At 42.6% G+C, this 520,077-nt stretch overlaps 3 long non-coding RNA genes, 1 pseudogene and 5 gene segments (V, D, J or C); 6 read left to right on the forward strand and 3 right to left on the reverse strand.

Moving 5' to 3' along the window:
• Positions 1 to 622: 622 nt before the first annotated feature.
• On the forward strand, positions 623 to 1,159 carry LOC142836123 (T cell receptor delta variable 1-like). The segment is given in 2 exon segments: positions 623 to 641; positions 843 to 1,159. Coding segments are annotated over 2 exon segments (336 nt in total).
• A 42,139-nt stretch (positions 1,160 to 43,298) lies between these two features.
• On the forward strand, positions 43,299 to 460,413 carry LOC142836109 (T-cell receptor alpha chain constant-like). The segment is given in 7 exon segments: positions 43,299 to 43,407; positions 43,567 to 43,858; positions 408,895 to 408,944; positions 456,207 to 456,467; positions 458,460 to 458,504; positions 459,296 to 459,403; positions 459,948 to 460,413. Coding segments are annotated over 6 exon segments (807 nt in total).
• Positions 52,020 to 60,603, reverse strand: LOC142836064 (uncharacterized). Its single transcript, XR_012907992.1, has 4 exons — positions 60,435 to 60,603; positions 59,239 to 59,430; positions 54,969 to 55,105; positions 52,020 to 52,211 (listed from the first exon to the last, which is right to left on the reverse strand). It is a non-coding gene; the product is annotated as an uncharacterized LOC142836064 (long non-coding RNA).
• Positions 65,511 to 69,213, reverse strand: LOC142836112 (uncharacterized). The gene is made up of 3 exons (XR_012907995.1): positions 69,106 to 69,213; positions 67,925 to 68,252; positions 65,511 to 65,920 (listed from the first exon to the last, which is right to left on the reverse strand). It is a non-coding gene; the product is annotated as an uncharacterized LOC142836112 (long non-coding RNA).
• LOC142836028 (T cell receptor alpha variable 26-2-like) lies at positions 129,860 to 130,945 on the forward strand. The segment is given in 2 exon segments: positions 129,860 to 129,961; positions 130,380 to 130,945. Coding segments are annotated over 2 exon segments (423 nt in total).
• LOC142836111 (uncharacterized) lies at positions 144,746 to 148,239 on the forward strand. Its single transcript, XR_012907994.1, has 3 exons — positions 144,746 to 144,867; positions 145,178 to 145,548; positions 147,770 to 148,239. It is a non-coding gene; the product is annotated as an uncharacterized LOC142836111 (long non-coding RNA).
• On the forward strand, positions 208,231 to 208,996 carry LOC142836110 (T cell receptor alpha variable 38-2/delta variable 8-like). The segment is given in 2 exon segments: positions 208,231 to 208,296; positions 208,539 to 208,996. Coding segments are annotated over 2 exon segments (384 nt in total).
• LOC142836077 (T cell receptor delta constant-like) lies at positions 363,864 to 379,802 on the forward strand (the record flags this gene model as incomplete). The annotated part of the segment is given in 6 exon segments: positions 363,864 to 363,894; positions 364,846 to 364,890; positions 377,254 to 377,532; positions 377,996 to 378,061; positions 378,392 to 378,505; positions 379,494 to 379,802. Coding segments are annotated over 5 exon segments (534 nt in total), but the record flags the coding sequence as incomplete, so codon positions are not given.
• A 50,630-nt stretch (positions 460,414 to 511,043) lies between the features above and the next one.
• Positions 511,044 to 512,866, reverse strand: LOC142835583 (eukaryotic translation initiation factor 1A-like; annotated as a pseudogene).
• Between the last annotated feature and the right edge of the window lie 7,211 nt (positions 512,867 to 520,077).

Consider the following 520,077-nt stretch of genomic DNA (forward strand, 5'->3'; position numbering starts at 1 on the left):
ACTGAAACATCTCTCCTACTCCTGATAACTAATATTCACTCCTGTTATAACTTCACAAAATATAAGTAAACTGAAGACTTCTGGAATTCTGCGGGGTGGCCTTTAATCTTGAGATTTAGAAGTAGCTTTGCTAGTTACAGAATTTAAATAGGTTCTAGTGTCCTGTTAGAAAGGGGAAAGTACTAAAATCATTTTCAATAACAATATTTTCACAGAGAAATATAAATACTTGTGAGGTTTTTTTAAATAAAATTATATTAGATTCTGAATGGAGAAAAGTAAATATATGTTAACAATCAATAAGTATTTCTGTTCGGTGTCTCTGCTCAGCAGGGACAGATTTTCTCATGCTCCCTTTGAGTTCTGCTTCTCTTAATTATAAAGAAAGACAAGGAGGCAAGTAAAAGTCTGTGGTAAGCCACAATTTTTCTCTCTGTTCATGAGACTTGAGGCTTATGACCATACAACCCCCCACTTCCTGTTGGGTGCAGTGTAAGAGTTCAGGCAGTACATATGCGCACTGCTGGATACTCAGTCATTGAATGCTGAGCTGAGCAGAGCAGACACACTCATACAGAGGGACATGTGTCACTTGCTTCCCCAAAGCCTGCTTTGTGTGTTGATGGTCTTGGCCTTCTCTGGTACGGATGTTTCACAAACAGCTAATGATACTAAGCAGGAAGCACGGCTCCTGGCAAATGGTGCTTCACACAAACCTGAGGGGGGATAGGGACTGGATGAAAGCAAGCAGAATGTATCTTTAGGGCTTAGGTTAATCTAGTTCCTTCAATGTTTTATTCTAAACATTATGGTTTCACCTCTGTTCTCTAATGTTTCCACAGGGTCATCTACAGCCCAAAAAGCAACTCAAGAACAACGAGCTATAAACAAGAAGGAAGGGGAACAGGTCACCTTGGACTGTTCCTATGAGACAAGTAAGAGTTTTTACCACCTTTATTGGTTCAAACAAACTCCTAGTGGTGAAATGATTTTCCTTATTCGTCAAATTTCATCTTCTCATCACAATGAAAGCAGTGGCCGCTACGCTGTTATCTTCCAGAAGTCAGCCAAGTTCATCAGCCTCATCATCTCAGCCTCACAGGTGGAAGATTCAATGAACTATTTCTGTGCTCTAGGGGAACCGGCTCACAGTGTTTAAAGTGACAGCACAAACTTAACAAATACAGGAGCTCTTTAAGCATAGCCCCTCTGGGAAAGCCCTGCTGAGAAACACACCTGCACACCCAGACAAGAAGGCCCCAACCATGGCTGCTTCGTGTGTGGTCAGCATCAGAAGTATACTTCTAAATAAAGGACTCTTCTATAAAATTTGGAAACAGTTATAATGAGCACCTTTGCTTCTAATAGATTGTCTTGAATTTTTAAATAAAAATCATAAAATCTATGAAAAAAATATTTCTACAGTCAAAATCTCACATTATAATGACTTAAACTGTTGGTTTCTCTTAAAGATGATAACAGCATTCATGCAGGTACTAGCAAAGAACATAATTTCTTTATGAACGTTACACTTAGAGAAGAAGGGCCACCACAAATGAGGTAGTCAAAGATAAATTTTAAGCAATTCACCTCATGAAATTACTTGTAGGTCACTGGGTAGTCCCTACAGTCTTTGTCTTTATAGCTGGTACTGAGTCTGCATTGTTGACAGTTGGCTAAACTGACAGTTGGGAAGGATGGTCCCATCAGGGCAGGCTCTGGGTGTGCTTAGGCTCACAAAGGTCAGAGATCTAGTGAGAGTCACAAGACTCCTTGGAACCTAGAATAAACTTGCCTGTTGTATAGCAGTTTGCTCAAAAAGTAAACCTCCCATACTAAAGGTAAGCACATTAAAACACAGATTGTTAAAAGATAATTAAAACAATGGTATATTTTAAGTTATGATGTTAGAGATGAGGTAAAACAACTGGATGTCCTAAATGGAAACAGTCTAACCCAAAGGAAGTTTCTTATGCTCACAAAGTAAGCAACCCAAATGTTAGAGGAAGACACCAAACTGCCCAAATTCACTATTCTTTTCATTCCATAAGCAGCTATAAGCAGTAACAAGTGCTAAGAGACATTCTTAGACAAGCTGAGCTGCAGAAACAAAGTAGAAAGCAGATATAACTACCTGGGAAGAGCATTCTCACAACTACTGAGTTACCTGTAGCTTGTGTAGTACACTTCAGGCTTCCAGCTTTCTTGAGACAATTTGGAATTTTTTTTTAACAAATATGCTTGAATTTAGAGAAGGAAAGAGCCACACTCGAACTTCAAATTCAACTTGAATTTTTATTTGAGTTTGACCACAAAAAGACCATTTGTCCTTTATGTTTGTATAGAGCAGCAAAAACAAGCACTTGAGAAGGTTTATGAAATTCAATCCTTTTGCAGGTGTGCTACACCATTAGGCCAATTTATTCTTTGTCTTAGGACATTTTCTCTTGATGATTCATGGTTCTTCGGATGTCTCATTTGTCCAGTGATCATTAGTTTCCTTAGTTTGATGATTTTATTCTACTGGAAAGAAAAAAGCAAAACCCTGCTCTCTTCTAATCAAGAGGTCTCTCTTGTTCAAATCTAATATTTATCAAGCTTTATGGTATCTGTGTCTTTTCTTCTCCTGTTACAATATAACACATATCCTGGTTCCCATTCTGAGGTCAATATATCTTTGAAGTGTACAGACTGATTTAAATGAGAAGTTTTTTCTACTATCCAATGTCTTTCCATTACTTTCATTCCTTTCTTAATAGCATTTAAAAATTCAGAGGTAACAAAGCGTTGTGCAATCTATCTCTGGGGCCTCTATTACCCCTTCATGTTTATTAAGCATGTCTTTTAAATTACAATTAAATCTTTCTATAATTACTTGCCATGTAGGATTGTGTGGTATATCTGTAATATGCTTTATGTTGTAATATGCAAAAGAGGCTTCTTTTTCCTAAAGAAATATGATAAAATATTGTCATTATTCATTTGTATAGCTATCTCCATGATGGCCATAACTTGTAACAAATGCGTGAATACAGAATCAGCCTTTTCAGAACTCAAACAGTTGCCCATTGAAATCCTGAATATGCATCTTAGGTATGGTGCATATATTTATTTTTCCAAACTCTGAAAAATGAAAACATCCATTTGCTAAATTTCATATCTTTGAGTACCTTTTGTGTTACTTCTTGCAAGCAATGATGGTTTGAGCATACAAAGAATAAGTAGAACATTTTCCTATACTTTCTTTGGCTTGTTGCCAGGTAATAGAAAAAACTTTCTTCAAACCTCTGTTGTTAACATGGTGTTTCTTATGAAGTTATGAGGCTTCGAGCACATTTCCTATCAATAACTGATCAGTTTCATCATTACCTTTTGCTAGAGGGCCTGGTAGACCTGTATGGGATCTGATATGTGTTATATGCAAGAGATGGTTTTTATTTCTGATTACTTGGTGTAGTTGGGTAAATAACAAAGCTAATTCTGAAATATCTGAAATAAGTTTAGCAGTTTCAATATGTAAAACAACTCTTTCTGCATATTAAGAGTCAGTCACTATATTGAGAGTGACTTGAGAAAATATAATAATACCTTGAGAATATGAGAATAGCATATATTTCTGATTATTAACTGGAATAACAAGGGATTTAAGCCACTTTAATTACTTTCCCTGACTTTTAACCTGCCTTTCCTGATTTATTGTATCAGTATAGAATGAAGGAGCTCCAGAAATTGGTATTTTTCACACAATGTGATAGAGTCCAATTAGCTCTTTTTATAAACTGAAGTTTCTTTCATTTGAGATATTTGTTGCTAATTTCTCCCCCCACATAGCTACAAACTCTTTGCCAATGTTCATTTTCTGCCCATAATGAGCAAATGTCAGCATTATAAAAGGTACCATAAATAATTTATGCTTGATTTGTCCCTGTGTTAGATGTCAGGTAAACTGTTTATCTAAATTGTTCTATTACCAATAAAAACTCGGGAGTCAAATATGGGTATAAAAACCTGATAGAACAAGAAATCAGTAAAGGAATGGCCAGCTGACCCTATCTCTCTCCATGCTTCCCAGATCAAAATGATCCATGAATTTTTCTAAGCCTCTCCCTATTTTTTCCTGTGTCTCTCTATGGTATCCCAGGTCCTCCTAAATATCTATGGCTAATTTCAGTCAGCAACTCATAGACTCTGTCTCCTGATTCAAGGCTAACTTCACTAACAATCTCAGAGTTCACAGTGTGATCAAATATCCTGTAATAGGTTGGCTTTAATTTCACCAGGAGGAAGAAGACAGGACTGTGAATGGCAGCTGCATATAGAACCTTTTGTGAACGGCTTCGCACAAACCACGTAGAGTGTGCAGTTCACACTAAATCAGCAGATCCTCTGAGGAATGGTCTGTGCTGTTCCTGACTATGCAGCTGTTGAACCTGTTGTGTATTTTGAGTTTAACCTATTTTTAAATTAATTTACTCATTTCTACTTAATCTAATAGGGGTTTATTTCTTTTGCACACCAGTGAAACCCTTTATTTACACACAATTTCTTTTAAGTATTAGGAAAAACATTTTTTTAAATCTATGAAGCTCACAGATACATTTTACTTTGTGTTTCTTACTTATCATTGGTGTGGATATACACTCATCCAAGAGGACGACCTCTTAGAGCTGGTGTTCTCCACTGTGGGCTCTGGGAAGTAAACTTGGGGCATCAGACTTACATGGCAAACACTTTACCCAGTGAGCCATCTCTCTTCCCTCACAAGTACATTTTCAGTTGTAGTTACTTAGGAACACTAGCAAGACTTTTCAGAAGTATTCTGTAAATTCTGGGCTTCACCATTCTTCTCCACTGAACTCTTACTGGAGTTAATCTGTGTGTCTTCTCACCGTGTGCAGGGGGAAAAAAAGACAGAGCAAATGAAGCAGGCTTGCAATTACTGCAATCTGCACATTCCCCATCCCATCCCAGAACACGTTCTAGTAGCAGTATGCTGTGGCCACCACCAGAGGGCAGTATCTCCCTGTCAGAAGGGTGGGGGTTGGGTTGGGGGTTTGTGGTGAACCAAGCCTGTCTCTGACTGGCTAAGCAAAAACCTGAGACTCTAAGGACCAAAGATGAAATATAAACTCAGCAATCAGAACTGATTCTTTAGTCTTACGAACCAGACTCCACTTCAGTGTACAGTACAGTGTTTCCTGTGACATCAATAAGGAAAGAATGAACAAATTTCTGGAAGTGTCTTTAATGACACTATGGCTTCAACTGGCCAGTAAGTTGGGGCTGATAGTGATGGGAATGGGGAGACCTAAGTTCAGAGGTCATGTGAATGAGAAGTGTTCATCGGAAACGCAATTTGAAAACATAATTACTGACTTTTGTTTTCTGACTTGTGCTTCTCCATAGAGGTGAACAGCCAGCAGGGAGAAGAAAATCCTCGGGCTTTGAGCATCCAGGAAGGTGAAGATGTCACCATGAACTGCAGCTACAAAACTTATTCAGTCACCCTACAGTGGTACAAACAGGACTCAGGCAGAGGCCCTGTCATGCTAATCCTACTGCGTTCAAATGAGAAAGAGAAACACAGTGGAAGACTAAGAGCGACCTTTAACACCTCTACCCAGAGCAGTTCCCTGTTCATCACTGCTGCCCAGACTGCAGACACTGCTGTTTACTTCTGTGCTACAGGAGCACAGTGTGCAGCAGGCACCTGCAGCCCTGACACAAACCCTCAGAGTTCTTTCCTAGACCCTAACAGTGGACAGCATGGTACTTATGTTGTCCCATGAGTGTCTGCAGGTTACTGGAAAAGAGAACCTGTTTAATTGTGCCATTTCTCTTTGTTTGTTTGTTTGTTTGTTTTTTCGCTCCTTGAGCTGGGGCAGAGAGCAGCAGTACACTGAAATGCCAGGGTTTACTCCACATGTCCCGTCCATGGGTCCTCAAGCTCAAAATCAGGACAACCTCTCGAATTTTTGCATGTAAAATCTGGGCCACTAAATATAAGGAGCCTTCAGGTTTTGGTTTTAATAAGCACTGTATCCTTGTTCAGGATGAAGAAAAATCCATCTGTCCCTGTCCTGTCCTAAGGTCCAGTTAGCTCCTTGAGAGAACAAAATCATTCTTACATCTCTCCAGTTCCAGGACAGTGAGCATGGATCTGACATTAGACTGAGAAGCTTCTAAACACTTTAATTAAGCCTCTCCTTTTACAGTTGGGAATTGAAGCCATTGCACAGTAGGGAGGCCAAGATCCGAGTCTCAGAAGAACAGAACTAAACATCTGAACCATATTCTGCCTTTAAGAGTTCTCTGATTTTCAGGGAAAATGAAAATCTATACGAAAGTCCGTTCCCCATCCCTGTGGGGGAGCTTGTCCCTTGCGGCCACGTTCTGATGAGCCCTATGGAAGGGAGAAGACTGAAGCTGCTGCGAGGGGACAGGTGAGAAGAACAAGTGCCTTTAATAGTAAGAAATGAAATGAGGTTTGGAGAGCACATGAGCAGCACACCCCAGATGAGGAAAACCGGGGCTAGGAAGGGGCAAATGGGATCCAGGTGACTGGAAGTCCGTGTGCTGTGACAAGATCATCTGTCCTTGCCATCATCACTGCATCCATTCTTAAGAACTAATGTTTATCCCACCGTCTGATGAGAGTGCTCATCCATCACATTGACACACAACCTAGGAACCCTTCCAAGAGGTGGTATCACACAGAGATTGTCCCTCCCGCATCAATCAATATTTAAGAGGTCCCACACACTCGGTTACAGGCCAGTCTGGTGGAAGCAATTTTTCAATTGAGGATTCCTCTTTCCAGGTAACTCTAGTTTGTGTCAAGTAGAAAAAAAACAAACAAACCCACATAAGATGTTTTTCCAATAATGTTTGTTTCATTAGGATGTTAATGTGTTGTTAAGATTTAGAGAGATGGTTCCCCACATGCACACAGAATGGACTGGTCCCCTCTTTGTGGACCCTTCCCATGCCCTCTAGGCTTTTAGGTGAACTTCTTTTTAGCAACCAGGAAGAAGAACACAGGACCTTGTATGGATATTTGCTTAGCAGGTTGGGGAGGAGAGTCTGGCTTCTTTTACTTAATGCCCTCCAGGTCCAACAGTTTTGCTGAAAAAAAGAGTTTTATTCATCTTTTTCGTTGAATAGTTTTCTTTGTGTTTGTGCTACATTTTATCTGTCCCTTTGCTGATGGTAACCTAAATTGACTTCATATTTGAACTGCTATGAATAGAGTCACATAAACATAAATGTGTGCATGTGCACACGTGTGTACAACTACTGTGTGCCAATTTCACCTTCTCTGGGTGTGCTCACAGAAGTACGATAAACAGTGGTTCTGCCTTTGATTTTCTGGAGCATTTCACATGGACTCCACAGTGGCTCTACTTATTTACACCCCCATCAGCATCCCCAAGTCCCTTTATGTACATCCTCGTCAGCACTTCCGTCTTTGACATTGTGAGTGATCCGGTGTCTAAGGACGGTTTTCTTTTGCATCCCACCAACAGCTAATGACACTGAGTATTCCTCGTCTGCTCCTTGGTGTTTGTGTATCTTCTCTGTTATGCTCAGATCTTTTGTCCACTATTAGTTGCATAACTTCATTTGTTGCTGTTTGCAGATTAACCCTAGGATCGTGGACTATAGGCTCAATGTCCTTTGTTTACAGCAAGTATCCACTTACGAGTGAGTACATACCATATTCATCTTTTTGGGCCAGGGTTACCTCACTAAGGATAGTGCTTTCTAATTCCATCCATTTGCATGCAAAATTCAAGATGTAGTTGGTTTTTTCCCACTAAATAGTACTCTAATGTGTAAATGTGTCACATTTTCTTTATCAGTTCTTCGGTTGAGGGACATCTAGTTTGTTTCCAGTTTCTGGCTATTACAAATGATCCCTCAATATAAATCCCACCACACTGAACCTGATAGAAGAGAGAGTGGGAAATAGTCTTCAATGCATGGGCACAGGAGACCACTTCCTAAATATATCCCCAGTAGCACAGACACTAAGGGAAACAATAAATAAATGGAACCTCCTGAAACTGAGAAGCTTCTGTAAAGCAAAGGACACAGTCAATAAGACAAAAAGGCAACCCACTGAATGGGAAAAGATTTTTTTACCAACCTTACATCAGACAAAGGACTGATCTACAAAATATATAAAAAACTCAAGAAATTAGACATTAAAATTCTAAGTAGTCCAATTTAAAAAAAAGGGGTACTGAACTAAACAGAGAATTCTCAACAGAAAAACCTCAAATGGCCAAAAGATACTTAAGGAAATGTTCAACATCTTTAGCCATCAGGGAAATGCAAATCAAAAAAAAAAAAACTCTGAGGGGCTGGAGAGATGGCTCAGTGGTTAAGAGCACTGACTGCTCTTCCAGAAGTCCTGAGTTCAATTCCCAGCAACCACATGGTGGCTCACAGCCATCTATAATGTGACCTGGTGCCCCCTTCTTGCTTGCGGGCACACATGAAAGGAATGCTGTACACATAATGAATAAATAAATAAATAAATTTTTTAAAAAAAAACTCTGAGATACCATCTTATACCTGTCAGAATGGCTAAGATCAAAAACACCAATGATAGCTTATGCTGGAGAGGATGTGGAGTAAAGGGAACACTCATCCATTGTTGGTGGGAATGCAAACCTGTACAACCACTTTGGAAATCAGCACGGCGGTTTCTCAGAATATTGGGAATCAAGCTACCTCAGGACAAATTTTATTTTTAAAACTCTCATGAATGATTTGGTGCCAGTTATGTTTTTCTGTAAAAGCCTCCATTATTGCAAAAAGAAGTTTTTTTTGATGAGCAGTAACAGAATACATATTAAATATGTAATATATATTGAATATACAGTGTCAACCCAACTGGCATAATTTCAATATTTATATATAGCCCATATATATTGAAAATATATAATTATATATTATATTATATACATATAATGAAATTATGCCATTTGGGCTGACAATACTCTCTATAAGAGCCATAGACTAACAAAAACCCCAATACTGTGACTTTCAAAGTAATATAGACTATTGTTGTTGCTCTTAGTTATCTCTCAGAGATGGAAAGTGAGTCCTTATAGGTGATCTTCACTTTGGACACAGGACTCCAAAGTTTCAAATGGATCTAATCTGAGAGTCTGCCTCCCACAGCTTACCATTCATGGTACCAGAAGGAGTTATGTAAGCCGCTAAGAGAGAAAAGCTACCAGTAGCTCCATCCAGCTGTACACCCATGAACACAGCAATAAGCAGCATGGTAAGACAGCCCTATCTTGCCACTGCAGTATTCAAACCTTGATGGTAACCAACAGCTCCATAAAGGTGCTTAAGACCTGAGCAACATTAAGGGAATTGTTCCTGGTACTAGAAACTTAGCCAACTACCCGGGGCTGGTGAGGTCTCAGATCTTAGAGGAGAATATAGAAAATATACTACTTCCACTTTACTAGAATGAAACAGTCTTTAATACACCCGTCTGCAGAAAGGGATACCAGCATGGAGAAAAGGAAACCAGCACAGAGAAGGAAAAATGGCCAGTGTATGATTTTATGAGAGATGGAGGTTTTAGGAGTCTTTGAATGTGAGAAAGTCATGCCACCTTGTCATTCAATAAAATTTTGTGAATTTACTTTTGTTCATTCTTGCATGAATCATGCACACATAGATAGAAAGACAAACAGATTGTGTGTCTGTGTGTGCTTATGTGTGTCTGTGTGTCTGAGTTTTCTTTCCATGTGTAATTTGACATGTCACACATAAAACAGATTTTGTTTCTTAGAGGACATGATGTCAAAGTTTTCATTAAGAAAAACTTATTTCTTATATAAATTTTCCAAATCTCTATTAGAAATGTAGAAAGAAAGACTGAAGTGTAATTCTACATTCTTGTTAAATTGTCAACCATCTCTTTTCCTTAGGAAAAGGATGCATCAATAAGACCAAAAGGAGCACGGCTGTGCCATCTACGTATTACTAGACTTCATAGTAAATCGCATGTCCCATATTCTCCATCAAAAGAGAGTGATCTGAAAGCTCATGTTACTTCTGGTGGCTTCCAGCACATTATAATGAGATCAACAGTTCCTCAAGACAGTCTGGCATTCTCCCACGCCCATACAGGAAGGTGCGACAGGACACAATTAAACCTGACCCATAACTGGCAACTGCACTTCCTGGTGAGGTGGTGGCAACTTGTAGACTAGTATCTGCATCTGCACTTGTTCCTCTTGAGCACAAGGTACAGATTAAGATCTGGGTGAAGACAGAACACAGAAAGTCAAGACAAGAGCTAACAATATGCTGAGTCTTAGGCTGCTGGGAGCAACTGTCAGCTTCATTTGTTTGGGTAAGCATGTTCCCCAGCACAGGATCCTTATCCCTTGTCCCTCAAGGTCATAGGGAGAAGAGGTCATTGTCCTCTGCCGAGGCTCAGAAGGGAGGGATCACCAGAATTCTGGCTCATAAGCTGCTTCATCCTTTAGACTCCCGTTGTTACAGTTAAGTCTGATGTCTCTGTGCTTTCTCCATCAGCAACCAGCACAGCCCAGAAGGTAACTCAGGCTCAGACGTCAATTTCTGTGATGGAGAAGAAGACTGTGACATTGGATTGTGTGTATGAAACCCGGGAAAGTACTTACTACTTGTTCTGGTACAAGCAAACAACAAATGGGGAGATGGTTTTCCTTATTCGGCAGGAGTCTTACAAAGGAAATTCAACACAGGGTCGTTATTCTCTGAACTTCCAGAGTTCACAAAGTTCCATTGGACTCACCATCACCGCCACACAGATCGAGGACTCAGCAGTGTATTTCTGTGCTATGAGAGAGGGCACAGTGGCAGAGGAGTCTACAAGAGCCCCATAAAAACCTCAACCAGAGAGAGGCTCTGCAGAGAGACTCCACAGACAGGGAGAGGCGGGGCCTGTGACAGCACAGGAGGGGCTGGCAAAACCCTTAATTCACTCATGTTGAATGTCTTTCTTTATCAGTCATGAGAAGTATGTGTGTTCAGGACTGAATGGGTCTTCTAAGTATATATTATGGTCTCCAGTTTAGTGTTTTTATGGGACTGCTGGGTGATGAAAGAATGGGCCTCATGTTGGTACACCAAAATGTAGTTGAGGTTTTGTTTTTTTTCTACCTGCCACCCAGCTCCCAAATAAATACACAGAAACTTATTCTTTCTTATGAATGCCTCGCCTTAACTTGGTTTGTTTCTAGACAGCTTCTCTAATGTGAATTGTCCTGTTTCTCTTTAACTATGTTTTGCCTCTAGGCTTTTTATTTTTCTTTATTCTATAAACTTTCTTTGCTTCTTACCCCATGGCTGCCTGTGTGGCTGGGTAACTGACCATATCCTCCTCCCCTTCTCCTTTTCTTCCTCCTCGTTCCTCTATTTTTTTCTAGCCTGGCTTAATTTTCTTACTTATTCTCTCTTCCTGATAGCCCTACCCATTTCTCTCTCCTGCTTAACTATTGTATTTCCAGCATTTTATTAGGCCAATCAGGTGTTTTAGATAGGCAAAGTAACACAGACTTAGAGTTAAGCAAATACAATGCATCTTTGCCGCAATAAACAAATGTTCCACACTATAAACAAATGTAACACATCTTAAACTAATATTCTACAACAATGAAGCCTGGCTGGGATCGACATTGGCCCTCTGCGTATATGTAGCTTGGTATATTTGTAGAACTCCTGATAATAAAAGCAGGGCTGCCCCTGGTGCTTTTGCTGACTCTTGGGAACCTATTCCCCATGCTGAACTGCCTTGCCCAGACTGGGCAAGGCACTTGGTCTTATGGCAGCTTAATAGGCCATGATTTGGTGATGCCCAGGGGAAGTGTGTCCCTTTCTGGGTAAATACAGAGGAGGGGTGCATTGGGGGTATAGAGTGGAGAATGGAAGAGATAATGTGAGAAGTAGAGGTAGGAGAGGCTGTAGTCAGGATGTAAAATTTTAAAAATTTAGCAGAACCAGGGAGGAATGCTGCTATCTAGTTTGCTTTTTGTGGCTTCTCAACTTTCTCTCTCATATAAGCCAGGACCATGGCACTGTCCAGTAGTGGAATTGTTCACAATGAGCTGGGAAGTTCCAGATCAATCAAATATTAAGAAAGTACCTTCAGAGACATTCCCACAGGATAATCTGAAGGAAGAAAATATTTAAATGGGGTTCCCTCATCCCCAGGTGACTCTTATTTGTATCAAGATGACAAAATCAATCATAGAATTTATCCTTTATCAACTTGACACCCAGGCATCATTATTTTTAAAAAAACTTTCTTTTCTTGTTATTTCTAAGATCTCATGTTAATATCATGATATAAAGCATGGCAAACTTTAAAAGTCTTACAGTTTTTAAAATATTTGAACACTAAAAGTTCAATCTCTTTAAAATACCCAAACCCTCTTTCAGATTCAAAGGCAAGATATATACATATATAATTTCAAAAATAAAGGCACAGTTACAGTCAGATCAAAGCAAACCCACCATTCTCCAGTGCAAATCAAATAATATCACTCAGTCTCCAGTCTCTGGAGCTCACTCATGATCTTCAGGGTTCCAGAGGCTTGGACAGTTCAATTTACCTGGCTCTTCAATCCAAGGCACACATAGCTTCTCCCATGCTTAGGCAGTCTCCACTCCATAACTACTACAGTCTTGGTGGTCATCCACAGAAGTCATGACATCTTTATCACGCTGGGGTCTGCACTACAACTGAGGCTTTACCTTTATTAATAGCCTCTGGCATTATCTTCAGAGATTCTGGCCTTACCTCAAGGCCACAAGCCTCCAATTCTCTCTATATGACCTCTTCAGTCATTATGCTTTTCTTGAAAGACATTTATTTATTACTGACCAAATTTGGTTGCCATCTTAAGATACAGTTTTGGTCCCCTCTAAACCACATCTGTGTGTAAACGCTGATTAAATACTTCTTAGATTACATCTTAATGATACTGGTATCTTATTAATCACAGATAATTCTTCAGATTCATCTCACTAGCATAAACTATCTCAGTAAAGCAAAAATTTCACTTCAGAGGTGTTGGTCTCTTATCAATAAAAGCTGATGGTTCAGTCCTAATTGACCAGAAACTACAGATTCTTAACTCAAAATATCACACAAATATTCCAAACAGAGTTTGTGGGAGACTCTCAAGCATCCCTCTAAAACTTTGCAAATAGGGCATCCATTGTTAGTATTTTTACCATCCAGACTCCCTCAACATCTCATTAACCATGGCCAAAACAATCAAAATCCTCTACTTTTCAAATATAAAACATACTTTAAAGTATAAACACCACATGGTCATATCCATCAGAATGGGCACCAATTTTCTGTTTCATTTACTTTCCATGTTGTTAAAATAAAACATTGACCAAAGAAACTTGAAAAGGAAAGCATTTATTTCAACTTAGAGTCTGTAGTCAGTCATTGAGGAAAGTCTGGGCATGGAATCCAGGCAGAAATGGAAGAAGAACCATGAAGAAATGATGTTTATTGGCTGGCTTCCCATGGTTTGCTCAGCATGCTGTCTTATACAATTTAGGATGGCAAGTCTCACAGTGAGGGAGGCCATCCCACATTAACAGTTAATCAAGCTAATGCCCCACAGAATGCACGCAGGCCAACCTGATGGAGGCAACTTTTGTGTTGAGGTTTCCTATTCCCAGGTGACTCTACTTTGTGTCATATTGACAAGACTAACCAGACCACAAGAATCACAACACAATTCTAAACTTCCTATTTTGTAAATCTGCCCACAGGGGACACTGTTTCCAAACAGCAAATGACTTTTCTGTAGAATAGAGCAAAGATGCAAAAGCCTTCTTTCTGTACTGCTATAGCAAGAGTCTCTTGACTCAGCATATTTTAGATAACGATGGGGGAAGACTCTCAAATGCCAGAAGTTGATGGGCAAGAATGGCTCTTCCTGCCAGGCCCTTTGATCTCCCTGTGTGAAGATATCTAAGTATCCTTAAGCTCAGAGCAACCTCTGTACATTTTTCTCTGTGTCCTGGTTATATTTATTTTCTGGAGATCTCCCAAGAAAGAGTGAGCCACAGTTTGCTGAAGCTGTAAATGGTAGGGAGCAAAGGGAAAGAAAGGCAAAAGGCAGTCGTCCACATAAAATGGCTGTGGACAGGGATGAAGCTCAGGTGTGTTTTTCAAGCACATTCAGTCCTGACCACAGTGGGCCACAGCAAGGGTGGACACATGCATCTGACTTACTGATGCAGTAGGAAATCATCTCCAAATGTTCCTATGCTGTTAAACAGATGTGAGTAGCACTTGAAGGTGCATTTTTCCCTCATCTGCCTCAGACCTGTTTATATTCGTGGAGTTTCTCGGGACTAGGAACCTGCCCATTCTGAAGAGTGGTCTCTGTATGTTTAAGCATATGGCCTTGGATGGCTGGATGGCTGTGAGCTCTCCTTGTTTTATAGTGTTATTAGAGTCTATTTCCTTTTGTTACTCTTTTCATTGCTCTTACTCATTATGACCAGTAAGCTACTGGAGTCTCCAACTGTTATTGTTTAATAATCTTTGTTTGAAGCCCAATCAGTTTTGGCTTTATGTATTTGTAAAAGTGTTATTAGGTAGATGTAGAATTATTGCATTTTTCTACTGCATAGCATTTTATTTATTTAGGATTCAACACAGGAAATCATTCTGTCACTGATCTATGTCCCTAGCTTTGAGACTAATTATTTGGCTGCCTTCCTATGCCCCTTTTCATGCTGTTAGCCTCATCCTCTTTGACCAAGAATCCATAACTTCCATCCCTAGCTGAGGTTCCTAGACACCTCCCAACTTAGCTCTACCCACCTTGCCAACCCTATCCATCCAACTGTACACCCTTAGGTTCTCCTTTACTCAGACACCAGATTTGCAACATTATCTGACACATCCCTGCAACCCAAGGACCACTCTCTGTGGGGAGGAGCAGTAGACCAACAACTCCAAAAAATTTCACTACCTGATAAGGTATACATGGTGTCTAACCCACCTGCCTTCCTGCATATCGTTTGGCATACTGCTCTTCAGGTAGGAATATTCAACTCTCTCAAATAATCACTTCCAGACCCACTGAGCACACTTGCCCATCCTCAATCTGGGAGACTAGTCTCACCAAAACCTCAACTCTGCCCATCCACATTATCTCTACCCATCTTCGCTGTTCACCCCTTCTCTAGGCAGACCCCAGACTCACTCTACCAACTCTACTCATTCCTGAAACCCCGTGTCTTATAATCATCAACACATTAAATTTACAAAACAAAGATAGTACATTCAAAGAAGCAAGTGAGAAAATGGGGCATAGAACTAAACAGAGAGTTCTCTAAAGAATCAATACAAATAACTATAAATACATACATGTTCAATATCCTTTGCCATCAGAAAAATGTAAATTAAAACTGTTTTTGAAATTTTTCTCACATCAATCAGAATGGGAAAAAAGTTTTAAAAAGGCAGGGGAACAGCAAATCCTAGCAATGATGTGTGGAAAGTGGAAAAGGAAAAACATTCACTGCTTCATACGATGAAACTCATACCTAGCACCATCTGAGACCAAGAACCTATAGATAATCAGATCATAGCTCTTAGAGCAGAACATAATACTACTGCTTTGCTGAGTGGACACAGTTAAAAACTGACTTCTATTTGAGAAACTGAGAAGCTTCTGATTTCAGTGAATGGTGACTGACACAGTGACCCACAACTGGCCAAGGTGAGCAGTGTAATAGAATGCAGAGGTCTCACCCCTAAAGGCAAAATATTTTCCACAACCCATCTCCAAGGCTCAGGAATTATTGTGGAAGCAGAGGCAGATTTCGTGTAAGAACCAGAGGTGGTAGATGCCTACACAGAAACAATGTATTTTAGGAACTGCAGGACAGCTGCACATATGAACCCATGGGTGGTGACAGCACACACTAAACCTAAGCAAGCCCAACCAGGACCAAGCTCCAAACTTGAGAGGGGAGGTGGTCTTACACAGCTCCACCACCAGCCATGATGGTGTTAACAATTGTTAACTTCAGGGAGAAGGAGAGACCGTTTTCTGTAGGAGTGTAGCCCTGATAAACAGAGCAAAGTCCAGTGGAAAGCTCCAAATCTAAACATATTTGCATATAATAAATTTGTCATAGAGGGGTTTGTTTGGACTCTTGTTTGCTTTGTTTTATTTTGTTTAAGACACAAAGCAGGCTGTGTAGTGGAGGGAGCATGAATATAATGAATCTTGGGAGAGTCGGCAGGAGTGGGATGAGTATAATTATATCACATTCTGTGAAATTTTCAAAATAATAAAAGCTAATTCTTTGTCTCTAGTCACTTTGGGACCACCATATATTTGATCTAATAACAGTGTAATGACAGTAGCTCCTTTACAGTTGCTGTTTAGCTTGTTAACTTTCCCATTCCTTAAACGTATTTGAATCTCGTACAATGTGGATTTTAATGTCCCTAAAATGCTTAAGGGCAAAGGCTTTTGCTGCCTATAAATATTAGGATTTAGGGGCTAGTTCTACACAATAGTTCATGAGGGAACAGGGCTTGACCTGGAAGATATGGAAAGAACATGAATCTTTTGCTCTTTCTCTCATAGGTTGGAACTTTTCTCCTCCTCTGTGGAGACACAGAACTGGCTTAGAGTGCAGGCTCCTCCTGGGACAGATGAGATGAAGTTGGGAAACGGATGCTTGGCAAACCAAGCATAGATAAAAGCATACATTCTCTGCCCATTTCTCAAAGGTTCTGTCAGAATCTGTACCCTGGATAAGGAAGTGGCCTTTGAGCTCACTTCTTCACGCTCTACCAGATATAGATTAAGGAAGTGCTTTGCTTCTGTATACTTTTGCCTTGTTTCTATGGACTTCTTTTCATTTTTATTACTGTTATTTATTTAGATGCTGTTTCTTGCAAGGTGAGGTAAGCGTTTCTCATGAAATGTGGGTAAGGGGGGGGAGGGTTCCAGAGTGAGATAATGCTTTTTAGTCTGTATAAAAAAACCATACGAAATAAAGCTTGTTATGCATTTGTTCCTACTCTGCATTCCCTGTGTCCTGATTTGTGCAAGACCTTTACCCAGGGACCCCAACATGCTAGACACTGACAATCCTATGTGTATATTATCCCTTTAATGTCTACTGCAGCATTAGCTTGACAGCTGTGAACTCCCTTAGCCCATTTGTTGTTGTTGTTGTTGTTTGTTTTCCTTTTTGTTTTTTTAAATAACTTTATTTCTCCACCAATTTGAAAAGGCAATTTTCTGGGTATAGCAATCATGGTTAACATTACCTACTGTCAGTGCTTGGGTCATGTCTATTTAGGGTTCTAAGGATCATTAGAGTTCAAATATTTCTTCATTTATATACATTTGAAAATATCTCTGCTATAATAGTTTGAATAATGTCTCTATGTTATTAATGTTTTCCTCAGTTCCTTTTTTTCCCCATGAGTTAGAGGATTTGATCTCTACATAATTTCTCAGAAGTCTTGAACATTGAGGTCATGCTCATCTATTTCCTTTTTATTTTATTAATAATGTTTGGATTCAATATTCACCTCCTTTGTCTTCTGTTCCTGGTTTTTATTCTCAGTAATAGTCCCTTCATTCATTCATTTTATTTAGTTGAATATTTTAACAATGCTTTTCACTATGTGTTCTGATTCATTGTATTTTTCATTTTCAACATTTCTTATTTTGTTTGTTCCAGATCTTAATTTCCTTGCTCTATTCTAACTCAGTTTTGCTAGCTTTTCCCTCTTTGCCACCAACTTTACTTCCCAGGTCCTGGATTCAGCTTATCTGCTCTTTAGGCCATTGGTCTTTTTCACCAAAAATGTTTCAGAATTACACTGGAGCAATACTGATACAAACACCATCGGAGGAACCAACCACTTTCCACTTGGATTTACATCTCACTTCACAAGATGAAACCTGTACCTGGCTCCATTGTTAGGCCAAGAATCTGTAGCTAGACAGGTCAGAGCACTAGGGAAGACCTTACAGGTATTGTACCACTCTAGGAACATACTATTAAACCAACTTTTAATGATATCACTAAACCCAAAGATAAATGCATGTCTCAGCCCTCATCAGAGAAGCTTCTATTAGTAGTAGGAGATGTCAGTTAACACAGAAAAACACAACTAACTGGTCAAGGTACAGAGAATAAGTGACTATGGAATGTCTTTATCATATTTCTTCCTCTCAAAGTTCAGGAATCATTGAGAAAGAGGATGTAGAAAGACTTCCAGAGCCAAGACAGTAGGTAAATACAGGGAAATGGTGTCCTCTGGACATGGGGAAGCTGCACATATGAACTCATATTAATTATGACAGCATGCACATACCCCGTGCAAGCTTAAACCAAATCAAATCCCAGCATAGAGAGGGAAAAAAATGGGAACAAAGGTCTACCTGTAACCAAAGAGTTGTTGACACTTGATAGTTTCTAGGAGGAGAGTCATTTTTAAGAGCAAATGTCCTGCTAAGTTGACCAAACTTCAGTGGAAAGCCACACATCTACTATTGGAAAGCACAAACTGGACTTGATGGCTGAAAAAAGGACAAAAGCTTGTATGGTTGGATGAATAGGAAAGTGGTACAGATCTGGGAGGAGTTCAAAAGGTGAATGTCATCAAGTACATTGTAAGGAAGTCTCAAAGAACTGAAAGAAACTCCAAAAGATGTACCTGGAAAGATGGCTAAATGGTTAGAGCACTGACTCCTCTTACAGAAAACCCAAGTTCAATTCCCAGATCACAATTGTCTGTAACTCCAGTTCAAAGGGACCCAACACTCATGGAAAAACACATAAACTGAAATTTCAAACAATTCTCAATCTTAAATTTATAATGTTCCATAACCTTTAATTTAGTAGCCCGAGTTGCAGTGTTTCGAAAGATTCACAACAGCTTTCTTCATGTGTCTTGTGATTCTCTGTTATGATTTGTGTAGTCTGTTGGTTTGGTTGTCTCTTCCAGTCCTTGTTGATCATCCTATTCTTGAATTCTCAACCCCTGTACCACTCTGTGAGGAGAAAGCAAACTGTCGTGGCATCAACATCAAACCATAAAAGACAGAAATGAGAAGACAAGATTACTCCCTACCACTGACCAGTCCACTGCAGGAGTCACTACTTCACCAAAGCTCACAAAACTTATTCAAGGCTTAGCATCACTGTGGGCTTATCCAGAGGACAAGCACGCCCATCTGCATTTTGCATGGTTTACCTTTTGAAAGCTACTTCTCCTTTGCCCCTAAACCTTGAGCAAGATGTTTGCATAGTTTCCACTATGTTAGACTGACTTCTCTATGACGTCCTTTCTCTGTTTTTTTTATTTCTATCTTTTCAGGTATCCTTTTTGCTTCCTTTGTGGATTTCTGTCACTTTTTCTTTGTTTCAGCTTGGCATAAAGCCTAACTTTCCCTATTCTAGTATTCCTTCATTAGCTCACACAAAAGCATCCTCCCGTTGGTCTATGTTCTTAACTACAAGTAGTCAGTTCTTAAATTTATAAAAGAAAAAATCTGGGAGTTCTCATGATATACCATTGAATTTATAGTAGACTTCTGTGAGAAACTGAATCTACCATATCTTCTAAATACATTATTGTGCGTTAGCATTCCATTTATTGATCAGTCCTTAACTTCAGTCAGCACTGCTTTAAAGTTCTCTAAGAACAGGCTTGGAAGTCTTTGAGAAAACAACCAACAAGGAAAAAGTACTTGAAATACAATATTGGTCAAACATGTACTGTCAAACAGGATATGTAAAAAATATCTATTAGATAAAAAAGAAGAAGAAGAACCCAGTTTGAAAATGGGCAAAATGTTTTAGCAGATGCTGAAAAACAATGAGTGTGGCTTACTAATAATCACATGGAAAAGAACTCTACATCAGGAGTCAAGAATATATGATTCAAGTTAAATCCAGTTATTTCTCTATTATGATGTTTTTCTGTAAAATAATGATTATATCAAGCATTGGGAAGAAGGTCAAACGATTATCTAATTTAAAGTCTACATAAGGCCACGTTCTTGTCTGTATGACTAGACTTCCAACTGTAGAAGGATCTACTAAGCAGATATGCAGCCTGAGGGCCCACAATTTTCTGTAAAATGTCCTCCCTTCAGGTGTGGTATGTACGCCACATTGCAGAAGCATTGTTCTTCCAGGTGTGGTATGTATGCCACATTGCAGAAGCATTGTTCTTCCCAGGTGCCCCACATTCTAAGCAGGACTCCAGATCTCCCAAGGCGCAGCTCAGTACAGAAGAAAAAGTGTGTTGTAGCTGCCCTCAACATGGACAAACTCTTTTCTATGGGAAGGAATACTGGTGCCAGAGGAAGACTCTTCATCACAGGGTTTGCTGGAAACCTTTAGGAAGCTCAGGAAACTGTTGAGTGAAAACCTCCACATTTGGCCACAGAGGGGCAGTGCTGCTTCAGAGCCGAAGAAGTTTGTTTCTTCTAAGTACTCAGCAATGAGCCAGAGATTATGTACTCATCAGGTTGCATTTATATATTTATTCGTACATATATGTGTAACTATAACTTTTAAAAGGGCCCATGAATTTTGAGAGTGAAGAAGAACAGGAATCCAGTCAAGATTGGAGGGAGGAGAGGAAGTGGTTAAGTCACGTAAATACAATTTAACTTTTAAAACTACACAAAATATATTATCTCCTAACATGTTTACATGTATTTAGAGAATAACAAATACATGTATCTATCTTTCTGTTTGCCTATGTTATATCTGTTTATCCTGGGCGCACAGGGTTGACAAGCAGGAATTTGCAAGTGAACACTATGAACAGTCATGCTATTCTTAGAGGCTAGGCCCATATCACCTTGGCTAATGTACATTTCTAAGGTTGTCAGCCACACTTGTTCCAATCTCCTGCCACACTGATATGACCTGTGCCTTAACTATGTTATAGCTACGTTATATATCCTATCTACTGGAAAATCTGCTCATGGTTTGAAGCCAGCTCAATCCTCTGCTCCATCCGTATCTTCTCTGAGAGGATTGGGAAGCGGCGTTCACACCCTTTCCTTCATCGTCTTGTCTAAAGACACAGACATCTTCAGTAGGTTCCAGTTTTCTGTTCTTGTGTGCTGAGACCAGAGTAAAGATTGGAACTGTGCCTATTGAGAAAGACACCGAGCGCTGACCACACGGTAGGCACTTAGACACTCAGCAAATACATAGCACTGCTTTTTCCTCTTCAACTAAACTTGTTTGTAATCTTCACATCATGTCTACTTTTTTCTTCTTTCTCTAGTTTTCACACAAGAACAAATATATAATATTTTTTCTTTTAAAAAATTTTGATACTTTTGTTTTGATTAATATATCCTTTGGGCCGGGTGGTGGTGGCGCACACCTTTAATCCCAGCACCCGGGAGGCAGAGGCAGGTGGATCTCTGGGAGTTCGAGGCCAGCCTGGTCTACAAGAGCTAGTTCCAGGATAGGCACCAAAGCTAACCCTGTCTCGAAAAACCAATATATATATTGGTTCTATCCATTTTCCTACTAATGACATGATTTCGTTCTTCGACATGGCTGGACATACTCTCATTTTATATGCGATATTTTCGTCATTTGTCTGGTGATAGGTGGTACCAGGCTGTTTCTACATTTTGGCTATCATGGTCTTGCTGTGACCCAGGATATAATGGTTCCTTATAAGCCTGCACATGTAGGCATCTTTCTAGCTCAATGACTTCAGTGAGTTGGATAAATACCCACAAGTAGAAAAGCTGAATCATGGGCAATCCTTCCTTTCTTTTTTATCTTTCTTTCTTTTAAAAAATATTTTATTTAAACTTTCTTATGAAATATATTTTGATCTTATTTCAGCTCCCCACCTACCCAACTATGATATCTCTTCTTCGATCTCTCTCCAATAAAAAACAAAAACAAAAATTTTTAAAAAGCAAAAAAGAAAAACTAATAAGAACAAAAATAGCAAAAAAAAAAAAACAAAGCAAAAAGGCCCATTTTGTATGGAGTTCAGGGTCAGGGACCTGCTATAGAGTGTGCTTGATTATACATAGTGACCCTCTATTTGGGGGAAACTGAGTTTCCCAATCAACTGCAAATAGCTTCTTCATTAGGGCTGAGAACACATTCACTTCCCCTTTTCGGTGCTTGGATTTTTCTATTTTGAACCTTTGCAGGTTTTGTGCATTCTGCCACAATCTCTGAGTTCATCTGTGCATCGGCCCTGTTGTGTCTGGAAGACCCTGTTCCTTGGAATCATTCACCACCTTGGGCTCATCTTTCCACCTACTCTTCTAAATAGGTCCCTGAACTTTGAGAATACTTTGATGAAGACATCCCATTTAGGACTGAGTGTCCCAGTGATTCTCACTCCATGTCCATTGTCCAATGAGTGTCTGTGTTAATTCCCATCTACTGCTAGAAGAACCATCTTTGATGAGGTTTGGGCACAACACTGGTCTATGGGTAAAGCATGTGTATACTGATATTCTTGGTGGCTATTTTAACACACAATTTTTACCAACAGTGTATAATGGTAGAATTATGAGGAGGGGATTTTTGATTCTCGATGAATGTATTTTCAGCAAATTTGAGCAAAATGGGGGAGTGTTTCCTGTGTCAGAAACAGCTGTAGACAAAGTGTTTCTGAGGGGTGGAGCCTGTTGAAAGAACTGAGGTTCTCGTGAAGGCAGACTGAGTGTTCTGTGGGGAGATAAAAGGCCACTGGAGATCTCACGAGCTCCAGTCTAGGAAGAATGGAAAAGATCCAGAAAGTATCATTCTTAGTCCTCGCCCTTCACCTAGCATGTGAGTAATGAAGGAGAAACCCCAAGATGTGTATGTGATTAATGTGGAGGCATGAGAAATTGGGGTACCAGACAAAAGCAGGCATGTCAAAACCATAAACAGGAAATACATATCTGGGAACCTAATGACACATGTTATTTCTCTACACAGGGGTGAGTGGTCAGCAGAAGGGGAGACCTGACCAGCAGCAGGTGAGACAAAGCCCCCAATCTCTGTCAGTCTTGGAAGGAGAGACTTCAGTTCTAAACTGCACTTATGAGAACAGCGCATTTGACTACTTCCCATGGTACCGGCAGTTCCCTGGTGAAGGCCTTGAATTCCTGATAGCCATAAATTCAGTGTCAAATAAAAAGAAAGGTGGAAGATTCACAGTCTTCTTCAGGAAAAGTGATAAACAGCTCTCCTTGCACATCGCAGATTCTCAGCCTGGAGACTCAGCCACCTACTTCTGTGCAGCAAGTGCACAGTGCTCTCCAGGCACCTGCAGCCCACACCCAAACCTGCAGCTGTGCTCCAGCATAGCCCTGCTGTGGGGCTGAGCCGGGCAGAGGTGCAGAGTTTTCATCTGCAGTGGCAGGTGACTGGTGATGAAGTGAACTTAAGGATTAGACCCATGCAGGCCACAGACCGGCCAAGGTGACTTCATGGTTTGCTTTCCCCCAGTCTCCCTTTGTTCTTCAGGTACCACTGGAGTTTTAGATCTATTTCCTGAACTGGTCTACTTGAATTGTTTACTGAGTGTTTGTATAAACAGTTCTCTGTGTGGTCGGTTTGTGTCAATTGTAAATTACACAAGGTCCTATTTCCCTGCACTCTTGGCAACAGTGTGTTAATGGGTGTCTATTAAAGCTCAGTATCAGTAGACTTTGTGGCATCTGTGATAGGAATCACACAGAATTGTCTTTTACCTTAATCTCTGATGATCAGAGAAGTGGTGATTTATGTGACCACCAATCAATCACTTCTACTCCCTCCTGTTTGATCTGCCTCTTATATCCTCATCCACCTTTAAGAAATTCAATATGTTAAAGGAGGCACTCGCCAGGACACAGGTGTGTTTACAAAAGACATATGACATTAGCGGAAGGAATGAAGTTTATCCACATAACAAAATACATAACTTTCACCAAATAAGTTTTTTCCATGTCATGTTTACAGATGAATCAAAAAATATAACGTTGACTGGAAAAATCAAATGTCAGAATGAGAAATATTTCATCACACTATTTATAAGAAACTTCATAACTACAAATGAAAAGTTGTATGTTCATATTCTCAAATTCTATCATTATTATGTTTTTGCTGCTGTTGTTAACATGTGTGTTTTGTGTACATGCCACAGTGCACCCATGGAGGTCAAAGGGCAGCTTTACAAAGTCAATTGTACCCTTTCTGTCACCTGAGTTCCTAGGGTTGAGCATGTAAGACTTTAAGACAATCCTGAAGCCATTTTTGACAATTCTGAATCCTCTCAGCCTCTGTGCCATAGTGCTTCCCCTCCTCCTCTGGGAACCAAGGACCTAACAGCTACACTCGCACGTACTCAGTTCCTGAACAATTACCCATATAAGTATGTTTTGGTTCAGTCCCCTGGGAAACGGGGTCAAAATGACCTCTTACCTCATCTGATCCGGCAACAGCTCTCCAGTCAATTATTGGTAATAGCCCTTTCGAATCAGAATAGTCAAAGAACAACCCCCCTTGCTTCTGTGGCCCCTTTAAAAGTAGAGTGTACCAGCTATTCGAGGTCTCTCAGCTTCCCGAATGCTGGGGGACCCTGTCATGACAGAATTAATAAAATCCTCATGCTTTTGCATCAGCTGTGGTGTGTGAGGTGGTCTCTGGGGGTGACTCCTCCTCGGTGTTTGGACGCTAGACTCCAACAAGCACAGGTCACCAGGCTTTCAGGACACATGCTTGATGTGGGATTCCCCTCTGGATGCTGTGCATATGTTTTACAATCATTAGTTAATAAAGAAAGTTTTTTGGCCTATAACAGGGCAGAATAGAGCTAGGCAGGAAAACAAAACTGAATGCAGGGAAAAAGAAAGTGGAGCCAGAGAGACACCAAGTAACTGCCAAGGGAAAAAGATGCCAGAATCTTAGTGGTAAGCCACAGCCTTGTGGCAATACATAGATTAATAGAAATGGGTTAATTTAAGATATAAGAGCTAGCTAGAAATATGCCTGAGTCATTGGCCAAACAGTGTTGTTATTAATACAGTTTCTGTGTGATTATTTGGGTCTGGAGAGACGTGAAATGAATGAGTAGTCTCTGTTTACACATGCTTTCCACACTGGCCCACCTCACCAGGTTTATATATTGCTTTCTAATGTGTATCTATAAGTAGATATTACAAATGCCCTGGTTAGAAACTTCCCAAGTGTAGTGTAGTGTAGTGGCATTTCATTTGTATTTTAATAAATAAAGCTTGCCTGAAGATGAGAAAAGTACAGCAACCACAATGGCCAGCCTTATAGACCAGGCAGCAATGACACACACCTTTAATCCCAGTAGCCACAATGACATATACCTTTAATCCCAGTAGCCACACTAGCTTGCCATGGAAACCAGGCAGTAGTGATGCACACCCTTAATCCCAGAACTGGAGAGGATTATAAAATTGGAGAAGACAGCTCCCAGTCTCAGTCTCATTCTGAGGTTTCCTGGAGGCAGGATCACCGTTTTCAGACTGATGTCGTGGTAAGAGCCAGTGGCTGGGTGCTTTGCTTTTCTGGTCTTTAGGTTGAACCCCAATATCTGTCTTTGAGTTTTTATTAATCATGCTTCAAGAAAGTAGTTACTGTTTCACAAATTCTAATTAGTTTTCTACAGAATCCTTAGACTGAAGTGAGCAATATCTTGTCTCTCTGAATCCTCAGACTGAATGCTCTGAGCTCCTGTCTCATCTTATATTTCTCTCTCCACCCAGGCAAAGCCCTTCCTGTCTCCTTCTCCCTAATGTTGGGATTAAGGTGTGTGACCCCCAAGTACTGGGATTAAGGTGTGAGCCACTAGTGCCTGGCTCTGTTTCTCTTTGAGACTGGATCAGGATCAGTGTAGTATAACCCAGGGTGGCCTTGAATTCATAGAGATACTCTACCTCTGCCTCCCAAGTGCTGGGATTAAAGGTGTGTGCCACCACTGTCTGGCCTCTATGGCTAACCAGGGGATTAGCTCCACACTCTGATCTTCAGGTAAGCTTTATTTGTTATATCTATATAGAGTAAAAAATAGAAGAGAGAGAGAAGAGAGAGGTCTTCAAGAAGCAGAATAATTCACTAGCTGCTAAATATTATTGCTAAGTGCAAAGGTATCATATATAATGTACTGTACTTTAAATTTGAACATTATATATTTTAAAGTATTTTAAGCTATATATTTTAAAAAATTTATTGTGTGTGTGTGTGTGTGCATGTGTGTGTGCGCGCGCACATGTGTGTGTAAGTGGGCAAATGCTTGGTCCACATATGAAGTTTGGAAAGCATCTTGTGGCATGGGTTCGCTCCTTTCTTCCATGTTGTGGGTTTCAGAGAATAAACTAAGTTCATCAGACTAACAGGCAAGTGCCTTACCCCTTGAGCCATCTCACAGGTCTTAGACCATTTTACTCAACAGAAGCAGCTGTAATCGTTATGTCCCCCAGCAGGGCACAAGATGGAGGAAGGATTTTTCATTGCCTAACACTTTGCAAGATGTACTTTCATGATGTCATTTATATGCCAACAAAAATTCCACTAGAAAAAAATCTTTAAATGTATTCATTGCACACAGTTCAGGGTTCTGGTAGCCTCCAGATACCTAGGAGCCTAAGGCAGGAAAAGTAATTTTTTCTAGGAATTGTAGGCTAACCTGCCTCTAATTAAATTAAAAGACTGTACTAGTAAAATGGAACTAAACCTAAAGAATGAGGGAGTTGCTAAACTTAAAATGCACAACATATAGTATCTCTTCACTAGTGCATAATGCATAGATTTCAATAAGCAAAAAGAAAATCTAGAAAATCAAATCAATTGACTCTTCCCAGTAAGAGATGTGCCACAAATGCCAGTGCGTGAATTCCCTGTTTTGTTGAAAGATTTGCATTACTGTCAAGTTTAAAACAGATCAGAAACTTGGACAGTGTGTGTGTGTGTGTGCACTCGCATGCATGAGTGTGTATGTAGAATAGTCTTCATTGGATTGAAATTGTAGCATGATCAATAAAAATCTAGAGGCAGATACTGGGGTCCAACCTGAAGGTCAGACAAGCAAAGAGAGACAGCCACTGGCTCTTACCTCTACCTCAGTCCATATGGCAACCCTGCCTCCAGGGATCCTCATAATGAGACTGTGTCTGAGAGCTGTCTCCCTTCTTATATTCCTCTCTAGGGCTGGGATTAAAGGCGTGCACCACTGCCACCCAGTTTCTATGGCTAACTAGTGTGATTACTGTGATTAAAGGTGTGTGTCGCCAATGGTCTGTAATGCTGACCAGGCAGCTGTTTTACTCTCTGATCTTCAGGCAACCTTTACTTATTAAAATACAAATGAAATATCACTACAAGAAAGCAACAAGTAAGATAGATATGATGTCTTGGCTACAGTATTCTCATAACCAGGATGAAGCAGGGAGGACTGGAAAGATCTGGGCAGCACAGCAGGAGTCTGTGCTTGATAAGAATGTGAGGTTAAAAATTTTATAAAGAAACCAGAGAGTCTGTGAGGTCAGAATTATATTAGAATATATATTATTCTATATTCTATATCATAGAATAGTATATATTAATATATTAGAATATATTATAATAGCCTAGCCATTGCCACTTTGGTGTCATCATATGGTGGCCAGGTATAATTCAGTTTTCATGGTTTGGGAATTAACATAAATTTTTTCATCAGATATGCTTTCAGTTTATAGTCAAGGTCTGTCACTGTCTGTGAGAAAAATATTTATTTTGGACAATGCTAACATAGTCAAAATTTTGACAATGAAAGATCATTTGCAGAGGGCTTTTATTTTCCTGAAACAACTGTAGAATAGAGTCAACATGGGCATGTTCCCATGGCAATGAATGACATCACTGAGCATCTGGTCACAGAGGCTCCTCCACTCTCATGCTTCTCCCTCCCCAGACTTCTGCTAGATTCTCACAGCGCTGTGTCATCACAATCAGCCTTTGCTGGGCCATTGGCTCTCCAGGACACAAGCAGAGACTTCAGCCTCACAAGCCCGTTTTGATGTCATTTGTCTGAGCAGATCTTTGGCTCATATAAAGGCCCAGTGTTTGAGGGGTGAGAAGAAAAGAAGGTGTGGGTGCAGATTTCTGGTGTGTCTCTGCAGGGAAGTCATGGTTGGTGATCATGTTTCACCTTCAAACAACCAGAATCAGAGCAGTTGAAACCTGAGTACATATGAGCAACATTTGAAGATTTCATAATATTTTGTTTCAGGAAAACCTCTCAGACCTTATACAGATTAACTTAATAAACTCTTTCTAAACTTCCTTTATTGTTTATCTTTGTATTCAAGATTTTACTTTTAGTTGTTTATTTGTGTGTACATGGTTGTTTGTGTGAGTATACAAGCATGTGTTGAAGGAGTGGTTTCTGGGCGTGGTTTTGTTGAGGCAAGAAAAGGGTGTCAGATTCCTTGGAGTGGCAATGATTGAAATGACCCATGAAACATGGTTACTGACAACCACGAAGATTAAGTCAGTTAAAAATTTTAAGTCCTTTTTGATGGTGGTCAGACAAAGAGTGGGCTCATGCCTCTGAAAGTCTCTTAATGCACAAGTTCAGGGGTACAGATATTTTAAAGGCGAAAACCACACAAACCATAATTTACATCAAAGTTAGAGGAAAGTAGCATCAAAATACTCTTGAAATGTTCATTCCTGGTAGAGTATAGTAGTTATTTTAGACATAACATGCCAATTATTTTTTTGACTTACATCTTTTCTAGTTATTTTAGTTTACTTAATTATTTCAGTTAATATATATCTGGACTATGTCCAAGATTATGGAGATCTCAAATGTGTTGCCAAGGCAGGCATGAGAATTGTGGAGAGGGAAGAGGGCTGAGAACTGTCAAAAAACACAAGCTGAAGCCAGAATTAGAAGACCTTACCTTAGCCGTTTCAGTAATAAGCAGTTGCTGAACAGCCAGCAAACTGGAATCTGAACCCCGATTCTCATGACTGAGCACCAAGTGCTACGAATCACCAACTCATCTCTCAGACTATTTATGCTTTATTCTTTACTGAACAGTATGGCTAGACAATTAAATCACACAGAAAGGATGAAGAATGTTTCTAACAGGGCAACTTCCAAGTCCAATACAAACTTGATATATACCCAAATAGCACCTTAGAGTCCATGGGAAAGCCTGCCCTGTTCTGTCAAGAGCATAGAGGAGGAATACAACCCTGCCGTGGAGAGCTTTCCAGGATGCTGTGAGCTCCCATGGTCACCTGCTTAGATGCAGAGACTGGGTTACAGCACATGGGCTACCTGTCAGCCCTCAGCAGCCAAACTGCCAAAGGAGTAGACCTCAAATACCAGTAGAATTTAGAGAAAACCTAGTACTCAGTAAAGAATGAATATCATTTCAGATGCCAGTGTTTCACAGAAAAATGCACACACTGATGTGACTTCTTTATTAGACAAAGGATGGAGAGAAGTAAACATACGACAACAATCTGTAAGGCATTAAAGATTGCACACGGCTCATGATGAATCTGACTTTGGGTTACCCGAATATTCCCATTGAATAACACCCATGTGTGCAAAACAACTTCACCCTCAGCAGGGATGGGTTTTCCATTCTCCCTTTAAGTGTTGCCTCTTTTAACTACCAGACAGACAGGAAGCAAGTAAAAGTCTGTGGGAAGCTACACTTTTTCTCTCTATACAAGGAACTTGTGACCTATGATCACACAAAACCCTGTTTCTTCTTGAGTCAATGTAAGAAATACAGGCAGCACACATGCACACTGCCAAGGACTCATTGAATACTGAGCTGAGGCAAAGCACACACTGGTACAGAGGGACATATCCTGCGTGCCTCCCCACAGCCTGTTCTGCCTGTTGGTGGCCTTGGCCTCCTCTGGTATGGGTGTTTCACATATAGCTAAGGATATGTTAAGCAGAAAGCATTGCCCCAGAAGGCATGCAGTAAATCACATGGACCTGAGGGGATACAGGGATTAGACAAAAGCAAGCAGAATGTGTCTTCAATTAGGTTTGTCTAGATGTTAAAATAATCTAATCCTAAACTGTTTCATTCACATCGCACAATCAGCTGTGCTTCTTTAATTGTTCTACAGGATCCAATGCAGACCAGAAAGTGATTGAGGTCCAACCAGCCCAAGCAGGAAGAAAGAGGAAGAAGCCTGTTCATAGGAGACATGGCAGAACTCGCACCATCTTTACTGGCATAACTCTCTGAGTGCAGAGATGGTTTCCTTATTCCTCAGTTCTCTTCATCTTGTCAGAATGAAAGGAATCAGCGGCCACTATTCCATCTTCTTGCAGAAGCCAGCAAAGTCCATCGGCCTGATCATTTTAGCCTCACAGCTGGAACATCCCATGAATTATTTATGTCTCTCTGGGAACCGGCTCACTGTATTTGAAATGACAGCACAAGAGGAATAGCTGTGGGCCCTCTATGAGCACAGCCTCTCTCAGGGAGCCCAGCTGAGAAGCACACCTGCGCATCCCAGACAAGAAGGTCCTAATCATGGCTGCTTCATCTGCAATCTGCATCAGAAGTGTGTTTCTAAGGAAAACACCCTTCTACAGAATCTGGATATAATCATTGTGGGCAACATATTACAATACATTTTCTTGAATATATTTAAAATTATTAAAATTAGATCAGAAAGAACATATATAGTGTTTCCCACAGCTTGGAAGCTTGCGACATAATTATTTAAAGTGCTAGTTTCCCTTTAAGGTGGTAATAGTGCATGCCTAGGTATCCAGAATAACAAACTAAATAATTTCCTTGTGAAAATTACCATTATGACTGAAGTAGTCAGATATTAATATAAGGAATTGAACCATAAAATTACTGGAGGTGACTGGGTAATGCCTGCACATCTTTACGTTTGCATCTGGCACTGAGCCCGAGGCACTGAAGGTAGCTAGACCAGCAGCTGGGAAGGACAGCTGCAGGAGGGCAGTACTGGGTTACTGAGATGAGTGAAAGCACAATGAGACCAATAAGACAATCGGAATCTAGAAGGACAAACCTCCTTGCTTCCTCACTCTCTCTTGTTTGGGTGAACTACAGAAGAAGTCATGCAATTGGGCCACATGCTACACACAGAACTGACAGCGTATGAGCTGTCCAGCCTGAGCTATTCCTACTGAGGGTGAAGCTGAGAGAACTGCCTGGGACCCAGATCTTCAGAGTCATATAAAACATAAAGACTGTATTACTCCAGTCTTCCAAGACTTCTATACTCTGTTCCTTCATGTCCAACCCTGAAGCAGAGCCACACAGGGAAGGGGATTCTGGGAAGTTTAAGTTGAGGCTCTAAAGCTACCACAGGACTTCTGGGTGAGATGTCAGGTTAGGAGATGTGTTTATGTGACAAAGATTTAAGGCAGAAACACAATAGATCCTATTCACATAAGACAAAGACGAAAAAAACAAACAAGCAAGCAAAAACAGAAATCAACTAAAATGGGAATTAGAAACCGCTAAATGTCCAATCAGCGGTGAGTGGTAGCCACTAAACTCACCACATGCCAGAGCTGGAGGGAGAGAAAATCCAGGCTTCAGTAATGCAGCCGGAGGCTAGATTGGGCATGCGCAGAGACCCAACAGAAGCAGAGCAGGCACCGGAGAAGGAAACAGAATGTGACGTAAGAACCTGAAGCTGAGACTGGTAGAATTAAGTTAGAGAAGGCCCTCTCCCCTCCATTACCTAGAAGAGGAACACTGTATCACAAAACACGTGCTGTGGAAACGGACACCATACATACCATGGAGGCTCAACAACGGTGAACTCAGCACGACGACTGTAACTCAGTGGTAGAGCGCTTGCCGCATAAGCAAACACTCTAGGTTTAAAGCCCAGAACCACAAGGAAAAAGATGACCGAAGGTAAGGTCAGTTGTCCAGTCTTTCCATGTACCCTAAGAGCCTTTCTCAGAGAAAGGTTTGTGTGTGGAGTTCCTCAAACTTCAGGGACAAGGTGCAACTTGCCAGTAGAAGAGTTCATGTTTGGAAATTCTAGCAGAAAGTGGTCTTGGTCACAGAAATCCTCATCTGGAAGGACACACTGACATAACTGGTTTAGATTAATCAGACCAGCAACCTTCTGACCATCTATGAAGACTGAGAGGGGAATTACATCACCCAGATGAGATTAAAATACTTGACTGTGTGCGTGATACCTTCAATTTCATGTTAGTACTAATTCTAATTTTCTTAATTTTTATTTATAATTGCATATGTATATGTAAATAAATATACATGTTAAGGAAATTTGATTGTATTCTCTACTATCTTATCTCTTTCCCTCTTCTTTCTGACAACTCCCATTCCTACCTTCATGTCCTTTTGTGTGTGCTCTCCAAGATTTAACTAAAGTTGTTTGTATTAGCATGAGCGGGAGGTTATTTACCAGTGCAAGGCAGCTGACTAGTGGCTACACCCCAGAAAAATATACTAACTCTTGCAGGCAGGCATGAACTCTGCTTACAGTTCCTTCATCAGTCCTTGTCCCATCGATGACGGAATGGAGATGAGTCCAAGCTCATGCACGCCATTGTAGGTACCCACTACTGCTGTGAGTTCATGGGTTCAACAGCCACAGCACATCCAAAAGACATATGTTTAATTTTCTATTATTATTTGTGGTTTTGTACTTTGGTATGATACTGTGTTTTAATTTAATCTTGCTGTCAGTGGATTTATGACTGTCCTTCACCTTCCTAACAGTCTCTCTAGTGTGCATAACGATGACCCACATGTGTCCTTTCTCATTTTCATTTTAGCACTTCCGTTGCTCTGTCCCTTTCAGTACTCATTTTGCTCTTTAAATATTAGCTCAAAGGCAATACATTTCTTCCAAGCAGTGCCTCAGTGCAGCTCTCACTGAAGTCTGCTGGTGATTCATGTAAAGTTCACCAGTGTCTTCTACTAGAAGTCAACACTGGGCAGTCTGTTAAGTCATTATGTCTGGAAATGCAGGCGCTTTTCTGGCTAAGTCGCCAGGAGATACATAAATCCAAGTGAAGCCAGCTCATTAGGAGAACTCGTCTGACACAAAAAAAGAAGAGAAAATAAAAGTTAGAAGACACATCCTTCACATCAGATGCACAGAGCACACGGATAATCAGCGATCTACAAGACAAGCACACACTGCAACACACCTGCAAGGTCACAGCTCCTCAGGAGTGGATACCAAAGATAAGCAGACAGCTGGAATGCCAGGAGACAGGTTCAGACTGCCCCTCTGAAAAAAAAGGTTCAATGAAAACAGATAGGACTCACATTAGCAGATGAACAAAGCAAGGAAATCAATTCAGGACCTAGGCGAGCGAATTATATGAAGAAAAACTCAGCAAGAAAATTGAGACTCTGAAAATAAACCAGATATAAATGTTGGCAATGGAGAAATCAAGCAATCAAATAAAGCACAGTGGGGAGCATCATTAACAGACAAGACCAGGCAGAATGGATTTCAAATGTGTAAAATAATATAATCTGAAACATGGGAAGAAAGAAAAATAATGAACATACCCCAAATTTCCAAGAACTCTGGGGACACATTAAAGAAACAAAACTTAGAAACCCAGGAGACAAAGGAGCTAAGATAGTCTGAAAACACAACTTATTCAATTAAAGTGTAGCAGAAAATTCTCCAACACTAAAGAAAGAAATACAGATACAATCCTAAAAATATTAAGAAACAACCTATATGACCAACATATATGACGAGGCAAACCATGGGTGAGTCTCAGGAACACACTGCCCTCTAGGCCTTTACCTTCTGTTCAGAAAGGCTGTATTCACAATGAAGTCACTTGGGGTGAGGGGTTGAGGTGGAAGGGTGGGCTGAGTTTTAGACAGGGATTTTAGCTGTGTAGTGTACCACCTCTCTCTGTGGGAAACTGAAGGACTGGAGGGTTTCAGCCCTGTTCTACTTCTCTCAGGGGGAGCTAGAAGATTTTACCTCTCCTGGGGAACTGGAGGATTTGGGCCCTGCACCACCCCCTCTCTGGGGGAGCTGGAGGATTTCAGCTCTGCACCACCTTACTCTCCGGAGCTGGAGAATTTCACTGTTTACTACCTTTCTGGTGCACCTGGAAACAGACGATTCGGTGGCAATTTCAGATGCAGTGAGGGGAGACTTGTTCCTGATTTATGCCTTCCCAGCCCTTGCCACTTTATATACTAGCATGGCATTTTCTTCCAGACAATTCAGTTCTGAAAAACTTTATGAACCCTAAATGAAGAGTTAGTCTTTGACTCCACCTCCCCACCACACAACTACATCTGTGGTTCCTCAGGATTTCTCTAGTGTTTTCTCGTGTCTTCCTAAGCTTCCGTGAGGTCAGGCACACACTCCCTTCTTAAAACTGGTGTGGATTATTATGTGGATTTACTTGTAAATTAATTTTGGGAATGTTGATTAGGAACTGAGGAATAACTGAGATCTGAATTTTGTTTGAAATTTGCTATTTTTATTTCATGTGTATGAGTGTTTTAACTATTTAAAAATAGGCCACAAGAGAGCATCAGATCCTCTGGAACTAAAGTTACAAATGATTGTAAACCACCATGCTTGGTGCTGGGAATTGAATCCCAGGGCCTCTGCAAAAGCGTCCAGTGCTCTTAACCACTGAGCCATCTCTCCAGCTCCAGGATCTAAATTTCTAACATTCTTTTTTATTTCTTCTTTATGTCTTTTCTAAACTGAAAGACATGCCAAAGGTAGGAACATGCAACTAGCCACAAACTACATGGGTATGAAAAATAAATGGAAAAAAGCAGTTTTCAATAATTTTAATAAGTTTAGTTGGTAAGCACTTCAACATTGTGAAACAAAAAGTTGCTGTTACTGAAAGGATGATTGACAGACTGAAGAAGGCCAAGTGTGTGGAGAAAGGGCAAATCTACTGCAGGCACCTGAAAACCCAGTGCTGTAGTGCACCACAGAAAACCTCAAAAGCCCTCTGGAGAATCAGGACTGCCAGAGATTCAGTGTTCCAGGAGGAATTACAAGCATTGCCTAACCCCTCATTACCACTGCCCTGCTGTGTAATTTCACACCATCTCTTAAGACAATCACATCTCATGAAATGAATAAGAATATAAAGTAAATAACATTCCAGCAATGAATTGTTATTTATAATAAATCTTCCATAAATGCAATAAAATTATTATTATATTTTTTTAAATCTGAAGGCAGATGGGACTGGCAGAATTCATAAAAACATGCAGAATAAAATTTTACCCACATCTAATTTTCCAGTTGTGTTCAGCAAACACTTCTGGAATAATAGAGGGTTTAAAGAAGGATTCATGAGCAACAAGGTAAAGTAAGGGCTCTGGTTAAAATATTCAAGAATGGAAGACTTCATAATAGCATCCAAGAAGACAAGAGTCAAAGTCATGGTAGTGTGGCAGGAACCCAGAAGTTTGTGTTCTGCGTTATCAAAGAACAGTTGCACAGGTGATAAAACAATAAGAGCTTTTCAAAATGTCACAACTTCAGTAACTGAAGCCAAAAAAAAAGACTGTTTAAATGTCTCCTTCAGTTACAAAGATGTCAAGGATACAGAAAAGTAAAGAAATCAATCTCTGCTAAGAGAGAGGGGAAGGTATAAGGGACAAACACCAACTAACATTCAAAGGCAGAAAATAAAAAGAACATGAATTCATAAGAATCTAGGAAAGCACAGGATGATATAGTCTAAGTCCTTAGAGTTAACCAAGATTGCTGCAGTTGGCAAAGTTACTTCACATCTCATGAGGAGAGCAGATAAAAGGAGAGAGCTCCTGGGAACTTATCTCATGTCCACCCAGCAAATCCTAAAATCCCCAATTTGAAAAAGGAAGGAAGGACATAACAATAGGCCAACCACGGGGAAGAGACAGAAATCTTTAATAAATAAATAAATTAAAAAAAAAATAAAATAAAAAAAAAAAGAAGATGAACCCAAGGGAAAAAAAAATCCCAAACAAAAATAAAATTACAAACAAACAAAAATTAAAGTAACAAATACTAAAATGGATAGCATAAATCTAACCATACCAAAACCTAAATGTAAATGTTCTAAATTAAGACAGAGATTGTTTTATCACCCAAACAAGTAAGAAAAGAAGATGAATATTCTTTCCTGGAGAGCCTTGCTTTATGGAATTTTGTGAAACGCTGTCCTTGGAGTATAACGTAGCTGTTTCCATCTTAACAGGGCAGCTGGATTACCTCAGGGAGCCCCTCAACAAGAGGGCCCTTCTGATGTTCTTCCATAGAAGGAGAGCTGGGGAGGGTCATCAGATCCTCATGTGAAATTCAGTCCCTCCCTTCTGTGTCCTCCCTCCAGTTCTATCTAATTCTGCCCCAGCTGTTCATGGTCTGAGGAGGTGCTATAGAATGAGGAGCATTGCTTACCTGAAGGGGGTGTCACCTTTGAAGCTTTTGGGAGGTTTTCCTACTGGCCGAGGTAGGATTTTTTTGGTGCTGTGACTGTTCTTGTGTTACACATGTTCTCAGCCATGCTTCTGTATGTAAGCTAATAAACATGGGCTCACCAAGGTGGGCATGAGTGGAAAAAAAAAAACAATAGGCCAACCAACCAGATAATAACCACAAAACCATGGCAAACAGCACACTCCTCTCAATTATAGCATTAAAAGCAAGTGGCATCTAGAAAGGTAGAGGATACCAGGAGAACATGGCCCACAGAATTAACTAAATAGGGTGTATGAGAGTCTCACAGGGACTGCAGTAGCAAACCCAGAGCCTGTGTGGGTCTATGCTAGCCCCAACTACAGGCAAAAGCCATAGTGCCTGTCTCCGCAATGTGTATATCTGAAAGTGATCAAATGAGTAATACATTAAACGTTTATAAAATTAGCAAGAAAAGAAATAATCACGGTGGAGCTTATCTACTTCACAGATGATACCCACTAAGTAAGCATATAAAAACATGCAACACATTGTTCATCAAGGGAATGAAAGTCAAGCTCCATTTCTGTACGCCGGTTGTGTTCTCAGTATCGTGAATACATTACTGCAGCCAGAAAGAAACGACCCTAAGAAGATAAGGGAAAACAACAACTTTTTCTAATGAATGGATGCTTAAGTTTTCTAGACAGCTCTATCATCAAATCCATATGGAGAGAAGATTAAACAGAAATGAACCACGGACCTGGAGATTGAAGGAAGAAATATTTTACTAAGAGAAAGGAAGTTGGTATGGTTACCATTAATATGCATGAGAGATTACAATACGTATTTCAGAATCTGTTTAATTCAGATGCCAAAATTTCAGTAAGGCAGCTCTTATTTTTCTGTTTTGCTGTTTAGGATTTGAGACCCAACTTTCTCTAACTTTGAGTAGCATCCCAGTCTTGTGAACAGAGTGTAGCACCCAGGGCTCCTAAAATGCAGGGATTTTACAATGGGAAACAGTGGTCCAGAGCAGGGTGGCTGGGTGTCTCCGTGAAATAGTGACCTTTTCGGTTGTAAGTGACCCTAACAATGGAAGAGTGCAGTGCCCAGGGATCAGCAGATGTAACAGCACTAACTCACCTGTTAGCAGTGCTGAGTGTCCCAGGAGCTTCTTCTGCAGACCCGTGCTGTGCAGCCAGAGGGAAAGGTATCCCAGGAGCACACGGGCACATTTCCCTACCAGGACCTCTGTCCCTTGCCTTTGCCTTGCTTCCCATAGTGCTGTCCCATTAAATCCCAGCATGGTGACACTGTACTTGCTGGAAGTCTTGGCTCAAATGCAGCCGCCTGTGAAGACTTTCTCTAAATCTTCCCATGTTCCTCCCTTGAAAACCACCCTGAAAATCAGGCTCTAGCACACTCCAAGTGAGGAAGAAAAAAGTAGTTCTTTTTAAGTTTTTATTTGTATCTTGAATACTTGAATTAGTTTTAAAAATCAGTGCCCAAGGCAATGAGGTTGTTATGAATTTTTCATTCATTTGTGTTGATCATTTCCCACTTTCCTTCCCCTGCCCCCTGTGCCCCACCTTCTGGTTCCCCGACTCCCTCTACTCCTTCTGCTTTCATGTCATTTGTAGTCTAGTACTCTTACCATTTCCTGCTTCTAGTTTTCATTTCCCAACTCTCCTCTAATATTTATTTTTCTTTCTTCGAGATCTTTTTCTAGTTCTTTGACCTATACCTTACACACACACACATACTTACACCTCCACTTAAAAATGTAATTCTAGGATCCACATATGAGAGAAAAGAAGCAAGAATTGTCTTTCTGAGTCTCAAAAGAAAAGAGTTCATGTCCACCTCTGCCACTTGTCTGACTGAAGTGCTGAGCTCTTTGCTGGTCTCTGATGCTCATGATTTAAATTGTGAGAACACATAGTGGCAACAGCAACTACCTTTGCTGAGCTGAAGTTAGAACTTTTTGATAATCATGCCAGGCAGGATTCAGGCAGACCCTTATGCTATCTGATCTACTGCTGTCAGATGCAAGGGCTGTTCATGTTGGAGTGTCACATAGATGGATAGGTGTTATGGGAGGGAGAGCAGAAGAGTGCTTTAGACACCGCTTAGCCTTGTTGCCCAGGTGCAGCATTTTTCTTTGTTAAGTGAAATTTGTGTTTATATTCTGGCCAGTTTTATACTACAAGAATATCCCGAGATGTGGGAACAAATCATTGAAGGAGAAGAATCCACTGGAAGTAACACGACATAGTGAGCTCTTGTCATCTTCCACTCTGCCTTCCACCCTCCCAAAGTAATGCATGGTTTTCCTATTGGCAGTAAGACATATGACAGGCCACAGATGCCTGTGAGAGTCCATGAATGCTGTCATTAGGATGTACGGCCAAGTAGACTTCAGACACTACAACCTCAGCATGTGCCAGTTCATCTTTAATGGAGGATACGGTAAACAGATTCAACAAGTGTCTGAGGTAGGAAGCTACTATGCTGTGTGATTTCCATGTGTTTTGTTGTCTGATACTTAGTGGGCATGCAAAGGATCTTGAATTCCCCCTCCTTGAATAGCATAGCAACATTCCAGAGACTAGGACTTGGGTTGAAGTTCTGAATCTACCATTTGTTAATCAAGGAGTTTGAGGAAGATTGCTTCATAATTTTCTTGTTTAATTTCCTCATTCCTGCATGTGATTTACATGGGTTGTGAATATCAAGCTTTATTACCAGGTTTATACAGCATGCACCTTTACTGGCCAATCTCCCATTCTTGTTAATTCTTGGAATTACTCAACTATTGGAGTACTTTAGAAAGTCCTTGTCCATGTCTATCCTTGAAGTGGTTTATCCATTTTTCTCTAACACTTTCAGAATTTCATCCTATATTGATTGAGTTTGAACTAATTTCACACCAGATAAAAGACCTAGGTTGATTCTTCTACATATAGATGTCTTTTTCCTCGGCACCGTTGATGAAGATGTCTTTTCATCAATGTGTTTTGAAACCTTTGTCAAGTTACATAGCTGTAGTTCCGTTGTTTGTTCCTGTGCTCTCAATGCTATTCAGTTGGTCTGCAGACCTCTTTTGTGTCAGTAAAATGCTGCTTTTGTTCCTAAAACTCTGTCTTCTACTTTGAGATCAGATATTGTGAGACTGCCTGCCTTGCTATTTTTACTCAGAAACACGTTGCCCAAGCTTTGTGATTCTGCATGAGTTTTAGGATTGCTTTATTCTAGTTCTATGAGTAAAGACATTGGCATTTTGGCGGTGATTTTCAAACTGTAGATCCTCTCAATACTATAGACCTTTTCACGATATTGATTCTACTATGTAAGTATCAGGGTCTGGATATTTTCTAGAGTCACCGTCAGTTTCTTTACCCAGTATGTTAAAGTTCTATTGCAAAAGTTACTTACCCTTTTGGGTCGATTGATTCTTGACTGTGTATTTTTAAATGCTTGTGAATGTTATTTGTTTCATTATTTTCAGAGTATTCATTTTGGTGTATAAAAGAGCTACTGATTACATACGTTGAGTTTTCTAACCCTCTACTATTCTGAAAGTGCTTATCAAATGTGAGTTTTTATGAAGTCTTAGAGCCTGTTAAGACTATAGCATACCATTTGTGAATGGGGATATTTAACATCAACCATTTCCACTTCATTCTCTCTGCTTAGTGCTTGCAGTTTGAGACATCATTCTCGGCTTCCTGCTCTTTCCATAATGTATGTCTCTTGCTGACCTATATTCTCACCATGATAGACTCTTATGCCTCTGGAAACAAAAGTCAATTAAATTCCTGCTTTTGAAAGTTGCCTAGTTATGGTGGTTTATCATAGCCAAAAAGAGGGGGGAAGTAATTAACATACCAACTTTGTCTTGTCCCAGATTTGAGGAGAAATACACTATAACATTGGATAAAGTTTAGTCATGAATAGCCTTTATTACATTGTGGATGCTCCTTCTAGTCTCTTCAGGGATTTTATCATGAAGGGGTGATGGATTTTGTCAAAAATCTTTTTATTCATCTATTGAGATAATTATGTGATATCTGTCTCTAAGTCTATTTATGTGATAAATTCAATCTGGTAATAGGTATATATTGACTCATACTTAAGCCCATGGAATGAGAACAAGCTGATGATAATCTACATTATTGCCTTTAATGTTTGCTGCTTAGTTTACTTGTCAAGTTGATATAAACTTGTTGCCTAGGAAGAGAAAACCTCAACAGGAATTTTCTCCATCAGACTGAACTGTGGGCATGTTGATGTTGATTTTCTTAATAAAATATGTTGTTGGATACAATTTCTAAGTATTTTGCTGAGCATTATTCCATCTTTGTTCATCAGGAAAGTCAATCTATGCTTCTCATATTATGTAGTATCATTATCTGATTTTGGTATCAAGGCAATGATGTCTTCATAGAATAGTTTAATAGAATTCCTTAAATTTCTGCTTCATGAGACATTTTGAAGATCATTAATACATAAGACAACTCAGAACCAAAAAGATAAACATCACATGTTTTATCTCATTTGTAAATGTTAGGTTTGAGTCTTCAGATATGTGTGCTTCATTTGGATACCAATAGAAGTCAGCAGATTAATAAAGAGTAATGATGAATAGAATTCAGCAGTCCAAAGGTTAATGGGGAATTATATAGCAGGAAGGGTTAAATTGGGAATAGGTGTGGAGGGTAAGGATAAATAGGACTAACAGCCTTTCAAGTAACTCATAAGGAAACTTTCCAATGTAGAATCTTCTTAAAATGCAATCCACACATATACAAGAAAGTTAAAATGGAGTTAGTTACCCTGTGATATGGTGATAAATTTCCTACTAGATACCGTAGGCTACTAAATAAAAACCTAGAGATCAGAAAAAGTTAACTTTTTTGGAGTTGTTGGCGATGGAGATTTTTAAAGACACCCAATTACAGGATATTGCCTATGTTCTTTCTTGCCCTCCAGGACTTGGTAAGAGCCAGAAGTGGTAGATGATTGTAGGGACACAGTGTTTCCAGACACACCAGGGAAGTCACAGCAGTTTTGACAGCACATACAGAACTACACACACTCAGTGTAGACAAAATCTCAACAATAAGGGGGTGCAGGCACAAATACTGCCCCACCTCTAGTTGATAAGTCATGGCCAATTGGCAGATTTGGGGAGAGAGAGAGTCAGCTCTCCAATTTTATAATAAAAGCATTTAAAATTGCAAACAGTTCTTTTAGAATGTGTTTTTAATTTTTTGCATATTTCAAAATGCATGTATTTTTTTCTGTTTGTCATGAATATGTTATGGCATCTGTATGGATGTCATAGCAGAAATTGTGAGTGTCAATTCTCCCCTACCACCATGAAAGTCCTGGGGATTGAATTCAGGTTGTCAAGCATGGCAGTCCGTGCCTTTACCCACAGAGCCAACTAGTCATCCTAGACCTGTTTTTGATGTACCTCAAAGGTGGTGATAGTGCATGCTTTCATTTTAAACTTGAGTCTATGAAAATTAATGTTCTCCCATGCTTCTTTTTCAATGAGTCTCTGGGTTTTTTTTTTCTATATTCATGTAACTGTGTAGTTTCTGTAGTTTTTCTTGCTATGGGTTTCTAATTGTAGACTGCTATGATGTAAAAGGATAAAAGATACCATTTCAATTCTTTTATATTGGGGGGTAATTAATATGACCTGCTTTAGAGGATGTTCCATGTGCTGCAGAAGACTGTATACTCCACAACTCTAGGGTGCAATATTCTGTAACGGTTTGATAAGTCCATTTGAAACATGTCCATTTTAATTCTGAAAAATTTTTCCTGGTTTGTTGCTATTTTTGTTTTATTTTGTTTTTAGAATTTGCAGTCTACTTAGAGATGAGTTGGGGTTTCATGGCATTGAGATCATAGGTACCTTCAAAAGAAGAGTGAGCATTGAAGTTACCAAGTATTATGCACCAGAATCTGTCTGTCCTTTTTGTGGTCATGGGTCAGTTGCTCAAAGACATTAGTCATTTCAGGAGATTCTTTTCTTCACATACTAGGACGTGGTGCAGATAACTTCATTCAGTGGTAGTTTTCCAGTCAGGTTAACCATGGCTCTAGAAACTTCAAATTTTCACACCTTGGATGGCTAATGTCTAAATGAGGCATTGTCTCCTGAGCATTTTGGGGGTGTTGGGGCAACAGGAGGGCACTGAAATCTGCTACTGGAGGATCCATCTCAATGTTTCCTAATCCTGCTCAATACTGAATAGTCTGCAGAATGGATGAGCTGTCATAAATGTCCCAGAAATATTTATTCTAAAACTATAGCAGATATGTGGAAGTGTGTGCTACAGGTAGATAACACTTGAACACTTCTCAATTCTGCTTTCTATTTTCTAAGGGATAACATTGACTAAAGGCTTTAAAGTAAGCACATGAAAAAGTAATAGTATAAAAGAGGATCGAGCCAGGCAGTGGTGGCGCACGCCTTTAATCCCAGCGCTCGGAAGGCAGAGGCAGGCGGATCTCTGTGAGTTCGAGGCCAGCCCGGACTACAAGAGCTAGTTCCAGTACAGGCACCAAAGCTACAGAGAAACCTTGTCTCAAAAAATAAAAATAAAAAATAAATAAAAAAGATTGTCGATGCAACCAACAGGATCTGCCCACAAGGTGGCAGGGCATCTCCACTGCTGCAGACCTACAAAAGGACTTTTTGGTTGACTTCTGAAAGAGCAGCTGTAGTCAGCAGCCATCTGTGCACACCACTGATTAAGCTGCAGTGCTGTGGAGGACAGAGGAGGGGAGCAGACCACAGAAACATCTTACCTGGCTGAAGTCCACTCTCCCCAAGAAGAGCAATGAAGACACTGACTGGACCTTTTGTCCTGTGCTTGTGGCTGCAGCTGAACTGTGAGTGAGAGCTTTGGGGAAACAAGGCATTTGGCAATGTTCATTATCAGTCTGACAAGCAGACTGGTTCCTCCAGGGTTCCTGAAATCACCATGCGAAGAAAAACAAAGTCTCGGGAATGGTGTCCTGATGATCTTCTTGCTCTTTCTTTATGCACAGGTGTGAGCAGAGCAGAGCAGCTGGAGCAGCCTTCTCTCCTGAGTGTCCAGGAGGGAGGCAGTGCCGTTATCAACTGCACCTACACAGATAGTGCCAATGATTACTTCTACTGGTACAAGCAAGAGCCTGGGGCAGGTCTCAAGTTCCTTATGAATGTTCTTTCAAATGTGGACAGAAAAGAAGAACAAGGACTCACTGTCCTACTGAATAAGGAGGACAAACGTCTCTCCCTGAACATCACAGCTGCCCATCCTGGGGACTCAGCCACATACTTCTGTGCAGCAAGTGCACAGTGCTCCCCAGGCACCTGCTGCCTGCACACAAACCTGAGCCCACAAAGACAGACAGTTTTCCACCTTTTATATGAAAATATTTCTGAATTATATTAATAGTGGGACATTTTTAAACATCCTGAAATGCTGTTTCCAAAAGATATAATGCGTGTTAGAATATTTTGTATTAACACCAGACGAAAGTGAATTCTTAGGTGTGGAGGCTCCAGAACCAACTTTCAGGTTAGGAACTCAGTGTCATTAGCAGAGAATACTGTACTCATTTTAATGGAAAGGCTCTTAACTTTTATAACTATTGTTTCATATTAGAAAATAGTAGGCAAAAAACTAGAATATTAAATGGAAAATTTAATCCTCTAATCCTATCATGCAGATAAATCATTGTGTGTGTGTGTGTGTGTGTGTGTGTGTGTGTGTGTGTGTAAAAACAGCATATACCACATTAGGCTCGGCCATCCACTAGGAGTTTGGGGACACACCACCTGCTGGCAGTGTCCACCATAGAATTAAAGACAATGATACACGAGGCTTTGGTGCAGTTTGCATAGAAACCACCAGAGATCAGCACTGTCCGAGATGTGGTTTCACTTGCATTGGGGGCATCTTAGTTGAACACGCCTATTTCCTCTTTAGTCTCACACACACAAAGGACTCCTGTTTCACAGAGTTTTTGCCTATGAGAGAACAGTTTCTAGACAATCTTTCTGGAGCCCAGCCCTGTAAAATAAGGTGAACTGTAAGAAGCAAGAATCATTTCTTTTTACCAGCATGTTTTCTGTCACCTGTTCCAATATCATGATCCTCTTGATGTTCAGTAACATTGTCTTATAAGTATTAATGATGGTCCATTTTTCCTAAAGTTAAAATGAATTCTTACCCTATAACAAAGCAATCTTTCTTTCTAGAGAAGAGTAATAGAGAATCCATAACTCAGACAGAAGGTCCAGTTGACTCTCACAGTGGGGGCATCTCTGATCCTGAGCTGCAACTATCAGACTCCTTATTTAGATCCTCTGCTTTTATGGTACGTGCAATATCTCAACAAAGCCCCTCGGCTACTTCTGAAGAGCTCCACAGACAACAAGAGGACAGAGCACCAAGGTTCCACACCACTCTCCATAAGAGCAACAGCTCCTTCCACCTGCAGAAGTCCTCAGTGCAGCTGTGGGACTCTGCCCTGTACTACTGTGCTGTGAGTGACAAGGGAGGGAGACTGCAGGGGAAGCAGCACACAAACCAAAGGGGCAGGAGGGCTGAGGGGATCGGTTCTGTGAAGGAGAGCTGTGGGCCTTCTCTCAGTAGTGTTGCCTTACCTTTAACAAGAACAGAAACAAATCATAGACACCTGGAAAGTTATGAATTAAATTATTCTGAAGCACAGTACGGTGGAACTCAGTGTTTGATAGAATCAACACTGAGATCGATAAACTCAGTGCTCAGCTAGAAAGGCTCATTAGCCCTTCAAAGTGCAGGAACTCTCACAGCAAACACATCCAGGGAAACCCTAATTACAGTTATTCATCATTTAGATACATTATAAAACTAAATTTTTAAAATCCTCATGGATTTTGTGTTTCTCTCTGACACAATTAGGACCCAAATAAAGACATACAATATTTTATCTATGAATCTACTCTAGCCTTCACAACTGAGGCTCTTCTTGGTTATTAGACAGTGCCTGCATTTCTGTCACCATTTGCTGAGACCCTGGATCCTACTCCCTGTCCTCTACATAACCCCACCCCCTAATGCTCTTCTATTCCCGTGTGAGCATGTCTACTCTGCTCAGAACTACATCAGGAACTTGAGGTGAAGGTGAGTCCTGCTGTAGCTCAGGACCGTGAGGGGTGCACCCACACACTGAGACAATGGGGATGTTCTATCGGGAACTCACCAAGGCCAGCTGGCCTGCGTCTGAAAAAGCATGGGATAAAACCGGACTTGCTGGACACAACTTGTTTTTACAACTATCTCAACATCCTTTAATTTAGTCAAGTTGATATAAGATTAAGGGTTATGACATCCCATTCTGAGAATTTATCCCTTATGAAAAACCTCTATTCTTCCTTTGTTTTATCATTATATAACTCTAAGCTTGTCTTAAACAACTTGAACTGTGCCAGGCATGATGGCACACTCATTTAATCCCAGCAATCAGAAGGTACAGGCAGGAGGATGGCCAGCCAAACTACATAGCAAGTTCTAGGCCAGTCAGAGCTACATAGTGAGATCCTTTCTCAAAGAAAAACAAATAATATAAGCTTTGAGACCAAGGTTCTCAGTCGGTAAACACGAACTTCTGAGTTTGTAACCACATAAAAAGGTTATGACTAGTGGTGGATGCTTGTGATGTAAAATTCACATGAAAAACACACACTTGCGTAAGCCTTCACACATGTGCACACACAGCATGCATACAAGTATACTCAAACATACATATTTGTATATTAGAAGAATATGAGATATAGTATGGAATACTACCCATAATCATAATTCATCAGCTAAACATTTGACACTAATACGTACCTTAGCACATATCCCCAAACTAAATTATTACAACTCTGCTTTACATCAAGTATTAACATATTAATGAATTCCAAGATTTATAAGCAATTTTGTTTTTAATAAGAGATGGATTAACTCAAAATACAAAGTTTGAAATCTTTAGAGGGTAATATACATTTCCTTTTATTAACACATTTATTGGCATATTAATAATACAACGTAAGGGCTTTCATTATGATGTTCTGCATATGCATTTAATGTGATTTGATCTAATTCACACATCTGTTACTATTATTATTTCCCTTTCCACATTTTTTCTCTTTCATATTCCTAAATGTCCTACTTTTAATTTCATGTGTTTTCCCATAGATTATGCATGAAAGAAAAAGACATACAGAAAGTTTTGTAGTTAGATTATAGAAAGTTCAAGACACAATCACTCTCATCTTAAAATCTAACAGAGCAGTGAGAAGCTACAATATAAAACAAACTGTGGGGAAACCGGCACTAACTAGAAATGCTAATCAATTCATTCCAGAGAGTAGTTGATGCTGTCACTTGAGAAATAATAAAAAGAAGAAGGGAGCACCTATTCAGGAAGATCAGGGAAAATGAGTCAAAGGTTTAAAAAGTTTTCTATTTTAGGCTCTTTAAAATTTTTCATACATTGTATTTTGGTCATGTTCATTTTCCTCCTTCAACTCCTTCCAGAAAACCCCACTTCCTACCATCCCAGTTCATATTCTTTCTCTCTCAAAAGAAAAAAAAAACAGATCCCAAATAAAACAAACAAACAAAAAGCGTTAAAAAAAACGGAACAAAAGAAAACCAGCTGAAGTCTTCTTTTTGTTGAACATACAGCCTGTCCTGATGTAGTTAAACACCCAGTGTTACTTCAATGAAGGAATCTGATTCCCCTCTCCCAGAAACTACCAATTGCAAATAATTTCTTGGTTAGAGGTGGTACTTTGTGCCCACTTCCCCTTCTCCATGTTGGTATTGTGTCTGTTTTGAATGTGTGTAGATCTTCTCAATGCTGTCAGAGACTCTGTGGGTCTGCATGTGCACCAGACATATTGTGACTGAAAACTCTGTTTCCTTGGCATTATCTACCACCTCTACTATAGAAATGGATCCTTTGCATTGGTATGGATCTTGGTTTATTGATACAAATTTAAGGTCAATTTTGTTATACTGTTTGTATGTACTTCTGATCTTGATTAAGGTATTGTGTTTGTCAATCACTTTTAAAAATGTAATGTATAATTAAGAAATATGGGTTAATAGATAATCATCTATAATAGTCAAACTCATAGTCATGTTAGTTAGATTTTCTAGACATACAGAGACATATTTCATTTAGATAGGTATTCTTCAAATCTTTCAGAGACCTTCAGAACATGGCATTTAAATGTTTTAATACCTTAGGACCTTTCATGACAATGAGACACAACTGCTCCTGGCAGCACCAATAACTTCAAGAGGAAAATGGGCATCAAAGAGGTTCCTTATAGAGCTTGTTAGCTATTTTGGCAAGAAACTATTCTTGCTTGGACTGCTTGATGGTATGTTGGATGAACATGACATGCAAGACCCACAAAGAAATGACTGCTGAACTTACCTAAAGGTAAAACAATCCTTTAAGGTTCCTGCTTCATGAATGAGACATTCTGCAGGACACAGAAAAAAGTGACTGACAAACTGTCAATAGAGGTGAAACTATCTTTGAAATTTTCTGCTTCATGGAAAAGTCTTCCAGATACTATGGGCCTATAGGCTGAAGATGGAACTTTGGATGACTGTCCAGGCAGTGAGATATCGCTGTTAATTCTAGAGTTTTTGGAAACTGCTTACAGTGAACTTATTGTTTACTTGGGTAATATTATATACTTCTGGAGTCTTTGATGAAGTTGAAGAATTGATAGTTATAGTTTTCCTTAGTTATATAACAGATAAAGTAGATATAAATATTGTAACTATAATTCTTGCTTGATACCTGTTTTGTTATATGTAATTTTACTATGTTAAAGTTAAAACCTTCCTTTTTATTTAAACAGAAAAGGGAGGTGATGTGGGATTCCCCTCTGTATGCTGTAAATACAGTTAGTTAATTAATAAAGAAAACTGTCTTGGAATGTTGATAGGGCAACTGATTTTTTTAGTTTATCTTGTATCCTGCCACATCACTGAAGGTATTTATCAGGTGTAGGAGTTCTTTAAAATAGTTTTTGGGGTCACTGATGTACACAATCATATAATCTGAAAATAATGAAAGACTGACTTCTTCCTTTCCAATTCGAATCCCCTTGATCACCTTATGTTGTCTTATTGCCATTGCTAGAACTTTAAGCACTATATTGAAGAGGTATGGAGAGAGTGACAGCCTTGTCTTGTTCCTGATTTTAGTGGAATGACTTTGAGTTTCTCTCCATTTAATTTGATGTTAGCTGTTGGTAAAAGCTGTGTATTGCTTTTACTATATTTAGGTATGATCCTTGTATCCCTAACCTCTACAAAACCTTTATCATAAAGGGGTGTTGAATTTTGTTAAATGCTATTTCAGCATCTAATGAAATGATCATATGGTTTTTTTCTTTCAGTTTATTTATATGATGGATTGCATTGATAGATTTTCATATGTTGAACCAGCGCTGCTTCTCTGAGATGAAGCCTACTTGATCATAATGGATAATTTTTTGATGTGTTCTTGGATTCGGTTTACCAGTATTTTATTGAGAATTTTTGTATCAATGTTCATAAATGAGATTGGTCTGTAATTCTCTTTCTTGTTTGAGTCTTTGTGTAGTTTTGGTATCAGGGTAACTGTAGCTTCAAAAAAAAAAGTCTGCTGGTGACTCTTCTGTTTCTATTTTGTGAAACAAGTTAAGGAGTATAGGTATCTACTCTTTTTGGAAGTTCTGGTAGAATTCTGCATTAAAAGGATCTAGTTCTGGGTTCTTTTTAGTTGGGAGCTTTTTGATGACAGCTTCTATTTTCTCACAACTTAGAGGTCTATTTAAATTGTTCACCTGGTCTTGATTTAATTTTGGTATATGATACTTAACTTAAAAATGTCCATTTCTGAGTTCCTTGCTCGTGCTCTCTCTCCTTCTGCTCCTGATTTGGACCTTGAGATTTATGTCCGGTGCTCCAATGTGGGTCTCTGTCTCTGTCTCCTTTCATCCTGATGGGGGGGGGACCTAATTGGGGGAGGGGGAGGGAAATGGGAGGCAGTGGTGGGGAAGAGACAGAAATCTTTAATAAATAAATAAATTTTAAAAAAATTACCTAAAAAAATGTCCATTTCTTTTACATTTTCCAATTTTGTGGCATACAGGCTTTTCTAGTAAGACCTAATCTCTGAATTTCCTCAGTGTCTGTTGTTATGTCCCCCTTTTCATTTCTGATCTTGTTAATTTGCATGTTCTCTCTCTGCCTAGTTTGGATAGGGGTTTGTCAATCTTGTTGATTTTCTCAAAGAACCAGCTCTTTGTTTCATTGATTCTTTGGATTGTTTTCTGTGTTTCTATTTTGTTGATTTCAGCCCTCAGTTTGATTATTTCCAGTCTTCTGCTCCTCCTGCGTGAGTCTTCTTCTTTTTTTTCTAGAGCTTTCAGGTGTGCTGTTAAGTCTCTAATGTGAGCTTTCTCCGTTTTCTTTACGTGGGCCCTTAGTGTTTTCTTCATTGCCTCCATTTCAGTTTTCAAGTCTTGAACTGTTTCCATTACCTGTTTGATTGCTTTTTCTTAGTTTTTTTGGGTATCTTTGAGGGATTTATTAATTTCTTCTAACTTGTTGTTGGTCTTCTCATCCATTTCTTTAAAAGAGTTTTTCACAACCTGTTTAATGGTCTCTATCACTTTCATAATGTTACATTACGTTTAAAGTCGATTTCTTCTACCTCTTCTGGATTAGGGTGTTCAAGTCTTCTTGTTGCATGTTCGCTGGATTCTGGTGTTATCATGTTGCTTTTCAGGTTGTTGCAGGAATTCTTGCATTGACACCTGCCCATCTCTTCCATGAATCTCCGGCCTGAGACAGATCCACTTCTTCAGTGTAGCAAAGTAGCACTAAGGAGCCTTCCATCCTCAGCAGGCTCCTTTCTTAAATCAATAACATTTATCAGAAAATGTGGTTATTCCATGACTGTTCCAATCCACATATTAGTCATATTAATAAACTAAAGGATCATTGAGTACATAATATTTCCATTCTAGTTAATTTGTACGTCTGGGATGACTTTACAAAATTAATTTAAAGATGAGTAAAACTTTAGTCTGAACACATGTCTGTGTCTTGATTTAAGCATGTGCTTATCCTGCCTATAGGAACTATGTTCCTCCTCCCCAAAGAACCTCATACTCCACCCAACCCCTCTCCCCTCCTCCACTATGCTCCACCCAGACTCTCAGCCAGGTCTGGTTTGGGAGGAGCTTAAGGGTCAGAAGGCTGGGAGGAGGGACTCTTCAACAGCCATCCTCACACCACAGCCCAGGAGTCAGTTAATTGCTTCTTTCTCCAGCAGTCAGACAAGCATCATGTGCTCTCTACTGGGGCTCCTGTGCACCGAGGTTTGCTGTGAGTCTGGCTGTTCACATTCAGAGGACAGAGAGGATTCTGCTCAGCACATGGAGGGGTGGGAAAGCAGTTTCAGGGGTCCTGAAGAGCTCCCACCTTCTCAAAGGATATGGCGGCAGGGTTCAGGACTCTGTGGATACTCAGTGACCTCCACCTGTGTCTCTTTCTCTGTTTCTAATCAGGGGTGAAAGGGCAGCAAGTGAAGCAGAGTCCTGTGACCTTGGTTCTGCAGGAGGGAGAGCACAGAGCTGCAGTGCAACTCTTCCAACTGTGCATCCCAAATGCAGTGGTTTTACCAAAGTCCTGGGGGACACCTCATCAGCCTGTTCTTCAATCCTTCTCAAACAAAGCAGAGTAGACTGACATCCAAGACAGTAACTAGGGGATATCAAAACTCTTTGTACATTTCCTCCTGCCAGACCACAGACTCAGTCACTTATTTCTGTGCTGTGTGAACACTGTGTTCCCCACACACCTGCAGCCAGTACACAAACCTTCAGCTGGCTGGGTGTGGCCCTTCCCAGTCACAAGACACCAGGAAGCCCCATACTATTATTTGCATAATTTAATATTCCTTTTCTACAGCCACTTTTATCCATAGGTTTTTATTTATTTATTCATTTATTTTTACTTAATTTTATTTATTTTTTTGCCTCTTGAGTTTGGGATTTTGGTCTTATTTTCCCTCTTGGAATTTTTGCTGTTTGTGCACTACAGATTTCTGGCTTAGAGTGAGCAGAAGGATAAACAAGAGGTCTGGAATGTAATAAATATTCAGTTGCAATGTTCTGGCTCACCAGGAAGCAAACACAAACATATTGAAAAGCAAAGAAATTGGTTCACCTCAATTGGGAGTCTCAAACATGTTCAACATGTTCAGGTCTGCCTCACAGAAGTGTCCCCAAGGGTAAGTATCACGTGTATCACAGGGCAGGTGTGTGGGTTCACAGGAATCCCTGAAATGAAGACTCAGAAGCACTTTGAGAATGAACTTAGCTTTTGCAGCTGCAGGGGGCTCGGGCTTTGGGGACTGAAGCACTTTCCCTTCGTCCTTACTCATTTTTATTTTTCCCCATGTTTACACTTTAGTTAGTAGATTTCCATATCTCAAAACAAACTGAATGAAGTTTCCAAAAGTACAACAACAAATGCAAATACCTGATTCATGAGGTACCACAGTTTCCCGTATTTCCTCCGTCCAAGTTTTGCTTAGGCCTTGTATCCATGGGAAACTCTCAGACAAGATTTGCAGAAGACAACAAGAGCTTTCTGTAACACAAAGGATGGATTAAGGCTGCATGCTAACTCTGGAGATAGGCCAGGTGTGGCCCAGTGGGGGTTCGTGTTTAGTAGAGGTTGTTTGTAATCCCTCTGACACCAGGGCAGCAGGCCATTCTGCCACAGGTAAGGGTCAGTCTAACATGTGTAGCCAGACCTGCCAAAATCTCACGTGTGACAACTCAGTAGGACGGGGCAACTAACCTGCATGTTCCTTCCAAGTTTCACCATGCTCTTGAGCCGTTGTGTGTGTCTAATATCTGGTCTATCCCGAAACATGCATCATGCATGTTTTAGAAATGTGCTCACTTGCTACATGTGTCTGTCAGACACGGTTGCTTTGGGTTGGTGCTCATCCCAGGTTTCCTTGTTATTCTGTTGTTGTTGAAGGCGAACTGACTATTCCTCTCCAAAATTCAATTAACTTTGGCTTTATATGTCTTTGAGTTTTCTGTTGTTGCATATACACTTATGACTTTAATAATTTCCTAGGAATTTAGCATTTTTCTAGTATTAAAGAGTCCCTCTTATTTATACCAACACTGTGATTTCAAGTACATTCTGCACAATGACAAACGGCATGCCATAACAATGTATCTTATGTCACTGGGAGCAAAGGGGTCATGATGGGCTGGGGAAACGGCTCAGGTCATAAAGTGCTTACAAGCAGAAGAGAAGGTGGGTCTGAACATATTTTATTAGAAAAGAACCTTAGAAGTAAATGTTGAGATTAAACACGGATGGCTCACATGCGGTGAGAGGAGTGTCTAGCGTGTGCGTGCCAGAATTCATAAGAACCCTTCAGGGAAAGGAAGCAGAGAAAAGCAAACAAACTGACTCCAGTTTGATTTCCATTGGTTTCTTAGGGTCTTAAATTGGTCCAATTCTAACAATATTTTTATTCTTTATAACTGAGAACCATCTGTTTGTTCCAACAGGATCCAGAGTGGTCCAGAAAGTAAGTCAACTCCCACCAGACACATCCAGGCAAGAAGGGGATACGGTGCCTGGGGTTGCTCATAGGAAACAAAACAAATCATTGCCCATGTGATAATCTTGGTACAAGGACCTTCCCAGTGGAGAGATTGTTTTCCTTATTTGCTGGAGTTCTTATGACCAGAGCACTAGAATAACCATTCCTCAGCCTTTCTTCCAGGAAGCGACTACAGCTATCAGCTTCGCCATCTCAGCCTTACAGCTGCAGGATCCACTGAAGTACTCGACACTGTCTGGGAACTGACTCACTGCGCTTAGCCCGAAGTGTGAACTGAACAAATATCAGACGCTGCCTAAGAAAAAGCCTCTTGCTGTAAGAGTCAGATGAGAGACACACTGGCAGACACCACAAGGGCTGTAGCAGCTGTGACAATGTGGCCTCTGCTCTGGATCTGATGACAGATTTTGGTTCCAATGTGAGTTTCTAATGTTTTACAGAGAAAACAGAGAGATAATGAGAATTATTTACCTTAGAATAACTCAGCTACTGCAATTTGAGTTGCTCCAAAGACTGGTCAAACAAAAATAACTTTGAAATTTGGGGTAACTTCTTGGCATAAAGTGAGAGACAGTCTCTAGTCAGTGCCTGAACAGATAGACAGTTGTGTTTGGACGGCTTTATACTGTGGGTATTGGAGATGTTTTGCAGATTAAACATTTGGGGAGAGGCTCTGTCTTCCTGAAACTATAACAACAGTTAAACGTAACTCCAAAGAGCACGCTGTGCTCCTGGTGACAGCCAGGTTGAGTATTTGGATTTAGGATGCTCCTGAGTCTCCCTGTTTCTGGACTGCTGAGAATGTGAGCTCAGAGCTGGCCTGTACAAGCTGGGCCTTGGCTCATAGCCTTTGTGCTTTGACAGGAGCCTGCAATGACTTCAGAACCAGGGACTGTTGGAATCTCAGTGCGAGCAGAGGCCATGCTTGGAATGAGAGGAAAGGGAGCAACACAAGGACTCCTTCTTTGTCTCCCCAGGAAAGTCACGGTCTAGTGAACACTACACACCTGTGGTCAGACGGAATGTGGAAGAGCTGTCTAAAGTTGAATAAATATTGGCAGCCACAGTCAGATTCATGGTATTTGTGTATTTGAGCATAGATCATAGATGCAATTCCTAGTGTTTGGCTTCAGATAAACTCCATGTCTCATTACAGATTAATTTACTAAACTTAAAACGTTCAATATGAATCTCGTTGAATACTTCCTAAGACAGCAAACTCTGTCTTTCATCAAATAGTATCCATTATCAAATAAATCACATTCAAGGGCAAAGCAGTGTTTAAAACGCCAGAAATTCCCAACCTAGGTATCTTAGCACTCTCAAACTCGACCTCTCCCTCCCAAATATTCACACTTCAGGGGTAGCTACCATCTGCTGCCTAAGGATCCTGCACCAGATCTGTCAATACCACCAAGCAGGGCCATATTGAGTAAAGGGAACTCTGCCATGATGCCATCCCCAGGACATTCAGAGTCAGGATTTCAAACAGTTAAAACCAGCTTCATGGCATGCAATGCTGTGTTGTTTAAATCTGCATCCAGCAAGTGGGGCCCTTTAGAGACTTCTGTACTGTAACACAAGGACCTGCTTGTCGGGGTTTCAGTTCCCACAGCCAGTAAGTCACAAAGAAAATCACACAGAGGTCTATATTAATGATAAACTGATTGGCCCATTAGCTCAGGCTTCTTATTAACTCTTGCAACTTACATTAACCCATTATTTTTATCTAACTTAGCCACATGGTTCGGTACCTTTTTCAGTGGGGCAGGTCACATCCTGCTTCTTTGGTGTCTGGATAGGACTGCAGGAAGAACTTCCTTCTTCCCAGAATATTCCTGTTCCCATTGCCCACCTCTACTTCCTGTCTGGTTGTCCCACCTAAAATGTCCTGCAGAGATGAGGAGAGAGCATGAGACACAAACAAACCCATGTGTTTAAGTTTATTAAGAAGATCTGTGCAGAGGAGCTCAGGGGAAAGGGTGAACAGAAGGGTTGAAAGAGAGTATGGGAATGGCACCTTTAACTTTTAAAGGTTTCCCAGCACATGTGCATGAGAGGAAATACGTGCCTACATCAGACACTGATGATAGGCGATGCTAAGCCCTGCCCCTGCGCATGGGGACTTCTACTTCAGACGCTGGTGAAGCAGATGGCAGGCAACTCATGCATGTGCACCTGGGATACATGCGCTGGCCTTAGAACCCAGAAGTGCAGCCTTACGGGTGGCTAAAGGAATTACACCGCCTATACTTCCTGCCTGGCTACTGGCCAATCCATATTTATTTAAAACATAATTGACAGAATATAGACAATTGTCCCACACCAGAAGTCATCACCCTGGTCTGTCTGCACAAGTCAGAATTCATGCCACCTTCGTAGACACAAAAAATTCCCAGGTGAGAAGTTACCTTCTTGATCTGCCAACGTTCTTTCAGTGAGAGCGCAAAGAGCAGTCACTGTTCTGTCTTCTCCCAGAAACCGGCAGACTCTATTAGCCTCACCATTTAGCTTTACATCCAGAAGACGCACTGAACTATTTCTGTGCTCTCTGGGGCTCCCGCAGTGTTCAAAGTGATAGTAAAACCTGGACAAAAACCCAGGTGCTCCCTAGAGCTATGCTCTGCTGGAGGATCCTGGCTGAGAGGCACACAGGCAGATCCCAGACGTGAGAGCAGTGCTGAGCCGCTCTGTCTGTGGTCTGGGTCAGAGGGTGTTTATAAGTGAAACCGTCTTCTTTGAAAACAGGTGTCAGGGTAGCTTTTCAGTTCTTGAAACATAGGTAGATCATACAGAACATGTGTAAAGATTTTTAAAGGTCAAAATTATTCAGCCTTGATATGAGCATTTGTGCCTAGTCTTATTGTATCCTGTTATGCCATGTTCGGTGGATATTCCTAGGAGGCATGCTCTTTTCTGAAGGGAAACAGAGGAGGAGTGGATCTGGGGGAGAGGGGAGGTGTGGAATGAAAGGACTGGAATGAGGATAATCCAGAATGTGTTGAAAACAAAAAATAAAATATATTAAATTTTAATAAAAAGGATCCCATAATAAAGTGTCAGTTTCAGTTAAAGATTCTTGAAGCACAGATCTAGGTGGAGCTATTGGGGTGGACAGTGGGAGTCATGTCCTTGCTCTCTTCCCTCTAGGCTTTGTGTTAGTTGTGTACAAGCAAAGATGTAGGACCATCATGAGTAATAAGAATAAGAGATTATAAGATTCATAAGTCACATAATTTTTTAGAGTTGGTGGGAAGTCTGTGCAAATTTGTTTTTCCTTCTGAGTTTGCTGAGAAGCAGCTGGACTAACACCTGAGAAGGAGAGCTGGATGATGACAAACACTTAGCTGAACTATGACCCAGAAGGATGTAATGAGGACAGTTGCATCCACAAGGGCACGCTTCCTTCAATATTTTTGGAGGATGAGCTTGAGAAACATTTACACAGAATCATTGTACATGTGCACATGGTCTAAGAGCAAGAGAAGTTAAACAAGGAGGCATAGTGGGAGGTGGGGAGGCTTCAATAAGAGGATGGGCTAAGCCTGTAGCTAAGAACAGGGTTCCCTTAGCATGCACAAGGCCTTGACTCAATCTTCATCTCTAGGGAATAAAAAGAAAAAGAAAAAAGAACTGATAAATTGATAGCCACATACCCTAGAGCACCTGGACCCCAGGCCAATCTGCAGAGCCAACTTGTGATGGCTGCTTCTGGCACCCACCTTCTAATCTTGCACAGTTTCTCTCATGGTCAGTCCTGACACAGAACCATATAGGGGAGCAAACTCTAGGGGGTGTTGCCAGGTGGCTGAAATGATGCAAATTTGCCACAGTGCTAACTAGCAAACTTGGTACCATCCTCATGCACCTCCCTCAACACTTAGAGTTCAAGTGCTTAGTTGATTCTGGTGTTCTCCTGGTGTCCTCCATCCTTCTGTTTATTGCCCTTCTTTTTCCCAGTCTTCTGCAGTGTTCCCCAAGATCCAAAGGAAGAGATTTGATGGAGATCTCCTATTTCTGTTTTCTCTCTCCCATCAGCTGCTGGAGGAAGCCTCTCTGAGGATGAACTAGCTAAGCACTGACCTATGAGTATAGCAAAATATCCTTAGGCATCATTTCATTGATTTTTTTCTATCCTAGGCCTCTGGGCTATCCAGCCTCCAGTTCCTGGTCAAACAGGCAGCATGTTCTCTTTATTAGATCAGTTGTTGCCTTGCCACTCCCACAAGCTCTGAGTCTCCAATATCCCAACACATCCATTACTAGGAGTCCTCACTAAAGTCCCTTTTTGGAGACTCTTAGGAGTTTCCCCTGCACTAGGTTTCCATGTCATTCTCAAAAATCTCTGTGAATTCAAGGTGTGGTGGAACACACCCTTAATCCCAACACTTGGGAAGCAGAAGCCAGTAGATCTCTGTGAGTTCAAGGACAGCCTGATCTACAGAAGGAGTTCCAGGACAGCTAAAGATGCACAAAGAACCTGTCTCATAAAGCCAAAAACTAAAATAAAAAATAAAAGAAATAAAGGTTAAAATAAAATCATGTAAAGATGAAAAATACACAGAGTATGTTATTATGTTCTCTTTGAATTGTTTGAATGCTGAGGAAGGAGCAACAGCTGCTAAAGGATATTTGTTTATAAATGCTGCTGAACTAATACAATATAGGTATTTTCAAATTACCTTGACTTCAAAATTGAAGTCAAAAGGAATGTCACCTTGGAGAAGAGGTTTTGCTTTTGTTTCAACAGGAAATGAGAGGCTGTGGATTCATTCTGAGTTAATTAAAAATCAGGTTTGATCAAGGAAGACCACCTGAGAAATCTCTGGTAGGAAAAGATGGCCCAGATGTCTGAGTTCTACATCCAGAAGAGATTCAAGACTGCTGCCTGAGATGATCAAGCCTCACAGAATATTCCAGTCAGGACTTGATCATAATTCTAAATTTTCTTTAGGTCTCTATAAGATTATCAGCACCCCCAACCAGCAGGAAGTAGCCTGGAGAACTATGCCCACATTCCCCAAAAAAATGGACTATGGATATTTTCCTTTATTTAGAATGTTGGTTACAAGTTGTTATGGCCAATGGTCAGGAGAAAAGCTAAACAAAGGATATTAGATTCAGAGGCTTTTTTATTTAAAAAAAGAGGGGGAAATGATGTGAGACAATTATCTGTATTCTGTCAATTATATTTTAAATAAATGTTGATTGGTCAGTAGCCAGGCAGGAAGTATAGGCAGGACAACCAGACAGGAAATAGAGGTGGGTCAATGAGAACAGGAAAATTCTGGGAAAAAGGAAGTCCATTCCTCCAGAGTCCTGGCCCTGCCACAGAAGAAGCAAGATGTGATTGCCTCACTGAAAAAGGTACCAAGCCATTGGCTAATATAGACAAGAATAATGGGTTAATATAAGTTATATGAGTTAATAAGAAGGAAACCTGAGCCAATGGGCCAATCAGTTTTTAACTAATGTAGACCTCTGTGTGATTTCTTTGGGACTTAATGATTGCGGGAACAGGGCAGGACAGAAAACCTCAGACAACAATCAGGCATGTGCTCTCTTTCATGGTGTGGGATTCAAATTAGATCAGTTGTTGCTTGGCCACTCCCACAAACTCTGAGTCTCCAATATCCCAACACATTCATTACTAGGAGTCCTCGCTAAGGTCCCCTTTGTAGACTCTTAGGAGTTTCCCCTGCACTAGGTTTCCATGTCATTCCCAAACACCCCCAATTCCAGTTATACTTTCCTCACCATAACCTGTCCCTCCCTTCCCCCAATCCTGATCCCTCTTGTTCCCATTTCCACCCATCCCCAGTCCACCAGCAAAATCTATTCTATTTCTCCTTAAGAAATTCCTTGTGTGCTTCTTAGTGCTTTAGCCTTTCTGGGTCTGTGGATTGTAGCATAACTACTCTTTCCTAACAGCTAATGTCCGCGTATAAGTGAGTACATACCATACTTGTCTTTCTGGGTCTGGGCTAAGGATGAACAGATTTTTTTCAAACTTAAAGAGCTAACCTGCTGACAAAGATGAGCATCTGTGGCATCGCCCTGCATTCCTGCACCAGGAAGTATCAGGAACCTGGGGGACTGATTAAGAGCACGGCTCCCCAGCAGGGCTTCTGTTCATCGCCTCTGTACAACTTCGTCCAAACATGAAGTTTTGGTCTGTTTTGCTTCTGTGGGAATCCGACTGTAACAAACTCCACGCTAGGGGAAAGGAAGGAAGTAGATCTTTACTGAAGCACTCAGCTGATGTCCTTTGTGACTTTACGCTGACTTTTCTGCCCTCTAGTGTTCAAAGGTTAAACTGTTTTGAAGTCTGGTGTAATAGGCATGGTCTTTGGAGAAACTGCAGCTTTCTGGAACAGACAGCGACAAGACAAGGCTCAGAGGGATTGGCAGGCTGATGACATAGTGCCCTGTTACATGGTGAATTTGGGGTGGGAAGAAGTGGTACGTCCTGCAAATAAGTCTCAGCAGGATTCCGCAAGGCAGAAAAGACGTTTGGGTTTGTCTTTGGGCGCTCTCTCTCTCTCTCTCTCTCTCTCTCTCTCTCTCTCTCTCTCTCTCTCTCTCTCTCTCTCTCTCTCTGCGTGTGTGTGTGTGTGTCTCCACTTCTTCCCTTACTCTCTCCCTCCTTCACCCCTTCTCTGTTGATAATTTATGCCTGTTGTTCTTCCCTTTTTCGTATTGTAAAAATATCCTTATAAAAGGGAACAAGAGTAATTGATAGAGAAAATAAGCAACTGTAGGGAGCACTGTATAATACACAGTTTATAACAGGCACCCAGGTTATAGTAGGGCCCCAGACCTTAGCACAACTGACTCCATCATCAAAGTACCGTTTTTGTCATAAGACTCAGCATGTAGACAGTAACAGCTGCCAAAGTGAAAACAAAAATCTCATCCATCAAAGTCCATAGTTCTGAGAAAGTCTCTAAATGTACTAACCTTGTTTGTCAGCTTCTTTTGTTCTGCTTCTGGATAACTATTATTTTTAACTGAAGTATGTTAATCCAGGATATGGCTTCTGTGCTCAAAATCTCACTCTGAGAAATAGGCTTAGGGCTACAGTGGGGTCTTGGACTCCCAGTATAGCCACCAGTCAGCAAATAAAGACTTCATTGGCTTAAACCTGTGTCCCCCACAACTTGACATGTGATATTATATTCACATGGATGAAACAGGAAAACAAGAATTACAGAACTCACCACAATTCCTCAAACAATCTCAAAACTTAGTGATACGATCAAAAGTCCAGGGAAGTCCTTTCCACCAGGCAGGATGGATGAAAAGAAGAAACAGGATAAATTAACATAACAAATAATGAAAACTAAATTAACAGGAGATAGCAATCACTGCTCATTAATATCCCTCAATATAAATGGGCAAACTCAAGTATAAAAAGACACAGGCTAACAGATTAGATACAAAAACAGAATCCATCCTTCTGCTGCATACAAGAAACATACCTTAACCTCAAAGACAGAAATCGCCTTGAGTAAAGGGTTGGGAAAATTTTTTTCAATCAAATGGACATAAGAAACAAGCTGGTATAGCTATCCCAATATCTAACAAAATAGACTTCAAGTTAAAGTCAATCAAAAGAGACAAAGAAGGACATTTCATATTAGTCACAGGAAAAATCCATCAAGAGAAAATCTCAATACTGAACATCTGTGCCCCAAATACAAAGGACAGTCATATTAAAAGAAACACTACTAAAGCTTAAATCACACATTAAACCCCACACACTAATAGTGAGAGACTTCAACACTCCACTCTCACCACTGGACAGGTCATTCAGACAAAAAATGAAAAGAGAAATAAGAGAACTAACAGATGCTATGACTCAAATGGACTTAACAGACATCTCATAGACTATTCTATCCAAACATAAAAGAGTATACCTTCTTCTTAGCACCTCTTGGAACCTTCTCAAAAATTGACCACATACTCGGTAACAAAACAAACCTCAATAAATACAAAAAAAATGGAATAACCCAATGTACCTTATCAGATCACCATGGTTTAAAACTAAAAGTCACAGCAATACTAATTCCAGAAAGCCCACAAACACATGGAAATTAACCTGAATCATCAATGGGTCAAGGAAGAAAGAAAGGGAGAAATTAAAGACTTCCTAAAATTCAATGAAAATGACCACACAACATACCCAAATGTATGGGACACAATGAAAGCAGTGTTAAGAGGAAATTTCATAGCACTAAATGCCTACATAAAGAAGCTTGCAATATTCAATACTAGTGAATTAACATAACATTTGAAAACTTTAGAAAAAAGAAGCAAACTCACCCAAGAGAACTAGAGGCAGGAAATGATCAAATTGAGAGCTGAAATCAACAAAATAGAAACAAAGAAAACAATACAAAGAATCAATGAGACAAAAGGTTGGTTCTTCAAAAAAAAAATCAACAAAATAGACAAACCTTTATCCAAACTGACCAAAAGGCATAGAGAAGATATCCAAGTTAACAAAATCAGAAATGAAAAAGGGGACATGACAACAGACACAAGGAAATACAGAGAATCATTAAGTCATATTTCGAAAACCAGTACTCAAAAAAATTGGAAAACTTAAAGGAAATGGACAACTTTCTGGATAAATATCACTTACCAAAATTAAATCGGAGAAACATCACCCTTCACAATAGCCACAAATAGTATAAAATATTTCAGAATAACTCTAACCAAACAAGGGGAAGACTTGGATGACAAGAACTTTAAATCTTTGAAGAAAGAAATTAGAGAAGACACAGTAAGTGGAAAGATCTCCCATGCTCTTGGGTAGGTAGAATAAACATAGGAAAAATGGCAATCTGACTAAAAGCAATCTACAGATTCAATGCAATACCTAGCAATATCCCAGCAAAATTCTTCACAGACCTTGAAAGAACAGTACTCAACTTCAGATGGAAAAGCAGAAAAAAAAACCAGGATAGCCAAAACAATTTTGTACAATAAAAGAATTTCTGGAGGTATCACAATCCCTGACTTCAAACTCTGCTATAGAGCTACAGTATGGAAGACAGCCTGATATTGGTATACAAACAGAGATGTTAACCAATGGAACCAAATCAAAAACTCAGATGACAATCCACACACCTATGAACACCTGATTTTTGACAAAGAAGCAAAAATATAAAGTAGAGAAAGCATATTTAACAAATGGTGCTGGCATAACTGGATATCAACATATAGAAGAATGAAAATAGACCCATATCTATCACCATGCACAAAACTCAAGTCTATATGGATCAAAGACCTCAACATAAACCAGTCACACCAAACCTCATAGAACAGAAAATAGGAAGTACTCTTGAATACATTGGCACAGGAGACCACTTCCTAAATATAACTCAAGTAGCACGGGCACTGAAAGAAACAATTAATAAATGGGACTTCCTAAAACTAAAAAAAAAAAACTGTAAAGCAAAGGACATGGTCAACAAGACAAAACAACAGCCTACAGAATGGGAAAAGATCTTCACAAGCCCCACATCAGACAGAGTTCTGATCTCCAAAATATACGAAGAACTCGAGAAATTGGTAATCAAAAAACCAAATAATCCAATAAAAAATGGAGTACAGACCTAAACAGAGAACTCTCTCAGAGGAATCTAAAATGGCTAAAAGACACTTAAGGAAATATTCAACATCCTTAGGCATCAGAGAATGCAAATCAAAACAATTCTGAGATTCCATCTTACACCTGTAAGAATGGCCAAGATCAAAAGCACTGATGACAACTTATGCTGGAGAAGTTGTGGGGAAAAGAGAACACTTCTGCATTGCTGGTGGGATTGCAAGCTGATACAGTCCCTTTGGATATCTGTATGGTGATTTTTCAGAAAATTAGGCAACAACCTTCCCCAAGACCCAGCAATACCACTTTTGGCTATATCTCTAAAAGATGCTCAATTGTACCACAAAGACGTGCTCAGTTATGTTCATAGCAGTATTATTTGTCATAGCCAGAAGCTGGAAACAACCTAAATACCCCTCAGCTGAAGAATGGATAAGGAAAATGTGGTAAATTTGCACGATGGAGTATTATATAGCAGAAAAAAATGACATCTTGAAATTTGCATGCAAATGGATGGAGCTAGAAAACTTCATATTGAGTCAGGTAACTCAGACCCAGAAAAAAAATATCATATGTACTCCCTCACAAGTAATTTTTAAATATAAAGTCAAGAAAACCAGTATACAAATCACAATCCCAGAGAACCCAGACAACAATGAGAACCCTAAGAGAGACATACATGAATCTAATCTACGTGGGAAGAAGTAAAAGACAAGATCTTCTAAGTAAATTGGAAACACCAGGACCATGGGAGAGGGCTGAAGGGGAAGGCAGAGGCAGGCAGGGGAGTAAAGAAAAATGTAAAGCTCAATAAAAACAAGTTAAAAAATGAAAAGGACACAAAGCCAGGTGGTGGTGGCACATGCCTTTAATCCAAGCATTAGGGAGGCAGAGGTAGGTGGATCTCTCTGCATTCAAGGCCTGCCTGATCTACAGAGCAAGAGAGCAAGTGCCAGGATAGGCTCCAAAGCTACACTAAAATTCCCATCTCAAAAAAACAGAGAGGGGGGGAGGGGGAGGGGGAGGGGGAGGGAGGGAGAGAGGGAGGGAGGGAGGGAAGGAAGGAAGGAAGGAAGGAAGGAAGGAAGGAAGGAAGGAAGGAAGGAAGGAAGGAAAAAAAAAACACAACACTCTTGATTCCAAAACCTGAAGAAATCAAGCTGGTGCCGATCCGAAAGTTCATCCCTACTAGATAGCTAAAAGATGCTCTGCAGGACACTGAAGAGTAAAACAGGCGCTACCCTTACCAAGCTATGAGCCCTGAGAGTTACAATAATGATATGCCTAGCAAAATATGCCCACTTGTTCAATAGTGACATCAATGTTATTGGAGTAACCAACCACTTTCTGGTACTGTTCTTGGAGCCAAAAACCTACGGCTAAGCCGGTCAAAGGCCCTAAGTCAGAACCTACTACTGTTATTCTGTTAATGGACATAGTATTAAACAATTCTTAATGACTTACTGAACGTAGACACATAGACCTCACCAAGGAAATTTCTTTTGCTGTGGATGGTGGTTAACAGAGAGACCTACAACTGCTTAAGTGCAGAGAAAAGAGACTGAAATGGTCAGCCCTAAATGGGACATCGCATACCCTCCTCCTAAGGATCGGAAATCATCTCAGAAGAGGGGTATAAAGATGGTAAGGATCAGAGGCAGTGGAAGACTGCAATGGTGCTATGCTTTCTGGATACAGAGGGAAGCTGCACATATGATCTCATAGGCAGCTGTGACACCACGTACAGACCCGGTCATTCCAGCATGGAGGGGGAGGTGGGTGCTAAGTTTCATCCCTAGTTGAGTAACTGCTGGTGATTGATAGCAGCTAGGAAGGGAAGAGTTAGCTTTCTTCAAGAGTGCAGCCACTGGCAGGTTGACACATTCTAGTAGAGAGAGTCACACACCCAAATATATAGACAGAATAAATTGTAACCAGTGGGTGTTTTTTTAAAAAAAACAAAAAAACTAAAGACAGTGTTGGGTGGGTATAAAAGGTTGGTAGATATGGGGAAAATAGGAGAGTATATGAACATGATCAAAATACAATGAAATTTTCAAAGAACTTATAAAAATATTTTAAATATGTACTGTGTACAGAAAATTACTTATGAGAGCACACAGCTGAAATGAATTTTTAAAAGTGGTAAAACCATTTGGCAAATTTCTTACCCAGCATAAAATTTATGAAAGTATTACAGAATTGTAGTATTTAAAGGCATTATTTTTTAAAAAGTGATACTTTTTCTTGATATATTATTCACACAATTTATGTACTCAAAGTATAATATTTCTTTCTAAAACTTTCCAGAATCACATCTACACATATCCATGTTCTGTATGTATGGTAATAGTTAAATACACACACACGTGAAATGTGTAATGATCAAATAGTGAATATAAACACTTATAACTCCTCAGCATTTTATCATCTCTTTGGACTGCAGTCTGCAGTGTCTTGTCTTCTAATCTTGAGATGTTTCATGAGTCCTTCAAGCTGTAGCCAGCTCCTGCAGAGCATCAAAGCCAGTCCTTCCTATTTATTGTTTTCTGAACCTGTCATCTCACCACTTCCCACCCTCCTCCTCCCCAGTCTCTAATAAACACGGTTCTATTCAGTTATTCTGAAATCAGATTTTAACACCTACAAATGATGAAAAATAAGCAGTTTTTGTCTTTTTGTGTCTGGTTTATTTCACATACTGTGGCCCCCAAATTTAGTTCATGTTGGTACAAATGACTGGATTCATTCACTCTTTCTATGGGTCAATAATGTTCCGTTTTGTGTATCTGCCACAATTTATTTACCCATTAATGCATCAATGTGCACCTTGGTTGGTTCCATTTCTTGGCTATTGTGAAGAGCATCACAATGTCCCTGTCCATGCGGATTTGGTGTATTTCATCCCCGCAGAATGTGTACTCAGTGGTAGGGTTCCTAGATCACTCTTCTCTCCTCCGCAGTCCTGGCTCTCTGCACTCTGTTCTTCTCAGTGTGTTTTCCTTTGTCTTGAGACTTCGTCCCACTTAGATTTTCCTCCCTTCTCTTTTTCGTTTCATATCTTTATGTTTAGTAGTATAAACCACTCCACTATAAAAGATAAATTAGCAAAATTATAAGCGTTGGGAAATGGAAATGGGTTCTAAACAGCTCTATAAATAATATTGGTAAGCTCAAAGACTTGCTTGTATATTTAGGGAAAGAAATTATTTCATTCCCCCAAAGCACCTACCTCCTGAGGAAAAAAAAAATCACCATCTTTAGGCTCTAGTTTGGAGTTTCCTCAACTCTAAGCAGAGTCCTATCTGTCTGATATTTTATGGTTCTTCACCAATTATTTTGCTTTTTCTTCATTGTTTCCTTAATAAATATCGTTGTATCTTTTAATTAAATACAGTAATGGACTCTCATGCTCTATCATTTCCTTATTAGGAGATAGTGTCTGCTGAAACAAGGCTTTGACTGACAGTTTTGTCTTGACTATCGTACTAGTGTGGTTCTGTCCTCCTCCCCTGGGACTCTAGTACTGGTGATTCCGTCTTCCTCTGGGATTCTAGTACTGGTGGTTCCGTCCTCCTCCTCCCTGACTCTGGTACCGGTGGCTTTGTTCTGCTCCTCCATGACTCTGGTATCAGTGGTTTTGCCTTCCTCCCAAAGATCTTCATCCCCATTCAACTGCTGTTTAAAACATATAAGTAAAATTAATTTACTTAGAACTTTACACAGAAGGCAATTAATCCTGTTCCCTTTGTCTGTCACACCGGTAGGCTTCTCCTTCCGTGCAGAGGGATTTTCCCATGCTTTTTACCAAGGCTAGCTTCGCTGTTGGCATTTCTTCTTCCCTCACTCTTAAGACATGCAATAGAAAGAAATAACAGTGGTGTCATTTTAGTAAACGAATTGGGAGAACTGAGTTTTCAGTAGAGAGCCCAAACCCCCATGCTTGCATACAAAGACTATTTAGCCCATAAAGGCTCGCTTTTCCATCCATTGTATCAGGACAACTGACGCTGCGAGAGAGGTAGTAATAGATGTGCGCAGTTGTCAGTCCTTGCTGATGGGGCTTCTTGGTCACAGTAATGAGAGAAACTCCAGGCCTGTCCCCTGCTGCGACACACCCTTTCTTCTGTTCTTCAGCTTCCCCATTTATAATATGGGAATAATAGCATTCTCTAGCTCATAAGATTAAATACTACTACTTAATACTTAATTCATAAACTTCAATTATCTTTTTAAAAAGTGCTCTTGCCAGATTTTATTGCTTAAGAAAAGAAACCTGCTGGACGGTGGTGGCGCACGCCTTTAATGCCAGCATTCAGGAGGCAAAAGAGGCAGAGCTCTGTGAGTTCGAGGCCGCCCTGGTCTACAAGAGCTAGCTCCAGGACAGGCTCCAAAACTACAGAGAAACCCTGTCTTAAAAGACCAAAAATATTAAAGAAAAAAGAAAAAAGAAAGGAAGGAAGTGTGTGAGAGAGAGAGAGAAGGAAAGAAAGAAGGAAAGAAAGAAAGAACCCAACAAAAATTTCAAGACAATTTATTTCCACTTTTGTCCTCCAGAGGGCAGCAATGCTTCATGGACTGAAGGTCTACATTGAAAAAAATCTTGTCACGCTAGAGAGTCTTTTTATCTCACAGCTCTCTGAGGTGCAGTTGTGAGTAGAAAGGGTGCTACAGCAGTCTTTGCCAAGGGAGCATCTCTCGGTTAATAGTCTCCAAGCCTTGTCCACAAGAGCTCGTCAATCCATGTTCTACTCATTCCTGCTCAAGGAGATTCTGCAGAATACATCTTCCTGCCTTCTCCTGCCTAGCCATGTTCCCACTGACCATTCTGCTGCTGGGCATGTTCCTCTTGTTGAGTAAGTATTATTTCATGCCCTGCCTTGTTTCCACAGAAGGAACATGTTCCTAGCCAGGATCTACACAAGGGGCATACTGCCCTTACAGGTAGGTCTGTCCTGGTCTTACTGATGCTGCTTTGGTGTTACAGGAGGAAACAGAGCCCAGTCAGTGGTCCAGCCTGATGCTCACCTCACGGTCTCTGAAGGAGCCTCACTAGAGCTCAAATGCAGCTATTCTTACAGTGCAACACCTTACCTCTTTTGGTACGTCCAGTATCCTGGCCAGAGCCTCCAGCTTCTCCTCAAATACTTTTCAGGAAACCCTCTTGTTAAAGGCATCAACGGCTTTGAGGCAGAGTTTGGGAAAAGTAACTCCTCCTTCAACCTGAGGAAAAACCCAGTCCACTGGAGCGACTCAGCCAAGTACTTCTGTGCTTTGAGTGACACAGTGCCTGAGGCTGCAGGGGGAGCTAAGCACAAACCTCCAGAGACTTTCTGTGACTTGAAAGCACACCACGAATGATTCATACCAAGGTCACTAGTAATGAAGATGGAGGAGCAGAGATGAGGAGAATGTTTGACTCCTAAAAAGAAACAGAAATTTGGTGTATTCCTTATTTTACTATGGAGTCATGCCTCAGGCGGATGCCCTTCTGCATGGAGACAATGCATGCTAGAGACACTGCACTCTGGACCACAGTAAAGTGTGACAGGCCTGATGTCCTGACTCCCTGCCCCCCAGTCCCCTACCAAATGCTCCTCAGATCACCAACATTTGTGTTTCAACTGTAGTGACAACAGCATTTCTGGCTATAGCATGAGTTATCAGAGATTTCACCCTCACATATAACTCACTGAGAAATCAGTTTGACCTTAAACACGGATGTACTCTCTAGCCACCATTACCTCCTTGACCAACCTGGGATGGATTTCTAAACGCTCTTGCTGCATGTTCTACTACAGTCTATTCTGAATGCAACAACTAATGAGATTCCTTGCAATCGTGTCTTGCTTTTCACAGAGTAAAGTCAAAGTCCTCATAGTAGCCTGCAGTAGACAAAACCGTGTCCCATTATATTTTAAAGGCTTCTTGAAAAAATGTCAATCCTCATTTCTAAAGGCAAATGAGAATATCCTGTAGAAACTATAGTAAAATACGGCCATTTTCAAATGATGGGAATTCATCCTCAGACTTCTAAAATAAACAGTTTCACAAACACCCCACTATATCTCTTTCTCTTGCTCCCTCCTTCTTGTCATTTCTTCCTCCCTGATATCGTCTTGTATGCTTCTATGACACACCCACACACCTATACATGTGCAATTGACAGGGAGACACATATGCTCCTGCCAACACCAGTTACTTCAGGAGAAGATGGGCTTTGAAGAGGCTCCTTATGGAGTTTGCTAGCCATTTGGGCAAGAAACTGCTCTTACCTGGACTGCTTAACTGGACATTCAGGACCCACAGATAAATGACTGTTGAACTTGCCTAAAGATGAGACGATCCTTCTGGGTTTCTGATTCATGAAAGAGTCTGCAAGACATTCTGCAGGACACAGAAGAAAGTGAATGCAAACTGACAATATAGACAGAACTGTCTTTGAAATTTCCTGCTTTGTGGAAAAGTCTGCTGGGTACTATGGGCCTGTAGACTGAAGATGAATACCCAACAATACAGAACTTTGGGTGACTAGACAGGCAGTGAAATGTCTCTGTCAATTCTAGAGTTTTGAAAGTTGATTACAATGCACTTCCTGTTTACTTAGATAATATTATATCCTTCTGGAGTCTTTGATGAAGTTGAAGAATTTATAGTTATAGTTTTCCTTAGTTATGATAAAAGATAAAATAGATATAAATATTGTAACTGTAATGCTTGCTAGATACCTGTTATGTGTAATTTTACTATGTTAAAGCCTTCCTTTTTATTTAAACAGAAAAAGGGGAAACAACCTTGAAACAACCTAAATGCTCCTAAACCGAAGACTGGATAAGAAAAATGTGGTACATTTACACAACGGAATACTACACAGCAGAAAAAAAATAATGACAGCTTGAATTTTGCAGGAAAATGGGAGGAGCTAGAAAACATCATTTTGAGAAAGGTAACACAGACACAGAAAGACAATTATCAAATGTACTCACTCATAGGTGGTTTTTAAACATGAAGCAACAAAAACACCCTACAAAACACAATCCCAGAGAACTTGGAAAACAATGAGTACAGTAAGAGAAACTTACATAGATCTAATATACATGAGAAGTAGAAAAAGACAAGATCTTTTGAGTAAATTGGGAGCATGGGGAACTTGGGGGAGGGTTGAATGGGAGAGGGGAGAGGCAGGGAGGAGAGCAGAGAAAAATGTAGAGCTCAATAAAAATAAATACACATATTCATAGGAATAAATGTACCAACAAAGAGAAGAATAACCACAATGAAAAATTCAAAACAGCAAGGGAATAACTGGAGAAGACTCTAGAAGATGTAAAGATTTTCCATGGTGCTTGTGGTAGCAAAACCTATATAGTAAACATGTCTATATTGTCAAAAGGGACCCACAGAGTCAACACAATCACTTCAACACTTGAATTCCTCACAGAAATACAAAAAAAAAAAAACAAAGAAACAAACACAAAAGCCAATCCTAAAGTTCATTTGGAAACACAAATGATGTCAAATATTAGAGGCAATACTGACCAAAATGAAAAATGCTAGCGGAGTCACAGTAATTGGTGTCAGGTTATACCTCAGAACCACAGAAATAAAAACAGCCTGGTACCGACACCAAAACTGGTGCAAAGGTCATATATAATAGATGACCCAGATGGAAACCCACACAGATAACAGCCACCTGGTATTTGAAAATGTCAAAAACATATATTGGGGAAAGGGCAACTTCTACAAATAAAACTTATTAGAATAGTAGATACCTACTCATAGAAGAGTGAAACCAGATCCCTAGGTTTTACTCTGAACTAAATTTCTGGTTTGAGGAGAATCACAGAAGATTTTAGGACTTTAGACTAGAAAAAAATGTTGAACATTAAAAGCAGAGCCTGCATGGGATTGACCTAGGCCCTCTGCATATATGTTATAGTTGTATAGCTTGGTCCTCTTGAGGGACTCCTAACAGTGTGAACAAAGGCTGTCTCTGACTCTTATACAGCCTTTTGGTTCCCTACTCCTCATTCTGGGTCACCTTGCCCAGCCTTAATAAATGGGGAGGTGCTTAGTCTTACAACAGCTTGTTATGCCATGTTTTCTTGATACTCATGGAGACCTGCTCTTTCTTAAGCAGAAACAGAGAAGTGGATTGAGGGTAGGAACAGAGAGGGGAGGGATTGTGAGAAGAGGAGAGATGGGAAACTGAGGTCAGGATGTAAAATAACTAAATTCATATGAAAATAAAATGAATATAAATAGCTTCAAATATTAAAAAAAGTAACTAAAGAAGAATATGCAATTTCATCATACTCAACCAAATTATATTTAGAAATATAAATGTCACAGTTTATTTTAATCATAGGATCCTACATTTTATATAGATACATAAAACTTGTGAGATCGGGGAGAGGGAGGAGGGAAAAGAGGAGGCAGACAGGTGATAAATAAAATAAAGAATAAGGAGGGAGATGTAAATGGATACATTTTAATGGAATACTAAGAAGTAAAATGATAGCCTAAAAACAGGAAGTGGGTAATAAAATTGTGAACACAGATCAATAACATTGACAAGTATGGTAAGTGTACAATTCCTGAGCAGGTTGTGGCTTTCTCATGTGGTCGTGAACTCAGAGAAGGCATAGAACTTGGCTTTTTCATCTGTTTATGAATACAATCTGCCACAGATGAATACTTTCATGTGCATGATGAATTACACGAGGCAGAGGAATCAGAAAGAACATCATAGTGCATCTGCATGTTGTCACACAAGGTGGGGCCTCATTAATTAATTGCTATTGGAACAGATGAGTTCAAGACTACTCAAGTACACAGTGGGTCAAGCCTAAGAACAAATGGTGAGGGTGATTGAACCACAACTGAGGCCAGCTTGTGGATGAGCAGGAGATGTAGAAAAGAGGCATGTGAGGGGTGTGTGCCCCCTCATTGTCCCTTTAACTTTATTGAACCTCAGAGTGACAATGTAAGACATGGTGACATCTCTGCTAACTGTCAGCAACGTGAAGGTGTGACAGCAAAGTGATTGGCTTCTTTTTATCTTGTTTAATCTGGATGTACAAATCAATTGCTGTGTTTGAGTAGGGAGGGAGTGCATCAGAACTTTCTCAACTTTGTGCTTAAATTTTCTACTAAACTAAATTTGCTCTAAAAAAGCCTATTATTTCTGAAAAAAAATATACATAAGTTGTAAAAAAAGAAAGATCAGTTCTAAACTTTATCTTATAGAAAGTATTTTCTTCAATCATCTCTCATAATTTCTTGCTTTCCTATAGTCTCTCACTCTTTGTGTCTCCTGTGTTCTCGCCATACATTTACTATGAAACATGTATTATTAAATACTTTTCACATGCTATGCTAAAAAAGAAGAAGTAACTCCAGGGAAATAAAGTGCTATGAGTCACCTAAGAGAATATGTTTATGCACTGAAGAGACACTATATCCAACTCTCAGCTCTGTTAACTGAACTACAGTAGAAGCTAGTGAACGTTTCAAGCCTCAGAATTCCATCCACATACTGGAGCCCCTTATCATGACTCTACCCCATCAGCAGTAACTTTCAAAGATCTGACATGGAAATATGATTTCAGCACCTAGTTTCTATCCTAGCTTAATGTAAACATCTAATAAGTTCTTATAGATAAAGAATCAGAAGCTCATGATAACACACCCAGTACTTTAGGAAGAGAGAACTGAGGTTTTTATCCATGGGAAGACAACTTAATCCCAGTGTTCTCAATTTTTGATCTCACTGAGGTGTTTGTTGTCTTTCACTTATGAACTGGGAGTAAGGATGAACAGAAACAGGAACCTGGAGACCACTGTGAAGCCTCCTAACACATATTATCTCAGGTATCCAATTCCATGGCTAGATGCATTCCCTGCTGCCTATGGAGTCTGGGCTGCAAATCTGCTAGAAGGGAGCCTGGAACAGAACACTCTAAACTTTGATTGATTTGTTCCTCAGACCTGGTCCACATCCCTCTGCAAGGTTGTAAAAGTCGTGTGCTTTACAGCTGCTGCTTCTCAGGCTGATGAAACAGGAAATCATTTCTCTTCTGTCCTGACACATCCCTGATCACAAACTGCAGTCACATCCTTGATCCTATACAATCTTGGTGCAGTTTCCTCTTTATTCTCAAGAAGGTATTCAAGGCAAGTGCTCTGAGAGGATGGGGAGAATAAATGTTCCCATTACTCAGCAGGCAAGCCTCTACATAAATGAAACATGACAGTGGCAGTTTATTTTTGTACTCTTGAATTTCCATTCATTCAAACCTCCGACTGAATAGCTTCTGGGGACTTATCTTTCTAATGGTCACTTTCTGTAGCAGCAGGCTCTTCCCTGGTAAGCTGTAATGCCAGATTTAGAAAAGGACTGTTGTGTACCATATATCATCAAAGACATTTTTATTGGGCCAGGCAAGAAAGAACTTTAGAGAAAATTCAGTGATAGAAGAAAACGTCAGGATGGAGATTGAGCTCACTCAGGGGATGATAGCAGTCAAGAAAGGGTAACAGAGACTAGATGCCTGGAAATGCCCTGTGTCTATGCAAAGCTCCGAGAGTGCAAGGAACATGTGAAGTCCTTAGCAGACATGGATGGGGAACTGGAGACTGAAAGACTTGCTTCTTTCAGATATCCCTTTGTCCTAAAGTGATACCCTGGAACACTTGAATGCAGATGTCCCTTCTCACATTCTCCGTTCCTTAACGTGTCAGATTTTAGGATATACGTGTGTGTGTGTGTGTGTGTGTGTGTGTGTGTGTGTGTGTGTGTGTGTGTGTAGTGAGATTATATATGACATAAAGGTCAAGTCTCAATATTCCAATGCAGTTTCTACCCCAGGAAGAATCAAACAGCAAACCTACTGTGTTCCTCTCCTGGGATGGTACATTCATAGCTCTGTTCTTTCCATGACCCACCTCTGTAATTACCTACACAGCTGTGGCTATCTGCACAAACCTGCGAGAGACTGGGTTCTTGAACATTCCATCGTGGATGCGAAAGGGGTTCATAAGGCTCCACCCTTTTCCTAGGAGCTATTGGTAGATGACCAGATATCTAGGGAGGGGAGAGTGGCACTTTCTTAAGTGGTGTAATCACTAACAAGTTGCCCTTACTACATTAAATAGCTGCTTTACACATGCTTGTGCAAACAACTTAATTAAATTCACTGGCTCAAAAAAAAAAGAGAGATAAGTATGGGCACCTAGGAGGGGAACTCTTTGGGAAGAAGCAACAGCCAATAGGCGTGGGAGAAGATAGGTGATACTGACAGGTGAATATGATCCCAATAAGTTGCACATAAGTATGAAATTGTCAAAACATATGAATACATAATTTTTAAAAGATGGGATTTTTCAACTCAAGGATACAAAAACACTATGGCAAATGATATAAATAGCTTCTCAAATATTCCAGGCACAAAGTCCCGGAAGCCGAGCCTGCCTCAGGTGAACCAGAGAGATGCAGCCATGTATGACTGTGTTCTGAGAGGCCCAGAGTGATGAATGAGGCTGTCTCTATGTAATGCTCCCATGATAAAAATGGATGGCAGGATGGGAAGAGAGTGAAAGAATATACAAAAGTTATCTTCTCAAAGCCAGAATGCTAAGAAAGTCCATCTGGGGCATATTTCCTTAGTGGCCAGTTAATAACGATAAGGAAAATGAAGTAGATCATTTATTCTCATTTTCACTGGCAGTAAAAAACACAGCCAAGTGTGGTGGCACAAAAACATGTAAGAACTGTCCAGACTAAGTAGTGAGACCCTGTCTCAAAGAGGATAATGTATATTAAGTATGCAATTCAATAAATGAGAGTAAAAACAGAATACATATTTGAAAAAAGCCTGAAATGATATTGATAAATGTGGAATCACAATTATAATGAAAATTAGAATTGGATTCACTGAATGCTTAAAAATGGTTCACAAGTTAGATGAGTGGTTAACACTGATTTAATTTATTAAAAAGAAGCAGAGACATAAATTAATGTAATTGAAAATAAAACTGAAAATGTTTGAAAGAAAATTTATGTGCAATATTATTTTAACATTAATAGATAAAAATTTGACTTTATATAACATACATATACGTAACTTGTTTTAATTTTTACCACATGAATTTGTATTTATTTCTCCTTGCTTCTCTTTCCCACCCCTTTTCCCGCCAGCAGTGTCCCTGTGCTTCATATGTGATGATGTCTGCCCAGACATAAAGCTATGCCCAGGGCTCCTACTCCAGGTAGAGGACTTGGCTGACATGCAAGGATCTGGGCTGAACTCAGAGCGAGAAACAAAGGAAAGAAACAGGAGCAGAGGGAGAGAGACTGAACTCACCCTGTGGGGTCTGCAGCTTCTTTTGTAATGCTCTTTTCAGTCAAGAATGTGTAAGACACATTAGAAGTGCAAATTGGTTTGGGTGTGAAATAGGAAAGAAAAACAACTTCTTGAGAAGAAGATAGACAGATATCTCTTCAGATCCCTTAGTAGCTGGGATCACGTCATAGTTTTTGGCAGAGTAAGACCCAAGAGTGGGAAGGCTGATGATTAGGAAGGGTTCCCAGCTTTGTAAACCTCAAAACAGAATCATAAGCATGGCATTGTCAGTTGGATAATTTAGACTTTTATGAATTCTGCTAAGAAAGTGATATTTCAGATCAGAAATCCTAACGATAATTTATTGATTTTATAAGTGACTATGGGACAGGTATTATGTTGTCTCAGATTGTCTTTGCATCCAAATACCTTATGCTGTTTCCAGAAGCATGAGAGTGTAACAGTTATCAATTTCGAGTTCTTGAGTTGGATAGTTGGTCTCAGCTTCTCAGTTCTGCCCTGTAGTCTTACATTAGGCATGTACACAGAGGCTGTCAAAGACTTCCCAAACAAACTGGGGACTTGGTACATAGCCACATTGGGTTAGGGTGATATGATACCAGAAGTCTTCCCAGCCAATACTTGCTGTAGCAATAGCTTCATGTTTTAATGACCCTATTCCCTAAGTGTTAATTTTATTATCTGTCACACAAATGGAGGATGAAATATGAGAATTCTTTTTTGTCAATTCCATACAATGTATTGATCATATTCATTACCTCCCAACTTCTCCCAGATCGACCTCAACTCCTACTCATACAACTTTGTGTGCATGTGTGCATGTGGGTATGGATGTATTTGTGTGTGTATGTATATGTATGTGGGTGTATGTATGTGTGTGTGTGTGTGTGCATGTGTGCAACTTACCAAGTACAATTGTGCTTCCCAAATACTATTTGGTATGGGACTTTCCCTCGAGGGTAGAGACAAGCACAAAGTTTCAGCACTAGCAGAGGAGCTATTAAAAATCTAAACATTCTTCACTTCTTCACTTCTCACACACTGAGACTTAAATTTCAGTAATTACTACCGGAAAATAAATACTGAGTTTTTACAATTTTTAAATGTAATATTTTTAATTAATATTAAATATATTTAATTAATATAAGAATTCCACATAATCATGTAATACATATGGATTATATTTACCCCCTATTCCTCTCCATAACTCATCTAGAATCCACCCTCTAAGTCTTCTTTTCCCAATTTCATGTCCTCTTTACCTATACATATTTATAAGATAGATAGACAGACAGACAGACAGACAGACAGACAGACAGACAGACATCGCACTTTGTCCAATACGTGATTCTCAGATACTTATGAGTATGGGGCCATCTATACTCATGATGGAATCACTCCCTTAAAGAAAACTGACTCTTCCCTAGTAACCATCAGTTGTCAATAGCTCCTCAGCTAGGCACTGGGGCTTGTCAGCTCTTCCAGACTCCATGCTGGAATGTCAACTGACTTGATCTGCAGTAAATCAATCACAACTTCTGTAAGTTTCTGGGTGTAGAAGTCATTATGCCTCACTCTGGTCCTCCATGACCTCTGGCTTCTGTAGTCTTTTTTCACCCCACTTCTGTGACGGTCCCTGAGCCTTGGGGATAAGGAGCATGATACACATATCTTATTTACAGCTGAGCATTCCACAGACCGCTTTTTGCATTCAGACTAGTTATAAGTCTCTGTATTAACCATTGTCTCCTGTACTCCCCCACAGGTTTCTCTAATGAGAACTAAGAGCTGTATAGGTATAGAAATAAGTATTTAGAAGTCAGTTTGATATTATATCCATTTAGTTAATATAATATTACTAAGTGTAATGACTTTTCTCCTTTGGCATCATACATAGTACTTTCTAGTACTATGAGAGCTAGCCATCAGAGAAAGAGCTTCCAAGTCAGTCGTTTTTATTATTTTTATATAATGTATTATATAAAATACTTCTATTTCTAATGTCATCTGACTGAAGTATGTGGTGTCTTCAACAATAGGTTCTTACCATCAAATCTGGGTGGGCAACCAAGAGTCAAGGCAATAGCCTATGTTGCTTGGAAAATCTCCAGGCCACCTCTGACAGCCTGAGGGAAAGTGTCCACTCCTGGCACTGGGCTATTTGTTAAGTGAGCTATGGCTTCTGAAGGATTTTAGGGGATCTTTTATTTATCCTTTGACAGTTTCACACATGCAAACAGTGTATCTTGACCATATTCACCTCCAAATTCCTCCTTCTCACCCTTAAATACATGCCTAACACATAACCCTCTGTGGGTGGTTTGAATGCAAATGACCCTATAATACTTAATGATTGAATACTTGGTCTCTAATTGGTGGAACTGTTTGGGAAGGATTAGAAGATGTGGCCTTGTTAGAGGAGATGAGTCACTGGATGCAGCTTTAAAACTCGTGTCATTCCCAGTTAGCTCTTTTTGTCTCATGCTTGAGGATCAACATGTAAGTTCCCAGCTACTACTCCAGAACCACACATGCCCACCTGCTGCCATGCTCCCTGCCATAATGGTCATGGACTCTAACTGACCTTCTGAAACTGAGTTCCAAATAACCCCTTTATTTTGTAAGTTGCCTTGGTCAAAGGTATCTTATCATGGTATAAAAGTCACTAAGCCTCCCTCCCATCTTCAGGTTCTTTTCATTTTTTTCTTTTCTTTCTTGTTCTTTGTAACCCACTGAGTACAATTAATTCTTCCTGTCTTCCTGCTGAAATACTGAAATTTTGGTAGCTTGATATTGTGGAGGTCTTATGCAGGTGTGAGTTTATAGCCATAACATCTCCAAAAAGCAGCATTTCACAGCCTTCCCCTCCTTCCTCTGGCTCCTATATTTGTCCTATTACCTTTCTAGTTGAGCCTTAGAAGTGCACAGATAAGCAATAGTCTCAGCACATTGACCAATAATGAGTTGCTGTGTTAACTGTACCTCTATTGTAAAAGAAAGTTATCTTGCCAAGGTTACCAAGGCATAAACCTGGTGGTAAAAACATAAATATATAGAAACTAATTTGACAATCTACTTAGCAAAACAATAGTAGCCTGCCCCCCATCCCAGCCTATGACCACTTTAGCCATTGGCTTTTGACCAAGTTTACAGTACAAAGTATGACTTCTCTCTTGTGGAGTGGCCCTCAAGTCCAATCAGAAAGCAATTGACAACCTATAACAGTCATGCCACTATTGCACCAGTAGGTGCATCTTCTCTGGCATGTTGGTATTATAGCATTCTGGGTAATGCCATTGATGCCATTTCCCCAAGTGGCTCACATAGCACCTTTGGCACAATGAAAGCCTGTTATAACTACAACAATAATGTCTTACCATTTAACTCCAGTAGAAAAACAAAGAGCAATGGCAACAGCCTGTGTTTTGCCGGGATATCTCTGGGTCCTCCCTGACCAATAGGAAGGTATCCCACACTTAATGCTGGGTCCTCCCTGACCAATAGAAAGGTGTCCCACACTTAATGCCGTGATTTCATTTAATCACCCATGTCTTCTGGAGGGATCATTGTCTATCCATGCATGGTACCTGTGTTCAAGTTACTTATTCTTCTTATATATACTTTAATTGGTATCATAATTTTATTCTGCAATGTTATTAAAATACAAACAGAAATTTAGAGGAGAAAGGGAATTACTTGACTTGCTGTCTTAGATTACAGTCTGTCCTATCAGGATAGTCACAGTAGCAGGATATTGAAGCAGCTAGCCATATCCGCAATGGAGAGCAGAGAGAAATTAGTACATTCATGTTTAGTACCAACCTATCTTTCTCTATTCTTATGCAATCCAAAACTCTAAGCTGGGGAATGGTGTTGCTCACAATGAGTTGAGACTTCATCCATCAAGTATATATAATAAAAACAAGTCCCCACAAACATGCACACAGGTCAGCATGATCTACACAATCTCTCATTTAGGGTCTTTTCCTCAGTTAGTATGAATTTTATAAAATAACATTTAGAGCTATTACAACACCAGTCCTAGTTAATCTGACATACAAACATATTGCTTTTAAACCATAACCTTCCATCCCTTATCCCCAGTGTTTCATGTTGCTTTTTCTATAATATAGTCCAATTCAAAATTACTCCCCCAAATTTAAAAATCTCAACACTTTGAAAGCCCAAAGTCTCTTACTGTAAGCTTCTATAGTCTAATAGTTTTGTTTTATAAAACTGTGTGTGCCTGTGTTTGCACCATATGTTTGTAATTGCCATGTCCTCTTGATGGATTGTTACCTTAATCAATATGAAGTGACCATCTTTATCTTTGCTCAACAGTTTTGTAGTTTGTTTAGTCAAATATTACACAGCAGCATCTGCTTACTTAATATATCCATTGGAAAGGAATACCTTTCTCTATCCTTACACTGTAAGGTAGTGTCTGTCTTTTGGGGTTGGGTGAATATCTTGGAGGAAAAAAAAAAAGGATGTTTCCTGGTTTTGCACCAAGTCTCCTTGTCTGTGCTTTTTTATTAGTGGACTGAGACAATTAATAGTCAGAGATATTACTGAAAGTTGTGCATGGATCTGTTTTTATATTCAACCTGAAAATTTCCTTCCAGGGTTTTTTGTAGCTGTCCTGGTGTTATTAAATTCTGTTAGCTGTGTTTTATTATGGAATGTTTTGTTTTCCCTTCAGTTATGACATGCAGCTTTGCCAGGTATAGTAGCATGGGTTGTTAGTTGTTGTCTTTCAGAATTTGAAATACATCTGCTCCTACCCTCCTGGCTTTTAGAGTTTCAGTTGGACGACCTGTTGTTATTCTGATGACTCTGCTTTTATACAGGACAGTTCTTCAGTACGCTTTCGTTGTGTTGCGCATTTAGCGTTTTACTTACAATATGACAAGAGGAGGTTCTTTTCTGTTCTGTTGCTTAAAAAGAGATAAAATAATTAATTTGGGTTTTCATGCAATTGTCCAACCTGTTCATCTAGCGTTTGTAAAAAATAAAATAATCTGTGTATTTTTTTATAAAATATAAAACATCTGTTGATGTTTTTTGGATAAGGAAGGGCATAGTTGAGTACATTTGCTGAGTGCCTATAGTTGAAGAATGAAGATATTGTGGTGAGCTTCAGGGAATTGTCTCCCTGTGTTTACTGAAACACAATCAACATATATATTTCCATTATCCTGGGGACATGTAAAAAGTCATGCAAACCCATTTTACCTCTTGAAAGTATTACACCGGTGAATTATTTAATTTGAACTGTCTGGAAGACGTCAATCACAGATTTTTACCGTAAATGTGTCTGATTCCACTATTGAATCAGTGAGGCGGCCATTATCATTGCTTTGTCAAAACTTTTAACTGTTAGAAGTACTTAGGAAAACTTTCAGATCTGAAGTGGTCTGGCTTCAGAATTGTGTCTGCTCTGATGAGACCTGCCATGTGCAGAAGGTTTGCAGCACTCAGAGGAGGCCCAGGTGGCACTACAGCTTTGTGAGCCACTCCACACTCGTCACCAGCTCTAGCGTTCTGGCGGAACACTGGTCAACGGTGCATATGAGCCAGATGGTGCATAAAGCCCAATCACTACTTATTTCTAGGGAGTGTGGTGTGATAATGGGTGGTCATGTTTAATAGGAGGAAGAGGGGAATGGCCTGGGGCCCATGTTTGACCCCATCCCTTTCTTCTCTTGTTCAGTCTACAAACAACCATTCTAATCCTCCTGCTTTCTTATACCTGGGAAAGTCATTTTCAGTGTCAGTATTGCATCTCCCATATTTGCTTTACATTTAGTCTAAGTCTTTGTAACATGTTAGCTTTAAACATTGTTTCTGATGGGAGCTGGATTTGATTCTGAGAATATAGAAGGCAAAGATTATGTCTTGTGTTTTACATATATATAATATTTATATTATATATAACAAGACTCAAATATTTTATATATAAATATAAGTTATATAAAATATATATTATATAAATATATATCTATAATATATAAATATAAAATATTTTAGTCTTGTTATATATAATATAAATATAAAATATTTGAGTCTTGTTATATTTTTATCTCCCTAACCTATGATACTGACTGAGGCTATGTCTCTTGAACAAACAAACAAATAAATGGGTTAAAAGTCAGATCCTAGAAAAGTGGCTTATATGTGGCTTTAATGGAATTTTTGATCCCTGTGTTGCAATGTGGTATTTATGAGGCACAAGAATTTTTGACAAATATGGATGACTTAGACCAACATGTATATTGAGTTCTTGGTATGGGAGGTCCTTCTGTATATGGGTTGCTTTTATTGGCTAATGAATAAAGAAGCTGTCTTGGCCTGTGGTAGGGCAGAGTAGAGCTAGGCAGAGAAAACTAAACAGAATGCTGGGAGAAAGCAGGCAGAGTCATGGGAAGCCATGTAGCAATCACTGCAGACAGATGAGTCAGAACCCTGCCAGTAAGCCACAGTCATGTTGCAATACACAGATGAACAGAAATGGGTTAATCCAAGATCTAAGAGTTATGCATAAGCTAATAGGCCAAGCACTGATTTAATTAATACAGTTTCTGGGTGATTATTTCAGGTCTTGGAAGCTGGAAACAAACAAGCAGCCTTTTACAACAGGTTCTTTGAATCAGTTAATGAAATTAAAGATAACCCCAGAGAACACTAAAATGTGGTGATGTCACATTAAGGATTGAAAACAAAATCACTTTCTCTTGGTCTTATTTAACTAAGAGAAAACCCAAATATGAATTCTCCGCTTCTCTCTGTGTGTCTTCCATTGCCTACAGTTTGTGGTTACTGGTCTGTCTGCTGTGTGTCTGTTTGATGTCTGTGAGTTATGTCTCTTCCTATGTCTCTCTCTAATAAGGGGCCTTGCTCTGTATTTACTGAGCAGCAGAGAAAACATAGCATGAGAAAGGAATGAGGGACTAGTTACAGAAATTTTGTAAAAGTTTTACAAGAAAAGAAGCCATTTCACTGAACCCAATAGACACTGAACAGAACTCAGCACCACAAACACACATATGAACCTCCAACATTTATGGAAGATATTTGTTTTAAGGTTGCTTCCAACCTATTAGCTCTTTTCAGTAAATAATTACAAAGTACATAGGCATGTTGTTCTGGGTCAGAGGTATGGAAGATTACAAAACTTAAGGTTAAAGATATGCATTCATTTAGGTTATAAAATATGGATACATGGGAAATCTAAGACATAGTGAGATTGGTGGCAGTGTTCTCTTAAAGGCAAGTTAAACAAGCAGACTGGCACATGGTAGAACAGATCACAGTCTTAATAGTCTCAAAACAAAGTATTAATTTGATGGGAAAATCTGGAAAAGTTCATTATCTTTGAAGGCAAGAGTTATTTTCAGAAAACGTAGCACCATAGTTCACAAAGCATAAAAGCAATCAAAAGGGAATTAAAGAACAGTGAAACATACAAAAAGGTCTCTCTGGGCCACTTAATGGCAAACAGGGCAAAATTTGTGTCAAACTAAAATTCCTAAGGAAAAAACTAACAACTATCCAGTGATGTGGTAGTGTACATCTGGAAGCCTTTAAAGATTAAGCAGCAGTTCATACATAAGTAATCAAGCAGGGTCAATAAAAGTGATTAAGCTTGACCTAGATGTGGACCATTATCTCCCTACAGTGTATGATATAGAGTACACTGGGAATGGAGATGGTTTTCACAGTCCCAGGTCTTTTCAGTACCCAGATGTAGCTGATGGAGAGATGCAGGCCATAGTGTTGACCCAAATCTTGGCACAACCAGGGAGTGGGATCTAAAGGCAGGCAGGCAGGCAAGAGTGTAGCCTTGCTCCTACTTGGGCTGAGACAGGCTAAGCTATACGAGCTAGTCCTCCCAAGACTTTCAGTAGTAAATCAGTGCATGCTGTACTCCAGCCACAGCCTGGGTTCAGGTCCTCAGATGAAAAAGAGGCATCAGTGTGAAGAAATTGTCTTACACCCAGATGAGTGGCTGGCCCCAAACAGCTCCAGTCATCTTTATTTATACATTACAAACAAGCATGGTTTCCCATACTAACAAACAAATTCTCATCCTCCAGTGCTAACCTCCAGCAAAAACAAATATGCCAATATGTTTTCTCCCAACTTTTACATCAAAACATCTTTAAACCAAAACAATACTTGTTAGCTTGGCCAAATATCAAGTCAGGAACATTCCATCTTTATAAAACTAAAGGTGATAAACATAGGCACACATTTCCAAGAAAAACAATCCTGTTCAAAATATATTTACAGAAATAGGAGTGATCTGCCTCCAATCCTGTCAGCACTGAATTAGAATAGCTCCCAGGGTCTGAAGTGACAGCTGGCATCCCCGGACAAGAAATCTGAGAAGCATCAGCTCCCAAAAAAATTCTAGGGAAAGATATTCTCAAAGAAAGAAAAGAAAAGAAAAGAAAGAAAGAAAGAAAGAAAGAAAGAAAGAAAGAAAGAAAGAAAGAAAGAAAGGAGAAAGACAGAGTTCCATAAATGATCATATCTGTCCCATGCATGATTGACAAAATGACACGAAATGCTCTTTTAACGAAACAATTAATAGAGGTGATGAGATCCTTCATATTTCATTTGACCTTTCTAAAGGGTGTAGCAAAAGTCTTTCTTTCACACATTTAGCCTCTCAAAACTAACTTGTGATTACTTGGAATGAATGACCATGGACCTTCAGACATACTGCCCATTCTCTATAAAAAGATTTTGTTACATAATGTTGATCTTTAACTGTCCTCTGACTTAAACAAGCATCTTGCAGACAGCAAAGAGAGCAGCTGAAAAGCAAAGAGTGAGATGCCTGCATGAGTGGGAGCGAATATCCCTGGGAACTAGACTGGTGGACAAAATTAGCAGTAATAGGGTTGGCCTGAACTAGCAGACATTCTTCAGTGACAGGGTCCTCAGAAAGAATGAACCAGGAGATCAGAAGATGAGAAGATAGAAAATTTGGGGATTGGGAGGTTCTGCACAATCTGTGTCTTGTGTCAAGTAAACTTAAGAAGTACAGTAGCTTATGTACAAGAAAGGCCAGTGTCCCAGGAAAGAAAACCTTAACTCATTTCATGTCCCACCACCACCTCAGGCCAGACCTTGCCAAATCTGCCCCAGCTAAAGGACACAGAACTGAGTTCTCTTTGTCTTTTCATCAAGGCCTCCGAGAAAGCCTTGGAACAGCCTGGTTCTCAACACAAGGTTATGTTACCTTCCTATGAGTTTTTGACCACATGAGGCTCAACAAACCATAAAGTCTATTGTCACTGTTACTGGTTGCATACCAAAATTAATAATAACTTCCTCTTGCTGAAGATACCACTCACATTGGCTGCAGGATATGAGAGTGGAAAATCAAGCTAAGACTTAACCAGTCCTCCCTGAAGTCTGGTTTTCATAATGCTGGAAGATATCATGCAGGCTGCCAGAGGAGGATTGTTGCCACCATCTCTGCTCAGCTATAGATTCTACATGTTATAGTGCCATCATTTCAGGCAAGACACAGTCACTTGAGCAATAGTGGCATGACTATTATGGGTGCAGCCAACTACTTTTCTGTTAGATTTAAGACTTATATCACATGAAGAAATTCATGTCTAATACTATAAGACAGAGCAATAATCTGTGAATAGGGAAATCATAGGCCTCAGTAAGCAAACAACTGTTATTGTTATGTTGAATTAATGTGCTGTGCCTATTAAACTTTCTTCTCAACATTTGTGTTTATGCCCATAAATTGTTGTTGCCGTCAGCTTAAGTCAGACACAGAAATAAACTTCTTGCAAAGGATAGATTACCTTAGGGATTCATAAGTATAGCTGACCCTCCTGGGTCAGCTAAGATACAGTGGCCCAATTATTAGTCATAGATAGACATCTATATCACCAAGGTACAGGGAACATTGCAGAAGAGATGACAAAAAGAATGAAAAAAGCAACTGGAGAAATGATGACTCATGGGTAAGAGGTGTTAGCTGCTCTTTCTGAAGACAGAAGTTCTGTTCATGGCACCCATGCTAGGCACTCACAGCTGCCAGTAACTCCACCTCCAGGGAACCCCTTCTTCTAGCCTCTGAGACATGTACACACATGTGCATGCACAGATACTCATGCTCACACATATACTAATGAATATAAAAATGAATCCCTTGAAAAAGTTTGTGTTTTCATATATTTCTATAAGGGGCATGTTTGTTTCCTCTTTAAAGACCTCTATTATAGTCATAAGGTTGTTTTTTTCGTGCTTCAGCTATGTTACAAGACTTGAGATCTGTTTTGGAAGAGTTACTGTGTTGTAGTGGACAAGTTGTCCTGGCTGCTATAAATTGTGTTTTTATGCTGGTTTCTATGCATCTGGATTTGGATTCAGTACTTGGGAGGCAAGGCAGGCAGATCTCTGAGTTTGAGAGCAGTCTGGTCTACAAAGTGAGTTCCAGGATAGGCATCAAAGCTAAACAGAGAAACCCTGTCTCTAAAAACCAAATACATATGTATATGTATATGTATGTATATATATTTGAAATATATACATACATTGTGTGTGTGTGTGTGTATGTGTGTGTGTGTTGGTTTAGCTTAGCAGACCCCAGAATCAAATATCTCTCTGTAGGCAAAAAAAAAACAAAGAAAACACAATAATATATATAATCAAAACTGTCTATGTATATTCCACTTTTATATGGCTTATTTTTTATTCTCTTTATTACTTTTACTGTCTCTTTAAAGACTCTGTCTTATTTCTTAATACTATTTACTTATTTTATAGCTGCCTATACTTTTTTCCTCTCTTTCCTAAGCCTACCTACATTTTCCAAGCATACTGTGTGTTTAGAGGTCTTTTATGTCTGAATCTGTCCTATTGTACATCTGAAATCCTTTTCTGACGGGGAGCATTTTAAAATGGTAAGCAGTGTGGTCTCTGAAGCCCTGCATGCTGACTCTGCCCCTCTTGGCCTTTCAATATGGTGCAGATACATTTACAACCAGCTCTGAGCCTGCTCTGAGGTATGGAAGCAATGATCATACCTCAACTCTGAGAAGCACTGTGCAGCACATAAACATTTTTTTTTGTCAGAGTGAAAGGTAAAACTGCCATGCAGCATGCTGTGCAGTCTGCAAATATCTCTGTGTATGGCAGCAGGGATCTACCATGCTCTCCTGGCTCTGTATACCTAGGAAACCCAATCTTGCCACTTGCACATGCTAGGAGTACTGAGCCACATAGCCATTCTCTCAGCTATGTTTCTCCTGACCCTGAGTGGGCATACAAGCACCCAGACTAAAGCGGGTATCAGGCCATGCAGGTTAGTCCCAAATGCTTAGGTGCCATTTTGTAAAAGGAGACTGTGTGTTTATTTTCCAGCTGTCTAGACCTGGTTGGCTCATGGCTCAGGCATATTTCTAGCTAGCTCTTACATCTTAAATTAACCCATTTCTATTAATCTGTGTATCACCACAAGGTTGTGGCCTACCAGTAAGTTTCCAACGTATTCCTCCTTCAGCACCTACATGGCGTATCTTTCACTCCACCTTTTTTTCCCCTGCATTCAATTTAGTCTTCCCACCTATCTCTATTTTGCCCTGCTATAGGCCAAAACAGCTTCTTTATTAACCAATGATAATAAAACATATTCACAGCATACAGAGTGAAATCCCACATCAGTTAGCTTACCTGCATCCTAGGATAGACTTGACTGCAGGCTCCCAGGAAATAACTGATGGAGTTGGTATTTGAGACAAAGCAATGATTTGGGGAAGGAAGGTAGGAAGTATCTGTGTGATTACTGGAAATAAGAGCATGGGGGAAAGTAGGCCTCAGCAGGTGATCTGCTATGAAGCTAAGGATGAGTCCAGGACATTGAATTTGGAGGAGAGGAATATAGGTGAAGATCTGCAGTTAGCTTACCAACTCCTCTGACTAGAGTAGTCTACGTGAACCCAGGGAGTGTCTTCTCAAAATTGGGGCTGCTTCTCTGGGCCGAATCTAGTTTTAACTTTTTTTATTGTGACTAACCATGTGATAAATATGTGAATGCAGGTATCATTATTTTAGTCTGATTTGATTTTCACATACCTAGCTATTAATTTAATAGGTGATTAAACCAAAATATATAAATAACCTAAAAACTAAAGATTGAAGGAACAAATAAATCATTCAGTCAGTGAGTATATGAAATGAATAGACATGTTATCAAAAGTACCAATTGCCAACAAAAATATTCAACATTTTTGCCATCATGGAAATACAAAGCAAAACTATGTTGAAATTTTATTTTTGCCCCATTCAGAACAGTTATAATCAAGAGAACAAAAAAAATGATATGGGTGGATGTGGAGAAAAAAGAAATCTAATATGATAGGACAAGACAATGTAGAGGTTCTTCCATCTTGTATTCTTGCTAAAGCCAATTAAATTTTAACTAGAATTTAATCTCCTTCATGGGAAGACTTGTGGAAATTTACCCAACTCTATTCTAAGACCCAAGCTCAAGATGTACCAGCTAACTTAGCTTCTGTTAAATACCAGCTTATGCAGAACTTTCCTCTCTAGCTAGCTGCTTATCTTAGCTTCTGTTAAACTGCTTGCTTGTACACACCTCCTCATGCAGCTGTAGAAAGATTCTAAAATGTGATTTGGGCTTTAAAAACTCCCTCTAAATGCTGGATGTTATAGTTGGGTCCTGAATGCCTGAGTGTTACCCAAGCCAACTGGAATAAACACTTTAAATTGGCTATTGACTGTGTCTAAGTGGCCTTTTCTGGTGGGCTTCCTGAAACAGTTATACACTGTGGATAGAAGTGCAAATTAGTCTGGACACCACGGAAAATAGTGTGGAGGTTCTATAAATACCTTTCTATAATGAGAACATCTGTGAGACAACCAAAAATATTTTCTCAATGAACAAAGTCAATAGAAATTCTATGTCACCTCAGAATACAAATTGCTGCATAATGTAACAATTGTTATACATTATAAGTATTGAAGCTCATATAGAATGGTAAGGCAGTCATTACAACTCAACAGTACTCTTGAAACCCAATCATCCTGACACCCCATACCAAGTCCAACTTGTTTGGGGTCATTGTTAATGTCTGTGTAACAACAGTCAAATCCAGAGTGCAATGACTACTGCAAGATTCTACACCTGTTAACAAACAATAGGATATTTCTAGCTTTTTGGTATTCTGTACAACTTCATTTGTGAATTCTACTGGGTCACATATTTTGATACTTGTTGGGGACCCTTCCCCAACTATCTCTGTTATGGATGACCCTGGGTAGTGCCGCAGAAATCAGGACACAGGGGATGCAGAGTAGGAGATACAACTGCATACTTTATTGCAAAGCCAGTGCTCTTTTATAATACTCCAATCACAATCCAAGCTAGGTTCCCATAATACTCGGAAATAGTTACATAAACTAATAACTTTGTAGCAAATAATTTCAAGAGCTTCATGTCCTAGTTAATCTAAACAAAAAGCCTGGTGTTATGGGAATAACTTTTGCTGTTATATAATATGTAAAAAACACCTCATCCGAAGACAAACCACAACCTAATTAGAGCCTTTGAACTACAGTGCACATCTGTGTTCTCGAGGACTGACTATTGGCAAGGCATTCTACTCATGGAAGAGGTTTGCCTCCTCCTGACTTGGGTTGCCAAGCCTGTCAGCAAGAATGCTACCTCAAGTCATCCCTGCACAGAGTTTCCATGCCTTTCAAAGCTAGCCCTCCACAGACACTATGGGTCATATTCATTTATGTCCATTTATTCTGTTGTCATGCTGAGTTGAGAATATTAAACCCGAATAACAACTCATTAGGAAAGGTCATATGTATCTTGGTATCAAAACTTTCTGGTATGTAACAGGACATTAAGGAGACATCGGTCCTTCACCACCAAAACAGAACCATCTGCTCTGATAAAAGGGGATATCGATTAAAGGACATTGCTGAAAGAACAGCTAGTTTATTGAGGACATGCCCTGCAGGACAAAAAGAAAGAGCAAGGATAGAATAAAAATATATTATATCCTTGATTTCTTCTAGGTTTTCACCAGGGCTCTTCTTCAAGATTCTAGAATCATCTTAATATGCCTTCTTCTCAATAATGCCACTTTCAGCACAGTGTCAAGTAGAGTAACAGGCTGAGATGTCATTTGTTAACAGCCACACTTTAGTCCAAGCACATTTCCTGTTCTTGCCTTACTTGGCCATGTTACTAGCTTCGGGCAATGTTGTGAGTAACTGTGGAGTATCCATCAAAACAGAAAACAAATCTAGTCACATGATTTGGTCCTGCACATACCAGTCAATAATCTTTCAGATGTTAGCCCATAATGTGCAGCAGATCCATAGTCTAAGAGCAGAGGCCCAGAAAGCAGAACTTAACCGACCCAAAATTCATGTACCAATATACAAATCATATGTAGCTTTGAGTCACTAAGATATAGCTAATGTAGCATTGAGTGCTTCTGCAGTCAGCGTGGCTGACACACAAAGTCAAGTTCCTGTTTTTTTAAAAATAAAAGTCTTTTATATTCAGATGCTGCTTCTCAACTTCCTGCTTACTATCTTATCAAGAATCTCACGATTCATTGATTGCTTAGACAAATTTCTTAATTGTATCACCTACCTCTTAGTTCATACCCTTCCAATACACCACCACTCAGACTCAATCTAAAGCAAACATCTAACTTGATCATGTCACTGCTTCAGGACCTCTATAGCTCTCTATTGTGCAAAGGAACGTGTCTCCTCTCCTGGTCCCTGTGACTTTTCCTCCTTAAGGCCATTTTCACTGCATGATTTCAGACCAATGAGCTCAGTCCAGCATCTTCTTTTACACGTCATTCTTCATAAGCCTTGAAAAGCACTACTCATTAATGAAACCTCCACAAATGTCACATTCTTTCAAAAAGCTTTTTCCCAATCTAAATGATATTACCAAATTATGAAATTGCATTTACAAATCAAAATTATAGGTGCTTGCCCTTTTCTTCTTTCAGCATTTTCCAGGCAGTTTTACATTAGCACATTTCATCCAATTATCCCCTTTGCTGGCTCTTACATCCTTATTAAATCAAGTTCCTCAAGGATAGAGGACATTTCCTATCCATCTGGTTAAACTCAGCTCTAAATACCATTTCCATCATATACGTAAAAAGCACTTACGGCCAATCCCCCATGCGCCTTGGCAAGGGATCTTTCATCAATGAGCACTGGTTTGTGCTGGAAACATTGAAATTCAAGGATACTTGAAGGTGTCTCTTGTTCATTATATCTCTCAGGTCAACCCATAGCTATGCTTCCCTCTCTTATAACTGCCAGTTCTTCCTTAGGTCAAAACCTAAACAGAAGGCAACACTCCAGGTGTGCCCTTCTGGATACCATCCCCTTTGTAAGCTGTGGCAAGGCTTTTCTTCTGGGTGAATGTGTTAGGAGAATTGAGTATTTGAAAAGGCCAGTCTAGATTCTGAGTCAATACAATGATCATGATGTTATTCTAATGTTGAAGGAAATTATTCTCATCTCTTTGAGGCTTAATAAGCTAGTCATCTGAAAAGAAATCCACATTGTCTTACAAATGGCATGAGTTATGAGATGTCTCAAAGAATAACCCAACTGTCTGTGATCCTTGAGTGTTCCTTTAACATTCTTGTTGTCATAAATCACCCCGTTGTTTTAATTTTATTTGAGAAATATAGATTGTGGCACTCCTCACACAGAACAAAAGTATACAAAGAAAATGTATTTGCACTACTATTCCCATTTGAGAAACCAATAGCTATTCCCAGGGCAGGGCCCCACACCTTTACTGATGTTTGTGGGCAGATACACCCTCATTCTATCCCCACCGCAGCCATACCCTCGAGTCACTGTGCTAGTCACCTATATACACACCCACACATTTATCTAATATTTGGAAACTGCGAATTCAAGTTTTTCCTAATAATTTCTAGGGTCACTTAGGCGATGAAAGATCTTTCCCTTGGAGTACTTGCCAGATTGGCCCAACGAACACAATCTAGTCTGGTGTAGCCATAGCTTTGCTCCATGTAAACAGAATCTGATGGCAGCACATTGCAATGTTACAAGTAGAGTATTTTAAATTTAATACTACACGACAGAAACACTCATCTTTAATTTGGTAAAAGTAGGTGCACAACAAATGTTTAACTCATGTCCCATTGTCTTCTGTTTCTCTACTATTCTGACTTCAAAATTATTAATTGTAAAAAGAGATTGTTGTTCTATTTCTGAAGACTAGACTACGTAAATCTTTTTTTTTATTTATTTCTTTATTAAGGATTTCTGCCTCCTCCCCGCCACCGCCTCCCATTTCCCTCCCCCTCCCCCGATCAACTCCCCCTCCCTCATCAGCTCAAAGAGCAATCAAATCAGGAGCAGAAGGAGAGGGAGCACGAGCAAGGAACTCAGGACCGCGAGGGGTACACCCACACACTGAGACAATGGGGATGTTCTATAGGGAACTCACCAAGGCCAGCTGGCCTGGGTCTGAAAAAGCATGGGATAAAACCGGACTTGCTGAACATAGCGAACAATGAGGACTACTGAGAACTCAAGAACAATGGCAATGGGTTTTTGATTAGACTAAGTAAATCTTGATGGTGAACCACACCAAATAAAACTGAAGAACTAGGAGCATTCAAACAAATCACTTTCCTGTCTCCCCACTGGAGGGCAGCATTTCAAAAGGCAAAAATCTTTCCCAGTATCAAAGCAGAGTCATGCAAGATGGGGGAGGGTAGGGGATAATTAGTTCCTGGTGGCCCCAGTTTCTTGTTTGAAATCAAAGTACTAGGAACACGTGTTGCAGCCCAGAAGTGCCTCTTGCAAGAGAGCACTAAATTCAGTGACTCTGGCCACCTGTTGACAGGAAGAAAAGATGCTCCTGAAGCTCTCTGTGTTGCTCCTTTGGAATCAAGTGGCTCGTAAGTTCAGGAGAGCTTCAGTTTACATAACAGAAATTCATCAAGAGAAAGAAATCTCTGGAGACATGTCATGAGTATGAAGGGAGGTGGGAGGGGTAGATTGGGAGACAAATAATGGAAAGTAGACTCACCTCAACTTTGAAAGGAATCCTTAGTCCCTTGTGCCTTTAGGGTTTCCTTCTATTAATATGTATGATCTTCCTACTGTGGGTTTCACACTGTCTTCCATCCAGTCTGCATCCTTCCATCATCCTTCCACCCTCCTCCATTAACTTTCTGGTCCTCTGTGATCACCAGTCTACTTTTAGGGCCACGATCTCTTTGTAGTTTATACACAAGGCAAGAGCATTCAAATTTCTCTCTGTGTGTTTTGCTTTGTTTTGAAACAGGTTTGAGCACCCAGCAGTTGGAGCAGAATCCTCAGTTTCTGAGTATTCAGGAGGGGCAAGATCTCACCATGTACTGCAACTCCTCAAGCACTTTCCCTCAATTTTACTGGTACAAACAGGAGCCCAGGGAAGGTCCTGTCTTCCTGATGACATTAGTCAAGGGTGGAGAAGTAAAGGAGCAGAAGAGAATGACCGCTAAGTTTGGTGAAGCAAGAAAAGACAGCTCCCTGAACATCATCAGAGCCCAGCCTGGGGATGCTGGCATCTATTTCTGTGCAGGAACACATTGCTCTTGTGGCTGATGCTATCTGCCCCAAAACCCTGCAGCTGCAGACTCTTACCACCTTGCTTCCACAAGCCTCTAATTACTCTTCATTCAGCTATGGCTATGAACAGTGTCAGCACCCAAACCCCTCCTTGCTTCATAGACCCATATTTTCTGCCATTCTATAAAACACAACTCTTCTCCTGTGAGATGAGGCTGTGGATATAGGCAGCTTTTAAAAATCATTAACAATGTGGACAAACAGTCACCCCAGATAAGTCTTGATGGGGATCAACATTAGAGACTAAAGGAAGTTATCAAACAGAAAGCTCCATTATTCAAAAACCCAATACTCATTTCATACTCAGTGTTATAACTTGGGCTTGCCTGTAAAAAGATTATGACCAATGAGATCACAGATCTGCTTTCATTTTGTGGTAAATCCTAATGTCTAGTCCTCTCTGTCCTCTTTTCCTCCTGTAATGTAGTAATCGTTTTGCCATGAAGAAAAGTACAAGTGTACCTAAGACTCCAGATCTACCCCAACAGAACCCAGTGTCACCCTGTGGATCAGAGCACAAAACATTTTAATTTCTTTCTTCATTTCTTCCTTGACCCACTGATAATTCAGTAGAAAGTTGTTCAGTTTCCATGACTTTGTAAGCTTTCTATTTGTTTCTGTTGTTAAAATCCAGCTTTAATCCACAGTAGTCTGATAAGATACAGAGGGTTATTTCAAATTTCTTGTATCTGTTAAGACTTGCTTTGTAACTGTGTATATGTTCAATTTTGGAGAAGGTTCTATGAGGTGGTGAGAAGAAGGTACATTCTTTTGTGTTTGGGTGAAGTGTTCTGTAGATGTCTGCTAAGTCCATCTGAGTCACAATATCTGTTAGTTCCATTATTTCTCTGTTTAGTTTCTGTCTGGACAACTTGTCCATTGGTAAGAGTTGAGTGTTGAAGTCACTTGCTATCAATGTGTGGGGTTCAATGTACGTTTTAAGCTTTAGTGATGTTTGATGTGGGAGGGTCTTCTGTCTATGTGTTACTTTCATTGGTTAATACAGAAACTGCCTTGGCCCTTTGATAGCACAGCAGCTTAGATAGGCGGAGTAGACAGCATGCTGGGAGAAAGAAGCAGATTCAGGCAGTTGCCATGATTCTTTGACCCAAGATAAATGTAGGCTAGACTCTTTCCCAGTAAGCCACCACCTCCTGGTGCTATACAGATTACTAAATATGGGTTAAAGCAAGATGTGAGAATTAGCCAAGAAGAGGCTGAAACTAATGGGCCAGGAAGTGTTTAAATGAATACAATTTGTGTGTTGTTATTTCGGGTGTGCTGTTCAGGGCAAAAAGCAGGCCTGCTTGCCTCCTCACTACAGATGTTTCTTTTACAAATATGGGTGTCCTTACATTTGGGGCATATATGTTCAGAATTGAGACATCATTTTGGTGGATTTTTCTTTTAATGAATATGGAATATCATCTCCATCTCTTTTGATTAATTTTGGTTTGAAGTCTATTTTATTAGATATTAGGATAGCTACACCAGCTTGCTTCTTAGGTCCAATTATTTGGAAAATGTTTTTCCAAACCTTTACTCTGAGGTAATTTCTGTCTTTGTTGTTGAGGTATATGGTGTGGGACAATTCTATATTCTGTCAATTATGTTTTAAATAAATGCTGATTGGCCAGTACCCAGGCAGGAAGTATAGGCGGGACATCCAGACAGGAAGTAGAGGTGAGGCAATGAGGACAGGAGTAGTTTGGGAAGAAGAAAACTCTCTCCGCAGTCCTGTCCAGACACTGAAGAAGCAGGATGTGACCAACCCTGCTGAAAGAGGTACTGAGCCATGTGGCTAGCATAGATAAGAATAATGGGCTAATATAAGTTACAAGAGTTAACCAAGAAGCCTGTGCTAATGGGCCACTCAGTTTATCATGAATATAGACTCTTCGTGTGATATTCTTTAGGTCCAAACAGCTGTGGGAACTGAGCAGGACATAAACCCCAACAAGCCAGCCCTCTTGTTATAGGTATGTTTCTTGTATGCAGCAAAAGGGTGGATCCTATTTTCATATCCATTCTATTAGCCTATGTTGTTTTAATGGTGAGTTGAGTTCATTGATACTGAGAGATATTAATGACCAGTGATTGTTAATTCCTGTTATTTTATTGCTAGTGGTTGGGGTGGGAATGTGTGTGTCTGTGTGTGATTCTTTGGATTTTGCTGGTGTGAGATTCTCTATTGCCTATTTTGTTTTGTTTGGTTTGGTTTGGTTTAGTTGGTTTTTTATGGGTATACCTAACTTTCTTGGGTTGGAATTTTTCTTTAGTATCTTTTGTAGGACTGGATTTTTATGGACAGATCATGTTTAAATTTGATTTTGTCATGAAATACCCTGTTTTCTCCATTTTTGGTGATTAATTAAAAGTTTTGCTTGGTATGGTAGTCTGGGCTGGCATCCATGGTCTCTTAGAGTCTGTAATGCATCTGAGTTACCTGACCTCCACTCAAGAACAGATCATTCAAAGGAAATGCCTGGCATTCCAAGCATGTAGATAGGAGCACCTGCCATGTACTTTCACCAGGACACTAGACAAATGCCAGACAATCAGGGGTCTTTGGTTTATTTAGAACCATTGTCCTTCCTGTTTATTGTCCTTTACGTCTGTGTATTGTGTGTTGTGCTTTTGTCTTGACTTAGACCTATGCCGACAGACTCAAATCATGACTTCTTTGACTTTGATATTGAGATCACTTACAGGACTTTAGAGATAGCACTCTAAGTATAGGGGTATATTTTCCTTGCTGCCTTAAACATTTCATGAAAAGGAGTCTGTGGCCCCAAGCATGCGACTATGGGGCAGTGTGCTTGTGTGGATGAGTGGCTTGGCTATGCACCCTTGTTGCAATGTAGCAAGGCTGCCAGGCACAGTTGTAGGGGGCGGATATATTCCAATAGGATTTCAAACACTAAACAGAGAATCTGGGGCTAATTGCTATGACTTGGAGAGGTTAACAATCTTTCCCCCCATGCTGCATACCTCCCATGCTCATGGATTTGTTCCCTCCACTTGCCCTGGGGGCTGCGTACCTCAACTTCTGGTTAAACCTGACCTAGGTTTGGCTCTGTGGGTCAATATGTTATAAAAATCTGTCATCAGTTATAGAGGCTGGCTACGAGTTATTATTGGTTAATATATAAAAACTACTGTTGGTCTCAAATGTTTCACACTGGTACAGGATTTTATGTGCTGTTCTTATTTAAAATATTGTAGTCATACATCATATACCACTGAGAAAGACCACAAGAAAGACTTCGGTAAGAGTTTTTATATTGTCTAAAAAGCAAGAAAAGGGGGGGGATGCAAAGTATGTTTGCTGTGGATTTGAGCATAACACTTTAATTTGTATTTTCTTTATTGCTTCCATTTCAATTTTCAGATCTTGAGTAATTTTGTTCACCTGTTATTTTTTTCTTGGCTTTCTTGGCATTCTTTAAAAGATTTATTGATTTCCTACAATTTTTGGTTGTCTTTCCCTCAATTAGACTAAAGAAGTTTTTCATTTTCTCTTTAAGGACCTCTATCATCTACATAAAGTTGTATTTAAGGTCATTATTTAGTGTTTCAACTGTGTTGAAATATTTAGGTCTTGCTGTCATAAGGATAGCTGGAGTCTGGTGGTGCCATATTGCCCTGACTACTGTTGATTGTATTCTGACACTGATGTTTAGGTATCTGGGTTTGGGATGACTAGAGATCCAGGTGTTGACTTCTGAGCTTGTCCTTGTTGGGTGGTGTCTTAGTTTGGGTTTCTATTACTGTGGAAAGGCACCACTACATCAACTCTAAGCTTTCTTTAGTTCCTTTTCACAAGTTGGAAATTTAGCCCAGTGGGATCTTATTCTGAAGTCACCATTCCCTTTATTCCATTTCTTAATCCGTTTATCTTCTTGAATTCAGGATTTAGCTCTATCCTATTCCTGGTGCCTCATTTTCCAATCTGTACAGTTCGTACTTTTATTTGCTTAGCTTGCTTCTTTTCGATATAAATCTTCATTAGAATTACCACTAATAACCATACAACACAGTCTATACTGGGCTATTTTGAGATTTCCTGTGCCAAAGAAATTAATCCAAAACTCTTCACTTTTGCCTTAGACACACTTTTCGGACAAGAGCAAAATCAGCAACATTTTTCACCAAAATATCACAAAACCAGTCCCTAGGCCACATACTAATACTCGTCTCCTCTAAAACCTCTTGATCCTCACAGCTCATCAAATCACACTCAGCACCACTGTCTTCCATACTTCTACTAGTATGACCCATTAAGCAGTGCTTAAAGCATTCCACTGCTTTCCTAACCTGAAGTACCAAAGGCCAAATTCCTCCATACAAGAACATGGTCAGACTTATCACAGCAATACCCCACTCCTGGTACCAACTTCTGTCTTAGTTAGACTTTCTATTGCTATGAAGAAACACCATGGCCACAGCAACTCATATAAGAAAAAATTTTTAATTGGGGTGGCTCACTTACAGTTTTAGAGGTTCAGTCCATTATTATCATGGCAGGAAACATGGAGGCATACAGGCAGACATGGTGCTGACTACATCTTGATCAGTAGGCAACAGGAAGTGGACTGAGACATTGGGCAGTATCTTAAGCATAGGAAATCTCAAATCCTGCTCCCACAATGACACACTTCCTCTAACAAGACCATGGCTACCACAACAAAGTCATTCCTCCTAATAGCACCACTCCCTATAAGCTTATGGGGGTCACTTACATTCAAGCTACCACAGATGGATGTTTTATCCCTTGGTTTCTGTTTCTTCTTTAGTCTTCTAGTCTTTGTGGCCTGGATTTCTGGTGGCCAGCTTGACCTCTGATCTAGTACAGGGTCTCTGGGAGCTGGCCTTCTGGCAGTTAGCTTCACCTTAGGTGCAGCAGGGCATCTCTGCTCTTCTAATTAGTGTGGCCTGCATCCATTTTTCGGACTGGAATGACCTGCACCTGTTCTGTAGTCAACACCTGAGCAGCAGGAGCCCCTGAGTTGGTGGCCTGGCTTGGTTTCTGGGCTAGCAATGAGTGGGAGGGTCTTTGGGAACAGAATCTAGAGACTGAGGCAGTTCTGACTGGTGTGGCTTGCACCTGAGCAGCTGAAGTCTGCTAGAATTAGGGAGAAGAACCATCAACAAAAATGTTGATAAGTGAAATGGGTCTTAGGAAACATAATTTAAGGAGTTGGGCATTTCCACTGACAGGGAGGTCATTCACATGTTCTTCTAACTGGTGAGTCCTGTACGTGAGCACTGAAGACTGCCAGGCACAAACCACTATGCACTGACTCTCTTGCTATAGTAGTCAAGCACAATTCTAGTCTATATAGTAGCTATAGACTGGGATGGCTTTGTGGTTTCTCTTTACATGTATAAGTGTAGATGGGAGTACAAAACATTGCTCCTTTTATATAAAAAACAACTTTTTATGGATGATACATATTTCTCAAAACATATTCTTGTAAAAGAAAGACCTTTCAGTTGCACAGCCTCTCTTTTTAAAAGCCCACATCAATTTCCTACATTCATGGAAGATGTAGGGGTCCAGTTTCCTCACCAGGTCTTTTAATAAAGCCAATACCAAGTACTATACAAATTATGGATGCCATATCTTATATTTTTCTGTTTTTTACATTTGATTTTAAAAGTAATATTCCATGTTTTATAATTGAACATTAGTACAGCAGCCAACTCCAGAATCAGCCCTTGAGAGATCTAGTGCATGGCACGCCTTCATCATAGGTTTAAGGGAAAATGTAAATTTATAAATAAGAAAACGGTGGGTGGAGAGGGGGCTTTGTGGTTAAAGGAATTGCTGCGCTTGCAAAGGACCCAAGTTTAGCTTCCAGCATCCACATCACTTCCTGTAACTCTAACTATGTAGAGTAACATAGTTACTATGTTACTGTGTTATCTAACTATGAATGTAACACCCATTCCTGGACTCTCAGGCATCAGAATAAAGGAACGAACACACACACACACACACACACACACACACACACAGAGGGGGAGGAGTGAGGAGGTAGTGAGGGAGAAGAAGGAGATTAAAAGAAGTTTTATTTTTTAAAAAGAAAAGAAAACCGTTTTAGTCCTCCCTGGTGCATGGGAAGGGATGCTGTCCTCTTTCCTTTCTTCTAGCACTGGCTTTAGGAAATCTACTGTGAATTCCATCTGTGTCCCTTGGAGATATACATAAATCTGTTCAAAAGAAATAAGCCCTTTGCCAGTTTTATTAACCTACAGATGTCTTTCTCAAGGTCCTGGGAGCCATAACTGTGAAATGCCATCATCAACAGATGCAGTGCCCCTCTCTCACTCTCATGGGTAGGGAAGCAGATCACCTTGGAGGTGCTCTCTCCACATTTAAGACTTACCGCCTGTCAGAAAGAATTATTTTTCCTTCAGAAGAGTGACATTCATAATGTAGCTGGCTTTGATCATGAGGTAAACCAAGACTGGGTCAAACATGCTATCAGGCCCACTTACTTTAGAACTAAGCTGTTTGTCTTGAAAAATCATAGGCATTTGGTCTACCCAGCTATATGAAAGGATGAGATGTCTTTCCATCTTCCCCGTTCCTTTAGTAAATTCCCTGGGATATGCACACATTCTGACTTATTGCTTATTAAATAATAAAACTGTTTTCACTTTCTTCTACCTTTTCGGAGAAGTGTTCTTAGCTGCAAAGGCCTTGTTTGCATTTCCCCCTACAAGACTCCCCAGTGCCTTTTCATAGTCACTGTGCTTAGGACTCTATCCCTTTGAAAAGCTATGCAGACATTGGGGGGAAAAACAGTGAGGGGTGCCTTACTGACTGTGTAATCGGGGGGATTACAAGATCTGTGCAAGGTAAGTGAAGGTGCTTAATTCATGAAACTTTATAAGGATTAGCAACATTTTGTGAATTGCTTACCACAATCACAACTTTCATGAGATCCACTAAAATTTTCATCTCTACCCTGCTATGTATTCTAAACAGAGAATATATAAATGATGTAGTTCCTTCTTCCAAGGAACTCACTCATGGTAACAGAAGGCTGTCTGCTAGTTCCCATAAGCACCATTCCCTCGAGGCCAAAATCCTCTGATTTACAATCTTCGTTTCAAAGAGCAATGAAATGTTGCATGTGCCTGTGCCTTCCTGAAAATACGCTGTTGGCTCCAGGATCAACACAAATGTCTGGGTGTGTGCAGCAGCCCTACTGTGTCCAGAAGACATAGTTCACAACAGTCCTCCCCTACCCTCTGTTTTTCACTTTCTACCCCTTGGTCCACAATGTACCCTAAGCCTTGGGGAAGGGAAATGTGATATAAATGTCTCACTATGAAATAAACACTGTACAGTCACATGCAGGACCATTGCATCTATGAATTCACAGCAGCTGTGGTTGTCTGCACAGACCAAACCAACCAACATTGCAGCATGGAGTAGGGAGGAACACATAAGGGCTAATGCCTCGCTCAGGAGCTACTGGTAGCTGATGGTTGGGGGAGGAAGACTTGGTTTTCTTTGGGGTTGTGGGCCTGGGAAGGTTTCTCATGCCCCTGTGGATGGTAACATGCCCATGCATATAAGGGCGAAACTAATTAGTCTAATAGACTCAGTGGCTTAATTTTAAAGAGAAAATAAAAATAAGAAAATGTGAAGTTGGGATGGAAGGGAAATGTTGTAGGGAGGGTCTGGGAAGAGTAGGAGAGGAGGGATGAAAGATGGATATAATTGGATACATTGCACCTATGAGTGAAACCCTTAAAGAATAAGTTAATTTTCTAAGTTAAAAAATTAACATACGTGTATGGCTGCATTATTGCTCAGAATGTGGTATTAGCGCTAGGTTTACTCCTCGAGGGGGCAGACTAACTAGAGAAAGAATCCCTTGTCTTTGTGGAGAAATCCTGACTACTACAGAAAGAGAATCTCTGAAGCCTGGAAGAGATAGCATTGTAATCTGAGGATGGGGACTGTGGTGGTTTGAATGAGACAGCCCTCCCCATCCCTAGATTTGAATACTTGGTCACCAAGAAGTGGCACTGTTTGAAAAAAAAATAGGAGATGTGACCTTGATGGAGGAGGTGTGTCACCACAGTGGGCTTTGAGGTTTCAGAAAACCCATTCCGAGTCCCTGCAGTCTGCTGATCCATATGCAGTGCTCTCAGGTACGGTGTCTACCTGTGAGAGACCCTGCTCCACACCAAGAGGATGAGGGACTAACCCTCTGCACCTGTAAGCAAGCCCCAATTAAATGCTTTCTTTTTTAAGAGCTGCCTTGGTCATGGTATCTCTTCACAACAATAGAAATGTGAGTAAGACAGGGACCAAGGGTCCTAACAAGAGAGAATATGAACCAAAAATATCTGTAACAATGTAATTCTATGTTGTCATCATGAATTTCTTTCTTTCTGTTCTTTTTTCTTGCAGGGGTGGAGCTCAAGATAGGTTTTTTTTTTCCATGTAGCCCTGACTATCCTGGAACTCGCTTTGTAGATCAGGCTGCCCTTGATCTCACAGAGATCTGCTTACCTCTGTCTCTCAAGTGTTGGTATTAATGGTATGCACCACACTCCCCTGGCTTATGAATTATTTTCTTATCTCTAATATTCAATATGAAGCTTATATTAAGCAAAACAATTTGTTTGATATTCATTTTATTTTAGTCTCTGTGAATCTATATTTCTTAGTATCAAGGCCAAATAAAAGATTTTTGTCTTTGTCTAGAAAACAAAAAGATTGTTCTTTAGAAATTATGACTATATCACATCCAAGATCAGAAGACCAGGGTTAGAAAAATAAGAAAAGCAGAAAGCATAACTAAAGAAAACTAAAGCATAGCTGTGAAGAAGATGACGGGGAAAGACAGGAAGAAAAAGGCAGAGGACTGCTTAGACAGTGAAGCAGCAGCAGCATTCGGCTCTACAGGGGAAATGAGAGACTAGGGACAGAGGCTGCCTTGGGTGCTGTGTCATCCTATCCTGTCATAGTGGCACGCACAGTGCCCCACAACCACAAGAAACACTGAGTCTCCAGACACTGACCCTGGCTGAGAACTAATGTTCTAATGTTAAGAACTGAGATGATAGAAAAGAAACAATCTTTTAGGGTCAGTATGCAGTTATGCATCTTATGTCCTGGACTTTTATCATTTGACTTGATATATTCAGTAAGCTACATGGAATATAGAAGTAAGAATGAGGTGTAATGTTTACATAAACTATTCACAAAGCAGAAAAGTTTCCAAAAGCTGATCATGACCCATGTTTTATTTAGCTTGGTCAATATTCTTACTCCTAATTGATATATATTGTTTTGTTTCCCCTCTAAGTTTCTGAGTCCTTGCTCTTTATAGAATATTTATAAACACCCTGAATTTAATTTTAAATTATTAAATAAGTTACCAGTTCATGAAATGATACTCCTTATTATCCTCAAGCAATCTTTCCCTTTCCTTCCCCCTCACACACTTCCCCATACACACACACTCATACACACACACACACACACACTCTCATGTACTCACACAAACTCACACATATATGATCACACACACTCACAAGCACATGTGCAGTATAGAAGTCATAGCTCTTAAAGGTCCAGGAGTGACAGCTGCTGAATGTGTTTCATGAAATTGAAATGCAACAGGTGTTGGGTCCAGGGGGGTTGCACAAAGATGAGAACACCACCAAGTCTAATAAACCAGAAGCAAACTTCATTCCAGAAACCAGATTCCAGGAAAACCAGAAGCCAACTTAAAAAAAAAAAAAAAACACCGCAGGGCACAGAAGCTTACCAGCTATCTGAGACCACAGCCAGAGATGGTGTTTGTTAGGCTGTGGCAAAAGGCCGGTTTCTGAAGCCATCTTTTTATAGTAGGGGCACCAAGCATTAGGTCTGAACAAGGAATTTTTACGATCTTGCCCCGGCCCATAGGTTAGTCAACAGAGACCCTAAGGGGTCGGGGGAGTGAGTTTTAAGATCAATAGGTAACTACACAGCTATCATGAAATACGTTCCAGAGCCGAAAGTCACTAATTGCAAGAAAACAGATGTTTTTAGCAATTAGTTATAAAAAGGGACTGCTAGTAATATCAGAAGGTTAAATTGGTTTTTAGGCTCTAAACTTAGAAGACAGCAGAAAGTTTTTATACTATCTCAGGGTAAAACTTAGATACAGACTGTCATACTTTATAACCTCCATTATCAGAGCTCATTAGTCAAAGCAGTGTCTGTATTAATCCACTGTCTCTCCTGGTACCTCCAGGCAGTGTATACTGAAACCCCATGCCTTCCCTTTGATGATGCCAGTTTCCCATAACAGAGACAGTGCCTAACCCAGAGGTCACTCATCTGTCTCCTAAAAGTTAACTCAATTCATATCTACCATTTATCAAGGATGGCCAGGAAACTACTCTCAGTTTGCAGAGAGAAACTCCATCCTTGTAAATAGAACAGCCAGTTGTAAAATGAAATGACCTAGGCTGACGGAGACTTCTTAAGTGTCTGAGAAAATAGCTCACTATGGGTGATTGATCCTTGATCCACTGAGAAAAGCTACTGACAGTCTGTTCTCATTCTCCTGGACTTATAGCTTTATATTTCTTTATTTCTACATTCTTATTTCTGTAATCTACATTTTTATTTTTTTTATTCTTGAACTATTCATAGGAGAAAAATTAGTTGCAAGTAATATATAGAATACATATTAATAGCTGAGTTTATTTTACAACAATGTGTGTCCTCATGGCAATGATAAAGATATGGAGAAGTCTTTTGTTGGGACTCCCATGGATACAGATTCACTAAATTAAGAGCATCCCTGTTGGAAGCTGGGGAGATATCATTGGCTGAATGAGGAGAGGGATACCCCACAGTAGAGATAAGTGAAGGGAGAAAACAGTGAATTGCTTAAGCTGGTGGGCCTTGTACTCCATATGGGAAAGTAGAGAGGAATTCTCTATTCCTGCAAACCAGGAACAGCAACTTTTGCAGTAGCACCCACAGGCGTCTCTTTTAAGTTTCTTGAAACTTTCCCAGGAACTGAGATCACACTTCAGCAGCTACTGGTCCAGACACTTCTAGCTGTTGTGGTATCTTATGTGCTTGGTTGGTAGAGAATTCTTTCTCTGACTCTCAAACTGCCCATAAGTTTTCACCTCCCCCACTCTTGTGACAAGTGTGTAAGCCCAAAAGTCCTGTACTGAAGCCTCTCCCCATTAATTCAAGGGCATTCTGCTCCGTAGGTTGCTCTAAGACTGATGCATTGGGTAAATGGAAGTGAACACAATAGGGCATCTTTGCCTTAGGAAATGTGTGCTAAGGTGCCTAGCTATGAAAAGAGAGGCAGAAATGACTGTCTCTAGTTAACATTAGAAGTAGCAAAAAGAAACAAAAAGGTCTTATGTTTCTATGAAATGAGGGATTTGAGAAGAAAATATATTAATGTGAACAAATGTAGGAATAACATGTTTTTAACAAAAATTGTCATTAGGAAAATTACTTTCAACGTAATTTTAAAATACCAACAAAATTCTGAATTGTTACAATAAAAGTATTAAAAGATGAACTCTCACGCTCCACAAATTCCTATAATGATTACCCAGCAGTCATTATTAGGAGGCAAGAGTTCATTACACATTCTCATTTTTATAAATACTTAACACACATACACGCATGCACGCACACACACACACACACATGCACGAATGCCCATCCCAACACAGTCTATATAGACAAAACTTTGTACATATTCTTCCAGCAACTCATGCCCACATTAAACAAGTTTCCTGAATACAGTGATTGAATCTCTGCATTCAGTGATTCTGCACAAAGAGTGTCAAATAAAAAACAAACAAGGCTGATATCCAGACGTTCAACATTTATTATTTATGTCTGAATACAAATGCCAGCATGATTTCAACAAACTTCATCCCAAATGAAGAGCCCAGCCTTCATGCATCTATCTCAGAATCTTTCCACTTCCAAAATTGAAGTCTCCTGATCTTATGAGGTTATGCAAACATCAGCTCCTATAATGAACACTTGGCAGGGATGAGTTCCATCTCATTCTAGCAGCTCTATAATATGCTTTAGCATCATTTTAATAACATATCAATACTGGTACCTTCCTAAACAGTGTAATTCCTTACTGCATTATAAATACACACCTTATAGTTGTAGATAAGTGTGACCTCGCCCTTTATCAAAGAAACATTTTTATCAGCAGCAACAGCAGCCAGAGACTATTACAGAAAACCAAAACTGGTCAAAATACTGAGAACAACTGTGTGATACCAGGTCCCAACTGATATATCTACAACATAATTCCTGCCCTCAAGGCTCAGAGAACATCTTGGAGAAGGGAGTGGAAATATTGTTAGAGCCAAAGTCTATTGTGGGATTGTGACAGGGAAACTGCATTCATGGGATTCCTACAACATGGCTACATCAACAAAACTTGAGCAATTCCAATACCAGTTGATATCCCAATGTAGATGGGGGAATCTCACAGGGCCCCAACCCTAGAAAGAGAAAGAACTATACAGAATTAACAACTGATAAGGGGAGAGAATGAGTCTTCCTCGGGGATGAGCCCCTGGTTGATTACCCAATTATGAATGCACATAATTCTGATCCAGGGTCAGCTGTGGAGGAAACATGTGCATGAAGACCACACTAAACAAACTCAGTAGGTTATATTTACATGTTTGTTCATTTATCAGTGTATGTAGCAACAATGGTTAAAGAAGAGGCTGAGTTTGGGATGGCAAGGGTAGGAGGGAGGAAAAGGGGAATGGTGTAATTATATTTTTAATTCACTTTCTATATATTTTGTTCACATTCTTTCTCCTCCCTAGCTCCTCCTAGATCCTACCCACCTTCCTGCCCACCTAAATCATGGTATAATAAATTCCTTTCAAGGAAAATCAACTACAAAAAATCATCAAACCAAAACAAAAGAAATCATGCAAAAATGCATGGAGTCTATTTTGTGTTGGCCAAATCCTCCCTAGCATGAGGCTGGCCCCAGACTGTGGTTGATATTCCAAGTGTCTCTCTGTCAGAACATGGTCCAATAATGGAGCCATGTCAGGAGAATTCTGAGTGCTTGTGAGAAAACAGGATAAGAGTCTCATGACCTCAGTTTCTTCAAAACATAGAATTATTCTTGGAATGTGTTTTTGTTTTCCTCTCAGACGTAGAGGATAGGAATGGGTTTACTTTGGATTATTTATTACAACTGCGTGGAGCATATTTCCACCTTGTCTATCAGTCTGAGAGTTTGGAGGTTGCTCAAAATGATTGACAAGAGTAGCTGCATGTCCCAACTCAGGAGGTGATTACTTTGTTCTTTTCACATTAAGATAGTTCAAACAAGTAGATTCATTCAATCCTGACATATGATCAGGATATGCAAATGTACTTCCGCTCCTTCTTTTGTAATTATGAGGTCGCCTTCAGGATAGTGGTCTAGGATAGCTTCACTGCCTTCTCATTTCTGACTTTGTTGATTTGGATATTCTTTCTCTGCCTTTTGGTTAGTTTGGATAAAGGTTTGTCTATTTTGTTGATTTCCAAAAAAAAAAAAAAACCCAACTCTTTGTTTCATTGATTCTTTGTATTGTTTCTTTGTTTCTGTTTTGTTGATTTTGTCTCTCAATTTGGTTACTTCCTGTTGTCTAGTCCTCCTGGGTGAGTTTGCATCTTTTTGTTCCAGAGTTTTCAGGTGTTCTGTTAGCTCAAAAGTGTGGGATTTTTCCAGCTTCTTTATGTAGGCATTTAGTGCTATGAACCTTTCTCTGAGCACTGCTCTCATTGTTTCCCATACATTTGGGTATGTTGTGAGGTCATTTTCATCGAATTTTGGGAGTCTTTAATTTCTCCCTTTATTTCTTCCTTGACCCATTCAGGTGAGCACTGTTTAATTTCCACGGGTTTGTGGGCTTTCTGAAATTAGTGTTGCTGTTAAATTCTATTTGTAAGCCATGGTGATCTGATAAGAAACATGGAGTTATCCCTATTTCTTGAATCTGTTGAAGTTTGCTTTGTTACCTAATATGTGGTCAGTTTTTGAGAAGGTTCCATGAGGTGCTAAGATGAAGGTATATTCTTTGATGCTTGGATGGAATGTTCTATATATGTCTGTTAAGTCAATTTGAGTCATAACATCTGTTAGTTCCCTTATTTCTCTGTTAAATTTCTATCTGGTAGACCTTTCAAGTGGTTAGAGTGGGGTGTTAAAGTCTCCCACTATTAGTGTGTGGGGTTTAATGTATGATTTAAGCTTTAGTAGTGTTTCTTTTACATATGAGGTACCCTTGTACTTGGAGCATAAACATTCAGTATTGAGATTTCCTCTTGATAGATTTTTCCTGGGACTAATATGAAATGTCCTTCTTTGTCTCTTTTGATTGATTTTAGTTTGAAGACTATTTTGTTATATATTAGGATAGCTGTACCAGTTTGTTTCTTAGGTCCATTTGTTTAAAAAAAATTTGGATCGAAGACCTCAACATAAAACCAACTACACTGAATTTCATAGAACAGAAAATGTGAAGTACACTTGAACTCATTGGCACAGGAAACCACTTTCTATATATAACTCCAGTAGCACAGACACTGAGAGAGAAACAATTAATAAATGTGACTTCCTAAACCTGAAAAGCTTCTGTAAAGCAAATGGCATGGGCAACGAGACAAAACAACAGCCTTCAGAGTGGGAAAAGATCTTCACCAACACCACACTGGATAAAGGACTAATCTCCAAAATATGCAAAGAACTCAAGAAATTGGTCATCAAAAGAACAAATAATCCAATAAGAAAAATGGGGTATAGACCTAAACAGAAAAGTCTCAACAGATGAATCTAAACTGGCTTGAAAGACACTTAAGGAAACAGTTAACATCCTTAGCCATCAAAGAAATGCAAATCAAAACAACTCTGAGATTCCATCTTACACCTGAAAGAATGGCCAAGATCAAAAACACTTAGACAAATTATGGTGGAGAGGATGTGGGGTAAAGGAAACACTCCTGCATTGTTTGTGGGAGTACAAACTAGTTCAGCTTCTTTGGACAGCAGTATGGCAATTTCTTAGAAAATTAGGAAACAATCTACCTCAAGACCCAGAATGCCACTTTTGGGTATATACCCAAAAGATGCTAAATCATACCACAAAGACATGTGCTCAGCTATGTTCATAGTGACATTATTTGTCATAGCCAGAATGTGAAAATAGCCTAAATGCCCTTTGACTGAAGAATAGATAAAGAAGATGTGGTACATTTACACAATGGAGTACTTTACTACACAGGAGAAAAAAGTAATGACACCTTGAAATCTGCGGGCAAATGGATGGATCTAGAAAACATCCAGACCCAGAAAGACAAATATAATAAAAGGTAATCCAGACCCAGAAAAACAAATATAATATGTACTCCCTCATAAGTGACTTTCAGACATAAAGCAAAGAAAAACCATCCTACAATTCACAATCTCAAAGAACCTAGACAACAAAGAGGACCCTAAGAGAGACATACATGGATCTAATCTACATGGGAAGTAGGAAAACCAAGATCTCCTGAGTAAATTGGGAGCGTGGAGGTAATGAGAGATGGTAGAAGGGGAGGGAAGAGGAAGGGAAAGGAGCAGAAAAATATATAGTTCAATTAAAACAATTTTTAAAAAAATATCATCCACAATTTAAATCCAATTTAATTATCTTGTACCATTTATTTAACCAGGAAAACCCCAACACATTTGAAGAGCATACTAGTATTCAATTACATTAAAGACAAATGACTGGACATCCTATTACATTACCTAAATGTGTAATAATTTTATTAAGGAGAATATTATATTGCTAAGTAGTACCAATGAGAACCAGATCTTTGTAATATTGTAAACAAGTTTCTAGATACGTTTATAACTTGGCAAAGGTGCCAATCATTTGACATAAAATAATTATTTACATTTTCAGTTTCATTTTCTACCATTTCAACACATACTCATTACACACGCATGCATGCATGCATGCACATATATGCACCACTTGAACTCTGAAGGTTTTCTTGTCTCTTCTGATCCCTGCTTTTACTCTTGAAAGGGAAAACATGGCTGTTTTTGAGGAAGTCAGAACTATATTTTCAGAAGTTTTCTACATTTAGGTTAAGGGGTGATGCTTTCTTTGGCATAGATTACTAACTTTACTTAAGAACAGTGCTATTCACAGTTAAAAACCAAAGGAAACAAAGTCAGTACAGGAAGATGAAGTCAGAGTTGGAGTCACTGGAGAAGAAGATGAGACAACTCAAATCTTGACAGAAGGAGTGGCTAACCTCCTTGGGGCCATGCTGTTGGTTCTGTGGCTTCTGCAAGAATGTAAGTTGGAGATGGGGTGTTTGAAGTGGTAAGCAATCAATCTCCAAGGACTTTTCCGGGAAACTGAGACAATTGGGAGGCTTTGCTTTGTTTAGTAGGAACATTAAGAAAACTTTAAACCCATTATTCTATTTCCAAACAGGGCTGAAGAGTCAAGAGAAGAATGATGACCAACAGGATAGACAAATTCTCCTTCTCTGATTGTTCAAGAAGATGGGATTTCTATCCTGAATTGTGATTATAATAATGATATGTTTGACTGATGTGGGATTCCCATCTGTATGCTGTGAATATCACTGGATAATAAAGGAACTGCTTTGGTCCTAAGGAGAACAGAGCTAGGTGGGGAAAACTAAACTCAATGCTAGGAGAAAGGAGGCAAAGTCAAAAAGAAGCCATGGAGCCTCTGCTGGAGACAGAGATGCTGAAACTTTGCTGGTAGACTGAAACCTCATGGTGATGCACAGATTAATGGAGATGAGTTAAATTAAGATGTAAGCAGTAGCCAATAAGAAGCTAGAGCTAATGGGCCAAGCAGTGATTTAAATAATATAGTTTCTGTGTGATTATTTTGGTTCTGGGCAGCCGGGACAAACAAGCGGCCTTCCTCTAACATTTGACTATTTTGCTTGGTACAAAAAAAATACCTTGCCAACAGCCCTACCTTCCTGATGTCTCTTCGTCCAAATTTGGATAAGAATGAGGACAGAAGATTCACAGTCTTCTTCAAGAAAAGAGGCAAACATTTCTCACTGCACATCGCAGCCTCCCCGTTGAGACTCAGCTGTCTACTTCTGTGCTGCATGTGCACAGTGCTATCCAAACCCACAGCTGGGCCCTAAGCAAGACCCTGCTTCAGGCTTCAAACAAGGGTGTCTGTGGCCTTATTTCCATCGTACATAGAAGCACAACAGAGTGTGACTTAAACCTTCCTGAATGGAGACTGAGAAATGGATGGGGAGAATGGTAGATGAGGGCTTGGGGAAGGAATGGGAGGAGAGGAGGGAGGAGAAACATCAGTTGGTATGTAAAATAAATGAAAAAATGTTAATAAAATAAATTTTAAAATAAGTGGAAAAGACAAAATCACCTTAAAACAAGGCTAAACATGAAAAGCTCTACAAATAAATCGAGAGCCAGGTTTGGAGGCAAACACAAAGTCACTGTGTTTGGGAAACGAAGGAAGAGAATGAGTTCAGTGCTACCTTGGGCTACACAGAAAATTTTAGGACTGGGTTATAGAGCAAGACCATGACTCAAAAACCTAAATAAACACATACATAAACTAATAAATAAATTGAGGAAAGTTCTCCAAGCTTTTAACTCTTAAGCAATCTTTTGGCTCTGTTTCTACTTTCTGAGACAAGCTGCTGAGTTTGCCAAAGCAGAAGTCTCTCTCTGCACTTTGATCCTTTGTTGTCACCATTCTTTTCTTTTTTATTTAACTTTTTAAATTGAGTTGGGTTTTTGTATTTTTGTTTTCACTTTTTTATTTTTCTCTCTTTCTTGCCTTTTTATTGCTCTCTTTTCACCTTATTTTACTCTTTTTTTTCTTTTGTTTATCTTTTGATCCTGGACTAAGAACATCCTGTTTTTCTCATGCCTGTATTTGGAGTGAGGAATCTAGGGGTCTCCACTGAAAGTTTCCCTTTAGAAAATGTCGGCGTTGGGTGCCTAACTTTTGAGTAAAATAAACAAAATAATTTCTGGTTACTTTTTTCTGGATGGTTCCAATTTTACATCAAATATAGCTGAAGATTTCATGCTACGAGTCAATTTCCTTTGTTTCTTTATTTAAATACACAGGTCTCCTCAGTAAACCATTAATTGTATATATTCTTTTTCCAGGCTAGCGTTCGACTGCTTGACACACTATCCAACAGTAAGGAGTTTTGTCCTATGACTCACAACTGCAAACACAATTGTGCGGTAGCCTTCCAAAATGCAAAGACCTTGTTCTTCTTAGACATAATAGTCCTCTGCTTGTGTAGACAAAAGGATGGAGCATTCAGGCTACGGCTCAAAGATGGAAATTAAGAACCAGGCCACACTCATTACAATACCTTAAAAACTTAGATTCCTAAACTTTTAATCAGGAATCCCCCCCTCACCCCAAAATACAGACAACTCTGCTTCAAACTGATATCATCATAATGGAGAGATTTCTCTTTCCTAATGCACCAGTGGGCATGACTTACAGGTAGGACCAAAGAAAGTGTTTGCATCTTTTACATTCTGACTTCTACTTTAAATTCATATGGCCACTGATAATTGCTCACATTTTCCAATTGGTCAATATGAGTTAGAACAAAATGAAATCAATTACCTCGCTGCCAGGGGGCAATATAATTCCACACACCTGAAGCCTTTACTGGTCATTTCTTAGATAGTTAGATAGATAGATAGATAGATAGATAGATAGATAGATAGATAGATAGATAGATAGATAGATAGATAGATGATAGATAGATAGATAGATAGATAGATAGATAGATAGATATTAGTAATCCTGAATTTCTATCCACAATTTTTGTTCTGTATGCCTAGAATTGTTTATAATACCTTAAATATAGAATTACATTACAAGCTAAAACATTGCAACCACTAGAAGAAAACAAGCGTGAACCACCATGACTTCTCCAAAAGAAGCATCCCTTGAGTAGGCACGCCTATGTGCACATGCATGTACATATTTGTGTTCACATAAGATTTATTAAGTAACTTTCTCATATTATTTCTTCACAAAAATCTGAATCTTTTTCAATAAGCCAGAGCCAAAAGGACAAAAGTTGCCTGTTTTCTCTTATATGCAGAATGTGTGTGTGTGTGTGTGTGTGTGTGTGTGTGTGTGTGTACATCTTCATATGAGGAACACATATATGTATATGGGGGAACTATTTGGGAAGAAGGAAGCTGGTGGGAAGGTTAGAGGGTAAAAAGTGGGAAAGTTGGTAAATGTGATCAAAGTACAGTTCATGCACTTTAAAAATGTTACAGTAAAACCATTACTGTACAGTTACTAAAGCCTCACTACGAATTGTGTCAGGTGGCCTTATATCGGGTGGCCTTCAGTTTTCGGTATTTCAGAGCTAGGAAATGGAGGCAAAGAGTTCTCTGTCCAGAGTTGGATCCATCAAGAACCCATCATGAAGACTCATCCAGTTCTTAACAGCAGTTTCTGATTTTTGTGTTTCTCTGACTAAAGCTTATTCGAAAATTTTTCTAAACTATGGGACAAGGTGTGGGGCGGGGCAAGGAGAACAGAGACAGAAAGACTTTGACTACGGAGGCCCTGCCTCCTCCAGCTCAGTGCAGTGTGTTGCACCCTCCCCAGCCACAGCACACACCATTCAGGAAGCTGACGTATTTGCTGCTGCTGAGTTAGCCATCGGATAGGCAAGGTGCATAAACCCAAGTCTTTGTGTCAGTTGCCAGTAATGTGTGGAATGACAGTTTAAAGTGGGCTTTGTCAATCGGTTCTGGGATTGACAGAGTTTAATCGTGTCTGAGATCAATCAGCGGTTAGTCCAGAAACTAAATACTCAACTCCAGCCAACCTTCTTCATCCTCCAGCGGTCATAGTCAGGTGATCTCTTGGTGCAGACACAGAGGGAAAGAAAGAGCTGAGAGCAAGCCCCACAGCTCCACTTCCATAATTCTTATCCAAACTGGCTGAAGCAATTCTAATTCAGAATTGAGGAGACCCCACAGCCAAGGGTTCTGTGAAGCCCCCTACAAAGAACATGGGGCATGGAGAGAGTTGAAAAATGAGATCCGCTTAATCAATGACTAAACTGGGTACTTAGTGCTGAGGAACTCCTGTTCAAACAGGACTCTTCCGGCTCAAGTTGGTCATAAGTCTGAGAGATAATGTTGCTTTGGGCTTGTGCAATTCCAGAACTCACGCACAAATCAGAAGGAAATGCCAGTGGCTTAGTTCTAATAATAAGCTGCTATTTTAAAATTGAATCGTAATTAGCCAGATGTATTAGTAATTCAGCTTAAACGTGCAATGTGCTGTATTTGAAGCACATCCTAAGGAAACGCTTTGTGTCCTGGGGAAAATTAAGCTGGATCTTGCTGTGTCTGCCACCTCACTTCTCGTCTAGTTGGAGTCATGATGGATTTATCTGCTCTGCACTTAGCATCTAAGTCAGTCTCTGAGTCCCAAACTGCCTTTTCCTTATATTATGGTTGGTTTCAACGTCAATTCGCCACAAACTGGAATCATCTGAATAGGGAGCCTCAGCTGAAGAAGGGACCTTACTGCCTTGACTGATTTGGGAAGACCCACGTTAGTTGCAGCAGCTTCTGGTAGCATCCCAGATGAAAAAAGTATTTCGGAAGGAAGATGGCCTCACCCCTTGCTGGACAGGTGTTCCCTCTTGCCTCTGAGTTGAGTTATCAGTTGTCTCTTGCTGCTTCTTGGATCATATCAGAGCCAGTGTTTTCCAGCTCTTTTTTTGGTCTAGGGACCACAGGCTTTCGGGAACCTTCCGGGCTGTGAGAGTCACACTGGGACTACTGAGGAATCCCACCTGCCTTGTAGACTGAGAAACTACTGGTTATCAACCCCAATGAGAGACCACTAGTGTGGAAATCATTAATTCTGATACATATATTCTTCACCCTGGTTCTGCTTCTCTAGAGAATCCTGACTAAAACATCCTTATAGTTTTATTTATATCTTTAACTAATGGTTTTAATATTTTGACATTCTTCATTAAGGCTAATAAGTTCTGATCTACTTATTTCTATCTGTATCATTCATAGCAGGGCTTCTACGCACTCAAAATTCTTTAAAATTCTGCTCTCCTTTTGTCTGCTAATTGTTCCTGTTCATCTTGTTATATAATATACTTCTTCCATTATGCAGTGTATTTCTTTATATGAATAATCAATAGTGTGTGTTGCCTTGTGAAATACACACATAGTCCACAATAGTAGAATCTGAAGGGAGAGAAATGATAATTTAGCATAATGTAACATATACTATATTGAATTATGTGTTTCCATATTTAGACATTTACCTTGATACCATTGTGTTTATATTTTATTCATGGTGTCTGTGTATTTTCTTTATTGTGCAAGGTTTTATGTTATAGTAATTCAGTTTTAGCAGGCTAAATAACATTTTTTCACATAAAATGGCTTCTTAGAGTCAAAATTTATTGTAGCGCCAATAATAGAATAAGAACATTTTATTTATTGATAGCCTCTGGACATATTCATGTTTATATTCACTAACATTAAAGTGTGGTGCAAATCATATTTCTATGTGCATAATTTCTTCTTAATAACTGTAAGATAAATTCTTGGCTGTTCTCATTGCAATATGTGAAAATATCCTGAATTCTCTTTCATTCTACTAAGATTTTTAAAAACTGAAAAGCTTTCAATACTGTCTATAGATACTTTGAAGATAACATTCCATTTTTCATGGCTGTTGAATTTCTCTCAAGAAATATTCCTTTTAATTGCCATCATTCTGTATGTCTCTTGCCTCTGGTTTTCATTTTATTCTTTCCTGTTAACCACATAATGACTATGGATGCTAAGTATGCAGCTTAATGAATTGCACCTAGGACCTTTTTAACCGACACAATGATGAGGACACAGAACACTTTCAGCATCACAGAATGCTCCTGTACCCATCCTAACTGCTTTCCCCCCTTACAGCAGTAGCTACTGTTCTGATTTAATTCACTACAGAATAGATTTCATGCCCTAGAACTCAAACACATTGGATTGTTCAGAATGTACTTTGTGCTCTGCCTTCTTTCATAGGATACCACACTTGACAGATCAATCCACTTTGTTCTGCATATCAGTAAGATTTTTCTTAACTGACATGTAAGTATTTCACAGATTAATGGGGTGCCATGTGATAACCAGATATACATAGATATGCTGTAGTGTTTAAATCGGGATGAACATGTTTCTCTCCTCAGAAGCTGACAGTTTCTTTGTGATGAGAACTCTCAATGTCCTTTCTTTTAGCTTTTATGAAATATGTACTACAGTCTTGATATCTCTAATCACTAGTGTTCAATAGGACACCAAACTTCCTCTTCCTACCTAACAATAGCTCAGTTCTCATTGATCAGCCTTTCCCTCCATTCCCAGCTCCTCACAGCAGCCACTATCCTGCTCTCAACTGCTATTAAATGACAACACACCTTTTAGGTTTCACCTGTGACTGGAATCGTGAGTCATTTGTCTTTTGTGTCTGGCTTATTTCACTTAATATCTTCAGCCCCATGTATTTTGTAGCAAATTACAGTATTTCTTCCTTTTATGGTGTTCCATTGTGTATACGTACTACTCTTCCTCAACTCATTGATCACTTATGACACACAGGTTCTTTCTATTTCTTGACTTGCTTCAAAAAGCACAGGAGTGCAGACATCTCTTTCCTTTGGCTATGCACTCAAAAGCGAGTGCTTCTATTTTAGGGACTAAATGGGATTTCTACTTTTAATTTTTGAAGAACCTGCATACTAGTTACATAATGGATTTACTAACATGCTGCAAAAGAAAGCAGAGTGAGAATTCTCCTTTCTCCACATTCATGCTACTACTGTTAAATTTATTTAGTCTTTTAAAAAAAATAACCACTCTTACCAGGTAATATAAATGGGTTTCTTTTTAATTACTGCTTTAAATTTTGAATCAACTTGATTCATGTATTTGTTGGTACGTGCTTAGGCTGCATTCAAATTTTTTAATGCTGTAAATGGAACTTCTGTGAATACTCACTGTTTATCACCAGTGGGGATGGATGCTCACTACCATTGTTTGTAAATCCCAGGATTAGGCAAACAGATAGTTACTTAGTGCTTTTCAAATTAGGTTCCAATTCATAATTCCTTCCTCAATGTATAGCACCTCTGCTACATTAGAAATTAAATTTGGTCCTTTCGGTGGAATGTGATTACTTGCAGGCTTAATTCGTATTCCCCTCAGAATGACATAAAGCAGGTCTTTTGAAGGCTTACTAACATATGCTACCCATTTTTATTGGACCGTTTCTCATTAATTTTTTTCAGTGTTTTAATTATTTATAATCAGCCTGTTTCATGTCTATGTACTATAGGAAGCTATCATACGGAGATATACTGATGTCTTCTCTCTCCTCAAAGGCTACAGTTATACCAGACAAGAGAGTGTTACACAGAAGTTCATCTTGGTCTGTTCAAGCTTTCCACAGTGATTCAAGCTTCACATTCCCTTCATTTGCAGTCATTAGTCATATCACTGTGCAATGACTTTCTTATAAACAGCTTCTCTCAGCTTTGATCCAGTCATAGGTGTGATATATAACCTTTAGCAAATCACCCTCATCAATAAATAATTTCTTCCTAACTTTGATATAGTCATGGATGTGACTATTAATAATGCCTAGTCAATAATTTTAGCTAACAAAATTTTATCAATCCCAAACTATACTTAACATGGGATTGATTTTTAAAGCATTACAAAAGGAGTATAAAGGACCAACTCTTTTCATGTGTATCTTTTCAGTATTTTATCAAACTGTATATTCCATTTTATATATCACTGTAATTGTGATGTCTATAGATAAATATCAAATATTGTTTAGATGTGAATGCTAGAATATGTATGTGTGCGTGCATGTGCACATATGTATGTGTGTGCACACATGAGAGCACAGCTCTATATATACAACATGAAAGTCAAAGACTATTAGAGAAAAGGAAGAAGCCAATTTTCTCTTAATCATATGTGGGGGGCAGGAACTATGTGGCCCTAATCTGGGGGAGACATAAACAAATATCTAGTCATCCCAGATAGGGAACTGAGGACAGACAAAGTGGATGCCATCAAAGACAGTGTTGGTGAACCAATGAGTTTTATTGGTGTTTATTCCAAAAATATGAGGTGAAAACTTACTTACAAGCATGGAAATAACCCAGACAACTTTAATGCCAAAAGTGCACCCCAGCATGGGTGACAGCTCATGAAAGTCAAAAGTATGGAGCACACTACACTGCTTGCAAGCAGCACAACAGGTCTCCTTCAGGCAGCTCAGGTGGTCTGAGCCTCTTCCAGGTGGCTATGTTTCTTTTATACAAGTGGGCTGATCTGCTTTCCCCAAGTAACTTAGCTGCTCTTTGTTTCTCCAGATGCTTTGCCTGGCCAGAGCCTCCATTCAGCAACTCAGCTTGTCTGAGACTGTCTTTTAGCCATCATTAAGGCTTATGTATGCTTGGGGAGGGAGGGACCTAGTGAATCTGATTGGTTTCAGGGACTTCCTCAAGACTATGAGTTGTTTACTTTCTGAGATTAATAAATTTCCCTGTAGGATGAAAGGTTTCACCTCCTCTTAGAACGTCCTGTATCTCAATGAGCTCTCCTCCTAGATGGAAAGTTCATTCAGGAAGAAATCGTTATATAACAATACATAATGAAATTTTATGCAACCATAAAAAATAAAATAAATCATGTTGTTTCCAGGAAAGTAGATGCAATGGAGATCATTATTTTGAGCAAAATAAGCCAGGCTTACAAAACAAATACCACATTTTGTCTCAAATATGGATCCTAGATTTTATACATACTCATAAATGATTTTATATATACAAGAAGAAAGTTGAAATAAGATTATCAGGTGAAGAAAAGGGGAGCTATTTAAGTACATGCTTATCCCTACACACATATGTTGGCGAGTATAATTAAATTACCTAATTTTCTCTCACTGAATTTACAGGTTAGTTGATATAAGCATAGGTACTTGATCAGAAACAATAAAGTGGAAGGAAGGCTTGATTTGAAAAGCAGGGGAAGGTGAAAGCTCGTAGAGAAGGCCAGTCCCATACCAGCCTTGAAGGTGAGCTGGGAATTTCAGATCACATGTTACAAAACTAAAGACTGAGTAGAAGTCCATTGGATAGAAACATAGAAATGATGAAGGACATAATCTTAAAAGAAGGAGCAGCAGTTACAAAGCAACATAAACATGGAGGACTTGAGAATTAAAGGACAGCTATCCTGGACATACACACACACACACACACACACACACACACACACACACACATATATATATATATTCACATAAAATGTATAAACAAAATATGTATACTGTGTGTAAGCATATATGTCTATATATGTATAGAATACAACTACAAATCAATCATATACACATGTATGATTGCATGTGATGAGTATATTTATCGATCATGATGATGATCATAAAACTGTCTAATTAGCACTTCACTCTACCAGTGAGAATTCACAGCTTAATGAAGTTTGCAAATGCATCCTCTATTTACTTAAGATTCCATAATAATCTGCATTTGATGACTAGTGTGTGCCTTAGATTTAAGTATAGGTGATACAGTTAGGATAGCAAGTACAGTCTTTAAGGATCTGGTTATTCTATAGAGTATATTCCAATACATGTAATAATTAAAATCTATCACAGAAGAAGAAAATGGAACCTAACAGAAGCATTTAACTGGAAACAGAATGAAGATAAAATGAATTTTAGGAGATAACATCTAAATTCAGAAGTATAAATTGAATCTGCCAATAAGTAAAGCTGAAGAGCATTATAGAAAAACAGAATGCACAACGACATGAAGGCAGCCTTTAGTTTGGGGAATAACACCCAAATGGTGATTTATACTTGGGGGGGGACCCCACTCCAAAACTTATGGCAATTGAAAATTAAAAGCAATAAGCTGAAATCACATTGTGAAGAATTAAGGCTATTAAAAGATGATTGTACATTACATGAAGACAATAATGAATGTTGGAACAAATATGAGCAAACAAATGGTATAATGAAAATGTTTCTGTTTGAAAAATTGCTTTCATTTTATATCTGCCCACATATTTTTTATATATTTGTGTTTGCATATATGTAGATTTTTCTAATAATTTGTCTCTTTTTTCTTAACTAATCCTGGGATTGTGCTCTCTTCCACACTAGATTAATTGACCCTTCCATACAGCAAAGAAAAGATTTATGGTGTGATTTATGTTATTCAAGAAGATTCAAAACCCATTTTGTTCCATTCCATTTTTAAATGTTTTATTCCTTGACAATCCTATACATTTATACAATGAATTCTAATCATTTTCATTCTTTATTAAACCTGTCTCACCTCCTTTTCTTATCCACGGAAACCCATATCCTTTCCAACTTGCCCCACACGTTGTAATTTTGAGTGTTGTTTTATGTGTATGACTCATTGAGCCTGATCGGAGTCAGTTGCATACACGTGGGTGGGAGGTTGCCTGAGAAGATATCAGTGACTACTCCGAAGAAAGAAAGCATCTTCAACAAATGGTGCTGGCAGAACTGCTTGTCAACCAGTAGAAGAATGAAAATAGATCCATATCTATCACCATGCACAAAACTCAAGTCCAAATGGATTAAAGACCTCAATATCAGACTAAACACACTGAACCTGATAGAAGAGAAAGTGGGAAGTACTCTACAACATATGGGCACAGGAGATCAATTTCTACATATGTCCCCAGCAGCACAGACATTAAGGACAGCATTGAATAAATGGGACCTACTGAAACTGAGAAGCTTCTGTAAAGCAAAGGACACTGTCACTAAGACAAAAAGGCACCCCCCTGACTGGGAGAAGATCTTCACCAACCCTGCAACAAACAAAGGTCTGGTCTCCAAATTATATAAAGAACTCAAGAAACTGGACTTTAAAATGCTAATTAACCCAATTAAAAAATGGGGCACTGAACTGAACAAAGAATTCTCAACAGAAGAAATTCAAATGTCCAAAAGACACTTAAGGTCATGCTCAGCCTCCTTGGCGATCAGGGAAATGCAAATCAAAACAACTTTGAGATATCATCTTACACCTGTCAGAATGGCTAAAATCAAAAACACCAATGATAGCCTTCGCTGGAGAGGTTGTGGAGTAAGGGGCACACTCATCCATTGCTGGTGGGAATGCAAACTTGTGCAACCACTTTGGAAATCAGTGTAGTGATTTCTCAGGAAATTCGGGATCAACCTACCCCAAGATCCAGTAATACCACTCTTGGGAATTTACCCAAGAGATGCCCTATCATATGACAAAAGCATTTGTTCAACTATGTTCATAGCAACATTATTTGTAATAGCCAGAACCTGGAAACAACCTAGATGCCCTTCAATTGAAGAATGGATGAAGAAAGTGTGGAATATATACATACTAGAGTACTACTCAGCCACCCAGTAACTGTCAATATTCTCTTGGGAAATATGGGACCCATTAGCCCCTCCCCTTCTTTGATGAAATGTTGATGGACCCAATCTTGTACAAGTCTTGTGCAAGGGACAACAGCTGCAATGCACTCATGAGTGCAATAAATATGTCATATTAAGAAAATGTCTTTCTGCAATCCACCTCCCCATCCTGATGCCCTTTCATTTCTCCTGTTCACCTTTCCCTTGATGTTCTGAGAGCCTTAAAGGGGTTATGATATGGGCAATCTGTTCAAATCCAATTCTCCCATCATCCCTTATTCTCAGCACTGAAAGTAGTTATATGAGTTTCTACCTTTACACAGGCTTCAGTAAGAAACATCTCTGGTGAAAACTGAGAGCAGCACTGATCTATATCGATGTAAAAACTACAGCTCTCATCATCAAGTGAATGAGATCATTTATTCTGGAGCCATTGTGAGTTACCCCGGCCCAGGAACACAGATTCAGATTACCTCAAATTCCATGTTCTGACATGGAAGCAATTTCACAGAGTTTCTATAGTTTTCCAGGACAAAGAAAGTCATAAACCACAGCAAGTTTAAAATATATTGTTGGGTACCCCAGAAAGGCAGGTACCTCAAGATGGGGAAAGCATTCTATAATCCTAAAATATTGTCTGATGACATTCTTAGTTCTTGGATTGGTGGAAGCTAATGTTCCACTAAGTTAGTAGCTTCTAAGGGGATTTTATTATCACAAGGTGTTAGTTCATATACACAATGGGGCAAGGAATAAAATTAGCCCAAGATGAGGTCATGAGCCTCTGAACCTAGAAAATCTCAATCTCTCCACAGCACTGAAATTCCAGTCGGTCTCTGCAGACAGAACTTCCTTCCAGGAATGTTTTCTTCACAGAGAGACACAGCTTCTTTTGGGAAATTTTCATCCACCAATAAAACTAAGTATTTAGAAGGCAGCTTGGCCTCCTCTGGAGCCTAGGGTTTCCCTAACCACCAGCAGTTAACCCAGCATGAGTTCTCCCCTGTTGAGTAGCAAAACCCATTATTCTGAGTAACACCTCCCACCCTAGCCGTAGGAAGGAACTGTCGTTATAGTGCTGTCCTGTCTGATCTTCTAAGGTCAAGGTCACTGCTACTGAGGAAGCCCTTTACAAAGCTGACTTGGACCAGTAGGTCTGCTAGAGAGACAGGAGTATGGATGGTTGAAAGTGCCTTCAGGTACCCTATTGCAGAAGTTGACCTGAGGACAGCCTGGAGGGCTTGTCAATAGAAAACAAGGAAAAATATATTTATATATTTTGATTCCTTGTAAGGTTTTGGGATAGTAGGTATTAAATTATTTAAGTTTTCATTCATCTCAAGAAGTCACTAGCCACACTTCCTTTATGGTTTTGAATATCTGTCTTTGGGGATTAGCACTGGGAAGCACTTATGGTTTTAAACTGACACCAGATTTCCCTACTGATTTCTTCTGTATAGTTTGAGCTTTTTCAGACAGCACATGCACTGTCTTACCTGTTTGCCCAAATACAACCATCAAGATTTCCTAACAGCAAAGCCAGTACTGCGCGGGGATGTAGTAAGAGCACAAGTTTTTATTAACTGATTTATTGATAAGAATTTAGTGCAGCAAAGAGAAATGTTCTTCTGTATTAGAGAAGTTAAGATATAGCACAGTCATAGATCATCATTATACAACCAAAAACAACTAGCAAAATATGATTCATTGTCATGAAAAATCCCAACAACAAATAGAAAGTAACTGAGATATCTCGGTTTAATAGGTAAACATTTTAAATCAGCTATAGTAAATCTGTGCAATGAACTAACAGAAAATATGTCCAAAGAATGAAAGAAATATATGTTCTTAATAAGCAAGCAGAAATAAAATATCAGCAGAAAAATACCTTAAAAATAAACAAATAGAAATTTTAGAACTGCACAGTGAAATGCCTTAAAAGAAAAATTCATCACAATCCCAAAGAACCTAGACAACAAGACCCTAAGAGAGACATACATAGAGCTAATCTACATGGGAAGTAGAAAAAGGCAAGATCTCCTAAGTAAACTGGGAGCATGGGGACCGTAGAAGAGGGTTGAAGGGGAGGGGAGAGACAGGGAGGGGAGCATAGAAAAATGTAGCACTCAATAAAAATCAAGTAAAAAATAGAAAAAGAAAAATTCATTGCGTGACTCAAAGCAGACTGCAGATGGCCAAAGAATGGGTGCATAATTCATCAAATAAGCAGAGGTGTGCTCATTAAGTTCAATATTACTCAGAAACATGGGGAAATAAACTACTGGCCCACAAATGAGTATGGATGACTATTGAAAATATCTTCCTAAAAACTGAAACATAAAAGAGCATATATCATACAACCTCATATATATGAAATGCCGAGAAGGGAAATCTACACTTTGGTGTCAAAATAAGATCAAAGTTGCCCAAAGAAGGAAAGAGACGGAAAGCATTGACAACAGTAGGTTACAGAGTAGCTTATCAAGTGATAAGAAATATTTGATAAAATATTTAGAGTAATGGTTATACAGGTATATGCCCATTTGTCAAAATACATTGAAATATAACATTTTATTCCACATAGATTACAACCAATATAGTTAAATACATTAACATATAACACTTGAAATATAACATTTTATTCCACATAGATTACAACCAATATAGTTAATTTTAACAGGAAAGTGACTGTGCAGGCAGCAAGCAGTTTCTGTCATTTCTCACATTTTGTGGAAGTCATTTGCTTGCACTTCCTGCTTACTCATTTAATATTATTTCCTTCTTGGGTCTCTGAGGTAGCTGAAGAATAGACAGTTATAGTTTTCCTTATTTATGAGACTCAGAAAAGAAATTCATTACAAAAGTATAAAGTGTATAAAGTTGAGATATATCAAAAGATAATTATGGATGGTAATGTAAGCTATGATAGAAAGTATATCAGGCACAAAACTTTGAACTTAACAAGATAGGATAGATAATTGAGTATTTTCTCTGAATGTTTCAAATGCAAATGATGTACTTATTGTCTGTATATAGTATACATAATTATTGTACTTATTGTATATAGTTTTTCTTATATTAGTTATAACCTTCTTTTTTATTTTAGACAGAAAGGTAAGAACTCTCTAGTGGCTTGGCTGCTTTGCTTTTCAGAGCTTCATCTTGAAACTCAATATCTGTCTCTGTATGTTTCATTAATCATGCTACATACATAGCAACAATTTAAAAAAAAAAAAAAACGTTGTCTGAGGTTTCTGTCCTGCCTGGTTCCTGTAATCGTTAAGTCCCAAAGAAATCTCAGAAAGGTCTACATTAGTTATAAACTGATTGGCCTAGTAGCTCAGACTTATATTAACTCTTATAATAAGCCCATTATTCTTGTCTATGTTCGCCACGTGGCTCAGTACCTTAGAGTAATTCTATAAGACAACATCCCCTCTCCCAAGAATGTTTGTCCTCGGGGTTAGGGACATCATTTAGGGGTTGATTATAATTGGTATAGGGTTGAGGTTGGAGGAGAAATTTTGTAGGCTCAGAGATCTCTTTGAAAAAAGGTAAAATTGGACAGAATAATAGATTAGTGTGAGCTTACTCAAAGCAATAATAAAATGAGTAATAGAGTGAATACTTGTGAGCTATTATTTATGGGTAATTTACATTGTTATAGATTCTTGTATATTGATACAAACTTAAATTATATTGAATATGTTCTTATTTTCATCCACAATATTTATATACCTAGGCAAAGTTATTTTGTCATATTGTATGTATGCGTGCTTCTACCTCTACTTGAAAGATTTTCGTATATAGATACAATTTTAGAATATATTTATCATATTGCAATGTACATTTCTACCTCTGATCAAGATATGTATATATTGTTTACATTTGGAGGTCATTGTCCTCATTTGTTGCACAGTTGTTTATTGTATAATATTCTAATGTGAAGTCTTAGTCTTTAAGTTATATAGGTATTAAGAAATATAGATCAATAGTCATCTATGTTTGTCATACTTATATTTAGACAATTTGGTTCTTTAGATACATTGAGATTGTATTCTGCATAGATAGGTAATCTTCAACCACTTCAAAGATCTGTAGAATATGACATTTAAATAATTTAGGGTTCTGTTGAAGTGAGACATGATTGCTCCTGGCAGCACTGATCTATTCCCAAGAGAATGTTGAGCACAGAAGACACTCCCCTCAGAGCTAGTATTCTTATTGGCAAAACTGGCCTTTGGGCAAGGAACTGCTCATGCCCTGACAAGGTACATGGTATCCAGAAATGGGTAAGCAGGACACAAGAATAAAGACTGTCAAATCTTGCCAAGACAGGGTAAGACGGTTTTGAAAATTTTCCTGCCTCTGAAAATGGTCTGTCAGTTATTCTAGTCCTTAGCCAAAGTTGGTTGCTTCAGTGTTGCAAATGAGACTTTGGATGATTGTCCCGGTAGCCAGTTGTCTCTGTCATTTGTTGCACATTTTGGAAGTTGCTTGATTGCACTTCCTGCTTACTCAAGTAATATTATTTCCCTTCTTGGATCTTCAATGGGGTTGAAGACTAGATAGTTGTAGTTACTTTCCTTTCACCACTTGGCCAAGTTATTTATTATACAAGACTTAAACTCATCAGTATAGGATAATTATTGATTATATTTGTTCTTATTTTATATAATTTTATATTAGGCTTAGAACTCTCTTATTTAAGCAAACGGGGAAGGTGCTGTAGGAAATCCTACAGCAAGTTGCCTGTAAGTTACACTTGGGTGTTGCCTCTTATACTATTTATGACGATGTAAAGTGTGCATCCAGTCTCTCTCCTTTCCAGTGGCAGGATTTGGTTGTTGTTCTCTGTTCCAGCAGAGGATTCTGATTTGTGAGTCTACCCTTAAATAAATAACCATTTATTAGTCTCAATTCTGAGCTAGTGTGGGATTTCTTTTAAGTGTTCTTCAAATATTTGCAAGGTCAAAGCAAAAGTTAAATAAAGCATTACTAACAAGAATCAAATATCTAATAAGTAAGAAAAATAAAACCATGCTGAAGAAGTACATGATGCAAAGACAGCACTATCATTTCGATTCTTGACAACTCAGCAATTTTCCTATCCCACTAATATTTGATAGAACAGCATATGCATGTAGACCTGGGGGTATTACAAACATTTGCAGAGCGATGTTCTTCATTCTAGCTGATATAAATGCAATGTGGAGCTCCAGTAGACAGAATGAACAACTGAAAGTGATACAAAGTAAAAGGAAGGCTGATGCTATAGTGGAGGTGTCTGCAGCACCTCGAAAAGGACATGAAGGGCTCACAGCTGGGTGTAAGACAGCCAAGCTGAGCAGGTGAGAGAAAAGAGAGGACTCTGAGAAAACTGTGAGCAGCCAGTTGGCTCCCATCCCCAAAACTAGGCAAACAGGAACCTTGCTTTTTACACATTCTTCCTTCTAATGTGGCTAATCATAACAGACTAAAGACTTCTATAGAGCTTCCACCTATCCAGAAAGTGGACTACTGCAGACTATGGAAAAGTCAAGGGGCTTTACAGGGGAGACCAAGAGAAATCCAGCCATATCTTAGGAGCTGGGGAAAAAAAACTACCCACAAGTCACAAGAATCAGAGACAAAACATATAGTAATTTGTGGCTATTGGATTCCTCCTTCCCAAGACTGGAGACCAGCAGCACTTGCAAGATTGACAACCTACAATGGAAGCCCAAGCTAGTATCAATAAACAGCAAAGGGGAACACCTGACAAAGTAAACAACAGGTGGAGGGGCAAACTTCAAAATGTGACTGTTCCCTAATTAGGTGAGCAGCATGAGAACAGAGCATTGTCATCATCTCCCCAGTTGGGTCAGAAGAGGAGGAACTCAGTGTGGAATTCTTAACTGTCTCAGCCCACAGTAAACATAGAGGAAAAACCAATCTCAGTAGAAATGGCCTCAGTCTTTGTCCAGTCCCTGAAGTGTGTCATAAAAATGCCCAAGTGGGCTGTTCTACAGATTTTCCTCTCAACACCCCTCCCACTTCTGAGAATTTCCCTTACTCTTCCTTAACTTCTCTCCTATCCTTAAATTTCTTTAATAAAGTCTTCCTTTACTTGTTTGCTCATGTGTCCGCATCTTTTATTATCAGCAGCTGAGACAATGAACAGAGACCCACTGTCTCAGGGCATGTATTATGCAAGTTCATTTCTATGAACTGCTCAGAAATTCTGCAAAGATAAAAAGTAGATGAGGGGTTACCTAGAGGGCATTGCGTGGGCAGAAATCATCTGTGACTGCTCATGAGCAAAGCCTCCTTTAGAGCAGTGGTTCTCAACCTGTGAGACTTGATTCCTTTGTGGAGGAAGGGTCGAATGACCATTTCACAGAGGTCTCCTAAGACCACCAGGGAATACATATATTTACATTACAATTTATAACATTAGCAAAATTACAGTATCAAGGAAAATTCTAGGGTTGGGGGTCACCACAATATGAGGAACCGTATTAAAGGGTCACAGCATTAGGAAGGTTGAGAACCACTTCTCTAGAGGGATGGTGAAAATATTTTATGATTAATTGTGAAGATGGTTGTATACTTCTAAAACTAAAGTTCTGGAATTATACAGCTTGTCTGGATAAATTATGTAGTACATGGTTCTCAACAGTGCTATCACATAAAACAGACAATAACAAATGATATCGGAATACTTATTGTTCTTTTAAGTCAGTCTTGATTATCCACACCATGTAAGCGCAACAGTAATGGACTCTAGATGAAAGGGTCTAACGTTGGTCTGATCTCTGTTCTCAATCACAGCCTTTTCTTTTCATATGGACTGGCACTTAATGGCTGTCATCACCTGACTAGCCGGCACACAGTGGGAGCACAGTGAATATGTATTAAGTATGAATACATAGTTGTCATGTCAAACATTGTTACATTGTCACAAGCAGGCTTTCTTTGTTCTAAATTTGTGATTTTGGATGATGAAGGACGAGAGTCAGTGTAACGTTTGAATTTTACATATACCTTTGTGTTGGAGTGATTTATTCAGAACACCCTCTAGGAAAGTAGAAACGTTGAGCTGGAGTTATTTAGAATCACCACACGTAACTGGTCCTGTGAAGAATAAGCATTAACTAATGCATCCACCTGTTCGATTATTGCTCAGTTCTTAGATTGTCAAATCCTATACCTTGTGACAAAGAGCATGGGCTTGAAGCTGCCTTTAAACCAAAACAACAAAAAAAAAATAAAAAAATAACAAAACAGGAAACCAACCAAGGAGGACAAAATTAATTTGGTCCTTGAGAAAACATCAGAGAAACAATTCCAAAACTTGCAAATAATTCAGTCTTTCTTTGAAGACAGTGACAGGAAACTCCACTGAACCTCTTCAGTAGACGGAGGGACCATATCAGAAACTCCTCCTGGGTTCTAGTTCTCAGGAAAGGAGTTCCTGTGAACAGTCACCAGAGGGGGCTACAAACCTAAGCTCCTTCCAGGCTGAGCCAAGGCTGTCAGTGGGTGTACAAAGGATTTCATCCCTTCTGTCACCTATCATTTTATAAGCACTTTGTGAATGCATTGATAAGATTCAAACACATGAGGAAACTCATTGTAAACAGCAAAGCAGACTAGTGAGCCCAGCCCTTACCCAGGGAAAGTGAGGGAGGAGATAGGCATGGCAGTGCAGCCTCAGCTACTTGGAGACTAAGGTGCTGGTCCCTTAAGGTCACGAATTTTTATTATAGATCATCTTTCTTTTCTTTTCTGTTTGATTTTTGGCAGTTTCACTATGTACACGAGGTATACTATATAATCACACTATATTGTGATTATATTCACCTCCTCCATTACCCTCTCTTAGCCCCTTTTGTTTTCCTCTGGACTTTTCTTCCCAATTAGCCCCCACTGGTTACAATACTGAAGAAAATGACACCTCTAAGAGACCACTAACAGTAATAACTCCAAAGAAAAGTGGGTATGGAGTAGGGAACATGTACACCAAGAACTTGAGAAAGCCTGAGAGATAGAGTGAGGTACAGTCTCCAAAAAAAAGGAAAAGAAAGAAGGAATGAATGAAGGTAGAAAGAAAGAATGAAAGAAAGAACAAAAGAAAGAAAGAAAGAAAGAAAGAAAGAAAGAAAGAAAGAAAGAAAGAAAGAAAGAAAGAAAGATCATTTGGATTGGAGATGTAGTAGTCCACCCTGGATGGAGATGTGCTTCAGGGGTAGAGCATTTGTCTAACATTCAGCAAAGTCATGGTTCAATCTCCAGTTTAACAAGGAGTCAATAAGAGAGGTCAATTTTAAATAACAATTTAAATTATTTAGATAAATAATAACTATTTTCAATAAATAATTTCCTGTTACAGAGTAACAACAAGTTCAGCTTTTGTAGCAGAGAGGAAGGAATGATTTAAGTTTTATTCCTTCCCATATTTCCAGTAGTCACTTCTGATAAACTAGAGAACGCATTTCTACCTCCCTTGTCAAATGGCATCATTTCATTTCCTTTTCCAAATCTTGTTTTCCTGCCCCTAATTTCTTTTCTTTCCTATTTATTATCTTTAAGGCATATCACTGCCAGGTGAGGCTAGAGATGAGGAGATTTGTGTTAGAGAGGAGTCCACAGAAGACTGTCATGGGCAAGCAAGTCATTGGTGTCTAGACAGTAATTCCAGTTAGAAGAAGTAGGAGACAGACTCTGTTGTGGGAGTCCACCTAGGAGGCTGGAACACCAGAGAACTTGACTTTTATCATGTTTTTTTCTGCCATACTGATCATGCACTGTTAGGCACTTAAACTATTTTCATTATGTACGTTGCAAATAGTTTCTTCTACAGTGTTTTTTTTTATTTTTAACTTGCTTTATCATAATTTTGATGGGAAAAAGAAGTTGGTATTTCTAAGAGCTGATTTATTTCTGCTCCTAAGACTTGCATATTATCAATATAAATAGGAAGTCTTTCTTATCCATACAGCACAGAGTTCGACAGGATTTCCTGAAATAAAGAGCAATTCCTATCAGCTCAATACGCTAAACTATTAATTAACCCTGAGTTTGCCTGTCTCATCAGCAAGGGATGTATGTTTTTCTTTGAAAGGTTCCATACATTCAGACACAGTCTTGTTGAGTTTGAGCTTTGAAATGATCACAGCAGAAACTCCAACTGGGGATTATGTAAGAAAAATATTTTCATCATCTTTTAAACGTTATATTTAAACTCAGGAGATAGAGATAGACCCAACCAAGAGGCACTTGACTGGAGCCACCCACAAAGAAGGCTTCTTGAGGAGGGGCAACGCTGGCAAGTGCTGGTTTGTGGCTTGAGGCCTCACATCCTCCCATCAGACACAGATTCTGAGCTCAGAACCCTAGAACCTGTTCTTAACTATGAGGTTTGTGAGTGGAATTGCCGTTCTCCTGACTTTGGGTAAGTGTTCTGGACCTACAGAAGAATGACTTTTGTGCCTAAAGACCAAGAAGATGCGTCTGCTGCCTCTATTTCTCCCTCTGTGATTTTCCAAAGTGCTGGAGAGAATTTGTGTCTGTGAGGTTCTTTAGTCTGGGCGCCGTCAGCGTGAGCAGCAGCGTATTCCACTAGCAGACTTATATACAAGAAGTCCCGGGTTGATTAAGCTTGAGGAAAGTGGTGCGTGGACAACTTATCTTTGTCTGTGTGATTCTACACAGCTAAGGAGTAATTTCAGCAATGTCCCCTGATCCTGAGCAATATACAGCACTAAACAGCAGAGCTCGGGAGAAGAGTTCTGGGACATCTGTGAGCCTCACATTTAGACCCTCCAGTACTGAATGCTACAAAGTTGATCTGTTGCTTCTTAACTCCTTAGGTATTGCGGGTGACGCTAAAACTACACAGCCAGATTCAGTGGAAAGTATGGAAGAAGAAACTGTACACTTGCCTTGTAGCCACTCCGCCATCAGTGGGACCGAGTACATTCACTGGTACCGACAGGTTCCTCTTCGCCGTCCAGAATATGTGATTCACGGTCTACAACAAAACACAAGCAATAGAATGGCCTTTCTGGCTATTCCCTCCGACAGAAAGTCAAGTACCTTGATCCTGCCTCGGGTCAGCCTGAGCGATGCTGCTGTGTATCACTGCATCCTGAGAGAAGCACACTGTGACAGACAGGGCTGCACCTGTGCAATATCTGCCTGGTGGGGGAGGGGAGCAGCGGCATCCTCTAAAGAGGACTCTGCGATGGAATGAGCAGAAGCCCTACAGGGGAAAGAGAAGACTGAGGAGCCCAGCAGGGATGGGGAAGGAATGCTGAGCCTGGGCAAGAAGAGCTGACAGCAGATAGACAGACAAGCCTGCAGGGCAGCTGATAGCACAACTTCCAGTTCCACAGAGAGAAGGGAATGAGAACTTCTGACTCCTTTTCATTTGAAAAAAAAAAAGTTTATTTCTGTGTAAATCGGAGTAAAAACTGATAACAAAATCCTTTTGGAGCCAGGGAAGAGTCCAAGGCTCTGGGTCACACCATAATCGCTATGTCCTTCTAACATCCCCCAAACGCAAAGAAGCCTCAGCTTTCTTCCATTTTCTCTGAAGAAAAATTAGGGTTTTTTTTTTCCTGTTGGTCCCTGTGGCATACAGTTTAAGTAATTGGTTTATGAATGAACAGATAGTTATTTGCTTCTAGTCTGCATTGAAATGTTTTTATTATTACATAAGAGAATAAAAATAATTTTCATTGTTTCTCAAGTAAAAATTGACCTTCCCATCTCCATCCATCTTCTTCTTTAACTCCTACAATAATCACTTTTGACAGTTTGAGGTATACCCTGGCAATCACATTCCCTTCCATATTTGCATGAATACTCACAGCTACCCAATTTTATTACAGAAATTAGAGTGTAACATATTTTCTGTTGTTTATTTTTATGTTTTAATTTATAATTATTTGAGGTGCACTCATGTATACATTTTTTTCCAATATATAAAAAAAGACTCCATAGTGTGGATGAATAATGGTTTCCCTTGCTTGATTTTAATATTTGTATTTTCTCTTAGATATCATAAAAAGAATTGTAATTTTACACACACACACATACAGAGAGAGAGAGAGAGAGAGAGAGAGAGAGAGAGAGAGACCCTTGATTTGTAGCTCAGACTACCTTCAAATTAGCAATGTTGCCTAGCCTCTCACATGCTGCAATACAGGACTGCACCCCCACACCTGACTGAAGTATGATTTTATTATAGAGAGAAATTGAGGAGTTAAGGTAAGTATAGAATTTGAAAAACAATATAAGGCATTTAAACAAGAAAAATGTCAAATAATCTCAACATATACAGGAAATCCTTGGCAAAATTTAGTGTTGATCGTTTAAAATTTTTTCATAAATTAGGTATAGAAGTGAAATTTCTCAACTTGTTAAGAGACTTCATAAAATCTACAATTCAGTTCAAATTTATAGGGGTGGATCTGAAGTCACCCCACCCAAGTTCAGGAAGATGGTGAGGATGTCCGTCCTCACCGTTTCTATTCAGCATTGTCCTGGAAGAATGGTTCAATGTAACGAGACTAAAGGAAAAAATGAGCACATTTTATAGGATAAAGAAAATGTTGTTTTGCACACAACACTAACGCCATTACTAATAAGAGAACATGGTAAAAGACACTCCTTGGTTCAGCCTTAAGTAGAGAAGAACTCTGTGATCCACACTGCAAAGGGGGCCTTACAATGATCTGGTACGAGAAAGCATTGTAACAAGGAGACACTCAGCTCTTGAGCTGTTCCAGTTGGGGAAGACTTTTAAACAAGCAGCGAAAGAGCCTGTGGCAGCCGGGCTCAAGAGGCTGTGAGTCGTGGATGTAGTCGGACTACTGCGGAGGCAGGAAAACTGAGTCACATAATGATCCGTCTCTCCTGAAGACGAGGGCTATAGAACCTGAAACAATGAGGGAGAAACCGTCCCTGATGGACGGAGTCATCAGGGCTTTAGGAACACTCCATATCCCCATCTAAAGGCCCCATTTTATCCAGGAATGAGAGGATACAGAAACACAGGAACTGCTGATGGAACTGGGAATGAGAGGAGCTGTGTTTGACCCCTACTTCACTGGACTGCATAGAACTGTGTTCGCAGAGAGATGATTCAGTGGGGACCTTGATACTAATATGCTGCTTTATGGTTTTTGTTGAGTTCCACTACAGGATGTGTTCTTTATGAAGCAGGAGAGGTTACAGCAGATCCGAGCTATGTAGATAAGCACATGAATCAAGTTGGTGAAGTAATCAAACAGTTTAGGGAAGAATTTTAAAATGTTCAAAGCCAAGACAAAGGTCCATTTGGGTCGCTTGAAAACAGATGTGGAAAGATATGTGGCAAGAGGTACTCGAGAAAATAACTTTACAGAAAGCCAAATGCTATGCTAGTGAGCTTCTGGAAGACTTTAAAGTCTCGGTTTTTGGAAGGCATTAATGATAGCACAGGTCAAATAAAAAAGTCTAAGCCTGTCCCCAGGGTGAGCCATGTCCTCACAGTATGCTGTACATTTCTCCTCTGGAGCAAAGATTGATATGGGTGGAAATGGTTCATCCAGTCTGGAGCTCCGACAGAAGCCAGGTTTGGCTGAGAGACTCAACAGGGAAGGATACAGCTGTGGTGCCCATCCAGAGCCTGCAAGGAAGTGCTTCTTCAGGATAAAAGTCACCAGAGGCCAAGACGTCTGTAGCTGGGGGCTGTTGGAAAAATAACCTAAGTAAGTGCTTCCAATAGAATATTGGCCTCACCCATAGGAAAGGGCAAAAGCTTGGTATAGAATGCTAGAATGCAAACTGACTGTATATAAAACATTACAACAGGTTGAACCCATCTCTGGCCCCACCTCAGTACTGTAAAAACAGCTTATCCAATTAAGGGCTGGGTCAAAGGCTTTCTAGCTAAGCCTCTGTCTGGGGTGGCACAGATGCCAGCTCTGTGGCATGCATATTTACATCAATGTGGCATCATTTCTCTAAGCTGTCACCAGTGCCACAGGGTGTTCTGGGACCAGTGTTCTTTCAAGCCACTGAGCCCCTCCAATATCTATACTAACATCTAAGTAAGATACAGATGGACACAGACACCATGTGGTAGAGGTAGGTAAAAAGGAAATGCTGGACAGAGGCCAAGTGAAGAACAGTGTTGATGATCATAACTCATAAGAGTAGGCTTGTGACGATCTGTACTGACAGCTGAGCTGTATGAGACCTCACTTTACAGATGGTCCAGTGAGGAAAGAAGATGCTGGTCCAGAAAGGGACCATAGTCTGACCTCAACAGATGAGACAGTTTATTTCAAATGGTTTATTTCAAACAGTGAAGGTCAGAACTTGCCTTAGGGAACTGCAGTTTCACAAGAGAAAAAAACTGGCTGGGACCCTTTATTGGGGCAGATGAGGGGCTTGGAAATGAAGTTGATGTTGTTGTAGGGAGCTACATGTGGGCGTCTTCTTCTTGGAATCACCTTCTTGGAAGGGTAGATTATCATGTGGAGATAGGCTGTCCCAGCAAACATTCTTCTCTGGGTTGTGGCCGACTGGTAAGGTTGAGCCAGGTCAGCTAGAATCTCGTAGGAATCCAGCTTTTACAGCAGAGGCACTCTATCAGCAGGTGTTGGGTCAGCCACTGTGGGATAAACATAACAGAGTTACTGAGGAGTCAGAACCCTGATTAGCACGATCTGGCAATGACAGGTGCTAAGGAACTGAAGTCAAGTTCAAGATTCCACAAAACCAGGGAACTCTAGGTGATGCTGTTCTAGATTGTATTTACTAGCCTTCTGTGTAACTTTTATTTCAGATAGGTCAGAGTTCAAAGCAGGGGTAGAGGAAACAATGAGAAATATTCAGAGTATTTTCCATCATATTCACTAGAAATACTCGGGAAGCAAAAGGACCTATAGCCTAAAGGGGGCTCTTTGCATAATGCCTTTGAGCTTGTTAAATTGCATTGCTGAGAGCCAGAAGGAAACATCTTGTCCACTGCATTCCACGGGCAAGCAGGGGCATTCCTCCCAGAGGAATAAATGACATTTTATGGGAACAGAGTTCACACAGCAGGATAGTGTAAAAAAGTCGATTATATGCAGAATGTACCCATAAGACAGCCCACAGCTAATTAAGTCCTCCAGGTAATCAGGAAGCAGACGCCCTTACCAAAATTCAGGTCATCAGTTCTCAGTTGCCAGTGGAGGTTGCTCACCGGGTTCATGTAAATTCTAGTCACAGATGAACCAACTTGGGTTGGAAGATAGAGAAAGCCTCTGGGATTCCTGTAAAATATTCTAATGGCATATATGATGTCCAGTCATGTGAAGCCTGCCTATGCCCAGTTGTGGCCTTGGCAGGTAGATGTATGGTAGGGCAGGTACAGAAGCGAAATTGTCCCATAAGGGACTGCCAAGTAGATTCCCACCTGTCATTGCGGGATGCAACATGTTAGTAACCCCACTAAAAGTCCATTGGTTCACCAACCTGGACTTTGGAACAATCATTTTTTTGCCTATCATGTGTTTACTTTCTAAGGCCAATAGATATATTCATGGGTTCATTTTCTAAGATAAATAGATATATTCATGTTGTGTGTTATCACGGGTTTACTTTCTAGGGTTGATAGATATATTCATGTTGTATGCTATCATGGGTTCACTTTCTAAGGTTGATAAATATATTCATGTTGTATGCTATCATGGGTTCACTTTCTAGGGTCGATAGATATATTCATGTTGTGTGCTATCGTGGGTTCACTTTCTAGGGTCGATAGATATATTCATGGTGTGTGCCACCCCTCACACAAGAGCAGGTCTTGCGCAGGCAACTACCGTTGCTGTGAGGTGATGAGTGTAGCTGTCAGTCATGATAGGAGGCCAGCATTTTGCAGCATTTGCCCCAACTCCCAGCTCTTACACTCTTCCCACAATGCTCTCTGAGCTTCGGATGAGGGGAGATTGACATAGATGACCCATTAACAGTTGAGCACTTAGACTCCCTCATTGCCATCACTTTGAGCCGGTGTGAATCTCTGCATTAGCCACCACCTGCCGCAAAAAGAAACTTCTCTGGCTACGGTTAAGAGCAGTGTAAATCTATGAGTATAAACATAAATATTAAGCCTGATGTAGTTTGACAGTATGACCATTTAGTGAAATAACATCAATAGGGTCCCATCCACCCACCCAGGGTCTGAATCTCTTCATTCGTGGGTCTTTGACAAGGTTTACAGTACCAGACATGAAATCCCTCCTGTGGTAAAGAAAGTCAGCAGGGAGTTTCCTAACCAATGTCCCACAACTAAAGAGGACAGTATTTTCCAAAATAGAGTATTAACATTTAGATATGGTGGGAAACCAAGAGCAACAGTGACAGCCTGTGTTGTTTTGGATGCTTCTGGTACCTCCCTGACCTTATTCATAACAGAGTATCCCATGCCTGGCACTGAGATTTTATTAACTCACATCTTCTGAGAGCAACTTTGTCCACCTATCCAGAGAACTTTTAACCAAACTCACTTCCTATGTTATGTGCACACATATTAGCTGACAAACAGTAGACCTGCATAAGACTTATTCACACACCCTGAGTTTGGCTAATCCAGTCCCTAATCCCTGCCCTGCCCTAGCTCCTTGTAACCAGCACAACTTCAAGTTTTAACCCAGGGAATCCCCTTTTCCTTCATGCCACCTGTTCTATCCCCTCTAGTTATATTTTTTACTTGAGTTGCTAGAATGTAGGGTATGGATCACATAAATTAAATACACTAAGTTCTCATTACTCAGCATTTTTCAGTTTAGTCAGAGGGCGGCAGTGTTTGCAAAGTATCTGAATGAAGCTTGTTTGTGCTGAACAAATAGAAAGTCAGTGGGGTCTCTGACCTCGGCACTCTCCTTCCTGAGCTCAGGAGCCACCCTGGGGAAGCCCATTCAGAGAAATCTGACTCTGCTGCACTCACCAGTACCAAGTGAGAAGGATGCTCCTTCAAGTACTTGTTTGGGTATTAAGGCTCCAGACCTCCTGTGAGTACATATTTTATTTGGGGAACTGGTAAAGTGATGGTGGGTTCCTGGGGACCTCTTCTTCTGTCCTGGGTTGGAGGCTTAGTGCCAATACAGTTAACAAAATAGACCACATAGTGTGCTGATGTAATGGTGCTCTTATTTGGGAGATGGTGCCAGGGGAGAATCACCATCTCTACTACAGCCACAAAGATCTTATTGCTGCCTCTTGTGTCTCTTTATGTTGTCTTTTTGAACAGGGGTCAACACCCAGAAGTTGCAACAGAGCCCTCAGTCTCTGATAATCCAAGAAGGAGATGAACTCACCATCAGCTGCAATTCCTCAGAATCCTTATATGCCTTACACTGGTATTGGCAGGGGGATGATGGAGGCCCCATCTTCTTGGTGATATTACAGAAGGGGGGAGACAAGAAAAGTAATGACAAAATAACTGCCAAGCTGGATGAGAAAATGCAACGAAGTTCCCTGCATATTCGAGCCTCCCAGCCTAGTCACTCGGGCACTTACCTCTGCGCAACAGTGCACAGTGGTCTGCAGACCTCCGCAGGCTGTCTCTAAACCTGCAGCTGGGCCACAGAGGCTCTGCTGACATAGGGCTCCTGAGACAGAGCTAGAACACTTGCAAAACAAGGCATGTGAGGGTCCAATTGTCTCATCACATAAAAGTGGGGATGATGCCGTGGAAGCTATGTCTCTAACATTTACAATCACTTTTTCCTAGTAACGTTACTTTTTAGTGGGTAGAACTTTGAATTGTGCAAATTTACAAATATACAAATGGTACAAATTTCAGTAATGTAAACAATAATGTGGGTGCAAGCCCCCCACAGTCCAGCCTGGGTTCTCAAAGGCACTGGGTGGGCGGGTCCGTTTATGATGAGCAGGCATGTGGCGGAGAAATGAGAGAGACAGAGAAGCAGAATGGTCCCTGTGCTGTGGAAAGAGGCAGAATGGAGGAGGTAAAGGCAGCAGTGTAGGTTGATGGGCGATTCTTGCTTTCTTGCTCCACACCCATCTTGACTCCCAGGCCTGGGATGCTGGCAAGGGCTATGTCCGCTTCCATGGGTCTGTGTGGCCATTCATGGCCTATCTTGCCACCAAAGGCCACAAGGATGCCGACTGTCTGAGCTATCCCTGGTGGCCATGAAGGTGTCCAACACATACTACCACCAGAGCCATGATGATCTAGGTGGCCTGTGCTGCCATCTGAAACCATGGTGTCATCCAGACCCAAGTTTCTGCCAAGGGCCATGTCTAGGTCTATGGCTCCAGCATCCAGGGTCTGAGTCTGTATCTGTAGGTAACTGAAGGTTGTGTGGTTGTCTGATCCGTCACATGGGACTATATTGGTGCCCAAGGACCATGCTGCATCCAGAGCCATACAGACGGACCTAAGTGGCAAATACTGCTTTCTGGTGTCATGCTGAACTTCCGGGACAGGGCTACAGCTGGGGTCCATGTCTGGGTGCCCTACTGCAGCCAATGTCTGTGTTGAAGTTTGTGGCTCAGGTGGTCAGGTGGATTTCTGGAGTCTAGGCTGCCACCTGGGGCAGTTGAGGTGTCAAAGGGCCATGTTGCTGCTGGGGCCACGGTGATCTGAGTGGCTGGAGCTGTCACCTGAGGTCATGGAAATATCCAGACCCACCCTACTGCCAAGGATCATGTCTGGGTCTGCGTTCCTACCACAGCCAGGGTATATGTTGAAATCCATGGCCCATGTTGCCACTGTGTAGATGCCCAGGGTCCGGTAAGCCACTTAAGTCTATGCTGTGGCCAAAGGATACATTACACCTGGGGCCATGCAGATCTGAGTGGCCTGTGCTGCTACCCGGTGCCATGATGACATCAGGGCCAGAGCTACAGCTGAGGGCCGTGTCTGGGTCCATGGTTTTACTGCAGCTAGGGTCAGTGTTGATGTCAGAGGTTCCTATTACCCGAAAGTCACATTGATGTCTGAGATACGGGGCCATGTTAGAGTCTAAGGGCTATGCTGCCCCTGAGGCCATATGGATCTGGATGGCCTACAGTGCCACCTGGGCAATGGTGACATTAATACCCAGCTGCTGCCAAGGATCAGGTCTGGGTCCATGTTCCTACCACACCTAGGGTCATGTTGCCACCAAAGGTTACATGGAAATCTGGGGTTGGGACCACAACCTGGGGCCTTGTTGGTGTCCAGGTGTTGTGCCACCACCAGAACCATCCTGATCTGAGTGGCCTGTGCTTCTACCCAGAGCCAGGATGTCGTCCAGACCCAAGCTGCTGCTATGGCCTTGTCTGGCTTTGTGGTCCTGTTGCAGGTGCGGTCTGTATTGATGGAGCCATAGGAACCACGATTCCATCAGAGGGCCATGATGAGCCAGCCCTGTCCTTCACTAGCCTGGCCATGCCCCACTAAACGCTGCCCCAAGAAAGCTTACCTGGAGCTTCATGAGAGAGCTGGCCCCTTCACTCAAGAGAGATGGCCCATCCCTCACCACAGGCAGTGAAGAACTGACCCTGATGGCATGGGCATAGGGGAGATGATTCTATCTCTCCCCTGAGAGGGGCGGCCCCAGGGGCCTGGACCAGCTCAACTACCACCCAGACCCACAGCCAGTTATAGCATTGGCCCACCCTAACATTTACCCCATCTAGGACCTGCTGGAGCTTGTGAAGAGACTGGTCCTGGGTAGTGATAACCACAGGGTCTCCATGACTCGGGACAGCTATGGGAGATCTGAGAAGAATTTCCGTGAGGATCCAGTGAGGACTGTGTACCAGACACCAGAGGCCTTGAACCACCAGTGACTTATTGCAATGTACTTACTTAGTAAAGCTGATTGGACAAAAGGGTGCTGGGTGACACACTTCGGCTCCCACTGCCACCAGGACAGATGAGGAGATGTTGGAGAGGTTGGAATGATGTGGAGAAGCTAAGGGGTTTGTTGTTGCTGTTATTGTTTTGTTTCTGTTTCTTGTCTTTTCTTGTTTGTGTTTATTGATTTGCTTGCTTGCTTTGGTTTGCTTTGACTTCTTTTTAAATTTTCATTTGGGGGCTATTGAAGGGGGAGGAGATATGGAGAGACTGAAAGGTAAACAGCATTGGGGTGCAAGATGTGAAATTCCCAAAGTTTCAATAAAGAAATTATGTTGAAAAGAAAAAACAATAATGCACAAATCTCGTGCCTCATTGTTCTGAAGAACATGCTTCCCTCCTGTTATTACCTACCTAACTCCATGTCATTCTCTGTGCCTCTGGGGGCAAATTAAGACTGGAGGCCTTTGGGGGCATATTAAGACTGTCTCATGACTCTTGGCAAAGTAATACTGTTAGACACAAGCGTCAGTACAAGTAACATTCTTTCAACATTTATATTATAAATACAGAAATAACAGAAGAATAGGGAACTAACCCAGTCTTAGCCTGGCCTCTAATTCTCATTGTGCTTTCTCTCCCATTCCGTTCTCTGTGTTTCTGAGCACACTGAACTGAAAGGTCTTCACTCACTCTGCTTCAAAATGAAATAATCAACAGCTTACCTTTGTCTGCTCCCTCCACATGAGCTAAAGGATTGGCCCTGTTTCAAAGCATTGACTGAACACCTGCTTCAGGCAAAGACTGTAGGCTAGAAAGAAATAGTTCCTAATCTTCTTGGAGACGCTAAAATGTTCAAGCAAGGGAGGAGCCAGTTCTTTTGTTGCAGATTATGTGAGGGTCAACTATTAACTTTAAATTTCTAAGGTTCCATTTCCCCTTATAAAACTGACACAGTCATACTACTTTGCTCATATGGATCGCATGTGTTAAATATTGACTACACTTAGTAGTTAAAATAATATTTTCTTTTTTTGCCATATAAATGTTTATTGAGGGACAGGAAACGGGACAAGACCAGTCCTTGGCAGCCTCTTTCCTCAAGGTGCCAGTGCTTTACTCGGCTTCTCCGCTCCCTTGGTGTAGGTGTGCATCCCACCCCCTTCATAAACTTGAACACCCACTTGACCTTGGAATCCCTGAGCACACGTCTGGAACCAGACAGCTGTGCCTCAGCCTGCTGACTTTCTTATCACCCCTTGGCCTTAGGCCCTGGGGCAGCACAGAGCAATGGCTGCTGTTCTTTGATGGCAGCAGAGGCAGGAAGGGTCTAAAAATAATAATTCCACCATTAATAAAACAATGATGATCTCAAATTGGTCAAAATTTTCTGAATAAAATTTTCCTAAACTGATCAACATGTTTCAGATCTAATTGTGGAATTCTCTGTTCCTCAAATTGATAAAAGGAAATCAAATAATCTCCTGCTCTCAGAAATTGCTGGTGATATGTCTTCTAAGAAAGTCGTGCATAAAAATGGAAATTATCTTTATGCTGGCTAAGGCCAGTACAATTTCATACAGTATCTCTTTTGCATTTTGTTCATTTTGGTGATGATGTTTGTTGGTTTGGTTTAAGTTTTTTCTTTTGTTTTAGAATGCTGCGGGTTGAACTCCAGCTTTGTGTGTGCTGAGAAAATGCTCTCCCACTGAAGTACAACTTCAGCTTGAATAGTTTCTGTTTAAAAATAAAACAATGTTGCTACATTGAGAAGATGTCACATTCAGGTTAAGTGCTGTCCCCACATGCCTGACGGCTTGACCAGCATCATCCTGATAAGAAGTCAAGGAGGCAGAGACAGTATGCTATTTGGGGCATATAAAGAGAAAATGAAAGAAAACAAATTGAAAAGTGTCATGAAAAAATATTCAAATAAATATCAAAGTAGATCCATCCATTTGCCTGCAAATTTCAATATGCCATAGAAAGCATCATATTGAGTGAAGTAACCCAGATCCAGAAAGTCAAATATCATATGTACTCCTAAGCGCTTTTACACAAGCAAAGAAAACCAGCCGACAATTCCCAATCCCAGAGAACCTAGACAACAATGGGGACCCTAAGAGAGACATACATGCATCTAATCTACAGGGAAGTAGAAAAAGACAAGATCTCCTGAGTAAAGTGGAAAATGTATAGTTCAATAAAATCAATAAAAAAGTTTTAAAAAATCAAAGTAGATAAGTTGGGAGGGTCACATGGTAGGGGCAATGGGGAAGGTGAGGGGGAGAATAGAAAGTATATGGTGATGTGTGATTTCCCTCTGTGTGCTGTGATTACCATCAATGAATAAAGAAACTGCTTCGGACCTATAGCAGGGCAGAACTTAGGTAGGCAGGGAAGATGGAACTGAATGCTGGGAGAAAAGAGGCAGAGTCACAGAGAAGCCATGGAGCCCCGCCAGAGACAGACACCAGTTGGAATCTTGCTGGTAAGCCACAGAAACGTGGCAATACACAGATTACTAGAAATGGGTTAAATTAGGATGTAAGAGTTAGCCACTAAGAAGTTAGAACTAATGGGCCAAGCAATGTTTTAAATAATAATATAGTTTCTGTGTGGTTATTTTGGTCCTGGGCAGCCGGATGAACAGTGGTCTCCTCCTACAATACACAATCATATGTCAGTGCAAACATGGATGAAATTCTGAATAATAATGCAATTGGAAGAAAAAAGACAAAAAGGATCTTGGCCCGACTGCTACTGTTTCATGGGACTGAAATGTAACTATATGTTCAATAGAAGGATAAATACACTATAAAACTAGCCTTTGTGGGATCAGTGTTGTGAAGTGGCCAAGTGATCTACAGGCTCAATTCAATCCTCCACAAAGTTCCAATAATGTTCTTCACATCAGTAGGAAAAATAATTCTAAAATTCATATGGAAGCACAAAAGACACCAAACGGCAGAAAGCAATCCCAAGAATGAAGATCTAAGCTGGAGTTGCCGTCATATCCGATGTTAAATTATACTAGAGCCACAGTTAGAGCAGAACACTGGCATAAAACATACTCATAGATCAATGTGATAGAGCAGAATCCACAGGGAAATGTAACTACAGCCATCCGAGTTTTTACAAAGGTATCAAAAATAAGTGTTGGAGGAAAAAACACAGCTAGAAAAATTGGATATCCACATGGAGAATGAAGATAGATTCTCCCCGCTCTGTACCTAAATCAATTTGAAATGAATTAAAAACAAACTTTTATGTGAAGCCTGAAACATTCAAACTACTCAAGGAAAAGTTTTCAAGACATGGACATAGGTGGTGAATGTCTGCAGAGGGCTCCGACTGATCAATAAGCAACAAGAATTGATGCAGGGAATTGCATAGAATTTAAAAGTATTTGTGTGATAACAAAAACAAAAATCATGAAATTTGCAAGAAACCTCTTTTTACATCAGAAGGAGACTTTTGCAGAATCACTCAACTAGTTAAAATACAGAGGATTACTGATCGTGGGGTGCCCACCTACAATATAATGTCTGCTCCCAAGACTCAGGGAACACTGCTGGAGTGGGATGGAATAGTATAAGAGCCAGAGGATGAGGGAGTTGCCATGAGAGTGGCCTTCGGGCTGTGCCAGGGAATCTCCACCCATGAACTCTAAACAACAGGGCTGCCTAAACAAGACCAACAGCAGCTGACATCCCAATGTGGATGGGGGAAATCTCCCAAGACTCCATGCCCAGATGAACTACAGGCGATTAATAAGTACTGAGAGACAAAGAATTAGTCTTTCTCACGGCTGAGCCCCTTTATTGATTAGCAAATACCAACTAGTCTGCCTAGAAACGATATACATGCACACAGCACTAAATGGACTCAGTAAATAGCACTTATGCAATGATTCATTGATATGCACATGCAACAACAGCGTTAAAGAAAAGAAGGCCATGAAATTGAGGGAGGAGTCAGATGTGGCACGGGTAGGAAGAAGGAAAGGCAGGAGAGAAATGATGTAGTTATATTTTAATTAATCAAAAAATGAAGTTCAGAGATAAATAAAAAATTAAAGTTCAGAGATAAATAAAAATTTAATGTTTGGAGAATGAAAAAAACATTTTTGCCACCTATTCATCTGACAGACACTTAACATCTAAAATAGATAAAGAGCTCAAAAAGCTAAAATAGTACATTCATTAAGTGGGTAAATGGATTGAACAGAGAGTTCACATAAGAAAATGACATGTGTATCTCCATTGTAAGGTACTTACTTAAGTATATGAGATCCTGAGATCTTGTGCTTGATTCTCAAAACAGAAAAAAAAAAAGGAAGGACTCAAAGAAGGAGAAATGACTGAGATGACACATCAATGTCATTCTCTAGAATAAAGTCCCTATGAGTTTCCATTCTATAGAAATGAGGTTTTAATAACATTTGTGGTTTCATCTGTTCCTCTGGAGAACTCAGAATGGCCACACCGCTGTGTTTAAAGTCAGAGGCAACCTCCTTCACTGGCCCTGTCAAACTGTTTCCTTCTGCTTTGGTTTCTGCTTTTCATGTTATGGGAGTTTTACATTTCTATTGATGCTGGGACAGTCATATGTACTTAACGTGTTATAAATCCAGGAAAGATGCTGTCTGTTCCCACTGTATGCTCAATCAAACCTGGTCCCCAGACGCTGCCTTTTTATCTCTAGAAAATGAGGTTTCTTCAGGGAAGTGTGGGCTTGTTGTTTTTCTGTGAAACTGGATGCGCACCTTTCCCATTCATAATGGAAGACCTGAAAGTCTAGCTCTACTTTCAACTACAACATGGTTCATCATAGTTCATGAGTTTTTAATGAAAACCAATGCCCAGCTCTTGACCTTTATTTTCTGAGTTAGCAATTGCCCTGATCAGCAAAGCTGTCAAAGGAGCCAGGTTTCTGTGGGCTTTCCACTCCGTGTGCCTGCACGATCTGATTCTTTGGCCAGTGAAGCCAGCCCCACCCCAATTCTCCAAGCATCTTACATATCCACATGCCCTTGTCACAGAGAAAAATAATTTTCTAAATGCATTCTAATCAGCTAGAATCCCACCGCCTGCTGTGACTTCTCAGAGATATAATGTAAATTGTGTGGGGGCTGTTTCTGCTCTCGTTTATGCCTGTGTAGTTCTTCCACATATCCCAGGTATGTTCATTAAAAGAGAGAAAAATATGATTAGTCAAAGATACTGAAAACAGAGACAGAATCTAGTGTCTAGCCATAAGGGGGCAGTGTCTTCATTTGTAACTACTTTCTAGGTTAGCTCTAACCTCAGGGAAGCATCCAAAGAGCCAATGAGCAATCAGGTTAGCTAATACACAGAACAGGCTGTTTATGCCACAATGGCAATTAAATCTTGTTACTCTGAGCCTAGGTGAGTTTCTTGAAACAGGAAACCCATTTAGAAAAGAATTGCTTGCTGCAGAGATGCTCCCTGAGCGTCTATTAGCAATCCTCTGGATGCAGCTAACAGGTAAGTCTTCTGGGCTTCTTCTCCCTCCACAGGGAATTCTGAAGCGGAAGTAACTCTATGGGGGATGGGGTGAGGTTTTATCCAACTCTAGAAATGACATCAGAGGAAAGCTAAAAGAGGAGAAAGGGAAGGAAGTGTATGGGTGCAGAGCTGGGGACTTCTGGGATACAGCATTCCCCATGAGTCTGAGAAAGGAGGGAAGGCAGTGTATAGGTGCAGAGCTGGGGACTTCTGGGATACAGCATTCCCCATGAGTCTGAGAAAGGTGGTCTGAAGCCAACTGAACTGCTTTCTTTGTCTTTCCATCTAGTGGTGAACGGCCAAGTTCTGAGTCAGAGTGCGCAGTATGTATCCATCCCAGAAGGAAAGGATGTCTCCATGAGCTGCAACTCCTCAAGTGCACTTAACAACGTTCTGTGGTACAAGCAGGACCCTAAAGAAGGCCTGGTCCTCTTAGTGGCCTTGTATAAGAGTGGTGAGGTGGTCAGAAGTGGCAAAGTGACTGCTGAGTTTGGTGGAACAAGAAAGGACAGTGTCCTGACTCTCTCAGTCTCGGAACCTGCAGACTCAAGTACCTACTTCTGTGCAGGAGAGCACAGTGCTCCCCAGGCACCCAGAGCCTGAATCAAATCTGCAGCTGCAACTCCAATCACAACACTGCCTCTAGCTCCTGCTCCTTTGGTATGAAATGTGATGACGTATGTACCTGCTGTTCTGGTGCTAGAAATTCTCATTTACTCAACTGTCTGCCCTCAAAAGATATGTCCTCAGACAAGTGAGCCACCCTTATTGGCTCATTCCTGTATAGGATAAATTTGTTTACTTATTTTTGTCAAAATACAAGGAGAATTGACAAATGCATAGTTAGAGTACATGATGTTAACATATCTCTTTTAAAAATAAATAGGTATAACCGGGGTAGAAATAAGAGCAGAAACACATTTATTTTTTGTTGTTAAATAGATGTCAAGACCATGAACGAGAGAAGAGCCTTTTCAGTAATGTCTGTTGGGACAACCAAAAAGCCACATAAAGAAGCTTAGCATTAGATCTCTTCACCACATAAGTACAAAACTTAACTCAAGGAGATCAAAATTTTACTATAAAAGCTAAAACTGTATAAGCTTAGAATAAGCTATAGTTACAAATGTTGATGACGTCTTACCCGTGTCGCCAAAATGAAAGCAACCAAAGGAAACACGGTTAAAGAGGCGTTACCAAACATAGTAATTCTGAGGGATCAAAGTCCATAAATTTCCACGACGGAAGATGAAGAGAATCTCCAAGTGCGAGTGGCCATGTCAGAGGAGTAGCAGGTGGCTATTGACTTCAGGAAGCCGGCCCAGCAGGAAGCAAAGCTGTGAAGGGTGAATCTCGGATAGGCAAGAACCCAAGAGCCTCTGCCTCAGAATGTCTCTTGCTACCTCTGTGTCTTTGCACTTTTGCAGCTGCCATTTTTCTGATATGTGGCATAGTTGAATGGATGTGGGGAGATCTCCACTGATCTTAATGTAATGTGATTCTCTCTTGAAAATATCCCATTCTATTGGGCACCTTTACCTGTAGATTATTATAAAGATAGTTTCCTCTTAAACTGTACTGTTTAAAGTTTTGCCCCTGCCCCACCCCTGATAAAGTAGGGACTGCAGAAGACAGAAAATAAGAACAAGAAAATATCACACACTAGTTTCTCTTGAGAAGCCATATAAACTGTGGCTTTTGTTAATGATTAAGAAAAACAATTGTGTTCCAAAGCTAGGCTAACTCAAGTTCTTTCATCTCAATATTGGGAGATGTGTTCACAGGTTTTGGTGTGTATCATAGCTGAAACAAAGCTTTCAAAATGACTTAAGGTTAGATTAAGATGTTTTTGTTAATAACTTTGAGGTGGAAAACCCAAGGATATAATCTGAAGTTTTATAAAGGCACATAGTTGAGTGAGGGACTCGTTGAGGTCAAGGAACAAGAACAGAGCAGCCCAGTTATTATTAGCTGATGTGCCGTTCTTACTAGGATTGGTTGGTGATCAAAGATGATGATTCATTCCTTGTACCCATTTCTGTCCTCAGCCTCCTGATATAAAAAGTTGTTGATGAGTGGGTATATACCCTGGGGATTTACAGTAGAGCTGATTGTTTTTCATATATAAAAGTTTACATTTGAGATTCTTTTAAGGTTCCTTATAAGATTGCCTTTTGAGATAAGTAGTAAGGTGATTGATCCTTTCTTTGTAACCACAAAAATGCAGTCTGCCAGTAAAAGAACTGGCTGAGAAAAATACCTTGCTTGCTTACACTCTGTTAATCTATAATAAGTTGCTTGAATATGAATATATTGTTCTTGGAACAATTTGCTTTTCACTTGTAGTACATAAAATGTTTAACCATGTAAGGGATTTGGAAAACATACTGTTTTTTACTTGTATTCATTGCAATCATTCACTTAAAAATAGAATGCCACCACACTGTAATTTTTACATTGCTTGAAAGATTCTACTGGGGTAGATAAGCTGTACGGGTAAAAAAGACCTGAGAGAAGGAAAACACCAGGAAAGATGCAGAAGAAAAGTTAGAAGGAAAACAGGGATAGAGAAGGGATACATTTAGAAAGAGGTAAGAAAAGAAATAAGAAACAGTGTGTGTGTGTGTGTGTGTGTGTCTTTTCTTTTCTTTTTTTCTAGCCCCAGAGAGTTGTTTAGCCCCCATCTTGTTCCCAGAGAATTAAGTTTTACTCTCTCAGCTAGAAAAGTTCAGTTGAGTGATAGCCCACCAGCTCTGTAGGTTCCCTTCAAACCCTGAGCTGCTGGAGGCTGGTCCTCATGGCAGCGATAGTTGTAGACAATAATTACCTGCTATATCAGAAAACCACTATGTTCCTCGCCTCACCCGTCTTCCCTTTCTAGTTTCCAGTGACCGCTATTGCTCCCTGATCTTCAGCTGGCTTTGTGGTACCCACACAGGACTGAGAAGGTGATGATTGTCTTCGTGTATCTGGATCCTCTCACTTTGTGGTATCCACACGGGACTGAGAAGGTGATGATTGTCTTCGTGTATCTGGATCCTCTCACTTTGTGGTACCCACACAGGACTGAGAAGGTGATGATTGTCTTTGTGTATCTGGATCCTCTCACTTTGTGGTATCCACACGGGACTGAGAAGGTGATGATTGTCTTCGTGTATCTGGATCCTCTCACTTAACACAATGATCTTCCATTCCATCTGTGTAGCTGCAAGTGACAGAATTTTACTCCTTTGTGGCTTTATAATATTCTCTGTGTATACATGGTACATTTTCCTTGTCCATTCATCCACTGGCAACTTGGCTGATTCCATACCCTGGCTATTGTGAACAATATTGCAATAAAAATGTCTGCAGGCATCTCATTGGTACACTCATTCCCCTTCCTGTAGATATGGAGTCGTGGGACTTCTGCAGTACGTGTTGATTCTATTTTAGCTGTATTTAGGTATCTGCAAAGTATTTTCCACTGTGGCTACAGTTACCTGAGTCTCCATTAATGGTGTGTGAAAAGGCCCACTTCCTTACATTCTCATCACCACTTAAAAAAAAAATGCAGGTATATAAATAAGGAAAAGGTGATGTCTCGGCATGCTTTGTTTATTATATTCCTTTTAGATGGAGTCTGCTCATGTGCCTAGGCTGACTTTGAAGTCCTGTACTAAAGCAATATTCTTGGCATAGCCTTTGAGTAACTGGGATGCAAGCATTTCCCACCAGACCCAGCGTCGTAGTGATTCTTATTTGCATTCCTTGATTTTTGGTGAGAACAAGCATGTGGGGGTTGTAGCAACACACGTGGGTGCATGTTCAAGCACATGGAGACCAAAGGCTCCTCTCAGGTGTCTTCCTATAATTCTTTCCTTCTTATTCCTTGAGGCCAAGTTCTCAATGAACCTTTTTTTTGTTTTTGTTTTTGTTTTGTTTTGTTTTTCGAGACAGGGTTTCTCTGTAGCTTTGGAGCCTGTCCTGGAACTAGCTCCTGTAGACAAGGCTGGCCTCAAACTCACAAAGATCTGCCTGCCTCTGCCTCCCGAGTGCTGGGAGTAAAGGTATGCACCACCACCGCCCGGCTCTCACTGAACTTTTAACTCATGGATTATTTAGACTGGCTGGTCAGCAACCCCCAGGGAGCTAATGTTTCCCACTTCCCAGTGCTAAGATTCCAGGAATATGCAAAAAAAAAAAAATCAATGCAATTCCCAAAAAATCCCTACATATTTTCCCCCTTCATAGAATTTTTAAAAGATCCTGAAGTTTATACAGAACTATAAATGACTCCAGATAGTCAAAATAACCATACGGGGGCTGTGGAGATGCCATGGAGAGGGCTGTGGAGAGATGGCCATACCTTCATTACTTAGATAGTTTAAATCTCATATTTTTTCATCCTAAGTTCTAGGGACTGAATCTGTACCTTATGTTATATTGAACACACCTTGTCCAAAGTGTGTTCTCCTCAGCGAGCAGTACTGGGAGCAGAGGAGTCAAGAAAACTGCTCAATAATACAAGACAAAAATATAAAGAGAACAGACATCTAAACCAACAAATGCAAAAATCACAAAATTAAAACACAAGAAAAACTAAAAATCAAGGCAATGCAACTCTTCTAAAAGATCATACTTCCTTAATTACTGAATTCAAAGAAAGTGAAGTAGGCAAAATGCTGATGCTATCAACATTTTACTAGCAAATAAAAATGATAAATGACCACAAAACTACTACAGACAAAGCAGATGAACTCAATCAAGGACTGCAAAGGGACAGAGCAGCAGAGAAAAGGCCATCGAATTGCATGAAAAGTCAGCAGCCACATGAAAGAAGACCTCATAAGACTGCTAGATGAGCAAAAGAGAACTAGGGAGAAATCAGTCATGTCACACACACACACACACACACACACACACACACACACACTCAAAACCTAAAACAAAGAAAAACAGAAAACTCCTGATTCTAATCAGTTCTTTGTCAAGTTTTTATGGCTGTGTGCGACAAAAATCACTTTAATAAATAAAGGTTAGTTTTTTTTGTTTTTTTTTTATTTTATTATTTTTTATTGGAAAAAAAATGTTCATACAGTATATTTTGATAATTTTTCCCTTCCCCAAACTCTTCCCAGATCCCTCCCACCTCCCTACCCACCCAACTTTATATTCTTTCTCTCTCTTTCTTTCAAAAAAAAAAAAACAACCAAGAAACACAAAAATGTAAATCAAAACAATCAAGCAAGAGACCAATAAGACAAAAAAATGCCAAAATTAAGTAAAATGAAATTTAAAAGTCCACAAAAATACCATTGAGTTTGTTTCATGTTCAAGCCAGATGGAGTCCCACTGAGAAGAGGTGGACAGCAGCTCCTACCCTTAACAAAGACGCTATCTGCAATTAATACCTTCTGGGTAAAGAGAATTTTCGGCAGCACAGTGTCCCTGAGCATATAAGACACAGAAAAGGTTAGTTTTTTAAAGGCTTACATTCCCAGCTTATATATATAGTTCATTATGCAAGGAAGTCAGTCGCTTGAAGAAGCCAGACACATTCACAGTCAGCAGCAGAGAGTCAACTTCCCAGATCACTTTCTCTTCTTTCATCCAGCCCAGGATCCAAGCTAGTAACAGAATGAACAATCCCCAACATAACATAGGCTCTTTATGTCAAACATAGAGTCAACAACATACTAAAATAGAGAAAAAACACACCAAAATGTCCACTCTCTTTACTATTATTCAATATAGTGCTTAGAGTTTTAGATAAAACAATAAACTAAAATAAAGACTAAAAAGGAATATGAATGGTAAAGTAGGTAAAAATAATTTTTAAAAATCACTATTTTCAGCCCATGTTGTCTCATACTTGGAAGACCCCAAAGGTTCCACAAGAAAACTTCTAGCTCTGATAAATATATTCAGCAAAGTATTAGTATACAGCATCAACGCAGAAGAATCTGTAGACCTGGGAAGATAGCTCAGTTGGTACAGTGTTTGTTTTGCATCCATGAGGATCACACTTTTAAAAAAAAGGAAAAGTCAGGAGGTTCCATGGGGTTCACTGACCACCCATACAACCCTACTCGCTGAGTTCCAGGCCAGTGAGAGACACTGTTTCAAAAAACTAAAGATGGATGGCATCTGAAGAACTCTGAAGCTGTCTTTTGATATGCAAACACACGTACACACACACACACACACACACACACACACACTTGCACATACAAGTTCACTCACACAAATAAGTATACTCATGCATACTCCAAAAAATTCAGTAGCTTTACTCTTTACCAATAATGATATCTTGATAAAGAAATTGGGAAAACAATTCCTTTCAGAACAGCTTCAGAAAATAAATACAAAGAAAACGTATCATGAAAGTGAGAGACGTTTACAACGAAAATTTTAAAATAGCAAATGTGCTAGTTCACTTTAGCTGTCAACTTGGCACAGCCTAAGGGTGGAGTCTCAATTGAAGAATTCCAAATTATATTAGCTTGTAGGTGGTGTCTTTGGGGTATTATCTTCATTACTAACTAATGCTGAAGGGCCCAGACCACTGTGGGCGGTAGCACTCCCTGTGTAGGTAGTCCTGGGCTATATAAGAAAGCTAGCTAAGCATAAGACTGAGTGATCCATTATACTGGGAAATCCTCTATGACCTCTGCTTCAAATTCCTGACTGAGTTCCTGTCCTAACCTTCCTCATTGAGGAACTGTGACCTGGGATTGTAAACCTTTTGTACCCTGAGTTGGTTCTGGTCAGAGTTTTGGTTTGTTTGTTTGCATTGTTTCACTTTATCATGGCAACAGAAATGAAACTATATCACTGAAGAATATGATATAACAAGACACCAGAATATGAAAAGTTCTTCCAAGTTTATAAGTTCAAATGATCAACGTGAAATGGTGATATTTCCAGACGCAGCCTCATATTAAAAGATAATCCCCACCAAAGTTTCAATTATTTTCATTGTAAAAGTATCAAAGGTAGTGTCTGGAGAGATGGCTCAGTCAATAAAAGGCTTCCCACACAATGCTTGCTTGTCAGCCACACTAGTCTAATTGGTGATCACCTGACTAATGAGAGACCCTGCCTCAAAGGAGGTGGATACAATGCTGATTAGTTTTTTGTCAACTTGGCCTAAGCTGCTGTCATTTGGGAAGAGAAATGGAGGCATTTTCTCAATTGAGCTCCTGTCTTCCCAAATGACTGTAGCTCATGGCAAGTCAACAAAAAGACGAAGCATCATAGTTTTTAAGTTTTAGATACATGTTCCATTTAGAATAACCACAAAGATTAGGGAGTTAGTGAAGAGCCTTGCAAGAGCAAGTGATCTTCCAAAGAAGGGGAAATAGAATACAGTGCTATAAATGGATAAAAGGGAAACTAGAATAAGAGGATTAAATAGGGGGAGATATAGGAGAGCAGGCTAAAAGAAAGAATATGACAACCCATGCTATAGAAGCTTCCATACGTGTGTGTATTATAAAGGGAAATTTATATGTGTGTGTGTGTAATTAAAATAAACTTACCATACAATGAATGGGAGAGAGAATGTCCCAACTAGACATCTTATGCTACTAAATAAAATTCCCAGTATACCGGGAATTGGATACATTTTTTGAGTCATTGGCCAAAGGGGTCCCACAGACGATCCCTGTAAATAGAGACTGTAAGTTGGTTTCCTGGCTACCCAGACCTGAATTATTATACAAAAACACAAAAACCATATTAATTATAATACTGTTTTGCCAACAGTTTAGTCACATACCTGGCTAACTCTTATGTCCTAAATTAACCCATTTCTATTCATCTGTGTCTTACCATAAGGTGGTGGCTTACAGGAAGGTGGTGGCTTACAGGTAAGGTTCTGGTATTTCTCTCCTTCAACGGTTACATGGTGTCTGCCTGACTCCATGGCTTCTTTCTCCCTACATTCAATTTAGTTTTCTCCATTCATCTCTAGCTCTATTCTGCCCTGCCATAGGCCAAAACAGCTTTTTTTATTAACCACTGATAACAAAACATATTTATAGCATGTAAAGAGGAATCCCATATTATCTCCCCTTTTCTGTCTAATAAAAAGAAAGATTTTAACTTTAACATAGTAAAATTACATATAACAGAACAGATATCAAACAAGAATTACAGTTGCAGTAGTTCTTTATTAGTCTAAAGTTTCATGTCTAATTTATGTTTTATTATAACCAAGGAAAACTGTAAACTGTCTATCTTCAACTCCATCAAAGACCCCAGTAGGATATAATGTTACCTAAATAAACAGGAAGTGCATTGTAAGCAACTTCCAAAGTTCTAGAAATGACAGAGACATCTCACTGCCTGGACAGTCACCCTAATGTCTTTTGTAACATTGGGGCATCCATATTTATCCTATAGGCCCATAATATCTGTTACACTTTTCCATAAAGCAGGAAATTTGAAAGACTGTTTAACCTATATTAGCAGTTTGTCAATTACTTTCTTCTGTGTCCTGCAAAATGTCTTTCACGAAGCAGAAACCATGAAGGACTGCCTCATGTTCTTTAGACAAGTTTATCAGTCATTTTTCTGTGGGTACTTCATGTCCAGTTCATACAGCATGCCATTAAGCAGTCCAGGAGCAGTTTCTTCCCCAAACGACTAGTAAATTCCATAAGGAGCTTCTTCGATGCCCACCATCCTCTTGAAGTAATTCATTCTGCCAGAATCAGACATGTCTCATTGTCAAGAAAAGTCTAAGTTCTTAAAAAAATTTAAATGCCATATTCTGTATTTCTTTGAAGTCTTCAAAGGTTATCTATCTAACTGAAATATATCTATATATATCTAGGAAACCTAACTAACATGACTACAAGTTTGACTGTTATAAATGACTATCTATTAATCCATATTTTTAATCATACATTACATTTTTAATGAGCTGAATAAATATAATACCTTAAATAAGAACAGAAATACATATACACAGTGTAACAAAATCAACTTTAAATTTGTATCAATAGTCCAAGATCCATCCTAATGCAAAGTATTAATCTTGATATCATACCCCCTTTATTTTTTTAGAAATTGACTGTGACCATTAATCACTTATAATAAATCCCCTTTACATGAAAACAAACAATTATAAGCAATCATTTTGGGAATTTGTGCAGAATTTTCACCAAACCGCTTCCTGCTATTTATTGGGTGAAGTGTATTTAAGGTTCATGGAGACATTTCAGAGGATCTTGTTCCATCAAACCACATTGCCTAGAAGGAATCCACAGGTTCTCATCTTCAGTGGAAACAAAAACAGAACCTCTTTTCCAAAGTAACTTATCCTTAGATGCAAATTTTGAAATTGAGATACCTTTAAAATATACATGTTGGTTTAGCTTAGTAGCTCCTAGAATCAAATGTTTCTTTGTAATCAAGAAATTCAAAGAAAAAACAATAACACATATAATACAGACTCTCTGTGTATATTCTATATTTATGGGGATTATTTTTCACTCTTTTTCTATTTAATATTTATTTTATTACCTTTATTCCTTTAATCTATGACTCTCTGTACTCTTTCTTCTCTCCCTCTTAGGCTCATGTACATTTACCCAACACTGTGTCCCATTCATATGTCATCTAAATCTGCCTTATTGTGTATCTGTAATCATTATCTGACCAGGAGTTTTTTGTTGCTTGAAATGCTAAGCAGGCATTGCTAGGATTAATATTGCAGCTTTTCCTGTTGGCTCCACTCAGTCCAACATGACAGAGGTATGTTGGCCACCTCTGCAAGCCATACTCATCACCCCAGCTTCAGGTACTCAACAGGTCTATGTTGCCTTTAAAGGAGAGATACCTTCATTTGCCACCAGCAAACAGAGTCTATCTGCAAAAATGTGGATACTGAGAAGCTGTATTTAGCTTCTGTTTTTGTGTGTCTATAAGCCCTCTTTAAAAAAATAGTATTTTTTGTGGATCCATGTCCCCCAGACAGTGGGCACCATTTTTAAATGGAGACTGTAAGTTGGTTTCACGGCCACCCAGACCCAAATAATCACACAAAAACTATATTAATTACAACACTGCTTGGTCAATAGCTTAGGTGTATACCTGGCTAACTCTTATATCTTAAATTAACCTATTTCTATTCATCTGTCTATCACCACAAGGCTCTGGATTACTGGTTAGTTTTCTGTGTCTCTCTCCTTCAGCAGCTACATGGCATCTGCATGACTCCACCTTCTTTCTCCCTGCATTTAGTTTAGTTTTACCCACCTAGCTCTATTCTGCCCTGCCATAGGACAAAACAGTTTCTTTGTTAAATAATGGTAATAAAACATATTCATAGCATACAGAGGGAAATCCCACATCAGATCCCCCCAAAAGCCACAGGCTATTGACAACACTATTGATTACCCACCAAAACATGATAGTAAGTCCCAGTTGTTTATGACATCACTTATTTATGTCATCAGCCATGGAGAAATCAAGCTGGTGCCCAACTATAAGCTTCACCCCTACTGATTAGCATCCATCTATGCCACTGTTGCACCAGGAGATCTTGTAGGCGGGTTACTATTGCAGTTACCAAAGTTCATAGCTGAGTGATATTGATGATTACTTGTTTCAACCTCTGCCAAAATAAATGTGAACAGGAACAAAGACTTAAGTGTAAATCCCCAAACTTTAAAAGTGTTGGAGGAGACGCAGGGAAACACTTTCTGAAAAGGACTCCAATAGCACAGGAAGTAACCCAGCAATCAGCAGATGGAATTACCTGACATTAAAAGACTATTACACAGCAAAGGAAGTCGCCAGGGTAAAGAGAGGTTGCAACATGATGAAGGTGTTTTGCCACCTATACTTCAGACCAAGGACTGATTTAGTGTCCAGATGCTTTTAAATCTTAAATACAAAATTCCAAAGCATCCAATCAATAAGTGAATTGGTGGACTTAATTGACAGTTCTCAAGAGAAGAAACACAAATAGCCAACCTGAATTCTATCCCTGGAACCCATTTGGTTGAAAGAACTTAACCCCTCAAAATTGTCCTTTAAATTCCACACACATCTGTAACACAGATACTCCACCATCACAAAAATAAATGCAATCAGAGTATTGTTAAAAAAATAAAACTTTCTTAATAATCAAAGAAATATAATTTAAAGTACTTCGGGATTCTACCACACCCCAGTCAGACTGGTGAACATCAAGCAAGCAAGCTACAGCAAAGGCTTGAGAGTGAAAGGGAGTAGGAATCTTAGACACTATTGGAGCGGGTGTAACTGGTTCAGCGACTGTGAAAATCATCAAGTTGACCTAGACCTACCATCTGATCTACCACTGTGAGGTGGAGGGGACACTAAGTATTCTACAGAGATATTTTCACTGCCATGCTTCTTGCCATACCGTTTTCAATGAATGAAATCAGCAGCTGCATAGACAAAATAAAAGTAGAACCTAAGGATTTTATTCAGTCATAAAAATGAAATAGAAGCAGACTTATAAGGAAAAATAACCATAACTTCTTTATTACTTTCATATCAGGAACCTACATTTGAATGTCTATTCAAGAGAGAGAGAGAGAGAGAGAGAGAGAGAGAGAGAGAGAGAGAGAGAATCTTGAGAGGGGCATGAAAGGGGAAGAAGAGATCTTGAAGGAGGAAGAAGGGCAAGAACGTAGTGAAATGTGTGTGACACAAAAGCAGAAATGGGGAAGGGAATGAATTAGAGGAGATCAGGAAGAGGGGATGGAGGAGGAGAGGGCAACTGAAACAGTCTAATGAAAGATCGATAAAATGCCAAAATAAAATACATTACTTTGTATACTAATTTTTTCAGTTGATGAGTCTGTTCCTTGACTATTTTTTATTACACTTTGGAGCATTTGAGCAATTCATGACTATCTATTGTAACTCATCTGGAACCTACATTGATTTCAATGAAAATTACTTCAGAATAACTAGTCTGCCCTTCAGCCAAAGAAACTATTTTTGTCTTTGCTTTATTGACCTTATGTGTATTGCAGCATCCAGCATGAAGCCTTGCTGTAGGTATCTGCTCAGTATATTTTTAATATGTTCAGTATATTATTAATAAACTTTCTAGGAGACTATTTCACAGCAGATCTTCTGGTATTCTGGCTTTTACAATCTTCCCACCTCCATTTCTACAATGTTCCCTGAGCCATAGATACAGGAGCTGCAATGTATCCATTGGGACTGGGATCCCCATGATCTGTTAATATCTGCTTTGTGTCCAGGTGTGATTCTCTATGGTCATCAATTGCTGTAAAGAGGAGCTTCTTTGATGGGGGGTGGGTGCTACATGTACCTTAATAGGTATTGTGCCGTACTGGTTACTGTCTGGGTAGGACTGTTTAGGTACGTCCCTTGGCAACTTGCATAGTATTTTCTGTTCCCATGAAGCTGAAATAATGGCAATATCAATGGATATATTAACAGGGCAGGTGGAAAATCCCACTGGATTCTGCTTCTGAATAAAGAGCTACAGGCAACTAATGACTTCTGGGGATAGAAGAATCAGCCTTTCCCAGGGATAAGCCCCTTGGTTGTTCAGTGCAGAGCGATCAGTCCTGAAACCACATACACACAAGCAAGAATAAGCTCGGCAGCCTGTATTTATATATTTGTGCATGCACATATATGTGTGTGTTTATATGAATACATGTGCAATTATTAAAGAAAAAGAAGCTGTTAACGAGAGTGGGGAAGTAAATGTGGCATTGCAAGGAGGGTACCTGAGAAGGGGTGGACGGAGGAAAGAGAGGGGAGAGTGATGCAAATCTACTTCAATTAAAAACATTTCTAAAAGATTTGAATTGCTTTTTAATTAAAAGAAAAAGGATTCAACAGAACTGAGCTGAGTGGAGCTGAACTGAATTTCACTAATCAAATTGAAATATGAATTCCTCATGTTTCAATAGGAAATAAGACGTAAGAAGCATGCATATTGCAACACACAGTACAGATAAGTTATCTAAAATTGGTGCAAAAATAAAACCTCAAGTTCTACATCAAGGTGATAGAATGCTAAAGTAAGTTCTCAGTAGTCAAGGAAGTGGCCTTATAAGAGTAGAGGTGTGTGCCACTTATATTGACTCATTTGGGATGCCCTGGTATTCAAATTATTACAAATCTATTATGTTATAAAATCATATGGTTAGAACATGTGTTTCAAAGAAAAGTGATGCAGATATTGGGGCCTTGTTTCTTAACACTGAATGAGTAATAGCTGGAGCAGGTGTTTGGGGGACTTCCTGACGTCACAAGAAAAGGGAAGTGATGTGAAGATTCAGTTGGTTCAGCTCTTATCACGTTCTAGGATCTGGTGGTGTCTCTAAGGTATCCAGTCTAGAGGACAAAGTCAACAGAACTACACACAGCTGGATATGCCTTCTGGATCACTGGGGAAGATATACGACAGAAAGTACCTTGCACACTCTGTCCAAGGCTCTCTGTTCCAGGAGTGACAGCTGTAAAAAGTGCCCTCTGATACAAATGTTGACTCTCACTGTGTTATTCCAAACGCAATTGCTACCATGACTATTTCACTGTCATATGAATCATTCCAATAAAAATGGACCTGGAAATTGTACTCTTCCTCTGCAGTTAAAATTCATGGATATCAATTGTCTGTTAAAAGCAACGGAAACGCTTTATAGAACAGGCTTAAGGGAAAAGACCATTGATCATCTCACAAAACAGACACAGGCAAGTCGCATGCAGAGGCTCCGTGACTACATCACATCGCATCAAAAGGCAAAGCTGAAGCTTTCTGTCACCAACACCTTGTCAGGGGAAGTATTCATTACTACACAATCACAAAATGCTGATGTGCCTATAAGCAGTGTGGGCAATTTCAGAAGACAGACGTGAAGGAATAAGCAGTAGTTTCACGTTTTCTCTTTTATCAGGGGAGTAAGTCCCTTTCAAAAGCACACAGAATGTTTATTTAAATGAATGCAATTTTATTTGATAGTTTTAAAATTATAAATAAGGAATATAAAGTAATTTTATAAATCTAATTTTAAAAAATCCATGAGAATGTCTCAGAAAACACCACACCGAGAGAGAAACTAGAAGCAATCAATGTGTGCATTCAGCAACTGTCAATGGCTAAATTATGACATAATTAACAGAGTATGTCTCTATGCAATAATATGACGATACATTTAAAATATATTATTCAAGCAAAAATTAAATGACAGAAAAATATATAATTCCATTTTCTTAAAAACTTAACATTTCCATAACCAAAGCTGTACATGTCAGCCATCTTGAAATAAAATCTTAGCTGCTCATTTAAATCATTACAGAAGGAAGTAGCCTTACTCATAAATAACTGCAAATATATCAACCCAAGCATGCTGGTGCACATCTTTAATCCCAGCATTCTAGACATGAAGGCAGGAAGATATTAAGTTTGAGGCCAACCTAGGTTACATAGCAAGACCCTGTGTCAAAAAAATTCTTGAAGATGGCTAGGTAAACACATGGGTTAAATGCACTAGGGTACCATGATCCTCAACAGTTGTGAGAATATCCTACTATCTGTGTAAATATGCAGCCAAAATCCCATCACACACACTATTACAGTTTATGATGCTTTAGATATTATTTAGAGAACAGGAAGAGAGATCGACTTTATTTTTATTGAGTTTGTTGACAAATTCATATATGTATAAAGTTCATTCTGAATATTGCAACACCCACCCTTCCTTTCTTCCTTCCACCTCCCATCCCTATAATTCAATCTCAAAAATTCATGTCTTTATTTTTAACTTCTCATAAGTGAGTTTATGAGACATGATGAAGATAAGTACTGTAATTTTAATGAAAATGCAATATAATTTATTATTCAGATACTAGCAAAAAAGCATTTTGGGTAAAGGCATTTTGGGGATAGGGCTTAGGCTGTGGTCATTTGTGCTTTTCCACTGGTCCCTTGGGAGAATCGCACATTTTCTTCAATACCTGTAGGGTCACTGAGGCCACTGAGTGACAGAATAAGGGTGGCTTGACAGAGTCTGTCCTTCAACTGAGGGAGAAGGTCAGAGTAAAACTGCAGTCACTGGCAATAAGAGCAAATAAAAATCTCCAGGTATTCTGTGCCAGCACACAAGATGGCAGTGTGCCATTTGCAGAGATTCCCACAGACGGTTTAGTGGGAAGGATTTGAATTTAAACTGGAGCCAAATGGCAATTCTTTTGTTAACTTAACTAAATAGCTATTTCTATGCATGTGTGCATGCAAATGTGTGTGTGTGTGTGTGTGTGTGTGTGTGTGTGTGTGTGTGTGTGTGTGTGTGTGTAAAGGAACATGGTGTTGATAACAGGGCAAGTAATCACATTTCACTGGAAAATAAACCCCAAACTCAAAGGATAGAGTGGCCACACAGATTTCACTAGTGATCTTTTGCCCTGAACTGGACTTATGAGTCAGGGATAACCAGGCAAACCTGAGAACTGATCATCAGAAGGTAGGAAGTCAGAACCCATTCTGCCTTGAGGAAGCCCTGTACTTCCAGTGGAGCATAGCCATGGTCTCAGTAAAGATGATCTGACACCACTTTCCTTGGTGTGCTAATCTTACTAAACAGGGTGAGCAGCGACGGTGAGGAAATACAGCATCTCTGGTTATGAACTGACATTTTGCAAAGCCTACATTGATACAAATAGCAAAATCCCACTTACTGATTACACATGGGAAAAATCTAGAAGGTTAAAAAACACCTTAGACAGAAAAAAACCCTATGCAGCACCCTGCACACAGCCACCTCCCAGTCTAGAGTCTCAACTGCCTCCTTCTGTGTTATGTAGGTATTTGAACTCCTCGTCATCTGCATCCTGTATTCGATTGGCACCATCAGACTCCAGAGTGTGCATATGAACCACACTTCTGTGCATTCTGCCCCATGGGGCAAATGAAACCCTCTCTCATCAGGCCTGGTCCTGAAGCTAGTATGTGCGTTGTCCCTACTGTTATAGATGTTTTATCATCCACCTGAACTAGACATATAAGTAGCAACAAGAAAGCCTGGAGCCAGCCAGAGGCCACAGACCCAGCCGGCCACAACATAGCACAGGCTAGGCAGAAGACAGACAGCCAGAGGCCACAGGCCCGGCCCACCACTGCACGGCAAGGAGGCCACAGGTTCAGTGAGCACTACTACAATAATCAAGTATGTGATGGAGGAGAAATAGAAGCAGGGAAGTTCAGTCGCTGTGAAGAGAGGTGGAACTGGAGATAAAACGGTGAGGAACACGCTGGTGTGGTGGCCTACACTGCCACCTGACCATGTGACGTCTGGGCCTGTGCTGCCATGGGGGCCATGTCTGGTTCTGTGACCTTACCTCATCCAGGGTTTGTGTTGAAGTTCATAACCCATGTTACCACCAAAGGCCAGGCAGATGCCTGTGGTCTGGACCACCACCTGAGACCATGTTAATGTCCAAGGGCCATGCTGAGCTGGTCCTACCCCTCACTGACACTGGGATAGCTGATCCAGCCTCTAACAGGAGAGCGCACAGTGGTAAGGATACAGAAGAGCTGGCCCTGGTGGCCTGGGTATAGGAGAACTAGTCCTGCCCCTCATCAGCTGCCACCACCCCTTGTGGGGTACTGATGGAAGAGTGGGCTCACCAACTCAGCTACTGCTGTGGGAGCACATCCTGCTCCTTCAGCCAATAGCCTTTAAGATACCAGCCCACTTGGGCATGATCTCTTATAGTTTAAAAAACAATGGGAACCATGGGCCTGCTCTCCTGCTTCCGGCTCCCGTTCCGGCTGCTGGACTCTGTTCCTGTTTTCACTCAGAGGACTGTTGTTTAGGACGGTGATCTGTAAATTTTCCCCTTAACTAAAAAACCCTTTTATTATCTATTCTTCTGAACTGGTATGGGCATCAAGCTACCACCCAGGACCACATCCAGGGCTTTGATTTGGCCCACCCCAACATCAACCCCATCTATGACTTGCTGAAACATGTGAAGGGGCAGTCGTTTGGAACCGTAGCCACAAGATCTCCATGACTGGGACAACAGCAGGATAACTGAGAGAAGTTTTGAAGAGGATCCAGTATCGATGGTGTAGCAGAAACCAGAGGCCTTGAAGCAGACCAACAACTCATCGCAACGAGCATTTGTGAGTAAAGCTGTTTGGGCAAAAGTGTAAACTATGTGACAGACCGGAGTTCCCACTGCCTCTAAGACAAAGGAGTAGGTGATGGAAAGGTAGGAAAGATGAAAGAATAAAGTGGGCTTTTTTTATTTTTATATTTTTTAATCTTCTTTTGTAGGGAGTTTATAAGGGTGGAGGGCAGACATGAAAGGTCTTGGAAATGAGTGGGACTGAGGTGCATGATGTGAAATTCCCAAAGAATCAATTTTTAAAAATTACAAAAAGAAAAAAAGAAAGCCTGAAACTTTGATTGCCAGACTTAGCAAACAACAAAGGGTAGAAACCAGTGGGCATCATTATTTCATTCAAGCAAAAGTCTTTCTCCTCCTCATTTGCCCAATTCTTACTTATACTCTTTGTTTCGATGGTGTTTCCTGTGTCAAGGGCTTCATTTGAAAGAGAGAAGACTTTCCTGAGCAGAGCACACACTAATTTGAACACTTAGTATCATAAGCAGCCTCCAAAAACAGAACCCATCCTGTGTAAGCCTTTCTGGTACTCACCATGTAGAAGTGTGGTGAGATTAAAACACAAAGCTAGAGAGGGAGCTCTTGTTGGCGAGTTTGTGCAGCAGACTGGGGTTCCCTTTGCTCTCTTGCCTCCTTCCCATTGTCACAAACACCAAACTGAACTTACATCTTACAGGATTAACTTACCACCAAAGTAACTTTGTTCTGAAACTCATGTTCATAACCTGTCAAAGGCAAATAAAGGAACACACAAGCCCAACCTATAGATTATAGATATCATCACTGCTAACTGTTGAGCCATTTACCTGTGTCCACTAGCAGGTAAACAATAAATCCAGACATACACAACACATTCAGACTACCTCAGATGAACAGTGAGTGCTTCTCAAGTAATGGAGAATTAGTTCAGCTCCTTCAGGCAATTCTCTAGTTAACTTGAGCTCCTCCCATTTCTGACCTGATAAGAACCAACCAGAAGCCATGTCCCAGGACCTTGACTAAGAGATGCTACCAGTCTGAAGAATCCACTGAATATTGTAAGATCTCAGATCTATCAGGACTTCAGAGGAAACAATGTGTAGACCATTTATCTTCACTTCATTTTTAGCACTGGCCCTCCCAGGTAACAGTTCTATCCAGCACCTGAGCTGTCCTTGTGGAAGAAGATCCTTATTGATGCTCTCTGTGTATGATGCTGTGTGTTTTATGTGGCAGGGCTTGGAAGGGCAGACTGGATCACATCCCAGGACACAGAGGTATCTGCAGAAGAAGGGAGGTCTGTGAGCTTGTGTTGTAGTTACAATGCCTTATCCACCTCCAATGTTGTCCTCTACTGGTTTCAACAGTATCCAAACAAGGCACCGGAATATATTCTCCACAGAGGGTGGGAAAACCACGAAAAGGGGGTTGCTGATTTTGCTTTAGAACGGTTCTATTCAAAGAGCACAGCCTATTCCATAGATTTGCAGATCAGAAATTTGATTCCTGTTGATACGGCCCTTTATTTCTGTGCACTTGCAAGCACAAAGATAGCATCTCACTAGGCAGCCACACAAAAACCTTAGGCAGAAGGCATGGTGCACAGAAGCATGTAAGTCTGTGCTTTCCTGTGGTTTTGGTTTTGGTCTTTCTGCAAAAGACATCATGGTAGTGAGGAGACAGAAGGTTGGAACAAAATGTGCTCTGTGAAATAGTAAGCATAATGACTATATCATTATAAGCAAAATACTTCCAGAGCTTGGGAATTTAAGCTACTGTAATAACAGATCATAACTCTAGCTCAGAGGCTATTATAACGCATGGCTTCACTGTTTGGGCTAAGTCGATTCTTTCTCATCTTTCCTATTTTGCTCTTGCCCTGGTTTGCAGATTAATTCTGAGTTATCAATAATGCATCGGTGTCTATTAAGGAAAGAAATAAAAACACTTCCCCTTGGAGTCCTTAACCAAGAATGAGTACAGATTTGAATTCTCTACTTCTTGCTCCCTGCGTCTTCTGTCCTCTGTTGCAGGAGATAGAACCGGTGCCTGTCTGAGGGCTATCTTGTGGATCTGTTTGTCCCTATGTCTGTGTGCCTATTCCTCAGTGTCTGCCTGTTGTATGGGCTGTGTGTGTCTGTGTGTGACTGTCCCCGTGCATTGTGTATGTGTCTGTTAAATGACCTGTGTGTGCATGAGTGTGTGTGTGTATGTGTGTGTCTGTGTGATCTCCATGTGTCTGTCTCTAACAAAGGACTTCACTCTTACACACAGACCAGCATGTATGTGTGTGTCTGCGTGATCTCCATGTGTCTGTCTCTAACAAAGGACTTCACTCTTACACACAGACCAGCATGGAAAGTACCACATGGGAAAAGAATGGGATTCTTTACAGAAATTTTTAACAGGCTTTTACAAGAGATTAAGTCACTGGCTTCAAATGAGATTGTCTTATAGTTGTTTCAAAATGTCCATGTATTTAAGTTAATTTACAGATAGAAGAAATGAATACCTTCTGATTTTTTGAAGTTATTATATAATAGATAAAATTGTAGGCCCCGCTACTCAGAGCACCCTCTTATATCTGCCCAGAAGCCAGTGCTGCTTTGAGTTTGTTATGTACATTTTAAACCTATTATCAAAATTTACAAAAAAACAACCATATATGTACATGTGTTCATGAAATTAGAGGCTATGGCTCTGTGACATCTTTGCATAATTGCAAATATTTGGAGACCAAACCCTTTCTCCTTTGGATCCTCCATATCGTGACAAACACTCTATTAGCGACCTTCAGGACTCTTCCATCAAAACTCCCTTCTTTATTTTTTAATTTATTTATTTATTTATTAAAGATTTCTGCCTCCTCCCCGCCACTGCCTCCCATTTCCCTCTCCCTCTCCCGATCAAGTCCCCCTCCCTCATCAGCTCGAAGAGCAATCCGGGTTCCCTGACGTGTGGGAAGTCCAAGGACCACCCACCTCCATCCAGGTCTAGTAAGGTGAGCATCCAAACTGCCTAGGCTCCCACAAAGCCAGTACGTGCAGTAGGATCAAAAACCCATTGCCATTGTTCTTGAGTTCTCAGTAGTCCTCATTGTCCGCTATGTTCAGCAAGTCCGGTTTTATCCCATGCTTTTTCCCCATTGTCTCAGTGTGTGGGTGCACCCCTCATGGCCCTGAGTTCCTTGCTCGTGCTCTCTCTCCTTCTGCTCCTGATTTGGACCTTGAGATTTCAGTCCGGTGCTCCAATGTGGGTCTCTGTCTCTGTCTCCTTTCATCACCTGATGAAGGTTAATATTCAGGAGGATGCGTATATGTTTTTTGGGGGGGTTCACCTTCTTATTTAGCTTCTCTAGGATCGCGAATTGTAGGCTCAATGTCCTTTATTTATGGCTAGAAACCAAATATGAGTGAGTACATCCCATGTTTCTCTTTTTGGGTCTGGCTTACCTCACTCAGGATAGTGTTTTCTATTTCCGTCCATTTGTATATGCAAACTTGTGCAACCACTCTGAAAAGCTGTGTGGCGGTTTCTCAGGAAATTCGGGATCAACCTATTTCTGGACCCAGCAATACCACTCTTGGTAATATACCCAAGAGAGGCCCTATCATACAACAAAAGTATATGCTCAACTATGTTCATAGCAGCATTGTTTGTAATAGCCAGAACCTGGAAACAACCTAGATGCCCTTCAATGGAAGAATGGATGAAGAAATTATGGAATATATACATATTAGAGTACTACTCAGCAGTAAAAACAAGGACTTCTTGAATTTTGCATACAAAACTCCCTTCTTAATCACTGGATCCTATGCCTCCGTATGAGACGACACTAATCTGATTCTTCTTTTTATTTTGCCATTTTTTCTTGATTTTTATTGAGTGCTACATTTTTCTCTGCTCCCCTCCCTGCCTCACCCATCCTTTTCAACACTTACCCAAGGTCCCCATGCTCCCAATTTACTCAGGAGATCTTGTCTTTTTCTACTTCCCATGTAGATTAGATCTATGTAAGTCTCTCTTAGTGTCCTCATTGCTGTCTAATTTCTCTGGGATTGCAGTTTTCTTTGCTCTATGTTTAAAAACCACTTATAAGTGAGTACACGCAATAATTGTCTTTCTGTGTCTGGGTTAGCTCACTCAAAATAATGTTTTCTAGCTCCATCCATTTTCCTGCAAAATTCAAGACATCATTGGTTTTTTTTCTGCTGTGTCGTACTCCATTGTGTAAATGTACCACATTTTCCTTATCCAGTCTTCAGTAGAGGGGCATTTAGGTTGTTTCCAGGTTCTGGCTAAGACAAACAATGCTGCTATTAACATAGTTGAGCACATGTCCTTGTAGCAAAATTGAGCACCCTTTGGATATATACCCAAAAGTGGTATTACTGGGTCTTAAGGAAGGTTGTTTCCTAATTTTCTGAGAAATTGCCACACTGACATCCAAAGGGGTTGTACCAGCTTGCATTCCCACCAGCAATGCAGAAATGTTCCCTTTACCCCACAACTTCTCCAGCATAAGTTGTCATCAGTGTTTTTGATCTTGACCATTCTTATAGGTGTGAAATGGAATCTCAGAGTTGTTTTGATTTGCATTTCTCTGATAACAAAGGATGCTGAACATTTCCTTAAGTATCTTTCAGCCATTTTAATTTCCTCTGTTGAAAGTTCTCTGTTTAGTTCTGTACTCCATTTTTTGTTGGATTATTTGTTCTTCTGATGACCAATTTCTTGAGTTCTTTGTATATTTTGGGGTTCAGACCTCTGTCTGGTGTGGGGTTAGTGAAGATCTTTTCCCATTCTGTAGGCTGTAGTTTTGTCTTGTTAACCATGTCCTTTGCTTTACAGAAGCTTTTCAGTTCTAGGAGGTCCCATTAATTAATTGTTTCTCTCAGTGTCTGTGCTACTGGGGTTCTATTTAGGAAGTGGTCTCCTGTGCCAATGTGTTCAAGTGTTCTTCCCACTTTCTCTTCTATAAGGTTCAGTGTGGCTGACTTTATGTTGAGGTCTTTAATCCATTTGGACTTGAGTTTTGTGCATGGTGATAGATATGAGTTTATTTTCATTCTTCTACATGTTGGTATCCAGTTATACCAGCACCATTTGTTAACTATGCTTTCTTTTTTCCATTTGATTTTTTTTTTGCTTCTTTGTCAAAAAGCAGGTTTTCGTAGGTGTGTGGATTAATATCTGGGTCTTCGATTTGGTTTCATTGGTGCTCCTGTCTGTTTTTATGCCAATACCAGGCTGTTTTCAGTACTGTAGTAGAGTTTGAAGTCAGTGATTGTGATGCCTCCAGAAGTTCTTTCATTTACAGGATTGTTTTGGCTATCCTGGGTTTTTTGCTTTTCCATATGAAGTTGAGTACCATTCTTTTGAGGTCTATGAAGAATTTTGCTGGACATTGCATTTAATCTGTAGATTGCTTTTGGTAAGATTGCCATTTTTACTATGTTAATTCTACCTACCCAAGAGCATGGGAGATCTTTCTACTCTCTAGAGTCTCCTTCAATTCCTTTCTTCAAAGATTTAAAATTATTATCATACAAGTCTTGTTTGGTTAGAGTTACTCCGAGATATTTTATGCTATTTGTGGCTATTGTGAAGGATGTTGTTTCTCTGATTTCTTTCCCAGCCCTTTTATCCTCTGTGTACAGGAGGACTACTGACTTTTTTGTAGTTAATCTTGTATCCTGCTACATTACTGAAAGTGTTTATGAGTTGTAGAAGTTCCTAAGAGCCAAAATAACTCCTTCTTTTCCTCGTGTTACTTTTGTGAAGATTTTTGTCACTACAATGATATAAAATGTCTCCTTGCATTGTGCTGTAAAAAGTTTCCAAACACTGAACGACTAAATCGAAGAGGCAATCCACCAGAGTTTATGTTTCTTGGCAACAGTAACTCTCAGTGTTAGTGATTATGGCTGTATCCAAAAATCTGGCTGTGTTCCATGAGGAAGCGCCACAGTTACTCCAGTGAGTCAACTCTCACCTCTGCCTGTGCTGTTCTTACTGCAAGTACTTAGGCTTTTCCTCTTGCTTTGCTATTCAAGATCTCTGCAATGTTTCAACTATAAAATGCTCCCCAAGAACATGAGCAAGGAAGTCAGGACCGCAAGGGGTGCACCCACCCACTGTGACAGAGGGGCTGATCTATTGGGAGCTCACCAAGGCCAGCTGGACTGGGACTGAATAAGCATGGGATAAAACCGGACTCTCTGAACATGGCGGACAATGAGGGCTGATGAGAAGCCAAGGACAATGGCACTAGGTTTTGATCCTACTACATGAAATGGCTTTGTGGGAGCCTTGCCTGTTTGGATGCTCACCTTCCTGGACCTGGATGGAGGGGGGAGGACCTTAGACTTCCCACAGGGCAAGGAATCCAGACTGCTCTTCAGACTGGAGAGGGAGGGGGAAGGGAGTGGGGGGAGGGGGAGAGGAGTGGGGGAGGGGGAGAGGAGGAGAGGAGTGGAGGGAGGGAGAGAGGAGTGGAGGGAGGGGGAGAGGAGTGGAGGGAGGGGGAGAGGAGTGGAGGGAGGGAGAGAGGAATGAGAGGAGGGGGAGAGGAATGAGAGGAGGGGGAAGGGAGTGGGGGGAGGGGGAGAGGAGTGGAGGGAGGGGGAGAGGAGTGGAGGGAGGGGGAGAGGAGTGGAGGGAGGGGGAGAGGAGTGGAGGGAGGGAGAGAGGAATGAGAGGAGGGGGAGAGGAATGAGAGGAGGGGGAGAGGAATGAGAGGAGGGGGAGAGGAATGAGAGGAGGGGGAGAGGAGTCGGAAATTTTTTCAACAAAAAAATAAAAATTAAAAAAATTCCCCAATCTATTCTAGTTAAAAAAAGAACAACAATAAAAAAATAGTGTCTAATGTAGAAATCTGCCCGCAGTTCATGAATGCTGAGGCTAGCCTTTTAGTGTGCTGCATAGGAGAGCAATTGCTTAGCAAAGATTGACTCCCTACCTAAGATTTGGATGTTTGTTATGAAAAAAGTATTATATTAAAAATCATTACCAAACAAAAAAATAATAAAATAAAATGCTCTCCAATAAAGCCAGGCAGTGGTGGCACATGCCTTTAATCTCAGCACTTGGGAGGCAGAGGCAGGCGAATCTCTGTGTGTTCGAGGCCAGCCTGGTCTACAAGACCTAGTTCCAGGATAGGCTCCAAAGCTACAGAGAAACTCTATCTTGAAAACCCAAACAACAACAACAACAACAACAAAAATGCTCTCCAACAAAGGGCATCTAGGTTGTTTCCAGGTTCTGGCTATTACAAACAATGCTGCTATGAACATAGTTGAGCATATACTTTTGTTGTATGATAGGGCATCTCTTGGGTATATTCCCAAGAGTGGTATTGCTGGGTCCAGGGGTAGGTTGATCCCGAATTTCCTGAGAAACCGCCACACTGCTTTCCAAAGTGGTTGCACAAGTTTGCATTCCCACCAGCAATGGATGAGTGTACCCCTTTCTCCACAACCTCTCTAGCAAAGGCTATCATTGGTGTTTTTTTATTTTAGCCATTCTGACAGGTGTAAGATGGTATCTTAAAGTTGTCTTGATTTGCATTTCCCTGATTACTAAGGAAGTTGAGCATGATCTTAAGTGTCTTTTGGCCATTTGAACTTCTGTTAAGAATTCTCTGTTCAGCTCAGTGCCCCATTTTATAATTGGGTTGATTAGCCTTTTACTGTCTAATGGAAGAATGGATGAAGGAAGTATGGAATATATACATATTAGAGTACTACTCAGCAGTAAAAAACAATGACTTCTTGAATTTTGCATGCAAATGGATGGAAATAGAAAACACTATCCTGAGTGAGGTAAGCCAGACCCAAAAAGAGGAACATGGGATGTACTCACTCATATTTGGTTTCTAGCCATAAATAAAGGACATTGAGCCTATAATTCGTGATCCTAGAGAAGCTAAATAAGAAGGTGAACCCCCCCAAAAAAAAACATATAGACATCCTCCTGAATATTAACCTTCATCAGACGATGAAAGGAGACAGAGTTCCACATTGGAGCACCAGACTACAACCCCAAGGTCCAAATCAGGAGCAAAAGGAGAGAGAGCATGAGCAAGGAACTCAGGGCCATGAGGGGTGCACCCACACACTGAGACAATGGGGATGTTCTTTTGGGAACTCACCAAGGCCAGCTGGCCTGGGTCTGAAAAGGCCTGGGATAAAACCGGACTCGCTGAACATAGCGGACAATGAGGACTGCTGAGAAGTCAAGAACAATGGCACTCGGTTTTGATCCTACTGCTCGTACTAGGCTGTTTGGATGTTCACCTTACTAGACCTGGATGGAGGTGGGTGGTCCTTGGACTCCCCACACGTCAGGGAACCCGGTCTGCTCTTTGGGCTGATGAGAGAGGGGGAGGTGATTGGGGGAGTGTGAGGGAAATGGGAGGCGGTGGCAGGGAAGAGACATAAATCTTTAATAAATAAATAAATAATAATAATAATGCTCTCCAATGGCTCAGTACTTAACTCTGGTGACCAATGTGGCAACTGGAAATTTTAGGGAATATCAGGCTATAGCTATAGCTTGGCCTGGAAATGTCTCTATCTCTCTGTCTCTCTCTGTGTCTCTCCCTCTCTCTCCTTTCACTCTGCCTCTCCTCCCTGTCTCTCCCTCAACTATGCCTTGAGATGAGATGCCCGTATGCCATGTGCTCTCCTCTCTGCTTTTCAGCTTCACCTCACACCCTCGACAATGGGACAACCCACTTTGGACTGAAGTCTCTGAAACTAGAAATCCTTCTTTCTTTCTCTTGTTCTTCTCAAGTATTGGGGGGAAAAAACGTTTAATTAACATGCACATGAAAAAGTTAGTTACTACTAGTCAGATTTTGCTTTTACTAGATATGACCCTATGGTTTCTAAGCTTTAGAATTAGTTTGTTGTAGAAATTTGAAGATTCTTAGAGAGGCAGGCTTCAGAAGATTTAGAATGCTAGAAGCAGAACTCAATGTGTGATCAGTGTGATTCTGATGGGAGCTGAGAAGATCGGATGCCAATAGCGGAAGTGTAATGCAGAAAGTGACAAGCAGCCATGGTACTTTAAGTGGGATGGAGAACTCTGCAGGGACAGGGACTAGATGTCATTCACATCACATTCTGGTGAAGAATTGTCTCCACTTTCTCTGCGTCTTGAAGTTTTGTGGGAGATTGAATTGGAAAGCAATGGGCTAATTAGAAAGGAAAGGGAAGTTTCAGGGCAGCCTGCCATTTCCCTGCTGGTTATCACAAAGTTCCATTGGAAACAAACAAACAAAAACAAATAAGCAAACTCTGGGGGGAGGGGGAGACTTCACCCTGCAACTGGGGCAGTCTTTCCAAAGATCTCTGGTAAGGAAAACCAATTCCTGGCTGTGTTGTAGAAAGAATTTCAGGGTGAGACAATATGAAGTAGGATTTGTTAAAAGATTTTACAATGAAGATTTCAAACGTGGGAGTGAAGAAAGACAGGTGCTCAGGACAGATAAGACACACCCAGGGATAAGTGTGGGCTTCCCACTGGAGACGCCCTAAGCCATCTTTACAATGTGTGTTTATTAGACACTGTGACTCTCCAAGTTACATTGTTCAGAGTGTAATTTCCAATAAGGTTTAAAGATTACAGAATTTCCTCTTGTAAACAGAGTTTACAGATCAGGCTGCCTCTTGCTGTGAGTTACTCCATGTTGTATAAAAGAGCCATCTTCCAGGTGGTGCCTTGTATTGAAAGTCTCGTTTTGTACGTAGCTTCTGACTCTATTTTGAGGATGAAGGACAACTGTGCACAGGGCAGACACATGAGCAGCAGCATCTGTCTGGCACCATCTATACAGCATGAACTGACAAATGACTTATTCCTGGGAGTAGACATGGGTCACCAATAGATTTATAGGAGTAAACTGAGACTGCAAAAACACATGGGTGTATTAAAATCTCATCAAGAAAGCCAGACCCAAGAACTTATTGAACACAGAAGACTAAGGACAGGGTGTAACTCCCTCACCTGGATCCCATAAATAGGTGGAAACCTAGAACTAGGATGACAACATTCCCCACCACCCTATCATCTGACCACCCAGTGACAGGCAAAGAGCTCCCAAGGATCCCCAGGGTTTCAGCTCAGCTAGGGCCCTGTCATTGAGCTGGGCTGTCCAAATTGCCCCCTGCCCATCTGTGATGGCTGGTCTTTGTTGTCAACTTGACACACCTGTAACGAGGGAACCCCAATTGAAAATCTGAATGGATCAGCTTGGCCAGTGGGCATGATTGTGAGGCATTTCAGTGATTGTTAATTTATACAGAAGAGGCCAGCCCTCTGTGGAAGGCACCATCCCTAGGTGGGTGACTGTAGCCTGTTAAAGAACAGTAGCTGAAAGTGAGCCAGGCAGCTATCCAGTAAGCAGCATTCCTCTCCTCCTTGGTTTCTACTTCAAACTTGTAGTGGCATTTTATTTGTATTTTAAATAAAGCTTGCATGCAGATCAGAAAAGTGAAATAGCCACACTGGCTAGCCTTACAGACCAGGCAACAGTGACACACACCTTGAATACCAATAACCACAATGACACACACCTTTAATTCCAGTAGCCACACAAGGTTACCAGAAACCAGATGGTAATGGTGCGTGCCCTTAATCCCAGAACTAGAGAGAATTATAAAATGGGAGAAGACAGTTCTCTGTCTCAGTCTCACTCTGAGGATCCCTAGAGGCAGAATCACTATTTTTGGATTAACGTCAAGGTAAGAGCCAGTTACTTTTCTGCTTTAGGTTGAACCCCAATATCTGCCTCTGAGTTTTTATTAATCATGCTGCACAAGCTCCTGCCTTGGGTTGCTGCCCTGGCTTCTCTTGTTGATGGACTGTTAGGTGAAATAAACCCTTTTCTCTTCAAGTTGCTTTTTACCAGAGCATGTATCACAGCTATACAAAGTAGCTAATAGACCGTCCTGCTGTTCACTCCTGTGGTCCAGCCATCCATCTGCACACCTCCTCTGGTCTGGACCTGGCTGTGCCCTTTCACCTCTGCAGCTGCATTCAACTCTGCAAAACACGTGACCTGCAAGAGCCCAACTCACAGCAGCACATCCTCTCCACCTGTTGGCTAGCTTATTCCTCACAGATGCTGTTTGTGTCACTGTCTTCAACTTCCCTGGTTATTGGGAATTCTAAAATACCTTGAACTCTGCTGTGGGCTCTCAACCATTTGTAACTTATTTGTAACATGTGACCTGAGAAATAATATTAATTGGAATACAAGAGTCAGTGGTCAAGTCAGCCAAGACTGTCAAGAAAAGTAGAAGCATCAGCAAATTGTGCCAATGAAACCACCACACCTTCCTTGTAGACTTATTGTTATTCAATAAGTTCTGACATTATGAAAAGACACAAAGAACTGATGTTCCCAACACAGTGCATGTACAACAAAGTTGTATGGTAGACTTATGAGAAGTATTGTCAGACTTAGGAATGAGAGGGGAGTCTTCAGAACTCAAGGTTATAGCTAGATCATGCTGGCCCTGAGAAAGCCCAGTTTTTATATTGTCTTCAACACACTTTTCATTAAAAGACATAACAAACTTACAAATTTACTCACCCTACATAGGGAGCCCTTGACAGACTGCAGTATACATATTACCAAGCTTCAACTTGGTGAACCAAGGAGTTTTGTTGGAGTTGCTTACAGGAATACGGGTGAAGGGTTACTTACAAATCAGACATGATTCAAAGACAGGATTACCGCCAAAAGCCCACCTCAGCAGGAGCGAGAGTTCACAAGGGCTGGGATCCTGCAGCACACTGCCTAGCCCGTAGGTAGATGGACAGGCTGCGGAGTGTCATCACCAGGCAGCTCAGCTCACTTCTGCTCCCTTTAGGCTATTTGGCTAGTCCCAGAGCTGTCTTCTGAGCTCGTCTCCTCTAACAGCCATCTTTGCAGGCTGTATAATCTGAGAATGACTCTCGGTAGTCTTTAATGTTATTCTTAGGAGGGGCCTGGTAAGTCTGGTCAGTTTTAGGGACTTTCTTAATCTGTTTTGCACTATTTTCTTTCTGTCTTAAGAAACTTCCATGCTGGATGCAATGTTTCAATCTTAAAGAAACCTCTACATAACAAGTCTTCAAAGAACCATACATTGTCTCCATAGGCAATTTTGACTTTGCTGGTGATATCCGATGCCTCCTGACTGTCACCAGGAAAGTCGAAACATATCCACAGATGAAGAGCCTCTCTTCATTCCCATGGTTTCCCTACTGGGACACAGCTCGTGCTCAAACTGGTAGCAACATTGACATCATCCTATAATTCTGGCTTTGCAGATATACAATGACAAAGTGTTCGACTGAGATTTTACAGAAAGGCCTGGGAGTTTAGGCAACATGTGGTAGGGTCGGAACCCTATGGGCAGCCACTAAAAGAATGACTCTGAAAGAACAGTAAAAAACCCAAGAAGCCAAAATCCTAGGAATGTGGAAAATCTTGCAAGACAGATACAGGTTAAGGAAGAGGGTCAGCTCAAGGCAGACATTGCTACCAGGGGTCACTACCTGGACCAACTGTTTCTAGATTCATCACATCTTATTCAAAAAATTATAAAATCACATGCAAATGGTAAAGTATCAGAACTCCTTATTTAAGGGGGCAGTAGAGGACACACTCAGGGGAGCAGTATTCTACATGAGCTAAAGTGAGCACGTGCATTGCTGTTTGTGGCCTCCTTTTATGGAGGAGAAGGAATTGGTGCAGTAAGAGCTCAGATCGTGCTATCAGAAACTGGACTTGGGCCATTTGTGTCTTAAAGAATCCAGCATTATCCTTACTATGTCCTGAGAATATGAGTGAGGTTGGATTTAAAGGTGTGGACAAACTGTTTGGTGGAGGAACATTCAAGATAGGATAGCCTCCAGCCTGGTCTTTCTCACTCCCTCTCATCCAAGTCAGAGGAAGGGCAAGAGGATAAAGTTGTTAAAACATGGCATTTGGTGAGGAAAGGCGGGGGAGAAATTTTATGTTGTGAACAAGGAGAGTACCCATGGCAAGCATCTGTAATTACTAAAGGGAAGCCCCACTCTCCTCAATGGAACAATGGAGAAGTGCTGACAGCAAGAACACACCCATGAAACGCTTCTACTTGTGGAAATGCAAATTCATTTGAAGGGAGAAACCCTGAACTGAGGATTCCACAGAAAGAGCCCCTTTAACTGAAAATAATTGTCTAGCAAACTGATCTTTGCAGAGTCAATCACCAAGGCACACAAGGGCCACTTAGATCTGTGGTCAGAGAGGGCATGCTACATCTCTAGCTGGCAGCGGAACTTGGGAGAATTATTCACATGTTACTGGTTTTGAAGCCATGAAAGATGCAAGACTGAGTCGATTAGAAAGTGTTGTTCCACAGTCTCAGAGAGCTGCTGAGGCCAGGCAATCTGCAGGAAGGTCGGAGTCTCTGAAAAGAGGTTCTGGAGGATCACTGGGAAGCTGTGAAAAGGAAACAAAAATTGCAGTAGATATCCTAAGATATTGAAGATGACAGAACCATGGGGTGTCACCAAGGAAAGCTGCAAGCATCAGGTGGAGTTGATGCAAGAGAGGCTGTGTGCTACAGTTAGCAGAGATGGGGCTACAGGGTTCACCTAGGCCCTTTGGGAACCAGGTAGTTTCATCACAAACCATGGGTGTCAGGCATGAAGCTGCAGGAGTTCGTGTTTCTCCTGATATGGGTCTCATTTTGGTACAATCATTCCTTGATGTGCAGTCATCCCTCCCTTTCGGAATGTTAATACTGAATCTGTGCCATTGCATGTTGGAAGTGGATAACATTTCTTTATGTTATAGAGACTCACAGGTAACAAATAGCCTGAGTCTGTGAAAAAAAAACTCTGTATATACTCTTTTGAACAGTGTAGGAACTGGTGAGAAATATGGAAACTTTCAGAGTTTGGCTGAATGCATCTTACATTCTGAAATGTCCATGAACCTATGAAAACAGACTTGGTCATTGTTGTGCCCAGATTACGACCCCAGAGAGAGACCACCAGAGAGGCCCAGATTGTAATAAGCAAGGTTTAATCAGCATAATACAAACATGTTTGGAACTCATCTCCATCCCCGTTACAATAAGGTAGACAGGAGTTGTATCTCCTCTGTGGGGTAAGCTTTTAAAGGCATAACTACAAAGAAAATCTTTGAAGATGCTTTGGCACAGGTACAAGAACTTTTGCTCCTTCCCATTCTGTTAAGTCAGCTTTTTCCTTGTTTTTAGAGCAAGACTGATGGGGGAGAGTCTTCTGTTTTGTGTTAATTTCATTGGTTAAATAAAGAAACTGCCTTGGCCCTTTGATAGGCCAGCCCTTAGGTAGGTGGAGTAAACAGAACAGAATGCTGGGAGAAAGAAGCTGAGTCAGGCAGTCGCCATGATTCTCCCACTCCAGACAGACGCAGGTTAAGATCTTTCCTGGTAAGCCAGCACATGGTGCTACACAGAATATTAGAAATGGGTTAGATCAATATGTAAGAGCTAGCCAATAAGAGGCTGGAACTAATGGGCCAGGCAGTGTTTAAAAGAATACAGTTTCCATGTCATTATTTCGGGTAAAGCTAGCCGTGCGGGCGGCCGGGCACCAGGAACGCAGCTTGCCACTCCTTTCAACACAAGGCCACTGTTCTTGAGTTAGGCCATCTTTAGCAGCCTGTACCAGGTGGCTGGCTGGGCTGAGCTAAGTGACCTTGTGCTTGGAATCTTCTGGGTGGGAGAGGGGAAGGCCACTATCTTCCTGGGGAAACGTTCTGCTAGGAAATTTCTTCTTGCCCCTTTGAGAATAAGGGGTGAGGGTCCCATAGTCATGACTTAAAACTGACGAGTTTGGGGTCCTGTAGACAAATGGTAGAGTTGTGATAGTTACAATTATTTGCCAAGTTGGCAGGACGCCTGGCCTTTTGGGAGGTAAGACTCTGGGATGCCTGTGAGGGGTTACTAGAGTACATTATTTGAAGCAGGAAGGCTGCCCCCGAGTGTGAATGACAACATTCCATAACTGTCCTGGGCTGGGTTGAAAAGAGAAGCAGAACCAAGCAGCTGCATTCTTCCTCTGCTTTCTAACTGCAGACACTGCTACCTTAGCTGCTGCCTGCAGCTTCCTCTGTGATGCCCTGTGCCCTCCAACAGTGAATCCAATTAAGGCTTTCCTTCCTGACGGTGCTTGGTCAGATATTTTGTTGCAGCTGCCAGTAACTAACAGAGAGAGTGAACTAAAAGCAAGAGTCAGGGTACAATAACATGTGACATTCTGAAAAGAAAGGACTGAAAACATTAGGAAGCACAAAATCCCTGGTAAGAAAGGAAACTAAACTTGAAGCAAAGCTACTGATAAAATTGGCGGGGAGCACAAAAAGTCAGTCATCATTTTCAACTGTGTACCCACTGGAGAGTCCACCAGGTTTCCATGAACAGTTCAACCCTTTGTGGTTACATATATGGTCCTGCTGAACCTGGTATGTCTCAAAATAGCAAGAAACCATGAATGTAGCAAGGACTTGCAGGAAAGAGGAAAGGGTAAGGGAGTAAGAGGGGGATTAGAAAGGTGGAGCTTATGCTAATCCGAATGTATGCATACATAAGCATAGAAGCAAAAAGTATCTACTTAGAAAGTGAAAAGGTGCTAATGGAAGGAAGGAAACAAGCAAGTCAAAGCAGTGGCCTCTTCTAGGCTAATTCTCACATATTAATTTAGCCCATTTCTAATCATCTGTGTTAGCCCACGAGGTGGCTTACCAGGGAGATTCTAGCCTATGTCCATCCTGGGTCAGAGCTTCATCACATGTGCCTCAGAGAGCAGAGCTCTCGCATCTGGAGAGGGGAGCATGGCATCTCTGCTCCAGAGAGCAGAGCTGTCGAGACTGAGCTCACTTCCTCTTCCTCCCAGCATTCTGTTCTGTTTACTCCTCCCACCTATGTTTTAACCTATCAGGGCCAAGCAGTTTCTTTATTGCTAACCAATGAAATCAACAGATTGATATATGGCACTCCCACATCACTTCCCCTTTTTCTGTTTAAACAAAAAAAGGAAGGCTTTAACTTTAACATAGCAAAATTACATATAACAAAACAGTTATCAAGCAAGAATTACAGTTATAATATTTATATCTATTTTATCTTTTATCATAACAATGGAAAACTATAACTATAACTATCTATCTATTCTGCAACTTCATCAAAGACTCCAGAAGAATACAATATTACCTAAGCAAACAAAAAGTAAGCAATTTTCAAAACTCTAGAAATGACAAAGACATCTTGCTGCCTGGACAGTCACCCAAAGTTCCTCTGTACCATTGGGGCATCCATCTTCTGCCTACAGACCCATAGTTTCCAGCAGACATTTCCATGAAGCAGGAAAATTCAAAGTCAGTTCAGTCACTATCTGTTGTGTCCTGCAGAATGTCTTGCAGACTCCTTCATGAATCAGGAACCCCGAAAGATCATCTCAGCTTTAGGCAAGTTCAGTAGTCCTCTCTCTGCGGGTTCTCTGTTTCCAGTTTATGCAATAGTCCAGGCAAGAGCAGTTTCTTGCCCAAATGGCTATCAAACTCCATAAGGATCCTCTTCGATGCCCATCTTCCTCTTGAAGTAGATTGGTGCTGCCAGGAGCAGAGTGTCTCATTGTCATGAAAAACCCTAAGTTATTAAAACTTTAAAATGCCATATTCTATAATCTTTGAAAAATATGAAGAATGCTTATCTTATATAGAAAATATATCTATGTACATCTAGAAAATCTTAACTAACATGACTACAAGCTTGACTATTATGATTATCTATTAACAAGCTATATATATTACATTTTAAGTGAACTACACAATCACAATACCTTAATCAAGATCAGAAACACATATACATATAACAAAATTGACCTTAAATTTAAATCACTAAAACAAAATCTATATCAACGTAAATTATTCATATCTCTATCATATCCCCCTTTAAATGTAAAAGAACATTTATAAACCATATTTGGGAACATGGGCACAGTTTTTTCTCTCCAAACTGCTTCCTGCTGAATGGGGGCATCGTTAATTAGGTCTTTCATGGTATAACCTGTGTGCTAGTTTCATCTTAGTTGGCAGTTGAGCGAAGCAAATTTCTGAAGATGTTCACAGCAACCCTTCAGGAGGGCGTGGTCCATCAAACCATATTGGAATAGAAGAAATAAACAGTGTCTCATCCTCTGTGAAAACAAAATAAGAAACTCCTTTCCAAAGCATCAAGTCCTTAGATCCAAATTTCGAAGTCAAGGCATTTTCAAAATATCTATGTTGGATTAATTCAGCAGCATTTATAAACAAATATCTTTTATCAGCTGTTGCTCCTTCCTCAGCATTCAAACAATTCAAAGAGAACATAATAGTATACAGTATCAATATTCTCTGTGTATTTTCCATCTTTTAACTCTATTTCGTTTATTTTTACTATTAACTTTTTGCTTTTTGAAACAGGTTCTCTGTGTATCTTTGACCTGGAATAACACAGCACACACTCTTGGAAATGTAGCAATGAAGCCTATTGTTTTGTAAGTGAACATATGCTTACATGAATAAAATGTACTTTAATCATAATATTAATGACACAAGTTCAGCCTCAGCTCCCTCTATGATTTAGTCTGTCGCTGCAAGCAATTTGAGACTACTTTTTAACTTCCCTTTCCCGGTACTGGCTGGATCTCACATTCTTATTCATCCATGAATGGTTCTTCCTTTCTTGGGGGCTTTGAACAACTCCCAGCTGTGTATTTGCTGTAATTCACCAGAAAATCAGTAGGTTTCAGAGAGTGAGTACTTAACTAGTGTGCCATCTACCAAAGTGGAAGCTTTTGTCTTAGCTCATGAACTTCAGCACCGAGTGAAGGTCTGACATTAGGTAAGAGCTCCATATATTCCAAGAGAGTTAAATCAAAAGACAAACTGTAATAGGAAATAAAGCATAAAAGCTTTCCGTTGCAACACACGATATAAAAAGTATCCGAGGAAGATGTCAAATTGAAAACTTCAAATTCCATGTCAAGTTTAAGTGATACTAAATATTCAAAAGTTTTACTTCTTAGAGGGCAAGTATTTGTGTTATTGAGTCATGATGTCTTTTGGAATATTCTGGTATAAAAATTGTCGCTCACAATCTTACAAAAATATTCTATTGGAACCCATACTTGGGCTGGGGCATGACTTATTGACAGAGCACTCACTTAGCACAAAGGTACTGTGATTGATTCTCTAGTGCCATAAAATTAAACAGAACCTATGTCTCAAAAACAAAATGATGGGCAGGAGAAATGGCTCAATGATTAAGACCGCTCTCTGACAGGAAGAGCACAGCTTGTGGAATCAACTGAACAGGGCTCATTGGGGCTCTCAGAGACTGAAGCAACAATCACAGAGCCTGTTTGGGTCTGTGTTAGGTCCTCTGCATGTATGTTATGGTTGTTGGTTTGGTGTTTGGTGGGGACTCCCCACAGGGGGAGTGGGAGTGTCTCTGACTCTTTTGCCTACTCTTAAGACCCCTTTTCTCCTCCTGGGTTGCCTTGCTTTGAGGGTGTGTGCCTGGCCTTATTGTATCTTGTTGTGCCATATTGGGTTGATGTCCCTGGAAGGGCTGCTCTTTCTGGGGGAGAGGGGAGGTGGGGGAGAACTGTGAGGAGCAGAGGGAGGGGAACCTGTGATCAGGATGTAGTGTGTGAGAGAAGAATAAATAAATAAGTTTTTAAAAATCACTGTCTGTTCTTGTAGAGGACTCGGGTTCAATTCCCAGAACTCATGGGGCATCTCTCGATGGTCTCTCACTCTAGTTAGAGGATCTACAGCCCTCTTCTGACTTCTCCCATCTCTGCATGCACATGGCACATTGGCATGCACCCATAAACATTCTTTTCTAATATTTTCGGTGACATGGAGAGTGGAGTCCTAAGAATGGTGACTGAATAAGTCACAGCTGAAGCGGATGCTAGGGCATCCCGCCAGCGACATATACAAACCAGAGTGCCATGGAGATTCAGTCTTGTCCTCGGAATCCAGAAGATAAAGCAGGAAGCACTGAGTAGAACATGAAAGGATGTAAGGATATGTGACTGGAAAATCATGTCTGAGGACTTCAACTTCAGGATGAAGCTTTGCCACTGTACCACACGGAAAGTGCTTTCTGCTCTCTCTCCTACTTCCTGTGCACCTGGGAATAGCACTTTGACAAAGCCCCCCCCCAAAAAAAGCAGCCACCCCTTATTCTTCTACCTCTTTAAGTCTTGCCTCATGTTCTCAGCTAAATTCAGTGACACAAGTATTCCAAATATAATCTTCCAAATATAGACATTCCCTTCCAGCAACCGGCCAGATGTTTTCTTTCAAACATGCGATTGCCAATGTCAGAAACTATCATGTTATTTTTTTTGTCTAAGTTATTCCAGTAAAAAACAAAAACTTCATGTTTTCTCCACAATTTCTGTAACTCACAGGATCAATAGAGATTGCCTGCATGAAAAATTTTACACTATTTTACAAAAAAAAAATTACAATTTCAGCAACGAAGACCTTCCAGATCCTCAGTGGAAGGAGTTGGGAGGCAAGTGAGGTAAGTTTAGTGGTGATATCGCATGGCACCAAAAGCCTGTTCTTTTTCCTTTGTCACCAGCACCTATGGTGGAAATTTTCATTGCTGCCCAGTCATGAGCCGGTGATCTAACCATAGAGACCATAGATGAGCTAAGGAAACACATGAGAGAGAAAGTAACAGATTTCCATCTGTCTTTCATCAGGAGAGAAAAGCCACCTCAGAGAAATTCAGAAAGTTCATTTCAATAGATTTCAAAAAGTACCTGTCAATGTATTATGAAGAATAGAAGAATACTCCCTGAATCAGATATAAATAATCTACTGAAACTTAACAGGAAGCATTGTACTGAATAGAGAAAGAAGAAAATGTCTATGTATTCAGTGACCAATAGCTGATAAATTTTTTTAATCGGTATTGCAGAATACTATTAACCCATTAATGAAGAAGATAAAATGGGTTTGCAGGCAATGATATGGTGAGGCATGTAAGATGTACTATTCAAATAAAAATAGGTCAAGTAAAACCAACTTCCATTTTTCTTCAAAAATGATAATATCTTTTAAAATTCATAACCAAATATGAGCATGCATTCCACCATGGAAGATAAATCAGGGCAGCTTGAGTCTGGGGCAGCTGGTCACAGCATGTGTAGTCAGGAAGCAAAGAGCAATGATTCATACACTCGGCTCATGTTCTCCTTTTCATACAGCCTGGGATCCTATCTGCCCAGTCAATGTTACTACCTTCAGTGGATAAGTCTCCCCACTCAATCTAACCAAGATAATCCCCAGTAATGCCCAGAGACCAGCCTAACCTAGAAAATTCCTACCAGGTGTCCCTAGAGGCCTGTCTCCATGATTCTAGATTCTTTAAAATTGACAATTACATGAAACATCATCTCTGACCACTATGAAAGTTAATATGGATATTCCTCATAAAAATAAAAGTAGAGCAGCTTCTTGAACTAATATTTTATTTTCCAGTTACTTCTTCCTGAGGGGTTCACTGTGGAGTCCCATGCAAAACAGCACTGTGAGGGAACCCCACAGTGAGCCCCTAGTGAGTAAACTGTAAGCTGTATGCTCTCTTCACCCCCTTCTCAGGTTGGGTAAATAAATCCCCTGAGCAAATTGGTGTTTGACCATTCTAATTTCTGTGCTTCAATGATAGCAGTGAAATGTGTGAGACCGAGCTAGGAAGTGAATCCTTTGAGCTCTGATGAATTTGTGGGTCCTGAGCCAGCCTGAGCACACGGCATCCAGACAGCTTCAGAGCATTCTGTAGTCCAAATCACCAAAGACACACACCTAAAGGAGAAACATCAGTGCAAACGATTATTATCTATATACTTCAAGTTTGTCTTTAATTATCCTAGTATGCCATTTAAAGTCATTCAAAATAAATACCTTTTTAATCTTTGACGTAATATACATGCATGCATGGATATGGGTCATGAAGCTAAAAAAGGAACGAGAGAGAAAGGAGCTTTAAGGGGGAAAGGTGAAAAGGTAATAAGATACATGTGCAAGCATGGGGGAGTAGGGGGGGGAGAAGAATCAACAAACACAAAATGCTATGAAAATGTCACAGGGAAAAAGAACCTACTGTATTTCATGATCATTACAGAAAACACACGAAAATTGAATAGGAAAAGAAAGCACCCCTCACTACATTTAAACCTAGTGGATACATTCAAGGTTTGGAAGCTACTAATCACAAGCCAACAATGGCTGAATGCATAAATGTCCAGTTATATTACATGTAAGGAAATTCACAGTCATATAAAAGCACATTTCCATTCGCCATAAGGAAGAATTATAATTTGAAGCTTTCTTAAATAAAACAGACAGCTATGAGATAAAATATTCCATGTCACAAGAAATCATGCAAGAAATGTGAAATGTTCATTTTTCCAGAGATGTTACAGAAAAAAATAACAAAATGATATCACTTATAAGAAAAGCGAAATTTGACATTTCATACTGAAGGACATTTATACTGCATACAGAACTGACTAACCAAAAAGCTTATTAAATTTGCAATGTACTTTTTAAAAGTCACATTCAACTTTATACAAACTGCACTTCAGTGTTGGAGGGAACAGATTGCTTGTTCACTCCAGCCACTCAGAACTGAAATAATCACACAGAAACTATTTAATTAAAACACTGCTTGGCCCATTAACTCTTAACTTCTTATTGGCTAACTCTTACATCCTACTTTGACCCATTTCTGTTAATCTGTGTATCACCACGTGGCAGTGGCTTACCAGCTAAGTTTCGGCAGCATGTCTTATTCTGGCAATGGATCCATGGTGTCTCTCTGACTCTGCTTTCTTCCCCCCAGAATTCAGTTCTATCTTCCCACCTACCTAAGTTCTGCCCTATTAACAGGCCAAGGCAGTTTCTTTATTAACCAATGAAAACAACACATAGACAGAAGAACCTCCTAAACCATTTCTCCTTTTCTGTTTAACAAAAAGGAAGGCTTTAACTTTAACATAGTAAAATTACATATAACAAAACAGGTATCAAATAAGAATTGCAATTACAATATTTCTATCTATTTTATCTTTTATCTTAACTAAGGAAAATTATAACTATAAATTCTTCAACTCCATCAAGGACTCCAAAAAGATATATTATCTAAGTAAAAAGGAAGTACATTGTAAGCAACTTCCAAAATGCTAGAAATGACAGAGACATCTCGCTGCCTGGACAGTCACCCAAAGTTTTACTGTATTGAGGCATCCATCTTCAGCCTACAGGCCCATAGTACCCAACAGACTTTTCAAAGACAGTTCCACCTATATTGGCAGTTTATTAGTCATTTTCTTCTGTGTCCTGCAGAATGTCTAGCAGACTCTTTAATGAAGCAGGAACCCAAAAGGGTCATCTCACCTTTAGGTAAGTTCAGCAGTCATTCCTCTGTGGATCCTGCATGTCTAGTTCATCTAACAAACTCCATAAGGAGCTTCTTCAATGCCCTCTTGAAGTAGATTGGTGATGCCAGGAGCAGATGTGTCTCATTGTCATGAAAAGTCTTAAGTTCTTAAACATTTTAAATTCCATATTCTGAAGGTCTCTGAAAGATTTGAAGAATACCTATCTAATAGAAATATATCTCTATACACCTAGAAAAATCTAACTAACATGACTACAAGCTTGACTATTATAGATGATTATCTATTAAGCTGTATTTCTTAATTATTCATTACATTTTCAAATAAGCTACACAAACACAATACCTTAATCAAGATCAGAAATACACATATATAACAAAATTGACCTTAAGTTTGTATCAATAAAGCAAGATCCAAACCAATGCAAAAAAAAAATCATCTCTATAGCATATCCCCCTTTAAATGTAAACAAACAATTATAAACAATATTTGGGAATATGGGCATAGTTTTTTTTCTCTCCAAACTGTTTCCTGCTGTTTATTGGGCAAAGCATTTTCCTTGTGATGGTGTTCACAGCAACCTTTCAGGGGTTCTCAGCCCATCACCATATTAGATTTGAATGAATTCACAGGTTCTCATCCTCTGTGGAGACAAAATAAGAACCTCTTTTCAAAAGCAACATATCATTATACCCAAATTTGGAAGTCATGATACCTTTAAAACATATATGCTGGTTTAGCTTAGCAGCCCATACAATGAAATTTCTCTCTGTGCATTCAAAAAATTCAAATAAAACACAATAATTGTCTTCTGTGTGTGAGAGGGAAGCTGGACTCATGAGGTCTCAACAATAACCATTTGGGTACTTTAACAAGACCTTCATAACAACCCCACTAGCTAATGTGCCAGTGTGGATAGGGAATCTCATAAGGCTCCAATCTTAGATGGAAATTAATGGCCACTGAGAAAGGAGGACTTAGTCTTCTCCAGGGATGAGCCTCCTGATAGATTACTGAATCCCAAGAAGTCAGACCCAACACACATAAACTCAGCAAGCTTTGTGTGTGTGTGTGTGTGTGTGTGTGTGTGTGTGTGTGTGTGTGTAAATAGGCTATGAATGTGAGGAGTTGAGGAACAGGGAGATCATGAGAGGAGCTGGAGAGAGGAGAGGGAGGAGGAATGATATAAATACAGTGCTCATATATGGCTTTCTAAAAAAATGATTTTGTACAAAAGAACAGAAGCTGTACTTTGAATCTGTATGTGATGCATAGATATGAAGAAAACACATTCCAGGCAGAATAAACTTACTAACAACAAAATCTTAACAAGCAAGTTCCAGCAACTGAGTAGAAGCAGGCTCATTGTAAATTCAAATCTAGTCTAAACTACCTAATCCCTTATCTCAAAGATTAATAATAATAATAATAATAAATCATTTATATAATTAAAACATCTTAAGTATGACTGGTTGTCGGGGACAATTTGGAATTTAGCAGCGCAACACATAAAATTAGAAACCACTGCAGAAGAGGCTAGGCATAGGGAGGGAAATTATAGGGGAATACACCATTCTGAGGACAGATTCCTGTCAGTAGATGTACATAGTTTCCTTGTGATTTTTTATTTGTGTTTTAGTTTTTGTTTCTACTCTGAAAAATGTTTAGATCTTAATCAGTGTCCAACATTGGGGGTTTCATTAACATTCAGTTTAGGAGAAGGAGGAAGTTTTTGACTACCCCATAAAATCCATGACACTATTGCACCAGTTAGAGTATCCTGTCAGGCCAGTACCTACTGAAGCTTACAGAGTTGGCAGATAGGCAAGACTGATGACTGCTTCCTCCCACAGTGCCCTGCATATTACCTTCCAGCACTGTGAAATCTTGCCAGGAGAGATGATGTTTCCAGATCAATACCAGTTTGATTGCTCCGTGTTCTTGTGATGTGAGCTTGTGATATCTTCAAAACTAAAGTCTTATCAAGTTCTGTAGGGAACCAAGAGCAATGACAATAGTCTGTGATGTTCAGGGGTCTATGGGAACCCCTGGACAACTCCAAACAAGGTAATCCATTCCTGGCACTGGGTTTACTTATTAGCCTGTGGTATCAGTGAATTGACCTCCCCTCCCCTGCCTTCATTGTGAGGCAATCCCATTTAAACTCTTTTTTATATGTACATGAATATGTTTTATGAGTTGCCGGCAGTAGTAGGTTTCTACACATCTTTTTTTCAAGAGGCCTTTAGTGTCAGTTACCCCTTCCCATACTCACCCTAGTGGCCTCTTATTCCCCAACCCATTCAACCCTTCCCATTACATCAGTCCCCATTTCTAGAACTGCATCCTAACCCCTCTCCCTTTACATCCTCCTGCCCAGCCCCTTACTAGTTTCCTAACCTCCAGCACATGCTTCAAAGCTACCACCTGCATCTCAGAGAAAACGTGACACTTTTTCTAAGTCTAGGTTACCTTATGATTGGTTACAGCTCTATCTGTTTACCTTTGACATTCATAATCTTCTTTTTGCTTTGTTTGATCAGGCTGACCTTAAGCTCACATTGCTCCACCTGCCTCTGCATCTCCAGTATTGGGATTAAAGGCATGCACACACTGGCAAATTTTGTTTTTCCTAACAGCCAAATAATATTCTACTGTGTAATGTGCCACATTTTCATTATACATTTGTCAGCTGATTACATCTAAATTATTTTCATTTCCTGGCTATTGTGATTAGAGCAGCAACAAAGAGACACTTCCTTGTTGAATTTAAGGCCTGTTCCGCAAGATGCAAACCGTACCTGGCACTCTTGTCAGAGCCAAGAACCTATAAGGTTAGACACAGCCTCTACTGCTACCATTATTCTGGAATCTACTAGATTAATAGTTAAAGTCATTTGAGAAGAAGGCACCTAAACTGAGAAAATGTCTCCACCAGACCGGCCTGTGGGCAAGCCGGTGGGCATTTTCTTGACTGATGCTTCATGTGGAAGTGTTCAGTTCCCTGTGGGCAGCACCATCCCTGGGATGGTGGTCCTGGATGTTTTAGGAATCAGGCTAGCATGTCATTCAAGCAAGCCAGTAAATAGCACTCCTCCACAGCCTCTGCTTTCCCTGCTTCCAGGCACTTGCCCTGCCTTGAGTTCTCCCCTGACTTCCCTCAGGAACTAACTGTTACCTAGATGTAAGACAAATAAACCCAAATTGATTTTGGTCATGGTGCTTTATTACAATAACAGAAACCCTAACTAAGATATCATGGTAAAATGAAAAGGAAGAGAGATGGAGAAAGGCAATGCCAAGATACGAGACAGATTTCTTAGTACATCAGAGCCTCTTAATCTAGCTCCACTCAGAGCAGCAAAAGTCAAAATACTGTCTCATTTTGAAATTCTTTTATTTATAGCTATAATTATTTCAGTCAAAAAGAAGAGAGACACTTGCAGGCTATTCTAATTAGATCTGAATTTACATTGCACAGAAGCACTGTCCAGCCAGACTGACCAGAGTGGTGTGAAGTAAATCACAGATGTTAGAGATAATACAGCCTCGTTGAACCCACACAGGTATATACACAGGTTTATGCAATGAGGATAGAACAAATTAGGAAAGTATTAAAATTTACAATTCTGCTGTGGAGACATGATGGCTCCTTTTTTATACTTGTTTCTATATTTTATTTTTGTCTGCTTTTTTTCCATGTTACTATTCATGTTCCCTCCTCAACAATCTCTTTATCAACATCGTGAATGATTTGAATTCATAGTTTGAAACTGTTTACTATTCCACATCATTGATCCACCATAACCATAACAAACTGCTTAGTTTTTCCTATTCTAGTAACTCATATCCAATTTTCAGTCATTTAAATAGCAGTATCATAAGCATCTTTAAATATAAAACACAATCCAAATTTCTCACCATGTATTTAAGACAGATTGCTACAACAGGGTTTGTTGGTCCAGTGTGTAAAAAGAGCTTGCAGGGGCAGTGAGCCTGCAATTAATTGCTCCTTGTCTGTGTTTCTAACAAACTTTCTAAACCCATTCTAAGTTCATTACCTCTACTCCTATTCCCTTCTCTTAGAGAGCCCACTTTGGTCAGCCTCTAGTCTACTGTGACCCCTCTTGCTGAGGTTGGCAGGAGTTTTTATACCTACAATTCCGATGATCTTACCATTCCTTACCTTGTTGAAATCTCCTGGAAGCATTTGCTATAACACCCTTCTCTCCTTGGAACACCATTGCTTGAGCTCCAGGTGGCCACAAGTTCCAGTTTGCTTGTAGCCCCAGATCAATCTCTCTCACTCTCCTTTTCTATCCCAGTCTTATTGCTGACCTCTAGTTAGTGTGTTCTGCAGCTCATTTCCAAAGCACATATTTAATCTATGTCCATATTCAAATGATCATACCCAAGAGATGTGGTTTTAATTGCTATCTATACACTGGTGATTTTCACCATCTCCATCCTGGCTTTCCCAGCTGAAAGGCAGATATTCATATATGGTTCTGCCTGTTGTAGTAGTTTAAAAAATGACTCCCAAAGGGAACAGACTGTTAAGAGGTATAATCTTGTTGGAGGAAATGTGTCACTGTGGAGGTGGGCTTTGCAGTCTCATATATGCTCAAGTCATGTCCAGTGAGACATACCACTTTCTGTTTCTTGTTTGTGAATCAAGACATAAAACCTCTCAGCCACCTCTCCAGCAGCATGTCTGCCTGTGCACTGTCATGATCCATGCCATGATGATAATGGACTAAACCTATGAAATATTTTCTTTTGTAAGAGTTGCTGTGGTCATGGTGTCTCTTCACAGCAATAGAAACCCTAGCTAAGACACCTAGGTGCCATTACCATACATGACTAACTGACACTCAGAATGGCAAAAACACAGCATCTAATTCCCTCCCATAAAATTTATCTTCACCATTGCTGATCTTGCTAAAATGGAAATAATTTACCTAATTCTGACAGATGAAAGTCTTGGAATCTTATCTATCTTCTCCTTCTCCCACAACCTGCTTTGTAAGGCAGCCTAGTCATGAAAGTTTATTTTCTGTTGGGAAAAGTCTGGAATCATTTTTTCGCATCAAAATAGGATGTTACATGGTGGACCCAATGGTATCCAAGCCATCTCATTCTCAATTCAAAGACAGATGAATGAATAAGATATGGAACTTTGCCTTGAGGTTGATGTTTAATTGATAAATACCCCCATCTTTCCATATTTCTGTTACTCATAAAATCCCGAAGTCAATAAGTTGTCTGTTCGGTACCAAGACTTTTTCCCGACCAGGAACAATGTACTATTCAGGAAAGCAGAGATTTGGCACACATTCCTTCCTTTCAGTGGTTTGAGTGGAAGTGATGACAGGAAGGCTTAACCTCTGAACTTCCGGAATGCTCCACAGAAGTTGACCTCTGAACTTCCAGAATGTTCCACAGCAGACCAATTTTAGGAAGTCTTCACACCACTCCAAGTTTGCAGAACCCCTGTAGTCTGGCCAGGATCCTGGTCTGAACTGAGACAGAAATTACATCATATCTGCTCTAGTCTCCAGCAGAGAGAAACTCAACTCACCCCAGCATTCTTCCCGAAGTCGTTTCCCACAATGAGCCAAGACTGCTGGTCTTGTCGTATGTGAGTTCCCATGCACGATTAGGCCTAAATCAAGATTCGCTAGTCCATTTATCTTGTCTGTCAAACGAGGCTTAATTTTCATTTAAGAGTTTCCTTCCACACCCTGTGTGTTTGATAAGAGCAGAAAGGGGACAATGGAAGTTGAGGAAGAGATCTTAAAGGAGAGGGGAGGAAGGAAGAAAACCCAGGGATAAAATGCATGGGTGTAGAAGGGAGACTAAGATGAGGGCGGAGGGACGGGAAAGGTGCCAAGAGGGGTAAATCAGAACAAAGATGCCATGACACCCTCAGTTTTGTATGCTGACTTTACTTACAAGACAATTTCCTTCCTTTTATGAAATAGGAAATGTACTCTGTTTCTGGTTTCTTTCAACTGTCTTTTTTGGGATGTCATATGAACAATGCACAGATTTTTTTAATGCTATGCTTGATATAAACCATCTTTGGTAGCAATTTAGTTCCCTTTCAGGTTTCCAGGTATGTACCCATGATATCTTGCAACTTTCTTTCCAGGTCATAGTTCTGACGTTTTGCTGTTGCTGTTGTTTCCTGGTTTCTCTAGCCTGTAGCTCTAAAATGGTGTTAACTAGGGACAGAGGTGTGGGGCAGCCTTGCCTTCTCCCTCTGCACTAGAAGAGCTCCAAGTACTTCCACGAGGAAGCACGGCTGAGACTCTGGTGCATGTGTGATTTTATAAAGGATTTGTTTTTCATTCTTGTTTCAAATGCTTTTAACACACATGAGGACCACTTGGTCAAACTCCTTTTCTGTGTCAATGAAAGTGCTTGTGTGAATTGTCTCTTGACTCCTGTGGTAACTACCGGGCTGTGGCTGTGGCCTTTCCTGCTCTGAACAACCACAGTAACCAATGCTGGTGCCAATCACACACTGCCCCCTGGAGTTACTTCATTTTAAATCTTATCATATGATTTTCTTGCCTTCCCAACTATGCAATTAGAATGTTCTATTTTGTAACTTTATGAAAAATATCCTCATAAGTTTAAATGGAATGGACTATAGGTAATAAAATTAATACTCATTGTTGACCTGCTACAACCCCTGTTGATCAGCGATTAGGAAAATTCAGGATTTTTTTTTTTTTTAGATCTACTTCTGCTGATTCCTGTCTAGAATGTTGAAACTCTCATAGTTGAACACAGAGAAGCAATTGTAAGGACAAAGCTCATGTAAATAGTACTTCTTCCAAGCAGCTGGGCATCTCCCCTGGGTTCTCACCAGAAAAACATCCCTTCTTACATTCCTGGCAAGAGTGTGATTTACCAAAGAGGAAAATCTTTAAACAATAGAAGCATCACCAGCAGTTTGTGTTCCAGAGATGGTATGAGTTGAGGACCTGCTCTGTTGTGAAAAGTGATCTCATGGTTCCCAGCGTAGGGTGGCCAAGACTCAAATTCCCAATGACTGCCCACACACTAGCTCTCTTGTGACTGGTTTTTCTCGAGCAAAAAATTGAATGGACAGAGGAAGGCAGAGTCCTGCCCTACTCAAAACTCTCATCTTCAGGACAAAGCTAACTTTATTCTGAAGCATGGGGGAAATGCCAGGGAAGGGAGTCTCCCTGTTTTTCATAATTCCATACCTGAAAAGGGGCAAAGGATTCATTTCCACTTAACACTCAAGAGGATCACAAGTCCCTCGGGATGGAGGTTCAATCACTTGCTTCATAATCATATGAATGAAGGGCAAAGAAAGAAAAGTGGGGCTAGATTTGCCAGGGCTTTACCCAGGGAATGCATCCAAGGAAATGACCTTGAATGGTAAGCACCTGCATTAGCAGGATGAGGACTAGATACAAGAAATGGAAAGGAACTTTCTCCACAAACTTTTGCTCCTTCTGAGATCTCACCACCCTTTCTGCGAACACTTTGGCCAAAGTGAAGAGCTTCTGATAACTGATGTGTGAAATATTGAGTAAGTCCCCCAATCTGCCCGTGTACCCAAGACTAAATATGAGAAGAAGTTCTACATTTGCAAATGCACTAACATGTTCAAAGTTAGCCAGATGGCAGGCAGCTGTTTCCTACCTGAGAACATAACAAAGTCATCTGGTACCGAAAACATGACCAAGAACTCGTAGTTAGGAAGCTCATAGTCCTAATAGTTAGGAACTCATAGTTAGGAAGCTCATAGTCCTAATAGTTAGGAGCTCATAGTTAGGAAGCTCATTGTCCTAATAGTTAGGAACTCATAGTTAGGAAACTCATAGTCCTAATAGTTAGGAGCTCATAATTAGGAAGCTCATAGTCCTAATAGTTAGGAGCTCATAGTTAGGAAGCTCATAGTCCTAATAGTTAGGAGCTCATAGTTAGGAAGCTCATTGTCCTAATAGTTAGGAACTCATAGGTAGGAGGCTCATAGTCCTAATAGTTAGGAACTCATAGTTAGGAAGCTCATAGTCCTAATAGTTAGGAGCTCATAATTAGGAAGCTCATAGTCCTAATAGTTAGGAACTCATAGTTAGGAAACTCATAGTCCTAATAGTTAGGAACTCATAGTTAGGAAACTCATAGTCCTAATAGTTAGGAACTCATAGTTAGGAGGCTATTGTCCTAATAGTTAGGAGCTCATAGTTAGGAAGCTCATAGGTGAACCTATTATTCTGCTAAATGGACCTAGCATCAAGCTGCCACCTACATTCTTCTCCATGCTGACTTGGACTGGCACAGCTCTCGCACTTCCTCAGGGAAGCTGTTTGTGCAGTAGAAGCGGTTAATACGGAAACTGACAACTGCTCTAAGGGTAAAGAATATAATGTGCACAGCTCAGCCACAACTGGGACCGCTATACCATACCCTTCCCTGAGGTTCATGGATCACTGGAAGGAGAGGGGCCAGAGATGAGAGCACAGCAGTGTCTTCTGGACATGACAGGACCACTGCACATGCGAACTCACAGCAGCCGTGCTCCCTGCATAAGATGAAGCCAGTTAACATCCCTCGTGGAGTGGGAAGGGGTTCAGCAGCCCCCATCTTTACTTTGGGAGCTTTGAACAACTGATGGCTCCTGAGGGAGGCAGAGTCAGTTTTCCTGAAGGATGTGGCCCCTGGATGGTTGATCACACTCCACAGGATATCTCGACACCCAGAAGTAGATGGGCAACACAAATTGGAGTCAATAGATTATCAGATTTAAAAAATAAAAAAGAAAGAACGGCATGAAGTCGGAGTATTAGAAAGATGGGAGGAGTTAAGATAAGGGCAGATATGATCAAAATACATTGTAGAAAATTCTCAAAGGATTAGTAAAATGTTTATTAAATAATGTTTGTCTTATTAAGACAAAACATGGTCCATTTTATTTAAAAGATGTTGATCATGAAAAGTTGTATTTTCTAGTAGATGTGTGAAGAAAGTCTGGAACAATTCGTTAAGACATTACAAAGAATTTGATAATATTCAAGTTTGTGCAAACTCATTTTACATCAGCTAAATCCATCCCTTACACAGCCCTCTTAAGATTCAATGTAACATGTTGCATAGTGAACCACTGTGCATACACAGTAGAAAACAAAGTCCATGTGTTTTTTTTTAAAGAAAATTTAAAACTTTTCTATTGTGACTTGAAATCCATACCAACAAAGGCACACGCAGAGAGAGAGAGAGAGAGAGAGAGAGAGAGAGAGAGAGAGAGAGAGAGAGAGAGAGAGAAAGTTTTGGCAAATTTCATATGAATTTATGATTTCTCTGCTTTAATGGACTTGTGGTGCATAGAATCGATGCAGCCTCCATTTGGTGATTTGCTTTGTTTTGTTTTGTTTTGTTTTGTTTTTCAAGACAGGGTCCCTCTGTGGTTCTGTCTATCCTGGAACTCACTCTATAGATCAGGCTGACCTCAAACTCAGAAATCCTCCTATCTCTGCCTCCAGATGGCTGGGATTAAATGTATGCACCATCATGCCTGGTCTTGGTGATTTTTTTGCTTGTTTGTTTTGGTTTGGTTTGTGGTTTCTTTTTATCACTCAAATACTTCCAAAGTGCTCTCGGAGAGAGGTGGAGAAGAAAGACACATTTAGCATTTCCTTTGCACAACAACAACAATAATGTCACAAGGATTTAATTTGGAACCCTAAGGATGTGGAACGCTAAGGAAGAAAATGTCCAATAATTCATAACTCCAAACTGCTTTGCAGGAATACATCAAACTTGGTCACCTTTTCAGACAATTTCTAGCTGTGTGATAGTATTAACCACATGGATTTTGTTCCTTTGCTTCTCCTCTCTCTATTCTGCCTTTTAATCTAATGGATTTAGTTACCTTGTGTTAAAGAACAACGAAGTGGGGTTGAATTTAAAATTTCTGATTTGTGACAGAAGTAACAGCTGACACCTACAAGGAGGTGAAAGAGAGTCACCACAGGGAGGGCAGGCACTGTTTCTTGTGACAGGAAGGTTTTCATTGGCTGTGAAAGCAGACGGCCCAGATGAAAGAAACAAGGCTAGAACAATGGGGAGGGTTACTGAACACCACCAGAGGCAGCCCCCAGACCGTCCTCTGATGCTCCGGGAAGAAGAAAGAATGGGTTCTTCTCTGACAGGCTCACTGCTTCTCCTCTGTGTGCAGCTGACCTGTGAGTGGGGGCAGTGGTAAGTGGGGGAGGAAATGCACATGAAGAAAAAGCACACAGCCTTGGCAGTGAAATATAGAGGAGTCGGGACAGGATGGGTCTTATTCTAAGAAGTATCTAATCTTGGCTATTAAAGCATTTTTTATGAATGAAAATCTCTTTATTTCCTGCTTACACAGGGTCAAATGGACAACCACTGGTGCAACAGAGTCCTCCTTCCCTGACAGCTAAGGAAGGTGAGGCCTTCGCACTGGACTGTAGTTACCGAGACAGAGCTTCCAATGTCTTCCAATGGTTTAGGCAGGACCCTGAGGGGGGCCTCACCACCCTGATACAAATGTTTCCAAGTGTAAGAGAGAAGATCAGTGGGAGATTCACAACCAGGCTGGATACAGAAAGTCAGCTCTTTTCCCTGCTTGCAAAGGATGCTAAGCTCCAAGACTCAACTCTGTTCTTCTGTGGAGTGAGCACACAGTGCCCCTCCGCCACCTGCAGCCTTTACCTAAACCCTGCTGAGAGGCCCAAGAACACACCCTCTCATCTGGGTTTCAAGAGTACTTCCTTCAGTTTTTCTATGAGCAAAGGAAGATGTGGGGAGGCCTTGCAAAACCATGGAAACGTTTCCTTCTAGGGCACACACTACTGGACAATGCCTTTAGGTACTGTCCAAGGTAGTTTGCATCTCAGTGTGAAGCCCAAACTCTCAGTCAATACCAAAAAGAGAAAGCACCAAAGGACCAGCATAAATGCCTGCCTTTGAACTTGCTTTAGTCTTTTACAAAGATGTCACAATACAAATCTTGAAAGCCAGAGCCATCCAATTGGGTTGTGAAAGAAAATATATTTGACATTTCAAAAAGATTAGCTTAGAAGATCAAGTATAAAAACCTACAGGAACTGGCATAAAACTTACAAGAGAAGGAGAAAGAGAGAAGAGGGAGCGATGGAAAGATGCTACCTCCTGAGAGCAGAGTTCAAACCAGGGAGAAAGTTAGGGCTGTGTTTGCAGATAATGAGCCGTGGGCCTTTGGAAAACAGCAAATGCCTTGGTCTTTTCTAGAATCAGGATCTGAAGCAGGTAGAGAGGGAGGAGAGTTGTGGGAGACTGTGCTGAAGGCATGGTGCATGGAAGAGGAGCAGTGAGCAGAGACACCAGGTGTTCAGAGCACTGTTTCTCGTGTCTGAGCCACCAGGGAGAGTCCACTACAGATGATGCTCTCAGTGGCCATGTGGATAAGATGATCCATACAAAGACGGCCAGTCAGCCTCTGTCTGTCTATATCCGTCTCCTTGCTTCAGCAATAATTATGAATAGATCATCCAAGATGACAGAACCAAGGTTTGCTGTTACCTCAGAAATAGGGTTTTCTCTTACCAGGTAAGATTTAGCTGCTTCTGGTAACAAACATCTACCCTATCTCCAGTAGCTACAGCTGAGCCTGTGATAGGGAACGATGCCTTATTATTGTTTATCACTGACACCAAATATTGCACAAGAAGCAATTCAATGGATAATCTTGGCTCAAGGCAGAGCAGGGAAGGCATGGCAATGTCTTCCTAATCCTACCTATGGTACCTAAACTTGTGGTATTCTCTGCGCAGGTTTCAGTACCTACTAGAAATAGAGATGGGGGTGGAAGTAAGGTCTTGCTGCAATCTCCAAGTCCTGTCCCCAGGGACCCACTTCCTCCAGGTAGGCCCTGTCTCAAATAAAAGTTCTACAACCTTCAAAAACAGCACCCTTCACTGAGGACCCACTGTTCAGACACATGAGCCTGTTGGGAACATTTTACTCCCAAGCCATAATATTCCAGCCACATGGCTTATGGCCAACTCATAATTGATATATAGTCAGTTTAACTTCAAAATTCCTCATAGTCTTAGAAACAGTTCAAAACCCCATAGTCTTTCCTGAGACTCAAGTTAAAGTTTTATCTATGAGCCCTGGCAGAATCAAAAGCAAGTTACATACTTCCATCAGACAGTGGCTGAGATTAAACATTCCTATTCCCAAAGGGAAGGATGGGGGTAAAACAAGGAATGCTCTGACCAAAACAAGACAAAAAGCCAGAAGTACAAATATCGTACCCTGTCACTCCATTTCCAACATCTGGGGCTTCGGTGATGTCATCTGGTCTCCAACAGGTTTGAGTAGCCCTACGCTCCCAGATCTGCCACCTGCAATACATACAGCCTCTCCCTTGGACCTTCCTCTCTCAGTGCCTGCAGCTTTTGCTGACAGACATTCTCTGTTCCTAGGAACTCCACAGCTGATGCGGATCGTCATGAAGACGTGAGGCTGCAGCTTTCTAATAGGAGTCGGGAAAATACGTCGAAAACTCATTGTACATTTACATTTTTTACCCTTACAATGGCCGTGGACATTTTGTAGCGTAAGTTACTATACACAGGCAAGTGTGGCAACTATGACCTAACGAGTGCAGAATAACCAGGGACTTCAACTCTTCGGGAATGGAAGCCTAGGTAGTTTCTTGAAGAAAGAAATCTAGGACTCTGTAAGTATTCTCAGACAGTAAGAGGAATTAAGAATGGATGATTTGGGAGAAAATAAATGTGAATTACAGTCGTGGAATAAACAGTAGCAACTTCAACTTGTTCCACTAACCTTTTCTGTCTCTTTTGCAAACACTGGAGTGTAAGACCACAAAGCACAAGGAGATTTGAGCAGGTCTGGGGACCTATTGTACAGGTGCTATGGTGACCTACTCACCTCTGTGGTGGTTACCTCTGCACACTGGGCATTACTTGCTGAAAATTCTAGTGACTCTGAGGACCACTTTCTGGCCAGGGTAGCAACATGGATAACATTTGGGTAATTCTAAAGGTACCAGAGTTTATATCGTAAGAGCAGTAACTAATCAGTGATGGAAAAGTCCACAGGTAATTTCTCCAGCCTCCTCAAGATTCATTTAGGATAATCCCAAAGGTTATACTACCAATGTCTCCCAGACATGCCCACTATATTGTTCTCCAGTTCACTACAGTGGGAGCTGACGTTCTGACACGTATTATCTTCCTTCCCTTCCGAAGTTACCTCCAAACAACTTTCATTAAATGCAACTGCAATAAGGTACTTATTCACAAATCTCTATATTGGTGCTGACTTGAGGGGGCCTAAACTCAAGATACAGAAATTCCAATCATGATGCCAGGATGCAGATGATGAGGATAAATTTGAGCGCCCCTTCCATCACCACCATTGGAGAGGATGAGATTTTAGTAACTTCTCTCAGCATCAGTTGCAATCCTCCCAATTCCTTGCCTGTTTCTGTGAGCGGAGACACGTAGCCACCTGTCTGTGCTCCCCAGACAGCATCCGTCATGTGCCAAAACTCCAGCCCATGCTCCCAGCGTGGGACTCCAGCCCTGGAATTACATAGACCTTTGCCACTTGTTCTGGAAAAGCACAAAGCTAATGAGATAGTGAGGGGCTTTCTAGAGTTCTTATTTCATCTTTTCTCAGAGCAAAATGAGTTTTAAGAGTAACGGAATACAAATCAAACCATCTACAGCAATTACGCTGATGAGAATGTCTGCAATCACTACTTCAGAGCTTCTTGGGGTAGACATTTAATATCTTTGGAAAATATAAGCACAGTTAGATCTTATATGTTCTATTTATTCCATTTATTTCTGAATCTAGTCAGTTCTTTTCTCTCAGAAACATCTTTTTTTCCTCATTTGTCACTTTGTGAAATTATGAAGATGTGAACAACTGAATACCTTAGCATATCAGGTATGCTGTATTGTCCATAATTATGTTTTACCTAGCATATTTGATTGTGTTATTTTTGTAAGAAATTTTCTAACTCCATATCTTCTTTCTTTTCATCCTGTCAAAAAAATAAAACCTCACTATTTATTTACTTTCATTTAAACTATAGGCCTGCTTTCTGAGAAACAGAACAACAAAGGGCCAGGAAGATCTCTCCTTGATGACATATAATCACTCACCCACCTGTGAAAGCATCTCCTGCTTTGAAGAACTGCCAGTAAACATCAGAGCAGGAGACTTGGCCCTGCAGGGGACAGCTGGGAGTATGGCAATTGTCAGCTCACCTTGGGCAGTTGTGATCACCACCTGCCTAGGTGAGTAAGCTGTGGGTCTTATTCCTTTGGCATGTAGGGTTTTGAAGAAAGAGGGAGGAGTAATAGTAAAAATGCTGCATTGACTCAAAACCACACTTCCAGGAAGCAGAAGGCTGGTATGGGCTGTCTGGAACTGGAATCAGGAGGAAAGGCAGATAAGACGGGAACCAGGTTGACAGTGTTTCTCTCTCTGACAGATACCACAGTGGAGTCGTTTCCCTCTTCTTTCCACAGGAGCCAGCATGGCCCAGACGGTCACTCAGCCTCAGCAGGAAAAGCTCGTGCAGGAGGCAGAGTCGGCAACCCTGGACTGCACTTACGACACAAATGATACTAGTAATTATAACTTGTTCTGGTACAGACAGCAAAGAGGGCGGATGACTCTCGTTATTCGCCAGGAAGCTTATAGACAGCAGGACACAAAGGAGAACCATTTCTCGGTGAACTTCCAGAGAGCAGCGAATTCCTTTAGCCTTGAGATCTCAGACTCACAGCTAAAAGATGCTGCGATGTATTTCTGTGCACTCATGGAGAGAGGCACGGTGACACAGTCAACAGAGAGGAGCTAATAGAAACCTCAGATCTCGGCGTCTGTGCAAATATGGAGGAAGTGGCAAGATGATGTCTGTGGTACATACATGAGATGGCCTAGAAGAATGATGGGGTGACCTGCTATATGAAACTTAAAGCACCAACTCCAGTAGTGTGCTTGGTGTTTGTGACGCTGTCCTCCAGGGTCTGATAACATTCATTGAATAACTGACCAGTACATGGCACTGAGGCACAAGTTTAGAAATAGGTAAGTAAACGTAGAGTTGAAGCACCTCATCTCGCTCGCTGAATCCACTTTCAGGAACTGTGTTTCCTTTCCCCACAACACTAGGCTCTATTGGCTTAAAAGCAAGAACCTGGAAGAACCACCTCACCGTTAGGCAAGTTCAGCGGTCACCTCTCTGTGGGTACTGCATACCCAGTGAAGCAGTCCAGGCAAGAGCAGTTTCTCCCCCAAATGGCTAAGGTCACATTTGCCAAACTGCTGTCTCTAGATGTACATCCGTTCACCACACAAAGGGTTTACTTATTGTGGGCCATGAACATTTTGAAAAGTTTCTCTATTTTGGCTAAATTATGAGAAATTCATGAAACCATAGTACTTAGCATTTCAGGAATAATATAGCACATTTGCCTAGACCCCTGCCATCACCCCAGCAGACCCCTGATAATAGCTGGCCGCAGGAGGTGTTTATCACCAGACATCCTGTCTCTTCTTCTCACCATTTTTTACTCACTCCTAGAAACAGCCAGTGTCCACCCCTTCTACATCCTTCCCCCTCAACATTTTCTCCATAACTCTCCCTAGTCATAGTTGGCTATCTTGAAATCTCCTCCACAAAATGAATTAGTCCATTACTTTTCCATTTAGCCTTGGGAAGAAAGCAGCCACAGTAACTTGTGCCAAAATAGCACAAGAATGGTCTCTAATCAGTTGCTAATGTTGTTCCCCTCTGAAACCTCTTCATCTGGGCCTCCATAGTCCACACTGCTCTCAGCACTACTGTCTTCCGAGCTCCTTCTAGGATGGCCCATTAGCCTCATGTACAGATCTGACCTCTTTCCTAGTCCAAAGTCTTCCACATTGCTCAAAAGTGCATGGTCAGACCTGTCATAACAATATCCTGGTGCCAACTTCTGTCTAAGTTCCTTTTCTATTGTAACAACACACCATGGCCAAGGCAACTTATAAAAGAAAGTGTTTAATTGGACTTATGGTTTCAGAGGTTAGAGTCCGTGATGGTGGAGCACAGATATGGTGACAAGAACATCAGAGAACTCACAATGTGAGCTGCATGTGGCAAGTAAAGAAAGAGAGATGGCACACCAGAACTGGGTTGAGTCTTTTGAAACCCTGAAGTCCACCCTCAGTGACACAACTTCTCCAACAAGGCCACGTCCCCTAATCCTTCCCAAACAGTTCTATCAACTGGGGCATCAACTGGGGACCAAGTACTCAGACCCATGAGCCTATGGGGCCATTCTCACTCAAATCACTACAGAGATATTAGGGAAACTTCAAGAGGTGAAACCTTTCTGGAGGAGCTATGTCACTGGACATTTGTTTTGAAGGTTCCCACCTCACCCCATTTCTTGTTCCCTTTTTCTGCTTCGTGTGACCAGCCAGCAACCTCCTCCTGCCATCACGCATGCCTTTTCTTCCACAATGGACTCTTTTCCTCTAGAACTGCAAGCCTCTTTACCACTCTAGGTGGCTGTGAACCTGGAAGGACAGGGCCTAAAAATGAGGCAGACGAAGGTCTCATTCAAGAGCCAACTTTATTCAGAGCCTCAGACAGTTTACACTCTGAGGGTTAAGATGAATCACAAGAGTAAAGTGGACAATGACAACGACAAGCTGAGCGGGGCATAAATGTATTTTTCCATAGGGACAAATGAATAACAACAACTGAAATAAGCTCACACCTACCCACTACACCTAGGAGGAGCACAAAACTCTATTCCAAGAACAATCGTGTGTTTTGAAGAAACTGAGGTCACAATGCTCTTTTCTTGTGTTCTTGGAGTTTTCTGGCAAGCACTAAGAATTCTCACAGGACTCCCTCCTTGAATTGTCTTCTGGCGAAAGCTAGCACAAATCCTGCTGTCCTTAAGTTGTTTGGGGCCATGGTATTTTACTACAGCAACAGAAAAGTAACTAGGATGCCAACGCAATTAGAAGGCTCTCCAAAAATGGGGTTTTCCAATTGCGTGCTTCCTGGTAGGAATCGGAAAGACGGTATTTAAGGTGGCCAACTATGATGAGCTCAAAGAGATTGTGTAGGGCACCAGTGAAAACTCCGGCCTCATTTTCCTCCCAGAAACTATGATTAAACATACAATTCTCACTCCCTACATTGTCAAAGGAAGATTACATCTCTACCTCCATTTCAGTTCCCTGTCAGCACCTGGTATTAGAAAGAAGTCCCAAAGATTAGAGGACAGCCCTCACATTCCTTGGAGACCTAAAAAAGGAGATAGACTTCAAGGCCCTTTATAGAAGAGGAGGCTCTCAAAACTCACAACTCAAACCAAATAAGGTTAAACAGCAAATGCTAGCATCAGCCTTGGCCCAGGGGTAACCCCATGAACACTCAAAGACCTCCCCTCTCACATCTGGCCCACCCAAGGCCTGTTTTAAACATAGCCAAGCAGGCTACTGCACAAGAGCCCACACCAAACCACAGTCACATCTTCACCTCTGCCATCTTTGTAGGGGAAAAGGACACCGGAAACCAGATTGTGTTCAGCAAACCACCAGGTTCTGAAAGTCCACTTCTGAACTAGAGCCCAGTGAGTTTTCTGGGATTGACTTCTATTGATTGATGGGAGCCCAGGAATGGTCACCCTCACCACTGTCACCCTCAGGGAACTCTAGTAACCCTGCCAATAGCCTATAAGACCATGCCATGTTTATTGGATTGCAGGGAAGTGGGAGCTTAGTAATAGTTTTACCTGAATTTGCTGGATCCCTGAAAGAGTTCCCTCTCTGCAATGGGGGTAGAAGGCATTCCTATAAAACATAGACTGTATCTAGTTATGTGCCACACAGTCTATTTGGACACTCCTTTTCCTGTTCATTACTGCTCCTTCCTGGATGTCCAACACCTCTCCTTGGACTGATATTCTAGAATAGTTTTCTATTACTTTTTCCTTGTTGGACCCCCAGAAACGACCACTTCTTGTTACTCTGCCATCTAGGCCCTCCTCCTGCCAGGAACTCTCTTAACTCTCCTGGCATCTTTCAATCCTGGGATCTGAGATGCCTCTTCACTCCGTACTTCACCCACTGTACTCCGCTCCTAAGTAAGCAACAGGACCCCTCCATCCTTGTCCATTATCTCACTATCCACTCATGCCTAAGGGACTGAAGGGACTTAAACCTGTAATTGTCAGCCTTCCCAAAGACTAAACTTTATGGCCTCCTAATTCTCCCCCACAGAACTGCTATTCAGGAAGTCCAAAGGCCAGATCATCCTATGGTCTTGTCCAAGACTTAAACCTAATTAACTGAGCTAATTTCCTTCCCTTGACACCCTTTTACCCAACTTCCTTCCACTTCTCATTTCTCAGTCCTTGATTTCAAAAGATGCTTCCTTCACTCATCCCCTTGACCTTTCTTGCCAAGACCTTTACACAGTTATCTCTGGAAAGACCCTGATACAAAATGTCACCCAGGTACCCTGGCAGTCCTTTCCAGGATGCAGCTCTTTGGCCAGGTTCCTTCTCACAACCTGCTCAAGCTCATTCCCAGCATCCTCCTCCAGTATGGAGGCAGCCTGCACTCAGTAGTCCCTCTTCTAACCCGTCTCTACAACACACCTCTATTCTCCTTCGATTTCTGTCTGGCATGTACTATAATGTCCCTCTAAGACCACAATTACTTCCTCAAGGCCTCAAAATTCTAACCTAGGACATGCCCATCTCCGAAACTAATTGAGATCTTCTCTCCTTTCTATGCCTCTCCAGTTACTTTTGTATCTGAATCCCTAACTTCTGGGTTTTAGCTAAAGCTCTTTACCAGGCTGCTCACAGCCCTTTTACAGAATCTCCAACCCCTCCAACCCATCTAACTCTCATTCTCTCAGCTCAGAGGCATTCTGGTAGATCCTGCCTTGGGACATTCAGACCACTCCAAACCTCTCATCCTATTTGTACCTTCATCAATAATTTAGCCCTAAATCTCCTCTGTCAATTCTATAACGGTATGTTCTAAGTGGTAGCCTGCCTACCCACACAGTTAGCCTTCTTGTTTAAAAATCCTTGAAGCTGCCTCTGTTTTAATGACAGAAGCCATTGAAGAATACTCTATCAATCCAATTCTGTCTCGATCTCCTATAATCTCCTTGAGCCAGTATCTTTCCTCTCTCTCTCTCTCTCTCTCTCTCTCTCTCTCTCTCTCTCTCTCTCTCTCTGTGTGTGTGTGTGTGTCTCTGTCTCTCTCTGTCTCTGTCTCTCTCTCTTCTCCCTTCTCTCTCTCTCTCTTTCCCCCTCTCTCTCAGAAACATACACTATTTATGTAAAATCACTTAGTCACCTGTCAATGTTATAATGAGCCACCGTCTTGTGGGCCCTAAAATCCAATGATAAGTAGTTATGTCCTTGACCTGAAGAGGGCGCCACTTCCTTGTACTAATAGTTATCTGCAGAAGATCTATAAAAAGGCTAGGAAAGCAGGAAAAACACCCAGCTCCTTGCTGTCTGCTACATTGGAGGAGCTAGCCTGTGCAGTGTTGGGGAGCTTCCCCAAATGGTGATGATGGGGAAAGCTGGCAGGCTGACCAACCCAGCTACCACCCAGGCCCAGAGCCAGGACTGCTAGGTACCCCATCCCAACACCCAGCTCATCTATGAACTGCTGGAGCATGTGAAGGGCCAGACCTGCAGATCCAAGGCTACAGCATCTCCATGACACAAGGCAATGATAGGATATCCAGGAGGAGTCCCAGTGAGGGCCCAGGATCGAGAGTGTAGCAGAAGCCGGATGCCAGGGCAATGACTCCCTGCAGTGAGCACTCACAAGCAAAGATAGATTAACTGACGGGTCATCGTGTGTCTCACTGGCCACACTGCAGCCTTCATGCCAAGTTTTGTTTATTTGTTCTTCTTTGGTTGGTTTGGCTTTACTATTAAATTTTGTTTGTAGGGCAGAGGTTGCTAGGGCAGAAGGCAGAAGTGAGGGGACAGGGAGATGAGTGGGATCAGAATGCATGATGGGAAATCCACAAAGAATCAAAAGTTGTTGTTTTTTTTTTAAAAAAAAAAAAGGTTACATCACTGATACACACCCAAAGAACAGATACAAATCCCCCTGTATCTGGACATTTGGAGTCAAACGTTTACCCCAACTAAATTTTCCATGAATTTCAAAAGATTGAAACACAGAGATGCTTCTAGATGCCATGTCTGTTATCTGGGAGCTTCAGTCCTCATGTGAACCTAAGATTCATTTTCTCGGGACACTATAGGGTTGAGAACTGGTCTCTCTCTTTTACAGAAGGCACAAAGAAGAAATTAATGTTTCCACAAACTCCTTAACATTATGTATTTAAGTAAATTAGCCTCCAATGCCTCCTAACTGACCACCCACAAAGGGATGCATTGTGAGTTTCTGAGCAGTGTTTCAGGCCCACACTCAAGGCTGGTTCTGTCCTTATTAACCAGAGCGACGAGGGGCTGCTGTCCCTCCACACTGGAGTATCTGGTCCACCATCCCCTTCCCATTAGACCTCACAGTCACCTGTGCTGCAGAAGTCAGGCTGTCTGGGGGACACTTGGGTGTACTCGGGCTGAGTAAACAGTCTCTGTTGCCTTCTCTGGCAAGATAAATCATAAGCTACTGTAGTGAATGACGTAAACCTTTTAGGGAAACTTGTCCAAAGTATTTTGATTGCTTTATTTCCATCTAAGAATTGAGTTAGATGGACACTCAGTATGAGCTTGTTACCATCTAGCTGTCTTAATCAGGTCTGTTTTTTCTGCCCGTTAAAGAAGTAAAAGGCCATGGGGGGGGGGGGGGGTATGAGCTCAACAGGTAGCAGAAGATAATTCTGGACTACAGCAGACAGGAGCAGGCAGGAGCAGTAGTGAAAGAAAAATGAAGAAACCCATGTATCATGCAGCAGACACATACAGAGAGAGAAAAAAAACCTTCTGCTAAAAGAGGGGACAGCATTCCCATCTACTCCCACCTACTCTTGAGGGCTGGGTTTTAGGTCTCCGAAGAGTTTTCCTCCTCAAGCTTAGGGCTGATCAGTTTGAAGAAGGATGGGATGACCAGGTAACACACAACTGTTCTGTGACATGTCCTGATTGGACTTGAACCTGTGCAGCCAGGCCATCTGCAGGAGGCCTGGTGGCAGGAGAAAAAGCCCACAAAGCCCTTGTTTTAGGCTTACAGGCTTTTGTCTCAGCTCATGAGGGGAGGAAGAAGCAAGTGATCTTGGGTTATCTTGGAAGTTCACCATCTTTATTGCCTAGTTATGGGCCCTCCCCTGACCAGGGAATGTACCTGCTTCCTCAAGATGGTGCTCAGGCCTGGGAACCCTGGTGTTCTTTAGTCAACTGCCAGCTAAGAGGGTAACTTCTTCCCATGGTGCCATTGTGCCTGCCTTCTGCATCTGTAGTTCTCATAAGAACATGGCAGTGGGTGTACGATATTCATGGGGTGTTTCTTCAGTTTTATGTCTAACTCTAGTGAGAAACCTGTGGCCAGACTTTCCATGTGGGATTGCTTGGCTAAGCTTGCATACAGGAACCTTTCATGGATTGCCCTCTGCCTATCCTCACATTACATTTGCCCACTTGAAAGTTCGGTGGCATACATCATTGTACTGAATCTTCAGAGTTCAGTAACTTTACTGGGACATGATTGGATGGTGACTGTCAGATTCTGAAGTTCTATTGGCTGTGCCTGGTGAGCCAGGAGAAGCTATCAAGAACAAGATGGAGCTTTGGATCTGAGACCCCCCACCCCCACCCCGACAGGCACAGCATATCAGGAAAGCATCCGTCAGGAGACCTTTGTTAGTAAATTCACACCTGAGCTGGGCTGACTTTGTAAGGAATGCAGTCCCATCACCTAGAGTTTCCTATAGGAGGCTGGGCAGGTAAAGGAAAACTGTAGACCCATAACATATCTAACAATTTCCCATGGCTTCCACCACAAGACAGTAAGTAGAACAAAAAGTATGCTTTAAGGAATCCTCCACTGTTGAAAACATCTCTGGGGGAAAAAAAAAACCACCATGGACTAAGCTTTCTAAATGGAAACAACAAACAAGACAGGAGAATTAGAGCCACCACTCTTCGAAGCTTTTAATTTGATCTTCTATTCCCTGTCTGATTTTATGGAGGGGAGGAGAGGCCTTTACAGAAGGCCTGACGCTGTGGAGGTGGCCTTGACGACAGCTGGGTGACACGGATTCTGTAGGTAGAGAAAATTCATGGAAATGAGATTCACGATGCTCTGCATTGTGGATTCTCCTTTTGTTCGGGTGCCTCATTATAGAATAAGGGCTGTAATGTGTGCCCTTTCCTCTCTCACGGAACAACGCATGTCTAGAGAACAGTGCGAGCTGATGACGAGCTATCAGCAGTGCAGGGGACGATGCTCATCAATAAGCCGTGTTGTTCCGTTGTTTGGGTTTTTTGCCTCCACAAAATCATGAAGAAACATTGGCAAAACCCTTCACAATAATGTTTCCCACCAGTGTGGTAAAAGTCCTTGGCATAGCCAAAGCCAGGCATCTCTCACAATAAGAAAAAATATCTTCCACAGATAACAATACAGTTAGTATTGAAATTCCTGGCTCCAACTTTCTCCATTATCTGAGCGTTCTCACTGTTAGAATTAGGTCAATCATGTCTCAAACCATCAAAGCATTACTGGTCATGGGCCTGAGGAAATGGTTCAATGGGTGAAGCATTTGCTACACAACCTGGACCCGAGTTCAAATCCCCAAAACCACATAAGAAGTTAGACACAATAAAATGTATTTGAAATCCCCAGATTCCCATGTCGAGCTGGGGGTGCAGACAGGAGAATCACCTAGGATCACTGCCCTGCCTTAGACAGCGCAGTGGCAGAAATACTGAGAAAATCCTGCCTCCAAACAAGGTAGAAGATGACTTCTAAAAGCTGCCCTCTGACCTCCATACACATACCAAGGCACAAGTCCACATTTACATATGATATTTTTTAAATTATTGGTCAACGAATTGTCATTAAACCCAAAGACTATTTTTTGATATCAACTTTCCAGACAGAACCAGGAGCGGAAAGAGAGAGATGAAAGGGGATGGGGTGAAAAGAGGAGGGATAAAGAAAAACATGTACAGAAAACTTAATCATTGCATTAGCCTTGACTCTCTTCTCAGTATCCACACTGCCACCACCCAAAGTTTTTGCTTGTTTTGGGTTTGGGTTTGTTTTTGTTTCTTGACTTTTTGTTTTCTGAGATAGGGTTTCTCTACACCACCCTGGCTATCCTGCCACTCACTCCTAGACCAAGCTGCCCTTGAAGTCAAAGATCTTATCTCTACCTCCAGAGTGCTGGGACCCAAAGTGTGCACCACACACCTGGCTTTTCCCCCATTTTGTCTTTACAAACACAATTTATCATTTTCTTCTTTTCTTTCTTATTCCAGAGAATGTTTGGTTCTGACCATGTCTTTTTTTTTTCACTTGAGAAAGATTGTTTCTCTGAGAGGAAGATAAAACAGATTGACAAGTTTTCTAAGTCAGATGTCAATGACAGGCTCCTCGGCTTACCACTTCCTGTTTTGAAGGTGTGGTGTTTCCAGTCTAGCTGACAGCAAGAACTGAATCAGAATCTAGCTTCCAACATGGCGTGGCCATACTTGCTCTGGACGCTCTTGGTTTCCACCTCTCTTGGTAGGAGGGCAAACCCATTTGCTTTTACTAGTATTCTTTAGGAATGGGAAGTAGGGAGAAAGTTAACAGCACTGAGCTCTGAGACCGGCTTCATTGGGCCCAGCTTCCTGGAAGCAAAAGGCTGGTATGGGCAGCCTGGCACTGGAATCAGGAGGAAAGGCAGATAAGACGGGAACCAGGTTGACAGTGTTTCTCTCTCTGACAGATACCACAGTGGAGTCGTTTCCCTCTTCTTTCCACAGGAGCCAGCATGGCCCAGACGGTCACTCAGCCTCAGCAGGAAAAGCTCGTGCAGGAGGCAGAGTCGGCAACCCTGGACTGCACTTACGACACAAATGATACTAGTAATTATAACTTGTTCTGGTACAAACAGCAAAGAGGGCGGATGACTCTCGTTATTCGCCAGGAAGCTTATAGGCAGCAGAACGCAAAGGCGGACCGTTTCTCCGTAAACTTCCAGATAGCAGCAAAGTCTTTCAGCCTGGAGATAATAGACTTACACATGGAAGATGCTGCGATGTATTTCTGCGCGCTCATGGAGAGAGGCACGGTGACACAGGCAACAGAGAGGGGCTAACAGAAACCTCAGATCTCAGCGTCTGTGCGGAAATAGCAGGAAGTGGCTGGGGTACCAGTGGCATGCACAGGAAGACTTGCTTTTCTTTGGAGGAAATATTACTCATAAGCAACTGTATTAAACACAGGCATAATTCTATACGCTGTAAGTCTCAAAACAATAATAAAATATAAGGGATGCACAAAGCTGTATAGCTCTGCAAAGTGTAATCACATGTAGTATTTTGTTGGCTGTCAAAATGCATGTGTTGCATAGGATGGGTCAGACATTTTCAATGTCACTGTGATCAAGCAAATTCCTGAGCTTAACCTAAAGCTATTCTTTGACAATTTTGTCCAAGTCTTTCAATTTGTTAATTATTCTAAAAACTACCTCTACGCATTACTTTCTGTTGCTGTGATAAACCACCATGACTAAGGCAACTTAGAGAAGAAAAAGGTTATTGGAGCTTATGGCTCCAGAGAGCTAGAGCCATGACAGGGCAGCGTGACAGCAGGTGACAGGGAGCAGGCCGGGCAGCTGGAGCTGGAAGCTGGGACTCACGTCTCAGCCATGAGCATGAGAAGAGAAAGCAAATTGGCGGTGGTGTGGGGCAGTGAGCTCTCAAAGCCCGCCCCCAGTGGCACACTTCCTCCAACAAGACTCCTCCTGAGTCTCCTCGAACAACATCACCAGCTGGGATCAAGTACCTGAGATTAGGGGGACATTTCTCAATTAAGCTACTACACTACCAATTTTATGCTCATATCCCATAATCACACCAAAGTAATATCCCACGGTCATATCAAAGTCATATATCACTCATATATATACATATATACGTACATATATATATATATATATATATGTATATATATATTGGGAATTTTCCTAATGTGAGCTCTCTGCCTACACAAATATCACAATAAGCTGAACTAAAGGATATCCAAGATTAATGGGATTCCTGCGCTCTTGAGTGGGGGACCCAGGAAGCCGCTAACACAACCGCGGGGGCAGGGGGGGGCGAGTTAGGACTTTCCGGGGAGCAGTTTAAATAGACTGGGTCTATTAGGTTTGGGCGAGCTACCTTGCCTCTCCTCAGGGGAGGGGTCAAGGTCAAGGTTTGGTGGGCTGCCTCATCCCTCCTCAGGAAAGGGGTCAAGGTTTGGCGGACACAGGGGAGGCCAGAGACCAGGACTTACAATATATGACTCACTTTCTTATTTGCTCTACATATCTTAATTTATTACACTGCTTCTCTTCCTCAACTTTGTTCACTTTTCTGACATATTGTAAAAATCTGATTTTGTTTGTTTCTTTGGCAGTGTTAAGGACTGAATCCAGAACCTCATCTACACTAAGCCAGTGCTCAAACATTGAGGTACATCCCTGGCCCTAAAAATTCCCATCTTCTACTCGCCAGCATAAGCTATCTGATTTTTCATGCATATGTTACTTCTTTCTAATTGTGTAATAGTTTGCAAATCTACATCCTGTCTATCTCATTGTTTCCTCATTGATCTATCTGACTGATCTATTTTTCTGATCTGGATTCCTCCTTTGTCTGCAAAATAAGATACTAAAGTAATTGTGACAAGGCAAACTGGAGGAGCCATTTGGAAAATAGGACCTAAAAGTTGGGGCCAAACAGCTATCTGACCACAGTAACTCCCCTTATTTATACTCCTAAAAAATGGGGTGTTTACTAACCACAAAGGGTCCCCACCCTATTTAGGCTAAGAAGAAAGTTCTGTTTTTTTTAATGTAAAGACACAAATATGAGAAAATCTAAATGGAGTCACCAAATAATGGGAGAGACCCATATGAAAGAAGGAGGTAATTGACCTGTACACCACGCACACACATACTGAAACTAAGAAAAGCTAAACTCAGGTAAAAATTTCCCCCAAGCAGTATCAACATTGGATAGCAAATATACTACAAGTACTTACCTGTGTGTATTATAGTATATGTTACATATTATAAAGAAAGAAATACATAGTTTACTACTCTCAGATAGATCATATTCTGTCAGCTTCCTTTATTTACCCTTCCCTACTTCTTCCTAGATTTAGCCTTAAGTTTCCCTGGAGATTATTCTGTGGAAGTCCGTTGTAATCAGATTGTTCTTCATCTTGGCTCTCTCTGTGAAGAGTTCCTATTCATCTAACATATCACTACTACCTTCCCTCCACAGAAACGTGCCTTGAGTACAAGCAATTTACTGTTGGCAATCTCATACGTGCTTATGAGGAATTTTACTCATCTTCATCCCCCATTGTCCTCTTTAATCTGCTGTCTGTCTCTGATCCCTTCTTATTCCCAACAAGTTCTCTTACACCTTTGTCTATTTTAATGTATGACCCTCTGAGTTTAATTACAGTTGTTTATATGAGTGGGCATTATTTATTGGAGCAAGGGAATTAATCAACACCAAAGAAAATTACATTCTTCCTTATGCAACTATTAATTTCCAATAGTCCTTGATAGGGTCATCTTGACAGCTCCTCTATCCATGATGAAATGGCGACAGGCCTGATGTGGGATCCCTCTCTATATTCTGTAAGTTCCATTAATGAATAAAGAAATTGCTTTAGATCTATAGCAGAACAGAACAGAGCTAGGTGGGGAAAGCTAAACTGAATGCTGGGAGAAAGAAGGTGGAGTCAAAGGAGAAGCCATGTAGCCACACTGGAGACAGACACCAGAACTTTACCTGGTAAGCCACAGCATCATGGTGATACACAGATTTATAAGAATGGGTTAAATTAAGATTTAAGGCTAGCCAATAAGAAGCTAGAGCTAATAGGCCAAGCAGTAATTTAATTAATACAGTTTCTGTGTGGTTATTTTGGAAGTCTGGGTGGCCAGGAAACAAACAGGCAGCCTCCTACAACACAGGCCCAGTGTTGTGCAGGTCTTATGTGAGTAGCCACAACTGCAGTAAATTCATGTGTGCTATGGCGCTTACACTCCCCCCTTCCATGATGTTCCCTGAGCCTTGATATCCCATTCGAGCTATAGATGTCCCATTTGGGCCTTAGCACTCCACTGTCACTTTTCTTGGCATGTTGACTAGTTATGAGTGCTTCTATAACTTGTCTGCTGCTGCAATGAGAAGCATCTCTGACAAGGCTAACCACAGTACTAATAGAAGGAAATAAACTTGAGTATTTAGAAGGCAACTTGAAAATATGACCATATGGCAAAATAAGAACAAAATATAACTTGGGTTCCCCTCAAGCCTATGACTTCCCCAATTAGGCCTCTTGACCAGGTTTAAAAATACCAGGTATGATTTTTATCTTCTTCCTTTAGAGTAGGTCTCAAATCCAGCCAGAAAGCAGTTCGTTACCCAATAACAGCCATGCCACTACTGCACCAGAGAGCACATGTGAAGGGTTATTTCAAAGCAACAGTCCCATAGAAGTCCTTGCTCAGCATACTGTAAGTTATTTTTTAGTGATTTATTTATTATTTTATTTACGTATAAGTGTGTGTGTACCTGCATAAGTTTGGATGCACGTGTAGGCCCCATAGAGGCCAGAAGACATCAAATTCCCTGGTGCTAGAGTCACAGTTGGTTGTGAGTTGCCTGATGTAAATGCTGAGAACCTCCCTGGTAAGGCTTAACTTCTAGATTAGGAATGATAACAGATTAACAATCATAACTAATAGTAAACAACAAAGCTGCTATGAACATAGTTGGGCAAATGTCCTTGTGGCATGATTGAGCATCCTTTGAGCATATGCCCAAGGGTGGTATGGCTGGATCTTGTGGTAGGCTGATTTACAGTTTTCTGAGAAATTGCCATACTGATTTCCAAAGTGGATATAAAAGTTTGCAGTCCCACCAGCAGTGGAGAAGTATTCCTCTTGCTCCACATCCTCTCCAGCATGAGCTTGTGTTTTTCATCTTAGCCATGCTGACTGGCGTAGAATGGAATCTAACAGCCATTTTGATTTGCATTTCCCTGATGACTAAGGATGTTAAACATCCCCTTAAGTGTTTCTCAGCCATTTTATATTCTTCTATTAATAATTCTTTGTTTAGATTTATACCCCATTTCTTAAAAATTGAATTATTTGGTTTGTTGATATCTAATTTATTGAGTTCTTTATATATTTTGGAAATCAGCTCTCTGTCAGATGTGGGGCTGGTTAAGATCTTTTCCTATTCTGTAGGTCGCTGTTTAATTGCATTGATGGTGTTCTTTGCTTAACAGAGAGAAGCTCTTCGATTTCATGATGCCCTATTTATTAAATGTCAATCTTAGTACCTGTGCTATTGGTGTTCTGCTTAGGAAGTTGTCCCTGTGCCAATGCATTTGAGATTATTTCCCACTTTCTCTTCCATCAGGTTGATTGTACCTGGATTTATGTTGAGGCCTTTGATCCACTGGGACTTGAGTTTTGTAGATGGTGGAGGATATGGATCTATTTGCATTTTTCTACATGCCAAAATCCAGTTAGACTAGCACCATTTGTTGAAGATGCTTTCTGTATTCCGTTGTATAATTTTGGCTTCTTTGTTGAATGATAGATGAGCTGGAAAAGAAATCAGGGAATCCACACCCTTTACAATAGCCTCAAAAAATATAAAATACCTTCGTGTGACTCTAACCCAGCAAGGGAAAGATCTGTATGACAAGAACTTCAAGTCTTTGAAGAAATCTGAAGATGGGAAGATCTCCCATGCTCATGAATTAGTAGGATTAATGTAGTAAAAATGGCCATTTTACTAAAAAGCAATCTACAGAGTCAGCACAATCCCCATTAAAAACCCCAGCACAATTCTTTACAGACCTTGAAAGAACAATACTCAGCCTCATCTGGAAGAACAAAAATTCCAAGATTTAGCAATTCTGTACAATAAAAGAACTTCCAGAGATAGCACCATACGGGATTTCAAGCTCTACTACAGAGCTATAGTAATAATAAAAGAAAGCCACATGGTAATAGCATAAAAACTGACAGGTGAATCAATGAAATTGAATCAAAGATGCAGATGTAAATCCACACACCTAAGGATATTTGATTTTCAACAAACATCTGACTTCTTAATGGAGACTCATAAGGGCTGGGATGGATGGGTGTTTTATAAACTCAAAGAGACCACAGGTGCCAAGCCAGACTTCTAGGGGCAGAAAAACTATCTATCACAATAGACAGAGAAAGAAAACCATTCCACTGTAAAAACTAAATTTAAGCAGTGTTTATTTACCAATTCAACTCTACAAAAGGCACTAGAATAAAAACTTCATGTTGAAGATGCTAACCAAACCTAAGAAAACACAAGAAGAGTTAGTCAAATAAAAAGACACAGACTAACCAATTGTATTAGAAAACAGGATGTAGCCTTCTGCTGCATCCAAGAAAGATGCCTTTCCATCAAAGATGGAATTATCTCAAGATAAAATGATGGAAAAAATGATATTTCAAGCAAATGGACCCAAGAAGCAAGCCAGTATAGTCATTTTAATATCTGACTAAATACATATACTTCAAAACTAATCATAAGATATAGGAAAGGATACTACATTTTATCAAATAAAAAGTCCAGCCAAAATATATTACAATTCTTAACATTTATGTACTAAACACAAGAGCACCCATGTTCATAAAAGAAACATTACTGCAGATAAAATCACATATTGACCCTCACACAATGATAATGGATGACTTCAATACCCCACTATCATCAATAGACAGGTTACCCAGACAAAAACAAAACAGAAAAATATTAGAGCTAAATAATGTCATAAATCAAATAGATCTAGCAGACATTTATAGAACATTGTACCCAAACACAAAAGAATATACTTTGTTCCCAGCAGCTCATGGAATTTTCTCTGGAATTGAACACACACTTGACACAAAGCAAGTCTCAACAGAGACAAGAAAATTGAAATAACATCCTGCATTCAATCTGACCACCAGGGATTCAAGGTAGATATCAACAACAGAAATTTTATGAACTCATGGAAAATTAATGGCTACCTACTGAATGAAAACTGTGTCAAGACATAAATCAAGAAAGAAATTTTAATTTTTTTAGAAAATAATGAAAATAAAAACATAACAAACCTATGTAACATAATCAAAGCAATTCTAAGATACAAGTTTACAACATAAGTGAGCATAACAAACTGGAGAGATCTCATATTGCTAACTTAGCAGCACACCTGAAAACAGACATGTTAATCAATGGAATCTAATTTAAGACCCAGACATAAATGTACACACTATGGACACCTGATTTTTGACAAAAAAAATACACACTGGAGGACACAGAATCTTCAACAAGTGGTGCTGGTCAAATGAATAGCTGCATGTAAAAGAATTAAGTCCATATTCATAACCCTGCACAAAATTCAACTCCAAATGGATCAAGGCCCTCAGTATAACAGCAGATATCCTGAACATGATAGAAGTGTGTTCAGTGAATAGGTTTGAACCATTGACACAAGAAAGAACTTTCTGAAAAGGACAGCAATAGCACAGGCACTAAGACCAACAATTAATAAACGGGAATTCAGGAAGCCAAAAGATTTCTGTGTGGTAAATGACATCATCACTCAGGAAAAGTGGCAGGCTACAGAATAGGTAAAGATCTTTACAAATTGTACATCCAATACAGGGTTGATATTGAAAATATATAAAGACAAAAAAAAACCCTGGACATTTAGAAAACAACACAAATTTTAAAATGAGGTACAGAAAGAAACAGAATCTCATGAGATGAAGCACAAATGACTAAGGAAACACTTAAAGAAATGTTTGACATCCTTAGTCATAAGGGAAATGCAAATGAAAACTACTCTGAGATTTTATCTTAATACCCATCAGAAATGCCAAGATCAATGAAACTAATGGTAGCTCTTGCTGGTGAGGAAGTGAGGAAGGGTAACACTGATGAGAATGCTAATTTATACAGCCACTATGGGAAGTAGCGTGGCAGCTCTTTAGAAAGCAGGAAATAGATCTACCCCAATATTCAGCTATGCAACACTTGTGTGTATCCCAAAAGGACTCTACATCCTACTCTAGAGACACTTGCCCATCCATGTTTATTGTGTTCTAGCCAGAAATTGGAAACAGCCTAAGATGTCCATTAATGGATAAGTGGATAATGAAAATATATATTTACACAATGGAATATTATTCAGCTGTTACAAAAACAAAGTAATGAAATAATGCATGTTTTTATTATATGTGGATGTTAGCTTTTAAGCCTTCTATGTTTATGTATAATACATACAACCACAGATGCTAGATATTAAGTAAGGGACTAGGGGGGAGTGGAGAATCCCCAAGTGAAGGCTAATAGTATATATAGTTATGTGGAGAGATGGGGTGAGACTGGAGTAGGAGGACTAAGTGGGGAGAGGGGTGGATGCAACAGAGGATTAAGAGAGAAAATATGGGAAGAGACAACACTTATAGGTCATTTGAAGCATCATGTGGAAACCTCCTACTGAAGAAGTTTTTAAAATATTTATATATATATGAAATAAATCTAAATGGAGTAATGAAATAATGGAAGAGACAATGCCCCAACTAGATGTCTTTCACTACCAAGTGAAACTTCTAGTATCAGAAATGGTTACATCTAGTTGAGTATTGGGCAAAGAGCCTGAACAACTCAGGCTATGGCCAAGACTATTGTCTGCTCTTCACCTCTTCACAAACCAATGGTAAGGCCCAATTTCTCCAAACAGCACGTACATTTCTCTTTGAACATGGAGAAGATAAGCTGGTGCCTTCACCCATGACTAAAAGGAGTCATGAGGATAAAGGTGACTGTAACCACCAAAATAGCTACAGGTCCTGCCATCTACAATGATAAACTACCTGCAAGGAATATTGGTACAATAGTGGCATGAACATTATGGGGTAAACAATCACTCTCCGATTGGATCAAAGACCGACACCATGAGACAGAACTCATGCCTGGCAGTGTTAGAGTGACCAAGAATCTGAGACTGGGCTAGGAGAACACCAAATACTATTATTCTGCTAAAGGGACATAGCAATACAATGACTTTCCTAGTGGCATTCTTCTATACCCATCTATCAATGCCTTGCTTATCTATCATCAGAGAATATTCTTCATGCGGTAGATAGACTAACACAGAGGCCCACAAATGAACAATGTGCTGAGAAAGAGATTTTGGAACACTCAGTCTTAAATGAGATATCTTGATCAAACCCCTCTCCTCAGGACTATACAGATATGCTATAGAGAAATGGAGGCAGAAATACAGTAAGAGTCACAGGGGATGGATGACTCCAAGGAAAATGTATCTTCCAGATACAACAAGACTGATGAGTATATGAACTCATAGAGATGGTGTCATCATACAGAGGGCCTACACAGCTTCAGGCCATGGTAGACAAAGGCTCCCACCTCTAAACAAGAAGCTATCTGCAACTGCAAAAGAAAATTTGTTTTCCCCCAGTGAAGTTTCAATGGGTATATTTTGTTGTTTGTTTGTTTAGAGGTTCTTGTTTGTTTTATTTTGCTTTTTGTTTTACTTCTCTTTTGCTGGTATATTATGGTTTTCAGCAAAGAAAAAATACTGACACCCCTGAATTTTTCAAGCAGAAGGCACTGTTGTAAGTTATCCCTTTTGTACAAACTGGGCAAAGGCAACTGGGAAATAAGGGCAAATATATGAAAACTATAATCAAGTTGTTAGGCCATTTCGAAGGTTGCATAGGAAAGTACAAGGCTTAGAAATTCATTCCCTTGAAATATATTTCCTTGATCAGCAGGGAGAACACTGTTTGGACTATGCTAAACATTACGAATAAATTCTCAGCCAATCTTCATAAGGTGATGTTTGAGAAAGTTCAAGAGGAGATTTGACAAAAGAAAACTTGTGTCAATAAACCTAATAAATTTCCTTGAAGCCAGCTTGGCATTTGTAACTTGGACAAAGAGCTGCTGATGAGTTTCAAAACTATGGAAGACTCCATGTCTCTCCTGAAAAGGTAACTTCTGTTCTCTCCCCCCTTCTCTCCGTGTCTCTTTCTGTCTTTCTCTCTTCTTCTCCCTTTCCTTTTCCCTCCGTAATCCACTAAATAAATGCTATACATGAACTTTCAAAAAAAACTATGGAAGACTGAGTTCTTTCATTATACAAAGGTATTTGAACATGCATCTCTCCTTCGGAAGAACAAAGGTATTTGAACATGCATCTCTCTTTCGGAAGAACAGTGGGAAATGACAAGGTCATTCATTAACAGCACTGTGAATGAAAATATTATGGGTCTGCTAAGAAAGAGTTAGCTTTGTAGGAGGAGATTAGGGGCTCAGGAGAGCGTTTTCAAGTGAACATTAATCTGACACTCCTGGGAAATGCACTTCTTTCTTGGCACAGCTTGTTTACTTAGCAATCTGTTACTGAGGGAAATGCGCAGCTGCTTTACATTTCTGTGAGTTGGAAGTTAACCTGCAAAGCAGAAAGAAAAATTAACCCCAGATTGTAATGTGAACTGAAATAGTTGCTGTTTGATTGCTGTCATCATCATCAAGGCAACTCACAAAAGAAAGCATTCAATTAGAGGCTTGTTTTCAGAGGGTGAGTTCGTGACCATCAAGGCAAGGACTATGGCAGCAAGCACAGTATCCAAGAGCTCTCATCTCCTCAGCAAGATGGGGACAGAGAAAGTAAGGCCGGACCTGGTATGGGTATTTTAGAGTTCAAAGCCTACCCCCAGTGGCATACCTTCTCCAACAAGGCCATACCTCCTAATCCTTCCCAAACATTTCCAACTAGAAACTAAGAATTCAAATATGGGAGCCTATGGGAGCCATCTTCATTCAAACCACCACATGGACACAAATGATACCTTAATTTGAGGTCAACTCATTTGCATTCTTTTCCTATAACGCCTTGTGGAATCAGTATTTTTTACTACTGGTTTTCTCAGTAAAGACTTTAATAAAACTTGGATACAGCTTTACTCTTAATTTCTGTGAAAAATAATACCTTTAGGGTAACATGCCTAATTTGATACCTATTATGGCAAAAATGCCACATTTAGGGATATTCTATCAGTGATTTGGATGACCAATTTCTTAAACTACAAAATCCTTATTCCGTATCCATCTGATTTGGACAGAAATGTAGCTAGCCATTATTTATTTAATTTTATCATCTTAACATTCAAATATTCTGTCAGAAGAACTCTAATATAGCACATACTTCAGAACATTCTTAATTACTTTTTAATAGTCTGAATTTGGCCTTGAAGGAAAGAAAAGTTGATTAATTTATGTCAAGAGTTTCAAATTCTGTGAAATATGTTAGACCTTTCTTCATAGCCATCTGGCACATTTTGACTTTGAATAACAACTTCATAGAAACATATTCTGCAAGCAAAGAAATCTCCATGAAGCAAATTCTACTCTATACCTTCGTGGAAGAACTTCATATTTCTGTGGGTATGCCAAGAACCTAAATATGTCAGTGTGAACTTGCATCTCACTTGAAATGATCTTACTAAATGCACCCTTGTATCCTAGATGCAAAAGCCTATGCTGACTACTTAGATCTGTCTAATGGCATTTGATGACTCAAGGTACTGGTAACTCATTACTTCATTTATTAAGTTTCCTGTTTAAAGTATAAAAAGGTGTGCCTCTTTAACAGGCTTCATAGTCCAGGATTAACAGGTCTCAGATATATAGTCAAAGATCCAAAGTTCCAAATTCCCTTTAATTGTCTTCTAAAATGTTCATACCTTTTAACCTATGACACCAAGATGTAAATCTGTTCCAGTTGTCTTACAGATACCTAAAGGTTCCTGAAAAAGTTTTGCTGCTTTATCAAAAAATCAGGTCTGGTTAAAAAAAATATAGGTCACTTCTGTTGTCTGGGCCAAGACCAACTTAAAAAGGGCCTTCTAGACAACACCAACACCTGCGCCAGCTCCTGGGACTTCATCATTGGTACTAACTCTCCTGGCTCAAAAGGACACCTACCAACTACAATCTGGTTTTAAAGGGCATATCTGCTCTCATGTCTCACCTATTCACCCGAGCCTCACCTGCACAACCAGGGCACTTCTCTGTCCCATTCCTTCTGGCAGTTAATGACTCTTCCCATGGCTAGCCCCATCCAATAATAACAATATATTTGTTCTCCTAGCCACCTGTCTTCTCATCTCCCTCAAAGAACAGCTGCCTGAGGTCTCCAGGATAGCAGTAAACCAGATGCCTCTTCAGTCACACCTCTCACTGAGCATTAGCCCACCAACTTCCAACTCTCCCCTCTCTCATGTCACCCCATGTCCACAGGAAATAGACAGACTTGAGCCAGCATCCCTTTATCCAAAGAGTCTTGAATGTCTGGTTGGAAGTATCACCTCAGCTCCCTGGCACCTTTTTTATCCAAAGAGTCTGGAATGTTTCTTCGGGGGCTTCACCCCAGATCCTGGCATCCATTTTAAGAATGTTGAGTGGAAAGTTCCATTTCAAGCCACCTCCCCTGAGAGTTGCCTCAATCCAAGCTCCACCTCCAAGAAAGCCAGTCAAATGGTGACCCCCTCCCCAGATAGGGTCAAGACCATTCCCATAGGTGTTTAGACTGTCCCCCAGAGAACGAACATGTGGTTTCCCCCCTTTCCTCTCCGTGTTTTCCCAGGGGGCTGACCAGGAGCACTGGCATCCATTAAATCTGGGCTTCTTCTAATTCAGTCTGATTTGGATTATTGCATCAGTTAAGAGGTTTGTCGGTCCAGTAAAAAACTTAATCATTCAGTCTGCTGGATATGTTCAGCATGGACTCTTCCCTCTGCCTGCTTTCTCCCTTTATCTATGATTAAAAAAAAATCTTCTCCATACTTTAGGAGTAGTCATGTCTTCTTTTATGTCTTTTTTCATTGCTAAGTCCTAAACAAAAAGTCAAAGAAGTAGAAATGGGACTTGGGGCAAAGAAGTGGTTATAGGGATGGGAGGCGAATAAAAGATTGTGGTGGTGTAGAAGTAATCAGAGTGCACTATGTACATGCACGAAATTTTGGAAGAACAAAGTTAATAAAAGTAGAAAACTGTACGTAGGATCAATTTGATGTGAATCCAAAATCATTACCAAGACTCACAGAGCCTCCACTGACCCAAAAGTACCAACTCAGCTAGTTCTCAAAGAGGTGATTTTTGACTGTGATGCCTTTGATTTCTGCTAATGTATTTCCTTTTCTCAAGTGGTTTTAATGGGGAAAATTAGTTCTAGGTGTCTCAGCTGTCATAGAGTTCATGTAGAAAATGGTGTTTCTGTGGGACCTTGCCTGAGACAGTAGGAAATTAAGTTTAGGACTTAAAATACAGACAAATTTTATGTAGAAAACTATCTAACATTGACTGCAATGAGCATGATGGGAAAATCCTGTCTGTTCCCCACATGCCCCAAATCCTAACAAACATTGATAGACACACACAGAAAAACATAGCATTGGGTGTTAGCCTAAAAACTGGGTGGAGGTCATTGAGTCCAAATATAAGCTTAAGAATTTGTAAGAATTTGTGCAACTCCTGATGGTCTCCAGTTCCTCTTCTGTAAAGTTAGATGCTGTGACAATGCAATGTGATTCTTCATTTGCCATAATGCCTGGTCTATAGTATAAGCAAATACACATCAGTGGTTATGATCTTTGCTCTTTCTCCCACATTCTTGTGTAAGAGTTGAGAAAGTGAAGAAGTTGACTCTGGCAGTCAGCTTGGCACAGAAAGGTTAGACTTCCTACAGAAGAGCAGCGCGACTGTTAAATTAACCCAGTTCATCAGATGTCACCATTTGTGTTTAAGGAAGTCTTCAAGAAAAGAATCGTGCCATTCCCACAACAATCACATCTGTCTTATATTTTAAAAGTCAAGGCTTGCAACTTAGCTGAGCATGAGTAAATGGTTTAAGTTTTGATTTGAAGAAAAGATAAATTCTAAGAATGTGATATGGATGTGGTGGGTTGTACTTGCATGGAGGTAATCTATGCTTTATCTCAAAATTTTAAAATTTGAAACTAGGAAGAGGAAGTTTGATTGTTTTCTTGGTGTTTGGAGACTATACTGTGAGGTAAACCCCAGCTAGGAAACATTTGCAATCACGTCCTCTGCTTAGTGGCGGCATCTGTCCCAGGGGAGGAAGCTGACACACAGAGAGAAGTAGAGAAATGGGTGCACTTGCAAGACTCGACTCCCTCGCACCCATTGGCCTGAAGCCCAGACACGCTGTTCAAATCCATCAGTCAGTGTGTTTCTCGTCCTTGTCTGAGTTTATTCAGTTGATGTGCCTTGGAAAAAATTCTTATGGAATCAATGAGATTCTAAAAAATTCATTTCTAATAAGAAAAATGTAAACACCTCTGTCTTAGAACTGCTTCTCAATAATCTAAGTGTCCTGAAGAGGGTGCTGTTTGCATTCACAAGTCTCTCTCTCTCTCTCTCTCTCTCTCTCTCTCTCTCTCTCTCTCTCTCTCTCTCTCTCTCCTTTTCTCTTCTCTCCCTCTTCCCCCTTCCTTTTTATAAAAAGGAAGGGCTGAGTGAACTAGTGGACGACAAAAGGAAGAAGTGCTGTATTGGGAGAGCTCTGGTCAGTTTGTAGGTCTCCTGAACCTGAGTGCTCAGAGAGCTGGCACAAGGAAGAAAAAAAAAATGAAAACACCGCTAGCAGTGATTCTGTGGTTTCAGCTAGATTGTGAGTTGACTGTTCCTTGTTAAGGGAGCTATGAAAGTAGAGGAATTACCTGTACAATGTGCAGTGTGTCAACAAGGTTTGGGTTGCCTCACCTGGGTTCCTTGAAGAGGACCTGGGTGATGGAGTAACCAGTGACCCCATCCTTCTGGAATGTTCTCTTTGCACAGGGGTAAGTGGAGAGATGACATTGCAGCAAAACCCTCTGCTGCTGGGCACCTGGGAAGGAAGAAACAGTACTATCTGCTGCAATTATTCAAGCACTGCTGCAGACAGACAGAATCTGGGGGAAAACCTGCAGCTTCTGTTCGTGTTGCTGTCAAATGGAGCAGTGAAAGGGATAGAAGATCATCAGGCTCACTTGATACCAGAGCCCATGTCAGCACCCCGCACTTCTCAGGACTCCAGCACAACCACTCTGCCACCTACTTCTGTGCCGTGAGCACACAGAGCTCTCCTGGCATTGTTGGTCGGTACCCAAACCTGTATCTGACACTCCAGGCTTCCTTACAGCTCTGACTATATGGCTTAGCTCTATTTCTGCATGTTTCTGCAAGAAAAAAATCTGAAACAAATGGGAAAAGATAGTGCTTAACATTTATTTCTTTAAAGGAAAGTAAATTTAAAACTGAAAATCCTGAACATGTTTTTTGTGAAACCATAGAGTCTTGTTCTCTATGGCTTCATATTCAGCATTTTCAGCTTTCCATCACAAAATGAGTTTGCCTTTGATGCAGCCTCACAGGTAATTCCTGTGGGATATGGAGTCATTGTTTGCTTTCTATGTGAATGTAATATATAACACTTTCCAGTGGAAGAAAGAGGAGTACATAATTTATGAGAATATTCTGAGTGGCTCCTTGCCTAGTGTTCCTCAGTAAAGCAAGGAATGCAGTAGTCAAGTAAAGCACTTGAGATGGGCATGTGTTGGCCACAATATTTGGGGAGATCTTTGCAGGACTTTGAAAGGTAATAAACCGGCTATTTGAAATGCTCTGAGCATGCTCTTGGGGAGTGAAATCACCCATCTGCCCTATAACCCTGAGTTACAAATTCTCTTCTGTCTCTTAAATTTTTCCAACTAATGTTAGAAAAACTAACCGCCAAATACGCAGGAATCTCATTCTCTCTGTGTGTCTCTCTGTGTGTGTGTCTCTGTCTCTGTTTCTCTCCCCCACCTTCCTTACTACTGCCTGAATCATTTGAGAATACAGGACATATAAGCCAATGAAGGAGATTGTGCCACACCCATAGCCAATACTGGACTGCTTCTTGTTTCTTACGGGCATTCAGTCTTCCACACAGTCTGAGAGGAAATGCTAGACAATTGCTAATTCAGCCCCGGAAGTACGACCCTGCACCATAGGTCACAGCTTGGCCAAGCTCACCTCCATTCTGGGCTCCCAAGCATGAAGACTTTGTCGGTACCCTTTTCACAGATCCGTGACCACTGTCTATGCCCTGGTGACCAAGGATTGCTAGGTTTAGATGGCTTTGTTAGTCATAGCAGGGCCCCTGTATATGTTACAGCTCAGATGGAAACGTATCCTGCAGTGGGGAAACAAGGAATACCACAGAGTCACACCACACAGCAAAACTTACAAAGGAGAGGGAAAAATCCCAAGAAGGTGGCTGCCTCTGCTCAGATGAGAAGCAGCAGAGAACTGAGCTTAAGACAGGGTTTATATAGCTTTCCTTCCGGTAGGGCGGAGCTTTCCAAGATGGAACTTTGCAAGGTGGGGGTTGGTGATGTTTCAAGTCCAGAACTTGAAGTAAACTCAGGAATTGGTGAGATTCGAAGCCCTAAGCCTGGGCTTCTTTTTTTTTCTTTTCTTTTTTTGGTTTTTCGAGACAGGGTTTCCCTGTGGCTTTGGAGCCTGTCCTGGAACTAACTCTGTAGACCAGGCTGGTCTCGAACTCACAGGATTCACCTGCCTCTGCCTCCCGAGTGCTGGGATTAAAGGCGTGCGCCACCATCGCCCAGCCTGGGCTTTTTAACTCTGCAAGAAAGTTAGAATGTTCCATGAGTGAAACCTGGTAGTTGAAGGTCCTCAGAAGTGAGACTTGGCCACTCACACTCCACTTACACCATCAATAATAGCTCCTTTTCCATGTTCTGCACTCTCAACTTAAGTGATGAGTATATTTTGTTTTCCAAACTATCTCATTCCCTGTCTCTGGGGTAACGGTAGTAAGATGGTGCACCACTCACTAAAGTAAAGGTATTCGTAGTAACCTATGAGAACCTGTGAACCTGTGCTCACCAAGGATTCCTTAAATGACCACAGATGACTTATAGCCCCAAATAAGACTCTGTAGAGAAAGAAATCCCAGTTTCCCATGAGAGATGACCCAGCATGATCCCACAGTAGCAGCAGCTATGAACACTGTCCTCGGTGAGTCTATCTGTATTTTCCAAGGTTTCCTTCCTGAATAAGAGAATTAACCCCAACTTTATGGCTGGGAAGCATTCAATTTTTATAATTTCAGTGAATTAAGTACAATTTAATTAGAAGAATTAACACTGTACATTAAGCTCAAATCTCCTTTCTAAAGCACTGAGAAAAATACTGTTTAAAGATTTGTTTCCTTCTAGGTCCTGCTGTATCTCTGTGTGTCTGGTAATTTTTTTCCCAAAAGGTTTACAGTGGGCAGTAAGCAGATAAGAAACCCTCAAGAAATTCAAGTGTGTTCCTGATTTTATATATTCACTGTTAAATACTGAATGTTTGTGCCCCTGAAACTTTATTGCCATAATCCCAGCCCCAGTATAGAGGTATTCCACGCAGGGCATTTCAGTTAGAACCTGTAGGGGTGGGTTAGTACAGTCGGAGTCAGAGGCTAAGATGCCTTCCATTCTCTGGCTTTCACCACAAGAGAGATAGTACGTAGACTATAGTTCTGAAGAGGGCCCTCACTGGAACCCCACCTGCTGGCACTTGTTCTTTGGCTTCCTTCCTACAGACGTGGTAGAGATCAATATCTACTGCTTATAAGCCAGTCAGTTAATACCTTTAGCATAGCAACCATACTAAGAAGCACACACATTTTCTCAATTCTTAAACACGGCATGTTTTTTCATTTTCAGGCCACACGGTTGGTAAGTGCAGTGTGGTGGACCAAGGTTATCAAATAGTAAATAGAAAGTAAACAAGTATAGTGCTATATTATTTATATTTTAGTAAATAAATTTTGCCTGAAGATCAGAGGCAAAACTAAAGTCACTAGAGGTCGGGTAATGGTTACACAGTTTTATTCCCAGAATTTGAGAGACAGAGGCAGATGGATCTCTGTGAGTTCAAGATTACCATGGGGTACGCAAGATCAATGCAGAAACAAATCTAGGTATTGGTAGCCTACACGTTTAATCCCAGTACTAGGGAGTCATGCTTTTAATCCCAGCCCTAGCGGGAATATAAAACAGGAGGAGAGAGAGGCTTAGGCTGCTTAGTTTGCAGTCACCCAGACTTGGTAGAGGTAAGACTTCTCTAGTGGCTTGACCGTTTTGCTTTTCTGGTTTTCAGGTTGAACCCCAGTTTCTGTCTCTGGGTTTTTGCTGTCTAAAACTTCTCATTTTCATTCCAAATTCATAAATGTAGAAGCCACAGAAATCATACTGTGGCTTCAGCTGGGCGATAAGTTGCAAAGATATGGAAGTCGATCCCCTTCTGTTATGTGTCCTTAGATAGTACAAAAATAGAAAGTCGGAGTGAGGTTCACAGTGCTCAGTTCAAGTTTCCTCTGTGGCTGTAACAAAAGAGTGAGCACATGACTGGGAACAAAACACAATTATCCACAGTAATTATTATCAATCAATGGTTTTATCAACAGAGTTCTGTGGAACACAGTCAGAAGAGAGCCCTGACAGCTGGTTGGGTGTCTTTTAAAAGAAAAGACAGAATAGAAAGTCCATAACTTCTCCTGTTATAGTAATCATATTTTCCCCATTTTAATTTTAGAAAAAGAAGGGAAGCAGGTATACATGAAGAGGGGAAAAAGCTCCGGGCATAGTGGTATTTCCTCCTATGTCTGTTGAAGCTGCAGAAGAGGGGAAGTTATGGATAAATCCCAGCAGCAATTGTCTTTGAATGGGGAATTTACTGTAATTCTCCTCCACCACCATCTCTCCACCCATAGACAGGAACCCAAGCACAGCCTTCTCACTCCCACAAAGATTTACATAATTGAGATGCTCCTTGAAGCCAATCAACAAAGCTGCACCAAAAACACTCCGGGGCTGAGGACATACTGGTAAAGCGCTTATGCAACATGTTCAAGGCCCTGGGCCCAGTGCCCGGCACTGAAAAAGAGGAGTACTAGCCACACAGCTATGTCCACACGTGATCTCAAACACTCTTCAGCCCAAGGAGTCCCAAGGAAAAGCTTCAAGGAGCAATTTGAAGGAAATTTTATATTCTAGCTTATATCCAGATTTCCCTCAAGTAAATTAGATGAATTGCCAGTTGGGAGAATATTTGTTTTTCATATATCTATTGAGCCTTTTCTTCTCTCGACATTTTTTTTATATTCTTGACTTTTTAGCTAAATATCGACATTTATTTAATTCATCTTTTCAGGCTAATGGCAAACAGATTTCACTCTCAGAAAATGTCCATATTAAATGTTCTCTAAAATAGTAAATGAAACCAAGCTTTTCTCCTCGTACAAACGTTGAGATAAAGAAGCTTGAGTCAGCACCCTCAGATACCAATTTCCTTGGATTTTTCATTCCAAACTTCTAAGAAAATGATAATATTCATTCAGGCGGGCTCAGAACATGTTCCAGATAGTACAATTATAATGTAAAAACGAACAACATTTCAACATGCCCTAAGTAGAAGTGCAATCATTAACAATAAATAGTGATCATGATCCCTCTCCTCTGGGTTGCCCCAGCACCTGCATGGGCCAATCAGCTTCCACAGTAGGTGGGAGGGGTCAGCAGCAGCACCTGATGGAGCAAAGGTTCCTGTCATCAGGCAGAGCTTTCAGTCCTGCCAATAATAACTTCCATATTTTGACAAAAATGAAACTTGACATGAAAAACTAACTCAATTCCACAAGGCCTTGCACGGAACACACCAGGCAGACGAACTCTGCCCTTGTACTTGTCGGTACGTACAAGGTGTCATAAATTTCAGCTTCCCAGAACTGTGACAGAGCAAACTTCTTTGCTGGTGACTGTTCATTGGGAAATTTTTATTTTGCATTTTGAACTCAGCGTTCATATTGTTATAGAATAATCAGAAACAGGGTGTTGTGAGAGATTTTTGATCAGATTTCTGTAAACTTTAGCATCATGTCTTCATGTACCAATTTCCACTTTGAAACAACTTCACAAAGAAACCATTGATGATGAGGAAAAGATATCCTCATCCAAACTAGTCTGCTAAAGGAATAACACTCAAGCCTCCTGTGTCTCCTTTCTTGTAGAGACTCTTGGACTGTGTGAGAACCACTAGATTTTCTTAAAGTCAATAGCAAGCAAACCCTCAGAAGATGAGTATGACTAAGAATTCATTTGAATTTTAGGAGATTTTAGTACCTCCCTTTCTGTCCTGTTTCCTATCCAAGGAAGACATAGATTTTTAAAAAATATATTATAATATATTTTGATCAGAATCCTGTGCTGGAGGACAGAGATCTTAATTTTTATATTCATTTATCATGATTGGAGAACATACCTTTTTGGGAAAAAAAAGATTTTCTTTGAGGCCAAGTACATAATTGTATTAATTTTATTTGAGGCTAAAAACATTTGTATGGGCATCAATATCTTCAACATTTGTTATCATATCATTAAATTCTCCTCTATCTTCATTTTGCTTTCTACAGAATCTTTCCTGGCCTTTAAAGGGGCTATTGAGATGCTGGAGGGACAGCTCCGTGGATAAGAGTATGCGCTGTATAAGCGTGAGGACCTGAGCCTGGGTCCTAACATTCACATACACAGCTTGGCATGACAGGCTTGTAGCCTTAGTAGAGTGGAAGGCCAAAGTTATTGGGAGAAGGATCCCTGAAACTTGCTGACCTCCAGCCTAGCTCCAAGTTCAGAAGAGACTCTGTCTTGATGTGGGAGTGTCATATATCAATCTGTTGATTTCATTGGTTAATTAACAAAGAAACTGCTTGGCCTGATAGGTTAGAACATAGGTGGGTGGAGTAAACAGAACAGAATTCTGGGAAGAAGGGAAGTTAGGCAGATGCCATACCTCTCCTCTCTGAGCCAGACGTGATGAAGCTCCAACCCAAGATGGACGTAGGCTAGAATCTCCCTGGTAAGTCACCACTTCGTGGTGCTACACACAGTAATAGAAATAGGCCAAGCAGTGTTTAAATGAATACAATTTGTGTGTTGTTATTTCGGATAAAGCTAGCCGGTGGTCAGGAGCTGGGTGGCAGGAAGCAGCCCGCAGCTCCTTCTACACTGTCTCAAAGGAATAATGTGGAAAATGTTGGCATAGGATATCTGATATCTTCCTCTAGTTTCCACAGCCATGTGCATACACACACATACACTGTACTCACACACATGTGAATACACACAAAAAAATGCAAAATAATGATTAAAATAGTCTAATAAGTTTACCAAATTGTTCTAAGAAATTAATTCATTTCACTTATTTAGCTGCATTATATGTATATATATGCATCTAATTTATACTGTATTTCTTTATATAGTCATTTTAGCACTGTATAATACATGAGAAACCATCCACTTCATCTAGATTTTAATCACGAGGCAGTGTCTTTTATCCTGGGTGGTAATGTCTGCTATTTTCCTCTCATTGCTTACCTCCTCTTTCCTCTGCTTCAGAATAAAGGACTCTGTCTCCCAGATTTCTCTGATGCCGGGTATAGCCATGAATTCAATTCTGATCAATAAAATGTAAGTGTAAAATCTTGTGACTGCCTGAGGGATTTCTCTAAGCCTCAGTCTTCAGGCTCCTTGGTGTTCCCTGATGCCTCGCTCCTTCCTCCTCTCCTGCTGCAGTTATTGATCCTCTGAGACTCAACTACAACCTTGGCTTAATCTGTGTACCATGAACTTTCTTCAGGAAAGGCCAGTTGACAACCACACAGTTCTCAGTCCTACCTACCTTCCAGGAACTGATTTTTGGACGCCTTTAGAAGGTGACATTTAAAAGCATCATGCTGTCGTTCATGGTCTTCTGTGTCTGAAATGTGTTGGATAGATCACTTTTTCAAAGCTCACTTTTTCCTGGAGTTCAGACAGGAAGCAGGTGAAAGTCCTCTTTGCATAGGGTGAACAATCCCATGCTGTGGTGTTTAGTAACAGTGTTATTACTGTAAGCTTTAGACTCGAGGTTCATGATAAAAGCTCTTGATGAGCACATTTTCAAAAATATTACCCAATGCTTTTATTTTTTAAGGATAGTTTCTCAGAAGACTTTCAAGTTCATTTTAATGCCAAGTCAGGAATTTTGATGGAGCAGCCTGACTCCATTTTAAGGTTGTAATCGATCTTGTTACAAGGTCAGAATAAGGTCATTTCTGTAAAAGTCATGTTTGATTGTGCTTTAACACACTTATGGAACTTGACATGCTCCCCACCTTATAGAGTTTGACTCACACTTTGGAAGTACCCTAAACTCTACCTTATTGAGATAAGATGCCAAGGAATCCTGAGATGTTCTGCCAAGACAATCTATCAAATAGTCTTATCTGCTGTCTGCTTCTGTAATTCACTTGCCAAGCCCTTACATTGCCAAATTCCTCCAAAAATCCCCAGTTTGTACCTTTTTCCCTTATAAAAAGAGACCTGAAAAGTTCACCCACACTCCTCTCTCAAATCCTTCTTTGGAGAGTCGGTGCTATGTATAGAAAATAAAACTTGCTTAATTGGCCTTTATTTGGGTGGTTGTCTTCATTCTCACTTGGTGGGATTAACATTCTTGGAGGCCTCGGCAAGAACAAGACCCCAACCCAAATTCTGAAACTGGATTTGGGGTTGTGGTCTTTCATCTTGCTTGATGGGATTAACACTTTGACTCTTTGGCCTGGCATGATGGCACATGCCAGTAATCCCAGCACTCAGGAAATAGAGGCTGGAAGATCACCACAAGTCCTAGGTCTGCCTATACTATACAGTTCCAGGGATACAAAGTCTCAAAAATTTTAGTTTCATTGGAAGTTTTTGCCTTAGTTACTTTTCTATCACCTTGCCAAAATGCCATGACCAATATAACTTATAAAAGAAATCATATAATTTGGGGGTTATGGTTCCAAAGGCATGGCAGTGAGGATGGCACTAGGGAAGCATGAGAGAGAGAGAGAGAGAGAGAGAGAGAGAGAGAGAGAGAGAGAGAGAGAGAGAGAGAGAGAGAGCAAACTAACTGGGAATGGTGTAGGCTTTTGAAATCTCAAAGGTCACACCTCCTAATCTTTTCCAAACAGTTCTACCAACCGGATGCTCGGGGACCAAGCATCAAATATATGAGCCTATGGGGGTATTCTTATTCAATCCACCATACTCTTCTTCCTGGATCATTACAATTCACATGCAGAGTTTATGGCAAAAATATAACAGGAAGAAAATAATTTTGGTTTGAAACTGTTGAAGGAGCTGCGGGCCACGTTCCGCCACCCAGCTAGCTTTACCTGGAATAATTACACGGAAACTGGAGTCCTTTAAACACTGCTTGGCCCACTAGCTCTAGCCTCATATGGGCTAATTCTCATATTTTGCCTAACCTATTTTTAGTAATCTATGTAGCACCAAGCTTATCGGGAAAGATTCAGCATGTCTGACCTGGCGGCTTGCTTCATCGTGTCTGCCCAGGAGAGGGGAGCATGGCCTCTGAGCTCACTTCCTCTTCCTCCCAGCATTCTGTTCTGTTTACTCCTCCCATCTATGTTTTAACCTATAAGGCCAAGCAGTTTCTTTATTACTTAACCAATGACCTTCCTCCATCATGAAACAAAGTCTCAGGTAGCCCAACTTGACCTCAAATTTACTACACAGCTGAGGACAACCTTAGAATTCCTAATCCTCCTGCCTCCACCTCTTAGCTGCTGAAATTTCAGGCATACACCAAGTTTCTGAAGTGCTGGAAGTTAAATTCAGGGCTTTATGTGTTCTAGACAGTTAATCACAAATGTAAAATGATCCATGTAAGGTCCCTTTTCTCTTTGAAATCTTTCTTTCACAGGAACCACCCTAGAATCTCATACAAGGGGATGGAGAGGGTAAAAAGTCTCTTAGCAACCTTCTGAGGCATCAGTTGGGATCTACTGAAAGGGTATAGCAGTCTATGGCAGGACACTTAGCTGTGATTCTCCACTGAAGACCTCACACACACATCCCAAACATCTGATTTTCCTTAACCCTCATGCATGAATATCTATGTTAAAAAGTTCTTTTTAACAAACTGCCATTCTGTGGGGCTGGAACAAACTCAGCAGTTAAAAGCACTGACTGTTCTTACATAGGACCAGGTTTCCATTCTCAGCACCAACAAACTGGCTCACAACTGCCTGTAACTCCATTTCTAGGAGATCAGATGCCCTCTCTGGCCTTTTGGGGCACTAATCACACAAGTAGTTCACAGGCATACATGCATTCAAGATACCCATATATAAGAATAAAAATAAAAGTAATTAATAAACTGTCAATCTCTCCTAAAGAAGCCCACACTAATTCTCTTGGATCAGGTGTGGAGGTCAGAGGACAACTTGCAGGAACCTATTCTCTTCTCTCGTGTGGATTCTGGGAGTTGATCACAGGTCACCAGGCTTGGCAGCAATCATCTTTATCCACTGCGCCACTGATCCCATCTTCCTATTTTTAATACAACCCAAGTTCTATTTCTTTCTGGCTAGTCCCTAAATTCTCCTCTGCGTTGAAGCCACGAATCTTGGTTAGGTCTGAATGCTACTGAGGACGACAGCACAGCACTGTGTCTCCAGCCCTTCACCACTGACAACACAAACAACATGCTGGATGTCAAAAGAAATGACTCGATGTTTGAACATCTCTATCATGAACAGTGCGTTCTTAGGAAAATTTTGTAGTACAAGACTCCCAGGGTTACCTGCTCCAGGGTCCTTGTCACACAGCTTTGAATAATGAATTTCATAAACCCAGGTAGTGTGTGCTTTCATAAAGGAGTTGATTATGGGTTCATTAGTGGGAACTTGAGAGAAAGCAAGCAGTGTCCCAGTGCAGCAGATAAGGGTCCCAGAGGTGGGCACCATGAGGATGTTTATTTGGGGGATTGTTCTAAGACTTATGTCAAAGGCTGGGTTGAGACCTAGAGAGATGATGAGGTCAGTCCATGTGGCCCACTCACCAGGTATACAAGCATCTTTCCGTTCCTGTAGCCGGGTTGTGGATACCAATGCACTCCAGGACCTCTAGACAGAACCTTTCTGACAGGTTTATCTGCTGGTCTGAGAAGAATTGAAAATAAGACATGAATCGGTGACTCCAGCCAGAATATTTCTGACATTCCTAGCTAAAACCAAGAATCAGAGCTGCCTGTTTTTAGGGCCATGGCACCATCTGCCTGATTGGTTCCTATCTCCTTTTCTCATCACTCTGACATTTATTTATTTATTTGTTTGTTTATTTATTTATTTATTTATTGAAAAAGAGATTTTTTTCTCATATAATATATCCTGATTATAGTTTCCCCTCCCTCTAGTTCTCCAGTTCCTCCCCACCTCCCCTCCTCTCCAGATTTACTCCCTTTCTGTCTCTCTTTAGAAAGTAACAGGTTTCTAGGAGTTAACAGCCAAACTTGACAAATTAAACTATAATAAGATGAATCAAAAAAAAACTTTCATATCAGAGTTGGGCATGGCAGCCCCACATGAAGAAAAGAGTCCTAAGAGCAGGCAAATGAGTCAAAGATCGACTTGTTCTCAAAGTCAAAAATCCCATAAAAATACTGAGCTAATATCTATTATAGATATTATATAGATATTAACTCAGTATTTTTACACAGAGTATAAAATATATATATACACAGAGAACCTGATGTAGACCCAAGTAGACCCTGTATTTGCTGCTTCAGTCTCTGAGAGCTCATATGTGCCTTGCTTAGTTGCTTCAGTTGTTCTCCAGCCCCTCTGAATCCTATAATCTTCAAACCTCATCTTCTGCAGGATTTCCTGAGTTCTAAGGGGAGGGCTTTTATGGGGACGTCCAATTTCAACTCTCTCCTCCACATAATATCTGGCTGTGGGTCTCTGCATCTTTTCCCATTTTCTGCTAGAGGAAGACTATCTGATGATGACTGGATAAGTCACTGATCTATGAATATAGCAGAATGGCATTAGGAATCACTTTATTTGATTTTTTTAGACCAGTCATTTTTGGTTTTATCCTATGCCTCTGGAATATCTAGTCTCTAGTTCTTGGTTACCCAAGCAGTGTCAGGTATGGTTCCTTCTCTGGAGAGGGCCTTAAGTTAAATCAGACATTGGTTGGCTATTCCCACACTTCTCTACCACCACTGTCCTAGCACATTTTGCAAGCAGGACAGATTATAGGTCAAAGGTTTCATGGCTGAATTGGTGTTCATGTTTCTCTTTTGGTAGCCTATATAGTGCTTTCTCACACCAAAGAAACTAGAACATAGGAGTGAATGCCCCCTAGGTACCAGCTCAACTTCTCCATGTTCAATGAGTTGTATGGATGCTGTCCTTAGCAATTGAACTTCACTGTCAGTTTTTTTGGAGAGTAACTAGTCACGGCACCATTTGTTACTCTTAAAAAAATATGGGGGGTTCCCAGCGGCAGCAGGAAGCCACGCGGTGGAACCCCCAATGCAGCGGGCACATGTGAGCAGACCCATGGAGCCATAAAAGCAGCTGCTAGCCCCGAAGAGACAGTTGTTGGTCCCCGGGGTGGGCTGGTGGAGTCGCCATGCAACAAGCGGCTACAGCTTCCCACCAGCGGGAGGGCGCGCGCCGCATGGGCAGTGGCGGCAAGTAACAGACATATAAACACAGGAAATAGCCATAAGTATTTATTAAAAAGGAGAAAAAGAGAGAAGAGGGGGGGAGAGAGAGAGAGAGAGAGAGAGAGAGAGAGAGAGAGAGAGAGAGAGAGAGAGAGAAGGAGGGAGAGAGAGGAGGAGAGAGGCAAAGCCCTGTGTGTACACTGGAAGAGAAAGCAGGAAGAAGAGAGCAATGGTAGGCGAGGTTAGAGGTTAAAAGGAGTGGGCGTGGCTAGGATGGGGACCGAAAGAATAACAGTAACCATTTGTCTTAGCATCAGCCTGGATTCTTTGGGGATTTCTGTGGAATCCCCTTTGCCAACAACTCAGATGAATGCAACCCATTCCCTCCACTGGAACCATTGCTTGGCTATAAAAGATGGCCAGATGAGACTCTATACTTCCCACTACTAGGAGCCCTCATTGGGATCATATTCAAAAATACTAGGGACTTTGACCATACTAGTTTTCCACACCAGCCCCCAATGTCTTCCAATCCCAGCCATCTCTAGCCACACTCTCTCCCTCCATTCCATCTCCATCTTAACCTGATCCCTCCCCACTCCTGATCCCACCTGCCACCAGTCCACCTGTAAAATCTGTTCTATTTCCCCCTCCAAGGGGATCCATTAAATCCCCCCTGGACCTCACCTCTTTACTTAACTTATCTGTGTTTAAGGGTTATGCTTAGTTATCATTTACTTAATGGTTAATATCTACTTCTAAGTGAATATATACCATATTTATCTTTCTGGGCCTGGGTTACCTCACTCAGCATGATTTTTTTCTAGTTCCATCCATTTGCTTACAAATTTCATAATGTCACTTTTTTTACACTGAGTACTACTCCATTGTATAAATGTACCACATTTTTTTATTTATTCTTCTGTTGAGAGACAACTAGATTGTTTCCAGCTGCTGGCTATTATGACTAAAGCTGCAATTAGCATGGTTGAGAAAGTGTTTTTATGGTAATATGGAGTCTCCTTTAGGTATATGCCCAAGACTGGTATAACTGGGTCTTGAGGTAAATTGATTCCCAATTTGCTGAGGAAGCATCATATTGATTTCAAGTTTGTACTCCCACCATCAGTGAAGGAATATTCCCCTTGCTCCACATTCTCACCAGCATGAGATGTCACTTGTGTTATTAATCTTAGCTATTCTGATAGATGTAAAATGAAATCTCAGAGTCATTTTGATTTACATTTCCCTGATGGCTAAGGATGTTGATCATTTCATTAAGTGTTTCTCAGCCATTTGAGACTCACCTCTGTTTAGAATTCTCTGTTTATGTATGTATCCCATTTTTAAATTAGATTGTGTGGTTTGTTGATGTCTAGTTTCTTGAGTTCTTTATATATTGTGGATATTATTCCTCTATCACATATGGAATTGGTAAAAATCTTTTCCCATTCTGTAGGCTGCCATTTTGTCCTATTGATGGTGTCCTTTGCCTTAAAGAGGGTTTTAGTTTCATGAGATCCCATCTAATAATTGTTGATCATATACCTGTACTATTGCTGCTCCATTCAGGAAGTCCTCTCCTGTGCCAAAGCATTCAAGGCTATTCTCCACTTTCTCTTCTATCAAGTTCAGTATATCTGGTTTTATGTTGAAGACTTTGATCCACAGGGTTTTCTGCAGGGTGATAAATATGGGTATATTTGCATTCTTCTACATGCAGACATACAGTTATGCCAGCCCATTTGTTGAAAATACTGTCTTTTCACCTGACCCAAGCTAGTGGGAGCTTACTGACTGTAGACTGACAGCTGGGGAAACTGCATAGGACTGAACTAGGCCCTCTGAATATGAATCACAGTTCTGTGTCTTGGGCTGTCTGTGGGGCCACTGGCAGTAGGACCAGGATTTATCCCCAGTGCATGAACTGGCTTTTTGGACCCCACTCCTTATGAAGGGATACCTTGCTCAGTCTAAATACAGTGGGGAGAGACTTGGTCCTGCATCAACTTGATATGCCAGACTTTGTTGACTCCCCATGTGAGACCTTATCCTTTCTGAGGAGTGACTGGGGGGTTATGTGGAGGGAAGGAAGGAAGAGAGCCAGAGGAGGAGGAAGAGGGAATTGTGGTTAAGTTGTAAAATGGAAAAAAAAAGAAAATATTATCTCTTTTTAGTGTGTGTTTCTGGCTTCTTTATCAAAAATCTGGTGTCCATGTTTATCTGGATTTATGTCTGGGTCTTCAGTTTGATTCCATTGACCAACTTGTCTGTTTGATGTCAACACTGTGAAGTTTTTATTGTTAGAGCTCTGTAGAGAAGCTTGAAATCAGTTCCTTTTTTGTTCAGGATTATTTTGGTGATCCAGAGTTTTTTGCTTCTTTGTTTCCTTGTTTGTTTGCTCTTCAATATGAAATTGAGAATTGTCCTTCCAAGGTCTGTAAAGAATTATGTTGGAATTTTGATAGGAATTGCATTGAATGTGTAGATTGTTTTTAGTAGAATGGTCATTTTTTACTATGTTAATCCTAACCATCCATGAGCATGGGAGATCTTTCCATCTTCTAATATCTTTTCCAATTTATTTCTTCAAATATTTGAAGTTTTTGTCATACAGGTCTTTCCCTTGCTTGCCTTGAGTTACCAAGATATTTTATATCTTGCATTTTATTTGTTTATTATTTGTGGCTATTGTGAAGGGTGTTGTTTTCCATTATTTCTTTCTCAACCCATTTGTCATTTTTGTATAGGAGGGCTGCTGATTTTTTTAAGTTAATCTTATATCCTCCTCTTAGCTGAAAGTGTTTACCAGCTGTATCACTTTGACATTCAAAATAATGTCACATACCAGAGCTTTTAAAACAGTATTTACTGGGTGAAATTCATAAAGACAAGGGAAAGAACAAGTAAGTGGCTTCTCTGGAGGCAGTGGACAGGCCCATATTTGGGGGCAACATAGCAAATTAACAGGGCTTATGTCAGATCCTAAGAAAGGGTTCACAGTCTTAAGGCATAGAAACTCTAAGTGCTTTACCCTGGTATTGAGGGCAGGTTCCACATAATGTCTTTTTATCAATATAAGGAAACCAGCAGCCTCCAGGCCTGCCCTGAAACCTCAGCACAAAGTTGATTGATTCAAGTACTAGGCCAAAGCACAACTTAAGTAAATCAATTTCCTCCCTAGAAGCACAGGCCACAGAGAAGCAACTTGACCTGTATGTGAAATCCAATCCAAAAGCAGCAGGGATGCATCTGGGGAAGGCATGTGTGTAGTCATGGTAACAGTGACCACCCCTTTGTAATGCAGGAAGACTATTTGTCCTCAGTTCAAAAGTTTACTTAATGGGTGTTTATTTAGCATCCACTGTGTGCCAGACTGTATTCTGGGTGCTGTATCTATAGCAAATGCATAAAAAATGTCAGATTTTATAAAAATTGAATTCAATAAGCTTCAAACATAAGTCAATTACATGTGTGTTAGATAAGTAAGAGAGAAAAGAATCAAAGCAGGTTAGAGGTACAGCGGTTGCTATGCAAGATGACAGGAAGATAAGTCCCCTTGAAATTTTAGGAGGATGTCAGAATAGGCAAGTAACATTTGTGAGAGGCTTTGAAGCAGATGAGAGAACACCTTGAAGAAATCTGGGGCAAGAGCTTCCCAGGGAGAGAAAAGGAATCAGTTCTCAGCCAGTAAACACCTCCCATATTCAAGGGCTAGGTGAAATGGGAAGCCACAGGAAGCCTCCGAGAAGAGGATGATGTGATCTCGCTTCCATTCAGAAGCCTCAATCCAGCTGTTCTGCTGAGAATAGAGGTGGTAAGATGAAAGCAGGAAGACTATTGAATTAACATCAGAGCAGATGGGGGCTGGTTACACTGAGCTCAGATGCTCCCTGCACAATGAAAAGCCCACTCAGGAGTAGCTGTTGACACTGTTCCTGCTATGGAAAGGGGGTGTAGACATATTAAATGGCATTTCTGGGAATTCTTTGGCCAAGGAGCTCCTGTGAGCTGACCTGTGAGGTTGGAGGAAATAATAGGAGATTCATTGTGCCTCTTCCAGGAGGAATAACATAATGATGCATCCTTCTGTTATGTAAGACTCTGAAGACTCAAAGCAGCTTCAAAACGTGGTGTTGACAGTAATGGAAAAATTGGAGCAGAAGGGACAGTGAATGGCTAATAAACCTGTTCTGCACAATGATGGGTAATTAACGGATGAAAAGAATGTGAACTCCTGAGCATGCAGGAGATATCAACCATCAGCAGGACCGTCTATATAATTTTCAGGGTCTAATGCAAATAAAAAGAAACATGTGCTTCTTATCCAAACGTAAGACAATGGTAGCAGAACTTTAAATGAATTACAGTGCACAGGGGTTGTGCTAGCCCTGGTCTTCAGTTTTAATTACTCATAGTCAAATTATTCAGGCATTGATATTACAGATCAGAGCATAAAAGGACTCACAATAATGTGACAATAATTCACTGCAGTTACAACAAGGAAAGACAGATTAGATTCGCCCAATTTTAAGCTAGTGGGATACCCCATCGTGTGGGTATCAAAAACTGAATATAATTCATGGTGCCAGGAGAGTTCTATCTACAGAGGAGGTCTTATTAGTCCAACCAAAACCGGGGCTGAGTTTTTACCACTTCATCATATTCGTTGTCTTTACCCACAAGAACTGCCTAGGCAGGGATGACAGCTTTGTTCCCTTCTGATTACATCAGCAACATCCCTCTGTTATGGGAGACTTGATCAGGGATCAGGGGAAACCCATTAAAAGAAAACTAGTTTCCTGGCGTGGGTAGAGACATTACATTCCAAACCTTCCAAAACATAAAAACTAATCCAGCTGAGCCAGTCAATCACCTAGCCAAATCCGTGCCTCAGGAAGGAGGATTCACCGTAAGCCAGGAGAGAGATGGAAGGAATAATTATCCGTTTCATGAGCTTGCCAAAGACTGAGATTTTTATCCATGACACTGCCAAAAGAGATGTCAAAAGCCTCCTTCTCTTCCAAAATTTCTGGTACCGGAAACTTCCCCAAGACCTCCCAGTGAGGACACCCCCCTTTTCCAGCAGGAAACAGCTGCAAGAATGACAACTGTGTTCCCCTTTCCACCTGTCTATATCGGGAATGTTAGCTGTGGGATCTCCTTTGTGCAAAGCACATTCCTTTTGGTTGAATTTTAACAATGCTAGTCACTTCAGTAATTTTGTTTCAGAAATAAAGTAACTTGTTACTGTAGATTCTTTCCTTCCCTGCCCTGTTGACCCCAAATAACAGCTAGCCAGGAAGAATGCTTATCAATTACCTGATCACCTAGGGCTGTTTAACTTCTCATCAGTTACCCCCAGCAACTGCCAATTGCCAGCCAAAACAGGAAACTTTTATGAACCTCTTTTTTCCTCCCTCCCCTTCTAACCTATAACTGCCCCAGATATAACTCTTCACTTTCTACCCTATAGCTGCCCAGATGTAACCCCTCCCCTTTTTACCTTTACAACTGCCCAGATGTAACCCCTCCCTTTCTACCCTACAACTGCCCCAGATGCAAACAGACAAGGGCTCTGATTCTTAGAGAGACCTCCTTCTGTAGGTTTTTCCCTAAAATAAAGGCCTGTGCTGTCTTAGGTCCTTTGCTTGTATATCTTTCCTTTGCGATGACCTTTCAGAGATAATGCACTGTTCTTTCCTGGAACTCCCACCCCAGATGCCGTTGCTTGGGCAGCCAGAGACCTGCAGACAGGCTAAGCCAGCTTGCTTTTTTGAATGACTTGGGAAAGTCTAACTTATCCTTTTTCTTCTTTTTATGCCCTTTTTGTTCTTCTGGATACTTCCCAAAGTCTGGTCATCTTTCTCAGATACTCGAAGCTTTCTCATTGTTTTTTCTGAAGCTCACATATGGCCATGTACCTGCTTAGAAATGGCATGGTTTTCTCTCTTCCTCTTCATATTTCTCCTCTGGACAGCTGCTGGGATTTGTAGCTTGCCTACCCTGGGGTGTTTCTTTTAAATACTGAAAGTTGTCCTCATGCTTTCTTCCGAGTTCATTCTTAAACTTCTTTGTTAATGAAACTAGAAATCTTGAGACAGAATCCCAAATTCCCTGGAAATGTGGTACACCAAGCAGCGCTCCCCAAATTTTCAATAATACCTCCACAGGAATCCCAAATTCCCTGGAAATGTGGTACACCAAGCAGCGCTCCCCAAAATTTTCAATAATACCTCCACAGGAGAAATTACATTGTTAAAAATTGCTTAGCATCATCCATCTGGAAATTCCTACTTAGGTCCTTGTTTTCCCTTCTAAGGCAAAGAGTGAAAATATAAAGAATTAACAAAATAGCCACGGAAGGGTGTGTGCACTAGTTAAATTCTCAGGCTCCGAAATAAAATATATTTGTTCATACCTCATAATGCTACTTCAGTCAAAGACAAACTATACATATAACAATGGCTCAAGAAGATTATAGTGAAACTGACATTTTTCTTTTTTCTTTTACCCTGCTCAGAATGGCAATCATAAGAAAATAGCTGAAAATGCTGGCAATGATGCAGAAAAAGGAGAACCCTTATTTGCTGCTGATAGGAATATAAATTAGTCTAGCCAGTGTAAAAATCAGTATGGAAGCTAAGATGGAATCCACCACATGACCCAGGTGTACAGTCTTTAGTCTGTTCCTGAAATACCTTAAGTCAACATCACAGAAATCCTTACGCATTGATGGTTATTACCACATCATTAACAATAGCTAAGTTACGGAATCAGCCTACGTGTCCATCAAAAAAGAATTAGAGCAAGGCATTGTGGAATGGGCCTGTGCCACAGAAGCAATAGTTCAAGGTCATTCTCAGCTACACAGAGAGTTTGAGGTCAGCCTTGATTACATGAGACCCTAACTCAAAAACGTCAGAACCAAATAAACAAATGAATAAAAACAAAAGTCATAGATAAAGGAAATATGGAATACACACAATAAAATTTTATTCAGCCATAAAGAAGAATAAAAGTATATGCTATCTGTCAGAAAACGGATGTAACTGGAGATCATTATGCTATTCAAGTTATTATGCTAAGCAGACATAGAAAGATAAATTTAGTGTCCTCTTATTTGTGGATCACACACACACATCCACACAAACACACAGACATGCAGTAGATGAAGAAATCTCTGAAGAAGAGAAGGGAACTAACTGGAGAGAGGAAGAGAAAGGAGAAGGGAAGGGTGGAAGGGATGTGGTCAAATCCTAAAAACTTGCATGAAAATGTCCTGATGAAACTCAGCACTATGTATAGTGAATATATACCAACTAAAATGATTTGCGAGTTCCCATGAGCAATATTCATGTGTTTGTGAATAATTCTGATAAAATCAAATTCATTTCACTGCCAGGCATAAAAGTATAATACATGTGGTACATATAATTGTATACAGTACATGATACTCAATGACAAATAAGAGGCTGAAATCAGCAGCCCCAGAGAGGAGAATGGAACACAGCAAACAACAACCACAGCATCAGAAAAGAGCTTGATCTTGAAGCACCCATTATTGGGTCCTGCTCACCACTGGGGAATAAGCAAGGGCTGACACTGGGAATGGAAGAGCAATGTGGGCTGCACTCCAGTGCAAGCCACAGAGGAGCAATGCAGCTGGAGAGACGGCAGGGATGTGGAAAGGAGTCTCGACACCTGGTCTCAGCCAGCCAGGTTTATGGCAGAACTGACTGGGGTGACCTGACAGAGCCGTGGTCAACACTGGCGGGGTGGGGGGCGGAGGGAGGTTGTCCACCACCAAGAGCTGAGCGCACATACAGACACACAGCACTTTCTTCACTTCACTGCCCATGTTTGTGTATGTTAGCCTTTAGTTTACTTTTATAAAGATTTGTTTTACTTTTATATGTGTGTTTGTGAGTGAAGAGCATCGTGTCATGATTGCAGGCATCAGTACAATCAAAGTCCCCTGAAGTTGGTGTTACAGACCATAGTGAGTTATTGGACCTGTGTGCTAGAAACTAAACTCAGGTCCCCTGCAAGAGCAGTGTGTGCTCCTAACTGCCAAGCCATCTCTCCAGCCCGTAGATGTACTCTTTTGTTCACTTTTCATTTACTTTTTATTTTTTCCCTTTTTTGTGCTTATGCTTTGGTGCTTTGTTTTTCATTCTGCAGATCTCAGATAGAAATTTTCTTTTTTTCCTTTTTATTTATTCTTCTCTCATACGATACACCCTGACCACAGTCTCCCCTTACTCCATTCCTCCCAGTCTGCCCCCAAGTCCTTTCCTCCCTCCAACTAAGTGTTCAGTTGAATTGTACCTTGCATATCACTGAAAAACCTTTTTATGTCTGTGTTGTAATAGGAGCGGCGGGGCTGCATCCCCAACACCCCAAGCCACCTGCCCGGCTAGCTTATGCCCTGAAATAATTACACAGACACTGTATTCATTTAAACACTGCTTGGCCCTTAGCTCTAGCCCTTACTGGCTAATTCTCACATCCCGATCAACCCATCTCTAACAATCTGTGAGCACCGGTCTTACCGGGAAGATTCTAGTTCAGAGCTTCATCGCGTGTGTCTGCCCGGGAGCTGGGCATGGCGTCTCTCTTGCGTCTGCTCTGGAGAGGAGAGCTGTCGAGTCTGAGCTCACTTCCTCTTCCTCCCGGCATTCTGTTCTGTTTACTCCTCCCACCTATCTCCTAACCAATGAGAGCCAAGCAGCTTCTTTTATTTTAACCAATGACCTTCATCCACCATTTCCCCTTTTTCGGTTTAAACAAAAAAAGGCTTTAACTTTAACATAGCAAAATTACATATAACAAAACAGTTATCAAGTAAAAGTTACATCAGAAATATTTATACATATAACAAAATTGACAGTAAATCTCTATCAATAAAGCAAAATCTATACTAATGCAAATTATTCATGTCTATATCATATCCCCCTTTAAATGTAAAAGAACATTTATAAACTATATTTGGGAACATGGGCGCAGTTTTTTCTCTCCAAACTGCTTCCTGCTGAATGGGGGCGTCGTTAATTAGGTCTTTCATGGTATAACCTGTGTGCCAGGGTCATCTCAGTTGGCAGTTGAGCGAAGTAATTTTCTGAAGATGTTCACACCAACCCTTCAGGAGGGCGTGGTCTATCATACCAAATCAGGATAGAAGAAGTCCATAGAGTCTCATCCTCTGTGAAAACAAAAGAAGACTCTCTCCAAAGCATCATATCCTTAGATCCAAATTTTGAAATCGTAATACCCTTATATCCATTCTGGTTCCAGTTGGCAGCCCATATAATGAAATGTCTCTCTGTACTTAGCTCCTTTACAGTCAAAAATTTTAAAGAAAACACAATGTACATAATCCAGACTCTTTGTGAATTTTCCATTTTTACGCGGCTTATTTTTATTTATATCTATAACTATCTGTACTCTGTCTCTTTAAAGACTTTACTTTTACTTTTTTCTTTTTAAACCATTAACTTTATTCTCTATATTCTTTTTCTTCTCTCTCCCAAGCCAACGTACATTCATCCAACAGTGTGATTCATTTAGTGGTCTGAATCTGTCCTATTGTGAATCTGCAATTTTTTACTATCCAGGAGCACTTTTGATTTGCGCCTTTAAATCACTAGGCGCTTAAGAATCTAAGCTGTGACATTCCTAAGTTAACTTTTTGTTTTTTGAGCGCATATCTTTGACCTGGAATAACCCTGTAGACCAGGCTGTCTTTGAACTCACAGAGATCCGCCTGTCTCTGCCTCCCAGGCATTGGGATTAAAGGTGTTTGCCACTACACCTTGAACTCACAGAGATCTGTTCGTCTCTGCCTTCTAGGCACTGGGATTAAAGGCGTGTGCTACCACACCTTGAAGTCACAGAGGTCTATCTCCCTCTGCCTCCCAAGTGTTGGGATTAAAGGTGTGTACTATGAAACAAAACAACTCTCTTCCTTTTTTTGTTTTTTGCTTTAAGAACTTCAACTTTCAGCTTGCATATATTTTTAACACACTTTAAACCATTCAGAATTTTTCTCTGTCTTTGAATCTCTCTTTACTGTATATCTCTCTTTTTCTGACCACGAGTCTTTAATTTGCCAAGCAATCTCAGTAGGACTAAAGCCGTGGCTTTGCCAGCTAGATCCAGTCCATTCCTTAGCTTTCCAACCTCATGGCGGATATACAGGCTGCAGCCATGTTTATAGCCACACCTCTATGGCATTTCAAGGTCCCTGCCAGCCAGCAAGCTACAACAGACAACACTCAAATCCTCTCTCGGTAGCCAGCCCTCCTGCCTCAAACAGTCAGAGTTTGCCCTGGCAGGATGGCCCAGAAAGCCGGCATTTTTAAACAGCGCAGCTTTTTTCCTGCTACGGCTGAAAACCGAAAAGCATGTGTTCAGCTTTTCGTCAACACCTTTTAAGTGTTTCGTGGCAGGACCTCTTAATGAGCTGCAGGCTTAGCAGCTAAAGCTGAGTCAGGAAGCCTCTCTTAGATGAGGCGCTTGCTTGCCTCTAGCAAGCAGAGTAGACCAGAGAAATTGTCACAATCAAGAAAACATGCTTTACTCTTTCCCAAGCTTTCTCAGGCTTTCTGTGGACTCAGTTAGCCACACGTCTGGGCGTCATTTGTAGTAATATGGAGCGGCGGGGCTGATTCCCAACATGTCTGTCCTTCCTTTATGTAAACTTAATGTATAATATGGCAGATTCCCACCACCATACACAGAGATATTTCCAGGCCACACAGTGTGCTGCATGACAGATTTAGCTTTTACTCAGATAAAAAGGATTTGTGTGTTGTACATTTCTTCTCAGAGTTAAAGTGGTGAGTACGGCTCCTACCAAGTAGTCCCAGAGATGGTGGTAATTGCACCTCTGCAATATTAAAGGGCAGAGAGGAGTGGAGCTAACATCCAGAGCCACTACAACCAAGATGCTTTCCATTTTAAGAAGCGGTCCTGGTCAGAGAGGAATTACAGATACACAATAAAGATAGATTCAGGTAATTTTTTTAAAAAGACCTCTAAATGGGTCACAGTGTCGGATAAATGTGCATAGGCTTGAGTGGGGGGAGAGTACAGACAGTCATAGTTAAAGGAGTAAAGATAATAAAATAAACATTAAACTTGTAGAAGAAGTAATAGAGTAAAAAAACTAAGAGACATAAAGATGGAAAATACATAAAGAGTCTGGATTATGTATATTATTATGTTTTCTTTGAATTTTTTGACTACAGAGAGATATTTGATTCTGAGGGCTGCCAAGCTCAACCAACATATGTATTTTAAAGGTATCTTGACTTCAAAATTTGGTTTTAAGGATGTGTTGTTTTGGAAAAGAGGTTCTACTTTTCTTTCCACAGAGGATGAGAACCTATTGAACCCTTCCAAACTAATGTGGTTTGAAGAACCAAGACCGTCCAAAAGGTCACAATACACAAGCCCAAAATCACCCAACAAAATTCGCCCAACAAAAAGCAGGAAACAGTTTGGAGAGAACTGCCCAAACTCCCAAATATTGTTTATAAATGTTTACATTTATAGGGTTATATACTATAGAGATTTGCATTGGTATGGCTCTTTGTTTATTGATACAAATTTAAGGTCAATCTTGTTACATGTATACCTCTTGATTAAGGTATTGTGTTTGTGCAGCTCATTTAAAATGCAATGTATATTAAGAAATATAAGTTAACAGAGAGTCACTATAATAGTCAAGCTTGTAGTCATGTTAGTTAGATTTTCTAAATGTACAGAGATATATTTCAGATGAATAGATATTCTTCAGATCTTTCAAAGACTACAGAATATGACATTTAAAATGTTTTAATAACTTAGGACTTTTCATGACAATGAGACACATCTGCTCCTGGAAGCACCAATTGTTTCAAAAGGATGATGGGCATAGAAGAGGCTCCTTATGGAGTTTGTTAGAAATTTGAGCAAGAAATTGCTCTAGCCTAACTGTTTGACTGGACTTGAAGGACCCACAGAAAAAATGATTGCTGAAGCTGCTTAAAGAAGGGAAGACAGTCCTTAGGGGTTACTGCTTCATGAAAGAGTCTGCCAGACATTTTTCAGCACACAGAAGAAAGTGACTGACAAACTGGCAATATAGGTAGAACTATCTTTGAAATTACCTGCTTCATGGAAAAGTCTTCTGGATACTATGGGCCAGTAGGCTGAAGATGGGCGCCTGTGATGTTATAGAAGACCTTTGGATGACTGTCCAGGTATCGAGATGTCTCTGTCAATTCTAAAGTTTTGGAAGTTGTTTACAATGCACTTCCTGTTTATTTAGGTAATATTATATCCTTCTGGAGTCTTTGATAGAGTTGAAGAATGGATAGTTATAGTTTTCCTTAGTTATGATAAAAGATAAAGTAGATATAAATATTATAGCTGTAATTCTTGCTTGATACCAGTTTTGTTATATGTAATTTTACTAAGTTAAAACCTTCCTTTTCATTTAAACAGAAAAGGAGAAATGGTGTTGGAAGTCCTGTATATGTGTTGCTTTTATTGGTTAATGAATAAAGAAGCTGCTTTGGCCTGTGATAGAGTTAGGTGGGGAAAACTAAAGAGAATGCTGGAGGAAGAAGACAGAGTTAAGGAGAAGCTGTGTAGCTGCTGTCAACCTTGCCAACAGGCCATGAGCCTTGTGGTAAAATATAAAATAATAGAAATTGGTTAATTTAAGATATAAGAGGACCAGAAATATGCTTAAGCTATGTGATATAATTAATACAATTTCTGAGTGATTATATTAGGTAGCCTGGAAAATGATGAGAATCTGGAAAAACAGCCTCAGACAATATTTCATTCCATACCTTGAACATTCCTTGAACATTTCGTGCCTTGAACATTCCTTCTTCTTAATTCCCTTCTCTCTTTCCCATTCCCTCCTCAGTTCACTACAAATATTGATACATTTAGTTCTAAACAAACTATAAACTCTTCTTCCCCAACCAGCACCCTACTGCTGCAGTCTCTGAACCTAGCAGGGGCACAGTAACCAAGAGTGCTTTCTGCTCTTAGCAGTAGGGCTACTTTCAAACCATCGTGGTTGCTACTGCAGTAGACTTTCTGCCTGGCCACGAATGGAAGCAATGACAGCTTACCAGGACTCATCTAAGATAAAACAAACTGGAAAAACAGTGAGGAAATGGGGAATGACCAACTTAAGGACATATATATCCCAACAGATGTGGAAAGTAGAGTTAAAAAAAACATAAAAAATCATAATGCAGAACTCTACCATGACACCTCCAAAACCTGACAACTCCACAATACAAACAAACAACAACACAGATAATGAGATAGCTGAAGTCAGAAAACGACTCCAGAGTCTTACTTCTATAAAGAATCGATAACCATGCAGAGGACTCAAAAACAGAAATCAATTCAGGAACTAGACAAGAGAGTTACCAAAAAGGATGAAATTTTGAAAGTTCAACAAATAAATTAAGATGCTGAAAAACAACTAAATAGAAATTCTAGCCATGCAAGAATCAATCAATTGAACAAACAAACAAAACCCACTGAGATAAACACCAACAGCAGACAAGACAAAACAAAATAATGAATTCTAGAGATGGAAGAAAAGATAATGTAACATGCAGACTCATGTAAAGGAAAGGCTTAGCAAACGTGCTCAGAACTGGTAAAAAGTATAGGATACTCTCAAAAGATGAAACATGAGACTCCATCGGCTAAGAAGGAGGAGCTAACATAAAACCCATGGGCTTAGACAATCTATTCAAGGAAATTGTAGCCAAGAATATCCCAAACCTACAAAAGAAATAGGCACCCAAACAGAAGAACCATTCAGAAAAAAGTAGATATGACCAAATAACAACTTCTCTACAACATACAGAAGTCAATGTAACAAAACTATGAAACAAAGAATAATAAAAACTATCAGGTAAAAATGCCAACTCATATATAGAGGCAAAACCATCACCTCTTCAGTAGCAACCCTGAAATCCAGGGACTCATGGAATGATCTTTCAAGCCCTTAAAGTAAATAATTGTCAGCCAGGAATGCTATATTCAGCAAAAAATTAATCTCTTCAAGCTGATATAGAAAAAAGATAATTTCAAAACAAGCACAAGTTAACATAGTTCACAGCAACTAGGCCAGTATGCAGAACATCTTAAACATATATCATACAAAGAGAACTAAGAAAAGACAGTGTTGTATACAAGAACACATACATTTTATGATAGGAATAGGTTAACAAGAGAGAAGAGAAAGAATCAGTCATGCCCAACACAACAAACTAGTAAATCTTCAAGATTACTGAGGAAAAAGAAAAGAACCACCAATTTACTAATCAACCAAAACTACATCCAACTAAATAAGAATAGTAACCCCCCCTCTCAATAATACCCCTGAATGCAAATGGGCTTAACAGACCGATTAAAAGACACAGATTGACTGGGTTAGAAAGCAAGATCCATCTATCTGTTGTCTTCAAGAAACATCACCAACAAAGACATTATGAAGAAAATCATGAAATTACCAGGGAAAATGAATGGAATTGGAAATCATTGTGTTAAATGAGGTGACCCAGGTTCAGAAAGATGAACAATGCCTCTAGTCTCTCATATTAGAATCCTAGCTTCTAATTTCTATATATGTGGGGGTGTGTGAATATAAATCATAAAAACTAAAAAGTAGACCATGGCAATAGAGAAGATGTTTTTAAGAAGGGGCTTGAGAAGAATAACATGTGTGTATACATGGCATGGAAGGAGAGCTGGACAATTGGCTGCAACAAAAGATGTGTGAAAATGCCATTAGGAGGTCTGCTCCTATGTATTCTATTTTTACAATTGAAGAAGGAAAGGGTTTTTTTTAATAGAGATGAAGCAATTGAACACTGTAGCAGAACACTTGCCTAGTGTGCACAAGGCCCTCAGTTTAATCTTCCAGTACTTCAAAAACTAAGAAACAACACATGAATAAATATGTTCATTTTCTACTTGTAAAAATAGTGAAAGTTACATGCACACATGTATTCACATAATCATGAAATTCTTTCTCATATCTTCTCTGTTATTCTGAGAGCCTCCCCCAGCCCATTCCTGGATGAGACCAGTGTCTTTGGAATGAGCACTGGAGAGAACAGTGGAGTTCGGAAGCAGATGAGTGTTTTCACAGTCTGTTTGTGGACTTGCCACACGGAGGTGCTGTCCACCAAAACTGCAAGAGCCTTCTGCAATGCCTTCACTGCTTCGCTTCAGCAGGATCCTGCAGGCAGACTAGTACCTGCTATCGAACACTCTGCACTCAGTACCTGCTATCGAACACTCTGCACTCTCTAATTCCGATCTTTATGTTTGGTTAGTACATTTTATAAGAATACATTGTATAAAAAAGAAAAAAAAAGAATTTTACAGTAGAGCACAAGCGGTGGTCCATCAGGTAAAAGCAGCTGCCACATGGGGCTGGAGAGATGGCTCAGTGATTAAGAGCATTCATTGCCTGCTCTTCCAGAGGTCCTGACTTCAATTCCCAGCAACCACATGGTGGCTCGCAACCATCTGTAATGAGGTCTGGTGCCCTTTTCTGGCCTTTAGGCATACACAGAGACAGAACATTGTATACATAATAAATAAATATTTTTTTTAAAAAAAGAATACATTGTATAGTCTCAAAATCTTGAAAGCTTTGTCCAAATAACATGATCATGGTCACACCTATAAAATAAACATTTTCCCTTTGCAGGAGGAACTACTGGCAATTCAGTCAAAGAGAAAACCAAGTACTTGTGTCAGGAGGAAGTTGTGACTATGGGTTGTAATTATAAACCGAGAGGTACCCCCACTCTTCTCTGGTATGTTTGATATCCCAACAAAGCTCCTCAGTTTAAGATAGAGACAATGGAAAGCAGTAAAAACTTTGAGCCAGAAACATTAAAGAAAAAAAAAACCACTGCCCACTGTGAAATATTTAGTATGAGTATCAGACTCTACCATGTACTACTGCCTTCTGAGAGACACAGTGCCAAGGACACAGTGGGGAGCTCTACAAAAGCCTCAAGGGCCCAGATGAAGTATGCTTTGAAACTGTAAAACCCAAGCTGAGGAACCTCATTCTGTCTAACACAGGCAGTCTGGTTGGGACATTATTACAAGAACTAAAAAAAAAAATTATCTGCAAGGGCTCAAAGGCATGGTGGTTTCTCTGACTAAGTAAAGACAAGGTCAGGGAAGAGTCACAGACAATGTCCCTCTTCCCAGTTGTGCTAACTCTTGTCCTTGGGGGCACCTTGCAGGATGCTTAGGAATTAATGTCTAATGACTTAGATGCCAGTCCTGGCTCTACTATTTACTAACTGTGCAGATTTGACCAAGTTAATTGCTGTCTCAGAGCTTTAGTTTTTCCTTTTTAAAAAGTCTGTTAGCGAGCGTTTGTTGTACCAAGCAGCAGGTTTCACGATGGCAATTTTGTTCAAGTCTATCATGTACTTTGACCAGACTCATTTCTCACTACTCTCTCCTGCCCCTCCTTCCATAGAATGTTCTTCCAAACTGACTCTAGCTTGTGTCCAGTTGACATATAACCAGCCAGCACATTGGGCTCGCTAGCTTATGAGCTCCCCAGCAATCAACTCTCTTTTCCTCCCATCTTGCCCCATGAGCACTGGGGAAATAGATGGATGCTATTACATTCATCTTTTTACATGGATCCCAAAGATCAAACTCAGGTGGTCAGGCTTGTGCAGCAAGCCTTCTTGACTTGTTGAACCATCTTGAGGGTTCCATGAGAGTCTCCTTAGTATCTCATCATAATATGACTTCTCCTGGAGAGTCACAAATAAACATCTATTGACCCCAGGTAAGACACTGGTGACAAGTCACAGGTACTAGTCTCCCAACATCTGCTCCAGTGAACCAATGAGAGTATTGGTGTTACTTACAGGAATGTGGGTAGTAGAAGTTTCCACAAGCAGAGATAACTCAAGGGCAGCTGCATCACTGAAAAGCTCACCCAACATGGGCACAGACTCACTAAAGGGGCATTCCTGGAGCTCGCCACATAGCTTGCTGGCAGCTAGTTAGGCTGGTGGCCTGGAGAGCCCTTCTAACAATTGTCCCTGCTTATTCAACCTTGGAGGCAGGGCTTGCTGAGCTTGTAAGTGTCTGGAGTTTTCAGAGACTTGTGAGCTTTGCTCACCTGCTGCTTTGAACAACAAATGTCCACTAATAAACTTACAAACCAGAAAAACTAAAACTGAGACAGCAATTATTTTGGCCAGATTTGCACAGTGACTGTCAATTTGACAAGATCTATAATCACCTAGGGCCTCTGGGCATGCCTGTGGGGGATTATTCAGATTAGGTTAGCCTTTGGGCATGCCTGTGGGGGACTATCGAAAAGACAGACCCACCTTACTTATGAGTAGTACCAGCCTATGGGCTGGGGTCCCAGGATGAATAAAAGAAACAGTGGTTCTCAACTTGTGGGTCACAACCCCTTTGGGGTCAAACGACCCTTTCATAGGGATCTCCTAAAACCATCACAAAACACAGATATTTACATTATGGTTCACAACAGTAGCAAAATTACAGTTATGTAGTAGCAAGAAAAATAATTTTATGGCTGGGGGTCACCACAACAGAAGGAACTGTATTAAAGTATTGCTGTAGCATTAGGGATGTTGAGAACCCCCAGAAAGGGAGAAAGTGACCTAAACACTAGGCTTCATCACTCTGCTTGCTGACCTTGCATGCAATGCAACCAGCTACTGAAGCTCCTGCTGCCAAGACTTTCCCAAACCATGATGGACTAGATCCTTGAACCGTGCTCCGAAATAAACCTTTTCTCTTGTGCATTGTTATTGTTTTATACCGCATTGCACTGCATTGCACTGTTTGGCAGGAATAGGAAAAATAACTAATATAATTCCTGAGTCTTAGAGAATTGCCCTCCAGATACGAATATTGTAATTTGGAGGAAATATCTGCAAAATAGTATTCATCTGGCAAATTTTTCAATTTCTGCCTTTTTCTTTTACAGTTTGATCGTTATTCTGTCTGACAGAAAGTAGAGGATAAAATAGGGACGGGGGATTGAGTTTCCCTGCATTTTCTCTTCCTCTGGAAACATGGGTCCATTCTGCTGGATATGAAAATCACCCCACACTCTTCTTTTTTTCCCAAATTGTTCTAATTGCCCTTTATATTGTACTTCATATTTCCTTTAAGATTTGGCTTTACTTTGATTTTTGTTTTTTAATGTTTTCTTCAGAGGCTCCTGAATATTTCCTGTTTCCCTTATTTATAATTTTGGCTAGAATCTGAGTTCTCTGGTTTTTCTAACTGGAATCTAGAAGACAAAAGGACAAAGGGAGCTAAAACTGGGTAGCGGGGGCAATGCCAGCTGGTTTTATGTCAAATTCACAGTAACAAGAGTCATTTGGGAAGAGGAAGCATCACTTCAGAAAATGCTCCACCAGACTGGCCTGTGGACAGGATTTGTGAGGCATTTTCTTGATTGATGATTGATGTGGGAAGGCCCATCTCAAAGTAATGGGTGCCGTCCCTGGGCTAGTGGTCCTCGGTTCTAGAAGAAGCAGGTTAAGAAAACCATGGGGAGCAAGCCAGTAAGCAGCATTCCTTCATGACCTCTGCATTAGCGCCTGAATCCAGATTCCCACCTTGTTTGAGTTCCTGCCATGACTTCTCTTCATGATAGACTGTGCTGCAGAACTGTAAGCTTAAATAAACCTTTTCCTCCCAAATACCTTTGGTCATGGTGTTTTTTTCACAGTAATAGAAACCCTAAGACACCTGGAGTACACAGCACAGCAGAAACAAGGGAAGCCCTGCCTGAAAAAAGAGGTGGAAGGCCACAAACAATACCTCAACTTTGTCTTCTGACCAACACACACACACACACACACACACACACACACACACACACTAAATAAATAAATAAATAAATAAATAAATAAATAAATAAATAAATAAGTGAATGAACAAATAAATGACAAAACAAAAAGATTTTGAAAATATTCTAAATGCTTTATACGTCAATTCAATCTTCACAACAGTCTCATGAAGGAATAAGTACCATGATCACCCACATATTTAAGGCAAAGAAACTAAAATGCAGAGAAGTTAGCTTACTTGCCTGAGGAGATAAAAGAAGAGAGATGGCTCACAGATCCAAGGGGATTAGCCCAAAGCCTTCCATCTTAACTGCTGTGCTGTGTTAACTCTCAGTACTGTCTGTGACCCTCATCACAACACTGAGTTTGTAATCATCGTCCCATTTCAGAGAGGAGGACATTAAACAGTAAAGACCTGGGAAAACTTCCCCAAACCCCCAGTCTAATAAGACTCAAGTTCACTTCGCACCAAGTTATGACACAGACATAGTTGGGATATCATTAGCTGAAAGCAGTCAAACTGAAGACCTGAAGTTAGAGCTCATGTACAGTGTAAATAAGGTCCTGGCTCAGTCCAAGAACCAGAAAGACCGTATGTAAAAACCTGACACAGAGCAGCATTCCACCAGTACACCACAGAATTCATTCTTCATCCTGATCTACAGTCATCTGGCATAATTCGCATGAATTATGTTCGTCAAGTACAAAATAGTGCATGGCTGAGAATGCAACCGAGATGACTTATCATGAGTTATAGATTGAAAAGTATGTCAACAAATATAAAAGATGAATCAAAACAGCCAAAGTGTGTGTGTGTGTGGTATGTGTGTGTGTGTGTGGTGTGTGTGTGTGTGTGTGTGTGTGTGTGTGTGTGTGTGTGTGTGAAGGACCCCGAATTTACAGCACTTTTTATATACCTATGCAAACTGGCTCAAGGAAAAAAAATTTTTTCTGAAAAGGAAATCTCACAAAATGTTTTTGCAAAAAGTATAGCTGTGTCTCACAGGAGAAAAGAAACTATTCACTGGCTATTCTTTCTGAACCTACTTTTTTGAATGTATAATAAGCTATCCTCTTGAGAAACCAGACTCAGCCCAACATCTGAGCTGTCATTTGGAGATAATCTGGTTCAGACCCACAGGATTTTATAGCTATACTGACAGACAGCAGCACAGTCTAGCCACTGACTCTACAGCTCAGTCCAAATTTATGACATTCAGATCTAGCTGGATCCAACCAGATGTTCCCATGGGCAAAAGGCATGTATTCTCTCTTAAGAGGCACTTCTAATGAATGTGGTATGGGATGGAAAGGAATCTCAAAGGTGGAAAATTACTATAAGATGGAAGTGATTAACCACTGAGGATAAGCCACTGACTCATGAACTGTAATCACAGTTGAGCTAAACCTACCTGAATAAAATAGAACTCTAACAAGAAAGCAACAAAACCATATTTGAAGGGACACTGACAGACTGTAAGGAGACCAACGAAAAAGAGCTGGATAGCATGTGGAGAATGTCATAGGAAGAAAGCAAGGATGTTTATAGTGACACCTGATACTGTGATAGACCTTTGAGAGGAGGCCTCTAAACCAGACCTGGCTCAACTCCTCCAAGTCCTCTGTGTAAAGTGTGTGATATCTTCTGAAATACAGTCTCATCTTTAAGTTCTTACAGGCAAACAAAGGCAATGGCAAAAGCCTATATTATTTTGGGAGTCTATTGGAGCCCTCTGACCAACAACTGGAAGGAAGAGTTCCCATGCCTGGAAGAGAGTTTTTGTTACATAGTCTATGTTGTTCAGTTTTCTTACACAACACCTGCCCAAGTGTGGGAACCCCTACCCAGCAGTTGAAGCCTCCTTCTAACCCTTAAAAATCAAGAAACTGCCTCCACAGATGTACCCTCAGGCCAATATGATGGAGGCGATTTTTTCAGTAAGATTCCCTCTTCCCAGAGGTTTAGAATTTACCACCAAGATCAGCAATCACAAGCCCCTCATTCTCAATTTGACACACAATCACATCACTGTTAAGACATAGCTGTTCCTTTCTGTTTGTCCTCAAGATCTCACATTAATATATCATAGCATTAAAATGTACAGCTTTACAAGTTCCATAGTCTTTTAAAATATCTTTATAATGTCTTATCAGGGAGCCGTCTATTAGTCCATCCTGAAAATCAACACACAGGTCATCTACTGAGTCATCAGGTAAAAATCTAGAGAAAACACAAGCATGAACAAAACCTTGCCCACAGAACCAACAAGACACTGACAGGCAAACTGATTGGTCTCAGCTTTCTCTGCAAGCTCAGTGTTTGTTGCAAGGAAACGTTAATCACAGAAAGAGCCCTGAGTATAAAGATACAGAGGCCAGTAGTCTCCTTATAGCAAGCTGTTCAAGGATGAAGAAAAGAAGATGTCAGGATGTCTCAATGAGAAATTAAAGTTAAAATTGGTAATATTATTTTATAATAAATACAACCACAAAACATTATGTGAACTAAACATTTGCTTCCAATAAAAATAGAATAGCAAGAACCAGATTTACCATTGCTTAAAATAATTACCTGAAATAATTACCTAAAGCAACAGTGTTCAAAATGTTGTACAGAAAGCAAATGACTAACAGTGATCAGTAGGAGATGGAAACAATGAGGTAATCCCTAGTATCCTTAATATAATAGTGTTCTTTTAAAAGTCTCTAAATAAGAACTACAAAACTATCTGGCTTTTAGTTTATCTATCGTGTGTGTGTGTGTGTGTGTGTGTGTGTGTGTGTGTGTGTGTGTGTATGTGTGTGTGTGTACTATCTATGCACTTTTTAAATGTTGTTTACATGACATTGACTTATGAGTGAATGTTCATATATATTAAAATTGTTTTAAAAAATAGTCCAAATTCATTTTAATTTATAACAGAGATTTTAAAGCAAAAAGTCCTAGTTAAATGTTAAAATCAAAACCTTCCTTTTTATTTAAACAGAAAAGGGGAGGTGATGTGGGATTCTTCTCTGTATGCTTTGATGAATAAAGAAATTGCCTTGGTCTGTTGATAGGGCAAAACATAGGTAGGTGGAGAAAACTAAACTGAATGCTGGGAGAAAGAAAGGCAGAGTCGGAGAGAAGTCATGTAGCCCCACTGGAGCTAGGCAGAACTTTATCAGGTAAACCACAGCCATGTGGTGATATACAGATTAGTAGAAATGGGTTAAGTTAATATGTAAGAGTTAGCCAATAAAAAGCTAGAGCTAGTGGGCCAAGCAGAATTTATTTTTTTTTAAAAAAAAGTCCTAGTTAAAAGAAAATTTTAAAAATTATTTTTAAAAATAGACTTTTAAATATATTCAAGATGGAAAAAAAGATGGCAGAGCAGAGCAGTGTGCTGCAGAGAGAAGCAGAATCAGAGGTGCGACAGGTTTGGGAATGCGACTGCAGTGAACAAAGAAGCAGGTCTCAGTGGAGCAGAGCTGGTGTTCAGGCCACTCAATGGGAGGCTTGGACCACCACCATGTCCACGTCGCCCCCACACCACCTACTAGGAAAGTGCTGCCGTTAAGCTTGCAGGCCTGGAGTGAGGTGTGGAGTCACTGCTACTGCTGCTACTGCTTGCCAAGCTCTGGGGAGGAAAGCGCTGGCCTACGAGCTGCTCTTGGGCTGCAAACACAATTGGCATGCCCAGGGCACTGGCAGGCGCTGAGGGCACAGTGGTATACAGCTGCCTGGAGCTCACACAGATCCTACCCCCTGATGTGCTGCCCAATGGCGTGCATGATCACGACTCTGAGCAGCAACAAGATAAAGACTGAAGACTGGCCATTTTCTGGGTTAAGTTTTCTTGGAAGACTTCCATGATCCATGCCATCACCAGAAATCATGTTGATGTCCGTAATCTGTGCTGCCACTGGGGACCATATTGATGTCCATGACTCATGCACAGTCAAAGACCACGTTGATGTCCACCATCCATGCTGGTGTCAAAAATCAGGTTGGTGTCCACGATCCTGTCTCCAGCAGCTATGGACAGGTGGGCAGGAAGGTATCTTTTGCCATGGTTTCAATGATTGCAGACGTATAAATCAAAATGAGAGCTATTGAAAGCCACTGTACCAACCTCTTCATCCCCTAACCTCCCCAAAGAGAAATAGTTCAGACACGAAGCTATTGAAGAGAGTCCTTATAAATTGTGATAAAGATGATAAGCATGGCTCTTCACAGATGATGACTTTGGCAGGTGGGGGGTGGGGCGGGATAGCTCAGTCTCTTTAAGGGGCTGGCCTCTAGGAGTTGGACCATGCTCCAATGAGTATATGGACAACACAAATTAGACTTAGTTGGTTTTTGTTTTTTTGGAGGGAGAGGATGCAAGGGTGGGAAGGTGGACCTGGGAAGAATGGAAGGTGAGTGTGATTGGGGGACAGTGTATGAAATTCCCAAAGAATTAATAAAAGCATGCTATGTTGAGGGGAAAAGTGGAATTTCTAGATTGTAGTGAAGCAAGACAATAAAGAGGGTCCTCATCTTGTATTCTTGCTGAGTTCATTCCAACTTACCTAGAACTTGATCTTTTTGATAAAGAATCCCATGGAAAACTACGCAGTAATATTCTAGGACCCCAAAGGTCAGGATTCCCTAACTAACTTAGTTTAGCCTTTGTTAAAACTACTTTGTGCGTATGGACTCTCCTTCAGCTATCATTCACCTTAGCTGCCTATTTGTGTGGAAATCTTCATGTGGCTAACCATTTAGCCTCTGTCAAAACTGCTTGCTTCAATCTACTTACCCCCACTTCCAACCACCTGAAGCTGCTCATCAAGATGCCTAGACAAAGTCTTCCCCCTTAAAATTCTACATTCTGTACACATAGGGTCACACCTAGGTCCCCAAACACTTGGTATGGTCCCAGCCAACTGCAACTAAAACATCCAATAGGCTATACACTGTGTCTGATGAGATGCCTGTAACAAGATCATAGCTCAAGAAGGGGGAATTGAGAATCAATGGGTTATCTGACTTAAGAACACAGAACTGAAAGAGGCCAAGGAAGCCATAGTTCATATAAAGAAGAATGCTTAAAAGAAATCCCACAATAACTCAGAACTGCGTGTAAAAGAGGGTTATTTATTTAGGGGTAGACTCACAGATCACAATCCTCTGCCAGAACAGGGAACACCAGAATCCTACAGCAGGAAAAGAGGCTGGACCTGCACTTTACATCAGCATAAATAGTATAAGAGCCCACGCCCAAGTGGGCAGGTAACTTAATGGCTACTGATAGTAGGAATTCCTACAGCATTCATAAGACTAAATGTCTAGGGTTTCAGTTGTTACGGTCAAACACTATGACCAAAAGCAAGTTGGGAGTGAAGGGTGTGTTTCCACTCACTCCTTATAGTCTACCATCCAGGGAAATCAGGACAGGAAGTCAAGGTGGGAATTGATGCAAGAAGGAAGAATGCTTTGTGGGGAACCAGACTGACCAAGGCTTTCTCAGAGGCCCTGATGAAAGGACAAAGAGAACTTTAATTCTGGGTCCTTGTTCAGAAATGGACTTGGCAAGGATCGTCTAGGTCTGGAGCCAGCGTTGGGCAAGTGGAAAGTTTCTAAGTTCCTCACCTTTGCTAAGCTTCAGAACTAGGTTTTATGGAGATCCCCTATCCGTGCCCTCTGTGACTCAGCTACAAAGGCTGTACTTTTCCACCTCTCTCTGCACATGCTCCGGCTCACCTTATGCGAACCACCTTGCCAGATTAACCTACTGCTATCTCTGGTGACCTCTCAGAGGCGGCCATTTTGTGTCTTGGCTTAAGAAATCTCTCAAGAGACCTTGCCAAATGGCATGACTCTGTGGTAACTCTCTCAGTCTCAAAAAGCCTGGGTACCCCTTGAACCACAACCACCTCAAAAGAGTCAAGGTTTCAGTTTCTGGGGACCCTACTCTTCCCCTTCGATTATGGTTAACAGTTTTCAGGCAGTTGAGTCTGAGTTATCCTATGTTCTTTGCACCAACTTTGCCTGACTTAACTCTCTGCTGGCCTTGCCAGCTTTTTTCCTGTAAATTGTATATAGAATGTTGTACTTTTCAATAAGCTTGCTTTGCTTAAAGCATCAGTGTAAGCTGCTCAAGCCATACAAATGGCCAGGCTCCTCCACCACAGACCTCCAACTCCCAGGTTCCACTCACAGAACACTCTAACTGTCCTAATTCCCCGACCCAGTCCCCCACCCTACAGAATGAAAAGCCCACTCTCTAGGCCTGAAATCCCAGCAATCTCCATCCTGGAAAACTTCACCCTAAAAAATTCCGCCCCTGATTCCTGCTCATTTAGGACACTCTTTACTGGCTTGCTTCTCATGCCTTGCTAGTCCTACTTTCTTACAGCACCCCGGATCACCAGTCCAGGGGTGGCATCACTCACAATGGGCTAGGCCCTACTATATCAATCTCTAAGAAAATGCCCTACAGTCATGCCTACAGTATGATCTTATGGAGAAATTTTTCTCAATTGGAGTTCTATCCTCTCAAATGACTTTAGCTTATGTAGAGGTGACATAAAAAAAAAAAACCCAGCCAGCACACCAAATATGCAAGGGAAATAAGGACCCCAGAATTCTGAAGAGAGTGCCCACAAATATTCAATAGAGTACTAGTTTATACATGGTGTGGAAAATATTTCCAGGGCCAGGGTAGAGATGTCCAAAAGACTAGAAATAGCAGGGTCCCTTCGAGTATATCTAAAATTCAGGAAGGAGACTATTGCTGGATCGCTTGCTCCTTAATTCTTTAGTCCATTCATTGCTCCAGCTCTAGCCTCGTATCCCTGCTAACCAGTTAAAGGGTCTTTGCGTAGATATTTTTAACTGCCCTGCTGGATTAAGATAACGAGTGGAGGTGAAAATAAGTGCTGTCCCCAAGTCATGGCACAGTAGCTACAGATAAAACTTTCTTTTTCCATCAATAACACAATCGTGTTAAAAACTAGTTTCAGTTTCTCATCCCTAAATTCACTTATCCGTATTGTTAAGCTATGATAAATTTAAGCCTGGAAGAACGTGATTTAAGTGCTAGGAAGCCTACAAATGCAAATGCCTACTGTCTGAACAGCTGGTTTCACTGGTACTGTCTACTGTAACATTTTAAATACTCTCAGGGTGTTTATTCTCATTCTTTATCGTCTAAGACAGTCTTTCCCTAACTTTTAGAATCTGCTGCATATCCCTGCACCTTCTTTGTTGTTGCATATTCGGGCAGTTTCTTTTATTTTAATTTTTTTTAAAAAAAAATGTCATTAAGGGCGAAAGGATTCAAGTACTGTCTCCACACTGATGCTTCCATACACTGTGAGTACCACAAGAGCAGGTCTGTTGCTTCTTTTGGTTTGAGGGGAGTGGAGACTCCATGCTCAGTTGGGTTGGCAGTAGTAACAACTTCTTGACCAGGTGAGATATTGAGAGCTTCTCTGTGGTCATTTTGGCTGTGCACCTTGTGCTTGGTGGCCTTGAGGGCAGCTGCTACTGAGAAAGGGAAGCAACCCCCTCCGCAAGCTTGCTTTATGGTTAGTTTCGTCCATCACTGCTGGAGGTCAGTGCAGAGTCTGTTTCTCCAGCCTGTCTTGTGACCTATGGCCTTTAAGTACCCCTCTTCAAATCTCTTCATGCTCAGGCTAGGTAAAGTGGCCTATTTCTTTCTTGTCACTTAGCACTCAGGTGTCTCACAGGGTCTGTGCTCTGAGGCCCAGCATGCCTTTGTTCTCGTATACTTTAAACCGAGTATCAGGTGGGTTAACTTTTCATCGCAGCACAGTTGGCTTACGAGGCATCGTTCCTCACATTTTACAGTGTCACCTGGATCCCTTAGCAGAAAACTGGCTGTGCAGAAGAATAAAGCCCGTTTTGATAATAGACCCTAAACGTATCAGGAAATGAAAGCATTGTGGATGGCATCAATCAGGTCCACAGGTACAAAGCTCCTGAGAGAAAAGCATCTTTGGTTGCTACAGAAGGGAGCAGAGATCACTGAGGAAACTTTCCAAAGGCTTCTTCTCAGAGCATTGTTAAACATTTTCACCTGGGTTCATTCTACCTCCAAGGGCAAGTAAAGGACCTTCACCAAGAAGACTATCAAAGTCCAATTTAACTATTTCCCTTGGAAGGGGTAGAGAAGCATTTAGATACCAATCTTAGAACTTACATCATGCCACCTTAGTTCATGTCGAGTCGGTGTTCCCAGGTAGTCGGCCAATATTTACTCTTTTAAAATACTCTGTTACATTTATTTACTTAGTGTGGTGTATGTGTGTGCGCATGTGCACACATGTGCGTGTGCCACGGCACAATGTGGAGGTCAGAGGACAACTTCCAGGAGATGGTCCTCTCCTTCCACCATGTGGCTATTGAAAATCAAATTCAAATCACTAGCTTGGCTACAAGCTCAATTACCCATTAAGAAATATCACTGGCCCTATCTACCATTTACCCTCTTTCAAATCTTGAATTCATTATCATTTTTTCAGTGAATACCTTCCTGCTCTCCAATACATATTTATTCCCTATTACTGTCTCACAGAACTGTTACTAAGTAACTGAGTCCAGGCCAGGGATTTCCAGGTCCTTGGCTTCTTAGTAAAGAATTAAAATAAAAGCCAACAGAGGCTGTAAGAGTAGCAAAGGAGTTTAATTCAGAGTGAAGTGACAGGACAGGTCAGACACATTATCATGAGTGACAGTGGGCCAGAAGAATGAAAATACTCAAGGACCCAGGGTATTATTTCCTGAGTGCTACTAAAGGAAGATTTCACTAAAAGGTCTAGTGGTTCTCCATTTTGATTGACAAACTTGAATTAGATAAACCTTTGTTGCTGCACATGTCCTTTCCATAACGTGTCTAATTTTAGTTAAATGTGTAACCAATTAGGCATAGCCATGAAATGGCAAATAGTATGTTGTCTCTACCAATTCACATACAGGATACAATTTGCCCAATACCAGTTCAGGTCCACCTTTTCTCACACCCAGACCTAACTAATATAATTAGACTACAGTTATGCTAATCTGTCTAAGTTTGACTATCATTAAGAAAGGGGGAAACTTACTCCATTGTTTGGAAAAGGCAGGTGTGTGTGTAGCTTTATGCAGTAGGAGGTGCTAGGTTGCTGACAGTTTGTCGTTGCATTGTTCAGAGTTTTGGGTGTGTGCAGTGTGTGGAATCAGCTGTCTCAGGCTTCCAAGTGCATTGTTTAAAATGGCGTGAGTACATAACCCCAATCAGAAGGAGTCCCAGGTTTCCTAACTATTGCCTATGCTTGCCTGACTCAATTTCTGAGAAACTTTTCTCCTTAGTTCATTGGAGTCGTAGAAGTCAGGTTAATTGTCTCAAAAGAGTGTAGAACTGAGCTCTATTCTATCCTTAAAGTTATTCTATGTCCTGGGGCCTCATTGAAAAGCATCTAGGAACTTCTCTGCCTAATGGTCCAGCAAGGGACAGATAAGTCCCTTGGTCGTGATCACATGAGTGCCTTTCTTTGTTGTTCCTGTGTGCAGGTGCTGTTGAAGGGCCATCTATAATCAGACTTATTAAATTTTCAAATCAGTTTACTTGTGATCTTATTGAAAAAAAGTTTAGAAGTAAACAAGAAGATAGGTGAGAGGAGAGACATGGCCAACCAAGGGAGTGGTAGTGTTGGATCCAGTGTTTCCCTCCGGAGTTGGAAGACTGGTGACTAGATTGTCAACTGAATGAATGCTTGGTAGATAGTTTGATAGCTTTAAATCTTCATATTTTGATATTTGTAGGACTTGTCTAGATTGATTAATATGAAATCACTGTTGTTCCTTTTGAAAACTACAGCTCCCAACATTCCCCTGGACTATGGATAATGGGCACGCAGAACACTTCTCCCAGATGCCCTTGCATTCCTTGTTAAGAGCAGGGGTCGCCACGAGCCCCCTCTCTCTTCCCCCCTCTCCTTTCGTCTCTGCACACCCGTACCTTACTTGTCGTTACCCCTCCCCCATTAAAGTGCACCCACGTGGGACTGCTGCGTGTTCTTGTCTCCTTCCTAACCCTGCACCACCGTGTGTCTCGCGTAACGTCTCCACTCTCTAACCCCGCAGACAAGAAAGGCAGAAACAAGAATAACAATCACCATTCCTTCCGGAGATACAAGCAGATTCCCTCTGTTCTTCAGTGAATAGATTTAAGTCTCTCCTATTTTGGAGAACCTTTCCAGCAAGAGAGTATATTTGATGTAAATTTAGAGTAGACCTTCTACAATTTCCTTCATGGTCCTATCAGTATCTTCTGATAGTGGTTGAACATAGAGTGGTAACTCCCAGCTTCTAAGTCACCTGGCACAAGAAAGATAGTCAAAGCTAGTGCCAGTGTGGACACAGGTGCTGCTCATTTGTAAGGATGGGTGGTTTTACCTTCAGGGAGGAGCCAGGAGGCACTTTTCCAGGAGATGGAAATATCCTGTCTTATACATAGCATAGAAAGCAAGTATCTCTCAAAGGGGGAATGAAAAGTCTTGTTGACTAGAAGTCCAATAGAAGCCTTGTCAAATAACTTGACTGACTCTAGAATCACTGAAGAAATGAGCTTCCAGGCATGTCTGTGAGGGATTATCTAAACTAAGTTAACTGAGATAAAAAGACCTACCCTAAATGTAGGAAACATCATTCCATGGGCTGAAGTCTCAGGCAGCATAAACAGGAGACAGAGCTGAGCACCAATGTTCACTTTTTGCTTCCTGACTATGGACACAAAACGACCAACTTTTTTTTCCTGCCACTGTCCCCATACCATCCTTGCCATGATGGCCTGGAAGCCAAGCTAATTTCCTCCCTTAAGTTACCTTTGTCAGGTTATGTTGCCATAGTGATGAAACAAGCCATTACCGCAGAGAGTTGGTCCCAGCAAGCAGAGACATGGATGTGATAAGCCCAACCTTTGGAACTGCTTTGCAGCATGGTGGTAGAAGAGTTTGCAACTTTGGGCTAGAAAAGCCCTCAGTTGCTAGCAAGAAGAGCTCAACGGGCTTCCCTAGTGGGAGCTTGGAAGACCAGAACACTGAAAGGCTTGTAGGCAATAGTCATCATGAGGTTTTAGGGGCAAGGACAGGCTCTTCTAGGAACTGGGCAAGAGTTCAGTCATTTGAGTGATATTCCGGCAAAGAATCTGGCTGCATTCTCCCTATGTCCTGAGAATCTGAATGGAGCTAATTGAGTAATGTGTTTGGCAGAGAACATTTCAAAGCAAGAGATCATCAGGTCTACATCGTAAAAGCGCAACAAATGAGACAGAAAGGTATTCTAAAGTGTGCAGTTTTCAAATTTAGTTATGAAGCTTTACAAAAGATAACTATCAAATCATACACAACAATTATCTATACAGCTTTACAAAACCACCAGAACAATAATAAAATTCTGTTGAAAATTAAGCAATTGTATATCTCCACACAGAGTCAGCAACAATTAGCACCATGATGCAGAAGAACTAAACAGAAGTTGCTTCTAAAGCAATACATAAGAACCTTTAAGAATGGCAACCTTTCAAATGCCCTTTTTAAGTTATATAAGACATGAAGAGGTCAGCACTAGATCATGCATGTAATGAAACATTTTATAGAAAGTGGGTGGGTCTCCAAAGACCCATCATTATCCAAACAGGTTGAAACCAGTTGGTTTCAGGAGCCAGTAGATGGAGGAACTAAAGAAGAAGAAGAAAAAAATGTCAGCAAGTCTAACTCAGTGCAAAAACTTGCATCATTTGTATTTGTTGTTCCTTTAGAAAGGCCAAGTGATATACAGCTGCACAGGGGGAGGGGAGTCCTTGCTAGTTCTCCATAGTGTGCTGTAGCGCTCATTCTTGAATCTTCTCATCCTCAGTGGAGTTAGCTTGGGCTATTCATCCTGGCCCACGTCAAAGGGAAGCAGGGACTGTTCTGGCCTACTGTCCCCATTGCTCTGGCTAGCTTTGGGTAGCTGCAGCCTCTGTCTTTGTCTCTCCTTCAGCACATATGAAGTTTCAATACACCACTGTACATGTTTCTAGTCAGATACACCGCTATACATGTTTCTAGTCAGATACATGGGGCGTTAAAAGCATTAAGATCAATTCAAAATAGTTGCTGACAAAGCCATTGTTTAAAAACTGAAATAAAAACTGGTAGTTAAGTGAACCTTGATATTAAGATAGTTTCCTAAATAGCCAAAAGTCTGAAACACAAATGACCGAAAATATAGAACATGGTTTGGTTTTATTTTAACTCTTGTCTTAGGCTTACCATATAGAACAAAAAATAATTTTTTTCAGAAGTTGGCAGGCAGCCATTTGTGAGATTTGCATGCATATAGTTCCCAAAAGACAAATACCATACAAAGCATATAGATTTCTGTTAAAATAACCACCCAGCTCTATCTGTCACACACTAAGAGTTAAGAAACCAAAGTTAAAGGAGCTGTCCTTTTAACAATTTTAATGGATTAATAAAAATGCTGCATGATCCCCTGCAGCTGCAGTGGCAGAAAGGCTACAGGTCTGTGAGTGACGGCAGTGGGCCATGTGGCGATGGGCACAGTTCCAGTAGTGGCTGCAGCAGGCCACGATGGGTCCCACGAGGAGAGACAGACAGATGGGCACGCCACAAGACCATGCCGCAGGTCTCCAAAGGCGGCTGGTCCCCGGGCAGGAAGATATGTGGCAGGAGAGAGACAGAGACATGGATAGTCATGCCATGCAGACTGAGGTTGGATATTTATTTAGTGGGTTATGGAGGGGGAAGGGCAAAGGGGAGAAGAGCAGCTAGGCAGAGAGACAGACAGACAGACAGACAGACAGACAGACAGACAGACCGACAGACAGACAGACACAGAAGGGGAGAAGTGGGGAGAATGGAGTGAGACAGAATCTGCCTCTTTGGGGAGAGATGTAAAAAGGAAGCAGGAAGATCTGCCCCTGCTCCTTATCTCTTAAAGAGACAGAACAGATCATTTCAACAGTAACTAGATGGGTTTACAAGTTTGAAAAATGAAAATGTACAAAATAGTTTCCTTGTGTCTCCTAAATCACACACACACACACACACACACACACACACACACACACACACATGCGCACACACGTACACGAATACACACACCAAGATGAGAACACGACACAGGCAATTACATGAAAACCATTGAGCAGGTCAGAATGCTGAGATGTTAGCTGGTCTTAGGAAGAGCAATAAAAGTGAGATAGAAAGATTTGCAGAGCTGGATTTTAACGAGAAAGTTTGTTAGATTTGAACTAGCCTGTTTAGTTCTCTCTCTCCCTCCACCTCTCTGCATCCCTTTCTTATTTAAAAACAAGTCTTCAAAGTGGATCTGTCCCTTGGTGAATAGCTTTCCTCAGGGAAGCATAGCTACACAGAGGGAACCACTGACCCGCTCCACCATTAACAACTTGTAAAGTAAGCTTTTCCCCCTGGTGCTCTAACTTTTGGAGATTTCCTTCCTTTAGTATGTTAATAGAGATGCAAGATTTTGCTAGTCCTGAGAAAAATTCTAGGGCCCTCAGAGTAAATCTCACTCTTCAAGGAACTTTCTTTGGAGAACCAAGAACTCACCTAAATATGAGGGGCCTGGGGAGTGGGTCCACACTGATTTTCCCCATAAAAACACCCAAGATGGCCTCTCAGTTTGAAAATGGCAGCTGCATATGGTTTCTAAAGCATCTTCTCAAACCAGGACTCTCATCCACCAATCTCTCCTCCGATTTGTTTTGGTAAAGGTTGCAAGTAAGACCTGCAGGTACCAGTAACAAGCCTGCTTTGGTTCCCTCCTGCATACCCAACTCAATAAAACAAACAAAAAATAAGCAAACAAAAATCCCTAATTGCTCCTTAACCTGCTTCTGAGCCTGGCTTTCAATTTCTTACATCAGCCTGGGAAAGGGAATGCTGGCAACATATTCAGACACTGAAATACATTAGTTACAACACAATGTAGCATCTCTTAGTAACTATATCAAAGCAAAACATATCCCCTCACAACATTGTCAGATCATGTATATGTTAAATGAACTAAGGCAAAAGGACCTCTGTATTCAGATCAATCCTGAAACTAATCTTTTAATTTTATTTCAAGTTTGTCTAGCAAAAGCTGTTCAGAGTTTTTTCCAATACTTAATAAAAATACATTTACCTATGTTCAGATTATCTTTCCTAAATTTTGTAGTCAGATTATTTTCTCAACTAGAGGTCCCATAATTAACATTTAAAAGTACTAGACCCAGATCATGTTAAGAGGTATGCTTAAAATGAACATTTCAATTAATTTTGGATAAAACTGCCTAAGGTAAAGAAAGTAGAATGTTTTTTAAATTTACAATTTCTAAATCTTTGGATTTTAACTTTAAAAAAAATAGACCCTCGGGATCTGTCTCCATCAGAGACCCAAAGCTGCCACATCAGGCTGGGAATTGTGGGGCCAGCCATGATAAGCTAAGTATGGGCAGGGCACCCAAAGGAAGTTCTTTACTTTTCAATCATTACCACCTGCCAGAGTAGAACTCAGCCATCCATAAATTTAATAAGAGGCCTGAGTCTCAGTAGTTTACCCTGAGGCAAGACCTGGTTGTAGGAGGAACCACAAGCTGAGATTACCCAAACAGGGCCCAAGAACAGACCATTCAAAGGAAATACCTAACATTCCAACCACAGTAGATAGGGTCACCTGCCAACACACCTCACCAGGACACCCCTAGACAAATATCAGCCAATTAGGGGTCCTGAATCTCAAAAAAAAAACCTCACCCCCACCTTTATTACTATAAAAACCCAATTCTAACTGAGCTCGGGGCTCTCCAGATATTCCAAAACATTGGACATGCAAAGAGACTGAGTTTGCAAACTTGATTAAAATAAAGGCTCTTTGTTTTTACATATGGAACTCAGTCTCCTTGTTGGCTTTTGCAGGGACTTCGCAGATTTGGGCATAACAGGAATCAGTTAAGGGATCTTTATTTTCTTTCCTGTCCTCCATCCGGGTCTCTCCAGACTTAACTCCAGTCTTACTGCATTCAACCAGCCTGAGCCCCTCTTCCCACACCACCTTTAACCCTGATTGCAGACCCAGGGTCCCTCTAGTTCTTCCTGTGAACCTCTTACAGCCTCTCCTTCTGTGAGTCCCTGACAATTTGCAGAACTACTCTCTACCAGGGACCCCACAGCCACCACATTGCTAAGACCCAGATGGGCAACAACTGGATGAGAAAAAAGTAATCAATTTCAGTCAGCCAAAATCTTTGGAAACTACAACAGAGATTTGATATATATATCAGTTCCATGATGGCACAAATGTTATGGGAACAATCAACTGAATGAAAATGAGGACATGACCACTCCAAGGTATAGTTGAAGAGAGAGAAGAGTATGCCCAGAGGTATCTGGAAGTGTCTGGCCTGAACCAGCCCACCAGAGGAGAGAGGCAGAGAGTAAGAAGAGAGGGAAAGCAGAGAAGAGAGGAACAAAAGGCCAAAACAGCATGTGGCCTAGATGACTAGATTTGTATAGGAATCAGAAGCTAGGGGAAGGGAAGGGAAGCTTGGCCCCTGGGTGGGAGCAGTTTAGGACAGGAGCAGAGTGAGAGGTGCTGGAAGGAGCCACAGGTTCTGAATGAGCCTTGTCCCAGGTTTCCTAGGGACCTGACACCAACCACTCCTTAAATTATTATTTTTGGATTGAAGGCCTACTCTATGAGATGGATCCCATGTTTGACATTGCTAAAGTGGGCCAAGGATCTGAGGCAAAACAGGTTCTGGGCCCAGGGGAAAACTTGTTACTATAATTCTACCACATGAACAGAACAATAAAATGACTTTTAAGGACACATTGTATATCCATAGAGCAGAGATTCACTAGCCTCTCGTCAGAGAAACTTCTTGTAGTAGACAGTAATAAACAAAGAAATCCAAACCTGGACAATGTGCAGAGAGTGAGAGAAAGTTGCCAGGGCTGAAATCCCAGACTGAATGAAAAAGAAAGGGAAATAGCACAAACATTCATTTCTGATTCGTAACTATGGACACCGTGTGATTAGGTGTCTCCTGCCATCGTGACTTCCCCTCCATAACGGACTTCACCCTTAAATCAAAATACAAGCCCTTCTTCCTTATATTCCTTTGTCAGGTATTGTCATAGCAACAATTAATATTGGTACTAAGAGGTGGTATTTTAATAAAATTTTAATAAAACTGATGATGTGGTTCTTAGATCTCTGGGAACTGGTTTTACAAGGAGAATATGGAAGAGTTTGAAGCTTTATGCTACAAAAGTTCTAGCATGCTATAAGAAAGCTTCATGGGCAGACTATCTGATGGTGTTTAGAACCCACAATGTCTAGAGATGTGTAGACAGTGGAAACCTAACTTGAGGTTTCAGAAGGGAAAGGGGTCTTTATTGAGAACCAGGCTAGAAACGATTCATATTGTGTTCTGGAAATGAATATAACCACATTCTACCCATGTCCTGAGAATCTGATTAGAGGTAAATTCAATACTAATAGACGAATTTGCTTGGCAGAGGAAGTCTCAATACAGGAGAGCATTCAGACTGTTCTGAATAGTATGGCTGCTGTCCATTGCTATTCATGCCTGTGGGAGAGAGAAGACAGTTAAGTAAAACATGCCATTTTGTATGGAAAACAATAAGTTTAAAGTTGCAGTAAAGAAAGTTGAGAAATCAGTTGTAATTTTTAAAATGATTATCTTAATTAAAGAGGACTCTCACCTTACAAGTACCTAGTGCACTCTGTACCAGGACAGCAGGAAATGTACCCTTCAGACAAGAACCTGTTCATAAAGCCTCTAATTTGTGAAAACACTAATTCATTTGAGAGGAGAAATCTTGAACGGAAGCAAGGGAGGTTTGTTCAGAGATACCATATAGTTGCTAGAGTCAACCAATGTGTGGGAGGTCGGAGTTCCCACTGTGAGGCCCTGAGAGGCCACTGCATTTGCTATGAAAGTGGAGTCTAAGTTTTGATGGAGAAGCAGAATGTCAGAGATGCTTAGACAATGAATGTTTGTCAAGGACAACATTAGGTATAGAACAGAGTCATTCCCAAATAGAGGCTACATTTATAGCAGGTTGTAGGACTGCCCAAGGCTGTTGAAGCCCAGATGATTCTATCATAAGCCCCAGATGCTAAACATAAAGCTATAATGTATGATAACTGCCCTGCTGGTTTCTGGTCCTGCTTTGGTCTTATCTTGTCTTGTTACTCCTCTATTCCAACCTTTGGAATAGGATTGTCTTCAAAGTACCACTATGTGGTAGTTGTTGGACATTTGTTCTGTTCGTTGCATTGCTTTGGTTTGGGTGTTTTGTTTGACTTTATAGAAGCATACAAATAAGAGCTTGTCTTGAGGCTCAGAAAAGATCTTGAACTTTTGAACAGTGTTGAGACTGCTAAAGACTATGGGGACTTTTAGAGATGTACTAAATGTATTTCCCACCAGGAGATAAAAATGAAAATTTAAAAGCCAGGGATAGAATGTTACAATTTAAAGTGATGAGCTCAGGTGTTATTTTCAAAAGGGATGGTAATGGTTACTCATCGTTGTCATCTTTAAACCACTATGGACTTCCAGATGTTCTATGAGGGTTAATGTGCTCCTGGGTTAACGTGAGTGACATCATGACATGGGCTGGGGTTCTGGTCTGACTACAAAGGGAAAGTGAGCTGGGTGTTTGTCTTGCAGTATGTCCTGAGATGCCACACCATGCTTCTGCCACGAGTCCTTCTCTACCACAACGGCCTGTTTCCTCAAACAGTGATCCAGAATAAACCCTCTCCTCCTTAATCTCTTCAGTCGGAAATCTCTTAACAGCAAGGAGAAAAGCGCTTAGTACAGCAGCCAAAATGATTACTGAAGTTATAATTAAGACATAGGGGGAAATGAAGTTGTCCTAGAATGCACATCTGAGAAACTGCAAATTTACCAACTACATCTCTAGTCATTGGGTCAGCAGAAGCCTGTTCTGCACAGACAGCAAATAACTTCCTCATGAATTACATACAAACAGGCCTGCCCAAGGATTGTGCATCATTCTAAGACCAGGAAGCCAAAATACCTAACTGAAAACCAGTGACCTGCATATTTACTAAAAGAAGGATGTTGCGTGGGCACAGAGTTTGGTGTAGGCTTACATGTGGGAGTTCATTGCAAGGGGCAGCAAAGGCATGCCATATTCTCTGTTAAGGAACCCTGCTGGCAGTGAGTGCATTACAATGAAGGCAGTAACTGATGAACAACGACTTCAAATAACCACATAAACAACACTGAGAAACAGTAAACACATAAGATAACTCATTTGGACACATTTATATGCAGCATGGATAGGACTGAAAATAGCATTCCCAAGTTAAACCACAAGCATTACTATGTAAATGCCACAACTAAGTCAAATTTGATAGTGAATACTGGCGTTGTAATTTGGTCTCCCTTGAGGGCACTCAAAGGAGTTAAATTGCAAGTTACACTCTTAAACGATGTCCTCCTCTCCATCAATCATTTCTGTCTTGACAATAAACACATTGACCAACCGATGTTTTGGAATTTCTCAACAATTGACTTTCAAATCCTAACAAATGTTTCTTCCCCACCTTCTTAGAAACCTCCCAAGAGCCACTATTACCAATAAAAAAATATAATTCTAGACTCAAAATGGGGTAATTTCAATGGGCATCCTTTTCTCCACAATCTGTGTCAATTCTTCCATCAAACTGGGCCACTAAAATGGAACATCAATCGGCAGGTGTCACCAAGCACAAATTGGAATGGGCCAACAGGAAACTGGAGCTCCAACCATGCGGCGGTGGCACACACCTTTAATCCTAGCACTCAGAGGCAGGTGAGTGTGAGTTCGAGGCCAGCCTGGCCTACAAAGTGAGTTCCAGGACTGCTGAACAGAGAAATCTTGCCTCAAAAAAACAAAATAAATAAACAAATAAAATAATAATAATGTAAAATAAAGAAAAAGAAAAAAATGAAGCCCATCTTTTCTTCCCTATTATTCCCTACTAAAAATATAAGCTGCTTGCTGATCTCATCTCATTGAATTATGCTTTGCTGAAGAGACCTAGGCTGCACACACTCTGGACTCTGTGAATAAGGGCCCCAGGAACAGATGTGCCCTTTCTCGCAGGATCTCTCTGCGGAAGCAAGATTTTATGAACCCAAAATATCTGCAGTTCAGCTCTGATTAAAATCAGATTAAAACTACACGTATTTTTGTGAGAAATTTAGGGTTCTTGATTCAAGTACTTTTGATACTGAGAAACATTGAGTTAATGTTGTTTTGCTTGAGAACTAACAGTATAGGTCAAAGGTGAAGAGTATGGCCATGAGCCACACTGTCTGAGTTAGATCTTCTGTGCCTTAGCTTTATGGCTCTGGTTATTTGGCTTCTCCATACTCCCAGTTTAAAATAAATATGGGATAGAAAATAGCTATTCCCCGAGGTAGCCTTAGGGGACGATGTGGGCAATAATTACATAAACATAGAACAATCTTTCCATAATTTTCCCCCAAAACAACACAGTCAGGTCCAGAATAGCAGCAACTGCACTGTTTTCACACAAATGTCCATTCTAGTTTGCTTTCTGTTGCTGTGATAAACACCATGACCAAAGGCACGTTGGGGAGGAAAAAGGTCGTTTCCTCTTACTAGTTACAGGACCTCATCAAGGGAAACCAGGGCAGGCGCTAAAGCAGGAACTTAAAGCAGAAACTATGGAGGAATGCTGCTTACTGGCTTGTTCCTAGACTCGCGTTCAGTTCTACCTTTCTTAAAGAGCCTAGGCTTCAACCAGACTGTGGATTGACGATCTTCTATTCTTTCCCATAACCTAATAATTTTTGTGTCCATCTATCCTGCCTCGATTCATCCACTTTTATGCTGAGTCATTAAAATTTAATTATTTATGGGTGCCTTTTATTTTTAAAGATTTATCAAGGCCAATTTTATTAGGAAAAGTATTCACACTGTTCCAAAATCCATCAAAAACAGTAGTGTCCGATAGATGCCTAAGGTATTCTATTATTTTCAAAATCCTCTTCCTAGAACACAATTACTCTCCTGTTCCCCTGAGAAACAGTGTCTGTAGAAAACTGTCATACTTATTTGTCGCCACGGAGACTCATTTTTGACTCATAAGTATTACATGGATCAGGTTTCTTGTTTCTAATTTTTACAAAGGGGAAATGGAAAGCTACATGTTAGAAAATAAAAATGGGGAAGTCTCAAACTGTTAAAGAACAGGACCAAGATGCTGCGTGAAACTTTAGAAACATAGATTTAACTTTTCTTTAGGCACAGCACGAAGTTGGCTAGTGATGAAAGTTATAATGTGAATTTGACACGGTTCCTGCCCCAGTGTCCAGAGCAGTTCACAAGCGACCTACTCTAACCTGAGCTGGGACAGTTTTCTTTTTGCCAGTGAGGACAGCTCCAGCCTGGACTGTGCTCCCTCAGGCTCTGAGACCTTGGGAATGCAGAGAACCTGTGTCTGCTACTGGCTGGGGATTTGTGCGGTAATATTTCCTTTCCTTTTCCAGAGCAGTCCTTTGGCTTCCAGCCAAAGGGTGGTGTACACGAGACCCTTGCCTCTTCTAACTAGAGTATCGCTGTTTGCCAGAGGGCTCCATCCATGAGTCGAACTCTCAGTATGGTTTATGACATTAGCTTGGGAACAAGCCATATAAATTTTGAGCTCCGGGGAAAACAGACTAAGGAATTGGCTAGAACCACCTGGAGGTGCTGGAGGTCAAAGTTTACCCACTTGGACAGAATGATCAAACCTCAATAAAACCCAGGATACAGAGGCTCATGAAAATTTGCCCAGTCAATAAAACTGTGCTTGTTAACACACAACATAGCCAGGAGGGGCTAACACCATCCCATCTCCAGAAACTTGATGTTCAGAACCTGCTCAGGTGTCGCCCCATGGGTCTCTCTTTTCAAATGGTTCTGATTTGTACCTATTAGCCATGGCAAAATTTTCCTCTCCAATGACTACCTGATTGAGTTCCCCGGGGATCTATTAAACCTCCACAGATTGGCCGCAAAATGGTCAGAAGGACCAACAACCTGGGGATGCTTGAACATTAGCTAGTATTTAACAAGAGGACAGCCATATGGAGGATGGTGCTTTGAATTTGAGAAGTTTTACCTAACTTTAGATAATTGGTGTTCTAACTTGTTATGGGCCATTCAGAGGGTAGTACTGGAAATGGGGCCAATGGTACCCAACACCAGGAATTCGAGCCAGTCTTCCATGAAGTCCATCAGGAGAGGCTCCTGTTCTCATCAGATGTCAGCAAAGCCTAGAAATTCTTGATCCCCTCAGTAATTGTGTAGAAAAGAGGGGCTATGGCCTTGTTCTAAGCGCCTCATTATCAATTAGTATTTGAGCATTGCAAATAGCCCCTTCTGTGTAAGTACAACTATTATCAAATAATTGGTTGCTATTCAGTGGACTCCCAGGAAGAGGCCAAATGTATCAAACTCAACAGCTCACAACTAGAACCAGGAAACGGTATTTCTGAGCTGTCTGAGAAATTGTGGAGAATAAGACCAGCAAAAGCTCAGGAGCTGGAAGACTTGCAAACCCCTCATGACTAATGGGAGTGCAAGTGGCCTCTGAGGCATAGAGAAGAGAGTGCTGGCATTGTAGGGGAGATATTCTATGACAAGGTTCAAAGGTCATGGTGTTCCGCCTCATTCTCAGAAGCTTCACACACACACACACACACACACACACACACACACACACACACCTAGAACCTAAAGTGATTGGGCAGTAGATTGAAATAGCATTTTCCCAAACACAGCAAACAGTTCTTTGTTTTTGTTTTTGAAATAACCTCCAGTCTACGCCTTGCCTCCCCGTGGAAGGAAGGCACACCACCTCCTGCAGCTATGCAGCTGGCAGCATGTCCCACATGGAATGCTTCGTCTTCCTCATCACTCACCAGGACAGGCATTTCACAGCTAATTCAATTGCAATTTCCCAGGATCCACCTCCACATATGCGCCTTTAACAGTACTCTGCTGTCCTATCCCATCCTGCCCTCCAATGCCAGGCCAGTCCTCCAGGGCATCTCTCTTCTGCACAGAATGCCATCCCAGAATTCCTTGTGAGGCCAGGCTTTACCTGAAAGCACGCTGTGTTCTGACACTGCCACGCTCTCACACGAGCCATCCCATTTGACTCAGAAGCCATCTTATTCATTTCTTAGTGATGAAGTCCCACCACGAACTGTACCTACCTGAAGTCAGCCTTGTTCGCCCTTAGCAAGTCTTAAACCTTACAGTGATCACGTTAACTCTGATCTCATCCACTTGTGGATAGGTTGCAAGCACTATGCTACAATGCTATGGTAACGAGACGTATAAGCAATGTCTGTGCAAGGAAGGCTGGGCACTATGAAGGTGAAAAACAGGAGGCCGATGGAGGGAACTAAATGCAGACTTTAAGCAGAATAGTTATTCCAGAAATGTTTCCCTCTTCTGGGAGTGGTGAATGGGTACAGAGAGATCAGTTGGACTGATGAGCAACCCAGTGCTTGAAAATGATAGCCAAGTTAAAAGGAACTCCCATCTGAGAGGGGGTGTAAAAGTGTCTTGGATCATAACAACCACAAGGCAGCACTCCCATTTCCACACTGAAGAGCTTAGGTTAGAAGTCAGAATGTAATCGCTGGAATAGATGAAAGGGACCAAGGAAATACAGTGATTTTCCTTTCCACGTAAGTGACAGCTATGTCTGAAGTAGAGGTGCTGTAAAAACAAAACAGCAGCAACAACAAAGCCTGTCCTGGAGTCTGAGTCTCACAGTCTCTCCTAGCTAGCATCTGTCATCAGTCATCTCAGTCTCAATACACGCTGATAGGCATCGAGTCTCTAAACAAACACAACTGAACTGGAAATCAAAGAGACTCCTCGCCGTGGGCTTCCTGGGATGTATGGTACATTAGTCAGTGAAAAAGATAAGAAAATAATACAGGCTGGTGTCTTGAAGCTAACAGAAATTATACCCTCCTAGTTCCAGAAGCTGAACGTCCAAGTTCAAGGTGTCAGCAGGCTTGATTCATCCTGAAGGCTCTCTCACTCAATTACAAATGCCTATGCTCTCTTTGTGCCTTCATGTAGTCTTTTCTCTGCGTGCAGTATTCCTAAGGAGTCTTTTTCTTATAAGGACACTAGCCCCATTGGATTAGGACATCACTTTATGTGGCATTTAAGCTTAGTGACCTCATGAAAGGTCACACATGTGAGGCGAATGCTCTTCATCCTCTGGGCCCTCAGCCCAAAAGCAAAACCTTAAATTGCCGCTGACTCGCTCCTTTGCCTCCACATTCTATCCTAGGTTTCCATGTCTCTATCAGTATTCCTCTGACTGGTTACACATCTATCAATGCCTAATTCATTTCTCACTGCTTTTCATGATGAGTACAAGGGAAGCTACTCAACTGTTCTTTGTAGCTCTGGTTCAGGAACCCCTAGGTACGGAACACATTTAACCTTTCACTCCCACTTTTTATGTGATTGAAATTATCTATATTTAATTTCAACCACAAATTGTTGAAATAAAATAATGAAATATATTTTCAGGTGAGGTTATTATATCCTAAGAACACACTGAAGCATGTGCCATTCACTTTGTCTGTTTACTGATGCTTGAATGAAGTTCTTAGGGTAAGCCCAATCTTCTCTGAGTTTCTATGATTCCTAAAAACCTTATCTCATTATAAAAAGCATATTTTGATAATGGCAAATAATCCAAAGATATCCCATCAATGACTCTGCCAAGGGTTGATCATATAAGTGTGCAGATAGATGGGGGCAGACAAGTAGTAAGGAGTAGAGAAGCAGAATAGCAAGTGAGAATAATATTTCAGAAATGACACATAGCCAAGACTTTAGATTGAGTTTCTTTCACACCACTTGCTAGCAATGCAATACTTTGTTGGCCTAAATATTGTGTTATTAAATGCTTTGGGTCCCATAAACATAAATAGATACAAAGTAAATTCTTGGGAGATCTCTCCAAGCCAGTACATCTAACAGGCCCTGTATTGTACTGTATTGTTGACAAGGTACAATGAGCAGTCAACAAAGCATAACCGTCCATGGTAATAGAACACTAGTTATGGTTGCTTTGATGCTGGAGTCCTGACATGTACATCTGCAGTAGTCCTTTAACTTCCTGAATTAAAAAAAAACAATTAAATACATTTCTTAAATGTCAAAAGTATATTTTTTGATTATAAGTTGTAGCCCACAAATGTAATCAAAAATGTTCTCCTGTTTCCTTCTATACTTGTCACTTATAAAGAACTTGATCTTTGTAATTCCTACGGCTGGCCATAGTCTTCTCCTACATAAATGGTCTCATGAGAAATGTTTAACTTATAAAAATTTCTTCACCAGCAGTCTCTGATGTAGCTAGCCTCTTCAAAACATCTCCATGACTCTGTGGCCAACGGTCCAGTGAATATGCCCCACTTTGACTAGTATGTGACATACACATCCACATAGTTTTCAAATACTTTGGGGATTTTTTAAATGAATGACACGTGTGACTTTAATTTTCTATGGTTTTGCAACAGTTATCACAAATTCAAAGCTTAAGATAACACACACTTATTGTCACACGGTTTCAGTAAATCAGGGTCTCCCGTGCTGTTTAAATAGATCCTCCACTCAGGGTACCTCAGGTCTCTAAACAGGGTATCTCCTGGACTGCATTTTTATTGTCTGAGTATTAGTTATGGGTGAATGCACTTCCAAGCTCATTCAGGAAATAAACACAAATCATTTCTTTTCGTCTGTATTATGACTCTTTCTTTCTAGCTGTCAGTGGGAACCTGCCCTCATTTCCTAGAGGCTGCCCATAATTTCTAGAGGTCACCTGACATTCCTTTGCAGCAAGCTTCTTCACCATGACACTATGCCATTAAACCAACAACATTTTGTTTCCCTAAGGCACAGTCTTTCTGATGCAGCATAGTAAGAGCGGCATCCCACCATCTTGCACATTCTGTTGGTTAAAAGCAGGTCACAGGTCCTGCTCACGGGAGGAGGTAATATGAAAATGTGAACACTAAGAAGTAGAGTCTGTATGTCTACTCACAGTCCATTGTCTGGTCTCCAGTAATTTATTTTTTATTGCTTTTATTGAGCTATATATTTTTTTCTCTGCTCCCCTCTCTTCCTCCCCCTCCCTTTCCATCTTCTCCCATGGTCCCCATGCTCCCAATTTACTCAGGAGATCTTGTCTTTTTCTACTTCCCATGTACATTAGATCCATGTCTCTCTTAGGATCCTCTTTGTTGTCTAGGTTCTCTGAGATTGTGAATTGTAGGCTGATTTTTCTTTGTCTTACGTCTTAAAGCCACTGATGAGTGAGTACATATTATATTTATATTTCTGGGTATGGGTTACTCACTCAATATGATGTTTTCTATATCCATCCATTTGCCTGCAAGTTTCAAGATGCCATTACTTTTTTCCACTGTGTAATATTCCATTGTGTAAATGTACCACATTTTCCTTATTCATTCTTTGGTTGAGGGGCATTTAGGTTGTTTCCAGGTTCTGGCTATGGCAAACAATGTTGCTATGAACATAGTTGAGCACATGTCCTTGGGGTAGGACTGAGTATCCTTTGGGTATGTACCCAAAAGTGGTATTACTGGGTCATTAGGTAGGTTGTTTGCTAATTTTCTGAGAAATTGCCATACTGATTTATAACCTCTCCCCCCATACTTGACAAACATGTACATATACATCCCTAAAACTCTCAAGAGTTCATTCCAACATCACCACCCAAAGTCAGAATTGCAGCCATGGCCATGTTCACAAGCAGCTCCTCAGAACAATCTGTGAAGGAGCCTCTGTGGGGTACAAGTCATCTCCATCTGTTCATAGCCCAAGGGGTAAGTCTTGTCCTCCTATACTCACGCAATCCACTGTTGGAATGGATGTAACCGGGGAGGCCTAGGACAGCAGTTGCTGTCTGTAGACAATTTGATTAAAGGGTGGAGAAGATCAAAACCAAAAGGAGCCACTGGGTGAAATCACCTCTGAAATCCAGCTGAGCAAATGTTTGAAGTTCCTCAAGTCAAGTAAAGGCCTCAGATTTTTTTTTTTTTTTTTTTGCAGCTCTACCCACTTGGCTCCTCGTTCCGGTCTCTGCTTCATCCTCCCTCTGTCACGATAGGTGACATGTTCACTTCGAGAGGCACCACTAGCTGAGGCCGCCAACAGAATTTGAAGGGTCTGTCTGCCTCCCTCCCTCTTAGATCACATCAGTAGTGTTCCTGTTAAGATTATTTTCTCAAGAACTTTACATTTTCTGTGCTCATGGCCATCAAAGCTAACAACAGATAAAAGCCCCAAAGCCCAGATGACCTGTACGTTTGGATCTTGTTCAAATGGCCAAGGGACAATATTCTCAAGCTTCCCAAAAGCTCCATGGCCTTAGGAATCTACAAGGTACACCCTTACTTTAAAGAGATTCACTTGTACAATTGAATGCTCTCACTTTTATTCTTTTTGACGCTTTAATTAAAAATTACACGGCCGTGCACTCAGAATTTATTCTGTGTCAGTTTTAATTTTAGTATTTTTTCCATTTAGAGAAATTGAAAGTTTTTTTGGATTAATCTACTTATGGCTCCTCTTCATTTAACAATTTTTACCTTAATTTTTCTTACCGAATTTTCACTGTCAGCAGCCAGAAGAAACACATGGCATCTTTATCACGTTGCTAGGAAATGCCCTTTTAGCTCTATAACCAAATCCATCACTTACAAATTCTGCCCTTAACATAACAGGAGGACACAATTTGTAGAGCTCGGCTATAACCTAACAAGGATCCCCTTTCCTCTGGGTTTGAAAGTATGTTTCTTACCTCCGTCTGAGCCTCAAAATATAGTGATATTAACATCCAAATTTCTAACATCAATCTCTCAAGGTAATTTAGGTATACTCTTTACAATTTTTTCTGCTTCTCTTAGACGTTTGTCATGTAAGCTCTGCCCCCCGTTTCTAGATGCCAATGGATGTATTCATTCTGTCCTGTTAAATAACAAACTACCATGGGATATGGTTTTAGCGTACCACTTACGTTCTTCCAGGAAAACATGCTCTGGATAGACTCCTATGGGATTAATGAAGCAAATGTCTGTTTGAAACCTGTAACCACAAGGAGCTGTGTCTTAGGGTTTTTATTACTGTGACAAACCGCCATGACCAAAAGCAAGTTGGGGAGAAACAGGGTTATTCAGCTTATACTTTCACAGCACCGTTCATCACTTAAGCAAGTCGGGACAAAAACTCAAGAAGGACAGGAACCATGATGCAGAAGCCATGGAGGGGTGCTTGTTCAGCCTGCTTTCTTATAGAACCCAGGACCACCAGCCCAGGGATGGCACTACCCGCAATGGGCTGGGCCCTCCCCTATTGATCACTAATTAACAAAATGCCCTACAGATGGATCTTAATGTAAGCCTTTTTTCAACTGATGTTCCCTCTTTTCAGATAACTCTAGCTTGTGTCAAGTTGACATAAAACTAGCCAGAACAAGCTGGGAGCAGAATTTTTGTCTCTTCTCTTCCCTTCCCTTCCCTTCCCTTCCCTTCCCTTCCCTTCCCTTCCCTTCCCTTCCCTTCCCTTCCCTTCCCTTCCCTTCCCTTCCCTTCCTTTCCCTTCCCTTCCCCACTTCTCTCGTGTGTATGTGTTTGTATAGGTGCGTTTGTAGAGTCCAGAGGAGAGCATCAGGCATCTTCTATTGTTCTTTGCCATATTTCTTTGAGGCAGAGGCTCTGTCTTCAAATCTGCAGCTCCTGGTTTTCAGCTAGGCTGACAGTGGTGAGCCCAGACATCTTCCTGTCTCTGCCTCTCATTGTGGGCAATAGGCACCCACAAGACCATGCCACACTTGTCACATGGGTGCTGGGATCCAAACTCAAGTTCTTATGGCTGCCTTGTCTTAACCACTGAGCTGTCTTCCCAGGTCCTTTTTGTTTCTTCTCACAGAAACTGCAGAAATTGAAGATTAACAAAAAGCAGAGAAGTGACACTGATGGACAGGTTCAACACCAGAGTCTGGGCAGCGTCCTATCTCAATACAACAGATGAGCCATATTTAGTAGAATTTGCCAGACTGCCCTCAGAGGGGCATCCAGCTTTATCTCAAAATGTCAAATTCGCTCAGGGAGTTTCTTTATAAGCTTGAAGAATGGTCTGCCCGGGAAGAAGTCTAGGGGCTGTCTCTCTCCTTCTCATCTGGTGTTCCACACCCCTGGTTATACATCCAGAAATAAATTAGATCACATAGTGACAAGGAAAGGAAAGTGTAGAAGATGTTATGTGTGTGTGTGTGTGTGTGTGTGTGTGTGTGTACATATATGCTTTCCGAGTTCCTGTGAGGAGTCACCTATGCACTGCAGGTGAGTGGTTCAGAACATGTCACCTCAAATTAAGCCACTTAATTTTGATTACTTTAAAGTCACAAAAAGAAAATTAAGAACGAATCAATACAGAAAAAGGTCTTCATGCCCCCTTGAGCTATGTAAGAAAAAGTGTGACTGCTCACTTACAAAGGCCATTTCCATTGGTAAATGTATCTGCACCAGGGAGAGAGCTGCTCACAGGCAGTTGTCATAACCCAGAGGTTTTTATGTACATAATAAAACATTAATTCACCACACACTTCCTCCCCCCACCTTTCCACTCTGGGTCTCGGTCTCCCTAATCCTAACCCACACCCTCCTTTGTCTCTCTCTGTGACATACAAGACTCCACCACTTAGCCCTTTCACTGAGTTTTATAATTTTCATTGGACTCCCATGAACATGCATGTAATTAAAACTGGTTTTCCCCTATTAATTTGTCTTATGTCAGTTTCATCCTTAAGCCACCCAAAGATCTTAGCAGGAAAGAAAGAAGCAATTTTCTGTCTCTGCACAAGTGAAAATTATAGGATTTCTGTACCCTGTCAATTCAGAGTGTGAGAGAACCAGGTAACAGGAACAGAGCAAAGAATATTGAATCCATAGCATGTGTGGCAGCTGTTTGTTTGCTTGCTTGTCTTGCAAAACAATACTTTCTCTTATTTTTGTGTTTCAATACTTTCTTTTATTTTTAAAATAAGGAAGTAGGGCTAGATTGTTTCAACGAAGTATTGAGCTATTTTGTTTTTAACAAGACTATGAGCTGCAATGATAGAAGGCTAATTAGTGGTGATGCTTTAGGATGTCAATCTCAGGGTGTTGGCTTGGGCATTAATGGTGAATTATTAATAAAGTTTTGGCTGGTGTGTTAATCAGGATTCTCTAAGGGATAGAACCAATGGGATGTGTGTGTGTGTGTGTGTGTGTGTGTGTAGCTGGCTTATGTTAAAATAGCAGCAACCGCTGAACCACATCTGAGAGGATGAGAACCTGGTCCTTGAGGCTGGGTGGCTCAGCGATGGGAACAATTCCAGAGAGGCTATGGCTTACTAAAGAGGCCAACAATCCAGGAGTTCTCAGTTCTCGAGACTGCGTGTCTCAGCAGTCTCAGTCTAGCACCCAAATCTGGAATGTTCCGCAAGAACTGCTTAGCCCACAGTGGAAGTATGAAGCCACTACAGGGTAACCCAATTCTGCAGCCAGCAAGGAAGATGCCAAGTGAGCAAAAGGCAAGTGTTCATCCTCCTGCCATGCCCTTTCCAACTGAACTGCTACCTGAAGGTGTCACACCATCAAAGTGGGTCTTCCCACATCAATTAAAGCAACCAGGACAGCTTCAGTAGAGGCTCTCGGCTCAGGTGATTCTAATTTGTGACAAGTTGACATTAAAACCAGGCACAATAGTTGTCACCCAGAGTTTGCTGATGATAGTCTTCCAGACACCAAAAACCCAGAGGAAAATCAAGCTAGAAGCTATTTAACTTGAATAATCAAGTCAGCTTATAAGTACAAAAGTGGCCACCTTCAAGGGAACATCACAAATAAGGACTCAAGTTTTGAGCCCATAGATAAAGCATCTTTTGACCAAAATCATAATTATCTGAGCAATAACACACATAAAGTAATATTGTGTAAAAATGCAAAGACTAAAATAAATATCCATGACTCAATACTGGTTATAAATAAATGATTGGATAAATAAATAAATTGGACAAATAAATAATAGACATACAAGGGTAGAGAAAAAGATACACACACAAACACACACACACGTAGGGAGAGGATGAAATATGGATATGAAATAGAATGAGAAAGAAATAGAGAGATGGGGAAAGAGATTTTATTTGTAACTAGTGTTGGGTGATTCTATGATAGTTATAAATAAATGATTGGCCAAGTTGGGGGAGAATGAATGACTCTCCCAGGCAGAAGCATTCTAAGCAATTATTCAAGTACCCCGGTATACAAAGAGATAAGACATAACTTCTGCTCCTCATTGGCTACAGTCAGTGACCTTCTAAAGAAAAAGACATGAAAAGAAGCAAAAAACAATAGCTGTATATTAAAGTCTGGACATTATCTCAATCCAGTGATCAAAATTAGTATCCACAGATAAATTATGTTCACAGTGTGTAATCTTAACCTTGATATATACTGAGAAATAATACTTTACCAGTCTGTTCTTTTTCTCCAAAAACTCATATCTCTAATTTAAACATGATGGCAGCATCATACAAATTTCTCTTGAAGAAAGTCTAAAAGATATTTGAACAGTATCCATTTAAAACTGCTGAGATCATCAAAAACCAAAACAATCTTAGAAACTGTCATAGCCAAGCAAACCATAAGGAGACCTGATGACTAGAATAATGTAGCATCCTTGGCATAATTCTAAGAACAGCACAAAGACAAGAGCAAAGTCTAAGAAGTCTAATAGAGCATTGTCTCTGAGTGCCAACAGTGTGTGACATGGGTGTTGAGTATAAGGCATCTCAGAGTGCCTCCACAATCCTTGCATCAAACCCAAACTGTTATAAATTAAAAATTTATTTGAAACACTTACAAACTCCAGGTTTCATAGAATCTGATTTTCACAGAAGAATTATGGTTTTATGTAGTTACATCACAATATATTTGTTGAATGTTTGAACTCTAACTGGTCCCAGCTGAGCTGCTGTAAGCATAAAACACACTGGGTTTCAGAGACAGTATGAAGAAAGAAGTTGGAAAATGTTACCTCAGTGCCTTTCACATTGACTGTATATTAAAATGATGGTATTAGGAGCACATTGAGTTAAATAAAATATAGCATTAAAATATTTGTGTAATTACAGAATTATCTCAGTGGTACAGCACTTGTCTAACTTGTGAAAGACCATGGTTCAATCCTCAGAATTAAAATTTTAAAAATTAATCCTTTTAATGCATTACTAAAAACTCAAATTATACCTATAGTTCACACTGTATTTTTATTGATACCTGTGATACAAAAGTGCAGACATGAAAATATTAACAATAGCTGTTTGTAGCAGTGAAGTTTGGAACAGTTTTTTATCTCTCCCCCTTCTCTAATTTTTCTTCAATGAATGTGTGTATATAATAAAAAAGTCATTAAAAAAATCTAGGAATATTGTCATATGTTTGTGACAGTCAATCAGGTAGTTGAGGCAAGAAACTGAAAATTTGAGGCCAGTCTGAGCTACACTATGAGACCATGTCTAAGAAAAAAGAAAGAAAGAAAGAAAGAAAGAAAGAAAGAAAGAAAGAAAGAAAGAAAGAAAGAAGGGAGGGAGGGAGGGAGGGAGGGAGGGAGGGAGGGAGGGAGGGAGGGAAAGAAGGGAGGGAGGGAGAAGAAAGAAAGAAAGAAAGAAAGAAAGAAAGAAAGAAAGAAAGAAAGAAAGAAGAAAGAATAGAGGATGAGGATGTAGCTCAGTTGTTAGAGTATTTGCTTATCATGCACAAACCCTTGGTCTTTCATCTCTAGCACCATATAAACCAGGTTATAAGGTCCATGCCTGGAATTCCAACATGGAAGAGCAGAAGTTCACAGTCAACCCCAGATACACACAGAATTTGAAGCCAGGCTAGCCTGAGACCATGTAGAAAAGAAAGAAAGGCAGGGGGAGGAAGGAAGGAAAGAAGGATGGGCAGGGGAAGGGAAGGGAAAAGAAAAGAAGTAAAAAAAATCAAAAACTTCCAGATATCACACTAAACAGTGGGCACATCGAGTAGAAATTTTAAACCACAAAATCATTCAATCGAATAGCTATTTATTCATTCATTTAAATACACACATATAACATGCCAGTGTTAAAGGTACCAGGAGAGCTACAAACAACTGATCTATAATTACATCCTTACAAGGGTTCACAGTCCACTTAGGAAAGACTAATCAGTAAGATATTAAAATACAATGAGGTCAATGATAAGACCATGATTCCTAAAGAGTCAATGCATTCTCTCTTTCCCATTTTAAATGCTGCTGTTTTTCTTGCTCTATCCAACCTCAATCTACTTCTCTTTTCATACAATGGCTATACCTAATATGTATATGTACATAATTTTATCTTAAACAATAATTTTGCTCAAGACATACATATCTCACTGTCTTTAGGTCAGATGACCCTTGAGTAAGCTAAACTTTAGATGCCTAAAGTCTAGCATCTTTTCACTTCCCTATCTGAGCTCCTCTTCCTCCACAAGAAACCATCATTGAACAAGTTCCTTTATGACTCAGTTAAAGATTAATTTTTTATGTTGCTTCATTTTTCAAAATCCATAAGGTTTATAAAGCCTACATGATGTGGGATTCCCCTCTGTATGCTATGAATACCATTTCTTAGTGAATAAAGCTGCTTTGGGCATATTGCCACCCAGAATAGGGAAAGGTGGGAATTCCAAGCATATAGAGGAGGAAAGAGTAGGTGGAGTCGGGGAGAAGCCATGTAGCTGACACAGGAGACAGATGTCAGATGCTGGAGAGAAACTTACCTGTGGGCTACAACCCTATGGTGATGCACAGATGAATAGAAATGGATTAATTTAAGATATAAGAGCTACCCCCCAAAAGGGTGAGCTAATAGGCCTGTTGTCTTGGTTTCTGTCCCACAGGTCCCCCCAGCCATTTACCCCCAAGAAAATCACACAGAGGTCGATATTAATGATAAACTTATTGGCCCATTAGCTCAGGCTTCTTATTAACTCTTATAACTTATATTAACCCATTATTCTTATCTATGTTAGCTGCATGGCTTGGTACCTTTTTCAACAGGGCAATCACATCTTCCTTCTTCTGTGGTTGGGACAGGACTGGGGAGGGATGGGCTTCCTCCTTCCCAGAATTCTCCTGTTCTCATTGACCTGCCTCTACTTCCTGTCTGGTTTTCCCACCTATATTTCCTGCTTGGCTACTGGCCAATCAGCGTTTATTTAAAACATAGTTGACAGAATATAGACAATTGTCCCATACCATAGGCCAATCAGTGTTTTAATAATACAGTTTCTGTGTGATTATTTTGGGTCTGGTTGGCTGGGGAAACAAACCTCTGACAACACCTACATAGCTATCAATCCAACTTTATCTATTGGCATACCTCTTTTATCAGCTCTGATGCTCTAGAGATGTCAAGCTACCAGTCCCAGGAAATAAAAGTTATCACTCCCTTAGCTCTCCCCATTGGCTTTATTCTTCCCTCTGTATGGAGTGTTAACCTCATCAGCACCCTCTCCTTATAGTTCCCTGACACCCTCTCCCTGAAACCTTCCTTAATCCTCCAGGCAAAATGTTGATTCTCCCACACTCCCCTCTTCCCCAACTTCATTGAACTTTGTATACTTCCAGCATAGAGATCATCTCAATACACTATAGAGCCTGCGGTCTCTAGAATACTCTATTCCTTGATAGAAAATAGTATGTGTCATTCAACCTTGGTATCCCAAACACCATACAAAACATGACAGAGCCGGGTGGTGGAGGCGCACACCTTTAGTCCCAGCACTTGGGAGGCAGAGGCAGGCGGATCTCTGTGAGTTCGAGGCCAGCCTGGTCTACAAGAGCTAGTTCCAGGACAGGAACCAAAAAGCTACGGAGAAACCTTGTCTCGAAAATTAAAAAAAAATGACAGAAAACTTACTTGCCAGTTCCTATTTTTTCACTTTTATCACCTTGTGACTACATTTAGCCACTAGTAGACAGGACCAATCTTCCAACATTGTGACGTGACACTTTCATCTATAAAGTTATTCTCAAGAACTGAACAATCAGGTTAAAAAATCTCCTAGTGTTTTAAGTATGTTTATGATTTTGTGTTGGACTACATTCATAACCACCCTTAGATGCATGTGGCTCAGAGGCCACATGCTAGACACACCTATGAGGCTCCTTGAATGCTCAGGTTGCCTTCATCTCAATGCCTCTGTCATAAATATTCTTGCCCCAGATGCCATCACACCATCTGACTTGATGGCCCCTCCCCTGAGGTCTTTCTTTCAATTCTGTGTGAGGTAGTGCCCAACTGACTAATGCATCTTGCCCTTCTCTTGTCTTATTTTTTCATGGCAAACAGCAGCAGCAGATAGACTTTATATTTGTCTGTGTATTTCTTTTCTGGGTACTCACCAGAATATTAGCATCATAAAGCATAAGACTTTGCCTGAATTATTCAATAAATGAAGTTCTGAATAAATAAATGATGTTATTTATAACAAAACATGACACTGTCTCTCCAATTTCCCTTTCTCTTTGTCTGTTGTTTTTCACAACAGTCCATAAATTTGAGACACTAAACAAGGAAATTAAGATACAAACTCCAATATTGGGAAAATATAATAAGACTGAGTTAATGGTAATCTAATTGGGGATGGGAAGACAGTTTAGTTAGTCATATAATAAATGTGTTTGAAGTAGGTTTTTATTTTCTATTTCATTTATTCAACACATATTCATACTATGCTTATCATAAGTTCCTTTTTGGTAATTCTTACATTTGTAGCATTATTTATAATTTATAAGACCTTTTCTGACACTTCACTGTATCCTAGTAAATAATCCTTTGAGGTAAGTAGGTCTTCTGAGGAATGAATTACCAGATTAAGGACCACTGGGTTGTGAAAATTCAGAGCTAAGGATGTATTTCATCATTTTATTGTTGATACAACTATGTACAGAATCCTATTATCAATATATTCATTTCCCCTCAGAGAGCTATAATGCACACATTGTCCATCAGTACCAGTACATTAATTCTCACTTCTGGGACTCTCAGCCTACTCTTAGCTTCTATGTTAATATGAATATTTCATGGTAGACTGCACATACTTTGAAGATAGACATAATACCTTTGTTGCTTTTTCTGCTTACATTTAGGCTCTGCACATACAATGGTTTTTCATACTTATTGGTGTGGAGATAATTATGAATGTAAGAATTATCCTATTTACAGCCTGATTGTTCATCCACAGATGAATGGATAAAGAGAAAACAGTGTCTCTATGCAGTGGAGCTTTACTCAGCCACAGAGAGACAAAATTATGTCACTTGGTAAAAACTGAATACAACTGAAGATATCTGTGCCAGGTAAAATGTTCATCTCAGACACACCAGTGTTCAGTGAATAGTTAAGAAAAGAATTCTGCAGCCAAGAAGCCCTAGGTTCCCAGTGCAAGCTCTATGTTCTCCTTGAGTAGGATGCTAACTCCAAGAGCAGCCACAGCTGCTTGATACTACCATTATGCTTGTGTTATGGCAGCTAATTAAAAGCAGTTGTACCTTTCACTTCAATCACTGTTAGAGAACAAACAACTAAAGATAGCATGCAATAAATTCAGAGTTAGTTAAGATTGGGGATAGGTGGGAAGTAGGGTGGGTAAGGTAAGGATTAAGTACTACATCTACTTGCACAGTCAGGAAGGATATAATCAGGAGTTGCATCTTGAAATCTGCGGGGTTAGGGGAACTGGAAAAAAGCTGTGTTGTTGTTAATGCTGCGTGTATAAGGCTACAAGTACGATGTGAAAAGAAGACGGACTAAGGAAGAGAGACCATGGGAAAGACACAGGAATAAGAAGGGAGTGTAAGCGACGTGGTAGAGAATGTAGTAAGAAGGCCTTACAGAAACTGGGTGGGAAAACAAGCACAGTCCTAAACCTAACTGAGCAGTAAACAAACAAAAGCAAAATTGCCATGAGACATATATACTATAGTGGAAATTAAATAGTAAATACGAAAGAAAAAAAAGAAAACGCAGAACGAATTGCTGGCATGGTTACCCTGAATTGAAAGGTGAAGTCCTCAGATCTCTTGGGCTCTGGTAAGTTCACATGTGTTGTGGAGCTGTGAATTCTGACAAGTGCAGGGATGGTCACGAGCCTTTCCTGGCAGTTCCCCTGGGCTCCTGCACTGCACTGTGGCCGTTCCTGGTTCTACAGGGCCAGTATATGTGATGACTGCTTCCCTTGCAATCTGGGCTTTATTATTTTACACAGACCGTGATTCGCTATGAGACCTTTGCCACATCCAATGTCAAGAACAATTTACCAATCCCTCCAGCCCCACAAGATTTCAAGATGTGGGAACTGGAACCACAAAAGACCTCATCGGTCATTAGAAGTCAGAGTTGAGGTCTCTCTTGCTGCCACCTCTTACTTGAAAGGAAAAGAAGCTCCCATATTCCTCCATTAGAGACACAGAGGCATAGACATTTCTAGTTAGATAAATACATTGAACCTAGAAATACAGCCCCCGTCTTTGTAATGTACTGACTCTGACAGACTAAATGACTCAGACTAAATGCTGGATTTAGTGGGCCATTCCAGGACCGCATGATGCTGCTAGTTTCTGAGAAATGTGGCATCTGATTCAACTACAGTTGCAGGCCCTCTTCTCCTTCACTATAAAGTAAGCCTCCAGTGTGTGAGAGTTCACTGTTTGTGGATGCCATGTGTGTGAGAGTCCATTGTTGGTGGATGCCATAAAGCTGTTCTTGTGACTATTGATTCAGATTCTACAGATAGAAAAAGTCAAATCCATACTTACCATACATGTGTATCCCACCATAATAAATCACTGAACCTTTTTAACCAGAAAGGATGTCTATGTGATACACTTGACAGTACACTTGGGTAATAGGGCCTTATCAAGATTCAGCATTAAGACAGTATTATGAGTTCTGGGCCATACTGGGCTACATTGCAAGTCTGAGGGATTTAAAGTTAAATTGGCACTGTGAGTAAGCTACACACAGGATTACTTTTTTGCCATGGTTATCAGAAATATCAGTTCTTGGAGTCAATAGAAGAAAAAGGTTTCATTAGAGAAGGTAACAGATATTCCAGTTTCTTGCCTCAATTTTGAGTTGAGAGTGTAATGCCCTGAATTCATTATTGTTTCTCTAGATTGTGCACGGAACGGTGAAGCAACTGAGAATGTAACAAACTCCTTATTCCCTCCTTCCCACTCTGGTTCTATGGCAGTGATCACCTGCAGTAGAGAACACTGTGCCTTTATTAGGGACTACTTTGTATCAGGGACTACTAGTGTCTTGTTTGCCATTGAGATCAACACCAAATTTCTATATTTAAAATTCTATCTCTGGAATCTTAACAGTGGGAACAGGGCCTGTCTCTGACTCCTTTACCAGCTTTTGGGACCCTCCTTCTCATACTGGGTTGCCTTCCCAGCCTTAATACATAGGAAGGTGTTTAGTCTTACTGCAACTTGATATGTCATGTTGTATTGACACCCATGGGCTGCTCTAGGGTGAGGTTGTCCACGTCTGATAAAGCTTACATCATGACACCAAGTGACCCAGCTGCTACACATCATTTAGGATCTTATGTCCTTCTGGGAGTCTCCCCAGTCCTTCCCTTGAGACAGAAAAGTTTACTTTGTGGCATGACATCTTGGAAGAATGTAACTTTTGTGTTTTATAAGGGCTTACAGATAAGAGTGTAGCTTGGGTCTCAGGGGAGACTTCAGACTTGACTCAGCCTTTGGAGACTCTTGGAGATGGGTTATGTAGGTGGAGTTTTCTGTCCTACCAGTCAGCTCCAAAATAACTACAGAGAGGCTTATTAATTATAAATGTTTGGCTGAAAGCTTAGGCTTGCTACTAACTAACTCTTACATCTTAAATTAGCCCATATTTCTTATCTACACTCTACCATATGGTGGTACCTTTTTTCAGCACGGCATATTCATCTCCTGCTTCCTCCGCATCTGGCTGGTGACCCTGCCTCCTTCTTCCTTGAGCTCTCTTTTTGTCTGCAAGTCCTGCCTAACCTCTACCTGCCTAGGTATTGGCCAGTCAGCTCCTTACTAACAATGAGAACAACACATCTTCACAATGTACGAAAGGATTATTCCCCAGCAGGGTTAAGTGAAATTTTGCATTGGGTAACCAAGAGCTCTTAGTAGTCAGAGACAAAAGAAATATTCCCCTGGGCTCCTACATTGAAGCCCCAGTTCCCTGGAAGAGGTGCTTTTCCAGGAGGTGGTAGAGATTTAGGAAGAAGAAGGCCTAACTGGGAAAGGTGGTCACACAGTGGGTCCTGGCCCCTCCCCACTTCCTGACTACCACAAGGTGAGTGAGCCCTACCACACTCTCCTACTGCGTCTGTCTCACCATGGAGACAGAGCCAATGACAATGTGTAGGCTAAAATATGTCCTTCCCCTCTGAGGTTTCCCACACCAGGTGTTCCGTCACAACAGTGGAAGTGTGACTGAAACAAAAGGAAATGATTAATAAAAAAAGACAACCTACAGGATAGAGTAAACTATTTTTCAGGTCATACATCTGATAAAGGATAACTGTCCAAAATAGTCCATAGAAAGAAAAGAGATCCTTGGATTCAAATGGCTAAGGAATCTGAATAGATCTTTCTCCAAATAAGCATATTAACAGCAACAAGTTTGTGTAAATATCCCAATATCACTAATCACTGTGGAAGTGCAAATTCAAACTAGAATCAGGGGCTGGAGAGATGGCTCAGGGTTTAAGGGCATTTATTGTTCTTCCAGAGGACTCAGGTTTGATTCCTAGTTCCCACGTGGAAGCTCACTAGTCTGTAATTCCAGTCTCAGGGTATCCAACTTCCTCTTCTGGCCTCCGCAAACAATGTGCACACCTGGTACTCAGACAGACACGCAGATATATGTGTGTGTATACATACATACATATATATATCACATACACATATATAACATACATGTATATTGCATATATCACATATGCATAAATAACATACATGCATGTTATATATAACATATATATCAACAAACCTTTTTGAGAACACAATCAGTATATCATCGCTGTCAGAATGACCCTCATGTAAAACAGGGAAGGCAAGAGCCATGAGGATGTAGAGGAGAGGGAGCCTTTGCACACTGTTGAGGGGATGCTCATTAGTACAGCCAGTAGGAAAAGCTGTATGAAAATTCTTCAAAAAGCAATTAAAAAGAGAATTACCATGTGATCCAGAAAGTTCTAGGTGTTTGCCCAAAAGGCTAGAAAACAGCGTGTTAAGTCTGCACTGGGTGTTTATTGCAGCTCCAGAGAAAGCAGCCAAGTTACCAAGTTAGTCATCCAACAGACAGGAAAGCGAGGCCAGCATACCCCAACAGGACACTACCCACTTCTTTAAACGAAATCATCTCATCATTTGCAGAAACGTGGATGAAACTAGAGAACAAGTGGAAAAGTCAGGCTCAGAAAGACAAACACAGTCTGTCCTCATGTGCCATCTAAAGCCGATGAAGAAGAAGCAGAGTGTGGGACATGGGTACCAGAGGCTGGGATGCCAGGAAAATAAAGATGTAATATCAAAGAGTATGAGCAGCAATCAGATGGGAGATACGTTAGACCATTATGAAGATGGTGAACAGGATACATTTCCTGTGTTCTTACTACAAAAAAACAAGTCCTGGAGATGATAAATACGACACTCCATAATGTTATTCATGAGTCATCACTCCACTTTGTAGAGCATAAACATAAACAGCTATAATTTGTCAGTTTATAATTAAAACTGATGTTAGAAAAAATTACATTTTGAACAGTTTCAAATTACAGGGGAAAATATTTTTGTTTTACTATAAGTGGCAAAGAGTTATTATAAAATTGACTCTACAATATAAAGTTTCCCGGCAATGTAAGAAAATGCACTTAAAACCAAGAACTACAAGGAAACCTACCAACTGATCTTTAATGGTACCCCTCTTTCCTTTTTTATAGGTAGATGTGAACCACAGTTTTCCCTTTGAGGAGAACATGAATTACCACCATTATACAGGGTTGCATAAGAACATTTTAGTGCACATCTATACAGTGCTTTGAGCGATGCCCTTTTTCACCTCCCCCACCCCGTACAATTTTGCTTCTATTTAGTGACATTATATACACAGTTTTATAAACCTATAAGGATTAAGAGCTAAAGGATGTGAATTTGTCTTTCTAAGACTGGTTAATATGACTATCTCTAGTAGCATCCACTCTCTTGCAAACGACATGATCTTATTCTTTACAAAGAAGGATGCCATTGTGTGTGCACACCCCGCTGTATTTGTCTCCAGTGCTGAACACCTCAGCTCTCTTCATGGCATAGCTGTTGTGAATTGTGCTGCAAGCAAACACTGAAGCACTTTAAAATGAGAAAAACAATAATCTGAAAAGGAATCCTTTAAACAGTAGGTCACGATAGTAGAATACTAAGACATTCCTATTGTCTCTGAAAGTGGGTTGCCAAGAATATATATGTCTGAATTTCTGTAAAGCACAAATTCTTATGCTCTGACCCTGGAACAAGGATTTCTTAGCATTTGTTACCTATTACAGAAAGTAGAACTGTCCTTTTTTTTCTGAATTTAACTATTCAAACTTCAAGTAAAGCTCTCTGCTGTTTCTATTCAGAAACACAAGCTACATGGTTAATCTGCTTAGTGAGCTACTCTTACTCGAAAGCTAAATAATGCTGTATTTCTAAATCCTTCCAGAAGCTCAAGGATGGCGAATTGCAGGGGACAGAGGCGAGGCAGGGAGGGACCATTGCAAAGGGACAAAAGGCAACAGACTGCAGGCCATTCATCTGTCCCTAAAAACGTATAGTCAGCAAGGTTGTCATAACACATCAGAGTGGCCACAGGGCCAGAAGGTTTCAGATTAGAAGCCCCTGTGACCAGACAGACTAAAGCTGGTGGAGTCTGAAACAGCCACACAAGTAACAAACTAAACAAGCAGGAACTGGTACCAAGGACTAGCCTCGTCATATCAAATGTCCTTGGCAAAGCCCCGCCATCAGCTCAGGTGTCAGACAATCTGCTAGAGCAAAATCACAACATTTTGTCCTGACTTTTAAAAATGACTAATTTGAAGGTCACACAGCCAAGCAGTACAGCACTGGGCCCTCTGTAGCTCTGAAAATACCCTGTGTGTTGTGCTATGGGTTAGCTTGGGTTACTTTACAGAAACTTGAAGGCTGCCTGTACAGACACTAACTCTTCACCTGAGCCTACAGATGACAGTCGGTGACTAAACAGGAAAGTTCTGGACTGTCCGTCTTCATACCATGCCTGACTCCTTTGCTGCCCCAACCTCTGAGTCGGATGACGCTCTGCATTCCTGGAAGAAGATATGCATTTCTTCTGCTCTCTTATCATGGCCTCTGCCCAGCTCAAGTGCACACGGCTCCTCAGCTAAAGCCAAAACTTGAGATCAAGTTGTTTATACAAGATGATGACACCCACATCGGTAGCTCCCAGTTTAAGTCACTCTCATTGCCCCGTCAGCCTAAAGGCCACCATGCTTGTGCACAATAAAAAAAAATTAAAAACTCACCCCCCAAAAGCCTGCTTCTTCCATTGTTAAGACAAGCTTCCAAGTCACTTCTCACCAGTGAAGTCCCAAGAAGGAAACACAGCCTGTCTTGTTCTTATTATATAACTCAGGGTCATGTCAACTATTCCAGATCTAGCCATCTAAATGACCAACAGATCATATCTGGTCACAACTCCCTGAAAGATTCAAATAAATTCAATAATTGTGACATGAGTTCCTGTCGTGGCCCGTGAGGGTCCAACATAAATTCCCTAATTCCTCAAACCGGCTGGAACGGAGTCGCGAGGAAAAGAACCGACACAGCTTACACCGTCATCACGGAAAATGGCCAGCTTCGCCGTTTATTGTCCAAACCTTTTATATACCCACACCAAATTGAGCAGGGAAGGGAGAAAACACATTACGCCATTCCTTAGGCAGCCAAGTGCCTGGGCCCAAATCACATCCGCATCTAGCAGTCAGGTAGGCCCTGAATTAGCATCTCTATAAGACATCCTTCCAAATTACAAAGGAAAGAAGCACCAAATATCTGAGCTCTTAAGTCATCAGCTTCAGTCAAACATCTCTTCTCAGGTAATCCACATCTTAAAAGAAGCTAGGAGCAGGCATCCTGGCCTTTGTTAAGGACAGAGACAGTTTGTCTGCAGAGCTACGTGGTCAGCTCGGACCGGGGTAATGGCTTTTGTGCCATATCGAAATATGGGCCCACAAGTTCCACAGGTTGTTTCTGCTAAGTCATGGTGATTGGAATGAGGTGGGTAAAAAGATGAGCTTGGCAGGTGGTAGTGAGTTACTCATCCTGGGTTCTTGTTCTGCTTGTAAACATGACCAATGCAGCTAGAGAGTTACTTTACCAATAGCTCCAGAACAAAGAGGGAATGATTACAGGTTTTGTTGTTTGTTTGTTTCAGTTTTTTGAGACAGGGTTTCTCTGTGTACCCCTGGCCTCAAACTCAGAGATCCACCTGCCTCTCCCTTCCATGTGCTAGGATTAAAGCTGTATGCCACCACCATGCCTGGCTAGGTGTTTTTATAATAAAATAGCAGGTGGTGAATAAATACTGTGTCTCCCCCACCCAGGAGCAGAGATAATACAAAGAGGTGATAAAGATGACCCTTGAAAATAAAATCGTCCTCCACTCTGTGAAAAATCTCGCCTGTCCTGGCCATTGTCCTCTCCTGCCAGGATGGGGAGTGAGAGGAGGACTCAGCTGGACAGGGTCAGAGCCATGCTCTAATTGTGACCCTTTGGAACTAATTACAGAACCATCCTGGGCATTCACAGCCTCCCACGTATAGACTGATGAGCGGCACAAAAGACTAAGCGATTTCCAATTCTAACATCCCCTGGGTTTGCGAGGAGCCCTGTCCTGGCTGGCACCTGGAAGCACTTGCAGATTTTGGTTCTCTAAGAACCAGAGACTCTGAACTAAATGAGGATACAGCTCCTCGGCACAGAGTTTTAGACACCGTGCAAGCACTTTTGGGTCTTTAAAGTAATTAATTCGTCCCTGGGCTGTCTCTTATAACTTTAATATTTACACTATGACAAAATGAAAGTGCTCATTAGTGTTTAAGTCAAAGTAAAACCATCCTCTCTATTCTTTCCAATGAGCTTATTTTACATTAGTGAGAAAGAGCTGGAGACGTAGAGTCCCATAGAGTATTCTAGACAAAGTGGATATCAGAAGGAAAGATATTTGAAAGTCATTAGAGTAGGGTCCAATGAGAAATTTGTTCTTCATCTGACCTCCACTGATTGAGGCCACGTATGCATAAGCTTTGACCTACCTTTCCCCTAGTCTAGGCAGACCTACCCATCAACTCGCTTCAACTCACCTTCTTAATCAATTCTCAAAGGTATCCAATAGATCCACTCCTCAGCTTCGGAGCTATCAGAGAGAACTGGAGTGATGGAGATGCCTAGGGTAAAGAACATGCTCTACAATAGCAGATCAAAGATCTCTTCCTTACAAAAACTCAGGCACATCATTGCCCAAGGATCCCTTAAGACCATTTCCTTAGCTATATTCTCTCTAGTGATGATGGTCTCACGGGGAATGCTTCCTCTCCCAAGTTTATGTCACCTGATGTTTTTCCATGAGTAGACTTTGTAACGGTTCCACTTGGAAGCTACCCAGAGGCATTTGTTCTTCGGTGACCCAGCGTGAAATCTTGTCTTCTAGAATCAGTTGGGATTTTCCCAAAGGGGTGGCAGTACAATTAGCAACAGGGCCTACGGTGAGTGCTCGGGTTCACTGAAGGGTGCAGCTCCATGTGCTGGGGACTCTATGCCTTCTAGAACATCCAGAAGAAATGCGGGAAAGTCGAGTCAAAGGTTTTTAGGATTAATTCTGTAATAGCTGCCTGCTCAAGAAAGAATTCCTCCTCCATAGAGGGATTCCGTCTGTCCTTCTGAGCTCTGATGACAGTCTCAGCAGCAGTAGCAGCGCAGTCTTGGAAGGGCCACTGCAGAAGATGACATGTATGCATTGAAGAGAAGGGACATCAACTGCTTCTCCACAGTTTCAGCAAAAGACCAGGGGACTCTTCCTGTTGGGGGCTTCTCTAACATTGAAAATAAAGCAGAATTTGCTTTGAACATTTCCAGACTTCATCACTGTAGGACAAAATTACCCTTATCTATAGAGTTAACATGTATGTGGCAAAATTTAACACACACACACATACAAACACACACACTGCACAGAAAGAATTATATACCCATCAACCTGCCGTGAGATCTGAACCCTATCCATTAGTCATCCTTAGGAGTTCAGCCACTGAAGGCACAAGTTAAAATGCAAATTTGTTCCTTGGAGGATTGGCACATCAAACTTTGTAGACTGTTAATGCTCCTGAATGGCTGGAATATCATACTGAGAAGTTGAGTTAAAATTGACACATCAACAAAGGGAAGCTGGTTTTATGCGCTACATATTTCATCAGTGAAGATGAGCACATAGATTGGTCCAAAAATAATAAATATATTCAAAAGCATCCGGGTCTCCATTATTAATGGAAATGAGTTTGAGGGTTAGAGTTTAACCTTTGAGACTAGTGCTAAGAATGAAGGCTCTGTCCGCTGGTGCCATGGCAGACACAGAAAGTTTGATGCTTGACCAGGGATCAGATTCGGCATCGGCAGCATGTACTCTAAAGAAGGTGAAGATTTGGTTTCAACTTTGTCTCTGCTACTTGCAAGATGAATGACCTTGTTCTGGCTGTCTATTCCTCATCTACAAAATGTAGAAATAAGACCAAATATAAAGTTTTGTTCAGCAGTTCCCTATAAAGACTCCCCTTTCTTCTTGCACCAGTACCCATCAGGGAAAGGAGCAGGCTGCCATTGCCAGCCAGAGACCTTAGCAGACTGAGACTTATTTCTGAGCTATTGTGGCCTCTGAATTTGAACCTTGGCCGCTTCCTCGGTAGGAAAGAATAACATTTTCTTGCTTTCACACCAAATAGCCTAAATGTCTGGCCACCTTCAGAGTAAGAATCATCTACTGACTCAGACTAGAAGCTCTAAGGGACAGTTTCCTCCCATTCCGTGTACTGATGACGGAGCTCAATAGAGAGCCACATGCAAATGGAGACCACAGAATGCATGGATGTCGTGACTGTGGAGCCACGGATATTGAAAGACATATTTAGAAGATACCTCCTCTCTCACCGAGTTGCCAACTCTTGTATTCTGCAAAAACCAAACCCACATTTTAAACACCTCCATGAAGGAGATAGGCAGGGCAGCCAAATGACTCAATTCTGGTCATTATCCAGTGTGACTTCAAAGGTGTTCAGAGAGTGGGAGAGAGCCTCTCTGTGACACCCCTCCCTTTTCTACACAAGGCAAACCTGCGGAGCAGCGGCAGCGTGTTCCTAGAGGACGGCAGACTCTGAGGGGAGCACACGGCCCGAGAGCACTGAGGAAGCGAGGTGGGACTGGGCCTCCTGCTCTCAGGTGCTTGAGGCCAGTGTCTACTTAATGCCATGGTCCAGCCTTTTGACTTTATAAACAAAGAGATGACCCCCAAGAAAGGCCTAGAATCTTTCCCAAAGATCAAAGGTAGTGAAACAGTGTTGGAGTCAAGAATGACTTAGGCAAGACCCTAATCCAAAGCAGAAACCTGGAAAACCCTCCCAGTCCTGTGCAGCCACGGAGCCTCCTGCCTACTGTTAGCAACACGAACTGAACCAACCAAAGGCTGTTGTCCTCACTTGAAATTCAACCGGGAAGAAAGAGAGATGTGGGCTGCTAAGGACTGCAGTGGTGACTAACCTATCCCTGCAAACCATGCTCCTCAGGGGAAGCCTCAAGCCCTGGGCAGTTCCTACTGAAGCCTAAAGCTGGCTCTGCCTTGGAATACAAGAACCCCCAGTAAGAGGACTGGCTAAGGACTCGGCGCTAGGCTGGGTTTTACTTTAGTCCGTGGTTTCATGTGGCTCACCTAAGGAGGATACTAGGTACTGAGGCAAAGGTGAAGTAGAAAGGCAAGTCCAAAGCTGCTCTGACTAGAAGCAAAGACCACAAGAGACAGAGAGAGAGAGAGAGAGAGAGAGAGAGAGAGAGAGAGACAGACAGACAGACAGACAGACAGACAGAGAGTAATAAAAGGAGTGAGTTAATGCCCAGCTTGACTGAACAAATTCTTTTCTTACAGACATACTCAGAGGACTAAAGAAACATTACAGTCTTTCGAGCTCTCCCTGACCAACACACTTCAGCTAAAGGTTATGTTCCTGTGGAGCTGGAATCAAGGCTTCTAGTTCCTTGTCAGCAAATCTCTGTAAATTTAAATTACATAAAGTCTTTTCCTCGCTGCCCCGTCTCAGAATAGCCCCGCATTCACTGGGCTCTCCAGTCAGGGGCTGTAACTGCCTTTATCACAGCAGTCCAGGCGTCTGAAATTTTGGCAGAATCAAATTTCCTCCTCCCCAGGCATATCAAACAATGCTTCAGAATGGAGTCTAATTTGCTTTTAACCAATACTAAATCAAGAGGTTCTTTTCTTCGCTGGTCTGAAGACTATTTGCACATGACAAATGCAGTGTTCTCTGTGACCACCCCTGCCAGTTGGGAGCCCCAGCAGCTTAGCCAGTCATCCTAAGGATAAAGGTTGATGGGATTATGGGAAAAGGGCAGCAAGACACTGCGGGCAGCAGGCAGGAGGTAGGGGGACCCCCTGAGCATGCACCAAAAAGCATCAAAACATGAACAGATGCTCAACTGATCAAGTACCTGGAGCTGGGGCAAGACATGACAGGGAGCTGGCCTTCTCTGTCTGGGAAACTCTACGTCAGCTTTGGTAAAACCCTGGAAATTTGTGTTGTTGTTGTGTCTGTAACGTCAGTGCTGGGACAGTGTGGGGTCTTGAATGAATAATGAATGGACTTGGCAACCAATGAATGAATAGCAATATCTAGAAGGGGGAGAGAGCTGTTGTGGATCATTGAATGGGGGCTCTGGAAAACACACCCCACCCCTGTCCCTGTATCTCTCTTTGTCTTCCTTCCTCAGAGAGACAGGGGACAGCTAGAGAAGAGATCTGAGGACATTGGAACTTTAAGAGGCCATCGATTTCAGAGAATATTTTACTAGCTTGATTCCCTGGGCAGTTTGAAGAGTTTACACCTGCGACCCAATCTTCAGTGAGACCCAATTTTCTGTGGAGATGTTTTTCCATTTGGAGAATTGATGGCACCTTGACTGTTATCCTCCTTTGTCTCTCCCTACCCTAATAATAATAATATCCTTAATGATTCAGCTGTGCCGTGTGCTATTTTTCGTGTCTAGTTCGCTGAATATTAAATGTCAAGTACATATGGAAGAATGAATCAATTAATGAAATTAATGAGTGCGTGTCAAGACTTAAGGAAAAAGACATTAACTGCTTGGTTTAAGGACAAAAAGCAACATCATTCTTTGTGTCTAAGTCCCCAGCCCAGGCATGTCTCCATCCTTTTCTGTAAGGAGCCCACAGTGGCACACAGGCACCTGCACACCGTGCATAAACCCACAGCTGGTGTGGGTCCTGCCTCGGCGTCAGGCTCCACTCTCACGGGCTGCAGTTAGTTCAGCTCTTTATGCTGCATTAGATCTTCCTAAAGGAGAGTTTTCTAGCCACCCTGAACCCCAAGCGCCTGAGTCAAGACTGGAAACTCATTCTGATGCCAGCACAGACAACGGGATGGATGTCAGACAAGGTCAGGCTCTGGGAGTACGATACATGGAGGCGGTGGCCTGGGACTAGAATTAGCCTCCCGGGACTCTGTATGGAATAAGTGGACGGATGGCAGAAAAGACTCGTGGGGTGTCCCTTTCTGCTCTATGCCTCCCCCCAGTCTTTGAGGGGTTTTCAATGTGTTAGATAGTATTTAGTATGGGGTGTGGGGCTCAGCACCTTGCCCAAAGAATTTGCCTTGAGGCTCATAAGATCTTCTAATTATATACAATAATTTTTATGGTTTGCATTTAAAGTCAGGGTACAGCAGGTTAGCAAGAAAGTCCATTGGGAGGGGGCTCTCAGGCTCTGGGAGCAGTCCCAGGGTGGCCCAGGTGGGCATTCGTTGATAACAATAAATCTGAGGAGGTCATGATTATTGTTTTGTTCTACTTCATTGTTTTTATGGAACCATCTCCTGCTTCACAAGAGCTAAGGCTGAACAAACAATGAAGAAAGGGCAAGAAGCCGCTAGATGGCAGCAGACGGTAAGAAATGTGAGCTCTAGGCAGGCTCCGGGAGGAAAGGGTTTGAAGCCCTCCATTTTGCTTTGCATCTTTAATGAGCTGTGTGAGGAAAATGAGTCCCTTACAAGCCAGCTCCAGATGCCACAGCATATGGAGAGATGCCGCACAGCAATCCTTCTCTGTTTATGAAACAGGAGGCAGCTAACCAGTCGCCCTGCATCCTGGCACACTTTCCTTTAAGTCGCTGGATACTGGTGTCGACACGGTAGTAACAAGAGACAGGGGTTAAGAAGCGTGGCATAGAGGTGCGGATGTCACAGTTACAGGGCATCGCCAAGCTGAAGTACAGGGCAAATCACTAGCAAAAAATGAGAGACCCCAAGGGCTACCTGGAGAGGACCCTGTGTCACTTTCTGCTGCCACATTCCTCCCCTGGGGCGACTGCTGCTCTCTCATCTCCTTGGCAGACCTTGGGGCCTCATTTATCCAGAACCCCTATTACTGCTAGACCATCTCAGTGGTCTGACCTTTAATCCACAAACCCCAAATGGGAAAGGGTGCTCTGGGCATTTTAAAGAACAAACCATACTCTCTGTTCTAGCATACTGAAAAGATCTGGCATGACCAGAATGCATTAGGAAGCACCTGAATAGGGGGCATGCTTTCTAAGTTGCCCAAAACAAAAATAGGGGCCTGGTCCTGCACACATCAGAAGGGGCTCAGCCTGGAAGACACAGCTCTGTGGGATACCCCAGATTTGAAGCTGGCCGATGTTGCTGCTTCGTTCCTGGCATGCACACACTTTCTTTGTACTTCTACTCCCTGTACCAGTTCCCTGCTGAATTCTCCTGACCCGGGGGGTTCTGAAGTCCTGGGTCTTATTGAGAACAGGCACCCCTCTCTGGCTGCTTGAGAAAACTAGACTGTCCTCCAGAGACAGTTCCGCACAGAGAAACCGCGGTGCAGAACTGAGAAACAATTTCATCTCTCCTGGTCCTCCTCATCCCGTTCCTATATTTAGCCCTCCGTGGATACCAAGGTGCCCTGCCACTGTCAGCCTTCCCTTTTAGAGTGACATCATACGCCAGAGACTCCTGCCAGTCTTTGTGACCTTCAACACTTCATGCTTCCTGTGTGTGCCTCGTTAGTGATGAGTAACTTGAGGTCCTGGAATTAGATGATGACGTCACAGGTCTGCCATCTCGCAGCTTTTCTTTACTAAACTTCCGTCAGCAATCAGAGAATGGCACACAGGACACTGCTTCCAACAACAGACAAACTCAACAGGAACAAGCAAAACTTATCCTCCAGTGGAGAAGAACTGTGGCTGTGGTTGGAGTCTTGTTGACATTCTTTGTCCTCTGAGTGAAGCAAACTCGGAGGCTTCAGATGTCATTGACATTGACAGCAGGGCCTGGAGGTGGGCACTCCCCTGTGGACGGAATCTGCAGAGCTGTCCCTGTGGGTACTGGAGATGCCTAGTCTAAGATTGAGGGTGCTTTAATAACTATTTCTCAAATTTTAAAAAGACCTTTTATAGTCAGCATGGGGGCTTGGGGGCAAATCAGGTCTCCTAGGAGGGCTCTACACTCACCCATAATGGGGGAATGGTTTAGCTCAGCTGCTCCTACAAAGGGCTGAATACAGCAAGCAGCAGTAGAGGCAGCTCCCTGCAGCTCTATGTGAAAATGACTCACAGCGGTTATGAATATCAAGCCTCCTTTGATGTGTTCCCAGACATGAGGAGCAGCCAGGAAGAGAAGGTGGGCTCTGGATGCCTGCTCTGTGGGGTGGTGCACAGAGGACTGAACACATCTGGTGCCGCTGTCCAGAAGCTCCAGGAGAAATTCAGAAATTCAGGCTGGGTAATTACCTAGGATAACACAGCTCCCTTTCATCATTGTATGCGCTCTCTCTCTCTCTCTCTCTCTCTCTCTCTCTCTCTCTCTCTCTCTCTCTCTCTCTCTCCCTCCCTCCCTCCCTCCCTCCCTCCCTCTCTTCCTCTCTCCCTCCCTCCCCCCCTCTCTCTCTCCCTCCCTCCCTCCCCCCCTCTCTCTCACACACACATACATACACACACACACACACACACACACACACACACACACACACACACAGTAGGGGGGAATTAGATTCTCCTAGAAACTGCAACCTGCTTCTATATCTTCACCTTTCCTGCGGGCATAACAATCCACATCCGTGAATAAAGTTGTTTTACTGAGCACAAAATGAATGCACCTCCTCACCCAGCATCTGTACCAATTGCTGTAAAGCCATAGACCCTGCCCCAGTCAGCCAAGCGGAAGGAGTTTCCTCGGTAATGGCCGTTTCTAGACTCTTAACCTTTCAAGTAGCTGCATAGTACCTTGTTTTTCTAATAGGCTCTCAATGGTGATTGAGTACAACACCTTCAAGTCTTTCCTCTGTTGGCAGCTCATACGACTGGATGAACCACAAGTGTCTGTGGCAGAGAACAGTTGTGGCCACAGCATCCTGGCTTGTAACAAAGGGAAGGGTGAGCCACTACCACGCCGTGTCTTATTCTGGGGAGTGTATGCATATGCCAGGGTGTCTCCCATCGTAAACCAGGGTCAATAGCGCATAGCCCCTAGAAAGTTTGATGACGTCTTTACAGTCATAAAAGCAAATATTGCTATGCTCTAGTCGATGGTGCCACCCGTATAGACATTGGCGGCACTAAGTGGACTCAGTGGATATTGTGTGTGTGTGTGTGTGTGTGTGTGTGTGAGAGAGAGAGAGAGAGAGAGAGAGAGAGAGAGAGAGAGAGAGAGCCTATATGAAGTTTGGAGGGGAAGGTTGTAGACAGAGATGTCAGGGGAATTGGAGAGGAAGTCATACCACACCTTCCTCCCTAATATTACTCACTTTGTGGGTCGGTGTGTGGGAGTTGGAGAAGGGATCATGTCTCCACTCTACAGCTAGCAAACCAATGGCTCAGGCAGGCTGAAATGCTCTCCTAATGTTCAAGAGCTAAAGTGTTAAAGAACTTAGATTCCAGGTGGGTAGATCCAAAGCATTGGCTCTAACCACTGTGCCGTGAGCTATAGTCTCATTATCAAGTGCTTACTATACATGAGGCACTGGGGTTTTAATATGGCTCAGCAGAAAAGGCTCAGGTCTTGATTTCACAAAGCCTCTTTTTAGCCACATAGTAGAACATAAACAGCTGTGTCTACATATACCATTGGTACAAATTATGGCATCTTCTCCCAAGCCTTCAACAAGCACACTGCCCTTGTTTCATCCATCCCCACTGTTCTTCTCTCTCACTCCTCCCTCCCTGCATCCACTTCCTCTATTTCTCTATTGCTAAGGTCTTCTACAGCGAGGCTTCTGGGACTTGGACTTGACAACAGTCACATGAGCAATCCAACCTTTGTGCATCTTGCTGTAATTACCCAGCTAGTGAACAAGTCTTCTATTTCATTCTCAAATTTAGCAAGTTCCTCCTGCCTGTTTCTCTCTCTTTTCATGGGCGCAGTACGAGAGAGCCAAAGGGTCAAGGATAGAGAAGATGTCAAGCTTGTGGGTCCAGATGCCAAATCATAAGTCAACTGAAGGAGTAAGGCAGGAGAGAACCTAGGGTGGGAGTGTAACTCTGCTGCTTCCGTGACCTTGGAAGGCGGGTGATGATGTATTTGGTGGACACTGTGTGTTGAAGTGAAACAGAAGGCAAGAAGCAAACATTGCACTGGTTGCAGATCTTGCCAAGAACAGAGCGGCTGCCAAGACAACTTCAGCCTCGACTCATACATCGAAGGTCTCAGAGGAAGAATAACCTACTGTGATGAGAATCTTCTAGTGACATTGACCCAACTGTAGTTGGTTTGGTTTTGTTGTTGTGTGTTCATCTGTGTGTTTGAGTGCCTATGTGTGTCCTTGTGTCTGCATCTGGGTGTCCTTGTGTCTGTGCATCTGTGTGTCCTTGTGCCTGTGTGTCTGTGTGTCCTTGTGTCTGTGCACTTGTGTCCTTGTGTCTGTGTGTCCTTGTGTCTGTGCATCTGTGTGTCCTTGTGTCTGTGCGTCTGTGTGTTTGCAGAGGGAGGGTGGCTTCTTCCTGCTAAGAGAACCTTTCCTTCAAAGTCAGATTAATAACAAATCTTAAACCATTGAAACCCCAAGGGAAACACAAGCTCATTTTGTGATGGACTAGACTCTTTTGCAAACCTAACAACATCCCTTAGCTACCTAAGACTGCATCCTGCTTCATTTCGGCAGATTTGTGCTCGTCACTGCCAGAGAACCTCAAAGTAGCAATTTTCAGTCAAAATCTCCCTAGGACTCTGAGAAGATCATCTGGGAGACAAGATGACCAGCTCTAGGTAGACGCTCCTGCCCTTCCCAGCAGGACCACACTGTCTGACCTCTGAGCATCCCCGGCCCCCTTTATGTCAACCAGTTACTATTGCTTCTGGCAAAAATTCAGGTTAGGAAAATAAATTGATTTTTGTGTCTGACTCTTTCTAGTCATAGTTCCTAAAATACCAAGCCATAAGTGAACAGTAATCTTCAATTTCATTTCTCAGAGGTGGCTTCCAATCCATCTTTCCAACCTGCATCTGAGGCAGCTGCTCCAGAGTCCCTTCAGTAATCCACATATCCATCCACTGACTCCTGCAATTCATCATTTCCTACAGCTCTGCTTTTGACCACTAGGGGGCAATGGTGGATCAGCCAAAACTCCCAGATGCTCCAAGCCATTTTATCCCTACCTTGCCTATCATTTCAGGATGCAGCCTCTTATAGAAGCCAGAAACAGGACCCACCCTCAGAGCACCCCTAGACCAACAGCATGTGGCCAGGCTTCTTGCGATGCCTTTTTCATACCTAGGGTCATAGGAATAAAAGACAGTTCACTGGCAAACAGACCAGTCCTGGGGGTGACCTACCCCTGAGAAAGAGAGAGAGCTTGCCTAATCACATCAACAACCAGGAGCAATCTGTATCTTTTCAACCATGCTTGTCTCCACCCATTCAGATGTAAGCCCTTGGGAGTGACATACTCAAATTCCTGGGAATGGTGTGGTGTTCATCAGCAAATACTTGTTGGACGGATGGGTGAACACAAATGTATAATGAAATTTACTAGATCCAGATTTGTTGTTTACTAGTCGCATTTCCAGCTGTCTACACACCTAATGCTCAGTTGCTGAGAGTGCGTTTTTGAAGATGGCAGAGGATGCCCAGACTGCTCGGCTGAACCAGTGGCTGATGTTGTGCAATTGTTATTTCAAGCATAAGTTGAGTCCAAATCTCTTCTTTTTAGGAGCTCTTTCATGACAGTGCCCCAAAGTTCTTGGGCCTCACTAGACATGGAATTAACAAAAAATAGACACTGTACCATTAATAGCCAGATGTACAAAGGCCTGCAGCCTCTTTCTGTAGAATATATAGCACTTACCACATGGGAATTCCATGGCTCTCCGTGGACCCCCACCACATCCAGCATACTTCACTGCGCTCTTCTGCAGCTTCCTGAGGTCTTAGGAGAAAGCACTCCCTCTGCTTTCATTGCAATGGATCCGTGACATCAGGGACACAGCTGGTCTACTCATTCAGAGCAACACTGGATGCTCAAGGAGAGAAAGTCACGCATGTTTTGAAACCCAAAACCATTTGTAACTGGAATGTGTTATAAAAGGAGTCCTTTCTTGGCTCCCTTTAACAGAATGGTTTCATGAACACCACAGATGCTGTTGGGCTTCTTAGGCTGAGTAAAGACCCTGATGAGATTTAGAGCACTCTTCTTTGGTTGGGAGTGAGACTCTCAGCATGTGTCTCTCCCAGCCATCTGACTAGCTTCTCACAGCAGCAACCAGTTCGGTGTCTCCAACTAAAACTTTGTAAAAGGGAAATGAGACATCCCCATGTGTCGTGAACAGCAGATACTATTTCTTCTCAATGTAAGACTAACTCTTCCTGTACTGAAATCATTGGCAGGGGGAAATAAATATTCCTTCTGGGGAAATCTTGCCCTTGCCCCTCTACTGTCTCGGGTAGGACTGACTTACCTCCACAGCCCTAGAGGGCAAACATGGGCTCATCTGTGATATTAGATCTAACAGCACTGGGGAGCACCAACATCCAGACTAAACTCACAACTGAGAAAAGCGTCCTAACTCAAGCCGCCATTTAAGATTTCTTAATGCAGCACCATCTCGGTATACCCACGTTAGTACTGCGGTCACTTCATGATCTCCGAAACAAGCAGAGGACACTTTCTAAACGCAATCAACTCTCTCTCTACAGAAGAGCGCTCCGGATCTCATCTGGAGTCACTCCACCCACAGAAGCCCGACAGTGTCTGCAGCCTCAGGAGCAGTTCTGTTAAAGGGAGCCAAGAAAGGGTAGTGAGTGCCAGTTAGAAAAACTTTGAACTTAAACCTGCCCTTAGAGCCTGCACCTTGGCCCTCGAAGTACACGCCCCTAGCTTTAATCTAGAAAAAAAAAAACTATGAAAGTTGTTCTTTGATGCCTTCCCTGGAAGCAAACAAACTGAAAAACCAATCATTCTAAAATAGCATTTTTCTTTTACTGCCCATGGAAGTTAAGGTGATTGTATATGAAGCATATCCTACACTGTCTTGTTCAGGATGCCTTGGTGTGATTAAGGGAAAGGTCTCTAAGGTAACATCTCTCTTCTCAACCCAACTTCCCCCCAACAACAATACAGAAATTTCCATAAGAGAGAAGACTGACGGCCAACAGAGGAGGCTCAAGATACAAGAGATGTCCCCAGGATTAGGTCACTGTGTTCAAACACAGCCCCATCTTGGAGTCTTGGTTTCCAGGTCTTAACCTCTGGAAGATGAGTTGCTTGAGGCCTCAATGCCAAGTCTGAGCAAAGGTAGCATATGAGCCATGTTTGGGAACTGGCTGGAAAAGAAGTCTACACTAGCCAGAGCGGACAAGTGGCTGGAGTGTGGGCTGTGTCTCCGCTGATAAACATCTTGGGAGCCTGGCTAAGGCATGTGTATTCTGTTCTACAGAAAATGAGCAGGAACCAGAAGCCCATAGAAGAAATGGACCCAGAAAGTGTTTAGGAAGATCGCTGTCAGCATGGAGAGGAGATTAGTCTGGGGACAGAAGGTACAGATTAGCCACACGGTTAGTGCAAAACCTGAGGTGGACACTACAGGTTCAAGCTTAAGAAAGAGGCTAAAGGCAGGTGAGTGGTGCATGAGGGGCGAAGAGGAGGGAAAGGCAGCCTCTTCCTGGCCTGGCACTTGTGTGCTGGAGGAGTTTCTAGGTCTCTGCCCTAAGGTCTTATCATTCAAAATTCATTCTCATTCATTTTCAGTGCATTAGATTTAAGGTTCTAGCTCCTCCAGTACTATTTTCTTTTTTGTTTCTGTAATCCAAAGGATTAGTCTCCAAAGGCAGAATTCTAGGCACCAATACAGGAGATTTGGGAGGCCAGAGTCTTCTGGAAGGCTCAGTCATTGCACTGTTGATTAATTATTATTTATAAAGCCCATCACATAAATATCCAACCAACTACAAACTACAACTAGTGTTTGTTACTAATTCATAAGGTTTGAATATTAATTCCATTTGGAGCATTCTTTCCTTCTATAGAGTCTCTTTTCTTCTGTCTTTTGGCATTGGCATAAGGGAATTCAGATCCAGAAAGGATCTTCCAGCATCCTTTTGTTCTCTTTCAGCCACAGCATCATCTCATCTTATGAGGGCATTCCTCCTCCCCAGGAACAGCCTTCTCTAGGAATTCTGAATGGACTGCCCAGAGCCACCATGCAGCGCACACGCATCTTCCCCAACCAGCGCCACGGTGCCAAACAACATCAGCACCATTTGGCCAAGCCTCTAGAAGAACCCAAGCCCTCAGTGTTATCCTCCCCACTCTTACAGTCAATCACAGCCTTACCACCTACGACTCTCCCCTGTATTACTCTAAAACCAAACATCACCTTTAGGCGAGCATTTCCTTATGTCTAACCATTGACATATCGGCCCCTGCAAGTTGTTCATGAGAATTTTTTTCAAAAAGACAAGTGGCCTTGGAAGAGAAAAGAGAGATGAGGTAAGGGGATAGCAGAGGTAGGAGGAAAGACTAAGAAAAGTAACAACAAAAAAGTCCCTGATCTCAACTTCCAAAAGAAGATCTGCCCTAAAGATAGCCTAGTATTTATCCTAAATTTAAATGTCCTGGCTCTGCAGTCTTTCACTGCACACACAATGAAAAGGAAGTCATGGTACAGTGGGCACAGTAGGCAAGCTGATTCAGCTCCAAGAATAGAATGGCGACAATGCTAACTCAGGAACTACACAGCTTTAACCGAGACTTCCTGATGGGCGGGTAGCTGCAAAGAAAGGTGAGAAGAAAGTCCTCTGACACCAGATGGAACATGAGGTGTCAGAGAAAGTTCCAGATTGGTCTCCTCCATAGTGGCCCTCATGACCAGTAGTGTGGGCTGCGGCAGTGCCCTGCCTGATAGACACAGATTCAAGGCACAGCCTCACCTCACCCTTGCCCACTCTCGTATGTATTCACCGTTACACTGCCTTCTTCATGTACTTCAAGTTCAATGCCAGCAACAGAGTTGCTGACATCCATGACAACAGAAATGCTGGGCAACTTTGCTTCCATTGTATCCGCAGAACTCAGAAGAAAGCTTCTATGCAGTTGTCTCTCAAAAAACATTTGCTCAATAGGTGGTTGATTGATAGGCTCATTACAAATGAACAAACCACCTCCTCCCTTTGTGGCTTCTGAAGAGTGACTTTCAGAACCAGAAATTTCCAGTAGGGCAACCGAAGCCAGATGCACTTGGGAAAATGACTGTTGCTCCCTTCACTCAGTCTTCTGGGCACCTTAGATTCCTGAAATTTAGGAACAAGGAGTCATGAAATCATGAACAGATTATCTCCCTAGTTGTTTCCTTTCAGAGAATAAGCCCCCTGGGACTGATAAGCAAATGCGCCCTATGCTGAGAACACAAGCCCAGGGTAGTGAAGGGGGACCCAGGCCCCTCTACAGGAGTCTTTTGGATTGCTGTCTCTGAAAAGCCCGAGTGTGCTTTTCAATAGCACAGGCACCAACCACCCCCAAGGACCTCTTTCTTTTATTGCTCCTGCAATGAAGCAGCCACATGGCAGTTGTAGATAAGGTGGCCCAAGTGTATTGTGCATGCAAAGTAGGCCATGTGGCGCAGCACTGAGAACTGCAAAGCAGGGGGACTGGCTCCCCCCCATAAATGGGCGTGTGTCTTCCCAACGCTTCTCATTTTCCATTTCCTATTCTGCATAGCAGACATCTCCTACAGAACCAAAGTCACAGAATCCCCAAACATGACCATCATGACTGGAGTGGAGGCGGCTCTTGTCTCAGTATAAAAATGTTAATGGGAGTCCCAGTTTTTGTATCTGCGAAGAGCTAACTAAAGGCTCACCTATTTCTCTGATGCCTCAAAGACACCAGGGAATCCGAGCACGGCCATCTGTGTGTAGACAGAGCACTATCCTCCAATACATTGAGATGTGAAGCCAAGAGGCAAGGCCATCTACTACTGTGCACGAAAGGCACCATGGTGTTTGTTGATAGCATTGCGAACAAAAGACTATAAGCCTCGAGCAGGTTGCATACACCAAGTCCAGAGAGGGTCTGCCAACAAGACACAAGCGTCAAGTGTCATCCTGAACTGGCCTCATGTGTTTGTCATTCATGCATTCAGAACTAAGAAGCCCTATGCTTTACAAATCAATACGCCGAATGCTGTGGAAATACAGATTAAAATGAGTACTTCTCAGATATAAAATGCACTCAGCAGGTATCAGTTTCTCACTTTTATCTTCTTCAGTCATGAGAAGTGAAAATTAAATCCTGTTGAATTACTCGAATTTTCTACCTGAAAATAAAAGCACAGTCCCTGATTCCCAGAAGGACAAATGAATTACACACATGCAAGGCCAGCAATTAACATCTTAATTATAGACCCTCGAGGGCTTACCAACATTTGCCTGAAAGATAGAAAGTATTCATATACACAAATAGAGTAAAGTAGATAAATTATAGATATATGATAGCTTGGTGAATGGATCAATGGATGGATGGATGGATGGATGGATGGATGGATGGATGGATGAATGGATGGACGGATGGGAAGCAGGCAGCCTAGTGAAGTTGCTGAGTTCAGTTTGGAAGTCAGATTTTTTTCAGGTATGACTCCTAGGTCTCTTCTGATTAACTCATGAGTCACATAACCTTGGACAAGTTACTTTGTGCTTTTCTTTTCACATCAGAACTTTCGTGAGAGAATTGTTTCTAAAATTGAATGAACTATCATCTAGTGTCGATATATTTAGAACAAGGCCTAGTACACCAGAAACACTTATATCAACTACCTGTGTTCTTGATGGCGTTATCATAGTGATAATCACCGCATTTTCCTATAGTTGACTAGGTTGGGCCTTTAGGAAGCTGTTTATAAGAATTAAGCCAATCTCTGGCCTAGGACTATGGGTCAGTCAGTAAATTGCCTTCCCTGCACGTGAGGACCTGATATGATATGAGCTCATATTCCCCAACCCTTGTAAAAAAGTTGAACACAGTGCACACACCTGAAATCTCAGTGCTAAGTGGTCAGGGGCAGGAAGATCCCTGAAGTTTGCTGGTTGGCTGAACCACTGAGTTCCAAGTTCAGCAAAAGACCCTGTTTTAATAAAATAAGGTAGAAAGCAAGACAGGAAGACAACCAACATCAACCCCTACGTACATACACATACGTATATTATATACACACCAAAATTAAGTCGATCTCTTAGAAACGTAAGCATTCCTCTGTATTAACATCCTCTCTAGAAAAAACTAAATATCAATGGGAATTTAGAGAACCACAATTGAGAAGACCTTGAAAATATTTTCAAATGATGTTACAAAGGATGCTAATAAATTATTAAGAGCCTACTACATAGGAAAAGGGAAATAAGAAGGTAATTTTTGTTTGGCCCTCATAAAGCAAGCAAACATGGACTTTGTCAGATATTAAAATGCAACAATGCCTCTACTCATTAAGTGGACAGAATAATGGAATAATTTACAAACCTATACCCAGAAATAAAATTAAGGCTGCTTGTGAACATAAATAAAGGTAATGAATTAGTTCTATCAAAATACCAGCGTACTGGACAACCTGAAAAAGATCCCACTTCCAACAAGGTAACAAAAGAAGTCTAAGAATATCTGACCTTAATAGAACATTTTAAAATAAAAACATGCGAAGCTCAGCCCAAGGGTCCAGGCTGCCCAAAGACACTTTCACCAGCCTAGCTAATTGCAGAAACCACCATAGTGACTCTTGGGTGTGAATGACTGGCTGGGGGCGACGGTGGGTGAAGACTGTCTCCTCTAGGAAGAGAGCAAGAGAGGAAGACATCTAGCGTCAGCCTCTAGTCTCCATATGTGCCCACATGTGTACATACAACCCACATGCTCACATACGTACATGTACATCATGCACATGTCTTTTCTAAAGATGCCTGTGTTCCTGGGTTTCACAGCCTGTTCGTTCTTGAACGGAAGCTTCTTCCCCTGCCATCTTGCTGGCTTTCTCATTTGCAGCCAACATATGGGCTTGTCAGCACTGGTGTCCCCTGAGATCAGCTCTTCCAAGGTAGACGAAAGCACAAAATGGACTTTTTCTTGGGGTGAGAAGTCGGAGATAATTCTTTGTTGAATTTGGTCTTAGGATCAAATCTCAAAGGCTCATCTTTGCTGGACCAATTTAATAAGCTTGGCTTTTCTTCCTGGGCTCGTTTTTTCCCCCAAGACACTTGGGGTCACTGAGGACATGTGTTCAGAACTATTGAACAAAATTTAGGATACATACTCTGGAGTGCTCTGATGTATTGTCTACCAGCAAGGAACTCTACCATCACATGTAAGAGTGATGTGACTGTCAGGTGTCCGATCTTCTTTTCATTAGCCAATACTGAGTGTCTGTGATTACATTATCTTTCTTCTTTTCCAAAACAAGCTACCACAAATGGTAAAGGGACATTTGAAGGAAGAAGGGCAACACCTTGGTGATGTATATATTGACTGGCAAGCACTGCCCAAAGGCAGGTTTCCAGGTAGGTACTAATTTGTGGGAATCAAAATAAACATCACATTGGAGCTAATGGAAGCTTTCTGTCTGTTCTAACCACCTTAACTTCTATAACAAGCCCATCAGTCTCCCTCTCTCATCTACGAAGGTGAAACATTGAAGAAACAGTGACCAATTAACATTCAACTAGTTAATTAAGTGCTCAACTACCAACAAGTCTCAGCATATAGAATAGGAATAGTTAACGTTTTATTCGACAATGTGCCTTGAGTGTCTACTATGGTCCTGCTATCCTGACAAGAATCAAAGTCAAGGGAAGAAGCACAAACCCCACTGACTGTGGAGTTCACACAGTGGCGGAGCACACAGCACAGCAGAGGGGCCATTGCAGACGCGTGTGGGAACAAGAGGTTGATTCTTGGCAGTGATTATGGGAGTGTGGCCAGAGTGGAGCGTAGATTGGAATTGTGACATTTAGATCCCAGGATGAGCTGCTGCTGGTGGGAACCAAGGAAACGTCCTAGTGGGATCCAACCTTGAGCTGCAACCAAATGCGAAAATGTTTATTTATTTACATCCCAAGGTCCCACGTCAGCAGCAGCAGCAGCAGCAGCAGCAGCAGCAGCAGAGTTACAACATGAAGGAATCTCAGCTCACCTCTGTTTTCCTTTGGCAGCTGCTTCATTCAGTGCCGTGCAGCTGGGTAAGTGAATTGCAAATGGAATATTGGCAAAATCTCTCATGTTTGCTTCGAAACAACCAACGAGGCACAGACATTTCAGGAAAACAAATCAAAGAAAGAAAGAAATCCCAGCAGCCTGCACACTCGAAACCCAAAACAGACATGGGAGAAGAATTGCTTTTTTTACTGATGGCAGTCCTGAGATGCCCAGCAGCTGAGGTCCTATATCTGTCTGGGGGGAAACACAAATCCCACTCCTTTCTTCAGGCACCTCTGTTCTTGCTTTTTTATACAGCCAGCCAATGACGGCAGAGAAACTAGAAACAGAATAGAAGTCGAGTGACAGCTGATAAAGGCCATCCCAAACAGAACACCGTCACAAGCACACGGGACAGCCGATTGGAGTGACAGCTAACTGTTACGTGAGAAGTCTGAGGGTGCTGTGTAAAAGATAAACCAAAGAAAGAGCTCTTCTCCACATTCACCCTTTGCTCAAAAAACCGCAGAAGGTGGGGAGAGTAGCTATGTTCTCAAACCAAAGGCAAAGCAAGTCTGTAGGTTCTGATTAATAGAAAGCACCTACTGCACGTACTGGCTTTGGGGGAGCCTAGGCAGTTTGGATGCTCACCTTAGGAGACCTGGATAGAGGTGGGCGGTCCTTGGGCTTCCCACAGGTCAGGGAACCCTGATTGCTCTTCGAGCAGATGAGGGAGGGTGACTTGATCGGGGGAGGGGGAGAAATGGGAGGCGGTTGCGGGGAGGAGGCAGAAATCCTTAATAAATAAATAAATTAAAATAAAAAAATAAATAGAAAGCATCAGCCTAACTCTCTTCCATGGATACTTGAGCGTCCCTAGAGACCGGCAGATAGTACCACAGCTCCAGAGTGGAGGAGACCATTGGAAGGAAAGCTAGCAGGCTGGGTGTGTGTGGTGTAAGAGTTGGCTTTATTTGACCATTTTTTGATCTTGAAAACCCTGCTCATCCCATGTAAGCTAGAATAACAGAGGTTTTCTGCTCTTAGGGCCTTTGCCTAAAGGCACAGAAGATAGTGGGACATCTCTGACACAGCTCCCTGCATTTTCAGACCCAGAGACCTACAGAAAAACTCACACACTTAGCAGAAACCTCCCTTCCTCGGAGGACTGTTCTATATCAGTCGTGAAATTACAAGTTCTGGGTCTTCCCTGGTGACTATGACTTAGGCGGGGAGCTATAACCAGGTCACAGCATACCATGACAAGACAGGAGAGGCGACACAAGGAAGTCAGCCTCTCTGGTGAGTCTACAGGCAATGCACCAGACAAAGGACCCCCTGCCTATCTGTCGTTTGCGGATTTTTGTTTTGTTTTGTTATGCTTTGCTTTGCTATATTTTTTTCATTTCCACCCCACAGCAACCTACAAACTAAAATTTCCCTGTTTAAAAATGAGGAAATTAAGGCTTCAAGACATAAATCGCCTCATATTGGCAAGTTTCAAAGCAAGATTCAAGCCACAGTCAGACCTGCAAAAGCAGTGTTTCCGTTTCCATAAGGGTGGTCATTGAGAGGCTGCACCCAAGCAGCGAGCCTCATGCTATTCCTGGCAAGTTCTGTTTAGATAGGTGTGGATGAAGACATCACAAAGGTGGGCAGAAGACATAGATGGCTCAGGTTTTAACCTATTTGTTAACAAATCTTTCTCTAATCTCAGTCTTCACTAGAGTAAGCAAGCAGCCATCTGGGCCTCTCCAGTCTCAGGGACTCCAAGCGAAAATCCTACTTGGCCAGTAAATATCTACCGAGTTACTAATATTGACATAATCTATGTCTGGTAATAGGAGTGCACATGTAAATACGTCTCTGCTTTAAATAATCTTAAAACCCTAGGCAGGCAGGAAACCAATTCTCAGACAATTGAGTAAAGTTGATTAGTGCCACGGTCTAATGTTTCAGGGAATCCAGGGGATGCCTCCCTCATGGGAGTGAGAAAGGGAGAAGGATGTTATTAGCATTCCAGGAAGAAGGAGCAGCAGAAGCAGATCAAGACTACGTAGCACATCTTTGAACTTGGGTACTTTTCTGTAGGTACTGAGCACAAGTAGGGACAGGCCTAAGACTAGAGGAGGCAACCAGTCAGTGTAAGGGACCATGCAAGAGGCACCCAGTCAGTGTAAGGGACCATGCAAGAGGTTGTCTGGAGGCGGAAGGCAGTGCTCACACACTGGATCACTACATTTCATGCCTTCTCTCTCCCCTGCAGAGCTCTCTAGACACAAAATCTGCCATGTCCTTCTCAGCAATCAGGGCTCAGCCCAGGATTCCCTGCTTTGAGCGTCCCAGGCAGTTCTTCCTTGGTGCACTTGGAACCCTGGGCCACCCCTTCTGTAGAACCTAATTCTCCGGTCACTGTTGTCTCTCTGCTTTCTCCACTTCCCTGTGAACAAACAAGCAAAAACAGAAAAACAAAAAACCAAAAAAAAACCACCATGAATTTTTTGAAGCCAGAAGTCATATCTTTTTTACTTTTCACCTCCCAAATAATATCTGGCCTGCAATAGGTGAGTTATCTGTGTTTGTTGAATTAATATCATGACAGCCCGTGACCTCATTAGCTTGCCACACACCTCTCTGAGGAAGTGACTAATTTCAAACCACCTTTACAGCAGATAAGGATTCTCACGGAGACCAAGACAGAAGCGAGTCTTGGCAAGGCAGCCGGGGAAGCACCAGCCATGCTTTGGAGATGTCCCGTCTTCTACGTTTTCATCTTCTGTACCGGTAAGGACAGATGCCTGGGCCTTTCACTCATTGGGAAGTATGTCTCTAGGATAATTTTCTGGGGCTGTAGTACGGTGAATTGATGCCTAGCATTCACCAAAACTCCATCCACTTGGGGTGCAAAAAGTTCCTTGCAAACTCTCTGACTTTAGATTCTTCCCTCCAGGGGTCTCTTTGGATGTAAGTTTGGAACAAGTTGACCAGATAACTGTTGTAGCTGGGGACCGTGCCGTCTTCTACTGCACTGTAACAGGAGGAGACTTGAGGAAGTTTCAAATGAGCTGGTACAAGAAGAGTGAAGATAATGCTCTGATTTTGGTATACAAACTAAATAACAATTCTACTGAGGATTTAATGGGCAATTTCAAAGGGAAAATTGACATTTCAGAAAGTCAGTTTATACTTGACATTCAAAAGGCAACAACGAAAGACGCCGGGACTTATTACTGTGGGTCAGATATCCACAGTGCTGCAGTTACTGCTTCTAATCGCTTCAAAACAAAGTCTAGGGTTGGTCAAACAAAGGCGGCAGACCCAATGAGCGACCATCTCAGGCTGAACTTAGCACCACATGTGAGATGGGACCTCTTGATTGCACTGACAGTCGCCTCTGATAAGAGGGACTGGAGCAGAGCTGGGGCAAGGCCTGATCTTTGAAGTTTCTACGCCAGTTGTGGCTAAAAGAAATAATCACTAAGAGTTTATGTGGAGAGACCCACAGGCCCTCAACCTCAGCTGCCAAAATGGCTTCTTATCCAAACAGCAAGCTGATGAACAGATTGTCTTCCATCATGAGTGCTGTAGCTCACCGGAAGCTTGCCTTGCAGAAACTAGCTAACACAAAGATTGTTTTCCATCAGAATTCTAACCAAAGTTTCCAAAGTGATCAACACTAGTTTTCACTCTTCCTCTGTGGAGTGAGTAGGGTTGTTTTCTGAAATGTTTTCATGAGTTTCAGGTTAAAGGCTTTCTGTCTTGACTGGAGAAAAGTTCTGAGGCCCCAGGGGCACAGGCAGAGAGGGGTAATACACATACAGACCTCCTTCTCAGGTTCCTAGAAGAATCTTGTAAACAGTTAACAGTCACCATTATATGGACTGAGCTGACCAAGAATCAAATGAATAAAATACATGGATTATCACCTACGAAGGGCTGAGTCCGCAGGGTGTGAGGTCCAGAGGAGCCCAGTAAACAGGCTGGTGGGCAGGCACTTAAAGAGGCAAGCATTCGAGAATCATTGGGGACATATTCTAGCAGCCAGCATTTTTTCTGCTCAGAGGTCCATTTGAAATCTTCTCCTCGTGTAAAGCGAAACTTAGCAAGCATACCTAGAAGAAATGACTGTGGAAATTCTAAGTAAGATCTTGAAATGCTTTCCAGTCAACATTCTTTACGATGCCACCTTCCCACACATGATTTATAAAGCCCCTGATGGCGTTCATGGTATTAGGCTGGGTCATGAGAATAAAAAAGGGAAATTCTTATCTAGGTGCTTACAGTTTTCTTTAGTAGACCTGGCATCAGCAATTACAAAATTACAAAAGAACACAAAAATGCATGGACCAAATATGAACAAATAATGATCCATGTACGAAAATGTCATTTTGAAGCCTCTTACTTAGTAAACTAACTTAAAATTGAAAATATCAAAATTTTAAAAATATAACACATACTAGCTATATAACAATGAATATTACTAATTTTATATGCAATGCCCTAAGACTTCTAGAAAGACCAATCTCTGTGAAAAAGGTTTTCCTAGAACTTTTAGGCTTGAAAGAGTCAAGATTTGAATAAATGAAGAAAGGTTTTTCCCAGTAGGCATACAAGTTATTATTGTAAATTACCTCAAAATTTAAAGGCTCAGCCTCAAAACATTCATTTCATTGTGCCACATTCTCTGTGGGTCAGAAATGCAAGTGTGGTAGCTGGCTCCTCTGGCTCCAGAGTCATCATCAGGTTACAGCTTGATTAGATCTACCTTAAGCTCACCCACAAGGTATCGATAGCTTGTGCTAGTTATTTCTGGTTGCTGTGATAAGACGCCAAGACCAGGACAGCATATAAAAGGAAGCATTTAATTTGACTCATAATTTCAGAGGATTGGAGTCCATGATGGTGGATCGAAAGAAAAACTGAGAGCTCACATCTTCATCCACAACCATGAGGCAGAGAGAGAGGGGGAGGGAGGGAAGAAGAGAGAGAACTAGGAATTGCACACATCTTTTGAAACCTCAAATCCTTTCCCTAGGACCTCTTCCAAGGTCATACTTCCTAATCCTTCCCCACCAACTGGTGACCAAATATTCACATACATGAGCCTATTGGGCCATTCTCATTCAAACCATCACACAACGTGAGTCCTCAACAGAGGTATCTCCGTAAAGCTCTTTTTTTTTAATTAATGAAATCTTTTTATTTGTTTACATACCAACCACAGTTTTCCCTCCTCCCTCTCCTCTCATTCTCTACCCCCTCCCACCTCCCATCTACCCCCTTCCCATGTACCCTTCTCCCCAACCACCCTTCTCTGTCTCCATTCAGAAAGCGGCAGGCCTCCCATGAGTGTCAACAAAGCATGGCACATCAAGATAAGGCAGGACCAAGCTCCTCCCCCTGCATCAAGGCTGGGCAAGGTATGGGGACTAAGGCCAGGACTCTGAGGAAAGGAGTCGTCTGCATTAGAAGTCTTTCCGCAGTCTATCTGGGAAGTGACATTCCACTACTCCCTTAACAGCGGTGAGTGGGTAAGTGAAGCTGCATTGAAGAAGAAGGGTTACATCTGAGTATGAATACCAAAAACAGCTCACCTTAGCCCACCTACAGTAAGGGACTGGAGCAGAGAGCATGGAAAGAAAAGTCTAAAAGTTGGTATAACCGACTTGTTGAAAGATCTCTCGCTATGAGGCAAGGAGATGTGAGTTTATCTTACAGTAGACCAAGACATTGTTGCGCATATAAAACACCTTGGGGAAACTGTTTCAAATATATGTTCTTGAGCTTGATGTAGTGTTTCTAATTCTGGCTTCCTAGGGGAAGGACCACAATCAATTAACTACTTGGCTATGTTTTTGAGACAAGTTTCCCATATGCTGCCTGGCCCGGCCTTTAACTCATCCTGATGCTCCTTCTTAACTTCTCAAGCACTGGGATTATCAACACATACCTCTGTGCTTGAAAAGAGTATCTTTTCACAGCAAGTGCCCAAGGTGACTTTGATGCAGGTAATCAAAAGGCCTGCTGTGAGAGCCTCTGTGTGAGCAGACAAGAAAGAGCTGGGGTTTTGTTTGTTTGGTACCGTGCCTGGGATTGAACCCAAGGCCTTGCTTCTTGTCTCTTGCCCTGATTCAGAGAAACAGCCAGTAGCTGTGGTCACTTTACCTCCAGAGCAATGATTCTCACTCAATTCCATCCTAATATTTGAATCACCTGCAGGAAATTCTTTGAGACTATCAGTGTCTGGTATATATTTCCAGAGATTTTGACTTAACTTGCATATGCGTTCTGGCTTCTAGAATAACTCAGGTAACTCCTTCTTCCTGTCCTCTAAGACTGAAAAAGACTGGTCTAAGCAAACTCTTCTCGGCATCATCCAAACTGATGTCATCAGTATCACCTAGTTGTTTTTCCAATTGAGAAATCCGACATATCACCCTGTATCTACTAAATCAGAATCAGAATCTGTGTTTTAACAAGGTCCCTGAACAAGTTATATTTGCCCATATATAATTCATAGATCATCCACTGAAATCCAGCCTCTCCTCCCACCAGCTGAAGATCAAGGTGGAAATAAAACACGAGTCTTCAGTGCACACTTACTTCTCATTACAAGAAGAGCAGGAGAGGACAGGAGGAGAGGGCTCACCCATTCCCTCACAGCAGTGGTTCTCAACCTTCCAAATGCTGCTGCCCTTTAACACAACTCCTTATGCTGCGGTGACCCCCAACCTTAAACTTATTTTCAGTGCTACCTCATAGCTGTAGTTTTGCTACTGTTATGAATTATAATGTAAGTATTTGTGGAGACAGAGATTTGTCCAAGGGGTCGCGGCTCACAGGCTGAGAACCACTGCTTTACAGGCTGCATGATGTAGGAGTGTCATCTGTCTATGTGTTACTTTCATTGGTTAATAAAGAAACTGCCTTGGCCTTTGATAGGGCAGCAGCTTAGATAGGCGGAGTAGACAGAACAGAATCCTGGGAAGAAGGGAAGTGAGACAGACACCATAGCTCTCCTTTCTGAAATGAACACAGGTTAAGATCTTTCCTGGTAAGCCACCCATGGTGCTACACAGATTACTAAATATGGGTTAAAGCAAGATATGAGAATTAGCCAATAAGAGGTTGAAGCTAATGGGCCAGGCAGTGTTTAAATGAATACAGTTTCCATGTAATTATTTTGGGTAAAGCTAGCCTTGGGGGTGTGGGAGCTGGGCAGCATGAAGCGGCCCGCAGCTCCTTACTACAGCTGCATAGGGACATGTTAAAATGAGAAATCTCAAAACATAAGCATGGGATAAGCAAGTAAAACAGCATGCAGCCAACAGAGAAAGACATACTAGGAAAAACAGTCCCAGTGTCCTGAGAGAATCCATACGAAGGAGAAAAAGAGAGAACAGGGAGAAGAAGAAGAGGAGGAGAATGAAGGAAGGAGGAGGAATGAGAGAGAGAGAAGAAAAGAGAGAAGAGAGTTAAAGGTAAAGGCCTAGAGCAGTTCCCAACCTACAAGTAGGAAGCCTTCATATGACACCCAAGCCTCATACTTAGGTGGAGACATGCCCACTGAAGGCCTCACCTAGTGTGAACAACCAAAGATTTCTGCAAAAATCCTGAAGCCAAATGAATGGCACAAAAATTGTCTATTAATTTTATATTGCCCACACTCTTCCCAACTCTTCCAATAAAAGCAATTGATACCAAACCAGTTTGTATAATTGTTATTTCCATTCTTCTTCTGTAATGTTTATGCATCATGGAAAGAACTTGGTTGAACAGTGTTCACTGAAAGAAAATCTCTCTCTAAAAAAAGCCTGAGTTCAATTCCTAGGCACAGGAATAGACACCACTTCCTCTAGACTTCCAAGCAGGGTCGTCTGCAGGCCTGCTTTGTGGTTGGGAATAAAAAATTCAATATCAGACAAAATATGTCTTACACCCAGGAACAGGGCCATCATCTAGTTACAGTGACAGAAGGTCACCCCACACTGCAGAGCCACCCCTAAGGATGAGAGGCAAGAGCAAAGAGGGAAACTGACAACATGTGCCTCAGTTCAGTTTCTTCCTCTGCCCCAGCTGAGGCCAAGGCTCCATGCAGTCAAGAAAGAAAAGATGCTTCTACCATACAACATATCCCCTAGTCCAAGAGTGTCTCAGCCTTGAGGAAGGCACTAATTGTGGCATGATTAAAAGTGCCTAAGAAATATATGTATGTCTACAGTCCAAATAAAGAAATCAATCTGAACAACTCCAAACTGTGACCTTCATTTAGAACAATTAATGTTTTCAATAATAAATTAAAAATCATTGAATTTTAAAGCCAGAAGGAATGTAAAAGGTCAAAAAGAAATTCCTCCATTAATATACATGTTCATCAAATATTGATCAAATAAATGATAACCCATTCTCCATTCAAATATTTTCAATGACTATTTTTATTTTAAAAAATAAAATTCCTCTAGGAGGTCAAGGAAAGGGAAAATATGATCAAAATAAATTGGGTTTTCTTGTTGTTGTTTAGTTATTTTTATTTTTGAGACTATAATATAATTATATCATTTTCGTTTTCCCTTTCTCCCCTCTAAACCCTCCCATATTCTCCTCGTTCTCTTTCAAATTTATGGCCTCTTTTTTCATTAATTGCTCTTACACCCACATATGAATGTGTAGGTGCATAAATATATTCCTAAATAAAACCTGCTGTGACTGAATAATGTTTCTTGTGTGAGTGTTGTCAGAGCTGATCATTTGGGATTGGGGAATGAATTGGTGTGTGCTTCCCTAGGGAAGACTATTTCTCTCATTCTCAGAATTCCATAGTTACCTGTAGTTCTTGTGGGCATTCTCCCATTCACTTTGGCATGTCTGTTAACGTCACCTTTGCTCAGCTGGTGTTTAGGCAGCCTATGACCTGTTGGTTAAACTATCCAGCCTCTAGTACCAGAGTGAGCTTATGAATGCAAATATGAGCGTGTCATGTCCCTCACTGGAAATTCTCCTGCAACTTCTTATTACTTACAGGAAGAGCTGAAGCCTTCAAAGTCCCTGAGACTGAGCAGCTGACCCCTCACCTCCCTGTGCAGCTCTGCTCTACCTTCTCTCCCTTACTGTGCTTCGGTCTAATATGTCTTCCTGATGTTGCTAGAGGGTCCAGGCATGTGCTACCCCATCCTAGGGCTTTCTCTCTCCTTGTCTGATGCTTGCTTCTCAGGGGCATCTTGAGCTCAATGGCAAATTCAGACTGTTTCCTCCCCCAGTGCTTTCATATTGTAACCTACGAGGGTATTCCATTAATTTCATTGTGCCTATTTTCTCTAGATTGTAAGTACCAAGAGAATTAGGACCAAATTTGATTTTGCTTTTCATTGGACCTGAAAATTACATAAATGTATCTGTATAAAAAATGGATTCATCTTTCAGAATTTGGCCTTCGTTGTAGATTCTGGGATGCAGTAAGGTCTTGTTTTAGTGATCTTAGAGACCCTGAGATGGAATCTAAAGGTTTCAGAGGCTACTGATTCCTACCCATTGGGTGACATCCTTAAGAGCACATTCTGGGCACATAGGATAAGAGCAGGGCACATGGTCCTCCAGAGGTCTAAGATGTCTCCGTGCTGCAGGTAAGTAAAACTTTCCCAGGAAGTCCAGTGGCTCTGTGAAAACCACAGGAGTCTAATATGATTGTTATCTTTCTCAGTGACCCCTAACTGGAATAAACATAGCCTTTTGGTTATTTTTCTCCACTTGGCTATTTTCAGAAGCCATATTATTAAAATGCACAAGCCTGTGATTACAGAGAGGCAGAGCCTCATCCCTCAAACATGCACTGAGCCAGCACAATGCTCCTGCTGCTGGGTCACACACTGAGCTGTAAAACAGTCAAAGCTGAATTCCTATCCTCCAAACATAGCCTTGGTAACAAAGCAAGGAACAACAGCTGGGAAAGCGAAATGAGTTACGCACAAGACCAACAGGTCTATACAGCCCTCTAAAGGAAGTACCTGCTTTTGCCGAGATTCAGCTCCATATCACGAACCTGCAAATGCTATTGGATAAGTTATAAATACCTGAAACTAGTTCGCATTTCTCTGTTCTTTGTAACAGCTGTATCCTGCAATCTGTACTGTGCCAAATGCTGTGCCCAGCATTGGGTATATAACGTGAGCAAGGCAGACATGGGTTCTGCCCACATAGCTTTGTTTAAAATAAAATAAAATTGGCCTAAGGCCAACACATGACTCGTACGTAGCTGGCTGTCACACCACTTCTCAGCTGTGGGACATCTGCTCCTCCTGGAAATGCTTCCCGGGCTTAGCTTCCGAGATGCCGCACTTTGTGGATTGTTCCATCGTAGGCCCCTCGTCATCAGTTCCCTTCGGTGGCTTTTACTCCTCTCTGGAGGTCTAGAGTCCCAGGCTCCTACTGGGCCCCCTACTCTGTCTTCCTAAGTGATCCCATTTATTCTCACAGCATTAAATTTCACAGATGTGCTCATGGCTCATGAATTTATATTCCCAATGTAAAACTCTCTTCTAAGGATAGCATTTGCCCTCACCAGCACCACCTAAGTACCTGCCTGCCTTGGCTTATTTCACGTGTTTTCTCTTATGCCGTGATTGTTCAGCTATTTCCTTCGTCTGCCCAGCCTCCAATTTATAAACCCCTCAGGGCAGGAAGCTTTGGTCTTCCATCTTCAGTTTCCACAGTGCATTATTAGTAAGCGCTTAAAATATACATATTGAGTTTACTGTCTGAACTGAACTTCTGCCTTAGGGATCATCGAGACACAGGCAACACAAACGAGAATGTTTTATTTAAAGAAATAATGCCGCATTCTCGTGTGTTTCTAAATGAGCAGTATCAAATGAGACAGCACATTGGCGTGTGAATGCTTGACTTTAAAACGCAAAATTGAGCTAACATCATCCCCTGTGGGTATGGAAAGGGCTGCATGGCTTTCCTGACCCACCTACTCTCCTGCACCCCAGCTACTGAACTAGCATGGAACAAGAGATGACCCACCTACTCTCCTGCACCCCAGATGCTGAGCTGGCGAGGAGCAACAGAGATGACCCACCTTCTCTCCTGCACCCCAGCTCTGTGACCCACCTTCTCTCTTGCACCCCAGCTGCTGAGCTGGCGTGGAACAAGAGATGACCCACCTACTCTCCTGCACCCCAACTGCTGAGCTGGCGTGGAACAAGAGATGACCCACCTACTCTCCTGCACCCCAGCTGCTGAGCTGGCGTGGAACAAGAGATGACCCACCTACTCTCCTGCACCCCAGCTACTGAACTAGCATGGAACAAGAGAGATGACCCACCTTCTCCCCTGCACCCCAGCCCCTGAGCTGACATGGAACAAGAGATGACCCACCTACTCTCCTGCACCCCAGCTGCTGAGCTGGCGAGGAGCAACAGAGATAACCCACCTTCTCTCCTGCACCCCAGCTCCTGGGCTGTCATGGAGCAACAGAGATGACCCACCTTCTCTCCTGCACCCCAGCTCTGTGACCCACCTTCTCTCTTGCACCCCAGCTCCTGAGCTGGCGTGGAGCAAGAGATGACAGACCTACTCCTTGCCACAGTCCATTCATGTCTACTCTCTACTCCAACGTGAAAAGACAGGAGGAAACAACATTGGGTTCTCTTAAATCCCTCCTGCTTCACCAGGGCAGCAATTCAATTCAACCACACAATGCTGCTTCCTGATTCAGACCTGAGGCCACAGAAATAAGTTAAAGAGAAAAACTCCCTGGATCAGGAGGGAAAGAGTCTCCCAGTGCTTCCAGTAACAGCACATGGCAACCTCACTTTTTCTGAATTCTGATCCCATCCTCCCACGTCCTCTTGTACTAATCACAGCCCGTTAGTTCTCAGATGCCAGACAGCCCAAGTTCAACTGGGTTGTCCAGATACAAACTAAGGACATCTTTACTCTTGATCCCTCCATATGAATGGAGGTCCCTGATTGCCAGCTGAGAAGTCCCTGGTTCTTGTTTCCCTTTGAACAGCTATGTGTTATTGGCTAATTTTTTCACCTTGGTTGTCATAAAAAAAGGTTTTTCTTAAGCTTCTATGAATTTGGAACTCAGGGTTTGATCTCTATTAGCACAGAGGACATTTGCCTGGTCATATCTCTATTGCAAAAATAAACGTTTCTTGGCTGCAATAGCATTTTGAATTTTATTTTCCTCTCCACATATGTCCCTTCTCTACTTAGCCCAAGATAAACAGTTTGTGCTATAATATTTATTAGCAATGAAGAGTCCTCTGGGCCAACAGTGGTGTGTGATAGGCCCAGCAGAGTCCCCAGCCAGGTCAGCGCAGACACAGTAATTCGTGGATCAAGGCAACAGTAATAGTGCCGTGCTACAGCTATGATTCTCAGTGCACCGTCTGGGTCATGGTTCTGGAAACTGAGTCGACACTTTTTAAAATAAGGTATTGTCATCTGAGTTTTTAAAGCCCTTTGTCCCTGTGCTCTTCTGGTCTATCTCTTTGCATGGATCACCACCTATGCACCCCAAACTTCCCATGGCAGCCTGGACACTGCCACTGGGGAGACGGACGCTGTGCTCTTTGTCACAGATTCTGAGTCCCCTCCCCGTGTTGTTTCAGTTTGTTGGATGCCGTGGTTGTCCACCAGGCAAAGGCAGTCTTGAGGTATTTCCTTTGTCCTCTTCTGGTAGTTCCCAGAGTCATTTCTCAGTCAAGTAAGTACACGCGTTGACTCTCAGATGACTTTGCAATTAGAGCCCTGCCAACAGGATAGCTTGTGTTCCCATTCACTAATCTTTCCATTCACTCATACTGCGCATTCATGATACAGCTCAATGTTAAGGGCCCTCTAACTTGTCATGTGCATGATGTATATAACAGCACATGCATTCAAACTAGGTACCAGCACAGCAGTGCACAGCACACAGTGCAGTGGTAGCTGGAAAGCAACCTCTCTTCGCTATGGCATCTCTACAGGTTGTGTGCACCTGTCATTGCCCCCGAACCCGTCTCTACCTACCATCAAAATTCCTTACAAATCCCACAGACCCTATGAGAGCACCTGGGGTACACAGGCCATGGCAGTGGGACAGTGGGACATGCGGAGTGCTTGAAGCTTTGAGACATGACAAGGACACAGGGTAGTAATGATCTAAGCTGTTGTAGTCCAAGTTGCCACTTGAATACCAACTTTCCCGCTTACTCTGTTTGGAAACTCTCTTCACCTAGTCCCAAGGCTACCCTCGGAGGCACCGTTTTATTTTACGACACGTCTGTCTTCACAAAAGTCCCCCCAGGGATTTCATGCTTTTCTCCCTTTATGTCCTCAGTTAGCTCTAACTCCATCTTGCCGTTCTTTCAGCCTCACTCCTTTTTCCCTTCCAATCTGTAATAAAACTAATTGAAAACTACTAGGTATACTTAGCTCAGACAGAGCCCAGATCTGGGCATGCTGTGGAACCATAAGCGACATAAATGTTTGTTGGTGGCTGTGGAAACCATGGGCACAAAGGGTCAGAACCTCCAACACCTGGTCCAAGGACAAGAGGACAAGTCCTTTTCTATCTGCCTTCCCAGTCTGCCATCTGAAGCACTACCCAGAAGGCAGGGTCACCCCATTCCCTCCCATGTGTGGCAAGTGGGAGAGTGGTGTTCCCACAGAGGCTCCTACATCTTTCTCCTTTCCCTTGGATTGAAAAATAAAGAGTTGTTACTTGCTTCCTGAAGGAAGATGAAGTGGAGCGTTTCCCCAGGGCTCTGAGGGAGCACAGCAGTGTCATCAGCCTGTGCACAACAGGACGACTAGAGGTGAAGGATGCGTGGTCTGTACAGCTCGTCTCAGTTCACAGTTGTATAATTCTAGTTACAGAACGCGAGCTTCCTAAAGCGGCTGCCTTCTCCTTTTATTCATCTCGCCACCAGAGGAGGGAGAAAGCATTCATGGTGGTTGGTGCGGATTGTCAACTTGCACAATCTAGTGTCACCTGGGAGGAGGGCCTCTGGGTGTACCTGTGGAGGATTTATCTTGATTGTATTCATTAAAGTGGGAAGACCCATCCTCTGTGGGTGGCACCATTCCCTGGGCAGGAGAGCCTAGACTGTATGGAATGAAAGAAGGGAACTGGGCAGCATGGCATAGACATTCAACATCTCTGCTTCCTGTTCATGGACAGGATGTGACCAGCTGCTTCAAGGTTCTGATGCCTTGACTTCCCAACCTTGAGCTGTGAGCTTTTCCTCAGATGCAAAGAACACTTCAAAGAGGAAGGGCCTATTAGGTTCTCTAGAAATCAGTAGCCCTATGCAACTCATTCAAGTTTTCCCAGCATTTACCTCTCTTTTGGACAGAAAGTACAAAGTCACGTTTTGTTTAGTCGTGATAACTGGCCTTCAATCAATAAAAGCTTGTTTTATCTATCAGCAGCATGAGAGCCTCTAGTGTTGTTACTCTGGGTTCCGGCTGAAGTTCCCCAGGTTCCTCGGGCTTCCAGAAAGCAGGGAAAATAAAGAGGGTTTCTAGAAGCAGAAAGAATTTCTCATTCCAGGCTCGACAAGTGGCTCAGCTGCTAAGAGCACTGGCTGCTCTTCCAGAGGACTCAAGTTTGACTCCCGGCATCCACATGGAAGTTGGCCGTCTGTAACTCCAGTTCGAAGGGACCCAATGCCCTCTTTGTGCTTCCATGGGCGCTGCATGCACATGGTGCACAGACATTTCTACAGACAAAACACCCGCATACATAGGATGAATAGTTAATTAAAAAAAGAAAGAACTTCCTGACTACCCTAACTGTCGTCATAGAACATACATCCAGTAACTGATGGAAGCAGATTTAGTGATTTACAGCCAAGCACTGGGCTGAGCTCCTGGAGTTCAGCTGAAGAGAGGGAGGAGGGATCATAAGAACCAGGGGGTTAAAGAACATGAACCACAGCTACAGCTGACTGGAGCTAGTGGGAGCTCACAGACTATGAACTGACAGTTGGGGGGACCTGCGTAGGACAGAACTAGAGCACATTCTATGCCACTTGGATAGAAAATGAAGTTCCTTTTTGTTTATTTAATTTTTTCCATTTTACATACCAACCCCAGTTCCCCCTCCCTCCCCTTCTCTTGCTTCCCCCCCCCCACCCCACTTCCCCCATCCCACCCTCCATCCACTCCTTAGAGAGGACAAGGCCTCCCTTGGGGTATCAACAAAATTTGACATACCAGGTAAAGGCAAGACCAGGCCCCTCCCCTGTCACTGAATGTGAGTGACAGTTATGTGGCTTGGTCTGTTAGGGAGGGGGCTGGCAGTGGGGCCAGGACTTATCTTTATCATGAACTGGCTTTTGGAGCTCATTCCCAATTGTGGGATACCTTGCTCAGCCTTGATGCAGTGGGGAGGGCCTGGTCCTGCCTCAACTTGGTCTGTCAGATTTTGCTGACATCCCAAAGGAGACCTTGCCCTCTCTAAGGACTGGATTGGGGGGAGGGTAGAATGAAGAGAGGTGGGGGTGTGAGAGAGGGAACTGAGGTTGGTATGTAAAATGAAAAAATATTAAATAAACAAAAAGAACTTCACATTCTATCCAAACGGCATAAAATTGACATCCTATGACATAAAATATTCTTTATGAAATCAGAAATTGCAGGAAAGCAGAAAGTAATCTGCCAGTCTCTTGAAGGAAATGTGTTTACCTCAAGAACCGAACACATCACTCTTTATGCAAATCTCCTGTGATAACTGTGGTCTGCTAAAAGTCAGGAATTACAAGCTTGCTTGTGCGGATACTCAAGGTCTTCTTGTGGGTTTCACCTTTAAAAGTCCTCCCTCACCCCTCTTCTCATGGCAATTCGAGTTTGGCTCAGAGATTGTTATCCTGCTGGCAATAATTAATAAATCTTTTAATTATAATTGAATTGAGCCTGTGGTCTTTCCCCCAGGAGCAGGAACTCCATAGCACACACACACGCACACGCACACGCACACATATGTAGTATACATTTAGTGTCACTCGTGTGTGTGTGTGTGTGTGTGTGTGTGTGTGTGTGTGTTTAGAGTTGAACCCAGGACCGGATAACCTATCTGAGAGCTTGTCTCTGGAGAAAGCTGATTTTTTTCCTCCCTCAGCAGCTATTAATTGGTTGGTTGTATCTCTTCATCTAGGGCTGGGACTTTATGAAATTTTCCTCATGCACGTTGGCACATCAACTGGTATTGTCATTACTCAGGTCTTGTTTAGGTAACTATATTGCTTATTGTCTATATTTCATGGGTACATCATGGGAAGCTATTTTTAAGATTTATTTTTGAGAGGATATACTAATCATGTGCAGTGCTCACTGAGGCCAGAAGAGGGCGGCGGATCCACTGGAGCTGAGATTCAGGTAATTGTGAACCACCCAAGGTGGGTGCTGACAACTGAACTCGGGTCATTTGGGAGAACAGGAAATGCTTTTAATCACAGAGCCATCTACCCAGCCTCTGGAAGGGATTTTTTTTAAGATCTTGGGTTCCCAGAACCTGCCCTAGACTGACGAAGGAGACTCCAGGGAGGTAACAGCCAGGCTTTAGTAATTCCTAAGATTCCCAGGTATCCCAGTGTGGTGTCAAATTATGGGTGGTTTGTGCTGATGGCCTCATCAGCTTCCCTCCATTTTCCTATTGTTGACCAAGCTGCCCTAGTCCCTTTCATATCTAGTTTGCTCTACTTCATCCTTCAGAGGATAATTCTACAACACTCCACTAAGTCTTCTTGTACTTTAGATTTGATTTTCCTCCTTTAATCTCCATGTCCATTCTGCTGATTCATCTTTCATTACGTTTATTTGGTTCTGTATTTTCCTTAGTTCTTAACAACAGTTACAGGGCACCTGAAATGGGCAGAATAGTACAGTAAGCACTTAGCTGCTGCTAAAAACAAAACTAATACAATAACGTTCTCTGTTAAGGTCCGTGCTACAGCTATGGGTTTTTGTCTGATAGATAATTGGCATTTTGGCATAATTTATTTCTCTCCCAAGGAAACATCTGCCTTGGTGTATAAATAATAAATCTAAAATAAATAGATAAATTGCGGTAAAATATTAAAGAAGTACCCACAAATAGAGGCCAAAGAAAATTTAACAGCAATCAGAAACTGAACATCAACATCTCCTCTAACCAATTCAGCCTTATTCTATGAAGGAGATGCTCAGTTTTCAGCAGACAGGAAAAGACTCAGACTGTACAGCCAGTGAGGTTATTTCTGGGGACAGAATACCTGCTGACTCAAGCTATTTTCTCTTCATTTGTGCAATGACTGTTCTTGGTTATCAACTTGACTACATCTGGAATTAACTAAGACCCACATAAGGAGAGCACATCTGTGGGGGATTTTTGCTAATTTAAGGTAGGAAGGTCCACTTCTAATCTGGATCTTTGAGATAGAAAGACATGCCTTGGATCCAGACCACCTGAAGTGGGAAAAGACATGCCTTTAATCTGGGATCTTGAGTTGGGAAGACACACCTCTAAACCAGATCATTTGAACTTAGAAAATCTACCTCTAATCTGAGCTACATCTTCTGTTGGAAGCCTAAATAAAGACATACAATCATATATAGTTTATCATATGTATTTTATATAGATATTTATATAGATTATATAATATATTATAAAGAAATATATTTCTAAATTTACATCATAAAATATATTTATTGTGTAATATATATTAAATATAAATAAATATACATTATAATTTATATATATATTTGGGATTATTTTATAACTTCTGTTCTCCAGAGAATCTTGAGCTAAAACAATCTGAAAGCAAGCCAGAAGCATTTGTCCAGTCTCTAAAATGTGAAATATGAGGAAGAGGAGGAGGAAGAGATGAAGGAGGAAAATAGATGGAGGAGGTGGTATAGGTGGTAGAGGAAAAGAAATGAGGAGGAGGTGATGGGAGTAGAGGAAGTAGAAGAGGAAGACAGGCCAGAAGATAGTCCCAGAAACAGAACCCCTGAGTTCTTAGAGGAAGCCACACAGGGCATCTGCCCATTTGTCATCCTTCTGCCCTGCCCTGTAAGTAAGAACCACCTTGGAACTTCAGAATCCCAAGACTATAATTTCCTGGGCCTGGTGAACCCAGAAATCTGGAAACATTATCTTCCCTACAGATCCACCCTGAGAAAATGGCTCTATAATCCTACACTCAGGCCTCAAACCCCTTAATATTCTAACATTGCTCTTCATTTTCCTTTTTTAAAAAAATGTTTCTATCCACATATGTTAATTACAAGTAATAATATGATTCAATATGGCAATTTTATATGAGCACGTAATGTGTTTCTATCATATTCATCCCTAATCCCCTCTTTTGCGTTCCTCCTCCCAACAGTCCCCTTTTTCTTCCCAATTAGCCCTACTTCTCTTTTCTTCTCTATGGCCCAATGAATTTCATTAGGGTTGTTTACAGGAGCAGGGAAGAGTTTGTTTACAGAACTATGTGCATCTTACCACTGGCTACACCACTGAAGACAATCTCTCTCCTTGCCCCATTACCTGTTCCCTATGGATAAACCACAGACCATGATGGATCTTACAAGCCCCTCCCCTTTCCATGACAGACCTAGGCTTGTAGAGATATTGTGCAGGTACTCATATTTGCTGTGGATCCAGGTGTGCAGCAGCCATGTCATGCCCAGCAGTTGGTGATCCACAATGCTTGCCCATGCCTACTTTCTCTGACTCTTATATTCTTCTGACTCTTTCCATGATGTTCCCTGAGCTTTGGAGAAGTTGTAGATGTCCCCTTTATGACAAGGTTTTCAACAGCGGTTTTTTTCCCTCTAATCTTTGAGTCTCTGAAGTCACTATTGACCCTTACAAAAAGATGTTTCTCTGGCCTGAACCAAAGCTGACAGCAGCAGAAATGTAGTCCCTATGAACAGAAACATAGTTATTTAGAAAACAATAAGACAGACACATCCTGTTCATTTAGCAAAACAACAGCAGTAGCTTCCGCATTAGGACACATGACCTCCCTAGCCACTGGCTTTTGACTAAGCATACAGTATCAAACAGGAAGTCTCACCTGTGGAGTAAGCTTCAAACCTGTCAGAAAGTTGGTTACCCCCAAAACAGACTTGCCACTATTGTACCAGCTGACTCGCTTCACTTAGCCAGTTGATACTTGTAGCTGCAGGCCGCTTGTTCATCTGGGCTGCCCGGCTATCTCTGACGGGAAATAATCACTCAGAAACTGTATTAATTAAATCACTGCTTGGCCCATTAGCTCCAGCTTCTTATTGGCTAACTCTTACATATTAATTTGACCCATTTCTATTGATCTGTGTACCGCCAATGGCAGTGGCTTACTGGCAAAGTTTCCAGCGTCTGTCCCCGGCAGGCTCCATGGCTTCTTTCTGACTCCACCTTCCTCCTCCCATGCTATAGGCCAAGCCAGCTCTTTATTCATTAACCAATAAAAGTAACACATAGACAGAAGGACCTCCCACACCAGATACTGTTGCACACCGGGTCCACAACTGAGCAAGATAACTGATGGCAATTCTCTGCCAACAGCACTAAGAAAGAGTATTGTTTCTCAATTTCTCTATCTACTTTTACTGTGTTTTTTCTTTCAGGATCAAGCCAGATAGTTTTTCTGACTGATAAAGGCTAGATGCACTTGTTTCGTTTAGAAGAAGTAAACAGTTGCAACGCAAATTCTTCACCTTTCCATTCTTGGTAATGGTGGGGATTCAGTCAGCCAAGTCTTCCCAGAGATTGTTATTGTCACCATAGTGAAGAAGGCTCATTATTTCTGTGCCACCCTAACCTCAGTGCTATTGCTCTGCCTCTGGGTCACAGACTTCAGCCTGGTCCTTCTTGTTGACTAGGTAGTCCCTAACACAGATCAAACTGTTGATCACATCTGCAAATTCATGACTGCCAACACCCATGCAGAAGAGAATCGTTCCTGTTTAATTGTCCCGTAAACTGAAGCCTGGTGATGTGAGACTTGGAGTAAGAGATGAGTCAGTTTCAGACCCAGGTGCTCAGAATCTCAATTCAGTGTTTCCACAACGGCACAACTTCAGCTTGGAAACTGGGGTAGACAGTAAGGAAAGATCCAGGAGCACTTCCAGACGAGTCTGGGGCTTGCGTGAACAGAGGTAAGTCAGCCGACTCCTCAGCAGTCTATGCAAATTATTAAATGAAGCCATACCAGACGCAGAAGACAAGCACGCCATGATCCTGCTCCTGAAGAATCTCAAAAGTTGACCTTATTGAAGTCGGTGGTTATGGGAGGCAGGTGAGAATGGGAAGAGGGAGAGATGGAGAAAGGCTGATTAACTGGCTCCAAGTCATAGTTAGACAGAAGTAAGGCTTCTGGCTGCACAGTGGGGTAGCTGAGGATAGCAACTACCTGCTGCATATTTCAAAGCGGCAGAAAGGAGTCTCAGTGTTTCTACTACATCAAATAATAAGTGTTCCAGGGGACGTATATAACCCGATTTAAAAATAACACCATGTAAACATGTTCCAAACATCAACTAGTACACCATAAATACATGCATATTAAAACCGTCATTAAAAACAAAGTTAAACTTAATGAAAATTGGGGAAGAGTTCAAGGAATTCACTTGAACAATATGTACTAAGGCTCTGCCTGAGATTAGAGAGATGTGAAAATTGAAATCTGAAAGAAGGCACGACAGTGTCTTCCCCCAACATATTCTCATGCTACAGTTGATTGGTCTGGTCCTCAGAGGAAGCACGCTGACTCTGAAAATGAGATGTTAACCACATGTTTACAGCATCACTGCCCATCTGACACTAATAGAGAAACAAGACAAACCCGTGACGGGTTACACATGAGGGTCAGCAGTTCCTACGATGGCAGGAGGGGATGGGAGGTCCTGTGCTATGATGGCCTGACTTTCAGAACCACAGCCTGAAGGCCCAATGAGATGATGATCTCTACTGACAACGTGGCATTGTTTAAAGTCACCTAGAAGATACATGTCTGAGAGAATCAAAGGCATTTCCAAAGAGGTTTAACTGAAAAAGGAAGATTTACTCTGAATGTGAGTAATACCACCACATGGGTTAAGGTCCCTCACTGAAACAGCCAACTGAACATTCTTTCCCAAACTACCTTGTATGCCCAGCAACCTCCCAGATATGAGCAAGTTTCTGCTGCCGCACCTCCTACCCTGATGAGCTGCTCCCTCACACTGCAAGACGAAATAAATCCTTCTTCCCTTGACATTTCTTCTAAGATGTTTATTTTGGTTTGGCTTGGTTTGGTTTTTGGTCTGAACAATAAGACAATCAACCAATACAGAGTCTGGCACCACAATGTGGAGCCATTGTCTACCGCTGTTTATCTCGTCCGTGTGATTCACAAGCCTTTGAAACTGGTTTCCAGGAAGAATGGGGAAGATTTTGGAGATATGGCTAGAAAAACTTGAGGCTTCTGGGAACAGAGCTGAGTGGGAGAGTCTGGTGAATTTCAAAGACCAAGTAGGAATATGTGCAGCAGGACCTGGGTGCTTGGGTTTTCTGAAACAAGGGCCCTCTTGGGAACCAGAAGCCACTTGTATTGTACTCTGGAAACGAATGTGAAGATGAACAGCAAAGCCTTGGAGGCAAGGAGAGGCCAGAAAGTGCCTCCTCCTTGTTTCCCAGGGTTGTGATCCTGCTAACACCCTGACTTCAGACATTTAGAATGCAGAAATGAGACAAAATTTAAACCACCTAGCTACAGAAAACTACCAGAGTAGGGGTGTAAGAAACCAAATAAATGAAACTAGAGAGTGGGTTCAGTGGTTAAAACTAGTGGCTGCTCTTCCAAGTGACTTGGGCTCAATTCCTCTCACCCACAAGGCAGCTCACAACCACCTGTCACTCTAATGCAAGGAGCTCTAGTGACAAACTCAGACCTCCAAGGACATCAGTGATGTGTGCGGTACACAGACGCGCATGCAGGCAAAAAAAGTCATACAATAATAAATATTTAAAAAGCATGGGATAAATCCGGACTAGCTGAACATAGAGGACAATGAGGAATACTGAGAACTCAAGAACAATCGCAGTGGGTTTTTGATCCTACTGCACGTACTGGCTTTGGGGGAGCCTAGGCAGTTTGGATGCTCACCTTAGGAGACCTGGATAGAGGTGGGCGGTCCTTGGGCTTCCCACAGGTCAGGGAACCCTGATTGCTCTTTGAGCAGATGAGGGAGGGTGACTTGATCGGGGGAGGGGGAGGGAAATGGGAGGCGGTTGCGGGGAGGAGGCAGAAATCCTTAATAAATAAATAAAAAAAATTGAATCTTATAAAATAAACAAAAAAAAGAAATAAGAAACCAAATAATGATGGTGAAATAGCCAGGAACTAGCAGAACCCTGGGTCTGAAATGTAGCCGGAAGGAACTTCACTAAAACCAGGGACTATGAGAGAGCCATATTCTCAGTGGAGGAAGGCAGCTCTGCCAATACCAGCCCTGCAAAATGAAATCTGCACCTCACTTTCTGTTCCTCCAGACTGCCCTCTCCTCCTGAATCTCTTTGGCCAAACCAGAGGGGATGCCAAGTAGCAAAGGAAGCAGGTGGATGCAATCCATTAAAGTCAGTCTGCCAGTGAGAACAGTGAACAGCAGACTCACTGCCAAGCCCATAGTCGCCCGCCATCCCTTCTAACCAGAACCTCTCCTGTGCACCAAGCTCTCAGGATCTTTCTGTGTCTCCTGGATACTCACCATTGCTGTGATGAAGGAACTGAGAATGCAGATAACTGAGTGATAACTGGCTGTGATGCTCAAACATAAGCACCATGAGAGAGGAGACCACATCTGTCATTCTTCAGTAAATATTCAGGGTGGGATACACAGTAGGATGCCGAGACTTATGTACCGAGAGCTGGTCAGCCTGACATGAAAAGACCAAGCGTTAAACCAAGAGGGCTTGCCTTTGGTAGTGAATACCATTCTATCCTTCATGGGAACCCTGATGACATACTCTGTAATAGCATACAATGTGTCCACCCTCAGTATTTTTACATCCTTCAGAATTCATGGATAAATAGATATTGGGGCCAAGTAAAGGGTGACAGCATTGACTGGAAAAAGCAACTACCACGGGGCAAGCAAACTTGAATTTCCTCAGGGCAGTCTGGTCCCTGTAACGTGGGAGGGGTAATCAGTACTTAGGGTGCGGTTTTCAACACTGTCATTGGAAATGTAGGTCCTGGATCCACTCAAACGTTGTGGGAGACCCCATTCTTGCTTTCTTATTTGCCATGGACCCAATTCCAAGTTTCTCCTGCGTTCTCTATTTCCTATTATTAATTGACCTGTTTGACCTCAAAGATTATGGTTTTCAGCTTCCAAAGGGCAAGTTAAAAGAATTCAAACATTCCCCTTTTTAAGGTCGGTGGATATTTAGTTTGTCATAAACTGGGATAAAGTTGTGGTATCTTTGCTTTTTAATTACAACATTTCTCCCTTCCCTTTCCTCCTTCCCAATCTTCCCATATACCCCTCCGCACTTTTCTTCCAATTCAAACCCTCTTTTCCATCAATTATTATTATATGACTCTATGTACTTGTATATGCGTAAATGTTGCTTGTATGTATGTTTTCTGGACTGACCATTGGCACTGGACAACCAATTGGCATATCTAAAAATTTGACACTGTTTTTCCTAACTCAGCATAGGTGACTCTGAAGAAGGGAGAGGAGGACAGATAAACTCAGTGAAGATCAGGAGATGCAGATTGGGAGAGGATGTCTCGCTGAGCTGAGCTTTGACACAAAGGTGAATTATCCTTGCCCAGCTTTGCCCAGAGGGAATTTGCAGCAAGCACAACAATCATTACAGCATCCCCAGTCTCTGCACACACATCGATCTCCTCCTTGATGTTTCTTTTGATTGCATTGGAAAAGCCAATGAATCTTCTTTATATTAGCCGTTAACGTCACAGCAAATGGTCCAGCATGTACATCTAATTAAAAATGAAATAACAATATCAACTTTTACTTCTAGGGAAGGAAATGAGACCTTGCTGCCTCTCTAGTGGCCTGACTTGGTCACACTGCCGATCTTGAAGGTGGTTTAATCATCACATCACCAGGAGGCAGGCACAGCAAGCCTCCGTGCTTGGAAGGAGATTCCTCTAAGCCAGAGTCTAGTGGTGCACACCTGTAATGCCTGCCTTGGGAAGCTGAGAGAAGAGAAAGAAAACTTTAGGGTGTTTCCCTGAATAAAGGGGGAAATGTTCCTATGAGAAAGAGGGAGTGGGACAGCTGTAAACAAGAGCTGACTTTCTCGGGTGCAAGTTTGCCACAGAAAAAGCAGGGTGTGAAAGGGAAAGAAACCCAGGCTGCCAGGGAAGCCCTGTGAAGAACCCCAAGAAGAATCTTCTTCCTTGTTCATCTCATCTTCTGCAAATTATTTTCAATCCAGAGTTGAAAAACCAAGCAAGATTAAGAAGCCAAGAGGTACTGGGCAGTGGTGGCACACACCTTTAATCCCAGCACTCGGGAGTCAGAGGCAGGTAGATCTCTGTGAATTCGAGGTCAACCTGGTTTACAGAGTGAGTTTCAGGACAGCCAAAGCTACACAGAGAAACCCTGTCTGGAAAAACTTTTAAAAGAAAGAAAGGAAGGAAGGGAGACAGACAGACAGACAGACAGACAGACAGAGAGAGACAGAGAGACAGAGAGAGACAGAGAGAGACAGAGACAGAGAGACAGAGAGAGACAGAGAGAGACAGAGACAGAGACAGAGACAGAGAGACAGAGACAGAGAGAGAGAGAGAGAGAGAGAGAGAGAGAGAGAGAGAGAAGAGAATGAAGAAGGAGGAGAAGAAAAAGCTGCCAAGAGGAATCTTAGGACATGTTAGTTATAGATAACGCCTCCATGCGATTGTCTCAGCCTCAGACCTTACGAGGCCCCTCTATGCCTTGTCTTTCAGGAGTCACAGAAGATGTGGTGCTGACATCTCAGGTTGGCAGTCAGGCACCCTGAGGAGCCTCAGGTACTTCATAGAAGGGAACACTTGTAGTTAACTCACACAGTAAGAGTAGACTGACGAAGACGTTCATACAGAGAAAACCTGTGTTCCAAGGTGACACTGAAGGCCAACAGCCAGGCTCTGCTCAGCATTACTGAGGCATCTGAGGGCTCTTACTGCCGCCGGCTTCAGGGTTACTTCTGAGCAGCTGAAAACCACTGAGATCTATCTAAACGGCAGGCCAGTAAGACCGTAGTTTTCTTGAATGTACGATTTACATGGGGATCAACCACTCTTAGCCTATCTGTGCATTCCTGTTTGCTCAGATAGACAGTCTGGCTGTGGGTTTCAGCCTAACATGGGGCAGAGAAAATGCCTCTCCTGTCTGCCTAGCTGTGGAATACAGGTACTTGGTGGCAAGATTCTTTTGGGTTCATTTTTTTTCTGTTTTTTTTTTATTTTTATTTTTTTATTTATTTATTTATTAAAGATTTCTGTCTCTTCCCCGCCGCTGCCTCCCATTTCCCTCCCCCTCCCCCAATTAAGTCTCCCCCCAGCCCGAAAAGCAATCAGGGTTCCCTGTCCTGTGGGAAGTCCAAGGAACCCCCACTTCCATCCAGGTCTAGTAAGTTGAGCATCCAACCTGCCTAGGCTCCCACAAAGCCAGTGCGTGCAGTAGGGTCAGAAACCCATTGCCATTGTTCTTGAGTTCTCAGTAGTCCTCATTGTCCGCTATGTTCAGAGAGTCCGGTTTTATCCCAGGCTTTTCCAGACCCAGGCCAGCTGGCCTTGGTGAGTTCCCAATAGAACATCCCCATTGTTTCAGTGTGTGGGTGCACCCCTCGCGGTCCTGAGTTCCATGCTAGAGAAGCTAAATAAGGAGAACCCAAAGAAAAACATATAGGCATCCTCCTGAATATTAACCTTCAGCAAGCGATGAAAGGAGACAGAGACAGAGACCCAAATTGGAGCACAGGACTGAAATCTCAAGGTCCAAATCAGGAGCAGAAGGAGAGAGAGCACGAGCATGGAACTCTGTTTTATTCTTTCTTTAACTCTGGCATTTGGAAAAGTCTAGCATGTTAGACATTCACTGAAGGAAGAAACCCAACACCATGAGAACCATGTGCTCCACCCTATGCTGACGCTGGGGGCACAAGACCGGTGCTCACCCTGTCCTCTGAGCCGCTTTGCCTCAGACTGACTACCCACTAACCAAAGGCTATTGGCTGCAACAAGATTTTGTGACACTCTGACAATCCAATGTGCTTAAACGCCAGCTACATGGCTCTGAGAGGCCAGCCCTCAGCCCTCCTGTGTTCCCTGGACACCAGATGATGGCTATGTGAAATGGGGGGGAGGGGTGACAGGGCTTCCCCTTCTACCACCTCTTTTCATGGATGAGCCCCAGGGCCATATACCCTGTGTCTTGGGCTGCCAGAGGAAAGTGGTATGTTTCTATTTCATTTCATAAGGAATTCTGCACTTCCTCCCCCAAACAGACACACAAGAGCCTGCTATCTCATAACTAAAACTTATAATAACTCATTCTCCGAAACAAAAGACTATTCCATCCCCAGTACCAAAAGGGGTGTGTGTGATTCCTAACAGCTCTGCACCCTACCACCACCACATAATGGGGGTACTCCTCAAGAACAGGAACTCTATTGGGGTCTTTAAAGTTTTTCAGATGTTGTACACACACATTTATGATGGTAGCAGTAGCATGGAACAAATATGGAACGGACTCCCCAGAGACATGCCCTAGAGATGCCCGAGGGCTCCTGAGCAGACATCAGTCAGGGGAGCAGTGCGCTTGCCCAGGACGCCAGGTTGGAAAGAATACCTGGTGATGGGCGAAAGTAAGTTAAGGCGAATGAATGTAACAGCTGTATACATTAAAGTAAGGTCAGATCTCAAGTACTGTGCTTAGCTAATCAATCCAGCAATCTTAGGTTTCCCCTTCACCTGCATGCATATGATACAATAGAGAGGCTTAAATTATCCTTCCCCAGCTTAAGGGCAAACCTCATGAGTATTTATAACTCTCAGAAACAGAAATGTCAGTATAAATATATCACCATGACAACAAATCATTAAGAGAGAAAAATCGATCTCGACTATAGACCTTTGGAGATTAAAGTTGCTTTCATGGAATGTAACAACATTCATTCGTTCATTAATTTAATAACAATTTATTAAGTGCCTACTGTGTGCTGAGTACATTTTCTTGAAGTCCTGGGAATGTGGCTATTGAAAGCTCAGGGAGTTTATATTTTAGTGGAAATAAATGGTAAATTAAATTTAAAAGTAATTGTTACATGGTGATAATGTTTATAAAGAAGAATAAAGGAAGAGGAGGAGAAGGAAAAAAAGGGGGAGGGAGCAAAGAGGGAAGAGAGGGAAGGGAGACTCAGAGAAGGTGTCCCCGGGTGATGAGATTGCAGCTTTCTAGGGCTTCTCAAACAGACTGTAGACCAAAGGCGATAGCACAGTGGGGCTTCCACACAGACAGCCTGGCGGCCTTTGTCCTCTCTAAACACCTCTGCAAAATTAACTTTTCATCCAGTTTTAGGATAGGGCAGCAGCTTTTCTGTAAGTCAGAGGGCCCTCCCTTATCTTGCCAAGCATTCTTTGACAGGCACTGTTGTTTAAGACTGAATGATGAAATGGGATTGATTGGCACAAACTGTCAAGGGGCAAGTGTTGGGGAGCAGCATGGATGGGTCCAGAAGAGATCGAAACTTAGCACGTGAGAAGAAAGAAGACAGAATTCAATTGTCGACAGGTGGGAAATGCATTTGGTGCATGCCACTGAGCCCCTGCCTTGCCTCTTTCCCTCTCTAACTTGACCATATTCTACAGACCGACAAGCTCACCTTGTCCTCCACAGAAGGAAAGGATGTGGAGAGCGTGACCTACTCCCCTGCCTCATCCCAGGCTGACACCAGTCTCCCTGGGACACAACCTCCTCCTTGTCCACAGTTGGGAAGATGAGTGTCCTTCCCAAACAGCCTTAATAAGCAATGGAGCTGAAATCAAGGATGCGCACCCCAGCGAGTGCCAGCCACAGAGGGAACCAGAGGAGCGGGGTGACTATGAGAAAATGGGGATGCCTTTACAATCCGTACCCAGCCTGAGGTGCCAGGGCTTCTGGAACCACAAGGCCCAGAGAAAGCCCCGGCACTCGCTTCCCTCTCTGTGTCATCTGACGAGGCAATGGGAAGGAAGCCAGCACCCACAGGGGCAATGCCACGGAAACACAGCCTGGGTGTGTGGTCACAGTGCTGTCACATCAAAGGTGTCCCCCCTGCATAAAGACCTCAGCTGTGTTTATGTCACATCTGACTTTAACCCCGAGTAGAGGGCCACCTGCTCCAGTCCCCTAAAAGAGTAACTAAGGCTTCACGCAGCGAGTTGTAAGGAAGGACACAACTCCACGTGGACCAGAGGATCACTGAAATCAGAGAGAGCTCCGGGACAAGGCCCGTGTGGGCAGGAAGAGAAATGGAAGCCTTTGGGTTCTGCACCCTAACCACGCTACCATGCTCTTTTCATTCAGCATCAGAAGCGAAGGGAGTTTAATCGCCACCTTGTCCAGCCCCTCTCACTAAGCTTGTCAAAATGAAAGGACTTCAGTGATCTTCCCATCCCCACAGATCAGCGGGTGACCAAAAACACCCTTCTCTGGCTCAGAGCTTCCTCCACCAGCCCTGACATCTGAGAGCCACCACGCGCCTCCCACCCTGTGTTTACAAGCCACTTCCCCACTAAGGAAATCCCTGCCAGTCAACTGAAAAACTTTTCTCCCCCAGCCTGGCTGAGCCCCCGACAAGCTCCTTCAAGGTTTGCAGAGTAAGTACTTTCTTCTACGCTGTGAGAGTACAAAGCTCCCGATGAAGTCAGAGTGCTTGCCTGAAGCTCAGATTGTGGTTTCTGATTCTTTCTAAAGAACCTCAAACCCTCCATCCCCACCCTGGATTCCGGGCACTTCTGCTGGACCTTGCATCACACTGAGCACAAAGCTGGGGAAAGAACAAAGCCAGGCTCCCCTCTCTCATCTCAACCTGGGTAACCCCTGCCCCGCACCACAAGGCCTCTGGCTCACTCTGCTAGGGAATAAATGGATCAATGACCAGAGCCTGCCAGGCAGCTTTTCCTCTCACTTTTGTTCAGAGACAAGACATCTCCCATTTCTGTCTTTTTCAAAATAAAAGAAGTTACTTGTCTTAATTGGGGTTCCTAATGCTCCCAAGAAACACCATAACCAAAAAAGCAACTCGAGGAGGAAAGGGTTTATTTGGCTTACATTTCCAAATCACTGTTCATCTTCGAAGAAAGTCAGGACAAGAACTCAAACAGGAAAAGTACCTGGAAGCAGGAGCTGATGCAGAGGCCATGGAGGAGCGCTACTTGCTGGCCAGCTCTTCATGGCTTGCTCGGTCTGCTTTCTTATAGAACCCAGGACCACCAGCCCAAGGACAGCACCACCCACCATGGACTGGGCCCTCCAGCATCAATCACTAATTAAGAAAATGCCCTACAGCCAGATCTTAAGGAGCCATTTCTCAATTGAGGTTCCCTCCTTTCAGATGACTCTAGTTTGTGTCAAGTTGACATAGACCTAGCCAACACATTACCTGTATGACAATGTTGTAAAGAAAAAGCCAAGGTATTAAAAGTGTTTTTATATGTTAGCAGTGATGGTTCATTCTGCTCAGCACTGGTCAGTCTTCTATAGGTACAGGACACAGTCCTGGTCAGTTTCTGAGTCAGCTCACGTGAGAGACAAAGAATTAGACAGGATTGAATTGTTGTAGGCGAAGAGTTGTGACAAATGGGAAGGAAACCCCCATGACTGTGATTTATTCCAAACCTGCATCTGCCCTGTGAGAACTTGAGCCCAACACGCCTGCTCCCACACTCACTTGTAAGATGAAGAAGGCGGGCCTGGCACAGCCAAGGTCTCTTCTGGTTCTCACCTTCTGCGAGCAGCTGTCCTCATTTGCTATTAGTTGAAAAAAAAAAGAAAACCTTTTGACTTTCAGCAATAAGAAGTTAAAAATAAAACAGCCCCTCCGAGTGGGAATCATTAGTCACTCCAGTTACTAGTAGTGAGGTTAATAGTGCGGCCTGCAGCCTCCGAGGACATCTGCATAACGTCATTGCTTGTTCCACTTGTTTAGTCCTCCCAACAGCCACTGCTGTTGTTATCTCTCTTTTACAGAAGAAGAAACCAAAGTGAGAGGAGCTGTGGAGATTGCCCAAGGCCACATCCCAGCCTCCGAGAAACATTTAGTGTCTGCCTGAACTGACTGCTCTGTGGCATTTCCCTGTGGAAATACAGTCAAAGATGGCGGCGGTGATGTAGTGGTCATCATTTTTAGATTACAGGAGGTGATGTCTGCCTCTTATGAGCCTTACTGATGTTTCCTTTTGTTCAGATGTTCAGTGAGAACTAGTGGCAACTCCGATGGGTTTAACTTTGCATTCTTCTATATAAACTAGTATTAATGAGCTCCAGAAAGACTACATGAATCCATCTGCAAACTTAGTCCTTTGAGAAGTATGGTAGTTTGAGTAAGAATGGCCACATTGGCTCATTTATTTAAATGCTTGGTCCATAGTTGGTGGAACTGTTTGGGAAGGATTAGGAGGTGTGGTCCTGTTGGAGGAGGTGTGTCACTAGGGGTGGACTTTGAGGTTTCAAAAGATGCCTGCTATTGTGTGTCCGTGTCTGTGTCCTTGTCCGTGTGTGTGTTTCTGGAACAGTGATCCCCAAATTAAATACTTTCTATTGTATGTAAGTCATGGTGTTTTATCACAGCAACAGAAAATCAACTAAGACAGGGAATATTAATCACTCAACATCTTGTGTGAAATGATACTTGTTATCACCAGGTAGGATGCTCACAGTCACTTGTATTTATTAACCAAGGGACTGAAACAGGAAGACTCTGTTATTCTGTATTCTACTTTTATGACTGGGAATCCAGAAAAACTGCAGGAGTTGAAACTCCCCTCAACAGGCAGAACAAAGTAAAATCTGCAAGTGTGACCAGGGGCGCGGTCCCCTCCCTTGAGATCTGCACAGAAAATGGATTTTAGCTATGGGACAAAGGGGTCAACTTTGAAAGATTCCCAATATTTGGGGAACCAAAGATCCCTGCCCTGCTGATTCCTTTATGTGATCCCCCCCCATAAGAATAGTTTATTTTCAAAGAACTAAGTGAAATATACTCGTCATTAATCAAAGGGAATTGAAAGTCAGTGCCAACCTCACACCTACCTTGCGCAGACTCCCGCTCACCTCCCTCGGGACACTCCACCTCTTCTTTAAAGCCTTGTCATGATTCTCAGAAACTGTGATCATTCAAGGTTGAAGCTTTTAATCTCCCACGTATAAAAGGATGTGCAAATAGAGTTCAGTTTCCTGGTGCGTCTCTGCCAAGGTCTTAGCCTGGCAATTCTGGGAAAGGGGCCAAAGACCTCATATTTCTTAGCTGTTGTTCTCCCTTCTGTGCTCAAGTCAGCAGCTGGAGCTTCAGGCTGTGTGTCGTCTTCAGTCTTCCTCCTTTCATAGTCATCTAAAGGAAGCTTTTAGAAATGTCCCTGGGAGAGTGTAATACACAGCTGGCTGCTAAGTAACCAGAGCATTATCGGGTTCCATTTGAGAATAGTAAGGGAAACCAGAAAGTGTGTATGCCTATATTATGGCCTCACAATTCAATCTTATAAACTACGTGAGGTAATGATATTGATTAGGTCTGAGACAGGGCGTGCAGTAAGTCATCAGTATCATCAGAATGAGGCACCACACTTGCATAGGATATAAAGAAAGTAAAGTCTACGGATACAATAACAGCCCTGAACAGCCTTCAAACAAGCCTGAAAACACAGGACACCTCACAGTGACTCCACTGAACCAAGGGCCAGGTGCATCACCCCATACCCCCTGATTGAACTCACGGGCATCCACACCTAGCTTTTCATTGGAACTGAAAACTCACTAATATTCCAGCTAATTGACACGTTCCAAACTACATTAACTATGACCATGTATTAAGCATGGAATTATCACCCTTTATGAAAATTCCATGACTTGTTTTTATTTCTCAGAACTTCCCTTCTGAAGATAACTCCCATTATGACCTTCTTGTGTATTCTCATTTCCAGAATAAGACCAATGTACAAGTTAACTTGTACAATCTCTTCGGAAATCTCTGTAGGGAGATTTCTTCTTTCATTTCTGTTATTCTAGACAAACAAAACCCACTCATGTCAGAACACAAGTAAAAAAATCCTCTGTGTGTTATTGTTCCAAACCAAATCATTCATTGGTCCATTGGTGCCTCCTGAAGCAAATTATTTCTAAAATAAAATTTCCCCCTTTTATTCTCTCTCTTTCTGTCTGTCTTTCTCTCTTTCCTGTGTATGTGGCCTTTGCTTTTTAAATTAAGCTACTCCACATTGTTTATATTCCACATCTTAGGTCTTCCATCCAGTCGTCCATCAATGATCATCCTGGATTATTTACAAAACAGGTCTTTCTTCCCTTCTTACTCCTGGGTGTTTTATTTTGGTTTGGTTGGCAGGATTCTCTGGGGTTTGGATGATACACTTTTCAGTCCCATCCCATTCCACAGCCTGAAAGTTACCATCACTTCACATCATTTGGGGGTTCTCTCCTCAGAGACTTGTCCACAGAACAGCATTGACTTGAGCTCCATCAACCTCATCATCCTCGGAAGTGCTGGCTCAGAAAGATTCAAGAGTCTCTAACTACTCCCAGATCCGGCTACCTCTTCACTATAATGTATGTTCAGGAAATGCAGGGTCGTTGAGCTAACTCTACCATAAAGAATCACAGCTGAATCTTAACTTGCACTGATTCTACAAAGCTCTAAAGAAAAAACTGACTGTACAAGTTTTATGGACTTGAAGAAGATGCTCAGATCACAGGCCTTCAGTGACCGAAGAAACACTGGCACCTTAGACAGTTCCAACTCCCTGGTCCATGTTTGCCTCTCTAACACCACACCTTCCTTTTCTGGTCTAGTTGATAAAGACTAGAATAATAAGTCAGCCCCAGCTTGTGTTGATATAGAGACCAAGTGTAAAATAAGCAAATCTGACATACAGAAAAATCCTTATTTGGAATACAAAGACTCCAAGAATGCTACAGAAAGCAGGTGCCCTACCTTTCCGGCTAGATATATTTATTGTAGCCCCTGTACATCATTTCTGCTTATACAAAAGTTGGTGATGAAAATTGAGCCCCCGTCCTCCATGTACTAACCAACTCAACTGTCAGTGCAGAGTGACATGGAAGGAAAATACTGCGGGACCAAAACTCACTAACCATGATTTTAATGGGGAAAACATGAGAAAAGTTTTTGCCTCTACTCTCACTTTTTCTCATCTTGCTTGCCAGGGGGGCTTAAGATAGTTCTGCCATAGTCTTCAGCCTCCACAGCCAAGCCATCTGGCCTCCTTGCTCAGCACATGCACCACACTAACACCGTTAGTCAGGCCTGACTCTGCAGCTTGGAGAACGGACCTGGAAGGGCCCCTGTTCCAAGAGAAGTGGAAAGTGGGGGACACATTGGGACTAAGTGCTGGGAAACTGCTCACATCGGCTGCTGACTTAGTCTTCTGTCCAGCTCCTTAGTCCAGCAGATGCAGCTTCCTTATGAGGCACCAGAGGCCCAGGATGCCACATCCTGTGGTTCTCCATACCCCTAAAACCCCACAGTTGAATTCCTTTCCAGTTCAGAGAACCAGAGCTGCTGGCATCAGGCCAATCAACAACAGATGTGAGCCACAACCACCAACTACCCAAGGAGCTTCACAGGGGCAGGCATGAGAATCAGCTTCTTAGAAATTCTCATAATCAGGATCTCTTCAATCATTTACTACCTGCTCAGAGAGAGGAACCTGGTAGACTTTCTCCTAATGTTTAATTCATTCTGTTGGGAATTAAGAAGGTTGAAATATTCTAGAGACTTAAGAAGGCTTAGATAGAGGTGAGCAAGTTACTGGGAAGTAGGTACTATAATTTTACTTGTACTGCTTGGAAAGCTGAAAAATATACATCCTGACATAATTAATGTCCCATGTCACTGCCTTTGTCCCTCACTTTTTGAGTCCCATGTAGTGGACATACACTGAATAGACATTCAAAGCCACATGCAACAGTGCTTTGCCTCTCTGCATACTGGACAATGAAGATGAGGATTCTGGTGACCAGAGTAATATTATCGGCTTGTGCCAGGACTTATGAGGGCATCCTTCATTTCCAGTTGTCTGGGAGGAACTCTACTCTGGCTGTCTGAAAGTCTTTTAAAAAATACTTTTCTCCCCTCAAAAAAAAATAGTCTTTGTTATATACCTTCTACTTAGTAAAGACAGAGGTGATAAGGAAGAAAGGGTCAAAGTACAAAGTAAGAAACAAAAATATTAATGCCAGGAAATGTTCACACAGAGTGTTTATCATTTGGGTTACATTAATCTGACCTCACCAGAAAGTGTCAAGGTCCAAATTACAAAATATATTTTCTTATGAGCTATGAAAAAATAGGACAATTCCATGAGTGCTACTGACCTACAAGGAAGGCAAGAAAGAAAGAGGGAGAGAAGAGCTGTGACGGAGTGGTATGCTTAATTGTGTGTAAACAATCTAGAGGCTTAGCAATGGATAAGAGAGGCTGCCAGTGACTGGTGTCTGTGAGCTATAAAGCCGGTGATCTGTGACCTCTGGTTTTCTTACTGTGTCCTTTTCCTGTACACTCCCCTCATCACATCCCTAGTACATTTTCAATCTATTCTCATTAAAAACCCAACCTCAAAAGGGGTCCTGAAGTCAATTTGCACTAATATTTAGCTAATACCAACAAGGAAAACAAATAAATGTGGGAGGGTGGATAGAAAGATGGCTCAGGGGTTATCAACACTTGCTGCTCATGCAAAGCACCTGGGTCAGTTCCCAGAACCTAAATGGCAACTTAGCTGGCAGCCGTGAGCATCCAAGAACAAGCACTCACTGCGATCATCCTCAGTTAGGATGTACTCAACTCTACTCCATTGCCGAAAGAACAAAAGCTGAGCATACACACTGTACTGTTGGTCTTGCCATCACTGAAGCAATCAAATATAAGCAGCACTTTCTTTGAATTTTGATAATTGGCTTCCAAAAAGTGTCATCAGTTTGTCACCAGCATCTTTTAGCAGGTAAAGCTTTCTAGAAAAGCATCACTTAATTAACAGCTCAAAGCAGCAGTTAGCAAAGGCTTTATCTTTTCATTGCTAGTGGGTTAAACTATTTTTCCCAGTTTGATAACAAGTAACTTTCTTCATCTTTCCACCTTCCATCTCTCTTTTTTAAGTTCTCCGTACTTACAGTTGTGATGGTTTGGTTTTGGTTTGGTTTGGTTTTTGGTTTTCCGAGAAAAGGTTTCTCTGTGTGGCTTTGGTAACTGAGGTGAAGGTTTGATGCCTGAGTTTGCAGACACTAAACCACAGTAACAGCTTTGGTGGAAGATTCTAAGGCAGAGGAGAAACGGAATAAAGGGTTTTTGTTCTGCTGTGTTTCATGGTGTTGGGTACATCACAGAGGTTAAAGCATATTAAACCTACGTTCAGAAACACCCAGTTGTAATTTGGTTAGGGTTAGGGTTTGCCGGCCTCAGCACTGCAGAGTCCACGAGAGCTGTGGGAAATTATGTTGGAGCTTTGTTGCCTCCTTGCCCTGATTTTATTTTTGTTTGTTTGATGTTTTCCAGACAGGGTTTCTCTATGTAGCCCTGGTTCTCTGGAACTCGCTTTGTACAACAGGCTGGCCTAGAACTCACAGAGATCTGCCTGACTCTGCCTCCTTAGTGCCAGGATTTAAGGTGTGCACCATCACTGCCCTGAGTCTTAAGATATTTTCTCTGTATTGTTACTGCAATAATTTCAGAACAGGAACAAGTATCACCAAAGTCTTCAGTAACCAAGTCCTAACCTCACTCCCCAAGCCTTATCAAGTGGACTGACATGACAGTGACTGAGTACCAGTCGGCTGGATCACACCACGTAAACGAGAAACCAAAACCCTGAATCCAAATCTGTATCGGTTACACAATTCCTTCTTTCAAAGACCTCAAACCTTGTAGATAACAAAGCAAGTGCTCAGAAAAGCAGTTGTGAAATTATTTCTAGACTGGAATATGACATGCTTGCAAAATCCCAGCTTCTAACCATGATGTATTTTCAAAAGTCATGACTGGAAGTGGATCCTGGCGGGACACTATGATACTGAATTCCCAAATCCTGGGTACCTCATTCTGATGAGAAAATTGTCAAATGAGGTAACAATGGAGCAAGAAGGTTACACAGAAACAAAAGGCTCTGTGATGAAAAATGTAGGCCATGCCTAGGGAGAACTAAATCACCAGGAAAGAGAAAAAGATGTGGTGGAAGGAAATTTGTATTGCATCAAGACAGCCAGAAGAGCTTTTTAAATAAGCTTTAATTGGTCTTTGCAGACAGTATGGTAGAGAATCACTGAGAACTTGAGAATCAAGCCGTCCCCCTCTCTCACTAACCCACCAGAAGTTCCCTCATTCTGTAGGAAAGACAATTTCTCTCCACCCACGTGAATTTAGTTTTGGGTGCGAAGTTTCCTGGGAACTAAGCAGTAGTTCTGCGCACATCAGAGACAAACCAGCTTATACCACAGATCTGAGAGCTCGCCAAGTCTCAGACTCCTCTCCATTCTCTTCGTGGTCCAACATGAGCAAAAATTAATCTTTTCTTCACAGCGTGACAATCTTCAGTAAGAACACTGTGTCGGATTCCTCTTTTATCAATCCAGGAACGCAAAACCCATGCACAAGGGGGAACGATGTCAGGGGATCCTTTCTGTGTTGTTGAAAATGACTGGTTATACGGTTTCAGTGATAGAAGCACCAGGCCAATCAAAATAAAAATCAAAGAAGCCCATTTTCAGAGAATATGAGCAATTCACAAACATAACATTTTTAATGAAATTCTCATTTTTTTCATACAGAAATAGATTGCTTATTTGATGAAAGTGCAAACTCCTAGATATTAACTTTTGAATAGAGTAATGGTTTATAATTCCTTTCCTACAGGAGACTGTAGACATTCACTGCTACAGAAATAAATGTGATGAATTCTACCTTACCCAGACAAACCACACCAGAAAATACATGGCATGTCAAGACAGGATTAAAACATTTGAATGTCTCAGGATTCTTGCTGGTTGGAATGGGAATGGGTACCCTAACAAAGCAGCAGATTTATCTGTCACTATGTCGTCCGTGTTATCTGCCACCAAGTCCATCTTGGCATGACTCCATACTCGGTGCAGACGACCTTCATAGTATTTTTGATGGAAGTATATAGGTTAAATCCAATCTAATAAGAATCAAGGAAGCAAGAAGAACCAGCTAAATTATTTCACAACAGAACAACTAATCAAACCCAGAGAGAAAGAACTGTGGTTTGGGTTTGGTCTGACTGTGTCCCCTAAGGGCTTAGGTGTTGCTCATGGTATTGGAAAGCAGTGTGGATTCTTTAAGAAGCAGAGCCCAGTGGGAAGTACACCAGCTGCTGAAGGACTTCCATTTGGAAGGAGCTGATGTAGTTCCTGGGCCCCAGTCAAATGTTGGGTTTTTGAAAAAAGATTTACTTTATTTTATTTATTTATTTTATGTGCTGTGTCTTCCTGTACAAATGTGCACTATATGCATGCATGGCAATGCCCAGAGAGGCCAGAAGGGGATGATAGATCCCCTGGAACTGAAGTGGTGGACAGTTGTGAGCTTTTATACAAGTGTTGGAAACCAAACTTGGGTCCTCTACAAGAGGAGCAAGTTATCTTAAATGCTGAAAGATTCCTAAGCTTGCAAAGGAACAAGGTTGGTCCTCTGGGCTCTCGAGCCTGGTCTGGCATTGTGTGCTCCTTACTTGCTGTCCTGTTTGATGCTGTTCTCTATAATGAGACATGGGAGCTCATAAGCTCCACATCCTGCTCTTTGAACTTCCTGATCCAAGGCTGAGTAAATAAATCTCCCTGCTTTATAAGCCATTCTACTTGAGTATTTCCTTGAAGTAAAGGAGAATGGATGGGTACAGTGAGATATTCTTGCAGACTAGCGGCCCCATCATTCCCATAAACAGTGATGTGAGAAGGGGCGAGGCACACTGAAGGGGAAACAGAGGGAGACTGGACAGTTTTTAAAGTGTGTAAAGGGGACAGAGAAAACTGTAACCACTTTGACCAAATGGGATATACTGTCTTTAAATGGATCTCCATTTTTAATATGTAAAAAATAAATGGGGGAACTGAACAAATTTGACAACAGAGATGTTATTAAGTGATTTGAGGAAATTACTATTGACTTTGGTAGATTGGAATGAGATTGTGACTGCGTACAAAAAATTACACTTCTTTGTTAATGTATAATAAAACCAATCATAATGGCTCCACCTGTATTCCTTATTATCAAAGAGTTTGAGCTACTGAGATTGCTGCCGGTTTGAAACCAATGTGGACTACAGAGTAAATCCTAGGTCAGCCTGTGCTACAGAACAAAACTCTGCCTCAAAAAGCCACACACAAAGTTAATGGTAATGTGTGTTGAAATGTGCAGTAATGACCTGTCATGTTTGTGATGTATTTTTAGATTTTTGAACAAAACAAATAGAAAATATGGTGAATGCTAGCAATTGCTAAGGCTAAGTGACAAGCCTATGGTACTCTGGTGTGGGAGGTCCTTCTGTCTGTGTGTTGCTTTCATTGGTTAATAAAGGAACTGCTTTGGGCCTATAGCAGAGCTATAGGGGAACAGAGCTAGGTGGGGAAAACTAAACGAAATGCTGGGAAGAAGAGGCGAAGGGAAAAGCCATGGATCCTCCACCTGAGACAGACGCCCGTTAGAGTCTTTGCCAGTAAGCCACTGCCACATGGCAATATACAAATTAATAGACATGGGTTAAATTAATATAAGAGTTAGCCAATGAAAAGCTAGAGCTAATGGGCCAAGCAGTGTTTTAATTAATACAATTTATGTGTGATTATTTTGGTTCTGGGTGGCTGGTCCAAACAAGTGGGCCCTCCTCCTACAAATTAGTGCCCAACGTGGGCCTAATGGGCCAAGCAGTGATTTAATTAATACAGTTTTGTGTGGCTGGGATGAACAAGCAGCTCCTTGCAACAATACTCTACTAATCCCTTTTGGAATATTCCAAAAACTTTTAATAGAATGTCTTTTTTAATTGGTCAACAAATCTACAGCAGATTTAAACAAATTAAAAAGTGAAACATGATATTGTTTTGAAAATTCATATATTTCTTGAAGAATTCTTCCTGAATCTATAAAAGTCAGAACCAATTAAAACTCTGTGCTCACACATATGCTGTGTAAATTTCCCTGTGGAAATGGGTAAGTTCCTGTTCACCCTAGATAATGTAACAGTAACAGTCTAATCAGTGTAGCCTGGCAAAAACAGTGAGCGTGGTTGGTGATACTTACAGGTGTGTTGAAGAGGTTAACAGGTCTGTGAGCAATACCCCCTCCATGAGAGCAAGTCAGCGGCCCCCATCATGTACAGGTCTCCCAGGTAGTAGCAATTCAAGAGCGCGATGGCCATGGTATGTCCAGATGACAGTGAGACAAAAACTTGATTTATTCCTCACATAATAATGCATCCTGTCTGTAACTATACACACATCAAATAAATAAAAACACTAATAATTATGTGTCCGTTTGGATTCTTACTATTCTTTTGCAAAATAAAAACACTAATAATTATGTGTCCATTTGGATTCTTAGTATTCTTTTGCAGGACACAAGCATAACTGGGGGGTATCTTAAAATCCTTTCAAGATCTGAGATTATAATAACAGTGAAAAGTGGAGATGTATTACACTTAAGTGGGGGAGGGGCATTCCAGACGTCCACATTCCACCAGGGAGCTCCCCTCTGCTGGTTGCCAGGCTCACTTTTCCTACAGGTGAGCAGGTGTCACGGAGATGGCAAAAGGAAGTTTTGTCAGAACTGAAACTGTCTCAATCTCCCAAATGAGAACTTGACAATTATGATGGTTACAATTGTCAACATGACAGAATTTAGTTACCATGGAAACAAATCTCTAGACACGTCTATGAAAGGATTATCTAGATCAGGTTAAGTGATATAGAAAAACACTCTAAATGTGGACAGTGCCTTTCCATAGGACAGGGTCACAGACTGAAACGAAAGGAAGAGTGAGCTGAGCACAGACATTCAAGGTTCTCTGCCTCTAGACTGGACAAAATGTGACCACCTGTCTCCTGCTCCTGCTGGCAGTTACCTCCCCTGCATGACAGATTGCATCCCACGGAACTATAGGCCAAAATCTAATCTTATTTTCTCAAGCCACTATTGTCAGGTATTTTCATTGTACCAAAAATACAAGTAACTAACACAAAAAAAATAAACATTTTGAGGCCAGAAATGAGTCTCAGTCCAAAGACCTGGTTAATTTTCAGTCCTGTCTGGTTGTTAAGCTACTATTTGACTCATTAACCCACAAGCCATGGTGGTTCATTCTTCCCGTTCATGGTTTTGTAAAATTGCATTATCAGTTCCAAGTACCAGCCACCTAAATAAGTAGATATTTATTTTAATGAGAATACTGAATCATTGCTAAAGAAATATAGCATGTATATCAAAGATATGCAAACTCTTAGATCATTGTTGAAACTTCCTATGCCAGCAAACTTGTCACTTAAATAAGTGAATACTTACATTTAGTGAAACATACTATGCATATTGAACATAATGCAATCAGATCCATCACTGAGTCCTATGTCACCAAACACAGTCACCAAGGGTGCAACATCTGACCTCCAGGGTACTGTCAGAAAGAAGAAATTATAGTTGGCAACATTTAGATTCATGGCCTTTCACACCAGAAATTCCAACCAAAAGTGCAAGTGAATCTGAGAGGTGGTGGCGCACACCTTTAATCCCAGCACTCGGGGGACACAGACAGGTGGATCTCCGTGAGTTCGAGGCCAACCTAGTCTACAGAGTGAATTCCAAGACAGGTCTGAAGATACACAGAGAAACTCTGTCTCAAAAAAAAAAGTGAAGGTCAAATCCATCATATCTACAAACATAGGAAGCTGTCACTCCAATGGTGTCTGATCATTGTGCAATGGTTAGCAAAAGCACACGCTAAGGGAGTCACAGCCACTAGCAGGCAGGTAGGGGGATGAAGCGGTAGAGAGGCTGTAGTCTTCCACTGCTGTTACAGCTTTGACAGCACAAACAACAGAGAATGAGGACAATCTTCTCAAAGTGCAGCCTGTCAAGTCCTCAGGACCCCGAGACCTGTTCAGAGAACGCAGGACACTCAGATCTATTTTCACAATACCAAAGCGATATTTCCCTTCATCCTGTTGACATTTGCACTGATGTTGCAGAAACAACAATGTTGGGTCAAATGTCGTGTGCCTTAACATGAAGCAATGGAGTCACATCAATTTTCTAATAATATCCACTGTGTTCTTCCCTGCCACATATTCATGAGAAAAAGGGTGGCTTCAGATAAACATTTTATTAACTCTATCAGCTTTCTGGGGTTGCGTGTGCCTCTTTGTATGAATGTGTGCATGTATTATTGGACAGTTACAACTCAGGGCCCTGCATTAGTCTGCTCAGGTTGCCATGAGTGTTTATTCTTAATCAATAGAAACTTATGTTCTCACAGTTCTTGAGTCTAGAACTCAAGGACTGGCAGGGTTGGTTTATTCTGAAGCTTCTCCCCTTGCTTTGCAAATGGACAGCTTCTTGCCACATTACCACATGGACTTTCTTCTGTGAGCACACATTCTAAAGTCTCCTCTTCTAAGGACATCATTTGGGTGTGCAGACAATGTAGCTATAACATCTGTCATCTCATTAATCAGGGTATTGATTTAGCTGATCTGACTGGCTACATAGTGTCCCTCTCCTCCCTCCTGTTAACTCTGTATGTATCCCTCCCAAAGCAATGCCCTTGATAGAGAAAGACAACCTTCCCCAATAGAGAAAGACCATCTTTAAATAAAGGGCAAACAAACGAGCCACGTTGTGCTCCCAAAATAGAACCTGCAAACAAATTGCCAAGAGTATCAGTTATATTGAACTAGGTCTCACCCTGGCAGCCTCATTTCCAAGTACAGTCATGTTCTGAAGTTAGAGGATGTTGTGGAACTCTGTCTCTGGGGCACGACATGGATGTTTCTAACTTGAAATCTGAGCATATATGAATACCTGCAGGATACCCATTGACAGAGTGGATGGACAGGGAGCTCAAAAGGCAGTATGCAGGGCCCCAGAGGATTATAAATTGATATAAAAGTATATATAAGCTGACAGTTTCCCAAAAATGGGAAGTATTTTCCTCAATATTGTAGCTGCCCAGAAAGAAAGAGAGAGAGAGAGAGAGAGAGAGAGAGAGAGAGAGAGAGAGAGAGAGAGATTAATGAAATCTGGCATTAGGGATTCAACATGTGTATATGGGGAAGACTGGGGCATAATTCAGCCCATAATACTTACATACAAGTAAAAACATTAATTTTAATAAATTCTCAACCCTTGAATATATCTTCTCGGTGGTCTGTGTGACAAAATTGGATGTATGCATAAAGCATTTTTCAGCATGACTTAAACCACAGCCATTATGAAGTAAACAGAAGCACTGTTTTTCATGAAACAGTTTTATTTGAAAGAGTGACTGGCAGCCATGGCAATTCAAACTTGAGGCATTTTCTTTCAAATGAATAAGCTGAGCTGGTCACATGTTATATGACTTTTCCTGTTCGGATCTACTGATCCCAGATAGGGCACCAACAACAGATCAAGAAAATGGTTCCAAGTCTAGCTTGATGAATCAGTGGGTGCGTTGGAGTTGCTAACGCAGCCTGGGAGCGGGGCTACAAGCACATCAGCAACTAAAAGGCAACCACATCAACAAAAAGGTGATGAGCAAAAGGCTCATGAGCATTGGCAATAACTCACAAAAGCTGCACCCACAGAGCTTGCTAGAAGACTTGCAGTCAAGTCCAGCAGACTCATCTCTCCCCAGAGAATGTTTGCAGCTCATAGAGTCTTAAAGAGGAGCCTTGCAAACTACGAACTCCTGCACCTTCTAAGCATAGTTGGTTAGCTGCCGGAGTCTCCTGATTCTCACTCCATGAGAGAGTGTTTCAATTCAGTGAAAATAACAGCATAACATCAGCTAGGGAAAACTAGCGACTGGAGGCTGGGAGATGGCACAGCAGTTAAAGAAGCTGCTGTGCCAATGTGAGGACTGGAGTTTGGATGCTCAGAACCTCTGTAAATGTTTGGCCATCATGACAGCCACCTGCAATTCCAGCTTTGGAAGGCAGGGATGGGAGGGATCCTCTGAGCGAGCTGACTGGCAAGATTAGCCATGTCAGTGAGCTCAGACTTTGCTCAAGAACCCTGCTTCAGCCAGCAATGGAAGAGAAATTCAGGGTGATTTTAGACCTTAACCTTGTGCCTCTGCTTGCACTAACATGAGTGTGCACAAATATACCTACACACATGCAAACATATATACCCACATGTAAACCACATACACATGAAAACAGAAGAGATACTGGTGGTGGTAGTGGTGGCCTTAATTACGGCTATATTTTTCATATTATATAATTCAGTGTAACCATGAAGCTGCTTTACTCATTGAATCAGTTGTTTCCCTGTTGAATGATGGATGGTGTCACAAAGCCATCCCTGGGCGGACGTTCCATCTAAACCTTAGAAGGATAATTGTTTAAATATAGCAAATACAATAAGTTCACGAGCATGCTTTCCAACTCCAGGTTTTAACATTCAAGAAACTATCTCTTGTCACATTTTGGTTGTATTAGCAAAAGTACTATTGCCACAAGCCAGGCATGGTGGCTCATACCTGTAGTCCCAACAGTATGGAGGCCAAGGAAGCAGGATCACCATGGGCTCAAGGCTAACCTGGGCCTTGAGTGAATTCCAGCTTGGGCTACCTAGTAAGACTCTGTCTCTAAAATACAAGCAAACAATATCGGCATGCATGGAACAAAATAACCTGTAGCCGTGGGTTGTTAAGGGTATTTAACATGCCCCCTTAAAAACTTACTACCTCCCTTTGGCTAGCCAGACACACTGTCAAATGCCTTCTAAATATTTCTCCTCAGACCCATGTGTCAGAATCCTTCAGGAAGGAGACATCCCAGAATCCAAAGGGACTGTTTGTATCAAAGGACTCTAGGTGCTAGCTGTCCCTGGGACACAGAAAGGGCAAGCTTTAGGGGTCCAGAGAGAGACAGAGGGCGGTGGTGGGTAGACTGTGGGAACAAAAGTATGGGAGAAGGGAGGAATGTGTGGAAAAGCAGAGTGGGGGGGCAGCCCCAATGAAGTTTGATCAAGGGGGGGGGTGCTCATCTGCTGAATCAGGAGCTGAGAGAATTAGGTTTGGAAGCTGGGCATAGTAAAACCTGACTTGCAGAACAGACAGAGAAACCAAGGGAAGGACAGGAGTGGGGATTAAAGGAGGCTTGAAAACAGGGAACCTCTGTTTCTGGCTTCGCTGGAGGAGTTTTGTCGAGGTTCTACAAAGGAAAGGTTAAAGCAAACCAAATTTAGGCCAGAGGTTTGGGTTGTCAAGGGACATATTGGAACCAGCCCAAGATCTGACTTGAAGGCCATTTGAAACATCTTAGAGGACAATCCAAAAGATTGTCTTTGGGAATTAAGGAGACTGCCTATGTTTGTAGGTCTAAAATGAGCCAGGGCTCATTCCTCTTCCGCAATGTCCCCCAGAGATGGAAGTGCCATCAGAAGAAAGTTCCCAAGAAATCAAATTCCCTGGGTCCTGAAACAGGGGACGTCCCAGGGTGCCCCTGGAAAGTGGGTTAGCCCTTACCTACTATGTGCTGAGCAGTGGAATGACCTGTGTTAAGCGTAGAACTGGGAGCGGCAAAAATGGCCATCTCAGGTGCTGGAGATAGCGTTAGGATAAGACAGTGAGCTTACCACTCCTGCCGACAGAGTTAAGACAAAACTCTTACTCCTATCACATGGCCATGAGGAGCTAGAAACCCTGACCCCAAATGGGGTGAGGTCCTGGGTGGCATACTGGCTGGCCAACATTCAGCCTTAGTTTTAAGGGTGGAGTGACCTTCTGAAGGAAGGAGAGATAAGAAACCAGAGCTGGGGGATAGGCTAAAAGTCCTGTGAGGGAAGGGGTCTGGTGAGGCTGTAACCATCTGGGAAGCCTTTCTTGGTCTTTGGTGTCAATGAGTAAGAATTTATATATAAGAATTAAACGTGTTGGAAGAAATAAAGGATGGGAGTTTAGATGACCCCCAAACAGCAAGATCCCAAACATTTAGGTAATGCCAGAGAGGTGGCAGCGATGTGGACACATGACCCAGAAACACAGTGACCAGAGTTCTAGAGAATGTAGACTACATGCTTCAAGGTAGGATACTATAGGAAAATGGACAGAGGGTTTCCTTAAGGGCAGAATGGGGAAATTGGATAACCATCCAATTTCTCAGATAAACTGTGTTTGAAATGGCAGACTCTGTTGTTTCTTTTCGCAAGGCTGGTGTCTGAGGTCAGGGTCAGTTGCTTTTCTTCTGTAGTATCCAAATGGTCAGTTTCCTGAGACTCTGAGTTCAGTGTAGAAGCTTGGCTTGTGGGTAGAAGTTCTTTGATATAGATATGAATAATTTGCATTGGTATGGATTTTACAGTCTATTTTGTTATATGTATATGTATTTCTGATCTTGATTAAGGTATTGTGATTGTGTAGTTCATTAAAAAATGTAATGTATAATTAAGAAATATAGGTTAATGGATAATCATCAGTAATAGTAGTCATGTTAGTTAGATTTTCTAGATATATAGAGATACATTTCAGTTAGATAGACATTCTTCATATCTTTCAAAGACTGCAGAATATGGCATTTAATGTTTTAATAACTTAAAACTTTTCATGACAATGAGACACTCTGCTCCTGGCAGCACCAATCTACTTCAAGAAGAAGATGGGCATCGAAGAGGATCCTTATGGAGTTTGATAGCCATTTGGGCAAGAAACTGTTCTTGCCTGGACTGTTGCATAAACTGGACAAAGAGAACCCGCAGAGAGAGGACTGCTGAACTTGCCTAAAGGTGAGATGGTCTTTCGGGGTTCCTGACGCATGAAAGAGTCTGCAAGACATTCTGCAGGATACAGCAGAAAATGACTGAACTGTCTTTGGAATTTCCTGCTTGATGAAAATGTCTGCTGGATACTATGGGCCTGAAGGCTGAAGATGGATACCCCAACAGTACAAAGGAACTTTGGGTGACTGTCCAGGCAGCGAGATGTCTTTGTCATTTCTAGAGTTTGAAGTTTCTTAGTTCTTGTTTACTTAGGTAATATTATATCCTTCTGGAGTCTTTGATGGAGTTGAAGAATGGATAGGTAGTTATAGTTTTCCTTAGTTATGATAAAAGATAAAATAGATATAAATATTTTAACTGTAATTCTTGCTTGATAACTGTTTTGCTATATGTAGTTTTGCTATGTTAAAGTTAAAGCCTTCCTTTTTTTGTTTAAACAGAAAAAGGGGAAGTGATGGGGGACTGTCATATGTCAATCTATTGATTTCATTGGTTAAGCAATAAAGAAACTGCTTGGCCCTCATAGGTTAAAACATAGGTGGGTGGAGTAAACAGAACAGAAGGCTGGGAGAGAGAAGCTGAGTCAGTGAGTCGCCACGATTCTCCCACTCCAGACAGACGTAGGCTAGAATCTCCCTGGTAAGCGCACCTCGTGGTGCTACATAGATTAATAGAAATGGGCTAAGAGGCTGAAACTAAGGGGCCAAGCAGTGTTTAAAAGAATATAGTTTCCATGTAATTATTTCAGGGCATAAGCTAAAGCTAGCTGTACAGGCGGCAGGGGTGCCAAGGACGCAGCCCTGCAGCTCCAATTACTACTACAGTTCTTTACTCTCAATCTGTAGCACTCAGCTATTTCTGTTGTGACTATGTTCTGTAATAAATATCTCTAAATTTTCAGTGGTTTAATGTCTTGCTTTTGCAGCAGGCCAGCTGAACTTGGCTTCAAGACATGAATTGTATTCAAGTCGATTCTGCATGATATAAAAGGACCCAGGCAGAAGCAGCAACAAATTTCTACATCATAGAAGGCTCAAGAACACTGGCAGAAATCCACAATGAGGAGTCCCTGCTTGGAATCAAAATACTATCATTTGCGTCCAAAACACCAATGTCAAGAGAGTAGGGGTACATCACACCTATAGCAGATCATGCAGGATCAAATCTGGATGCATACATCTGTGGAGGAAGGGAATGAAGATCTGGGAACTCTAACAGCTGTATCCTCATTGGGGGTACCAAATTTTCTTTTCCCACAATAGTCTCACTCAGAGCAGTTTCTCATGCTGCTTCTTGGTAAAGTTTACACCAATACTAGGAAGAGTCTGTGCATGCCATATTAACCAGTTTGATTAGTTCTTCAGCACAGTGACCAACCACCTCTGGAAGACTAACCCTCAGCAGGAGCTACAGTCAGGGATCTGAGTTACAGAGGTACTCTTGACCTCTGCATGTGGCCGTTGCATCTAGGTGGACAGGAGTCATTAAAAGACCACAAGTAAAATAGCAACATCTAAATTAAGTCATGAACTTCTCTAAGACCTCCAGGGAGTGAATATCAATATTTTTTTTCAATCCTACTCTTTTTTTGATAAACACAACACTCATACATGCACGTTACTCAACATTTAACAAAGTCACTTAAGAAGAACCTCTTGTGAGGCCTGAACCAGGAGCTCTGCAGGTCCGGACACAAGTCTGGGACCTCTGAGGGAATAAGCCGGAACCAGAGATCTCTGTGGGTCCAGGGTACGGATCCAGAACCAGCGAGAAAGAAAAAAATTTCCAATCAAATGGACCTAAGACAAGCTGGTGTAGATATCCTAATATTTAACAAAATAGACTTCAAACTAAAATCAATCAAAAGAGACAAAGAAAGACATTTCATATTAGTCACAGGAAAAAATCCATCAAGAGGAAATCTCAATATTAAATATCTATGCCCTGAATACAAGGGCACCTTCATATGTAAAGAAACACTTCTAAAGCTTAACAGCTTAACTCACATATTAAACCCCACACACTAATAGTGGGAGACTTCAACACTCTACTCTCACCACTAGACAGGTCTGTCAGACAAAAAAAAAAAAATTTAACAAAGAAAAAAAAGAACCTCTTTGTTGCCATGTCCCAACAGCCATCCTCACAATGATCAAAAACAAACAAGATTAGCATTGGAGGCCTCTAGGAAAGACCCAAAGGGCGAAACTCAGCCCAAAGCAGAAGTCAAATATCTGTATAACTAAGATGTATCTATTGTATTCAGGCAGAGTTACTGTCTCTGCTTGCTCTGGTTGTGCCCTGACCGAGGGCACTGGACCAGAAGACCTAACTAGACTGTATGTGGCCCTAGTACAGGACAGCACCGGCTGGAGAACTGAATACCTTTTATAAAGCCCACAAAAGAGAGTTCTCTTTACCAAGCTGGAACCTATGGTGCCGCCTCTGCAAGCCCAGCAGGTTGTCATTTCTGACTCACACAAAGCGCCATATGGGCTACTGGCTCCAAATTAAGTAAGCAACTAGGAGGTCAATGGAGAGGATAAAATTTTTAATTTACTTGAAAGCCTTTTTGCGGACCGTATAACACTATTCAAGTGAAAAGTAGGCAGGCAAAGGTGGTTCTGAGGCTTAGCGGGAGGGAGGAAAAATTATATTGGCCTCAAACATTCTCTGCCTAACCCACAGCATGTAGAACACACGGGAGACTTTCAGACAGCTAACACACTCCTCCCTGGGAAACCATCTCAGAGAAGACTGGACAAAAAGTATGGATAGGAGTGAACTTGACAGTTTCTAGCAGTCCACTCTGACCCCCAGGGTCTCCAGCCAGCAGGGCAGTGAGCATTGGACAGTAGTGCCCAGGCAAGTCTGGCCTGAACTAACTGCCGAATCCTTTGATCTCGCTGTGGTTTGACTTGCAGAAGACATCTGGCTGGGGGTTCTCAGACACACATGATGAAACCTTCCCAGGGAAGGTTTCTGTAAAGCTCTGAAACACCGTGATTGGAGGGATACGAGCACAGTGTTACAAACCCCACTGGGGACCTGTACAAAAACTGCAAGGGTGCAGAGTCATCTCCCTGGGAAGTGCCCTGCCTGTCAGGTGTCGCCGAGGATAAACCCGGTGGGGCAGCCTGTCCTCCTTGTTTGGAAGCCTGGGAAAATGTCAGGAAGTTGACTGGACACGAGATGACCCCTACTGCTGGCCTCTGCCTGTTTGCTGGGTAAAAATGTTATCTCATCATTTCCTTACATTGCAAATGAGGAAGACGAAGGGGCTTTGTTAACTACGTACCCTTGTCTTGCTTTCCTGTTGGTTCTGCAACACTCAAAGAGCTAAATGAGTCCTTCCCTGGGGAATTTGGGGAGTTGGGTCCCTAGAGAAATTTTCCCAAGTTCTTTTTCTTTTTTCTTTTCTTTTTTTTTTTTTTGCAGTTTGGGAAGGTGGGCTTGAGGGGAGGTTGATTCGTCGGTAGGCCAGTTCGCCAGCCGCACTTAGGAACTCCGAAGTTTTATATGGAGGAACTGACACTTCATGCCACTTCTCCCTCTCCTTTGCTGTGTGATGTGTTCTCTGACCTTAAAGCCACACGACAAGTGTAGAAGTCTCCACTCTGGAGCTGTCCTGGATCCAAGACCAAGTGCTGGATATTTGAGACAAGCAGTTTATTTGTGGGTCTAAGAAATGGAACAGTTTTAAGCAGCAGAAAGCTCAGCTAAGAGAATGTCGTGTGTTCTGTGCCAGAAACGTTTGCTGCAGAATATGTTGTTCCCACTTGGTTCTCAAGCAACAAGCTCCTATAGGCAAACCCGTCCTCACACACATCTGTGAAGTCATGATGAGACATCTGGATGAGCGGCTAGTACCATGTTTAAAGTACAGAAGCATGAAAGCCCTCCAGCCATGAAGTCAACAGAAAGAAGTTGGGAAGAGCCATGGAGGTTTTTGGAATGGCCTCAGTGGCTGTGCGACAGACAAGCTCGTCTTTGGACAAGGAACCCAAGTGATTGTGGAACCAAGTAAGTTGTTTATTTGTCTGAATTTGGGGCTAAGGGATCTTCAACCTAGGTGGAAGTACGAGGAAATGTGAAAGGAATAATATGGAGAAGCCCGGCGGTCCAGGACTGTCCAGGAAGATGTCTAGAAGAGATGAGCTATGGTTAGCTTCTCCATAGGAGCTGGGGCACCTATAAAAAAGTAGAATTGGGGGATTTAAAATTACCTATGTCCTCAGAAGAACCTGAGAGCATTGTGCCTTCTCCATGGAATCAAGCCAAACTATAGAAACCAAAGTGGGACAGCTTCAGCAGGGTCGGGACGAATCTGAGCCCAGGTGGTCCTGTAGCAGTGGCTCCAGATTTAAATAATGCTGACCTCCCATAGGTCAAACGCCTGCTCCTGGGAGAGCATAGGATGAATCAGAGTCCTGGACGCGGAGCGTGAAGCCAGAATAAGTGGCCATGCACTACAAATATGTGAGCATGGTCCTCTGTGGAAGGAAAGTGTGCAGACACTCGGGTCCACTTGTTCAAACTGCAGCTGGAAGCCGCTACTAGAGAGAAATAAGGAGGAAGCAGTGTGGTTCCCAGTGAGACCAGATCCAAGAATGGGAATTAAGTGAGTGTGTGGGACTTCCAGCCAAGAGACACTTAAAAGTCTGTAGGAACTCCCTATGTGCCTTCAGAACCCGTGTTCATAGCTGTTCTAAAGCAGCAGCGCTAAAAGTGTTGAAAGAGTGTGCTCTACACAAAAGGTGTCTTTTAGCATCACTAGAGTTGACATCTAAATTCAACAATTTCTTGTTATTAAAAAGACAGTGATTTCTACTTGGTAGAAGCTGCCAGTTATTGCAGTCAGGTAGTGGCTATCGCCCTAAGCCAGGGGTCTACGGGTCAGCAAACTCCATTAAAGTATAGCGACAAGCAAATCTTAGCCTAGTGACAAGCACCAGTAGCCACAGGCCATCAGCCTGGCTTCTAGGAAAGAAACAAGTGCTCTCTGCCCTGCTGTTTTGAAGCTGTTTGTTTTCCAAGGTCAAGAAGGGGCTCTGGGGAGGCCAGATGGGGACTGAGGTGGGGCACGCTCCACTCACTCAGAGAACTGTAGAAACAGGAGGGTCCTGTGTGGGCAGTGAAGGATCTGGAGACAGGAAGAGAAACCCAAGCCTGGGGGGCATCTTCAGACCCCCAAGGCCACTTACTGTAGAGGCTCAGAGCCTGAAGAGACAGACCTGAGGCTGAACAGAAGCTCATGTTCACGGCTTTTGTTTTTGTCATAGTAAAAGTTCGTAAAGTAGAGCAACTCAGGCTTTTTATTGCCTTTCCATTTCTTTGACTTTGAAACTTCTCACTAAAACAGCAGCATGTCCCCACCCAGTGAGGTGGTGGCCAATTTCCCTAATCTCCCCTTGTTCACAGGGCTCTTTAATGAGTTAACCTTTTCTGATCCACTGGGCCGGTGTCCCCCAGGTGTAGAATAGCAGAAATCACTTCTCAAATCCATAAGGCTCAAAGTTTCCTTTTAATTATATTCTAACTTCAAACGTGAGTGAACTTTAAGGAAAAATGATTCGGCAAACTGTGGCAGGTGGGTATGAATGACCCTCTTCCCCCTCCACAAAAAGAGAGATGTGATTCATTGAAGTTTGCCAGACACCCAGCCGGTGCACCCCATTATTCTGTGAGCTAGAAAAGATGAGGCGCATCTTGGGGTAGGATCCAGAACGGTTTTGAATGGTGTCTTCCTTTTAGCCACCCAGTGCTGGATTAATGAGGAACAGCTGCAAACAGGGCCTTTGTCTTCTCTGAAGCCAACTTTCTTTTGATCCTTTCTTTGAAAGCCTCTTTCAAGCTCCTTTTTGCAAGGTTTCCAGGAAGCCCCAGACTGGCCGATCCTATCCTACAGCAGCAGGTCCCACCAGGTATTCTAGGCCAGTGGACAGAGTTTACATGGAAAATAAACCCGGGGAGACCATAGTCCTCAGAGACCTCTCCCTGAATGAAAGGAGCTGTACGATGCCTTCCAGGGCTGTCTGGTATCATACACCACCCTTACATCAAACATGGCTTTTGAGTGCCTACCTTGCATCAGCTCAGGTATTCAGGCTCACGGTGACCTTCTGGGATTAGTTACTATTTTGTCTTTTGCAAACAAGAAAAATAAATCTTGCTGGAAGGGGGGTTACCTGAGATCATACGGCTTAGCCCAACTCTAATTTGAATTACCTGCACCTGTGCTTTCTAAGGTCCCTGTGTTCTGTCAGGTTGTATCTCCACACGTGGAGGGTTTCCCACTCAGAAGAGCCATTCCTAGAGGACTTTGTGGTATTTCCTTTCCAGCACCTCCCTCACCAAGGAAGGGCTCCTACCCCATATCCAAGCCAGATACCCAGAGAGTCATCCCTCCCAGGAGGCCGAGGACAGGCTCCTCCGTACTCACATTGCGGCTTTAGCGCCCAAGAGTCCCTAACCTAAAAATTCCCAGTCAGCAGTCAGAGTATCTTCCTTCTGCCAGGAGACTCTGGGTTGACTTTCTTATTCTTTCCAGTCACTGGCTCTTCAACAGTGCCCCCTCCCCCATTCCTTTCTCATGAGCATCTCTCAGAACAGAGTCTTTAAGTGTGCAGCTCTCTCCCTAGAGGCGTTTCCCTCCAGGGACGGGTATAGCTTTCTCCCAATCCCTGCTTAAAATGTGAGGCCTTTCCAACCCACCTCAAAAGCCTATTATTATTTATAGTCCTGTCCATCTAAAAATATCTGTTGGTTTATAATATCTCTCTATGGAGATAAACATGATAAGATTTGCCATCCACAAGGACATTTAAGACACTGAATCTGTTTTGTTCCTTGAGTGACTCGGTCCATCAAGGACACCTCAGTTGTGGTCTAAAGGAAAGGAAACCGAAATGGAAGTGTGCTAGGTGACGACAAGCCAAGATTCAAGAAGTAAAGGAAAAGTCCCAAGTAGGAAGGACCAGTGCGTGATTTTAAATGAAGGAGTCTTGTTGGAAAGGTAGCATTTGGCGTGGCAGAACGCGTCCCGCAGCTCCCTGGAGGAATGAAACTTCCAGGCAAAGGGGGCATAGTGCTCTCTGGAGTGTGTGAGGAACTGTCAGGAGGCGAGGGCTGGGTGAGAGAAAGAGCCAGGGAACAAATTTGAAAGAGAGAGTGGAGAGAGGGCACAGTCAGTAAAGCACTTACCATTCAGATATGAGAACTTGAGTTAAGATCTCCAGAACCCATGTAAAAAGTCCGGCACAGCGGCGCATGCCTGCTGTCCTAGTACTGGGAAGGCAGAGACAGACAGACCCCTGAACTCACAGTCTAGAGAGTTTTGCTTAACCAATGAGTTCCAGGTTCCGTGAAAGATCCTAGCTCAGAAAGCAGAAAATGATAAAGGAAGATATCCAACATCTGCCTCTGGTTTACACACACACACACACACACACACACACACACACACACACACATAACTTGCATACATAAGCTATGTTGGTGGGGGGGTGGGGGGGTGGGGGGGTGGTAAGGAAACAGAGACACAGATAGGGAAAATAAGCCAGTAGTGGAGGTGGAGAAGGGTCGCTTACAAGCTACTGTAAGGACTTACACTCTTTGAGAGGGAAGGCTAGAGAGTGGAATGGAGATCATAACTGACTTGGATCAAGGAACAGAGAAACCTGGATTCCAGTCTTCAGCTGTAACACAGGCAAGTGATCACCATCCTCACATCAAAGAACACCAAAAGTGAGACTCCTTCTCCCTCTGCAACCGCTCCCAGCATTCCCCCTGAGTCTGAGCTCTGCCGTTACTGAAATTACATCTCTTCTGCTTCAAGTGAAATTCCTCCTCCCTCAGTCTAGACCTAATAAAATTCTAGGAATTACATTGGTGTGGTGTAGCTTACAGATGCCCTGTACTTGTTCTCCCATTATCTTACAACCTGCCAATAAGAAAGACATTTCTTCACTTTATAAGGAAGAAAATAGAGCTCCCTACATGTCATAAAGATCATAACCACTAACGGTCTTCTGACATCTCATTCACCACAACTAAAAAACACCCTTTATTTTAGTGATTCTCAGAGTACTTCTGTCTTCCGTGGGTTCTAAACTGACTTGAAAACGTACAGTCTCTCCTTGGGTTTTTGAGAGACATGTAGGCAGTCTAATGGAGGGATGTTGTACAAATAACAGAGCTAACTTACCAGTCACTTCTAAGTATGCGTATGGCATTCAAGGTTTCTAAAGTGTGGCATTCATGGGCATGTGCCTCTTGTGGGCAGGGGACTCTGATTCTCTCAGGCACTGGAAAGTAAGGCTGCTGCACACGCTTGGTAAGGACACAGTGCTCTCACTGAACTGGAGCAGAATTTCTAAAAGATCAGGCTGAGTGAAGTCCATAGCTCAGTGGACTTTGCCACACCTTCCTGTTGCCCAGAGCTTAAGAACAACCGCTCTAGGCTGGGCGGCGGTGGTGCACACCTTTAATCCCAGCACTTAGGGGGGCAGAGATAGGTAGGTGGATCTCTGTGAGTTTGAGGCTAGTCTGGGCTACAGAGCAAGTACCAGATCATGCTCCAAAGCTACACAGAGAAACCCTGTCTAAGAACCACTGCTCTAGGACCAACGTTCTATATTTTGTCACTATTGTATAAATAGTAATAATAATAACAATTTATAATAAAAACTCCTTGCCAGTTTATATTCCTTATCTCTCCTTTAGAGGACAAATTTTGTTAAAATGTCACAAGAGAAAACTTGGATTTCTACATGACGCAGGAGTTCCCCCTCTGTTTGTCTTGGAAGATAGCCCTAGAAGAAGAGAAATAAGACCAGCGGGACAGGAAATCCCACCCAGCAGGTAGCACATAGCTTGGTTGCTGTAAAAAGGAGTAAATTTGTTTTGGATTAGGCTTACTGGCTAAGGCAAAGCACTGATCTTTCTCAGAGGAGCCTGTTTATCCAGAGGTCGAATCATGTAACTCGTTCTTCTTCCTCTGTGACCACTGGTGAATGGAAACTGGGTTCTCAAGGGCTTAAGAAAGAGGCCCAGGCACATTTGCTGTCTTTACCCCTAGTGACAGCATCAGCTCATGAAGCTGGTTACAATGGCTGCTATAGTGTAGACTCCAGTGTTTAAGTAGTATAAGGCTTTGATGTGAATGATGTTTGACATAGCTACAGGAACTCTTGAACAATGCTCTTGTTATGAACTCTTGACCAGAACCAAGAGGCCTCGCCCTCAATCACTTTGCCCTTTCCTGTCCAGCTGATGCATAACCTGATGGTCATTAGCTTACTTGAACCTTCCTATAACTATTTTTGCTTATGATGGCCATTTAGCATTTTGGCAAAACCGAAACGATTCCTTTTTCTTAGGGAAAATGAGATACTCTGCCAAAAAAATCTAGGGATAAGAGATGGCAGATTAAGGGGCTAATAGCTAAAAACCTAGGGACATTCCTAAATATCAACAATTAGAAGATAAAAGGAGTTAAACAGGCTGAAAAATGCTGTGCTTAGATCTCTGAAACCTTCAAGAGATTCTATTCCTCAGGCTACCCTCATCCGCCAACCCTATGCCAACAGATGAGGTGGACTGGAAGGGATGGGTAGCAAAGAGCCCAGCTGATGCCTAAGCGAGTACTGAACCAGTGCAGCCTATCTATAGGAATGGGCGCCTGCTCATCAGAGAACCACGTTGTGCTCGTACCCTTAGAGCAATGGTTCTCGACCCATGGGTCATGACCCCTCAGAGGGGAGTGCGTGACCCTTTCACCAGAGTCACACGTCAGATATCCTGCATATCAGATATTTACATTATGATTTATAACGGTAGCAAAATTACAGTCATGAAGTAGCAATGAAATATTTTTATGGTTGGGGTTCATGACAACATGAGGACCTGTATGAAAGGGTCTCAGCATCAGGAAGTGTGAGAACCACGGCCTTGGAGTTACTATAGCTCAGTTTCAATGGCTGAAGTTTCTCAGGACATTGGGGGTGGGGTCTAAATCTGAAATTCATTAGTTGCTGCCGTGAATTACAATAGAATTTGAGGGCCAATTGGTCTTTCATAAGAAAATACTCAATGCACAATGGAAAACTCTGTCCTAAAGATTAATAAGAATAGATTTTCAACAACTACCTTGAAAAGCCATAGGTCGGGGTTCTGGTTCTGGTCTCTCTCTGGTCGGGAACTAGGACCACAAAAGCTTGGATCAGATGAGCCTGTCTCACTCTCAGGGGGAAAAGAGTTGTTGTCATGGTGTAGAAAAGAGGGCTAGAAACATTGAAAAGACACGAAAGAAGCCATTAAATGTACTCTATCATCTATATCTGTCTATTGAGAGATGGACCGATCTGCCATCTAGGTCTCTTCTTTTTCCTTGAAAACTTGCATTAAACCAGCAAGGTTAACTGCAGGCTAGGTGATCCCCCAAGATCCCTTCCTCATCTTGGTCTCTTTTGTTTTCTTTCTCTTTTCCCTTGAGAACTTGCATTACACCAGCAAGACTGGCCACAGACTAAGTGGTCCTCCAAGATCCCATCCCAGCCAGGGTCACACTTACCTCATCTGTTAGCTCTGAGTCTGGAGACTCTGCACAAGGCCTCGGGGACCCATATTCACCCCCAGAAGCACAGCCACTGGCTCCAGAACTGTAGAGAAGTGATGGAGCTCTCCTAGAGGCGCTGCCCACGGGTAACACGGTCCAGGGTTTGCAAATCCAGGCTCTACATTCAGTGATTTGGCTACCAACAGTCAAGAGCTGGAGCCAAGCCAGAGAGCAACAGTCTTACAAATGACCTCCAAAATACCGAGTCCAATGGGGCAGCCATTACCTCTTACATGGTGACATGAGAAGTTTTAATATTCTAGAGGAAATGAAGTGGGAAAGGTGCAGGGAAATAGGAAGTCTGGCAGTCCTAAGTGACCGGTACCATCAACTTGGTCTCTGCATTTCAGAGAATAAAAAAAAAACTTAAGGGATTTTTATTTATTAATAGGTAAGGGTTCTCCATTGCCTGTTGCTTGCAGGGATTTGATTAGTATCCTTATTTCTAAGGAGAGAAATGCCAGAGCAACGAAAAGAAGGAGGGAAGCCAAGTTATGTTATAGAGATTGCAGACTGATTGATGTTTGGCAAATTGCATCTGAGCAAAAAGTACTGTATTTCATTTTCTCTTTAAACCATTTCTACTTGAGATTCGGAATTACCTTCTGTGATAAGAGTCAAATCTTTGAGGCTACTCCTTTCGGCAGGGGAAAGGAGGTTGAAAAATAAACGCTTACTCTCTGTTGGGCCACTGACCACATGTCCCTGCAATATCCTACTTTCTTCTCTGGGTTCTGCCAGCAGTGGTGGAAGTTAATGTGATGTGTGAAGCTCAGGTGGGGAAAGTAAAAATTTTAAATCAAGTCTTCAGGTCGGAGAGCTTCAACTTCGAATAATGGTCCTGAACTGGCAGTCTCTTTTCCCCGGCTCTAGCTCTACCTCCTGAGTTTGGTGAGAGATCGTGTGATCCACGTAGTCACACGATTACTATTTATTCCTGAGACGTCCATCTGGCTCCAGAAATCAGAAGAAATTATAAGACAAAACTAACTGAGGACAGCAGCACAAGGACAGACCTCCCTCACCCACACACAACACAGCACTAGTGGGGGCCTGTCAAACACAGCCACTTGGCTACTCAACTTTCAGGTCCCTGGCCCTTTGCTAGGCTCAGCAGTTAGGAAACAACTCATTACTACCATGAAACTCCCTGAGTAATGGAGGAAAAATAGGACTCAAATCAGGACACACTATCTGTGGCTCAAGAGAAAGAAGTCAAAGTATGAGAAAATGATGTTTCTAAGGCCTCCTCTCCTTGCTTTTCAGTCAGGGTAAGAAAGATAGTATTCTATCTCTGTATCCTGCTATGGTGCTTTTCTTGGAAAGCCTTCTCAAAAAATGGGAGCTCAAATTGACTTCTTGAAATCAGCTGACTGTCACCCTCTCTTGCCCTGCTTCATCCCTGTCCTGGCACCTCTGAGATGGAGACATCCTGCCCACTTTCCTATCCAAATGTTCAGCTACTATTAGCTCAAAGAAGGACATTCTGTGTACTCAGCCCCCTGTCCTGTGAAGGACAACTTTGTAATTCTCTGAACTGTGGGCTCTACAGGCTGAGACGCAGGCTGTGAGGAAAGGCACAGATGTTCAGACTCAGGCCCAGGGCTAGTCCCAGACTGGTTATCTGTAAAGCAAAGCTATAATGTGCTCCTGGAACACCCGGCAGATGTTTTTTGGAGCTGGCACGAAGCTCTTTGTGGAGCCCCGTAAGTTGAACTTTTTCTTTATTTCTGTGGATAACTTGAGTCCTGAGACTAGAGCTACCCCCCAGTTTATATTACAAATTATAACTAGTAGATTCGCTTACATCTCAGAGACAGAGTGGAGCAGAAGGAAGTGAGCCAGCACGAGAACACTGAGCTGCTCACATGCTTCTCCAACTGCTTTTATTTTTAATATACAGACGCTAAAACTCTAGTCCACATTTATTTCTGAACTCTTCAGGTCAACCTAGAAAACAGAGGAATCTTTTTGAAATTATACTAGTAAATGTATCACTGGGGGGAAGAGAGGCAGTCACAGGTGCGCTTGGACTCAAACTCCCCAGGATGTGGCTTGTTTCCTACACACACCTTCGGCTAAGCTGACTAGTCGGCATGCCTCCTGACAGAGCCAAATATTCCTCCGCTAGGAAGACTTTGGAGACAGGTGGTTAACCAGGTGAGAATAACCAGGTAGAGCAAACCTTAGGGCTTAAGTGAAATTCCAGACTGGCAAAGAACCGTGAAATTCTGAGTGGCATGTGTTATAGATACCACAGTTCCTAGAGAACCAATGGGATCATAAAGAGCATGTAGAGAGGGCGGTCTCTATCTCTCTGCTGTTCGCCCGCATGTAATTTTAGCACTGTATGAGTGTCTTAAGAGAATGGCTGAAAACAAAATGAACGGTATTGTCCAAGTAAATACATTTGAAAGAAAGTGTTGAAATCCAGTCATATTCGTGGAATAATAAGAGATTATTCTCAAAGATAAACAATGAAATCTTTCCTTTAAATGTTATCTTCAAATATTTGTTTAAATCAAATGCAAAGTAGACTAAGTTCCATACGACAACTTCATGGAGTACATTCTACTTATTTAAAAAGAAAGGGTCAGTTCAAACCAGATAGCTGTTTTCTTTGATTACCATGCCAATCAGAGGCCAGTGAATTGATTGAATAAACTTTTCTTTCAATTGTTTTAAACATATGGATCTTAACTTAGGGAGAGAGCCTGAGAAAATGTTTTACTAAGTCAATGCTCTGTGTTCAATTTGAAACCCCAACAACTATGTTCTAATCTCAGCATGTGTGTGCATGCATGTCTCCAGACATCCACCTTGCCAGCTATCTTATAATATTCATGCTATTCAGAAATAATCTCCCTATCCCAAATGTTAATTGATGATAATCTCTTGATGCGTTTAAGTTTTAAAATCCCACACAAGCAGCTGGGCAGGAGGATTGAGTGTGCTATTAGCCTTAACTTCTTAGAGAGACCCTGTCTCAAACAGCAAAAACACAAGCAATCTATCACTATCCAATTTACTCAAATTGAATTGTGCTCTTGAATAACTGACAAGATGGGTTTGAGTTTGCATTGGTTAGTTTGATTTTTTTTCAATTGAACCAATTTCTAACTCCTAACTCTCTTGAAAATCAGCCACAATATATCTCAAGCCACAAACAGGATAATGAACAAGAAATGCCATCCTCCTGGAAGGAGACAAGTAATGAAGACTTGTGGTTTCCAGCCGTTAGTGCTGGGGTTATCAGTTTTACTGTCAGCGACTTCAGTGTGTAAAAAAACAAAACAGGAAATAAAAAAAAGCAAAGATTTTCTCATGAGGGTTGAGAGTGAATATTCTAAGAAACTCTTTTAAAACAGAAAGAAAGATAGAGAGAAAGAAAGATAGAAAGAGAGAGAGAAAGAAAAAAGACAGACAGACAGACAGACAGAAAGAAAGAAAGAAAGAAAGAAAGAAAGAAAGAAAGAAAGAAAGAAAGAAACCAAATCTTATCTAGAGCTAAAGCCAAAATAGTCAGAATCTTGGAAAGTTGTCTCCTTCCCTGAGTGCCAGATCCCCATCTTTCATTTGAGCTTCTTGATGAAGAAAAAACAAAAAGAATTATGATGCAGACATGAGGAAGCCTTCCCGGGACAGCTTGTTCTCTTGGGCTCGCCCAGATCCACCGTGATCTAATTATACTGTGGAGATCAGCAGCCACCTTCCCATTAACAACCACTCCTCTCAACCAACCGGACCAATTGACTGGTCAGAGCTTTACTACCATGGACTCCATGGCTAAAACTCAGACCCAGACTCTGGATAGAGCACTAGAAAAGTCAATTCTTTTCTACTTGCATATGCACTAACAAGATTTTCTGTTTAGCAAAAGACCTGCTATCTTGATCATAACCCATAAGAGATAACGTCCATTGTGATTCAACATAGTTTTCATTTGATACCAACAACCCCAGCTCTTTATTAGCAAATACCATGGGTGTATGGGCTCTGTTCATGAGAGAAATTACTGCTGAAAGTCAGAAATGAGTTTTAGGATTAGAAATCTGTTCGCAGGTCAGTGGCTGCTCCTTAATGTAGGTAAGAAGAAGGCTCTTTGTTTTGTGGTTATTTAAAGATAATGTAGAATCCAAGTCTCTGTGGACACAAAATTATCACAATTCAGAAGCTCCAATCAGGCAGTATGAGAATCATTACTGTCTTTCTCAAAGCGTCAATACTGCCCGTTTTAAGGAGAGAAAAGGTGCATACCTAGAATAGCACTGGGTTATAGTCAAAGCAAGGTATGAAAGAAGAGGCAGGTAGAGGATCCAGTTCTGGGACCAGCGTTCATTCCACAGCCCCTCTTAGAATAAAGTAAGAAATAGTTTAGCTTGTTCTATTTACTTTCTGAGGATAATGGTTGTTATCTGATGGTGTGTGCCTCCAGTCTTATCATTCAGAAGATACAAACAGAAGAGTCACGAGTTCACCCCTGACTACATAGCAAGTTCAAAGCCAGTCTGAGATGCATGAGACCCTGTCTCCAAAGAAATGACTCCAAGGAGGTAGCAAACACCTTTAGTTTTACCACTTAGGAGGCTGAGTGAGTTAAAAGGATCAAGGGTTTGATCAGCCTGATATGCAGTTAAAAACTATATCAAACAAACATAAATAAACAAAAACACTCAAATTGTATAGTAGGCAGGCCCTTGGGAAAAGAATCAGTATCCACCCAAATGGAGAGAAATCCAGCCTTTCCTTCCAGTGCAATCTGTTCCAGTCTACAGAACAGGGAAAACACCTCACAGTAACTCCAACTGCCACCCTCTGAGTTTGAGTTGATTATGCAGACCTTTCTATAAGTCTGTGCTTTTAACTGACACATGCAAAGTATGAGCGCCTTCCATAATCTCCTCCAAGGGCTCCCACATTTAAAATTAACAAACTGACCCAGACAGATATTCAGCCTGACCTCAGTTGTCCAACTAACTAACAAATCATAGATAAGTCCAGCTTACCCAAAAACTTGGTTTTAAAAACTGTTTATATGTACACAGGTAGACACGTGTGTGCAGGTGCACGCACACATGAGCACAGAGAAGCCAAAGGACAACACTGAGTATTATCCTCAGAAACACTACCTATCTCACTTGAGACAGCGTCTCTTGTTGGCTTGGCATTCACCAATTAGGCTGGGGCTAGCTGGTCAGCAAGCCCTGAAGATCCGGTCTCTGCTCCCCAGTGCTGAGATGACAAACACTTGCCACCATGCTGGGATTTTTATGTGGGCTCTAGAAATCAAAGTCGTGCTTGCAAAGCAAACACTTCACCAAATGAGCTCTCCAGCCTTCTTTGGGTTGGGGTTTGGGTTTGGTTTAGTTTGATACAGGGTATCATATAGCCGAGACTGCACTGCTACTCAAGGATAACCTAGAACTCCTGATCCTCCTGTTTCCACCTTCCTCCTGGAATCAGTGGTATATAGCACTATGGTGGGTTTATGTAGCGCCAGGGATCACACCCAGGGCCTCATATTAGACCTCCGTTCTAGAAATTTCTTTATAGTTACTACACCACATCTCTCTTCCAGTCCTATCTCCTTTCAGCTCCTTATTAGAAGCCAAACTAACTGTCCCTTCTTTCCTCTCACCTTGCCCATACATCTATGAAAGGCTATCAGGGATACCACTAATAAGGTATAGAGTGTTCTAGATTCTAGACAACACCAGTTTAATTCTCCTAAGGCTGTAAATTATCATCTCAGTTAATTATATTTTCAGAAATTCAGCCTCCTACTACACCATCTGTTTTCATTATGAAAAATGGAACGAATGTTGCCTGTCTGGTGAAGGACTTCTATCCCAAGGACGTGAATATAAGTCTCAAGTCATCCAAGAAGATAGCGGAATTTGACCCTGCTATAGTCATCTCCCCCAGCGGGAAGTACAGTGCTGTCAAGCTTGGTCAGTATGGAGATTCGAATTCAGTGACATGTTCGGTTCAGCACAACAGTGGAACTGTGCACTCGACAGACTTTGAACCACATGCAAATTCTCCTGGTGAGTATCTAGCTTTTAAGACAGGAAAACTGGAGGAAAAGAGAAGCGGGCAGTGTGAGCCCAGCATAGATTACTTCTGGTTTAGCATTATGCTGAAAAAAAAAAAAGGCGCTCATCTCTGGCTAAGAAGGAACTGCTCTGCGTCTCTCCTCTTATTTAATCCCCATCGCTCATCTTCACCAACCATGGTTTTTTTCATAAAAATGTCTGGCACTAATGGTATCATTTTAATCCAAAAACCCCACAAGGGTGGTTGTCTCATCATTGATTGAAAATCTTTGTTCTGCCTACAGATTAGAGAGCATCTTGAGGTTGTCCTGATGATGACAAAGGTCCCAAATCGAAGGAATCCTGTCTGTATAAACAGATATATGACCCTCTTGTCCTCAGTTTACCAACCCAGAGTCTCCTCTTTTTGCTTCTTGCTTGCCAACTTAATCTTGACCACTCTTGTTTTTTCTAGATGACATAAAACCACCAGAACAGGAAAGTGCCACACAAACTTCAGAGACTTGCCATGGCTCAAAAGGTTAGTTCAAACAAAGTGGTTAAAACAAATCCTGTCATTGTCACCTGAGACCTCAAAGCATCAAACTTCAAAAGAAAACAAAAAAACATACCGAATCCACTGGTTCCCCGACTCCATCCCAGCAGAGCTGGCCAGGCTGTGAGCCGGTGTTTCCCTCCTGTCTGGGTGGGCACAGGAGCCTAAGGGTTCTGAGTGCTGCCTGGCACTGTGCTGGGTGTACAGGCCAGGAAGAGCTGTGGCCATTTGGAGCAGACTGGAGACAGTTGTTGGCACTGTAGAGAGAAATCTGGCCCCTCCTGAAGCCGCTGTTCTACTTTTATTCCATCATAGTTCACAGCAAGGATGTAAACATGATATCCCTCGTAGTGCTGGGGCTACGGATGCTGTTTGTCAAGAGTGTGGCCATCAACTTTCTCTTTACTGCCAAGTTACTCTTCTTTTAAGGTAAGAATTGCTCACTTCATATTCCAAACCCCATCCTAATTATGCTATAAATTGGGAAGTATGTTTGGAAATGGTAACAAACAAGGAAAGTGTGGTGGTGCCGTCCATAATTTTAGCACTTGGGAAGCTAAGGCAATAGGACTGATGTGAGTTCAAGACCATCTTGATATATAGCATCAAGATGGCCAGGGCTATGCAGCAAGACCTTGTTTCAAAAGAAAGGAGGAGGGAGGGAGAGAGGGATGGAAGGAGAGAGAGAGACCACGCTAGACTTGCCTATGAAACTCATCTTTCCTGGGCTGGAGAGATGGCTCCATGACTAAGAGCACTGACTGCTCTTCCAAAGAACAAGAGTTCAATTCCCAGTACCCACATGACAACTCACAACCATGTGTAAGTCAAATTCCAGGTATCTGATACCGTCTTCTATCTACCAAAAGCACTCCACACACATGGTTCACAGACACACGTGCGGGTGAAACACCCATGCACATAAATAAAATAAAATACTCCTCCCCTTATTTTTCCCAGTGTTTCCAAATGTTTATCAATTTCTGTTCAAGGAATGACCCAAAATTTTGAGGGTTGGATTGATCTCTAAGTACAGCCAATAATTCCCAAAGAGGTATCTAGCCACACCTGCTACTGCACTCGCAATCTGGAGGCCACAGGCAGCACAGCAGTATAAAAAATGTTGCCCTAGGCATCAGAAAACTGAGTTTTAGTCCTGACCTTGTGATTAGGTCCCTGATCCCATGGCCAGTTTGCTTGCCCTCTCTGGGTCTGGGTTTAAGAATGGTTATAAGAAAGCCAATGGGTTTGAATACTATACTGACCAGCAGACCCTCTGCCATGTTCCACAATTGATTAATGATGTCTGTAGTGGTGCAGCATAGTTGGTACCCACCATCCCAAAATGACATCACCCCTGCAACCCCTTCCAGAGCTCAGGGTCTATGATTCTGTAATGATTTTCCTTGTCTTGCAGGGTGGCTGGCATGAGGAGACTGATTCCTGAAAGAAATCAAAAGCTTACAAAGATGCTTTATCCAAGGCTTCCAACTCCTAAGTGCTTCAAACTGACCCATCACCATTGCATCCAAAGGGCTGCTAGGAAAACCAGCTATTCTGTGACGGCAGCAAGCCAGCTAATTCTCCAGTCTGGTAGAAAAGCAAAAGCCCTGGGGAGTGGGGTTTGTGGGCCTGGCTTTACACGCTGCTTTATAAAAGCATAAAAAGCTATGAAGATATAGACTTGTTTTCTTTTACCCATATAACTATTATACTTTGAAAATGGTGTTCCATCCTTCTTTATTTACCCAGAACTAGAAAGTGGGGAGAAGCAAATACCAGTTTAATTACCTGGGAGGAAAATGGTCTTGGGAGAGAGAACGTGTGTCGTGTTAGCTAAACATGGAAAGCTGCACTCAACCCACTCCTAGCCAGCGCCCTCCTCCCTCCCCTGGGGCCAGTATGGCCCACTCTCTGTCTTTGCTCCCACACCATGCAGGAGAGTTTCCCCAGCAGCACTAGGGCGCCAATGACTTCAGCACTTTCTGTTTCTCCTAATACTTTATGCTCATCTGTGGCTCCTGAAGGCTCTCCAAACAGGCAATAAAGCTTCTACAATCACATCTAACCATTCTCCACTCTATTACCAAAGATGAAAGTAAAATACAGAGAGGAAGGATACCTCTTTCTGTGAACTGACTTCACTGCACAAACTGGCTGAGTCCCAGGCACAGTACTGAGGGTACGGAATTGCGACCTGTGCCTGGCCTGCCAACCACTCACTGGGCAGCAGTTTTGGAAGCAGGAACAAGAATGTGACCTCTCTCTTTTTCCCTGTGAAGGTAGCAACTTTATTGTCTTTTTCTGGCCGGTCTGTGCCCTGGGCTTTGACATCACTGGGCACAGATCCTTTCGCCTTGGTCTTTGATGTTGGTGCTTTCCTGCCTTTTTTCTCGGGCCTGCCTCTGCTGCATTTGTTAAGCTGCAACCTCTGCAGTCACTCACTGTGGGCTGCCTGGGAAGAAGGCACTCAGCCCTGTTGAGCTATTAGTCTGCTGGAAGCCAGAGTGGGCATGTCAGTCACATCACAGCTTCCTGACCCCAGGCCTGAGGGGCCTGTCTGGGGGACTAGACCCTGGTTTCCTGTTCTGTTATCACAGCAGCACCTTCTGTGTGGCATGCAGCTCTGTTCAGCCCAGCCCGGCAAGGCCACAGCTTTATTGGTAGCACCAAGGTAGGAGCGCTGTGGTTTCCTCAGCTACTACAAGAAGTATAAAACAGGGACCATGGTGTGACATGAGCAATTACTCCTGGTAATTCCCCTGCCACCATTGGCCACAGACTCCAAGCCAAAGGAGGTAACGATGCTGGGAGGCCCTGGGTTCAGGAAAATCTAGGAGGATAAGTCAGATCCACCCAGGGAATAGCAATGACAGCATTCCACACGTCACCTGCTACGTATGACGACCGCCTAGTCCCAAAACACTCACTTCTGCTCCTGGCTGTGACATCAGAATGCTATTCTGAAGTTGTTAGAAAAGATCACATTCTCATTTTTCAAATGGAACAAAACATTTGCCCTGCCCGCCCCACCCCCAGTAGAAAAAAGTTTGCACTTTGTCAAAAGTCATTCAGTGAGGCAGATATATTGCTAGGAACGGAACCAAGGTCTCAAGACTGTCAGCCCAAAGTTACTGTCCCAGGAGCTCACTGCATCATCAAAATGAGGACGATGTGCCAATCTAAATGTCACTACATTGAGCTCCAGGACCGCCTCTTGTCAGCAACAAATGAGAGGACTCTGACCCAGCAGCCAGAAAAAAAATCCTAGCACATCACAGAATTATAAATTTCTTCACCAAAATGAACCTCCAAAAGTTTTAAATCGATATTTTAGTTAGCAAACAAATAACAAGTTTGATTATAAGATTTTCCTACAAGGATGTCATTATCTTCTTGTTCAGATCCATCACCACCCGCATTACTCTCTCACATTCCTAACCCCTCCCACTGGCCCTCTTCCTCCCAGAAATTGTTCTTCCTCTGCTCTCAAGTGTGTGTGTGTGTGTGTGTGTGTGTGTGTGTGTGAGAGAGAGAGAGAGAGAGAGAGAGAGAGAGAGAGAGAGAGAGAGAGAGAGAGAGAGAGAGACGACTGAAGGCAGGATCCAGGAAAGATGCTGCCTTGGGATGAACCGTGACCTGTGGTTTGCTCACCTCATCCTCTCGGTTGCTCCACATACTGGCTACGTTTCACTTACTGTGTCTAAAGTGCGTGCAAACTCCTGCCCGAATTCATTTTGATAAAGCCTCCTGGGTCTGGCTGCAGCAGAGTTTTAGAAGCACAGCATGGCATCCCTGGCTGTCAGGAGCCAGCTGGGAGACCGGGAGACTATTTCTTACTTCTGGCTCTTCCCTCCCTAGGGCTGTCTCTAATAACTGCTGGTATATTTAAGATGCAGGCGTTAATAGAGAAGTAGAGAAAGGTGAGAGCGTGTCTCAGAAACTGAAGGGGCATCTGTTTCAACATCACACACCAGTTATTCCTAGAGGAAATGGTCTTGTCTCAGGATACCATTGAGCTCCACACTCAGCACCTTAGAAAATGTGTTCAGTTCTTTGACAACTAGCAGGCATGTTCTTCAATGAAGAGAGAGAAACGTTGTCCAAACAAAATAAATAAAATGGGGGTTTCAGAGCACACTCAGGAGGAACAACATGACTAACCATAGCAAGATACAGGACGAAGGTAAGATAGGAGTGGATTTAATAATCCACTCGGAGTCTCAGATAAAAGCTTACTAATTAATACACGGCAACGAGTAAGCGATGGTGGAGATACAGTGACGGTGATGTCCCTGGCCTGACACCTGCACCACCCTGATACCCTCACAGCAAACAGCACAGGCTCAAGGACAGAGAAAAGGTATTTCCTCAAGATGTAGTTCTCCAAAGCCAATCACAGGAGACGCAGGTGACAAAGGCCCAGTGAGCCAGAAGGGAGATGTTCTGCTCCTTGGAAGCCAGAGTCTTCCCCGGCTGTGCCCAGGCCTTTTGTTAGCAATCACTTGGAGCACCACTAAAGGCTAGACTGGGATACAGACGCCTGAGAAGGATGCCTGACAACCTGAGATGTGACTTCCTGTGGAAGCGGGCCACTCCACAACTGTGCTCCAGGGGTTTAGGTACAGGCTTCCTGGGCACCTGCATCACCGTGGTGTCTGAAGCACAATAGTAAGTGCCACTGTCCTCGGGCCTCACTGGAGAGATCACCAGGTGGAAGGTTCTGTAGACGCTGCTGTGTTTTACAGAAAATCGACCTTGAACAAAGTCTGCATCACGGGATCTTGTATCGTCCCTGTAAAGGATGAACTGAAAGGACAGATCTTGCCTTCTGCGATACCAAAATAAATCTGGATTTCGAAAAGTCCCATCATAAGTGCAAAGCAATGTTACTCCACTGCCACTTGCGACTGTCTTGTCAGGTGAGCTCTGGGTCAGCGTGATACATAGCGCATCCTTGTCTGTGAAGAGGAAAGGAGACAATAGTAGCTTCTGAGTTGCCAGACACTGACCAGCTCAGAGGAACTCAATAGGGAACAGGAATGAATGTCACAGGCAGGGAATGACTAGACAGAAGCTAAGCATGCAGGAACAAGGGACTGAGCCTCCAAAGGTCAGAGAAAGGGAGAGGGGTACAGAGCAAAAGAAATGTGCCCCTTACAGGTGAACAAAAGGCTGAGAGTCAAGCCAAGAATCATCCTTTAGGTCAGTGCAGGAAGCAGCACATGGAGAAGGCCGCTGGGAGCTCTTTAATCTTCACAGGGCTCTGGATGGGCCGGAGATAGACCGGAAATGAGGGGAGGCAGGCAGCCGCTCATGTGACTGGGTCAGCTGAAGCTGTGAGGTAAGCGCCTCCACGAGGGACTGCTGTGGTTTACAGAAATGTTGGTCTCCAGACAGTCTAGGACTGAGACTTCTGACAGTGAAATGAGTTGCTTTAAAAACTAAATGTGAGGAGGTGTGGAGGGAAGGACAGAGGGAGGTTGAGAACGTGGGATAAGGGAAGGAAACTGCCATCCCCGCCATGGCACGCTTTGGCATACTCAATTCATACAGTAACTCGCTCTCCATTCTGAGGGTCTCTGATTATGGCTGGCGCCAGTCCATGAACCACACTCCAAGTAGCCCTGTCTCAGGGCACCTGACCTCTGTGCATTCACCTTGTAGAGCTCAATAAACGAACAAATGGATACGTTCCTGTGTAGTACGCAATGTGTAAAATAAATCAACGCATAAGCCCATCACCCCTCTGTATAAAGGTGGAAAATGGGAGAACAAGATTGTTTCTAACACCTTTTCCAGCCTTGGACCCTGCAAGTCCTGGTTTCTGGTGCTTGAAGGGTGCTTGCTGATCCTGACAGTGGTTACTACATTGCGCTGTGTATCTTCCTGTCTCGTGGGACTGTCCACAGCCTACACTTGGCTACAGCGGTAAAATTACTGCCCCAGAGAGAGCTTCCTGGCAGGTAAGGTGAAATGAAGCTTACTAAGGTACTGTTCTGAGAAGCCCTGTATACCTGCCGTGGCTGGAGACCCTGTGCCATCCCCTCCCAGTCACACACCCCAACAATACGGCTTTTCATGTAATCCATGACACAGTATTTAGGAAGCACTGCTCTGGAATCAGAAACACTAATTCACTCCTCAACCCCATGAGGGTCTGCAAAGGCCCTTCCCCCTCCCTTCCTCCTCCTCAACAAGACCTGTTAGCACTTGGAATCACCAGCCCATCTCCTTCCCCCTCTCCCCTCTGCCCCTTCATGCAAACATGATCTCTTACAAGGACCACTGCAAAGAGTCCTAACTGGTCCCCTTGCTTCTGATCTTGTCCTGAGCCATCCATTTTCCAGGTCTTTAGAATGCTAACTGCTCCTCTTTGCCTGTGTCTCTGAGCTCCTATAAAGCTCTGGCCCTTGCCTCTTTTCCAGCCGTACTCACATGTATCCCCTGCTTTCTCGGTCTTCCTCAGCTGTTACAGCCTTTCTTGTAGTCCTCCGTCGACTTCCCTGTCCCAGCTAGTTCCAGCTGTCTAAAACTCTGGGCCTAGTCCTTCATGACCTTCACTCCAGTGAGATGTCCCTGGCCACTCCACTTGGTTCCTAACTCATTGCCACCCTGGATTACTGGATTGCAAGTCTGTTGGAATTTTCCCTCAGATTGTTATCTGAAATCACAAGGATTTGAGATATATATATATATATATATATATATATATATATATATATATATACACACATATATATGTATCTATATAAAAATCACTTCTTTCTTCAGTCTCAACACATACACACACATACATAGACACACACACACACGAGCTCCGCAAGACTACTGACAGCTTCATCTTTTCACTATGAGAAGCTTGTCTTTCAATACGTAGATGTGCAGTGGAAGAAGGCTGCTCCCCTGAAAAGCTCACCAGAGAGGCTCAGTGTGAGGTCCTTGCCTAGCATCCTGAGGCTCTGATCGCCATCTCCAGGGGTGGGGAAGAAAGAGAGAAAGAAGGAGGAGGAAGAGGAGAAAAAGAAGAGGAAAGACTTCAGCAGCAGAACAAACACAAACACAAGAGAGCAGTCAATATTTATTTCAAATCAATGACAGCTAAAATTTGCTAATATCTGGAACATGCCGTATTTGGAACATCACTCTACATTTTTTTTAAAGTATTCATTATTTACCTGGAATTCTATTTTCACTTGACCTCCTGAATTGTATCTGGCAGCCACAGGCATGGAGAGTTCTCAGGGGAAATACTACCTGGGCCAGCATCCCACTGTGAGCATCTTTAAGGCCCTGCATGTTGGAGGGAAGATTCAGAGTGAAAGGGCTACTCTTCCTCTCAGAGCCTGCAGCTTGGAGGGATCCATGCACACAGTTCAATCCCTGCTGGCCGAAGTCATTTCCACAGCTTCCAGGTCCCCAGTCCATCCCTGGACTGAGCCATTTTCTTAATGACTTCTCCTATTGCCCAACTTCAGTGACATCTGACCACATGCAAGAGCATGGGTTCCACGGCCCCTCACAGGGGACACATGCAGCCAGTTCACACGGAGGCACAGATGCTGGGTGCAGTGCTCAGTGGCATAAGTGACATCTCCCAGATGTGGTGTCCTTTTCCTTGAAAGGCGTTCTTCAGAAAGGGCCCTTCTGAGGGGGCCACACAGTAAGCCAGCTGGGCTTCTGCAGTCAGCACCCATTTATCAAATGTGCATATTAATATGGTCCTAAGATCATTGTTCTCAAAACTATTCAGGGAGAAGATGCTAACTAAATATGGGGGAAAACTGACTTTTAAATTTAGCTGAAGGTTTGTTCTATCAATCAACAGTTAAAATAAAAATCTAAAGACCATACCTTTCAAAGGTGTGTGTATGCACGTGTGTGTGTGTGTGTGTATGTATGTTTGAACATACTCACATGCATTATTCAGAAACCACAACATACATTTGAGGGTCAGAGGACAACTTGCAGAACTCTGTTCTCTCCTTCTATCTTGGGGAATCTGGGGGTGGAACTCTGGCCAACAAGCTTAGGAGAAGGGTCCTTCACATGCTGTTATCTCCCTGGCCCAGCATTTCTTATCTTTATGCTGCAAACATGTTGTCATGGAGCACTGTGCTCCCCTGAGACTTGAGCTCGCTGTGCTCTCTCCTAAATCCAAAGAATCTGAGGAGCATGAGAAATAAGTCTTCATGCCCACTGCTGTTGGGTCTTCAAAAGACTGCAACTTTTGTATGACTGAGTGAGCCCCAAGTTCTATCCGGATGTGGTAGCCCCCTACTGACTAATTGCCCGCAGAGCTATAGCTGTCTCCCTGATACATCGCTACTTGCAGCCCGAGCAGCTCGCAGGGAACTAGGAGTTCGCAGGCATCACCTACCACCTAAAAAAAAAGGACTGGTTTTCATAGCTTGAAATCACCTCTCAAGAGGGGTAAACAAAACCTCCTTTATCCTTCATTCTGAGTCTTGATAACTCCTGTTACTAAGAGAAAGTTGGAAAAAATGTAAGAACCAGAAGACAGAGAGAAGGGCTGCTGAATACTGTCTCCTGCATGTGACCGAGCTGCTGGAATCAGGAACTCACCTACCACAGCAGCCTGCTCTGGGTCTGCACAAGCCTGGACCTATCAACAGCCAGTCATGCATGGAGAGGGGCCCTTACCTCTCCCTGCTGAACTCTTGGGTAGTGGTGGATTGGGGGGCAGGTTATGTTCAGATGTGTACCCAGCAGTCAGCCTGCCAGGCTCCATACCCTTAGTCACACAGGTGGCCCTGGCTTAGCTGGGCAGGTCACCAAACAAACACAAAGTCATGACCATGGTAAAGGGACCTATAAGGCAGAAGGGGAATGACTGGAGGAGGGAAAAGATAGAGAAGGTGGGGTAAAAAGAACTAGAATGCATTATAGATGCATATGAAATTGTCAAAGAATGAATTTAATTAATAAAATAGGGGAGAGGTTTTGTTTTGGGGTGGCTTTGTTTCTGACCTTGCAGCGCCCTCTGCTGCTCTAACCAACCCATCTCCGTAAACAGGTCCAGCTGGAGCTCAGCAGAAAACTGGTTGGAGGGAAAACACGCTCTTTGCACACCTGATCTCAAAGCTGTTCTTCTATTTCCATCCCCTGTTCATCTCTGAGACTGGCAGCTGCTTCTTTATTGGTCCTATGGGCCCATTCTTTGACAGTCACTAAAAGAGGACAGGCTTCAAGGAAATGAGATATTACTCTAAGACACCCAGAGAAGTAGACATTTTTGCCTTCAAAATGCCTAAGCCACAATCAAGAACAGGGAAGCTTGACTGGATGGATGCAGACACTAGATATACTGTGGATACTACAAATCTATGCTGGAAGGGAAGTCTTAGAGGCATCGGGAATGTGTGGCTATGGAACAAGGGTCCAGAGAAAGAGCTTTGGCACCACTGTCTTCCTGTGGCACCTTCCATTCCAAGATGCCCGGGGACAACCTGGCCTGATGAATACCAGGAAGTGCTCCAAAGAAAGACAAGGGCCAACACATCCCCAAGCTCCTGGTTTGGGGGAAGACCTTTCAGATTTGGGAAATAATAAGCCTGAAGAACCCTACCTTGATCCCACCCACCCACCCGGCATTACCCTTTATAATGCTGGATTTTGGGGAAACACTCTGAAGATGATGTCCTGGGTGCCACTTTTGGAGCAGCCTGTGGGAAGGACAGTCTTTGTCCTACCAGGTCTTTGATATCTTTATGATGGAATTGTGTCTAACTCCCAGCAGTCAGATTTCTCAACCGCAATCTGTGGGATCTGCTCCACAGCTGTTCTCTTGACCAGCAAGAGCCAGCAGGCTGCATCTCAACTACCAAGAGCTGACAATTGGTAGTGGCTCCCTGGGGCACACTGGTAAGAAGGATGCTTTGGTCACATCTACACTCAGAGGGAAGAGCACTCTTCTCTTCATAGTCCCACTGTGGGAGCCAGGAGAGGAGGCAGGACCTCACTGTTTCGTATTTGCCGTCCACCCATGCAGTGTCATTCTGCATAATGGGTCCTGAAGAGACACCAATCAAAGCCAACTCCCTGCTGGATTATCCTTTTGGTAAAGGGCAAACTTTTCTATCTCTGTCTTTTCCTTGGCTTCCCTGGGTATCCCACAGACCATTTCCCTTGCTATCAATTGTTACTGCCTGATTCCTTAGAGATAAATCAAGAAGTTCTACCTCTCATTTGCCAAGTCTTTCTTCATGGTGTCATATGCACTATTTAAGAGGGAGAATCATTCCCTGCCAGCCAGTAGCTCCTGTAGGGAGAGATTGCCCGGAGAAAGTGGTACATGCAGAGAGATGCAGAAGGTAATGCTGGAACTCAGATGCCCTGAGTTCTAGTCCTAGCCATGACTCAAACCTACCTACAGGACCTGGAGCAAATTTGTCTCTATCTTTCCAGCAAGTACGCTGGGAAAGGCAATCTCTTCCAGGTCTCTCGCTCAGCTCGCCACTGTATTGAGCAGTGAGGCTGACCCAAGGCTTAAGAGTTGATACCATCCCATGTGTTGCTTGAGTCCCCATTGTCTAGCAGGAGGAGAAAGGAAAGTGTGTTTCTTTATTGGGGGTAGCAGAATGGCTTGGTTCAATACGTGTGACTCATTGGAGCCTGAGGACATGGATGTCCAGATGCCAACTTGAAATTCAGTTATTACTGCATCTGGGAGAGAACAGAGTGCTGAAAGCAACCTTTGGCAAAACCATCAATATGGGGGAAAAATCTGCCTGGTGTGATAAGATTTTTGAGATCTTATTTATCATCTTCATCCTGAAATGGACTCTGATCCCTCCTTCATCTCCAAAAGAGCAAAAGAGGCCAGCCCCTTCTCAGGGAAGATGGTGTCTCTGAGTAACAGAGGGTGTCTCTTTCTGGGGAGGAAAGAACAAAGTCGCCACCTTTGAGCCACACTGATGCAGCAAGCTTTTGCAAGGTGCTTGCTTCCGTGGGTACAGAATTCATAGGAACTGGCATTTGAAGCCATGACTGGAAGAGTCATGAAACTCGGCAAATAATATCTGACTGAATTACTTTTTTTCACCTGAAAATTGTTGGAGAAGAGATTGATGTGTTCCTTAGGGAACAGTAGCAAAATATGAATATTTAATACATACTCATAATACATATTCAACTTAACAAATGCTTATTAGGAACCCACTCTTTTCCTAAGGATCACCTGGACTGATTTCTGAGAAGATGTTGTCAGCACCAAGAGAGAGACAAATGTTTTATCAGTGGGTCAGGCACGTGGGTGGAACGGTTTTCATCATGAAGCCAGGACTTATTTAACAGTGGCCCTGAGTGACAGGACTTGAGAAAAAAGTGTGTGCAACATGCAATAACCTTCAACAGCAGGTAATCAGCAGTGATGCTTTCTGATTGGCTCTAGCATGTGTTTTCTTACTCTGTAGGGTAGAGTTCTCTCCCACTATTGCAAGTTTTCCTAAGCTGAAGTCCGCAGGGAGAAGCCATCTGAAGAACAGTGTTTTTGATATTGGGTTCCTGGTACCCAAGGAAAGGCAGGCAATACTCTGTGTGTTTGTGTAGTGGAAAGGGAAACCTGGCCCGCCTGGTATACTTGATGGCCCCCGGGCTCTCCTCCGCTCTAGGTCAGTGGTAAAGAAGCAGGAGTTACCCTTCCTGACACCTATAGAACAGCACAGGTGAGAAATAGCTTAGTAAGGTTTCCAGAAGGTTTCTCTGATCCTTGTGAATACAGAAAAGAAATCTGGAGCATCCTGACACGCTTGGTCTCTTCCTCCCGTGGCCTGCATCTTAGACTGCAGAAGTCAGAGAAAGATAACCTCAAATGACAGTTCAAGATGCTGGCCTCCACTCCTGCCTGATATCTCTGTAGACACTGAGGAACAGACCCAGCTTTCCGTAAAGAACTCTGAGGTGCTCCGTGACTTGTCAGCCCAGAGAGCCCCACTCAGAGGTGCCTTGGCAGCCTCGCTCAGTAAGAGCACCTGATACTTGGAGGCCTGGAGCAAGCTGCATGGGAAATCACCTTATCCAATGGGAGGTCAGTCTCCCTTCCCAGAGGGTCTCAGATTCAAGGACAGACAGCATGTGCTGCAGAAAAGCAGAAGAAAAAACTACATTTGCAACTGGAGGGCATGAAGCTTAAGAAGAGTTGTGTTTAAACCAAAGGTGTTGGTTTATTTGCTGTGTTTCAAATTATCTGGATTCCTTTAAGAAACTATAGCTCTCCCTAAGGATTTGGTTCCAAAATTTTGACTTCAAACTCTAAGAAGATCAAACACTAAGGCAGATGGCAGGGTTGGAAACCACCACTTCCCGGTATGCTAAGTAGAGACCTACTTTTTTCTCTCTCTCTTTTTTTCTTTTTTGTTTGATTTTGTTTAGATGAGGTGAATTAGATGAGCCGGGGGGTAAAAATGACACAGCATTTTTGAATACTTTAAACCCAGAGAAGCAATGAAAAACTCCCAGCTTAGAGAATCAGTCCTTACTGACCTCCCAACTTTGCAAATGAGGACAGTGGAACTCGGAGAGGAAGTAAGGGTGCTCAGAGTCACACAGCTGAGCCTGATCCCAAGGTCCAGGGCAGAGCCCAGTGTCTCGGAACCCTGAACAGTCCAGACCCTCCCAGAATGGGGGAACACAGCACATTCTTCATACAAAGTTTAGGCATTGATTCCAAAAAGAAATAAATCACTACGTGTTAGCTGGGGTTGGGAAAAGCTAGCTGAGGCAGGGACCATGACAGACAGCAACTGAACCAGATAACAGAAGAGAGGAGCAGCTACCCGCAGAGACGAAAAACAGAAGCCTAGGTGGAACACTGGCCTTGCCTTCAGACAAAGACGTAACTATCGGACCTGCTGGTCGACACTGCGCAGCTGACTCTCCCAGGGGAGCTTAAATTCGGTGAGATTGCACGCTGTGATGGCTTTGACCTGTGGATTACAGATACAGAATTGGCTTGCACAGCCTTCTGGAATCATCAAGTAAGAATCGTATCCCTGGGCACTGCCTCAGTCGCAGCACCCCAGTTTAACTAAAAGAACGGTGTCCCTTCTTCCTCTTCTGAGACCTGGACAGTGGAGGAAGCTTCTAGTCCTTGGGAAGCTCTGCCAAGCCATGCTCATTAGGCTGATGCCACGGGTTTTTGCAAAGCCCTTCAGCTCAGTGCCCAGCAAGTCAGTGGCTCTGAGTTGATATTTGGGAAGGGGAAAAACTCACAGAAAATCCAGGTAAGTGTGAGAGTATCTAACCCTCTTTCTAAATGTGATTTGAGATCTTTTTCATGCCAACTAAAGGGCATACGGCTTCCTGCTCTGTGACTGCCGAGACTTAGGTTCAGTCGGGTTTTTTAAAAAGAGAAAAGTACCTGATCCACCTGCAAGTGGATAGAGCTTTGTCCAACTTCCCACAGGATCACGTAACCACCCCCACCCCACGTCAAACCGTCCAGCAGCTCTTCTGTGCCCTTCATGCCGTGCTGGTCTTCAGGTAAAGAGACAACTCTAGAATTCTACAGTCTCACAGAAATTCCAAACCTTCAGGTCATTATTTTTTAAGGTCATGTGCAATGTATTTGACATGGAGGAAAATAACAATGAGGGCTGTTAGCTGCCGGCCACACGCTTTCTGTGTGTTATCACACTCACTCTTGATGTGGCTCTGAGCTCGGTGCAGCTGCAACCCTCATTTTAAAAATGACTTCCCTGTTGGTAAGGATGCTTGGGAGGCAAATAATTTTATAAAGTCCATGTAGTAAGAAAGAGAACTCAAGGGCCAAGAGTAGTGGTCTAACCTGTAAGCTAAGTGCATGGGGGGCAGAGGCAGGAGGATCACTGCAAGTTCAAGACCAACCTGGTCTAGATTGTGAGTTCCAGACTAGCTAGGGCTAGCTAGTGAGACCCAGACAAAGGGAAAAAAAGGTTAAATGGATGAAATTGAATAAACAAAAAAGGGAGGAAGGACTTGAGGCTTAGTTCGTGACCTCTAGGTACCAGAGATGAGTGTTTACATCTGAGAATGTATCTGGGAAGTCGCTGGAGCCTCGTTCTCCCCAGTTGTAAGAACCAGAGGTGTGTCTCACAGATGGCCCAGCACTGGACAGACAGACTCCAGCCACCCAGCCATAAGCTCCTAACCCCCAAACCAGCACTGACAGGCTGTTGCCATTCTCCCACTTTGCAGATAGGGAAACTGAGGTGAAGCAAGTTAAAGCACTTGCCCTTGATGTCAAACTCAAGTCTCTGACCCTGGAGCCTTGAGCTCCTTCAAACTAACTGTACCTGCCAACCAGCTGGACTGATTACTTACCTAATTAATAAGGCAGCAATCTAATAATCTCTTAGGTAAAAGGGCAATCAAATATTTTCCATTGTCCCACTCAGAAATAGCCATGTAATTGCACAACTACACCATGATTCTGCCTTTGCTCCCTCCCCCCCCCCCCCCCCCCGGAGACTTGGTAGAGCTCTGGCTCCTGGCAGTTGGCAGAAAAGTCTAGAGAGTATTTGTAAAGCAGTGCGTGGCTGTGGGAACCAAGGAGGATCTGATAAGCTCGTCTTTGGGAAAGGGACAAAACTGACAGTAAGCTTGTGTAAGTTTAAATTTCTAGTATTCCAACTTTCTCTCTGGACCCCTGATATGCAAATTTTCTGTTCTGTTTTATAACCCAAGTCCGCACCACGGCAGCTTGTTAGCTGATTCCAGTCCAAACAATTTCTGGTGTATTCCTGCCACATGCGGGACACCGCCCTTGACCCTACACGCCCTTTACCTGATAATATGATGAGAATGGCACTGGCCCACTGCACCCGGAGTCGGGCTACTGTGCACATGATTGTGAAAACTGCAACTGGTGGGATTTTCCACGGAACTAAAGGAAAATCAACCGACTCTTTGGGCTTCTATTTTTTCTCTCATAAAATGGGAGAGAGGGAAGAGAAATAGTCTGGACCTCTGTGTTGCTGGGCAGACAAGCAGTAGGGGATGGATGCTAATACATTTCCAGAAAAGTGATCAAAACTATGAGGAAAAGGGGGTTTGCGGAGAGTCCACAAAACCCACCACTGCTCCTCATTATACAAGGCTGCCTTTACCTGGGAGCTTTCCAAACCAACAAGCAAACACTGGAGCTTCAGGGGAAGTTCGGACAACTGAGTTTTTGTAGAGTCATGTGTCATTGTGTGTCTGCTGGAACCAACAGTAAGCTGACATTTGGAAAAGGAACAATTCTGAGGGTCACACCAGGTATGTTTGATGACACTTACTTGTTTCTAAACCTAAGCCATCACTTTAAAAATTCTTTGGAAACAACCACATTACCCACTGACCAGCATCTTCCACTGCTTTGCTAACTGGTCACGGTGGCACCATAGCCAGCCCCTACAACAGAACCTTAGACTAACTGGTCATGGTGGCACCATAGCCAGCCCCTACAACAGAACCTTAGACTAACCTAACTGGTCACAGTGGCACCATAGCCAGTCCCCACAACAGAACCTTAGACTAACTGGTCACGGTGGCACCATAGCCAGCCCCTACAACAGAACCTTAGACTAACTGGTCACGGTGGCACCATAGCCAGTCCCTACAACAGAACCTTAGACTGTTGTCTACACTTTCAAACACTTGGAAATGTTAAGTCCGATTTTGTTAAAAGGGTTATGTCTGACTGAAAGCTGCTGAGTTGAAGCATTAGTGTTCAGGAACAAAATGCATTAGAAAGGAAGGAGGGTGAGGAGAGCATAGGCTTGTCACAAGGCAACAGCAATAGGATCAGAAGCAGCCTGACCCAGGAGGAGACAGTGAGGTGCATGCTGGCCACTGAATGACCACCTTCCTTTCACATACATGACTAGGAGAAGCTTCCATGTTAACACAATTAAGAAATGAACTATCTGGACTCCCTATAATTCAAACTCTTAGAGTCAAGCTAGTTAGACAAAGTTCTGTAAGATTCTTTGGTACTTATGATAAAAATCTGATGTTTAGGGGACAGGCAACATTTAAAGCAAATTTCAAATGAGTCAGGAGGACCAAGAGCCTCTGAGACTATGTCTCAGGATGATGCTCACTGCTGTGTTCTAACTGGGTCCTCCCGGAATGTTTGCATCCTTGCCTGGACTGAGTTCTGTGCACCAGAGGAGACCCTTCTAATACTCTCTCATTTCTGTGCTCTTGCTGACAAACTGGCGCCTGGGCTTGGAAAAGGACTCTTAAGCCAGCTATCTTAACAGCCCTTCTCTTCACCCCATGAGGCCAGAAGGACGCTTTGGGTGCTGCCTCACCATTCTCAAAACAACCTAATCTCTATCAGCTTCAGTGTTGCTGAAATTTTGCCTTGCGAGACAATTTCTATTTTCTACACCAATGGAAATTTTTCCAAATAATTATTTAGGAGTTAACATTGCCTCATAATTCCAAAATACCAACTGGGTGTCTCAAAGCAAATCCACTTGTATGGCTGAATTATTATCCACAGTTAAAAAAGCCAGAATCAAAATGTCCTCAGAACCACTGTGTTGCCTCTGTTTGACCTTCCTTAAGTCCTTCATGCTAAAACAGCATCAAGTAGAAAACCATTTAGATGCTGGCCTGTGTGTCTAGTGGTTCACAGGGGCCCAAGGAGCAGGCAGGTGAGTCGCTGCATTTCCAGGCTGGAGTGGCTGTTTAGAGCTCTCCAAATACGAGAAATATAATCAGGAAAAATATACAACTCTATTTTATTTATTATTCTTACGCTTCCCAAGGAACTGTTTTAAATTCTCTCCCATAGTGTTGTGGTCTTTCTTTGGGTCCCTCTATTTGTGATGTGTGAAGATGAAATATCAGCTGAGGTTGAAAACGCATCCCTGAGATCTACCTTCAGCTTCCCCTGCCAGAGGGGTTCTAAAAAAGATAGGAAACTGACATTTGAGAAGCAGATTAAAGAGGAAATCCAAATTAATCCCAAGGAGTGATGCTCAATAGATAACTCTTAGACGTAGCCTGTCAATCCCGCGAGCCTCTTTGCCCAGTTGCCTGGGCTGCCTGTTTCGTCTTGCCTGGAACAGTCATAATAATATGTTCATCCCAGACCCGTCTTCAGCAGACAGAAATGTCAGTCTCTTGCCCAAAATGTCCTTGTGATTTGTTTTGTTTTGAGAGTTTGTCATTCTGCACAGTGTTCTGGAAGTAATAGAAAAGTGCATTAGGGAGCCCCCGAGATGGAAATGAAATGGAAATTTAGATTGTAAATATATGACTGCAGTAAATAGATAGCAAGACGAAAGATGAAGCGATTAGAAACTTAGCACATTTCTCTAGCCTAAAGGGGCATTTCCGTAAATAGTTTGAAACTATTAAAGAAGGGCAGGTGGTGGGAGGCAAACAGATCTTCCCACGGTCCTCTTGTGCTGCACAACTAGAAACTGTGCCGTGTCTTCTTTCAAGACTAGAGGTCACATGGAAAGAGTACTCTGGGGTTGATTTTGAGGACAGCTTCATATTAGTGGCTTTGGTTTGGGGAGGGAGGTGTTCAGAAATAAATCCACCTAAGCACAGAGGATGAGAGGAGTTCTGGGAGCAGGCTCCTCCCTGGCTTCTCCGTGTGCCTTTAACCTTTCCTGTCTTAGAGCGGTGTTTTGAGTCCCCAAAGAGAAGGCCCCAGAGTCGGTCCAGGAACTTTAAGTAGGAAGTCAGCTTAACTTCACTGGAGAGACTTTTAAGTGTAAAGATTCTTTTAATCCAACTGTTTCAAGGAAAGTTCTGTAAAGGCTGGATGAAGGGCAGGAGGAAAGGAAGTTAAGATCTATGAGGGAGAAAAAGATAAAGATGTTAAATCTGACAAAGGAACTGAAGTTTCCAGTACATTCTCTACACCGGTAAAGGAGACTGGGAAGGGCAAGAGGAGCACAGCAGGGAGGTGCAGCCACACCCCGCAGGTTTGTGAGGCTCAGCCGTTCTCCACAGCAGACTTGACTGCTAGGCACCTGACCTGGCTTCTTCAAGCGAGGAAAGAGGCTCTGCTGTGCAGTTTGCATACAAGCTTTGTAAATCTGTGCTGTGTGGCCCAACTCCGAGAGTGGTTTCTAGAAGCTGGTGTGTGAGCAAGGAACAGGCTGACCTGACTGGATGTGGAGGCCGAAGCTGCTTCTAGGTCTCCACAGCCATCTTTCTAGGCTGTGTCCTCCGAGCTCTGCTGAAGAGACAGACAGGGTTCGCCTGCTCCTCCAGAGAAGCAGGCCAGGAAGGGTGGGCAAGCACTAAGCCTCACGTAATACGTGTATCCCTGACCTCTTTTGCTTCTGAAATCCATTTCCCATGGACCAGAAACCAGTGAATTAATTTTAAGTAATTCAATAAACAGCAGAGAAATCGTGGCCCAAAAGGTGCAATAAACTAGAAACTACATGAGTACCGAGCTGGAGAAAACAATTAGGAAGGAAGAGAGAGAAAAGGCTTACCAAAACGAAGGTGGCAGCTTAGTCATAAAAAGAGCAATAAAAAAAATCACATTTAAGACCTAGAGAGACAGAGAGACATATATGTTGGGTTTCTAGATCACAGCCTTTCACTGGCCTCTAGAAGCCCAGGTCTTGGCAAACCTGCAATGCAGGGCCCTTCTGCAAGAGCAGCCCTGGTTCCTGTTTTTGTAAAGCCTCCCCAGGCTGTGGGAACAGTGGAAGCGGCAGCTACAAACTGACATTTGGAAAAGGAACTCTCTTAACTGTGACTCCAAGTAAGTCTTAAGGGGGTGGCAGAAGGGGAGATTCAGACACCTCTCTCTCCAAGCATTGCCCCTCCAAAGCTCCCAGCTTAGCTTCTAAATCTTAACGGATTTATTGTGGAGAGATGGTGCCCAATGCCACAGTACAAAGACTAGATGGCCTCTAGCCAAAAATATCCCAACAATTCGCCTAAGTCAAATTATTGGTCCAGGGAGGCAAAACTGAATATAGGATCCAGAGGGATTCAGCTAAGGCTGGAAAGGATTTTCCAGAAAGATTGAGAGAAAACTGGCATGTTGTGACTCTGCAAATTTAGTGACCCAAAAGTAATGTAGATACTAAAACTACACCAAAATAATGTGGGATCCAAAATTTCATTAATGATAGGAATCCTATAGCCTGACCTATTTCTTATGCCTTCTTGCTCTTTCTCTTAAAGAAACTGTACTCATTCCTGCCTGGAGACTTGAGATCTCTGTAGGAGAGACTGTCTGGTTCACTGAGAAGAACATTTGATCCCTTTCATAGATAATCATTCAGCCTCTTCTTAGTTCACTTGAGACTAGAGGAATCTGACAATGACGTGTGTGCACTGATGAGGACGTGTGTGCACTGATGAGGATGTGTGTGCACTGGTGAGGACGTGTGTGCACTGGTGAGGACGGGTGTGCACTGGTGAGGACGTGTGTGCACTGGTGAGGACGTGTGTGCACTAGTGAGGACGTGTGTGCACTGATGAGAATGTGTGTGCACTGATGAGGACATGTGTGCACTGATGAGGACGTGTGTGCACTGGTGAGGACGTGTGTGCACTGGTGAGGACGTGTGTGCACTGGTGAGGACGTGTGTGCACTGATGAGAACGTGTGTGCACTGATGAGGACGTGTGTGCACTGATGAGGACGTGTGTGCACTGGTGAGGACGTGTGTGCACTGATGAGGACGTGTGTGCACTGGTGAGGACGTGTGTGCACTGATGAGGACGTGTGTGCACTGGTGAGGACGTGTGTGCACTGATGAGGACGTGTGTGCACTGGTGAGGACGTGTGTGCACTGATGAGGACGTGTGTGCACTGATGAGGACGTGTGTGCACTGATGAGGACGTGTGTGCACTGATGAGGACGTGTGTGCACTGATGAGGACGTGTGTGCACTGATGAGGACGGGTGTGCACTGGTGAGGACGTGTGTGCACTGGTGAGGACGTGTGTGTGCACTGATGAGGACGTGTGTGCACTGGTGAGGACGTGTGTGTGCACTGATGAGGACGTGTGTGCACTGATGAGGACGTGTGTGCACTGATGAGGACGTGTGTGCACTGATGAGGACGTGTGTGCACTGATGAGGACGGGTGTGCACTGGTGAGGACGGGTGTGCACTGGTGAGGACGTGTGTGCACTGGTGAGGACGTGTGTGCACTGGTGAGATCGTGTGTGCACTGGTGAGGACGTGTGTGCACTGAAACAGTTAAAATTTTATAGAAAAGTCACTGTGGTTGCTATTGACACTTTCAAAAATACCTGTGTTGCTGGTGGGTTTTAAGACTCTACTTCAAAACTGACCTGTTCTAAAATTCAGCTACCGTGAAATTAGGAGAACATTGAAGGGTGCCATGGCATAGGCTGTGTGCCCTGGGTGCTGCATAGAAGCCAGATTCCTAGTTTCTTTTGTTCAGCTCTGTCCTCTGTGATCAAGAGAAGAGCCACAGTGGGGTGGGGTTGTTGTGAAACAGACCAGGCAAGGCTCTTAAAAAGAGTGGCTCCAGGAAAGGGACTCTAATGAATGATTCAGGGTAGAGATGTTACCAAAAACTTAGTTAAAAAAAAAAAGTTTAGCAGTATAAAAGTCAAATTGAGTTAAAGGACTAAAATATGTCATATAATAAAATCATGTGAATTTTTCTCTTTGCAACTTTTTGTGGCATCCATCAGACTAGCCAACAAAGCCCCCAGTTTCCCATGGTTGTGACTGTCAGCACTAGGAACTTCATTTGATCAAGGCCTGGAATTTACAGCCGTCCCAAGTAACTCTACAGGGATGTCTCCGTGGGGACATCTCATTCTCCACTGGAGTGCCGCCAGGCCTGCTCTGTAAGTCTGCACACCTCTGCGGAGATGGTAGGGTCACCAAGATTGAGAGGCTTCCCCAAACAGCTCATTACGTTAACAGATAGTTCACTGTGATAACCGGGCTCAGAGGTAAACGTCCTGTGCGCTTCTGCTTGCATGCCATCAGTGCAAGAACAGCAGAAAGCTACGCTGTGTGGAGGCTCAGCTCAGTGTTCCCACCATTTCCCTCTCCTGTGCTAAGGCAGGAAGGGAGCTGAGGAGACAGCGTTTCCCAGGGCTGAGTCTAAACCTCATCTCATTCCAGTCAGCCTCCAAATGGCGGAACACTATCCTCCTGCCTCCTTGTAATCAATTCATTGTCATCAGAAATGTGCGACACCTCGAGGGGAGGGAAGGACATGCCTTGCAAGCTGAACAGAGAAATTGTCCTAAAAGTGATGCTGTAAATGGAAATGAGACCTTTAGAGGAGAACACTGAGCATGAGAAATCAGCAAGCCTCGTTGTGAAACCAGAGGAAAGAGGGGTGGGAGGCAGGCCCTGGGTGCGGCTGGTCAGTGTCTCTGGACCAAATGTAGAAACGGTGCCTTGACCTTTAGAGGATTATACTCAGCCTCATAGGCCTAGGCCTTTCCAGGTGAGTTTATTTCCCCCCAAAACTAAAATAGAAAGCTATCTGTGAGCCTGGGGGTTCCACCAGGTGTTTTTGCAAAGGCCTCTGTTACAGTGCTACTACTGGTGCTTCCACGGGCAAGCTGACATTTGGACAAGGGACCATCCTTAGGGTCCACCCAAGTAAGTGATAAAGGACATGGCAGCACAATGGGGTTCTGAAAGGTCGTCCCTGGCATCAGGTTTAAAAGAATTGTGTGCTGTTTAGGAGCCGCACTTTGCCTAAGGAAATTAACGCTGCTCAGGGTCCTTAGTCAACTTCAGTCTCGTCTAGTCTCTTCCCCAAGAGTAGCCAATCCTGATGTTAGAAAGCTGGGATCTTTTCCACTCTCAGAGTCTTTTCTGGAAGTGGGGCTCTTACTTTTGGAGAGAGTAGGGAACTCTTTCCAACTGACTCCTCCTGAGTAAGTCATCTTATGTTTCACAGCATTCCCTATCAGAAAGGTCCCCCGTATAGCAATCTTCAACTCTTCTTGGCCCAGCTAAGGCCACCTCCACTGGAGTCCTCCCCAGCAGAGAGAGATAATCAGAACAGAGCATGAATAGCTATGTCGTATTCAGCTTGGAGGGTCTTAAATGAAGCAGAGAAGGGAAAGCAGACAACTGTATGGGACCATAAGGTCTCACTTCAAATCCCGCTATGTCTCCTGAATGTATCCAACTATATCTATAAATGCAAAACTACAAAAGAGAGAAAGGAAGGCCAGAAAGAAGGGGTTACTATGTTTATTCCCTGTCACTGAAACCACAGGCAAAAAATGACAAATAATTCCAAAGAGTGTCAGGTCCAGAGCTTAAAACCCTTCTTAAGGTTCACGGTAATCCTTGCCAATAACTAGAGTAGATAGGAAGACTTGCTTCCCGTGTGTTTGCAGCTGGATCCCACTGGGAAAAGAGTGAAATGCGACTATTTTTTAAGATGCATAAAATTCCTCCTGTCATCTGTCGTAAAGCCCCACTGCAGAGAGATGTGCGACAGTGAAGCGAAGCCGATGTGTGGAGACAGACAGCTGGAGAGAGAGCCCAACTCAGTGTCCCCCAACACCCTTGTTCCCTTCCCCACTTCAGGCCTTTTAGGTCTTCCTTGTAGGGACCCTAAGGGAGCCAAAGAGACCTGAATTAGAGAGAGCCTGGAGCTTGGAGAGCGTGGGCGCTCAGAGATAATAAAGTCAGTGAGTGGCAAGCAGGAGCGGAAACAGTTAAAAGGCAGAAGGAGACATTCAGTGCAGCTTGACAGGAGAACCAGGGGGAAGGGATCAAAGAGAAAGCTGTCGCCACTATAGTTGCCATCCCAGGAACTCTACCAAGGACAGCGTCTTCTCACAAAGAGATGTGTGCCCAGCCCTGTCTGAAATGGCTACTCTTCTGCAGGCAGGGGCACGGCACAGATTCTAAGCATGCAGAGGACATATCGGACATGACTCTTTTTATCTGGCCTTAGCGGCGTAGATTCACACCAGGTGGGTGTGGAGCGAGGTTGTTAGCAGCACTGCTCTGAGGTTCATTGTGGGGTTGTACAAATGTCTCAAATGTGCGAGACACCTGCTAGTAAAGTCCGGCCCTAATGGGCACAGTCCAGGTTGTACCCGGACCGCTCATGTTGTTGTTGCTGCTGCTGTTCAGTTTCCCAAGCCCAGGAGTGTGAGCACCAACACTGAGAGCTTGACATTTTATCTCAGGAGCCAATTGACTGAAATATGTCAAAGGGGTCTGAAAGGCCAAGATGCCTCCAGCGCGTGGTCTTTGTGTTAACTCCCCGGCAGCTGTCATCTCAGCAGAACACATCCACTTAGAAAGGTCAGCCCTTCATTAGCCAGACAAATGAGAACAACACATTGACCAGAGCTAAGGTGTGGGCAGTCCGGACCTGGGCTTTGGAGAGCCTGGCCTTTCTAACCCTGCAGTGACAGTGTGCTGGTGAGCAGACGCTGTCTCCAAGATGGTAGATCAATGATGCCTGAGGACCTGGTGTCACCAAGCTTGCTTGGAGATCGGGATGAGGTACCGATGGAAATGCTGTGGGTGGAGAAATCATGAAGATGGGAGGAGAAGACAAGGGGTCCCGATGGTGCCCTTTAAAGCCTGCTGCAGGGTACCAGGGGTTCTGACGGCACCAAGGAGAACTGCATACTCCTAGCAAGTGCCCTGCTGTCCCCAGCAGAGTCCCTTCAAAATGTGTCTCCTCAGATCCCATAGGCTGAACAGGACCCGTGTTGTAGCACAAAAAGCCAGGATCTTTGCTCCTTAAGAGTCGCCCGCTAGTTATTGTAAAGGGTTGACTTGCTGTGTGACATCCTCCTCCTACAACAAGCTGGTGTTTGGGCAGGGGACAATCTTATCAGTCATTCCAAGTAAGTTTGCATGTTGTCTGTGGAGCAGTGGTTCTCAACCTTCCTAACGCTGTGACCCTTTAATACAGCTCCTCATGTTGTGGAGACCCCCACAACCCTTTCCTAATGCTGTGACCCTTTAATACAGCTCCTCATGTTGTGGAGACCCCCACAACCCTCGAATTCTTTCCACTGATGCTTCATAACTGTAATTTTCTACTGTTATGAAATGTGATGCAAATATCTGATATCCAGGGTATCTGGTATGTGACCCCGTGAAAGGGGTCACGATCCACAGCTTGAGAACCGCTGCTGCGGAATAGGGTGGAATCCATAGTCATAAACACGGTGCTCAGGGGCAGGGTAGGTGAGGACGCAAAGCTGAAGGAGTCGAGGTCTAGTCACTCTGGTCAGCACAAGAGGTCAAAGAGCAGCAGGTGTAAGGTCAGTCCTTAAAAGGTGCCGCGGACAGTGTGGGCCTTGGTGGTGGCGACTAAAGGCCGCCTGTGGTCTACTGCTGCCTTCTCCCCAAATACGGAGATACTTACGGTGGAGGGAGTGATGGGCATGAGAGAGTCGAGGGTCTGAGGAGTGAGGCAGAGTGGGGCATAGCAACATGACCCTAGCCTCAGTCTAGATTAGCCCGGAGAGTTTAGTAAAGAAATAAAATCCTCCCCAGAGCCAAGAGATTTCACAGGGAGCCCTGGGTTTGCAGTGTGTTTCAGAATCATATAATCAGCAAGAGAGAAATTAAGCCTTAAAAGAAAAAATTTAAATACCCAAACATAAAACAAATGGCCTACACCTATATTAGACAGTAAGCCCCAGCAAATCTTATCAATTGTCCTTCTAGTCCCCTCCCAAGGGGAAGCCACCCTCCAGCAGCAACCTTCTCCTTCTGATTCCCTTGCCAAGTGTCCTTACAGGGAAAGTGACAGACAGCCTGTCCCTTCCCGCTTGCCCACATGGGGAGCCCAGGTGTAGACTCTAGCTCTGACTTCTGCTGGTTTTTGTTGAGGCTCCTGTCACAGTGGAACACAGGTTATCAGCTCTATTTTGGGACAGGGACAAGTTTGACTGTTGTTCCAAGTAAGTGAAAAAAAATGTTTTTTTTTTCCTTTGCCATCTATAAATTCTGAACCTGTTGCGGAAGGAGCTATCAAAAGTTTACTGCTCGGTTCTCCTGCTCCTGGGTAGAATGTTGTCAGGAACATTGCAAGGGCCCCTTGCCTTCCTCCAAGGATGGTCTATGCCAGGACAGGTCTTGATTCCTGAGGGGAGGGGAATAGACAATGGATGTTTGCAGCAGTCACCTTTGCTCTTGCTCGCTCCCCAAGACAGCAGTGACCTGAGACATCAGTCTCCACCATAGTGTGCTCACCTCGGGGACAGAGATTGAAGGGACAACTCAACTGAGGGAAGAGGGGTAGAGGCCAGGAAGAACAAGAGGGAACTTCAGAGAAAACTGCAATATGGAGGTGCATGGCAGGGGTCCCAGGCTTGTATCTTAGGCTTAAGTATGAACTGAAAGCACCCAGACTGAAAAGGGGGTTCCCATCCTCTCGAAGACAAACTTAGCAGAAAGCCACCTGCCACGCTCTCCTGAGGACAGCCTGTAGTCGCCGCCGATGCAGCAGGCAGTGTGAGGAAACGGTTGTGCAAGTGTGTAGGGAGGAGGCTCACAAGACACTTACGAGGGCTTTCAGGGAGTTCACAGAGTTGGCACGGGGGATTTTGTAATGGCTTGGTACACTGTGCCAATACGGAAACGACAGAATAACTTTCGGGGCTGGAACCAGACTCACCATTAAACCCAGTAAGTACTTCACCCTAGTCCGGAAACCAGCCTGTTAGGTTTTAGGGATCAAACTGGACTATACAGGCTTAGGAAAATTCCATGTCCTTTTCCACTATTGGCAAAAATAGGTGGCAGCCAAGTATCTGAGTTTGTGGGGGGAAACTCAGTCATGAATATTTAATTCATAGCTAGAAAATGTGATTCACGATTCCGTTTTTTGCTGCTGGTATCACGTGCCATGCGAAGAGAATTTGGAATGCCTGCGCATCTCCTCTTTCATCTTGTGTGATGATTCTAACTTTGGCTGCTGGAAGTGTTGGGAAGAAGCGGTAGAAACATAAGCTATCGAAGAGACTCACAGGAGATGTAGGGAAGCAGGCAGAGAACTCCTGGAAGAACCATGTTATAGAATCAACCCAGTGTTGTGTCTCTTTTTACAGACGGCAAAGACACTGGGAAGGGCGGGAACACAGATGCTCTGGGGAGGCAGAGATACCTAGGTGGGAAAGCGAAGCACCAAACGCGAAGGGAAAAAAAACAAATTTAGGGGAAATTCCAGTTTCTTCCCCTCCCCCAGAAGGTGCCTGTCTGTGTGGCAGCAATACGCATTTAGTTCTTCACGCTGCCTTTGAGAGCATGCTACACACCAGCACTGCGGTGCGGTCCACAGCTACAAACCCGAGATTTACCTTGAAAACCTCGCCACCTCTGTGGGCTGTGCTGCGTACTATTTGGTGTCTAGAGTTACAAAATTGACATCTAGGTTGAACAGCTGGAAACTCTGACGTGAGAGATAAAGACAATAGCCGGATACAAAGGGACACTGTACACACAGAGCGATGTGTACACGTGAGGCAGATGGAGTCCTGCCTGCGGTGACAACCTGCAGAGGTTAAATGTCTCCCGCACGCTTCCAAAGGCCACCTGGTAAAGCAGAAAGCCATACAGAAGGAGCAAGAACCAGGGGATGGAACCTCTCCAACCTGGGATTTCCCAGCTGTCTAAACCACTTTGTTTCCTAGGGAATTCTCTGCTTCTCTGCATTGAAAACTAGAAGCCTGAGTCCTGAGGATCTGGACGGCTCAGACTCTTACAGGGAGACCATCACCGTCCAGCCAGCTGGATAAGGCACTTCTAGATACCAAGGGGCTTTTTTCTTTTCTCTCTAGATAAGGCGGGAAAATGGTTTCCTCACTCTGAATGTAGGGACAGGTGGCTCAGAGCTCTAAAGAATGACAGCCCAGAGCTCAGGCAGGGAAGTGGGGACCAGTAATTGTCATCTTGTTCGCTCCCCACTGCTGAAGTTGCTGGAAACTTCAGAAAAAATGTCTCAAGGTGAGACCATAGTACACCCAGGGGAAACGCCACCAAGAGCAAGCTTGGAATAGGATGTCCCAGAAGAGGACAGATTGCCTCTAAGCCAGCCCACAGCTGCAGACATTCGAACACCATGCTGAAACCATAATAATTCTCCCTCTAAACAGGCGGTCCTGAGATGGTCAGGAGGAGACAGTGACTGGGGTTGGAGTTGGAGGATATTCCAGCAGAGTGGAATTATGTAGAACAAGAGGATCTGATAGGATTAATGAGACGAAAGGCAATTCTGACTAGAGGGCTAGGGAAGTCCTGAGAGAAAAGAAGCCGTGAAGCCTGGGGGGTTGTAGCATTTATCTAGTCCAAGTGTGAGCAAACAGGAGCCAAATTCTGATACACAATCGATGATGCCACATTCGTCAGAATCTGTAATTAGAATAATGTCTTTAGCTTTCTGGCCCAATACCATCAGGTCTTAGAAGCAAAGCAGGGGAGCCTTGTCTCCAGCACCAAGTCACTCACCCCCCACCCCTTACCCCACCCATCCCCCCACAGTCACCACACTCAGGCTCAGGTGCAGTTTTTGTACAAGACTTTGAGGCTGTGTGGGCTATGGAAACAAGCTGATCTTTGGCTTGGGAACCATTTTGAGAGTCAGACCTCGTAAGTACAAACACATTCCGCTCTACCAGGATCCCTGAATACCGTACAGACCGGTCTTCTCTGTATGCTGAACAGACTAGCAGAGACATATTTGGTTCTAAGAAACAAACAAAGCTCCAGGCGCAGTACACGCATGCCTCTGGTATGGTTCGTGTGAGGATTTCCACCCATCGCCTTGGAGAGCTTTGTGCATCAAACTCACTGGTGGGTGCGGCCCACAGCTTGAAAACTGAGTTTAAACTTGGAAAACAAAATTGCCGTGTCTGCAGACCTGCTGTCTGCTGTTTGGTGTCTAGATTTGCAAGATGGCAAGTGTGGGCTGTGGTGTTGAGCTTAGAGATTTCTCCTTGGCCTGTGACTTGGGTCTGAGCAAAGCGGCACTGGTGGCTGCCAGGGCGTCCTGCACCAGCATGGGGAGAAAGCCCAGGCAGACGGCTGGGAAGAGGAGGCTGGTGACGCTGCCAGCTCTGTTTCTGCACTGCTATTGACGGCAGCGAGGAAAACAGCAGTGCAGCATCAGGCCCAGAGTGCCAGCACACAGTGGGGTCTTTTCTGTGCCTTCTCCTAGTGTGCGCTCCAGACTGACATTTGATTTGTCCTCCTTTAGATTCAGACGTAAGAACTGTCAGTGGGTTTTGGTTTTGTTTTGTTGGTTTTTTTAGTCTTTTAAATATTTTTGGCTAAGTTCTTCCATTCTACCTAACCCTTCCAGGTAGGCAGGAACTTCCAAACAGTCTGGAAGACATGGACAGTGTCAAAATCAGTAACTATACAGGGCCTGTATTACTCAGTCCTCTGCCTTGGTGACAAATGGTAAATCTTTCATGCTGGCAACAAGGCAGGGGAAGAAATGGCCAGTAGCTTAAACCAGGGAACAAGGTGGTGCTGCCTCTGTAGGGGATCTGGGGGCTCAGGATGTGCGTTTCTGAGACAGAGGTTTATGTCAAGGCTTGCCTCAGGGTGTGAATACAGGAGGTGTAAACCGACTCACCTTCGGGAAAGGAACAAAGCTGATTATCCAGCCCTGTAAGTGATTCTACCTGGGAGGTGGGAATCTAAATGAGGGGTCTGTGGGGACACTTCCAAATCCTGTTTCAGTCAGATGGCACAACGGCCACCGCCAATACTGTTCTCAGTGTACAGAAGGCTTTGAGCCATGTAGCTGAAGGAAGCCATGCGGGCTTTTTTGGAGGACTCCTGAGATTTGCCCCTTGTCTCTGATTATGACTACATGTCCATTCTAGACTCCCGCAGACAAAAGCGATGAGCTAAGGCATAAAGATACACCAGGCACTTAGCTGGCAGCGTCTCTGCAAATGAAAACTGTTTTCACAGGAAGCTTTGCAATGCTGTGCTAATAGAGTCTCTTCGTGTCTCCTATTCTGTCCTCATGGCTTTGTCTCAGCCTTAGGGACCCGAAGTCGAGCAGTTATTAATCATTTGGTTTCTCAGCTGCATCACTCATTGAGAATGACAAGACAGATGCATTACCATAAACCAGGAGAGAGAGGGCAAAGAGCTCGATGCCCAGTGTGTTCAGAGTTGAACTTGACTGGTGTTAATGAACTAGCCAGTGCCTATGACCAACTGGGGCCGAAAGGGCAACCGGCAGGATATGCTCATCAAGTGATTATCTGACCAGAGCCCGCTGCCCCCCTGCCCCTCTGCCCCTCTGCCCCTCTGCCCCCCTGCCCCCCTGCCCCTCTGCCCTTCTGCCCCTCTGCCCCCCTGCCCCTCTGCCCTCTGCCCTCTGCCCCCCTGACCTCTGCCCCTCTGCCCCCCTGCCCCTCTGCCCCCCTGCCCCCCTGCCCCCCTGCCCCCCTGCCCCGCTGCCCCTCTGCCCCTCTGCCCCGCTGCCCTCACAGAAGCTGATACTTTAGAGTTCAGGGAAGCTTTCCTGTCTGCAAAGACACCATGGGGAGAACTCTGAGGCAGGCAGTGGAGACCAGCTAGGAAGTCCAGCATAGGGTTTCTGTTATGGAGTGTCTCATGCCCCCCTGACCTCTGCCCCTCTGCCCCCCTGCCCCTCTGCCCCCCTGCCCCCCTGCCCCCCTGCCCCGCTGCCCCTCTGCCCCTCTGCCCCGCTGCCCTCACAGAAGCTGATACTTTAGAGTTCAGGGAAGCTTTCCTGTCTGCAAAGACACCATGGGGAGAACTCTGAGGCAGGCAGTGGAGACCAGCTAGGAAGTCCAGCATAGGGTTTCTGTTATGGAGTGTCTCACAGTGTAAATACCGGCGGTGGCGGGAAACTCACTTTTGGGACTGGAACAAGACTTCGGGTCAGCCTTGGTAGGTACCAGGAACTTACCTGAATACTCCTTTAAGAAAAGGAGTGTTATATAGATGTCCTGGCTGTGTATAGTCCTCCCTGCCTTCTAATGGGAGGAGACCTCATGGAGGACACCAGCCTTCAATTATTATTCATGCTATCTTGATTTCTGTCGCTGCATCTTCCCCTTCCAACCGTGAGAGCAACCTCTGCTCCAGGCTTCTTCAGAATTCCTCATACTGCATGTTTTCCTGGGAACAGCAGGGCTGGAAATTAATTTATCGCCGGGACCTTGTCACTTAGCAACGGGGTGAAAGAGCTCTCAAACAGAGAGCAGCAAGTCACTCTGACAACTTCCCAAGGGTGATGAGTATAATGCGGGAAATAGGCTACTGTGATCTTTTAATGGGCACTCTACAGAGACCCTGGGGGAGCTTGCTTCCTTGTGCACATGCCTTCTGGGAGGGCCACCTTACTGGGCTCTTGGTGGAGTCAAAGCAAAACCTTGACCCTCTGAGAACAGAAGCAAATGACGGATCTTTTCCTCCAATGCACTGCTGTCTCATTATTTATGAGTTGTGAAATCACTGATGATAATTAGCACAAAATGATGAAGAAGAGGTTCAGCATTCTTACCTATGAGGAAGATAAATATAGAAGTTTTGGAACAAGCCACAAGCCACAGAAGGTAGTCTGTGTACCTGGGCATGATTTCTTGGGCTCTGTTGGCTTGGTAGTGTTCAGGGACCTGTTTGAAGGCTGATTAGCTGTCTCTGAGTACCAATTTGAGTTCCAGTTAGGTGTGCTGAATGCCCTGACAAATACGGGCACTCGCAGTGTGGACGTGTGACAGATAGCTCTGGTATTCCTGCAGAAAAGCCCTGCATAGTATGGCATGCCAGCTCCTCTGTCCCCGCCCCTACCTCAGAGATAACTACAGGAGTGTCCCAGGGCGTTTTTGTTAGAGTGTGTATCACTGTGGCTATAGCAACAATGCCCCGCGATTCGGAGCTGGAACCAGACTCACAGTAAAACCAAGTAAGGAGAGGACTGAGCCCATCCTAAGGCCAGCACGTGTGGGTGGCTTTACTGTTCCGTATAGTTTCAGCGGGTACACAGCACCACCTCCAAGAGCCGTGTTTCTAACTTCCTAATGCTCTTGTTCTTGTGGAACTCTGTTAGCTAATGGGTTCTGGCCATCCCAAAGATTTGGTCAAAAAGTAATTCATGGCACTGTTTTCTGTTTTCATGAGCTCAGGCTATCCAGGAATGCTGAGGGTGATTTATGTAAGTTCATAGAAGATAAAATTAAAACCTAACAATTCAAAAACCAGGTTTTCCTCAATACAAAGACACACACACACCTTCTGAGGGCCGTGTGACTGCATCTGGCTTCCTTCGTGTAAAGGTTGTTGTATTTGCCTCACTTGAGAAGTACGTTTCTGTCTGTTGGTTAGTTGGTTGGCTTTTTCTACTGTTATTCTTTGTTAAAAAAAAAAACAAAAAACAAATCCTTTGCCTTTGGAGAAGGCATGGTGCTACCTGCCCAAAAACTGTCATTCTCTGACCCCTAAGTTGACCACCTCTACCTGACCTTTTTATTGTCTTTGTAAGTCTTCAGCAAGAGCGGCCATCAGAATTCACTGTTGTTGCAGAAAGCTCGTGGTTTATGATCCAGCTCAGCTGTAGCTTCACAGCTGGCTGTTACTCATTTTTAGAGGATGCTCTAAGCTTGCCAAGAACCTGGGAACTAAGGCCGCAAGGAGTGAGGCTTCCACTAGAGGGAAAGATGAGGTCTCTTCCCATCCTTCCTGCCTGCTGGTTATTGTAAGGCCCCAAATGACTGTGAACTCTGGAGGAGGCATAGGAAAGCTAACCTTCGGGAAAGGCACTAAACTCTCGGTTGAGTCAAGTAAGTGTTAAAGACTCCAAAGACCGCACCAGTGTGTAACTGAAGTGCACTTTAGAGGGGATGGGGTTCTCCCGTCTTACATCACCCACAAACTCACCAGAACACCCCTGGCGGTTCTCAGTCCAGACTGGTACTTCCCTGTGCTGGATGGAAGCAAACTCTGAGCTTCCTAACTTTAGAAGGCCCCCGTTCCCAGGATGGTACTTCCTCAGGAGTAAGGGCCCATTTGATCATGGGGCACAGTGGTAGTTTCAGCGATGGTGTTGTGGAAGAGGTTCCTCAGTGAGCCGTGATCTATCACTCTGGGTGATCGGCTTTTAGATACTAGCTTCTGTAAGGGCCATGGCAGGAGATTTGATGAGGGAGTCATTTCAGGAGAATGTGCTGTAGGTCTCAAACACTAGCTCCATGTTGGCAAAGGCACCTCCTTGCTGGTCACACCCGCTAAGTTCCTGTGGCTAACTAATTATCCTTTCTGGAAAGAAATCTACTGGGGCCTGTTGAAACACAGCTAAATTTAATTGCTTCGTTTAGCATGCAGTTGTTAACTATGTCGGATGTGTGAGCAAGATATGAATACATGTCTCCCTGGAGGCTGGACTTGGTTATCGGGTCTACGGGCAGTTTGATGAATTATACTAATACTGCAATCAGTGTTTCTCTCCAAGGTCCACAAAGCACATTATGGCTTTGGGGAAAAGGCAGAGATAAGAAGCAAAGCTCTGTGATAGAGATGGAAACAAGCGAATGGAAAGGGTCTGCTGAGAAGCAGTGTGTAGCCAAGGAAGCGTGTCCTCAACAGATAAGCGGTGAGGGCCCAATCGGGCTTATGCCATGTCATCTGAGCAGAACTGAGAAGTAACGCAAGTGGGCTGAGCACGGGTGGGGGCACAGACGGCAGCGCAGTTCCTGGATTTCTCATTCTGAGCAAGTGGCCAAACCATGGAACTCTCTCTAGACAGAGGACGACCCTAGCTTTGTCACATCAATGGATTGTTTGTCTTTGGACAGCACTCCTCTTCAGCCTAGGACAATTTTACCGCTGTACGTCATTGGCTAAGTCGGTCCTATGAGAGAGACTGAGGGCCCCAGTGGTGTAGACATCTTCCCATCTCCACAGGGTTATGTGTGATGAAGCAGTAGACTGTGAGTTGTAAGTTGTCGGGGAGAGCATTATAGAGATGGGCAAATGGAAGCAATATGGAAGATTTACAGGCGACCCACCCTTCCAGGGTTGGTAGGGTTTCCATTAATTGCTTGGGTTGCTTTTTTGTTTTGTTTTGTCTTTTTCTGTTAGAATTACAGAAATAAGTATCTTCCATGCAGACACACATTTTACAGAAGTGGCTGCCACTTCATTGTGTTTTTGTAATATTTCATCAATTCCCTTCAGTGCGTGAAACAATACAGGGATAAGACTCTGTGTTGATAGCAGCGCTTGTACACTCTGGTGGGTGAGTGGCCAAAGCACCCAGCTTAAAGTGGTCTGCACTTTCCCAAGCATGACCACTGCCCATTTCCTCTTCTGAAACAGCCCCCAGAGGACACACCCTTTTCTTCCTGTAGCAACCATGATGGCTTCATCCTTGGAAAGTAGATTTCACTATTGCTAATAATCAAAAAGCTTTCAGAAAAAGACATCAATCAAGAAGGGACTCCAGCTAATTGCCAATACTGTTTGGAATCTAAAATGAAATTTATCTGTGAAATAATGTCAATGGTTTGTTTTATGGATCATAAACTGACTCTCAGGGAGAATCCTAAGGAGAATATTTTTTGCAGAGTTCAAGCAACTGCTAAGGGTTTGAGTGCTAGGACATTTGCTAAGTCAGCCTCTTCTCTTGTTTGATGAGCACACAGGGTAGTAGCATGAAATTGAGGGAGGTTTTGTGAACTCAAACCCAACAGAAAGAACAAGGACTTTCTACATAGACTGAGATACAATGCCAACTAAACTCCTTTTGTGAAAACATGGCATTGAGTCCTCTCAGTGAAGGTGTACCTATCATGTTCTAGTGCTGGATATTAATTTTTCACAATGGCAGCCTTACCTTGGTTTATGTAGAGACACAGAACACTGTGGCTAACATAGGAAACTACAAATACATCTTTGGAGCGGGTACCAGACTGAAGGTTCTAGCAAGTAAGTAGTACAGACAAAACAGACTTGATTTCAAAATTGTTGATGCTCACATGTAAGGGACAGGGTAAGCAGAATAAATACTCATTACAAATGACGACAGAGGCTAAAATTAATGCTATCTGAGAGGCTCTGGGTCCCTCAACTCTGAACAGAAAGGGTTAAAAGAGCTCTGAGGAACCTCTGTGGAGAACTTCTCATTATTCAGAAGAATGCTAATGAAGCCGGGCTTGGTAGTGGAGATCTGTAATCCTAGCCCTTGGGAGGTGGGTTCAGGAGGGTCACAGGTTCATGGTCAGCAGGGACTGTACTACTAAGACTTTGTTGTAAAATGCAACAAACAGAAAGGTATGTCTGAGGCCTCAAGAGACTTCTCAAATAGCAATCCTGTCTTCTTCATTCTCTTCTTCTATAATGATATTCTCAGTCCACACTTTTCCACTTGCCTTTCCTGCCCCTCTTTGTGTCTCTCTCCCTGTCTAACCTGCTGCTCTGTCTGGGCACTCACAGTTTTATCTCAGGGTTTTTATCATATTCACTGCCTAGCCCATCATTCCCTCTGAAACCTGGGCGCTTCCTGAACTTTAACGTGATTTCCAGATATTCCCCTTACTAACCTCTCTGCCCCAGGCAAACTGTTTCCACTGAACAGTTGCATGCACCCACACCTCTGCCCTGTGTCCACACAGCAAACTTCCTGGCTAATACCCACTCAGACTTGTACAGGTTTGTAAGCACTTGAGTTTCCTATCACGTAGCCTGAAAATTCAGCACAGATGTAACCAGACCTAATTTCACAAGGAGATGTGAAAAATTGTAAACTTCTCTTAAAATAATAAGATCAGAGTAAGGGGATCCAGTGGACAAGTGGGAGGAAGAGAAAAGTCAGCCTCTGCGTGAGTGTGAGGAAAAAAGAGGGTTCGTGGGCTGATGGGCCTTGATAAATTCAAGTCAGAAATTTATAAGTTGCTGCATTATCTATGTTTCTGTGTCTCTTATACAGAGAGAAAGAGAGAGAGAGAGAGAGAGAGAGAGAGAGAGAGAGAGAGAGAGAGAGAGATCCATTTCTGATTAATAGCTGCTAAGCACAGAATCCTCCGATTGACACACAATGAGGAAGGCGGAGGAGGCCACGTTGACACTTGGCATGAATAGTGTACCCTGGAGCTTTTGAATCTGACTCTCTTTCAGACTGTTAAAATTGGAAGAGTACCTCCTTTCTCCACAGCAGAGGACTTAGAAAGAATGGAAGAAATTACTTAGTCATACAGGAATGATTTCAGACTAGTTCCTGAGCTCCACTAGCTCTGGGAAGGGATGAAGAGGATGAAGAGGTCTCCCCTAGAGCAAGGATCATAAGAGGTGGAAAGTCCTAAAGTCCTTTTTCTGGTGACCGTCTAAGCAGAGGGCAGAGAATATCTGTGATCAGGGGCAAACTCCAAGGCAGAGAAGTGTGTGACTGTCTCTCCTGGGTGCTGAGGAAGCAAGCCAGCCTCCTAGAAGTGCCAAGAGCTGGCTGTAGACCATGGTCTGAAGTACCTGGCCCTACCCTTGGAAGGTGGATCAACACTCTGACCTCTCTTGCTAGGGAGTCAGTGACAGCTTCCTTCAGCCCCTCTCACTGTGGTGACAGTCTTAGGTACCATGAGCATAAACTGTCCATATTTTGTCCAGAACCCTGGGGAATTATTATCTAGAATACTGAAGATGTGCTGGGACTTTGACAGTCTGTGTTCTGGGCTTGTGCATGGGAATGCCTTCTTTAGAATGTTTAGAAAGAACACCCTTCACTTGTCCAGTGTGGAAACAGACCTGAAATCCAAGCTGGTGCGAGGTCTCTGTGCCAGCTTATTACTGTGACGATTACTTAATATTCTCTATGTTCACAGCGTCACTCCTTCCAGCAGGTCTTTAGGGGAAACTTAGCTCAGCATCTAGGAGGTTTTTGCTGAGCTGAGGATCACTGTGTGAATAATAATGCAGGCGACAAGCTCACATTTGGAGGGGGAACAAGGTTAATGGTCAAACCCCGTGAGTATCTCCACTGTATTAATAACCAGCGCCTTCATTTCAAAGAGAAGCCATAGCACCAAGCCCAGCTTTCTGCTTTCCCTACTCAACTTTATTCTTCTGTTAATCCAGAGATTGTGTGGTATGAATGTAGCTTATGTGTGTGTGAAGGTGGACACGTGTGTAGTTGTGTGGCATAGGAACAAGTGCACTGGAGAATTTAGATTCCTTGTCCTTTTTGACAAGGGAACCTAAAGACTATTCAACACAGGGAGGTGAGCACTGGAGTCGGAGAATCCTGAAGCAGCATGGTCAAGACTGCACTGCTCCCTGCTGTGCTGGTCAGAGAGCATCTGGTCCCAGAGGTGGAAGGAAGGTGTTTAATCTCCGCTGAGCCCTTCCACCCTGCCTGTCCCCTGAACTAGCCACAATAATAAACTGTCTTCCCGACAGCCTCCTTGGCCAGGGTCCCAACTGAAGCAGCATGTCCTCCAGTTTTGGAGATTGAAAGGATTTTCTGGTCCATATTAGCTGCTCCATTTCTGTAAAGCTCTCTATAACTGTGTAATGTTGGTAGCGACCGTAAGCTGATTTGGGGTTTGGGAACAAGTCTGGCAATAAATCCAAGTAAGTCTTCATGTTCACTGTCTGTACCATTTGAAAAATCCCAGAATCTCCTTCTTTTCCACTCTGAATGTTAAAATATCCACTTATAGTTGGTATTTCTCTCCTGCCCACTGAAGCTGGGTTCTTGCTGATTGCTTAATCAAAATAACTAGATCAAGGAATCAAGAAGGCTGTGGTAGGAAGGCAGGTGGAGTGTGCGGCTCTTTTTACAGGGAAACTGGGCTGTCCCATCTCAGAAGGGCTGCCAGGGAGCGCTGAATGTTGGAGAAAGTTAAACTGTCTGTACATCTTGTTCCACCCTCCACATGGGCTATTGGTCAATACTGTTTCTCACCAGCCAAGTGCTTCTGGGAATTCTCATGACTTGGGGTCATCTCCAAGTCAGGGACCATGCAGGGAACACTTCCCCATCAAAGGTTCCCCATAGACCTTACGGCCTGTATTTTTTGTGGCTTGGAGCCTTATTGTGATCTTGCTAGACATACCATAAAAGAAGCAGATTTTGCTGTAACTCTGGCTTTTCCTGAGAAGCTATTCTCTCTAGGGATGTTCAGGAGCACCGTGGGACCCACTTCCCCTTTTGCTGTGTCTAACCAGGTTGTCATTCTCTTTATACCTCACTTTCTCCCATTGTACAGTGGGGGCAGGGTGGTAACCAGCTTTCCAAGATGTCATGACATTAACAGCTAACAGCTTCGAGATGTTTTTACAATGTTGAGCCTACAGTGAGTGCCCTGGTTAGTATCTTCTCACTGCGGCTAGCTTAGACTGCTGGAGAAAGGAAGGAAAGATAAGGACGAGCCACTCTGACAGTTTTTGTAAAGCATAGCATTGGGGTGGAAATAGCAACAACAGGAATCTCGTCTTTGGGCTAGGGACAACTTTACAAGTGCAGCCAGGTGGGTCTGGACGGTCCCCTGCGGGCCACAGCTATCGCTTCAGCTCGGTTTTATTAGTCTTCCTTGCCTTTCTACTTCTAACTAAAAACTCTTGGTTTCAGGTTTTATTTTCCTTTTATGAAGTAGAAGTCATGTAAAGTAACTGGCAAGATCTTCACTGCCTGTTTGGTTTCAGCTTGTGGCCAAGGCAGAAAAGATTTGCAGTGAGTTGGCTCTGAAATTTCTAGCTATGGTAGAGGGACTGTAAGTTTGACTGACTCACAGAAAAGAAAGGGTTGTTTTGCTTTTTATCATAGTAGTATTCTAAAGTAAAAACCACAGCTGTAACCTCCAAGATTCTTCAAGCATTGTCTGTCCTACAAGGAGAAATAGTGTGAAAATTGGCCAGCTTTCCATTGAAAAACTAAGGGGCTTTTTGTTGTTGGCTTTTTTTGTTAAAGGAAACATAATACCGCATGTTTTTAACAAAGTGATTTTGACTAAGTAGGGGTCCAAATGTGTCCAGCGTGACCCTGGTGATGGAGAACATCTAGCGGAGGGAGAAGGTGCTTTAAACAGGGCAGAAACACCGTGCCAACATCTGGACAAGCAGCCTCGTCTTTGGGACTAGATCAGGACTAACCATTATTCCTCATAAGTCCTTTACCACTTGAGAAAATGCCCTTCATCTGCAATGGGCTCTCTCAGCCAGGAAGACTAATGAGGTTCTAAATGAGACTCCAGAGCTCACCTGCTAAGACTCTCCGGGGAGAGGTCACTCTTACCTTTGCAGTGTAATGTAAGGCAGGTATTCTAGGAATAAGTGGGGAAGGTCAAGGGCAGTGCCAAAGCAGAGAACAGGTCCAAACATCTAGCCAGTTTTAACGCTAAGTTTATAAAACAGAAGCCTTTTAGAGCCCAATCTGGGTGCATTTATCAGTGCGTGTCTGTACGCCACCAATGTCCGGTTAATTTGATTAATGCCAGTAGCTGATCCAAATAGTTAGGCTCCCCTCTAAGCCAACTTCTCTGGGTTCACATTGCTTGAATTGACTGTCACATTACCTAAGTAATTGCCGAATCTGTTTCACTTTGTGCCACGTAGACTTGGCCTAATCAAAACAAACGCTGCTGCGCTTTCCTGCCCGGCCTCCCCTCACAGAAAGGCTTCCTTCCAAACAGCATCTCTTCACACCAAGACAAGCCGTGCAGCAGGCCATGTGACTGGCTGCTGCTGCTAGTTTGCATTTATATGACTCTTTTCCACGGAAGAGATTAAGGCACTTTATACGACTTATTAGCTAAACAGATTGACAGCCTAATTAAGAGGAGAGAGACGGATTCTGAGAGTCTTTTGTGGCTGCAGTTCCAAGCCACTCATGTAGAACACTTGGTGGATGGTTTGGTAACACAGGAAGAAGATGGGAGGTGGTCGATGCGTGTGTGGTGGGTTTCCCAGCCGCATTGAACTTGCCCAAGAAGAATCTAAATAGGTGAGGGCCGCTGACAGCCAGGAGCCGCCCTCCTAGAAATATGTGTACTCACAAAGCAAAGAACGGCGAGGCGGGCATCAGCTCTTAGTGTGCCTACTATCTAGCTCTTAGCACTTAGTGTGTCTAATGTCTTATTCCCGCCATCTCCCAGTCCAACCCTGGTGCCTTCATCTCTAACCCTATGTTTTCATTCTCCTTTGACTTTGTCTACCATGCCCAGCCACAACCCAAGCACATACCACTGCCTCGCTCTTTGGCAAGCCTGCTGTATTTCTAAGCAGTTCCTTGACCCCCTGAATGGTTCTCAAATGACCGGGGGACCTGGGAGAGTCCTCTTTGGTGACCTTCAGCAGAGCCCCTATGGTTGTGCAGGCAGTGTCATGGTTCCTAGGTGCCTATTAGAAGACTGGGCAGGGTCGGGAGGAGGAAAGCCTCAGGAATAAGGAATAGCACCTCTTTTGTAATCCATATGCCCAAGTCTTCTCAGGCCTAAGCAGTTTTAGCTGCCACCTTGGACTCTGTGTGGCTCTGAAGAGGTTTTTGTAGTAGACTCAGCCACTGTGGGCAGACTGGCTTTGGGGGTGCACTGCAATATGGACCAGGAACAAAAGTGATTGTTAAACCATGTAAGTGTATCTTCTCTTGTCCCATGAGTTTACAGCAATTCCCTGGTAGGATATGATTTCTGGGTCTGCAGACACAGCCAGTTTAATTCTTAAAAGGGTCAAGTTTAAGTACTCAAAATGTCAAGTTCACTTTTAAAAATCACTTAGCCTAATTCCTTTTAATGCTGCCAACAGCCAAGGGGACTAGCCGGTGTGGGTACTTAGTCTATCCTCATCACTGCTGTGAGGACAGTCATGTCTTCTGTCCCATCCTTAGACTCCCAATTTTATGGCCTTTTTCCAAGCCTGTCTTTTCTGGTTGATGAAGTGGTTGTGTCTACCAAATGTATTGTGAAAGATACACAAGACAGACATTGTCTCCTTTATTTCTCACTAAGAAAGTTTTTGTCTTAGTAGCTTTGACAACACATTTCAGCCAATGTATTCCCTGTTATTCAGGTTAATAGTACCCTGACTTGAACACGCGTGTCTTCCCCGCATTCTTCAGAATGCATTAACCCACGGTAGCGCTGTGACCCACTGCACCCGCAGCCCTTCTTATCTTCACTCTTTCTCTAATAAAATCAAAGGGACCACGTGTCATCAAACGTGTTTCAGAGGCAGAAAAGTTGATGAGCAGAAGAGTTAAATAATTTAAGTCCAGCCAAAAACCTCAGAACTGGGCATAGAGCTTGAGATGTGCCTTCCGCTTTCACGGGCGAATCCTCTCCCGCTGTTAGCTTGTTGATTAGAAACACAATAAGCACAAGCCATGGACATTTTCAGGAGATGAAACGGCATTTGGAGCTTTACTGTACCCAAACCTCTGCTCCTCATAGTCATTTGCTACCACAAACAGAAAGAGCAGTGGGGCCAGGGGTTTTTGTAGACCTTGGTATCACTGTGTCTTCCACTACCAGCAAACTCATCTTTGGAGTGGGGACCAGACTACAAGTTTCACCAAGTAAGTTCTGAAGCCATGGAGCAGTTTGAAGGTGTTTTCTATAAATCCCCAGCCTTACGTGGTGTGTTCAGGGCACCCTGCCTAGCACTGGGTTCTGGGGGCACCCTCTATATTTCTGACTGCTGTGTCCACAGAAGCGCAAGATGTCATTTCTGCCAGACACAACCTTCTGTAAACAAATCCATTTCATCTGTATGAGAACACAATTCTTCTGAAATGAGACACTAGAGGCCTTAGGATGCCAAGAAAATGATGTATTTCTCATTTACAGTTTTATTTAGAGTATCAGGGAAGATAAAGTGAGTTCAACTTCTCTAATTTAAAAACAGTTGTGAATTCCACTTCCTTGTATGCAGAGAGACCAAGACTGACTTTGGATGGTTAGTCATTTGATTCTCTCATCTGTGTCTGGAATCTATAATGGGCAAGGGAATCAGATGTAATTAAACGAACACATAATCTTCAATAGTCAATATTCCAACATTGTTTTATGTGCTTCGCTCTGGAGTTTTTATCTGGGCTTTATCTCTAATAGGCTCCCCAGAAGGACAGTGAGTGTTTTTGTTAAGGTTTTTGTGTCTGTGTGGATAACAACTATCGGTTGATCTGGGGCTCTGGGACCAAGCTAATTATAAAGGCAGGTAAGTCTCAGGTATATGACAGTAAGAAAGGAGGCACTAGCTGAATAATACATGACGTGTAGCATGCAAATTCTATTTTTAAGAACAATCTAGCCTGCTGGAGACAATGCACTCAGCCCGATGGGGTCTTCGCTCCCAGGGAGAGGCAATGTCAGCCACAAACTCCCTTGTTTGGTCTGCTTGCTTCCAGAATGAATAATGCTTGACTAGCCTTCTAAAATAGCAGAGTGGTTAGGGGGTGCCTAATTCCCTCTGGTAGGTTTAGAATTCTTTCCCAAAGACAAGCCAATCCATCCCGGTAGGGAAATAAATTCAAAGAAGAGAGGAAGGTCAAAGACCAGTAGGCAAACCACAGTGTGGCTGCAGCTTTCCTGACATGCTCACCTTGGGCCACCGTCCTCTGTGGAGAGTAAATGCCTACAAAGCTCCTGGCCACTTGTTGATTTCTCGGGGTTTGGGGCTGTAGCTCAGACCTCACAAAGACATCAACTAAAAGTCAGTGTTAGAAGAATCTGGAGGTTAAAGGGTTTCTGGTTCTTTACTTCTGCCACAGAGGTGCTAAGAGAGTCTTGACATGAAAGGACACACGCTTTTCTAACCCCATCTTCCACGGCCTTTCCTGGGAGTTATTGTAAGGCTCTGTAGGGCTGTGTGAATTATGGGGGCAGTGGCAACAAGCTCATCTTTGGGACCGGCACTCTGCTTTCTGTCAAGCCAAGTACAAGTACGTGAGTAATGGCATTTGTGCGCTAGACCTGGCCATGGAAAATAGGAAGTTTTGCTAAGGAGGGCCAAGGCTGGCTTTGTTGCCTGCTGTGTCCTCCTTTGTCTGTCACAAAATGATGGACACCCCCACACACACACTCTACTGAAAGACAACCTCATCCAGGGAGGAGGAAACTGTGCTAATTTTCAGATAAACCTTAGGGAGGTTGTGAAGTCTATTGTGGGGAAGTCCTCTCCTCATGCTGCAGAGCCTTTGTTTCTGGGTCTGGCTTTCTAGCCACTGATAGTCGTGATCAGCTTATGCAGAGTGACCTCTCTGTGGATTGTTTATATATAATTTTGTATCTGCTTCCTTAAGCTATACCTTTTTTCTTCCCGTAGAGACTCCAGAGTCCTCTTTGATGAGATGACTGGGAGGGGAGGAGTAGGTTAACTCCATCTTTGAACTGTGACCTGGCTAATGCTGTCTGCATTTCTTCCCTTCCCTCTGCCTGGGAGGAGTCTTTTCTCTTTACTCCGGACACCTGTTTCTTCCTGTCTAAAAAGGGGACAATAAAATCTATTCTGAACCTTCCTCAAACATGATGAATCAACATCACAGTTACCTGGGGCTGGGATAAAGTCACTGCTGTCCTTCCAGACTTTAAATGCTGTCAGGGAATCCCTACTTTTAACCTTACAGAAAGCCAGCTGTCCCTGCCTGGACTGCTCGCCTTCTCCCTTCAATAAAATGACGTCATGCATATTAAAGCCCAGCCCAAGTACAGTTGGAGATAATTGAGCTCTTGGGACCATTGTCCTTGCTTATACAAGCTTTTTTATGGTAGAAGATGGTCACTTCTTCCAGTCATTTCAGGCCTGACTCTTCCTAAGGTTGAGAGAGATCATGGATTTTTACTCCCAACCCTTTCTGACTGAAACCATATGGCAGCCCATAGTGGAATTTCTTCAGGAAATATCTAGATAATTACTTAAGCATCATTGTACACTGAGAAGGCTCCAAAATAAGTTGATCAGTAAGGAGGGACAGGACCATGGAGCCAAGGTCAAGCTTAGAGGTGAGTTAAGAAGGTTCTGTGGCTGCTGAGCGTCCCTCTGGATTATAGGAATACACCATTTTTGTTTCCACGGTCAGCTTGTCTGGGCACTTGCTTCCTTAGACCACATCTTAATTTCCCTTCCAAAACAGACCCGCATATCTGAAGCTGAGCCCACACAGGACACAAAACTGTTAACAAATTGTTAGATTCATCTTGGGTAGGTTTCAGCTCAGAAATGTTGGAGCGGAGGAGTCTTAAAAGCTTGTAAATCTGGCCTTTTTAAAGGAGAAATGGCTGGGCTTTATGTAGTATAACCGCTCTTTTTATTCCTACGGTAAAATTTCCAGAAAACAAAGAAGAAAAGCAAAAAAGCATAGCAGAGTCTAACTGCCTCCTCTCTGTGATGCCGTGTGTTTGGCTGGGTCTTGCCAAGGGTTTCAGCAAAGGCAGGAAATGCTGTGGGAATAACAATAACAGACTCTTCTTTGGAGGTGGGACGCAGCTGACGGTGAAGCCCAGTAAGTGTCCATGTTCTGCTTGTATTTGACCAAACAGGTAAATCCTGTGACTGTAGCAGAGATGTAATTTATTAAGGAAACAAACGTCCTTCTTAAAGTGAATGTTCATTTTAACACAGGAAACATTCATAATGTTGAGAATACAGCAATAATAATAAATAGACAGGAAACGAGGCCAGCCCAAATCACCTTTAATACACTAGCCTGGCTCTCTTTTCCCAGGCAGAGACTGAAACCATGAGAAATTTACAGCCTCGGTATCTCCGAAACTACAGTCTGCAATGATTTGTGTGTTTATTATGATTTTGCCCACAGAACTTGTCTTGTATTAAAAATGAGTGTCTATCTCATTTTCAATGCTAATGATATTTATAATGTGCCTTCTCCTCCCTCATGTCTAACACATATTTATTCTTCAAAAGTCTAACAGGAAATCCATGTACTGTCCTGCTTTGGTAAATGCTCACATCTGCTCTCATCATCCACATCAAATTCCACTAAAAACGCAGCCTCGCTGTTCAAATCCAGTGGGGCCGAAAAAGCCATTCAGAGAGCAGCAGATTGTTCAGGGTGGTTTTGTGAATATCTGAAGGGGAATTTATCATGGAAAAAGTGACAGGCATGACAGATTCTTGTTCAATAATCAATGCCTCCTTGTAGGATAAAAACTTATAAATGTATCTCATTGGAGGGGTGATGGAGAAAGGAATTCAGGAGCCTGGCACTCCGAGGGGTGTTTCTAGGGTGTCAGTTTTCTCCACATTGCTATTTGAGGAGCTAAGAGCCACACAAATGTCAGACAATAAATACTAAGAGGCAAGTGTTATAACCTGGCCAGGTTATTAAAGCCCACAACAGGTATGCCTGTGACTCTAGAATAAGCAACCAGGGAGATTTAAACTAGGGGTAGTTTGTCTTCTAGTGCTTTGCTGGGGGACTGCTGAGAGGCAGAGAAGGGGCTTCCTGGCTCACTGATCTTGTTCCGAGCTGACAGTTTAACTATCTCATGTCGATCTCTTTCAATGACTGTGATGAGGTGCATCTGTGGGGTCGAGGTGGACGAGGAGGAGAGAAACAATGGAACTTGTTCTTTGAGTGCCAAGCATGTCTTTTCAGAGTTAATGAGCATCTCTTAGTGGTAAGAGAATATCCATGCGCTACATACATACATTTCCCCAAAACCAAGAATCCCTCTGAGTCAAAATGAGTGGTCTCCGTGCCCCCAGCTAGGGAAGGTTATAATGGGCACAACAGGTATTTGCTTGACTCAAGGAGAGTGTCCTCAGGGGTTGGTGATGGGGCTGTTCCCAAGCTTACATCTCAGTGCTGAGTGCGAGGTGAGAAGTGAGCCGGACCCAAGCTGCCCCTTCCTTTCCACATCCTTGTTGAGGCTCTGGAGAGAGGGCTGCCTGCCAGATTCCTTTTGCCAGCAATAACAGAACTGTGTTTGAGATCCTAAAGGAGTTTGTTGAGCTGCTGATTTATAATTCACTCTCAGTGTCAAATGTGGTCAATAAGCAGCAAAAAATTCAGGCAAAATAATGAGGAGACAGAGAGTGATGGCCAAATAGGTAATGGGGACTGCTTGTTACAGCCAAAGAGGCAATGTGGGATCTGTTAAGTCCCATGAAGGTAAAATATCCATTGAGGGATATGTAGCTTTCCCAAAAACTGTCACTAGAAGTTTTGGGTATGGTCCCTATCACAGTGTGACTCAAACGCTTACAAAATCGTCTTTGGAAAAGGGACCCGGCTTCATGTTCTCCCTAGTAAGTGCTGTTCTATTCTCTAACATTCCGACATTGTCTCCCACTGAGCTGAAGGTGTGTTGAGTGTTGTGTGGGAAAGTTTCTTACATTCTGAGAGAAGAGGGCAGCCCTCAGGTCCAGGGCACTCCTCGGCTCAGCCAAATACCACATCCTCTGCCTCTACTGCAGAAGAAAATGCTCCCACTCTTCCAGCTAACACAGAGATTTTTCATTGTTTACAAGGAGTGAAAGGAAAATCAAGAAACTTTGTCCAGAATCCGTTTTCAAGTCTCCCCACCCCACTCCACCCTACCACCATTGTCCCCAGCTGACTGTACAATCAATGTGATTTTTGGCTCTGTTTTGTTTTGCTTTGTTTTATGACTCCCACAATCTCTCACCCATCCTTTATGAAAGGTCTACTTTCTGTGTTTGGCCTTTGCTGGTGTCCTGGCCCTCTGTCCCCATGCTTCATCATGTCCCTTGTTCCAGGGATGGGCAGGACACAACTTCTCTAAGAGACAACAGAGAGGAAGAGCGGGAGCCCCTTCACTCCACAGCCCTCTCTCAGTCGTTTCCTCATTTCCATATCTGTGGTCTATTCAGACCCAGCAACATGTTCATCACAAGGCTGGGACCAGGGATTTCCTTTAGGATAGTTTTCTCAGGCTAACAATGGCTTGGACATTCTCAGGGAGCTCAGAAACGCCTTCCTGGATCACAGATCCATCTATGGAAACTCTATGGTCAGGGTAGACAGGCAAAGCCAGACATGTTTTTATTACACTGTCATGTGTAAGGGTTAGAGATAAGGACTCAAAGGGAAAATAACAGCTATGGTTAAATGGGGAGACTTCTGGATGATTCTACTGGGAAAAAATGATTAACAAGAAGAAGGGCCCAAGAAAAACACTGGGCCAGGCACTGGGGGGTGTGGGGTGCATAGAAAGATGGTCACCGTGGGAATCCAGGAAGTGGAGAGCTTGTCTTAGGAAAGGAAGACTTTCTATGGTTGAAAGTGCCTAGCCAGCTCTAACCTTCATCAGCAATGGCTTCTGACCTTCAGTGCTCATGGGAACCCTCTGCCCCCATCAAAGGTCTGTTAGGGTTGGAGATGTAGCTCAGGAGTGCATATAGCATACATGAGGTCCTCTGTTCAAGCACAGGAGAGAGGTCGTGTCTGTTAGAGCTAAGTCACTAGGGTTAAGCAGGAAGACACCGCAGTCAAACTACTGTAAACCAAACTCCAGCCAGAGAGCTATGGGCAAGCCCAGGCCAGACCTACCCTGTACTGTGCCTCACCGCCTTGCTTCCCTGACCACACATCCCAAGGGAGCTCCTTCCCCTGGCCCCAGGAGTCCAAAGCCTTCGAGAGAACCTGGAGAAGTACAGAAAGGGTTGTCTCGGGCTAAGGGGTGACTTTTAAATCCATTGTGGATGTCTATTTAATTTTTAACTAGTAACAAATTTTAGTTTTTCTGTGTAATACATAAAATGCTCTTATTGTAAGCAACTCCAAGTAAGGATAAAGACAACATTGCCCCTGACCCTTCCCTTCAATGTCACTTTCTTCCCTGCTCCGTGTGTGGAGTTTGATTCCCTCAGCATCTGTGGAGTTTTCACAAAGAAAGGAAAATCTGTGTCTGCCAGGCACTGGGAGGAACCAGCTCACTCTTGGGAAAGGCACCAAACTCTCACTCCCACCAAGTAAGTCCCTCTTGCTAATTATCTCCTGAAAGAAGCCCACCCTCCCTCATGCAGAGGCTGTCAAAACACAGGTGGTGTTTTCCTTGCTTGGTTTGTGTTGTGTGGTTTGGGGTAGCAGTCGGAAAACAAGGTTATCAATGCGCATGTTCCCTGAGGCATTGTGCTTGGGCTTTTAATATCCATGTAGTCTCTCCCTGAGAAAATACATGAACCACCAGGAGGGGGAAGGTGCAGGGAAAGTAAGGAGGTGGGGAAGCAAGAACTTGGTGAAAACAGACAAAAGGCCTGTGGGAGTAACAAGACTCAGCCCCAAGAGACAGGCCACAGCCACTCTGAATTTCCCAGGAGGAGTTCTCTCTAAGAGTCGTTCTTTCAAGGAAAATTCTGGCAAATAGGACAGAGCCAGGAAGTGGCTGGTTATCAGTATTCCTCCCACACTCTAACCTAATTACAGGGAGATTGTTTTGGCCATGGGCAGTCATTTCAGGTTTTGTTTTCCTGCCTGCCTCCCCCACCTCCACCTGTCTTCTTAGAGGCTCCAGTCAAGGTTATTGCAAAAGCACAGAGCACTGTGTAACACCAATGCAGGCAAATTAACCTTTGGGGACGGGACCATGCTCACGGTGAAGCCGAGTAAGTTGCCTTCTTCTTAGCCTGGGCCTTTAGGGGAAATCAATCAAATCATTAGCTTGAAAAATACTTTAATCTTATGCATCTGCTTGGGCTCTTTATTAATATTCTTTCCTCAGGCCAAAAAAGAGCTGTTTCTCTCCCCTGCTTTAAAATGAGATGGGAGCTGGGAGGGGCAGGGAATAAAGACATAAACAATGTTGAAGCCACTGAGGACATTAGGAGGGAGCTCTAGGGAACCCAGTACCCCAGCACTTTTGACTAGACTTTCTAGCAGGCTCCCTGGGCCTGTGGGATGCACTTTGGTTCTGTCTAATGGTCAAGAGCAGAAAAGTCCTCAGGCTTCTTCTCTGTAATCAGTTCCAAAACCTAGCAACCCTTGCTGTCTGAAAGTACTTTCTCACATCTAATTCTGATCTCTGCTACAATTTAAATAACTGGAAAGAACCAGGAGGACTTTGTACATCTGGATTAAGAAAAATAAATATCTTTCTTGGATCATGAGGCTCAGCACTGAGTCCCATCCTAAGACTTCTGTGGAATGCCCTTTGCCCTCCTAGACATTTTAAGCTGCAGCAATGATGGGCTGGGCACTACAGCATCAGCTCTAGAGACAAAATATCCGAACTCAAATTTGTGTTCTACTCCTTAACCAGCTGAGTAATCTGGGGTGAGTTTCAGCTTTTCCATCCATAATATGAAGATAAAAATACATCTCCCCTGATGAATTATTGTGACATTCAAATGAAATAATACAGTTCACATATTTAGCATAGTGCCCAGAACACAGGGAGCCATCATTAAACCTCAGCCGTTAATAATAATAACATAGGTCATCTCTGATGCACGGCAGAGCTTTCGCTTCACCCTTTGGGCTCTCCTGTCAAGGCTCTGTCACGCAGCAGGAGCAGAGATGGAATAGAAGGGAGGGTGGAGTGTGTCAGCCTGTTCTATGAAATTCTTCACCTGGGATTTGACACTGAAAATAGAAAGAACCCTGACTCATTTCAATAAAAAAAAAATTGCAGTGTCAGAGGGACAGGGACAAGGGCAAGTTTTCTGCAGAGCTGCACAGCCAGGCTCTTGGGGCCACCCACCAACTTGACCCCAGAACAGCACAACTCCCTCCAAGATACCTGAAGCCTCTTTCCCAAAAGGGGCTTCCATATCACCAAAAAACAGGGGAGACTTTAGAGGAAAGCTAACCTGTCTCAAATTGCCCTGCTCTTCTGGGCAGTGATGCTCACTAGAAATCTGGTTCCTGAAACTCCTTTGCCTCTGACAAAGCTCTCAAGCCTGGAGAGAGAAGCTCAGCAAAGTCCACGAATGTGAATGAGGACCATGTATTTCAGGGGGAAGCTGTGAGGGCCAGGTGGGCACTGCCCATCTCTAAGTCTGGGAAAGGACGTATTAGACCAGACTGAGGGGCCTCGCTCTCCAGCCTGGCCAGGACACAGAGCATAAGATGCAGCTGATACTGCAGAAGGGAGCACATTAGTGGTAAAACCTTCTTAATAGGTTTTTGAACAGTGGAAATGAGCTGTCAGGAGTCATAGCCAGAGCGCTTTCTCCAGAGAATTTTTGAAAGGAGATAGACACCTCCTGTCAGGGGTGAGTGAAGTGCAGTTCTGCCTCCAGGCGTTTGGAGGAATGAGAGAATCTTTTTAAGCTTTCTGTAGCCTCCAGAGCCTCTCTCTGTGAAAATACAGGACTGATTAATGCAGAGTTCTAGCCTTCCCGATGCGTACATGGCTTACTGGGCTAAGTCTTAGAACCATTGCTTGCTGCTTCCCAAACTCCCTTTGTTCTCAGGACTCAACAGACAAAAGGGACTGCTTTTGTCTTCTAAAGCCAGAGCTGCCGGTTCCAGGTCCTGAGTCTCTTGTGGTGTGGAGAGGCTCTGGGGGCACAGGGAGGAAGCACTAGTGAGTTTTTGCTGAGCACAGAAGCACTGTGCAAATAACTATGGCAGGCAACTGACCTTCGGTCTCGGCACCAGATTATCTGTGTATCCCCGTAAGTACACAATAGTGACAAGACGCGATGAGTACAGTGCTGGCGTGGGGGTCAGCTGAGGGACCTGAGGCCAGAGGTCCACTGTGATCTCAGGAGGGGCTGAAGGAGAAGCCCGTGAGGACAGAGGAGGAGAGTTTGCTCATTGGAGGTGTGGGAATTCAAGCTGTGGCTCACACTGGAGGATTTGCAGTATAGGTTCCCTTCTCTGGCTGCTTTGTGAGGGAGAAACCTGAGCTGGGGTTTTGATGCTGAGAGAAGGACAGTGTCTCCTCTGCCTCTGGGACAGGAACGAGGCTGCTTGTGACGCCAAGTAAGTGGCAAATAATTTGAATTATGCACTGAGTAAATTTATCTCCAAAAGGACAATCTATTCCCCAGGGGCAAGGGGACTCCTTGAATCAAAAGTGCATGGGCAGATGAACAAAGGCCCAGTATCTTCTCACCTTCTTCATCCGAGGAGGAGGCAAGGGTGGAAGGGGAGGAATAGCACGAGGACTTCATAAGAACCTAGTTCTGGGGTTTCTCCACGCTGCCGCACTTCCAGTGAACAAACTGTCCCATGGCAGAGTCTTGCTTGGCAGTAAATTCCAGCATAGTTATCCCCACTTGGTAGATTTAAAAACTGAGGCAAAGAGTTCAGTGATTGGCATTGCTCCAACAAGGACGGAACAGGCATTGAGACAGGCTTGCCACTGGACTCCAGAACCAAACCCAGGCTCTTTCAAAGAGTTGAGACGGGTGGTGGTCACACCCCAGTGGCACTGAAGAAGGGGTTTGGGGTCAGATAAGCTCTTAGAAGTGAGGGCTTCCATCATTGCAGAATCTTGAAGTCAGGCAGACTTTATGAACCCCTCGGTGCCTCTCTCTGGCTGTACTGCACAGAGAATATGCCTCAAAGTCTTGAAAGCAGAGAATGAAAAGTCTTGAAAGGAGAGAAATTAAAAGAGAAGAGGAAAATGTCTCTTGCATCATACAGCCCCCTCATTTTGGGGCAAGACAGTTTCCCCAGGAGCCGTTTGTCTTCATTTAGCAGCTGTCTTCTCTGGGGAAGCCATTTTGTAGAAGTGTTTGTCACAGTGTGACAACTACCAGTTTGGGGAAACTGCAGTTTGGAAGGGGAACCCAGGTTATGGTTACCCCAGGTAAGCCCAGTTGCATGGAGCCTTGGCGTCCCTTCTTCTTAACCTTTGTGTAACACTCCTTTCCAAGTAAGCCTTTGAGAAACATGTTGGGAAGGAAGCCATTTCCCCCAAACAATATCCAGAGCCATTAAGCAATAATGAGACAGCATTTTTGGCATTAAATAGAAACATTTTTGGATAAATAAGACTATCAGACTCCTGCGTGTGAGCGCTCTGATTCTCCCTCAGAAGAAGTTACTGTAAGAAGCGCTGCCATGATTCCTGCTGCAGCGTGGGAGCAATAGACTATGGATTTGGGGGTGGAGGATTAGAAATGTGTTCAGGCAGATTGGACATGTTTTTGACAGGGTATGTAACACAGTGTGAATTATAACCAGGGAGGAAAGCTTATCTTTGGACTGGGAACCAAGTTATCTATCCAGCCCAGTAAGTATAAAATTATATCCTTGGATTAAGCGATGTCTATGGATTAAGGGCTGATTTTGACTCAATTATACACTATGTAAAGAATGCCTACTGAGGGGGAATGGGGGGTCAAAGAGGAGGCCAGAGTCTCCCTGCTTAGGATCTGGCAGCTCAGTGCAAAATGAGCCATGGAGGAATCACTCTGGGAGTCGCTCCCGGAATATATGCATCGGGACTAAGGATACCTGACTGACTGCATGGGCTTTGGCTAGGATCACAGCCCTTGGATTTGTGCAGTGATCAGTGACAGGGTTTCTGATTCCTTAATGAGCTCTCTGCAGCGCTGTTCACTTGGAGGTTACGTCCCTGTTTAGAATGAATCTTTTGTAAATAATTATCGCTGACCAAAGTAAGAGATGAGTCTCTGTCAAAGTCTGAAAAGTTACACTGGAAAAAAAAATGTATCCTTGAGTCCTGAAGGACACGTCCCATGTCTGGAACATTAGCCAGAAGTCCATATGACGTAGACTCGCTGAGCAGACTCTGTGACCATCCTTTCAGACTCTCACCATTTCTAAGAAAACTGAGCCCACTGATCATCACGAGACAGCCGTTCTCTGGCTGAACTGAGACCAGACCTTAAGTCTGGGGCCGGAATTCTGAGAAATCCACAGGACTCGTCTAACAGATGGCCTCCTGTGCCAACCCTGTGTCAAGTCCATGCTAATGCCAGAGATCCAGGAGGATCCAGAACTAATGTGATAATGGCCTCACAGAACCTTCTGCTAGACACGGGTCCCATTGTTTTCTCCTATCGATCCAATACACACCGCGACCTCTTCTGGGAATGGTCCTTGTCTGCTCGTCTTACTACCTTAGGAAAGTAACGTCTGTTGAAGTTCTCAAGACCATTAGCAGATAAAAATCAGCACAGATATTGGTGTAATGATCTATCCTGTCCCTTTAAGAGACATGCCCCGTATAAAGATGCCTAAAATTGAAATTAAAAATGTCAATTTTCTTATAATTTGATCTTAACAAAATTATTTCATTATGAAAGTGGAGCCAAGTTAACTTGCTGCCAGCTCCATGTCCACTGCAATTAGGTTCTACAAACTCGGGCTGAGGATGAGAATTAGGGCAGTTTTCCTGAAGCATATCTTCTTGGTGCCCTCAGTGGAGATGTTCTCTGTTCTGACATTGTGAGTTTTCTTTAAATATAAAAATCTGCATGCTGCTTTGACATCTAAAATCAAAGAGCATTTACTGTATAGAGTTTAGAAACACATATTTGATACTCAGAACTCTGTGGTGAAAAAAGGAAATGAAAGATTCCCTAAAGGGATCTAATTCCTATGGAATTTCTAATTCCATAATTAGAAAGACAAAGGAGGACTCATTTAGAGTTTGTACATAAGTAATTTTTATACACACACACACACACACACACACACACCATGAGGTTTTTGTGTTTCGGTAAATCACAGTGCAACTTCTGGTAGCTGGCAACTCACCTTTGGATCTGGAACCCAGCTGACAGTTATACCTGGTAGGCCACTACAGTTAATTCTTATTTACACCAACTAATTAGAAAACAAATGTGAATAAGTTATTTTGAGAGTCTGGGGTTGAGAATGAGAAAGAGCCACCAGCAACGTATACTGGGAAGGGTAAAATAAAAGAGAGTTGGTCACCAAAGACCACGGAGAGAAAGAGAAGCTTGACCAGGATTCCACAGAAGGGACAGAACCAGGCCTGCAGCCCCGCAGGGGAGCTCCCCGCTCTCACTGTGGTCCCACTAGAACCAAACCAAATGCTGCAAGACAGCTTTACCCCGAACTATCTAAGTCTTAATAACTTAGACTAACAACCCAGCTAGGCAACTACATTTCTAGCTTAGAAATTCCAGCTTATACCACACAAGTCCTTAAACACATTGGTGCCTGCTTAAGATATCTCAATGCAGCCCCGTTTTCCATAGTTCTCGGGTGCCCTACCGGGAGAGCATCCCTGCAGCACCCTGCTAAGCACTTTTACAAGTCAGAGCAAGCAAGCCCCTGGCCCTCAAAGCTACAGAAGTCGCAATTATTGGCTTAGGTTGAGTCACCTCTACTTTATTTCTCATAACTGTGCTCATTTGTTGAGATCTGTTTAAATTCAGGCGGTGTGGGTGTGCACCTCTTGGCACTGGGGGTTTCCTGAAATTGTCAGTAAATATTTCCCATAAATAATGTTCCTTCTGGACTAGCAAATGACCGCCACCACCACAGCCTCTTTTCTCTTTCTCTCTTTCTTTCCTGAAGGGAATTTGCAAATAGAAAGCAAAAATAAAGCTGAAATGTAGAGTTTTTCCGTGCAGGTTGAAAAGGACTGTCAGTGTCGAGGTCAAGGTGCAGTTGGTTGTATAAACTAGATATTCTGGTGACAGAGTCGCGTGGTCTTGCTGGAAGGCCCCTCCAGCTTACACGACTCAGGATGTCCTGAAGAGAAGCTCAGGGGCACCTGCCGAGTACCATCCAGACCCAGGGGTAAGGGCGAGGCTTCAGCCAGCCCTGGACCTCAGGTAGAAGAAGGATTTTCCTCACAGTCAAGTCCACCTGAGGGGAGTTTTCTCTTATAACTAGGAGGGGGAGGAGTAAAGAGCATTTACTCACGGCATTCTTGTTTCGAGTACTGTGAGCACAGAGTACAGAGACATAGGAAAGGACCCAAGCAGAAAGCTAGAGAAAAGAAATCGATAAACACTGGGGAAAATCAGTTGTCCTTATCTCGCCTGTCTCTGATGACGAATGTGTCTTCCCGGCTCATTCCTCACTGCCTGCGACTCTCGCTGGACTGTGGAGAACTGGCACTTCCTGTAGCTAGCACACAGCTTGGTTAGTTGTGTTTCCATACGGAGCCTCCCTTTGAGGAAAAGGGCTTTTTGTAATAGCACTAAACATTGTGTGTCTAATTACGATACATTTTACTTTGGATCTGGCACCAAACTCAGTGTTAAACCAAGTAAGTTATACTTACCCACCCGTTATTCTAAATTCCTCCTCTCCATCTATATTTGCCTTGAATTCTTTCCATTTTGGGTCCTCACCCAATGTTTTATTTTAGTGCTCCTTATCTCTATATCTCTTGAACAGATATAAACAAATCCCATGATCCCATAAACATTCTGAAAGAGACAAGGATGCTCTTAACATCCTTCATAAGGGAAACTCCCAATGTAAGGAAAACTACTGCTTTTACTAATTAACACATAAAAAACAGAATATAATTTAAAGTACCTCTGAGTACCTATGATTTCATAAAGCAGATATGGCATATTTTATGTGTTCATAAAAGATCCCATAACTAACATTTGTTGAGCCTTTTCTGTATACAAAACCCCTGGTAAATACCTGTTGCAGCTTATCTCATTTCACCCCCTTGATGACACTCTGGGGCAGATGTTATCCCACTTTCAGGGGTAAACTTAAAATAGTTATCAAATGATAGAGAGGAAATGCAGGGCCAAGCTAGAGCAGCGGGCAGGCCTGCACGTCCCCACACCTAACTCTCATAACCAGGGTCTTGCTGAAGTTTGGACCTGGTGAAGTAGCCTGTGTTGGGACAGGAATCACAATGACTGTAAGATCAGTAAGTGAGATGCAAAAATCCAGAATGCTTTGCAACAAAATGGTGGATACATGCATGAGCAATTTCACTTGGGAAGTAAGGTTAATGACCAATGAATAAATTCAAAATGCATTCTTCCTTTGGGTTAGAACCTTAACTCTTCTGCCACTCTCTCCTCCCTCATCACTTTTTCCTTGGCAGATGAACTTCCTTTTTAGGGAAGCCCTTACAGTGATGTATTTGTTGAGGATGAAGTCCTCAAAAGGCCAGGTAGAAACAGAAAGGCTGTCTCCGGGGCACACTGAGACTCTTAGAAGATGGCTTTTCCAATATTTGAAGAACTGTTATGGAGATGAGGGAAGGCTTAATCCCAAAGACAAAATCAAAAACAGTAGATGAAAATGTATCCCAGCATTCCCTAAAAGCTTCTGAAACAGGTGGAGCCTCTGTGCGCAGGCTACTCTGTGGAGTCTGGAGATATCCCTGTGAGATCATCACCCTGGGTCCTCAGAGCCAATGCACAGGACATTGGGGAAGGGATTTCTGTGACAGTTTAGATGCTGGACTCAATCCGCTCTGACAATCTGTCAACTCTAAATGCTGAGATCCCCATGACTCTTGCATGGAAGCAAAAAGGGTGAGCTAAACCTGTTCCTTCTATTTTTAATATTTCCATAGCCAAGAAATGGGCCATCAAGTTGAAGCCTACAGAGATTTTTGCACTTAAAAGATAATGAAGTATGATTTCTCAGTGCAGTAAATGGGGAAAGAAGAGGTACCAGAGATGAAAAAGAAAGAGAGAAAAGGAATGCCTCAAAGGAAGACCAGAGGTTGAATGAGGGCAGAGGGGGTGATTTTGCGAGGACAGATCTGATCTGCCAAAGTTTTCACAAGTTCAGCTTTGGAATAGGATCCAAGCATAATATCAGTCCTAGTAACTGAGCAGACTTTAGACTGGGGAATAGGACCAGAAGATGAAGGTCCTTCCAATTTAAACACTCTCAAAAGGCTGTGTAATTGCTTCCTGACAGGCGAGGATTCTGAAGGCAGAAAGATCATTGTTACCACAGATCATTTGTCCCATAGGATGCAGCCCTGAGACTGACTATCTGCCTTAGGCTGCGGGCTGCACAGGAAAAAAGAAGTTTGGGGCTGCTTAGAAGGGATGGAAGCCAGGGAGAGAGAATGGGGAACACCAGGAACAGGTTTGTGTAAAGGGGGCTAGCACTGTGTAGACCGAGGTTCAAACTTGGGGAAGCTGTATTTTGGAATCGGGACTCGGCTGACTGTCATGCCTGGTGAGTAGGCTCCTCTCTACTCCAGGGACACATTACTGTGGAGAAGCTTTAAATGGGGACAAGTGAATCCCATTATTCTCAAAAAAAACAACACAAAACAAAAAACAAGGAAATAGGAGGAAGGAGTGTTTCTTCTTATCACCACCTCCCAGGCAGCCTGGTATGATAAGCAGAGAGAAGGGCCAAGACAGCCTAAGTAAGTCCCTGTTAGGAGCCCATGAGAGGAAAATGGGGGTTCCTACCAAAGGGAAGTAGGAGGGCAGTTGTACTAGAAAGAGTGGAAGCAACCTCGAACATGCTCTGGACCATTGACCAACATTTGAAGAAGGCTGAGGCCCACAGCCAGAGCAGGCAAGTGAAGAGCAGTTGTACAAGATTGGCTTTTCCTGGGTCCCGTGGTTCTGGGCCGTCTCCCTGTGAGAGGCCCCATTGCCTACTGTTGGTGGAGAATGACCTCTGTGTGCCCTTCTGTACCTGCCCCAAGATGCTTGCTTACCACTTTCTCTATATCTCATCTTTAAAGAAGGAGAGGAAAGCTGAGTCACAGTGCACACCAGCCCTGGGACTAAAGTCTCCCTCTTCCTTGGGCACCAGATGAAATGGAGACACTCCGTTAGGAAATGCATTGTCCAGCACATTTCCAATCTAGGTGAATAACAGCCTGACTCTGAAGATTCCTGAGTTCCTGGTTCCTTCGTGTGTTAAACATGGTCAGACAGGCTCCTGGATGAGGTTATGATTCACACCTGTTACCCCTGAATCTCGAGGTCTAAGCGGCTAAAGCTGAGAAATAATCAAATAAGTAAACATGTCAGGCTTATACATGTGCTCACGTACAGCCATTCCATCTCTAGATCAGGTTTACCCCGAACGCTGAAAGCCCTCCGTCTTTTCAAGCGTAGGGAATGTACTTTGCCAGGTGTCTGCTGAGTGTGATTTCCTTGGTCCCTGTGTTTTTGCTGGGCCTCAGATCACTGTGTGACTACAGCACAGGGAACAAGCTAACATTTGGCAAAGGAACCAGGGTGCTAGTCAAGCCAGGTGAGTGTCTGGGCCTGAACCACAGTCTGTTCCCAAACTTGAAAGGGGAGTCCGGTCATCAGGTTTTAAGAGAAGTATTATAGTTTGGCTCAAATTAATCTGTATTAAACTTGACTTTAAAATGTTCAATATTTCTCTTATATAGTGTGGATAAATGGATGGGTGAATTTAGTGCAGATAAAGGATATTGCTATCTTGATGCATCCTGTGACAGATTTCCTAAAATAAGCCTATCTTACTGCCCCAAGAAGCAGAGAAAGGCAGGAAAAGTGATTCTCTCTGTTCAGAGTGGTTCTGTGACTCCAATACTTTGGCAATGGCAGGGCAAGGACCCACATCTTCTAAGGTTCAGTATCTTGCTGTCTGGAGCCTCTATAGCTGTCACTCTGGCTGATCTTCTCTGGCTCTCATTTTCCCAATTATCATAACTGAAATACGGGTAACCCTTATCTCCTGGCTCACAGAACATGTGTAAGGATTACAAAGACAGTTTGCTTTGAGAAGGAGTGAGGCTAGATGGGGCTTCATTTTATTTATTTTCTTGGGGAGAGGGGACTTTTTATTAGATTGGAAGGAGGAATAAGACAGAAATGGTACTTGAAAGGCAAGATGCTAGGATCAATATATGAACAGGCACAACATAATTATTAAGGCATTCAATTAGAAGCCAAACAATAGCAAACATCTTTTGATAGCCGTACTCCCATGAGGTCTGCGGAGATCTCTAAGCCTTGGTTCATGTGTAACATGGACTTAACCGTTCCAGCTCTCCCTGCCCTGGAGGACACCACGACTGAGCTAATGTTTGGGAAATGTCCTTGGAGTGCATGGTTAGGCAGGCGATTCACGACTTCTAAGTTATATCTTTATGCGAAATTCCAATCTGAGGGTAAGTTTAAGAGTGAGCAAGTTTGATGGACCTTGGCTATGGCTGAGAAAGGCTTGAATCTGGAAATCAGGTGAGCCTCTGCAGCTGAGAGGAGAAATCATAAGAATTAGGCCTTCTCTAAAGATCTTCAAACCTACAATCTGTTTGTAAAGAAATATGCAGTTGGGAGAGTGGACTGAGACTCCTGGGGTCTCCTTCCATCTGAACAAGCATGGGAGTTTAGTATTTTTCCTGAATTTAACAAATACGTGCTTAGTCTAGGGTTCTAGCTCAGCCAAGCAGAGGAACCCTGGGGGATTTTGTGCTCAGGCACTCTGGTTTTCATGGTGGAGGAGATCACTGTGGCCTCTTCAAGTGGCCAGAAGCTAATTTTTGGAAGGGGGACCATGCTCAAAGTGTATCTTAGTAAGTATTTCTGTGGATTCTGAGTTGGATTCATTGTTGAGGCAAGTCACGAGCTTTCTGGACATGTAAGCAGGCTATCAAATGTCTCCATTCTTCCATGTTTCACAGGAAAGAAGGCGCTCTCTGTGCCTTTCCCATATGCCTAGAAAAGCAGGTGGTAGTTTACATCGTTACAACCATAATAGAGAAACAGAAGGAAGATACTTCCTATGCCCAGCAGCCAACCCAATCCCAATCAGAAGAAAAGGCCACTCAGAAATGCCACCTTCTCTTCCACTGGGCATCATCTGATGGCTGTAATGTCCTAAACAGCCAAAGCCACATCTCCCAGTTGCCGAGTTAGCTAGCTTCCCAGTCTCCCATGCATGTAACTGTGCATATGTGTGCACACATTCGTGCGGTAGCCAGAGTGGGATGTTGTTCCTGGGGGCATCTATGCTGATCTTCAAGATAAAGTCTCTCACTGATGAAGCAAGGCTAGACTGCCAGAGAGCTCTGTGAGCCTGCACATTCCAGGTGCTGGATTACACGCACACACAATTACTCCTGCCTTTTCTGTGAGTTCTCGGCAAGCAGTTCAGGTCCTTGTGCTTGTATGGCAAGCAGTTTTTAGACTGAATTGCCTCCCTAGCCCATCTGTCCGTCTTTATCTTTTTCTTAGAAAGCATTTTTTTTGGGGTGATATTCACATCTAGTACCTCGGCAGAAAGGGACATGATGCAACCACCCTCACTGACACACCGTAATTCAGAGCCAAGCTTTGATCTTTCTGCCCTCCGTTTGCTGCCTGTCAGCGAAGGTGATGATTAACTCCTCCATATCTTCAGAGAGAAACTTTCTGCCTCGCCAGTCTAACAAGCCATCAAACACACTGTTGCCCGGCTGCCCTCTATCCTGTTACCCAACCTGATTTTATGCACGCCGTTTGATCACCTGACCTTATAACTCTATATATTTGTTTATTGTTTCCCCACTCCTGGATGTTTCTGTCACAGGGGATAGTGAATGGTTTCCAGCGTTTCCTCAGTGTCTAGTGTTAAGTTCCTGTGTGAATTAAGATCCAACCCCCAAACTGCCTTTTATTCTCAAAAAATTATAGTTTTGTGGCTGTGTGTACAGACACCGACAACTCAAGGTCCTGGCCACCATCAAGGCCAGCAGAGGATTCTGTTGTGTACAGTCGTGTTCTTGGTGAGTCTGAGAGAGCAAGCAAACGAGGGATGTGCAGGGCCTCGTTTCACTGTGCCCATCAGGCAGGCAGAACATTGACATTTGGAAAGGGAGCCGTGGTGTCAGTCAGTTCCAGTAAGTACCTGACAGCTGTTGATTATAATGCCTGTATTTATGCATTGCCTGCTTATCATCTAAGTAAAGTAGAATTTGAGTTTAACGAGGAAAGCAACAATGTATTATTAAGAGATGCAGTCCCATGTCTAACTATGTGTTCATAATTATTTTAATAGCTTAAACTGATAAAAGAAAAATTACTAGAGGGATATATGCGATTTGCTAAACATTGGTGAAAATCAAAGTATACACAGGGTTCCTAGGTTACAGTTGGGATCAGAAGTGACAGCCTTTGACTAAAAAAAACTACTTAGTGAAATTTTACAAATCTTTTTAAAAGCAGTGTGTTTCAAAATTGGCTGGAGAATTGTCAGCCGGTACTATCTTGGGCTTTCTGCTACATCCATGGTACCACTGTTATTGAGCCCTGAAAAGAGGCTTTCATGGGTTTAAATCCATGGCTTAGCATTTATTCCAGTAATCAAAAGGGGGAATCCCCAGCAGAGCTCCCATGAGGGAGGAGAGCTGTATGCTGATCATATTAATTCATGACCGCAGCAGATTGGGCATCTTTGTCAGACAGCACAGGACCACGATCTACAACATATTCATATTGGGGAGTGGGACAGACATCACTCAAGAGAGGCTTAATGTGGTGGCTGAGGCCCTCTGAACCTGCTGCAGTATTTGGGAGGCACAAGTGCCGAAGAATTAATGGTTCATGCAGACAAATGCATTCTTGTATAGGAAAACTATTAAAATAAGGGCACCGAACTGCTGTGAATGAAATAAGCCATGAAGGTTCCCCAGAAGTAATAGCTCACAGAGCTGATCCTAAAGAAAGGGCAGCTTAGCCCAATGCAGCCAGGTCCTCCAAACCTGGTTTGACTAGTGCACCGGACCAGTTCTACCTGTAAGAAGAAAGCGTTTAATAATACCGCATGAATATTATAAAGATAAGTTAATGCATGTGGAAATGTTTCATAGATTCTGAAGTGCTGCCCACATATAAAGTGCGTGTCTACAGAACAAAAAAAATTTAAAAGCTGGGTCGGACAGGGAAGTGTTTTAGGATGAAGAGGCTATACATGTTCTTGGTGAAGGGGCTGTTTTCGTGTGGCTCTGTTGCCATGGACACTGGTGAGAAACGCTCTCTCTCTTGTGGGGGTGGAGTGAGTTAAGAGCTACTGGATGTAAATGGCAAGGGAGAGGAGCCATTTTTGTAAAGACCTCCCTGACAGTGTGACTTCTGGGAGTTATCTGAGTTTTGGAACTGGGACAAAACTCCAAGTCATCCCAAGTGAGTCTGGTGTCTGCATCATTCTTTTCTCATGGTTGTCTCTGAGATGGTGGCATTTGGAGCACATGATGGAATCAATAGACCTTTTCTTTCTGGGTCATTTTCGGGAGATTTAAGCAAAGGCATTAATAGGATCCCTCATCCGTCTCCTAGCATTTAGTAGTGTTGTTCCGCCCACGTCCTTTTCTAATAGGAAAGACAGCTCAGACGTTGCCTGTGGGGCAAATGTTGAAGAGCAGGTTCACAAAGCCAAAGCAGCAAAATTGGTGTTTGTCTTTAACAAGTGTGAACACCGTGTTATATAATCAGGGGGTCACTTGACTTTGAAGGCAGAGATCTTGAGTAAGCCCCTAGCTTGCAGGGTGAGTTGACTGGGATGGGGGAGCCTTTAATTACAGTGATCTGTACACAGCTTCATGAAGTTGCCAATTGATTGACATTAAAGTTAGGGAAGCACTGTGGCAAGAATCTGGAAATAGCTCTTGTGGCCATGAGAGAAGGGTTAGGTAAATAGAGTTGAAAATTAGGCATTTCGGGCAATAGATCCAGAGACGTGTGAAGAAAGCAACTTCATTGTTAAACCTGGCACCACAAATGGCCCAGGTTTGAGTTAAATGACCTGTGCACTTGGTTGGAATATAAAAGAAAGCTAAGGATATCCTGTTTGTAGAGGGAAGGCTACAGCCCTAAGTCTGGTGTGTGTGCACATGGGTGTTTTTGACTGACTAAGAAGCACTGTGGGAATACTGGCAACTATAAATTGACCTTTGGGAGTGGAACTAGGTTGCTGGTCAGCCCTGGTAAGTGGAGTAAGCAAGGAATAATGGAATGGCTGAGGGGGAAATGCTTTTATGTCCCAAGAAATGGCTCTGTAATGATGGGTGTGGCTGAGTCACTGTTATTAGAGTCCCACTGGTTCCAGCCAAAAAATGGAGAGAGGGAGGAAGTGGTGGAGGGAGGGAGAGAGAGAGAGAGAGAGAGAGAGAGAGAGAGAGAGTAATCCCACACTAAGAAACCAGGAATGATGAGGAGAGTCTTCTGAGGTTTGTGAGTCCTCTGCTAAAATATCATATAGATGCAAATATTTGAATGTTTATTGGTAGTGCTGGTAGTCTAGCCTGCTTAGCCTGAGGTCTACTGCTCCTCTGTTATAAAAAATGATAATAATGTCCAAGGTCACCATCCTGGTGAGGTGATGTAATGTATGTAGATTGTTAAGCCTCTTGGAATATCATCTGTTCTCCATAAATGATGAACTCTCTTTCTCCTTCCAAACTGTATCATGGTTGAACAGCCCTACGCTGCAGGCCATTTTTGTGTAGGGTTTTATCACAGTGTGAATACAGGATACAGCAAACTCAGTTTTGGAAAGGGCACTGTGCTTCTCGTCTCTCCAGGTAAATGCTGCTCTCGTCTTCCTGTTGTGTCCCTTGGTCTGGGTTAAGGCCCCTGCTTGCTGTGTTTCATGGCTGTATCATCCTTGTTCTGTCGGATGACAATGTGGGAATTTAAGGCTGTACCTTCCTGGGCTCGTCATTTGAACAAGACAGCAAGAGACGAGCTATAAATGACAGCAGAGCTAAGTCACCAGGGTAGGATGGAGTGCGGACTAAGACCCAGATACCCAGGAAAAGGTAGTCTCTCTGGAAATAGACTAGCTTCCTGTGAGAAGCCTGGACTGTGTGTCTTCCCCTCAGACGTCCCTCACAGCCCTCTCACCTTCTGTATCGCCACCTTACCTGCGCAGTCTTAACACACAGAGCTACAGAAACTCATCGCTAAGCACATCCACTGTTAATCTGGGAGATCGTGAGATCAAAGGTTCTTCCATCCCTTGCAATATCTAACATGATTCTTTTACAAATTTGATAAATATTTGTTTAACTGAAATTGAGTACCCAGAGACATCAGAATTTCCAGGCCAAAGGGAAGGGGGATGGGAATGAACCAAACGGCACAGAGCATCCCCAGATGTAGAGAAAAGGGACACATTAAACCGAGAATCAAAAAGATGCATGCTCTATTCTCTGCTGCCAATTAGAAATGTAACTCACAGCAGCCTTCTTGTCTGGAGACACCCCTCCCCCCCCCCCTCTGTCTCTCTTAAATTGGTATTGGGACTCCACTCAAATAGCCTTTTTGCCCCTCTCCACCAGGCCTCTAGGAATGTGCTCCATTTGAGGCTGTGAAGCGGGAACTTGTTCTTCCTATGAAGAAGTCACATGGTTCTGTTAAATCTCAAGTGTTTCCCAAGTCGTTAGGGTGAGGAGAGAGGTGACATGGGAGACTGTTTACCGTGAGGCCTCAGACACTGTGGGAGCTGGGAAGGAGCAAACACGCTCACCTTTGGAAGGGGAACCCAGCTAAGAGTGGACCCATGTAAGTGTAGGGTGCTGTACTAACTATGGTGAGAAGCCACAAGATGGGATTTTGTCGTTGTATCTTATTTTTATATGAAGTATTAAGATTGCAATCTCGATATAGTGTTTAAGACTAACCAGCATATTTTCTCTGTGGTGGAATTTAGCATTACTTTAAGAATTAAGACTGACAGTAGTTCTGCCTAACATTAGAATTTTAACCTGAGAATTTTGCTAAGTGGAGTTGAATGGACAGAGGAAGAGCAGAAAATCACACGGCCGCTATCTAATAGACCTTTTAGGCTACCACTACCATTGAGGATGTTCAAGGTGCTTTCGCCTATGCCCCAAATAAGCTAAGCTAAATTCACTCCAGAGACTAAATGCCCACTTACACAAACCAATGTCCTCAAAGAGTCAGTGAGATACCAACAAGAGACCCCAGGGATTCTAGTTTCAGACAAGAAGCTAAATTTGATTTGGCATCAACTTTCTGTGTGATATTGAACAAATCATCATCCTCTGTGAGCCTCGGACTCTCCTGAGAGATGAGGGGTGCAGGCATCTGTGGTCCAGTAGTTCTCCCCTTTGTGACCCTAGAGCTCATGCAATTCAAGAGTGTGGATTTGGGGATGTTTCAGAGACACATTCTGATGCGGGGAATATTATATAACTTTAGTGAATAGTCCCGCTAATCAATATTCTAGCTCAGCATATTAATAATAGTAGCTGGCCCATGAGATGCTTCCGCAGGTAAAATGCTTCATATACAAGCCTGATGATGGGTGTTCAGTCCACAGAAAACATATGCATACACACACACATACACACATATACACACACATATACACACACATACACACATATACACACACATATACACACACATACATACACACAGAGACACATCCATGCACATCCACACACACACACATATCCACACACACACATACACGCACTACATCATCAGCATCATCAAGGAAAAAGAAATGATAATAACCATCATATCAGTGCCTATGATGTGTGGGCATAGCGTTAGATGGGTATTGACTGTAGAACTCTGTAAGGTGAGGGGCAATATTCTCTGTCTTACGGGGTGGGGAAATGAGACTCGCAGGGGAAGAATTCTCTACCTTACAGGGTGGGGAAATGATAGTTTATCACCCCACATTCTATGGCTGGTTATCTGAGAGACTGAAATCCAAACTTGGTCAACCTGTCTGACCTCAAAGCCCTGTCCTTTCTGCTCCATGTTGTCACAGGCTCTGCCGTGATTCACTCACAAAGGACTGAGAATGCCAATCACAGAGAGTAGGGAAATACATGGAGTGTAGCTTTTCCATCTTCGATATCGCCAGAAGTTAAAGATTCAGAAAGTCTTGATCTAGATGCTCCCATTCTAGAGGATTCTCTTTTCTGTAACACAGCAGAGCATAGGGCTGTTGGGTTCACTTAGCCCAGTGGGCAGAAGGAAGAGGGAAATGGCAGACACTCCTCATGCTGACCCCTCCCCTTCGCTCGCTGTCCCTTCTATCTCCCCAAGCAGAACAGCCACCGGTTAGCTGTCTGCAAGTGCCTGGCTGCTTGTGAGTTCCAGGAAAATGTACTTTGGATATTGCTAGATTATAGGGTTAGGGTGTAGACCACTTAGCTCTTATTTCGGAATTCATCTAATTCAGAACTTATTTTCTTCCTAAAAGGCAGTTAAGAAGGGTTGCTTTAATCATCTAATATCATAAAAATACTAATGCAAACTAGGCAGGGTCTAGAAGCTGGGACCTGGTCCTGGAACCATATGCTGTGACCACTGTTGAATGAATCTTACATTCAACATCTTGCAGGCTGAGTGCAAGATTCATTCACGAACAGAAAACATACAAAGCCTTTTACTAAAGACTTGCCGTGGGCTTCCCAGCTGTGTTGTGAAAGTGGCAAGGGAAGGAAATAGCCCATTTTGTCACAGGACAAATCACTGTGAGCAACACAGGCTTCAAACTTATCTTTGGGACAGGAACAAGGCTGCTGGTTGATCCAAGTGAGTTCAATGACTAACTTGACTTACATTACAGAAGGAAGGATATCTGTTTTCACTCATTTCTTTCTTTGTCTGTTGAGGGGAGATAAGGAGTTACTCTAGGCTTTGTGCGCTGTTTAAATATGAAATTAAGCAGACAATAGTCTTACATTACATACAGTATCCATCAGTATCATACCTGGAAACAGCATATAACAAATAGGATGCGCCACTTATTTAAACAGAGAAAACTGCCATAGGCCCCATCTAGAAAGAAAACTAATTGTATGAATGGCTTTTCAGACCGAATGAAGCCTGCTGTATACCAAGCAGAATCTTCTATTGCATTCTTTCGTATTTCTTATCTTCCAATAGTCTTAGGAAAGTGAAGGCTAAAATGACATGCCCCACAATGCTTTGGGGTATGTACACAGACCCTGGGACACTTAGTAACACACCTGAGTGTGCCCTTGGAATCCCAGGCCCGGCTCCAGGTGCCACCTTGTATGGATTTATGTCCCAGAGCCCTGGTGAGTGATGGAAACCACCGCTCAGCTTGCTTTGTTGTATTTGCAGCTGTTGTCTTGGGTGTAAGTGATCATTGTTACGACTATCTTGCTTCTGATCATAGCGACGCTGCTGACTTAGAGTACACGTTTCTGCTATATTATTCCTTTTACCCTTTAAAAGGAATCACTGTCAAGGTCCTGCAGGCGGGTGGCATTTGTTTCCATTGAGTGATTTCTTATTTGTTCATTCAGTTCCCATATCTCTGCTCAGAATCAACATGAACCCCACAATGCTTTGGTGTACTTGTCTCCTTGCTATCTCTCGGAAATGCTTTCTTGGTTTGTCCTTGCCTAAGCACTTAGATTTTGCAATTCAGAATATACTTAGCTTTTAACTTCTTCCCAAACTGGTCTCTTTGTCCCAATAATAATGTTCAATAAAAGCCAGTTCAACTTAGTAAATAATTATTGAGCATCACCAACAAACCAGGGACCACAGTAGGTTTAAGAACAAAGAAGAAAACTGAGATGTGATCTCTGCGTAATGGTGCAAACCTTTGATCTCAATGCCTGATAGGCTGAGGCAGGCTGAGCTCTCTGAGTTCAAGTCCAGATTTTTCTATATAGTGAATTCCAGGCTATCCAGAGCTATATAGTGACACCCTGCCTCAAAAATAAATAAAAATAAATTTTAAAAATCCCTCAGTCTATTAGTGAATTGGGGTGGAGGTAGGCAGAAATAACAGTGGACAATTAAAACTCCTTGGCAGGAGACAGACAGTTGCACCCGTGGCTCTGGGGAGGGATTCGAGTCTCTTCTTACTGAGATGTCTGACTTTCTGAGAACAAAAATGCCACCAGCAATTAATATCCTAGAGCAAGATGAGGACAGACAAGAATGAGTCCAGCGTGAGCCTCCCACGGCTCTTGCTCAGTCCCAGAGAAAGCGCAGCAGCTCTGAGTCACACCCTGGTGTGTTCTTAGCATGTGCCCCAGTTCAGTGGGCTGGATGTGTTCTTGGTTCTGCTGTCTCTAGCAAAATGAAAAATGATTTTTGCATCTATCCACAAGAAAGCAGGACCTGCCATACAATGGTAGCAGATAAGGAAATGGCTGCCTACTCTCCCGGAGTCTTTAGAAACTCTCCCATCCTTCAGGGCCACAGGGAGCAGAGTATTTCACAGTTTTGTGAAGACTCTTTTGTCCCAAATGAGGGAAAACAGTGATGACCCTTGGTGGCTGTGATGAGGGAACTGGAGGTCGCGGGTAGCCCTGAGGGCTGGCACTGCTTGCTCTCATAACAAGGGTTTCTTTGAGTCCTCATAACACCCATTGCAGGAAATATTCAAGATCACCTGTTGCTGGGTCTCAGCTTCAGCGCTACTGTGAAGGGTGTGTATCCTCCACAAGAGGGTAGAGCCCAAACCTGGCCGTTTTGGTGAAGGCCTTTCTCAGAGTGCGCCTATGGAAACAACTGGCTAATTTGGGGGATGGGAACCCAAGTGGAGGTGATGCCAAGTAAGTGAGCTAAGGGACCTCTTCCCCAAATGGCCCTCTACTGCAACCTCCCCTCCTCTCCTACCATGGTGCTGGACAACTTCTTCTCCTGACTCCAGGGCATGGAGAGCCTGTGCCATCCATCTGTGATGTATTACTCACAAACAGGGCTCTCAGATGGCCTAAGCTTCAAGGAGCCCTGCTTTTCCCCACCCTCTCTATCTGACAGCTCCTGTTTTCTTTATAAAGCTTCCCCCACTATTCCTTGAGGCTTGGTTTCAAACTGAACAGTGAATCAGAGAAACAGGGGCTTGAAGGGATCTTGGGGGCACCTTGCTGTTGTGTGGAACAGTCTGAGGTCCAGGTCAATGCAGTCCTGTGAAAGCCCCTTCCTCTCACCCTGAGCTCAGTGGAGCCACAGGATTCTTCACTAACAACTCTCCACCACAGTAGGAGATCAGCAGCGAGCCAGCTGCAGGCCAGGGCCAAAGATGGCAGGAGTGCCCAGCTAGTTTGAACTGCAGCCTAGGCTGAGACTTCTGTGAACTCTCCCATCTCTAAGTAGGCAGCGTGAGCTGTTTCCCCATGTCTTCCAAAAGTTGCAACTTTCTTCTCTGCTGACCTAGGGTTTCCTAGAACCAAGGGCCTGTCTGAATTAAGGTCACTGGAAAAAAGGAAAATCAGATGGCCTTGGGTGCCTTCTCCGAGCTGGAAAGAGGACAGGATAAAAGCCCAAGTCACTCAGCCAGGGTTTTGCAGGAATCAAATGCCCGAGGCTCACTTGGAGAGAAGGCCAGGAATGGAAAAATCAGAGTGTGGGAAGGAAAACCAGAGCAGAGGGAAGAGGGCTCTGACTGAAGCTTAGGGGTGCTCAGCACACGCCGTCTAAACCCCCCTGGCTTCCCTGTCTCCGAGCACCTTCAGAAGCCCCTTGCATCTGGAAGAATAGAAATGGAATCGGACCAGACAGACTGTCTGCCCCACAGACAAGGTGGTTGATGGTGGTGGTATTAGGGCATCCCTACCTTCTATGCTGACAAGAGAATGGTGTAACTGGATTAGGGGATGAGGAACTCTGCAATGCCCATCCTTGGTGCCCATCCATCCCACTAGGCACCAGGACTCAGGGCTCTCTGACAAACACAGGAGTGTAGCCAATGCTTTCCTGGCTGCCCCAGGATTGCTGCCCCAGTACAACAGGACCAATGGCAAAGAGAGGTCTCAGGAGACAGGTTTCATCAGAGGCTTTCCTCACGGTGTGCCTTGGGTGGAAACTATCAACTGACTTTTGGGAGAGGGACCAGCCTCCTTGTTCATCCATGTGAGTACTGCAGAAACGATCCTTGGGGATTACTGGGAACAGATTGAGTTAGGGAAGGACGTCCTACAGTGAGAGTGGAGTGGTCTGCACTTGGTAACGGAGTCCTTTGCTTACTTGAGTAACTGTAATGTGCCAGGTCTAATGAGGCTGTGCTGAATAATGGACACGGGTTCTGCTTCAAAGGACGAATACCCAATTTTAGAGAAGATGGTTTACTCTTGTCAGGCTTCTGAAGACCTTTTCTTCTTGACAAGTGCGGAACCCACCCTACGGCTCCCTCTGTGTCGGAGCCACTGGCCACCTCCTGTCCATTCAATGACGTCTTTTCTCTTAGACCACAGAGTCCCAGTCAGGATGCTGAGGAATCCTAGACAAAAAATGGGTCTCCTTTGGCTACAAGAAGCCTCATCCCTTTCTCCATGTAAAACATGATGGGATTTATAATAATAACATATTATTATTAGCTACTGCTTACAATATACCTGGGACCAGTGCATTCACCTATCCTAATTGATATTAGACCCATTTTATGGATAAGGAAACAGAGTCTTAGGATTATCAAGTTACCCAAGATCACATGGCTCAGAAAAGCAGAACTAAGGTTAAGTTAAATCTACTTGACTATAGAATTTATTATGAATCATACCACGGCCCAGCTGCCCATCCAACCTATACCATATGAAGGAAGACCCCACACTTCAAAGACCACCTAGATGTAAATTTTTCCTTCTCTAAGTGAGGAGGTTTGGTCTAATCTCTGTACATCCTAATCCTTTGGTCATAGTCACCACGGCATTGTGACTTGGCATTTCTGGAAGCATAAGAAAATAATATTTGTATTAGCAAGATGCAGGCACATAAAAGAAGGAAAAAGAAACATTGGGAGAGTGTTCATTGGGTATTAACCTACAAAGACAGAGGAAATAATATGAAAACTATGAAGTGGGTCACACAAAAGCTTTGTTCCCTGGGAGACTCTGAGGGGTCCCAGGTAACTGCACAGTCGGAGTGCAGGTATTTGTACTGTGCTGTGCCAGGGTGGGGGGCCAGGTAGTAGGCCAGCTCACTTTGGGGAGTGGAACAAGACTCCAAGTTTATCCAAGTAAGTGCCTGGACTTAGGAAGTCCCTCGCTTTCTTAGAGAATGAACCAGTGGTTCCTGAACTAGTTTTGTGTGCTTCCTCATAAGATTTGGTTGGTTCAGATTCTAAATTTGCAGCCGCTGACTTAATGGTGTATTTTCTAAGATAGTTGCCAAAGAGAATTAACCTTTCTATCATAGGAATAGACTCTTTTGTGGTTTCTAGATCTGTATCGGAGAAGAAATTGTGACTAAGTATAACAAAAGATTTATTTTTACTTTTGTTACCATTTAATTTCATAAAAGATGACGGATTAAATTTCCCAAAGATAGTGAACTTTGGACACACTCTTAAGAAACTCCATACTCAGCTGAGAGATAAGGAGGAACATAAAGCCTACACAATGCCAAAAGCAATACAAAATTCGGAAAGTTAGACCCTATGGAAGTTAAATAGACATAACAAACAAATAGAAACATTAGGGTTGCATTGAAAAGAGGATATTTAGAGTCTACCCATGCAATAGCTACTCACTGAGCAACTCCAGCATCACAACCACTGTGCTGGATGAGAGGAAGGGAGGGAGGGGAGATGAGAAAATGCAGGGTCTCTACCTCCAGGATCCCAAGTTTAAACAGACAGTTTTGGCCCAGGATTACCCAGGTTCTAGGGAGGCACAAACGAGTTGCCATGACTACAAAGGAGGATGTAGCCAACCTCCTACCCAGATTGCCTTGTGTTTGTATTCATCCTCCTGCCATGATCTCTACGAGGACAGAAGTTTTGCTCTCTCATTGCTGTTCCTCAGCACAGTGCAGGACGTAGGCATCATCAGGCAATGACTATGAGGAGTGGGGAATGGCTCCTGGACCAACAGCATGGTTCATTGGCCTGGGGTGTCTGCTCCCTGATCCTGGAATCTGAGTTCAATCCTGGAATCCACGTGGTAGAAAATGAGAGGAAACCTCTGGAAGGAGTTGTCCTTTGACTTTCACATGTGTCCCAATGGCACACACACACATACACACACGCATACACATACTCACACATACACACACACATACACACTCACACACACACACTCACACACACACACTCTCATACATACTCACTCACACACACACATACACATACACACACACATACACACTCTCACACACACACATATACACACACACTCTCACACATACACTCAAACACACACATACACACACACACATACACACACATACACAATAATTATTTTCAAAAGTGCCTGCTAGAAGAGTTTGATAAGGCTTCAGTGGAGAGGAAATCGCTGTTTAAAACATGTTGGTTTTGGATTAGTAAGTATTCTCCAACAGAGAAAATTGCCTGGCCTTTAGAACAGGGAGGTTATAGAGTCTACCCGCATGGAGTACAGTGCAGCAAGCAGGAGAAATGTAGGTTGCCGAAGAGGCCAGCATGTCTTTGCTGGTGGGGGAGCTTCCCGTCTCTCCAGGGAAGAGGCCAGCATGTCTTTGCTGGTGGGGGAGCTTCCCGTCTCTCCAGGGAAGGCTCCTTCTTGTGTTTGTTTGCTTTTGTGCTTCATCAAGGACCTCGTCTTGCCAAGGTTAATCAGTTAACCTAGATTAGAAAACCCACCCTATTTCTGGAGAACCAGAGTTTAGAAGCAAAAGGATAAAAATGTCTTGTAATGAGGGCTCAGCACAAATAGGTGTTAGCAGGGAAGGAAGAGATGGGATAAGGATGTGATGTCTGTGTGTCCATCCGAGGGACCACCAGGAAAAGAGGTACACTGAGGAAATGTCCCATTAGGATTAGAATCAGCTTTGCAATGCGCAGCTCCCAGGTGTGCAGGAAATCATGGAAGGAAGCTCAAGAATGTGTGTTCGGAAAAGACTTTCACATTGACATTGCTCCTGGCAGGTAACCCTGTTGGGAAGACACCATCCTGTCTGTGTGTGCAGATCTCTGAGGCTGGAGCTGCTGGAGGGGCAGGAGCGGATGCAGCTCAGCTGCCTAGGTGCAGTTGTGGGAAGGAAATGAAGCTGTTTCATAATGATTAGAAAGAAACCATCAGCACCAGCGAGGCCCCTAATTGTGGCCGCAGGAGTGAATAAGAGAACAGGCAGATTCAGAGCAGAGAGAACCTAACAATGAAAATTAGATGAGCATTTAAAATGGAATTTTAGTGTCCTACAGCCGGAGAAGGCACACTGAAATAAACACACACACATGCACGCACACACACACGAGATATTAATGAATAGTAACATTAACCTTAAGCTTGAGAAGCAATGGCTTTCCCTATTGTAAGATTTCATAAACTTTAAAATGCTAATATGCCTTGCTGGGCTTCAGACTGGAATGCACCACACATTTTCTATGCTTTCTGGGCTTCAGATCCTTTTTCACCAAATTTAGGAGGACTGAGGCCCTGTGGCATCCTCACTGAGAGCCGTGCTCCTCCACACTGCTCTGACTTCAGGGTCTGTGCCCCTATGGCGTCAGTCCTTATCATGGAACTCCCCAGTAAGAGGCAGAGCTTCCTCCTGGCTTGCTAGCTAGGCAGTGCTCCTGTGGATGTGACGACTGTAGTCTGTGTACCCTCGGGAGTACCAGACACATCTCCTTAAGGGAGGGCCCTCCTACCCCCAGTCCTGTGGATGTGACGACTGTAGTCTGTGTACCCTCGGAATACCAGACACATCTCCTTAAGGGAGGGCCCTCCTATACCCAGTCCTGTGGATGTGACGACTGTAGTCTGTGTACCCTCGGGAATACCAGACACATCTCCTTAAGGGAGGGCCCTCCTACCCCCAGTCCTGTGGATGTGACGACTGTAGTCTGTGTACCCTCGGAATACCAGACACATCTCCTTAAGGGAGGGCCCTCCTATACCCAGTCCTGTCACTGAACCTTGCCAATGTTTTCCACGTGTTGCCAGTGCAGTCTTCCCTCAAGAGTCATTTCATCCCAGCCATGGTGGCACATAGCCTCAGTCTCAGCACCCAAGAAATTGAGGCAAGAGGATCATGAATCCAAGGCCAGCCTTGGGCTACAGAGCCAGACCCTGTCAGAAAACAAAAAGAAACAACGTGTACTTTAAAAATCATTTTGTAATTAACCCATGGCTTCTCACGTTCTTCCAAGTTGCCTGTCATATCTTCAGTTGTGGTGTAGAGGCCAGAACAGGTACCTACCTTTCAGGAAGGCCCCACTGGCTCCAGGGTGGCTGATGGAAAGGTCTGTGAGACTATTCCTGAGGAAAGTTATCAGTGGTGAGACTTCTCTTCTGTCTTGAGGGGGACTGGTAAACTGAGGCAGGAGGCAAGTGCCCCATCCAGGCTGGTCCAGCCCAGGTTAGAGTTCTTGTAAAGCACCCTTCTACTGTGTGTTATATGGTGGCTTCACTACGCTGACCTTTGGGTCAGGGACCAGCCTGGCTGTACGCCCATGTGAGTATGACCATGCCAATGACCAGAGCAAGAAGATGACCTGTTAGAGCAAGAAGATGACCTGTTAGTGTAATCTCTAGCAAACTTGGGGTACGCAAAACTTTATTTCTTATTTCCTCAGGCTCCTGTGGTAGCCTAAAGTGTTCCCAGTTCACATACTGAAGTCAGAGAGGTGCCAAGGGCCAACTGAATAAATGAAAATCTGAACAGAATAATTTATAGGGAAAAAGTTAAAAGAATTGCAGATACTCGGTGCTTTCAAGTGAAGCTGATCAGATCAGCACCAGATAACCTGAACATTCAGGAAATTAGCTAAGTGCCCTCAGGGAGGAAGAGCTGGGTTAATGGCAAACACAAATTCTCTTTCATTGCAGCAGGTAGTTAAACTCGGGTCAGCTAATGAGTGTGCTAAGGGGGCACTAGTTCCCAGAGGCTTCTCTCAGAACCTTGAGTCCCGGAACCCTCGCCCAAGGGTCAATGACTGCGCTCTGTTAGTGGTTGGTGAGCTATACGTTATAATAAGGCTAGAACAGGGGATGGCAGGTGAGGGGAGTTCTGGCCCCACCTTCCCCCGCTGTATTTAACACTGTTTCCACTTTAACAACGTACTCATACCACATCATAATGTGGGACCTCGCCTGCACGTAGCGAGAAAGCCGAGAGTGTCTAACGTGTCCTCGACACTGTCATCGCGGTTCACCTTCCTTGTTGTAAAAGGCGAGGGCAGCGGCTTCCTTAGTAAACAGAAGTGGTCAGAAGCCAAGAACTTCAGGACAGTTTGGGGTAGTGTCCTGAGACCCCAGTGGGCTCCAGCAGAGTGGTATCAGAAAGGCTTCTGCAGAGACCTTATCTGGAGTGGGGTTCAGCTCTAGCCTGAGACTAAACTGTGGAGCAGGGACCACGTTAAGCGTTCGGCCATGTACGGAGAATGAGGCAAGGGCAGAAAGCACAAGTACTTCCTCTCCCTCGCTGTCCAAGACACTGGCTTGAGTTCAGGTGTTTTCTCCTGGAGGGTCTTAAATGGTTCTAGAAAACTCCACCCCAGCCAGCACCAAGTACTGAGGAAACATTATCCTTGCATTGACCCCTTGGCAATCACAAGGCAGATGATAATCGAGATCCTTCAACTAGAGGATCCAAGGTACTGCTGCTCTGAGCAGGGGGTTTCGAGCTCATGGAGTCTACTGAATTTATGGAAGTCACATAAATTCGCTTCAGTTCGGGGCACCGCAGTAGACTGGACAGAAGGAAAGGACTAATAGCAAAGACTGCATTGCAGTACAAGACAGCAGAAGGGCTCAGCCTTAAGAATGTGATCCTCCACCCCGTGAGGGATGAGCGGCTTCTGTCTACAGAGAGGGAAGGTGTCCTAAGCTTCTGTAAAGGGGTCACCTGCAGTGTGAACACTGGAGGACTTAGTGGGACATTCACATTTGGGAAAGGGACCCAAGTGGCAGTAATATCTGGTGAGTCATGCCAACTGGCACCATTTGCAACCCTGTAGGCCAGTGTCATTAATCCTCCCCTGGAGATGGCCTTTGTGACCGCGGCAGGGTGAGGCTTACTGGGGGTTCTGAGCTAATTGTTTTACAGAGGTCTGCGAAGGGGGACGGCATCACGATCCATCTTAAATATCTGCTTCTCTAGGTCAAACTCATTAAAATATGACTTTAATCATTCAACGGACACTTTTAAATGCCTTCTAAGTAGCTATCATTTTAGATAATGTTAGGATGAAAATAAAAAAATCCCAAGATAGATGTCTGACCTGTCCCCGAACAGCACAAAAGCTAGCCGAGCTTCAGAACTATTGCTCATTTAGCAACCTACAAATTATTCTAGTGTCGCTAACTGGCGGTGCAGATAAACAGACTCGGATGGGTTAAAGTCCTGGTAGAAGGTGCCCTAGACAGAGGCTCTTTTCTGTGCTGGAAAAGACTTGTTGAGCCCTGACAAGATTGATAAGATCTGTATGGGTCGGAGAGAGGAGGGGGTCAGAATTCCAACAGAGAGCAACAAGAACGAAGATCTGATCTTGGGATGAACAAGCACAGGCGACGTCGCCTTCGTAGGCAAATCTGATAATAAAAATGGACTAAGAGAACAGAACAGAAAGAAGATATTAGCCAGAAAATAAAAAGGAGATACTAACCAGGTGGTGGTGGCACACACTTTTAATCCCAGCACTTGGGAGGCAGAGGCAGGCGGATCTCTGTGAGTTCAAAGCCAGCCTGATCTACAGAGCGAGTTCCAAGACAACCAGGACTACACAGAGAAACCCTGACTTGAAAGAAGGAAGGAAGGAAGGAAGGAAAGAAGGAAGGAAGGAAGGAAGGAAGGAAGGAAGGAAGGAAGGAAGGAAGGAAGGCAGGCAGGCAGGCAGGCAGGCAGGAAGGAAGGAAGGAAGGAAGGAAGGAAGGAAGGAAGGAAGGAAGGCTAGAACCTTCTAGAGAATACAGAAATTGGGACCAGGGCCAGCCACAAGAAAACTGAGAGTCCAATTTAGAATGCAGTCTGTTGTGAGGTAAGAGGGGTCAGTTCTTTCCATGGGTGGCCAGCGACTCCTTTCTCTGTCTTCACTGGACTCTAAGAGTTAATCCCAGCCTCCGAGGAAGACAACCACTGGTTTCTCTGTAAGGAGCCATTAGGAAGGGTGGTCAAGCTTCCCGAAAAGCCTGCAGGGCGGTTTCCTGATGCTATCCAAGCCTGAAGACCCACATCTGTGTCACTAACTCTCACTTCTGAGTTCCCAGTCATTAACCACGGGGCACAGATTTAGTGGCAAGGGTGTTTTCCATCACACAGTGCCCCTGGGGACCTACAGTGCTAATGCGTTCAGACTTGGCCTTCTGTATTCATTTTGAATTGTGATGACAGGTTGGGATCCAGAACAGCTGAACTTGTAGTTGAAAAATTGATCCAGTCTCGCCAAAGTGACCTCTGATGCCTTTCGGTGGTAAAAATGTGTTTTTCTTATGAGGTAGGAACAGGAGGTCTCACCACAGGGACAGAACCCAAAGACCTCCGATTAAAGGTGATTTGTTTCTGATTTACAGGGGGAAAGGTGAGGTGGCAGTAGATGTCTCTGGGGCCGAAAATGAAAGGGACTAAAATCTAGGAAGCTCTTGTGCTGCAGCCGTATCTTCTTGTCTGAAGGGGGCCAAAGCTCCGTATCAGATGGCAGCCCCCACCCAGCTCGGCCCCCACCCAGCTCTGCTGATCCTCGGGTGGCACCGTGCTTCAGGCAGCTGTGCCCGGCCCTGATGGCTCTGGTTCAGGATCCAGCTGGAAGCCGGCATTGCCAAGGCCACCCTGGTTGTCTCAGTGAGCAGAGAGCAACACACGGGTCTGAAAACAGTCCGTGCACAGTGAAGAACTGTGGGAGTGGGATCAAGACAGGATCAGGACACAGGACAGGATCAGGACACAGGACAGGATCAGGACACAGGACACGATCAGGACACACAGGACAGGATCAGGACACACAGGACAGGACACACAGGACAGGATCAGGACACAGGACAGGATCAGGACACAGAATGGGATCAGGACACAGGACAGGATCAGGACACACAGGACAGGATCAGGACACACAGGACAGGATCAGGACACACAGGACAGGATCAGGACACAGGACATGATCAGGACACACAGGACAGGACACACAGGACAGGATCAGGACACAGGACATGATCAGGACACACAGGACAGGACACACAGGACAGGATCAGGACACAGGACAGGATCAGGACACACAGGACAGGATCAGGACACACAGGACACGATCAGGACACACAGGACAGGACACACAGGACAGGATCAGGACACAGGACAGGATCAGGACACACAGGACAGGATCAGGACACACAGGACAGGATCAGGACACAGGACAGGATCAGGACACACAGGACAGGATCAGGACACACAGGACAGGATCAGGACACAGAATGGGATCAGGACACAGAATGGGATCAGGACACACAGGACAGGATCAGGACACACAGGACAGGATCAGGACACACAGGACAGGATCAGGACACACAGGACAGGATCAGGACACACAGGACAGGTCCCAGCCCTGCCGGAAACTCTCTAGGTGTTCTGCTGTGTTAAATCCTTCCTTCTCGCCAGCCTCTGCTTCCCCCTCTGAAGGTGGAAGGGATGGTGGAAACTTGTCAGCGAGAGTCACATTAAAAACAAAATCTCTCAGAAAAAGTATAAGGAATTGTCTCAGCACTGAGGAAGGGTCCCCGTTTCTTGGACTAGCCAGTGTGATGGGTTTGTTCGATTGTGTGTGTTCATGGTGAATCTCTGGCACATTTGCTGAGTGCTGTGTGCTTGATTAGTTTCATTTGACTTGGAGAAATACTCATTTCTCAAAAGAGCCTGGTTGGAAAGGCGATGAAGTAACATGTCTATTTTATAGGTGAAAGTTCTGAGACTTCAGCTGCCTGTTGATCTAATCAAGGCTGTCGGTGGTAAATTAGAGAGTCAGGACTTGGATTGCATGTTAGGTTTGTTACTCATTACATTTACCAATGAGAGAGAAATCACCTGGTGATATGATTTTCCAACTTCATGTCTAAATATCACACGCCTGCATTTCCCACCAGTGTCCAGCCTACTTGAGGGAGAGTGCTCTAGAGAACCAGCTTGGTCCACTTTTTCTAAGCTTGTTTTCATCCTGCCAGAGCAAAACTGTTGGCTAGAGTTACTGGTTTGGAAGATGCTATTAAGTCAAAGAATGGCCAGAGGGTTTAGTGGCCGCACCTTTCAGATTTCCCAGAACACCAGACAGGACCTCGTGGAGAGCAACTACTAAGAGCTTGACTTGGCCAGGACTCAGGATTTGTGCCTGTCCCCAGACCATCATGAGCAGCTGGTTTCTAAGGTGTCACTTCTGGTCTAAAGCCTGAGAACACCACCAGCTAACCCAGAGTGCTCTGTTTGTCCCTGTCACTGGCACCCGAGTTCTGGCCTCTGTTAGGACACAAAAGATAGAAGGGAAAGAGGATCATCTTCTCACATCAGTCCTCTTGGCCCACAGACATCCAGGACCCAAAACCAGCTGTGTACCAGCTAAGAGATGCTCAGGCCAAGAACAACACCATCTGCCTGTTCACCGACTTCGGTTCCCACGTCAACAAGTCAGAGGACGTGCCACATGATGTGTTTGTCTCCAACAACACCGTGCTGGACATGCGGTCTATGGATTCCAAGAGCAACGGGGCCATTGCCTGGAGTGACCACAGTAGTTTGAACTGTAAAGACGCCTTCAGACAGAACGACGCCTCCTACCCCAGCTCAGGTGAGTGCCACCTAAAGCCGTCTCCTCACTTCAGGAGAGGCCCAGCTCAAATCTGTGGTCTAAAAGCTGCTTTGGTCAGGTACTCAGCAGTTGTCAGCAAGATCCACATTCTGTTTTATTCGTGGCCTGTCCTAGCAGGCTACAAATGTCTGGCCCTAAAGCAGACGAGAGAACAGGACACAGGGTGTTGGCCCAGTATTGGCCTCAGTTGGTCTCCCTGTTTTGAATTCTCACCCACCTTCCTGTCATTGTTGGAACCACACTTGCCTTCTCTGTTCTCCCAGGCAGTTTCCATGCCCTTCCTGCCGCACAGCTGTCTGCCCTGATTTCTATGTCTGCCTAGAGTGTGGGTGCAGAGTCCCAGACGCTGGAGTGATGTAAGAGGTCAGATGTGGAGGGAGCACCCTAGGGAGCACCATTCTGATGCCCTGATTTCTATGTCTGCCTAGAGTGTGGGTGCAGAGTCCCAGATACTGGAGTGATGTAAGAGGTCAGGTGTGGAGGGAGCACCCTAGGGAGCACCATTCTGATGCCCTGATTTCTATGTCTGCCTAGAGTGTGGGTGCAGAGTCCCAGATACTGGAGTGATGTAAGAGGTCAGGTGTGGAGGGAACACCCTAGGGAGCACCATTCTGATGCCCTGATTTCTATGTCTGCCTAGAGTGTGTGGGTGCAGAGTCCCAGATACTGGAGTGATGTAAGAGGTCAGGTGTGGAGGGAGCACCCTAGGGAGCACCATTCTGATGCCCTGATTTCTATGTCTGCCTAGAGTGTGTGGGTGCAGAGTCCCAGATGCTGGAGTGATGTAAGAGGTCAGGTATGGAGGGAGCACCCTAGGGAGCACCATTCTGATGCCCTGATTTCTATGTCTGCCTAGAGTGTGGGTGCAGAGTCCCAGATGCTGGAGTGATATAAGAGGTCAGGTGTGGAGGGAGCACCCTAGGAAGCACCATTCTGATGCCCTGATTTCCGTGTCTGCCTAGAGTGTGTGGGTACAGAGTCCCAGATGCTGGAGTGATGTAAGATGTCAGGTGTGGAGGGAGCACCCTAGGGAGCACTATTCTGATCAAGGAAGATCAGCTCTCGGCAGGGACATGTCCGCTATGTCGGGCTGTAATTAATATATTCGTTAACATAGAGTTAAGGAAACAGCCACCTCAGAGAAGACTCTGAGGAAATGCATTCACTCTGCAATGTAAAGGATAAGAGGGGACCAGCTGTGCCTCGGCCAGAGAGGACCCTGTGAAAGCTGTGAAAGGGGAAGGCTGAGAGCAAGGGAAAGCTGCAGGGCATGAGTAGGATGATGCAAACCAGGGCCAGACCTCAGGTGGAGGCAAGAGGATCACAAGTTCAAAGTCATCTTCACCTACACAGCAAGTTCAGTTTAAGGCCAGCCTGGACTACCTGGGTCGCTGTCTCCAAAAATAACTAAATACCATAAACTGTAAGGCTGGTTGCTGTGTGGAGGGCGGACTGTAGTAGGTCCAGCAGGAGAACGGGAATGCAGGAGAGAGATGATGGAGACTCTGCCAGCTGGTGGTGGGGACTCCAGGGGCCAACACTACCTGGGCTTCAAGAATAGCACCACACAAAGATGGGAAAGCAATGGGGCTTCAAGGAAGGAGCAGAGCCTCTGAGTCAGTGGGACTAGATACTAAGGGACGACAAAGGAAAAAATTTGGGCACCAGAACTTTTTTTGGAATACATGGAAATACATGGCCCTAGTTGTTATAAATATGTCTCGCTGCCTTTACTGGTCTCTGGACTGAAACCTGCCACGTCCAGACTATTTTGACTCTGTGGCCCATGTAACGTAGCATAAACTTTCACAGCCCAGATATGTTGAAAGAATGAAAGAGTGTCCAGAAGTCGGGGTGTTGCCCCCGTTAGGACCTTTGTGCCAATTGGTGCCACTCCCCATTCTCTTCCAAAGAATCACATAAAAGTCTGCATGCTTTGACTCTAAGAAAATTGTTTTTTTTTTCTTTTAGATGTTCCCTGTGATGCCAAGTTGATAGAGAAAAGCTTTGAAACAGGTAAGAGAAGGACCTGCCCAATTTTGCATGATGCTGGAGGAAGCTATGAGCCCATGATAACCTTCAGTGCATAGGGGAGGAGAAGGGATGAATCTGGGGATGGGAACAGCATTTCCAAACCCACTCCCAGCTGCCCATGGTCTGTCTTGAGTTCCTCCAGCATGGTCAACTTCATTTTCCATTCTAAGTACTTGGCAAGATTTGTCTTCAGCTTCACTAGGCCAGGGAGCCACTCCAGGCCTCCGCACCTCCTTTATTAGCTCCTCTGTAAGGACAGCCAAAGAAGCTGCTTACTGTGGGGCTGGGAAGTTGTGAGCCCCTTCAGAGCACCCTGACTAACCATGTCACTCTGAGAGCACTGTCCCTCGACGTCTTGGGAAGCTTTTCTAGAAAGGTGGTAGAACCCACACAGCCTCAGGTTTGTCTTGTCTCAGGGCCACCTCATTCCTGAGTTGTCACTCCTGTGGTGTCACTGAGGGGCCCAAGCCCACGGGGTGTGACAGCCGCCCTGAGCACCTACCCCAGCCCCATCCCAGAGCCTACAGGGCCTCAGAGTATTATGTGGCCCAAGTCCTTTGGTGGTTGTTGCCTTAAAACATGATGCTCTCGCCCTGGAGGAACACACAAATCCCTTTGCCCTGGGATGTGTGCAGAGGCTCAAAGAAATGGACCCGGGAGCTGACGTCACCCACACCAGCCTGACCAGCTCTTGGGAAAGTCCGTAGCGCCTTGCTTACAGACAGACCTCTTGTGTGCATACCCTTAACGGCTATGACTTCTTGGTTTCCCAGATATGAACCTCAACTTTCAAAACCTGTCAGTGATGGGACTCCGAATCCTGCTCCTGAAAGTGGCCGGATTTAACCTGCTCATGACGCTGCGGCTGTGGTCCAGTTGAGGTGAGACAGCATCAAAGCTTGGAGAAGGGGTGGGGGTGGGGGTTCAGAGTAAGACCCAGCCCTGAGAGCAAATCCCACCCCCCCCCATGGGAATTTGCTTTTGAATCCTAAGACTGGACTACGGGCAGAAATTTTCTGTCACTTCCTGTCACAGGCCGCTGTTGTGATGGCCTGAAGGGAGTTTACCAGAACACCCTCCCTTCCGAATCCTCAGCGGCGCCCCACCCCTCCTGAGACAGATGAGGAACAGCTCTGATCATCCTTATTTAGAAATGGAGAAAGTGAGGCCGGGTCACACCAAGGGCCACGCGGCCGAAGAGTAGAGGAGAGATTCCCACTCTGACGCTTGTGTACCTTGTGCCTCCCTCAGCTTGGTGCTGGAAGACACCATATTCATTATCCCTAAGCCTGGCTAGAGTCCTCACGCTTCTACCCTGACAAGGTTCCCAGTCACTTTGCACAGCCCCAAACACAGCCATCCCCACTGCATCCCCGAGTCTGAGTCTTCAAGACCAAGCCTGACCTCTGCTCTTCCTCACTCCAGGTTTCCAGACTGAAGGAGGCTGAACTCCCAAGCTCCTTCCTCTTCATCACCCCTCCTTGCCCTCTTCAAGCGAAAAGGAGCCCGCCCACCTCCTAAAGAAGGCTCTGAGCAGCTCACAACCCCATCAACTGGATCTCCTGAATCTGTGATGGAGACCGCTGAAGAGCCGCTGCTACCCCACTTCCTCACTGCTGCCGTCCACTCAAGACAGGCAGGGGCTGCTGCTTCTCCTGGATGTGAAGACCCTTCACACACACCCCTGCTCTCCCCCACCCCCACCCCCGCAACTGCAGCTCCTCGTGAATGTTGTAAAGAGCATGTTTTTGTTTTTGCTTCTTTTAAAGCATCCATAAAGAAATACACATTACTCTTTCCTCAAGGTGTAGAAAACTTAACTCCTTGTCTAGACCCTCCCTGCTCCTGTGTGTGTCTGAGCTGTACATCGTTCTGCTGTGCATGGCTTCATTAAAGATGACTCAGAAGAGCAGGAACTGTGACCTCATTTGACTGGGTTTGGTGGGGACATTTTCACGCTGCTTATCACCAGCTAGGCAGAGAGAAACCGAAGTGTGTGTCACGCTGCCCAACCTCTTCTCGGGATGAACTCTTAAAAATTTCACCAAGTAATCTGTACCAAGAGCCAGGAAGGTGTGGGTCCCAGCTCATACCATGCGTTAGGTCACTCATAACATATAGCTGAAATTTACCAGACAATGATGACAAGTGTCCCCAATATTGTCACCCCTGGCTCCTGCTCTCCAGGGACATTTTTTTCTTTTTTTCTTTCATGCTCAGAGTGTCTTGTCACTGAGAAGTGTTTCACCCTATAAATCTATGGCTGGGACTTGGCCAAGGAGAGTAGATGTCCCAAACGCTCACCTCTAGCATATGTGAGAGTCCCTGGGCCTCAGAGCACCCAGCTCTCTGCCCAGCCTCTGCTGTCAGTCCTCCCCAAGGGCGGGATTCTGACGAGAACACACTCCAGAGACCAACGGACAACTGCTTGTCCAAGACCAAAAAGGAGTACTTCCTGATTCCCAGGACTGCCCCGCCACCACCCAGTCCTTCCACGATTCGCCCTTGTGTCTACAGCCATGCTAGCTAGAAATAGGCAGATCCTCCCAGCTGTAACCCAGGCCTGCCTCTTCTCATAGGGATGGGGCTACCAGCTTGAATAGGTGATGGAAGGCTTGTCTCTCCCTCCTATGAGCTTCAAGGTCACCACCTATGTAGGGTCAGGTGGGACTGGAGGCCACCTACAGCAAAGCCCATGTCCCAGAGTAACCACAGAATCTCTTTATTCTAAACTGCCTCATCGCTAGCCTACACAGAAGCCTTTCAAGATTACTAAAGGGAAAGGCCTCAGGAGACGCCATTGTGACAGGGCCACCCTCACACGTGGAGGAGGGGCTCTGAAGCCTCTTCCCCAAGCCCCTCCTCATCTGTCTGACACGATGCCAGGGAACTACCACTGGGAATTTCTTTTAATTAAACCATTCTCTTCCCAGTATTAAATGAAAATGCCCCTGGGAAGGTTAGTAGAGCAAGCCTTTATCAACCATTAAAAACTTAGGGCAAATTAGTTTTTCTCCCTCCTCCAGGAAGTAGTAATTCACTTTGTTCTTAAAAGAAAAGAAAAGAAAGAAAGAAAGAAAGAAAGATTGATTGATTCAGGCAGGCAAAGAAAGTGTGGTGACTGGGGAAACAGGAGTGCTCCTGGAAATTGGCTATAGCTACACAGAAGCTGCAGGGGACCTGGTGAACATGGAGTGGGCAAAAAGCCTGGAAGGCAACAGAGCAGCCAAAGACAGACCCCTCCTCTAGACATGAAAGAGGCCCAGGCCTCTACTGGACCACACTAGCCCAGTGCCGTCAGACAACAACATCCAGAGGCCACTGGAAGCCTAGGGTTGCCTGAGAACCATGGTGAGGGGCTGTGGCGGAGGCTGAAGATCCACCCACACCCCCGGAGTAAGGTTTCTTCCTTCCAGGCCCAACCCAAGCTAGGCTGTGACAAGGCCCCAGCAGGCAGGAGGCCATCAAGAGATCGGTGTCAACTTCACTCCCTGAAAAATGGCCATCTTATCAGAACACAAACATCCCCTCACTGCTGGGGCTGTCTCCACAGGGAACAGGCAAGAGGCTCCTTCATGGCGGGTTCTAGGCCGACCACTGCTTAGTCCAGAAGGAAGGGGTTATTGAGGACACCTGAAAACATGACAAAGAGACAGTGGTCACAAAGCTGCTGCTGCATCCTCACCAGCCTGGACCAGCTCACAGAGGGAAGGCACCCATCTGCAGCAAACAATTTGCCAGGGCCAGTTGTAAATGGATGCCTCCAGGGTCTAGACAAAGGCCCTGCTCCCTCAAGGGAGTCATGTAGACCAACCGTGGCGTAGAAAACTGGACCCCCATGTCCCAAGGCCAGAACGTGGAGGGTCTTCTGAGACTTCCCCAGAGGTTTGTCCATCCCCTCCCAGAGCAGCTGGGGTCACGGTTGAGCCAGACAGGAAGCAGACAGGCTGCACAGGCCTGTATTAGGGAGCATCCAGGTAGGAGCTCCACTCTGACCACCCAGGCAGCCGTCTGAGGCTTAAAGCTTTGTCTTGTCTCATTTTGCTTTGGGGTACACCATAGAGCTCAACTCCCGAGTCTCAGGTGAAACCCTGACACCACTTCCCTATCAGGTGACATCCTGGGGGGAAGTGTGCCGGACAGTGTCTGCTACTGGGGTGGGAGGAGGGCCTTGCTCATGGTATGTCCTCATAGCGCAGTACCTGGCGCCCGAGAGACACCAACAAATGAACCCATGAGGACCTCCACACTTAGTCCTGGGGGGGAGCTGAGCTCCAGAGGGAAGAAGGGGGGGACTAATAGAGGACGTGGCTGGGTGAGCCACCGCCGCTGTTTGCAAGGCGTAGAGTAAGCTGGCAAATCTATCAGAATAATGAAAACTTGAGTGGTGGCCTCTTGAGGAGGGCACTCCGTGCAAGCACCCACAGGCCCACTGAATCCTGGGAAACACGGGTTTCTAAACGTCTCAGCTCTGGTTGTACGGGACCACTGACGTCCCAGGGCCAAAAGGTCACCTGGTGTCCACTTCAGCTTCTCCTGTGACCCATACTAGTCCCCTCAAACCTACTTCGCTCAAGTAACACGTGGGAAGAATGGCTTTTGGCTTACTCAGTACAAGGGGGGAAGCTATGTCCAGCCCACCCTGCCCTGGTCAGGATGTGAAGGCTGCCTCTGCCCACACACAACTAAGGCTGGGTCCCCAAGGGATCCTTCCAGGGTGAGTGTGAGAGAGACTGTCGAATAAGGTGACTCTTGCTAGTGCATACATTGGGGCAGCCTGAAGGACCACCAGCCCCTGCGTTGTGGACGGCCACATGAGCCGCACCGCCAGCTTCGGGCCTCTTCACACAGACTCGTAAGGCACAGGATCTCCTCCAAGAATCACAGACAGCTGCACCCTGAAATGGCAAGCTGGTCAGATACCGATTCAATAGCCAAAAGTAGAACAGGAAATGGAAAGAGCTTCCCACTTCCCTCCAGGTGTTTGGGGCTGAACAGCCCCCTCCCATTTCCGTGACGTCATGGTTGCTGACAGGGGCAAACAGGGCGCCCTTTGAAGCTCTCCGCAGAAGCCACATCCTCTGGAAAGAGGAGTTAAAAATACAGAGTTGGAGATAGCATCTCTCCAGGCCACGTGCCCAGAAGAGGGAGGCTGGGCCGTTAGACCGCAGCCCAACCACAGGTGCAGAAAAGAAGGCCACCAAGCACACTGGGAGGGGCTTGCAGGCCCTGGTGCTAACACCCATGCCCGACAACCGGCTGGGGAGGCACTGCTGCTCCATTCCCCAGAAATCACCCCCCCCCCCGACCTCTACTGCCCTGAAATTAGACCGTTCTGTATACTTAGTTCAAGCGAGAAAGCCTATTCCCGCCCACCTTGCCCTGGACAAGATGCGAAGGCTGCATCTGCCCACACACACTCCTAAGGCTGGTTTCCCAAAGGTACCTTCTGCAAGAAGCCCCATACTCTCTCGTTCCCACTCCAGAATGATACTTAAGTGTCATAGCCCTGGTGGACATCTGTCTTTCAGGGTCCAAGGAAGCCACAGAACCTGGGACCTGCAAAGCTTCAGTCTTGGGTACCCCGCTGTTGTAGTGGCGCAAGATACCCACACGGGGGCGGCAATGCTCCACCAAAATGCAGGTTTCTCCCGTTTTCTGTTTTTATCTGGATAAGGAAAATCCCCACAGCCTAGGAAAACCTCTTTCCAAGGGAAAATAAAATGGCAGGTGACTTCCGTTTCACAAGCTCCTGCCCTGTGTCAGTCACTGCACCGGACTCCAGACTCATGTGATCCAGCGGGATCTGACCCTGTGGAGAGCCTAGGGCCAGGCCCTCAGGCAGCAGGGGGCACTGCCTGCCCAGGTTTTTGAGACCCACCTACAAGAGGCACCCAGAGAGAAGCCACCCTGCTGGAAGCCAAGAGGGCACAGTAAATGGAATGACTATGGGAACCTGGCTGGCCCAGGATTTGTGGCTTCACTCCTCCTAATCTGTGAAGGCACCGCCTCAGTTTCCCACTTTGCACCAACATTGTCTCTTAGGTAGTTTAGGAACCAAGGCTTTCTTCACACGGGATTCCTGTCAGGAGCAGACACTGTGCCAGGTTTCAGGGACTCTGAGACTCCATACAGATGAAGTTGAAGAACAGGCTAAAGGGATAGCCCATGCCAGAGAGGAAGGGGTGGTGGGAATGGAGCGCATGGTTTGGAATTCAGGGCTGCTGGCCTGGAATCTGGATGGCGCCTGTCAAAACACATGGAGCTGAAAACCCTCAGTTTACTGCATTCCAGTACGCATAAGTGAAACTCCCGCAGAGCGCCTGAAGCCAAGGAGCAAACGGTCCAGGCAGAACGTGAGCGACGCCAGTGGCCGGAATTCCATGGCTTCTGTCAATATCTCACTGGCATCCCCAGCAGGCAGCGGTTGCTCTGTCAACTTCGCTGTCCTTCCTTCCTGGGGCTTTTATCTTTTCTCTGTCCTAGTTTCTCATATTCACTTGGAGACAGAAGCGCATGCCCACCTACTCCTCACTGTTGTCGACGGGGCTGTAAGAGGTAATGGCTGTGCTAATGCCTGGTGAACTGAAATCCCAAGACAGACGGAAAGCAGCGGCAAGTCAGAATGAGCAGGGGGATGGACCATAATCCTGCCTGCCAGATGCACCCATGCTCCCCCATGCTGAGATAAAAGCAGGCTGCCGCTTAAAAACATCCATGCCCAGGTATGCTTGGACTCACGGAGTCCCCGCTCAGCAGACGGCCACTTCTCCCATTACCGTGACCCCAGCAGCTTCTCACTGCCACACAGGTTTGTCCTTCCAGGGCTTCCAGGTCTCAGGAAGTCATGATGGAGAAATTTCAGGACCACGAGGAAGCCCCACAGTGCTCCAAGGCCTCCCTGACACCTGTCACTGTGTCATCCCTGAGGAGACATGTCTTCCCTCCTCTCTGGTACCCTAGGAACATTCCTGATTGTAGGACTCCTTGAACCAGTAGCAGGACCCCCTGCCTCAAAGTATCTACCACAGGCAGGTTTTCTGAGCAACTCCTCAGGCCACGGATGCCCCCATGTCATCCTAAGGGCTCCCCACCTTTGAGAGAGGAGCCCAGGGTGTGCTTTGGGGATGTGAACAGAACTCCGTCCAGAGGCCACAGCATCGCAGTTTCAAAGCCTCCTGAAATCCACCGTGGAGCTGTCCGGTCCCCCCCCCCCCACCGCCACCGTTCTCTGAAACACCCGCATTAAAATCATCACCCAGGAGAAGGGAAAGCATCAGCTGGAGGAAGCGTATACAAATGAGAGGGGCTTTGGAGGGTGAAGGGGACCAAAGAGTGGGGTTTGGGTAGTGAGAGCAACGGTCTGCCTCACGGTCAGCCTAGGCAGAAGGAACTCAGGTGAGCCTCAAGAGACTGCTTTCGGTGGAGACTCTAAGACACTATAGAATGCCCTTGCTTCTCCTTGCTGACCCCAGTTACTGCGGTGATGCACCAGGTGACATGAACTGGCAGCATCCTCGTCTAGAACCCCAACTCCCAACAGTGTGTGCTGCTCAACACCAAAGCAAGCATTCCCTCCTCTGAGGTTCACAAGCCTCAACAGTAGGCAGGGTATTTATCTGCCCGGCTAAGAGCACTGCCTGCTCTTCCAAAGGTCCTGAGTTCAATTCCCAGCAACCACATGGTGGCTCACAGCCTCTTTAGGAAGAGACCTCATCAGCTTAGACCATGAAACCCTATATGGACAAGTTCAACAGAACCGTCATATACGGGCTGCCCATGCGTGCTTCAGCATTGCCAGGGCATAAATTTCTATTTCATTTCATTTCAATATTTCACAAGTTAGGAAGCGTGTGAATTGGCTTGCAGAAGACCACAGTGGACCAGCCCTCATACCCTGACTTCCCACCAAACACAGCGGACATGAAGCCTCAGGACTCAGTACAGCCTTGGTGCAGGCAGGACCTCCCCCAGCCCCGGCATTCTGCTCCAGTGACTCTCACGTGACTGTGAGTGCCTACTTGTTCATCTCTGGGATTAGAACGGAGCCCTGCACACTCCACTGAGCATGGGCGGACAGGGCTCACTGCTGAGGCGACATTTCCTTCACGTACAAATTGTACTAGCCTTGTGACAAAGAGGGTTGTCATGGTGGGGAGGGTGTGCCATGGTGCGTGTGGAGGTCAGGGGACAATTTCAGTGGGGCCAGCTCTTTTACATGGACTCTTGAGGTCAAACCCAGGTCGCCAGGACTGCACAGAAGGTGTCTTTACTCACTGAGCCATCTCCCCAGCCCTGTGTCAAAAGTTCAGTGATGAGGACAAGCTGGCAAGACGGCTCTGTAGATAAAGTACCTGCTGCCAGCCCTGGTGACCCGAGTTTGATTCCCAGTCCCTACATGGTAGAAGGGAGAACCGGCTCCTGCCAAGACGTCCTCCCCCTCACACCTACAGACACACATGCGTGCGTGCAGAAAGAAAGAGAACCATACCCTGCCAAAATGCCAGTAACAGCGATCACGGGGTGCCCAGCCCCAGCTGATCCGTCTTCAACACAATTCCCAGACCTCAGGCTCAGAGAACATCTGAGAAGAGGGGGGCAATGGGATTTTAAGACCCAGACAAGCAGTTAGTCTGTTTCCCTCAAAATGTGAGAGAAGCTATACCCGAAATCTCACCAACATGGCTGCCTATCAGGATGGGAATAGTACCGACACAGACAGACGCTCTAGCAGAGGGAGGGGAGGACCCAGGCCCCGCCCTAGACAAGGACTGACAGGCGGCTAAAGAACACTAAGAGGGGAAACCGTCTTCCTCGGGGAAGAGCCCACCGTCGGCTATCCAACACCAAATGGTCAGCCCTGAAACCATGTGTGCAGATACACACAGCAACAGTTAAAGAAAAGGAAGCCAGAGGCCCTGGCTTTGACAGAGACTACAAGGGATGGGATGCACGGGAGGGGCTGGAGGGAGAAAAGGAAAGGGGGGAATGATGTACTGTTTTAATTTCAACTTTTTAATTTATAAAAAAAAATCTTTTAAATTGTTTTTAAAAATTAAAAACAAACAAAATTAGGGCTGTCAAGATGTTACAGGGCATAAGGGTGCTTGTCTTCCAACCTGATTCCAACCTTCATGGTAGACAGAAAAAAACAGTTCTGTAAGCTGTCCACACACACACACACACACACTCACACACTCACACTCACACACTCACAAACCAACATTAAAGCATAGCTGATCATCTCTGTTAGCCCAGCGGGAACAGGTCTCCTGATGAGACTTCTCTCCTCCCTCTGGCAATCCGGGTCCTTGGCAAAGGCCCACAAGGCTGGATGAGCCACCCAGGGAGAAAAGAGCCACGTCAGGGTTCTCAGAGTTCCTCATTCCCATGAGAACTCGTGTGTTTGTGGAGCAGTGACGTGGCAAAATGCCATCACTCCCATGCTCGTTCTGATTAGCTCATCCAAAAGCCTAACGCAAACGCTTCCTTCAGAAAGAACAAGATCACACCCTAACACTGGCAAACCAAGACTCCATGAGACTACCGTCCTCACGGGATTCTAGAACCTCACGGGGTCATAGACCTTAAGCAGCAGATGGGCACAGCCACTTAGTACCACGCCAAACACACGGGCTCCGTGCTGGCTCGCTCACCCTGGTCACAAGGCGGCTTCTTATCTTTACTGCCCCAGGCCCACTGGGCAGAGCCCAGGGGCCTCATCATTTACAGAATTTAGAGACAGAGGCCCAGTAAGGTTCAGAACATGGTGTGTGGCAGAACACAGCCTCAGTTCAACACAATAGACCACGCAAGCCCAGCCCAGCACACTGGGCTGCCCACCTGCTGCCGATGTACATTCAGATTTATAAATCCAAAATTAAGCAAGTAAAATATTTTTGTCTAGTCTGACATAAGATTTCTTCTGTTTTTTTGTTTGTTTGTTTTTTCTCACTGAAGTACGTGTTCAAGGAAAAGAATCACACTACACCCAGGGAAAACTCGTTTTTATGTTAATCTTTTAAAAATTAGCTGTAGTCTTGTACTGGCTAGTTTTTATACCAATTTGGCACAGTCTAGAGTCATTTAGAAAGGGAGACCCTCAACTGAGAAAATGCCCCTGCAGACTGGCCAGTGGGCAAGCTTGTGGGGCTTTATTTCATAACTGATGAGGGAAAGTCCAACCATTGTGGGTGGTGCCACCCTGGGGCAGGTTGGTCCTGCTAGATAAGAAGGCAGGCAGGGCAAGGCATCAGGAGCAAGCCAGGAAGCAGCACTCCTCCCTGGCCTCTGCATCCGCTCCTCCCTGACTTCCATGGCTGACCAAGTGCAAGCTGCAAACTGAAATCAACCCTTTCCTCCCCAAGGTGTTGCTGTTTGTTTTGGTCATGGTGTTTTATCGCACCAACAGAAACCTTAAAGTCATGGGGTTCTCAAGTAGTAGTCTAGACTCCAGAGCCCAGATCCACACCCGCCAGGATCAGTGAGCGCCCAGGAGCTGGAAACAAACTGAGGCCAGGGACGAGATCTCTGACACTTCCGCCAGTGTTTTTCAGCCATCAGAAAGTGTTTTGTAACCCCAGTTTAAAGGCCGTGATCAAAGAGCAAGGTTGCTGAGGGGAAACATGAGAGACATTTCCATGTGGAGGAGACAGGAAGTGTGTAGGCAGAAGGTGCAAAGGGCGCTGCTTCCTCTCGCTGCAGGGAGCAGGGACAATGTTCAGTGGTTGTGGTAAAAGGCTTGCAGTCCCACAGAAAGAGCACAGGAAATGAAAGATAACCACCCTGGAGAGGCGCTCTGAGCCAAAAGCTGCAGGGACCGGCAGGACACCCCTCAGTCCATACAGTGGGACTCCAGGCACAGGCTTTGACCTGAGTCAGCAAAACAAACCCTTCAGAACCAGGAACTGGGGAAGGAGGAATGCGGCATTTCCTAACTAAGGGAACCCACTGCTCACCTTCCTGTGCCCGCGGACTTGAGAACCACAGAGCAAGCTAGCAAGCCCACAGCAAATTAGCAACCTCTAGTGCATGGTCATATTTGAACTCAAGGCTGCAGAGGTGATCTGCAGTTTCCTACTGTTGTAATTGGGGGATGTGGCTGCCAGCAAGGATCCTTTGGGAAAATCACAACCCCTGAGACAAAAGCAAATCTGACACTGGGGAACTCAGTGCCTGTCCCACATGGCTCTAAATCACTGGGAAATGCAAACCTGCGTGCGTATTAAAGGCTGTCGTAATGTCTTCCTTGACAAAGTTATTACTCATTCCTAGCTGACTTGTTTTCTTGAAATCTGAGCACTTTCATTTTTGAAATAGCTATCAAAACTAAACAAAACATTCTCCAGCTCTCCTGGTAAAGCTACCTGTGCATGCATGAGTGTGAAGCACACTGGGCCTCTTAGGTCATCTTAGTGAATTTCTCCCCATGGTCCACAGAACCACTGCCAGGTTTTGTCATTATATTGAACCCAGACATCCTAAAAAGCTCGCTAACCCTGTCTAGAACCTCTCTCCATCCTCTCTGTCTCCTTCAGCAGAGAGCTGATAAGAATGGAGGCTCAAGCTTTGCCAAGCTCCCAAGTAATTGCAAGATAGCCAAGGCTGGAAACCAGCGCTCATGACTGGCACATCTAAGCTTCTGTGTGCACAGCAATCACCTGGGACCTTGTTTAAACACAAGCTTTACTTCTGTGCTTGGGTAAGGCCTGCGAGTTTCCTTTTCAAAGAGTTCCTGAGTGAGGTCAGTACTACTAATGGGAGAGTGCCCATGGAATAGCAACCTGGCCACACCTTCAGATCACCTAGGTGACTAACTGTCCCCCAGAGACCGACTTGACCCAGTGTGGCCCAGGCAATGGAGCTGAGCTCCCCAGGCTTTGCTATGTGCAGCCCACGGGAGGACCTCCACAGCACAGTGGAACTCAGCAGGGCTGTTCCCATACAAGGCAAACTTCCTGCTCCTGAGATGGAAGCAGAGCTCAGTTGATACTCAATGCCCAGACTTCAGCCACCAGACCTGTATTCTAAGCAAGCTTTGTCCTTAATGAGATCTTCTGTTCTCTCTAAGACCGTGATCTGAAGCACAGATCTGAGCTTCAATTCTTAACCTCTTTGATGGGAACGGGGATCTCTGAAGACAGCTGTGTGATGAGACTGGGGAGCTCTGGAAGGCGACAGGAGATGCAAATCTACACAAATGCACATACCACAGTCACACTCCACAGACACACAGTCACACACCACAGGGACATAGTCTCTCATACAGAGTCACACAGACACATGACACTGTGCCAAGTCACAGACACACTCAATCATACTGTCCCAGTGTCTACCTCTCAATCGCTCTCCTCTCTCTCACGTGTGTGCTTGAGCATGTGTGCGGGCACACGCACACACTCTTGAACAAGCATATGCATGCACCTTGCACCCAGCTTACACTGCCTAAGGGACACACGTTTCGAGAAAGCACACACAGCCCAGTTTCTGACAAAGCGCTCGATGGTGGTGGTGCAGCTCCAGACAGGGAAGGATTAGGAGAGGATACAGAGCTGAAGGGAAAGTCTCCACACGAGTGGAGGAGAGCTTGTGAGTTCACGGAGCTGAAGGGAAAGTCTCCACACGAGTGTGAGGAGAGCTTGTGAGTTCACGGAGCTGAAGGGAAAGTCTCCACACGAGTGTGAGGAGAGCGTGTGAGTTCACGGAGCTGAAGGGAAACAGTCTCCACAGGGAGTGTGAGGAGAGCGTGTGAGCACACGGAGCTGAAGGGAAAGTCTCCACACGAGTGTGAGGAGAGCTTGTGAGTTCACGGAGCTGAAGGGAAAGTCTCCACAGGAGTGTGAGGAGAGCGTGTGAGTTCACGGAGCTGAAGGGAAACAGTCTCCACAGGAGTGTGAGGAGAGCGTGTGAGCACACGGAGCTGAAGGGAAACAGTCTCCACACGAGTGTGAAAAGAAAAAATGGCAGTCGGAGGCACAGTGAGGCAGCAGAAAAACTGTTTAATTTGGAAAGTGAGGGTTACACTTAGGGAAGGCCGGGTTCGCATTAACAGGTGTGCACTGTGAAGCCAGACCGGCAGCAAAGGGAGGTCTCTGGACTCCCCATGTCATGCCAAGTCTGAGTCATCATCAAGCACAAATCTGAAGAATCAATGTTCAACGAGCTGACATCTCAAGAATTCTTTTCCAGGGGACATCAAAGAGTGAACCTGAAAGACAGAAGCAGAAAGGTAAAATGTCACGTCCTTCCATCTAAACTCTCGTTCTGTACTCACTCCTAAGCACAAGACAGCATTTCAGCCAGACTACAATAACCAGAATGAGGCCAACTGTTGTCTCGAGCACTGTGTGAGAGTAGTGTCTATAAAGACAGTGCTCACACCTCCATCGGCAGGAGAGGAGCTGAAGAAAGCAGCCTCCAGCTCTCCAACTCAGCAATCCTGGTTCTCATCAGCACCACCGTCCTGCCCAGACTCCTCACAAAGTGCTAGTGCCCAGTGTGAGGACACTCAGGACAGAAGGAAGACTTCTCAAAACTTCACAAAGGGCCAAGGTCTTTAGAAGAAGTGATTTGACCTCCAAAATATATAAAGAACTCAACAAATTAGACATTAAAATTCTAAATAATCAAATTAAAAAATAGGATACTGGACTAAACAGAGAATTCTCAACAGAAGAATCTCAAATGGCCAAAAGATACTTAAGGACATGTTCAACATCCTTAGCTATCAAGGGAATGCAAATCAAAACAACTCTGAGATACCATCTTATTTCACCTGTCAGAATGGCTAAGATCAAAAATACTAATAATAGATTATGCTGGAGAGGGTGTAGAGTAAGGGAAAACACTCATCCATTGCTGGTGGGAATGCAAACTTGTACAGCCACTATGGAAATCAGTATGGCGGTTTCTCAGAAAACTGGGAATCAACCTTCCTCAGGATCCAGCAACACCACTCTTGGGCATATACTCAAAAGATGCCCAATCATATTACAAAAGCATTTGTTCAACTGTGTTCATAATAACATTATTTGTAATAGCCAGAACCTAGAAACAATCTAGATGCCCCTTCAGATCCAACTGAAGAATGGATAAAGAAAATATGGCACATTTACACATTAGAGAACTACTCAGCAGTAAAAAACAATGACATCTTGAATTTTGCATGCAAATTAGAAATGGAATTAGAAAACACTATCCTAAGTGAAGTAACTCAGACCCAAAAAAGATGAATATAGTATGTACTCACTCATAAGTAGCTATAAACAAAGGACATTGAGCCTATAGTTCGTGATCCTAGAGAAGCTAAGTAATAAGGTGAACCCAAAGAAAAACATATATAGACAAATCGGGAAATTGGAAACAGACAAGATCACCTGACAAAACTGGGAGCATGGGTGTGGGGGAGAAGGAAGGGTAGAAGAGGGGAGAAAAGGAGGGTTGAGGAGGACTTGAGGGAATGGGATAGTCAAGATGGAGAAAGGACAGAGATGAGAGCAAAGAAAAGATATCTTGATAGAGGGAGCCATTATAGGGTTAGCAGAAATCTGGCTCTAGAGAAATTCCCAGGAACCCACAGGGATGACCCCAGCTAAGACCCTAAGCAAGAGAGGAGAGGGGGCCTGATCTTGACTTGCCCTGTAGTCAGATTGATGATTATCTTAAATATCACCATAGAACCTTTGTCCAACATCAGATGAAAACAGAGGCAAAGACCCACATCAGAGCACTGGACTGAGCTCCCAAGGTCCAGTTGAAGAGTGGGAGGAATGAGAATATGAGCAAAGAGGTCAAGACCATGAAGAGTTCATCCACTTAAATAGTCTACCTGAGCTAATGGGAGCTCAGCAACTCCAGTTGGAGTGGGAAGGAACAAGCATAGGTCCAAACTAGTTCCTCTGAATGTGATTGACAGTTGCATGGCTGGGGCAGATGGAGGGGCCACTGGCAGTGGCACTGGGATTTATGGGATCCTATTCTCTTTGGATGGATACCTTTCTCAGCCTAGATATAGAAGGGAAGGGCCTTGGACCTTCCACAAGGCAATGTGCCTTACCCTCTCTTAGGATTAGATGGGAGTGGGGGATGTGTGTGTGGAGGGAATGGGAGGAAGGGAGGAAGTGGGAATTTGGATCCCTATTATTTTTTAAAAAAAAGAAGTGATCTCATTTTTACTTAAAGTAAGTTACTTTGGGTAAGATGGGGCACGGCTGCAGACGTGGCTGGGTTGCTGCCCAAAGCTGGGCAGACTTCCTTCTGATACTAAACACTTGAGCCTGAGACACCAAGGCCAGCCCACATAAAAGAAAAGGGGCTCAGGAAGAAAAGCATTTTTGGCAGTAGTTTTCAGAAAACTCAATTCCCAAAGATCAACTCCCCCCTTTTGCAGCGAAGATGTACTTGGTGGGTATTCAAACAACAGGGTTCATGATTTCTGAAATATTAGCTCATCACAACTGGGCCCCATGGACAACTCAGAAGAGCGCTCTCAACTGTTAACAGAGCAAAGACATCACAAACTGCCTGAGAACCTCCTCCCTGATCGTGAGTCACACCAAACGGACGACACCTACTGAGAAAGGTACAGGGAGGTCCCGTCTTTCACCCAGGCAGACACCTGGGACACTGAAGACCACTGTCCACAGAGGTGAAATTAGTGCCTGGCAGAGCTCCCTCCTGGACATGCTCTTCCGCAGCAAGCCCTCTACTCAGACACCTGAACTGCCACCATCAAATCCATCTTTCCTGGATTCTGATCACCCAATTAAAACTGAAACCGAGGCTGATATAAATCAGACCACTGTGCAGAACTCCCAAGAGCAGGTCGGTCTGATCACGCTCATGTTACAAGGCCCAGATCATAACGTCTGAAAACCAAGGGCGCTCCAGAAATCAACCAGGCTAACCCTCTCATCTTAGAAATGACAAAACTAGAGATTGACACCTTGGACATTTTATCCAGAGCTGTGCTGCCCAACCTAGTAGCCAGCTACACAGATTCAGTAAAATTAGGGGAAGTTATGGCTGGGCTGAGGACGGAGTTCAGTAGGTAGAGTACTTATGGAGTACACATGACACCATGGGCTTGATACTTAGCATCCATAAAACCAGGCATGGTGGCACATGTCTGTAATCCCAGAAGATAGGGGTGGAGGCAGGAGGATCACAAGTTCAAGACCTTCCTTAGCTATATATTGAGTTCCAGGGTAGCCACGGATTCCAAACAGCCTGTTTAAAAAAAATTAAAAAATGAAGGAAATTAAAATTTATTTCCTTGATTAGTGAGTCACTTTTCAGATATCCATCAACCAACATGGATCACATGACTAGTGGTTACTGTTGTGGGTGGTGCAGACCCAGAACTAGGTGCCAGGAGACGAGTCAAGTCTCCCAGTCTGCATTCCCGTACAGCTCTCCTGTACCACAGTAAAGATGCCTGACTCTGCAGAAACACCTAAGGTTCCATGTCCATCGCTTCTTACGAACTTCTCTTTAGTTTTTCCCATTCAATAAAGAAAGCAACTTTAGTATTTTAACAAGCATAATTTAATGGGAAATATATCATATATAATATGATTATATATTATAACAATATATATTATAGTGTATATATATAAATATAAAATCATCCCTCAAAAGTTCTTGAAAATAGAGAGCAACAAACACCCACATTTAGGCTCCAGGCATCTACTCTGCCACTTAGCACCAAGGATTAAAGTCAACTGAAATTTGGCCAAGGCTGTTTCCTCGTGGTATAACAGGGCACACAAGAAAACTATGCACTGATGTAAAAGTGCACATGAAGCCAAACAATGTGGGGGCGTGGTAGCAACAAAACATTTTATAGACGGTCGTTTCGATAACACCGTAGATTTTATTATGAACAATCCCACTTTCAAGTTGCACCTTCAATGCCCAGACAGTGGAAATATGAAAAAAGCAACAGGAGAGAGAGAGAGAGAGAGAGAGAGAGAGAGAGAGAGAGAGAGAGAGAGAGAGAGAGAACAAAGCCCAAATGGAGTCCACAAAACAGTGACCATCATAAACAACATTAGTGAAAAGAAACTGTGATGAAGGCCAAGCCCCCCACTGTACAGGCAGGAGAACCAAGGACTGTCACCACCCTTAAGGGCCCCACCCTCGGGGCTGGAGAGATAGCACTGACTTCCAGAGGACCCGGGATCAATTCCAAGCACCCACACTGCAGTTCACAACTGTCTGTAAATCCACCTTCACACCACCAGTGCACATAAAATAAAGTTAAACAAATCATTAAAAAAATCTTTAAAAATAAATAAAACGTCCCCACCCTCAGGAACCTGGGTGTGCAGTGCAGGCAGGAACAAGAGTGGACACTTCTAAAGCAATGTGACAAATGCAGAATGTGAGAGGTGTGGACCTGAGAGCCCAGACACCAGGGTGACAACTTCGGGTCCCCGGGGGATGAGGACAGGAACAGAATTCCTAGCACAGATCCCCTGAGCCAGGTACAGCAGTGACCTCCTGTAGCCCACACTCAGGAGGCAAAGGAGTGGATCGTGAGTTCAAGGGTAGCCTTGGCCACAGAGCAAGACTGTCTCACACAAAACTGAAAATAAATTTAAATGAGAAGAGTCCATGGGCAATGACACCTGCTGAGTCCAACAACCTGAGTTCCAGCCCCAGGGCCCAGGTGGCAGAAGGAGGGGCACAACTCCACGTGGTCCTCTGTCCTCCCACCGTGTGTCATGGCTGCAACAGCCACGCCCACGACCGCATCTGACTACATCTGACACTCTCTCTCTCTCTCTCTCTCTCTCTCTCTCTCTCTCTCTCTCTCTCTCTCTCTCTCTCTCCCCCCCCCCCCTAAAAGACAGAAGACTTCAGCCACCAATTCAAAGTCAATTGATGCTTTTAACTATTAGAACTAACCATAAAGAATTAATCTCACTTTCCACCCCCCCCCCCCAGGGGCTAAGGAGCTGAGAAAGGGTTACAGGACCACTCATCAACTAAAAAATTAAAGATTTGTTGCCCACAGCAGTTCATTGTTGGAGGCAATAAAGGGTCTGGAATAAAGGCAACTGACAAGAAAGGGAGACCCCTGGAAGGCAACCCTGGGTGGTGCTAAGGATTCCTAGCTCAACACTGCCCACTGCTGGCCAGAATGCGAAGCATCCGCCAGTCAGCATTTCAGCTCACCTGAGCCTCTGCTGCCCTCCTGTGACTGGGATGGAACTAGCTATTACCGTTCCACCAAAATATAACTCTGTAATACACTCTCAGCATCTCAGCGAAGGAAATGTGCATCCACTAGGTGGCAGCAGAGCTTAGAGGGTGACGTCTAGGCTGGTAGGTAGCTGCAACACGTGGTCCCACTCCACAGGTGTGTGAAGTGAAGGGAAACATGCCCCGGGCAAGGCTGTTTCAGTGCCCAACAAGGGATGTAGCAAATGAACCGGTCTGGTTCCAAATCTTCTCCCAAGTTAATCCAAGTTTATCATTTAAGTTTGGACACATATTGCTAAGTACCAACTGTCACTTGTTCATACTCTGAACGCCTAACAGGTAACAAAGGCCACACCTAACATCAATGACAATCAAAATTGGAAAAACTTCAAGAACATATCTTTTTAAAAATATCCCTGCAATTTATCATTCTTCAAAAATCTTTGGTGCACACCTGTAATCCCAGCAGGAAGGAGGCTGAGGCAGGAGGCTGACAAGCTTGAGATCTGCCTGGGCTACATAGAGAAAGCCTGCCTAGAACAACAAAAATAAAGGGAACGTTTTAAATCCTGAGTGTATTTCTTTCACAGTCGCTAGTAGAATACACTGCATCGAGCACACTGCACTCTGCACCTTAATAATCTGCAGGACTAAGACATGACTGCCGAGAACAAGCAAGCTGATGATCATGCAGACAGAATATACACCGAACCTCCAGGAAATTCTGCAAACGTCACAGCACCACAGAACACTTCCAACTAGGAGCAGAGCCAGCCCCCTCTAATTCAGTGCTCTTAACTGCTGAGCCATCTCTCCAGCATTTTTCTTAACTGATGATTGATATGGGAGGACCCAGCCCACTACAGTCAATACTACACCCACCCTAGGCAGATAGTCCTGTGTTGTATAAGGAAACCAGCTGAGCAAGCCAGGGAGAGCAAGCCAGCAAGTAGCATTCCTCCATCGTCTTTGCTTCAGTTCCTACCTCCACGGTCCTGCTTTGCCTTCCCTTGATGATGCGCTGTAACATGTAAGCCACACAAGCCCTTCCCAGGTTGCTACTGGTCATAGTGTTTACTACAGCAAAGCAAAGCAGGACCCTGTCCGAGAAGTGTGGGAGAAAGGTGTGCGGAGGAGCCTCCAAGAATGGCCTGGGAAGTTTCTGAAGGATACTTACCATGCCTGGGACAGATAAGCTGCCCCGTGAGAGGTCAAATCCCTCCAGAACCTGTGTTACTCATGAACATGCCACATTCCTCAGAGGCTTTGGACACAATTAAAACATGCTTGCTCCAGAAATGGGCCTTCAGTGTCTCCCAGCACTTCCAAAGACAGGAATGGACTCTCTCCCGAGGCAGCTGCCCCCCTACCCCCGGCAGTTCTGGTCCATCCACTCCATGCTCGTTTACCAAGCATCCTTCTAGGCACTGGGAACATGGCACAGAGCCAGCCAGGAGTCCGGCTCCCATGGAACTTAGTCTGTAGAGACAAACACATGGGCTTCCAGTCACAAGTCAGCAACCAAACAAGAACATTCTGGCAGAGCACACACCGAAGAAAATGGAGCAGGATGAGAAGACTAGAAAACGTCTTTTTAAGATGCTACTAAAGCCCATGTTTGAAGCCAGCCACAGCTCTGGGACAGAGCAATCAAGACAGTAAAATCAGTCTTGACACATCTTAGGCATAACAAGTCAGAGACACCACATAGCGGTGACCAAGTCTCAGGAAAGAGTCTGCACTTAAAGGGCAGTGTAACAGCACCGCAGGGTCCGAGCTCCTGGTGACACAAACGACTCACATTCTCTAAAGTTAGAAGGGCAACGTGAAGAATGGCTTGTAGGACTAGAGATGACTCAGAAGTCATCCGGCCACAAGAGGACACAAGCTCCCCTGAGTAAGCGGAGGAGCTGGCAGCTCACATGAGAGGGACATGACACCCCAGAGGGAAGCAGAGAGCACAGGCACGGGGCAGGCGGCCACTGAGATTCAATGGACGATGAAGGGGCTCCTGGCCACGTTCACTCTGCTACTGAAAACCAAAATAATCCGTGAATACAGCCAAAGGAACGCAGAAAAGTGTGAGAGGTCACGAAGCACATTTTGGGAAAGTGAACACACTAGGGACACTGCAGGACCACTGGGTGGGGCAGGCGCCCAGCTGCTCCCATCCTCACCAGAGCTGCTTCATTCACTGTCTCCAATTCCCTTCAGACCGGAAGTGCAGGGCCGCATCTGTGCTCCTCACAGGTGAACGTGCAGCACCCGAGCAGAGCCTGGAAAACAGCACTCCATGCTCCTTAAATTAAGACAAGGGCCACAGTTAACACGCACAGTGCTAAGCAAGGATGCGGGGGTGGAAGCACCCGCCCTCGCCTTCCAGAAGGCAGACAAGCACAACACAGGCAGCCTGATGGGAAAGTCCCATCTCTCTTCTTCCTTAACTCCACCCCATCCCCGACAGACAGGATGAAGCAAGGACACAGAGCCCTGGCTCAGCTGGGAGGGTCAGCAAAGGTTCTCCACAGGGGGAAGCATCGAACTGAGAGGGAAAGAGTGCCAAGTGAAGGCACAGGAGCCTGACATCAGAGCTCATGGGACGGTAAGTAACTTCCTGATACTGGAGCTGCGATGAAGAGGAAGGAATCAACAAGGCCGGCTCCCAAAAGAGCTTATGTGTCATGAAAAACAAACAAACAAACCAAAAACTCGACTTTGGGTACCACAGCCAAATGTGGTTAAGCAACACAATCAGGCTGGCGAGTCAAATCAAGCTAAACAAGATACCAGAGGCTGCGCAGTCAGGACACAGCCAGAGGTACCGAGAATAAAAAGTAGTGATGGAAAGGACATTTAGAAACAGGACAATCAGCCATGAGGTTGGCAAATTTCCATCTCTTGGATAGCAGCTCAGAGGTGTCCACAAATCTAACAGACACTCCCTCAAGTAGCCAGACCCCAGTCCACATAAGCCAATGACTGCTTTAAGACAGAAAATACTCTGGATTAGTCTCCTTGTTTCTCAAACTCAAATTCCTTTGGGATTTCTTAACTGGGAGTACTAAAACTTTGTTTAATAAATGTCTTAAATTTATTGTTTGTGTGTGTACGTGCATGTGCATATTAAGTGTACGGATGCGGTGTGTGTACGTAGTGTATGTATGTGTGTGTAGATGCACACGCCTGTGTGTGCATACTTTCAAAGGCCAGAGGCCACTGAGTGTCCAGCTCGCTCTCTCTCACCCTTTGAGATAGGGTCTCTTCTCACTGAACCTGAGCTGGCAGTCAACAAGACTCAGCAATCACCAGCATTTCATTTCAGATATCCTGCATATCAGATATTTACACTATGATTTATAACAGCATCAAGATTACAGTTATGAAGTAGCAACAGAATAATTTTATGGATGGGAGTTATCACAACATGAGGAACTGTATTAAAGGGTCGCAGCACTAGGAAGGTTGAGAACCACTGCCCTAGAGCCCAACAGGGAGTGAAACCCAGTTTACCTGTTTTAGATTCTGACCACCAGAATCATACAGTCATTAATCCATACTGTTTTAAGCAATTAAGTTGGTGGTAATTTGTTTAGCTTCAAAAGAAAATTGTAACTCCCAAGCAAAATTAAGGTTAGAGGCTCTGATATCAACTGTGAAGAGGGATGAAGAGAGGGTGTGTGTCTCTGAGCAAAATGACCTGAACTGAGGAAAGTGAAACAGGGAGAGTTGTTCATGGATACTTGAGAAAATAACCTATACTTCACAAGACAAATCAACGTCAGTGAATGGAGCAAGCAGTAAAGTGGAATTGGATACAGGGAGGCCTCATAGATGTGCCTTAGGGTTGTTGATTCTAAAGACTTCCTATGCTTCAGAAGACACTCAGGGATTGGGGTCGGTGAATCAAAGCAGAGATATCCAATCCACAGGCTGCAGGTCATGTGTGACCCAGATTAGATGATTGCGGCCCAGTACAAAATCTTAAAGTAGAATCAGATATTTTTGTGGTTTTCTTTCATTTCTTTGATAATTTTATTGCATGTTTCTCTGTTGTGAACTTTGTAAATGACACTATCTTGTCACAATGTTAAAAAAATTAAACATATATATGTTCTCACAACCCTTAGGCCACAGTTTAGACACCACTAGATTTAACATTTGGTCCCAACTATGCTTCCTCATCAAGTGTAGCCCAGAGAAGCCAAAATATTGGACACTCCTGGTCTAGAGTTTATGTTTAATGATAGTATTGGATAGTGTTCGGTAGGTCTAATTTGTTTGACTTCAGTGTCTGAGTATAACCTTGCTGAGTTGTACTTGAGGTCTAAGTTCATCTGATCAAAATAACTGCAGAAGCAGGGAATTCTTAGAGAAGCATCCCGGGTGAGAGGACAACTGTAAGCTATGGCTGAGGGGGTAAATTCTTTAAGAGGCATCCTGGTGAGAGGCCCTCAGAATCCTGGAAGGTTAGAAGACACAAAATAGGACAGTTTTATTAATCTGGACCCCCAAATGGGTTAAGGAACTCACTTAATGATACATGTTTTAGTAGGAAGATACCATAGCCTAGCCTTCTTCAAGATGTCAGAATCACAGTCTTAGGATATGGAACTTATATCTTCAAGGTTCAAGGTGGTTGTTAATCAACTCAAATTTCACTTGATTGTAAGGAAGGAGGACAAAGGAAGAGAAGTAAGCTGTTTGCATCTCAAGGAGACCTTCCAGAAGATTCATATACCACGTGTGTGCATTTTTTCAGAGACTGGAACACATAAGGCCACATATAGCTGCAACAGAGGCTGGGAACTGGCATCCTTATGAAGCTTGGAGTTTCTGTTTTTCAGGCAGATGGTGTGCTAGCTTTTCATCTTTTGACAAGCACCTGAGAAAACTAACACGAAGAGAGGAAAGAATGATGCTTGACTAAGAGTTTCGGGACTTTCAGTGGATGGCCGGCATGCCTCAGTGCTGTGGGCCTGTGGCCAGGCAGAATGTGAAGACAGCAACAGCATGTGGTGAAGCAAAGCAGCTCACCTCATGACAGAAAGGAAGTATGTCCAGAGAGCCACACCCTAGCTGCTTTCCCGTTTCCTATTCTAGCCCACCCATACCCCCAGACTATGGGACAGCATGGCCCACATTCAGGGAGAGTCCCCTTTATTTGGTCACCTCGAGAGAACACTCTCATAGACATACCTAGAAGTGTGATTTGCTAGTCTAGGCACGTCTCAATCCACGTAAGCTCATGATGACCAATCACCACAAATAAGCAAGGCATTGTGATACAGACTCCTGAGAGAAGAAAGGAGTGTACATTGATACAGGACTCTGCCATAGACAGTAAGGGAAACAATTCAACAGCTGTTACTTCTGCTTTCTTGACAGTGTGAGCAGTTGTAACATGAGGGCCGGCTTGTTGGGGTTTCTGTACCACCTGGTACCCCACAGCCAGCAAGGTCCCAAAGAAAATCACACAGAGATATCCATAAGATTATAAACTGATTGGCACATTAGCTCAAGCTTCATACTAGCTTGTATAACTTATATAGCCCATTATTCTTTTTTTTTTTTTTGATTTTCGAGACAGGGTTTCTCTGTGGCTTTGGAGCCTGTCCTGGAACTAGCTCTGTAGACCAGGCTGGTCTCGAACTCACAGAGATCCGCCTGCCTCTGCCTCCCAAGTGCTGGGATTAAAGGCGTGCGCCACCACCGCCTGGCATTATTCTTATCTATGTTAGCCACATGGCTCGGTACCTTTTTCAGTGGAGAAGGTCACATCTTGCTTCTTCCATGGTCTGGGCAGGAGGGGTCAGGACTTGATCATACTTCTAAATTTTATTTAGGTCCCCATAAGATTATCAGCGCTCCCAACCAGTCAGAAGTAGCCTGGAATACTATGCCCACATTCCCCAAAAAATGGACTATGGATATTTTCCTTTGTTTAAAAAAGGGGGGGGGATGGTATGGGAGAATTGTCTGTATTCTGTCAATTATGTTTTAAATAAACGCTGATTGGCCAGGCAGGAAGTATAGGCAGGTCAACCAGACAGGAAGTAGAGGCAGGGTGAGGAGAACAGGAGAATTCTGGGAAGAAGGAAGCCCATTCCTGCCATTCCTGCCCAGATCACCAAAGAAGCAGCATGTGACCTGCCCTGCTGAAAGAGGTACTGAGCCATGTGGCTAACATAGATAAGAACAATGGGTTAATATAATTGATAAGGGCTAATAAGAAGCCTGAGCAAGTGGGCCAGTCAGTTTTATAACTTATGGAGATCTCTGTATGATTTTCTCTGGGACTAAACAGCTGGGGGACCAGGCAGGACAGAAACCCCAACAAGCCCTCTCCTAATGTTACAAGCAGTGAAGCAAAAATAAATGAATAAAATAAAAGCTGTTCTTATATTTTACCCAAACGACCCAGTGAAGGCACTTCTCATACTCAAAGGCTCTCCTCAGAACTTCCAATGGAATATGTCACACTGAGCACAATCTTTGCTATGATTGCTTTCTCCCAAAACTCCACTAAGATGATATGCAACAAAACTTAAAAGCAGATGGGAATGAGTTTCTTCCTGAAAATCAGGGGATGAAGTGAAGGAAAGACAACACACTGAACATCGAGTCCCTTCCTACTGCTCTCCTTTTGTTTTCTCAAGAAGATGGCAGCTAAAGTTGTCACCTCTTGCCCCCACTTACTTGTATCCTCACATGAAGCAGGTAACTGAACATTTGCGAAAGATGATTAATCTGTGAAAATTTATTACCTCGAAAACAATTTATCTATTAGTGGTTGAAATAAAAAGGTAGTAGTAGTATATAAAGCAAAACTCTATTTGATGAGAAATTAGAGCTTAATTAGAATAGATTTCTCAGATTTAATGTAGTATTATTTTCCTTGTATCAGCGAGAGATGAATCATCAGGGGACTTTACACTTCATGGTATCAAGAGCACAGTGAGTGGGATTCTGAAGCAAAGGGCAAAGTCCTCATTTTGCCTCTGGTGATTCTTTGAGTTTACACCAGCTCTGACTGTGGAAAGCAGAATTATACCACCTCTTAAATATTTGCTTTCTAAGGGCAGGTGGTCTCCAGGATGGGTAAGCTCTGAAATACAATAATTATCATGACATAATTCTAAACTTGTATAGTATAGAAAATTCTATTTGTTAGAGTTATTTTTTTTGTTTGCTTAAGTTATAAACTTTATTCATCATGGGAAATTAAATTTTCTCTCCTGTTTTAATTAAACTGATAATTATGATACATGTTATCACTGAATTTTCCAGTATTTTCCATATAACCTTCCTACATATTTTCTCCTTATAGTTGTGTGAACGAAATATGGAGCTTGTAGAATATTCATTTCTAAAATTTGATGTGAAAAATCATTCTTGTGTAGACTCAAGAGGGATTTGTAAACCCCAAAACATGGTGTTCCACCAAGCCACTGTACAGAAGTCCCAGCCAATAGACAATCCATGACCATGCACTTGGGAGTTTAACCCTCTCCTTGTTTTTAGTGTCTCACTATGAAATACAGAAACATGGGACATACAAACAACTGAGAAAGTCTTCCAGTATTTAAAAGAGAAAACCAAGCACAAAAAAAATTTTCCTAGAAAAAGCCTAGAGAATACAGCAGGAGAATATTTTGGATTAGAAAGATCATACCTGAGATATTATGTAAAGGAGAGGCTATTCAAAAACAGCAAGAAAGATGATGCCACCAACTCTAAATTGAGAGGTGGCCAAAAAGGCAAAGATACAGACAATAGGAGAGAAAAAAAATATACACATCAATCCAAGATATCATGCGAGTAGTCACTGACATGAACAGGCACAGAAAAAGTGAAGAGACTGAAAGTATAAGAGGAGAAACATAAGACAGTAGAGTGCCATGGTATAAGATTCCAAGTGTAGTAGAGTTCATTGAGCATCAAGCAACGTGACTGAAAAGACCACACCAGGGATGTCATCATGAAATTTTAGACCACTAAAGACAAGGCTAGTGTTTATTGCAACAGCTCCTGACTTCTTGTCATTTGCACTGGAATTTAGACAAAAGAGTTCCAATGACTTCAATGGGCCAGGAGGATGCCCAAGATGTCAAAAATGAACATATAACAAAACAGATTGCAATACCATTTTTAAAAAGTTTACCTGCCCTGTACCTTTCTGGTGGGAGCTGGTGAAAGGTGTGACTCAATGACAGAGCAAGAGAAGGTACAGGGTGCAGCAGAGAGCATACAACCAGCAGCATTAGGAATGTAGTTGTCAGAATAGTTCAGAAGATACCTGCAACCAGGACTGAAAAGACAGAGATGAGGGCTGCAGGGAAGAAAGAAGAAAGAATGGTCAAGATCTGTTGAAAGGTTTGCTGATGAACTAACAGGTAAGTATATGGGAAACAAAGAAATGGGGAAATTAGACAATTAACAGCAGGAAACATGGTGTTATACAAGATGGAACTATAACCATAGAACCATACATAGTCAAACAAAAATATTGTTCACTTAATCATAAAACATCAGTATGTTATGTACTTCATACTTAAGCCAACTAATATTTATTATAGATGGGGTACTCTACAGGAAAAAAATTAAAGATTATGCTTAGTATCAAAGAGATTGGAGGAGGATTACGTATGCAAAGTGTAGAAACACACTAGGAGAATAAGTTAAAAAATAATCCCTAAGTTATACACACTTCATAGGTATATTATCAGAGACAAGGCAAAAGATAAAAAAAAATCTGTGTGGTATATCTAATGAATAGTATTGTGTTGTAAAATAATGTAAGATCGTATATGTGGAAATATATTAGGATACACACCAATGTTTTTGATGCATCCTTGATTAAAATCAGAATCAGCATCCAAGAGGAAGCCATACTGTCTCAAACAGGACTTACAGAAGAATATTGGGGTGTTGTTGGTTTAAGCTTTGTGAACTGAAAGGGTTGTACTGCCATTCAGCCATTATCTAGATGGGTAAGGAAGATCTTGAGTAAATATTTACAGTGTCATTTGCCACACAATGTTAAGTCGAATCCATTACTCTGCATCTTGCCATTCTCCTGCATCTAAGCCATTCAAATCTTTATGAAGGTGAGCAAAGCACTTCCTCTGATGTGTGAAACTGTTATTAATACTTTCACAACTACTCAAGCATAGATATCTGACAATAGCTTTTGGAATGAGTGCTATAGGGAAGTGGGTTTGTTCATAGAAAGCTGTGAACTATGTTTGCCACCCAAGGCTGTTCTTGTCACTGATGTATTTTGCCTAGGTAACTGATTGACTCTGATCTCACTGACCTGGCATTTCCAAATAAAGTGAAAAGATGATTTTAATATGTACTCACAATAAAACTTAACTCTACCTCCTCTTTCCTATGAACTACACCAGGTAGCAAAATGTGCATTAGCTTTCAAGTAGCAGGTGCTACCACTGTGTGTAAACTTTCTATTAGCTATTTAAGCTTGTCTATAAAGACTTAAGATGTAAAATGGTACACTAGTTTACTATGGTAAATTGCCTGACTTGAATTCTGTCTAAAATATTTTATAATACTGTTAATGAAAATCCAGAAAGCATGACTTAGGTAATGGTTTTCAATTCATGGCTACATACGTGGGCTGTGAAAGGACATTTTCATAGGGGTCATATATCATATATCCTGCATAACAGTTATTTATATTACAATTTATAACAGGATCAAAATTATACTTATAAAATAGCAAGTAATAATTTTATGGGTAGGGGGTCACCATGACATGAGGAACGGTCTTAAAGGGGTGCAGTGTTAGGAAGGTTGAGAACCACTGACTTAAGAAGAGAAGGGTTTATGCTGCTGAGCACTTCCCGTGAGTTCAATATGTGGATGCTCAAGACCATTGACTTGGTTGGGACACCACAGTAGCAATATAAGATGAGTGGAAACAGTTCTCCTCATGGCTGACAAAAAGCGGAGACACAAAGATGGGAAGGGGCCAGGCAGGACAAGATAATCCCCAGTACCTCCCTCCCCAGAGAGCTACTTCCTCCATTTAGACTCTTCTTTAGAGTGTCTCAGAAACCTCCCCGCAGGACTGGCTCACATTTTGAACATCTGTCCTCCAGCTCTTGATGCAACCTCATGAGGTTGGGGACTCTACAGAGGGGCTTCCTTGGGAGAAGCAGGTCACTATAGCTGTGCCTCTGGGCAGTAAAGCCTGGCCTAGGTCCTTGAGTCTGTGGGCAGCTTCCTGGCATGCTGCCATAGAAACAATTTCAGCTTCCCACCTCTGGACCCTGCTGAGATGGACTGAGTCCTAATAAACCCTTCCATTTGCAATTGTTTCTGTCAGGTATTAAGGTGAAGCCATACAAAACAAGGAACTTAGGTAGAAATTGACCTCATCACACTGAAATCTCCAGGCTCAGACTGCTTCTGGAAAAGTCTAGATTCTACCAGCTCTAGAGAAGAAATAATGCCCTTTTCAAATAAGACACAGTCTGCTATGTGGCTCTCACTGGCCTAGAACTCACTATGTACACCAGGCAGGACTCAACATTACAGTAATCCTCTTGCCTATGCCTCCTATGTGCTGGGTTACATGCTGGAACCATTGTGTTCACCTCAGCAATGGCTTTTCAATGAAAGCTGTTCCCAAACATAACGAAAACAGAGCCTCAACTCTGTGCTTTGTGTTTTTCAAGTGGAGGTTTCCCTGTGTGGCCTGGCTGTCCTAGAACTCACTAGGTAGACCAGATTGGCATACAACTCAAAAATCTGCCTGCCTCTACCTTCTAAGTGCTGGGATTAAGGGGGTATGCCACCATGTCTGGCTCTGCACCAACTCTTTTTGAGGGTATGTTAGACTTGTTTACAAAATTAAGAAAACTGAATAGTTATAGGCCTACTTTCACTTATTTACATAGATATTAATATTATAAGTAAATCCAACCGTATATTAAAATATAGTGGAACAAGTTTCATGCTCCCAAGAAAACAATATTAGGAGTTATAAAATTTATCAATGTGTCTTATCATCTGGATGAAATAAAATAGAAAAATCACATGATTATGTCAATAGATACAAATGAAACATTTGATAACAAAGTTCTAGGGAAACTCAGAGCAGATGAGAGCTTCCTGCACCTGGTGAAGTCTGTATGGCAAATGTTAATAGCAATCACATTTTCTGAGTACACTGAATACATTGCTTTCGTAGATTATGAAAATGTGTTAGCACATAACAGAGGTCCTACTACTGGAATAATGCAATTAATAAGGCACTCAATTGACTGATCATGCATCAAATGAATTATGTATGAATTAGAAAGGAACACAGAAACAAAACACTGTTTTTGTTTGTTTGTTTTTAGAGAAGGGGAGGGTTTATTTCAGCTTACAGGTTACAGTCCATCATTAAGGGAAGACAGGACTGAAACAAAAGCATGGGCTTGAAGCAGAAACCAGGGTGGAATGCTCTTTGATGGCTTGCTTATCTCATATGAGGTCGAGTGTTCTAAGATCTCCTCCTCTCTGCATATTGTCTAGCTGTGGATCCCTGTCTTTGTTCCCATTGGCTGCAGGAGGAAGCTGCTCTGATGATGGCCAAGAAAGGCATTGTCTATGAGTATAGCAGAATGTTGTTGGGAATCGTTTTATTTCTGTTCCTTAAGCAGAACAGTAGCATTTGTTTTTCCCTATGGACCATGGCCTATCTAAGCTCAGGTCTTGGCCAGCCAAGCAATGCTCAGTGTGGGCTCCATTTCAGGGAGTGGACCTTGGATCAAGTCAGATACTGGTTGGTTACTCCCACAAGCTTTGTCCCACTATTAAACCACCATATCTTGGATGCAGGTCACCATTCTACATTGGAGGTTTTGGAGCTGGGTTGGTGTTTACCCTTCTCCTTTGATAGTGAGCAGACTAACTTCCAATGCCGTGAAATCTAGATCATAAGTGATGAGGGCTCTAGGGAGACATCAGCTTGAATTCTCCAAGTTCAATGGTTTGTGTTAGTGCCGTTTTCAGGAATTGCACCTTCCTGTTAGTTTATGGAGAGAAATGAATACCCTTGCAACACCTTGGATTGTTTGGGGATCCTATTGGCTGCTCTGACCCACAACTCGACTAAATGGAACACAATGCCAGGACTGCAAGCTTCATTTAGTGACAAGAGACACCCAGCTAGGCGTATGTCTCCCTGCTTGTGGATTCTCTCCCTTCCCTCCCCTCCCCTCTCCTCCCCTTTCTTTCCTTCCCTTCCCTCCCCTCCCCTCCCCTCCCCTTCCTCTTTCTTTCTTTTTCTTTCTTTCTTTTCTTCTTTCTTTCTTTTGCTATTTCACCTAGATTCCCTTCATATATGTATATATTTTTGAGTGGTTCTACTCTATTCGGGTTCCATAAGATCCCTCAATTGACTCTTAATTTTAGCTCTCCGTCCCCTATATTTCTTCACTTGTGCCCTCTTCTTGCTTGACTAACTGTTCCAGACTCCATCCCTCATCTGTCCATAAAAATGTACAATCTATTCTATCCCCCCCCTTATGGAGATCAGTCCCTCCACCCCAGGCCCTTACTCTAAGTCTAGTCTGTGGTTATACAAGTTGTAGCTTACTTATCTTAACATCTTTAACATCTATATATAAGTGAAAACATACCATATTTCTATTTCTGTGTCTGGGTTATCTCTCTCCGTATGACTTTTTCTAGCTCTATCTATTTACCTGCTGATTTCATGATTTCCTTTTTAAATGCTGAGTGTATGCTGAGCTCATGGTGTAAATGTACCATATTTTCTTTAAACATTCATAAATTGAGGAGTACCTAGAATATCTTCAATGTCTGATTATTCTAAATAGAGCAGCAATGAACATGGTTGAGCAGGCAAGTGTGTCTCTGTGGTAAGTGAAGGATCCTTTGGATATATGCCGAGAGTGGTACAACTGGGTCTTGATTGGTTCCTAGCTTCCTAAGGAACAGGCACAACTATTTCCATAGTGGCTGTACAAGTTTGCATTCCCATAGCAATGGATGAGTGTTTCTCTTACTCCACAGTCTCACCAACACATGCTATCCTTTGTTTCATTAATCTTATCTATTCTGACTCGTGTTACATGAAATCTTAAAATGGTTTTGATTTGCATTGTCCTGATGACTAAGGACACAGAACATTTTTAAGGGTTTTCCAGACACTAGCATTTCCTCTATTGAAAACTTTGTTTAGAACTGTTTCCTCATTATTAGTTGTGTTATTTATTTTCTGGATATCCAGTTTTTTGTTTTGTCTTTTAGTTCTTTATATATTTTGGATAGGTAGTTGATAAAAAAAAACTTTTCCCCGGTTTGTAGGCTACCATTTGAAATATAACACTATTACGAGCAGAATAGATGTTTTATGGGTTAATACAAAAATTGACAGACACATTGTTCTTAACAGAATTTATTAAAGATATTTAAAAAGATCCCTATATAAAATACATTCTTTACATCAATAATTTAATAAACATATTTCATTATATTTTTGCTTACTCTTTGAAAATTTTATAGAATGCATTTTGAATATACTCAGTCTTCAACTCTTCCCATTTTAAACCCCAAAGTGTCCCCATATCTGTGAAACTCAACTTTGGTTCTTCTTCATTAAATTACTTTTTAATAACCCCAGGGGCAGACTCATAAAGAAAACAACTCTCCCTCTGCCAGAAGGCATGATTTGTCAAAAGCTCATCTGTTAGAGGAGAAGGGGCTCATGCACACATCCCAGCCCATGCTTGAATATTGACTGGCGTGATCCCGTCCAAGTGACCAAAGCTGTTCTGAGTCATGAGTGCAGTGGTCCTATCATGGTCAGAGTGCTGCTTGCTGCTCTGCTCAACTACCTTTCCTCTAAGACCCAGGCTCCCTTGCCTAGGGCTGACACTACACACAGAGGACGGAGCCCTACCCCATCAATTAGCTCCATGGAAATGCCACCAAAGCATCCCTGCAAGGCAGGCTGATGGAGTCAAATCCTCAAATACTTGTCAAGTAGGCAGCCAATATGAACCATATTGGGGAAAAGTAAACCAGCCCACTGCAAAGAAAATTAACCTTCCATGAATATAATTCTATGTCCAGAGTGAATTTCAATTGTAGGAAGAATAATTTCAAAGTCACAAAATGAAGCTATATTTAAAATACTAAGTGACAATAAGCACAAGCCACAAAGGAAAAGTTGGTAAATTTTACTTCTTGAAGCCCCTTCTGGAGGATGCAGGGTAGACATGACCATCCTTCCAGTGCTTTGGTGGAGGACTTCCCATCAGAAGCCCTACCCCTTACTACAGAGGATAGGTCCGAAATACAAGCCTGAGTGATCAGCTGCATGCCAGAGCTTATGTTGTAAAGAAATGGAGGAGTGTTGTACTTGATGGTCTGGGGAAGGCTGGATCCCATTTTGAAAGACAGAGATGTTGGAACCTTCTAAAGCAGCACCAGGCACATCATGTGAAGTCGGGGTCCTTGGGGGCACAAACTGCAGTGTCCACACTCACCATGCTAGTGTCAGTGGTGAGGTCTAGAATATGGTTTAGCTCTGGAGTAGGATGTGTTTCCTGCTGTTGCTGCCTCCAAATCCTGCCCCTCTGACTGCCATGGAGACTTCAAATCTTAATAAACCATTTTTGCTTTGAAAGCAACTAGAGGCTTCTACTGTTGTTCACAATGAAGACACCACAGGAGTCTTCCCTGGGTCCTCCTATTTTATCTAGGAGCCCTGTCCTTTCACAGGATCCATGGAGTAGGTAACACATGGTCTGTAGTTCTAGTCCAAATTCACATGGCTCTTTTTGACACCCCCCATCCTTACAGGTACAGTGTTTTTTCTTTCTTCCCTTTTCTTTAAAGAGTACCCATTTTATGACCCTTTGTACCCTTTCCCACCAGTTTCTACCAAGCATAAAATAGTTATCTGAATCTCAAATCTTCAATTCTAGAGATAAACCAGATTCTTCTGTAACTGGGTTTCTATCTGGTCCCCTCTTACCCAAGAAACCAAAGACTGGTATTTCATCCTGCTTTAGCCATCCATGGTCATACAGAGATCACTAAAAGTCATCATGACCATGAGATCTCCAGCTGATTCAGAAGTACATATTGATTATCACCAGTCCTTCCTTTCACTCTCAAAGGGAGACATTAGCTCATGAATATTAGTGAAGAAGGGAACACGACTGTGACAGCTTTTCTAGGTTGTCAACGTTACTACATCTGGTATTAACTAAAACCGCAAAATCAAGGGCACACCAATGAGAGATTTCTTCTTAATTTGAAGTAGGAAGATTGACTTCTAGTCTGGATCTTTGAGGTAGAAGGTCACATCTTTAATTCAGATCTTTAATCCAGATGTAATCTAGAACACTCCTATTGGAAGCCTATATGCGTATATGGAGGAAGGAAGCTTTTACCCTTTCTCTGTTTGCTCTCTCCTTGTTAGCAGAACCATTCCTTCACTGTTGTTAGAGCCCATCTCCTAAGATTCCAGCATATACTGCAGACCAGCTGAGACACCCGCCTTGTGGAGTGAGCAACTACTTGATTCTAGGACTTTCAATTCATTGCCAGTCACTGTTGGACTAGCTACAGCACAGCCTGTAGGCCATTCTAATCAAATCCCCTTTCAATATATAGAAAAATCCATTTTATAATGTCTGTTACTCTAGAGAAACCTGACTAATACACAGAGAGAGGGCAGGCTAGAGCAGTTTGGGTCTCATAACAGTCTCAGCTCACTTACAAATTATCAACAGCCACTATACCATAACCTTAGCCTTCCCCAGGTGCTTTTTCACTTCAGAGGACTCAACCCTCCTCTTCCACATCATTCTGACTTAATTTTTTGGCATGCTTTATTTCTCATATTATTGGGTATGGATGTTCAGGAGGGGAAGGGCCATTCTTGGTCGGTGTTTTATTAAGTCAGTTCAACTCTCCATGGGAGAAGCAGTGAAAGGATTCTAATGAAGCAGAGAGAAATCTCTAGTGTTGGAAGGAGGAAGTGCTGAATGGCTTCCCCTGTATCACAGGAAAGACTCATGGGATTGAAGCTCAGCTTCTGCTCAGTTCAGGGAGAAATAGAAGAAGGTGAAGGCTGTGCCCGTGACATCAGCAGTCCCCTCTCTGGAAATTCTATTGTATCCTGGAGAGCTCTTGGAATCCTGTGATGTCACTTGTGTTGTAGCAACTCAACTGCCCTCAGGACGTTCGTTCAGTGGCTGTAAGATTCGCTTATAGACATGTTGTCTAGACTGAGGAGACTACTTGCGAGAGAAAATGGACAGCGTGGAGAGACCAGAGTGAGACAGAAGGAAGCAGGCCCTAGGTCTCATCAGAAAACAGGGAGAAATAAATGGTCCTGGGGAAGACGCGGTGAGTTCAGGGAAGGGGATGGGGAGTTTCCTGGATGTGGTGGGCTTGAGCCTACCAGGGCTAGGGCTCAGGAACTGGGAGCTTCTGGGAAGCAATAGGCCTATTTTGCTTCTCTGGGATCCTAAAGAGCAAACCCATATCAAGGATTCATGATGATTAGTTTGGCTGAGTCAGGAATTGGCAAGGCTGTAACTGTTTTGTTGGGTACCCTCTGTCTTCATTCTGAGTGGGGAAGGAGGACCAGAGGACTTACTATTTCAGGTCCATCACCACACTTCACCCCTTCTGAAGTCCTTTAGGTTGTGTGTCATTAATACTAGGGAAAGGGGAGTGTCCTGGTGAAGCGTGAGGTTCCCATACTTTACATCACAGCCAATAGCAGGGCAGGAGTCACCAAGTATGGCTGTCTTCTAGTTATCTCTAAGGTTTCTGAATTCCCCCCCATTGGTGGCTCACAAATCTCCAGTTTATCCTGAGAAATTAGAGCTAGTAGACCTGGGCAGAGACTGTTCCCATGCTGTCAGCACTGGGTGTCCTGTGCTTTTGATAAGAATGGCTCTATGTTCTACCCCTGCCTGACATCCCTATTAACATGCAAGTCTGAAGCTCTCAACGTATAACATGAGAAAAAAGTGGATCAGTGTGTGCTAATCAGATTACAGAGGGCTTCCTGGAGGAGGTGAACGTGACCTGGGCCTTCTGGTAGTGAAGCTCAGCAGCTGAGAGCTTCTGGGAAGCAATGGATCTATATTACTTCTCTGAGATTCCAAAGAGCAGACCCAGAGTCAAGAGTTTCTGATGGTTATTTAGGAGGATCGTGAATTGTCCAGGCTGCAGATGCTTTTCTGGGAGCTCCTTCCATTTCATTCTGAGTGGAAAAGGGGACAGGAGGAAGAGATTGACTAATGAGGGTCTCTCTCTAGCTGGGGTGTTGCTGTACGCTTCATTCTCAATGGATTCTTTCAGTTTCCATGGGAATCTGATGCCAATAAGATGGAGGGAAACTCCCCTGGCCATGCACCCAAGCTTCAGACATCAGATGCTTTGGCTCTGGACATGTGATCAGGACTCAGAGCTGCTAAGCACTAGGGACAATGGGACTCACCTGCATCATATCAGATGTGAGCTGACCTTGCCCTCCAATTCTACTGGGCTGGGCTAGCTTATGCCTTCCAGGGCCAGGGGACAGCAACAGGGAGCAATGCACGTGATTATCCAGAGGTTGATGATACGGAGCTCAGGGGCCCCAGTTTGAGGATAGCTGCCCTGCTCTTTGGAAGTTTCACTGGGTTCCTAGCATTTTCTCATCCTCAGGCTTCTTCTTGGGACTCAGTATGGACTCTCCTGGCCCTATGCCATTCAAGAACACAAGTTTATTTGTCTTTCTCTACCTGCAGGGACAACTGGGGAGGCACCATCCCAACTCTCCACCTTCACTGAGAAGCAGCAGCAGATGAAGAAGTTGGAGAAACTCACCCATCAGTTACATCAAATGACATGTGAGGCTGATGAGCTGCGTGAAATCTTGGCCAATTACACCGACAAGGATTTGAACAACAGGTAGTCCATGACCAGTTCTCTGCTGACCATCTTGACACCACACAAGCAATCCCAGGTTTCCCAAGAAAGGGCAGGCTGAAACTCCAGAGTGTTTTTGGTGCCTAATTTTCCTAAGAGCATTTGAGGTGTAGAACTTGGAGCCCGGATAGGAGTGAGATGGGAACACAGCCTGTTCTGCTTTCTCCAAATGAAGAGCAGAGCCTATGACCCAAATCATTGTCTGGGGATAGGGATTGTAGTGTGTGAGCTCTCAGCATGTGTTTCAAGAGGCCTTGACAGGTGTTGGCTTGTGGGAGATCCTAGGCACTGTGAGTTTGTAGTGAGTCTTTGTAATTGACCAGCAGAGGACTGTGAGCTGAAGGCTCCTGGCAGCAGCTGGAGGGGCCTGGTCCCATTCAACCATCACAGTGTGATGCCGGAAGGCCTGGAGCCCAGCGCTGCTACTCTCTAGTCTTTCTTATTCTTCCTTATGCTCTGCAGAAATGACATCTCCCTGCGTTTCTGGGACATCCTGATTGCATGTGCTGTATGTGTGTGTAAGTGTGTGTGTGTGTGTGTGTGTGTGTCTGTGAGTGTGTGTCTGGGTGCTCCTGGGAGACTGGGGTCTGTGGCATGGCCTGAGGATTTTACATTCTCACAATTTTCAGGTGATGGCCTGCTGAGGCCAGGGAAGCCCACGTTGAGCAGCACACCTCTTGGGCACTGTGCTCCCCTTGGTGGAACATTAGAATCCCCTGTGGAGTTTACAAAGCCATCCTAAAGTTCAGACTCCTCCCTGGAAATACTGATTGTGTGCTCTGGTCATCTGTGTAGTAAGAGGCACTCGGGAATTAGAATTCAGGAATTAGGCACCCTGTTCTGAACACAGGAGAAATCTTGTCATAGGTTTCTGCTGGGTCTAGATATGTGGCACAGATTCCTGGGATCTGCTTAGAGAGCCAATCTAAGCCCATTGAGGGTGCTCATGCAGCCAACCCTGGCTCCCTCCCTTTGGACCTCCTGCCTCTTCTTGCCTAGGGACAGGATAGGAAGTATAAAAAGCACCAGAAGGTCCCAGTGTATAAGTGCCAGGCTGTGACATCCACTGGGCTAGGGCAATCTATAACACAAGTTTCATTCATGTGTTCATGGTATTCTTTTCTCCTGGGGCCATGTTCTACCACAGGCTGAATTTTGAGCTTGAGATGCTCAAAATGGAGCATAAGCAGGTGGTGTCTGACCAGCTGAAACTGCCCAGGGAGATCAGTAAGGTCATGGACAAGTGCAATCAGCTGATGGAGGAGACCGAATCGGTCGGGTAAGTGCCTGATTTACCTTGAGAGGGACTGTTTCTGTCCTCACTTGTCTTGACCCAAAGTGAAGGCTCTGGTTCCAAACTGTCTGCTCTTAGCAAGCAGCCTAGCCTGTGGCCATCAGCTTTGTGTCTCTTAGACTCAGTTTTGCTAAGGGCAAACATACACTGAGGCCCTCCCATCATTGTCCTGCCAGACTCAGGAGTCCTTAGAAAAAATGCTCTGCATCATGAAGGGGATGTCTGGGAGCCCATGACCTAAGGAGCTCTGGCAGACACTTCACCGAGCTGGTTTCCATGGGATCCACAGACAGAATTTATTCCCTTTGGGAATTCTTCCCTCCTTCAGAGGGTGTTAGCCCTCTACCCGCTGATGCTTTCTTATACCATGAGCAGTAAGTACAGGTGGGGCTTCACTCTGTTGTCTTCTCAGAGGCACAGGATACCTTTTGGTAGCAGGGTTTTCCGACGCAGTTTGAATCTTCCTGGAATTTGGTTATTCTCTGGATCTGGCCTGCCTCTGAGTGAGGCTGGCTTGGCTCCTGAGAGCTCCAGTCTTGGGCTGTGTGGGGGTTTTCAACTTTTCAGTGTGGGTGGCACATGGACATAGGCATGGCATATGGAGGCTGGTTGAAGCTTACCATTTTTTTTGGTGTTGGTCCAGTTACAGCCATGGCCAGGTCCTACGAGATCGGACTCAGCTGAAGAAAAAAGTACATGTGTTGAGACTGAAGAACAGATTGCTGCGGAAGGAGAAGAGTGAACTGCAAGAGACCTGTGAGGAGGTGAAGAGGCTCTTGAAGGAGGTGCATGAGAAGATCTGTGGCCCCTGTGCTGAGCAGCAGCAGGTAGGCTGTGGCAGTGGGGGCAGGCTGCCCACCTGTCCAAACATAAATGTACAGACACCCGTGTAACCATCCATCTACCCATCCAGACTCCACCTACATGCCATCCAGTTGTTCTTTCTGTCTTCATCACAAGGTTCTCTGTAGAGCTATCCTCTTACAAGAAACCAGATGTTTGGCTAGCAAAACCTTCTGTTCTGTTAGAAGCCACAGAACATTCAGAGAGATGTGCCAGTCACATATCACAGCTCCATGCCATTATGTTTGGAGGGCTGCTATGCAGGGAACTACTTAGGGAACAGCACAGAGCATTCCTCGATGAGGTCAGCACACTTGGCTCTTTAGCTGTTCAAGGGTCATGTGAAATCACAGGCGGGAAGCAGCTTGCAAGGACTCGAGCCAAGTGAGTGGTTCTCATTGTCAACTTTTTGAGCTTTGTGTGGTCTTCTCTTTTCTTCCTGCACCCCAATGTGTTCTCTTCCTTTTCTCACGCTCTTGGTTCACAACAACAGAAGCCCGAATAGCGCTTTCAGTCCTGTTTTCTGTGGGTGGTGCTTGACATTTCTCCCATCCTGGTCTTCCAGTCTGCTGCTGACCGAATGACCATTGATATGGGATGACTTTGGCAGGCTTAGGGTTGGGGTGATTTGAGGATTCAAAATAACATTTTCTCCAATCACTCCAACACAGGCTGATGGAGCTGTGTGCTCCCCTAGGCATTTTTAGTCCCCAAGGAATGGACAGCAGTGTTGTGGCTCTCAGTTGAAACACCGATGAGCATACTCTAAATTCAACTGTTCATTCACCGTGATGTCCTCTTCATTTTTTCTGCTCACTTCTGATTCCTGTGGTCTGTGTGCATCTATGCAGGCTTGTGTAAATGGGTGCCATGGGGAGTAAGTCTGCAGGCTGCATCGTGAAATCCAGCGCTGTCCTCTGCTGCTCACTCCCTTATTCTCTTGAGCCCAGGCATTCACTGCACCGCAAATTTTCTGTCCATGTTTCATGTCCACCTAGCTGTCTAGAACAACCCAACAGAAAACTGCTGTGACTCAGTGGTTGTTAGGTATTAGCAGAGGCAAAAATATTTATCTGCAAGGAAATCCTTGGAGCAAACCATAGAAATGTGGTACATGAAGTTTAGGAGAAGGCCACTGTGGCAAATCAAGGTGTCTGAGAGGCAGGATTGGCTGGATGAGGTGAGTGGCGACTGCACCCTTAATGGTCAGGTGGCTCACTATGTCTTCTCTGTCCCTTTTTGTTGTTATACATATTGTCTGTTACCATTTTTTTCCACCTTTGCCCAACCTTGGCTCAGTTAACCTTGTTCTTGGAGCTTGGCCTGGATTTTATTCTGTGGGAGATTCTGACGTGCAGTGTGCTTCCAGCACATCTCAGTCCAGCAGAGTCCCACAGCCATGCTGTGACGTCAGAATGGGGCTGTCTCAGGGCACCCCCTTAGGCTCCCGATGGTCTAAATGTGCTGTGTCTGCAGCACTCAGTAACTGCTCTGATTCAGAGTTGTTCACTCTGAGTTAGAACCAGCCGCATGGAGGACTGGAGAAACGAGGACCCTCAGACATTGCTGGTGCTGTAAAATTGTGTAGTGCAGTGAGAAGCCACACACGAGTCTTCAGAAAGTCGAACTGCAATCCCCTGGTGACCCAGTGAGTCCAGAACATGAAGTAGGTGTCCACAGAGAAGCGAGGTGACATCGGGGTCTTAGCAGCAATCCTTAGAGGAGCCTCGAAGTAGAAACTACCCAGATGTCCATCATTCAAAGAGTGAAAAAGCACAGTGTGCTTGAGCCCTTCTGTGGAATATTGTTCAGCATGAGATAATACATGAAATCACTTGACACTGACTTAATCAGCCATTTGTTACTCAAAGAAATCGCACTGTGTTCTTCCTTCTTCTGACAAAAGTTAACTTCCTCAACAATATCCCTAGGCATTGCTCTTTATATTAGCGTTAACTGGGCAACTACACATGTTATTGTATTGCACTGTGTTTGTATGTATACATTCACATGCATGTACATATTCATGAGTGTATTGTGTGTAGTAATATGGGGCGGCGGCGGGGCTGCGTCCCCAACACCCCAGCCACCGGCCCGGCTAGCTTTTGCCCCGAAATAATTACACAGACACTGTATTCATTTAAACACTGCTCTGGCCCATTCCTATCTAGCCTCTTTTAGGCTAATTCTCACATCCCGATCAACCCATCTCTAATAATCTGTGAGCACCGGTCTTACAGGGAAGATTCTAGCCTAAGTCCATCCTGGGTCATGGCGTCTCTCTGAAGCGTCTCCTCCGGAGAGGAGAGCTGCGGAGTCTGACCTCACTTCTTCTTCCTCCAGGCATTCTGTTCTGTTTACTCCTCCCACCTATCTCCTAACCAATGAGAGCCAAACAGTTTCTTTTATTTTAACCAATGACCTTCCTCCATCAATTGTGTACATGGGAGTGGGCAACCCTTCAGTGAGAACACAATTTTCTAATGAACAGGAGCAAGAAAGCCTGGATGAAGGACTGAAGAATGTCCTGAAGCAGAAGGAGCTGGTCACCCAGCATGGGGACCTGGCTGAAAAGCTGCAGCATCATCTCAGTGTCCCCGAGATGAGGTAGGAGCCCAGCGGGGGTAGCAGTTAGAACCAGGTCGCTCACCCGTACCTGGATTCTGTCTTTTTGGGGACTCTTGCAAGCTGGATGTCTCTCAGCCGCAGTCAGGGAAAGATCACCTCAGGATATTTTGCTAGCCCAATCAAGAACTTCTCCAAGAAACACCATGTTTGATCCTTAGTGTTTCTGAGAATTGTGTGCCCTTATTCCCTTCTGAGCTCACTGGTATCTTCTCAGTACCTTGTCCCCTGTGTCTCCTCCAAAATCTCCCTATGGTAGTCCTAAACCTAGAAGGAGGGGGTTAGTCGTAGAGGACATTGTGTGCCCCTGCTACTCTATTTTCCTTCCAGAACATCACCTTTAGAGAGAAGCCCCTGCCTCTGGGCAGATCTGCAGGCAGCACACTCCTGCTGGTTACAGGCTCTCTGCAGCATGCATTGGTTTCCTGAGAAAAGATTTCTGGGGTTATAAGAGAAGATTTAGGAGTTGAGGAGCTGAGTGCAGGAAGGTTTCTGCACTGTGGGAATAATCAGAGCCTAAACTGTAGTGTTGTGTAGGCTCCCCTGGAGGGTCCACATTCCGTTTCCCAGGTTGATACCATTCACCCGGTATCTAATCAAGGCCATGCAGATCTGTCCTGAGCTGTTACTCAGGCATTGCTACACTAGTATTTATCTAAAATAATGTATCTAGGCAACACGAGAAATGTGCTGTGTTTTCTTGTCTAACACAGTGAAGTTCTCGGTTCATCTTCTAGCAGATTTTAAAACTAAGGAAAAAATTCCAGGCCCAGGTGCACTCTGACCCTTCTCCCCTGGGGAATGCAGGGAACGACCTCAGCTCAGCTGAAAAGTAATGATGGATTGTCCCGCTGAATAGAGCTGCTTCAGGCTCAGTAGCTGTCTTAGCAGGTGCCCGCCAGGCCTGATCCCTAACTGCCTTCCTCTTCCAGCTCAGAAAATCTCCAGTCAGAGCTGGAACAGGTCACAACCCAGGACGAGAGCTTCCTGCAGACAGAGCTGCTGCAGCAGGAGCACTAATCTCACAGGCAAGTGAGCCACCTTTGCTTCCAGCCCATGCAATGGCATTCATGGGGGGGGGGGGGGAGGCTGAGTGACTTTGGTTCCTCTCTGTGAAAAGACCCTGACTGTCTTTCCTTCTCACACAGCTGCTCTTGAGAGAAAGGAGGCCAAAGAAGCCAACGACAACTTGTACCCATGGCATTCTCCACCCTAGCATCAAGGCCTCCTCCTCAGAGGACACCCTGCAAGGCCTAAGAAGGCATGGCTATACTATCTTTGAAAAGGCCTTGCACAATTGGTACCTGCCTTCCTCCCATGTTTCCAAGGCCAGCCCCAGGCTGTAGGACTGCACTACAAAATCTGCAGCAAGACTAAGCTAATAGTTTAATTAAGCAAGCTGCTAAGCTTAATTTTTTTGTTTGGTTTTTTGGTGGGTTTTGTTTGTTCTGGGTTTTCTTGTTTTCTTTGCTATGGTTTGATGTTTTGAATTCATTTTATCTTCCTTTTGTTCCTGTTGTTTTGGTATTTTGTTAGGTTATTTAGTGTTTACATTGTGTTTCCTTAAAAGAACTATTGAGTAAAATAAATACATTTTTATTAATAAAAACATTATTTCCCACTCTTCGCTCTTCAGAGCAATTTCTTTGGTCAGTACTGCTCTAGGCCCTGATTTTGTCTAGCCTGTGGTCCAGCCAGGCTGCTCTGGGTCTGCTTGCCTTTCCTTTTCTGACAGCCGCTCTTGAGGGAAAACTGAGGAGGCCAAAGAAGCCACACATGACCACATGACATGCTCCACCCTAGGATCACGGCCTCCTCCTCAGAAGACACTCCTTTCCAGCTGTGAACTCACCAGTGAGGCAAATGCCAACTCCCTTCCAGGTGATCTTGCCCCAATCAGATCCATGGGTCTGTTGACTCAGTACTCCTGCAGAAAAGAAAGAATCAAAATGAGCTTGAGATACAAAAATTCTGAGGAAAGAATTAGGGAGAACCCTGACACTCAACATCTAGTGGCCCCCATGAGGGGAATAATAACATCAAGGGTAGAGATGTTGATGAACAGGACTTTTTTCTGACAGTTTAATGTCATTGGCCTCGGCAAGCTGACTGAGTCCTCAGCTCTCCCTATGTGGTGGGAGATTCTCCTGTCATGGAAGATTGCGTTGATGTCCAGTTATTCCAGACAGACAGATTTCCAATTTTTTTATTCTAAAGAACAATTTCTTTGGTCATGTGTAGTGTTTCATTCCTATAGCCCCAGAATGTCCTGTGACCCCAGAACTCTTGGGTGCCCAGCTTAGGCTATATAGTTAGTTCCCAGAAAGCCAGGGCTACACAGGGGGACTGTGTTTATATGTAGATGGTGTTGCCAACTTCGAGTATACCCATTTCATACACACACACACACACACACACACACACACACACTGCATCCTTACTGTCATATATTTAGCTATCACTAAACTATAGTATTCTGTTTCATGAAATGAACATGTGGAACAAATTGATGAGAAACACCACAGTATTGTTTTAATGCCTCTCAGGATACACAAACACCTACCAAGGTCGTGTGCAAAAACTTTGTGTCCCACTTGCTACCTGGGCCATGGTGCTGTCCCTGCCTGGGCTGCTGCCAAAGGCCATGGCCCTGATACAGCTGTGGGCAGCAATGCTGATATCTGTGACTTCAGTTACCACTGAGGGCTCTGTAACTACCTTCAGTCTAGGCCACTATGCTACTGTCACAAGAACATACTCCTGCAGGGGGCATGTGGGTCTTGGAGTGCTGTGCTGCCACCCAGGACCATAATTACATGTGGGCCAAAACTGTTGCTGAGAACCAAGTCTCAGTCCATGGCTCTGCTGAAGCCAGGGTCTGAGCATTTATGTCCCAGGCTCGTGCTGCCATCAAAGACAGTGCAGAAGCCTGGAATGTGGACCTAAGTCCACCCGGGGTCTGCTGCTGGGTCCATGCTGATCTGAGTGACCTGCATTGACAACCATGGCCATGGTGACATCCCTGCCCAGGATGTAGCTTAGGACCATATCTGGGTCCATGTTACAAATGCAGCCAGGGTCTGTGCTGATATCCATGGCTTATGTTTCCAATCAAGAGACACACAGAAGTAGAGATCTCAGCCACCGCCATGTGAGTCTCTGAGGGCTACACTTCTGCTGGGGTCACACAGATCTGAGTGTCCTATGCTGTCACCAGCGAACATAAGTGTCCTCTGGGCCTGAGCTGCTGCCAAAGGCCATGTCTGCATCCATTGCCCTGCCAGTGCCTCTATCTGTGTTGATATCGTGGCTCCTGTTAGCACTGAAGACAGGATACGGATGCACAGATTAAGCCCACCCTTCACAGGCTGCAGCACTAGGGCGAACTGACCTGCCTCTCCCCAACTATAATAATGCGGATGCTGGGTCCTGCACCTGGACTGAGCAGCACAGTAGAGCTGACCCTGTTAGCAGCAGTGCAGGGGAGCTGGCCCTGAGCCTGTGAGAGCAGAAGAGCTGAGTTTACCCCCTTCTTCTCCCTTGTGTTGGCAAGGGTGAGGGAAAGATGCCTGCCTCACCTGAGTACTTATCACCTGAAGTGGTGGGAGAGATGGCCTCTGGGGCATGAGAACAAAAACCTGGGTCTGCCTCTCACCAACTGCAGCAATTGGGAGAGTGGGCCTGGGACCTCACCTGGGCTCAACAGTAGAGCTGGCCCTTTGTGGTCTGAGTGTGTGAGAGCTCGATGGGAGGGCGTGGGAGCTGGATACCTGGCCTCTCTGCATTCTGCTCGCTCTATTGGGAGACCTAACTAAGGCAGTGCTGGAAAGCTTGCCTGGGTGGTGAAGATGAGGGAAGCCTGGCAGGTTCACTAACCCAGCTACAATGCAGGCCCAGAACCAGGGCTATGATTATCCCACCCCAACGCCCTCTTTATCTAGGAACTGCTGGAGAAATGAGGGCCTGGATCTGCAGACCCAAATCTGCAGGATCTCCATGACACAAGCTTCAATAGGATATCCAAGAGGAGTCCCAGTGAGGATACATTATCTATAGTGTAGTAGAAGCCAAAGGTCTGGAAAACTTACAGGAAAAGATGTATGGACTAAAGGGTATACTGTGTGACTCACTGGGCCACACTGCCGAGTCCTCACCAAGATTTTGTGTGTTTGTTTTTGATTTTGAGTTTTGGGTTTTTCTTTTAAACTTTGTTCTGTTTGGTGGGGAGGTAGCAAGAGCAGAACACAGATGTGAGGGAATGGGTAGGGGGAAGAGTGGGATTGAGATGCATAATGTGAAACCAACAGAGAATTAATAAAATATTTTTAAAAAGAAATTACAATAACTGGAAGTATCTGTCTCTGGTTTCCTTGAAATACAGCATCAGGGATAACCACACAGCAGACAGAATGACTTCTAAGATATGTTGGCCATGTTTTTCTGTTTTGGTGCTGTGCATTAACTATGCTTTGGTTTAATTTTTAAGATTATTTAGTAGATATATATGTATGTATGTTTTACCTGCTGAAGGGCTGTATATCACATGCATTCAACTCCACAAGAGGCCAGAAGAGAGCATCAGATTCCACCTGAACTTGGAGGCTTTTTATCTGCACTGTTGTTCCTTTGGGACAGAAAGAAATACTGAAAATTATGGCACCATCTCTCCAGCCCCTACAATTGACTTATATCCATCATATTAGTTAGATTGAATTATCCTCAAGCAATAAGAGAAGTTTAAGGAGACCAGAGGGACAAATTCAAGATGTAGGAATGCGAATTATCTTAGAATGCCAGACATCCATGCAAGGCTTTCGCAGGTTCAAGACCCTGCTCCAGCATCACTTGTTGTCATGGCTGGAGCTCCAGCATCACTTGTTGTCATGGCTGGAGCTCCAGCATCACTTGTTGTCATGGCTGGAGCAGATCTCTCACATCTCATCCTGGAATGACAGTGCAGATTAGGGACATCTGATGAAATGCAGAATTGAGAAGACCTTCCTGGTGGCAGTGGTATGGTTAAGGAGTCTCTCTTGATGCTCCAACTAAGTGCTGGAAGGAAGCTTCAAACTAGCCAGAGTGGATGGAGCCTGCAGCAAAAGCCACTTGCCTCTGCCTGAGAGCACAACTGTGCAAGGCTAAGAAGGGAGAGGGATGCATGACGCTGCTGTGTGTGACCACAGCAGATCTCACTGTATACTGAGGAAGGGTTTCTTCCAGATGACTGCTTTATTCTTGTGCAGCTCCCCAGAAACGGATCTGACATCTGAGACTGACAGTGAGTCACAGTTAATGTGTGGAGGAAGTAATCTTGTGGATCCACAACTGGTGCTGTCAAACCAGGGGGAGTGAATCCACTCTATATGAATGAAGGACATACGTATTCAGAACACCAATATAGATATAGTGCTCATTCAAGCCCATGGATAATGTGATCCACCAGAGAGATGTCTCAGAGACTATAGATACCTGCTGACAGCCTACAGGCCTGAGTTCCTTCCCTGGGATTCACATGGTGAAGCAGAGAACAAAACTCAGACAAATTCTCCTCTGATTTCCTGTGGGTGTGGGTGCCACCCATGGTCCACAGAAGCTAAGACACCCAACTTTCCACTGAATCTCTCTATCTCATGCACTCATTTAATTATAGTACTGTGGTGTCCATACTATTTTGTCTTTCTGGCTCTTGGGGATTTCATTCAAGATGTTTTTTTCCTAGTTCCATCCATTTGCCTGCAACTTTCAAGATGTCATTGTTTTTTACCTCTGTGTTAAATGTACCACATTTTCTTTATCCATTCTTCAAGGCAGCTAGAAATATGCCTGAGTTATTGCCCAAACAGTGTTGCAATTAGTATAGTTTCTGTGTGATTATTCAGGTCTGGGTAGCCAGGAAACAAATGAGCAATCTCTTGTTACAAATTGGGAAACCAATGTGGGGCAACTATATCAACATGAAAACTAAGAAAGCTTGGGAAGGAACTCTAAACACAAAAGAACAGAGGTAAGCACAGTTTCTTGGTAGCCACATTTTTTTTTCAGATAGACTCTGTTTGCTGGCAGCAAACAGAGGCATGGCACCATTAAGACAAGTTTTAGCAGCAAAAAATTGCACAGATTCTTTAAGATCCAGCTTCCTGGTTTGTGCTGGCAGAATGAACTTTTGCTATTTCAGGAGGTCCTCCACCTAACTGGGGGTCTGTGAACAATGTGTTACAAATTGCTTAATGGTGACATAGATCTGTTGGGCCCTCTAGCTGGGGTGATAAGCATGGCTCGCAGAGGCAGTGAACATGCCTCCACCATGTTGGAATAGGTGGAGCAAACAGTCAGGGCTGCAGAGCTAGTTATAGCCATGCCTTCTTTGCATTAAACAAAAGGTACTCCTGGTCAGAAAAGGAATTCAGATACACACTTGAATAGATTCAGACATAAAAGACCTCTAAAGGTGTCACAGCATGTTTTTAAAAATGTATGTAGGCTTTGGAGAGAGAAGAAAAAGAGGAATGAGAATATGAACAAAGAGGTCAAGAATATGATGGGTACCCACTAAAACAGTCTACCTGAGCTAATGGGAGCTCACAAACTCCAGCTGGACTGGGAAGGAACAAGCATAGGATCAAACTAGTCCCTCTCAATGTGGCTGACAGTTACATAGCTGGGGCAGACTGAGGGGCCACTAGCAGTGGCACCAGGATTTATCCCTACTGCATGTATTGGCTTTCTGGGAACCTATTCTCTTTGGATGATAACTTGCTCAGCCTAGATATAATAGGGAGGGCCTTGGACCTTCCCCAAAGCAATGTGCCTTACCCTCTCTGAGGAGTGTATGGGGGTGGGGTGGGAGGGTGTATGGAGGTAATGGGAGGAGGGGAGGGAGTGGGTACTTTGATCGGAATGTACAATAAAAAAAGATTTTTCTTTTAAAAATGAATAAATAAATAAAATAGTTTTAAAAAATAAAGTTTTCAAAGAAACAGTAAAAGTGATATGAAAGAGTAAATACAGTTATAGATTAAAGGGCTAAAGAAAAATAAGTCATGTAAAGATGGAATATTTACAGAGAGTCTGGATTATGATATTGTTGTGTTTTCTTTGAATTTTTTGACTGCAGAGAGAGACTTGATTCTGGGGGCTGCTAAGTTAAACCAACATAAAGGTATCTTGACTTCAAAATTTGAGTCTAGGGATATGTTACTTTGTAAAAGAGTTTCTGATTTTGTTTCCACAGAAGATGAGAACCTATGGATTCCTTCTAGGCTAATGTGGTTTGATGGAACAGAGCGTCCTGAAAGGTCTCCATGAACCCTAAGAATACATCATTCAACAATCAGCAGGAAGGATGCCCAAAAGTTCTATAGGAATCCTAAGAATACTTCACCCAATATTCAGCAGGAAGTAGTCTCTAGAACTATGCCCAAATTCCCAAAATGATTGGTTATGTTTGTTTTCATTTAAGGGGAGACGATTATAAGTGTTTAATGGTCATAGTCAATTTCTAAGAAGAAAAATAAGGGGGATATGACATAGACATAATACTTTACATTGGTATAAACTTTGGTTTATTGATACAAATTTAAGACAAATTTTATTGTAAGTATATATCTATTCTTGTTTAATATGTTATATTTATATAGCACATTTATAATTAAAAATTACAGATTAATAGACATTTATAACAGTCAAACTTGTAGTCATGTTAGTTAGGTTTTCTACATGTACAGAGATATTGTTTCAAATGGATATGTATTCTTCAACCCTTTCAAAGACCTATAGAATATGGCATTTTAAGGGTTTTAAGAACTTAGAATTTTCTCAACAGCAAGACAGGTCTGCTTCTGGCAACACCAATCTACTTCACAGAGATTGAGGGGAATTGAAGAAAATCATTATGGAATTTGCCTTCAATGTGGCAAGGCTAGCCATTTGGGCAAGAAACTGCTCTTGTCTGGACTACTTGATAGTATGCTGTATGAACTAGACTTGCAGGGCACACAAAAAATAACTGGTGAACTTACCTAAAGAAGGTGAGACAGTCCTTCAGGACTCCTCATTCATGAAAGAGTCTGCCAGATATTTGTAGAACAACAAAGATATTATGGGTCTGTAAGCTGAAGATGGATATCCCAATAGTACAGAAGAACTTTGGGTGACTGTCCATGCAGCAAGATTTCTCTGTCAAATCTAGAACTTTGGCAGTTGTTTATAATGCACTTCCTGTTTACTTAGGTAATATTATATCCTTCTGAGGTTTTTAAAGAGCTGAAGACATATAGTTATAGTAACAGTTTTCCTTAGTTATCATAAAAGATAAATTAGATATAAAACTTCAGATTCACAAGGATAGGATAGATGATAGAGTATTTTACTTAATTTGACAAATGTAAAAGGACTAAATATTATAACTATAATTCTTGCTTGATAACTGTTTTGTATATGCAGTTTTACAATGTTAAAACTTTCTTTTTTATTTAGACAGAAAAAGGGAGACGATGTGGGATGTTATTCTGTTTATGTGTGGCTTTTATTGGTTGATGAATAAAGCTGTTTAGGCCAATGGCTTAGCAGAGTAAAGCCAGGCAGGAAATCAGAACAGAGATAGAAAGAGAAGGCAGAATCAAAGGGACACCATATAGCTGCCGAAGGAGAAGGACCAGGAATCTTTCCAGTAAACCACAGCCTTGTGGTAATTTACAGATTAGTAGAAATTGGTTATATCAAAATGTAAGAGCTATCTAGAAATATGTCAGAGTCATTGGCTGAACAGTTTTATAATTAATATAGGTTCTGTGTGACTATTTGGTTCTGAGTGGCTGTGAAACAGTCTCCGCTTACAGTCAGAAAAGCACAGTGATTTAAGTTCAGTGACTGAACTACACATCAAGATGGAAGGACAGAAAAGACTACAAGAAATTTTACTCTGACCTCCACATGCACTCCATCACGTGCACAATGCACAACATACATGCACACACACACACACCATGTAGACACAATAACAAATTTTAAAAAAGAACATAACTGCTTAATAATGGAGAACCAAAATTTTAAATATTTTCTTATCAATTTACACATACCTCTGATATTTCTGCATTACATATTTATGCTAAGTAGTATTCTCAGCACTGATTATAAAATCAAGTTAATCACCAACTTTAAAAAAATACTCAAGATTCTAAGTTGTTCATTATCAAATAAATTCTCCATCCATCTCATCTTTAAAAGATGATAAAATAAATGCTTTTGTTTTAAAATAAATTTCTTTAATATGTTTTACCATTAAATCTTTAATTTGTATACCTATTTCACATATCTATATACTCAGTATAATATAAAACTTCTCAGGTAAATATGAGTTACAAGTGAGAAAAGGTTAAAAAGACCTGTAGTAGAGGACCTATTAGTTCAGTTCTTTCAGAACTTGGAAATATGTGAGGTATGCAGAGAGCTCCCTCATGGAACACAGGGAAGGTGACATTGCGATGTCAAATGTTTAGCAACACATAAAAACTGGAAGACAAATTTTTACTCGGAGAATTTTTTGGGTTCTTTCCACCAAGCCTACCACTTGAGTTCAATCAGGCCCCGCATGGTGGAAAGAGATGACCAGTTCTTGCAGGTATCCTTTAGAGTCCACATATGCTCCAGAACATACAACATACCCCACAGATAAACAAACACAGAGATAGATATGACAGATGGATGGATGGATGGATGGATGGATGGATGGATGGATGGATGGATGGGTAGACAGACAGAAAATTTACAAAGAAAGAAACTGAAAATAGGAATAAGTTTATAAAGTAAAATTCCTCTTTCCTATCCTTTTGGGACCTGAATTTCAAAATGGTAAAAGGCCACTGTCCCTCCATTACCTTACAGAAGTTTAGGTGAGTGTTAAAACCACACTGAGGAGAGAGGCAAAGGACAAAAATTACATAAGAATGCATGAGCATACTAGCATACCGCCATCAAAACATTTGCAACCACTTTCAATTTTTTTTAACTCTATTTGTTTTGGCATTAGAAATTATCAAATATTCTACCATTTATTCCTGGTTCTGTGATACTCTAAAATACTTTCCTAACTCCTTATAACTACTTTCTTATAAAATATTCTGCCATTCATTTCAGTATCTAGGACAACCTAAGCGACTTTCACCACCACAAGTTAGTAAATGGCAACTGTAGTGTGTAAATGGAGACTGTATTTTAGTTTCTTATCTGCCCAGACATGAATATTCACACAAAAACCTATACTAATTACAACACCATTTAACCAATGTCTTAGGCACATTCTTAAGCTAGCTTTTATATCGTAAATTAACTCATCTCAATTAACCTATCTATCATCATGAGGACGTGGTCTACAGGTATGGTCCTGGTGTCTTTCTCCTTCAGCTACGTGGTGTCTCCTTGACTCTGCCTACTCTTTCTCTATATCTCTGTTCATATTTAGCTGCCTAGTTTTACTCTGCTAAGCCATTGGCCAAAACAGCTTTATTTATCAACCAATAAAAGCAATACATATACAGAAGGACATCCCATATCATCTCCCCTATTCTGTCTAAATAAAATGGAAGGGTTTAACTTAAACATAGTAAAGTTACAGATAGCAAAACAGGCATCAATTAAGAATTACAGTTACAATATTTAGTCTATTTGTACCAGGCAAAAATTAAAGAAAATATTCTATCATCTATCTTATCTTTGTGAATCAAAAGTTTTATATCTAATTTATCTTTTATTATAACTAAGGAAAACTATAACTGTCTGTCTTCAACACTATCAAAGACCCTAAAAGGATATAATATTACCTAAGCAAACAAGAAATGCATTGTAAGCAACTTTTAAAGATCTAGAAATGACAGAGACATCTTGCTGCCTGGACAGCCACCCACAGTTCTTTTGTACTATTGGGGCATCCATTTCAGTATGCAGGCCCATAAGATCTAGCAGACTTTTCTGTGAAGCAGGAAATCTGAGAGACTGGTTTGCCTATATTGGCAGTTTTTCGGTTACTTTCTTCTGTATCCTGCAGAATGTCTGCCAGGTCCCTCTGTGAAGTAGGAATCCTGAAGGACCATTCTGCCTTTTGGAAAGTTCAGAAGTCAGTCACTTTTCTGTGGCTCCTGCATATGTAGTTCATACAGTATACTATCAAGCAGTCCAGATAAGAGCAGTTTCTTGCCCAAATGGCTAATTTTGTCACATTGAAGGCAAATTCCATAGCAAGTTTCTTTGATGCCCATCAACCTCTTTGAAGTAATCAGAGCTGCCAGAAGCAGAAATCTCTCACTGTTGAGAAATGTCTAAATTCTTAAAACCATTTAAATGCCATATTCTGTAGGTCTTGGAAAAGATTGAAGACTACCTATCCATCTGCAATATCTCTGTAATCTAGAAAACCTAACTAGCATGACTACAAGTTTGACAACTATAGATGACTAACAATCCATAAATTTTTAATTTTACATTGTATTTTTAAATAAACCATATAAACATAATACCTTAAAGAAGAGCAGAAATACATATACACAGTGTATAAAATCAGCCTTAAATTTGTATCAATAGACCAAGATCCGTAACAATGCAAAGTATTCATCTTTATATCAAAACACTTATATTTTTGAACTAAAAATCACCCAGTCATTTATTTTTGTTACATACCAGAGAGACAATGAACATATTAAAAGGAAAAAGTGTTTTTATGCCAACATATTTCACTGGGCTTCTCTTCTGGACTCTGCCGTTCAGGAAACAGGGACTGCCTTTGCAGTAAGCTGTGGCTCTTCTCCCTTTAACCTATGCTTAGGTTAAGGAAGACTGTGTTTATACAATTATGTAATTAAGTTTAAACCATATACAGCAATTAAATTATTCAAAGCCTCAATACAGTAGCTAACTTTTGGAAATGACTTTTTACAAAACCTACTTTGCAAAGTAAAAGAATGTTTTATGTGCTATTAACAACCACCTTCTCTATGCAAGTATCAGAACATATTTATTTCACTTTTTATTTTCAATTCTTGTGAATGCCTTAGGAAAGTAAAAATTACATATAAACATTGTCAACTACTGTATTTCTAAAGTCAAGATGATTATCACCTAAGTGTTTAATTTCTGCAATGACTAATTTTTAAAACTCAAAATTGCTACTGATGTAATTTAAAAATGGCACTGCGAAATGCCTATTTATGGGTGGCAACAACATAAAGGATAAAATGTACAGAATATGAAAAGTATAAAATGGCATGGCTCCATAAGTACAAAAACAGCTGCATTCTGACTACAAATGTGGAAATCTGACTCAAGTCTCAAGGCATAAGGGCCTGAAGCAGATGTGCTGGAATTGGGGCATATTCAGTCCAGGATGCTCGACAGGTGGAACTGCTGACACAAAGCACTCACGTGCCAGAAATGAAGCATCACAAATGGAAAGGCAGTCTCAACAGTGCACACTGCTCTACCCCTAAGTTCAGTTACATCTATAAGAACAAAGGGTAAACATGTCACTTACGATAACATCTTTGGTTTTCAAAGTAATACTTAAAAAAATAAAAATACATCAATCTGGTTTAACAAGTCATACTCATGCTAAAAGAAGTTTTACTAAACAGCTGAAGGTCAAGATCCCAAGTATGCAAAACTATCTTCAGAAAACTTGGGATGTAGCATGCTTAGGTTACTTAGATATCATCAATGTCTTCATCATCATCTCCAATATCATCAAACTGGATTTCATCATCATCCCCAGGACCAAATGTGTCTGTTTCATTGATTTTTGCATGTTCTGGAAGTTCTCCATATGCCTTCAGACTTCTTGCTTCATTTGCATTATACTTTAAGATTACATCAGCTTTGTTATCTTGATAGTCTCATAGACCAATCAATATAATGTCTGAGGTATTTATCCAAACCTTTTTTCTCAACTTTCCTCTGATGTGGCACAGCCTCCTTACACCGTCAAAACACGCTGCTTCCAACTGTCCATTTCCCAGCATTTTGATCACCTGTGCATACTCTTGCCATCTTCTTGAAACACCGACTCTCTTTTTCCAGATTCATTTTCATTTTTACCTCTGTGCTTGTTTTTGCCTCCTTTGCCTTTATTCTTCAGCATGATGGTAAGGGCAACCACAACAGTCGAGGTGAGAGACTCCTTACTGACGTTGCTGATGTTACTGACTTTTCCTCTCCAAGAGGAAAGGATGGGCAGCAGGAAGTGTCTAACAGTGGTAGGTTGGAAGCAAATCTGCAGCAGCTGGAGCTTTCTGGTAAACTGTTAGTACAGAAGATCCACAGGCAGCAGAAAGGGTTCCAGAGTCCTGGCTTCTGCTAGGGTGACAAAACGCAGTGGAAGCCCTTCACCACCACAGCTGAGCGAGCAGCCCAAAACCCTTATTTTTAGAAAAAGATTGACTGTGAGCATTTAATCATTTATGATCAATCCCCTGTAAATGAAAACAAACATTTATAAACAATCATTTTGGGAATTTGAGTATAGTTTTCTCCAAACTGCTTCTTGTTATTTGCTGGGTGAAGTATTTTTATGGTCCATGGAGAACTATCAAGGGGTCTTGTTCTATCAAAGCACATTAGCCTGGAAAGAATCCACAGGTTTTCATCTTCTGTGGAAACAAATGCAGAACCTCTTTTCCAAAGTAAAATATCCTTAGACTCAAATTTTGAAGTCAAGATACCTTTAAAATATATGTTGCTTTAATCTAGTAGTCCCCAGAATCAAATGTCTCTCTATAGTCAAGAAATTCAAAGAAAACACAGTAATATACATAAACCAGACTCCCTGTGTATTTTCCATATTTATATAGTTTTTTTCTTTCTATTATTTTTAATATTTATTATCCTTATTCCTTTAATATATAGTCTGTCTTCTTTAACATATAATAATATATAATATTATCTGTCTTCTTTAATATATCATATATAATATTGTCTGTCTTCTTATAAGCTTACATATAGTTTTAAATACACTGTGTCTTGTTCAGAGGTCTTTTATGTCTTAATTTTCCTATTGTGTATCTAAAAAACTTTTCTGACAAGGAGAATTTTATAATGATAAGCAGTGTGGTCAAGGCAGCCCTGGATGCTGGCTCTGCCTGTCTTGTCCTTTCAATATGGCAGCTGGCTCTGCCAGCTCTGGGAGCCATGTTCACTGCCCCAGCTCCAGGGATGCAGCAGTCTATGTTGCTTTCATTAAGCAATTTGCTGCATGCAGCTCTCAAACCCTATAAGTGCTCCATACAGGACCTCCCACTAGAGTCAGTGTAACACCCGATTCTGTGTTACACCCTCAGTACAGTTCCTGCGCCACTGTACCACGTGCAAGTCGGGCAAGGACCTGGAGATTAAAAGAACACACAAAGAGATCTGGGTCATTCGAAAGGAGATCAGAAAAAAGCCCGTTTATTCAGACTTGGGGAAGTCCTTAACTACCTAACTGCTGCGCAAGGACCTCCACCCAGGCAGGTGGGAAATTACCATATCCCATATCAACAATGGAGTCAATGCCCTACAGCTAATCACCAGGTGGGGCAGGGGAAGTACAGGAACAAACAGAATGCTATGTCAGCTGACCAGAAACTGTCCTCCAGATGCACCCCAGGAACAAGGGCAGATCCGGGCCCTACAAGTCAGACCCAGGCCCTACAAGTCAGACCATTTGTACCACCAGCATGAACCAGAAAGCTGACTCTTAAAGGAGTTTTACAGGTTTTGCTGCTAATGCTGAGTCAGGAAGCTTCTCTTACAGGAGACTCACCTCTGTTTGCCACCAGCAAATAATCTATCTAAAAAATGTGGCTACCAATAAGCTGCACTTGGCTTCTGTTTTTGTGGATCTAGAAGCCTCTATTTTAAGCTATTTTAGGTTTTACATGGATCCATGCCACAGACGGTGGACACCATATGCAAATGGTGACTGAAATTTAGTTTCCTGGCCACCCAGACTTTATTAATCACACAAACTATATTAATTATATATTAATTACAACGTTTGGCCAATGTCTTAGGCATATTCTTAGCTAGGTTTTATATCTTAAATCAACCCATTTCTATTAATCTTTGTATCACCACGAGGCAGTGGCCAACTGGTAAGATTCTGGCATCTTTCTTCAGCAGCTACATATCATCTCCTCGAGTCTGCCTACCCTCTGTCTATATATCTGTTTGTATTTCTCACCTGGCTTTACTCTGCTAAGCCATTGGCCAAAACAGCTTTATTCATCAACCAATAAAAGCAACACAAATACAGAAGGACATCCCACATGAGTAGTGGTCATGCCTGTGGCACAGTACCATCTTTTCTACCTTCCAATCCCTTACACCAGCATCTACACTAAATCTTCCCAAGAAAGTATGTGTGCAACACTCACTAAGTGCACATGTATTTCAACCAGCTCTGTGTACATAGTAAGGGTCACTTTTCCCACTTTACACACAAGGAAGCTAGAACTCAAAAGTGAATACCAATCTGAGGCCACAATGGGAGGGGAAAGAATAAGACACAATCATAAAAATACATAATACCAAGATAAATTCAGCCATAGTCCCTCACTAAGAATATGATATACATTTATAGAAGCAAAGATAGCCAGGCACTGCAGAATACAGCTTTAATCACAGTATTCAGGCAGAGGCACGCAGAATGTGCTTACAAACACATTCAAAATAAATAATTTTAAAAATATTTAAGATTTGGATGTGAAAGTTCTGCCTACAAAACTATATGTATACCATGTGTATACCTAGAACCTGCAGAGACTATTGATCCAATAGAGCTGGAGTTACAGATGGTTGTGAGCCATCACATGGATTCTGAGGAACCAAACCCAGGTTCTCTGCAAGAGCCATGAGCATTCTTGGTCACAGAACTTTAACAATTCTGTTATCAGACTACATGTATTTCACAGGTTTTGTAGTTTTCAACTTTAAACATATACATAAAAATTTATAGATTAAATCTAAAATCAACTTATTCTGTTGAAACAAAAATGAACAATATTAATTTAAAAAGAAAGGACAAACAAAAGCACAGGATTCTTTAATTTATTACTGATTACTAATAATCTGATAATTTTTATGGCATTAAAAACATTAATAATTGGTACACTCATCCACTGCTGGTGGGAATGCAAACTTGTGTAACCACTTCGGAAATCAGTGTAGCGCTTTCTCAGGAAATTCAGGATCAACCTACCCCAGGACCCAGCAATACCATTCTTGGGAATATACCTAAGAGATGCCCTATCATATTACAAAAGCATTTGTTCAACTATGTTCATAGCAGCATTATTTGTAATAGCCAGAACCTGGAAACAACCTAGATACCCTTCAATGGAAGAATGGATGAAGAAAGTGTGGAATATATACACAACAGAGTACTACTCAGCGGTAAAAAACAATGACATCTTGAATTTTGCATGCAAATAGATGGAAATAGAAAACACTATCCTGATTGAGGTAACCCGAACCCAAAAAGATGAACATGGGATGTACTCACTCATTATTGGTTTCTAGCCATAAATAAAGGACATTGAGCCTATAATTCATGAGTCTAGAGAAGCTAAATAAGAAGGTGAACCCAAAGAAAAACATACAGTTATCCTCCTGGATATTGGAAGTAGACAAGATTGCCAGGCAAAAGTTGGGAACTTTGGGGTGGAGTGGGATGGGGGTAAGGGGAAATGGGGAGAGAAAAGAGAGAAGGGGAGGATGGGGAGAGCTTGGGGAATGGGGTGGTTGGGATAAAGGAAGGGTGGATATGGGAGCAGGGAAGTATATATCTTAATTAAGGGAGCCATTTTAGGGTTGGCAGGAGACTTGACACTAGAGGGGTTCCTAGGTGTCCAGGGAGATGTCCCCAGCTAATTCCTTGGGCAGCTGAGGAGAGGGTGCCTGAAATGGCCCTATCTTATAGCCACACTGATGAATATCTTGCATATCACCATAGAACCTTCATCTGGTGATGGATGGAGATAGAGACAGAGACCCACACTGGAGCACTGGACTGAGCTCCTAAGGTCCAAATGAGGAGCAGAAGGAGGGAGAACATGAGCAACAAAGTCAGGACCGTGAGGAGTGCACCCACCCACTGAGACAGTGGGGCTGATCTATTGGGAGCTCACCAAGGCCAGCTGGACTGTGACTGAAAAAGCATGGGATAAAACCGGACTCTCTGAACATGGCGGACAATGAGGGCTGATGAGAAGCCAAGGACAATGGCACTGGGTTTTGATCCTACTGCATGTACTGGCAGCATAGCCTAGCCTGTTTGGATGCTCACCTTCCTAGACCTGGATGGAGGGGGGAGGACCTTGGACTTCCCACAGGGCAGGGAACCCTGACTGCCTTTAGGACTGGAGAGGGAGGAGGAGAGGAGTGGGGGGAGGGGGGGGGAAGTTGGAGGAGGTGGAAATTTTTAATTAAAAAAAAAAACAAAAAAAATAAAACCAAAAAAAAAACATTAAAAGTTTTCTACTGAGAGATGGGCATAGTGGCACACACCTGTAAACCAAGCACTGGGGAGGAAAAAGAAAGAGCATCACTGAGTTCAAGTTCAGCCTGAGATAAACACCAAGACTCTAAAGAAAGGAAAAAATAAAACTGTGAAATGGGAAGCAGGTACTCATGACTACAGGTGAAATTGTGAACGACAGATGCTTTCCACAGACAACTCAGCACTATCTACCAACAGCTGCTGATACAAACCCGTTTGTGCTCGCAATTCTGTTTCTGTGTGGGCACGTAATCAAGGATACACAGATATGTGTTATAAGACAACAATGTCAGTAAGTAGCAGAAAGGAAGAAGGGGGCAACAGGGAGCAAGAGAGGACAGAGAAATGCAACATAAATATTCAAAACAAATAATTAGTGACCTACGGATAAATCTAAGTCAACTAACAAAATGGCATATAGCCATTAAATTAATTATACCACGTAGTTAATTGTATATAAACCCAAGTTTATGAAATATTTTATAATCTTGTTTTCTCCAAGTATATAATGCCACATATAATTTACATACAGGAACATAAGAATACATGTAAGACCCTCTTCAAATTTTCAAGTTTGGAAAGAGAAGCAACAGATTTCAATAAAATTTTTCTCTTAATAATGTCAAGTATTTCTAATTACTCATTTGCATTATATCCACTCCTGAATTTCTAGATGGACTTCTCATTATGGGAGTGATGGAAACCCAGTATCTTTCATGATGCATAAGATCTGGTCACCCTAGCTTAATAGATCATAAAACAGAAAATGATGCATAACAATAAGTCAACTGGCAAATTCAAGGTAATATAAGGCTCTGCCGGAGTCATAGCTCACAATGGATATCCTTTTCAGTTAAGTATTTCCATGTCTCTTAGACTGAAGCATACTGAAGTGTTTGGGTTTGAAAGCCAGATCCTCATTAGTTTTAAGTCCTAATGTTGAGCAAATGATCTAGCCTCTCTGAGCCTCATACTCCACAGCCAGAAAATATGGTAAGCAGTCTCTATTGTTATTATAAGAGTGTAATTGTGAGCATTCAAACTCGTCTACGCAGTCACATCCTCTTACAGTTGTGAACATTTAAACTCGTCTATGCAATCCCAACCTCTTACAGTTGTGAGCATTCAAACTCATCTTGCAGAACACCTGTACTGGGCTTAACATTTTCATCACAAAGTTATAAAAAAATCAAAATCATACTGCTGTTATTTTAGTGAACTTGCCCCTCGCCATTTCTACAGGCATCAAGGGAACGAATAAACCATTTTTCTTCTGGACTCGTATTTGGGTCCTGAGGCATCTCCTAGAGGAATCATCAAGGAGGAACTGTCTCCACTGAAGGGTGCATATCATCGGGAGCTAACTACTCAAGTGGTGAGCATTACACTGGTACAGAACTTTGGGCAAAGCAGTCAAATAATACTTTATCATGGTCAGGGCAGAGAACTTTGGAATTTCACAGAATTCACGGTCTAGCATGCACTGGTGTACAACAGGGGCCATGAGAAACAGTCTATTGTTCTTCTTATGGCTTCAAGTGAAAGCTTTGAAGATGATGGTGTAAATCAAAAACATGAAAAAAATCAACATTTTTACACACACTACCCAAATTATAAAGCATAAAACTTAAGGTATACATTAACCTTAACAAAAGTATGTTCTTCACAAAAAACAAAGTGGGGATGCACTGCATGAAGAAAAGTTATCCCCAAAGGGAAAAAGATAACTAAATCTTATGTGGAAATATGAAAAAACATCATAATACCAAAGATAATTTTACATAAATCACAGCAGTCTTGTAATTGTATTTAAAAGAAACAGTCTACTGAAGGAGAAAATAGTCTAACATAGGGAGATCTGCTTTGATAAAATATCTGTCTGATTAATGTCCTGGAAAGAGATCATGTCATGTTTTGTAAAAGATGTTTCAGTTTGTATAGTACTATGTATTAGTGTGAGATGCTATTTAAAACTCAATAAGAAGGTGAATCCAAAGACAAACACATAGGCATCCTCCTGAATATTAACCTTCATCAGGCGATGAAAGGAGACAAAGACAGAGACCCACATTGGAGCACCGGACAGAAATCTCAAGGTCCAAATCAGGAGCAGAAGGAGAGGGAGCATGAGCAAGGAAATCAGGACCGCGAGGGGTGCACCCACACACTGAGACAATGGGGATGTTCTATCGGGAACTCACCAAGGCCAGCTGGCCTGGGTCTGAAAAAGCATGGGATAAATCTAGACTAGCTGAACATAGCAGACAATGAGGAATACTGAGAACTCAAGAACAATCGCAGTGGGTTTTTGATCCTACTGCACGTACTGGCTTGGGGGAGCCTAGGCAGTTTGTATGCTCACCTTACTAGACCTGGATAGAGGTGGCCGGTCCTTGGGCTTCCCACAGGTCAGGGAACCCTGATTGCTCTTCGAGCAGATGAGGGAGGGGGACTTGATCGGGGGAGGGGAGGGAAATGGGAGGCGGTGGCGGGGAGGAGGCAGAAATCCTTAATAAATAAATAAATTTAAAAAAAACAATATTGAAAATCAATAAAATTGGGACTGGAGTAATGGCTCAGTGGTTAAGAGCATTGGCTGTTCTTCCAAAGGACCTGGGTTCAATGACCAAACCATACGTGGTGGCTCACAAATCTGTAACTCCAGTTCCTGGGGATCTGATGGCCTTTTATGATCTGGGGACACTGTAAGCAAGTAGTGCACAGACACAAAGCGCAAACACAAAATAATAAATCAAAAATAAAATGTGAAGTCAAATGTGGTACCACACATTTTTAATTCTAGCACTCTAGAGGCAGAAGGAAGAAGATCTCTACAAATCTGAGTTAAGACAAGGAAAGGCTACATAGGGAGAGTCTGTCTCATAATTAATTAGCAAATAAAGAAACTAAAAAAATATATGTTTTCAACTCCAGCACCTGGGAAACAGACCTGCTCAAATCTCTTGAGTTTAAGGTCAACCTGGTCTCCACAGTGAGTCCCAGGACAGCTAACAATATTCTGGAGGACACAGACACTGAATAAAAAATTATATATATATAAATGTTTATATAAATGCACAAGCATATCT

Source organism: Microtus pennsylvanicus, chromosome 15 (assembly GCF_037038515.1).
Source record: "Microtus pennsylvanicus isolate mMicPen1 chromosome 15, mMicPen1.hap1, whole genome shotgun sequence".
Taxonomy (NCBI): domain Eukaryota; kingdom Metazoa; phylum Chordata; class Mammalia; order Rodentia; family Cricetidae; genus Microtus; species Microtus pennsylvanicus.